At 41.9% G+C, this 576,716-nt stretch overlaps 6 protein-coding genes and 1 long non-coding RNA gene across 17 annotated transcripts; 4 read left to right on the top strand and 3 right to left on the bottom strand.

Annotated features, from left to right (window-relative positions):
• Window positions 1-4,280: 4,280 nt before the first annotated feature.
• On the top strand, window positions 4,281-40,623 carry kif17 (kinesin family member 17). Of its 4 annotated transcripts, none has more exons than XR_004416539.1 (15): window positions 4,281-4,828; window positions 8,278-8,424; window positions 9,114-9,215; window positions 14,292-14,481; window positions 15,711-16,145; window positions 17,578-17,675; window positions 19,121-19,265; window positions 21,827-21,933; window positions 24,497-24,672; window positions 26,392-26,620; window positions 28,946-29,204; window positions 30,189-30,259; window positions 33,492-33,609; window positions 34,535-37,621; window positions 39,184-40,623. XR_004416539.1 is itself a non-coding variant. In XM_033048064.1 (14 exons), the coding sequence occupies exons 1-14, from the start codon at window positions 4,598-4,600 to the stop codon at window positions 34,741-34,743; spliced, it is 2,523 nt and encodes an 840-aa protein (XP_032903955.1). In that variant the 5' UTR covers window positions 4,456-4,597; the 3' UTR covers window positions 34,744-37,953. The 4 variants fall into 4 exon arrangements, 1 of the variants encoding a protein (XP_032903955.1); XR_004416541.1 differs by having other exon boundaries at window positions 4,457-4,529; window positions 15,711-16,151; XR_004416540.1 differs by lacking the exon at window positions 8,278-8,424 and having other exon boundaries at window positions 4,456-4,828; window positions 15,711-16,151.
• Window positions 40,624-47,916: 7,293 nt separating this feature from the next.
• LOC116990418 (UDP-GlcNAc:betaGal beta-1,3-N-acetylglucosaminyltransferase 7-like) lies at window positions 47,917-52,073 on the top strand. The gene has a single exon (XM_033048065.1). It carries the CDS (start codon window positions 48,701-48,703, stop codon window positions 49,940-49,942), a length of 1,242 nt encoding a protein of 413 aa, XP_032903956.1. The 5' UTR covers window positions 47,917-48,700; the 3' UTR covers window positions 49,943-52,073.
• A 63,523-nt stretch (window positions 52,074-115,596) lies between these two features.
• cep104 (centrosomal protein 104) lies at window positions 115,597-195,304 on the bottom strand. Of its 5 annotated transcripts, XM_033048070.1 has the most exons (24): window positions 195,177-195,304; window positions 191,726-191,795; window positions 190,323-190,447; window positions 189,054-189,227; window positions 187,051-187,189; window positions 182,671-182,733; window positions 179,303-179,379; window positions 178,042-178,210; window positions 177,011-177,166; window positions 175,781-176,008; window positions 174,755-174,976; window positions 171,427-171,594; window positions 163,321-163,494; window positions 153,498-153,674; window positions 150,624-150,830; window positions 149,954-150,070; window positions 143,800-143,836; window positions 142,288-142,363; window positions 140,429-140,537; window positions 134,114-134,252; window positions 130,198-130,265; window positions 123,488-123,578; window positions 121,461-121,494; window positions 118,425-118,607 (listed from the first exon to the last, which is right to left on the bottom strand). In XM_033048070.1, the coding sequence occupies exons 3-24, from the start codon at window positions 190,433-190,435 to the stop codon at window positions 118,559-118,561; spliced, it is 2,787 nt and encodes a 928-aa protein (XP_032903961.1). In that variant the 5' UTR covers window positions 190,436-190,447; window positions 191,726-191,795; window positions 195,177-195,304; the 3' UTR covers window positions 118,425-118,558. The 5 variants fall into 5 exon arrangements, 4 of the variants coding, with proteins under 4 accessions (XP_032903958.1, XP_032903959.1, XP_032903957.1 ...); XR_004416542.1 differs by lacking the exon at window positions 121,461-121,494 and having other exon boundaries at window positions 115,597-118,607; window positions 149,931-150,070; XM_033048067.1 differs by lacking the exon at window positions 121,461-121,494 and having other exon boundaries at window positions 115,597-118,607; window positions 191,726-191,791.
• Window positions 195,305-202,165: 6,861 nt separating this feature from the next.
• dffb (DNA fragmentation factor subunit beta) lies at window positions 202,166-216,059 on the top strand. The gene is made up of 7 exons (XM_033048071.1): window positions 202,166-202,395; window positions 208,206-208,332; window positions 209,337-209,516; window positions 210,700-210,779; window positions 213,255-213,395; window positions 214,137-214,237; window positions 215,344-216,059. The coding sequence occupies exons 1-7, from the start codon at window positions 202,288-202,290 to the stop codon at window positions 215,519-215,521; spliced, it is 915 nt and encodes a 304-aa protein (XP_032903962.1). The 5' UTR covers window positions 202,166-202,287; the 3' UTR covers window positions 215,522-216,059.
• Window positions 216,060-218,862: 2,803 nt separating this feature from the next.
• c31h1orf174 (chromosome 31 C1orf174 homolog) lies at window positions 218,863-242,510 on the bottom strand. 2 transcript variants are annotated; one of them, XM_033048075.1, is made up of 5 exons: window positions 242,374-242,510; window positions 229,363-229,464; window positions 224,764-225,318; window positions 221,763-221,921; window positions 218,863-219,826 (listed from the first exon to the last, which is right to left on the bottom strand). In XM_033048075.1, exons 1-5 carry the CDS (start codon window positions 242,413-242,415, stop codon window positions 219,752-219,754), a joined length of 933 nt encoding a protein of 310 aa, XP_032903966.1. In that variant the 5' UTR covers window positions 242,416-242,510; the 3' UTR covers window positions 218,863-219,751. The 2 variants fall into 2 exon arrangements, with proteins under 2 accessions (XP_032903966.1, XP_032903967.1); XM_033048076.1 differs by lacking the exon at window positions 242,374-242,510 and adding an exon at window positions 237,710-237,963.
• Window positions 242,511-242,643: 133 nt separating this feature from the next.
• nphp4 (nephrocystin 4) lies at window positions 242,644-447,464 on the top strand. 3 transcript variants are annotated; one of them, XM_033048072.1, is made up of 28 exons: window positions 242,644-242,813; window positions 257,635-257,787; window positions 281,695-281,873; window positions 290,696-290,760; window positions 308,143-308,298; window positions 312,296-312,432; window positions 317,570-317,721; window positions 322,474-322,597; window positions 363,053-363,235; window positions 367,044-367,170; window positions 368,634-368,677; window positions 384,402-384,538; window positions 391,747-391,938; window positions 396,495-396,667; window positions 398,264-398,424; window positions 399,948-400,128; window positions 406,075-406,203; window positions 408,615-408,820; window positions 410,330-410,556; window positions 412,869-413,058; window positions 418,701-418,775; window positions 422,983-423,139; window positions 431,018-431,103; window positions 437,638-437,723; window positions 439,176-439,347; window positions 440,333-440,512; window positions 442,303-442,446; window positions 444,922-447,464. In XM_033048072.1, exons 1-28 carry the CDS (start codon window positions 242,673-242,675, stop codon window positions 445,060-445,062), a joined length of 4,098 nt encoding a protein of 1,365 aa, XP_032903963.1. In that variant the 5' UTR covers window positions 242,644-242,672; the 3' UTR covers window positions 445,063-447,464. The 3 variants fall into 3 exon arrangements, with proteins under 3 accessions (XP_032903963.1, XP_032903964.1, XP_032903965.1); XM_033048073.1 differs by lacking the exon at window positions 281,695-281,873 and adding an exon at window positions 246,420-246,464 and having other exon boundaries at window positions 242,704-242,813; window positions 396,495-396,666; window positions 398,260-398,424; XM_033048074.1 differs by lacking the exons at window positions 281,695-281,873; window positions 290,696-290,760 and adding an exon at window positions 246,420-246,464 and having other exon boundaries at window positions 242,704-242,813; window positions 396,495-396,666; window positions 398,260-398,424.
• On the bottom strand, window positions 404,071-420,290 carry LOC116990423. The gene is made up of 3 exons (XR_004416543.1): window positions 420,244-420,290; window positions 414,588-414,599; window positions 404,071-404,081 (listed from the first exon to the last, which is right to left on the bottom strand). It is a non-coding gene; the product is annotated as an uncharacterized LOC116990423 (long non-coding RNA).
• Window positions 447,465-576,716: the final 129,252 nt, after the last annotated feature.

Raw genomic sequence — 576,716 nt, forward strand, 5'->3', positions numbered from 1 at the left:
CAGCCCATTCTATTTAGCAGGAGTGGCCTATCTTGCTCCGCTATAGGATCTTTGAGTAGCAGTGTGAACGTGTGATGACCTGCTGTGTAGTTAAGGACCTGAACAATAAAGATGCTTGTGTTTCAACCCGTGTGAGTTTGAGCCCCAATATTTTCCGTATTTTCCTACATTTTCCGAAATGCCAAGTCCAATAACTATATAATTAAGCAATATTATTCTATTAAATGTGATCTTGAGAGTTCTTCATATTTTCTGTGGTATTCATAACACAACAATGATAAAAAGATGTTTGTTTTGATTGCACCTACCAACATGCATACATTATTATATTACAGTTAACATGTACCTAGGGCAAATTTTTCTTCCAATGCTCCCCATTCCCAATTACTTTTACATTGAAGTGATTGAAATCCAAGTGCAGTTTCAATGGCATCAGAAAAATAAAACCTCCGGAATGCATGATATTCATTATGTGGTTGGTTGGAGTCAGTATCAGCACAATTACTATATTAAACTTTGAATCTTCAGATGTCCTGGTTCAAGCTAAAACTAAAGACAAATAATAATCTCCTCACACATTCCCCTGCAAGTATCTCTGTCATTCCGTTAAAATATGCCCCTTCTTTGAACAAGCTCTTAAATATTGCATCTGATTCAGTTTCCATCTAATTACACTCCTTGAGGATGTTCATCTAAGTGTTCAATTAATAAAACAACAAGATTGGGGACATTTCTCTTCCTGTCAAAGGAATTGGGCCCCCCCCCCCAATTCCTTTGGCAGGAAGAGAAATGCCCTATAGATTCTCCTCAGGTTGACTATCCCCCCCCCCCCCCCCCCCCCCTATAGGGGAGGGGGGGGGGAGATAGTCAGTACGGTAATATTACACTTATCCCACCCCCCTGGATATTCCAGATTAATAAATTAAGGTTTTGTCAAATCAGGCTAATTACAAATCAATAACATTAGCCAACTCCAAAACACGAAGCGCTGAGCATTAGGATCCAGACATCATGGACAACTGGCCTCTGTTCCCTGCTCACATCTGGCAGTGCTCTCTCTCGGAACCAGGAGCCACGGAGCGTTTTTGAAAGTCTGGAGGCTGAGCAATCACTTGGGGGTAACCAGCGAGGGAGTGGAGCAACCAAAGTGGCGGGAGGGGGGTAGGGACTTTTTGAAATTTGATGTATTAAAATCATGTTTTAGTGCATTGTAATATGATTTCAATGTTTTTTGTTTGAAGTACTTTTAAGAGGTAACTTTTTAAGGGGTAACTTTTTCCACACAAAGGGTGGTGGGTATATGGAACAAGCTGCTAGAGGAGGTAGTTGAGGCAGGGACTATCCCAACATTTAAGAAACAGTTAGACTGATACATGGATAGGACAGGTTTGGAGGGATATGGAAGAAAATGCAGGTAGTGTAGCTGGGACATGTTGGCGGGTGTGGGCAAGTTGCGCCGAAGGGCCTGTTTTCACACTGTATCACTCTATTACTACATTATACCTCCACCCTGCACAAATGCTTCAAAATCAAGTGGTCAGGTTTTATTGCCATACACTCAAGCATAGAAACATAGAAAATAGGTGCAGGAATAGGCCATTCGGCCCTTCGAGCCAGCACTGCCATTCAATATGATCATGGCTGTTCATCTAAAATCAGTACCTCTTTCCTGTTTTTTCCCCATATCCCTTAAGTTCGCTAGCCCCAAGAGCTAAATGTAACTCTCTCTTGCAAACATCTAGTGAATTTGCCTCCACTGCCTTCTGTGGCAGAGAATTCCACAGATTCACAACTCTCTGCATGAAGAAAGTTTGTCCTCATCTCAGTCCTAACTAGCCTACCCTCTATTCTTAAACTGTGACCCCTGGTTCTGAAATCCCCAACATCAGGAACATTTTTCCTGCAGTTATAGTTTTGTGAAAATCTAGCAGGCAAGCAGGATACTTTCTCCAACCACCCCCATTTGAAGGCCACTATCTTCCACCGTTTCTACCCAGTGCTTGGTACTTACTTCCAGCAGCCACTGGTTGTCCTGTAGGATGCACCGAGCCGCAGCGTGACCCATGCCGGTCACCTGGGCGAATTTGGCAAAGAAACTCTCACGGCAGTGGCGCAATGCTTCCGACGCCTCCGACGTCCCGGGACTCTTGCACTGAGGCTGCTCCATGGCCAGAGCTGCAGCAAACACTCGCCAACCCTGCAAACACTCGCCAGCCCCGGCTCCCCATCCGCATCTGTCCCCGCCGCTGCTTCTGCTTCCATCCCTCCCTCAGCTCCGGCTCTCCAACATCCGTGAGCCATGCAGTTGATATGAGTTTTGAAATTTTCGTTGATCACAGAATTTCTCACGACAGCGTGAGAAATTTGTGATCAGCGTGAGAATTTGGTGAAATGCGTGATTCTCACGCTCAATACATGAGAGTTGGCAGCCCTGGGAAAGGATTGGGAATATGCAAAGATTTGGGGGGGGGGGGGGGGGGGGCGGCAGACCATCTCAGTATACCCCATGACAGAAGGGGGAGGAGTTGTACAGTTTGATAGCCACAGGGAAGAAGGATCTCCTGTGGCGTTCTGTCCTGCATCTTGGTGGAATCAGTCTGTTGCTATAGATTCTCCTCAGGTTGATCAGTGTGTCATGGAGGGGGTGAGCTGTATTGTCCAGGATGTTCCGCAGTTTGAGGAGCATCCTCCTCTCCAAGACTATCTCCCATGAGTCCAACTCAGCCCCCAGGAGCCAGCCTTCCAGATGAGATCCTATAGGCGCTCGTGACCTTCACCTTGCTGCCTCAGCACATGGCAGCAAAGAAGATGGCACTGGCTACCACCGATTGGTAGAACATCTGCAGCATCTTACTGCAAACATTGAAGGAGCAGAGCCTTCTCAAAAAGTACAGCCGGCTTTGTCCTTTCTTGCACAGGGCCTCAGCGTTCCTAAACCAGTCCAGTTTACGATACAATATATAGGTATGTAGCAAAACGTACCTGAAGCATCGCTGAAAATCTGTCCCAGCCCGTGTGCGCGATTTTGGCGCCGTTGAGAGGGGGGCGGGTTTAAAACGCGATTTTCTCTAGGCTGTTCAAATCGAGGATGTTCAGCCTAGTTAATTATTAACGAAAATTCGCTGGCAGATTCCGTCGCTTGAGCTATTATTAGTTTTAAGAGCTTTATCTAATTGTTATAGTAGTTTAAAAATTAACCTCTAAACCCCCGACGGCCGGCAACCGGCCGGATCTCATACAGGGGACAACGGAAGGTAGGCTGTTTATTTTTACATTAAAAAGGGCTTCTTAAGATCCCTTTATACAAAGTTTAATGTTGCGAGTAGCTAATATGGGGCCCATTATATCCCGCAGTATTTTTCTGGGCATTTGAGGGCACAAATCTACCGCAATGTGAACGTTCTAAACCAGCGCGTTCACAGGATACCACTAGAAAGCTGATGTAAATGGACTTTAATTTACAGCAATTGAACACTAAATTCCTTCCATTTGGCCTATAAATTAATGTAAATGAGATTTTAAAATCATGTTTTATTGTGAATTATTTGTGAATATTATTTGGACACTTAGGCTATTTAAAAATGTTAATCATTTATTAAGAAATGGATAGATGTTTAGATCTAGTAATTGAAGTTTGAAATTAGCTACAATTGGGTAACTAACTAATTATATACTTTAATTTCAGGTCATCCAAGTAAGATTGTTTTATATTTGTTTCAGAATGCTTCAATCTATGATAACTGAAAATTTCATTCAGTTCTCTTATTTTTTAAGGAGGTTATGGGCTTTTGACTGTCCACGATCACAGCTTTTTTGTTATGTCCATAGAAAATCAATAGGGAACAAGATGCTCATTTCCGAGTATGAAAATGGCCATAACTTTTTAAATACTTGAGATATGAAAGTGAATTAGGTGTCAAATTAAACTTATTTTTATGCTTTATCTGATGGGATAAATTGCAGACTTGATTTTATAAATCTCAAAATTTTGTAACATTGCTACAATATACGAAATAACTTTATCGCAGGAGGGAAATTGATTGACTCTTTTATTATAATTCTATAATTATATTATAATTCAATATCATTATTTTATTATATCCACTTTTTTCTTCCTTGGCTATGCATGTAATGGAAAGAGTGGGAGGGATACGCGGTAAACCATTTTTTAAAGACTGTAATCAACCCTGTTAATTTCCATGAGTAACTGCGCAATTACTGAGAGTTTTACATTTTAGTTGACGTGATACAAGGTAAATGACACGCAAGTTGTGTTTTTGATCTGTGGGTGGGTGCGGGTTTAAAGGTACATTTGCGATACCTGTGCAAGAACCAAGAACCAAAGGGCGGCATCATGAAGCTCTGCGGCCTGACTCTGTTTCCATGGTGACCGAGGCCGTCCGAGCCGGAAATGACGCACCTCGGCGGAACTTAGAACCTCGGGGCAGTCACTCGTTGCCCGGCAACCGACGCTCGGCTGCAGGAGCCTGGTCCCGGGAATGGTCGAGTGTTACCGGGATGGGGAACCTGTAAGGAAAGGACGTTAAATAAGTAAAACAAGCTCGACATCGCGGGGAGGGGAGGAGGAGAGGAGGGAATGGCTTTGGAGACGGTGAGGGTGGTGGTACGCTGTAGACCGAGCAACAACCGGGAGAAGGACCTGAACTGCAAGGTGGTGGTCTCCATGGACAGTACCCGCGGCCAGTGCTTCATCCAGAAGCCCGGGGCCCTCGGAGAGCCGCCAAAACAGTTCACTTTCGACGGCGTCTATTACATAGAGAGTACCACCGAGCAGCTGTACAACGAGATCGCCTATCCGCTGGTGGAGGTAAAACAGCAACTAGCGTGATATGACTGGTTGGTTGAATAGTGCCACTGGGGGAGCAATTTACACGCAGTACTGTGAAGATCATTGAATCCTTAAGGAGGCTTGCACCAACACTACCTTTCGGAGTATTAAACTTAACTGTGGCCCAGGTTGTTGTTCACTGGCATCTGAGTCAGAAGGTTCATATCCCATTCATGAGTACCAAAATCTAGGCTGACACTTCAACGTAGTGCGGAGAAGCATTTGATGGTCCATATTTTGAACAAGAAGTTAAATAAAGGCCCTCTCATATTTGCATAGAAGATCCAAAAGCACTTTCAATTACTCCTAATTGCCTGAAATGTATTTATCCCCGAATCAACGTCAAATTATTAATTATTACAATGCTATTTGTGGGGCTGTCCTGGTGCAGATCTGCTGCAGCATTTCCTATAGCAGTAATAAAATAAATTTAGGACTTTTGGAGAATGTTAAAAACACTGTTTAGCTGCAAGATTTGACAGATCAGATGTCACCTGTTTAATAAAGCTGTTACCCCTTTAGGAACATTATCAATATAGTGAACAAGTGCACCAATGAGATGCTGAAAATAATGCACATAATTTACATTTTCTTAATCTACCAATTTTATGCTGCTCTATCTTGAAGGTTTTTAATAGGCGCAAATAACTTGTCTGTTAACTAATTGAGCAGTTTTTGAAAATAAGTGTAGGCAGCAAGTGGAACTACCTCAATATGGGGAGGTTTGTAGTATCATTGTTTGGCATTACCTCAGAAAAGTAGCCACTTAAAAAAAGCCCGCCAAATTACAGGTCCAATGGGGTGGAGCTTATTGGTGCCAACCTCTCTTCAATTATGCCATGATGGGTATAGTTGTGCTTGAAGCCAAACCCAAACCTGTGGAAACTGGAGGTTATAATATGGATGATGGATATTGTTGATAATCTCACAATACAGTTGGTGTTCCTGTTCCTTCTAAGTGGATCATTCAATTAGGTTTACTTAGATGTTTTATTTTCACTATGTTGTGTACGCATGATGTTTATGATTGTGTACTAATGATGTTTATGATTTTGGTACTATTAAGCCATGATTAAAGAAAAAAATAATAATTTTAACTTTAATGTTGGGATTTCTAGGGGTTTTAAAGTAATTATCTTTTTGAGAATGGAAATGCATAGGAGGAAGGCAACTACAGTAAAATTAAATAGAAATTAGATCAGGAAGTTGATTGTTTAAGAACTGATGTCCCATCCGGAATGTCTCTGTCCATTTGAAAACTTTGATTGATAAAACTTTGATTCTCATCCATCCAATCAGCTTATGGATATTATATATAAAAGGACATGCTGATTTTTGGCTGTATTAGCAAAGTCTTTATTTATCTCATTAATTTAAATGCCAGTTTTAGAAAAAAAATATTGATGTGATTTATTTGTTTAGTTTCGTGATTTGAGATTAAAGGACAAATTCATTATTGATGAGAGTTGGTGACCACGTCCCTCGCCTCAGTTCCTGAACAAGTGCAAGGTGATGCACGTGCTAGGACGGCCGGGGCAGGTGCAACGCAGCGTCCTTCATCACCTATTGAGACAAAAGAATGAAAGGAAATTAATAAAAGAGAAAAGATAGTGCTGGAGAAATTATTGGGCAAAGCAAATAAAACACACAGTGCAAGAAGGAACAGTGGAAGTAGTATATGCAGTGGATTGTCATCTTTAAAAATTCTATGGATGAGTTCCCTGCATATTCAAGAAGAGCTAATTCAACCTCAATATTTAAAAAACAAAATAAGGGAGAAATAATATAGGAAACTATAGACAAGCTCATTCTTACATCAGTGACAGGGAAATGCTAGACTCTCTTATTTTAAAAATGAACAGTAAAATTATTTAAAGGGCATTAGACACACCTAAAATATATCTATGAAAGAAACAAAACATATTTAACAAACTTACTGGAGCTTTTTGAAGATGTGACTTGGAATAGATGAGAGAATCAGTAGATGCTGTGTATTTTGATTTTTAGAAGGTCTCCAATACAGTAGCCTTCTTGCCACAATATAGGAGGAGGCCATTGGTCATATTAGATTCATGCCTGCACGCAGCAGAACAGTCCATTGGTTCCATTTCCACCTTTCCCGTTCCTCTGAACGCCCGCAACTTACTTTCCCTCACATACCCAACAATTACACCGTGATAATTTTCTTTAGTCAGTTAACCTTGCCAGAGGAAACCAGAGAGAACGGAATAAATCTTAACAGTCACAGGGAAAACATGCAAAATCGACGCAGACAGCTTCTTAGTTGTGGATGAACGCAGGCCCCTGACCTACATTACTACAGGGACCAGTAATATAGGTCACTGCTACATTACTGTGCCACCCGGTCTGGTTCAACTTGATTGTGAAAAATGAAAGCACATGATAGGGATTGAAAATTGGCTGAGAGTGGAAATGAAAGGATCTCTTATGAGGTGGTATTGGTGACTAATGGGGTACCACAGGCGTAAGTGCTTGCATCCCTTGTACACTTTTAAATGATTTTCATGAGGGAACCAAACTTAATATTTCATAAATTCGCTGATGCACAAGACTGGATGGGCTCATGAGTTATGAGGAGAATGTCAAAAAGACTTCAAGATCATTAAGATAAATTGGGTGCAGTGGGATGAGCCACTTTACTTTTTATTGCAGTAATATTTTTGGTCAATGAGAAGAGATCAAGCAATTTGGGAATTTGTTGTCCAGAGATTAGAAGAATGATGGGTGTACTCATAGAAATATAGAGAATTCAAATGGGACTTGACAATGTAGATTACCCTGACTAGAGTGTTTGGAACCTGGAACCAACTCCACAAGTCTCAAAATAAGAGTTCAGTGGTTCAGCATTTAGAAATTTCTTCACAGAGACATTAGTGAATCTTTGGAATTCTCTGCCCATGAGCCAGTGGAGGTTTAGTTGATGAGTATATTTAATGGAGATTGTTAGGTTTTAGATGTGTGATAGTGCAAGAAAGCAGCATTAGTTGTGATCTTATGGAATGATGGAGCAGACACCGCATGTCCTATGACTCATCACAAACACAAATATGATCCATGTCATTAATATGTTAGAAAAATAGTTATTTTTGCTTATTACTGCTGAACTTCCATTCCATATCTAAATATTGACAAGTTTGAAGCAATCATATTTGTTTCCCAGCAAAATACTCGGCACACAATTTTCCATTCTTTGTCTGATCGCTCATTTAAACTTGCCTTTATTTAGAATCTAACATGCAGGGATAAAAAGGCAAGAAATGGAACTGAATTGCAATTGGATGTATTCCAAAAACAGTTATAAAATCTTCTATGTTTCCATGTTACGTGATAATCGTCAATTTGACGAAATATTATTTTGTGCTTTTCAACCTCTTAATGGTGAATGTTTTTTCTTTACTGTCAAATAGGGTGTCACTGAAGGCTACAATGGAACAATATTTGCCTATGGCCAGACAGGAAGTGGAAAATCATTCACTATGCAAGGCATTCCTTCTCCAACATCGCAACGAGGAGTTATTCCCAGAGCTTTTGAACATATATTTGAGAGTATCCAGGTATCCAGTTAAGCAGTAGATTACAATTTACAAGAATTGGATTTCTGTGGTTTAATTATTGATCATTTTGGATCTCGAATAGCAGAGTAGAACCAGGATGCAGTTTTGTAGAATTTATGTTGTGATCCATTGTGATACAATTTCTAAACTGAATTCCACACTGATTTAGTACAAACAGTGCTTATAGTGGCACATGTCCTCTTGATGCACAAGTAATAGCATCATTAGATATACTTCAGTGAGTTATAAATGGAGTAGAACAAGAGTTTACATTTGCAATTCATCACATGCTGCGTTCCTAATCTCAATTCGCTTGAAAGGAATGTCCAAGTAAAGGCGAGGCAGCTCTCAATAGGACAGAAGATGAAACTGAACAGTGAATCACTTCAGCCTAATTACAAACGTGGAGTTGAGACATGATTAGAACTATTGCATAAACTTTTATTGAGGGAATTAAAATTAGAAACCCTGCAATAAGTATGTTTAATTTACATTTTAATTGTTTTCTCTGTCCTTTGATTTTTGTCATGCTCCTAATATCTTCCCACATATCCATTCAGTTAATTAAACAATCAATTATTGTTTAAGAGCATTTCATTTAGATTTAATATCATTCAGTACTTTGATTACTTTGCAGCAAAATGTAACCAGTTTAAGAGGTTTCAATGCCACTGTGTGTTCACCCACAGTGTACCGAAAATACTAAGTTCCTCGTGAGGGCTTCATATTTGGAGATTTACAATGAAGAGATCCGTGACCTTCTGGGTAAAGATACCAAACACAAACTGGAGGTAAAATGTTTGTATGAATAATGTGTCAGGACAAATTGTCATAATAATATTTTCTCATACAATGAATGTTAATATTTTCAGAAATATGAACATTATGCATGTACGAGACTGCAGTCCAACATGTGTAGGAAGGAACTGCAGATGCTGGTTTAAACCCAAGGATAGATACAAAAAGCTGGAATAGCAGGCCAGGCAGTATCTCTGGAGAAAAGGAATAGATGATGTTTCGGGTCGAGACCCTTCTCCAGAGATGCTGCCTGACCCACTGCGTTACTCCGGCTTTTTGTCTATGTGTTGGCTTTTCAGATTTACAAACTTTACTTTTTGATGTAATCTAGTATTGCTTGAGGAAATTAAGCAAAAGTATTTGACGATACCAGCCCATGTTAACATATTTTGGCTGGTTCCATCAGTTGCACCAATGCAAAACAGAATTGCATTGACCAGAAACTAACCAGATATTCTGATAGAATTTGGTCTTAAGTCACGAGTGCTAAATACTTGTAAAACTATTGGCTGGAAATCTTTGGTACCTTTCACATCAATGGAAACACGTGCGCAGAGAAAGTACAAACCAGCACCCATTCTCACACATATTTGCACTAGTAAGAAAATATGTTTATTTTCTGCCCTTTGCCTAGATCCAAATTTCAGTGAATTGGCAGGCCTTAAGGTTGATTCAATATGACTTAACAATTTTTGTATGAGAGTTTCATTTTTAAATGATAAAATTGTATTTGAATGAGTACATTCCGCAAACATTATCCAATTTTTGAGGGGGAAACAGAACAAAGTTATTTTAATTATACCATTTAACTTTAGAATTGAAAGCCAGTGCCTCTGGGAGTTATGAAAGTTAACTTGTGTTTGAACTGTAAAATTTCAGAAATTGAATTTTCATATAGAATATTTCCTATGCTGGATTTGTAATCAGTGCCTTCGATATTTTCATTGAATTTTTATATGCAAGTTTTTTGTTGGTACAATCAAACATATTAATTTAAATAATGATAGATAATGGAATTTTGAAATACAAACAGAAAACACTCATCAAGTTAGGCAACATCAATGAAAAGGAAAACAGTTAATATTTCCGGTATGGAACTCTTCATCAGAAATGACATGGGGAGAAAAGAAGTTATTCTTCAGTAGAAGAAAAGGAAGGGAAAGAATGGGTAGAGCAAAGAGAATATCACTGAAAGGTTCAGAATAAATGAGTAAATTTAGCATTTAAATGCCAGTTTCTCAGTGACATTTTCCAGCACTATCTCAGGGTACTGTTCTTAAAATCTAGAAATATAGAGATCTCCTCTCTGTATGAACACAGTGACAGATTCGGAATGCTCCATGGTAAAGATGTCAAAAGGCGTACGACTATCTTGAGTAAAGAAAATTTCCTTCACCCCATTCTTAAACAGACATTTTAAAACTCCAGGACAGATCCTGTGAATAGATTGTTTTTAATCCCATTATATTGTTCAGTACTTTTAATTGATTTGTAAGTTCTCATTTTCATTAGACCATTGCTGCATAGTTTTCCATGTGAAAATGGTTACAAAATATTTGGATACACTAAAAACTGCAGGTACTGGAATCTTTAGCAAAAGCCAAGAGACTGGGGGAACTCAGCGGGTCAGGCAATATCTATAGAGGGAATGAACAGAGGACATTTCGGGTCAGAACTTTACCAAATTGATGGAGGAGGGGGTGAAAAGCTGGAAAAGAGAGTGGTGGGGGGGGGGGGGGGGAGACAAATCCTGGCAAGTGATGGCTGCATACAAGTGATGGGTGATTGGCAAATGGGTGAAGTGACTAAGTCTAGAGGTGAAAATGAGACAAAAGGTTATCAGAGGAGTGAAATGTGAAGATGGAGGGAAAGATATGGATGGAGGGGGAATGGGGAGGATAAAAGGGAAATATGGGATTCAGGGATGGATGATAACCGTATGAAGGATAGAGAAGAGGCAGGATGACTAACATGATGGTAGATGGTGGAAGAAATTCAATTTAAGCACATTTCCTTATTCCCAGTTATAATTCAATTTGTCTTTGTCTTGATTATAACTGGGAATAAGGAAATGTGCTTTGCATTTATTGTCATTATATTTTTGCATTCCTTCACAATCTATTTTCATATTTCTTGCTCATTTCCTCTAGTTCTGTTTTCCACCAGAGGACAACAGTATCTCCGCTATTTCAGTCTGAAGAAGGGTCCCATCCTGAGCTGTCCATTCAGTCCCTGGATCTGCCTGACCTGCTAAGTTCCTCCAGCACTTTGTGTTTTGTTCAAGATTCCAGCACCTGCAGTTTCTTGTGGCTCCACCATCCAAATTATTCTCTGCTGATTTTTTTAAGCCATTCCAGTCTTTTTGACAACGCCACAAGCCCAGTTTCCTCAGCTCTAATCTATTTTGTCGACCAAACTTTCTGTAATTGCCAGAGCTTTCAACACCATCTGCTACATTTTTCTCATTTCTGGTCTCACCTCTTCTCCCTCAGAGTGCAAAGATTTTAGGAGGTCAGATGATGATCCTTCATTGCGGACTTCCCAATCTTTGACATGTTCTTGGAACAACATCATCAGTGCCGCTGATCCAATTACATTTCTGAATAACTTTGAGCTCTTACATAGATACCAAGAAAATAGGTGCAGGAGTAGGCCATTTGGCCCTTCGAGCCAGCACCGCCATTCAATGTGATCATGGCTGATCATCAATCAGTACCCCGTTCCTGTCTTCTCCCCATATCCCTTGATTCTGCTAGCCCTAAGAGCTCTATCTAACTTTCTTCTGAATACATCTTCTGTAATTTAACTACTGCATCATATTGCGATACCTTGCTAATCCTTGAATAAACCATTGTCAGATCAGTGCATTATTCTGGATATTAAAACCTATTGTAAGTAAGATGAAAAACATTGTTTAAAAATGTGAAGTCATTGTTGTCTAAAGGCCATAAGCTGCATTCTGGAATATTACTGTAAATGATACAACTGGAAAGATTCCAACTAAGACCGGGATACAAAGAAAAAAGCAGAAGGATTATTTGAACATATTGATAATTAATTAATTACAATCTTGCTTTTTCCTTGGGTGTGACTTTCATTGAGGATTCTGTATTTGTCCTGTATTACTGAGGTGTGTTGTTCTCATTGTAAATGGAATACAGTTTCCACCAAAGGTCTATGTCTGCCAAATCAGCTCAAGTATAATTAATTTGTAGGGCAAACTGTGGGTGTGTGATTATTGCTTAGAAAACCACGAATAGAAATCAACAACTGTTGCTATGAAAACCAGGGAGAATGGCCATATTAAGCAGGAAAGGATAATATAAATACCGATTCAATTTCAGAAATAAATCAAACCAGCATTTTACATATAGAATTACATTAAAATTGCAGCATGGATAAAGGTAATGGATCCATCTGTGTTGACAATTATGTTTGACAAGCCAATATGAATATAAGAAGCGTAGAACAAAGAGAATTTCTTTGCTAGCTGAAATAATGTGGCCATTGAACAGCAGTCAAGTTATTTTGTTCGTTTGCTATTATTGGAAGGTTTGTATAATGTCACGCTCACTAAAAATAAACCATGATGTTGTCATCAAATCGACCAAAAGGGTGTGGTGATCTGACCTGCTGATCTGGCCTCTATGTCAAAGAGGCCAAATGTATGCTCTAGATCCAAATGGCACAACAATCTGAATCTCTGCTCCCTGCATCAAATCCTCAGCCATGCATTCACCTGTCCTATCTTCCTGCTCTTACCTTCACTAGCACCTGGCACCGGGAGATTCAGAGATTATTACCCACGTGGTTCTGCTTTTTAACCTATTCACTCCGCAGGACCTCATCCCTTTTCCTAGCTATGTTATTTGTGCCATCATTTTGTATTTTTGTGCTTACCATGTTGGCTCCTCTACACTGGAAAAACTAAATGCTGATTGGGCGATCTCTTTGCAGAATAAACATCTCCATTCACTCCATCTCCACTTCCACTCGGATTTCTCTGTCTTTAGCTTCATACATTGATCCAATAAAGCTCAAATTAAACTTAACTAATAGCATCTCATATTCTGGTTTGACTGGACTCAACATTAAAATTAACAGCATTAGATAACTTGCCTTTCCAGTCTGTGTCAGAATCCCTCAGCTGGCACCAACATTTCCCATGTCATTCAATATCATGCCATCATGTCAGACACTTCCTTTGTTCTATCCAGTTCTCCTCACTTCTCTGAAACTTAAAATATGCTTGATATTAAACATTTCCTATATTTAATTGTAAGTCATGATTCATGATTGTAAGTCATAGATTTCATGATTCTAACTTTGAATCCATGGAAAAAATCAAACTCACATCTCTGGTCAATAGTCCAGAACTCTGGCTATTCATCCAATTACTTAATCACTGTGCTCCAACTCCAGTCATTTGAGTTGGAATCAGTTGTCATTTAGTTGGTCCAAAAGTGTTTTTAGTTGTAGTAGTTGACTGATCTAATTTGCTTTCCACCTTTTTTAATCCAGATTTCCACAATTCCCGATCATGTACATAAATCATGTACATATTAGGTGAAGGCAGGTTTAAGCTCAGTAATGACTTCCCCATTGTCAAATAGCCAATTGTCTAGTTAAACGATCATAAAGATTATATATAGCTTCTGCTAATGATTCAGCACAGAACTGGGGGAATGCTGGATTGATTTTTGGAGGTAATGGTTTTTAGATGTGTTTTGGAATTTTGTATTGAATGCTGGGGAATGTCTTGGTTGCTATTTCACCTGTTCAGTGCCACCTCCGAGTACATTTGGGTCATGGCCAATAGTGAAAAAAAAATGGCAGTGAACAGGTTAATGCAAGTTTCTTCATTCATCATACTGCAGCAAGAGATGGGACTCAAAAGATGAAAGGAGAACATTTGAGATTAAAATTCAAGTATTTAATAGTGCTGCAGATTTAAAAGTTTAAAAAAGGTTAATATTGCAAATTATCTATGCTTTGATAAGAGTTTAATTGAATTCTTAAGGAGGTAATCTGCAGGCTCTAACTTGTTTATCTCACACTTCTGATTGTAGCTCAAGGAGCATCCAGAGAAAGGCATTTATGTGAAGGACCTCTCCATGCATACTGTGCACAGTGTCACAGAGTGTGAAAAAATCATGGACATTGGCTGGGGTAATCGAGCTGTGGGATATACCCTCATGAACAAAGATTCATCTCGTTCACATTCTATATTCACCATTCACTTGGAGATGTGCTCGATTGGTTAGTAGTTTAAACAAGAGGCAGCAGAATATTTAATGTTTTACTTTCATTGGATTATATCTGAAATATTTTTGTAAACTTCATGTTACCATTCATTGTCCTTAAATTTAAGCAAATTATATTAATCTCAAGTATATTAAATATTTTTTTCTCCCTGACGAATTGCATGGGATGCAGTGAGAGCTAGCTAACTGGATACAATGATAGGAAACAGACTTCAACAAATTGGTACTTCTCTAATTCGATGTAAAATCTGAAATAAAATTATTATCCAATAGATTAATTACATTTTAATTAGAAACTTACAGCTAAAAATATGTATATTTTTGACGTATCATCCATATTGGATATGTAATGCATCATTGAACTTAAGCATTAACCATTTGGTCCTCCATTCAGTAAGATCACAGCTGATATTTTATCACAGCATGGCAGATGGAAAATACCATAGAGTTGTGGAATGGGTTCTGTTTGCAGTCTGGGATACGGGCAATAAATTTGTTAATCTGTTTTGAACTAAGGTCAACATACAGTATTCTGGAACAATTGATGCTGGTTGAATGAAAAGTTATATATCTTTGCAAAACTTTGACGAAGAATTGTACAGATATAACAGTGTACTGATAATATTACTGTATGAGCAATCCAGATCTATGGTTGCCAGGTCTATGGGGATAATGGGATTTTCATTATTTGATCTACCAATTTTTTTTCTCCCTGTTCAATTCTTCCATAAATAAAACAAATTTTTGAGAAGTGAAAGTAGTACCTTGTTAATGCCCTTTTTTTCTCTCTTGGATAAACTGCAGTAGTATCAATTCCTAGAGACTTCAAAGCAGTCCTGGAATATCGACAATTCACCCAATTCAGGTTGGGAATCTAAAAAATAAGTTGGTATCATTGTGTGTTTATAATGTTTTATTGTGCCCATTATGTAAAAAAATCTGTTCCAACCTTCTCTGGGTTAAATGCAACTCGACTGATTAATTTAGTTGACTGTTAATAGTCCTGTGAAATTGGCTGCCCACCTCCTTGGTTATATCTCAGGCTAACTCGGGATCGATAATTGACCACAAGGTTACAAATGATCTCTGTATCATTAATAGAATTGGGAGAAACCAAGGGACAGATCACCTGCCTTTCTTTTCATTTAATATAAAGCACAAATGTCAAATAGGCATCGATGAAAAATGATAATTGCAGAAAAAATACACTACTTTGTCTTGCAGATGACAATGGGAAAGACCACATCCGTGTAGGAAAGTTGAATCTGGTCGATTTGGCAGGCAGCGAAAGACAGGCAAAAACTGGAGCAACTGGAGATCGGCTAAAAGAAGCTACTAAAATCAATCTGTCACTTTCAGCGCTTGGGAACGTTATTTCTGCATTGGTGGATGGCAGATCAAAGCATATTCCATACCGTGACTCCAAACTGACACGGATGTTGCAGGACTCCCTTGGGGGTAACACCAAAACTCTGATGGTAGCATGTCTGTCGCCAGCTGACAATAATTATGATGAAAGTCTTAGCACTTTACGGTATGCCAATAGGGCAAAGAACATCAAAAACAAGCCCAGAATTAATGAAGATCCAAAGGATGCTTTACTCAGAGAGTATCAGGAGGAGATTAAACAATTGAAGGCACTCCTAGCTGGACAGCTTGGTAATGGTAATTTGTCTGTAATTTGTATTTTCCACTTTTTCACTAAAAGTCCTTTATTCAATGAAGATAGGAAATGGTAGAATCTAAAATCCAAGTCCTAGTTGATTAACTGTTTTCAATATTAATAACTAATGAAGAAGGGTCTCGACCCGAAAGTCACCCATTCCTTCTCTCCAGAGATGCTGCCTGTCCCGCTGAGTTACTCCAGCATTTTGTGTCTACGTTTGATTTAAACCAGCATCTGCAGTTCTTTCCTACACACTTAATAACTAATGTGTTAATCATGACTAGGATTTGACTATAAATCAGCTCTTCTGTTGCTCCATCAACTCCATTGATTGTACATATTAAAACTGTCTAATATTTACATTTATTTTTGGAATTTTGTCCTGGTTTCAGTTAAATACTCTTTGCAACAAGTCGTCATATTTTCTCTCGCCAACTTGTTCTATCCTAATAGATCTCATCTAAAACATTTAAAAAATTTAAAAACCTGTTCTTGGCATTAATTAGCCATAATATTTTTATTCATGAGTATTCCTCGTCACCTCATCCAATATCGTTTTAGAAATTTTGGTCAATTGTAGAAACATAGCTCACTCATTCTGTGCAATGGAAAATAGTTGGTTTATAATCATAGGCTCTTTGTCATAGGCTCTGTGGGGGTAAAATTTGACATGATGTTTGGAAATGATATAGTCTTCAGTGAAACTTGAATCTTAACACCTTAAAGCAAAGAAAACTATGAAGGAGCAGGAGAGTTGACTGTGTTGATGGAAATAATATATCGAAAGGTATGAGGGTGGACAGAGAATTTCTGGATATAAAGGGGAAACATGAATATGGGGATAATGCCGATGAATGGGAGAGCAGGCTCAAAGGGCTGGATAACCCATTCCTGTTCTTATTTCTTGTGTTCTTAGGAACAATAGATGCCAACATTTGCTGGATATATTTTGTTGTCCAGATTTTGTTAAAAGTTTTGAGAAACATTGTATTTTGGAGAATCGAAAGAAAGAACAAAGTTCAAATAGATGGGAACCTGGAACAGCTCTCCTTCATGGCTAAATAGCTTAATAAACTCCTGCAGAGATATTTATTTCAGGAAAGTTAATGGGTGCTGAGTTAATTTACCTCAACTGGAAAAGCAGTGGGCTACAGTATATGAGTGGTCCTGAAATATGGAATACCTATTTTGGCAGCCTTCCACTTTTCCTTATGCTGATTGCTCTCGATCACCTTTATAAATTTATCACCATTACATACAAAGATGGCACTCAACTCTTAATAATTCATGACTGAATTAGTTGTAATGATTTAAAGTAGGACCTAACGGATTACGATGTAATAACTGACTGCCTATCTCTATCTTTTATATTTTATTACACTATCATAAGTTATTGGTAAAATTAACTTAATTTTGATTTTGCAGATTATCTAAGTAATGTCCAAATGACTAATACCCAAGCAACCAGTCAATCTCCTGAAGTCCATGCTGAGATAGAAATTGAAAAAGAAAATATCAGACAGGTTTGTATTAATCAAATCAAACGTTAAAATATATTCTCAAGGTTTGTATGCCCAGAGACCTGAAGTAAGAGGTTATTCTGCTGTTTGCTTATCCAGGCAAAAATACCATTTTCATTCATCTAAGGGAAATGACAAAGTTTTAATGCAGTTATTCTCAGTTATTGTATGGGAGTAACAAAATAAGCACCACACATGAAAAAAATTGGCACAAAAATTAGATTTGCATTTTCTCTGCTGCAAAAAATCATGTCATCCAAATTTCAGTATCAGTGATGTAGCAGTCTCAGTTATAGGGATGGTTTAACATTTGTTGTTTTTAGTTTGTCTGCACTAATGGTGAAATTAAATGTAAACTGTTCACTTAATGATTATTAATCCTATTCTTGTGATTCTTTTCTCTTCTGCTGCGTGCTAGTTGGTTTTTACTTTGTCACGAAGCATGATATGGTAACGGGAAAGAGGAATGGGCAAACAAGATCAGTGTTGGAGTGGGATAGAGAATTAAAATGACTGGAAGCTCATGAGTCCTTACAAACTAAACAGGCATGTTCTGCTAAGCAATAATCCAACCTGGGTTTTGTTTTTACAATGTAGAGAACACTGTGAGCAATGAATGTAATTCACATAAATACTGTGGCTACCAGAACAGAACAGAGATTACCAGTAGCAGACTGGGTCTAAAAATATTGGTTGCCAGGAGACAAAGGGACAACACTTCGTCAGGGGCCCACTTGATATAGGGGCCCCACTTCATCAGGGGCCCACTTGCCATCGGGCAAGCTGACACCCTGGCCAGTCCACCACCAGAGACTACGTCTCCTGCAGTGAGTGACTCTTGTCTTGATACCCCAAAGCCCTTTTCCATCTACATGACATGTCAGAATGGTGATGGAATACTCTCAATTTGCCTGATGCGTGTAACTCCAAGAAAATTTCATGAAAGTCAACACCAGGCTGAAGCAGCTTGCTTGAATAGCACCTCATTCATCACCTTAAACATTCATTCTCTCTACCACAGGCACACTATGATTGCAACGTGTACCATCCACAAAATGCACGGCAATTACTTGTCTATCCTACATCAATTGCAATTCCCATTCCATTGACTTTTATTTGTAATAAAAGCAGGAGCAGCAAGAACACCACTTCCTATAAATTCACCATCTTGACTTGGCAGTTCTTTCAGTGTCTGAATCTAAATCCTGGAGCGCCCTTCACAGCAAGATTGTGGAAGTACCTTCACGAAGAGTACAATAGTGGTTCAATATTGGAGGATACAAGTAAGAAGTATATGGGGTGTAGGAGTAGCAGCTCCCTGTACCAGAGAGTGCATGATTGTTTTGCAAGTATTTCCATTTTTAACTGTTAATGTCAAGATTAAATTGGTATGATGAGATTTTAGTAGATGTCCTTCGTTAAATATTTCATTTTGAATTTGTCTTTAGGAATATGAGCAGAAGTTATTAAAGATCAAAGCAGATTATGAAGCAGAGCAGAAGTCCAATGTGAAACTACAAGAAGACATTGAAAAACTAAGAAGTTCTTTTGAACTGAAGATGGCACATGTTGAAGCCATTGATAAGGCCACTGGTATGCTGCATGGGTTAGGGTTTGAAGTATTTTAATGTAAATATTATTTGTGTGCACTACCCAATGATGAATGTGTCAACAAGACTTCACAATTCTTGATGTGGAGTCACATACACTAACTCTGAGATAACTTAGGAAGTCTGTCACCTGCAGGGGATGGATTTCCCAAGATACATGCTTTGATGGGCACACAAACAGCAAATTTTAATATTTATTTAAATATCTAAATTCATTTTAAACATAGAGTCGTAGAGTGATATTAGTCCACTTGCTTGCGCTTGGTCCATATCCCTCCAAACCTGTCCTATCCGTGTACTTGTCTAACTGTTTCTCAAATGATGGGATAGTCCGAGCCTCAACTATCTCCTCTGGCAGCTTGTTCCACACACCCACCACCCTTTGTGTGAAAAAGTTACCCCTCGGATTCCTATTATATCTTTTCCCCTTCACCTTGAACCTATGTCCTCTGGTCCTCGATTACCCTACTCTAGGCAAGAGACTCTGTGCATCTACCCAAGCTATTCCTCTCATGATTTTGTACACCTCTATAAGATCACCCCCTCATCCTCCTGCGCCCCATGCCTACACAACAAAGACTAAAGAGATGGTGGTTAACTTTGGCAGGTCCAAGCTCCCCCTTCAGCCGGTCAACGCTGCAGGGGCTGACATTGAGGTGGTGCAGACATATAAATACCTTGGAGTGCACCTTGACAACAAACTGGACTGGTCTGTCAACTCTTACTCCCTCTACAAAAAAGGCCAGAGCAGACTCTTTTTCCTCAGAAGGCTCAAATCCTTCAATGTGTGTAAGGATATGCTGCACATGTTTTACAACACAGTGGTTGCAAGCGTTATTTTCTACGCTGTTGTCTGCTGGGGCAACAGCATTAGTGCAAAAAACAATAGGAAGCTGGTCAAACTGGTTAAACGAGCTAGCTCAGTGCTGGAGGGGAGAGTAGACTCTGGGATGGAGGTGCTTGAGAGGCGTATGAGGCACAAGGTGCAGGTCATCCTGAAAAACCCCGGGCATCCCCTCCATATAATTCTGGAGAGTCAAAAGAGTACTCGGAACAACAACCGGCTCCTCTCCCTGCCCTGTAGAACGGAGCGGTTCAGGAGATCCTTCACCCCTGCAGCCATTAGATTTTATAATTCGGACCGCTAGGCTGTAGGGGATTGCATTTTGCAATTATTAATTTTTAACTGTTAATTATTGGTCTTTTTAAGTATTTATTGCTCTCAGGTAGTGTCCACATTGTATTCTATGTATTTTCTGTCTGCGTTCGTTTTGAATCTGTGGGTTTGTTGGTTGGGAGCTTCTGGACATCTGAATTTCCCTGAGGGGATCAATAAAGTATTTATTATTATTATTATTATTATTACTCAACCATTCCCGATTGTTCACACCCTTTAGTCCTGGTAATATCCTCGTAAATCTTTTCTGAACCCTTTCAAGCTTGACAATATCTTTCCTAGTACATTGTGCCCAGAACTGAACACAATATTCTAGATGCGGTCTCACCAACATCTTATACAACTGCAACATGACCTCCCAACTTCTATACTCAATACTCTGACTGATGAGGGCCAAAATGCCAAAAGCCTTTTTGACCACCTTATCTATCTGTGAACCGACCTTTAAGGAACCACGCACCTGTACTCCTAGATCCCTCTGCTCTACAACACTACCCAGAGGCCTACCATTTAATGAAAATATTGGACAATATTGCCTGAATATATTAATAACAGAGAGTGTAATGAAACATTCCAATTGAAATTGTAAGTTACTTTGAATTGAAACACACACTGAGTAGATACAGCAAATACCCACAACTTCCCCCAGTGCGCACACTATTCTCCCACTACCTTGTCGCCCTATTCCTTTCCCCTCCTCCTTATGCTTCTACACATATTCCTCCCTCCTGCTTTACATTTCACTGCTTCTCGTAACTAGCATCCTTTTGTCTCCTTTTCATCTCTAGCCTTTGTCACTATCTACACCTAACTGCCAATCCATCCCCACCCACGCTCACCTGCATCTACCTGGCTTTGCCAGCCTTTTCCCCACTGCTGTTCCATTAGTCTGAGAAAGAGTTCTGACCAGTCTGTTCATTCCCCTCTACAGATGCTGCCTGAGCCACTGAGTTCCTCCAGCACTTTGTTGTTTGCTCAGACTTTAAACTTTGGAGATACAGCGCGGAAACAGGCCCTTCGGCCCACTGAGTCTCGCTGGCCAGTGATCACCCATATACTAACCCTATCCTACCACTCAGATTCCAGTCTATTACGATGCAAAGCATTGGCTGGGTATATGATTTTGTTTGGTTGTTGGAAATATACACAGAACAAATTGAGATTATTATCACACCTATGCATGTATTGGAACTGTACGCTGTTAAAAGTTGACGCCATTTTGATATGGTTCTAAAATATTGCTGGCCTGAAATATAAAAGAATATGCTGATTTGCTATTTGGGAACATAAAGGTTCTCAATTGTTAGAGTGATAGTATGCACAGCTTATGTAACTGATAACATTACAAACAAATCTTGTCTCCTTAGATGCACCTCCATTTGAAGAAAGCACTTGTGCTGTGGAGATAACTCAGCCATTTAGTGTTGAATTAGCGGATGTGAGTGAAGTAGCACAGAAGCTAGATGTTGCTATGGTAAATATTATTATTACACTGGCATTAAACATGCACCTGTCTTTCAATTAGTCATTTTGCTGTTTAATATGTTGAAATATTATTTAGGTTTAAGCAGGAATACCCCAATAGCCAATTTGAAATGTGAGATGGCCATCACCTTATTGGCCATTTCTCATCACACCACCAGATAAAGTTGAATTAAAAGCCATAATTGACTCTAATATAACCACTGGATATGATCTGTACTATATTATATGTTTATGTACTTAATGTCCGTATTAATACATTTTAAACAGTAGTGGTAAGTGGTTTGTAGTGAAGAAAGTGCAAAGCTATTTCCTTTCAGGAACATAAAATGTCAATAATACAGGAAGTTATTTATTAATGTGGCTCTGGAAAGCAACAGCTTGGATAATTAAAATGCAGATCAATGTCTTCGCATTTCCTGTGCATTATAAGTGCATATATTCTATTATCAATGTTGAATTCTGAAACTGTACAGGTGGTCACAGTTTTGAATGTCTGATAATGAATTTCTAGCTGCAATGCACTACTCTCATGCTACAGAGCAGTAACAGTGCTGTAAAATGGAGACAGGACATGCCAGGGAATTCCCCTATAGTTATCTCCCAAGCTGCAGTGCTGAGTTAAGACACAAGAGAATTAGAAGAGAGAGTTTAGAACTAGAAAGTTTAGTTTCTTCCCTTTCTCAAGACAGCCAGTTTCAGAACTGTAGCTAAAGGAAGTGATTTGGAAATTCAACAATTCGTGCTGCTGCTGCACAGCTTCAGTTACCCAGATTTGATCCTGAGCTCAGATACTGTCTATATGAAATTTGCCCAATCTCCCTGCAAACATGTTCGTTGCCTTGGGTGCTCCAGTTTCCTCCACATTTCATAGGTTAATTGGTCACTGTAAATCAGCCCCAATATAGGTGGGTGGCAGGTGAATCGGGGTGGAGAGGGTTGATAGACACGTGTAGAAAATAAGTTGCGGGAGAATGGAAGTGATGGGTATGCTGTTAGACCTAGCATAGACATGGTCAAATGGCCTCCATTCAAGAAAAAATGACAAATGAATACAAGGGATTGCCATTTCTTTTGTCCTGTCCAAAATCAAACCAGATACAGGATCTGGAAAGGAAAACAAGAACTGGGGCCCTTGTTTACAGTCCAGTGATGATAACGATACCTTGTTCATTTAGCAATTTAATGAAGGAATAAGAGGGGGAAAATAGTCTTAAAAACGATGCCTCTGTATTTTAAATAGTCCAGTCCAAGATAAATGGAAGGCAAATACAATTATATAAGAATGTTATAGCCTTAAAAAAAAAGAGCTCTTAGAGCCTGGTCCAATGACACAATGGCAGGTTAGGCCCATGGCCATATTATTTTAAACAAGGCCATTTTTCATAGATTCTCGTCTACGGTTTCCTAGAAATCACCAATGGTGCAGGTGCCTTACACTGCTAATTAAACTAAATGACACCATGTTTCTAAATGCCAAATGCGACAAATAGATGGGGCGTCTTGGTCAGCATGGACGAGTGGTGCCAAATTATCCCATATTATCTAAATGGTGGCCGATTAGGAAAAGGGGAGATGCAGCGAGACCTGGGTGTCATGGTACACCAGTCATTGAAAGTAGGCATGCAGGTGCAGCAGGCAGTGAAGAAAGCGAATGGTATGTTAGCTTTCATAGCAAAAGGATTTGAGTATAGGAGCAGGGAGGTTCTACTGCAGTTGTACAGGGTCTTGGTGAGACCACACCTGGAGTATTGCGTACAGTTTTGGTCTCCAAATCTGAGGAAGGACATTATAGCCATAGAGGGAGTGCAGAGAAGGTTCACCAGACTGATTCCTGGGATGTCAGGACTTTCATATGAAGAAAGACTGGATAGACTTGGCTTATACTCGCTAGAATTTAGGAGATTGAGAGGGGATCTTATAGAAACGTACAAAATTCTTATGGGGTTGGACAGGCTAGATGCAGGAAGATTGTTCCCGATGTTGGGGAAGTCCAGGACAAGGGGTCACAGCTTAAGGATAAGGGGGAAATCCTTTAGGACCGAGATGAGAAGAAACTTTTTCACACAGAGAGTGGTGAATCTCTGGAACTCTCTGCCACAGAGGGTAGTTGAGGCCAGTTCATTGGCTATATTTAAGAGGGAGTTAGATGTGGCCCTTGTGGCTAAAGGGATCAGGGGGTATGGAGAGAAGGCAGGTACGGGATACTGAGTCGGATGATCAGCCATCAGGCAGGCTCGAAGGGCCGAATGGCCTACTCCTGCACCTATTTTCTATGTAAAGGGCATGTTTCTGTGCTGTTTAGATCTATGAATCTAACTAGAGTACCCCCAACTTCAGATAGTCGTGGAGAGTTTAAAGTCTATGAATGTATCACCAATCCCTTCGTCTGTAACAAAAATATTTTACCAATTACCAACCAGTGAAATAAGATAGAAGAACTTACAATTTTTTACATTGGGTGTATTTTTAAAATTTGAAATTAATGAACCATGTTTCTTGACAAATACAAAACATTGCTCTAATAATTTGGTTTTATTATCAAATGTTTCAAGTTGATAGAACCAGAGCCTGAAATAGCTCAACAAGACACAAGCAACAGGAACGATACGGAGCCTAATGAAGAGCAGCATTCTCTTGAAGTGCCTCTAGTAAAGGGAGAAATTGCAGAGGAATATTCTACAGCTGCTTCGTCACCTGCCACCTTAGACCAGGAAGAGGTACTTGCAAGGTCTGTTCTGCAAAGCGTGCCATTATTACCTCGATAATATGCATTTATTTTGGAAAATTTTGCATGTATAGATTATCTGCAGCATTTTCAATTTCCTGGAAGAGATTTACTGTCTCATCTGTTTACAGCCAACGGGATTATTATGTAAATAATACTTATTACTCCTGAAGTTATGTGTATAAAATTATACAACATTTTAGCCGAAACAACTACAGCTCTCTTCCAGGTGTAATTAGAGAACATTGTTCAAACACTGAATTATCGCCTGGTGTGAAAAGATGATCTCCCCTTAAGTGGATTGTTTTTTAATGTTATGTTCCCATGTACACCACCACAAAAATAATTTCCGTGCATTGCCCTGTTAATTTGTAATCGTCACAGTTTTCTTATTTTGATCACCACTCAGCAGATGGAGATACAGGGACCACTCAAAACAAAGGATTAAAAAAAAAATCTTTGACTATTTCTCCAAAAAAGTAATGCGTAGTTCTTGTGCCAGCTACGCTGTCATTTTTGGCTTGGAATCCTAACATAACATGGTTAGAAGTATCATCTTTCAGATGAGATGTTTGTCTCTTCAGGTGGATGTAAATTATGTCATGGGTCTACATAAAGTAAGAAGTTCTTTATCATAGCCAATATTCGAAGAATATCTTTAAAAACAGAGCTACAAGGGACTGCAGATGCTGACTTTAAAAAAAAACAGTGCTGGAATAACCCAGAGGATCAGGCAGCATCAACAAGACAACAGGTTGGCCCAAAACATCACATCCATGCTCTCCAGAGATGCTGCCTGACCCACTGGTTTACTCCAGCAATTTGTGTTCCTTTTTTTTAAACCTTTAAAGGCAGGTTAATATGTGTGTCCCAAAAATTGATTCATTGATAGAATGAAGTGTGTGGTAAAGCTTGTTTTGCTCAAGCATTCAGAAGAGATCTCACAATTCTACTAAGACTTGCGTCATTGTGAAAACGCCTTTGCCATTGTGCAAATTAAGTTGATGGAAGTAATTAAAAAACTTACATTGCATACTACGTAACATTGGTGTGCATATCAAGCAGTCTTTGCTTGTATATGTTTGCAGGACACGTAACGAGTTTAACAAAGTTAAATCTTCCAAAGATGCGCCGATCATATTCAGCAAAAAGGTTAAGTTTCTTGCAGCATGCAAAATTAAACAGTTTCTGGTAGTATATTGCTCAATGACCTACATGATAAATTGTGGTTATAATTGATCAAGAACAGAGAATGTCTATTTTGCTAAGTGATCAGGCATTCAAAAATGTTAGTGATGTATTAATGTGAAATTATGTAAATTTGGAATAATTGCTCATTTGTTTACCATAGACAATGCATAATATTCACATTAGGGCTTGTTCATAAGGCTATTGAGCATCAAAAGCAATCCCAATTTTCATATTGGTAGAAGTGCTGTTTTATACCAATGGTAACATGCGTGATGCAGAAACAAAATGTAGTTATATTTATCCCTATAATTGTTATAAATACTATTCCCAATCTACTATTTAACTAGTGTCTTCTTCACACCTCATGTTACACTGGCCTGATGTAAATGAGGCTGATGTCTCAAATACCAGCCACTGCTTCATCCTATATGTTGGCCGTAAGCCGATGTGCACCAATAGTTGGCCACCAAATGTTAACATCAACTCCTTTGTGCAAGATGTGTTAACAAAATTATCTATTGTTCACTGTAGGCTGAAGATGTTGGAGAATGAGGTTGTAGGGGGAGAACAAGCCAAAAATACAGAACTGAAGGAGAAAAGGAAACGGCGCAAGACATATGCTGATGAGAGGAAGAATCAGCTTGCAGAAGCACTGAAACACACAGACAGGGATGATCCTACTATCTTGATCAATGTCTATGAATCTATTCAAGATGAAGTTCGCGCAAAAAGCAAAAATATTGAAAACTTGCAGAGAAAGGTAATATTTTTCTTTGTAATATACCCTTAATCTAAAACTATTATTGCATCGGAGATGTCCTAATTCTTTAGGGAACGAGCGTTCCCCTCTTCCATCATAGATGAGGCCCTCACTAGGGTCTCCTCAATATCCCGCAACTCTGCTCTTGTTCCCCCTCCCCCCAGTCGTAACTGGGAGAGTCCCCCTAGTCCTCACCTTCCACCCTGTCAGTCATCGCATACAGCTCATCGCTCCGACATTTTTGCCCCTTCCAACAGGACCCCACCACTAGCCACATCTTCCCATCTCCACCTCTTCCCACTTTCTGCAGAGACCGTTCCCTCCGCAACTCCCGGGTCAACTCGTCCCTTCCCACCCAAACCACCCCCTCCCCAGGTACTTTCCCCTGCAACCGCAGAAGATGCAACACCTGTCCCTATACCTCCTCCATTGACTCTGTACAATGACCCAGACAGTCTTTTCAGGTGAAGCAGGGGTTCACTTGCACCTCCTCCAATCTTATCTACTGTTTCCGCTGTTCCAGGTGTGGACCCCTATATATAGGCGAGACTAAGCACAGGCTCAGCTATCATTTCGCTGAACATCTCTGCTCAGTCTGCCTAAACCTACCTGATCTCTCGGTTGCTAAACACTTTAATTTCCCCTCCCATTCGCACACTGACCTTTGTGTCTTGGGCCACCTCCATTGTCAGAGTGAAGCCCAGCGCAAATTGGGGGAACAGCACCTCATATTTCGCTTGGGCAACTTACACCCCAGCGGTATGAAAATTGACTTCTCTAACTTCAAGTAACCCTTGCTTTCCCTCTCTCTCCATCCCTCGTCCTTCCCAGATCACTGAACAGTCTTACTGTCTCCGACTACATTTTATCTTTGTTTGCTTTGTTGTTACCTTCTCCCAGCTAACAATGATCTATTCTACATTTTCCTTGAACCTCATTCCCTTTGGCCTGTTTTCACACCTGATACTTCCTTATCCATGTATATCCCTCTCCCCTGACATCAATCTGAAGAAGGGTCTTGACCTGAAATGTCATCCATTCCTTCTTTCCAAAGAAGCTGCCTGTCCCGCTGAGTTACTCCAACATTTTGTGTCTATTTTCGGTTTAAACCAGCAGATTTAAATCTGCAGTTCCTTCATACACTATTATTGCCTTTTTCCTCTAATGAAAATCATAATTGTAGTTTCTGGTAGTGATGCAGTTGATAAATTATAGTTATAATTGATCAGGTACAATACAATATATACTTTATTTATTTATTAGGCATTTATGGCTACGTTGCTAGACCGTGAGTGTGACCTTTTTTAGGTTCTGGGTAATATTTGGTCTTCAGACTTGGTAGATGAACCTTTGTATTTCAGATTTCATGCATACACTGGTGTAATCCTGAATTAACAACTCTGTCCCTGACATCATTTGCAACAATTTGAGCAGCAAAAAGTGCACTGCTCCTATCACATTCCTTCGACCATTCTCTCTGAATCATCCAAGAAGGACATTAGCTCTTTGCTTGTTCTGTCTGCATTTCCAAGCCTCATTCTTGCACAAAATTGCACATGACTATTCTGTAGATTACAGCTTGTGTGAAGTGAAGCTTTGTTTCAGGCACTGGGAAGTACATCTTCAGAATACCATTGGTTGGTTCACTGTGGCATTCATTGAGGTGCTGTTTGGCCTCTGGTGCAGTTTTTAATGACTCATGTTTGCTGCAAGGACCCCCATATTTTCATTAACTATTTCATACCATTCAGTTAACCCGGTGTATTCTACATCAAAGTACTGCTGAGTCTCAGAAAGTCTGGAAAATCATCAACTTGCTTGAAAACAGTTAATTTGAGCCAGGTTTCTGAAATGCTGCAAATTTTGGTGGTTTTAAAGTGTACCCATCATGCACACTTAAAAATATTTAAAATATAACACTCTGTTCCTGCATCCGTCCGAAAGTGCTGTAAAAGTGTTGAGTGTTGGATTTGGTAAACATATTCTGCTCTATCTCTCTCTATCTGCTCTATTCAAAAAGCATAACATGGAAAAAGATGGGTTTAGGATCTTAAGATACATAATTTTGAAAATCCCATAATTCATACAAACCTTGTTACATTGAAATGAAATGTGACAAAAGTTACACTACAGAATCAGAGGATTGTTTTACTCATAAAATGGCTCCCCTCTATCTTACTTTATCTTAATCTATCAAACAGTATTTTTTTTCACTTCATGAACTTGTCTAATTTCATTTTATTCCATATTCCATATTTGTAATAATGTCTGATAAGCAGAACTTTGGGATATTTATTAATCTATTTATCATTCATTTTATTTAAGCTAACGGTTGCTGAGATAGAAATTTCTGATCTGCAATCTGAGTTTGAATTTGAGCGTATTGATTACCTGTCTACCATAAGGAGGCAGGAGCGAGAAAACATTCTACTGCAGCAAGTCCTAGAAAGAATCCAGCCTTTAATTCGGCGAGAATGTAACTACAGCAATATAGACAAAATAAAACGGGATTGTGTTTGGGATGAAGAAAGTGGTTGCTGGAAACTACCAGAAACAGTTCTTCAAAAGATTACACTTCCGTCTGGTAAGTGGTAGTGGACATTTGGGTTAAAAGTTCAGGTTTATTGTTGTCCCGTGCACTGATATACAGTGAAAAGCTGTGTTTCACATGCTCTCCAAACAATTCAGATACAATACATAAATACAATCAAGTCACTCAAGTACAATAGAGCAAAGGGAAAGATACAGTGTGCAGAATATAGTTCTCAGCATTGTAGCGCATCAGTTTTTTAGACAAAGTTCAATGTCCGCAATGGGGTAAAGGTGAATCGGACAGCACCTTAGCTTATGGAAAGACTATTCAGAAGCTTGATGGCGCAGGGGAAGAAGCTGTTCCTGTGTTCTGAGTATAGTGAATGCTTTTATGCTTCTGTACTTTCTGCCAGATGGAAGAAGGAATAGCCGTGGTGAGATAAGTCTCTGACTATGTTGGCTGCTTTCCTGAGGCAGTGTGAAGTGTAGATGGAGTTAATGGCGGGAAGTCAAGTCTACATGATAGTTTGGGCTGCATTTATAACTCTCCTCAATTTTTGTGGTCTTGTGTAGAGCTGTTCCCTAACTAAGCTGTGATGCCACCCAACAGTATGGTTTCTATGGTATATCTGTAACCAAACAGTATGCTTTCTATAAACCAGATAACTTTAAAGCATGGGAACCAGGATACCAGTGATTTGAAAGAGAGTGCAGGATCTGGGCTCCCAGTGAATGTAAGTGAGGCAGCAAACATCACCTGATAAGCATTGGGATTTCTGAGTCATAGGTTTGTGAATAAGCAGAGTTTTATTGTATGTACTTCATATCTGACGTCAAAATTAAAAGTTACTAGAGACTCTAGACAGCTTGAGTATGACCACCTTGCATTGGAGAGAGTTTGGAACAAATTTATTTGTAATAAGGTGTGAAAAAATGCAAGTGCTTTACCACTACGTAGATCAGAAGTTAAATTGAAATAGGTTTTAATTATTTGGGATTTACATATTATATCTTTTAACCATTTGATATTTTTCAGCTGGCTCCAGCACCGCATCAAATAAGCAAGGGGTGAGAGTCTCTGCCAATGATACTGGAGATTACTTAATGGTAAGAATTATTTTCAAATTGATCATACTCAGCCGACAGCTAGAACAACCTGACCTTCGGCTTAGTTACGACATCAAGACGACAGATGGCACAATGGGCTAAGTGTTCGGCTGGCAACCGGAAGGTAGCTGGTTCGAATCCCGCTTGGAGTGCATACTGTCGTTGTGTCCTTGGGCAAGACACTTCACCCACCTTTGCCCGTGTGTGTCCTTGGGCAAGACACTTCACCCACCTTTGCCTGTGTGTGTGAATGTAATTATGTGAAGCACTTTGGGGTCAATGCAAGTTGACTAAAAATGTGCTATATAAATAAAGAAATTTAATTTAATTTAATTTAGTTGAGACTAATTCTGTTTAAGCATTTACAATATTAAAGCAGAAGAATGAGTTTTGATCAATCAAAATTATTAACTTTGGATGTAATTAGACCAGCCTTATGATTAAATTAGCTGACAGGTATTCAATAAGGAGTGACCTCCTTATTTCCAAAGCTTTTCCAATATCGGCAAAGCACATAACCTCCTCTTGCCTGGATACGTGCAGATCCAACCAACTCAAGAAACACAGCACCATCCAGGATGAAACGTCTGATTGATTATTGTTGCCAATGAAATGCAGCACATGATAAAACACACCAGTCAATAATTTTGTCTAATAACTATAGTTCTTTATTAATTGTGATTAGTTCAAACAGCTCAACGATTCACAATGTATTTCAAAATAATTACTTAACTCTTTAACATCAATCTGAAGAAGGGTCCAGACCTGAAACGTCATCTGCATAACGGGCTGGTGAAGAAAGCAATGTGTGTGTGTGTGTGTCCACACTGACAGTCGCCGTTCCAGTTGCCGGTTTTTCAGGTGACAGCCAGCAACTTGACAGTCGTAGGCACTCGCCTGAAAAATTGCCTAAGAAGGACAGGCCCATTATAATGGTTTGTTTTTCTGTTACATCTGAAGAAGATTATTTCAAGTCATAGAGTGATACAGTGTAGAAACAGGCCCTTTGGCTCAACTTGCCCACACTGGCCAAGATGTCCCAGTTACACAAATCCTACCTGCCGGCGTTTGGTTCATATCCTTCCAAACCTGTCCTATCCATGTACCTGTTTAACTGTTTCTCAAATGTTGGGATAGTCTCTGCCTCAACTACCTCGTCGGGCAGCTTGTACCATACACCCACGACCCTTTGTGCGAAATTTTACCCCTCAGATTCCTATTAATACTTGTCCCTCTCACCTTAAACCTATGTCCTCTGGTCCTCATTTCACCTATTCTGGGCAAGAGACTCTGTGCATCTACCTGATCTATTCCTCCCATGATTTTATATACCTCAATAAGATCACCCCTCACCCTACTGTGCTCCAAGAAATAAAGTTCCAGCCTACTCAACCTCTCCCTATAGCTCAGGCAACATCCTTGTAAATCTCTGTACCCATTCCAGCTTTACATCTTTCCTATAACATCGTGCCCAGAACTGAACACAATACTCTAAATGCGGTCTCACCAACTTCTTATACAACTGCAACTTGACCTCCCAACTTCTATACTCAATTCGCTGATGAATGCCATGTCATGTATTATCATCAATAGCTCTCATCAGTTCGCTGAAGAAAATGAAATATTACTCAAGCAATCTTATTCAATACTGAAGGATGAATTATAAATTAAAGATGATGAAAATCAGGAACTGTTTTCTGCTCTTGCCGATGCTCATGAAGTTTCATTATTTGAAGTTGTGAATCTAAATTTTGGAAGTACACTACTATTCACATTCACTGTAGTACATGGAGAAAGGGAGACAAGGCATGATATTAGACACACAGACATTCAGAATTACTTAAATTTCAACATTTCAGATTATTTTAGTCACTTTAGTAATCTAGGAAATCGAACAAACAATTTTCATGCACAAGGTCTTTCGAAAAGCAGCACTAAATAAACTAGATCATATTTTTTATTTATATTGCACGAAGAATAAATATATTTTCCAGGAGTTCCCCACATTTCCTGGAAATTATGTCATGATCTCTACTATATCCACCTTAGAGAACAAATCAGGCCTTGTATCCTAGAATGAAAGCAGGTCATTCTACATCAAGAGGGACAGCCTAAGAAGAAGTAAAGAAACCGATGTGCAGAAGAGCGCAAGCACCTTTGCTTTCAGATACTACGCAATAGAAATATTTAAATGAGTATATCTTTATGTGCAAGTATTTCGGTTGCCTCCAGGAACAGTGGAGAGAAGCAGAAGCAGAATGCCACAAGGACAGGAAAGTAGCCACATGAATCCAATTGACATCCACTTTATTTGATTCATACTGCAGCCACTGGCCTGACACTCCAGAGTAATTAGAATAAGCAAAAAAATTGAATTCATGCACCAGGGAGACACTACCCTAATGAACAAGGGTGATTATGCTTAACACAATATGGCATTGTTCCATTTATTAATATGTTTTAGGGTGGAGGATGTGTTGGCTTTTATTTTTGCATTATATTCAAGAGAATGGTATGATGGTGAGAAACAAAAAAAAGAACAAGGATTGTTGATGAATGGGGGAATTGGTATTAAGATTGGTGATGCTATATTTGAAGTACAGGAAGCCTCTTATGTACCAATTCTATGTTTCTATGTTTCTAATTCCATCCTGAGAATTGTTGGTAAACTAGGTTTCCAAGTCAAACAAACTATTTGAATGATTAACAGTGACATTTATCTGTTGTGTAGTTGCAAAGGTACAGAATCGAAATGTCCCAAAATCTAATCCTGGTTTCAATAGCCTTTCATTGATTTGATAAAATATTTGACAAGTGTCAATGGAAGAGATTGGTCTTGCTAGTTTCCAGACAAAATTTCTTAAGTGATCTCTTGCTGTGAACCAGCAGATGAGTCCTTAAAAACAATGTATCTGTTTGATTACTGTAGTAAAGTTTTCTTTTGAAGACGGGTTTCTTTTTAATTAACTAGTTGTTACCCCTATTCAATAACTCCTGAAGATGTTTGCATTTCTCAAACTTTCTTGGCTTGAAAAATGCTTTAAAAATCTATGGAGAATTTGCACAAGGGCGGATTTGCTGAAGTCTTCCATAACCTCGGGAGCCCGGAGTTCAATATATTCAGCCCGGCAATAAAGAGATGGTCCAGGTTTCTATCTCTGAGGGTTCCTGAACCAAACTAGCTGCTGGATCATGCACATTCTGGATGAAAATGTTTTTGATTGATTTATAGGAAGAAGATCGTTACAGACAAATGCTCAACCGTAGTGATAGTGAGAATATTGCCAACAACTACTTCAGGTCGAAGCGTGCCAGTCAGATCTTGAATACGGATCCTGCTCGAAGTCTCAGTAAGTATCATGACAGTTCACAATTAAAGGAGTTAAACTAATTATATAGGTATGAACATTATTCCATATAAGCAGAAATATCAAATTTCAAGTCAGGAGTTAGCTGTGCAGGTCTGATAGCAAATGTGGACAAAATATGGTGTTTCTGCTTTTAATGGAAGGATTTGTCCTGGTTCAATGATCACAACTGCAAAATTTGTTTTAATATTCCTTACATTATTCTGCATTAAAGCAGTCTTCAAAACCTCTGATGTGGGTGTCTTTTGAAATCTGAGAATTTTGGCCTAATTTTTTTTGAATACGTGCCGAGTAGCTTGGAATAGGCGACATTTTGGTCGAGACCCTTCTTCAGGCTGGTTTCTACCTGAAACGCCACCTCATCAGTCTGAGGGTCTCGACCCGAAATGTCCAGTGAGTATCCAGTCCTGTGTCCATAATGTTTCTGTTTGGTCTGCCATAGTCAAAGGATTGACCGTTTTTTAATTTATTGAACAGGTTGTTGCTATTCAATGTTTATCAGTATTTAAAGCTCAATAGTTAAAATGGGCCTTAAGTGGGTTCACTTTACATCTTATCAACCATTTGATTTGAATGTGAGTGAACTCATGGTGAGATGCTGAAATTACAATTGGTCCAGAAACTTAAAAGTGAAATCTAACTGTGACAAATGCAATCAAATCTGGAATTAAATGCTTATCATGATACCTATTCTACGAATTGTTTGTGTGAGATCAGATTTATATTAATTGATTGACATTAGAATGAGTAAATCATACAGAATTTAGCTAAGAATACTGCACTTGCAACTAATCTGGCATATGATCTTATGATCAGCTGAGATTATTTAAATTGGTATGTTTACAAAACTTTTGAATTATAATGTATCATGCAATTTTTCACATTGTTCTATTGTTTCTTATAACAGTGCATACACAGACGTCAGTGCATAGCGTATCTCTTAACAATGGGTCACCTTCCCATGCTGTCTCCAATCTAAATACAGTGTCTCCAACCCAGCCGCCTGATATGCCCACGCCAAGGCCTTTCCGTTTGGAATCACTGGAACTACGTGCGCCATCTGCCAAAACCAAACGCAAGAAAAACAAAAACAATCCTTTCATGGACATTGCCTGATGCATAAAGGTTACAATAAAGTATTGTTTTTAAGGTATTTGTTATATTTTCTCTCCCTTATGCTTTTATTACTACAAACAGCATTCTGGCATGAGCTTCTACCAATGCTGATGTAACACCAACTGCTCAGAAGTGTCCAAGAAAATTAATGCTACTGTTCCAAGGCTTATTTTTGTGAGATAGTGTCTTACTCGAACCTCCTGACAAATGCTTGTCTGTAATAGAGAAGTTCTGTTATTTCACCATTGCGACCTGTATCCTACTGTTCTCTAATGCAACAAATGGCTGTTCCAAAGCAGCATACAACAATGTTATTTATTGCTATTCTTCAATAATTTGAATATATATAACGTTAAACTACTGATGACAATTTTCCATGTAGTTCATATCATCAAAAGCATATTTTATCAGTTCCGAATGTCACCAAATCATTGTTTATTATAATAATCTGTTTCAACTCCCATACTACTCTTTAATTACTTGAACCCATTTATCACAATCCACTATATCGAAGAAATCCTGATTTGTTTTTATTTATTCTTTCAAACCAGACACTTTTTCAACTTCCATTTCCCTCTCAATGATTAATAACTGAATTGATGCACCTTATTTTCTCCCTACTTTTCTGAAGACATTTGTGTAATTTTAAATTCTGGAAAGACAGTTGTCTGCATGTCTGATCAAGTTACTGTCTCTTAAATTTCAAGACTTTCTCTTTAGTTTGTCTTTATATAATATAAATGATTACCTTCGTCATTACCTCTAAGAACTCAAATTTTAATACTTAATTGAGTAATAAAGCAGCCAAATTTCAAAAAGGTTCTGAAATGTGTCTATTGTTCCAAATGTTGTCCAACACTTTAATATTATTCCCATATCTGGAAATATTTTTAACATAGTCAACATTGTTTCGCAATGTACCATAGATTCCCACTTGATAAAACAATGATTTATTTTTACATCACATAAATGCACAAAGCCTTACAAGGAGTTAAAAGAACAAGGTAATGAGGTAATTCCACCTCGCTTTTAGCCTCTAGACACAAATTTATTGCACTTTCTTTAATAGGAGTACTATGACCTATAGTTTGTCTGAACTTTCTTCAACAAACTCTTCAGCCTCTATACTCATGGTTTTGACATTAAAATGCACTGCAGTATTCTAATCCAACATCTTTTACCAGGAGCTCCATTTGTATTTTCTTTCATTATCCAATCTACTTAATTTATGTGTCTCTTACTGATGTCCTGCCCTGTTTCAGGTTAAATTGTGAACGTATCTTAAACCTGTTAAATCATTGTAAACAATTCTACTTTTCACACATTTCAAACACTGTGGAAGTCCTGCAAATTATGTTGTTTTAATGGAATCAAAAGTGCTGGTTGAAACTGGCACCTATATTAAAAATAAAGATATAGCCTGAACAGCAGGGTAATGTTCACAATATTGAGGCTGGTGAATACAAAAATTATCAATGTCAATGCCGTCTGCTGCATTTCTTCAGTGAACAGGAGCAGAGAGTCTGGTTGCTTATTTGCTGCCTTTAGTAATGTCACACAAATAGTGCTGATAGCATAACCCTTTGCAAATATCACTCTTGGCTGTAATTGGTGTCACTGTGTTCTTGTACTTGTTGAAGCAGATAAACAGAAACAAGCATTTTACATTCAAAATTAACAGTCAGTCACTCTCTGGGTTCCCCTTTGATTCCAATAATTGTTTCTTGGTTCAACTATAGATTTTGCAGATAAACATTTTGTATAATGTAACACTGAACTCTAGGTTCCTAAATTTGATCATCAGTTTAATCTAATAAATCTCAGCTGAGGTGAATTTGGAGTGACAAAATTAGTTTTAGTGGCCTTAGGTTGAGCTAAACTGCTATCAATTATTCTTGTGTGGATGTCGAATGGGAATATGCATTAGATTTGGCACTGTGTTGTTCAGTGAAACAGTATATTGTCACATAAGGTGAGGTGCTTAGGGAAGTTGGCATCCATGGATCTGTACACTCGGCCAGAGAATAATTTGGAGAGCCTGACTTCAGATTGTACCGATGCAGGAATAACATCTCAAGCTTGTCCCCCGTCCCCTGCCCTGAATACATTGTACAGAATTTGATTGAACCGATTGATTTGCAAATATTATTCAAGCTTGGTTTGACAGGAAATCTCACTGCCCAAAATTCATACTAAGCCAAATAGAGCAGATAGCTGCGTTAGCTAACCTGAAATAAGTCAGAGATGTTAGACTTTTATAATTGGTCACAGCTCTCCAGGTGAGGGAATGGCTAATTAAATGTATTAACACCCCATGAGCATGTGTGCAAATGCTTAATGGGTATTGGATCAATTCTCTCTCTCTGTACTTTGTGCTTGAGCAGATTTGGTGGTTGCTGATACATTTGGGACGGTCCTCAGAACGTCCATGAGTCCATGAAATTAGGTAGGAAGAAATTGCAGCTAGGAATTGGAATATGAGAAGTATATGTGAACATTCAAGTTGCAGGAAAATATTTTTTTTTAATTAATTACACTGAAAGTTGAACAAAGCAATCAAATTCTATTAAGGTTTGCTTTTGAAGACAAAAATATCAGAAATATAACTAACAATCCTTCAATTGGGACTGTTTTTCTTAAATAATGAGAGATGAGTATAAGTTTTGGTGAATGAAATTTAAATGCTGTTATTTTGAATGTAAAATAAGGTTAGGCGGAAATGAGCATAATTGTTCTCATAAATTTGTAAAAAAAATCTTATACTATGTATTCATGACAGAACTAATTTATGTATTATGTTAATCGAACTAAATTATTTGTTTTGTTTTTAGTATCTGTGCTGTTCTGTAAATATCCAGAATAAAGTTTAAAGAGAAACGTAAGTTTTTTTTAGTCTTTTGGATAAAGAATACAATGGATTTAGAATACTGTTACAGTGAATCCTATAAAGTTACCAAATCTATTCAGCCTTCCCTATTTCATCTGCATGTGGTGTAGGATAAAACTACACAGATAACAATTGCAAGCTGAATGAAACTGCTTCAACTCTGCCCTCGAGGCAGTGAGAGGAAGATCCGCTTCTATTATAATTACTAATATAATCCTATAACTAATATATATCCGTGCATTTCTTTGTGATTTGACTACGTATCTGTTTCTCTATCTCCTGCTGTTAGTATGTCTATAGAATATCCGCTGTCTTTCTTGGTTCTTGGTTCTTGGTTTCTTGGTCCTCCAAAATATTCCAAATGGAATTTAAACTGGAGGTTTAAATTAAACTAGATGCAATCGTATCTTTGCTATATTGTGGCAACCAGACCCACATGCAATACTCCTGCTGTGGTCTAACCAAACTGTTATGAAAATTGTACCATGAGCTCCGTGCTCATATATTCTATGCCCAGCTGATGAAAGGCCAGCATCCCATTTGCCATCATTATCACCTTTTTTTTCCATGCTGCCACCTTTAGGAAATTATGTTAATCTACCCCAAGATTCCATTGCTGCTCAATATCACGTGGAACCCTACCATTCATGGTGTATGTTCTTCGTTATTGGATCTCTAAAAATGTAACATGTTTCCCTTATTTGGTTTAAATTCCATCCACCATTGCTGTTTCCAATTTGTTATCTGTTTAATATCATTCTGTGACTCTCTTCCTCACTATCAACAACACCATCAATTCTGTGCTCTCTGTAAAATTACTAATTATACTTCCCACGTTCATAATTAAAATGTGAACATGCATAATGAACAGTAAGGGTCCCAGGACCTACCTCTGTGGTAAGCAATTGGTCAGAAGATTCCTGAGAAGCAATCGAAAAAGCAATTCTCTATTATCTCCCTTTATCTTCTATTATCTGGCCAATTTTGGGTCCAATTTGCCAACTACCTTGGATCCATGGACTCTGAATCTTTTGGACTAGTATTCCATGTGAGACTTTTACAAAGGCCTTACTAATGCCCATGAAGATGGCATCAACCATACTGGCCAATTGATATATGTTATTACTTACTCAAAAAAACACAAATGAAATTCATCAGACAAGATGTCCAACCAAGCTAAGCCATTCCTGATCAACCCATGCCTTTCCACACAGCAGAAGCACTATCTGCCATAGAGAATAAAAAAGTTAAGGAACATTTAGAATCTTCTTCTATAAAAAGCAGTTGATGCTGGGTGGATTGTTAATTTTTAATCTGCATTTGATAAATTTCTGTTCAAGGGATTAGTGCCAAATGTGAATATATGGAGTTACATCACATCTCAATCCCGATGGCACTGAACAGTTGAACAAGTTGATGGAGCTAAATGGCCACATTTGTTCTTATGTTCCTAGTGAACAACATTGTATGCATATTTGTGATTAAGTATACTGTTAAGATGTTGTGTTTATAACCAAAAACAATTGTAACTTACATTTAATAATTCCATTAAGGAGCTGATTGTTTACTTCAGGAAAGGAAAGCGGAGGGACAGAGCAGCTGTATTCATCGAAGGGATGACGGCAGAGAGAGTCAACAGCTACAAGTTCCTAGTGTAGATAACACTGGCGATCTGGGCCCAGCACACTGAAGCAATTGCAAAGAATGCTCACCAACACCTGTGCTTGCTCAGAGGTTTAAGGAGATTTGTTAAGTCCCCAAATAGTCTATTGAATTTCTAAAGATGTACCATGGAGAGCAAACTGGCCCAGCTCAGTAATTTGAATTCTCAGGAATGAAGGAGGCTGCTGAAAGCTGCAGACATTGCCAGTCCATCATGGTCTCCCCACCATCCAAGGGATCCACATCAAGCGTTGCCTCAAGAAAGCAGCTAATATCATCGAAGAACCACACCACTCTAGTCACATTCTCATCTCGCCGTTGGGAAGAAAATACAGGAGCCTGAAAATCATTACATCCAGGTTCAAGAACTTCATCTATCAACCACCCTGCACCACCCTAACCAGAACTCTTACTACCTCAGCACCAAACTAATGTAGACTTTGCATTACCAAATTTATACTATGTACTTTGGCTTGTACCATCATGGTCTGGTTTACCTAAAATAATATAATTTATTGTATATTGTGCTTAACGTGCCCTTAAAAGCTGCAAAGTAAGGATTTCATTGTTCCGGTCTCAGAGTATATGACACATATAGGCTCCTGACTCTCTTGAAGTTTGAAGGCAAATAACCCACAGGGGGCACTCTTGTGTTATTGTAGATGTTCAACACCCAGAACCTGGAGCATTCCTTATCATTTACACTTTTTTCTTAAATTAAATATATTTAATCCTTAAACATGGACACTCTTTCAATAAAATGGGAAAATAGTGAGCAAATCCTTACAAAGATCAATGAAAAGTGAAACTATGCCCTGCTATGCATAATTTTATAATCCCCTGGAACAATTTACTGGCATCAGGTTAACCCAAACCCAAGAGATCTCAGAATCTCCTTCCTGCAATAAAGCCACAGATGATGCTCCCAGTGAATCACTTTGTCAGTGCTTAGATTTCTTCGCTAAAGAACTAAGGAAAAGTATTGACTGCTGGTCCTCAGATCTCTGGGCCCTATGTCTGATAAAAACCCTCAAATGGAATCCCCTTTTGTAAGGTTCGGCTGAGCTGTGTCCTGTCTGACATTGGTCATCATCCCTCAAAAATGTATTTGCATCTTAAAAATGTTGGCACTAATCTTGCAAAAATTCAGAGTAAACTTGTGTTTTCTACATTTTCTTTACATCTTGTATATGCTTACAGAAAATCAAAATAAATGTTGGACAATGTATGCTTCTTAACAGATCTGCTTTTTAATCTTACTTTAAGTAATTTCTCAAGAAGTGTAATAAGTACATTTGTATATTTGCATGTAAATTATTTGTATAAAAATGCCAATACTGATTGTCATCTCTAATGTCTTATTGCATCCTTTTATGATCTCCATTAGTTACTTATTTTTAAGGGTAGTTCTTCAGCAGCTGTTTAGTTCATCAGAAAGGATCTTCCTTTAAACTTAATTATAAATAAAACCGAAATCAAAACATAATGTTATTTTGCTCGTCTGATACACATAGAAAATGTCTCCAGAGAAAGGATCAGTCAGTAGTGCAAGTTCTGATTACATCTCTGGTAACAATCTTTGGATAAGATCTCCCAATTTATGCAATGGAAATTCTTACAATGTAAACTGACTCCAAGATAGTTTCCACTCGACACTAATGGCTAATCTCGCTTTAATGAGGAGTGCGTTCTCAGCACGACGACAAAATCAAAGGAAAGCTACTGGGGACTGCAAGTCATCCAGTTAATTCCATTTTGGTGTTTGTTTTTATTGTTTACTAGACTAAGTGGGACCCGTTGGGTCCCTGTCACACTGGAGGCCTGCTCCCCGAAAGCAACCCATTCCCCAACGCAATATTCCACCACTCACCTGTTCCCCCAATGCAACCCGTCCTCCAATGCAATATTGCACCACTCACACATAGCCCCCAACTGCGCAGGCACGGCTCATTTCCCCATATCCCCCAGCACCCCCTCCCACTCTTCACCCTCCCTCTTCTTTCTCCTCTCCTCCTCACCTTCCCCAATCCCTCCCTCACTTCTCCGTCTCCTTTCCCCTACCCTCAGTCACTCCCTCCATCCATAAAAAGCAGTATCTGCAGTTCCTTCCTGCACAGGTCATTCATTGTTAGCTGTGGTTTAGACCCAGTTGACTTAACGATTGGACCAGTTTGTACTGTGTGTGTGAGTTACTCAAACTCGGCACAAACTGCTCGGCCACCCTGCAACCCGATTTTCCCTCCCTCTCTCTGCCCACTCCGGCGCAGCCACCGCTCAGCCCGTCCTCGTCCAGTCCGACCATCCGCTACTGCTGCTCGGCCCATCACCCGCTGCTGTCGCTCGGCCTGTCCCCGCCCTGCCCACCCGCCTCTCTGCCTGCTCTCTGTCGCTGCTGGGCCGGGCCGCAGGGGGGGGATGGAGTCATATGGGCACCACGAGTTTCGATGAGCTGGTGGAGAAAATCGCCTCCAAGAAGGCCGTGAGGGTGAGTTTCCGCAACGGCGGCGGCGGAGGAGACAGACCCGGGGGGACGGGTAGATGGGACCGCCATTGCTGCAGCGGGGGAGAGGGGTGAGTGATGAGGGAGAAAGAGATGGGACCAGGGCCTCCACTGGGTTTCCATTGAACCCCCCCCCCCTCCCCTCTCCCCGTAGCCGCCGCGGGTGTTTGGAGAGATGACAGTCAAGCTACTGTGAGGAGGGGAGAGGAGTTTGTGAGTGAGGCGGGACAGGCCGCCGCCGGTGGGCAGGAAGGGGCGTCGCCGTCCCGGCTGTGGCATTGACTGACAGAAGAGACCAATCTGCATGGTGCTGACTGAAGGAATTTGCGCATGCGCGTTTTTTAAACCTCGATAACTTTTACAATATACAACCAATCGAAACAAAACAGTTGCACTCGCAGCACAGGAGAACGGTGAGTAACGTATCGCGTACCGTTTTTGCGCAAATTGAAAAACCATGCATACCGGAAGAGCACAAGATCAGAGTTTTAGAGATAGATAGATAGATAGATAGATAGATAGATAGATAGATAGATAGATAGATAGATAGATAGATAGATAGATAGATAGATAGATGCAGTAAATTCCTCTCCCAAACAGCTATTGATCTTTTATAATTTTAATGATTTACAATAGATAACACTCCTTTTCCAATATATTAAAAGCACATGAATTTACGCCACAAACACAGATAAAATGGAAGTTGAGAGCTTATAATTAATGTGTTCTCGAATATTGAGGTACACATGAATAAACAGGGAAAAGGATGAAACGTCATGCTTTTGAGCTAATAGACCGAAAAGGAATCCTTGTATAACATCTCAGACCTGGCAAAGTAATTTTGTTGTCACTCGTGATGTTGTGATCTTAAATGTGTCTGTTCCTCCACCTGAAAATCATACAAGATATACAGAAGTGAAGAATTGCAACAGTTCCATACGCAACCAAATGGAAGATTGGTGATTAAGGGACTGGGAGATAAGGAGGCACCAGGAGTTATTTGCCCAGGTGGTCTGTTTCTTATGTAAGCAGTTTCAGGGTCATAAACTCACTGCTGCATGATCAGATGTTTTTGACCTTTTCTAGAAATTCTGTGTATAAAATGAAAGGATTGATGGGCAAAGAATTATGCGATTGTAGAGACACTAGGAACAGCAGATGCTTGAACCTTTAGCAAAACACAAAGTGGTGGACTAACTCAGTGGGTTAGGTAGCATCTGTGAAGGATTGGATAGGCAATGTTTTGAGTTGGTCTTCAGTCTGACCCACTGAATTTACCCAGAATTTTTAAGTTATGTGTTAGTAGCTGGTTGGAATGGAAGTGAGTATTTTTTTAAACAAACTTGGGGCCGAACAAACAACTAATTCCTCTGGATTTTAATCTATTATCAGTCGACCACATACCAGTAAGAATGGGCAGACACTTCATCCTGCTTTGGGTCAATGCTGAGGGAGCTCCGTTTTGAGAAGAAATGGGGAATTATTTTCTCCCCAAGAGGATGGTGTGCATCTAGAACATTCTGTCTGAAAAGGTGGTCGAGGCAGAAATCCTTGCTACAATAATAAAGTTCCTTGAAGAGTTGTGATCTGCAGGCTCATGGATCATGAGCAAGGGGGTGGGATTAGGTTAAGTAGTGATTCAGATATCATTGGTTGAATGTACTGTGTAGTATACTTTCTATGATCTGTTTAATTTTTTGATATGATACATGCCAGAATAGATGAGCTTGAACTGTTGTTGTGCTATTGGACGTTAAGGTGCCTTTTCATAAGTTGCCACACTAGCTCATGAAGCAAAATTACAAATGCAAAATATTAGGGTAATAAATGATCATGGATTGATATTAGATCGATGTTTGATTAATGGACAAAACTCAGAGTGCAAATACACAGACAATTGTTTTGTTAGAAACCTGTGATAAATGGAATGTTTTGGGGATTGATTCTGGACTGCAGCTATTCACAACACATCAATGATTTGGATGAAATTTCTTTTTTATTTATTTATTTAACCTTTATTTAACCAGAAGTCTCATTGAGATTAAAAATCTCTTTTACAAGAGAGTCCTGGCCAAGACAGGCAGCAGCACAGTTCCACAGTTACAGATGGGAGAAATTGTGGAAGATGAACTATTGAATGCCAAGACTGTTGAGGTGGGAAGTAAAAACCAGAAGACCTGTTTTCATGCTCTTCAGAATGAGACATGAGAGCAGAGGCATTGGAAATGGATGAGTTGAGGTTGAGGGCTTTATTGAATATGGTAGAGGAGAAGGAAGACATTTAATCTGGAATTAAAAAGGAATACTCTAAACTATACATTTAATCTGGAGAAAATGAGTGGAATTGAAGAAATTGCCATTATGAGGACATCCAGGTGAATTAGTGTGTTGATGGAGGGGAACTGTTTAGGGTTCTGTTTAAAGAAATGCGGAGGGCTTCCTGGCCCTCCTGATGTGAGATGGACATGCAAAGAAATTATACATCCAAGGTAAAGCTGTACTATTTTTGAATTTTTGAATTGGAAACTTTCAAAGAGGCAGTGGATTTACGAAGTGGCACGGATGTAAGTGGGGAGGGACTGGAGCAGGGGAGAAAGAATAGAGTTAAGTCAAGTGAAGAATAGAATTCTAGAATTTGCTGGAATTTTCTACGTCACATCCAGTAGATTAAACAAACATGATTTTCCTTTTATCGTCCAATTTTTTTTTTCCATGGTGTTTTTCCATTACATCCTTCATTTTAGGATCCAGCATATTCCCTCCCACTCACATTTGGTTAAACTGGTCAGTATTTCCTGCTGTCCTCTTGCCCTTCTGTCATATTTGATGGATTACTCTCATCTGCAATCCTCCAATCCACAAGATTAATTCCAGAATCCTTGGAATTTGGTCAGATGGTAAACAGAGCATTCACCATCACTATAGCCTCAATGACTATTGACCAGTGGCACTAACGTCGGTGGTGATGAAGTGCTTTGAGAGGTTCATCATGGCGCAAATCAACTCCTACCTCGACAAAAACCTGGACCCACTGCAATTCACTTACTGCCACAACAGATCAACGGTGGATGCGATCTCGCTGGCTCTCCACTCTGCTCTGGACCACTTGGACAACAAAACTCATATGTCAGGCTGTTATTCATTGACTACAGCTCGGCATTTAACACAATCATCCCCTCCAAGCTGGTTACCAAACTCTCAGAACTGGGTCTCTGCGCATCATTCTGCAATTGGATCCTCGACTTCCTCATTCACAGACCACAGTCTGTCCGTATTGGTGGAATTGTGTCAGCCTCGATAACAATCAGCACGGGAGCACCTCAAGACTGCGTGCTCAGCCCCCTGCTGTACTCACTCTATACTCATGACTGCGTAGCCGGTCATAGTGCGAACTCCATCATCAAGTTCGCTGACGACACCATTGTTGTGGGACGTATCACTGATGGAGATGAGTCAGAGTATAGAAGTGAGATCGACCGTTTGACCAAATGGGCCAGCACAATAACCTGGCTCTCAAAACCAGCAAAACCAAGCAACCGATTGTGGACTTTGGAAGGGGTATAGGATGGGGACCCATAGTCCCATTTATATCAACGGGTCGATGGTGGAGAGGGTCAAGAGCTTCAAATTCCTGGGTGTGCATATCTCTGAAGATCTTTCCTGGTCCGAGAACACGGATGCAATTATAAAGAAAGCACATCAGTGCCTCTACTTCCTGAGAAGATTACAGAGAGTCGGTATGACACGGAGGACTCTCTCGAACTTCTACAGGTGTACAGTAGAGAGCATACTGACCGGTTGCAGCGTGGCTTGGTTCGGCAACTTGAGCGCCCAGGAGCGGAAAAGACTGCAAAAAGTGGTAAACACTGCCCAGTCCATCATCGGTTCTGATCTCCCTACCTTCGAGGGGATCTATCACAGTCGCTGCCTCAAAAAGGCTGCCAGCATCATCAAAGAACCACACCATCCTGGCCATGCAGTCATCTCCCCACTGCCTTCGGGTAGAAGGTACAGGAGCCTGAAATCTGCAACATCCAGGTTCAGGAATAGCTACTTCCCCACAGCCATCAGGCTATTAAACTCAACTCAAACAAAACTCTGATTAAGAGCCCATTGCACTTTATCTGTTTATTTATGTGTGTGCATATATATATTCATTGGTATATGGTCACACTGATCTGTTCTGCTCTGTATTTATTTATGCCTACTATATTCTGTTGTGCTGAAGCAAAGCAAGAATTTCATTGTCCTATCTGGGACACATGACAATAAACTCTCTTGTATCTTGTATAGTTAGCTCTCATTCTTCTAAACTCCAGTGAAAATAAGCCTTATCTCTCTGACCTTTCTTGACAAACACCCAATCATTCCAGATATCAGTCCAGCCAACTTTATCTGAATAACTTTCTAACTTCCATCATTTATTAAATAAAAAGACTGATAATGTTTATAGTTCTCCAGATGTACATAACGGAAGTAATTCATTTGGATTCAATTTGCATTCAATTCCCTGCATTTGTACATCTGCCCAGCACATATATGCAATCACAAAGAAGGCTTGTCAGCGCCGCTATTTTCCTCGTAGTTTAAAGAGATTTGGTACATCTCCGAATATTTACAAACATTTTTACAGATGTACTGTAGAAAGTGTCATGCCTGGTTGCATCATGGTGCAGTATCAGTATGGCAATTCCAAAGCAAAGGAACGCACGAGGTGGACTCAGCCTGGTCCATCACAGGCACAGCCTGTGATGGACCAGCTCATTGAAAACGTTAACATGAGATGCTGCCTCAAGAAAGTGGCACCGATCATCAAAGATCCTCACCATCTGGGCCATGCCCTCTTCATACTGCTACTATTGGGCATGAGGTGCATGAGCCTGAAGTCACACACCATGTATGACTGTTTCAGTAACAGCTACTTTCCTACAATATCTGAAACGTAGACTTTTTTAAATATCACGAGAATACCTACCTCCACTAACCTCCTCGGACTGCAGATGTTGCTTTAAACCGAAGATAGACACAAAATGCGGGAGTAACAGGCAGCATCTTTGGAGAGAAGGAATGGGTGACGTTTCGGGTCGAGGCTCTTCTTCAAACTTCTTCAGTCTGAAGGTTTCAACCCGAAATGTCACCCATTCCTTCTCTCCAGAGATGCTGCCTGTCCCGTTGAGTTTCGTGGCTATCTCATCGGACAAATCGTTTACATAAACTGTAACATGATAATGTATTTCCCCTTCGGAACTTACACAGTTTGCGTGGCGGCAATGCGTCTGAAACGGATTCTTTGAAAAGGTGACGTAAATCCATCAATACGATCTATTGTGTTTGAGTTTGATTTCATTAGTTAATCCATCTTATTGTTCTATTTATAAATGCACTTATCTCAATATTCACCTCGTTGCCCAATGTCATATGTTCTATACCCCTGCTAAATACTGAAGCAAAGTAAGATTGTAATACTTCTGTCAACTCCCCGTTCTTTCGTGGCTTTGCTGTCAAGATGATTAATTATTTACGACTCAGTAAAACGTTCTACGATTATGTTCCTGGAAAATTTAATGCCATATTTTCTTTTTCTCCCCATGCAAAATAAAATCCGTAACTCCGTCGCATTCTCTTCTGTCACTCACTCCTCCACTGTTCGTGCACTGAAGGGGTCGTTAAATCCGACCTTCGAAACGGTAGTTACGGCGTCGCAGCCACGATGGAAGACGGAAAGTGGTCAAACTAGGGAGTCAGCCATCTGGGGAACAACCCTTCCCCCGTTCTTTAGTCCCTGGTTGTGCTGAAGGGAGCGAGGGATCTCCCTAACGTCGCGTTATACTTAGTACGTGCGGCACAGGATACCCGTACACTACACAGTGTAAGGGTATCCCGTGGTGCACAAAACAATCTTATCAAATCACTTGAAACTCGTGCTAAATTAATCCTGATGTTTTCGCTGTCGAAAGAAATTATTAAATAGATAATCAGACGTCATTTATATAAATTGTAAAATATTATATTGTCTTTTTAGGCATTAACACCGTTTTACTGAATTATTAACGACGTGGAACGTTTCTTTAGAATATCTGAAAACCTGAAGTAAATCCACCTGAAGCAGGAGTTTTATTCCGTTTGGTTGTTTTATTTTATCACGCATTTATTATTCTTTTTTGGTGATTTCGTTGAGTTTCACTTGGATGTCGGCTCTTGGTTTGACATTTTGATCAGGTTATCTGAGGAACCAGCTCTGAGATTATAATGTATCTGGTTTTACTGACATTACCAAGGAGTTGGGAAGCAACTCAGTCTCGCCTTCACGGGTCCACCAAAAAGGCTGAAACATTACATAAACGCGACGTCTGGAACTAATTAACGGGCAAATAAAAGCCGATTATTTACCCAAAAAAGGATGCAGCTGCGTTTGTTTGGAAAAGGCGCGACTTCAGTGAGACGGTGGAAATAAAACTACTCGAAATTCCCGAACCCAAAGATGGGAGGAGGAAAGGACGAGCACGTTGCCAAAGGGGGAGGGGGTTAACGGGAGCTGCTGGCATCGAATCTCCTCGCCAAGCTGCGAGGAGTTCTCTCTCCTCCTCTTCTGGCAGCCGCTTCAGTGCGATGACCGGCATCCCCGAGTGAGCAGCTCCCGCTACCCAGCAACAAAAAGAGTCTGTCTAGGAGTCAGCGGCCGCCCACCCGCCCTTGCTCCCTCCCTCCCTCCGCGCCAGTCCTGTCTTCACGGCCGGCTCCGCTGCCTCTCCCAGCCGCGGGAAGGGCCATGTGTCCCCGCTCCAGCTCCCCGGGACAGGGCTCGGTACAACAGGGGCTCTGCCTGTCGGCACCTCGGCCGCTCTGAAGCTCCTTCATTCTGCCTCAGGTAGGCCGGAGTTGGGGAGGGGGGGGGGGTCCACCAGCCCATGGAGTACATGTTCCGCAAAAGGAAGCTGCTGAAGACGCTGTTGAGCTTGTCGCTGCTCTTCGCCACCTTGGCCTTAGTCCAGAAACTCAAGTTGGGGGACGGGTTGGGTCTGGGACTCCGGGAGACGGCGGCAGCCTCGGGCCCCAGGTTAGCCCCGGCCTGGCAAGATGCCGAGGGCAACACGCCACGGACTAACGGTAGCGCCGTCGAGGCGGAGGCTGAAGGGCCTGGGGCCGGGACCCCAGCTAATGTCAGCGGCCCGCGGGCCTGGGGGGTGACGGTGACCAACTGCAGCCAGAACGGGTCGGTGCGCGACTTGAAGTGGTTCTCGACGCTCGACTCCCGCTTCCAACAGTACGTGCTGTACCGCCATTGCCGCTACTTCCCCATGCTGCTCAACCACCCCGAGAAATGCGCGGGGCCCACTCACCTCCTCATCGTCGTCAAGTCGGTGATCGAGCAGCACGACCGGAGGGCCGCCGTCCGCCACACGTGGGGTCGTGAGCGCAGCTTCGGCGGCCTCGCCGTGCGGACTCTTTTCTTGCTGGGCACGCCGCCCGCCGGCAAGGACCAGCGCAACCTGCAGAAGCTTCTGGAATACGAGGACCAGCTGTACGGCGACATCCTGCAGTGGGACTTCATGGACACTTTCTTCAACCTGACCCTGAAGGAGGTGAATTTCCTCAAGTGGTTCGATCTCTACTGCCGCGGCACTCGCTTCATCTTCAAGGGCGACGACGACGTCTTCGTCAACACCGAGAACCTGATGGAGTTCCTGGCCTCGCAGAGCGACGGCCCCCGCCTCGACAATCTCTTCGTGGGTGACATCATCTCCATGGCGCAGCCCATCAGGAACCACCTGAGCAAGTACTTCATCCCCAAGCAGCTGCACGACAAGCCCTACCCGCCATATGCCGGCGGCGGCGGTTTCCTCATGGCCGCCCCCCTGGCCAGGAAGCTGGTGGCGGCCTCCGAGGACATCCAGCTCTACCCCATCGACGACGTCTACCTGGGCATGTGCCTGCAGAAGGTGGGTGTCAAGCCGCAGCTACACTATGCCTTCAGGACGTTTGGCATCGTCAAGCGGCGGGTCAGCCCGATGAACAGCGATCCCTGCTTCTACAAGAACCTGCTGGTCATCCACAAGCTCAGCCCCGAGGGCTTGCTGCAGATGTGGGACACTGTCCACAACCGAACTCTCATCTGTGCCAAGAAGGTTTTTATAACTTTAAACGATTAAATGGCGCTCTAAACCTTCCTGTGCATTTAGAAGTGTAGGTACTTGGCGTGCGTTGGGAGTGAACTCTTTAGAATCTGCTTGGCGTAATGGTGAGAACTCATATTCGGCTGTGAAGCTTTGTCTGGATAAGCAGAGTAAAGGTACTTAAACGTAGAATAATGTATTTTTTAAATTTTATTTTTACACTCTTGTAACTTCCGCAAACAAGTTGCCAATCGGCACCCATGTTTGACAGCAGTTTGGTAATGATTTAGGAAAAAGGAAACCGACCCCCCCCATTGTGTCCCAATTGTGTAAACGGAAGCAACGGCTTTAGAGAGTGGTTAAATGCGACTTAACTGCCTATAATGCATAGCACTCGTGAGTTAGGTATATCCTTTGTAACAAAAATAAATTGCAGTTATAGAAATTGTGATTTCTCTGTCACTGTTTAGAAAAGGGATCATGCATGCTTAAAACCAAAAAGCAAATGAATCACCCCGTAAAAAAATCACCCCACGGTGCTACCATGAAAACAGGAAAGGCAGACACTTGATTAAGCCAGTTTAGTGATCAGCTCCAACAAACTTGCAGCGTTTTTTTAAAATCAAATACTCGTTCAAATGTTCACCTGCCTCCTCTTGTCCCAAACTAAGGTTTGCTTTTGAGGTGCTCTTGGCAGTTGATGAACAGCAGTTCTCACATTTCTGAGAGTTTGCCCCTCCACAGGAAATGTGGCAAGACAGGGCTAGATTTGCCAATCTGCTGTGAAATAGCCTGCACCTTTGTTCCTGAATTGAAATAAAGCACGGTTTTGACCTGACTTTAAACATGAGATGATTTGTGCTGGGGCCATTTCCAGGTTATCTAGTTCCACTAGGAGGAGCAAGGAATTTGATGGGGCTCTTTACTTCATTTCAAAACTGGCTATTTCACCAAGAAGTTTGATGCTGCAATCCATGCTGGTAAGCAACTTGCATTTGAAAATTATATAGGTCGTGCTTCCATTTGAAAACAAAAACTTTTCAATAGACACACTGGTGGTGAAACCAATGATAAACAATGGCAAAAGAAGCCAGTGGTTGTCTAATTGACACGCCTTTGGAAGAACAGGTGGAAACAGTAATGTCTGGTACAACACTGATATTCATAATCATTGCCAACTGGCAGTTCCTGACATTTCTGTCCTGCAATTCTTTGAATAAAATGATCATGTATCCAATTTATGTAGATAAATTGAATTGGTATAAAAGTAAAAAATGTTCCTTGTGCGTGTAGGATAGTGTTAATGTGCGGGGATCGCTGGTCGGCGCGGACCTGATGGGCCGAAGGGCCTGTTTCCGTGCTGTATCTCTAAAAAAAAATTTTAAAAAATTAATGGTGAAAAGGAGAGTTAAACAAAAGAGAAAAATGTTTAATGTGAAAAATGTGTGCATTTAATGACCAGTTTTTGAACTATTTGCCAGCAACTCAAATTCCAAGTTCAGTGTTTAAACTTTGTGGAAATCATGATCATTGGAAATGTTTTAAATTCAGTTCAGATTAATATATTGAATAATAGGTGTGAGGTTTTTGATGGTATAGCACTGTATAAAATGTTCTGCTTTTTTGGTCGGGACCAATAATTTCTGCCTAACTTAAGATGCTGCTCAGTAATCCTGATAAAGAGGCTATGGAATTGCTGAGGTGTACAGTATTTGATATTCTTTTCTCTTGTCATTCCCTGGTCTCCATTCCCAACAAATGAAACTGTCTTTATGAAGCATTCCACGTTGGGGCAAGTGAGCCAGTAAGTCTGTGATGAGATTTGAAATGACCTGTAGATAGAGATTGAAACACTGTCAACAACTGGTCCTTCAAAAATGGCAACTAATCTTTGAGAGGTTAAGGAAGAATATATATAATGACCAGTGTGATCTATAGAAAACAGTGTCTGTCTCTTGTGTACATGTATAATTTAAAGAATAAGACTTCAATATTTAAAACCAATTGTCTTATAAGATCCAGGTTTGTGACAAAATTTGAAAATAACTTGCAAAAAGGAATTTTTGTTTTGATAAACTTTATTCAATGGTTTGAGAATCTTGCCAACATAATCAAACAAACTTGTACTTTGAAATGTAATTAATAAAGTCTAAATTGATTTTCTTTACATTGTGTTGCCTGTTATGATTTTATTATTGCACAATATCAAAACTTTGGACACTTCACTGCATGTATTATTAATAGGTATATTGTCTTGAATAACCAAAGTACAAACATTTGAAATTTATCTCTTGATACTTTAAATACTTTTGTAGCAAATGTACACATAATGAAAATGCACTTTTTTTTAAAAGCAGGAGTGTATGACATAAACATAGAAAATATGTGCAGGAGGAGGCCATTCGCCCCTTCAAGCCTGCACCACCATTCATTATGATCATGGCTGATCGTCCCCAATCAATAACCCGTGCCTGCCGTCTCCCCATAATCCCTTGATTCCACCAGCCCTAGAGCTCTAACTCTCTCTTAAATCCATTCAGTGATTTGGCCTCCACTGCCCTCTGTGGCAGGGAATTCCACAAATTCATTACTCTGCTTGAAAAAGTTTTTTCTCGCCTCAGTCTTAAATGGCCTCCTCTTTATTCTAAGACTGTGGCCCCTGGTTCTGGACTCGCCCAACATCGGGAACTTTATTCCTGTATCTAGCTTGTCAGGTCCTTTATAATTTTATGTTTCTATAAGATCCCCTCATCCTTCTAAACTCCAGTGAATACAAGCCTAGTCTTTTCAATCTTTCCTCATATGACAGTCCCGCCATCCCAGGGATCAATCTCGTGAACCTACGCTGCACTGCCTCAATCACACCTTCCTCAAATTAGAGGACCAAAACTATTCAATACTCCAGATCTGGTCTTACCAGAGCCCTATACAACGGCAAAAGAACCTCTTTACTCCAAAATTGAAATCCTCTTGTTATGAAGGCCAACATTCCATTAGCTTTCTTCACTGCCTGCTGTACCTGCATGCCAACCTTCAGTGACTGGTGTACAAGGACACCCAGATCTCGCTGCACTTCCCTCTTACCTAACCTAACCCCATTGAGATAATAATCTGCCCCCTTGTTTTTGCTGCCAAAGTGGATAACCTCACATTTATCTATATTATACTGCATATGCCCACTTTTGCCACGCATTTGCCCACTAATTTACTGTTTGCTGAAGTGAGTAACGTACAATTTCCCAATTGGTTTTCTGGTCTTAGTTTGGAGGATTAATGTTGTGGGGATTAATGGGTGTTGTTGATGTGGTGAAAGGAGTGAGGGTGGGTTGGTTGGTTACTTGTGTCCTTGCACTGGACTTTTTTTAATAGCAATCTGCTAGATGTTGCATGAGGAATGGTGCAGGGTGTCCTCACAATTCTGCTGTTGCATATACACTGACTATTGGCAAATCTTTAGGCAGGTTGGCTGTGGGCCCAAATTTTTGCTGTGGATGGTGCCTGGCAGAGAAACATCCAGACTAGGCATACAAATAAAATCCTCATATAAACAACCCAAGTTAATCCTGGTCTGTCTGGTGTCCAGACATGTGACTTCAAAGTCTACAATGTTCTACTAGAAGATCTGGCTAGCTTTGATATGAACATGCAGATTCTGTGGCTAATTCAAGATTGTCATTTTGTGTAGGAATCAACTTTTTCAAAGCCAATGCTTTTAGCCCTCAGTCGAAAGTCATTGAGGCATACAACCTTACTCTTCTTGGGCACTCGTATTATTGATGACCTTTGAAAGCAGGTGGGAACCTTAGACCTCAGTAATGAGAGGTTGAAGATGTTTGCAAAAACTCCAGCCAGTTGATCTGCATAGATTTCAATAACTTAACCAGGTATACCATCTGGTCCAGACACTTTCCAAGGGTTCACTCTCCTGAAGAATCTTCTGATGTTGGCCTCTGATAGAGACTGTAATCCTGGTGTGGTCTCAGCAAGGCCCTACCCTGCCTACTTTAGTAAGCCATCCTTATCCTGTACTCAAACCTCTTGCTGTGAAAGCTAGTATGCCATTGTCTTAAATGTTTGTTCAACTTGTATAACACCAATGGAAAGTAAACATAAGAATACCCAGTTAAACACTGGGTGGCTAGATTGTAATCATATATTGTTTTTCCGCTGACTGGTTAGCACACAACAAAAGCTTTTTGGTAAATGTGACGAACTAAACTCAAACAATGGTTGATACTGCTCCTTACATTTTTCTTGGATTTATTTTACTGAAGATTATGTTCCTTACATCGCTCAATGGACAAATCCTTGTTTTTTAGATTAGATTAGATTAGATAGCCTTTATTGTCATTCAGACCGAAGTCTGAACGAAATTGAAGCAGTCATACATACAATACAATACAATAAAAAACAACAATAAACACATATTAACATCCACCACAGTGAGTCCACCCAACATCTCCTCACTGTGATGGAGGCAAAAGTCTTAGGTCTCCAGTCTCTTCCCTCCTCTTCTCCTTCTGCGCTGAGGCGATACCCCCCGGGCGATGTTACAACTGTCCCGCGGCTCAAACACCGCGGCCCGGGGTGGTCGAAGCTGCCGCTCACCAGTCCTGCTGACGCAGCCGCTGGCCCGCGGCCGAACCCCGGACTCAGGCCACCGCCGCCAGAACACCGTGCAAGCCACCGGAGCACCGTTCCAGCCCCGAGCCGGATCGCCCTCACGCGAGTGCCGTTACCGTCTCAGCCTCGGGCTGGGCCGCCCCGACCGGGCACCGCTCCTCCCTCGGGCTGGGCCGCCCCGACCGGGCACCGCTCCTCCCTCGGGCTGGGCCGCCCCGACCGGGCGCCGCTCCTCCCTCGGGCTGGGCCGCCCTGACCGGGCGCCGCTCCTCCCTCGGGCTGGGCCGCCCCGACCAGGCACCGCTTCTCCCTCGGGCTGGGCCGCCCCGACTGGGCACCGCTCCTCCCTCGGGCTGGGCCGCCCCGACTGGGCACCGCTCCTCCCTCGGGCTGGGCCGCCCCGACCGGGCACCGCTCCTCCCTCGGGCTGGGCCGCCCCGACCGGGCACCGCTTCTCCCTCGGGCTGGGCCGCCCCGACTGGGCACCGCTCCTCCCTCGGGCTGGGAACGCCGTACCTCCCCGAGCTCGGCCACTCCGACGGGAGCACCGTTCCTTCCTCGGGCCGGCCGTCCTCACGGTAGCGTCACAGCCCCTCACGGAAGCCTTGTTCCAGCCCCGAGCCGGGCCGTCCTCACGAGAGCGAGCCCAGTGCGAGTCCTGGCGGGCTCTGCCTCCTGAGCCTCGAGGTCGCCAGCTCAGCCATTAGGCCTCAGCGCAGACGGAGGCAGAGAAGGGGAATACGACATAAGTCGCATTCCCCCGCAGGGAGAGACAGCAAGCCCCGTTTCAACCCCCCCCCCCCCCCAAACAGAAACTAAAAACCAAAACTAGACTAACCAAAACGAAAATAAACAACCCAAAAAACACAAAACAAACAGGACTGCCGGAGAGCCGCTGCAGCCAGAGCCGCGCCGCCACTAGGAGATTTGTGGGGTCACTGGGTGGAACTCTTTGGCCATGGGGAGAAAGCAGTTGAGCAGTGACCTTCCTGTGGTAGCAAACGGGAAGCTCCCTCCTCCTTCTGACGTCTACAATTGGACAAGTCTTTCTTGAAGAAAGTGATGATTATTATATCTCTGGGGAAACTCAGCGGGTGAGGCAGCATCTATGGAGCGAAGGAATAGGTGACGTTTAGGGTCGAGACCCTTCTGAAGAAGGGTCTCGACCTGAAACGTCACCTATTCCTTCGCTCTATAGATGCTTCCTCGCCCGCTGAGTTTCTCCAGCATTTTTATATACCTTTGATTTTTCCAACATCTGCAATTCCTTCTTAAACATTATTATATCTCTGGTATGTGCTGATTTTCCCCAGGGTTTTTGTACTTTGGGCTTTCTTCTGTTTTTGCACTAGATTGGGCTTTTTTATTCAAATTTTTTTTTGTTATATATTGAGTACTGTAATGTGTTTACTGCGTTGTGCTGTTGTGCTGCGACAAGTAAGAATGTCATTGTATGTTTCGGTACAAATGTTAATAAAACATTCTTGATTACTTCAGCTGGTTCAGGAGGCTAACGGAAAGCATTTTCAGCCTCTTCCTGAACTGGGGAACCGGTGTTGTACTGAGACCAATAGAGATAGCAGACTACAGAAGGAAGCAAGGACATTCATCTCGAAGACTGTCTTGGCCTGAGATCTTTGAATCTTTCTGACAATGGGCATTGAATGTCTGTCTGACATTGGCGATTCCCCTCTATTCTGGGCAAGTTGGCTTGGTTTTCAGTAGGGAGGACAATGGTTGGGCCATGAATGGGTTTTGTCACAGCTTACCACACATATTGTGGTAATTGCCTAGTGGCTGGATGTCCTGCCATCGATCATCTGAACTTGACATCACAAGTTTCAATAGCTCCTCTCGCCAAACAACAGAGTGCATCGGTGTCGGTGGGGCCTCGCGGTCGATGAGATATGGGGCGATGGGAAGACAAGGGGGACCGGGTGTGGAGGGACCGTGGTGAGGGACAGTGGGAGAACAAAGTGGGACCCGGTGTGGGGGAGGGGGACACTCTAGTATAGAATCCTTTGCCCAGGGGATAATACTGTTTGTTGAGGTGAAGGTGCTGTGCACACGGCAGCCAGCCAACAGTCACTTGTCTTTTTCTTTTTGTTTTCACTTTTAATTTCAAGTTTTTGTGTACCTTATATGTTGCAACTGTCGGCAGACCAATTTCACTCCGGGGATGAATAAAGTGGTATCGTATCTTAATTGCACAGCTGCAATCTACTGGAAGACTAATGTAGGGCTGACAAGAGGGACAAACGCATCACATTGAGCTAATTTCTCGCCTACTCAAGTCCAGGTTGTCTGATTTGCTAAGCGAAACTCTCAGTCTTTGGTTAAAGGAAATGGTGAGATGTAAAGTTTAGGTGAGCAAGAAAGGAGAAGCTGTCAACACAGACGACAGCAGCCAGCAGAATTTGAGCTGCAGTAAGTTGGGGACTACCAAGAAAAGGATAGCTGTTGGGCATGTGTGTTGTCATATCATTGGCAGATACCCAATCAAGACAACGATGAGGAAGCAGGATTAAATTAAGAAATGAGAACGTAGAGTATTGGGGATTGTAGCACGGGCTATTAGATTGTTTTTGTAGCCTTTCAACTCAAGGGTAGACTCCAAAAAATATGATTTGCCATCATTTAGTGAGTTGCTGGTTCAGATTCATGTACAATCCTGGGTTCTGTAAACATAGCTATTAGTGGTGGCACTTATTTTACATGGCCTGCAGATACCTGCAAGTCTGGGATTTTTATTTTCCCCTTAGTGAGTGAGCAGTAATTACCACAGCATAGCAGCGAAGTCTATCTCAAACGTGAACAGAAAAGTGAATATCTTTCTCCCGCTTTCTGTTGTAAATCTCATTTAAACCTCCTCCAGTTGCTGAAAATCTGCTTCTATGGAGTGAATTCCATTATTTAACAAATGGATTGACTGGGCTTGTATTCATTGGAATTTAGAAGGATGACAGGGGATCTTATAGAAACGTGTCAAATTCTTAAGGGATTGGACCGGCTAGATGCAGGAAAAAATGTTCTCAATGTTGGGGGAGCAGAACCAGGGGTCACAGTTTAAGAATAATGGGTAGACCATTTAGGACTGCGATGAGGAAAAACTTTTTCACCCAGAGAGATGTGAATCTGTGGAATTCTCAGCCACAGAAGGCAGTGGAGGCCAATTCACTGGATGTTTTCAAGAGAGAGTTAGATATAGCTCTTGGGGCTAACGGAATCAAATGAAATGAGAAAAAAGCAGGAACGGGGTACTGATTTTGGATTATCAGCCATGATCATATTGAATGGCGGTGCTGGCTCTAAGGGCCGAATGGCCTACTCCTGCAGCTTTTTTATGCAGCTATGTTAAGAACTTTTTGCAATGCCCCAAACTTTTGGAAGGAGAATAAAACACTTGTACCTTAAGTAACTCGTGCAAGAAGACAGTGCAAGATAGAATGAAACTAATTACAATCTAAATAATTGAAGAAATTGAGTGGCTTACAACCCAATGGTATGAACATTGAATTCTCCAAATTTTAGGTAACTCTCCACCATGTTGCCCCCCCCCCCCCTTTCATGAGCCCACTCACCTCCACCAATTTTTCCCACTATCCCGCCCCCTTATCCCCATATACCTATGCCTTCACATTTCTCTCCTCTCCTAATGACACATTTGTCTCCTTTTCATCTCTAGCCTTTGTCTACCTATAAAACCCCCTCTTACTTGTCTCTTGTCAAGCTTTGTCCCACACCCACCTCTTTTCCCACTGTCTTCCCCCCCCCAAAACCACAATCAGTCATTCTGAAGAAGGGTCCTGCCCTGAAATGTCACCTGTCTATGTCCTCCAGAGATGCTGTCAAGAGTGCTTTATCGTCTTATGTCCCGAAACAGAACATGAAATTCTTACTTGCAGCAGCACAACAGATACATAAACACAGTACAGTAAACCCTTGTTTTAATGGGGGGGGGGGGGGGAGGACTAGGAGAGATTCCCTCTCCACTCACCCCACTCATCAACAACACCACATTCACATCTGTGGAGTCTTCTAAGTACCTTAAATGGAGGGCCACCATCGACTCCCCAGTCAAAAAGGCACAACAGAGGATGTACTTCCTGCGGCAGCTGAGGAAGCACAATATGCCACAGGCAATGATGGTACAATTCTATACGGTCATCGTAGAATCTGTCCTCACCTTCTCCATCGTGGTCTCCATCTTGGTGGTTCAGCCACCAAGCACGACATCCGGAGGCTGCAGCGAATCGTCTGATCAGCTGAGAAGGTTATTGGCTGCAACCTTCCCTCCATTGATGAACTGTACACTGCAAGGGCCAGGAAGCGAGCGGGTAAGATCATCTCGGACCCCTCTCACCCTGGCCACAAACTCTTTGAATCACTTCCCTCTGGAAGGCGACTCCGGACTGTCAAAGCTGTCACAGCCATACATAAAAACTGCTTTTATCCACGAGTAGTAGGTCTATTCAATAACCAAAATTCTGTAGCCTCTTTTTGCTCTGGCATTTTATTTAATTCACATGTTTAATTGATAATGTTTTATGTGTCATTCCGAACTGTCACTGTATGTCATGTTGTCACTTGCAGGCGGAGCACCAAGGCAAATGCCTTGTATGTGAATACTTGGCCAATAAACCTATTCACTCATTCATTCAAGGTGCACCAGCAAGCCCTTCTTCACCCATTATGTTCCTTCAGGATCCAGTTGAAGTGGCTGTTGTTGTGGCTCACCTTGTAGCCCCTGGGGTCAGCAAATTCTTCAGGCCACTGTCATCCAAAAGGACGGGCCGGATCACCGTGGAGCTTCCACCCCTCGCACTTGCTGCCCCTTCTTCCTATGGTTTGTCCACTCCCCGATCGATCACTGCCACTCCTCCTCCACTCACTATCCACTCTGCCTCTTTTTTTCCATCTCAACCCCGCCCCCCCCCCCCCCCCTTCCCTCCACTGCCTCCTCCTCCTCTCTCCCTCAGTTACTAACATACTCAACCTGGGAAATAACAGTATGTGAGAGGCGAGGGAGTCCATGGTGACCGAGTGTGTCTTGTTGTTGGCAGTGGCCTGAAGAAAGCGCTGTTGCCAGGGTCTAGGACGTGAGCCTCAAGAACAGTTGCGTGAACCGGTGAAGAAGGGCTCATTGGTGCAGGTCAGCGGCATCAGCTGAAACGACATAAAGTGCTGGAGTAACTTAACAGACTGAGTCAGTCTGAAGAAGGGTCCCAAAGTCATCTATCCATGTTCTCCAAACATGCCGCCTGACCCCATGAGCTATCAAGAGCTTTGTGTCTCTTTTGTGTATTAGCCATCATCTGCAGAGTCATAGAGTGTAACAGTGTGGAAACAGGCCCTTCGGCCTAACTTTCCCACACACCGGCCAACATGTCCCAGCTAGTCCCACCTGCTAGCATTTGGTCCATATCCCTCCAAACCTGTCCTATCCATGTGCCTGTCTAGCTGCTTCATAAATGTTGGGGGTAGTCCCTGCCTCAACTACCTCCTCTGGCAGCTTGTTCCATACATCCACCACCCTTTGTGTGAAAATATTATGCCTCAGATTCCTATATAATCTTTTCCCCTTCACCTTAAACCTATGTCCTCTGGTCCTTGATTCACCTACTCTGGGCAAGACACTGTGTGCATCCACCGATCTATTCCTCTCATGATCTTACTTCTTTATAAGATCACCCCTCATCCTCCTGCGCTCCAAGGAATAGCGTCTCAGCCTTCTCAACCTCTGCCTATAGTTTGGACCCTCTAGTCCTGGCAACATCCTTGTAAATCTTCTCTGTACCTTTCCAACTTGATAACATCTTTCCTATATCACAGTGCCCAGAACTGAACACAATACTCTAAATGTGGCTTCACCAACATCTTATACAACTGCAACATGACCTCCAAACTTCTATACTCAATACTCTGGCTGAAGAAGGGCAATGGGCTAAAAGCCTTTTTGACCACCCAATCTACTTGCGACTCCACCTTCAGGGAAGTATGCACCTGTTCTACAACACTAGCCAGACTCCTACCATTCACTGTGTAGGTCCTGTTCATGTTAGACTTCCCAAAATGTAACACCTCATATTTTTCTGTATTAAATTCCATCAACCATTCCTCAGCCCACTTGGCCAATTGATCAAGATCCTGCTGCAATTTTTCACAATAATCTTCACTATCTGCAAAACTACCCACTTTTGTAGCATCTGCAAACTTGTAATCTTGCTGTGTATGTTCTCATCCAAATCATTGATATAGATGAAAAACAGTAAACCAAACCCTGAGGCACACCAGGTCTCCAGTCCAAGAAGTAACCTTCCACCATCACCCTCTGCTTCCTTCCATGAAGCCAATTTTCCATCCTTTATTTCAACTACACTCAAATCCTTTGCCTCAACTACATACAAATACAATAGCTTACTTGGTTATAATGGACAATGGGCAATAATGACTATTATTCTCCCGCATAACGAGGGTTTACTGTACTCTGTAAACACCATAATAAACAAAATAAAGGTCGGTATATTTTTTTAAATCAAACAATAATACTACAAAGATAATAACAATGCCCCCCAAAGAGTAGGGATTAACGGGTCCCTTTCAGAGTGGCAGGTAGTGACTAGTGGGGTACCGCAAGGCTCGGTGCTGGGACCGCGGCTATTTACAATATACATCAATGATTTGGATGAAGGGATTCAAAGTAACATTAGCAAATTTGCAGATGACACAAAGCTGGGTGGCAGTGTGAACTGTGAGGAGGATGTATGAGAATGCAGGATGACTTGGACAGGTTGGGGGAGTGGGCAAATGCATGGCAGATGAAGTTTAATGCGGATAAATGTGAGGTTATTCAATTTGGTAGCAAAAACAGGAAGGCAGATTACTATCTAAATGGCGTCAAGTTGGGAAAAGGGGAAGTACAACGGGATCTGGGGATCCTTGTTCATCAGTCTATGAAAGTAAGCATGCAGGTACAGTAGGCAGTGAAGAAAGCGAATGGCATGTTGGCCGTTATAATTAGAGTCCTTCTGCAGTTGTACAGAGCCCTAGTGAGACCATACCTGGAGTATTGTGTGCTGTTTTAGTCCCCTAATTTGAGGAAGGACATTCTTGCTATTGAGGGAGTGCAGCGTAGGTTTACAAAGTTAATTCCCGGGATGGCGGGACTGTCATATGCTGAGAGAATGGAGCAGCTGGGCTTGTACACTCTGGAGTTTAGAAGGATGAGAGGGAATCTCAGTGAAACATATAAGATTGTTAAGGGGTTGGACACGCTAGAGGCAGGAAACATGTTCCCGATGTTGGGGGAGTCCAGAACCAGGGACCACAGTTTAAGAATAAGGAGTAAACCATTTAGAACGGAGACGAGGAAACACTTTTTCTCACAGAGTCTGGAGAATTCTCTGCCTCAGAGGGTGGTGGAGGCAGGTTCTCTGGATGCTGTCAAGAGAGAGCTAGATAGGGCTCTTAAAAATAGCGGAGTCGGGAGATATGAGGAGAAGGCAGGAACGGGGTACTGATTGGGGATGATCAGCCATGATCACATTGAATGGTGGTGCTGGCTCGAAGGGCCAAATGGCCTACTCCTGCACCTATTGTCTATTGTCTATGTAGTCAGAGTTTATTTGGAAGATGTAATAGCCTGATAATAGTAGGTAAGAAGCTGCTCCTGAACCTGTAGACAGTTTTCAGGCTCCTATACCTTCTTACCCATAGCAGGAGTAACTACCTGTTGAGTAACAGCAGTATTTTCCATTCTAACTACATGAGACTCAGCAAAATAGGACCTCCTTACATTTTGTTGAAAATATAAATTGGTGAAAAATGTTCTAGAAATATGACCAGCTGCCAAATGAATATGTTAGTGTTTATCCTCCCTGCGGTGACGCCTATGACTTTAGTGAGTGAACAATAATTACCACAGCATAGCAGAGAAGGTCAATATTGGCATAATCTTGATCTCAAATGTGAACTGAAAAGTGAATATACCTTTCTCCCGCTTTCTGTTGTAAAGCTCATTTAAACCTCTTTCAGTTGCTGATAATCTGCTTCTATTGAGTGAATTCCATTATTTAACAAATAGATCGACCGGGCTTATATTCACTGGAATTTAGAAGGATGACAGGGAATTCTTTTAGAAACATGTCAAATTCTTAAGGAATTGGACAGGCTAGATACAGGTAAAAATGTTCCTGATGTTGGGGGAGTCCAGAACCAGGGGTCACAGTTTAACAATAAGGGGTAGGCCATTTAGGATTGAGATGAAGAAAAATGTTTTCACCCAGAGAGTTGTGAATCTGTGGAATTCTCAGCCACAGAAGGCAGTGGAGGCCAATTCACTGGATGTTTTCAAGAGAGAGTTAGATATAGCTCTTAGGGCTAACGAAAAAGCAGGAACGGGATACAGATTTTGGATGATCAGCCATGATCATATTGAATGTCGGTGCTGGCTCTAAGGGCCGAATGGCCTACTCTTGCATCTATTTTCTATGCTTCTATGTTAAGAACCTTTTTGCATTGCCCCAAACCTTGAATCATTTTAGTGAATATAGGCCCAATTTTCAAAATCTTGAATTTCTTATTTCCTTTTAAGTAAAAGTATATTTCCTTATCATTTAACCTATTTACTTTGAAGTGTGTACTCTACAAAACTTCCTTGTGGAGTTAAGCCAATGACTGCTCCCACACACAACATATTTATTTTGTATCATCATATAAGCAATGATTTTATCAGCTTAAATTGATTAACTCAATGTGGTAGATTTAATGTCATACTGTATACATCTCTTAATTATTTCTAATATTCCATAGTACTGGATATATCTTTAGAATAAAATTGCTGTTGTAATTTTTTAGAAATATTTAGAAGCTGCATAACCTTGGCACAAGGTGCAGTCTGTCATTTTGTTCATTCACATTAACCTTCTTTGCAATAGGTTAAGTTTTTAAATAATAAACTCTATCATCTATATCAAGTTTAAATATTTATCTTAGCCATGTGTTGATCCAGTAAGTTTTAATAATTCAATTGGCAAAGCTACCATTATAATTAGGGCACAATCACAAAGTCACAAACCCTCAGAGGCATGCAGCATGGAAATAAGGTCCTTGTCCCGTCAACGCATGACAACCAAAAATTGCTCATTAGCACTAATCCTACATCAATCCCTCCTCTTATTATCCCCACTTTTTCATCAAACCCTCAACTACACACTTATAATTTATATACAGACAATTTATAGTGGCTAATCAATCCACTAACCTGCAGATATTTAAAATAGGGATGGAAACCCACACAGTCACATGAAGAACATGCAAACTCCTCAAAGACAGCACCCAAGGTCAGGATTAAACACGGGTCTCCAATGCTGGAAATCACTCTACCTAGTAATTATTACTTACCAGGTTCTTACAGTGCCTTAACCTATCACACCTGGTATCAGAGCCAGAGTTATACAGCATGGAAACATGGCTGATGACCCAACTTGCTCAAGTTGTCTATTTGAGTTCTTGGTTCTTGGTTTCTTGGTCCTCCAAAATATTCCAAATGGAATTTAAACTGGAGGTGGTGAAGGGAGGGCTTAAGCTAGAAAGGGCTATTGGGAAGAAAGAGCTACTTTAAATTTAGTTGCATCTGGTTGGGTAACTATAGTTGGGTGGAGATTATTCCATGCTTTAATTTTGTGGGGGAAGAACGAATTGCTGTATACATCTGTCTTTGTAGCTGGGATCACAAATTGGATCGAATGCCCTCGTCTGCTCCTAATTGGTTTGGGTTTGGTGTAGGTCTTGTAGTCTATGTCGAGCTGACCATTTAACATTTTGTAAAAACAGGTCAAACGGTGAGCTTCACGTCTGTCTTGGAGAGGGTTCCACCCCAGAGAATTCAGAAGTTTGGTGACACTCGCTTCTCTCTCATAGGTGTTAGTAACAAATCGAGCTGCCTGTCTTTGGACACGTTCGATGGAAGAAATGTTTTTATTTGTGTATGGGTCCCATGCTGCAACTGCATAGTCCAAATGAGGTCTAACGAGGGTGAAGTATAGCTTCTCCTTGACAGAAGTTGAACAATTATGAAAGTTGTGCCTCAGAAAGTTAGTCCCATGTGCCACATTCCCCAAAACCTTTCCCAACTGTGCACTTGTCCAAATATATTTTTAAAGTACCCACGTCAACTACTTCCTCTGATAGCTCATTCCATATGCCCACCACCCCCTGTAGAAAAGGTTGCCCCTCGGATCCATTTTTAAAATGTTCCCTTCTCACCTTAAACCTATACCCTCTAGTTTTAACCTACCCTGGGAGCATTCACCCTATATGGGCCGCTCATAATCTTATATACCTTTACCAGGTCATCCCTCAGCCTCCTACAGTATGCTCTAGAGAAGGTTGGATAGTCCCAGTCTATTCCAGCCTCGCCCAATAATTCAAGCCCTATAGTCCCAATAACATCTTTGTGTATCTCTTCTGCACCGTTTCCCGCTGAATGACACCTTTCCTATATCTCATTGACCAGAACTGCACATTGGGGGCCAAAGGGCCCGTTCTTGTGCTGTGTCATTTTATGTTCTATGAAAAGAAGAAGACATTACCTTACCACTGAAATTGAGGAAAAATAAACTTTTCATCAATTACAAACAAAATTGTGTGAACTGATTCCATTCTCCATAGGATTGCACACTTCAGTTTCTAATGACTGATGCCAATGGAAGTACATTTTCAATTTACAATTTTATCGAAGCCAATTAACCTACAAACCTGTACATATTTGGGGTGTCGGAGAATGGTCACAGGGAGAACATACAAACTCTGTACAGTCTGCACCCGTAATCAGGATCGAACCCGGATCTCTGGCGATGTAAGGCAGCAACTCTACCACTGCGTCACTGTGCCACCCATTTTTTTGGTTTGACCGATTTTGAAATATCCTATTCAAAATTAAAATGCCATGTTATAATGCTAATTAGATTTACAAAATCCTCACTAACAGTTGTTGGTGTTCTGTTCACCCACATGCTCTACAAACCATCCTCCCCAGGTGAAAGTTTCTTAAGAAACAGCTCATACAAGCTTCCACACAGGTCTCTCTCTGCACACACATATCCACATCCTTTGGTATAATTGCCAGGCTCAGTAGGGAGAAAGAGGCTTATTCATACATTTTGGTCCAATCCCAAATTCTTTTTTTTCACATGGTAAAAAGATAATTACATGCTTTAAATGGGCAAACCATAAGACAAGCCCAATGCTTTATCGCATGGGATTTGAACAGCAGGAATTTTTGGAATGCTGTGTGGAAATAATGCAGCATTTCAGGGTATTTTCCTGTTTAGCAAATCGAAACTTAAAATATACCCATTTTACAAATTGAAAAAGATTGCGACTGATTTACGATGAGATACAGCATGGAAACAGGCCCTTCAGTCCACCATGGACACGCTGACCATCGATCATCCATATCCACCAGTTCCATGTTATCTCACTTTTTCAACAACTCACTACACGGCGCAGCGGGTAGAGCTGCTGCCTAACAGTACCAGAGCCCCAGGTTCAATCCTGACTACGGGTGCTTTCTGTCCGTAGTTTGGACATTTTCCCTGTGACTGCGTAAGTTTTCTCCAGGTGCTCCATTTCCTCTCACATTCCAAAGACATACAGGTTTGTAGGTTTTTCCATAACCTGTCTCTGGTGCATATGACAGAACAGGTGATAGTGGCTGGCGTGTACTCAGTGGGCCAAAGGGCCTGTTTCCACGCTGTATCTCTAAACCAAGCTAAACTATACACACTCGGTGCAATTTACAGCAGCCAGTTAACCACCAAACCCATACGCCTTTGAGATGTGGGAGGAAACTGGAGTACCTGGAGAAAACCCACACGGCCACAGGGAGAATATGCTAATTTCCCGGAGTCGGGATCGAACCCGAGTCTCTGACACTGTGAGGCAGCAACTCTACCAGCTGCGCCACCGTGCCACCCCTATGTATTGAAAAGTTAAAAAATGTCAATGCCTCTATATATCATAGTGAATTTGATAATCATTGTAACACAGTTCAGGGAAATCTTGAAGAGCTGAGAGGCGTGGATCTCCCATCAAACCACCCAGGCAATTGTGGATAATATTTGATGACTTTTGAATGTTGAAACGGCTCTTGATTTGAGTCAGATTGTGGTTTTGAACCCAAAATCTGGGCTGATACAGAGAAAGTATTGCACTGTGTTCTTCAGATACATTTTGAGAAAAGCCATGAAATTGTCCCAGTTTCTTCCCCGATATTTATTCCAAAACCAGTGTAATTAGGTGTATAGGAAGGAGCTGCAGATACTGGTTTACACCAAAGATAGACACAAAATGCTGAAGTAACTCCGTGGGAGAGGCATCATCTCTGGAGAGAAGGAATGGGTGACGTTTCAGGTCACGTCTGAAGAAGTGTCCCAAAATGTCACCCATTCCTTCTCTCCAGAGATGTCGCCTGTCCTGCTGAGTTACTTCAGCATTTTGTGTCTACCAATATAACTGAAATGAATTAGGTTATTTCAAGCACAATCGGGCTGTGCTACTTTCAGGAGCCTTGAATAACATAAAGGTGAGGAGCAATGTGAAGCACACCTAGTCCCTTGCCTCAGTACTTTTGTGTTGCATATCTCAAATCAGTGGAGAGTGCAACAGTGGAGCAAGACGTCAGACACAAGGTAACCGATCTCTAGTTCATTGAACTGTGGCATTTCAATGCATAAGACTTGGAAATTAGAGGTGCCCTTACCTGCAAGTAAGATGTTTCCTGTGGAACCATCAGTTCCGTTTAGTTTATTGTCACGTGTACCGAGGTGTCGCATGCTATCCAGTCAGTAGAAAGACAATACATGATTGCAATCGAGCCAGTTACAGCTACAAGTAGGTGCTATTGGCCCAAGTTACGCTGGTATTGCTAAGGATGAATTGGTTGTAATCCCCCAAAATTCTGTATACATTATGGAATGGTGCCTCCAGGTTTGATTGTTGCAAATGTAAATAATGTAATAGCCAAGAAAGCACACAGTGTCTATACTTTCTCAGGAAGACTAAGGAAATTTTGTACGTCTCATAATGTTCATAAGTTCTAGGAGCAGAATTAGGCCATCAAGTCTACTCCGCCATTCAATCATGGTTGATCGATTTCCCCCTTTCAACCACATTCCCCTGCCTTCTCCCCACAACCTCTGACACCCATACTAATTAAGAATCTATCAATCTCGGTCTTAAAAAATATCCATTGACTTGGCCTCAGCAGCCTTCTGTGGCAATGAATTCCACAGATTCACCACCCTCTGACTAAAGAATTTCTTCCTCATCTCCTTCCTAAACGTACATCCTTTTAATCAGAGGCTATCGCTTCAACTTTAAGTATTGTAAATGTAAGCAATGTAATGGCCAAGAAAGCACACAATGCCTATACTTTCTCAGTAAGACTAAGGAAAATTTGCACATCTCAAATTTGAAAGATGCACCTTGGAAAGCATTCTATGGGGATGCAACTGCCATGGCCAAGACCATGGAAAACTGCAGAGATTTCAGGATGCAGCTCAGTCCATCAAATAAACCAGCCTTCCTCCCCCTCCCTGTTGAAGTTGATGGAACTGTCAGAGGAAATTACAGGGAAGGGCAAGGCCATCGAGAAAGTTAGAAGCAAGAAATAATTTAATGATTGATGTGCATTAAAAATGGGACAAACAAGGTCAGCAAGCAAAGCAATGATGAGTTTCCCATTCCCATAATGACCTTTCTGTCCTAGGCCCCCTCCACTGTCAGAGTGAAGCCAAACATATTAGAGGAACAGCACATCATATTTTGCTTGGGCAGCATACAACCCAGTGGCATGAATAATGATTTATCTAACTTTAACTAACCCTTGTATCCCCTTTCTCCCTCCTTCCCTCACCCTAGTCGTCGTACTAGTTTCACTGTCGTCCTGCTGAGTTTCATTGTATCACTTATTATCACCTTCTCCACAGCTGACAATGGACCATTGTGGGCTCCACCTTTCCATGATCATTGTTGTTGGCTTTGATTTCTCCTTTTGCATACCTATCATTCATTTTTTCTTTGTACCTTTTCATATCTCTCGTTCCGTCTCCCCTGACTCTCAGTCTGAAGAAGGGTCTTGAACTGAAATGTCATCTATTCCTTTTCTCCAGAGAATCTGCCCGACCCGCTGAGTTACTCCTGCTTTTCGTGTCAATCTTTGGTGTAAACTAGCATCTGCGGTTCCTTCCTACACGATCAATTAAGGTTAAATCAATCAATTAAGTGCTTTGAAAGGCTGGTCCTCTCCCACATCAAATCCAGCATCCCTGCCTCACTGGACTCTCATCAATTTGCATACTGGACAAATAGATCCACAGAGGATGCCATCTCTCTGGCTCTTCACACTGTCCTGACTCACCTGGAAAGACAGGGCACGTACGTGAGGATGCTCTTCATAGACTATAGCTCTGCCTTCAACATGGTCATCCCCACCAAGCTCACCACCAAACTCCACCAGCTAGGTCTCAGCTCGCCGATATGCGACTGGATCCTGAATTTTCTGACGGAGTGACCGCAGGCAGTGAGACTGGGCCCGCACCTGTCCTCCACTATCACCCTGAGCACCGGCACACCACAGGGCTGTGTACTGAGCCCCATGCTCTACTCCCTCTTCACACATGACTGTGTTCCTGCATTCGACACCAACACCATCGTCAAGTTTGCAGACGACACAACGGTGATCGGGCTGATCACCAACGGTGGTGAAACAAACTACAGAGCGGAGGTGCAGAACCTGGCGGACTGGTGCTCACGTAACAACTTGTCCCTAAACACCTCCAAGACCAAGGAGTTGATTATTGACTTCAGGAGGTCCCATAATGGAGAATATGCCCCAATCTCCATCTACGGGGACAGTGTGGAGAGAGTGTCCAGCTTTAGGTTTCTGGGCACACACATCTCAGAGGACCTCACAAGGTTCACCAACACCACTGCGCTGGTCAAGAAGGCACAGCAATGACTGTTCTTCTTGAGAACATTGAAAAAGACTGGTCTGCCCCAACAGCTGCTGACAACGTTCTACCGCTGCATACTAGAGCATACTAACGTATGGCATCTCTGTGTGGTATCTCAGCTGCATGGAGGCGGAGAGGAGAGCTCTTCAGCGCGTCGTACACAGAGCGCAGAAGATTATTGGGACACAGCTACCAGCCTTGGAGGGCATCTACTACACATGGTGCCTCAGGAAGGCCGTCATCATCCACAAAGACTCCTCACACCCTTGTAATGGACTGTTCGAACTCATACCTTCCGGCAGATGTTACAAGGCCTTCTACGCCCGCACCTCCAGACTCAGGAACAGTTTCATCCCCAGAGCTAGAGCTGCTCTGAACCGGCCCTGCTGAGTGCCCGCCACCCCCATGAACTGTCTCCCTCGGATGGTCACGTCGCACATCGACCCGGCACAGACACATTTGCACTTTAGACTGTTTTACTGTTCTTTTATAAATCATGTTTCTCGGGGTATCTAAATCTAAATTTTATTAGTTGATTAAGTTATGACATCGGATGGAAGCTGCATACTAAATCTCGTTGCACATATGTGCAATGACAATAAAATATATTATTATGTTTGTTTCGTTTCCCTTCCGTAATTTGGAACAATGAGACAAATCATATCTCCCAATTGAACAGGATAGGTGCTCAAAACTAGCACTTCAAAAATGCACGGAGAATTCCAATTTAGATCAGAAGATAATTTGCCCAACCTTTACTGCTTCTCATTTATTAGTTTTCTGCAGTTTACAATGTTTGTCATCTTGCACTGTGTTCCCACATCATCGCAAACCATTTGTAGTCATTTCACTACATCAATTGGTGTAGGTGATTAATAAAGAAACCTTTGAACCTTAGTCTTGTGGAACGTCTAGAAAGATGCTTCTTGGCCTCAATAGTTAATTGAGCTGGCCTTCCAACGGGTTCAGGTGAGCAATAGTGGTCTTTCTATGTGGAACTATTACATTTAGAAATGAACATTTTAAAAGAAGGGAAAAAAAAGAAAAAAAAGAAAAGAAAAAAAAAAAAAAGAAATGAACTAACCCTTGAACCAAGGTGGTTGCCAAACTCTATGTTTTCTATGGGGTATTGATTGGGGACGATCAGCCATGATCACAATGATTGGCGGTGCTGGCTCGAAGAAAGGGCAGATGCTGGTTGACAAAAAGTGAACACACAGTGCTAGAGTAACACAAAGACGCAGCTGAATTTTGGAAACGTTATCCCGTCACCCATTCCTTCTCTCCAGAGATTCTGCCTGTCCAGCTGAGTTAAAGAGTGCCCACGGTAGACTCACGAGTCACTACGGTAAACTCACGGGCTACTACGTTCTTACAACGAGTTTAGAATTTTTACTTCAAGAGTAAATTTGACTCGTGGAAATCTTTCATCATGTTGAAAGATTTTCACGAGTTAACAAGTTTCCCGAGTACCTGCCGTTGGTGTTACGAGTTCCAACGTTCCCGCTACGTTAATTCTACGTGATTACCACGAGTTTGATTTGTTTTAAACTCGGGATCACTCGTGGGTGGACTCGCACCGTGAGACAATGCCATAAGTGTTGAGTGACAAGAATACCGTGAGATTGCATCTGTAAACTTGTTTTCAAACTAATATTACATTCACAACAACTTTTAGCCTTGTTAAATCATTCACCAAGAAAATCAGATTTAAAACATATCTTCCGTAAAAGGGATTTTATTGAAACTTGAGAATTAGTCAATAAAATGTCATGTACAAATAAAATTGCAGAAACTATATCTGCCACAATCTGGAATGTTAAATGCATGAACACCTGTTTTGTTACGGAAGGTTAGGTGTCAAACCTGTTTCAATGCAGCTGAGCATGAAAAAGTGGGTGGTCGTGATCATTTCTGTTGTGATTTTTCGAAGTAAATCATAAAACTGAAGCATTTTATTGGCGTTGGCAGCAAATATGTTTGGCTTACGTCAAAATTAGTCATACATCAAAATCCTCCCCTATTTTGTCATCCAACATGTGTATTAAACCCATCCCCAACAAAACATCCATGGGCACAGTTGTTCTTCAATGCTGGCAGGGTGGTTGCCAAACTCTGATGAATCATGGAAAAGTTCTCCTTGACTAGGACGTCTGAACTCATCTCTTTTGGGAGCAGGTTTCAACACCAGCAGGAGGATTGCAATTACGTTATGTGGTTACATTATACTGTAACACAATCCCCAGTGGAGGGTGTTCAATTATATTTTGCTACTCGTTGCGTCAGACTACCTTTCTTCAGCTGCCATGTTTATGGATGTGATATTTCTTGTCTGCCACATTAGATTTCTTAGACCATGGATGGAAATCCGGTTGGGATAATTCCTCCAGAGTGTGGGTTTGGCCCCGGTTGGCAGAGATGAGAAAGAGTGAATAATTCCCATTGACACATTCATAATGGTCCTTGAGCAGAACTGATATTTTGCATGAAATCACCATGCAAGTCTAGACTCCTCCTGGAGCAGCAAAACATTGCCAGCATGTATGGACCAACAGTGACAGGGCTACATGTAGGAAAGATAAACATAATTGTGCTTAGAAAAATGAAAAAGACAGTATAAATTGAGTTGCTTATAAAGCAATCTGGACCAATCAATGAATCAATGTAATGCATATTAGATCATGATACATGAACTATACATGTGAACTTATAATAAACATTAATTTTGTAGCTAAGAACTCCCATTTGGCATGCTGGCTGAGTCAGAAATAAGTCAAGATGAAAACACCCCATTACTCAATCTTACATTCACAGCCATCAGCTCAGATACTGGCATATACATACTGTTTCGAGAGTATTGCGATCCAACCTCCAACTATTATAATTGCTATGGGCGGGAGTTGGACATGGTGACCTATTCCTACCTCCTTTAATCTTATGTTCTTGTCCTTGTCCACAAGTTGAGGTGCAGGACTCGGTTCCTTCTCATCCATGATGGAGGTCTCAGTAACTCAGCAGGACAGGCAGCATCACTGGAGAGAGGGAATGGGTGATGTTTCCAGTCGAGACCCTCCTTCATACCCGAAATGTCACCCATTCCTCCTCTCCAGAGATGCTGCCTGTTCCGCTGAGTTACTCCAGACAGTTACTCCACTATCTTTAGTGTAAACCAGCATCTGCAGTTCCTTCCTACACATGGAGGTCTCAGTCCTGGATGAGAAATTTGTAAATTGGTTTCCCCACTATCATTACTTATAGAAGTGTTTGGGAGCAGAAGCTGTCAGTGCTGGCCCCACTGGTCTTCGGCTATGTTCCCGTATTCCGGAATAAGTCCAGACTTAAATAAGCCACTGAGGTAACATTCTTTAGGAAAATCCAACGTCATGATACTAATTACCTTGCCGTGTAAGAGAACAATGAGAGGTTGTGTGGCTGGATCAAGTGGACCGTTTGTGAGCAATGCCGCTTTCCTGCTTTAGTCCAAGATTGGGTGCTGAGAATCCTTGCTCTTTTCTCAGGCTGTGGGATGTTGTGAATTCTTGATGTAAAGATGAAAGTCTAAGCCCTCAACCACAATCTGACCTCAGGCCTCATTTCCCCCACTGCGCTCCTGCCACACATCTTTCAACTGAACACTGACCGCACACTTGGCCCCATTCCCCACTACACCTGGTACTTGCTGCTCATTGTTTCAAAGACATTGCATGTCCTGTATCCAGAGCAGCCAGTTTCGTTTCTCTATATTCATCTCCATCTGCACCATTACCACTTCAAGCCCGCCATAACCGAACCACGTAATCTTCATGGCAATCTCCTCTTCATCAGTAAATTACACCTGGACAGTATCCCTCGATGAGGCTTGTTAGTAAGATGCTTCAGTCACAAGTCCACAAAATGGGAAGAGAAAGATATACAAGGAGACCTTGTAAAGTATACAAAGATATACAAGGTTGAAATACCACAGCCATGACCTACCTCAAAAATGTGGACAAACCTAACAGCAGTGAAGACAAAGGAATCATCCTGCCACCTTCCACATGGAAAGTCATTGTCAGGGTCCCCCTCAAACACCTCCTTCTTGTGGCGGAAGAACTACGCCCAATTGCAATGTGACTTCCATCCATCAAGAGGCATACCAAATTGATCTTCACTGCACGCCCAATTCCAAGAGAAAAGCAAGAAGCAACATTGAACACGGTATGTGGCCTTTTTTAACCTCACTAAACTCTTTTAGTCTGTCAACCAGGAAGGGCAGAGGAGCACACTTCCTATCTGAAGGAATTTGTCTCCATCTTACATTTACCTCATACGTCATGATCCAAACTAATGGCTCTACAGCAGATCCAATCTTAGTGCAAACCAATCCCCCCAACACTTTGTTCAGGCTTATTCGCCATGATGCAGCACATTGTCCCCAGCAAGCTTCCCACCAGAGTGGTGCAAGTCCACAGAATCTAATCCAGAACCAGGTCACCCAACTAAGAGGTGGACCTACAATGTGCAGATGGTGCTTGAATATGCGCACATGGCATTGTCAATTCAATCGGTTAAGCATGCGAGAGGTTGGCCATTGCATTCAACATCCACAAGAAAAATGATACTTTACCAACAACACTCTTCAATAACAAAGGATCAAGGCAAGAATTGCGGACGGCTTTCTATAATTTCTGAGGTGGCCTTTCAGATGTCAATGACGAAATTCTCCATTACTTTCACTGCACCTGCATATTCTTTGTTTCACTGAGGAAAATAGTGTTTGAAGAACACAACTTCAATCCTGACACAAAGCTCATGGGTTACTGGACACCTGTGGTCCCTGCTCTTCTGTATCCTTCTGATATTAGGTGTTGCTAGAGCAGGCACGTCAAGGAACAGGATAGATATCATAAATGCTGCCTTTGCTAAATTCTTCAGAAGGATAACCAAACTAACTTTGGCATCCTTTCCCAGTTCATCAATCACAACATAGTGCCCATAATTACACTTAGTCAACTCCATTGACTAGACCATGCCATTTGCATGGCTCTCACTGGACTCCTAAAATGGACACCGAGTTCTGTCCAGGAAAGAGATTACCAGGCAAATGATTCAAGGATGTTCTCAAAGCCTTCTTAACAGCATTGGTACAAATGTACAGAATGGTATAAATCCTCAACAACTATCACCAAGTCCAGTCCAAAGACCGCACTGAAGGCGGGAAGAATTGCCAATATTCAAGGAGTCACAGACAAGAGATGGCTAGACTTGCCTATTTCAGTGCCTATTTTTCTCTTGAAAATGGATTGGATTTTCTTTTTAGTTTTTAGAGATACAGCATGGAAACAGGCTCTTCGGACCACCTTGTCCGCACCCACCAACATACACTAGTTCTATTTTACACACCAGGGACAATTTATAGAGGCCAATTAACCTACAAACCTGCACGTCTTTGGAATGGGAGAGAAAACCAGAGCACCTGGACAAAATCCACGCAGTCACAGGGAGATTGTACGAGCTCCGCACAAATAGCATCCGTCGTCAGGATTGAACCTAGGTCTCTGATGCTATAAAGCAGCAACTCTACCACAGCACCACTGAACTTCTCTACTAAAGTTCTCTTAGATGATCCAGAGGTGAGGAAGTCAAGGGCTTTCACATCAACATGAATCTTCTAGTCATAGCTCTGTTGCTGGAGAATGCCTGAAAAATGGAAGAGTTCAGTGGCCAACACTGAGAAACTTGTGCTGTGGACATATTGCTTCTCTGTAATTGTGCTCCTTGAAGTTCCAATAGAAAGTCCCCATCTGATGAGAACACTTCATTCCTCCCATCTCCTTCAGTTGATTTGGTCCTAGATTTGTGTCCTTTCTTTCTCTTGATCCAAAGTCCTCAAATTCTTGGACAGAGATGGTTCTTTTTTTACTAAACACGAGCGAGACAGTTAATCTGCCATCGGTTGCTATCAAACTTTCTGAAGCAAGTTATTGAGGACCTGCGGTGGGTTTTTGCCTATGATACAAACATTGACAAAGTGCATTAGCTGGATGGGTACAGCTCAATTTGGTTGAATAGATACCATATCAATGTTGCACGAGAAATAGAAGTTACTATCTACTTCACCTTCTATCAGCTATTAGTTGTTGGTGGAACTGCCCGATTTCTTTGCGTAACTGAAGATACACCAGAGAACTGAATCAACAAATTGCATGCAAAATAATCTCCTCGGCACAACAAAGGCTTGTACATAACCCTATGGTGCAACCAAAAATAATCAGCACAAGGACCGTGAGCCTTGACATCCGAGAAGGACATAATGTGGTTATGGTTTCGATTTTATGCTTTTTTTTGCTTCCTCTCCTTTCCAAAACAAAATTCTTTATAGAAATGATCTTGCCAATTTAATATCAGCCAGCATTGTACCATTCTCTGCTTTCTGTGGTTTTAGCTGCAATTACTTTTGTCTTTGAATCCAATGGTTCCAGTTTCAAGTCCCCACTCCACAGACTGGGGCACAACATTCTAGGTTGGCATTTGAGTGTTGTCTCAAGTTTGTGTTGCACTGTCAAATGTAGCATTACCCAGATCCCACACCAGTATTTGGAATGGAATACTTTGTTACATGTGACAAGGCACAGTGAAATTCTTTGCTTACATAGCCACCACATGCACCGCTGACAAAGTTACAAAGTACCCCTGCCGACTCCTCATTTGTTCTCCCCCTCCCCCCTCACGGTGTTCCCCCCCTGGCCAGGTCCTCTATTGTTCTTCCCCCTCCCTCTCCTCATGGTGGTTCCTCAGCGCCCTTATCGACCGCTGCACAGCCGATCGCGGGTTGACCCGTGAGGCTTCACCGCCGCCGCCGCGAGGCTCCATCGGCCGCAAGGCTATTTTGACGAAGAGCAGGAGAGCTGCCTTTGGTGCCCAGGCCTTTTTCTTTCAGTGTTGTTATAACCATTGTTCGATTCCATCATTTCCAATTTTCATGCGATGGCAATAAAAAAAACGTGGCTAAGGAATATAATGGGCAGGCAATTTGAACACGTTGATCTGGGCACCCAGCCAAACCAGAACATTACATTGCGGAAACAAAGCTTTTTTTTCCAGAGATGCAAGAGACGTCAGAGGCTGGAATTTTGAGCAAAAAGCAAACTGCTGGAGGAACTCAGCAGGAGCAGGCAACATCTGTGGAGGGTAGTGGAAAGATAATGTTTCAGGACGTGACTCATCTTAGAATTAGAATGCCTTTATTGTCATTCATACAAACAAAGGTTTGAACGAAATTCCGTTCCCTGCAGTCATAACAGCAACAACAAAAAAACACACAATTAACACAGTTCCACACAAACATCCATCATAGTGAATCTCCAAACACCTCCTCACTGTGATGGAAGGCAAGATTCTTATCTCTTCCCTGTTCTTCTCCTGCGGTCAGGCAGTCAAACTGCTGTGTCGAGGCGATCAAGGGTAGAGTGGAGATAGCTGGTGGAGAGAGGTGAAGGGGAGGCTTTGTTTCCCGCACAGTTTTGTTCTGGTAATTTTCTGCATATAATTATCCAAACCTGACCCTGTCTTTTGCTCATTTTCTAGTCCCGTTAATATTCCTTTTTTTTCCAAGCCACTGGGTAACTCCCGCTTTTTGGCTCCATTTACTGACCCTAACTGGTGATTTAATAGCCTATTCATTTCAGACTTCCTGTATCTGTAAGTATGGCTGGGAATCAAATGCGTCACAGGGAAACTGGGAGCAACAACTGCTTTCTGTCTAGAAGTGGAAGAAGTTGCCTCTGGAAATTTCACTTTCCTCAAGTAACAAATTTCTCTGTGATATTTAATGAAATGCCTGGAAAAGGGGTCCGTTTTTACAGCTTATCGGCAAGCTCCGAACACATCGTGGTGTAATACAGTGTATTTGGAGCACAGGGATTTAATTTTTCATCCACATTTGCATTATAAGTATCAGTTTTTGAGCTCTCCCATAAAACATGATATGGGGGAAAAACTCTCAGGAATTAAAGATATCCAATTTCTACCATATCTTAGTTTCCGGAACTTAAAGAACAAAAAGGTGAAGCTGCTGGAAATCTGAATTGAAAATAGAAAATACTCCAAGTATTTGGTAGCTCAGGCAGCACCTGTGAAGAGAAAGAAAAACAGGTCAATGACCTTTCATTGGATCTAAAGCTGGAGAAACCACATGCAGATTGGATAACTGCTTTGCAGAACTCATTCATTCCATCCACATTGGTGTTCCATTTGCTGATCATTTTAACTCTCCATTCCATTTCCCCACCTGATCTTTCTGTCTTCCTTCTCTGTTCCAATAAAGCTCCTCGTAAGCTTGAGGAACAGCATCTCATCTTTCAATTGGGCACATTACAGAACTCAGGACTGAACAAGAATTCAACTATTTCAGGTTGCCAGCCTTTGCAGTTTGTATCAGAACCGGGCAGTTTTGATTAAACCCCCATCAACCTGCAACATTCATTCTTTTTTTTCTCTCTCCACTGACGTGAGCCGACCCCCACTTTTCTTCCAGAACTCACTTTCATTTCAGATTTCTTGCAACTGAGGTGGCAGCAGTTTTTTATTTTGCTTTTACCTCTCTCTGTCATCATTCATCCCTCGTTTACATCTCCTCCCGACAGATGAGATGGTTAACAACCAAATATAGACACAAAATGCTGGAGTAACTTATCAGCAGCTGGAGTAACTCAGTGGGTCAGGCAGCATCTCTGGTGAAAGAGATGACATTTTGGGTCGAGACCCTTCATAAGCAAGTTGACAATCATTCAGCACATTCTCTCAGCCAACACCAGCACTATTTGAATGAATCCCTCCTCTTCAACTTCATCCTATCACAGAAATTATTTTCGCTCATTCAACATCCCCATCCCCCCAACTTAGAACATGCTTATTTCTGCCTGTTTCTAGTTCTGATATACTGTAAGGTCACTCTGAAACATTAACTCAGTCTCCCCACATATGCTGCCTGTCCTGCAGATGATTTTTAAAATCTTCCTTTGTACCTTGATCCCCGAAAAACAATACAATGTATATATACACAAATAACTTTTTCACTGCAAATCCTCATCTATAGAAATGATTCATTTGATTAATTGTGTCAACATCAAAGCCAAAGGTTGAATATTCCTTGGGCATAATTTGAATAAGTATTACTTTCCGAAATAGATGTGAAGCAGGAAGTTGTGAACATTGTCGTTTGTTCCACCTGTAACTGGATCATTATTTGAAAGTTTGACTTTAATGATTTTATCTACAATTACCAAAAGCAAAACCCCAATGTCTTCAGGATATCTGCCTTGCTTGTTATTCCAGGTGGTCTGAGAGACAGAGGCCCATGTATTTAAAGGAAGCTCAGGAAACAGAAGCCCCTGTGCCTGAGCACATCCTTACATGTGACAAAATCTATGTACATATCCATTTCCATGTGTTGATGTATAATGCAATAGTACATCAGACAGTCAGAACCTTTTTCCCCCAGAGTTGAAATATCAGAGACTAGAGGGCAGTGCTTTAAGGTCAGAGGGGCAAAGTCAAAGGAGAGGTGCGGGGTATGTTTCAATTACACAAGAGTGGTAGGTGCCAGGAGGTGGATGCAGATACAATAATGGCATTTAAGAGGCTTTTGAATAGGCACATGGGCATGCAAGGAACGGAGGGATATGGATTATGTGCAGACAGCGGAGTTTAGAAAAACTTGACATCATGTTTGGCACGGCCATTGTGGGCCAAAGTACATATTCCTGTAGGGTACACTTCAATGCAATGGTTTGGTCTGCAGTAATGTTGCCACCATGTAAAACCTTCATTGGTCAAGCCCATGTAATGGCTGCTGTGCACAGAGGTTTGGTTTCCAATGGTGTTCTAGACTAACATCTTCCCAAGTTTATCTACACTCCAATTCCCAACCACATTAATCTCTAGTTCCCAACATAGAGACCGAGGCCATGTAGAGTTAACACAGCCATTGTGATAACTGAATTGTCAACATGCAAACTCCTTGCACGAGCCACCGATCCAAGGCAGGTGTTGATAAGTTGCTTTCCCCCAATGTTTAGTGGGAGCAGGTCGGGATCCAAGCTAGGCTGCAGGTTGAGTGGCCAGCTTCTAGAGAGTTGGGGAACAGGGTTGGGGGAGGGAAATCCTGCAAGTTAACCAGCAATAGGAGCTCCAGAGTGTCCACTTACCTGAATTGCACTGAAGTCCACCATAATTACATTTGTGAAGTGATGACTTATCCACCAGAAAACGCAAGGAATGGTGTGATGGTAATGACCCAGGAGCTAATCAATGCAAATGAAAGATGTTCTTGGATTGGAAGCTCCACCAGGACTGCATGGAAAAGAAAGAGTGATAAAGGCAACCGAAGATCGAGTTCCCCATGACCAACAGGGCAGATGGATGTACCTAGACAAAAGGAGATCTATTAACTCATTGGTCACCACAACATGGTTTAATTTTGTGGGTTCTTAAGGTGACTTATGGACCAAATACATTAGTGCTCACTTACTATGAGTCAAGATTGGATTGAGGTCGTCACTGCCTACTGGAAACAGAACTTTGCAGATCCACGGAAACATTTCTCTGAACTTTGCTCCAAGTGCCCTTGATTCCACCCCAAAACAGACTGTGCATTGGAATAACCAGCTAACAACTTAGCACTCAAGGTTCTGAAGTGGGTTCTGATTGTATAATCCAAAAACAAATACTACAAATGCTGGAAATTTAAAACAATGAAGAGAATATGCAAATAATTTGTAGGTCATCCACTCAATTCTGTTTCTTTCTCCACAAATACTGCCTGACCTGCTTTTTTCCCCCAACGTTTTCTTTAAAAATATATATATTTAAAACTATAACCTTAAATGTCAAAGGTGTGAGTGCTACCAACTGTGCCAACGTTCACCCCAGTAAAATTACAACTTGCAACTCAAGAGTTGTAGGTCCGTTGGATTACAGAAATAGGAACAAGTTCTTCTCCGAACGTTGACTCATTTCTGAGGTAGATGTCAATGTTTCTGATAACTGCGTGTTATTTGTTCCTTTTCAACCTTCCTACCACTGACCCAAGAAGACACTGTCATATCGCTTCCCGTTCTGCTGAACTGTCTAAAATCAATGTTAATTTTTTCCTTTCACTGATGAACCCATTATCACATTTGTAAGACTTTCTGAATTGTGTCAATGTTTCCTTCATGTGCTGCACCTGAGCCAAGAGCAAAGGATTTGTGCAATTTGAGCTGGTTCAGATGGTTGAAATGTACAAGGGATTAAATGACTTTTAGGAGCAGCTATTTGTGTACGACAACATTCCTTCCCTCCCCCTCTCCCTCCAGCTTTCCTTTTGAATTTCCCCAGAACTATTCCCTTGGGGAAAATGAAATAGTCCTTACAGTCAGTTAAGGTATGGACCTGTTTGTTATCTTCAGGCATAGGAGGAGGAAATGGCTAAAAAAAACAAAGGAGCATTTCTCCCAGGGTTCCAGACACAACCCCATTCAGGTCTGATAGCATTGACGCTAAAAATATGCTAAAGTTAGGTCATTTAATATTTTTTTGCTCATCTGTTGGCCTTTTTAACCGGGTAATAATTGATATGTTTTCAAAATATTGTCGCAAGGGTTTAATTCTCCATTTAGTTTTATTTCCTGCATAGAAACACATCCATAATTGTTGTTAGCAATTGAAACGCCTTATCTATAAATATATCTATCTGGAAGGTATGTATGGACCTTGGGTTTTAATGACTCACCAGAACCAGCAAATGCAATAATTTACTGTGTCACCACCATTGTTCCAAAGCTTCTGTAAAACCTAATACAACAATGATGCTGTGTTGTGCTTGGTCTGGGATCTGTTGGTTTTCTGTTTCTAAGTGATGGTCTCTATATCGACCCGAATTGTTGTGTCATCTGATCCTCAGTGACTGTTCACTTGCAGTGGCACATTATTCATGTAATACAAACAATGACTTTACCTCGACATTAAGTTACCCAAGTCCTTCGCAAGCACATATTATAGTTATTGAAAAATCTTCATTAGAATTTAGAGGTCCTCTTAAAAATCCATGATATTGATAGATTGAATCTGTCTGTGTCATATAGTGCCATGGAGTAATGCAGCATGGAAACAGACCCTTCAGCCCAACTCATCCATGCCAACCAAGATGCCCCATCTCTACAAAGTATAGGTAGGAACAGGTAGCTGGTTTAAACCGAAGATAGACACAAAATGCTTGAGTAACTCATCAGGGCAGGCAGCATCTCTGGAGAGAAGGAATGGGTGAAGTTTTGGGTCATAGAAATGGAAAATAGTTGCAGGAGTCGGCCATTTGGCCCTTTGAGTCAGCACCGCCATTTAATATGATCATGGCTGATCATCCAAAATCAGTATCCCACTCCTGCTTTCTCCCCATATTCCTTGATTCCATTAGCCCTAAGAGCTATATCCAGCTCTCTCTTGAAAACATCCAGTGAATTGACCTCCACTGCCTTCTGAGGCTGAGAATTCCACAGATTCACAACTCTTTGGGTGAAAAGGTTTTTCCTCATCTCAGTCCTAAATGGCCTACCCCTTATTCTTAAACAGTGGCCCCTGGTTCTGGACTAGTCCAACATCAGGAAAATTTTTCCTGCATCTAGCCTGTCCAATCCTTTAAGAATTTTATATCGTTCTTTAAGATTCAGTCTAAAGAAGGGTCTCAGCTCGAAACGTCACCTGTTCCTTCTCTCCAGAGATGCTGCCTGTCCCGATGAGTAACTCCAGCATTTTGTGCCTGTCCCATCTACAATAATCACATTTGACCCATATCCCTCTAAACCTTTCCGATCCATGTACCTATCCAACTACCTCCTCTAGCAGCTCATTTCAAATACACCCCCTTTGAGTAAAGAAGTTGCCCCTCGGGTTCCTATTAAATCCTTTCCTTCTCACCTTAAACATATGTCGTCTGGTTCTGATTCCCCTACTCTGGGTAATGAGTGATAGAAATTCTGAATACCATAGGAATACTGCAAGGTCTGTACTTTTCTTGCTTTAAGAAAAGAGTAGTAAGAGTAATATGCTGATACCACCAAAACTATGTGGGTTGGTGACTAGTGCAAGCAATTAGGTGAGGTTTGGTGGCTAATATAGTTGGTACTTTGAAGGTAAGAAACAAACTAGAAGTCCTTTGGTACACAATACAGCTTCAGGCCTACACTAATATACAATATTCCTCAGAGTGCCTACTTTGGTGAGTAAAGATAAGTTAAGATTAGAAAAATTAATGGAATCTTCTACAACTGGTGTGATAGAGGTGGAGTTTGGTTTATGGGGCACTGGCACCACCACTGAGGAAAGTGGGAGCTATAATTTGGGGGTTTGTTCACTTTCATATTTATATTACAATATTGGATGAGACCACTTGGCTTCAAGTCCTAGCTGGCACTAGATATCTATCAATCCTATTTCCCAACCTTTTCTCTCTCATGCTCATTAATTTCACTCTGATTCTCCTACCACCTGTCTACTCTAAGGTAATTGACAGAAGTAAATTCACATACCACCAAGTACACCATTGGAGATAGACACAAATTGCTGGAGTAACTCAGTGGGACAGGCAGCATCTCTGGAGAGAAGGAATGGGTGACGTTTCGGGTTAAGACCCTTCTTCAGACTTATAGTCAGGGGAGAGGGAAACGAGATATGGAAGGGTACAAATAACATGTAAGGTGCGAAACGAACAGATCAAAGCAGCCGATGATCAAGGAAAGGTACAATGGTTCATTGTTGGATGAGGGGAAGATGACAACGGCATACATACAGTAAAATTAACCAGGAGGACAGTGAAAGCAGTAGAAGAACTAGAGTGAGGGAGGGGCAGCGAGAGAGGGAAAGCAAGAATTACTTAATGTTAGAGAAATCAATATTCATACCGCAGGGTTGAACAGGGACATTGTTGGGATGTGGGAGAACAGAGCATTCGTAGAGAAACCCCACACAATCGCAGGGAGAATTGGCAAACACCACACAGACAACACTGGAGCTTAAAATCAAAGCAAGGTTGCTTGTGTTTGAAGACATATGAAGAATGGTGTGGTCAGTTTTCCAATGAAACATCAGGCGAGGTGAGAAACGAAAGCTGCACCAAAAGAAGCATTTTATGAGCTGTTAAAAAACAGCAGCTAACATGAAATTAGCAAGTTGCTCCAAAATATACGCACAGCTCATGAAACAAAACCTGTATAGAAATCAAATGGAGTTATTGTTACAGGGCAAATAACGGACTTTAGATGTGTCATCTGCAAAATAGTTAAAGTTACTTTCAGCACAGTGCCAATTTTCAGTGGGTGAACTCCAAGTGCTTAGCAGTGAACACAGGAAATGATACCATCGCTTAAGAAACAGAATTTATAACTCACCAGGGCTGGGGATAGAGAATGTGGTCATCCGCTGCTCATAAAATATGGTGTTACTGCAAAATGGCGTCATCTACACTTTGGGCAAGAAAAGGCTCTTAAACAAAGTCATACAGAAAAAAATAAACTGCTGGAATGACTCATCAGGTCAAGCAGTATCTTGGAGGCAAAATAATGGTAGATGTCTCTTGTCGAGACCCTGCATCAGGAGTGTAGGGAGAAGATAGCCAAGTGATAGGTGCAACTGTATGAATGAGGTGGGAAGATGCTGGGCAGATGGAGTCAAGCAGTGGAGGGGGGAGCAGGGAGAACTGAGGCAATAGGTGGCTAAGTGATAGGTGGAGATGCAAGAAGAAAAAAATAGGCAGATGGAGCTAAGTGTCAGAAAGTCATAGATCTATACAATACAGTCCATGCCGACCAAGTTGCCTAACCCAGCTAGTCCCAGTTGCCTCTCAATGCCCATATCCAATCCATGTACCATGTCGGTACATGTATCTTTAAAGTGTCATCGTTGCACCCATCGTTGCACCCATCTCTAGCATTTTCTCCGGCAGCTCATTCCATTTATGCGCCATGCAAAATCTCTACTTCGGTCCCTTTTCAAAATTTTCCCTTTCACTATCCAGGCTGAAAAGGCTTTTGCTAATCTCACTTTTCTAACACCAAAGTTTTGAAAGACTTTTGTACATCTCAGTTTTGTAATAAAAAAGCTTTTAGCATATTGGCAGAACCTGACCTAGGTTAACAATCATATAAGCTGAAGCTGACCCCAGGTTCAAAAGGGTTATTGTGGTTTAATGTAAGTGCTATTCTGTTACTGCACTATCAAGAGCAAGAATACTGATCCATTATGTCATTAAGAACGGCACCATCCTGTGTCAAGGACTGATGGAAGAAAAAAAAAAGATCTTTAAGGGTCTCAGTAACCTTTACATACTCAAAATGAATGTAAAGTTAACAAAAGAAAAGATAAGGCCCTCGTTGATTTAATTAAGTCAGGTCACCCACTTGATCTGGCCAATGTGTGTAATGGAAAAGTAGTGTCAAAATTAGATGAGGATGTTTTAGGCGTGGAAAAATAAGTTACAGAGAGTCCACTCAGCCTCTGTCGAATGGACGACTTCTTTGTCTGTAATTCACTGGTATGTTTTTCTAATATTGTAAGAATTGTACTTCTGTAAATTCTTTCTAATTTATTACCTTTGTAGAAATTACTCCTCATAATTAAATATGCCTCATTTAAAAGTATATCTGTTTTGTTAGCTGGAAGTATTTCTTCCTTGGTTGGGAGAAGGGATCTGCTGCTCGAAATAGTGATTATTGACAGTTAAACCCATTCAGAAGGAAAGACAGATGCAGCAAGTAAAGTTAGCTTTGACATAGGTTGGTACAATGTAATCTCCCTAAAGTGAGGTTACTTGTTGTTAGTTATAACAGATAGTCTTGACTTAGGCTTAGTACACTCAATATCACTACACCCTCTTACCGTGAAACATTTGTCCTTTAGTTTAGACTCCTCTACTCTGGGGAAAAAGCTGTGGTTTTCACATTATCTATGCTCTTCTCTAAGGTCATCCCTCAGACTCTTACGCTCCTACAAAAAGTCAGAACATCCTTGTGAATCTTTTTTGCATGCTGTCCAGTTTGATGACATCATTCCAATTGCAGGGTGACCAGAAAGCACGCAGTACTCCAAGTGTAGCCTGACCAACATCTTATTGGGGCAGGTAAGAGGAAGGGCAGAGACAGGGAGGTGCTTTTATTTATTTTCATTTCCAATAATTTTCTCGATTTTGGGGATGTTCACTTTGGGGATGTTCATAACAGCCTTTCTTTGCCAGCAGTTGAAGGTTTTCTGAGCAGTTTCTTGCATAATTCTGCTGGTGCACCCGAGTGACCCTACCAGACCTTATATCCGTGTATAAAACCAAGAGGGGAATTGATAGGGTGAATGCACAGTCTTTTATCCAGGGTAGGGGAATCAAGGATTTTTTTTAAAAAAATTTAAATTATTTATTTCGAACAGAATAAAAAGCAAGTGTGAAACAGCATGCAAAAAACAAAACAAGAATATTTATAAAGTGTCATAAACAATATCTATAAATAAATGAAATCGTATGTGTCCGAAAAGGAGCAGGAAGAAGTCAAAGCTTATTAATTCCCACCCTTATTCAACTGCTTGTAATTACCTTATACAAATTTAGCAGCTATATGTACACCATATGTACACCAGCAGTTATATGTACACCATATTATTTACATTTATACACTAATCAAATATTTACAAAGCCATACAAAAAGAAAAAAAGAAAAAGAAAAGAAAAAACCCTCATATACTATACAGTATCTTAGTCATATATACAACCCATCACCCTATAATCACCCTTCCCAATACAATCAGTATAACAAATATCCCACTCACAATCACCTATCCTCATCCCAATATCCTTTTAAACAAGTGTTTTTGTACATCTTTTTAAACTGAATTATGCTTGTGCTAAGTTTTATCTCCTGTTCCAGACCATTCCACAAATTCACACCACAGATTGCTATGCACATACTTTTAAGAGTTGTTCTGACATTGAGTTTTTTAAAATTATGTTCCCCTCTCAAATTATACCCACCCTGTCTTTCCATAAACAGTGTTTGTATATTTCTTGGAAGTAACTTATTTCTTGCTTTGTACATGATTTGTGCAGGGGGTCAGGATCAGGATTTGTGCAAGAATCAGGGGGGACATAGGTTTAAGATGAGAGGGGAAAGATTCAATAAGAACCTGCAAGGCAACTTTTTCACTCAGAGGGTGGTGAGTATATGGAATAAGCTGCCAGAGGAGGTAGTTAAAGCAGGTACAAGAACAACATTTAAAAGACAGGTGGACTGTACATGCTGGATAGGAAAGGTTTAGAGCGATGTGGACCAAATGCAGGTAAATGGGATTATCTTGGTTGGCATGAGCGGATTGGGTTGAAGGGCCTGAATTCATGCTGTATGACTATATGGCAAGGCTCTGACACTACAGCAGCTTTCTACTGATCTGGTCCCAAAAGTTCAGCGTTTCAGATCCAAATTGGGTTAGTTTGAGTAACAAGGAATCTAAACAATGAAAGTGCGTCCTGTCAGGCAAACTGCCTCACTACCGACAACCTGGACCCCTGCCAATTTGCCTACCGCCCCAACAGATCAACAAACTACACCATCACCCACACCCTTCACACTGCCCTCACCCACCTGGACACTTATGTTAGGATGCTGTTCATAGACTACAGTTCAGCATCCAACACAATTGTGCCCTCTAAGCTCGTTGGCAAGCTCCTGGATCTGGGGCTGAACCCAGGCCTGTGCACCTAGATCCTGGATTTCCTGATGGGCCGATCCCAGGTGGTGAGGATCGGAGACCACACTTCCACAGCCCTCACCCTCAACATCAGCGCACCTCAGGGGTGTTCTCAGCCCCCTCCTGTACTCCCTGTACACCCACGACTGTGTAGCCCAACATGACACCAACATCATTGTCAAGTTCGCGGACAACACTACAGTCGTGGGTCTGATCACCAATGGGGATGAGTCGGCCTACAAAGAGGGGGTAGAGGCCCGGACACGGTGGTGCCAGGTCAACAACCTCTCTCAACTCAACGTCGACAAGACCAAGGAGGTGATTGTCGACTACAGGAGGGAGGGAGGGAGGGAGGGAAGGAGGGAGGTGCCAGTTTCTAAGTGGTCTCACCTTGGAATTTAGCACCAAGGAATGACAGGACAATTTTGCTTTTTAACAATATACTTTGGCATTGTTCATGGAGTTTGCACCTCATAAAACCTTGTCCTATTTCGGTTCCAAGCTTTTTGCGATAAAGTGAGGAGGCTCTTGGTTATCGACGCCAGTAAAAGCAGAACAGTTGAATGAAAAATCATGAACACATTTACGAACTGTTAGCATGTCAATGGGGATGAGAGTTGTTGTCCAGTGCCTCCAGGTTCTGGTAAAGTGTAACGTTCAGTATTTCCTTTCACCTGTGAGGGCATTCTGGTTTATTTGGTTTCTTCCTTAAACTTGGGCTCCTCCAAAACTCTGTGGACAAATGGAGTGGACCTTATTGACATTGCCACCATTTATTGTCCATCCCTGGCTGCCCCTGAACTGAAGAGGCTGTTAAGAGCCAACAACATAGGTGGGACTGGAGTCACATACAGACCAGACAGGATAATGATGTTTTGCTTGCACACTTTACACTTCCTTGTCTCTGTATCTCCCCCTCCCCAGACTCACATTCTGAAGAAGGGTTTCGACCCAAAACGTCACCCATTCCTTCTCTCCAGAGATGCTGCCTGTCCCGCAGATTTACTCGGGCATTTTGTGCCTATGTTCAGAATAATGAGATTAGATTTCCTGTTTAAAGGGCATTGATGAACCAGGTATGGTTTAAACAGCATTCAGGTAGTTGCATGGTTACCTTTCCTGAGACAAATATTTTATTATAAATTCAAGAATTATCAGGAAAGGTAACCTGAAGAGGCCCTCCAAACTGTGTTTAATCTGTTGACAGCTCTTGTCATTTACCCACCCTCCAATCTGAATCATGCTGAATCAGACTTCCAATGAATTAGATAACAATACGGGATGGTTGAGGCTGTGGTTAAGAATGTGCAAAGAATGTTTTATCGGAGAAAAAGTCAGTGCTAAAGATTTAAAAAATCAGGAAACAGTTCAGAATAATGATCAGAGTTAGGATAACCAAATTTGTAGAGAATGGATAGAATGTGCAAACAAGGACAGGTGTAACGGTGCTATATTTAAATATGTAAAGTATTTGTAAAAGGTAGATGATTTTTAAAACAACTTGATCCATTCCTGCAAGATATATTTAACACCAAGGAATCTTAACTGCAGAGTGAGCGAGGACGGAGGTTGAATATTCAAGGCAATTCAATATTTAGAAAGTAGAGGCAAGTGAAGGGGAACGGGCCTTTGTTCAAGAAAGAATGAACGGTCCTATGACTTTCCTGATGAAGGAATAGGGATGTATAGAGACATTCACAGTAAAAAAAAAGTTCCTGGTTGGGATTAGGGAATTGGAAGTTATCAGAATGGTGGGAGACATGAGAGGTGTCCCAGATGTAAGCGGGTCTGAATGCTGTGGGCAGAAGGGGTATGTAATGGGTAAGGTTTTTCTACCACTATGACTTGTTTGAATTTAGCATTAAGCAGCACAGGCAGATTCCCAGTCAAATTAAGGCCAAACAATTAAAAAAAAAAAGAAAAACAAGCTTAACTGTATAGTTTTAAACATTTCCTCTGAGACTGAAGTAGCACAGATGTATTTCATTCGTCAGACCATCTGGAAAGTAAACAAAGGAAGGATATTGAAGATAGTTTGGCCTGTTCTCCATCGCTGGCCTTGGATTCTCCCTCCAAACTGCAGAATTAACAAAAAGTGCTGATCCTTGACTGTTGTTATACAGCCTTAACTCCACAAGCAGGGGTAAATAGGGATGAGTTTTAAATGCTGGTCTTACCTGGAACCCAAAATCAAATAGCACACCAACTTATTTTTTTAGTTCCTACTCTAAATTTAATTTACTCCACAGAAACTTCATTCTCCCTTGTGCAAAATTTAGTTTCTCCAATGCACCTTTAACTACCTCGGCCATTGACTTACTTTTGAAGTGAAGTTCATTATGTAAGAAACACAGCAGCCAATTTACAGACAACAAGAATCGCAAAGCAATATGACAACAGCCAGTCAGAATTGGAGCCGCAGGTAACTTTCCACCGAGAACTAACAATGAAATTCATGTAGTTATGAACCAAGTTAGATTTTCTGCAGTAAATTCAATTCAACAACTTTACAAAATATATCCAGAGGCTTACAGTATCCCTTCCCCACCACATACGATACGATACGATAGAACTTTATTTATTCCAGGAGGGAAGTTGATCTGCCAACAATCATAAAAATACAAAATACATGAAACGTGAAATTAAAGTGATGAATGGAAAGGTTTGTGGATGTGCAAAGATTGCGGCGGGGGGGGGGGTCAGTCTCAGTCTACCCCACGACAGAAGGGGGAGGAGTTGTACAGTTTGATAGCCACGGGGAAGAAGGATCTGCTGTGGCGTTCCATGTATGTGTATGTTAAACATTAACATCATTGTATTCAATCTAATTTGGCAGTGAAATCTGTGTCTGTCTATGTTGATATAAAGTGGATAGACAATTGCATAGGAGTGTGTTTAGTCATTTTGTGCATTAACACTCAGCCAATTTGACTTCAAGGTCCCAGAGTCGCAATCATAACCTCCACTGTTTCCTCCGGTTAGTTGTTTTTCAGTCAGCTTCCTCTCCATCTGAGCTCATTTAGCGTCAATGGTCAAATGGCATGTTGGTTTAAACGACAGAAAGGTAAACACTATTAGGTCTTAAAGAGATATTCCCATCTTGAAAAAACACTAGCAGCTTTAAAGCTCTCATCACAGTGACACAACAATGAACTCAAGCCAGCGTGATGAATTTCACACACATTCTCAGAAATTCTTGGAAGAAAAAACAAATGCAAATCTTTCTAAAATATAAACAATGTGGGGACACTCAGCAAGTGGAGAAATGTGCTGTTAATATTTCAGGCTGATTGCCTCTTATAAGAACTGGGAAAATGTGAGAATAAGCACATGTAAGGAGGGAAGCACAGGTGCTTATTCTCTAATGAGATGGGGGAGACCACCAATCATAGATAACCCAGGAAACCCTAAATGCTAACTCCTCTTCTCTCAGATTTTGCATTTTGTTTTACGTCAGATTTTCCACATTTTCAATTTCTATAATCTTTCCATCTTTATTCTAATTTCCAATCTATTTTCATAAATTTAAACTCATCAAAATGATCCATGGGCTCATGTGAATTCCAATTTGGCCATCATCACTTTGCTCACTGACCTAGAGCTCTCAGTCCACCAACACCTGGGTGTTAAAATTATTATCCTCCAGCTCAACCCTCTATTCTATCACTTCCTCCTGCCATTTGAGATCTCTGCACATTCAATCACCACTTTGTCACTCAACTACTGTATTTGGCAGCTGTAACCTTCAGCTTTGTTTGTTTAAGTTATATCTTTACATCGCTTTGCCTCAACGTCACCTCAAATATGCCTTTGTAAAATAAACTTCCTTGACTGAGATTTTTGATCATCTATCTTAATGTTCCATTCTTGACTGGGTCATTCTGGTTCATTCAACTACTTGATGGATGAATGCAAGTTTTTATAAACCAAATTGCATTCAGTTCAGTTAGATTATTCTCCGAATCAAAAGGGAGTGGGATCTCAATGCAATGTGGACTTTTAAAATTAAATCGAAACTCAATTCTGAGGCAATTGTGTATTGTAAGATTTGTTTTTCAGATGAACTAAGTCCTGATTTTACTTTGTCACAGAATATTCGATACCCTAATCATACTTCAAAAATGAGCAGTAAGTTCTGACCTGCCACGCAACATTCATTTCTTATTACCCCAAATAAAATCAAGTTACCAGATTATTTATGCACATTTTGCCTGTCTACCATGTTCTTCTTTAGGTAGTCCCTCGCTACTACTTATCCACTTGTTGCCACTCCAGTTCTGCGGATGAGTTTCCACTCCAGTCCTGGGATGCCTGTGCATGAATTATTTTAACATGGATGGAAGTACATGGATTTGACAGCACAAACTCTTGGTCCAAAGGCAAGGAGCGCCATGGCAATTGAAAACCAAGATCTGCTGCATGCAGCACACACACACACATCCTCTTCCTTGACTGCCTAACTCTTCCTTCCTTGATACACTCATTGTTTCATTCCCCACCTCTTATTCCTCTCCCCAAAGATGTCTCTTTTTGCTTCCTTCATTCTTTGGATCCCTCTCTCTCTCAAAGGTTCAAATGTTCAAAGGTTATTTAATGGTCACATACACATCTCATCTTCCTCTCCCTTCACACCCACTTCTCTCTTGAGTCTTTCTTCCCTTCCTTACCCTCTCGATTTGACTACACCTTGCAGCTATCCCTTTTCATGGGGCATAAGCCCAGATCTAGGGCAGATCCCAGGAGGAAGTTCTTCTCCTCATGACCGATCCTGTGCAGCAGATGGCAAATCACTCAACTGAGAGTTGGACAAGTTTCTGCGTGAGCCACAGAACATCAGTGAAGGAATACAGTGCAGAGGGATCTCGGACACTAATTTTTTATTGGCCTGGTGGGAGTAAGGATGGGATCAAATTGTCATGGTCTTTGCGTGTGCCAAGAGAATTCATGGTTCCAGTGAAGTGAAAAATATGCGCATACATTACACCGGCCTCATTAATCCGAAGTTAATATGAAGCTTCTTCAAGTACTCTCCCATCCAACTAGACTTAGCATAACTACATTCTGATGGGCACCACTAAGCGGTAACTCAACTGGTCCAGCCACATAAATACTGTGGATATCAGAGCAGGACAGAAGCTTGGTTACATAGAAACATAGAAACATAGAAAATAGGTGCAGGAGTAGGCCTTTCGGCCCTTCGAGCCTGCACCGCCATTCGATATGATCATGGCAGATCATCCAACTCAGTATCCAATCCCTGCCTTCTCTCCATACCCCCTGATCCCTTTAGCCACAAGGGCCACATCTAACTCCCTCTTAAATACAGCCAATGAACTGGCCTCAACTCCCTTCTGTGGCGGAGAATTCTACAGATTCACCAATCTCTGTGTAAAAAATGATTTTCTCATCTCGGTCCTAAAAGACTTCCCTCTTATCCTTAAACTGTGACCCCTAGTTCTGGACTTCCCCAACATCGGGAATAATCTTCCAGCATCTAGCCTGTCCAACCCCTTAAGTTACCAGTCCTGTACTACTATCTATCTTATTGGTGACCTTCATACTATCTTTGATCAGACTTTACTGGTTTTACTTTGCACTAAATGTTATTTCCTTATCATGTTATACACTGTAAATGTTTTTCCGCTGCCTATTTAGCACGCAACAAAAGCTTTTCACTGTACACGTGACAATAAACTAAACTGAACCCTTTATATGATTTTAGTTAGGTCACATTTGGGGTATTGTGTATAGTTCTTGTCACCAATTGCAGAAAGGATGTAAAGGTTTTGGAGACGGTGTAGATGTGGTTTACCAGAATGCTGCTTGAATTAAAGGATATCAGCTATCAGGAGAGGTTGGACAAACTTTCAAGTAGCTGTTTCCAGTCCACTTTAAATACCGTAAGTCTCTCCACATCCCAGTAAAATGGGTCTTTCCCCTCCGTCAAAATCTTTAATTTAATCTTCATCCTTTTCCATCACAATGCTAAAACTAAATAAATTATGACTGCCACCTCAATAGCACTCTCCTAATACACCAGCTGCAATTAGGGATTGGCACAACCAGGAACCAGATCCTGAAAAATGAATAAATCAAAAAGCAAACAATGGCGGTGGGTGCAAGGAGACCAGCACCTCCATAGTAGCCTTGTTATGACAAAGCCCGCACTTCATATCTCTCAGAAATCACAAACAACGAGGTTGGATCGTGTTCAGACCAAACCCTACATTGTGTTCCCTTCTGTCTTGCAATTCCTGTGACCCCATGAACGTTTCACAGCTCTGTGGGATAAATAAATCTCCAAAGCCGCAGCCAAAGCTACCCTGAAAAGCATAAACAGGCAAGTAAATGTGACCAGGAACTCAGGAGATGGATCCTGAGACCCCCTCCTCTTGAATACTCAGGCGGCCCTTCGACAGCTTTCAACTTCACATCAGACTTTTGAAAGCAAAGATTTAAATATCTCAAAAATTTTAATAAATATAAATAAATGACACATTTAAGGACCCACTAAATTAAAATAAAATTACCATTTAAAAACATTCTCTCAGCTTTTCCACTAGACTTAAATGTCCCAGTCAAATGGCCTGATACAGGTTGTGTCTTGGACCTTGGCTCAGCTTGTGCCCTTGGAATTAGCATTGAATCCAGAAGTGGGGTGGGAAGTTGGATGCTCCAGATGATGACGCTTATTTTGCAAGTCAGATATGAAAGTCTGACGCATGAAGACCACCTCACCAGTTCTCCTCTGAGCTGTTGGCAGCTGTAAGATGTCTCTCCCCTACGAACGTGAAAAGTGAAGTTGATGCAGTCAAAGGCATTCTGGGAGTGTTGAAACATCCAGATGTTTTTAAACTCTCCACACAGATGTCCATTGTAGTATTTTCTGACATCTGCAAGTCTGGCCCTGCTGTCTTGGGACCAATCTTGTGTACCACTCCCTCTGTTGCTTAGTTTAGACAGCTGTGAAGGTCACCATCCAGATGTGCCCTATGTTCCCAGTTAATTATATTAATCACCGCTCAAGCCACATGACTAAATTCATATTAGTAAAGAGTAAAATATTGTATTTATATAGAACCTGTCATAAAACAAACAGCGTGGAACATTTTAGAGCCAATTTTGATATATCATCATTGTAGTGACTATTAAAATGTTCAAATTCTGGCAGTCTTCTGCACATAAGATGCCATATTAGCAATGTGATAATCTGCTTCATTGAGTGATAAATATTGGCCGTGCCACAGGAGGCAACTCCTTTACAGTTACACAAAATAACATAATGGAATTTCTTATATACACAAGATGGCAGGTAGATTTACTTATCAGGCAGATCTACTTGTAGACTTACTATCGCTTCCAAAATATCTCTGAGAAACTGAAATCAAATTCAACGGGAAACTCTACATTCGTAGAGTAGGTCTCAAAACCACAACATCGAGCCTGGAGACAAGAATAATGCATTAGACTCAGGGCAAAACGAAAATGATTCTGTTCTTTTAAAGTGATAATTGTACAACACATACCAATGTCTATCTCCAGATCATTGCTCTTACTGGCAGGCCATGGCAGGAATTGTGCTTTTAAATTACTTCCTCCACTTTGTTCTCATTTTTGTTCTGAGTTCATTTTGACCTGTATGGTTATTAATTACCTGTTCTAACAACAAAAGCCTTATGCGAGTTATTTATTTGGTTTTGTTTTAATTCCCATGGCAATTTTTCACTAAGGAGTATTGTCATGTATCATAGGTATGTGGTGTTTAAATTATAAAATAGAACATTAAGAAACAAAATACTCTAACCACTCTAATCACAAGATGCAAGACGTGAATAGGAAAATTGGGGGTGAAGGAATTAAATTCTGTAGTTGGAATGTTAAGGGAATTAATGAACCTATTAAGAGAGGCAAAGTGTTAGCTCATTTAAAATCATTGAAAACAGATATAATATTTCTCCAGGAGACACACCTGAAAAAGGAAGCACAACATAGATTGAAAGCAAAATGGATTGCTAAAGCGTACCACTCCTCATTCTCACATAAATCTAGAGGGGTTGCAATATTAATTCGTAAAGGTATACCCTTTAAACATATATCAACGATAGAAGATATTGAAGGCAGATATATTGTAATAATAGGGGAGTTATACTGAAAAAAAGGTGACTCTCCTTAAGGTGTATGGACCAAATTTTGATAGCCCCCTGTTTTTTAAGAGAATACTTAACAATATCCCGGAATGTACACAACAAAACTTAATAATCGGTGGAGACTTAAATTGTACATTGGATGCTTATTTGGATAGATCATCAACTCAAAGAAAACTAAAATCCCAATCAAGTGAATTTCTAAACTCATATATTAATACTACCAACATTAAGGATGTTTGGAGAATTGAAAACCCATCGGGTCGAGAATATTCATTTTACTCACCAGTACATAAAACCTACTCAAGGATAGATTATTTTTTAGTAGACTCAAAACTTATCCCATTTACCTATAACTCGCAATATCATAATATCATAATCTCAGACCATGCTCCACTAACATTTATGATTAAACTAAACGGAATGGTAGAGACACGGCCACAATGGAGACTTAATCTCCAAATCTTAAAAGAAAAGGTATGTAATGAATACCTCGTAAAACAGATTAATATGTTTTTTGAGGCTAATGATAGCCCTGAAATCTCTGCTTCCCTTCTTTGGGAAACATTTAAAGCATTTGTGCGAGGAGCATTAATCTCTTCTCAATCATTTCTTAACAAAGAGAATAGGGCCAAACAACAGAAATTGGAAATGGAAATAAGGCAATTAGACATAGAAAATGCAGCAGCACCATCCATGATAAAACACAATAAAATTGCAGTACTGAAATATAAATTGAACAAGATATACTCAGACCAAGTTATAAAACTTTATCAACATACAAAACAATTAAATTTTGAATTTGGTGATAAACCACAAAAACTATTAGCGCGACAACTTCGTAAACTGGACGGGGAAAAAACAATTTACAAAATTAGAACAGACAAGGGAGAAACACTAACACTGCCTAAAGATTTTAATGATAGATTTTTACAATACTATCAAAAATTGTACTCATCTAAAATGACAGAACAATCAGCAGGAATGGAAACATTTCTACAGAAATGTAAGCTTGTGGGTTTAGATCAGAAAGAGAGAGAATCACTAGGTGCTGAAATTATGATAAAAGACATCGAAGAGTCAATTAAATCTTTAAAAAATGGAAAGGCTGCAGGTCCTGATGGTCTAAGTTCTGAATTTTATTAAAAAATTTATGACCTGGTTTCTCCACGCCTACAGACACTGTACATATATGCTTACACTCAACAGAAACTCCCAGAAACTCTAAATTAATCTACAATCATACTCATACCAAAAACGGATAAGGATCTTGAAGACCCAGGTTCATATAGAGCAATAGCCCTTTTAAATACTGATCAGAAAATACTTACTAAAATTCTATCTCATAGATTGAGCTTAGTGATTAACAAATTAATACACCCCGACCAAACAGGTTTTATTCCAAAACGTTATTTATTTTATAATCTGAGAAGACAATTCAATATTATATACTCCAATAGAATTCCTAATGCAGATCTAGCAATTATTTTGTTAGATGCTGAAAAAGCATTTGACCAGGTTGAATGGCCATATTTATTTTCGGTGATGGAAAAATTTCAATTGGGAGAGAAGTACTGTACATGGGTTAAATTGTTATACTCTAGTCCAACAGCTAGAATATTAACAAACCAAATGTTATCAACTAAATTTAACCTCTCTAGAGGTTGTAGACAAGGATGTTCACTATCCCCACTATTATTTGCTCTTGCAATCGAACCCTTAGCAGAAAGCGTTAGAACCCATACAGGAATATACGGATATAACACTAGAGAAACAAGGAATACAATTTCCTTATATGCAGATGATGTACTAATATATATTACAAAGTTAGAAACTAGTATTCCAAATCTATTAAATTTAATAACTCAATTTGGTCAGTTCTCAGGATATAGAATTAATTGGAATAAAAGTGAAATCATGCCAATAACAAAACTCAATCTACATACAATACAACAATCCCCTTTTAAAATAGTTAAAGATAAATTTAAATACTTAGGAATCTATGTAACTAAGACATATACCTCTTTATTTAACCTAAATTTTTCACCCTTACTGAATAAACTACACAAGAATATTCAATACTGGAAAACACTTCCCATTTCAATGCTTGGTAGAATTAATGCTATAAAAATGATCTTCTTACCGCAACTACTGTACCTATTTCAATTAATCCCGATATATATCCCAAAAACCTTTTTCAAAAAGGTCGACTCCATTGTTACAAGTTTTATCTGGGATTATAAGAATCATAGAATAAGTAAAAAACATTTATGTAAGTCAAAGATAAATGGAGGTTTTAAACGGCTTTGCCAAATTTCTTGCTTTATTTTTGGGCAGTCCATATTAAAAACATGAATTTCTGGCTGGAAGAACTGGATCAACAACCAGATTGGTTAAGGATGGAAAAGGAAGACTGTTTACCTTTTGAAATTGGACCGATCATATTTGCTACCACAAAACGGCACAAAAAAACCTATAAGGAGAACCCTTATAGTACATAGTGGAATACGAATTTGGAAACAATTTAAAAAAGTTTTAAAATTGAATAATATACCACTATGCCTTCCCATTGTAAATAATCCCTTATTCAAACCATCCTTTTTGGATAAGGGTTTCACACAATGGAAAAATTATGGAATTAAAAAGATTGGACATCTTTATGGGAAAGGCACTTTTCTTTCATTTCAGGAGTTACAACAGAATCATGGACTGCACTCAAATAATTTCTTCAGATATCTACAAATTAGAGATTATGTTAAATCTAACACACAAGTCTACAGGACTAGGGAACCAGAAATCCTTGATGAATGTTTGAACAAGCATCCTAACACTGAAAAATTAATAGCTTATATTTATAACACCCTCCTAAACAACGAGGTACCACCGACGGAACCATATAGACACACATGGGAAAATGAATTAGGTCATCCTATAACGAAAGATTTGTGGGACGAAAGTTTACAACATATACATCAATGTTCGTTAAATGCCAGACATGCTTTAATACAATTTAAAGTCTTACATAGATTACACTACTCTAAAATAAAACTAAATAGAATCTTCCCACAAATCTCTCCTATTTGTGATAAATGTCTACATCTAGATGCTAATTTAACACATACGTTTGCAAATTGTATAAAAATTAAACATTTCTGGACTGATATTTTTGAAATAATTTCAGAAGTTATTAATACAAAACTGGATCCAAACTCAAAATAAATAATACTTGGAATATCAGAGCAAAGTTTAACACTCACAACAAGCCAAAGAAATTTCCTCGACTACAGTATAATAACCGGGAAAAAATTAATATTAACATTTTGGAAAGGCCCTACAATTAAAATGTGGATTGTGGAAATGTCGGAGACCCTATATCTAGAAAGAATTAGACTTGTCTTAATGGACAAACAAGAACTTTTTGATAAAATATGGGCTCCATTCATTAATTATCTGACGGGATAGATTGGCCCGGCACGAAAACACAACTGAAACTTGAACTCAGGATTAGATGAAAAGTCATACTTTATAATCTACGAACCTATCTCCAATGACGTATTATAAGTAATCCATTCCACCTTTTTTGTTTTTTTTGATATTTGTAACTTTTCTCTCTCTTTCTCTCTTTTTCTATATAAAAAAACCCACTAGAAGTAGAAGTAATCGACAATTGAAAATTTTAATAATATATGACTGATGTATATGAAAAGTTTTTTTACTATAATATGCAACTATACTTTATAATATGTCTACTTCGGGATATAATATGTCTACTACAGGACGACAGATGGCACAATGGGCTAAGTGTTCGGCTGGCGACCGGAAGGTAGCCGGTTCGAATCCCGCTTGGAGTGCATACTGTCCTTGGGCAAGACACTTCACCCACCTTTGCCTGTGTGTGAATGTGTGTGAATGTGTGTGAGTGATTGGTAGTGGTCGGAGGGGCCGTAGGCGCAGAATGGCAGCCACGCTTCCGTCAGTCTGCCCCAGGGCAGCTGTGGCTACAGAAGTAGCTTACCACCACCGAGTGTGACTGAGGAGTGAATGAATAATGCGATGTAAAGCGCCTTGAGTATTAGAAAGGCGCTATATAAATCCCATCCATTATTATTATTACTTCTAATAAAAAATATTATTTAAAAAAAATAAACAAAATACTTTTGCCGTCTCTGCTTGGGCCTTTGACCGATTCTTCACCCCCTAGTGGTGCTTGGTCACTGACATTGGTGGATGAATGCATACTCACCAGCAGCTTTCTCATGACTCATCCAAATGATTTCAGAAGAAGAAACCAGACATGGCAACCTACAAGGTAACCATGGATCAGCAGAATATCAGGCTTCTCATCTAAAGAATCATATAACACCTCTAATCATACTGGGGTGTCAACCTAGGTTGTCCATCTATCTATCTAATATATAATCTGTGTGCCTGTCGCCTGCCGTCCGTCCGCCTGCCTTTCTTCCTTTTGATTCGTTTCCATCGTGTGATGTCACAATGCCCAATGCTCGCAGATGTCCAATCACAATGCCCAATGCTCGCAGATGTCCAATCGGAATGGATCCATTTACATGGACGGCTGCCGTCTGCATTTCTTCCTTTGATTCACTGCAACTCCGAAACCAGACGCAGAATCGCCGACATCTTTTCCATTTCGGTAGAGATTTCACTTTTCTTTCTAAGTATCCGCTCCTCATTACATTTCGTCGTGTTTAAGTACACGGTTTTAATCAAATCCTTATTTCAAAAATAAACTGGCTTCTCACCCATAGAAGCAGCACCAGCCCCAGCCCCTGGTGAACGTTCCATCGTGTGATGTCACAATGCCCAATGCTCACAGATGTCCAATCGGAATGGATTCATTTACATATGCCTTTGCAGGAGCCCCAGCCCCTGGTGAACGTTCCATTGTGTGATGTCACAATGCCCAATGTTCACATATGCCCAATCGGAACTTAAGAGGGAGTTAGATGTGGCCCTTGTGGCTAAAGGGATCAGGGGGTATGGAGAGAAGGCAGGTACAGGATACTGAGTTGGATGATCAGCCATAATCATATTGAATGGTGGTGCAGGCTCAAAGGGCCGAATGGCCTACTCCTGTACTTAATTTCTATGTTTCTATGTTTCCCTCTCCCTCTCCCACCCATCCCTCTCTCCCCCACCCCCCTTACCTCTCTACCCCACCCCCTTTCCTCACTCCCGCCACCCCCTTCCCCTACCCCTCTGTCCCTCTTCCACCACTCTCCCTACCGCTCCCTCCCCACTCTTCCACTTCTCTCCCCTTACCCCAACCCTCTCCCTCCCCCACCCCTCTCTCTTCCCCTCCCTTTCCCTCTCTCCCCCACCCCTTCCTCTTACCCCTCATTTCCTCTTCCACCACTCCCCCGTCCCTCTTCCACCACTCCCGCTACCCCTCTACCCCTCCCTCCCTCACTCCCCACTCCTCTCCCCCTTCTCTCCTCCCCCCTCCATCTCCTCACCCCTCTCCCCCACCCCCTTCCCTCTCTCCCATCGCCCCCTTCCCCCTATCCCTCTGTCCGTCTTCCATCACTCCCCCTACCCCTCTCCTCCTCCCTCCCCACTCTTCCACTTCTCTCCCCCACCCTCTCCACTCACCCTCCCCACTCTTTCCCCTCTCACCCCCCACCCCTCTCCCCTTCCCTCCCTCCCCATCCCCCCCTCCCCCACATCTCTCTCCCCATCCCCCTCTCTCACCCCCTACCCCGCTCTCCTTTCTCTCCCAAATCGGTCCCGTTTCCTCCTCCTCCTCTCCCCTCCCTCCCCTCTTCTCACCCCCCTCCCCCATCTGTGTGTTTGGGGGGTGGTTAATGTGAGTGTGATGCCGCAGCCCCCCCTCCCCTCCAATATTTCAAAAAATACTGGCTTCTCACCCATAGAATCAGCCCCAGCCCCAGCCCCTGGTGAACGATCCATTGTGTGATGTCACAATGCCCAATGCTCAGACATTGTTGCCATAGAGGGAGTACAGAGAAGGTTCACCAGACTGATTCCTGGGATGTCAGGACTTTCATATGAAGAAAGACTGGATAGACTCGGCTTGTACTTGCTAGATTTTAGAAGATTGAGGGGGTATCTTATAGAAACTTACAAAATTCTTAAGGGGTTGGACAGGCTAGATGCAGGAAGATTGTTCCAGATGTTGGGGAAGTCCAGAACAAGGGGTCACACTTTAAGGATAAGGGGTAAATCTTTTAGGACCGTGATGAGAAAAACATTTTTCACACAGAGAGTGGTGAATCTCTGGAATTCACTGGCACAGAAGGTAGTTGAGGCCAGTTCATTGGCTATATTTAAGAGGGAGTTAGATCTGGCCCTTGTGGCTAAAGGGATCAGGGGGTATGGAGAGAAGGCAGGTACAGGATACTGAGTTGGATGATCAGCCATGATCATATTGAATGGTGGTGCAGGCTCGTAGGGCCGAATGGCCTACTCCTGCACTTAATTTCTGTACTAAAACTCTCATCTTGTTTGTTTCTATGTGTGCGTATTTGCGATCTCTGATTTTGTGATGTTGTCAAATTATGCTAAAACGATACACAATAGCGCCACAGTTTTTTGGACCACCTTACTCACAATTGTCATGTGGTGGTTTGTATCAAGTTTCATTTAGATTGATGGCATATTTTACAAGTTATTCATATTTAAAACTTTAAACATTTAAACTTCTCACTGAAAATTCCAGATCTTTGCTGGCCCTGCTGGGTACAATGTTGCAAATCCCAGGCCACTGAGTCCTGGCAATTTACTTTTCACTTAACTTCTCACTGGCTACAATGTTGCGAATCACTGAGTCCTCACGGCAAGCATGTGCTATTTGGATTTTTAAAAAAGTTTAATGAGGGAGGGTGAATATGAGCTGCGCCTGCGCAGTTGGGAGCTATGGGTGAGTGCTGGAATATTGCGTTGGGGGAACGGGCTGCGTTGGGGGAACGGGTGAGTGGTGGAATATTGCATTGGGGAACGGGTTGTGTTGGGGGACCAGGCCTCCCGTGGGGGCTATGGGTGAGTGGTGGAATATTGCGTTGGGGGAATGGGTTGCTTTGAGGACCAGGCCTCCCATATGACAGGGGCCCAATTTTTGGACCACCTTACTCACCATTGTCCTGTGGTGTGTTGTATCAAGTATCATTCAGATTTATGTCATACTAGACCAAGTGGGACCCATTTGGACGTTGTCACACAGGGGGCCTGGTCCCCCAACGGAACCCGTTCCCCCAATGCAATATTCCACCACTCACCCATAGCCCCCATGGCATGGCAGATACGCAGACACACAGACAAGATTAAAGTTTTAGTAATATATAGATATAGATTTTATCAAGTTATTCACATTTTAAACTTTAAAATTTTAACTTTTCACTGTAAAAAAGCCAATTACACTTGCTACCCCTGCCTGTCACAATGTTACAAAGGACAGGACACTGGGAGTCGTGTTATTTGTAACATTGTAACAGGCAGGGCAGCAAGTGGAATTGGATTTTTTTACAGTTTAAAACGAGGGAGGGTGAAGAGGAGGGGGAGGGAGTGCTGGGGAATGAGGGGAAATGAGCCATGCCTGCGCAGTAGGTGCTATGGGCGAGTGGTCGAATATTGCATTGGGAACGGGACCCAACGATCCCACTTGGTCTATATATATTACTCAAAACCTCATCTTGTTTGTATGCGTGTGTGTGTGATATCCCAAAACCCCACCAAAGCGGTACACGATAGCCCTACATATTTTGGGAGTGCTGGGGGATGAGGGGAACGGAGGAGGATAGGGGTAGGAAAAGGGATTTGCGAGGTGTAGTTGGGGGAGGGTTGCTGTGACTCGTGTCACAACGGTGATCTCTGGCATCACAACGGGAACCCCTCTGCCGCAACTGTGCAGTTGGGAGCTATGGGTCAGTGGTGGAATATTGCCTTGGGGACGGGGCCCAACGGGTCCGCACCTGGTCCTGTATATTACATATTCTTTACTGAATTATACATTTTACATTCTTCATTCATTACACAAAACAGCATTTGGGTCACACATAAGGCTCAGTGGGTGCGAACATCATTGTTGTTTCACCAATGAATTAAAATCCAGGAAATCGCTACTTTTAATCAACGCGGGATAGCAGTGGTTCAAGAAAACTATGTAACATTATCTTTTTAAGTGAAATTGGCAACAAATGATGGTCTTGCCATGAATGGAATATTTTTCAAGAATTAATCAAAAACTGCCAGATTGAAAAACCTTCAAGATTTTGTAGACGCAAGAAACCACATATGCTGGAATCTTGAGTAAACACATAAAATGCAGGAGTAACTCAGCAGATCAAGCAGCATGCAATGAACAGACAATGTCTTGGATCAGGACTCTTTTGCACACTGATTGTAGTAGGGAAAGAGAGCTGGTAAAGAGGTGGGGGCATGACAGAGCTTGACAAGTGAAATGGTGGAGCTTATCCCCACTACTACATTCGGACTGAAGACAGGGACCCGATCAAAAACATCACCCAGCTATTCCCTCCGCAGCTGCCTGATCTGCTGTTGGCCCGGCTCCTTGTGTTTTACTCAAGATTTTTGAGGCCTGATTTTACAGCATCCAATAAGTAAAATTTCTCCATTCCTATTTAATGTGACAAATGCATTCAGTTTGCCAAGATTGGAACCTAGTTTACCTACGTGAGCATTAAACCAAAAACCACCTTGTCATTCACATTCATAACATTCTATTTATGAAGAAAGCAGCACACAAACTCCATACCCATTTGACATGGGGCTTTCCCCAGAAATTACTTGGTGGTAACTGCCCTTCGTGAATAATGTTTACTTGTCAAATACACCACGTATGAACTAAAACTTCTTTACATCGGCGAAACCAAGCGCAGGCTCGGCGATCGCTTCACTGAACACCTCCGCTCAGTCCGTCATAACCTACCTGATCTCCCAGTGGCTCAGCACTTCTACTCCCCCTTCCATTCCCAATCTGACCTTTCTGTCCTGGGCCTCCTCCATTGTCAGAGTGAAGCCCAATGCAAATTGGAGGAACAGCACCTCATATTTTACTTGGGTAGTTTACACCACAGCGGGATGAACATTAACTTCTCTAACTTCAGATAGTTCTGGCTTTCTCTCTCCATCCCTGTCCCCTTCCCAGTTCTCCTACTGGTCTTACTGTCTCTGCCTACATTCTATCTTTGTCCCACCCCCTCCCCTGACATCAGTCTGAAAAAGGGTCTCGGCCCGAAACGTTGCCCATTCCTTCTCTCCAGCGATGCTGCCTCACCCAGAGTTACACCAGCATTTTGTGTTTACCTTGGACTTAAACCAGCATCTGCAGTTCTTTCTCACACAAAGCAACGGATAGTCATTTAAATTTCAGCATGCACGCAATTCTCAATCTTTTAGCAGTGGCAGAAAGTTGCTGCAGTGACAGACTGAAGTCCAGATTCCTTAGATTTTGAGATACTCTCCAATTTCCTTCACAAATGCAGGCTTAAAAACATTCAACAAGCACAACACCAACCAAGGCAAAACTGTCTAATTGACTTGCACTCCATTGACCTTAAATGTATGCTCTTTAGTTTTCGATGCTCTTGCATCTGACCTGTTAATACTTCACAATCTCAAATCTATGTGTGGGAAATAGAACTAATCTTTCACACCGATGTGTTAACAAGCTGACAAATGGATTGAAGCACTGACCATCAAATGCAGAAGACTGACATGTCGAATACTCATATCGTTTGTTCAACCTGACATCGTGACTGATCGCACTGTCATGTTGCCTGACACTTAATAATCAGAACTAACAATTGAAAAGCTGTTGTTGGAATGCGATGTCATAATTGTGTAATTGCTACAAAGCAACAAATCAACCGAAGGAAGTAACTATAAGAAAATGACCCAAATAGTAAATTTGAGGCTGAACTAGGAAGCAGTGCATGTTCTGCTAATTACAAAAGGCTGATTTAGAGTATTATGTTACCTGAAACCCTGGATTGTATTACTGCATTAGAATTCTGACATACCCTTCTATTATCCTTAAATCATACAGTGCATACAATTTGTATTTTAATCACCCCAGTAACTTCCTGATAGACCTCTCAGAGGGCTCTTGAAATGTGAGAAGGGTGAGACCAGTAGAGTGTAACTTACACTTTGTTCTCATTCCCGAACAAATGCATCTTTTATTGAGATACCATCAAGCACATATTTCTGTCGAAGTTAGGAATTCACTTATGTTCTCTTACAGTAAGTATAATAAAGTTATAAACAACTTGTAAAACCAGTACCTTGAAGAGTCATAATTAGTTCACATTTTTGTGAAGACCCGATGGTGATGGTAGTGGCAATTAAAATTACAATCTTCAAAAGACATTTAGATAAGTGTTTAAGAAGGAACTGCAGATGCTGGAAAATCGAAGGTAGACAAAAATGCTGGAGAAACTCAGCGGGCGAGGCAGCATCTATGGAGTGAAGGAAATAGGCAACGTTTCGGGTCGTAGTCTGAAGAAGGATTTCGATCGGAAACATTTAGATAAGTACTTGGTTAGGAAAGGCTTAATCACTGTGCTCAAACACAGCTACAGGCCCTGCAGCCCAAATTGTTCATATCGACTAAGTTGAAAACCAAGCGACTGTGCCCTCCATAATGTTTGGGCCAAAGACCCATCATTTATTTATTTACCTCTGTAATCCACAATTTGAGATTTGTAATATAAAAAAACATGTGGTTAAAGCGCACATTGTCAGATTTTAATAAAGGCCATTTATTGTCCCCTCCCCTTCCTTCACCCTCTAGCTGTCTCCTCCCACCCTCCCATCCGCCCGCCCTCGGGCTCCTCCTCCTCCCTTTTTCCTTCTTTCTTTCCCCACCCCCCCATCAGTCTGAAGAAGGGTTTCGGCCCGAAACGTCGCCTATTTCCTTCGCTCCATAGATGCTGCTGCACCCGCTGAGTTCCTCCAGCAATTTTGTGTACCATTTATATACATTTTGGTTTCACCATGTATAAATTACAGCTGTGTTTATACATAGTCCCCCCCATTTCAGGACACCATATTGTTTGGGACACATGGCTTTACGGGTGTTTGTAACTGCCCAGGTGTGTTTAAATGCCTCCTTAATGCAGGTATAAGAGAGCTCTCAGCACCTAGTCTTTGTCCAAAGACAGGGAGCTCTTGGTTCTTGGTTTCTTGGTCCTCCAAAATATTCCAAATGGAATTTAAACTGGAGGCGGTGAAGAGAGGGCTTAAGCCAGAAAGGGTTATTGGGAAGAAAGAGCTACTTTAAATTTAGTTGCATCTGGTTGGGTAACTATTGGAGATTATTCCATGCTTTAATTGTGCGGGGGAAGAACAAATTGCTGTATATATCTGTCTTTGTAGCTGGGATCTATCAAGCTCGATTTGTTACTAACACCTATGAGAGAGAAGCGAGAGAGACAAACTTCTGAATTCTCTGGGGTGGAACCCTCTCCAAGACAGACGCGAAGCTCACCGTTTGATCTGTTTTTACAAAATGTTAAATGGTCAGTTCGACATAGATTACAAGACCTACACCAAACCCAAACCAATTAGGAGCAGACGAGGGCATTCAATCCAATTTGTGATTCCAGCTACAAAGACAGATGTATACAGCAATTCGTTCTTCCCCCGCACAATTAAAGCATGGAATAATCTCCACCCTACTATAGTTACCCAACCAGATGCAACTAAATTTAAAGTAGCTCTTTCTTCCCAATAACCCTTTCTGTCTTAAGTCCTCCCTCCACCACCTCCAGTTTAAATTCCATTTGGAATATTTTGGAGGACCAAGAAACCAAGAACCAAGAACCTCCAGTCTTTCCATCACCTTTGGAAACTTTTATTGCTGTTTATCAACACGAGGACCAAAGTTGTGCCGATGAAAGTCAAAGAAGCCTTAATGAGACTGAGAAACAAGAATAAAACTGTTAGAGACATCAGCCAAACCTTTGGCTTACCAAAATCAACTGTTTGGAACATCATTAAGAAGAAAGAGAGTACGTGAGCTTACTAATCGCTAAGGGACTGGCAGTCCAAGGAAGACCTCTACAGCTAATGACAGAAGAATTCTCTCTATAACAAAGAAAAATCCCCAAACGCCTGTCCGACAGATTAGAAACATTCTTCAGGAGTCCGGCGTGGATTTATCTCTGCCCACCGTCCGCAGAAGACTTCATGAACATAACATGAATAGAGAGGCTACACAGCAAGATGCAAACTACTGGTTAGCTGCAACAATAGGATAGCCAGGTTAGTTTGCCAAAAAGTACTTAAAAGAACAACCACTGCTCTGGAAAAAGGTTTTTGGACAGATGAGACAAAGATTAACTTATATCAGAATGATGGCAGGAGAAAAGTATGGAGGAGAGAAGGAACTGCCCAAGATCCAAAGCGTACCTCATCTGTAAAATACGGTGGTGGGGGTGTTATGGCTCTGTTGAAGGTACTGGCGCACTTATCTTCATTGATGATACAACTGCTGATGGTAGTAGCATAATGAATTCTGAAATGTATAAACACATCCTATCTGCTCAAGTTCAAACAAATGCCTCAAAACTCATTGGCCGGCGGTTCAATCTACAGCAAGACAATGATCCCAAACATACTGCTAATGCAACAAAGGAATTTTCCAAAGCTAAAATATGGTCAATTCTCGAGTGGCCAATCACCCGATCTGAACCAAATTGAGCAAGCACTTTTATATGCTGAAGAGAAAACTGAAGGGGACTAGTCCCCAAAACAAGCATAAGCTAAAGATGGCTGCAATACAGGCCTGACAGAGCATCACCTGAGAAGACACCCAACAACTGGTGATGTCCATGAATCGCAGACTTCAAGCAGTCATTGCATGCAAAGGATATGCAACAAAATACTAAACATGACTACTTTCATTTACATGACATTGCTGTGTCCCAACCATTATGGTGCCCTGATATAGGGGGGGGGGGGGGGGGGGGGCTATGTATAAACACTGCTGTAATTTCTACATGGTGAAATAAAAATGTATAAAAAACCCTTTATTAAAATCTGACAATGTGCACTTTAACCACATGATTTTTTTCTATTACAAATCGCAAATTGTGGAGAACAGAGGCAAATAAACAGGGTCTTTGTCCCAAACATTATCGAGGGCACAGTAGTTCCACTTGCCCGATCCTTGGCCCATATTCCTCCAAACCGTTTTTATACAGGTACCGTTCTAAATGTCTTTTTTTGTTAAAACAGTTAAACAGTCACAAGAAGGGTCTCAACACGAAACGTCGCCTTTCCATGTTCTCCAGAGATGTTGCTTGATCCGCTGAGTTACTCCGGCATTTTGTGTTTTGTCTTTTTAAAGTTGTAATTTTACCCGCCTATACCACTTCCTTTGGCAGCTCGTTCCATGCAAACACCAACTTCTGTGTGAAAAAGGTGGCCCTCAGAATCTTTTTAAATCTCTCCACTCACCTTAAATCTATGCCCTTTAGTTTTAGACTCCTTCACCCCTAGGAAAAGTCCAACCATTCACCTTAGCTATGTCCCTTGTGATTTTAAATACCTCTATAAAATCATCCCTCTGCCTCCTATGCTCCAGCCCAGCTTACTAGCAATTTCTACTGTAGATATCATAAGCAACAGGTCCAAGACCAGATCCCTGTGGAACTCCAATGATCACAGCCCTTCAGCCTGAACATTGTCCTTCCACCACGACCATGTAAGGAGAGGATTAACTGATGATTCATGAGCATTCATGCCATGAGAACGATAACGAGTATGGCATTGACAATGACTCAGTGATTTAGAATGCAGTGAAGAAGCTACGACAAGATTTATATTGCATGCAGAAGAACAGGCATTGAATGGGCTAAAGAAACGTCTGCTGATATTGCTTTGCCTGCTGGCTTGCACGTACACATTGGTACATCAATCAGCCGAGGGACTTTCCGACTTTGACCTTCAAGCGCCCGGAGTTGTGACCAGTGCCAAGGAAGATGGATTATCACTCAGTCATCGAACCCCGGAATCCCTAATGAGCAGAGTGGGCATAAATTACTGTATTAATGATAAGTTGCTTCGAAGTAATAAATTAGATTTAATATAAAGTGCATTTGATATTTCTGTTTGAAACATTTCAGTTCTGCTGAACCTAGGTACATAAAGCATTACAGTACAGGAATGGGCTCTTCAGCCCACAATGTTTGTGCCAAACATGATGCCAATTTAAACTGATCTCATCTGCCTGTTATCGATTCATATGCCTCTATTCCTTGCACTTCCATGTGCTTATCTAAAAATCTCCATTAAGGTATTGGAGATGACATTTAACCACGCTGCTACAACCTTTATATGCAGTATCCAGGAAAAAGTTCTTCTTCGAATAGGGAAGCAAGGAGCAACAGGCCTGAGGCCACTAAAGAAGTATGCAGGAAGGAACTGCAGATGCTGGTTTAAACTGTAGACACAAAAAGCTGGAGTAACTCAGCCGGTCAGACAGCATCTCTGGAGAAAAGGAATAGGTGACATTTTGGGTCGAAACCCTTTGTCAGGGGAAAGGGAAACGAGAGATGTGGACAGTGATGTCGAGAGATATAGAACAAATGAATGTAAGATGGGAAGGAGAATTACTGAGTTACTCCAGCTTATCATGTCTATCTTCGCCACTAAAGAAGTCAAGGCTAATGCACTTCCATTGGCGCCCCAATGAGAGGACAACCCTTTTGAATTACAGGTATCAGCCCATGATGATGTGGATACCTGGAGTCTTTGGCAGACAGGATGGTAAGATGGCACCTTTGGGGTTCTGGTCCAGAAAATTGCCAGACGCTGCAACCAGATATACACCATTTGAAAAGCAGTTACTAGTGTGCCAGTAGCCATTGGTTGAGATGGACGAGCAGACAGGAGACCAAAATGGTACCAATGAGACTGGATCTGCCAATAATGAGCTGGGTGGTAGCGGAGACAATGACCCAACACATAGACCCACCTAGCAGAACAAAGTTCAGCTGCTAAATGGAAATGGTATATAGCAGAAAGATCCAATAGAGGGGCTGATAGCTTGGGTATATTACATAAGCCCACACACCTCCTCATTCTTAATCTCAAACTGCCCATGAATATTAGTATTCTCTACACTAACCTCACTATTCTCCATATCCTTCTCCGTGGTGATAACAAATGAAAAATACTCCTATAGTACTTCACCAAGATTCACTCAAAGCATAAATTTCCTCCTTTCTCCTTAAGTCGTCCTACCTTCACCCCGGTTATCCTATTTTACAAATGTAGGTACAGAAAGCTTTGGGATTTTCCGTAACCTGCTAAAGCTAGTTCTGGGCCTATTTTAGCCTTTCCAATTGCTCATCGAGTTATTTCCTATTTTCTTTATATTCCTCAAAGGCGTGTCCTATCATCTACTAAAAACTTGCATGCACTTCCTTTTTTTTTTTTACCACATCTAGAAACTCTTTGGTCACTGAATGGAATGTGTAGATCCGGTAGTTCAATCAACTGGCCTTTAAACGACTCTGAGATGTGGACATACCCAAGAACAATTACTCCCAGTGTACCCTTCCGAGCTCCTGCCTAATAACATTGCAATTTGTCTTACTCCAATTTAGTACATTCCTGCTAAGTCCAGCCTTCTCCCTGTTCAAAATAAACGTAAAACTTAAAAGTAAAGGCACTAGTGCAGGGGTTCCCAACCTTTTTCGCCCCGTTTACCCCGGCAACTTTAATAGCACATAACAATGTTATATCACTTATTTATGAACTACTAATGATGAACAGATACCGGTATACCTGAACCAAACAGTCAGTCAATGAGAAAAATATGTACAAACCCAGAATCAACAAATTTACCCCCTGGGGGTAAATTTACCCCAAGTTGGGAACCCTTGCACTAGCGTGTCTTCTTGGCTGTCGCACCATGAGGCTGGTCCACAACATATTGTTGGTAATATTATCGCCAAGAAATTTCAATCTCTCAACCATTTGCACTTCAGCACCATTGATGCTGAATGGGGTGTGAACTCCACCATGCTTCCTGAAGTTGATAACTATCTCCTTGGTCTCCATGAAATTGAGGGAGAGACACATTATCTATACTCCATCTCATACTAGCTTGTGATCCGGCGTACCACTGTAATGTCATCTTCAAACTTGTAGTCAGTCCGAGCCGAATTTGACTACGGTTGTGAGTGCATGGGGAGAATAGTAGAGGTTTGAGAACACATCCTTGCAGGACATTGGTAATGAGAATTATCGCAGAGATATTATCACCTATCTTCATTGATTGTGGAACAGAAAGTACGATATGATAGAACTTTATTTATCCCAGGAGGGAAATTGATCTGCCAAAGGTCATAAAACACAAGATACATTAAATTAAAGTGACGAGGGGAAAGGATTAGGGATGTGCAAAGATTTAAGGAGGGGGGGAGTCAGTCTACCCCATGACAGAAGGGGGACGAGTTGTAGCTTGATAGCCACAGGGAAGAGGGATCTCCTGTGGCGTTCTGTACTGCATCTTGGTGGAACCAGTCTGTGGCTGAAGGTACTCCTCAGGTTGACTAGTGTGTCATGGAGGGGGGTGAACTGTATTGTGCAAGACGTGTTTGAGGAACATCATCCCCTCCAAGACCACCTCCCATGAATCCAACTCCGTCCCCAGGTCAGAGCCAGCCTTCCTGACAAGTCCTGTTGGTGGCCACGGCCCCGCTGCCCCAGTCCATGACGGTGAACATCTGCAGCACCTTACTGAAGATGTTGAAGGAGCGGTGCTTTCTCAAAAAGTACAGCAGGCTGTCCCTTCTTGTACAGGGCCTCAGCGTTTCTGGACCAGTCCAGTTTACTGTCCAGGTACACGTACTCCTTGGTAAACTGCACATCCACACTATTGATGGAGACAGGGGTGTTCCTCTCATCCTGAAGTCCACCACTAACTCCTTAGTCTTGTCAGTGTTGAGCTGCAGGTGATTCAGCCAAGGTTGACTCAACAAAGTCGTGGACTACACCTCTGTATTCAGCTTCCCTCCCCTCACGGATGCAGCCCACAATTGCAATCATCCCAAAACTTCTGCAAGTGAAAGGAGTCTGAGTTATATCTGAAGTGGAGGATCCAATGGCAGAGGAGGGTGCTGATTCCTAGGTCCAGGCATTTGGATGGGATTATGTTGAAGGCAGTGCCGTAGTCAATAAATGGGAGTCTAACATAGGATTTTTTTGTCGTCTAGGTATTGTCTCGCTAAAGTGACCCACGAGAAGAAATACTGCGATGAGCTGCTAGGCATTTGAAGCCCACCTAAAGTGATCACCAGGGAACAGCAGTATATGTATGGTTTAATTGAGAAAACATGGTTAAATATTTCTGTTGGTATCTTTACGTCCATGTGGCGGCGCGGCTCTGGCTGCAGCGGCTCTCCGGCAGTCCCTGTTTGTTTTGTGTTTTTGGGTTGTTTATTTTCGTTTTGGTTAGTCTAGTTTTTGGTTTTTAGTTTGTGTTTTGGGGGGGGGGGGGTTGAAACGGGGCTTGCTGTCTCTCCCTGCGGGGGAATGCGACTTTTTTGTCGTATTCCCCTTCTCTGCCTCCGTCTGCGCTGAGGCCTAATGGCGGAGCTGGCGACCTCGAGGCTCAGGAGGCAGAGCCCGCCAGGACTCGCACTGAGCTCGCTCCCGTGAGGACGGCCCGGCTCGGGGCTGGAACAGGGCTTTCGTGAGGGGCTGTGACGGCCGGCCCGAGGAAGGAACGGTGCTCCCGTCGAAGTAGCCGAGCTCGGGGAGGTACGGCGTTCCCAGCCTGAGGGAGGAGTGGTGCCCGGTCGGGGCGGCCCAGCCTGAGGAAGGAGCGGTGCCCGGTCGGGGCGGCCCAGCCTGAGGGAGGAGCGGTGCCCGGTCGGGGCGGCCCAGCCTGAGGAAGGAGCGGTGCCCGGTCGGGGCGGCCCAGCCTGAGGGAGGAGCGGTGCCCAGTCGGGGCGGCCTGGCGCGAGGGAGGAGCGGCGGCCTGGCGCGAGGCTGAGACGGTGGCAGCACTCACGTGAGGGCGATCCGGCTCGGGGCTGGAACGATGCTCCGGGGGCTGGGACGGCAGTTCTGGTGGCGGTGGCCTGAGACCGGGGGTTCGGCCGCGGGCCAGCGGCTGCGTCAGCAGGTCTGGTGAGCGGCAGCTTCGACTACCCCGGGCCGCGGTGTTTGAGCCGCAAGGACAGGTTTTAACATCGCCCGGGGGGTATCGCCTCAGCGCAGAAGGAGAAGAGGAGGGAAGAGACTGCAGCCCTAAGACTTTTGCCTCCATCACAGTGAGATGTTGGGTGGACTCACTGTGGTGGATGTTAATATGTGTTTATTGTTGTTTTTTATTGTATTGTATTATATTATATGTATGACTGCTTAAATTTCGTTCAGACTTTGGTCTGGATGACAATAAAAGGCTATTCTATTCTATTCTATTCTATTTATACAATTAAAAAACTAATTAGAAACAAAGTTTAAGATACATTAAAGTTGGTAAAATGTGCTTTACAACTAAGGAGTGCCTCACTACTCTACAATACATAATGAAATGATGTAGTGTCAAAATAGTTAAATCCATACCCGTCATGGAAACCTGTCAATGAATGTACTAATCTCCAGTTTAGTTCATAAATTCTCTCCCCTAACTTGTTGAGCTGAAGGATGTGACAAGGCAGTAAAGTCAACTTAATTCTGTCCATCCCTATAACGCATTATGTTCACATTCTATCCAGTTGAATGAAAAGACCAGATTTGAGTGTAGACCAATTTGTTAACTAGAGATTATATGCAGAGTAATCAGATTTAGTTGGTGTAATGATAATTAAATACGATTATGCTGCCCAGAAACTATGTAATTAGGTATTGTTTTATTATTGTGATGTGTACTGAGATACAATGAAAAAATATTGCTTTGCGCATAGGCCAGGCAAATCATATCAGACATAAGGATGATCATAACATTCATGAGTACAATGATGCAAAACAGAGAGGGAACAGAATGCAGAATATTGTGCTCCATTGCACAGAAAGTGCAAATAAAAAATAATGCAAGGGCCACAACAAGGTAGGTTGGAAGACCCTTCATATATGAGATCCATTAAAGAATCTGGTAACAGCAGGAAAGCAGCTTCCCTTGAATCTGATGTGTTTTCAAGCTTTTGTATTTTCTGCCTGATATGCGAGTGGTCCTTGATTTTTCACTGATTTCCCAGTAGATGGTGGGGGGGGGAAGCTGGTCATGCAATGGACTAGGCTGTGTTCACAATTCTTGAGCAGAACAATTGCCATACATAGAAAAATAGGTGCAGGAGTAGGCCATTCGGCCCTTCGAGCCAGCACCGCCATTCAATATGATCATGGCTGATCACCTAAAATCAGTACCCCATTCCTGCTTTTCCCCATATCCCTTGATACTAAGCTGTGATGCATCCCCCCTATAGGATGCTTTCAATGGTGCACCTGTGAAAATTGGTAAGTGGCGTTAATAATATGTCAAATTTCCTGTGTCTTCTGAGGATGCTGAGGCATTGGTTTGCTTTCTTGGCTATACTGCATGATTTGACCTCCACCATTGTGATTTCATCCAAGTGATTACTGTGTTGATTTACTCTGAGTTAATTTAATTTTCAATCTGTAAAAAAAAGTGCCATACGAACCAATTAAAAGCACATATCTTATCCATCAACTTAATTCCTCTTCTTATAAACTGTCTGAAATGAGTCATGATCTTGGTGGCAAGATGAGTTTCAAATATTAACTCACCATTTCCTGCTCCAATATTGCCCACATCTGCACCAATTTCAAGTCTTTATTATCTTATGAGGTGACTATTCCAATGTATTTCAAGCCGCCATCCAAAACCTTCTAAACAAGGTCATTGAAAACTTTTCCGCTTGTGTGCTAACATGCATCAGGCTCCATTCATGCATGAAATGTGTGCTGATTAACCTATTCTGGCATGAATGACCCTCTGATGGCATCCAGCCTTAATGAAATTCCTTAAAACATACTTACTTGACCAAGCCTTTGGCCATCTGCCCTAACATACAAAACAGAAACAGAAAACACTGGAAACCATCAGCAGATTAAGCAGTATCTATGGATAGAGAAGCAGAGTTAATGCTTCAGGATGAAGACACACTTTAATATTTGTTTCCAGAAGTCAGTTCAATTTTGTTTAATAATATTCCTGAATTGTTGCTACATATCTGGCAGACATTCAGTATTTGATGGGGAAGAAAATTATTCACGCAAGCTTTGCTTACACAATGAATTAATTCAACTTCTCCAACTGCCATGACTCAAAGTGTCATTCTATGCAACTTTAGTGCAAAGTTATACTTTTTTTTTTAACCTTGCTGGTTGTAAATTTTCTTTCAATTGCAGATTTTCACGACATATCATAGTATGCTAGGGATGTTGCGTATTTGAAATCTCAGTTAGACATTCTCACAGGCATATCCTTTCACAAGTAATGGGAGGATAAATCAAGAGGGTATGCTGTATTGTGCATTACTCATTTTGGGGACTGTAGAATGGTTTTAGGCCTGGAAGTTGACCTTCACTGTTTATGTAGTAATCAAACTGCTGAAGTTCTGCAAAAATAATCATCTTTGTTGAGCAGGAATTTTATAGTTGGCCTTATCTTTCCTCGTTTATAGTGATAGATTAGTCAGGCAGCCAACTCTAGGCATTGGTTAGGAATCATTATTGGAAGTATAGACATGGAAAATGATTGATGACATGATTGGGATTGGTTTGTGATATTTGTCCTCTTGGAAATAGCTTGCTGATACTTACCACTCAGGCGGACATGAGAAATTGTTACCAGACAGTGACAAGCAGCCATGAAAAAGAGAAAGAGAGAGAGAGAAGAATTGCAAAGAAAAATAAAGAAAAAGCTTTTACACATCATCTGCAGTGTGTTTAAAAAAAAGCTATGTGTATGATCACACAGAAACCATTTGAAGGATTGAATCAAATCCAATAACGAAAATGGATTAAATATGTTACAGGAAAGTGTAATAAATACAAAACTAGATATTTTTGACATATATACAGCTGCATCTCTAAAATATACATTCAATATTTTTTGATCAAGATAAATACATCAATAGAATCTGGGACAAATTAGCTCAATTCCTCCAACTACTGAACCACAGTGATTAAGCATTAATATTACATTTTTTATAAGCTCAACAATAGTTTGCGCAATGATCTTAAATACTCTGAAACTATGCATTTAAAGCAAAACAAGACTAAATCAGATTAACCAAGATTTTATGCAACTTTCACATGCTGAATATTGTTCTGACAATTTAAATTTAAAATCAGCGAAATAAGGCTTAACTGCACTGTGTGATACAGAAATTTAGGCAGCACAGCTGAAAATTCTTATTCTATTTTCACTCTTAGCATTTTTGACCAAATCTGATTTTGTGACTAATGATCTAGCTTAAAATTTAAAGGAAATATTCACGTGCCGAGTCCAATGATTCATGATAAATTTTGAGATGGTGATTTTCAAATGTTGACATTTTTCACTGCACTTCCAATACTTAATATGGATACTACTTTCCTACTTTTGACAACTTCGGACTAAATCTTGCTCTAACCCTGGGTCTGAATAAAAGTCTCAGTATCCATTTGTACTAGTCTAAAAAAAATAAAAAAATTTAAAAGGATAGTTTTTTTTGTTTGATAAATATTTCAATATAAACATTGCATTCAACACAACCCACCAATCCAGGAAGAACTGGGTGGGGTTCAACATCTTTAAACAAGTGCACATTTGATGAAGACATAGGGTATTAAGGATTTCAATTAGTTAATTTTCAGCAATTATGTTAAGATTATAGAATTTGAGTACATATTCCAATCATTACATTAACTATCTGAGCAACTTAAATGAATGGAAAAATCAGGTGAATTATACGTGTGTATCCCTTTTCAATTGATGTTTCATTATGTGCTCCACCTAGGCAATTATTTAACATCAAAACATTAAACTAGAAATGCTGCGTTTTCTTTTAGTTCATGGATCTCCCCAATGCATTTTACCATCAATATTTTCCTTGTCAAATGTTTACATAAGCAAAGTTAAGTCACTTTACTGTAAATGAATCTATTCATACAGTAAAAGCAACCAGACATTTGCACGAGAGATGCATGAAAGAGCTGCAATGAGAGTCCCGTTGCCTAGCTTTTCTCAATCCATCTCAAATTGAACTCCCATGTCAAATTTGCGGAAGCCATTGCCAGATTTATTACATGATTTGTTTGCTACACAACCTACTTCACTGAAGGCGTTTATAGTAAGTGACAGTACTTGCTTTCAGTCAGCCCCCAAAAATGAATGATTTATCTGGTCATGATAATCTTCATCCCTTAATGCTACTCGAATATGTGCATATAAATGTCCCTTCACTTTGAAAAATAGCTAATTTTCAAGATAAAGCAATTCATACAAATTATAAGATTTCTGCAAATACAATAGTTGCCCTAGTCATCTGTTCAGGCGTGCACAAAATTTAAAAGGGAATGATTGCATACATGTATTTTTTTTAATACTGCACTCTAAGGATTCCTACAAATGATTACTCCGCAGCTGTCCGATTCCATTCTTGGCTGAAATTGTTGAGTGAACAGTAGGCAACAGAAAAATATTGTAAATTCTACAAGCAAACATTTCTGTTAAAACAGAATTCAGTGCATTATTCTCTTTCTAATGTTCTGCTCATGGTTTCCAGGCACATGTCTGTAACAGAAAAAACTAATTTACTGAACTCCATTTTTTCTTTGTACGAGTGGAGTTCATTAAATAATTAAGTTAGAATCTGGCTTGAGTGGATGTTTGATAGAACTTCAAAATAAGTCCAAGGTTCTTTATCTTCATCATAACAATCTTTCACCTGTTATTGATGATATTGGGATTTTAGTCCTGTGTGTTCTCACAAATGGCAGAGCAGACCATATGTTTTGAATCGATGGTGCAGAGGTTACAATAGACTCGCTGCTTGTCCTATCGAGAGTAAATTCATCGACGATTTAGAGTTCTGCTTGTTGTTTTGTTTAACCCTGCTCTTGGTGCAGGGATTCTGCTGGTGGTTGTTGGAGAACGGCCTTTAATTCCTGTGGGACCTGGCCGAGAAGTAGCCAGAGTTCCTGGTTTTGCTGTTTAAAATAAAAATATTTAATTACCTTTATTAAGAAGTTTCAAACATCTCAAAGTAACAATTTGAATAGTGGTGAGAAAATGTCAGTGAGAGCCTAAATCCTCTGCTATCAGAGGGAATGGGTTGAGATTGTACTAACTAAAACATTTGAGAAAAATGAAGGGGATTCTGCTCAAAAGCATAAACGTAATTTCCTCCATTGTTATCAAGAACAGAGATAATTTAAGGAAATTATTTCTTCTGCTTCCAGATATAGGGGTTATGTACTTTAAGGGGATTTTAATATAAATTATACCAATCTTGCTTCAATAATAATCTATATTCTAGCCAGGTGTGACCTATTTTTGAATAATTAGCAAGGTAAACGAAGAGGCTAAACACTAATTTCATATGCATTCTATTTATATTTTTAACATAAGCTCATCAGCATTCGCACTCCTATACATAAACTTATTCATATTTCCCCAAAGCATGTCACTTCATGAAATATATTTTCAAAGTGATCTTTATACAATAAGGGAAAACAACTTGATTAATGAGTAGTAATTCCAGGCTCATGATCAGTGTTTAAATTTTGATTGATTGTCTGAAATATACAGCATGGAAGCACAACCTTCGGCCCATCTAGTCCACGCTGACCATCAATCACACATTCATACTAGTTCATGTTATCCAACTTTCACATCCACTCTCTAGTCATTGGGGACAAATTATAACAGCCAATTAACAAACCCACACGTTTTTGGGATGCAGGAGGAAACCAGAGCACCCAGAGGAAATCCACACAGATACAGGGAGAACATGCAAATGCCACATGTTTGTGGCACACAAGATCAGGATCGAACCTGGGTCTCTGGCATTGGGCAGCAAATTTATCAGCAGCAACACTATACCACCTAGTTTAAATAAAATTTCCATAAGTATAGGCATCTGTTACAAAGGACCTAATTATTCAATGCCAGCAGTACGGCACCCAGTATAATGCATCACTTCAGAACTTGCTACTTGCTCGACTCTATTCTGTAGCCATAACAGGCCACCTGGCCGTGTGCATATTTCATCCCACAACCACCAATGCAATGTTCCCCCATGCTCAATTTGTGATCCATCTTTCCTAATGCTCTCAGCTAAAGCCCCATCCGTTGTTCACCAACTCCAGGGTTAATTATTCCTTCACCAAGTCATGTAATCACATTGCAATTAATTCTCCATGTGCCGATGTCTCCCTAATCCATAATGCAACCCCAATCCACGATTCTTCCTTTAAACCCCGATATTTGATTTGAGGTCTTGCGTCTAGTTTGTCTTTGTAATGTCTGCTCTATCATGCTTAAAGCCTTTGCCTCATTCCAATCAATGGAATTTTAATGCTGGGATGTGTTGCACAGAATTTCTAACTTCAAATTTCTATAAAAACTGTACTGGAAAAGATAATTCAGGCATTCACGCTGTTTTGTAATGCCTGTACTAAAGTATTGGTGTATTTAGCAATCTTGGAGATTGCAGAGAGCATTATACTGAATTGCACGATGTTTCATTAGATTATTTCACATTGGCTCTTGTATTTGCATTGAAAGCAATAGTTATCGCAAGCCATTTCCATTGATTTCAAATACACAATTGACACTATTTGATCCATGTGGATGAGTCGCTGTTATTGTCTGTGAATGACAGTCAATCTGAAATAACTTTCAATGTATTTGAAATTAATTAAAGGGTATTCTATTCCATTCAATAATAAACATCCACTGGGATTTTTAAAACATAGTAAAATTAGCCTGCATTTTCTATAAAAATAGTTAAATGTTCAAGGAGCAGAATTAGGCTATTTGGCCCATCAAGTCAACTCCGCCATTTAATCATGGCTGATCTATCTTTCCCTCTCAAGCCCATTCTCCTGCATTCGCCCCATAATCCCCGACATCCTTACTAATCAAGAATAGTTCTCATGCGGCTGGTGACGGCATAAACAATTTACTTAGAAATCTGAAAATAAAAAACATGGATGCTGAAAATCTGAAATAAAACCGAAACTGTTAGAACAGCTGCTGTGTGCTCTGCTTACAAACCTTTGCTCTTTCCACACTGCTGCCCGATTGGGGATGATCAGCCATGATCACATTGAATGGCGGTGCTGGCTCGAAGGGCCGAATGGCCTACTACTGCACCTATTGTCTATTGTCCTGCTGTTTTTCCAGCATTGTGTGTTTTATTCTAGTTAATAATTTGATTTTGAATCTGTTTCTTGGTTGCATTGTAGAGCCTTTTGAAAACAACAGATAAAGGACAAGTCCTCAGCCCCACTGTAATAAATGATCCTAAACTTTTATGTGAAAACCGTCAAAGTGAAATTAATCTATATGGAAGTTGCAAAATCTAGAAGAAAACTTTAATGTTTTACAAGGAGGAAATGGGCTCAAGGTTATTAACTAATGCTAGGGCCCAAATAGTAACAGCATTCATGAAGAATAACTGAAAGCTGCTTTAAGTCGGTGGTTTTTAGTTTCCTGAGCTGTACTCACTGGCGATTAAAGCCAACAGCTACAGAAGGCAATAGTTGGAGCAGAGTGTGAGAACAGTATTCATATTTCCAAGGTTCTGTAGTTTTGTTTTGTTTATTAAAAGTTGTTTTGATAACCACAGTCATCAAAACACCATCTGATTTATAGATCAGTAAGCAGCCACTGCGGTTAAATGTCTACATTTCGAGATAGTGTGTTACTTGGTGGACTATGGTATATGTTTTTTTTTGTTAACAAATGGATAACAGTGAAATATTTATATTTTAACAATATGCTGCTAGAACAAATTTTCCCAATGCCATGAAGCAGAGGACTAATCCAATACTTACAAGTTGTCAAACAAGTGGCCAATGAATATCCTTTCTGGCAGATGATTTGGAGATGGGGGGAGTAGAAAGAAGGACAGGAAGAGATAAACAAGATCACTGAGTTGAGCTGGTAGTAAGGGAGACATCAACACAACAGAAACAGGAAGAAAGTGAGTCCTGAAACTCCAATCAGTAACCAATATAAATAAATTGATTCACCCACTAAGTCTGCTTACTATTGTCTTCCTGAGGGGCTGATCTGCCACTGAAGGCACACTGCTTAAAACAGCCCTTCAGTGAAAGCCCTTAAAAATGATGACCCATTTGAAGTATCATCGTTGAGTGAAGAGACAGAGAGGAATGATGTTTGTTGATCTATTATCTACTGGATCAGCAGTGATTGGGCCAGGAAAGGTATTAGCAAGATAAAGCACTTGCACTGGTAGACATGATCTTTTATTACTTGTCCCTACACTATCCATTTTCAATGGGGCATGTTCATACTTTGTGGACTGCCAGTTAAATATTGCTAAATGACAATATTAGCATGTAACAGAAACAAGTAGGATGAGAAAACAAATATGATGGATACGATTCAAAATAATGCAATCTTTACATAGGCGATCTGGAAAGAATGCCATTAATTCCTTCAAATCCCTTCAATACCAATATCCCATTGAAGCTCATCTTCAAAACTCGGAGGCAGCACACCCCACTGCAACCAGATCCTCGACTTCCTGACCAACACACCACAATCAGTGAGGATAGGTGACAAATCACCCTCTACGATAATCCTCAACACTGGTGCCCCACAAGGATGTGTTCTCAGTCCCCCTCTTTACTCCTATACCCATGACTGTGCAGCCAAATATAAATCCAACTAAATTTCACAGATCCAACACAAATTCACAGACGACAACACCACCCTAATGGGCCAGATATCAAATAATGAGGAGACGGAGTACTGGAAGGAGATTGAGAACCTCGTAACGGGATGCCTAGAAAACACCTTTCCATGAAAGTCAACAAGACAAAGGAGATTGTAATCGAATTAAGCGAAGCAGTACACATACACCAGTGTACATTGAAGATAGGCACAAAATACTGGAGTATCTCAGCGGGACATGCCCCATCTCTGGAGAGAAAGAGTGGGTGACATTTTGGGTCTCAACCGTGTCTACCTTCTCTGTAAACCAGCGTTTGCAGTTCCTTCCTACACCCCAGTTTACATTGTCAGCATCGAAGTAGAGATGGTTAAAAGCTTTAAGTTCCTACGAGTTAATATCGCCGGCAATTTACCCTGGACCAGCCATATCGAAGCAATGACCAATAAAGCACACCAGCGCCTCTACTTTCTTAGAAAGCTTAGGAAGTTCGGCATGTCCCTAACAACCCTCACCAACTTCTACAGATGCACCATGGAAAGCATTTTTTCAGGATGCATCACAGCATAGATTGGGAACAGCTCCATCCAAGACTGTAAGAAATTGCAGAGTTGTGAACGGAGCCCAGACTAACATGCCAACCAACCTCTCTTCCACTCATTCCATCTACACTTCACGCTGCCTCGCCAAGGCCACCAGCATAATCAAAGACGAGTCTGACCCTGGACACTCCCTCTTCTCTCCCCTCTCCTATCAGGCAAGAGGTACAGAATTTTGAAAAAGCATTCCTCTAGATTCAGGGAGTTTCGTCCCAGCTGTTATCAGGCAACTGAACTATCCCTTCAACAACAGAATGGTCCTGAGCTACCATCTACCTCATTGGACTACCTTTTATCGTACAGTACTGAACTTATCTTGCACTGAACTTGTCTTTCCTTTATCTGTAGACTGTGGGCGGCTTGATGAAATCAAGTATTGTCATTTCGTTGATTGGATAGCACGCAATAAAAACGCTTTTCACTATACCTTAATACACGTGACAATAAACGAAACTAACTAACCTTTGATAGCAGAGAAAGGTGCATTTTGCATTAATGCATGTGCTAACATTGAATAGGTTAATGGCTGGCTCTTAAGATGGCTTTGATTTATAAAAAATGTTACCTTGTTGGAGTTGCTGGGTCCTCTGTAACGTCTGCATTCTGCGGGGGTTCATTTTACAGCCGTCTCTTCCCATGAGATGCACTTTCCAGGGCTGAGAGAGTTAGAAGAACAAGGAGACCTCTGTTAGTTACAATATGTGCAGTGAGCAGCTCCTTGTGGAACTGTGCTGCAGACAGGGGCTTGGCTGAAATCTGTGCAAACCACACAGGGTGAGCAGGTCACCATGTCTGCCAGATAGCATAATTTTTACTTTCAATGTACAAAGCCATAGCTTTATTCAGAGACCCAACATATTTCATGGAGTGGAGATCTAAAACAGCAGCACAGTATTCTCTGCACATGTTTATTTTAAGATTGTGATGGTGATATATCCATGCACATATGCAAACTGGAGTTTGATACATTGGAACTCTAAAATAATCATATTTTCCAGAAATTTTCCAGATCTTTAAATTAAAAATATCACAAATCTGTTATATTTACTATTGAATTGAGCTCATCTTTCTTTCTTTTCTGTGTGGTAAATCCTAATTATACATATACTACTGGTGCTATTCCCACATGGCTTTAGGACTACTTTTTAATTTACCTCCTGTCTCTCCCATTATCACTGAGTTTCCTTTCCATTACAACCGATTAGTTTTAATGTTATATTCAAATATGAGTAAATATATTATTTATTTCATACAATCAAATATAAAAGACAGTAGACACAAAAAGCTGGAGTTACTCAGCGGGACAGACAAGTATAAAAGCCCAGTTCCCTACACTTCATTGTCCTTTGCTATGAAGGACAAGGTAGAGTCGACTCTGCGCCACATGGTGGCCGTGGGCATCCTCAAGGAGGTGAGTGATCCCACCCGGTGGGTCTCCACCATGGTTGTTGCTGCAAAGAAGGATAAGAGTGAGCTTCGCATTTGTATAAACCCCAAGGACCTGAACCTTGCCATCAAGCGCCCGCACTACCCCATGCGGACGGTGGAGGACGTCGCTGCACAGGTTGGCCCGGCCACTGTCTTCTCAGTCCTCGATGCCAAGAGCTCTTTCTGGCAGATACCGCTGGATGAACGTTCCTCATACCTGACCACCTTCAGCACACCCTTCGGCATGTTCCGTTTCCTTCGCATGCCATTCGGGATCAATTCTGCCAGAGAGGTCTCCCAGCGCACCATGGAGCAGCTGTTTGCCGGTCTGCCGTGTGCTATCATAGTTGACGACATCCTGGTATACGGGAAGGACGTCGCTGAGCACGACCTCCACCTCCGCCAAGTCCTGGACAGGGCTCGTGAGATCAACCTTAAGCTTAACTCTAAGAAGTGCCGTTTCCGCGTCCCAGAGGTCACGTACGTGGGCCACGTCTTCACAGCTGAGGGGCTGAAGCCTGACCCGCAGAAGACGGCTGCGGTCTCTGGGATGTCTGCACCCGCCGACGTGCCCAGCCTGCAGCGCTTTCTGGGCATGGTGAACTACCTGGGGAAGTTCATTCCCGACCTCAGCGAGCTGAGTGCGCCCCTGAGGGAGCTGATCAAAAAGGACACTGCCTGGGCTTGGTTCCCGAAGCACCAGAAGGCGTTTGACATCCTGAAGTCCAGGCTGGTTAGTACCCCCACTCTCAAGTTCTTTGACTTGCAGCGTCCAATTGTCCTCACCTGCGACGCCTCGAAGTTCGGTCTTGGTGCCGCCTGCCTGCAGCTCTACGATGGCCTGCAGCTGCCTGTCTCCTACGCTTCTCGCACCATGACCCCCGCTGAGCAGCGTTATGCTCAGATCGAGAAAGAGCTCCTCGCCGTGGTGTTTGCCTGCTCGATGTTTAAGGATTACATCCTGGGCAACACCTTCACTATCGAAACCGATCACCAGCCGCTGGTCACGATCCTGAATAAACCGATCCACGTCGCCTCATCCCGCTTGCAGCGAATGATGCTGCAGCTCCAGCGCTTCACGTTTCGGGTCGTGTACCGCAAGGGCAAGGACATGTTCGTGGCCGACACGCTGTCCCGCACACCGCTGACGTCCACTACCCGACACCCGTACGAATCGTCTGACCTGATGGTGTTAAACGTTAATATTGTGCCTTCACAGCAGATGCAGTCCCTGGTCCAGTACACTGCCGAAGATCCTGCCCTGCAACAGCTTGCCGACGTCATCCGGCGTGGTTGGCCTGACCGTCGCTCATCCTTGCCGGCCAGTGCCGTGCCCTACTTCCTGGTCCGGGATGAGCTTGTGCTGCACGACGGAGTGGTGGTGAAGGGCCACAAGGTTGTGGTGCCTGCTGCGCTGCGGGACCACTACTTTCAAACCGCCCACAGCGGCCATCCCGGGGCCGAGGCCACTCTGTCCCAGGCCCAGTTCTATTGGCCCGGCATGGCCCCAGACATCCGGGAGAGGGTCTCCGCCTGCTATAGCCTCTCTCCCCATCAGCAACGGCAGCCGCTTCTGCAACAGCCTGCCCCCGATCTGCCATGGATGGCAGTCGCCACTGACATCTTCGAGTGGCGTGGCAAGCACTTCCTGGTCCTTGTGGACTCCTACTCCAGCTGGTTCGAGGTGGACCAGCTGACCTCCCTCACATCTGCTGCTGTCATTGGGAAGCTGCGCCGCCACTTCGCAACCTTTGGCTCCCCTGCGAGTTTGCAGTCGGACAACGGTAGCCAGTTTTCAAGTGCGGAGTTCCGCGATTTCGCTGCCACCTGGAACTTTCGTCACTTCACCAGCAGCCCCGAGTACCCGCAGAGCAACGACCTTGCTGAGCGCGCCGTCCGCAGTGCCAAGGAGCTGCTGGAGCACTGCAGACTTTCCCGGTCGGATTTTTACCTGGCCCTCCTCAACCTCCGCAACATTTACCGAGACCCTGCCCTGGGCTCGCCTGCTCAGCGGCTCATGTCCCGCACCACGCTCCCTCCGATCCCTGTGTCCCAGCGGTCCCTGGTGCCTTCTGTCCTCCGCCCTGCTGCCGTCCAGGAGCGCATTGCCCAAAAGCAAGAAATACAAAAACGCTCCCACGACAAGTCCTGCCGTCCCCTTCGGCGTCTGTTCCCTGGTCAGGTCGTCCGGATGCAGTCCCCCTCCGGAAACTACCGACTGGCGGTTGTCGTCAGCTCTTACCTCGTCGACCACGAGGGTACCATCTACCGCCGATCCCGCCAGCATTTGCGCCTGGTCAATGAGCCCGCTCCGCCTCCTGCTGCCCCCCCGATTTCTTCCTCTCTGCCTACCGCTCCTCGCATGCCCAGAACGCTGCCCTCTCAGCTCTTTGTGCCCCGCTCCCCTGCTGCCAGTCCGCCCTCGCCTGTTCGTTTGCCCGCCTTTGTGCCGGTTTCCCCTCCCCGGTCTACGCTCCATCCCTCTCCTGCCTGATCTCCGGCTCGTTCGCCCGCTCCCGCTCCTGTTCCTGGTGTTCCTGCGGAGGAGGGGGAGGACGAGTTGCGTACCCGCTCCGGGCGGTTGGTCAAGCCGCCTGTACGTTACGGGGAATTTGTTTAACTGTTGCCTGACTGTGTGTGTGTTTAACTGCTTGTAGTGTATGAGTCGTGGTCGCCCTGTCACTGCTGTACTGCTTTGTTTCCAAGGGGAAGGATGTAGACTAGTGCATGTTCCTTTAACATAGTGACCTCACCACTACTAACCACTCCCCATATCACCAGTATAATTGTAACCTCCCCACCTCTAGATCGCTCTCTAGCTCCGGTGATAGACCACGGACAGCTAGGGCAGTAATGTGTATGAGTAGTGTGATTAGTAATAAAACAGTAGTGAAGACATAGTGCGCTTTGACTCGTCTTTACAGTTTCCGTATTATTTAGCTAATACCGTTAGTTATCTTTGTGATAGAGATCTCACAATAACAGAGCCATTCTTAAAACTGAATGTCAACGTGAAGATAAGACACTACAATAATTATAAAGATAAAAAAATTGGGATAAGGCAAAATAGGAAAACACGTCTTGTGGTGCCAAGTTACGAAGGAAAGATTGGTGTTTTAATAATCGTAAACATTTATGAAAGAAAAATTGATAAGGCAATGAAGCAGATTTTAAGGTAGACAAAAATGCTAGAGAAACTCAGCGGGTGAGCCAGCATCTATGGAGCGTTGGAATAGGCGACGTTTCGGGTCGAGACCCTTCTTCAGACTGAAGGTCTCGATACGAAACGTCACCTATTCCTTCGCTCCATAGATGCTGCCTCACCCGCTGAGTTTCTCCAGCATTTTTGTCTACCTTTAATTTCTCCAGCATCTGCAGTTCTTCCTTAAACATAGAAAACAGGTGCAGGAGTAGGCCAATCAGCCCTTCGAGTCAGCACCGCCATCCAATATGATCATGGCTGATCATCCAAAATCAGTGCCTAGTTCCTGCTTTCTCCCCTTATCCCTTGATTCCATTAGCCCTAAGAGCTATATCTGATTCTCTCTTGAAAACATCCTGTGATTTGGCCCCCACTGTCTTCTGTGGCAGAGAATCAGGGGAAACAAAGGATGGTCAACCAAATGATAAGGTACAATGATCTTTGTAAGAGTAATAAAATAGAAAACTAAGAAAATTTCTAACAAAATGACGTTAGAAGCTGTGAGAGTGTGAATAACTTCCGTAGAAAGTAGTATTTAGGAATATAGTAACAAGACAATTCAACCTGTCTTGCCACTCACAGATTATATTTGACCTTAATCTTAATTTTATTCACCTACCTTTATTTCCTAATTCGCAATGAGTTTGCCTTTAACCCAAGTCTATTAATTTCTAATTAATATGGCTTTAACTGCTTTTGGAGGGGGGGATTACAAATTTCAGCTTAGTGCGGAATAAGTTCTTGCTAATTTAATCTTGAATGACCTAGCTCTATTTACCCTAAAAAAACTAGAAATATATCAGTCAATGGAATGGAAAATTAAGACAATAAGAAAAAATGGTTAAAAATAGAAGAGAAACTTCAAGGAAGCATTATTTCAAAAAGTTTAACATAATTTGATTAAGATAATATATCAGAAATAATGCACTAAATATGTCAGGAATCAATTGGTGGCTACACAGAGATTTATTTAACTACATAGGTGAATAAAACTGTGGAAAGATACCTCAGACACAGTTGGAATAAGAAACCACTTTTTATTTTTGGATGCTGCTGTAAAAAAATCCCCGGTATCCCACTTCCAAATGGGAACATTAGATTGATAAGCCAAATGAAACCACATATGAAAGAGAAATTTGAAATAGGCAGACAAGAATACACTTGGCAGTCCATGAACAAAAGTCCAACAAAATTTAAAAAGGAATGAAATGAAACTATAAAATGAAATGAGAAAATTTAATAGCATCAATTGAAAAGCATCAAATCCCATTCAAGAGTATGCTATTTCATATGATTGTATCAGGTACATAATTGCCCTTTATAAGAACTTTGTTGGATTGGAATGTTAGTCCTACAATTCATTTATGCAACCACAAAATGAGAATGTTTTTATGTGCATTACTTGCCAAATAGCCACCATTGATGCTGAGCAGCAGTCTAAAGGGATTAATTCAGTATTTTGACATGAAGAGTGAAGCCACTATGAGGAAAGTGTATTTTGTGTAGGGGTCAATAGCTTAAGCAAGGGGGCACTCATCAGAAAATACAGATTTTATAGCATGCCATTGACTGGGCGTCAATCGTTACCTCCACTAGACTCTCCCAGCTGATATTTGATATATAGTTTAAAAATTGCAGTGTGAAGATTGTGATTTGCATTATGGAATTTTACTTTGCAGGATACCTATGGAAGTATTTCCTTAGGAAGTATCTGAAATGCCCGAGGCCCCAGATTTTCCTTTCTTCCTCTGGCAGTGTGTGCTTTCTTCAATTGGTAAGGTAGGCAACCATTTGCAGATAATGAAGTTGCCGCATCTTTAGCAACCACCGCAATGGTCTTCAGAAATATATATAGAATGAACTCCAGGAGACTTATTGTTTCCATTGCATTTGCACTCAGTGTAGTCAGAATGCTCATTCGCCATTCAAGCGATTCACTCTCAGCCGTGCTTCTTCAAACAGCAATGGGACACAAGTTAGTAACAGAATTAGTCGGGTACAAACAATTCTGTTAAGACAGCAAAATATGTAAAATGATAACAGGCAATTTTGCGCATGACTAGCAATTGATTCCCAAGGTCCAGTCAACTAGCCAAATATTTATCATCTCTATCTAACTAACCTTGCATGCATCATCCTAACTTGCCAATTATCCAATAGCCAAGGTTGCAATCAACCCCAATAATAATAATAAAAGTGCTTGCTCAGAAAAAACCTATTGTATTCTCATTCCATTCACTGCCGTGCTAGTCTAGTCGTGAAATAGACTACCCATATGATCCTTTTCCAGTTAGGTAATGCACACCAGATTATCAAATAAGTCCGTCATGAATCTTTTAAATTACTAACCAGCAAAAAATACAAGAAACCATATTCACATTTTAACTAAAATCTAATCCCTGGTCCACATTGAGTCAGCTCATTCAGTTGAGGGACACAAACAGAACTGATTAGCTTAATACCTCCATGTTGGGGATAGGGAACAAAAGCACCAGAAAAACAAAGGGAAAAGCCAGGGGGGAAAAAAGGAAAGGGGGGAAAAAAGGAAAGGGGGGAAAAAAGGCAACAACTCATCTATAATATAAAAACTACTGCATAGAAATGATGAGTCAATAGAATTCCCAAAACATTTTTCAAGTTCTTACCTCCTCTCCTGGCTGGAAATTTTCATGGCAGAGTGGACAGTGATTGGCAATTTTCTCAGGCTTGGCGGCTGCAGAAAGTTACAGAAAAACACTTCATTACTCTCTGCATCACGCATTCTAATTAATAACATTTTTACACCTTTGTAGATAAACTGTCCACTTGTGAACATAATTAATATTTCCATCTCTGGCAACATACTAAAAAAAATTGTTTCCACTTCAACTCTGTTAAGAGATCATTTGTTATTCAGTATGGTAGCAACGTGGTTGTGAATGGGCTGCATTGATAAACCTGGATTCATAACCTGGAGATAAGAACCTGAGCCCACCAGAGCAGATGGTGAATTGAAATCAATTAATTAGGTACATCTGGAATAAAAAGCTATCAATACTGGGAACTTTCACAAAATGAAGATGACTTGCATAACCCAGCTGGTGCACTATGACTCCCAAAGAAAGACACCTGCCATCCTTACTTGATCTGATCTATATGTGACTCTTAACTGCCTCTATAGTGACATTTAAGGATGAACAATAAATAAAGGTTATAGCCTTGCCAATGACACCCATAGCCGATAAATAATCCATAAAGGTTATAGCCTTGCCAATGACATCCATAGCCGATAAACAAATAAAATGAAAGCACTGATGCAGTCCATAGTGGAGTGCCGCAAGGCTCGGTGTTGGGGCCGCAACTGTTTACCATATATAGTAATGATTTGGAAGAGGGAATTAGGAGCAACACTAGCAAGTTTGCGGATGACACAAAGCTGGGTGGCAGTGTGAACTGTGAAGAGGATGTTATTAGTTGCAGGGTGACCTGGACAGGTTGAATGAGTGGGCAGATGCGTGGCAGATGCAGTATAATATAGATAAATGTGAGGTTATCCACTTTGGTGGCAAAAACAAGGGGGCAGATTATTATCTCAATGGGGTTAGGTTAGGTAAGGGGGGAGGGGGGGTACAACGAGACCTGGGTGTCCTTGTACATCGGTCACTGAAAGTTGGCATGCAGGTACAGCAGGCAGCGAAGAAAGCTAATGGAATGTTGGCCTTCATAACAAGAGGATTTCAGTATAGTAGAGAGGTTGTTCTGCAGTTGTATAGGGCTCTGGTAAGACCACATCTGGAGTATTGCGTACAATTTTGGTCTCCTAATTTGAGGAAGGACATCCTTGTTATTGAGGCAGTGCAGCGTAGGTTCACAAGATTGATCCCTGGGATGGCAGGACTGTCATATGAGGAAAGATTGAAAAGACTAGGCTTGTATTCACTGGAGTTTAGAAGGATGAGGGGCCCCCTTATAGAAACATATAAAATTATAAAAGGACTGGACAAGCTAGATGCAGGAAAAATGTTCCCAATGTTTCTACACCCAGATGGTGAAATTGTCTTTTAAAGGGAAGAGAAATGTAGTTTGCATTTGCCGCAGATTAATGGAGTTTTACTGCACTCATTTTTGAAACTAACTTGAGCACAGGTAACAAGCAGCAGTGAATTAAGTTACTCCTTTGATGATGGCAAGTGAATGGAAACAGCTGTGGAGTCTTAGAAATAATCTTTATTTGCAGCTTCTTGACCAAAAATGTCCCATCCAGTCCACTGCCAGTTATAGAGTCATTGAGTGTGGAAACAGGTTCTTTGGACCAACTTGCCCACACCGGCTACTGTGTTCACTGATAAACAACAGATAAAGTATTTAAGAATGACTGTTACATTGATTACATTATATAATGGAAGTTGAGTATTTATTCATTTTAACCCCATAACCCACAAAAGCATGAATTTTCATGAAAAATACATCTCCAGGAAAAGTAGTCCAATTTCATCTGCCTTTTGTTTTTATCTGGGGCAAGACAAAACCATCAACGCAAAGCTTTTATTTGCAGTACCTGAATATAATCATTAATGTGTTAACTAATCCAGATTCATATCAGTTTCTCAAAGACAATGAACTCCCTCAGGACCTTGTTCAGCATTTTTGTTCTCAAAATTTGTTTCCAAAATTGCCAAGGCAGGCCCAAGGATATGTTGGGCTCCACCCAGGCAATTATAAAATTGTTTTTATTACAGCCTGCATTAGGTCGCAGTTTTATACAGTGTCGGAAATTAAGGTAGGTGTTTTGATGTTTTGCTTCAATTCAAAATTTAATTTTACTTTCATATCGGCATTTGATAAGGTCCCACATAGGAGATTAGTGGGCAAAATTAGGGCACATGGTATTGGGGGTAGAGTGCTGACATGGATAGAGAAGTGGTTGGCAGACAGGAAACCAAGAGTAGTGATTAACAGGTCCATTTCAGAAAGGCAGGCAGTGACTAGTGGGGTACCGCAAGGCTCGGTGCTGGGACCGCAGCTATTTACAATATACATCAATGATTTGGATAAAGGGATTCAAAGTAACATTAGCAAATTTGCAGATGACACAAAGCTGGGTGGCATGGTGAACTGTGAGGAGGATGCTATTTCTGCAGGGTGACTTGGACAGGTTCGGGGAGTGGGCAGATGCATTGCAGATGAAGTTTAATGCGGATAAATGTGAGGTTATCCACTTTGGTAGCAAAAACAGGAAGGCAGATTACTATCTAAATGGCATCAAGTTAGGAAAAGTGGATGCACAACGGGATCTGGGGATCCTTGTACATCAGTCTATAATAATAATAATATATTTTATTGTCATTGCACGTCAGTGCAACGAGATTTAGTATGCAGCTCCAACCGATGAAAAAGAAAAGTAAAATAAATAAATAAGCTGTGTGTCGTGACCATCCGAGGGAGACAGTCCAGGGGGGGTGGGGGGCACTCAGCAGGGCTGGTTCAGAGCCGCTATAGCTCTTGGAATAAAGCTGTTTCTGAGTCTGGAGGTACGGGCGTAGAAGGCCTTGTAACGTCTGCTGGAGGGAAGTAGTTCAAACAGTCCGTTATAGGGGTGTGATGAGTCTTTATGGATGCTGACTGCCTTCCTGAGGCACCGTGTGAAAGTACTTACTATGAAAGTAAGCATGCAGGTACAGCAGGCAGTGAAGAAAGCAAATGGCATATTGGCCTTTATAACAAGAGGAATCTAATGTATTAATCAGAGATGCTGGTTAATACACAAAACGACACGAATTGCTGAAGTAACTCTGCTGGTCAGCCAGCATCTCTTTAAAACATAGTTAGGTGACGTTTCAGGTCGGGACCCTTTTTCAGACTGCTACAGGATGCTCTCGGTCTTGCTCTATGGGGCTCCCTCCCCTCTCACCAGGTGTCGCCCCTTCCTGTCAGCCGTTGCTATGGCCGCTCCTCCCTCTAACGCTGCCTCCTCCTCTTACCTGGAGTCAAGGTGGAAGTTGGTGACCTCTAGGGAGGAGGCAACGGTGAAGTGGCAGTGTACAAAGCAACAGCTAATGGAAAGAAGCAGCAGCTGGTGTAAAGGGAGGGAGTGTAATTTGCGAAGGAGTCGTCGACATCTTCCACAAAATGCACCTGTTGACACTGCCGTTGCTCCAACTAACGTTGTAACCCCAGACAGAGTTGCTATCCACCGCCTCCCTCGTTCGTGCTCGCCTTCCTAGTGTCGCATTAAAAGTGGCTCAAACGGAAAACGCTTTTATATCTATGAAACTGGCAGGAAGCCTTCGCTGTCCTCCCGTATGGATAATACAGGTCATTCAGGAAATGGGACCACGTATTGTGAATTGTTAACGCAAGTGCGTATTTATGCAACTCGCCTATTAAACAAGAGTGCCTGTACATAAGTGTGAATGTAGAAGCATGTGAAATTAGGTTGATGGACCGTGTGTGTATATGGTCAAATGGGATTTATGATCATGTTCTCCTAAAGTGACTTGGTCAAACCAAGATTGTTATGTGTAATTTCCTTAACCTTAATGAAAAAAATTAAATTAGATGTAATAATATTTTTTGGCTTACCATTGCAGTTCTTCGTCTTCAGATGTTCCTGGAGATCCTCTTTTGCTATTGCCTCATTACAGCGCTGACACTTCCCAAAGCTATCTTTTTTATCACACTCGGTTAGCCTGTGCTCAGTGAGACTGGCTATTTCTACCACCTGGATAGAGAAGGAAATTCAAAATTATTTCTGAATCACAGCATTTCAGTTTGTAGGTTAAAGGAAAAGCGAATCTATCCATAACATTTTAATGATCTACATACATGGACCATCTAGTCCCTTGGGTTTCCAGTTTTATCATTTTAAATATCTGTGATTTGCATGTCCAAACTATATGACCCAACACTTGCCTGTAATGTCCAATCAGTCCATTCTATGTTTTAACATGCCATTATAATGCATGCAACCACCTATTCTGCTCACATTGCAACCAAAAAATGGCTTGTATCATTGTCTATTCCATCTTTAAGTCAAGTGCAACTGCAATGTAATTCTTCTGATATCATGCTTGACATATCATGCCACTTTGAATACTTGGACACACCCCATGAGGTTTAATTTAAGAGAGACGTTTAGAAATTATTGGCCTTTTAGAATTTACATTCAAAATTAGTGAGGACAACAACCAAAAATCTACGGGGACCTATTAATTCTCGATGCCAGCCAGGTGAACACAAATTTTAAAGCCATTCTATTTTCTCAAAGATTTCACCAAATTCTTTCTATTTTCTCTTTCTATCTTGGAATTGCTTCTCTTCCACCACTGCTGTACATTTATTATTCTGCTAATTTTCCTTTCTAATGCTTTCTACTAATTTTAAACAGAAACTAAGAATTGCAACAACTTATGCGCCTGTCGATTTTTTGGGCAACTGCAGGCGACTGCCGCAAAATGTTCAACATGTTGAAAGATTTTCAGCTACAGTGGCGACAATTTTTGCTGTCATAGGTTGTAGCCAGGTGTTGTAGGTGAATTCCATTATAACTAGTCCCTAGCAGTCGCCTAAAGGGTACAGGTGCAAAATTAAAACCTTTCAGTTGCATGGTGGGAGACCTACTGTTACTAGAGGGAAATTGATAGGTTCCATTTTAGGGGTTGCACATTCCAATCAAAGAAGAGAGTCCATGTGCTTGTCCAAATGGCTCCAAACATCATAGTCCACACACAGCATGACAGCCAAAACTTTTTTTGTGCTCCTCAGTCTCTGTACAGCTCAACTTTTGGTGGCTTTGTGGTCTCAGCACAGGCTACATTCTTCTTGGAATTCCACATGGCACAAGATATTCATTGTATATGTTTGTGTTGTCCTGCCCTGCCTTGATTAAATTGGCTTGCTAATTTACCTAATACCTTAAATAAATAGTTACACTATTGCCTCTGCACAGCAAAGTCCTTTACTCACCAAATCAGAGACATTGCACTCAGTAGGCATTGCATACCATGCTTTAATACAATCCATTGACGCACACTCTGTGGTATCACAACTTTTTAGTTAGCCGACATCAATTTGCAACTCTCAATACTTAGCTAATTAACTGGGTGGATGGATGTCTGGTTACTATTGTTTCTTTTTTAAACACTTAAATAAAGACTTGAATCCAGGGAGAACTAGCTAACTGGATAGAGAATTGTCTTCATAGTAGGAAGCGGAGGGCGATGGTGGAAGGTTGCTTTCCAGAGGCAGGGAGTGAAGAAAGTGAATGGCATGTTGGCCTTCAGAACAAGAGGAGTTGAGTTTAGGAGCAAATAGGTCCTTCTGCAGTTGTATAGGGCCCTAGTGAGACCACACCTGGAGTATTGTGTGCAGTTTTGGTGCCCTAATTTGAGGAAGGACATTCGTGCTATTGAGGGAGTGCAGCGTAGGTTTACAAGGTTAATTCCCGGGATGGTGGGACTGTCATATGCTGAGAGAATGGAGCGGCTGGGCTTGTATACTCTGGAGTTTAGAAGGATGAGAGGGGATCTTATTGAAACATAAGATTATTAAGGGTTTGGACACGCTAGAGGCAGGAAACATGTTCACGATGTTGAGGGAGTCCAGAACCGGGGTGGCCACAGTTTAAGAATAAGGGGTAAGCCATTTAGAACTGAGATGAGGAAACACTTTTTCCACACACAGAGTTGTGAGTCTGTGGGATTCTCTGCCTCAGAGGGCGGTGGAGGCCGGTTCTCTGGATACTTTCAAGAGAGAGCTAGATAGGGCTCTTAAAGATAGCGGAGTCGGGGGATCTGGAGAGAAGGCAGGAACGAGGTACTGATTGGGGATGATCAGCCATGATCACATTGAATGCCTGTGCTGGCTCGAAGGGCCGAATGGCCTACTCCTGCACCTATTGTCTATTGTCAGATTGGAGCCCTATGACTAGTGATGTGCCTCAGGGATCAGTGCTGGCCCCATTGCTGTTTGTGGTTTATGGTGTTAGTAAGTTGCACATGACACTAAAGTGGGTGGTATCATAAATAGTTATCAAAAATGGTTATCAAAAATTACCAAAGATCTTGTTCAATTGGGGAAGAGGGCAAGGTGTTGCATTTTTGGAAATCAAACGAGGGAAAGACATTCACACTGAATGGTGGGGCCCTGGAGAGTGTTCGAGAACAGAGGGCTCTAAGAGTACAGGTACACAGTTCATTGAAAGTTGCATCACCGGTAGATAGTGCAGTTAAGATGGTCTTTGGCACATTGGGCTTCATCGGTCAGAGTATAGAAGTTGGGATGTTATGTTACAGTTGTACAAGACATTGTTGAGGCCGCATTTGGTGTATGGTGTTCTGGTTTGGTCACTCTGCTTAATAGTTGTTAAACTGAAAAGGATATTGTTAAGCTGGAAAGACTGCAGAGAAGATTTATGAGGATGTTGTTAGGACTTGTGGGCCCGAATTATAGGGAAAGGTTGGGCAGGCTGGGACTTTATTCTTTGGAGCGCAGGAGGATGAGGGGTGATCCTCTAGACACAAAATGCTGGAGTAATTCAGCGGGAATCTTCCGTGTAATCCAGCATCTGCAGTTCCTTCCTACACACGTGATCCTTTGGAGGAGTTAAAGATCATGAGGGAAATAGATAGGCTAAATGCATAGTATTTTACCCAGAGTAGAGGAATTAGGAACCAAGGAACACAGGTTTAAAGTGAGAGGAGAAAACCTTAATAGGAATCTGAGGGGCTACATTTTCCACACAGGGTGGGGTTATTTACGAGCTGCAAGAGGAAGTAGTTAAGACATATTATAACAAAGATAAAGGCCAAATGTGGGCAGGTGGAACTTGTAGATGGAGAATCTTGGTTGGCATTGGCAAGTTGGTATGAAAGGCTTGTTTTCATACTATCCGATTCTTAATCCTATTGCAAATGAAAAGACTAAGAAAATCTAAAACATTTAAAAAAATCATCCCCTTATTTAAGTCTACACTCAGTTGACATTATGATCTGTTTTAAAAAAAAACATAATTCTGTACAAACTAATCACCATTAAGTTAGTTATGTTGCAGACTTATACTACCGTGTAGTCTGTTCTTTTAGGACTCACGGCCCTGTTGTCCTCATTCATTCTAGCACGTTGTTGAAATGTCATACTCTTTATCAGAAAAAGAGCAGATATCAGACCTCACGACCAGGATTGAGGTAAAACGTGCAATTCAATTCATTTTATATGACCAATGCACAATATATTGTTTCCCCCTACATATTTCCTTACTTCATTTCTTACTTCTGTTGAGTCTGCTATTTTCACAGCATCTCCATTGTGCAGGAGACATTTTGAGCTTCCAGCACATAGTTCAGAAAATGTTTAACTTTTGGGTTGTAGTATTTCCAAAGTTGACATCTTTAACATTACTTTGTCAACCAAGTAAGGAATGGCAAAATGAAGGGTGCCAATTAACTTAAGTCCCGGTCTTACCCAGTGCAAATGTACACATTTACCAGTGGAATTGCTTCTCTTCCACCACTGCTGCACATTTATTCACAATATTATGAGCAAGAATGTTGCACAAAACAGGGTGATTATTAATATATAAATGCATGACCTAAATATTGGAATGGCTGAACTGCATCCACGTAATACTCCACTGCTGCATATTTATTCATCGTATCATGGACAAGAATGTTGCATAAAAGAGGGTGGTGATATATGGAACAATCTGCCGGAGGAAGTAGCTGGGGCAGGTACTACAACAGTATTTAAAAACACTTGGACAGGTACACGGATAGGAATGTTTTAGATGCATATAGTTCAAATGTGGGCAAATGGGACTGTGGAGAGGATGTTTCCACTAGTGGGAGAGCCTAGGACCAGAGGCCATAGCCTAAGAATAAAAGGACATGCCTTTAGAAAAATGAGGAGCAATTTCTTTAGTCAGAGGGTGGTGAATCTATGGAATTCTTCGCCACTGATGGCTGTGGAGGCCAAGTCAGTGGATATTTTTAAGGCAAAGATTGACAGCTTGATTAGTAAGAGTATCAGGGGTTATGGGGAGAAGGCAGGAGAATGGGGCTGAGATGGAAAGATAGACCAGCCATGATTGAACGGCAGAGTAGACTGCCTAATTCTGCTCCTGGAACTGAAGTGCTTTGATGGGGTATAGATGACGGGCTGAAGGGCCTGTTTCTGTGCTTATGGCTAATGTTGCGTAAATACTGTGTCATATTTTTAGCATATTGAATATTTAAGTGCAACTTTCTACATGGAAGTCTATTAAAATGAAGGTAGAAGTAAAACCACAATTACATCGCTGTGTTTGTAAAAGGTATATTCATGTCATTTATAGACATGAATGTAGTTCTCCATAGAAAATGTATGTTTTGCATACTCTTGACACATACATTTCACCAAAACATAGGAAAACACAAAAAACATGATTTAATTTGATACTAAATGTACTGTATTGATCTATTTGAAGATGTCAAATTAAATTGACAAACTTGAGGTTACACGAGTATACATGATACTTATACTGGCTAGAAGCAGGATAAATAAAATTGAAACATTACAGTTCATAATGACAGATGTAAAACGAATCTTAACTCCCACAGCTTATTTACATCCCTCTATATTTTATTTGAAACAACCGTACCCTGGAGCATTGAGCTACCAGTTCTGGTCTTCTCTCAACTGGGTTGTGAATGCCGGGCAGTGAATGCCATGCAGTATCACCCAGCACAGCGAGGCCATGTCCTGCTCCCGGCGGCAGTTGGAATTTAAGGATTTGCAGGAAGCGGCTGACATGAGCGAGGCCAGCGAGCGGCAGGAGAGAGGTGTTCAGACGGAGAGCACTGCCAGAGGTGAGCGGGCCGGCAGAAGGCGCTGAGGTGGCGGCCGGTTCCGCTGTCTGGTCCCAGCGGCTGCTCGCAGCTACCTGAGCTACTTCCCTCCCCGGCCACAATGCAGCACAATCTAGAAGCATTTAGATCAGTTAGAAATTTCGGTGAACAAATGGAAGATGGAATTTAATCTGGATGACAAGCGTGAGGTGTTGCATTATAGGAGGTTAAGTGCAAAAGGGAAGTATACAGTAAATGGTACGATCCTTAGGAGCATAGATTTACAAAGGAATTTTGGAGTGCAAGTCCATCGATTCCTGAAGCGGGCAATACAAGTGGAGAGTGGTAAAAGTGTTTATCAGTCAGAACGCTGTGCATAAGTGTTGACATATGCAGCTGTAACAAATGTTGGTTTGGCTGGATTAGGTGTATTGTGTGCAGTACTGATATCCCATTACAGGAAGGACATGAGGCCGATATTTAGAGACGGTGAGAAGAAGTTCACCAGGATGTTCCTTGGTTCGGAGCGGATTAGTTATAAGGAGAGGTTGAACAAAGGCGACCTGATAAAGGTGATAAGATTGAGAGGGTAGATAGCGTAGATAACCAGAAGCTGTTTCCTGGGATGAATGGTCAAAATCAAGAGTGCATAGGTTTAAGGTGAGAGGAGGAAAGTTTTAAAGATGTGTAGGGCAAGTTTTAATTTTACAGAGAATGGTAAGTGCCTAGAACGTGCTGCTAAAGGGAGTGGTAGATAGGTATGCTTAAAATGCATTTAGGCAAACACATGAACAGGTTGGGAATGGTGGGATACAGACCATGTGCAGCCAAATGGGATTAGTTTTGATTGGCATCATGATTGGTACAGATATGGTGGCCAAAAGGCCTTTTCCAATGCTGCACTGTTCTATGTTTGGGTACACAAAATATTTAAGGACACATACCCCAATACAAATGGTATTTTTGCATATAGTACGTAAACATATTGTTTAAACACTACTTGAATTTCTCCTATTCAGAAAGCAATGCCAGTTGAGTGTGGCTATAACACAAATTGCCAGTTAATTCGACATACTTGTTTGCAATGCTCACACCGTCTCAACATTGGACAGTGCTTCCAGTAATGGATGTCCAAGCCTTCATCCGTAAACATTTCATTCCTCTCCCCACAGAATATGCATAAACTGAAAGAGGAAATTGAGATGCAACAAACTCAGTTCAATAATGGAAGACAGCAACCAACTTAAAATATACATTTTAAATAAAAACAGACTGACTTCTGGATCTTCTAGCATTTGGATTAACAGAGAAGCAGAAACAGACAACTGTTATGAACCCACTACAGAAAGATGATTTAATAAGAATGCAACTTGATGGCAAAAGTACAATCTCAAGGCAGAGTATTTATTTAGAAAAACAATTCAAGTGCAACTATAAATTAGAAACTAGTTTGACTTCAAGTTCTAAACAATTACCAAATGCAGACTTGTGATTTCAAGCTGCACTGATTCCTGCACAAGTGGCTTACACAAATGAAGAACTTTTCAATTCATGCAGTAATCAGTTTCATGTTTATGTGGTTCATTGAAGAAACTGAGTGCTGAGGGGTTATTATAGCATTTATATACTTATAAAGATGTACTACTGAAAGCACCGCTGTGGCAGAAACATAGCACGAGCCCATTGTTCCCACTATTATTTCAAGAGCCTGGTGCAGACTCATGCTCTCCACCAGCATGCAGATTATACAAAGATCTTATGAATCTGTTCCCACTTCAACACAAATCAAAGAATGGTGCAGTGTGAACAATGCTCCCCAATTATTCTGTGAATTTTATGTAAGATTGGCTATACATTATCTTACCAGATTGGAAAAAGATTTCTCAAATGAGTTCTAAATTGACTTTAAAATAGATCAGTCTGCACTGTTATAAGCCCATTATCACAATTACAGTGGTGGACAATAATAGACAATAGGTGCAGGAGTAGGCCATTCGGCCCTTCGAGCCAGCACCACCATTCAATGTGATCATGGCTGATCATCCCCAATCAGTACCCCGTTCCTGCCTTCTCCCCATATCCCCTGACTCCGCTAATTTTAAGAGCCCTATCTAGCTCTCTCTAGAAAGCATCCAGAGAACCTGCCTCCATCGCCCTCTGAGGCAGAGAATTCCACAGACTCGCCACTCTGTGAGAAAAAGTGTTTCCTCATCTACATTCTAAATGGCTTACTCCTTATTCTTAAACTGTGGCCCCTGGTTCTGGACTCCCCCAACATCGGGAACATGTTTCCTGCCTCTAGCATGTCCAAATCCTTAACAATCTTATATGTTTCAATGAGATACCCTCTCATCCTTCTAAACTCCAGAGTGTACAAGCCCAGCTGCTCCATTGTCTCAGCATATGACAATCCCGCCATCCCGGGAATTAACCTTGTAAGCCTACGCTGCACTCCCTCAATAGCAAGAATGTCCTTCCTCAAATTAGGGGACCAAAACTGCACACAATACTCCAGGTGTGGTCTCCCTATGGCTCTGTACAACTGCAGAAGGACCTCTTTGCTCCTATACTCGATCCCTCTTGTTATAAAGGCCAAATACCCAAAATGTCCCCACAAGCTGTTAGAAACACCTGTATCTAAATGTTTTCAATACGAAGTAAAAAGATCAACTTTCCCTTCCTCGTCATAGCCTGAAACCTTGGAATTACAATCAGATTAACCTGACAATTACATATCAAGCAATTTATGTATGAATGTGGATATTATGTTTTTCAAAGGTACACCCCAAATTCAATTCATTCGCAATACAATTGCTGTGCTTCTGGGGAAATCTTGCACAATTTTCAACACTGTTCAATCACAAAGGAGACAAATTAACTTTAGACATATCGTAAAAGAGTCCGCTTTTAGACAGGTGTTAAATGTGGACTTACTTATCCAAATAATCAGCAACTGTGGACTGTTCAAACGGTATCTCTGGCTGAGAAGCAGGAACTTTTGTTCCCTGTTCTGGAAAGATTACAACCAAATCACCTTTTCATTTCAATTATACAGCATGGCAGTTTTTCAAACATTAATAGATTCAAGGATACCTGAAATGTCACCTGTCCATTCCCTCCCCATTTGTTGCCTGACCCACTGAGTTCCAACAGCACTTTGTGTTTTGTGCAAGAGATACAAGAGATTTATAACTGGCATCAGAAAGTGCTCTAAAGTAAAATTATTCAAGATATTGAAGAATGACAAAACTGACACACAAGACCAAAGGGGAGCTATTTCTTGCTTTATTTCTTAATTTTCAGTTATTCCCATTTCAAATGTTATTGCACATTAAATTTCAGCCTCACTTTAAATGAATGAAACACAAACACATAGGAAAATTCTCAAATATTAAGTGAAATATTTTTAATTCTTCACATCACAACAGATGCCTGCTGAATGTTTGTTTGGAATTATTCATTTCTATATTTTTTACTATTGTAACAATCAATAAGATATTATCTCAGCTTGAGTGCGAATGCCAAACCTGAATTTCTGTTAAATTTGAAAAGACAAATCTGTCCATAAAGTGCCTTAATAGACTCGATATTCTTCATGGTGAGTCATTCATCCGCAATCTGATTACAAAGCCGAGACTGTAGTATGACACTAATTGTGCAGAATTTTTTTTGCACTAACACTTGATTTAAAATGTTGCAAACAGCCCACTGTGGCAAAACACTGTGCAGGATAATATAAAAAATGTCTGCTTATCTGTAGCAAGGTCTTCAGCAGAGAAGACTGAAACAATCTTGGATGTTCCCAAAAGTATAAATAATTGGAAAGAGCTTCAACAATTTACATGTATTTGGAAGATAAGGAATCTAAATTTGGAAGATAAGGAACCTACTTCTGTGATGGACAATTGCTTCTATTAGGACTTGTACTGAGCAACCAACTTTTATAATTCACAGTGAACAAGAGCCTGCCTACACGTAACACCTCACTAAATGGCCAAGCAGATTCAATTGTCTATATAAAATCAGGCAAATGCACCCCTCGCTAGTTTGTCTGGACAAAAGTCACCTTTGAATGTTTGAAGTCACAAGTGAATTTTGGGCATTAGACTGCTTGTTTAACAGATCAACTGACTTAATTATTTATTTGTCTGTTATTTGTGATATAGAGTGTATTTAAAATAATGAAAAAGGTCCCTTCGGTTGTGTGGAAAATAGCTACACTAGCTATTCATAAAATAGTTGCCTCCCTCCTTTCGCAGCCTGTCCTCTAATTTTCCAAAAGCCGAGACATCGTCCCCACATTCCTCCAATAATGTTTGCTTCTTTGTAAACTGGGAATGAGATCTAAATTTAAATCCCAGTCTATTAGTCTCATAGCTGAATGACAAAAGCTTATCCACTTTTCTCTCATTTGTGAATAGATAATGGAAATAAATTTACACAAACCTGTTTTAGAATGTTTGCTGTTCTCGACATCCTTCCCCTGAAAAAAGTGATATTTAAACTATTAGAATCCTCTTAATATGAATAATTATTGAAATAATTATAGCTGCAATACCAATAAAAATGCTTTGCAATTTGACAAAAAAAAACTCAAAAGCACAATTTTTGCACGCAACCTCAATAGTGAGTGCTTCAAGCTTTTTATTGTAAAAACATTGTTTTCATTTTGCACTGTCCTGTTAGGCAAATCACATTTCAACTCTTCCATAGGTGATTTTTAAATCAGTAGAAGTTTTTATTTCTGACTGTTTCTCTTTCCACAGATGCTGCCTGATCTGCCAAGTGTTTCCAGCATTGTATACTTTTATATATAATTTATAAGATCTTCATAGAACCACTGTAAACATTAACTTCAATCAAAACCATTTTATAAGATTGGACTACATGTCATTATGCAGAATTATTAAATGGGACGTTCGTAATACCACTCTTGCAAAACAACATTTTCTTAATCATATTAAAAGTAAGCAGTTTTTTTGCTTCAAATACCATAAAGCTGATCTTCACATCAAATGTGGAAATTATTATTTGCAGTTATCAAATTGCTTTATGCAAAAGCAAACAGGATAGTTCCAAGATAGATAGATATTATTCCTCAAAATTTGATCAAATATCTTACTTCAGAGAATTCTACTTGAATGGGATGGTGTGTGTTACAACTGAGATTTTTCCACTTTGCAAATAGTTTATAATTAAGATGTGGCAGCATACATTTGAGTACAGATATTGCTTAACCTACATTGTCTATGGGAAATTACATATAAACATTAATGGAAACAATGGAACTAATGATGCACCACAGAATAACTTGTTCCCTATAAAGCAAGTTGGAAAATCGTTTAAAAGAAAACCTACAACTATCTGCAAGGTATATAGAAAATAAGGCAGATCAACTGCATGTACAATGAAATGCATGAAAGTAGGATGAAGATTTAGATACTACTGAAACATGACTTTAAGAGGGACTGGAATGGCAGCATTTTTCCTGGTTAAAGCATCATTGATTGATTGATTACTTTATTAATCATCAGATTAAATCCAGGAAATATAAAAAAGGGCGTGCGTCAATATTGTTTCAACAAACAATCACAACTTTGCTATTGTGTTTAAGGAGGAACTGCAGATGTTGGAAAATCGAAGGTACACAAAAAAAGCTTGAGAAACTCAGCGGGTGCAGCAGCATATTCCAGGTGCGACAGAGGTTCATCTGCATCTCCCCCAACCTCATCTATTGCATCCGCTGCTCTAGATGTCAGCTGATCTACATCGGTGAGACCAAGCGTAGGCTTGGCGATCGTTTCGCCGAACACCTCAGCTCGGTCCGCATTAACCAACCTGACCTCCCGGTGGCTCAGCACTTCAACTCCCCCTCCCATTCCGTATCCGACCTCTCTGTCCTGGGCCTCCTCCATGGCCAGAGCAAGCACCACCGGAAATTGGAGGAACAGCACCTCATATTCCGCTTGGGGAGTCTGCATCCTGGTGGCATGAACATTGAATTCTCCCAATTTAGTTAGCCCATGCTGTCTCCTCCCCTTTCTATCTCTTCCTCAGCCCTCCTCCTCCTTTTTCCTTTCTTCCCCCCCCCCCCCCCCCCCCCCCCCCCCATCAGTCTGAAGAAGGGTTTTGGCCCGAAATGTTGCCTATTTCCTTCGCTCCATAGATGCTGCTGCACCCGCTGAGTTTCTCCAGCTTTTTTGTGTACCCACAACTTTGCTATAGAATGTTATGCTACATTAGTATAGTGAAAGCTATTTTTTTCTTAGAAAAGGACCTACCCTCCTCCACTGTTCTTTAACCTTTTAAAAACTTTATCAGTAAAAAAAGATGGGTATTATATCATTTCTTGAAATTGCAAGCATTTAAAAAGCAGTACCTCAACGGTAATATTTGCTGAATTATACCCAGTGCTGGTAAATAGCAAACGGATTGAAGAAATGGGAATGCTTGCAGTTGGGCGGGGGTTGGACATGTTAGATGCAATGCACCTAAAAAGGACAACCATTAAAATTATTAGTGCTGATAGACAAGGTAATCTTGGTATAGTGTGACCATTTGAAAATTGATAAGAAAAGAGTAAGGAGCTATGCTGGTTCAAAGAGATGCAAAAATATTTAGTCAGGGAGCACTGAAATAGCCCCTCTGGCCCAACTTGCCTATGCTGACCAAAATGCCCTTATACCCTACACCCACATTTTGCCCATATCGCTCTAAACCTTTCCTACCCATTTCCTGCCAAATGCCTTTTAAATGTTGATATTGCACCTGCCTCAGCTGCCTTCTCTGGCAGCTTGTTCCATTATCCATCACCCTGTGTGAAAACGTTGACCCTCAGATTCTAATCTAAAATTTCCCCTCACCATAAACCTATATCCTATGGTTCGTGATTCCCCAATTCTGGCTAAAAGAATCTGTGCATTCGTATATTCCACTTATGGTTTTATACACCTCTGTAAGATCACCACGCAGCCTCCTGAGCTCTGCAAAATTAAGTCCTAGTCTGCACAATCTCACAATAGCTCAGGCCCTCGTCCTAGCATCATCCTCGTAAATCTTCTGTGCACTCCTTCCAGCTTAACAACATCCTTCCTGTAGCAGGGTGATCAAAACTGAGAACAATACGTTAAATGTGGCCTCACCAACATCTTGTACAACTATAACATAACACCCCAACTTCTATACTCAATACTCTTGACTGATGAAGGCCAATTAGATTAGATTAGATTAGACTTTATTAATCCCCTTATTCAGGGGAAATTCAGATGTCCTTGCAGCACACTAATAAAAAATACAACATAGCATTAAAGAAGAAGTTCAACACCAAAACACAAAAACATCCCCCCACAGTGGTTCCCACTGTGGGGGAAGGCACAAAGTCCAGTGTACGGATTAGTAAGGATGGACATTGAGCAGGAAGTTTTGAGATAAGAAATAATGATTGACAAGGTCTCTGCAGAGACTTTCAACTGTTAAGCTGTATATATTTTGCAAGCTTGCCAAAAAAAATTTTTGTGACAAGTTTAAATAATTAATCCGAAAGAGGGTGGCTCTGAAAACAAGACTTTTCTTCCTTTCAATTACAAAAATTCAAATTCTATTTGCAGACTTTGTGTAAATATTTTGAGATTGATACCAGCAGGCATATTTCATCTTCAGATATTTTCTGGCTTCCAGAGAGTTATCATGTGTGTGGTATTAGACCACCAAATAGTCAGTAATTTGTTTCCCTCACCTGCTGTTAGTGAAGTTTAATTTTCTACCTGTTACATATTTCTATAATCATGCAAATGAGCACCGTTGAATTAAATCAGTCACATCATGGAATAAAAGTTAATTTCTGACTCATATCCTATTAATGTGCAATTTGATAGAAGATTAAATATAATGAGAGTTAATGATAAATTCAATATTAGATTTAAGGGCGAGTTATCAGCCAGGCTTTACAAGTTAAGCAAGGCTGACTGAAAAAATAAGGCAAGAATCAATAACACTATACTCAGCCAAATTGCTAATTTAAAATACAGAATTACAGAGGGGAGGCATTCAAAATGCTGTTTAAACTGCCACAATTTATAAAGCAAGCTGCAAAAGCAGTACTTAACTAAACAACCACAGTTAACAAAGAATTGAAAATGTAGAAACGTGCTTATACCGAAGGTAAAAATTGTTGGGGATCCGAGAAATCGGGAGGTATGCAAAGCAAGCAATTGAATTCAAACAAACCAGCTAATATTGCAAAATAGGAATACTAGAAAACGTTTGCAAGAGATGTGAAGGAGAAAAAATATATAAACGATTGTTTAAAAAACGATGGCGAAGAATATTGTGTCGGAAGGAACTGCAGAAGCTGGTTTAAACCGAAAATAGACAAAATGCTGGAGGAACTCAGCGGGACAGGCAGCATCTCTGGAGAGAAGGAATGGGTGATACTTCGGTGCGAGACCCTTCTTCAGACTCCGTTTCGGGTCGAGACTGCGAGAAGGTCCAGAGGACGTTTCAAGAATGATCCCAGGAATGAGTAAGTTAACCTGTGATGAGCATTTGATGGCATTGGGCCTGTACTCGCTGGAGTTTAGAAGAATGAGGGGGGACCTCATTGAAACATGCAGAATTGTGAAAGGCTTGGATCGAGTGGATGTGGAGAGGATATCTCCACTAGTGGGAGAGTCTAGGACCAGAGGTCATAGCCTCAGAAATAAAGGATGTTCTTTTAGGAAGGAGAAGAGGAGAAATTTCTTTAGTCAGAGGGTGGCGAATCTGTGGAATTCTTTGTCGTGGAAGGCTGTGGAGGCCAAGTCTGTGGATTTTTTAATGCAGAGATAAATTCTTGATTAGTACAGATGTCAGAGGTTATGGGGAGAAGGCAGGAGAATGGGGTTAGGAGGAAGAGATAGATCAACCATGATTGAACGGCGGAGTAGAGTTGATGAGCCGAATGGCCTAATTTTTGACCTTATGAGGCCCTCCTTCAGACCGAAGGGTCTCGACTCGAAACGTCACCTATTCCTTCTTTCCAGAGATGCTGCCTGGCCCGCTGAATTCCTCCAGCATTTGGTGACTATCTTTGGTTAAGAATATCAAATGCTTCAAAGCATATAAAGTATTTGGAATTAAGGAAAGCCAGATTTATCATATACTTATTAATCATCACTACATAAAAAGATGTAGTCCAAGAAGTTTGAGGAAAGCATACAGATTTACAGGATTATTATAATATGGAAAATGTCAGAAGAGAAAATTGCAAAACTAGAAATAAATATCCAGGACTCGTTGGTTTCCACCTAAGGATATTGAGAAGAGAAGACATTCCAATAATCATGTGCTATTTTATTAAAAAAGAAAATCGAGATGGTCTAATGTCTGTGTAATTGTTAATAGAATGCAATTCTGACATTGACGAAGCAACCAAATGAATGCAAATTGCTCAGAGTTACCATAATCACATTTAACAAAACTAGTTGAAAATTTTAGGTACTAATGTAAATATGAAAATATTCATATGAACCTCCAGAATACATCTCAGTACTGTTCAACAGGATATTATTTAAAACAATTAAAACAAGTGGAGCATGAAATAGTCCCCTAATATTGGTATAAAATTGATTAAAATGAGGAGAGAATATATATTTATAATAGTACAATGTAATTAATTGCTTTATCCAATTCTCCATTCCACCACAATTATAATAAAGAGTATAAAGTAAAATACTAATTCAGACTAATTGATATCACCATGTGGTACAAACAATAGCACCAAAAGAGCAAAAATCTGTAATTGAGCAGTGGCAGATTAAGTAGTGAACAAGCAGTAAAAGGTTTTATCCTCCTCAACAGAATCTAATATTTTCTTCATGTAATGAAGCTAAAAAGTCTGAGAAGCAGATATTTTTCAGCATACAGAAGCAAAATAAATGAGGCAAATAGGACATTAATATTTTATCTTGAGAGTGCAAGGACATACATGCGTAGAATTAACTTCCTTATAGATCCATGTTCAATATTTGGGATTGCATTTAAGAAAGAATATTGGCTTTGGAAAGAATGCAGATTTGACAGAATGAATCCAGGTCTGAAAGGTTTACATTTTGAGCAAGGTGGCATGGATTGTATTTCGGCCAGTAGAGATTCTGGGCATTCTAAGTGAGTTATAGAACAAGGGTTCCCTCTGGTTAGTATGAAAAAAATATTTGCTCTTTATTAAAAAAAGTTATTGCAGCTCACCATTTTATATTATAGAACCATGGTGAGTAAACAAAGGTAATACAGAGCAGCAATAAGAGTAAAATGATAAATGTGATGGACAGCATGCCTATTATAAATTAGTGATTAGCGCTCAAGCTATATGAAAAAATGTGTTTTATCTATTCTATCTGTTCAGATATCTTACCTAAGGTTAACTGTTAAATTCCATTGACCAAGTAAATAATTAGAGAACTTTGCACACAAATGCGATTTAATCTATCATGCTTGTTTTTGCTCCTTGAGACATTCAATTAGTCTCTCACCCAATTTATCCCCCACTGCTCATTAATTTGTTATTTTTATTTTTTTTACTGAACCATTGTACATTGCACCTTGTTAAGTCATGTTTATACACCTTTTCAGCCTGGACTTCTGCCTGTATTTCTCTCAATGCCGCCAGCTGTTCCTGAAGAGCTCGTATTTCTTCCTTCTTCCGCTTCTCTGCCTCTTCTGCCACTGCTTTTTTATGTGCCTAGTGGAAACATGACTGAATAAATAATTTATTAAACAACATTTTTATCTGCATGCGAAATTGTTTCTTGCATTGCTTCCAATGGTATTTAGTATTTTCCCCCTTTCTTACTTCACATTTGTTTCTTTTCCAGAGATTAGAAGTGAATCTAGTACATCTGTAATATTTTCAAATTATTTTTAATGAATTGTGACATTTCCTTTAGAAATGTCATCGTTCATTTCTCTAGTATATTAAATAACATTTTTAGTTTAAAGATACAATGCGAAAACCGGCCCTTAGGCCCACCAAGTCCGTGCCGACCAGCGATACCCTTTCATTAGTACTATCCTAACTCTACCACTGCGCCACCGCTGCCCTCAATGTATTTAGGATGGCTTGTGGAATTCATGGTTCTGTTTTATGATGAATTAAGCCCCTTTAAAAAATGGCATATATAAAGAGATTAACAGAAATAACACACCAAAGTTCATCTCCTTGGCATTTTCAGTGAAATGAAAAATATGAAGATCAGAAATCAAAGGACGCACACTTTCACCGCCATAGAACTTACTCGTTGTTCAGCTTCTGTTGGCCTCCCGTCTATTTTTGCAAACCCATCAAAAAGTGATTTGTATAGCACATTCTTACGAATATTTGCAACATCAGGTGGAAGATAGTGCAAAATCACATTCCCATGACGTCGATACATGTTAAAGATAATCCGCACAGCAGTGTCTCGGACTTCGGAAGCAGAGTGTTCCAAAGCTTCTGCTGTAAACTTACAGAAAAGATTGAGAGATTATTAATGATCCAAATTTTTATTATATCGTCTAAATTTATCGATAATCATTCAACCAGCAGTCCCACAGTTGGAGGTAGATTTGGCTGTTGCTGGAGTGCATGTGTACTTATGATCTATTCCCCATTTTTGATCTATCTCCTATTGTTTCCCTAGTGATTAATTATTGAGCCATTTTAAAGAGGTTTGAGTCAACCATAATGGGTGCACCTGGAGTCAGACTGAACGGTCAAAGCAGATTTGCTTCCCTCTCAAGACAGGAGTTGCAACAATTCTGTTTACAATAATCCAGTAGTAACATTACCACCATTATTGTTTATACCATTAGTTAACTTCCAGATTTAATTACTTAAATCCAAATCCCCAAGTTGTGTGTGGTAGAATTACAATTGCATTCATAATTTAACTCTGGATACCAGTCTTGTAACTTAACTCACTGAGTCACTGCATTAAAGAATCTCAAACCTCAGTGATCAGCCTCATTAATGACTAGTTCAGTTTAATCAAATGGGATTTACCCGCAACATAACTGACATGCCAAATGTTACAATTACCCTCTGCTGCAGATATTTACTTCGATTCTATACTTGTGTAATCACTGGTGTAATTACCCAGATTCCTTAAAAATCACCTTCTTAACCACGGAGAAAATGTTGTGAGATGTTCTACAGACCAAAAGATTAATCCCTCACTAAATGGGCCGGAGTTATCTGAAAATCCTCGTTGACAACAATATGTACTGATCTGTATATGTCATCATCTGGGACAGATCATGCTTCCCGACTGAACCGTGCTTCTGTCAGAGGTTTGGGACTTGAACAGCATGTCTTTGCGCAGCTGGAGCAATGACAGTAGCCAAGAAAAAACATGTAGCCATCACTTTCAAATAGCCTCACCATTAAGAAAACATGGAGACGTTTACATGGTGGAAAGACCTGAACAAAACTGCATTGCTCATCTGTAACTCCTCAATTATTTCTCAGGGCCATTAGCCCTTCAAATGTCAAAAAGCATACCAAGAGTTAAAAAGTAATAAAATAGGATAGCATTCTTTGGTTTATTCAGGCAATTCTGGTTCTAGGTTTAATAATTTAGGCTGTCACAGAAAATCTCATTCATGAAGAGGTAACCAACATGTTTGCAGTATGCTGCAAACCCTTTCTCATAAAACACTTAGTAAAATTACAATCTGTCAGGATTCAGCATACCCATGTGGTAGAAATGCATCTCCTGCATTCTGGCAAACTCTTCTTGGATTCAGAGGCCCAACCTCAACATCATTCTTCTTGCAGATGTAGAGAGCAAGTTCACAACTACAAGTAAATCTAAACCAGAGCATTCTGAAGATCCACTGCTAGAATATCAGATCACTTTACAGAGTTTGACAAATGGAATCATTCAGTGTCACATGGAACAAGATAAAATGCTGCAAACAACACATTCACACAGAAGCTAAAAATATTACTGGCCTTCTTCCTGACATACAAACCCACCATTCACTTGAATGAGAACAGAGATACTCATGCCAGAAGGTTCTTGGCTAGGCTTCCCCATCTGAGATGCTCTAAAACTCGGAATAATGCTGTCCTAATTCCACAAGGGATTTCGCAAAGCAATGGACGTGTAGTAAGCAGCTGCAGAGCAAATCTGCTCTAATAACTTTTCAAAGACACAACTTTGATTTGTTGCTGAAATCAGGGTTTATTGAAGATCACTAACTAGATTGATGACATTAAAAAAGGTATAGTATACTTCATAGATAATACTTTTGAATTCAGGCAGTTTTCCTCCAAATTGATTAATCTGGTACAATTCATAGACTCCAAAACAACCAGCAATGGCCTGAGCTTTTCCCTTAGTCTACAAGACACCTAATAAGATGCAGCAGGATTTGACAGCAAGGCTGAAACCTCCCAGAATACAATCCAGAAAGTAACGTAACATTTAAGAAAAAGAAAAAGAGATGGGATTACAGGTCAATAATCTTTGAGATTAAATAGTTTGAAGCACAAACTGTGACTCACTTTACTGATATGACATTGTCAGATGAGTTTCTGTATTTTCAGTAATTTTTTTTAAAGAATTCTCAGCATTTAGTTTTTGTTAATAAATATATTTCCCGACCCATATTGCATCTTTTAATATTGCAGAACAACTCTCATTGTAATCTGCTGTTAAATAGAGTTGCAGTAGCTTCAAGCACAAGAAACAAGCAATCTATACAGGCACTGGTTAACCTTCTGTCATTTAAGGTGCATATTATCAGAGTTATGGGTTTCAGTAAGTACAGTAGGTGTACTGTTGAGTTATTAAACGGAAAGTTACTTCCCGAACAGTAGTTTGCAAATTACTGCCTATTTACATGCAAAATAATTTACACATGAATATGTTGACAATTGAGTCATGAGTATGTTCAGACAACAATTGTAAAAATCTTTTTTTTACCTTTTATCAAGTCCAACTCTCCACAGGTCAATATTCATAAAAACCATTTCTTGGCCCTTGCGGGGATTGGTAGGAAAGTTGGAAAGGGACAAAAAAGCCTACTTTTAATTAGAAGTTACTCCTTGAATTTAATATAATTATTTACACAAGAATGTTAACCGACTCCCCAGGATTTACCTGAAGACACATGATTTCACTTACCTTCATGACATTGTCTATGGTGAAACCACTATTATCTGTGCCCAACTCCTTCAGTAAACGCTCCACCAATTCAATTTGATTCAATACCAAGCGGACTGCAACCTGTGGTTTCAGGGGCTGCATCAGCTGCGGTGGGATTATATGAAGTGGCCGTACTTCTTTCAGCAATGCCATTTCCTGTGAGAGAGAACAGGTTTTTCAATACAGTTGCTTAACAACTTGTTTAAGAAGGAACTACAGATGCTGGAAAATCGAAGGTACACAAAAAAGCTGGAGAAACTCAGCGGGTGCAGCAGCATCTATGGAGCGAAGGAAATAGGCAAAGTTTCGGGCCAAAACCCTTCTTCAGACTGATCGGGGGTGGGGGGGGGCGGGGACAAGAAAGGAAAAAGGAGGAGGAGCCCGAAGGCTGGGGGATGGGAGGAGACAGCAGGGGGACTGAGGAAGGGGAGGAGATAGCAATGACTAACAAAATTGGGAGAATTCGATGTTCATGCCCCCAGGATGCAGACTCCCCAAGCGGAATATGAGGTGCTGTTCCTCCAATTTCCGGTGCTGCTCGCTGTGGCCATGGAGGAGACCCAGGACAGAGAGGTCGGAGACGGAGGGGGAGTTGAAGTGCTGAGCCACCGGGAGGTCAGCTTGGTTATTGCGGACCGAGCGGAGGTGTTCGGCGAAACGATCGCCCAACCTCCGCTTGGTCTCACCGATATAGATCTGCTGACATCTAGAGCAGCGGATGCAATAGATGAGGTTGGAGGAGATGCAGGTAAACCTCTGTCGCACCTGGAACGACTGCTTGGGTCCTTGAACAGAGTTGAGGGGGGAGGTAAAGGGACAAGTGTTGCATCTCTTGCGGTTGCAAGGGAAAGTGCCCGGGGAGGGGGTGGTACGAGAGGGAAGGGAAGAATTGACAAGGGAGTTATGGAGGGAGGGGTCTTTGCGGAAGGCAGATATGGGGGGAGATGGGAAGATGTGGCGAGTGGTGGGGTCACGTTGGAGGTGGCGAAACTGACGGAGGATTACTTTTTGTATGTGACGGCTGGTGGGGTGAAAGGTGAGGACTAGGAGGACTCTGCCCTTGTTGCGAGTGGGGGGATGGGGAGAGAGAGCAGGGTTGCGGGGTATGGAAGAGACCCTGGTGCGAGCCTCATCTATGGGAGGGGAACCCCCGTTCCCTGAATAATGAGGACATTTCAGATGTCCTGGTGTGGAACGCCTCATCCATGGAGCAGATGCGGCGTAGACGGAGGAATTGGGAGTAGGGGATGGAGTCCTTACAGGGAGCAGGGTGGGAAGAAGTGTAGTCCAGATAGCCATGGGAGTCAGTGGGTTTATAGTGGATGCCGGTCAGAAGTCTATCACCTGCAATGGAGATAGTGAGGTCAAGGAATGGTAGGGAAGTGTCGGAAATGGTCCAAGTGTATTTGAGTGCCGGATGGAAGTTAGTGGTGAAGTGGATGAAGTCAGTCAATTGTGTGCGGGTGCAGGAGGTGGCACCAAAGCAGTCGTCGATGTAGCGGAGGTAGAGGTCGGGGATGGGGCCCTGGTATGTATTGAACAAGGATTGCTCGACGTAACCGACAAATAGGCAGGCATAGCTGGGGCCCATGCGTGTGCCCATAGCTACGCCTTGTATTTGGAGGAAATGGGAGGAGTCGAACGTGAAGTTATTGAGGGTAAGGACCAGCTCCGCTAGGCGGAGGAGAGTGTCAGTGGCTGGGTATAGGTTGCTTCTCTGGTCGAGAAAGAACCGGAGGGCTTTGAGACCATCCTGGTGGGGGATGGAGGTGTACAGTGACTGGACGTCCATGGTGAAGATGAGGGGGTGAGGGCCTAGATAATGGAATGCGCGGAGACGACGGAGAGTGTCTGAGGTGTCTTGAACATAGGTAGGGAGGGATTTAACCAAGGGGGATAGGATGGAGTCAAGGTATTTGGAAATGAGTTCGGTGGGGCACGAACAGGCAGAGACAATGGGTCTTCCGGGACAGTCAGGTTTGTGGATTTTAGGGAGAAGGTAAAATCGGGCCGTGCGGGGCTGGGGAACTATGAGGTTGGAGGCTCGGTCGGGTACGGCATTGGAGTTGATGAAGTCGGTGATGGTGCTGGAGATGGTGGCCTGGTGCTCGTCAGTGGGGTCATGGTCCAGGGGTAAGTAGGAGAAGGTGTCCGATAGTTGGCGCGTGGCCTCAGCTTTGTAGAGATCGGCGCGCCAGACTACCACGGCACCTCCCTTGTCGGCGGGTTTGATAACCCAATCTGGGTTGTTGCGGAGTGAGTCGATGGCAGAACGTTCATGGGGGGAGAGATTGGAGTGAGACAGGGGAGTGGAGAAGTTGAGGCGGTTGATGTCGCGACGGCAGTTATTGATGAAGAGTTCTAAAGCCGGAAATTGGCCACGAGGGGGGTTCCACGAGGAGGGGGTGCGTTGGAGACGGGAAAATGGGCCAACAGTGGGGGGCGAGGACTCCTTCCCATGGAAGTACGCTGTGAGGCGGAGGCGACGGTAGAAGAGCTCCAAGTCGTGGTGGGCGCGGAATTCATTGAGGTGGGGACGGAGGGAGACAAAGGTAAGACCTCTGTTGAGGACAGACCGTTCGGTGTTGGAGAGGGGGAGGTCGGGGGGGGATAGTGAACACCCGGCAGGGATGGGGGTTGGGGCCGGAGGAAGGCAGGTGGGTGGACTGGGGACGAGGCAATGTGTGGTGGGGAGGCGATGTGTGGTGGGGAGGTGGTGGGTGGTCAGGGGGTGGGGGGGTGAGAGGGCTGTGGTGTGGGTGGGGAAGAGCAGGGGTCACATAGTTAGAGGGGGTTGGGGAAGACTCAGTGGAACTGCCACTGAGGTAGACCAGGCTGGGTCGACTGGCACTAGGACCCAGTGGAGTCAAACCCAGGAGAGTGGGAGTAAGCAGCGTGAAGGCTTCAGGCCCAGTGGAGAGTCCAGGCTCCAGGTAAGGCGACGGCTGTGGGTTGTTGGAGGGAGGTGGAGTGGCGCGGGTCACCGGACCCGATGGTCGGAGTCCAGTGGCGAGGGTCAGCGGACCCGATGGTCAGAGTCCAGTGGCGAGGGTCAGCGGACCCGATGGCAGGAGTCCCGTGGCGCAGGTCAACGGACCCAATGTTTGGAGTCGATGGGCGGTTGAGTTGGGGTCCGCGGGATATGTGTGGGAGGTCCCGGTCGGCGGGGTGGCGCGGCCAGCCCGGGAAGGCGACGAGATGGGTCGGGTGCGGTGCGGTGGCCATGCTGGGGGTGCCCCGGTCCGGCGGCGATGCCCGGTAGGTCGGGTCCAGCGGTGATGCCCGGTAGGTCGGGTCCAGCGGTGATGCCCGGTAGGTCGGGTCCAGCGGCGTTATTGGGCGGGCCCAGTGCGACGGCGAAGTTCAGTGGGCCCGGTCCAGCGGCGATGCTGGGCGGGCCCAGTGGGACGGCGACGTTGGGTGGGCCAGGTGCGGCTGTGATGTTCTGCCGACCCAGTGCGATGGTGATGTCGGGTGGGCCCGGTGCGGCGATGAGGCTGGGCGGTCCCGGGGGCCGTCGAGGGTTGGAGGAATCAGCGAGGGGGAGAAAGTCCGAGTTACCGAAGCTGCGAGGCTGGGCATTATCGGTAGGCAGGTGAGGGTCGGCAGCGGCATCGACGTGGAGGTCGGTGAAGGCGGCGTCCTGGTGAGTATTGAAGTCGCTCCTCGTGGCCAAGATGGCGTCGCGGGACTCGGGCAGGCGATGCAGGCCAGAGTTGGGGCCCGGAGTCTGCTGGTGTCGCGGGGCGTCGGGAGAGGCCTGGAGGCGGGATAATTTGAGGTCCTTGGTGGAGTTCAGGTGGGCCAGGAATTGTTGATTGAAGAGGTGGATCTTCCGGCGGATAAAATATAATTGGGGTCCGTTGCAGGTCTGGGTAAGCGAGGCCTGAAGTTCAGGGAGTGTCAATGCGAGGTCCTGCTGGTGCCGGCGCATCGCGGCCAGGGTGGATCTCAGTGCCCGGTTGGAGAATTGTTGAGTATGCCGGTGGATGGCCAGTCGGTACCGATGGTCCGGTTGGGGTCCGAACTGGGAGGTAGGGAACTGGAGCTGGAAGCCATGAGGTATGAGATGGAGGCGAAGGCAGGACCCGAGGAAGCAGATGTGGCTGTGGTATCGAGTCTGGGTAAGAATGTGGTCGTACAGTTGGAGGGCAGGGGGATCACAGATGGGGGACAGTTAGAGAGGAGGTTGTGATACTGTCTCCGGAGAGAAGAGGAGAACTTCTTCAAGGTAGGCATACCTTGAAGAGATAACGCAGTGGAGTATACAAAGTGTTTAAGAAGGAACTGCAGATGCTGGAAAATCAAAGGTACACAAAAAAGCTGGAGAAACTCAGTGGGTGCAGCAGCATCTATGGAGCGAAGGAAATAGGCAACGTTTCGGGCCGAAACCCTTCTTCAGACTGATCGGGGGTGGGGGGGGGGGCGGGGACAAGAAAGGAAAAAGGAGGAGCCCGAAGGCTGGGGGATGGGAGGAGACAGCAGGGGGACTGAGGAAGGGGAGGAGATAGCAAGGACTAACAAAATTGGGAGAATTAACAACATCTGGTTTAAATCGTGATCCTTCAATTTGTCTTATTATGGACACTACACATGATCATTCTTACAAAATAAACAGACATTAACAAACTACAATTTTCAAATAACTAAACATTATCAAAGCCACATGGTTTTCTGACAAATTTTAGGACTGCTCAGATTTGCTTTATCTGGTTTTGTTACTGTTGATTATGCACACTTTCTGTAGTTTTCACTCATAGATTCAGATCAAATTTTCACATCATGGTACAAACTTACATTTTTAATCAAATAAGGCAAAGCATTCTCAGCTACGCTAACTAAATAACTAGTAGTTCCCAGATATCATTCTTAACCAGTCTTGAATCAAAATAATTCCAACTAGAGTGACAGCTACAACAATTCTCTTTGGCATTAGTGGAGGGGAATATTACCTATTTGTAATGTGGTCAAACACAAATTAACTTCAAGTCATAGACCATAAAAACTATGGACCACAGAGTCCACTGCTACCATCAAACAACAAAGCACCCAGTTATACTGTCCCATTTTCTTCTCCCCACACACACCAGATTCTACCACTCACAATTTACAATGGCCAAATTATCTACAATATATGCACTTCTTTGAGATGTGGGAGGAAACTAGAGCACCTAGAAGAAATCCACGTAGACACAAGGCGAATAAACAATAGACAATAGGTGCAGGAATAGGCCATTCGGCCCTTCGAACCAGAACCGCCATTCAATGTGAGCATGGCTGATCATCCACAATCAGTACCCCGTCCCTGCCTTCTCCCCATATCCCCTGACTCCGCCATCTTTAAGAGTCGTATCTAGCTCTCTCTTGAAAGAATCCAGAGAACTTGCCTTCACGGCCCTCTGAGGCAGAGAATTCCAGACTCACCACTCTCTGTGAGAAAATGTATTTCCTCGTCTCCGCTCTAAATGGCTTACTCCTTATTCTTAAACTGTGGCCCCTGGCTCTGGACTCCCACAACATTGGGAACATGTTTCCTGCCTCTAGCATGTCCAAATCTTTAATAACCTTATATGTTTCAATAAGATCCCCTCTCCTCCTTCTAAATTCAAGAGTATACAAGCCCAGCCGCACCATTCTCTTAGCATTTGATAGTCCCTCCATCCTGGGAATTAACCATGTGAACCTACGCTGCACTCCCTCAATGGCAAGAATGTCCTTCCTCAAATTTGGAGACAAAAACTGCACACAATACTCCAGGTGTGGTCTCACTAGGGCCCTGTACAACTGCAGAAGGACCTCTGTGCACCACAAGAATACCACAGGTTAGTTTTGAATGCATGTCACTGGAGATGCGAAGCAGCAGTTCTACTCACTGCATCTGTTTCGTTCAACTTTTGGATAGGTCCGAGGTTTCTTATAACCTTGTTATGGAAGGGCAAATTAAGAGTAGCGCTGCAGTCTTCCAGTCAAATGTTTTCCAGTACCTAACAACTCACGTCAGTAAAATAGACACAAAGTGCAGCAATTCAGCGGGTCAGGCAGCATTTCTGAAGAACATGGATACGTGATGTTTCGGGTCAGAACCCTTTGGGTTGATTGCAGTGGGCAGGAGAAAAATGGAAGAGAGGTAGGATGGGGCAAAGCCTGGCAGTTAGAGGTGGATACAGGTGAGGGGAGTTTCACCAATACTTCCCCCCTGCTCCCTGTGCCCCACCTGGAGACACATATTTTTCCCTTTCCCCTGGCCCTTCCACCTAGATTATTTTTTCCGGCTTCACATTTCACATCTCTTCTCTCCTCTCCATCTCACACCATTTGTCTTTTCATCTCTGGCCTTTGTCCAACCATCTGCCAATCCAAAACACCCCTCACCTATATTAACATATCACTTAGAAGGCTTTGTTCCACCCCAACCTCTCTTCCAGCTTTCTCCACCCTACAACAATCAGTCTAAAAGGTCCGAACCTGAAATGTTACCTATTGATGTTTTCCAGAGATACTGCCCAACCCACTGAGTTACTCCAGCAGTTTGGGTCTTTTTTTGTAAACCAGCATCTGCAGTCTACATATCACGTACGTGGGTGAATGGCTCCTCGGGCATTAAAAAAAGCAATTGCCAATATATGAAATTGAGAACACTGATGACAATTTTCAGTCAGATTTTCTTTAAAAGTTTGACTAAATTGAGACAACTCTAAGCAGTACACAATTTCAAATATAATAAAGAATCAAGAATGAAACCAAAGTCTTATTCACTGTGCTCAAATAGAATAGGATCACTAACTCTTAAAAGAATAAATATTCAGCACTTTGAGCAAGGTACATAAAAGCCTCTTATAAAGCTCCACAGTATCTATTACTGCACGTTATACAATGGGTCTATACAACTTTGTTGTAAGGACAACAATTCAGAGTTAATACATTTAGAGGACATAGCTTGAGAAAATACCACTGCATTCAGAAGCGGCATTAGTTTTCATTAAAATGGGTTGGCAAAATATGGAACACACAAAATACAACCAAATATACCAAACTAAACAGCATACATTTTCAAATGAAAACAGAGAATGGATTTACCACAGGGAAATAAATATCTGGTTGGTTCAGATAGGTTTATTAGTCATGTGTACTATGATGGTGAAAGGCTGTGCTATCCAGGCAAATCATACCATACAAAATTACATTAAGGTATGCAAGAGAGAGAAGGAAACAGAATGCAGAATAGTGTACACAAAAATGGTGGAGAAACTCGGCGGGTGCAGCAGCATCTATGGAGCGAAGGAAATAGGCAACGTTTCGGACCGAAACCCTTCTTCAGAATAGTGTTACAGCTAAGGAGAAAATGCAGATTAAAAGGGCCACAACTGGGTAGATTGGGAGATCAAGAATTCATCCTTAACATGAGGGATCTATTCCAGAGTCTGATAACAGTGGAAAATGAGCTGCTCTTGGTCTGAAGCTGTTGTATTGTCTACCAGTCAGGAGGGGACAAGAAAGAATGATTGGGTGAGAGTAATCCACCGTTATTTTGGCTGCTTTCCCAAGGCAGCAGATAATATAGATGGAAACAATTTGAGGGGCATGGGGCGTGCTGATTAGCATGATGGACTTCGTTACGTTCACAGCTCTGAAATAATGTACATGAGTAAATATGCTGTTTATCCATTGGTGGAATGACAACTAACTATGAAATGAATGACAAAGGCCATTTAAAACAATCATGCAGATTTAGTAGAGATAAACCATTGTTTGTATTTAAAAGATCAGTAATATGTAGATTTTGTTTTAAATATGATTTAAAAAAATTACTACAATAAGGATTAATCACTTTGAATGCGATTTGAATAGTGATTAATCACTAAATGAAGGGGCACCAATTACAAAGAAACCTCTTTATGCCATACTTCAACTACCTGCTCCAACAGTAGTGTACAAGTGCATATAGCATTAGGATGTGTGTTAGTACATGAAAGATAAATGACCTGGTTACCATATGAATTAAATTTAAGTACAAACAAACAAATAACCTGACCATTATTTCACTCATTCCCTCATGCCCAAACACAGCCAATATTCAATTGCTAGCCAAAGATGATTAATAGTTACTCATGAATATGTAATAACAAAATGAGTTTACCACATTATTATATGCTGAGAGGACACGATTTGCTTTGCAGCAAAGTTCAACGTTGTCATTTCACATTTGGCCGATTAATCCCAATTTAGCTGCAATGCAGCAGCAACGATAGTAATTCAAAACTTTAGGGCCTGTCCCACTTGGGCGACCTAATCCGTGAGTTCTGGCGAGTTTGCCCTCGACAACACTCGAGGGCAACATGGTCGACACGAGGTCGTAGGAGGTCTTCGTAATTCTCCTTCAAGCTCGAGAGTGGTCTCTGCGTACTCGAGGCCTTAGCTAGGTCGCGGCGTTTTTTTCCAATATGTTAAAAACTGCCCGCGAGTAAAAAAATGTCGCCATGGAAAAAATCGATACTTTTTTTACTCGTAGGTTTAGTCGTAGTAGGTTGACATGTTAGTCGTAGGTAATCGAGGGTAGTCAAAGGTAGTCCTAGATAGTCTTCATCATAGTCGAAGGGAGGTCGAAGGAGATCGAAGGAGGTCGTCTTCACTCTCTACTATTCGGTGTCCAAGTTTCCTGAAGTTAGTCGAAGCTGGTCTTCAACATAGTCGAACGAGGTCTTCTACATAGTCGAAGGAGGTCTTCAACATGTCATTTTTTCAAACTCTTCTAAACTCGCCAATTAGGTCGCCCAAGTGGGACAGCCCCTAAAGTCATTGGCAGCACACATATTTTCTTTCATAACCATATTGGGCAAGCAAAGGAAGATAGAAATAGCAAAATAAAGAACATCTGGCATATCACTACTCACTAATGTAATGATCAGTGTGGTTGTACAAATATAGCCCTCAAACTGCACGAGCAGCCAATAAAATCAAAGCAGACTGGTGGTTTTATTGCAAAGTTTGATTTAACGACAAACATTAAATCAATTACCAATGGCTTCAATATACATCTCCCAGGTTCAAATTTTAACATTAAACAGATGACTTGTTCACTTGTAAGTTCATCTTGAAATACAACTTAAAATTACAATGCAATTATTTTATCCCCAGTTAGCAACTGGGAGATCCTGCAAGCCTAGGCAGACTGCAGCAAGTGTTCAGCAAAATGGTCGACTAGACTACAGTAGACAAACGTTGACAATAAAGAGTTGGCTGAGAACATAAAAATGGAACCTCTTCTATTCTTACCTCACACCTTTTATCTTTTTATCTCTGGCATTTGTCCAACCATCTGCACATCAAAACCATACTCACGTGTATTCACTATCTATTTTTTTGGGGTCTTTTTTATTCTCTAAACCAGCATCTGCAGTTCTTTATTTCAACATTATCATTCTTCAAACTTTGTCATGCCCCTCCTCTCTTCCAGCTTTCTCCCCCCCAGCACCAGAAAAAGTCTGAAGGGTCCCAACCTGTAACGCGTTCCTCGGAGGAGCCACCTGACCCACTGATTTGTTTTGTCTGTTTTTGTAAGGCAGCATCTGTAGTTCCTTGTGTCTACATATAATCAGTTTCCTTCATAAATAAATGCATCATACTTAGGCATTGCTTTGAAACAAGCAAAAAAATAAAATAAAAATGGAGTCCAAATTGAAATCCTGGTTATGTCAAAACATAATCCTCTGATTAATCCCTTAATGTGGCAGTGCACTATTTATCTAAAAGCACCTTTCTGGAGCATTTAATACACAAGCATAACAAGGACTCAATTGCTTACTTGTATGAAATTCATTGCTGCCACTCGAAGATGTGTTGTTGCATCTCCAGTCTTACTGAGGAGGATGGGTAACGTTTTCTCAACACAATGAGCAATTTCAACTTTGCCCAGCTTGTGTTTGGGAGCAAACTGAGTTATCAGCATTTTTAGTAACTTCAGAGATGCTTGGAAAACCTAAGAAATGGTAATAAGAGCAACAATGATTTACATGCTTTATGCAAACAAAAATATCTCACCTTTCTTTATTCAAAACAGTAATGAAATATATCATGAATAAAATTACGCACAGGTTTTTTTTAAATCTTAAAAAGTATTGATAGTTGTACTATGTGATAGTTATGTCCCAAAGAAACATATTTTAGAAATACATTAGAAAAATAATTGTGTCAATGGGGAACAGGGAGATAGAATCTAGAGTGTCGCATACTCCCAGTACAAAAGTTATTCCTCCCATACAATTTTCAAAATTAAGGTTTTTTTTAAAATAGCTTTGATTTTGCCACTGCAAGCTAAATATACTAAATGCTTTATGTTACAATGTTTCATAAAGTAGCAATGCACGTGTCAATATAAACAATTCTTGCCAATTTCCATAGCAGACTGTGTTCTTAAAAGACAATTAGATGGCTGGAAACAGTTTATTTTCCCTCGACTGTTTTTCCTGACAAGACTGCGAGTCAATTTCCAAATGTTACTTCTACTCTAGTTCCCGATAGAAAACGCATTATAAGTAAATTTGTCCCGTATTGGAAAAAATGTTCTCTAATTTATCAACTGCGTTCAACCCAATCTGTTTTATGAAAAAGCAAGCTTTGTAGCAGAACTGACTCTATTCATATTGTTGTATCATACATTTAAAATTCACATTCACAGCCCAAATTTTGCAACGTTAAGTACATTTGGGGGACTTTGGTATATGCACAAGATTCAGCTGTGGAATCAAAAGTAAAGGCCATTGAAGGAACTAGCCCAGCTAGGCAGCACGATGGCGCAGCGGTAGAGTCGCTGCCTTTTACAGTGCTTGCAGCGCCTGAGACCCGGAGTTTGTACATTCTCCCTGTGACCGCAAGGGTTTTCTCCGAGTTCTTCGGTTTCCTCCCACACTCCAAAGACGTACAGGTATGTAGGTTAATTGGAGTTAATTGTAAATTGTCCCTAGTGTATGTAGGATAGTGTTAATGTGCGGGGATCGCTAGTTGGCATGGACTCGGTGGGCCGAAGGGCCTGGTTCCGCGCTGTATCTCCAAACTAAAACTAAGAGAACCAATTATTTAGTGGTGGGGGGGGCACTAATGCAGCAGTTTATAAAGAATAGAATTAAGACAAGAGAATCTACCCGCCATTCAATGTGACCACCGCTGATTAACATTAGAAAAAAAGTGATGCTACACATTAAACCAAATGCAGGTCTGATTCCTCATTGCATAGTTTGAAACATTGGTACAAGTAAAAAGCTTAAGATTGGCACTTCTTACAAAGTTCTCAAGGCATTCCTGCACTACTGGGCCAGAGAAATATCAGGGGTGGATTGTTTACCTTCCAGGTCAGATCAGCAGGAGGTAGGTTATAGAATCTCAAAAAGATTGATGAGAAATGATAGGAATAATGGAACATAAAAATCAATTGACAGTTTACCACAGGACAGGACAGTCTGCCCTTACAACATAGCAATGTCTGCCCTTGCTACCAACATTTAGTGATGAGGCAATTTCTATTGTGTTCCATTGAAACACATGAAAGATGAAAGCAAAAAATAAATAAATTCAACTATCTTGGCAGCAGCAGCAGTGAAGTTGAATTAATGCTGCTGCCAAGGCATAGTGGATTATAAAAACATCTTTCAATTTGAGTTCAACATTTGTAGGTTAACTATTTGAAATTAGAAAGGTGCATTGGCATCTAGAATTATATATATGTTGGTAAAAAAATTGTTAACATCTCAAACTACAATGACAAGTGCAAAATAATTGGTCAATTGCAAAGCTTCTGATGTAATAGAAAATTTAAGGATTCAATTCATTCTAAGAAATAAAGCAAGGAAAAACTTCAATGCTGAATCAAGATAAAGACAATATGGCAATCACATTTAAAATGTTTACCCCTTTCATCATAATTTCACATGCAGTCCCATAAATTTAGAACAATTTAGACATCTAAAACTTTATAATCTTGGTGACATCAGTAAATTTAATTCTCTAACTGAAAGCAAATACGGCTTATTTTCAGTAGGCAGGATTGGTAAAAGTATGTCCGTGTCCACATACTGCAACAGAACGACCTAAATCCTTCTGCTTTCTTGGCATCATAAGCCTTTTTTGAAATTGGACTACTTCTGATATAAAAGTTACATTGTGCACAATAATCCAGAAAACCACAAGTCCTATGAACAGCACAACCATGGATTTCATGTTTATTAATCTTTCTGCAAGGAGAGAAGAATGCAACCAGTCTTTCAGACAGTTTTCAGAGTCAACAGTCAGTGATTCTTCCCTGTAGAAATTGACACAAAGTGCTGGAATAACTCGTGGGCTAGGCGACATATCTGGAGAACATGGATAGGTGTAGTTTCGGGTCGGGACCCTTCTTCAGACTGATTTTGGAGGTGGTGGTGGTGGGGGGGGGGGGGGGGGGGGTGGAGAAGAAACCTGGAAGAGAGGTGGGGCAGGACAAAGCCTGGAATGTGTCAGGTAGATACAGGCGAGGATGAGGTTTGGATAAGCGGGTGGTTGAACAAAGACTAGACCAGTCTAAAGGCATGAGATAAAGATGGAAGAGTTGCAAATTGTGAGGCCAGAGGGAGGAATGTAGGTGACAGGGGAGGAGAAAGAAATGGATGCAAGTCCCCGTGGGGCACAAGGAAGGCATGGGGGAGGGGGAGAAGATTGGGGAAGTGGAATAGAGATTTTATTAAGTAACCTTGCAGAATCCAACGTTCTACCATTGGGTTATAAGCTACAAATTGTACTGTTCCTCCAGTTTGCATGTGGCCTCATTCTGGCAACGGAGGAGGCCCGGGACAGAAAGGTCAGCATGGGAATGGAAAGAGGAATTAAAATGATTAACAACAATGTACCTGTCCAAATGTTTCCTTTAAACATTTTGCCAGAGATGTTCTCCAGAGATGCCACTTGACTCGCCGAGTTACTACAGCACTGTCTTTTTTTTTTGTATAAGCCAGCTTCTGCAGTTCCTGGCATCTCATGAATAAATCTTGGTTTAGCATCATGAAGCTAGTACTTTGCTGCACTCTAGTGGCAATTGTAAAATTCTAAGTACAATCAACTCCGGTAAACAATGGTAAGGAGCATTCCACCTTAAATAATTCATTAATCACTACCCAAAAATGTAAGGCAAAACAAATTCTTCTTACAACATTTCTGTGAAAAAAGTATTTGAAATAAATTTACAGAAGCTTACTATATTGATTGATCCAGAAGGTTGCTATATGGACTGTTTTCTAGGAATGCAACCCCCACAACCTCATCCCCTCCACAATATTGTAGGAGATGCCTGCAGTCACTTAGAAAAAATCCTCCCACATTATTTTCCAGGTCACTCTCATGGGATTAGCAGCTACTTAGCTTTTAGATCATAAATATCCATCCTCAGGGGTATGAAGAGACCAGTAAAACTCAAAATCTAGCATCCAAATGATTGGCATCTGGCTTGGTCATTAGTGTAGACGGCAATCCATGGTCTGGAAAGCAAGCAGGGTGTAGAGCAAGGAGTCCGAAGAGCACCGGAAAATATATTATAGTGTGGCGGCTCCCAAGGACCATCAGGCCATTCCACTATCTAACCCCTCGGCACGGGAATGGGCTAGTCCAGGGGCGGCCCTTAGCTACAGGGATAAAGGGCGCAGGGGTTTAGGCGCGATTGCTCTCTTGCAGACCCAACTGGACAAGAGAACAACATCTTTAGATTAGATTAGATTCATTTATTGTCATTCAGACCTTTCGGTCTGAACGAAATTTTGTTTCCCTGCAGTCATACATATAATTTTAAAAATGACAAAAAGACACAATCAACACAAATTTAACATCCACCACGGTGAGTTCACCAAACACCTCCTCACTGTGGTGGAAGGCAAAATCTTAAAGTCTCTGTCTCTTCCCTCTTTGTTCTCCCTCCGCCGAGGCGACGGTTCAAACTCCGCGGGTGGTCGCTGCCGCCGCCACAGCTCCGAGGCCGAGTCGGGTCTCTGCTGCCGCCGCCACGGTTCCGGAGTCGGGTCTCCGCTGCCGCCGCCACAGCTTCGGGGCCGAGTCGGGTCTCCGCTGCCGCCGCCACAGCTTCGGGGCCGAATCAGGTCTCCGCTGCCGCCGCCACAGCTTTGGGGCCGAGTCGGGTCTCCGCTGCCGCCGCCACAGCTTTGGGGCCGAGTCGGGTCTCCGCTGCCGCCGCCACAGCTTCGGGGCCGAGTCGGATCTCCGCTGCCGCTGCCGCGGTCATAAAATTCCTCCCAAAATACCTGGCTCTTAGCCTTCATTTCGGGTTTATCACCGCGCTACAATACTACAGGTGCACAACCTTTTATCCGAAAGCCTTGGGACCAGACACTTTTCGTAATTCAGAATTTGTCGGTCTTCGGAATGGAAATTTTTTAGCGTAGATTTTAATGGCTGGCTCAGTGGTAGAGTGCTCGGCTCATATCCGCTAGGTCGCGAGTTTGCGCCTTGATCCCGGCAGTTACTCGATCGCGAGTTTGAGTCTTCAATGTCGTTTTTTCTTGCAGAATAAATGTTTATATGAAATGCAGTGTAGTAGAGGTGTACTGACTGTGTGGGCAGAACTTTGGAAGTGATTGCCCACCAGTCTAAAAAGCCGCTGTGTCTCCCTGTCCCTGGGATAGCAGGGGGCGATCAAACAGCACAATACCCCCCTCCCCCTCCAACTCCAGAGGAATCCGCTCCCCGATGGGCCGCTACGGCGACAAGTGGCAGTTTGCCCACAGCCCGAGCTGCGCCCCCTCATCCGCCACCCCAAGAACAAGACGTACATTGCACTCCATCAGCTTCTGCCCCTACGTGTTCCTCTGGAGTTGGAGCGGGGCTGGAGTTGCTGCTGGCTGTGGGTCTCTGGGATCTCCGTGCTTGCAGTGGGCCTGGGGGTCGGTGGGCGGCGGTGGGAGCTGTGGACCTACGGACCTACCTCCGTGGAGCTAGCCAGCTTCGGAGCGTGGAGAGCTGCGGGGGCGCGCTGCTGCGACCCGACTCCGGTGGATGGTGACACCGGGAGCCTGCGGGTCCCCGGTGGGAGACCGTTTTGCGGGGCACCGGCAGCGGCGACTTCTCCCGCCCGAATTACGGGGTTGAGAATGACCTGGAGGGGGGCCTTACAACGTCCGGCGTGGCTGAGTGGCCGCGGACTTGCTAGCGCCCGCCGGGGGCTTTGACCTCGACTTCGGGAGAGGAATGGAGAGCAGGGGAGAGACAAGTCTTTGCCTTCCATCACAGTGAGGAGGAGACTCACTGTGATGGATGTTTATGTGAATTGCCCTCTCCCTCTGCAACTGCAAACAACCCCACTCTCCTGCAAGGGCGGTACAGTTCCCGGAGGATGGCAGGTGGCCGGAGACGTCAGGTCCAACAGGAACCCGCTCCCCGATGGGCCCCTACGACGCCCCGAGCTGCGCCCCGTCATCCGCAACCCAGGTTCCTCTGTAGTTGGAGTGGGGCTGGGCTGGAGTTGCTGTTGGCTGTGGGTCTCTGGGTTCTCCGTGCTTGCGGTGGGCCTGGTGGTCGGTGTCCAATTGGTCCTGACGTCTCCGGTGACTGGCACGGCCGACGTGAAGACAGTGCAAAGCCCCCGCGCCGGTGCAATGGGCGGGGAGCTGGAGAGGGGAGGGAAGGGGTCACACACATGACCGGGAAGCAGAGGGGCGCAGGTGGGGTGAAACTGAAGGGAGCGACTATCTGCACTGTATATCGTGAGTCTACCGTGGGAACTTTTTAACTCAGCGGGCAGGCAGCAGCATATTGTCAATTATTAACCCTCCCGTGCAATATACCCTCACCTTCTCTTTTATGAATGGGGATTTAGTTCCCCTTTCTTCGAGGACCGACCGGAGGTTCCGCTGTCACCTCTGCGGGCCGCCCTCGGTGAACGTTTTCAAGGACCTTTCTTCAAGGACCGAAAAAATGGCCGCTATTCGGAGGTTTTCGTTATTTGGATCTTCGGATAAAAGGTTGTGCACCTGTACTGTTTAACATGTCAATTTTACGGACTACCAAGCAGAGATGTCAATTCCTCTAGCTAGGAATATGGAGAACTCAACATCCCCAACAGCCCTCCAGGTGAGTCTGAGTTTCACGTGCACCTCTTCCAACTTCGTCAACTGCAATTGGTGCTCCTGATGTGGTCTCCGTTATATCGGAGGAACCAAGCAGACTAAATTACTGTTTTGCCGAACATCTACACTCTGTCTGCCAAGGCCTGTTGGGTGTCCCTGCTGCTACACATTTTAACTCCTCTTCCTATATTAACCTTTCTGCCGTTGGCCACCTCCATTGAGAGAGCGAGGCCACATGCAAACTGCAAGAACAGCATCTCATATTCAGCTTGATTAGCTTGCAACCCAATGGTATCAATAATGAATTTGTCAAGTTTGAGTAATACTCCCACCTCGCTGTGCAAACATTTCCCCCATTATCCGTCACCCTGCTTCTTTTCCTTCCTTTGTAGGCTATCTTCACGAGTAGTCATCTTTGGATAAGGAGTTGGCCATTAGAACAGAGATGATTTTTATACTGCATATTTTAAAGCTTTTCAATGCTCAGCGACAGGTCATTGATGTTAATTCAAGACTATCAAATAGTTAGGATACCAAAGCATTCAAATTTATTGGAGTTTAGATAGGATCATTCATTATCCTACTGTAAATCAGTGTCACTCATGTTATGAGTCACACCCACTTGTTTAATAGAAAGCCTTTCTTCTCTTTCTTCCCCAGTCCAGAGTTATGTGTTAAGATGAAGTTACCTATGCTTTAATACCAATAAAACTATTTGGATCTTAATCACTGTGCATGAGTTAAGTTATTCCAACAACAAAGCCCAATGACATAGTGTCAGAAGTGGGATTCGAACCCACGCATCCAATTGGAGACCAGTGGTATGACAAAAACGCAGGCCGCTGCCACCGGGGACAGGTGGTTAGTTTGCAAACTGACAAAGGTCATGTAATTTCTGGAACTCCCTCTGAGCCACGCTCTTATTTGGTCAGTGCTGATGGCGGCACCTACAGACATAACAGACAACATATCCTGCCTGTGAACGGCTCTACCTCCGTAATATCCAGACCGTACAAGTGTACTTCCGTCCACGTCCAGCGGCATCGGTCCGCCTGTACCAGCACAACAACCCACTTCTGAAACCACTGCTCTGCCAATAGCGACACCTCCTACGCCTGTGCCAAAGTCCCGTTTCATCACCGGGGATGCTGTTTCAATCTCCGCCACCAGTCAAGCCACCGACTCTGTCCCCGGTGGCGAAAAACGGAGATGGTTTATATCGCACACGTGCTGGCCGTGTTTGCAAGCCCACCGTGAAGTACCCGGGCTATGTTCGACTTTCCTCCAGCTTATTATCAATTGCTATGCATATCAATGGTTTTGTGCTGACCTTTAATTCTTTAAGAGGGAGGATGTAGATCAGTGTGTCACTCATGTTATGAGTCATACTATAGCTCCGCCCACTTGTTTAATAAAAAGCCTCTCTTCCCTTTCTTCCACGTCTAGAGTTATGTGTTAAGATGAAGTTACCCATGCTGTAATATAATACTAATAAAAGTCTAATAAAAATCACTGTGCGTGAGTTAGGTTATTCCAACAACAAAGCCCAATGACACCTACTGAATGGCAGAGCTGACTAAGAGACTATTTCAGCCATGTTGCTTCTATATTCCATTTCTGATCTTACTCCTGTTGGAAATCAATGTATAAATGCTAGAGTGTAAATGTTTGGGAGCAGCTATCATCCTGCTCAAATAATTTGCTTTTGTGATTGTAAAAATACTTGCTTGTAAATGCATTGGAAAATAATTGGTGAAGGCATTACAAAATCAATTTAAACTGGAGAAAGTACAGGTTCATTGTTCATAACTTACCGATGACACTTTGTCTTTAATAGCTTTACGAACAAGGAAGATTGCAGCTCGTAGCATATTCTTTAACTCGTCCTTGGAAATATCATCAGAAACAGTGGAAAGCTTTTTATAAACAGCCAGCAAAGCATCTTCCCTGTACGACCAAGTTTTTGAATAGGCACCAGCCACCTATAACCAATAAAAAAAATTGATCAGAAATCCACATAAGATATTTGAATGAGTTCAACGGAAATCTTGATCAGATTGAAAATTCTGCTACTGCGTCATTCTCCAACTACTCTTCCCAACTTCTACAGATGCACCCTAGAAAGCATTCTCTCGGTTTTCCTCACAGCTTACTTTGGCCCAAGATGCCAAGAAATTGTAGAGTTATGGATGTAGCCCAGTCCTTCACACAAACCAGCATCCCCATCCTGCATTGACTTCATCTACACTTCACTCTGCCTCGAGAAAGCAGTCATTTATACCCTGGTCATTCCCTCTTCCTTCGGGCAGAAGATGCAAAAGCTTGAAAGCCAGATTCAGAAAGAGATTCTTCCCTACTCTTATCAGACTACTGAATAGTCTCCCATAAGCTAGTGTTCCCATCTCCCAACCTACCTCAACGCAGACTGTCAACTGTTTTTATGCGCAATATCTCTGTAATGGTGTAATGCTGTAAAACTATATGCTGCATTCTGTTATTTTTTTGTTTGCACTACTCTGCGTAGTTGCGTATTCCTTGATTCTATTCACGTATGGCATGATTTAACTGGGTACCATGCAAACAAAGCATTTCATTTCATGGCAGTACACATGACAATAATAAAGCCATATCAATACCACTTCTGTGCCAACTGTAGAAATGGTATCGATAAACAGTCTCCATAACAATGGAACCAGTAGCATTGTGTACAATATTAGAACATTTCAGATCTTGAGGTTACAATACAGTAAAAATGTACAGTAAGACCCGAAACGTCACGCATTCCTTCTCTCCAGATATGCTGCCTGTCCCGCTGAGTTACTCCAGCATTTTGTGTTTACCATATGGTCTATGGGGTGGGTTTGAGGCTGGTTAGGATAGGATGCAGAACACCAGAGTATAGATTTGCAGTTGGAGCCAAGGTCCCAAGCTCTTGTAATTTCCTCCATCGTTTAAAATCACTGGGTTCACAAGAGAGTACGACATGTCATGTGAAATAAAAGTATGTTTGCGTGTTAATTGAAGTAACATCCAATACCCAGAAAGTATGCTAATCTGGCAAAATCACAGACCACCACCAAATTGAAGTGTTTTAGACACAATATGCTGAATGTTTCTCAGTGATCCATACTTGTACTCTTTATATAATTATCATAATTTCTAGAAGAGACAACCACCCCAAATTCTAACCTTCCTCAGGCAAAAACAAAGGAATCAGACTATGTCACGCAAATTATGCCAATATTTGGTTGGAGGATATCCTTAGGAAAATGACAAGAGTAAGGATCTATATGCGTGATGACCGGCCATGTAAATCCAGTCAGTAGAACCTCAAAGCTATTCGATTTTGAAAGCATATAAATACAGAGAGTACATGAACTGTACAGTACCGATGGAGTAGTCATTGGCAGTTTTGCATTTGTTACCAGAGCATCTCAGAGGGAAGAAAGTTTGGAAATGCTTAGTCATCAGTGAACCTAGGACATGAATATTAAAATCCACCTCAATGTCATATATTTTAACAACCACTAAGTAAATACAAAAGCAAAATGGAAAAATCTGAAAGCGGAATCAAAAATAATGCTTCTAAATTGTATATAGTTTCCTACCTGTGATCAGTGATTGCCTGAAACTATCAGTGGCCTTATTTTCCCTTTCTACCGTGTCAAAAGTTTCATATGATCTCATCACAAAGTCCACCTACTTCTAATTTCATGCTATTTCTTATCTCTTTGCCATATAATCTCAAGTAGTGTCCACTCATCTGTTCCAATTAATCTTCAAAGCAGTATCCAAAATCTGTTTCAATTTTATTTCCAATGCAACTCTGGCTCACCCGATTCCTTTGTTCTTACCCTGCCAGCTTTTGCTGCAACAAAGATTTTTATTTCTGAAGGGCCTGTCCCAATTGGCAGTCATTTACACGACAGGCTGGTAGTGACTGACGCGCGACGGTCGCACGCATCATCATGCGTCCGCACAGCCATCTGGAGCGCGTGACGTCATTTGAAGATAGACACAAAATGCAGGAGTAACTCAGCGGGACCGGCAGCATATCTGGAGAGAAGGAATGGATGATGTTTCGGGTCGAGACTCTTCTTCAGTACGAAGAAGGGCAACGAGGAGGAGGAGGAGGAGCCATCTTGGTGAACGGCTGCTAGCCAGCAGCCGTCCGTTTTAAATCCGTTTTTTTTATAGTTTTTAGTGAGTCCTGTTTTTTGTTTGTAGGGGATATGGTCTTTTTAATGTGGGGGGTAGGTGTAAACTTTATTTCTAGGTCCCTACCTGGTCGGTGTGGCAGCCTTTTCTCCGGGCTGCCCGTTGACCCGTCCTCGTGGCCTACCTGCAGGCTTGGAGCGCCGTTTCCTGGCGGGAACCGCCCAGCACCTCGGCCTCGGCGGCGGCACAGCATTGGAGCGCTGGAGCGGAGCGGGCGATGCCTTGCCTGGGTCGCCGCGCTGGAGCTCTGGCGAGCTGGACCGCCGAGAGCAACAACTCCGGGCTGCGGGTCTGCGGAGCGTAGAGGCGGCGTGCGGAGAGGCGGCAGTGTGGAGAGGCGGCGCCGACTTCAACAACGGGAGCCTGGGAGCTCCAAACCGGCGCGGCCTTGTCGGCTTCTGCAGCCGCGGGCTCCAACCAGGAAGCGACCGTTCCAAGTGGCCCAGCCGCCAAAAGGACTCTCCCGACGCCGGGGCAAGACCACCCGGTGAGAACGGCCAGGGACATCGGGCCTCCGTAGAGGCAATTGCGGTGGCCTCAATAGGCCTGACTTTGGGGTGAACATGGGGTGGGGACTGGACATTGTGCCTTCCTCCACAGTGCTACCCACTGTGGGGGGATGATTTTTTTGTCTAATTGTAGTCTTGTAGGTCTGTGTCCAAGATGGCTGCCGTGAAGAGAGAGTGGACGCTGGCACGATTTGGTTGCCGCTGCTCCCTCTTCACACTGTGTTTTTGATTTTCTGTTTTTGGATTGAATCCTGTTTTTAATTTGTGTCTCTGTGATGTCTTTATTACTAGTTATATTCCGATTATATGTTATTCCGATATACTATGTAAGGTGTCCTTGAGATGTTTGAAAGGCGCCCATTAAATAAAATTTATTATTATTATTATTATACATATATTACGTCAAACTGCTCACCAGTGCCTCTCCAAATAAATCAATGGCGAAACTAGCTTCTCTGAAAGCTTTCTCAGTTAAGGGCTCTGGTTCTCCAGCGATACCACTTCCTGATGTAGGTGAAGTGTCTGTGTTTACAGCAGGCATCTCATTACTTTCTTGTTGGGAAACACTGCCCAATTCTGAAGGCTTGCTTTGAGCTGGGAGTGGTCTCTCATCATAAGGAAGCGAGCCAGTATCCACCTGGGGAAGGACAGGAAATAAAAAACAGGAATGTGATGGTCAGTTTCCTACAGATTTCCCAATTATATAAGCATCTTTTCAACAGCTGTTCAACTGTTTTGATAGGAAAATATTTTATACATTATTGGCCATCAAGAGATCATTCAGATAGATAAGTGCAAACATAGATCTAGTTTCTAATCCCTTCGCTTTCCCTAGCTGCTTACAATCTCTTTGTTTAGTTTAGAAACTAAATGGAAAAAATAGCACAGCTTAAAGTTAAATATGCTATTTTGGCTGCAGAGAATACGTTAAAATTTCCAGGCTAATGCACAAGCTACAAATTAGTCAGTCAAGAAAAATTCGCTTTGAAATGTTTAAGTATTTCACAGTGGGCAGTCTCTCAATGTACTTGCTGTATTAAAAATTTCAACAGTGTTAACTCACAAACGTGTCACATTTCTCTTATAGAAATATGAAGACTGCAATTCCAGTAATCTTGTATCAACAACCGTAACCAATGTAAATATTTTCATTGGTACACAAAAAAGCTGGAGAAACTCAGCGGGTGCAGCAGCATCTATGGAGCGAAGGAAATAGGCAACGTTTCAGGCCGAAACCCTTCTTCAGTCTGAAGAAGGGTTTCGGCCCGAAACGTTGCCTATTTCCTTCGCTCCATAGATGCTGCTGCACCCGCTGAGTTTCTCCAGCTTTTTTGTGTACCTTCGATTTTCCAGCATCTGCAGTTCCTTCTTAAACACTAAATATTTTCATTCCTGCCTTCAAAGGCCAGTCACTAAAACATTTGTTAAAGCATAAACATACCCTTGGAGAAGGTAGCCTGACAGGTGGTGCAGGAGAAGGCTGTGGTGTAGGAGACCACTTTGGCTTTCCAGCAGTTCGGTGTTGTAGTTTGGAATTTGCTTGAGGCATTTCTTGCAGATGGACTTTCTCAGATAGCCGATTGGATTCCACTTCCAGAACTTTCTGTTCCTGTTGAAGCCTACTGGGGTGATCCATTGGTTCAAGAGGAAACTCAGGAAACTTTCGAATCTGGACAGCAAAAACATTATTGATGTACAAACTAAATGTTATCAAATCTGGAGTCATTTGTTAAAATTTGGTTACTTTCATAACCATAAAAATCTATAATATTAAATCAGATGCCTTTGACTAACTAACTAAATTGCGGGGTAAGCAAATAACCAAAGAATAGATAGAAATGTTCAACGTTAATTATCCCGAGTCTTAAAGTGTGATCTAATTCATTGTACAACATTGGTCTAGTGTTCCTTACAATTCAGGATTATACCACTCTAATTTCATAGCCAATTAAATGCTTTTGGAGCATTGTTACTGCCACGATACAGAAACCACATCAACTTAAACATGACGCTCAGGAGTTTCCTGAAATAACACATTGTAGAACTAGCCGGGAAAAAAAACTTTTAGATGTGGTGAAGAGAAAAGATTAATCAGTGATTTCACGTTCAGCGCGACAGTGAGAAACCTGGGTCTTAAACCACACAAAGGAATTGCAGAAGCACGAGTCAGACTAATATGGACAGATATGATAGAAAAACAGTGACAGAAAAAACAATTCTCAAAGATACACCAGTGATGAAAAAAAAGACTCGAAGACAAGAAAGAGACAACGGCAAACCAAAGGAGTCCGAATCATTCTGAAATTTTAAAAATCTTCTACTGTTGCAAGGTTTTGTATTAGGTTAAAGTGGGAAAATATTACACAACAGCAAATAATAGATAAAGCTAATTCTAAACAAATAAAAACAGTTAAAGCTTCTGCATAAAAAGAGAAGAGAGAGAATGAGGTTTGAACTTTTTTTTTTCCACCTGAATTCACAGTAGAAAAACAGTAGAAAGTGCTCACCATTTTTCCTTTCATTTCCTGTTCATTTCCTTTACAAACACTTACCAGTAGGAAAATTATGTCGATATCAGGTTGAATGACAAACAAGCTTAAGGAGCCAATTCACATGCCAGAAAAGATATTGGCAAAATTCGAAATACTTTGTGAGCAAAATTTATACTGACCATTCCCATGTCTAAAAGGTTATGTAGCTCCAATTGCTTGTAAACTTTCATCCTATAATCATCCATTTGCAGTTTCTTCTGCTTTGCCAGATCATAGTCCTCTTTCTCTATTGCACATCGTTTTTCCACCTCATAACGGCCTAGACGTTCACCTACCTGAACAAAGCAATTACTTGAAAATTTTAAAAAACAACATTTCGATAAATAATTTTGCCAAATCATAAAATGAAACAATCATTTTTTAAACCTTGTTATAAAATGTATAAATTTGTAACAATTTCAGGTTCTTATTTCTCCAAAGAAGTTCCAATTAAAGGCTGTTGACCCAAAATCTAAACTCTATTTTTCTTCTAAAGGCTGTGTTTTTCAGCAAAATCCAACTTCATTTTCAAACATTCATTTTTCTATAATTACTCACTACCTGGTCTAACAATTTTGAGAGTATGTAACACTAAAGGTAATGGTGCAGGGAAGCAAATGATTAGTTAGAGCTAAATTGTAATCCATAAAAGTAAGGTAACATTGTGCTGAAAGACTATCTTTATCTATATTTGTATCTTATAAAACAAAGGTAAAGATCTGTACTTTAAGCCAAGAAAAAATACTTAAGAAAGGTAACAGTCAGGTGATCTGGTTGTTTTATTTTTATTTTGATGTTTGTAGCATCTTGATTTAGATTTTTGAGGAGACAATGAAGGTGATTGATGAGGCAGTGAATGTTATCCACATAGACTTTCTTTTAGGTTTGAAAAGTATCTTGGATAATAATTATGGCCTCATTACGAACTAATTTTTGTTCTCCCAATAACACAATGCAATAAAATCTACCCTGCAAGATACATAAATGATGGTATCCACGGTGGAACTTTAGTTCAGGCAGTGTCTTTTTGCTCCCAGATGCATTTCTCCCAACTTCCTAAAACAAATACAGTGGGACTGTAAAATCTTAATGTTTATTATGTAAATCAAAATAGACATTGGTGTAATTACTCCACACAGATTGAGCACAATATCTGAATATTACATCTTACCTTCTGAAGATCAGCAATAGCTTGTTTAAGTTTCTTTGCAAAGTCATAGCGCTCAAGCTTAACTGCTTCATGTTTTTCTTCATCTAATTTACGTATTATTTGGGCCACCTCAGGATCTTGGTACATATCAAAGGCTAGGTCATCCAAGGGCGAGATAACCTCTGACTTACTGAAAACAAATAATGATAACATGAATAAATTATACTTTTAAAATGTTTATGAAGATTAACCCCATAAAAGTAAATAACATGTTGCTGTTGTTCAAAGTTGAAGTGTTGCAACTCAGTTATTGTTGACCGTCGTAGGTAATACTGCAAATCTGATTCCGAATCTTAACATGGATTGTTAATTGATTATTGAACAAAAAGCAAACAGCAGAAAAAACAGATCTTTCTCAGTTTGCCAGGCTGTGACAAATGGGGTACACAGTGGAGTGATGCACGGGTGAATTCTTCACAATTTATACCAACCGTTAAGAGCAGCTGGTAGAGCTGCTGCCTCACAGCACCAGAGATACAGGTTTGATCCTGACCTGAGGTGCTGTCTATATGGAGCTATTCCTGCTTTTTGCTCTCCCTGTGACTGCATGGGTTTCCTTCAGGTGCTCAGGTTTCCTCCCACATCCCAAAGATGCACGGGTTTGTAGGTTAACTCGTTCTGTAAATTACCCCCAGTGTGTTGGGAGTAGATGAGTATTTGGGATAACATAGAACTAGCGTGAACGGGTGATCAATGATCAACATGATGTTTAAGCAAGAACTGCAGATGCTGGAAAAATCAAAGGTAGACAAAAAAGCTAGAGAAACTCAGCGGGTGAGGCGGCATCTATGGAGCGAAGGAATAGGCGATGTTTCGGGTCGAGACCCCTCTTCAGACTGATGTCGGGGGGTGGGGTGCGGGAAAAGGAAGAGGCGGAGAAAGTAGGCTGTAACTGAAAGGCAACACATAGGTGCAACAAGCAATTAAGGTAACAAATTGTATATTGGCTTAGTAAAAGAGGATCCGAGTATGAGAATAAAGATCTCTGACTGCAATTACACAGGGTCTTACACGTGGAAAACTGTGTACTGTTCTGGCCTCCTTATCTAAATGAGGATAGACTGGTCACAGAAGGAATGCACTGGATTAGAATCCTGGAATGAACAGATGATATCTCTTCTAGAGTTTGCAGAAACCTCATCAAAACATGCAAAATCCTTACAGCACTCACAAGGCTGTATGCACATAAGATATTTTACTGTTTAAATATACGACTACTTACCCAATGTAAGTTCCATCGAGTGCTGGATCATCTGGGCTACATCCAAGGTAATGATCAATCAATTTGTCTTTAGTGGGCTACAAGGAAAAAAAAGTATTCCTTGAATTAGATTTGGTTAGGATGAACAGAAAGGTACGCTTGACAGATTGTGATTTCAGTTGTGTGTGCAGTTTGTACTTGCTCCACAAGCCTACACAGCTCTCTGCCAGGCACACTCACTTCCTTTCACATTACAAAGACGTGCTGGTAGATTAATTTGCTACTTTTAAGTTACCACTTGGATAGGTAGGAGGGAAAATTCAAAAGGGGAAGCTGGGCATGAGAGAATAATTTGCATGATACCATGGGAATAAGATGATGGGAAAATGAATAGATGGGCCAGCTGTGATGAGAATCCACAAACTGAATAGCCTTCTCTATTATCGTAAGTACAGGTAGTTCTGCTATAACGTGACAGTTATGTTCCTAAGCTATGTCACACATAAAAATAGGTTATAAAACAAGCGAGTCAATGGGGATGAAAGGGGTTGGGGCTACAGAGATTTAGACTGGCAATAAGTTATTTTGCCTCCGGCTTTACAAAAATTATGGTATTTTTTATAACTAAAATTCATTAAGCTAAAACACTATGTTACGTTGTTGAATCGAGGATCATTAAACAAGTACCAAATAGAAAAGATTGCTTGTCAATTTTAATGTCCACCCGCCGTGAAACTAGCAGCCTAGATTCATGAGACAATAAGATTACGCTAGGTTACAAATTTTTCTCTCAAGACTGTTGCTGCTCCCCCACCCCCGAGGGCAGTGTTTTCTTGCCAAATAATTTCCAACGTAACATTAAGTTGTTCTCCTGTTTCCGGGGTTCAACATGGATATGTTCTACGCTACAACCAGTCAGGGCTGCATAATGCAAATAGTGCTTCCTAATTCATCAATCACATTATATTCATTTCACATTGTGGAAACACGTTATGGCAGAAAGATTTTTTTCCTTGGATTTTCATATAACATTCAAAAATATGCAGGGGTGGGGGGGAAGAGAGGACACAAGGATGATGATAGAACCAAAAAAAAGATAAATTATCTATTTACAGAATGGAATACTAACTCAAGGTGCAAAACAAAAATTATGTCAATGAAAGATGGAAAAATGTGTAATGCATCAATCTGTATTGACAATAAGTGAACATTTAGTGAGTTAGATGCACTGAATCTGAAGGACTATGGGCTGATTAGATACATGTCAAAGTGGTGGCAGAGGAAACAAGAAGATGTGACAAAAATAACCGTTAGGCAGGAAGGATATTTTTAAAATAAGATGGTGATATTCAGAAGAATTTGTCAGACTGTATATTTAATATAGTTAACTTGCAAGTATTGTAAGCAGCCAATTGTACACTGGCCTTTAATACTAGAATAATGAAACCTAGAGAGGGCTTTTCTCAAGACCACATTTGGTATATAGATTTTCTCCTCCACTTCCAAACTAATATACATTTACCCTGAAGGCAGAGCAAAGAATCACATGAATTAAGGGCCTGTCCCACCAGCATGCGATTGCATGCGTCTAGCGCGTCCAAACGTGGTTGCTTGAGGCGTACGGCCGCGCGGGGCCGGTCCCACTTCGAACCGCGGAGGCGTATGGAGTTGTGCCTGCATGGTCCCGACATCATACTCACCAATCAGCTGGGCGGTGACGTCATCACGCAACGGCACGCTGGGTGGTGACGTCATCGCGCAACGCCACGCGCTAGGCGTACGCCGTCAAGACCCTGCGTACGCCCTCAATGCGTCTGCGGGCCGACAGGCCGTTGGCGCGCGGAATTTTCGGACAGTGCAGGATTTTCGGAGCCCCGCATGTCGGGACCAGCCCCGCACAACTCCATACGCCTTTGGGGTTCGAAGTGGGACCGGCCCCGCGCGGCCGTACACCTCAAGCGGCCACGTTTGGTCGCGTTAGACGCATGCAATCGCATGCTGGTGGGACTCCCTTTACTCAAAGATTAGGTGAGCTTATAGGATGGGATCAAAGGTGTTCCCACTGAAGTGCAAGTCTTTGAGAGTTCTGTATAGGAAAGAATGAAATTGAGTATGGAAAAATTCTGGAATTCCCTGTTCTGTTTATTTGCTATGGCTGTGAGCAAAACGTAATCCATACCAATGTTGATGGAGTGATGATTTATGGATATTTCAGAAGAAATTCTTACTTCTGTCTCATTAATTCTTATAGACTTCATGCATTGACATTAAGAGTATGTGGGCATTGGACAGCAAAGTGGAATGAAGGCCAATGAGTAGGTATGACTTAGATGGTACAGCAGACAAGTGTGAGAGTGGAGTGGTGGAGGTGGAGGCAGAAATGCACACCTAGAGAAAAAACAAATAATATCGCACATCAATCATGCAGGTAGAATATCAGCCACATTTACAGAAAAATCATGAAAACAGCACTTCCAGCATTACTCTTACAACAAATGCAGTGTATCGCCTCACATTTTAAATAGTTTCAACTTTAGCAACCTAAATGTGGGTACACTTTTATTCACAATACATTTCAGATAGCACAATAGTATAGTTGATAAAGCTAGTACAGAGTTCACTCCTAACCTCCACTGCCATCTATGTGGAATAAATATGTACCCCCCCCCCCCCCCCCCGTGACCATGCGGCTTGGCCACTGCAAGCCATCTCTTTATGTGGTTCGGTGGTAAAATCCAGTTTGGGAGAATAAAATGGAAATAGTGTGGGAATAGAGCAAATAGGTGCTCCATGGTTGGCGCAGACACATGAATGCACAGCCTATCTCCGTGCTGTCTGACTGGCAATTGGAGCCACTCATCTATGCAAGTGTTGAATATTAGAAAATGTTCCTGGGATGCCTTGTAAATGACGAAAGGCATCTGGTAACCAGGAATGAGTCAACTGTCAAGAGTCTGCTTTTATAGATAGTTATTGGATACCTCGGGTCATGTTTTTGACTATTGGTGATTAAAAAGATATCAATCATGTTAAAGAGACAAATTACATATCCTTCCTCACAATAGTCAGCCCTGGGCCTGTTCTAATAACTCTACTTTTCATAACTATTGCAACCAAATGAAAATAAATAGATAACCAAACAAATTAATTTGCCTATCAGTTCTTATTACACGCTCCTGGAAACTCTGCTTTAACTATATCTCTGCTGTATCCAACAAACGAGCCAATTTTCTCCCACTAAACAGCATTTTGTCAGATGCATTGTTTACATTGTATTGAAGTTGAAGTTCATTTTTCAGCATCATCTGTTATCACCATCCCTGCAATGTGGTTATAACTATGCCAGCTGTAAATTAAGGACAAAGTATGGAAATAACATTGCTACTCACAGTTATAAAAGTCTCCTTGTAATCCACTGGGTCTCCAAGGATATTTACAGCCACCAATGCTACCTAAAATTAAAACACATTTAGACTAGCAAATACAAATAAATATGGCATCTTGAGCTGCGATACACATTTGTCAATTTGGTTTCCAAGACAGCATGCATTTACCATGATGGTGCAGCACAGACTTACAAGATTCATTCCTGACATTTAAGAGGGACCAAAGATTCCTAATTTAATCAAAATTGACCAAATCTGGCTTACGCTCATTGGAATTTAGCAGAATGCAGGGGCCTGTCATTAAAAAAAAAATGTGTAAAAGGTTGGGGGGAAATGCCAAAAGGCTGCTTCCACAAATGGAAGAACCTCAAGAGAAGGTGTCCACCTTTTAGGACTGAGATGAGAAATAAGTTATTTACAAAGAAATGTCGGTGATCTTTGAAATGCTCTAAATGCTTATGGGTGATCGGTAGTGGAGTATAAACAAGACCGTAAACATCCTCAGACACCAAGAGAATCAAGTAATATTGGGAATCAGGCAAGAAAGTGGACTTAACTACACAATTAACCATTATCATTTAATGGCATAACAATACCAAGGGACTATATAGCCTTCACCCTGTTCCATATCCAAAATGTTGTTTATAGCTCAGGAGAAAACTACAACCATAATCCTCTGGACAGCAAAATAAAAGGCAAAGAGTAAAGTAGCTTTGCATGTTTTTGCAAAGCTACCACTCCTTTACCTCAACTTCAAATGCAGGAAATCTTCTAGAGCTTTACGATCCATTATTCTGCATCTTGAACATGATATTATGCACTAATGCATTTACGTGTTTGAAAATCCATTATTTAAATCAAGAGTTCAGTAAAAATGACAGATTTAATCAAACTCAAATCAGTGTTTCAACTGGCAGATGGAGACAGAAAGAGATAGGAATTGATCTCCTTGGCTATATACTAGCCTATTTGTAAATGAAAAGAGATGCTGTAAATCTGAAATAACAAATGGAAAATGTTAGAAATGTCAGGCCGCATTTGTGGATAGATGACGTTAACATGATAGATTGATTACCTTTCCATTAGTACCAGGGAAGTTAGAAATTAAAAATGTTTTATGTTACACAGAAGGGAAAGGCCAGAGTCACCATTATCACAAAGTCATCATTATCACCAACTTTCCAAGAAAGGCAGTGACAAGTGGGCTGCTGCCAGGTGACAGGGTGTAAAGGCTTGATTGTCACAGCTGAGCTGTTTGACATAGATGTAACTACCAGGAAACAATGAGAGAGGAAAAATAGTAGAGTCATAGACAGAAAAGCCACAGTGAGCACCAGACACCTCTATTTTCCCATTCACCATTCTGAGGGAACCACCCACCAATTTCTTGGTTCATTATTCTACACCTACTTTTCACTACATCTTTTCATACAAAATCAGGAGAGACAACTGCACTTCTCTTCCCACCACCCAGGGACTCAAACAAGTCCTCCAAGAGAAGCAGCAATTCACATGTACTCCTGATTTACTGTACCAAATTCAGTCCTAAATGTTGTTTCCTGAAAATGTTGTTTCCAATTGGTGGGTTCTGATAACAACTTTAATTTTAACTCCATATTTCTCCTTCCTTAGATTGCAGCATTTACTATTTTTATTTCACATTTACAACCTTTACCATGAGTCAATCTTAAGTGTGGAAATCAAAAATACTAAAAACTCAAACTTGATTTAGATCGCTTACTGCAGAGGTTGCTGAGAATGAATTGTCAAGTTCAGTAAGACTTGCCCAAATGCTTTGAACTGTATTTGGGTGGCAATTAAATTTAATTAATAATTTGAGGGAAAGTGTACAAAAGAATATTAGCAGAGAAAGGCATTGCAAGCAAACGTTATGTCAGTCATAGAAGGTGTTTTCTCATGCGAGACAGCATTTATATCCAAGTGGAAACTAAGGAAAAAGATGACATTTTACAATTTAGTCATCCATGGCATTATATACTGCTCAATTATTATTTGACTCCACACTTTTTCCAAGTTCTTCAAATAATGGCACAGTATTTAAGTTTGGTCACACCCAGTATTACAATGTAAACACTACTTCAGAAACTCTACATCACTCGGTTGACAGTTGTATGAATGTAGCTTAGTAACTTGTGCCTCCAAATGTTCAATACATTAGTCACTCCTAAACAAATGACTGAACATTATTAAAATGTATACAGATATTATGTGGCTGCTTGGATACACTCACAATAGCATTTTATCTAACAACATAACAAAAGTACATTAGTAGAGAATTCTTAAGTTACTAAAGTCTAAACCAATTAAAAGTACAGGTAGTTGCAAAATTTCCCCCAGAGTTAACTGCTGTCTGCTGATATCCGCCGTTATTGAATATGCACAATCTGTTTAAATATACATACAAAGAAAAGAAAATATATGTAGCAAAGATTTGGCAATAAGAAAATAGCTGCCTTGGGCGTCTCACTGCCTTCACATTAAAGAAATTAATTCACTAAAACAATTCCTTCTGACATTGCATCGCTAAATAGCTCAAATTACATTACCAACTCTCAAATAACTGGACCATTCACATTGATCATGGGTCTATACTGGCTTACAGATTGAGTAAGTGGTTGATTTGCTACACTGCAAATCTCCAAGGCAACACTTGTATCCTTATCGGAAGGTGTAACTTGAGCAAGATCTTTTCTTCCCCCTAATAACCCACTAAACCGTCTAGTATGGCCATGCTGTCCAGTCTCCTCGATAGTTAAAATTGGAATGGAACTAGGTTCAGATATTTAACAGTAGCTCCTGGTCCTGGAAAGAAACTATCCTCAGCTTATTTTCATCAATTTTCTAATCCATGCATTTCATAAACAACAAACGTTTATAGACACGGAATCGGCTTTCACATATGACTTTATGATTCCTAGATTTATATTGTATGCATTCTATTATGACAATAAAATATTATAATCAGAATGCTTCACGTTTTGAATTTGTCACATTTTCAACTAAAATTTCATACAACAAAGCCATCATCCTCAAATTTTACCACACGGTCTGCAACCTTAATGATCACAACTCAATGCTTAGCCCTTCTCAAGCCATGATAATCATTGAATCCAATTTGTTATTTAATTCTTAGGAATTAATATTTTATACTTGCACCTCCTTAAATTTGGTAAATTTCTATTGCATTTTGTCCATGCATTTATCATTTCCAGAATTATCCAAATTGATCTTTCCATACCAAATAATTAAACTCCAACATTCAAACTTCTATCACATACCAATTATTCCACCCACCACTCCCCTTTTCAGACAGAATGCCTGCATTATCACCACCTGCAATATTCATGTTCAAAATGTCTTCATTCACATCTTAATTTTTCCATAGGTCAAATTAAGACTCCATCATTATTATTACAATGTCAAGGAATCTTATTTTTGCCACATAACTATGTTCACAACAGCAGGAAATTATTGTTTTTAAGAAAAGCATTCATAACACAACAGCTTCATTTTGATTATTATTTTAGGCCAAGTTAATTTGGCAAATCACTGACTTTGGAGAATAGTCAGTCATCTCAGCAACACTAACCTGCTGTCAAGAAAAAAATCCATATATAGGAGATAGCAAGTTATAGGCTTAAACAATTATATTTTCAGATTTATACAGAAATTTATTTGCAGTTTATTTATTCATGTGTGTATATATTTATATCATGGTATATGGACACATTTATCTGTACTGTAGTAAATGCCTTACTATTTTTCTGTGTGCTTAAGCAAAGCAAGAATTTCATTGGTCTATACAGGGACACATGACAATAAACTCACTTGAACTTGAAATATATGTTTTAATGTAGAATACTTAAATTAACTTGCATTCAAACAGTTCCTGCCAATACCATGGAAATTGATTCATCCTACATTAAAAGAAAATTGTGCTGAAGAATTCAAAAATCAGTTGCAGGATTAGTTGACCACCTCAATGCATTACACATTCTCACTGTAAAAACATGAGAAATACCAGTCGCTTTAAAAGCTAGCTGCCAAGATTGCAGTCACAGGTCTAAATGCCGGCAGGTGCAAAAATTAGCAATAGATCAAAAAGTATACTGCATTGAAACAGAAAAAGCAAAGTGTTAATATCATTAAAATGTACTAAAGCAATTTCTAGGCTAATTGGTTGAACGATAAATAATGGGCAGACCACCAACTGTACGGCATGGGTCTGTTTCTGTGCTGTTTGACTCCATGACTATGAACAAAAGGAGAAAGCAAACAGGGACAATCCTTGGGCTGCAATAAAAGATTTCAAATGTTATTCCAAATACATTTATACAATGTGCATAAAATTATGATGATTACCTGGTTATACAAGTTGTATCTATTGACATGATTTTTATGGAATGTTAATTTTAGATATTTCCCAACGGCATCAACGTGAACAGACTTAAGTTCTCGGGCTTTGAACGCTGTTTTCTGATTATCCGACAGAGAAACGTACCTGAAAAGCAAATTAAAATAAATTTGATAATCACCATTTGAAATAGATAAAATTCAGCACTTTAGAACTTCCAACTTGCAGCTGGACAATAACATTTCAAGCAGCTCCACATTTAAATCCAGACTACACAAAATGAAATTAAGGAGAACACACACATAAAAATGTAAATTAAGATAAGAGCTTGCCTTTTGCCTTTTGGAATTCAGATGCCAGCAATTTTAAAACAGATAGTAAGTTATTTTCCCTCACTTATGATACTAGGCTATTTGGCCCATGCTAGCTGCCAGTAGAGCATCGGCCTCTTTCCCCTCTCTTCCCATTCTTTCTGCCATACTCATCAATTTCCCTTTAATTATTTTGCTAGTTATCCATATTTGGCGAAATTTATAAAACGCAAGTAAGCTATCAATACTCCTTTGAGCTGTGGGAAAAATTGCTGCAATCATATGAGACCTGCAAACTTTGCATAAACACTCGTCAGGATCAAACCAGGATCACAAATTAGGATAATTGGAAAGCAGCACCACTAACTGCAATGTCACTGACTTTTGAACTGTTTTCCTCAAAGGCCAATAGAAGCAGTCTTTTTAAAAATAGGCAGATACGTCAATTTCAATGAGCAAGGAAGTGACAAGTTCCTGCAGGTAAATTTGAATTAAAAAATGAAGTTATCATCAGATCAGGTACAATCTTATTAAGTGGTAGAGTAGGATCAAAAAGTCAAGTGGCTCTCTTTTACCTTAATTCATGTTTTAATCAGATTTCTACTTTACATGTATTCAACTTATTTAAATAGTTTTCAAATGCTCCTGATTAGAGACTTTAAAAAGTGTTCAGAAGCTTTTGAAATGAAAAAGTTGCCAAAGGTTGTCAGGGCATGTTTAGGGAGCAAGAGCTCAGGACACAAGAGGCTGGCATATTTCTCAGAGCCTGGTATACATCACACGATGCCTCGGGTGCAAAAGGTTGCACCATACTTTTCAACCTTATTCTTATAGCAAGCTTTATTGAAACAATATGGTGAAAAACATACTTTCATATCCAGTTAAAAAAAAGTGGACTGCAAATAAGTGATGACACTAAGGGCTGGAGTAATTCAGCAGGTCAGGTAGCATCTCTGGAGAACATGAATGGGTGATGTTTTGGATTTGGGCCCTTCTTCAGACTGATTGTAGCGGGCGCGGGAAAAAACGCCAGAAGTGAGAAGGAGCGGGACCAGGGCTAACAGATAATATGTTGATACAGGTTGAGGGTTTTGGGCACTTATGCTTTTATTGCATCAAAAGACTCTCCCCACCCATATCAACCAATTGCCTGCCATGTTTTAACCAGCCCCTCCTCTCTTCCAGCCTTCTCTCCCAAACCCCCGCCCCCCCAATCCACCCGAAGAAGGGTTCCGACACAAAACATCACCTCTCCATGTTCTCCAGAGATGCTGCCTGACTCAGTTACTCCAGCACTTTGTGTCTTCTTTTATAAACAAGCATCTGCAGTTCCTGGTTTCTGCAAATAAGTAATGGCATTCCAAGAGTTCCACATTCACTTCACATAATGAAAGATTCAGAGAAAATTGTTTGTACAAAGTCCTGCAGTTCAAAGGCAATGCTTTCATGTGAAGTGGTTGCTTTCCAAATGAAAACGTGGAGTTGGATCAAGCTTTCCCCTTTACCATTCGGGCAGAATATTCTAAATTTCTTAAATTGCTTTCCTCTGTATGGCTCCCATCAATGAATATTCAACCAGAACATTTAATTTGCAATCCATGCTTTTTCAATCTTTCTGTTTTTAAATTTTGATCACACTAGGTGGCAGCATACTTATTTGCAGCCAGTTTTAAATCTGTTTGTCTGTCATTCAGCCATACCCAAGTCTACGGAATCTGTCCACATGCTGAGACCCAAAGTGATCTGGAAGACTTTCACTGATGTAAAATTCAATTTTTGTAGAAATCAAGTACTGATGTGCAAGTAACTGAAGTTTGCGAATCCTACAACGTTCCACCATTTGTAGGACAATCTCCTGTGGGTAGAGGCAGAACCTAAACAAACATAAAATATATAAACAGAAGTCAGATCTAAATACACAACTGAGACCAGCGTGATTTAAAGAGGATCTATATACTGACATTATATTGCTCAAGTCAATTTCTAATTGACTCCGAATCTGGCAGTGTGCGTTTTCACACTTCTATACCTTTTGCCTGATGGGAGAGGGGAGAAGGCGTGGCCAGGGTGCGACTCGTCCTTGATTATGCTGCTGGCCTTGCTGAGGCAATGTGAGGTATAAATGTAGTCAATAAAAGGGAGGTTGGTTTGTGTGATGGTCTGGGCTGCGTCCACAATTCGCTGCAATTTCTTGTGGTCTTGGATGAAGCTGTTCCCAAACCTAGCTGTGATGCATCCTAATAAAATGCTTTCTATGGTAACTGTAGGAATTGGTGAAAATTCTAGGAGACATGCCAAACTGCCTAAGCCTTCTACGGAAGTAGAGGCGTTGGTGTGCTTTCTTTGTCGTTGCTTCAATATGGTTGGTCCAGGATAAGTTGTTGAGATTTATTGATTCTCTACTGTTGCTCACAATCGCTACATAGATGCCTTCATCTAAATGGGATTGGCTAAATTATTGGTTGGAAACAACTACAACTCATTCAGCAAAGCATCGTGTGGCTCTAACACCCAATGCAACTTGATCTTGTCACAAGGGCAAGCCAGCACGTTTCACATGATAAACCTGAGAAAGCCTGACAGTTGGCAAAGGCACACTCAGCTTGCCCATATATCAGTATTTCTAAATCTTAAATAAACAAAGAAAATTAAACCACCTGCAGGTAATAAATGTATTTCTACCTTTCTTGCCTACAGCCCAGACAATCTCCATTGAAATCAATATGCTCTCATTTCCATCCCCAGCACTTGGCTTTGGGAATTTATAGCAAGTTATAGTTCCACTGCTGTGGAGACCAACTGGTAAAACACTGGACTGGCAGTTCTGCCAACAACTTCAAGACTTTAGCATTCATGAAAAATGCCAAACTAATGGCAGACAGAGAATTTAGTGACTGTTAAAGTTTCTCAGCAGTTACTCAAGCATAAATCGGTATAGGAATTAAAAGCAATATTTTGATGTTTCTTACCTTGGTGACCGCCAGCCATTAACTGTTGGTGCATGCACCATCAGTTCATTTGAATTATAGCCATCTTCATGGCCAGATGAGCTTATAGCAACAAATCCAATTTTATGGGGCATTCTGGAGTTAAGCTGTAATCAGACAAATTTAAAAAAATGTATGAACTGCAAGGATGTACATATGTTTTAGTAATATTGTACAGCTCAAAAGATTGATATCATCAACATCCAAAAACACTAAATTATAAATCACGTATAGAAGTGCAAGTATGTTAGTTAAATTGCAAACATTTAAAATCAGCATTGACTTTGATTTTAAGTTTCATCTAATTTGATTCAGTAGTCACTGCAACAAAAAGGGACAGTCACCGTTTAAAAACATTAACATCTGATATATTCTAGAAAGATTTGTTTTCAAATGTGCATGCAAAGTTGATGTTTCATGCCATTTTAATATTCAATGCTTTTTTTCCCAAGAGTAAGTTAGATTTAGCAGTTGGGGTTGAGGGAATCAAGGGATATGGGGGAAAAGCCCGAACGGGATACTGATTTTTGGATGACCAGCCATGATCATATTGAATGGCGGTGCTGGTTCGAAGGGCCGAATGGCCTACTCCTGCGCTTATTTTCTATGTTTCTATGCACATAATATGCACAATATGGAACAAATTATAAAGTCTACCGAGATCAGAAGCTCTGAAAACTATTTCTGAAAGATAGTTAACCAATAGTAGATTTTCTATTTTGGATATCATGTTTTTAACATTTTTAGTTAATTTGCAATACATTGGATTACTCGGAGTCGAAACCTGCCTGTGCTTTTACTCTGACAGTTGAAATTATGCTGGGAATTGCATGCTATTTTTGGTTCAATCGATGTGTTTAGAGAGAATGATTTAGTTTTTAACATGTTAAACTTAACTAATATTTTTTGCATTGTGACGTAGCTAAAATACATCTGTGATGCAAAACCATTCACAAGTTCCTAATATGCTGTTATGGAATTATTTTAAAAGCACTATATTTTAAAATATTTAACCTAACAGGACAAATCCTGTATACGCTGTTTTTTTGTTATTCAACACACAAGATAGAGAAGATGGTTAACTCTTATCCACAGAAGTTTAAACTAACAAATCAGACATGGTCCTGGCAAAGGTTATGCAAAAGAATTCAGGACATAATGATGTATCCCTTGGCACTACAATTTTGCATTTCAACCATTTCAGAACTACCAAAAATAAAGTAAACTCAATAAGCTATGGAATAGCAACAGTAAAAACCACACAAGCAAAGCTTGACAGGGATCCAAGCAGAAAGGTCAAAGTGAGAACCCATCACCCAGATAGATCAAATGAGGAAATAGTTAAGCCCTTTCCACAAAATGAAATCAATTCACATGCATATTACCTTTCAGCAACTGGTAAAATAGCCTTTGGCCGCACACCATCTTATCGTTTTGCACTTGCAGGAGTGCTGCCTAAAAACATAAAATTCAAATTTTAATATCTTCTTCCCTGGCTGGCTGTAAAATTCAGTTGCTACATCATTTATTTACCTGTTTCAAAGTTATTAAAGTGGTACAGAAAACATTTGAACTGAACACAAAGTGTAACAATAAAATCATAGCGGACCACTTCCACAATCATCTCCTACAAAGAGAATTACAACATACAATTCAATGCAGTTCCAACAGATTTTGCCACATTCTTCCAAACAATGTGAACCAAAAATCAATCTGCAGATCCTTAGCTATGCATTTGGTCGTTCTATCTTCCTATTTGTACACTTACTATCATGTAGCACAGGAAGCAATCCTGAGATCACTATCCTGCAGATTCACCTACTACCCAACTCGCCAAATTCCCTTGTACTTCTTCCCTTCATCTTACCCGTGTCATTGGTACCAAGTTGGAGAATGACTTCTGGCTGTGCCCCAATACTGGGGCAGGGCGACCTGCATAGGATGGGTTGCATCTAAATTGGGGAGTGATCAACATCATGGCATGGTGTTTTACTGGTGCTACCTCAGGATGGTTTAAACAAGTGATACAGTGGGCATGGGACCGAAAATTACAGCACAGCAAAGGAGAGAGATGTACATGTTGTAAATACACCCAACAAGTCTAGTGGGCAGAGATAATAAAACACAGATGGTAGGCTTAACTGCATTTATGTTAATGCAAGGAGCTATGTGGATAAAATGAATGTGCCGAGAACAGGGATCGTGCTCTCGGCACATATAAGATAGTGTGGCAATCATGTAAACGCAACAGGAATAGCACCTTAATGATCCTGGGTATAGCATTTACAGGCATGATGGGACGGGGAGTTCCAAACAAAAGGGGGTGTTGCACTGCTATCATAGAGTGATACAGTGTAGAAACAGGCCCTTCGGCCCAACTTGCCCACACCGGCCAACATGTCCCAGCAACACTTGTCCCACCTGCCTGCGTTTGGTCCATATCCCTCCAAACCTGTCCTATCCATGTACCTGTCTGTTTCTTAAACATTGGGATAGTCCCAGCCTTAACTATCTCATCTGGCAGCTTGTTCCATACACCAACCACCCTTTGTGTGAAAAAGTTCCCCGCTCAGATTCCTATTAAATCTTTTCCCCCTCACCTTGAACCTATGTCCTCTGGTCCTCAATCCCTACTCTGGGCAAGAGACTGTGCAGCTACCTGATCTATTCCTCCCATGATTTTGTACACCTCCATAAGATCACCCTTTATCCTTCTGCGATCCAAGGAATAGAGACCCAGCCTACTCAACCTCTCCCTATAGCTCACACCCTCTAGTCCTGGCAACATTCTCATAAATCTTCTCTGAACCCTTTCAAGCTTGACAATATCTTTCCCATAATATGGTGCCCAGAGGAATCTGCAAATAAACCTATATGAGTAGAGAAGAGCTAAATCTAAGAGCTAAAACTAACTCTTTCTTGAAAACATCCAGTGAATTGGCCTCCACTGCCTTCTGTGGCAGAGATTCACAACTCTCTGGGTGAAGAAGTTTTTCCTCATTTCAGACCTTAATGGCATATCCCTTATTCTTAAACTGTGACCCCTGGTTCTGGACTCTCCCAACATCGGGAATTATTTTTCCTGCTCCAGCCTGTCCAATCCTTTAAGAATTTTATGTTTCTATAAGATGCCCTCTCATCCTAAATTCCTGTGAATACAAGCCCAGTTGACCCATTCTTTCATTATGTCAGTCCCGCCATCCCGGGATTAAACTGGTGAACCTGCGCTGCACTCCCTCAATAGCAATAATGTCCTTCCTCAAATTAGAAGACGAAAATTGCACAAAATATTCCAAGTGCGGTCTCACCACAGCTCTGTACAACTGCAGTAGGGCCTCCTTGTTCCTAAACTCAAATCCTCTTGCAATGAAGGCCAACATGCCATTAGCTTTATTCACTGCCTGCTGTACCTGCATGCTTACTTTCAGTGTACAAGCACACCCAGGTCTCATTGCACCTCCCCTTTTCCTAATCTGACCCCATTCAAATAATCTGCCCTCCTGTTCTTGCCACCAAAGTGGATAACCTCACATTTATCCACATTATACTGCATCTGCCCACTCACCCAACCTATCCAAGTCACCCTGCAGCATCATCGCAGCTCACGCTGCCAACCAGCTTTGTGTCATCCTCAACATTGGAGATCACAGTTAATTCCCTCATCTAAATTAATATATCTTGTAAATAACTGGAGTCCCAGCACCGAGCCTTGCGGCAACCCACTAGTCACAGCCTGCCATTCTGAAAAGGACCCGTTAATTCCAAATCTTTGTTTCCTGTCAGCCAACCAATTCTCTATCCATGTCAATACCCTACCCAATACCATGTGCTCTAATTTTGGAAAAGGCTTTTTGAAAGTCCAGTTACACCACATCCATTGGCTCTCCTTTATCCATTCTACTTGTTACATCCTCAAAAAACTTCCAAGAAGATTAGTCAAACATGATTTGCCTTTCATAAATCCATGCTGACTTTGGAGGTCTGTGACCAGTGGCGTTCCAGATATATGTTCTGGGATCGCTTGCTCTTCCTCCCTCCCCCTCACCTCGTTCTCCCACCCCCCCCCCCCCCCCCCCCACTTCGCTCTCCCTTCCCCCCCCCCCCCCCCCTCTCTCTTCCTCTCCTCCCCCCCCCCCCACCCGCTTCCTCCTCCCCCCCCCCCCCTCCGGACAGAGCTCTGTAAGTCATGATACGTTTGGAATATTGTATACAGTTCTGGTCTTTCATTGTAGGAAGGATATGAAGGCTTTGAATAAAGGGCATTAACTACAAGAGGTCAGCCAAACTTGGATTGTTTTCTCTATGCAAGACAAGAGACGAGTGGAGACATGATAAAAGATTGAAAAAAGAGGTACAAATGGATAGAACTTAAGGGCAAGGCCCGCCACGCGTCCCCCTCCCCCACCACATATCCGGGTTGTGTTGGGGATAGGGGAGCCGACGGCGGGCGGCGGGGGGGACCGGACCCAGACCAAGCGGAGGGAGCACGGTGTAGGGCAAAGATACTAGTAGAGGAGCTCCTCTAGTATCTTTGGTGTAGGGGGAGACCAGACCCAATGGTGGGGGCAGGGTGTGAAGGGGATGAAGAGCCGGCGGCCGGCGAGCTCCACGCCTGAGGGGCAGTAGTCAATCGTCTCTGTACGGGGGGGCGGGAGGGTGCATCGTCCCCGGGGAGAAGGAGAGGAACCACCGCGGGAGAGAACGTGCTGGAACCTTCTCCGGGCTCCGCACCCGTTGGCGCCAATGTCTGGGCCGCTCGTGTCCGGTCGGCCTGGGGCCCAGGAGCCCAGCCTGCGGCTGCCGCCGTCGCATTGGGACATTTCTCACGAAGCTGACCTGCCTTGTGGCGCCGCGACCCCGCAGCCGAGCGGTCGCGGTCCGTGTCCCGCTGTCGGCGCCAACGCCGCGGCCTCCGCCACGCACCGCATCTCCATAACCACCGCCAGCAACAGCGGGTACTGCGCACGCGCCAGACTCACCTCACCCCTCCCCCCCCCCCACGCCTCGCGCAAGCGCATTGCAACAACAACAACAACCACAACAACAACCACCTGCATTTACTTAGCGCCTGTAACGTTGCCACAACCAAAGATCCGCTATAAGATCTTTGGCCACAACGTCACACGGTGCCTCAGGTAATGCAGATGACTGTGTGAGCAACGTCAAGTGAGACTTTAATGCCGCCTCAGGTAGCGCTGATGGCGGTGTGCGCATTATCAGATGGTACTTTAACTCCGAGCTGCAAAAAGAACAAAGTGAAACAAACTCTTCATCAAATAAATCTGAAGAAGAGTCTCGACCCGAAACGTCACCTATTCCTTCGCTCCATAGATGCTGCCTCGCCCACATAGTTTCACCAGCATTTTTGTCTACCATCAAATAGGCTGTGCTATGTAGAGCGTCGTAGTGAATGTATGATACTTTATTATCACGTGTGAGATGTTGTGGTGATATTCTTTGTTTAAGAAGGAACTGCAGATGCTGGAAAATCGAAGGTAGACAAAAGTGCTGGAGAAACTCATCGGGTGCAGCAGCATCTATGGAGCGAAGGAAATAGGCAACGTTTCGGGCCGAAACCCTTCTTCAGACTTGTTTTGCATACAAAAGATATGCAAAGAGCCGCCACATAAAGGGCACTGGCAGAGTTACAAAGTATTCCATTTAGTGCCCAATGCCCCCCCCCCCCCCACCCCCACTTTGTTCTCGGCAGCCCCACCAAGCTAGATCCATGTTTGCTCTCTTGGCAGTCTCCTCACGCTAGGTCACCCTTTGTTCTTGGCGCCCCCCCCCCGCCACACCTTCCCCTTTGTTCCTTTGTCCTCTTGGCAGCCTCCTCATGCCGGGTCGCCCTTTGTTCTCAGCGTTCCCTCCCCACTCATTTCCCATTATTGTCTTGCCTCCACCTTGCCAAGTCCCCCTTTGTTCTCTCGGGACCCTTCCCCCCCCCACCCCCACCTCCTAAGTTTGTTCTTGGCAGCCCATTTGACGTCTGGCACCCGCCATGAGCTCGTCCGACCTCCGGCCCCCACATCATTAAACTAATACATGATGCTACAATGCCACTCATTTTTCCTCTTACATAATTCATGGACCCATGAATTATTTGAGAGGCTGTTTTATTACACAGGACAGTCATTCAACATTGAGTGAGAGCAACAGCAAGGACTATGAATCCTTCATAAAATGTGTGTAGTGGCTCCATGGAATGTACCAGTAAGCAGCATATGCCTCAGGAAATCTCTTTATTCCAGAAGACCTATGGGTTTTGGTAGAATGGAGACCAAAATACTGCAGATTCTGGTATCTTGTCAAATACACAAAGTGCTGGAGGAACTCAGCATATCAGGCAGCAACTGTGACACAAGAAACCACAGATGATAAAATCTTGAACAATACACAAAGTGCTGAAGGAACGCAGCAGATCGGGCTGATGTGTCTGTCACAGATGCTGCCTCCCACTGATTTCCTCTAGTACTTTGCATTTTGCTTGAGTTTTGGTGCAAGGCACCTGAGACACATGCACCAATAAATGCTGCTTTCCCAATTCACCAATAGAAATGGATGTCGGAAGGCCAAAATAACTATTCGAAGTCTAAAGACTTTAGAGATATGTCACGAAACAGGCCCTTCGGTCCACTGAGTCCACGCCGACCAGTGATCACTCTGTACATTAGCACTATCCTACACACTAGGGACAAATTTCAATCTTACAGAAGCCAAATAACCATCAAACCTGTACATCTTTGGAATGTGGTTGGAAACCGGAGCACTGGAGAAAACCCACGCGCTCACAGGGAGAAAGCAAAAATTCCGTACCGACAGGACCCAGGCCCAGGTCTCTGGCGCTGCAAGGAAGCAACTCTACCGCTGCACCACTGTGCCGTCCCATTCAGAATACAAACATAAAGAACTATGGTATTGATCTTACACAAGGAGACAGTAGTATTGAACAAGGACGTTTATTAAAGACTCACCAGAGAAGACATGACTACTGTTGAGTAAAGTCAACTGCCAACAACCAAGTAAATTGTAATAAGAGGACAGACAATTTAGTTTAGGGATACAGCACAGAAAAGGGCTCTTCGGCCCACCGAGTCCACGCCGACCAGCAATCCCTGCACATTAACACTATCCTACACACTCTAGGGATAATTTACATTTACACCAAGCCAATTAACCTACAAACCTGTATGTCTTTGGAGTGTGGGAGGAAACCTGAAGATCTCGGAGAAAACCCATACAGGTCACGGGGAGAACATACAAACTCCGTACAGTCAGCACCCATAGTAGGGATCAAACCCGGGTCTCTGGCGCTGTAAGGCAGCAACTCTACTGCTGCACCACCGTGCTGCCCTCATTTGATTGTTTGATAATAATTGTGGTCTAATCCAACCTTGTAACATGACCTGAATTTGTGCCAATATCCTTGCAGATCAAGAACCACACTCTTCGATCAGCTAAAGATTAAAAGAAAATTCTAGACAACAGATCTTCCTTAAGGAATTGTTAATAACAATGAGAGAGTTGGAGGGAATTCCACAGGTTAGGCTTTGACAGCAAAATTGAAGGAGTATAGGTAACCTCCAGTTAAAAGGCTGAGAAAATTACAGAAATAGCAAGGAGCAGAGGAATGAGAAAAATGAAAACATCTATGCTGATTTTGAAATTAGGGCATTTCTTAACTAAAAGGTAGGGAACATGATTGAAAAACATTTATTGAGAGTTAAGCCACAGTTAACCCCCCCTAGTCATAAATGGTGAAGTATTAAACAGCTAAGGTGAGAAGGTGGCTCCATTAACATCTGCATCCTCACTAAAGGTGCCGACCAGCATGCGAGTGTCAATGCAAAAGCTGAATCATTAGCGGTCGTGTTCAATCAGAAGTAACAAATTGATCCATCTTAGTTTCCATCTGCTATTCCCATCACAGAAACAAGAATCCAGCCTATGTGATTTGAAATCAAGAAACTGAGAGCACTGCACATAGCAAAGTCCATGGGACCAGGCAACCTCCCGGCAGTGGTACTGAGCAAAGATCCGCTATAGGATCTTTGGTACTGAGCCTTGACTCCTGAACCAGGCAAATTGCTTGCCAAGCTGTTTCAGTAGTTAAAATACTAGCATCTATTTCGTAAAATAGATAATTGCCAGCTAGGTCCTGATAACAAAAAAGCAGGACAAATCTAATCTGGCTATTTAAATGTCCAGTCGTCAGCAAAACAATGGAAACTATTAACGGTGCTATCTTGCAGTGGTTAAAGACAATCAATGCCCAGTTTTGGTTTTGCCAGCACCATTCAATCTCGGATTGCAACTCAATCTTGGTGCTAAGAATGTTTTCTTGAGGTGAGGTCAGGTTGACTGCCTTAAATGCCAGGGCTACATTGATTCAAGTGTGTTATCAAGACACCCCAGTAAAAATGAAGTCAATAGGCATTACTCCAATTGTTTGGAGTCATACTTTACACAAATGCCCCATGACATCATGCAGAAGTTGCCCAGAATAGTGCCCTAAGACTGACCATGTTTAGCCGATTGACCAAAGAACTTCCTTCCATCATAAGGTTAGAAATAAGAAAGTTTGCTGAAGATTGCACACAGAATTTCATTTGTTACTCTTCAGCAAACAAAGCTACTGATGCCTGCATGCAACAAAACCAAGACAACCAAACCAAAGTGGTATGGACTGATAAGTAGCAAGAAACATGTGTGCCGCTAAAGTGTCCGGCATCTCCAACAAGAGTGTCTAACCCCTGCATTCCCTCGCTCTCCATCCCTCCCCCACCCAAGTCGCACCAGCTACTCATTCTCACCTAGCAAACAGCTAACAATGGCCTGTTTCCTTTATCATCATTACTTTGCTTGCATATCTTTAATTCATTTGTTCAATATCTCTCTGCATCTGTCTTTATCTCTCTCATTTCCTTTTCCCTGACTCAGTCTGAAGAAGGGTCTCAACTGAAACGTCATCCATTCCTTCTCTCTAGAGATGCTGCCTGTCTCGCTGAGTTACTCCAGCATTTTGTGTCTATCTTCAGTTTAAGCCAGCATCTGCAGTTCCTTCCTACACATCTAATCATCTACCATTGACATTCACTGACATTGACATAGCCAAGATCCCCGGGGTGGGAGATTGTAACCTTCATGTGGTGGGAGTGGGAGATTGTAACCTCCCTGTTTCGACAAATGCAATCAACCCGGCGTGCATAATCAAATAAGATCAAATAGAACAAGTTGTCCGACAACTTTAGGCTGTGCATGCCATACGCAAGAAGAAGAAGAAGAAGCCAAGATCCCCCACCATCAGTATCCTGAATGTCACCATTGACCAGAGACTCAACTGGATCTACAAGAGTCCCTGCCTCAAAAAGGCAGCCAGCAGCATCAGAGACCCACACCACCCTGGCTACATTCTCGTTGCACTCCTACCATCGGGAAAAAGATAAACAAGCCTGAAAATTGTAATGTCTAGATTCAGGAGCAGCTATTAAACACTATAACCTCCAAATATGTTCCAAATTCTATACACTTGGGGGTATTATTTTTGACTATTATTATTATTTATTTGTATGTTATTTTTATATATATATTGAACTGTGTTTTGTTTATTATGGGTTTCACAGAGTACTGTTGTGCTGCTGCAACTAAGAATTTCATTTTTCGGTACATATGACAAGAAAACACTTTTGACTCTCGAATCTTGAAATAAATAGTGGCCACATAAATAGATGCATAACTCACTTCCTAACTTCAAAAGGTCTTTCTATCCTCAACAAGGCACAACTCAAGAGCATGCTGGAATATTCACGAGCGAAGGTGCCAACAAAATGACATTATCGCCGACATAACAGCCAATATATAGGGTGATTTCACTAAAGGTCACTGGAGCGTAGATCCGCACCCATGTGACCACAAAATTTAACTGGAGTACTGGAGGGAGCTGAAGGTGCAAAAACAGCGGAAGTGCTTAGCGGACATTTGCCGTGGAGATATAAAGCAAAGATCCTATAGCTCCGCTATAAGATCTTTGATATAAAGATCGAAAATATCGGGAATTATCGCGTTTGCTCGCTGCATTTCATCAAAAGTAAGGCATTATTGACTTTTTATCTTTATTCATTTGTTATATGAAAAGTATTAAAAGTGAAAAATCCGTCAGTAAAATTGCAAAATCGCCCATGGTTCTCAGGTGGGTTTTAACATGCAAAATGAAAATGCTTCTGAAGCTCCATTTACCATTTAAATAATCGTAAACTATCAATGCGTTTTGAAATAAATTTTACTGATTGTGCAGGCTTTAAACAAGAAACATTGAGAAATATATTTTGGCAAATAGTAAAATGTCCCAATTTTGTCCAACTAACAGCTGACAATTATCCCATTCCTTAGCTTGCATCTGAGTAAAATTTATTTCAAAACGCATTGATAGTTTACGATTATTTAAATGGTAAATGGAGCTTCAGAAGCATTTTCATTTTGCATGTTAAAACCCACCTAAGAACCATGGGCGATTTTGCAATTTTACTGACGGATTTTTCACTTTTAATACTTTTCATATAACAAATGAATAAAGATAAAAGATCAATAATGCCTTACTTTTGATGAAATGCAGCGAGCAAACGCGATAATTCCTGATATTTTCGATCTTTAAATCTCCACGGGGAATGTCCGCTAGCACTTCCGCTGTTTTTACACCTTCAGCTCCCTCTTGAATTTACCTTAGTTGCTATCTTTTTTTTGGACTGTAAATTTAGGTAGCTGTTCCTCACGGTCACCCCGACTGGCACAGTAAATTGCAGCTCAAAAACTGGCCGGTTTCGATGTTTTTAACGGGTGTGAAAGTGCGTGTTTTCCCATTCACTAACATGTACCAGAAGTGACGCATGTACTCCAGTTAAATTTTGTGGTCACGTGGGTGCGGATCTGCGCTCCAGTGAGCTTTAGTGAAATCACCCTATATGGACCCCATCAACCAACCTAAATATGAATAACAGGAATCTGAGGGGTACCTTTTTCACACAAAGGGTGGTGGGTGTGTGGAATAAGCTGCCAGAGGGGGTAGTTGAGGCAGGGGCTATCCCAACATTTAATAAACAGTTCGATAGGCACATAGATAGGAAAGGTTTGGAGGGATATGGACCAAACGCGGGCAGGTGGGACTAGTGTAGCTGGGACATGTTGGCCGATGTGGGCAAGTTGGGCTGAAGGGCCTGTTTCTAAACTGTATAAAACTATGACTGATTACTTCCGAATGATCACTGGTAATTAAAAAAAAACGTGTGTATATATTAAATAAAAACAGAAAATGTGAAAAGCACTCATTAAGACGACATCTCTCCACACAAGGTACACAAAAAAGCTTGAAGGGTTTCGGCCCGAAACGTTGCCTGTTTCCTTCGCTCCATAGATGCTGCTGCGCCCGCTGAGTTTCTCCAGCTTTTTTGTGTACCTTCGATTTTCCAGCATCTGCAGTTCCTTCTTAAACACATCTCTCCACACAATGCTGTTCAAGAAGGAACTGCAGATGCTGGAAGATCGAAGGTACACAAAAATCTGAAAAGTCTGAAGAAGGGTTTCGGCCCGAAACGTCGCCTATTTCCTTCGCTCCATAGATGCTGCTGCACCCGCTGAGTTTCTCCAGCATTTTTGTGTACCTTCTCCACACAATGCTGTTTGGCCTGCTGGGCGTTTTCCAATAACTTGCTTCTTTCCTTTTTTAAATTGCTGGACTTGATCATGGCGATTCCGTGCCGTTTCCTGCCTGAAGAAGGGTCTCTGCCGGAAACGTCGACTATTCCTCCCCCGCCGAGTTACTCCAGCATTTTATGTCTGTCTTCGGTGTAAACCAGCCTCTGCAGTTCGTCCCCACACAGTTTTATCTGCAGCCTGGTTCCCGCCGCGCGCGCACACACAGGCGCTCCCGCCAACTCCGCCCCGGAACGAAGTCATGGACGGCAAACCATTCAGAGTGACCAACACAAGCGGGGACGGTCCGCATGGAGTGGTAGCCAGCAACCTGAATGAGTTAGTGCAAGAGGGCTGTAATAAATTGCAGGTGAGATTATAATCGATCATGTAGTTCACAAAAGAGCATAAATATTGAAAGCAAGGCGCGATCGGGCACGGAACCCGGAAATGATGGGATATTATGGGAGCTCCTTTATTCTCAAACGTTGTAATGCACTTTCTTATTTTACAACCTTTATTGTAAGTAATGAAGACGTCTGGTATATATATTTTTGAATGGGATTTTGGATTTAGATGCATTTAGAGTAGGACTTATACCCAGTAAAGGGATGAAACTTTCTTCTTGCGAAACAAGACTTTCGGCTACAGATCTGATTCCGGGAAGGGACTCTGTCAGATTTCAGATTCAGATTCAATCATTATTGTCATTGTGCAGTGTACAGTACAGAGACAACGAAATGCAGTTAACATCTCACCCAGACGAGCGAACATAGAATAATGGAACAGTAATATATATATATGTACATACAGTAGCAGTAGTGCAATTTTTCTGGGGGAAGGAGTTTTGGGGGTGTGGGGGGGGGGGGGGGGGGGGTGTGGAGGGTGACTGGCAATCACCAAGGTGCAGAGTTAAGTAGTGTAACAGCCGCAGGGAAGAAGCTGTTCCTGAACCTGCTGGTCCGGCAACGGAGAGACCTGTAGTAATGGGAGGTCTGTGGCTGGGGTGGGGTGAGAGCAGTCCTTGACGATGCTGCGCGCCCTTCGCAGACATCGCTTGCTCTGGACAGACTCAATGGAGGGGAGTAAGAAACCGGTGATACGTTGGGCAGTTTTCACCACCCTCTGCAGTGCTTTCCGGTCAGAGACAGAGCAGTTGCCATACCATACTGTGATAGAGTTAGTAAGGATGCTCTCGATGGTGCAGCGGTAGAAGTTCACCAGAATCTGAGGAGACAGATGGACCTTCTTTAGTCTCCTCAGGAAGAAGAGACGCTGGTGAGCATTCTTGACCAGTATTGAGGTATTCTGGGTCCAAGAGAGGTCATCAGAGATGTTGACCCCCAGAAACCTGAAGCTGGAAACACGTTCCACCTCCGTCCCGTTAATATGGATGGGCGTGCCACCCCTAGACCTTCTGATGTCCACAATGAGCTCCTTGGTCACTTGGTCACTGTTTAGAACATGACTGTTTAGAGTCCGAAGAAGGGTAGGCAAGCAGAGACGTCACCGTTCTCCTACTCCTATTTTATCATATTGTTATGATCAACATATCAGCGCATCTTTTTTTAATGTGTGGAGAGATGGGAGCGCTTGACAAAAACTTCCACTGTCACAGGAGAAACATGCAATTACGACGCGGACAGCATCTGAGGACAGGGCTGATCTCAAACCTCTTAGTTTTTTTTAGTTTAGTGATACAGCGCGGAAACAGGCCCTTCGGCCCACCAAGTCCACGCCGACCAGCAATCCCCGTACATTAGCGCAATGCTTCACACGATAGGGACAATTTACAATCTTTACCGAAGCCAAATTAACCTGCAAACCTGTACGTCTTTAGAGTGTGGGAGGAAACCAGAGCACCCGGGGAAAACCCATGTGGTCAAAGGGAGAACGTATACACTCTGTGAAGGCAGCACCCGTAATTAGGATCGATCTGGCGCTGTAAGGCAGCAACTCTATCGTTGCGTCACCATGCTACATTGTGTAATCTGCAAATTCGTGAACAGACTTCAATTTCCAAGAATTTTATTTAAAAGATAAAACACTCGGCTCAAATTCTCAGTTGAGTACAATTCAGAATTCAAATTAAGGTGTGATTTATTTTTTGGGATTCAGCAACAAACTAAGATCCCATGGGTAGGAAGGAACTGAAGATGCTGGTTTACACGGAAGATTGACACAAAGTACTGGAGCAATTCAGCAGGTCAAGCAGCATCTCTGGAGAAAAAGGATGGGTGACATTTCTGGTCAGAACCTTTGTTCAGACACAAAACTAAGACCCCATGTGCTCTTTCAAGTTTAAAGTTCAACACAGAACCAACATATGTTCATAATCAACTTAGAACGGTACAGGAGATACAAGAGACTGCTGATGCTGGAATCTTGAGCAAGACACAAGGTGCTGGAGGAACTCAGCAGGTCAGGCAGCGTTTGTGGATGGAATGGACAAATAATATTCTGGATCAGGACCCAAAACCTCAGTTGTCTATTTCCTCCACAGATGTTGCCTGACCCTCTAGTACAGCAGAGGAAAAGGTCAATGGCATTGTGGGGGAACAGTTTGGTTTAGTTTAGAGATACAACGTGGAAACAGACCCTTCGGCCCACTGAGTTCACACCAACCAGCGATCCCCACACATTAACACGATTCTACACACACATTTGGGACAATTTATATTCATACATTTATACCAAGCCAATTAACCTACAAACCTGTACATCTCTGGAGTGTGGGAGGAAACTGAAGATTTCGGAGAAAACCCAAGCAGGTCACAGGGAGAACGTACAAACTCTGTACAGGCAGCACCCGTAGTCTGGATTGAACCCGCGTCTCTGGCGCTGTAACGCAGTAGCTCTACCGCCACCATGCCACCATTCTGGGTGGCAGATGACCATTGTTTTGAAGATGTCTCTTGAATGCTTCCATGAATATGTCGACAATGACTTGGAGCTTGGCCTCCAAACATGTACCATTTGCATGCTGCAGCTCCAGGACTGACCTTGGAATGGCCATGGCTCTAGAGTGGAAAGAAAATGGTTGAGCCTTTTCTCAGTTGCACTGCAGGTTAGCTACGCTCAGAATAGAGGAGTATTTAATGTTAACAAAAGCCACTATATAAATGCAAATCACCTTTCAATCATTTTCAAAGCTGCTTACAATTCATCCTCAAAACTAGTATGTGAGTAGGTTGCAACAGTTTCTCTTTTAATGATGGCATTACGCATTAATTTGAACATGCATGCTCTTCAAATAGTTAACAATGTAGCAGGCAATGTAGATAAGTGATGCCCTCCTCTAATCAATACAATGTGACATAACAGGCAGAGTAGATACATGAAATGCTGGGTGTCATTGAAACAGTTTTGAAACATTTCTTCTTCGTGTATCAAATTTCTTATCTTTTGTTCTGCATGTTTGGCTCTAGATTTTGCAGTGACATTTCTCAATAAAATTCTCACTAATTCAGATTCAAAATATTACATATGGTGCCGCAGTAACTCAGCGGGTCAGGCAACACCTCTGGAGAGCATTGATAGGTGACGTTTTAGGTCGGGACCCTTCTTCAGACCAGGTTTCCGCACCAAAACATCACCTATCCATTGTCTTCAGAGATACTGCCTGTCCCGCTGAGTTTCTCAAGCATTTTGTGTCTTTTTTTTTGTAAACCAGCATCTGCAGTTCATTGTTTCTGTTAGACAGATAACTTCCTTTAAATCTTCTCCCCGTGGTTACCTCGGTTTGACCCTATCAGAATCATTCCCTTGCCCCCCACCCTCCCTGCAGTTTACTGGACTCATTTTCTCTCCTTCCCAGTTCTGATGAAGGGTCTTTAGGTTGATGGTTTTGTTTTGTTATCAAAAGAATCAATAATGTGGAACTGCTGGGAACATAACTTTGAATCACAATACAAATAATGCAGTGGAGACAAGGGACTGCAGATGCTGCTTTACACAAAAGCACAGAAAGTGCTGGAGTAATGCAGCAGATCAGGCAGCATCGCTGGAAAATATGGAGAGATTACATTTCGGGTCAGGACCTTTCTTCGGACAAATTATATAGTCTTCATTCTAGTTTAGTCTAGTTTGGTTTAGAGATATGTCTCTTTATAGAATGCCAATGATTGTATGTGCCCGGACTTTACAATGTTTTTGTGCCAGATTAAGTTGCGGTTATGGGCTGAAGACATCGGCATCATCTACCCTATGATGTTCAGCACATCTTCCAATGGCACATTCGTGCACTGCAATAAGTCAAAGATAGACTGGAGGCCAGACAGAGGTGCATTGGACCTCGTGTTCGGACAATGGAATTACCACTGAGTGCAGAGATGATTGTAGGTCAAAATTTGTTCAGGGGTCAGTTGCAAACCTTGCCAGGGGTGGTGTGCAAGCAGTAACCTACTTCATTTGAATGGAGTTATTGCTAGGTTTCAATGTGCAGGTTAAATGTATGTTTTTTTTGGTTTAAAGGGATATGCATAGAAATGCCATTGGTTCCAATCGGAAGGAACAGCATTTAAATTGAATTTAAATTGAACTAGCCTTAAACATTATGCATATATCCTGAATTTACTGACAGATTCAATTGGAATGGACTCAGAATCCATGTATACACAAATTTCAATGGGGAGAATTTAGGAATATACATGTACTAATGAAGAAGGCACAGAAGTGTTTCTACTTTCTGAGATGTTTAAAGAGATTTGACATCTTACCATACACTTTAGTTTTGTTTAGATATACAATGTGGAAATTAGCCCTTCAGCCCACCAAGTTCGTGCTGACCAGCAATCCCCGTGCACTAACACTATCCCACACACAAGGGACAATTTACAAACTTTACCAAAGCCAATTAACCGACAAACCTATACGTCTTTGGAGTGTGTGAGGAAACTGGAGCACCTGAAGAAAACCCATGCGGTTAGAGAGAACGTATAAACTCCGTGCAGACAGCATCCATAGTCAGGATCGAACCAGGGTCTCTGGCGCTGCAAGGCAACAACTCACCCACTGACAACTGTGCTGTATCCTTATCAAAATTTGACAAATGCACTGCAGAAAGTATCCTGATTGGTGCATCGTGGCCTAGTAGGGCAAGTGCATTGCACAGAAATACACGGGTGACAGCTTCTATTTTAACAGGATGCATCACAGCTTGGTTTGGGAACAGCACCCAAGACTGCAAGAAATTGTAGTGAATTGTGGTTGCAGCCCAGACCATCACACAAACCAACTGCCCTTCCATTGTTTCCATTTATACCTCGCGCTGCCTCGGTAAGGAGAGTAGCATAATCAAAGAGTAGCACGCTGGCCACTCCCTCTTCTTTCCTCTCGCATCGGGCAAAAGGTATAGAAATGTGAAAACACACACATCCAGATTAATGGACAGATTCTTCCCATCTGTTATCAGGCAACTGAATCATCCTACTACAACTAAGGGGGGTGTGTGGGGAGGAGGGGGGAAGGAGGGTGGAGGGGGGATGGGGGGGCGTGGGGGTGGAGGGACTCCATTCAGTGGCCACTGGCCGCGGCACCACACAGCACCTCCAGACTCCACACAGTGGCTTTCCCGACTCCACACAGCGGCTTTCCCGACTCCACACAGCGGCTTTCCCGACTCCACACAGCGGCTTTCCCGACCCCACTCTTGCGCGGCTCACGGACTCAGCTCCACCTCCGGGGCTTTATTCTCCAGCGGGTGCTGGAAGGGGCGTTACCTTCATGGTGACTGACAGGCGAGAAGACCAATCTGCTGATCACACGATTTTGTAAACCTTCATAACTTTTGTATAATTCCACCGATTATAACAAAACTTGGTGCGCTTGGAGAGAGGAGAACGGTGAGTAAGGTGCCGAAAAATCCTAGCAATAACGGGTACCGTTTTTGAGCAAATTAAAAAACCCGCAACCTGGAAGTGGTCAAGATGTGAGTTTTAGTAATAGTATAGATGGTGTTTTCCAGTAATGTCTTGTTTTTAGTGCTGTCTTTTACTTTTCACTGTCCTGCAAAATTTGTGTCAAATTTATATGTATGTTTCATGTATTTTTCTGGATTTTCATTGTACCGGTATCTCATCGTACTTGTGCATGCATCAAGAAATTCGATTTGATTTGAAAATGAAATGGCAACATCATGTATTATGCTTGATGATAACTGCTGGTTTTGACTTTGAATAGATGTCAGCGGATGGTTGTCGTGTATGCCTTTTTGAAGATGGGACAGAAGTTGATGAACGTTATTTTCTCGCTTTGGATCGTAACTGTAAGCTCGTCATTCTGCAAAAAGGGCAGGAGTGGAAAGGAGGTAAATGAAGGGGTTTGGTGACGAACAGGGATGGAGAGTTGGCAGGGAAGGACAGTACAAATGGTGCCCAAACAGGATGCCCTCTGAAAACAGGTTGGTGGGGATGGCATGACAGAGTAAACTATAGTTCGTTCCGTTCCTGGGTTGTGGGTTTAGACATTGGAGGGTCATCGTGGCAACATTTGCTGGACAGGGGAGAAGTTAAATGATCTGGGGAAAATCACCTGCTCCAGCTAATTCACAAGTAGTTATCTACAGAAGATAGACACAAAAAGCTGGAGTAACTCAGCGGGACAGGTAGCATCTCTGGAGTGAAGAAATGGGCGATATTTTGGGTTTTCTACACCTTGCTTTCTGTTTCTTAAGACCCTGGAAATGCAGCCAGCCCAGATCAAAACCAGAAATCAGGTTAACTCTTACATACACTCCCTGATTATAATATTTAAATAGTCAAGCCCTTTCCTAATTTGGCCAATTTCTGTAAAGTCTCCATTAAAATAAGAATTTGGGGATATAGAAGAATAATGTTGGGGGACTTCCGGTGGCGCCATGGAGCTGTGAAGGCGCTGCATTGAGCTCCGCTCCCGTTAAAAATCGCAAAAAATACATTTTGAAAGACGGAACCGATTTAAAAATACTGCGTGAGTGACGTCATCAGAAAGCGTTGCAAAAAAATTAGAGCATTGGCTTCAGGATTGAGTGTGAAGGTGGAAATTGCATCACATTTGGGCTGAATGTTTCTAAGCTGTGTCAGGGGTAGGATGCCATTGAATGTAGAGTGTGCTCATATTTAGGTTAGTGTCTCACTTACCTGCACATCTCCCAAATTGTTTTGAGATTAAGACTGCATGCTCCTACAAGTGTCTTAAATCAATCAATCTGAGTTCTTTATTAAAAGGAGCATTGCTTCGAGTTGCTAAGCTGTTATTTATAATGTCTGCTGTTATTATTCCAATTCAGGCTTGGAACTCAGACTGACAACATGTATCTCCATTAATTTACAGAGAAGTTTAACATTTTAGATAAATTTGTGGAGACCTTTTATGAGAACAATGATGAACTAGCTACACTCGCAAATGATATGTCATCACCCAAGAAAAGGAAGTTTCTGGAGAATTTTATTCCAATATGTCAGGAAAATATTTCAGCTGAAAAACGGGAGGAGGATCCAAGCTGGTTTGAAGGTGATGTGTATTATATCTTGAATAGTACTCAACTGAACTAAGCAATCACCTCTTCTATAATGTGTCCAACATCTTATCCTTCCCTTTATTCCATCATCTTCTTTAGATCTTGACTTTTGTAGCATTTTAGCAGACCTCCAGTTCAGCACTAGTGTTTGTATGACCGCACAGAACAAAACATTTGGCAGTTTATATGATTGGGTTACCCTCTTGCCTTCAATCCAAACACAAAATAACTTCCCATGTGTGGACCACTGAGTTCAGGAAGATGAGGTGTATACGATACAACTTGAGAAAATCAAAGACAGAGACAAACATCAGAACATAAACAGGGAACTCAATCGGTTACACAAATGCTAATGACACACAGATGAAAATACTTAGACAGAATAAACACAAAATAAGACACAGACTATGTTACCCAGAAGCAGCCAGCAGAGGAATTGGCAGGTACTGTGTCAAAAGGAAAAAGATTTAGCAGTGCTAGAAACAAAATTGCATGTTAAGACAAAGTGCTGGCGTAACTTAACCCAGTGGGTCAGGCAGAATTTCTGGAGAACATAGATGGTGAAGTTTTGGGTCGGGATCTGAAGAAGGATCCTGACCCAAAATGTCACCTATCCATATTCTGTAGAGATGCTGCCTGACCCATTGAGTTACTCCAGCACTTTGTATCTTTTTTTTGTAAACCGGCATCTGCAATTCCTTGTATTACATTTAACACATCAGGTTTGATACATAATTTGTAATTTCATGCAATCTCATACCTGCCAAATATCTTTGTAGCTTTAAGATTCAACTGCAAAGAAAGTAAAATAACAAGAATCCTCCAAACAACTGTTAAAATATGCTTCTGCACTTCCTGTAGACCCATTGAAATTCTGCTCCTCTTTTCCTTGAAACTCACCGAGGCCCTCCCTCTTCCATATGCTTCCTTTAAACACAGCAGGGTACATTTCCCACACTCCCTTGATATTTGTCATGTTCACTGGAAAATGTATTAAATTGCAATGTCGCATCTTACAAAAGAATTAAAGGTGTTTTGGGGTGATAATAGGGAATAGCATCCAATGGTCCTGGAAATCTCAGTCTTGCACCAGAGTCTTGAACATGTCAGATTAGCAGAGTTTATAATTCTTGCTACAGGTTAGAAGCATGAATGATAGGATTTGTTATTTTACAGATCTGGACAAGCGATTCAAAACTAAATCACAGTACATGAAATCCATCTGTGGCCAGCGAATGCGAAATTATCTTCCGAAGGTATGAAATTAGAAGAGTTTTGACGAAGTAAAAATGTGATGTCTAATGCTTGCTATGTTTTCAAAATAAATGTTTTTTAAGTTGGATTTTTTTGCTGCAAGCAAACAAATATACAGAAGCCAACATTCACGCTCTTCTTCTGGAGTGAAGGTATTTCCAATTCTTTAGTGTGAACTTGTGCTTTGAAAACTAATGTATGTTTGAGCACACTGTAGGTTTGGCTGCTCCAGCTAGATTAGCCTCCTGGAATTACATTTTGTACAGGTGAATGGGAACATTTTCTATTCTTTTAAATACCTGAAGGGAATTCATTATAGTATATTATCCAATGTGTACTCTGTCATCAGCATCATTAAGAAGTAGTAGGATCTAGATCGGTTGGGCAGGTGGGCTGAGAAATGGTTGATCGAATTTAATACAGAGAAATGTGAAGTGTTGCATTTTGGAAAGTCTAACATGGGCAAGACCCTCACAGTGAGTATTGTGTCACCATGTTAAAGGAAAGGTGTTGTCAAGCTGGGAAAGGTGCAGAGAAGATTTACGAGGATGTAGCTAAAACTTGAGGGTCTGAGCTATAGAGAGAGGTTGAGCAGGCTAGGACTTTATTCCTTGGAGCACAGGAGAATGAGGGGTGATCTTAGAGGTGTACAAGATCATGAGAGGAATAGATCAGGTAAATGCATAGTGTTTTTGCCCAGATTAAGGGAATCGAGAATTGGATGACATTGGTTAAAGATGAGGGGGGAAAAGATTTAATAGGAACCTGAGGGTAACTTATTTACACAAAGGGTGGTGGGTATGAAATAAGCTGCTGGAGGAGGTAGTTGAATCAGGTACTATTGCAACATTTAAAAAACATTTAGACCAGTATATGGATAGGATAGGTTTAGGGGGATAAGGGACAAATGCAGGCAGATAGGACTATTGCAGATGGGGTTTGTTGTTCGGAGTTGGCAAGTTACATAGAAACATAGAAAATAGGTGCAGGAGGAGGCCATTCGGCCCTACGAGTCAGAGGGCCTGTTTCCACATTGTATGACTCTATGGAAGGGAGACCTAATAGCAGAATATGAAATTATTACAGGCATTGATAGAGTACAGTCAAAATCTTATTCCTAGGATGGAAATATTGAATACTGGAGGGGATTTCCAGGTGAGAGGGACAACGCTTAAAGGAAATTTACAGGATATTTTTAAACAGTGCGTGGTAGGCGCCTGCAACGTGCTGCTGGGGTGGTGGTGGAATAGACATAATAGTGGCATTAAAGAAGCTTTTGCATGGGCCCATGCATGTGCGGGGATATGGATTATGTGCAGGCAGATAAGAATTGGTTTTTGGAATCATGTTTGGCGCAGACACTTTGGGCTGAAGGGCCTGTTTCTGTGCTGTGTTCTATAGTGAAGGATTCCTTGCAATCTCTTAACAATATAAAAAAAGCAAAATATTGTATTTGGCATAAATCTGAAATGAAACCAAAATGATCATTGGATCCTGCAGTGCTGGCTGACTTGGATCCTGCAGTGCTGACTCACTTTAGATAAAAATCAGTTTTGTGCGATGGCTTGATGAAAGTGAATGGTGCTGGCATCCTCTGGGGATGTGCAGCCAGTGGAAGCTGCTTGTATCCATTGTTGCACCAGATCTTGTTTAAATTCTGTTTGTGGATTTTATAGCTCTCAATTCAACACCACTGTGCCAGAGCTACTACACTCTAAACTCTCCCAGCTGACTGTGCCTAAATCTCTGTCAGTGGATCACCAACTTCCTGACAGACAGGAAGCAGCATGTGAGGCTGAGAAAGTACATCTAGGACCCGCTGACCTTCAGCATAGGAGAACTGCAAAGCTGCATACTCTCCCCTCTCCTTTACTCTCTCTAGATCAACAACTGGAGATTAGGAGGCTGAGACCAGCCATGATTGAATGGCGAAGTAGACGCGATGGGACAAATGGCCTAATTCTACTCCTATAATGTGAGCTTGTGAGCTGCACCTCCACAGACTCCTGTCAAGCTGTTCAAGTTTGAGGACGACACAGCCCTGATTGGACTGATCCAGAATGGGGAGAAGGTTGCCTACAGACAGGAAGTGACACAGCTGGTATCCTGGTACAGTCGCAACAATCTGGAGCTCAATGCTCTTAAGACAGCGGAATTGAATGTAGGAATTAGGAGATATGGAGAGATTGGGCAGGCTGGGATTTTATTCATTTGGCTGTCTGTAATCTAGGTAGCACTGGGTATATGGATTTATGAAATTATTAAATGTACAGGAACCCTCAATAAACATAGGGGGCAAATGAAAGCATGGTTGTCAACTTTGGACCAATTGAAATAATTATTTGCAAATATCCATTCACAGTTACTCTCTTTGTGAAGAATCCATACCTCAGCTGTTTTACAGCCCAGTGTAATTATATTCAGGTTTCAATCAACAGCAGGAACTTAATTATTGTAAATGTATTTCTTTTTTACAGGATTTTGAAAAAGAAAAAGAAATAAAAATTAAGGATAAACTAAAGGAAATGCTTAAAGGGAATAATCACAATGAATCATACTTTGACAGGACAGATGAACAGAAATGTATTTGTGATAGCAGTGGACTTTTTACTTGCCAGGTGAGCCTTGTTATTTTTTTTCTGAAATGGCTGAAGAAGCATGTGAGAATCATGGACTACTCAACAAAGAGAAGGTGGCTGACATGGTGAGTGGGTGGTTTGTGAGGTGGTTGGTCTCATTCACTGCTTACACAAGACCTCCTTGTGCTTCTAATGTTTGGCCTTACAATTCTTGGTATCATCTGAATGCTCCTTCTCCACTTTCAGCTGTCACATGCCAAATATTCTTGGCAGTCGTTGAGGATATTTTGTCCCTGAAGCATATTTAGGGTCACAGTGATCAAATAATTTGATTTGAGGGATAAATATTGGCCTAGATATTGGTGATAACCTGTTTGGCTCTTTTTGAAGTTAGTATTGGTGATTTCTCGTATCCACTGGACAAGGCAGTTGGGGTTCAGGTCTAATCTGAAACGCACCATTTCCATTTGGAGTGAACCACAATTTGTCAGTGCCTCTTTGGAAGATCAACCAGGAAGTTGTGCTTATGTCCCTGGTGTAGAATGTGAACAGATACATATGGAGCATGTATTTTAACCCATATTCAGATATCGTCCAGCCTTTCTGCATTCAGTTTGCACATTTGGATTCAAGTGACTGAACAAGAACTCAATTGCACTTCCTGCAAACAATATTCACAAAGTCTTGCTATTTAAGCCAGCTCATTAGCCAATCTTCTTTCAAGGCTAAACCTATTGTCACACTGAACAATAATCAATTGAATTGTTACTCATTTTCCAGGGGCCGTTTGATAAACAAACTTGTGGGTCTAAGCATTCAATCAATCCGTACCGTTGCAAGGAACACAGAATTATGTTCAGAAGTTGGAATTTCGATCACAAGTAGGTGATGAAATATTTAAAACATTTCAAGACAAATGAATTGTACATCATGTCGCCATAATTTAAAGATAAAAAGAACTGCAGATGCTGGTTTACAAAAAAGATCCCAAGTGCTGGATTTACAGCAGCATCTCTGGAGAAGGTGAAGAGGCCTTTTTCAGACTGACAAAGGTTTGCGAGCTGAAACATTGCTTATCCATGTTCTGCAGAGATGCTGCTTGACCAACTGAGTTACTCCAGTTCTTCGTGTAATTTTAGGCCATAATTTGTGTACGTCAATGGAAATTTGTCATTCGCATTGTCATTTATACAAGTACAGTAGATACGATGAAAATATTGCTTGCAGCAGCATCCCAAGTACATTGACTCGTACAATACACAAAACCTTAAATTATCCTAGGACAGTTTAGGGCCAGGCATCTCCTTCAGTCTTGGTTGGACATAATGCAGACACACTCCCAGACATCAGTGTTGTGTCAGCAAGCTCACGTCTTGTCCTCGCTGAAGAATGGTGTTTGATGTTGATGGAAGGAGATAGCTGGTTCTCAATGCGACTTACAAGACAATCCAAAAGTAAAATACAAACAAAAACTGCTGATGTGGGAAAACTGGTAAAAATTGAACATATTAGATTTTATTGTGGTCAAAGATCCCTTGTTGGAACTCATCAGAACCCTCTGATTTGGGGGGGGGACGGGACGACGACGACACAACACTGATGTCTGGGAAGTCGTCAAATTGAATTGTTAACTATTTTTCTCCGTCCATAGATGCTGCCTGACCTGCTGAATATTTCCAAAAATTTCAATTTTTTATTCCATAACAGAAGAACATTAGAAGCAGGGATAACATATTTTAAGAACATTGTTTGTTGTTTTCCCCCATGAATAAATGTTGACTTAATTACAAATTACAGCTATTAATAAAAGATCTGCATTACTTTAATATCTGTTTTATCTGCAACTGAGTGACAATATTATGAAATTCATCCCCTATTTTAGGCAAAGCTCTAATTTGCACTTGTTACTTTGCAAATGTGTGCAACACTTGAAAGATTGAGATGTAGATATATTATTTTTATCCTTAATTCAGTATTTTCTCCACAGGAAAGAGAGATCCGTTATTATTTCGAATATCATTAATTATGCGGAAAATGTGGAGAATAACAATACCAAAGTTAACGATACCGAAGTTTTACAATTCTACGAAGAATTGTTTACCATGAAAAATCTGAAGTTCGTTTACTTTGTCTGTCACAAACTAACCAAGCACAATATTCTTTAATGATTTATCTCTGACCTGTAAGCTAACTTTAAGAAATCATGTAACGAATGCAAAATTATATGTTGTCTTGATCATTTTATCATTGATTGATTGCTTTTGAAGGCAGATTAATTTTAAACAGATCTGAATTTCTGAGGCAGATTATTTTTAAACACAGCTGAATTAAAGACAATTATATCTCATAGCATAATATTAATACAATATCATAAAAATGGCAGATGTGTGTAGTGTGGTGGTTAAATGACTGGAATAGCAGCAGAATACAGAGACAGCTGTGGTAGCTGAAGGTTTTAAATTTGGGTAAATAAATTTGGAGTGAAAGGTAAACTGGTAACTATGAGATTACTGTTCATTAATGCCTTTCAAGGAAGGAAATCTGTTAGGTTCATCTAAACTGGCCTATACAGTATGTGATTCCAGATCCACTAATGTGGTTGGTTTTTAACCGCCTCTACAGTTCAATGGCAATCTGTGATGGACAATAATTGTGGAAATAGGCAATCATGTTCACATCCGATGAATAAATGGATTAAAATAACCTGGATCTGTTTTTGGTTTTTCTACACAGTTTCGATAGCAATGTTTGATTATGGAGGATGAAAATGTCTCACCTCCTTGTGTGTGTTGTTTATTTCCAATCAGATGTACTGTAAAAATGTCCACTGTAGATTCAAAGTAGGGCTGGGGCAAATCGCACACAGAATCGTACACTGAAATGAGTCCTGTGTGGGTTCCCATGAAGACCTGCGTGAAGAGCTTGTATTTCCTGTTGTGTTCGAAAAATCACCGGATTCAGACAACAGAGTTTCAATAACAAGTTATTACACTACCAAATAGGGCACATAGACTCACTTATCCCCCCCCCCCCACCAGTACACAGCAGAACAACAAAACAGTAAAGCAAGCCAACAAAAATGTACACAAAGTCAGTAATGTTGAATAGTTCAGCATTATTTTTGAATCAAGAGTTCCTAATAAAAATATATATTTATCTCCAGACTTAATCAAGCAATAATATACAATATAATAAGATAAATGATGAAGGTTTGATTGTTTATTAAAAGATTTATTATTTCCAAATTGCACCTTTATAATGCACCAGTTAATTGTTAACTTTCAAGTACCAATTTTCTATTCGTAGTATGAAGTTTGAAAATAAATTGTTTTGCATTCAAGCCTGTATTTTGGTGTAAAAGCAGCATTGGACCACCTTTTTTCACTATTAGCCCGTCACTTGGATTTATCCTGATCGATTCTGGACAGAAGATCTTGCTCAGCCAGGCAATTTCATAGACAAGCAACATAAAGCTGAATTGTAGCCAATCTTCAGCATGAAACCCGGGCCACAATGTGACCGGACCATACATCAAAGCTGTTCAATATTTTTAAATGTTTCCGAAAGATATATTAAAAAAACGATTCAGCTGAAAGACTATTTTCTTTTAAAAAGTAAAATGTCTTAAAGCATAATTAATGAAAAAAAACATTATTCACTTTACTTTATCTGCATCCCAACAATCCAAATTAAACTTAATGGGCATATAGATCCTAATACTAGATCCAGAGTGGATTTTCCTGGTGGAATTGCTGGATAATTATATGAGATCCAGGTTTTGCATTTGAATTCCCACTAGACTCGGATAGTAACTTTGTCCACGCTCTTAACACAAGTGTTATGTCTTAACAACTAGAGGTGCATGTACTGTAAAATACTGGCAGTTCTACACCAAAGTACACAGCTTTTGAATTTTGTGTTTCGTGATACTTCAGAATGGTCTTGAAACACATTATCTAATATAATGTTCTATAAATCAATTATAGAAAGGATTTCAATAATACTAAACTACATAATGAATTAAGGCTAAGGGCATCATATTTACAATGGAAAGGAAGCATTAATTTCCCCAATCAAGTATTTCCAATATCATTGATTCCACTTGAAGAGCAGAGTGAAGGCTGGGCCTGATACCAAGAGGTGGCTCGAACCAAACCCTATTGTACAGTTCCTACTGAGACTTTCAATACAATACAATACAATACCATTTATTGTCATTTGAGCCTCAGTGAGGCTCAAACGAAATTCCGTTTCCACAGCCATACAAAGACAATTTCCTACAGACATACACACAATTTAATTCACACAAACATCCATCACAGTGAACCCACTGTGATGGAAGGCAAAGTCTTTTCTCTCCCCTGTTCTCCATTTCTCTCCCGATGTCCAAGCCCCAGGCGGGCGATGCTAAGTCCCACGGCCATTTTAGGCCGTGCTGGGCGATTTACGGCCCCGCTCCCGGTCTAAAAGTCACAATGTTGGAGCCCCCGGCGGGCGCTGGAATGTCCCACGGCCATGAAGCCGTGCCGGGCGATGTACGTCCCCGCTCCGGGTTGTTCCAACCCCGCGACACGGGCTGGAGAAGTCGCGTTGCGGGAGCTCCGGGAAGCGGTCTCTCCACCCGGACCCGCGAGCTCCCGATGTCCCGACAATCCACCGGACCTGCGGCTGCGTTGCTGCAGCCTCCGAGCCCCAGGAGTCGAGTCGCAGCAGCGAGTCACCACCGCTCCCCACGCTCCGAGGCCGGCCAGCCCCACGATGGTGAGTAGTCCGCAGCTCCGCAGTCTCCCGAGCCCCCGGGTCGTTCAGGTTGGAGGCCGCTCCACGGTGCTAGGCCTCAACGACAACGGAGACCCGACAGGGAAAAGGTCGGGTCTCCCTGACAGGGAAGAGATTTTAAACAGTTTCCCCCGCCCCCCCCCCCCCCCACATATACACATTTAAAACCAGTATTAAAAAACACCAACACTACATTTAACTAGACAAAAAATAAAAAAAAGACAGACAGGCTGTAGGTAGCCGCTGCAACGGGTGAGTCGTGCCGCCAATATTTATTGTGGCATTGGCAGGATATTGATGGCTGATGCAGCATTTCCTATACAAGTATCTGGAAAAGAGCATTCCGTCCCTTCAAAATAAATATATATTCAACAAATGTTCTACTTATTTTTCTCCCTTTCTCCATAAAAGATGTGGTAAGGTCACAGAATATAAAAGTAATTTAAATTTTAATAAAACAAACTTAAATATCACCAAGGTACACAAAATTGCTGGGGAAACTCAGCGGGTGCAGCAGCATCTATGGAGCGAAGGAAATAGGCGACGTTTCGGGCCGAAACCCTATCACCAAAACTGCTTACAGAAAGACAGAGAATAATTGAGTAGAATAATGTGATTTTGGTTGACCCCATCTCTGCTATTTTGTGACATATTCTGGAAAACTGTTAGTCATATTTTTTTTCTGTTACCAAACACCTACAATATTAATAAATAAATGACACCGATCAAAAGTAAACTATTTTTTTAATTCGGTTTGAGCAGCCTCAGACAAAGAGAGGACTACTGGGTGAGATTCTGTTTTTTTTTTTTGCCGTTTTGTTCTTGTATGGTGTGGTAATCGTTTGAAACTGGAAAAAAAGATGTCCTTTCACTTCCTTAACATTGACTGCAACATTTTTCCTGCATTTACAAATATCACATATTACTGACTTTAAGTATCATATACAAGTAATTACAAACCCTTTACTAGATTACCATGTATGAATTTAATCCCACAAAATTTTCCTTCATAAAAATGATTGGATATCATTCACTGATGAATCTGCAAAAAAAAATCCAAACCTTATGATATTTCAGTCCTCTTCCAACTTAAGATAATATTCAGCTTGATACTTTCAACTTATGGCAATAAGGAACAAGGAAAATACACATATATACACAAAAAAAAATGCTCCCATGAATGGGTTGATCCCTGATTTAAATTGCAGTTATGATTTTAAGTAGGAAGGCAGTTGGCTACCATTCACGCTAATATCGGGAAAGGCTTTGCACAAATGTCAAACCTAACCTGATCTTTGCTTCCACTTTTAACTTTAACACCAGCCATCATTACTTTGATATACTGGTCTATTAATACAAATATATGTAAATGCTAGGGGTGCAGACAAATTAATTACAAAAGATACAGAATTTAAAAAAAACCCCACAGAATGTAGGTAGAATAACCAAGCCAAAACATCAAAAATGATAGTTCCACACATTTATGATATTATAACAGCTACCACAATTGCTTCCAGACAAACAAGGCTCTGCTATAATTAAGTGTAAATATCGGATGGACATCTTTGGTTTGACGGTACTGGCTAATGGTTTCCATTTGTGCTTTTACAAGATCATCACAAACACTTCTCCACCACGTCCGGTGCATTTTGTAAGACAGGATTTACTTTTGTTTCAGTTCCCACAGGCACCTTTCAAATCAAAACAGAATATTAGTTACTGGACTTGTATTTGTCATTGGCCATAAGACAGGCTGAAATAAAGTCAGTACCAGGTTTGAATTCTATCAAAACCTCAGAAGCTTTTCCTATTTAAATTAGAGATTAAATTTAAGGAAAAGGTTTAGAACACTATCAGGGGAAAAAAAGCACTCAATAGAAGGACAAAGTGCTGGAGTAACTGAACAGGTCAGGCAGCATCACTGGAGAAAATGGATAGATGACGTTTCAGGCAGAGACCCTTCTTCAGACTCATTTTGGGGCAGTGGTGTGGGGGGGGGGGGGGTGAAGAAAGCTGGATAAGGGGAGAGGCAGGAGAAAGCATGGTAGGTATTAGGTCAACACAGGCAAGGGGAATTATTTGTCATGTGGTTAGAACATGAGCCTGAGATAAGAACAATAGGTGTGAATCAAGTTTTCTTTCGCTGCCTTGTGCCCATATCCATGCAAAGGGATCCTGACCCCTTCTAGTGCCTCCAGTACTCCCATGTAGGTCATTAACTCTCTCTTGACCTTTGCAGCTATCATTGTGACATCCAAACGCTGCCACCTATCCACTCACTCACCCTCTCTGACCTCGACTCATCCAAATGTACAGAAAACCTTTCACCCGGCTCTGTCCCTCCATCATCGTTCATCCTTCCGCAGTACCACCAATCATCTACTGGCTCCAAACTTACCACTCCCTCTTTCCACTTTATTCTGCCGATCGTGCCGCTACACTCAGACCTGATGCAGTGATTCGACCCAAAATATTAATAATTTCTTCACCCCACCTTCCCCTACACCCACTGAATCCCTCCCACAGATTGTTTGTAGCTCTAGATTCCAGCATTTGCACTCTCTTGTATCTCTAAAAAGCAAAAGACTTGTAAGAACAAACATGCGAAACTTAAGAGGCAGAGATTGAAGGATTAATAATGAGGAAAGGAACTAGCAGAAGATTTAAACAAATACTTTGTGTCTGTTTTCATGGAAGATCAAAAATCCTCACAGAAATACTGGAGAACGAACGATCAAATGCAAATATAGTAAGAGAAATTAGGAATAGTAAAGAAATCATTCTGGAGAAATAAAATGAGCTTGAAAACTAATACATTTTAAAGTGACGATCTAGTTCCAGAGGTTTTTATTTTAAATGGTGGAAAAATTCTATGGTCTCTGGAAATAGACCCTGCATATTATGGCAAATGTGTCCTCATTATTTAAGAGAGGAAGAGAACAAACAGGAAGTGAGCTACCCATTCGCCTGGCATTTCTGGACTATCTTCATTTCTTAATTTATCGTACTAATCCACCTTCTCCAGATGTAGTGCCTTCTCATGGCCTATGCTGTTGCAGTCCAGTTATGATGGAATACTGATTTCAGAAAATAATCAATGCCACCATACAAATCAGAAATTCAGGGTATAAAACTGAGGAGAAAATATGACGAAACAGCCATTTAGAAAAAAACCTTTAAAGACTGATAAGGATGTGAGTAATTTCCAAGCATGGTAAAAATCCAATAGTCTGTAATTCAATTGTTTGAAAATCCCACGGTTGGGCATCTGGCTCGCTGGGTGAAATCTCCCGAGCTCATTGTTTAATTTAAATCAAATGAAGCCGAGCTGCGAAAATAAACAATGTTCCCATTTGCTCCCTCCCCATGGTTTCTCAATGGTCCAACAGCTGGGTCAATGAGGTCCAGTTTCTAATGCTCACTTTAAACTCACCGGGAATCTACAGTATTTCCTGAGTTTTCGCTTTGAGTTGTAGATCAGGTTATACTTCACTAATGAAAACCATGAATAAAATTAAGAAATGCTACCAAGTCAGAAATACCACTAATTTTTAAGGCTGTTTGATCGAAAACTATTCTACGCATTGAAAATCACAACAGCAAAGTTAGACAATAGTATTAGCGTACCTCATTTTCTGATGGAGGTAACACTCGTGGCTCCTTTTCTGTCTCATCTGTCACCCAGTCTTCTAGTTCTTCATCCTCTTCATCTTTTGCAATGAAGTGACGTCTTCTATACTCTCGCCTGGTGACAGAATCCAGGAGTGGTACTGACTGTGGAAGATCCTGAAACATCCATTGTGTTGTTTTCTTACAAAAGGATCAATATGTATTCCCCTTCCTTAGTCAAAGACGATTCTTTACCGATCAACTCTGTCAGTGACATCCCAGCTGCCTCCCCACCACACAAACTATCTACATTTCAGGCAGCGTCAGGAAAGCATCCACCACAATCAAGGAACGCTTAAACCCTAGTCATTCCCTCATCTCCCCTCTGGTAGAAGATACAAAAGTTTGACAGCATGTACACCAGATTCAGGAACAGATTATTTTCTGCTGTTATTAACTAATGAACGGACCTCGCACAACCTACCTCGTTGCAGCCCTTGCACTTTTCTTTTTAAAATCAGCATTTTTTTCTGTAGTTGTAACACGATATTCTGCACTCTGATTATTTTTCTTTTGGCACTATCTGTTATAGTGTGTATGGCTTGATTGCACTCATATATGGTCTGATTTGACTGGATATCATGCAAACAAAGCTTTTCACTCTATCCTGTTACATGTGACAATAATAAACCACCACCAACACAGGCATAAACTGCAGATGCTGGAAATCCTAAAGAAGAACAGAAAATGTTGGAAGTAGTCAGCCATTAAGGCAGCATCAGTGGAAAAAGAAACAAAAGTTGATGTTTCAGGTCAACGACCTTTCATCATAACTTCAAAAGTGACAAACAAGCATGTTCACTTGCAGAGGTGAGAAGGAGTTTGGGGGTGTGGGGTTTGAAGAAAGGAAAGACAAGAGGAGAACAAGGGACTTCTGTGAAACAATGCAGACCAAAGTTGTAACAAAGGTTTTCAAGGTAACAATTACATTGATATCTGGGAGTTGGATATATAAATATCTGATAGAAAATAAGAAGGAAATTGAAAACAAAGTTCAACCAACTGCAATTGTGGAGAGGGAAAGAAAATATTAGCTAGTTCAACTGAGCCTGACGAGATTTTCCTGGTACCGTAGGCATTTTTCCTACATATTCTGGAGGTTCTCAAGCAATGGTTGGGAGAAGAAGTTGGAGAAATATGAAGTAAGTGTGCTCTTACTGAATCTGGTGCAATCTTGACCTCTTTCAACTGATGCTACTTGATTTGCCGAGTCCTTATCATTCACTGTTTTCGCCTCTGTTGGTTAGATATTGAACGCGGACTTGGATGCAACAGAGGTTCAAGTGTAATTCCGCCACCCGTCACCCACAGTAAAATGTGTCCTTCATTGTCTGTCATAATTTCTTCAATGGGTCTATGCCCATCAGGTGAACACACATCTCATTTCGGATAATTGTAGGCAGTGCTTTTTTTTAAAGGCATAAAGGTTTTTGCCGGTACACACAAATAATAAACAAATGTGTTGCATAGCCAGAAAGCGAAATAATGATTAGCTTTTTAGAGGTGCAACATCACAACATCAAAGAAATTCACAATCTACTTTTATCCACTGATGATGTTAATAAGGTGCATTGGGAGATAGCTGTGAAGATTACATAGTGCACTGCTTTAATGTCAAGTCCCTCACTAAATTTGCAGTGGTCTTGAAATTGTCCCAAAAATATATATTTTTTAAATTAGAAAATAAAATGTTGCAGTTTCAGCTGAATCAAGTTATCAGCAACATAAATCATACCAGTAGTTTCCAACAGCTGCAGTTAATGTGAAATACAAATTAACTATTTAATTATGTTCTTTTGTATATATATCTATGACAGGATTTCTTTCCAATCATGATTATGGTGAAATTCTGATTGCTTTTCATCATCAAATCAAAAAATCCAAGCTGAAAGACTCCTTACAAAGAATATGATGTTGAGTTTATTTAGAGATCTAGCACCGAAAAAGGCCTTTCAGCCCACCGAGTCCCTGCACATTAACGGTTTCTTCACACACTAGGGATGATTTACAATTTTACCAAGCCAATTAACCTACAAACCTGTACATCTTTGGAGCATGGGAGGAAACTGGAGTTCCTGGAGAAAATCCACGTTGGTCATGGGGAGAACGTACAAACTCCGTACATACAATACCCGTAGGCAGGATCTAAGCCGGTATCTGGCGCTGCATGGCAGCAACTCGACTGTTGCGCCATCGTGCTGCCCCAATGTTAATGATAGACTTTCTTAAGATTGCCACCAGCTATACGTCTTAGCAAATTTTGCAACAAAAACCAAGGCACGCACCTCTGGAAGGAATCAGCCATGGGAAATATTCCAATGCTTAAATCTTGAAAGTTAATTTCAGCTTACATTTATGTAACTACAGTGATGCAAGAAGCAGTGACTATGAAATGTGGAACAAAATGTCCCAAGTGTGAAGTCAATATTCTAACCTTAAAAAGTCATAGCTTTCACATGACCAATATTATATTTAGAAATCTTTTACAAAGAGAACTTAAGGTGAATTATCACATTAACTCTCTGATATTCTAATGGACTAAAGCTGTCAATTATGGAAATAATATAAAAGAAACAAGGATAGAATTAAACTCTAATGTTAGTGCACTGAGTGACCTCGCAGTATAGGTGCAATGTGTTCTGATATTGAAATTTGGTTAATTCAAGCAACAGAACACAATCTCAGAAAAAAGATTTCAATGGCCCCCTGTTGCTATATCGTGAACTTGCCACGTCTGGCCAAGACCAAATTCCTGTCGCTGTGAGTATACGTATACGAAGGGATTCACTTCCATAAAGTGCAGGAAGACTGTGGAGGAAGATGGCTTGATCATTAAAGATCCTTTATGATTTCAACCTTTTCCTTAAAATATTTTCCATTCTCTATTAAATCTTACGTGTAGAAGATAAATGAATAAAAGAGGAATAACAATTATTATTATTACTGTTTTAGCACTTACTTGCATAATCTCCACATTCCCAAAGAATTTTCCAACAGGCATGGGCTGATTGCTGTCCTCGTCTAGAAAAATGCTGTTATCTACTTTGAATGAGTTGCCTTGTGACTGGTCAATCTCCATTGTATCACTCCTTTCCACATCATTATCTAGATTTTCTATTTTCTCAATGTCTTCCTTGTCTTCTAACACTGACGTAATGGATGTTTCTGTTGGCAGACAATTATTATTGTCCATTTCTTCAGTTTTTGCTGCACGCTCTTCATGCTTTTCTGTCACTCTCCACTCCAAGCTGGTGGGGGTCGGTGTCCGATTTTCCTGAACTGCAGTGTTCACTTCCGTGCATATTTCATGAGTAGCCGGCTTCTCGTCATGTTCTTTCGATGTATGTGACTGTTTGTGAGGAAGATGGACAGCAGTATCTTCCAGTTCCTGCTCAGTAACTCGAGTTTTTTTTTCTGTCCGTGCTTCCACTTTTTCATATTTCTTCTTTTTTGAGGGTCGAATATCTGGATTGCAAGCCGACTTGTCCAATGGAAGCAGTGCTTCACATGAAGGCTACAGCAAAAACAAACCACACACATTCACTAATCACTAGATGCCGTAAATTTTTCAAATACTAGTTCCATTAGGAATATTAGAGGATCTGAATTAGCTATGAGATTCTATTCCCCCTGTGACAGGCCAACATAATATTTTGATACGCTATACGGAAGAAGCAAGGCAGCCAATATGTTTTCATCCGTGGCAATATATTTTAGTTTAGTTTAGAGATACAGCATGGAATCAGGTTCTTCGGCCCACCTTGTCTGTGCCGATTAGCAATCCCAGCACACATACACTATCGTACAAGTGACAATTTTACCAAGCGAATTAACCTTCAAACCTGTATGTCTTTGGATAGTGGGAGGAAACCGAAGTACCCGGAGCAAGGAAAAACAATTAAAAAATTGTTGGAAGATTGACATAATTTATATGGAAATATGACGAAAAAGACGAACTTCACCCTTATCCCTCACTAAAATTTGTACAACTCTGAAGTCATTGCTAAATAAATGTGACCAAATGTTTTGGCAATTTTAAACAGATTTTAAAAAGTGGCTGTGATTTCAAAAACATGCCTGTCACACACAAACAATAATAAAACCGGACATAACTTTAAACTTGAAATTGATCTCAGCAGTTAATTGAACTTGTTCACCTAGATCTCTCCAAGGCATCAATTCGGAACTTAATACACAATAATCACTCATAACAGTAACAAATAATCTTTTCAGGTATAAAAGTAAATGACAGCACAGTAGGGCATCAAAAAATTGCAGTTGCTGAAATCTGAAACTAAAACAAACAAATGCTGATAAAGCTCAACAGGGCAGGCAGCATCTGTAGAAGGACAGTGGCGCAGCGGTAGCGTTGCTGCTTTACAGCGCTTGCAGCACCGGAGACTCGGGTTCACTACGGGTGCTGTCTGTATGGAGTTTGTACGTTCTGCGACTTGTGTGGGTTTACTCCGCGATCTTTGGTTTCCTCCCACACTCCAAAGACGTACAGGTTTATAGGCTAATTGACTTGGGTTTGTGTACTTGGTATAAGTGTAAATTGTGTAGGCTTGTGTTAATGTGCAGGGATCGATGGTCGGGGTGGACTCGGTGGGCCGAAGGGCCTGTTTCCGTGCTGTATTTCTAAACTCTAAAAAAGAGGAACTGTTAAGGCTTTGGGTTAATCTGATTTTACCTCCCCATTAAATGTTTGTGATCCTGGTCCTACAGCCTTTGACGACCAAAGCTTTTAAATATATTTCTCCTTGAAGAACTGAAAGCAGAAGCATTATTTCCTGCATACTCTAGTGGAACCACAACTAAATAATGTGACTTGGACCCCATTCCTCTGGCTCTAGTCTGTTTAAAACGCCATGTACCATAATGCGTGTCAAGTGTGAAGTGGCCGAGCAATCTTTAAATCAGCACATTTGCTGTGAATGGGATGTTGTAAAAAGCTACTTCCGTCCGGAGTGATCCATATTTTATATCTGACAAATGAAATCAGTCTTTTTTGCTGACTGACTTCAGTGATGTGTTGTGTGGGAAGGAACTGCAGATGCTGGTTTACACCAAAGATGGACACAAAATGCTTGATTAACTCAGTGGGCAGACAGCATCTCTAGAGAGAAGGAATGGGTGATGTTTCGGGTCAAGACCATTTTTCAGACAGAAATTACAGACAGAAGTGATGTGTTCACTGCTTACTAGTCATCACATGTGCACTAACATGTAATGCTCTGAATACGCTACACCCATACTGTGCAGTTATTCCATCAGATTGTCCCAATTGTAGTTCCAATTGTAATTGACTGATGTCATAAGATTCTGTTGCTAAGTTGAAAAGCAATAATTTACTTTTCCAGACCATTACAGCGGGTGACATCATAAAAGACTGCTCCAAATGGATTATTGCAGGATGAATATCCCATTCACACGCAATAATTGCAAGGGTTTACAACTCAAGTTCTGTTGGTTAAAGTAATTTGGAAGGAAAATGAACCTTGTTGTCGAATATCTAAAATGTGTTAGGAAATGAAGAACAATTAACTACCTTGAACATTGGATACCTGAGAAGAAGGACATGAAGAAATCAGATTATGAAATAGTACAGTATATACAAAGGTTGTTTGTGTTTTTGCTCAGTATTGTCTGCCATGCTCAGAAAACAATGTTTATATGTTGCCAAGCCAAGCAAACGAGTGATCCCATTAGGTTGTTTCTGTTTGTCTCACATAGAGTGAACAAATTGTTCCAAGACGTACACATTTCATTTGCCCAAGTTCAGGCTGAGTGAGGTTTGTAGACACCTACGTTTTCTCAGTGCTGGTTTAACTCGATGAAATTATATAGTCGAGCAGAAGGAATTTCTCAACTTCCCGATTTGAGGATCCCTTTTGAAAAGCAGAAATTTCCCAATTTCTCAACATCCGGTAGGCGGCGCGACTCTCGTCTGCAGCGGCCTCTGCAGTCCGTCTGCGTTTTTATTATTTTATGTCTATGTTTTTATGTAGTTTTTGTTATTTTTGTTGGGGTATGTGTGTGGGGGGGTGGGGGTGGTGTGGGGTGGTTGGGGGTAACTTTTAAATCTCTCCCTGCACGGGAGACCCGACCTTTTCTTTGTCGGGTCTCCGTTGTCGTTGGGGCTGCAACGAGGAGCGGCCTCCAACAGGAAGACCGGGGGCTCTGGTGCCGACTACTCACCTCACCGTCGCGGAGCTGGCCGAGTCCAGAGCGGGTGGAGCTGTGGTGGACGCTGCTGCGGCCCGACCCCCGGAGATTCGGTGGCTGCAACTGCGGGTTTGGCGGACAGTGACACCGGGAGCCCGCGGGACCCTGGAGGGAGACCGCTTTTCGGGGCTTCCGCAGCGGCGACTTCTCCCGCCCGAGTTGCGGGGTTGAAGAGCTCCTGGAGCGGGGCCTTACAGCACCGCCCCGCGCGGCTTGGAATGGCGGCGGGTCTCTGCGAGCGCACGCCGGGGGCTCTAACATCAAGAACCCGGTGTGCGACCTTGCATCACCCGGCGTGGCTTTAATGGCCACGGGACAATTGCCATCGCCCGCCGGGGGCTTTGACTTTGACTCTGACATCGGGGGGGGAGAGTGCAGTGGAGAGAGAAGTTTTTTTGGCCTTCCATCACAGCAATGTGATGGATGTTTATGTAAATTATGTTGTGTCTTGGGTCTATTTGTTTGTAATGTATGGCTGCAGAAACGGCATTTCGTTTGGACCTCAAGGGGTCCAAATGACAATAAATTGAATTGTATTGTATTGTATTGTATTGTATTGTCCAGATAAGACCTTACCACATATGCAAAGATCAGTGGACCATGAAACTGGACATGTAGTTTTGTTTTTAATGTCACAGTGCCTACTTTTTTAACTGCAATCACGAACTATGAATGCACATTTTTGTTGTGACTTTTGCTATACAGCACATGCAACATGTAGACTGGAGTGATCAATCCACGTGCAGTTGCGATTTGACTGCGGTGACTGAGGCAAGTTAGTTTCATATTAATAAAGAACAGGAAACACTGCTGACAGAATTTCTAATGGCTGCCCCCACTTCTGCTTTTCAAAAGGGATCCTCAAAGTCTTGAAGATTTGTTTGGACCGTGCATAAAATTGGTAATTTCAGGGAACTGCACTGCATATTAAAAATCACTTCCTAGAGAAGAAATATAGGCTTTGGGCATCGATCACGGCAAGGGGAAGGACAGGAGTCAAATACCATGCCATGGTGGCAAAAAAGCACTGCAGTGGAAATGGGAACTTCTGCTCAGGAGGATCCATCCTCAAAGAATATTCAGGCAGTCCATGTTTACTCTTCTGAGCAACAATATCATTGGCAGTGAAGGTTGTCCAAGATGCAGGGTGAATAGCTGTCAGAACTGTACCTGGATTTTTCTAATCGGTGTTCAAGCATAATAATCCTTAATTTATTTCATTATCGTTCATTCCAGGCAATTACAGCATACATAGCATAGTCCCCCCCCCCACCCTACTACCCACCCACCCACACACCCGCCCATACACACAAAGAATAATAATTTTTCGTACCCCCGGTGCTTTGTGTGTTGAGCTGCCATCCTTGATGTTCTGTTTGGAGGCTGCAGTGTAGAGCTCCTTATTCCGAAGACGTGCAGAGCGCCGGACTCCAACCTGAAACAAGATGCTGGTTATATTATTTTATTAAAAATAAAATGCAAGTTATATTTGTTAGAAAACACATTCAAAAAGTCTCAATCTGTGATATTGAGTATGTTTTAAAGTATGTATTTAATGTTTCTTCGTGTGTTTTGTGTGGGGGGTGGTGTGGGGGGGTAAGGGGGAAACCGCTTTGGTCGCCTCCTTCATGGAGAGGCGACTTTTTCCAGGTCGCCTCCCCCGTGGCCTAACATCAAGGATCGACGCGGCCTTTCCCGGAGACGTGCCCGGGGCTTCAGCGGCGGGCGCTGCATGGACTCTCGATGTGGAGCGGGTGAGCCCTCGCTGGAGGGGAGCGCTCCGTTTCGCTGGCCCGGGGCTGCCGGCAGCCTGAAGTCGCAGCCTGAAGCCGCGGTCTGCAGAGCTCCAGCTGGTGCGGCGTCTACAGCCCGGGATCCCTCGTGGGGGACCCGGGGGAAGAAGAAGCCATCACTGCCGGCCCGCGGCCGACTTCTACCGCGGGTGCGGCATGGACTTACCATCACCCCTGGAGGGGAGCTTCGACCGCCGGCCCTGCAGTCTACGGTGCTTCTGGCCGCGGCGGGGACTTTAAATCTCGACCGCCGGCCTGCGGCCTACAACAATCTAAAGCCGCGGTCTCCGGTGAGGAAGAGCCGATCCTGGACTGACTGGACTCTGGTCCTGTACACGGGGGGGAAATGGAGGAGGACTGGCCAAATTTTTGTGCCTTCCACCACAGTGATGAATGCTGTGGTGGATGTTTGTGTTACAGTTTTATTGTGTGTTCTTTATTATTGTACTGCTGCTGACAACCCAAATTTCCACCAACCCTGGTTGTGTGGCAATAAATTATATCTATCTATCAAGATTTAAGAAATACATTTTATCCTGAAACAGTAATTATGGATACTACGTACAATGCAGCTGCAACCTATCTCTGAATAGTTTAATGCAGCCTTTAAGACACCTCTACCTGGTATCAAATGACGTGTCTATCTTCAAAATATTTCATTTTTAGGTTTCAGTAAAACTCTGATAATCCACTATTGGATCATCCTGAAATCCCTCTGGTTTGGCTCACCCAGTATTGTTTTCTGCGCTTTCTTTCAACTAACTGGCGCAGGTTCCCACACACCCCTTCTGGGCCTCAGTTCATACACTCTTTTTCGACTTGTCCGGCCCTGATTTCACATAGCCTTCTGACTCACCTGGGACCTGGCTTTGGTGCGCACTTTAAATTGAAAGGGTTAATTGGAAAATGTATAATAGTGTAACATTTAAAAAATGGTCGCCCCAGGAACCGCTGGAAAAGAGGTGTCCAGACAGAAATGTCTGAGAGTGGCTCAACTGGGGAGATCTTGAAAGAACTGCCAACAACCGACAATGGAGGACATTTGTCAATGGCTTATGCTCCCTAAGAGGAACAAAGGGCTTAAGAAGAAGAAGATTTAAAAAATAAACTAATTAAATGTTTGTTAGGAATGACATCCAAATAGTCCAGAAAATCTCTAATTTCAGCACCAAAGTCTTGAGCATGATGGATTGTGGGAGCTTTACTGGAGAGTCAATACTTTTTTAACTCTAATTCTATCCCCAACTTGTTTCAACAATTATGCATCGGTTCTCATTTTCTGTGCAGTCTTCAAAATCATTCATCTTGTGTCAAATCTTTTATTGTGTGTTTTAATATTATTTCCAAAAATTTCAATGCATAATGTGTATCTGAAAGGCAAATTGGAAACATGATCCCTGCAACATTTTGCACTGTTGAGAGTCTAACAAAGTTAAAATGAAATAAATATTTTTAATGAACATATATATATATATAAAAAAGGTTACAAAACAACTGAAAATTAAAGCATTGGATTGTTGAGAAACAGGCAAAGACTTACAAGTCCTCTGACACTAAAATACTTCAATGTAACTGAAGCTCACAACATTGGCACAAGTAAATCAATTGACACTGTATCCTATTCACTTTATATTCACCATTACACCTCCCATTTAGTCTTTGAGTGACTATGGTGAAGGTTGGCTTTCTGCCACAAATCTAATTCTTTAGGGTCCCCAGGCATATTCTCTTCTCAAACATGAATTTAAAGTTGTAGATGTGTGACTCAGGTTCATCCCTGCCAGAGTTTATAAATCCAATAGAGAAACAGTCATGTCATAATTACAGCTTTTCAGTTGGCACAAGGCCTTTGTGATTTCTTGTTCGTCGGGGTGGTGGGAAGCCCGTCATGGAAATTTGCTGAGGAATGAAATGAAGGCCACTATTGTAAAAGTACAAAGTCACAACTGAGAAGATCTTCAAAATGTTCAAGAAGGAACTGCAGATGCTGGAAAATCGAAGGTACACAAAAAAGCTGGAGAAACTCAGCGGGTGCAGCAGCATCTATGGATCGAAGGAAATAGGCAACGTTTCGGGCCGAAACCCTTCTTCAGACATCTTCAAAGTGTTCATTTCAGCTGACAATAACAGAGAAGTCCTGACATTATGGATATGTGGCTCCTATTGATAAGAAACAGTTAGATTTTCTGTGAGATGTTGTCTGCCAAGGTCTTCTTCACAGGGTCCTCGAGACCCTCTGTATTAATATTATTGTGTCAATGTTTCTCTTGCTGCCATTGTTTTAGGGTCTGGTTGATGAAAATACCAAAGCGAATTAGGCAACAGTTGGCTCAACAGTCAATGGCACAGGTTCGAACAGCCACTTTATTTTACCTTTTGCAGGCAGTCCTGAAATTCCAATACAGTTATATGAATTTGATAATAAAACTGCAGCTTGACTAAAGTAATTCTTTCCACAGCTAAAGTGACTGTGTAATTTATGAATCTTTTAGGTTTCATAATTTCCTAATGGAAATTGACTCACTTATCAAATTGAGGTGGACAGTCCCCGTGCCACATAAACAACAATCCTTTGAATATATGCTTATGTTATGTTTTAAAAAAAGACGATCAATATTTGTAAGTCTAATAATAATAATTCCTGAACTAAAAGTAAAATAAAATATATTCAAGAAGAACACTTTCCCAATTTAGTATGTTAGATTTCTAATCTTATATTTATCCCTCAAGATATTTCTATTTTTAAATTGTGTTTTCCTCTCTGCAGTGACCTGGGTTCCCACTCGCAATGAAGAATCCATACATGGAGATTTCTACAGAACAGGATTAGTGTCAAGGTGAAGCACCCAAACTGAGAAAAATCACCAGGATATACCACAGATTTTAAAACATTATTTCAGAACAATAGCAAAGTGGTAGATGGTTGGTGGTGGACGGATAAATCATTTTATAATCATAGTCCTTTAAAGTTTTGCTATGTTATTATGATGAGTATTTGTGAAAAATATTGTAAGTTTCATGTACAAATAAGATGGCATGATTCTGAATTACTGGCAGCAGGTTTATTTCCTGATTTGGCAGAGTTAACTCTCCTCCAGTACGATGCTATAATTATCCTGAATTATGGAAAATAAATAAATATCAAATAGCAATCCTCTTCACAGTCACTCTCCAATGTGGGTACTGCTCAGTACTCTGTAAGGCATGGTAGTAATTGATAGCTTGATTGCAAGCATAAACAGGCACTTTGCAACTGCTGCAGAGAATTACACAGGAAGATGACCAACCATTACCTTATGTATAATAAATTTAAAAACAATCACATACATTCCTGCTCCTTATTCCACTCCGCTGCGACACCATCAAAAAACTCCACAAGGGCATAACAAAAAAGAGTAGGAATGGGCCAGTCAAGGGGGGAGGCAATCTTGGATCTGGTCCTGTGTAATGAAGCAGGATTGATTAAAAATGTCATAGTTAGGGACTCGTTGGGAACAAGTGACCACAATATGGTCGAATTCCATATTCAAATAGAAGGGGAGCAGGTTGAAACTCAGGCTAGGGTGCTTAGTCTAAATAAGGGGGATTATGAAGGTATGAGGACTGAGCTGATCAAAGTTGACTGGGATAGCAGACTCAAGAATAAGACGGTACATGAGCAGTGGTGTACGTTTAAGGATCTACTGTATAACCTTCAAGAAAAATGTATTCCTATGAAGAAGAAAAGGGGTAAGGGTAAGAACAGTCAGCCATGGCTCAGTAAAACTATAAAGGATAGTATTCGGCTGAAGGCAAGGGCATATAAGGTAGCCAGAGATAGTGGGAGGGTAGAGGATTGGGAAGCATTTAAGGGTCAGCAAAGAATAACTAAGAGATTAATTAAGACGGGGAAAATAGACTATGAAAGGAATTTAGCGAACAACATAAAAACTAATAGTAAGAGTTTTTATAGCTATATAAAAAGAAAAAGGGTGGCTAAGGTGAACGTTGGTCCATTGGAGGGTGAGACTGGAGAGTTGTTGGTGGGGAACATGGAAATGGCAAAGGCATTAAACGAGTATTTTGTATCAGTCTTCACCATAGAAGACACAAAAAATATTCCAACGCTGGATAAACAGGGGGCGGTAGGAATGGAGGAGCTAAATACTATTAAGATCACCAAGGAGGTGGTATTAGGGAAATTAATGAGACTGAAGGAGGATAAATCCCCTGGGCCTGATGGATTACATCCAAGGGTCTTGAGGGAGATAGCGGTGGGGATTGTGGATGCATTGGTGATAATTTTCCAAAACTCCCTGGAGGCAGGAACGGTCCCAGTGGATTGGAAAATGGCCAATGTAACACCTATATTTAAAAAAGGAAGTAGACAGAAGGCGGGTAACTATAGACCGGTTAGTCTAACATCGGTGGTGGGTAAAATGTTAGAGACAATTATTAAAGAAACACTAACGGGGCACTTGGATAAACATGACTTCATCGGACAGAACCAGCATGGTTTTGTGAAGGGGAAATCCTGTTTAACGAATCTGCTCGAATTCTTTGAGGAAGTAACAACCCGGGTGGATAAAGGGGAACCGGTGGATGTGGTATACTTGGACTTCCAAAAGGCTTTTGACAAGGTGCCACATAAGAGACTATTGCTAAAAATAAAAAATTATGGGATTGGGGGTAATATATTAGCATGGGTAGAGGATTGGCTGACAAATAGGAAGCAGAGAGTGGGGATAAATGGTTCATACTCGGGATGGCAACCGGTAACTAGCGGGGTTCCGCAAGGGTCGGTGCTGGGACCCCAGTTGTTCACAATTTATATAAATGATTTGGAGGAGGGAACCAAGTGTAATATATCAAAATTTGCGGACGATACAAAAATGGGAGGAAAAGTTGGGGATGAGGAGGATAGGAAGAGTCTGCAAATGGATATAGATAAGCTAGGTGAGTGGGCAACAACTTGGCAGATGAAATTTAATACTAATAAATGTGAAGTCATTCACTTTGGGAAAAAAAATGATAGGGCAAGTTATTTTCTAAATGAGGAGGAGCTGCGTTGTAATGCAACGCAAAGGGATCTAGGGGTATTAGTACATGAATCACTAAAGGTCAGTATGCAGGTGCAGCAAGCAATCAGGAAGGCCAATGGAGTTTTGGCCTTTATTGCTAGGGGGATTGAGTATAAAAACACGGAGGTCTTGCTGCAGCTGTACACAGTATTAGTGAGACCACATTTGGAATACTGTGTACAGTTCTGGGGTCCATACTTAAGGAAGGATGTACTAGCCCTGGAGGCAGTGCAGCGAAGGTTTACAAGATTAATTCCTGCAATGAGGGGATTGACATATGAGGAAAGGTTAAGTAAGCTGGAGCTCTACTCTTTGGAGTTTAGGAGAATGAGAGGCGATCTCATTGAAACATATAAGATCGTGAGGGGCCTTGATCGGGTGGATGCACCGAGGATGTTCCCAATGATCGGGGAAACTAGAACTAGGGGACATAGTTGCAGAATAAGGGGGGGCTCTTTTAAAACTGAGATGAGGAAGAACTTCTTCACCAAGAGGGTGGTTAATTTATGGAATTCACTGCCCCAGGGAGCAGTGGAAGCAGAAACGTTAAATATATTTAAGTCTAGAATAGATGGTTTTTTAGCTGCCGAGGGGATAAGGGGCTACGGGGAGAGGGCAGGGATATGGACCTAGGTATGGTTAGTATAGTAAGACCTGAGTGATCTCCTGGACAAGTGTCGATCGCCTGGATTGGGGTCGGAGAGGAATTTCCCGGATTTTTTTTCCCGAATTGGACCTGGGTTTTTATCCGGTTTTTTGCCTCCCCCAGGAGATCACGCGGTTCTTGGGGTGGAGAGGGGTGATAGCGGTATGAAGGGGAGGGTAGTGTCTTGTGTTCTGTGTCTTGTGTCTACTGTTTGTGGGTGAGTGTGTCTGTTTAGTGTTCAGCCATGAGCGAATGGCGGTGCGGGCTCGACGGACCTGGTGGTCTACTCTCGCACCTACTTTCTATGTTTCTATGTTTCTATGTTTCTATGAGCCTGGTCCACCAATTATTCTGAACATCAACGATTCATTATTGACCTCATGCCACTGTTCCCACATTTTCCTCAACTCCCTGATCAATATCCATCTTGAATACATTCAGTAATTCCACCACTAGAGTTCTCTGTGCAGAGAATTCCAAAGATTCACACCTCTCTGGACAACAAATTCACTTTAAACACACTTTTTCCCATATTGTACTCCATCTGCCAACTGCTTGCTCACTCATTTAAAATATCTTTAAGCCTTGCTAGCATATCTATTATTACATCATTAGCAAATTCCCTACAGTACACTCGGTCCCTCCATCCATCAATATAGATTGTAGGTAGTTGATGCCCAGGTACTGATCTCTGTGTAAACCTGCTAGTTTCTCATTTCTGATCTGAAAAATAACCCATTAATCTTGACTGTTTTCTATTAGTTAGATATTTCCCTCAATTGCCTTCTGGAAATCCAAATATATTACATCTAATAGTTCTCTACTGATCATCCTATTTGTTACATCCTCAAAGAACTTCAGTGAAGTTGTCTAATGTAACTCAATTAGAATGTTGCATTCACTGTGCAAGCCCACACTTGCCTGGATGCCCATTTGGTGAAAGTACTTAAAGCTGTTGGAGTTCAAGTACTAAGCTGTAGCCAAGCATCTTTTGGACAGAACAAGCGAAATAACTGAAGACATGATTTAGTCAATATAAAAACATAAATTATGATTACATATTTACGTCTCTACCCTGAAAACCTGACGTCAACTACACACAAAGCTTCTATACATGAGATAATTTACAGACAGACATATTCCTTTGTTAATATATTCACTAGCCTATTCAACCAGGCATGTTTTTTGGAAGAAAAGAAAAATTAAAAACTTGACTGGCCCTCAATTTTCTGTGGAACACAGATAGTTTTCATCATGAAGCTAAAGTTTATTTGTAAAGAATGGGTTTATTTTCCAGATGAGAGTGCAAATAAAAACTGATAGCGATGTACGTTATTGTTATATTTGTTGAGCAAAATGACGATCAACATTTTGAACTGTGTAAAATCCATTTTGCAAATGTCTTTAAATATATTTTATTAGCTCAATGTACACATCCTTGACATTAGCTGCCACCCACTATTCAAACGATAAACATGTACGACCGAAAACTTTTAGCAACTTTTAGCACAAAATAAATCCAGCATGTCAATGGTATCTGGTGTCAGCGTGGAAGAGGCATATTCTGCCCCCCCCCCAACCCCAACAATTACATTTTAAACTACTAATCGTCCTTCAGTGGCGTCCTTGTCATTTCCAGGTTACTTCTGTTCCAAATCAATAGTCAATAGTCAAATTTATTCGTCACATACACAATGAAGTGCAGTGAAATGAACTTGCCAGCAGCAGTACAATAAAAAAGAACACACGATAAAAAATGTAACACAAAACATCCACCACAGCATTCATCACTGTGGCGGAAGGCACAAAGTTTAGACTGAAATCAACTTCAGAGCAATGTTTATGCTAGCCCGCTCCTGGTGGGGCAGGCCAACCGATAGGACAGACCGAAACCGAACACACTTCCTGACTTCTGACGATTAGTCGAGGTCGCAACAATAGTTTGTAAACATTATTCGGCCGGTAGAACGACCAGGCTCGTGAAATGAAAGAAGGGATTGTTTAATTACATGTTTACTATGTTTAATTACAACTTGAAAACTCAGTATTTGAGAGGAAGCCGCGATTAAAGACCCAACTTTCTGAAGCCAAACACTTCAGCCGCCTAGTCACAGGTTCAGAATCTCAAATTGCATTTTCACAGCTACGGGGATGTATAATGAACAATCAGCCAGCTCTTACCTGTTTGGTTTTCATCTTAGATCAAAATCGCGATATGTTTGCTATCTGCGTACATTCGCTGGGTTTTAACTGGGTTGCCAGAAGCATTGGAACTTTCTGCGTGGTTCAACCTCCAGACAGAACGGACTCAAGTCACAACCCACTCGACTGAGCAATGGCCTAATTCCTTTACTCATTGGGCAAACGACACATCCATCACTGCCTCATTCATCATTCCTGGTTGCCTCGATCACCGCCATTTTTGAGAACGGCAAACGCTGAAAATGTCAATCATCCGGCATGTGCTGCACAAATTGGAAACAAAGCCTTGGACTGTTCTGACAGATGTCAACTATCCATAATGCATCGTATGTGAACGCACAAAAAGTATTGAGAATAACAACCCTTGCCTTCATTCTTCTCACTCTATTCGCAATATTAACAGTTATGATATAAAGTTAACAATTTAAAAACAATCTACTGCATTGGACTCTTCCCACTTGTCTATTTTACAGTAATGTTAAAAGTTTCAAATGACAAAAGTCCTATTGTCAGGCACAGCGTCAGAAAGGTGCCCTTTTGAGCTTGTTTGGATTATGCTTGTCACTAATTAATGGGGGTCACATTATATATTTTAGAATAAAACTCGAATTTAACAGTAACTTGTGGAATTCAGTAATGTATTGCAAACAAATATATGTACTCCCTTTCTCAACTGATGGCCTGTGATTTTCTAACTAATTATTTCAGATTAAGCTATTTCATTTGTGAAGCGATATTTACATGTTTTTTATATAAGAGCAGAAGGTCATACGACCCTTGGTGGCAGCACTGCCATTCAATAATATAATCTCTAATTTGATTTTGGCTTTACATTCACTTTCGGGCTTGTTACCTTCTTTGACAACCTTAGAGTCTAAATATCTACCGTAGACTCTGCAACATTTTGAGAGAATGCTAAAGGACCCCAACATTCAGAAAATAAATTCTTCATGTTATTCAGTAACTATCCCCGCCTGATTTTAAATTACCTATAAAGAGAAAAAAAATCTCAGAATTCAATCTTTTTAACGTTAAATGGTTCAAAGAGATCTTTCACTTCTCAAAACTCCAATGAGCGTGAGGCAAACCTGCCAGGAAGGCGAAGACACAAGAAACTGCAGATTCTGTAAATCTTGGTTAGTGCTGCACAAAGTGCTGGAGTAACTCAGTACATCAGGCAACATCTCTGAAAGACATGCATAGGTGATATTTCGGGTTGAGACACCCGACCCATCTGCAGAAGCTTCCCAACCTGAAACGTCGCCTATCCATATCCTCCAAAGATGTTGCCAGACCTGCTGAGTTACTCCAGCATTTGTTTTCTACTTTTGTGCCAATTTTAAGCGTGTTTACTCAACGTAAACTCATTAAGCTCTCTTAATTCCAGCATTCACCCAACTGAACATTTTCTGGCATCACATTTATGATTCCATCTGCCATTTATTTATTGTGGGTGGAACCATACATTAATGGTGATCGGTGACAGAAGAGATCGCAGATGCTAGAATCTAGAGCAAAGCATAAAGTGCTGGAAAAACTCAGCAGATCAGGCAGCAGGTCTGTGAACGGAATGGACAGGTAACATTTTGGATCAAAATTCTTCTTCAGACTCTGAGGAAATCTACATGGCTGTAGTAGCAAGTCTGGGTCAGAACATGATCGAAGATCAAGAGGGCAGCAGAAATCACAGAGGGGGAGCAGTGAGAGGATCTTACAGAACTCCCTTGGAGAGAGAACCTTCAAAATAGGCATTTTTGAGGGGATTTTGTAGTGGAGCTGTAACATGGAGATACAAGAAACTGTAGATGCTGAAATCTTTGAACCATGTAGTTTGTGAAGTGATGTGATCCTTATTCCGTTTATGCTGTGCTCTTGGGTGTTCCAACTACACAGCTTCAAGGTTTGTAATGCTATCCCGAATGCTCCTTTTCCCCTTGAATGACCATGCGCAAAGATAGCCAGGTGTCATTGGCAATGCACCATCTCACACCTCCATATGAGTCATGAATATTTTGAGAAGCGCTTGTTTTGAGGTAAACTGTTCTGAACAAAACATCCAATCCAAGGATCCTCCCCCACTTAAATCTGGTCTATCTACTTAAAAAAGGGTACTTGTGATGGGGGAACAGCAATGACGCTACATCACATTGGTTTGCAGGATGAGGTGGTAGTTCGACGAGACAAATTAAATAGAGGATCTATAGTCTCCAGCGAAGACAAGAATGAGAGCTGATCACAGACAAACTGCATCAAATTGCAGAATGATCTGCGTTGGAATGGTCAGACTCATCATGCAACGGTGAAAGCAACAGGTGTCCTAAACTTTCTGAGGCGCAACTTTCATCATTGTTCAACTTCTGTCAAGGAGAAGCTATACTTCACCCTCGTTAGACCTCATTTGGACTACGCAGTTGCAGCATGGGACCCATACACAAATAAAAAAAATTCTTCCATCGAACGTGTCCAAAGACAGGCAGCTCGATTTGTTACTAACACCTATGAGAGAGAAGCGAGTGTCACCAAACTTCTGAATTCTCTGGGGTGGAACCCTCTCCAAGACAGACGTGAAGCTCACCGTTTGACCTGTTTTTACAAAACGTTAAATGGTCAGCTCGACATAGACTACAAGACCTACACCAAACCCAAACCAATTAGGAGCAGACGAGGGCATTCGATCCAATTTGTGATCCCAGCTACAAAGACAGATGTATACAGCAATTCGTTCTTCCCCCGCACAATTAAAGCATGGAATAATCTCCACCCAACTATAGTTACCCAACCAGATGCAACTAAATTTAAAGTAGCTCTTTCTTCCCAATAACCCTTTCTGGCTTAAGCCCTCCCTTCACCACCTCCAGTTTAAATTCCATTGGAATATTTTGGAGGACCAAGAACAGATAAACATGACATTTTTTATGGGGCTTGGCAGAGTAAATGCAGATATAAACAGAAATTACCAAAAATTACCAAGGATGCTCAGTGGCTGTGGAGAGAAAGCACAATTACCATTTCACACCAATGACTGTTCATCAGATGCAAATTGATGTTTCCTCTGCTTGGGAAGTCAAGAACCAGTGGCCATAGTCCCAAATGGCGACGCAGGAAACAGCAGATGCTGTAATCCTGAGCAACAAACAAACGGCTGGAGGAACTTAGTAGGTCAGGCAATGTCTGTAGAAGGAATATTTTGGGTCAGGTCTCTTTTTCAGGGTCTGAAGAAGGGTCCCAACCCAAAATGTCACCTGTCCATTTCCTCCAAATTGGCTTGATCTGGTAACTTCTTTCAGCAGTTTGTGTTTTGCTATATTCTCAAATAATTGGAGCAGAAACTGAGAAGAAATTTCTCACCCACATTGGGGTAAATCTTTGGAATTATGTTATTAATCTAAAATGAAAACATGCTGTAAATATTCAATGGGTCAGGCTGAATCTGGGAAGAGAAATAGTTAATATTGCAGGTTGAAGACCCTTTGTCAAAACTGGGAAGGAAATACAAGAAATGTGTGAAGCTGCAGAGTGGGGATTGCCCTGGGGTGATCATAGTGAAAGGCTGTTATTATGGCTATCTGTTCAATGAGGGAATAGGAGCAGTTGGAGAGTGAGAACATAGACAAATTAATATGGCGAGTGTGAAATGAAGATAAGGACCAAATCCATCAGAACAGTCTGGATGTTTCTTCTTTATTCCAGAAAAAAATACAAGCTCAGCAAATATGAAAGATAGATGACTGATGCAGCGAAATAAAGTTACGTTGTTGTGGAATTCACTATCACGTCCCAAACACTGCAATGTGCCCAAACTTAAGATGAGGCACTGTTTCTCAACAGAAACAGTATGAAGTAGCCTTAATGAGTCTGAAGAAGGACCCTGGCCTGAAACCTCATCTATCCATCTTCAAAGATGCTGCCTGCCCTGCTGAGTTACTCCAGCATTTTGTGTCTTTCGCTGTTTCTCAAACGTGCATGAGGTTGGATTATAACACTTTTGGAGGCCACGGATCCATAGATAAGAGAGGGAGTGGGTTGGAGAATTACACTGAAAGGAAACAAGGTCTTGCATGCGGACTGGCAAAACAGTCACTCAAATCCCCATGTTAACTCTACCGAGATGCTGCCACCCTTTCCCTGCCTCCTTCTGACGACGGGCCTTCGGACTGAAACTTTAAGTTTGTTTCTCTTCTCGAAGACTTGCTGCGTTTCCAACATTTTCTGTTTTTACTTCAATCATTGAGGGTATACAAGACAGTTAGATATACCCTTATTTCCCCTCTCTCTCAGCCCCCACCCACTCTAGTTCTCAGACTAATTTCACGGCCCTGATTAATTTTACTGTTTGTATGCCTCGTTGTCAACTTCCCCTCAGCCAACTATGGACCATTCTACATTTCCTTAATCACCGTCTGCTTTGATCTGTCGTTTTCACACTTTACGTTCTCTTTGTACCTTTCCATATTCTCAGTTTTCCTCTCCCCTGACTTTCAGTCTGAAGAAAGGTCTCGACCCGAAATGTCACCCATTCCTTCTCTCCAGAGATGCTGACTGACTCGCTGAGTTATTCCAGCATTTTGTGTCTATCTTAGATATCAATGCATATAAGTTCAGTGCAAGAAAGAGACGCTGAGGTAACGTATTGACGATTTTACTGAAGGGGCGAGCACGGCCTGTTGCAGACTCCAGGCCTTCATCAGGGGCCGAGACCGTCTCCATGGCAACCCAAGCGCGGCGGCAATACCACAGCAGGCATCCTTGGCGGTCTGGGCTCTACCTCATCAGACAAGGATTTTGCAGAATTTGTAAACCCCGCACCGCAGAATCCAACAAGCGTGGATTGACACCAGGTTTCTGCATAGGGTGTCTGCACCGCGAGATCGGGCTGCCGTGATGTTGCTGCCGCTTCTCCCTGAGCTCGGCCTGGGCCGGCCCGCTGGCAGCAGCCGGTAAAATGGCGGCGGCGCATCAGTCCTATTGGCGCCTGGCGAACCTGGGCATCCCTCCTCACCCCCAGCGCTACCAGGCGCTGCTCGACGAGTCGGAACCCTTTCAGCTCGTGTTGAAGATTTTGGAGGGGTTACCTTTCAGAGCGGTAAGCTGACGGCACACACAGAGAGAGAGAGAGAGAGGGTCAGTCATTTCAGAGACTCCTTGGATGTCAAGAGTATTTTGCCTTACAATGGATGTACCAGCACACACGCGGTGGGCTGAATAGCCTCCGGCATGTGCTTCACATTTTCTGGGTGGTCAAGGAAGCGGCAGGACATGTATTTTTTTCTCCAGTTGTTGCCGAGTCCAGAAACGGTTGAAAGGCAGGACGTGATGATGTGGGATACTGCTTACGCGATCCTGATTGAGAAATTGTGCTTTTCAGTTGAATTGAGGCTAATTTAAGGTTTTAAATGGTGAATTTCAGCAGAGAAGCAAACATTGTAACAGTTTATCAGATTGTTTAAAATTTAAAGTAAAACAAAACAATGGTGGGAAATACTCTTTCAGCACCCGTGGAGAGAAAACGGGCTAACCTTTCAGGTCCATTCATCAACCTGGAAAAATCAGAAATAAGAATTTTGAGATGTATGTCATAATTTCCAGAGGAAAGTACACACAGGTAGTTAGAAAATCGCGTTATAAAGATATTCGTACAAAATGGGGACATTGGGGGCTAGAAAATTTCAGTCTCACAATAACAACGTTATTTTTTTCGTGGGATTTTCTAAAAGAAGGGTTTTTTAACAGTTGCAAGCTTATTTAGACACTAAAAATGCTAAAGACTGTATGTTACATTGTTGAATAGACTATAGTCGCACAAGTATCAAAATAAATGATTGCTTGTCAATTTCCAATGCCTCCTCCCCATGAAACTGACAGCCTGTGTTCTTAAAAAACAGCCGTTTTATTATTGTGGGGAGGTTACAATGAAACAGGTTTTTGGTTCCAAGACAACTTTTCCAAGATACTTTTTCTGTTTGTCAATTTCTAGAGTGAAGGGCTTGACTCCTTTTCACGACTTAATTCAAAACCTCTGCCGAGTTTAAAGGACCTAAAAAAAAAAATCAAGATCGTGGTAATCTACAAACTCCTACGACCTTCCACGACTATGTTCACAAACTCCTACGAACTCCTATGAGTATGCCTACGATTTCCCACGTCTATTTCGATGCCTTCCTTACGAGTAAAAAGTTGCAATTTCTTTCATCCCGACCATTTCTTTACTCGTGGACATTTTTTATCGCGCTGGAAAAAATGTCCCGACTTACCTGATGTCACGAGTACCTACAGCTAGCATAACGAGCCGCTACAATATATCTACGAACTCCTACGACCTCCTATGGACTCGTTACGAACATTCTGCGAGTTTGAATCAAGGGGAAAACTCGGGAGAATTTGTGAATTTCCTCGTGAAAGTGGGACAGGCCCTTAACACTTAAATGGTTTTCTAGTTCTTGTTTGTAATCGCGTTAAACCAATTTGTCCTGCATCTTACACATAGTGCACCTAAATTTCTCAATTGCGTTCTATCCAATTCACGTTATGGTTATAATAGAAATACCTGTATATGAATCTTCCTTTTAATAATTATTCTTTAAAAATTATATGCTGCAAAATCTTTGAAAACATGAATTGTAGTTCAGTAGGGTCTACTTATCAAAGGCGCTTTGTTTAGGTGTTTTGGGAGATTCTCATGCAAGATTCTCTATGTTCATCTTTTTTTTTTTACCATGGGGATAAAGAATTGGAAGGAAGAAAATAGTTTTTCAATACAAAGATCCAAAACACATTCTGGAGGTTGTTACTTGGGAATGAAACCTTTTTATTGAAGATAAATAAGCTAAGAATGCTAATGGATAAAATTAATTTTAAATGTGGTAAATTTGGACGTTTTTCCTCGCCTCCTTCGCCAGTAGCAATAGTTGCAAGGTATTTTTATAATACAATCATCAGAATACTGAAGGCATTTTGTTCAATTTGCAGAATATATACTTAACTAGACAAAGTGGGACCCGTTTGGTCCCAGCATGCAAGGTCATTGTAATTAAAGTGAATTCCACGAAAAAGCAGAGTATAAAAATGTATAGTACATATCTATATTACTAAATGTCTGATCTTGACCACTTCCTGTTGTTCTGTATATTGATTTTAGAAAAAACGCTGCCACTTACGGTCCCCCAACACAATATTCCACCTCTCCGCCAATTACAATATTGGTGGTCAGTGGGGAGTGGGGGGAGCTTTCTGGAGCGCTAGTATGGGTATTGAGGGATGAAGGGACTGGTTTCCAGAGGGCTAGTATGGACATTGTGGGCCATTTGGATTCTTGGGCCGGCGGCTCAGTCACTCAAGCCTGTTGTGCTGGCAGCTCACTCACTCACAGCTGGTTGACTCACGGCTATTCCTTGAAATTCCATTTCAAGCAGGGTGCAAGGCCACCAAATTCAAGTGCAGTTTCTTACCACTTTAAGGTGGGTGCAAGGCCACCAGATTCAAGTGCAGTTTCATACCATTTCAAGCAGGGTGAAGGCCACTAAAGACAGCGAGTCGTGACCTCTCCCTCCTCCATCTTGCAGAGACTGAACCACACCCACACTCCTGGGGTTTAAAGTCCCTCCCCCCAGAAGCGGCGTCGCGTTCATGGCATGATTGATAGGAGAGAGAATCTCAACATTTTTTAACACTAATAACTCCTTTATTTTTAATCGATGGGAAAAATCCTTGGCACCTGATGAGCGGAGGGGGACTCTGAGTAAGATGGCCAAAAATCACCGCTGTATGTTGTAGCGTTTTTTTTTTTCTAAAATGAATTTAAAGCGCAAACAGGAATTGGCAAGAATAGACTTTTAATTATATAGAAGGCAAGGCAACTTTAATTAGGCAAGGCAACTTTAATTAGGCAACACGGCTTTAGCATTTCCAAACCAAAGGCAACGCAGCTTTAGCATTTCCAAATCAAAGGCAACACAGCTTTAGCATTTCCAAACCAAAGGCAACACAGCTTTAGCATTTCCAAACCAAAGGCAACACAGCTTTAGCATTTCCAACCCAAAGGCAACACAGCTTTAGCATTTCCAACCCAAAGGCAACACAGCTTTAGCATTTGCAAAACAAAGGCAACACAGCTTTAGCATTTCCAAACTATATTTTCAAACCACATTAAGGGCACTGACAGGTCAGTAAAACCACTCACAGTTTAGTAGACATGTGTTCAGTGTTATTCACAGCTCAGATTGAGAGGCGTGACCCTCTCGCTCCCCCATCTTGCAGAGACTGACTGAGGCACTCAACACTTCCAGGTTTTATAATCCCTCCAGAAGGCACGTGGCCTTCAGGAGAGAGAATCTCAACATTTTTAAAACACTAATAACTCTTTTATATTTAATCAATGGGGAAAATCCTCTTGTCCTGCGCAGCGGAGGGGGACTCTGAGTAAGATGGCCAAAAATCACAGCCGTAAGTGGCAGCGTTTTTTCTAAAATCAATATACAGAACAACAGGAAGTGGTCAAGATCAGACTTTTAGTAATATAGATATGTACTATACATTTTCATACTCTGCTTTTTCGTGGAATTCACTTTAATTACAATGACCTTGCATTCACTAGCAAGGTTACTGTAATTGTAGCATTAACTTTAATTACAGTAACCTTGAATCAAACCTACAAAGGTTACTTCATATTTGACTGTGGTTTCTGATTATCTAGATGATGGTACATGATGTTTGATGGAGTCTGCTGAGCAATGGTACTGTAAGTGTAAATCTTAAGCAACTTTGAAAAGACTAAGGTGGTTAACTTCTAGAATATTTTTAAATAAGTTCACACTTCTGGCAAAGTATATTTGTCTCTTTTTGAATTCTGTACCTATACCAGCAAGGATCTTAAAGAACAGTGCAATCAATCTAATGGGATTATATTATATGGCTACCAATAGCCAGAAAGAGATAGAAGAACAATTATGTGGACAGCGTACAGAAAACTGCAAAAGCTTGAAAGCGCATACCACCAGATTCGGGAACAGCTTCTTCCTTGTCATTGTCAGATTGGTGAATGGTCTTCTCATCAGCTGGGGTGTAGTCCTGATGCTCCAATCTACATCTTTGCGCATCTTGCACAAAGAAAACAATCTGAGAGCAGTGCCGAACTACTATCTACCTCATTGGTGACCCTTGGATTATCCTCGATCGGACTTTGCAGGCTTCACCTTGCATTAAACGTTATTCCCTTATCATGTATCTATACACTGTAAATGGCTCAAGTGTAATCATGTATTGTCTTTCTGCTGAGTGGATAGCACGCAACAAAAGCTTTTCTCTGTACTCGGTACATGTGACAATAAACAAAACTGAAAAATGCACATTTTCTGGGACTGTAACACCTTAACACTGCAACACTATTTCTGTATTTTTCTCTTTACGCTACCCATTGTACTTGACAGCACTTGTGTATGATATGACTTGACTGGATAGCAGGCAAACAAGGTTTTTCTCTGTATCTTGCTGCATAGATAGATAGATAGATTAAACTTTATTAATCCCCTTATTCAGGGGAAATTCTGATGTCCTTGCAGCACACTAATAAAAATACAACATAGCATTCAAAAAGAAGTTCAACACAAAAACATCCCCCCACAGTGATTCCCACTGTGGGGGAAGGCACAAAGTCCAGTCCCCATCCTCTTGTCCACCCAAAGTCGGGCCTATTGAGGCCTCCACAGTCGAGGCCACGGCGCCCGATGTTCTCGCCGGGTGATGGTGCTCCGGCGTCGGGAGAACCCCCAGCGGCTTGGGGTGCCAGGAACGGCCGCCTTCCCACCGGAGACCGCGGCTTCCAAGCCAACAGACCGCGCCGGACGGAGCTCCACACACTGGCGATCTCAGCAAGAGATCCCAGGCTCCGGGATGTAACGTTCAGCGTCGCAGCTGGCCGCTCCACAGAACCGCGGCTCCACAATGTTCTTATCGGCGGTCCCAGCATACTGGAGTTCCAGCGCGGCGACCCAGGAAAGGCATCGCCCGCTCCGCAATAGCGCTCCAGCGCTGCGCCGCCGCCAAAGCCGATGTTCTGCGCCGCCGCCAACGCCGATGTTCTGGCCCGGTCCCCTCAGGGAAACGTCGCTCCAGGACCCGCTGGTAGGCCGCAAGGACAGGTCGAAGTCGCTGCTCGGAGGAAGGCAACCCCTCCGACCAGGTAGGGACTCGAAAAGCAGTTTCCCCCTTCCCCCCCACCACCCCCCACACATAAAAAGATTAGGCCCCCTGACTACACACTCAACGTACTAAAAATAATAAAAAAGAAGGGAAAAAAAACGGACAGCTGCAGGACAGGCAGCCGTTCAGGACAGCGCCTCCTCCGGTAATGTGACAATAACAAACCAAGACTAATACCAAATTATCTAAATAATAATAATATTAAATTATTACCTCCTGTGAACAGATACAGAATCCGTGAAGCAACCTGCTGTTATCAGTTCATTCTGTGTGTAGGCAATCGGTTCATAGGACCTAGCAACAGAAACTAGTACTAGTTTGGCCCAGTGGTATACTAACTAAACACAGTACTGTTCTCCCTTGGTTGTTAATAAAATGCATTGTTTTGTCATGCAATTCTGTATATCAAACAATTTTAAACTGATAAAACAGTGGCTAGGCAGTTAATTTTTATTGTGCATGAGGTAATGTTTTTTTTACTATAGCAACTCAGCAAATGAGCCATGGAACTAATTTATTGGTTCCTTTAGATATTTACCAAACTCCTGGTGGTCAATAGATTGTTAGCAAATAGTCTGTGTTTTTTTCAAAGACTTAGCCTGCCATGGTTTCCAGAATTCTTATACCGTCGTTCCTACTGTAGGAATGAATTGTATTGCATCTTCGTTATCTAAGTTTCATCTTTGTTAAAATGTCATGTTCTGGGAGATTAAACAGGTTTAAGCATCACTGGATAGAATGAAAAAGAAGCGGTAGGTGGTTCTGCAGAGTAAATGGTGTTGTGATGACTTAAAAACTTAAAAGATCAATCAGGCACCACAAGAAACTACAGATTGTTATATGAAGCCGAGCTGCTAACGCTTCTACTATTGTAGATATTGGAATCCTTCTTTTTCTCCAGTTATTTCTTTTTAATTATTGTTGTTTTGATGAATTTGCAACTGAACCTGCGAACGTTTCAGCAATGAAGATACTGCTCAGATAAGATAAATAACAAACTAACAAAAGGAACCTTGAAGATTGTTGCACCAGTCCTGTATTCTTAATGGATAAAGCTATTTTCCTCGCTTTGTCCACTTCAGCAAACAATCAGTATGTTCCTCGTTTAATATTTGCGGAAGAAAGTTCTGATGAAGAATTGCTCCCAGATATGGAACCTAATGAATTATGGATTTTTGACCAGCGCAGAAGACGGAAGCAATGGTTAAAGCAGTTTTGTCTATTATTAGAAAAATACCGTACTATACCAGCTACTTCTAAGTATAGATCCCTGATACCTAAAGAGTGGGCAGTCCCGTATTGCCTTGTCTGCAGCCATTTATTGGGCATATGGCATAACAGTCAAATCCAGGTCAGTAATTCTATCTGTGATAATCTGCATGATCAATTAAAATGGGTGATACTGCAAATCTGTTTCTTATTGGTAAAGAGTGAGATTCCAGGATCTGTTTATGAAACAAGCATTAAGCATTTTCACATATGCATTTTGGGAGATTAATATCTGTTTAAAACCATTTCTCAAAACAGAGGGGTATGGGCCAAAAGCAGGCAGGAGGGATTAGTGTAGATGGGGCATGTAGGTCTGTGAGGGCAAGTTGGGCTGAAGGACCTGTTTCCACGCTCTATGACTCTATCTATTGTCCCTAGTGTGTAGGATAGCACCAGAGTATGGGGGATCGTTGGTTGGTATGGACTCGGTGGGCCAAAGGGCCAGTTTCCATGCTGTATCTCTAAACTAAACTAAAGTCCATAACTCGCAAGTTATTAGGTCCTAAACCTGACCCTCCACATTGTCCCTATTATTAGGGTGTTTATGACGCCTGTTTAGTGAGGACCGAATTAGAATAATTATTTAGAATCTTTGTCATTTCTCTATTTTTCAGGACTAATTCCCTCATGTCAGCTTCAAAGGAATCAATAATTTCCTCAGCTGCTATATCTAAAGCTATTTTTATGCTATTTGCGCTTTAATTTTCTTTGTAATTGTCATCATATGATGCTTTCTAGAAATTTCCCGATTTGTTGGCCCACTACTAATTATCACAGAGTTTTATTCAATTTCAATGTATTATCATCCTTCTTTAGCTTTTGCCATGGATGGCAAATCCTTCTAGAGCCTTTTGTATTTATCTGGAATTCCAAGAGGGCCCTTTGCTAGGAAATCATTAATTAATCCTGTCTCATTACATAATACCAAATCCCAAACAGCAGCTCTTTGGTGAATCCTCAGAGTATTAGTCAAATAATCATCCAAATACATTCATAAGAAGACACAATATAAGATAACCCCACAGCCTTCGAAGTCAATGTCTGCCTAACCCCTCTCAACAACCTGGACCTATGAGTCCTGACAATAAATCGTCATTGCACTCTTTCCAGCTTAATGACATCCTACTATAGCAGGGTGAGCAAAACTGAACACCATACTCCAAATGCGGACTCACCAACGTGTTGTACAACTGTAACATAACTTGTATACTCAATCCCTGACTGATTGAAGGCCATGTACCAAAAGCCTTCTTGACCACCCTTTCAACCTGTGACAATGCTTTCAGGGAACTATGTAGCTGTACTCCTAGATCCCTTTGCTTTATAATATTCCCCAGGGCACGACCATTTATTTTGGAGGTGCTGCCTTGGTTTGACTTCCCAAAGTATAATATCTCGCATTTATCTGCATTAAACTCCATGAGCCATTCCTCAGCCCACTTGCCCAGTTGCTCAAGATCGTGCTGTAACATTTTATAACCATCTTCACAATCTATTATAGCGCTGACTATAGTGTCAACTGCAAATTTACCAATCATGCCTTGTACATTCTCATCCAATATTCTCATCCAATATTGATTTATATCACAAACGGCAATGGGCCTAGCATTGATCCCTGAGGCATACCACTAGTCAGACCTCCAGTTTGAAAAACAATCTTCCCTTTGCTTCCTTCCATGAAGCCAATTCTCTATCCATTCAGCAAGCTCTCCCTGGATCCCACGTAATTTTGTGATTTTTAAAAAAAGTATTTGTCTATGAAATTTTAATCTTAAAATGTATCAAGTAACCCTTGCATCCTCTCTCCATCCATCCCTTTCCCTAGTCATTGTACTAATTTCACTGTCGTCCTATTGAGTAACTCGTTACCACCTACCCCACAGCCAACAATGGAGCATTGTGGGCTCCACGTTTCCTTGATCATCGTTGCTTTTTGCATATCTTTCATTCATTTGTTCCATTTACCTTATATCTCTCGTTTCCCGCTCCCCAGACTCTCAGTCTGAAGAAGGGTCTCGACCCGATAAGTCACCTAATCCTTTTCTACAGAGATGGTGTCTGACCCGTTTACTCCAGCTTTTTGTGCCTGTCTTCTTTATTAATCGTTTGTTTGAATTATTTTGAACTTTGTAAATGTGTAAGCATAAGGTAATTTTATAATGTTTCCCATGTTATTTCATGGGAAAACAGTTCACAATTTGCATTGGATAAAGATTCCAGATAAGAATAACCTGGTCTGGAATTTATTCATGATTACCTGATATGTTCCAATGAAAATATTCATGCAGTGCTTTTTTTATACCAGCAGGTGGTGGCGGTGCACTTTATTTACCATTTAAAAGCACAAGACCCTGGTTCAACATTTGTTTAGTCATAGAATCATGCAGATATAAGGCAATGAAACTGGCCCTTGGGCTGATCAAGTCAGTGTCGACCATCAAGCATTCATTTACACTAATGCCATTTAACAAAATCTCATTAACTGCGCCCAGTTTCTATCAGTCACCTACACATTAAGGACAGTTTTTCATTGACTAATTCACCTACCAATAAGCGTGTCTTTGTGATGTGAGAGGAAACCCACAGTCACAGGGAGAATGTGCAAACTCTACACAGACAGTACAAGAGCTACAAAGCTTGCATAATATTTTCACGCTAATAGCTTTATGGTTTTAAGGCTTGATCACAGCAACCATTGCATGGTACCCATTCGTGGTGATGGTGGTTGAGAAATGTGCATACAATCCCTTTAAAAAAAAAAGTTTCCCATTGAAAATTGGCTTAATCTGAGGTAGAGCAATTTTGTGCAGATTTCTGGGCCTTTCGAGGCTCGTCGAGAAACTCTACCGACCTTTTGGCAGGAATTTGTTTGCTTTTTTTAGAGATACAGCAGAGAAACAGACTCTTTGGCTCACCTAGTCCATACCGTCCATCGATCACCCATACAAATACTAGTTCTATGTTATCCAACTTTTTTATCAACTCCCTACGCATCAGAGGCAATTCACAGTGGGCAATTAACCTACAAATCCGCACATCTTTGGGATCTAGAATGAAACCAGAGAACCCGAAGGAAACCCAAGCGGTCATGGGGAGAAGGCGCAAGCTCTTCGCAGATAACACCCAAGGTCAGGATCAAACCCGGGTCTATTGCTCTGTGAGGCAGCTCTACCAGCTTTGCCGCTACACCGCCCTTTTGTACCATTTTAATCAACAGTGACCCTAAATGATCTCTTTGCTAGTAACACACCCATTTGTCTGGGGTGAGATTCTGAACATCTGAAAGAAAGATTTTTGTTTACCTTTTTAAATAATCCCATTTCTCCTGAAATCATTTTATTAAAAGATCACCATCCAAACTGCATTCTCTATCCTTAGTAATGTCTGTGACATCAAGTACAAGATCACATGGGTCTTGACTGCTTTGTCAGGGTTAGTCTCAGCTACAGGTCTCTCCACATATTTATCTTTGTCACTTATCGATCCCCCAAGTTCGATAGTAGAGGAATGTAGATTTCATCAACCTTTCCTTCACCTCCATGTGAATACGGCAGAGCTGGCATGGACAGTTACCTGTATTGCACTCCAAATTTCCAGGAATTATAAGAACTGCTATTGTGTCTGGCACTGTGGCAGCCCCTAAAGCCCAGGAGAGCCTTTGCACAGAGTACATGCTGTCTTTGGGCTCTTCTTCCCCAGCTTGACAGTCTTGGCAAGCCATGGGAGCTCCCATTTCCTTCACAATATTGCAACATTCATTCACTCAATAGCAACAAGTAGCTGAAAGAGTTTTTTTGTGTTGCAGTATATCTCTTTTAAGACAAAATATGTAGGAAGGAACTGCAGATGCTGGTTTACACCAAAGATAGAAACAAAATGCTGTAGTAATACAATGGGAGAGGCATCATCTGGTGAGAAGGAATGGGTGACTTTTTGGGTATGAATATTGATTTCTCTAACTTCAAGCAACCCTTGCTTTCCCTCTCTCTCCGTCTTTCCCCCACCCTAGTTCTGCAACTAGTTTCACTGATTAATTTTACTTTTTAGAATAGAATGCCTTTATTGTCATTCAAACAAACAAGGTTTGAAATAAAGTTCAAATTTGTATATTTTATACAAATTTCAATTTGTATACCTTATCACCTTTCCCTCAGCCAACAATAAACCGTTCTACATTTCCTTGATCATCATCTGCTTTGATGTCATTTTCACCTTGTATTCTCTTTGCACACATCCGTATTCTCCAGTTTCCCTCTCCCCTGACTCTCAGTGTGAGTAAAGTTCTTGATCCAAAACTTCACCCCTTTATTCTCTCCAGAGATGCTGCCTGTCCTGTTGAATTACTCCAGCATTTTGTGTCTCTTTTAAGAGTTGGTTGGAGATCACACCTGCAAGACTTTGTTATAGCAGCGGTGGGAACTTGCAACACAACAGTAAGAAATCCCATGCAGAAACTGACAATAAAAGTTTGAATGAGCTGTAGAACAAGGATACCTGACAATGGTATTGTATGAAGATTGTGTCAGACTTTCTGTAACTTGCAATGGTGCCTCAAAGTAATTCACTATGCTCAATAATGCCACTGATGGATTGTAGAACCATTTCTAGAACAGTGACTATAGTACTCCAATTTAGAAACTACAGGCTGCACTGAAACCGCGGATGTGTGGATCATTTGGATCTAAAATACATGTTATTTTTGATTATCTCTGGTTCTGAAACAAAGTATGTGGCTTATACGAAAATATTGTCCTAATTTCATACCACGTTTTCCATATCAAGGGCGGTACAGTCGCACAGAGGTAAAGCTGCCGCCTCACAGCGTCAGAGACCTGGGTTCAATCCTGACTGCATAGTTAGTAAGTTCTACCCATGACTGCGTTGGTTTTCTCCTTGTGCTCTGGTTTCCTCCCACATTTTAAAGACATGCAGGTTTGTAGGTTAATTGAGTTCTGGAAATTGCTCCTAATGTGTAGGATGCATAAGTGGGATAACATAGAACTAGTGTACGGGTGATCGATGATTGGCGTGGACTCGGTGGGCCGAAGGGCCTGTTTCTATGCTGTATTTCTAATCTAAACCAAACTAAATGTTTTTAGCCTGAATTCAGATTTGGAAAGTGATGAAATCTTTTCCTATATGGTGCTTGCTAGTATGTTGACCTGTACCTCTGGCAGGCAGCATGTACATTGGTCTGATTGGACATATTCCATGGGTGGGCACCATTTGGGTAGCCGTTTTGATCATAGATGGGAAGGAGAAGGATTGATATGGCATATACCCAGTGGTTGTTTCTTCTCTCTGCAAACTCTATAATTGGTGTCACCTCCACCTTTGTTTACCATCTCCGCCCTTTTCTCACTCATCTACCAACCAACCCCTTCTTACCTGGATCCACCCAGAACTTGCCAGCCCTTGGCCCCACCATTTCCCCTCTTGCCTTTTTCTATCAATTATCTCCCGATTTACTCCCATCAGTCTGAAGAACAGTCTCGACCTGAAACATCAGTCCATTCCTCTCCACTGATGCACGACACGCTGAGTTCCTCCAGCAAATTTTTTTTTGCTCTTAACTTGGGGTTGTTGTCTCTAGACATGTGGTCAGACAATTAGGAATGAGATGAGCAGGGATTTCTCTTTTTTGTAGAAGGTTGTAAAAAGGTTGCAACTCCATGATCAAGTGTTGAGGCGAATAGATTTGAACACTAAAGAAATTGTTGATATGGGAAAGAGGCTGAAAATAGATGAGGCATAGGTTTGGCCTGATAGAATGGCTAATGTGTTCTAGCATGAAATGGCAAACCTGGGGCTAGTGTAGGTAGTGGTTGTATGGCTGATTGTTCACTATATTTCTTATTCAAATAATATGTTGATTGAGAATATTTGTATATCCAAATGGCATTACAATGTGTAGTGCATGTGGTTCCAAATGATGTGCCGATGGCCAATGTATGGGCAACTAAATACTGCATTGATATATATATCTACATCATGTATAGGTTTGTCAGTGTGTATACAATTTGCTTACTGTATCACCATGCATGTATATCGATGTATTTTTTCTGATTTAAGGTCCAAGCAGACACCCAAGTAGATCAAATAAAAAAATCCAGTGTCAAATCTGCAGTGTAAAGTCAATTTAGCCAAAGAGACAGCAGAGGGAGAAAATGCACTGAATGCCACTGTTTACGGAATTTATGCCAGCGGTTACTACCTATATTTTGATTTTTCTGTCCCTTTGTCCCAGATACTGTACTGTTTTCAATAATTACTCCCCACGCCCAAAATGACACACCATGAGACCTCTCTAAAGGGACATTGCTAGGTGCCGTCAAACTAAATTTCAATCAACTTAAAAATATGGTTATAAAGAAAATTGGGTGAAAAATAAGAGAAAATGGAGCATGATGATCTTCCGTACTTGAGGTTCAGCATTCCTGCGGTACATCAGACGACACTGGCCTCAGCGTACAATTTAAAATACTTTGCAGAAAAAATATTGGAGGATTTATAGTCTCAGTTTTTTTCCTTCTACATTTACATAGAAGAAATCCCAGTTTGCAGTGCTTTCTAATCACCGATTTTGCAGCATGGCAAAAAAAAGAAATCTGCTTCAATACAGCAATTTAGGAGTCATTATCTTAAAAACACAGTGGAATGTTTTGTTGTCACACCCGGTTGCTGTGGTTCATGCCACAGTCTTCATCTCTAACTCCACACACCGTAACATTTGTTCAGGATGAATAATTTGCTCTGCTGCCCCATAAAGGTCAGTACAAATCTGCCAAGCCTTTTTGGTAAACTGCCAAAAGAATAGATGAAAATGCAGGCATTTTCTTGGGTCACATTGAGGTGTACATTCTCATCAAAAACTGGTTACCAATTATACATATCATGAAAGCATATGGCTGTGATTGGCTGAAAAGAATGTTAATTTCCTGTATCAAATGCAATTCTCGTTTTCATTTAGCACGTTTAAATTAATGTGTCAGTCTAAAGTCACAATTATCTTGCATATGTCACAATTTTGCAGACTGGGGTAATTGTTTTTCTTACTCAAGACATTTGACATTAAGACATAGCTCAAGACATTTGCTTCTTCCTGTCTTTCCCTTAATTTTAGATCATATAAGATTGTGAAAGATCTGCCCCAGAATGATTTACTCTCCAGCCTGATGCTTGCTTCTTTCATCTTTCCCATGTAGTGGAAGAGTACCTTTCCTTTGGTAATCTGACCCCTTACATGAAGGGACACAACCAAAGGCAGTGACAGTCTGTTGATTAAGCATCTAATGAAGATATCTTTGTTTTACAATACATTAAATTAACTGAAGCCAAACACTTGTGTTGCAAATTTGTAATCTGTTTATCAAGCATGGGGAGTAGTTTAATTCTTTCAGGTGAAATGAACAATTGATAATAAGCTTACAGATAGGAGATCACATTTGGACGTGGAATGGCTTAAGTAAATATCACTCTGCTGAACATGCCCAGATCTCTATTGACCTTGTTCAAATCTTTCTATTGCTTAAACCCTACAAAAATCATATTGCTTAAATCCCACTAATCCCAGAGTTGTAAAGACTGATCAGTTGTGTCTAGCTGGTCGGCCTTTTGCTCAGTGATCTTTTCGTATCCATCTACATGTCCAAGTGTCTTTTAAGTGTTGTTTTTGCGCCTGCCTATATTACCTCCTCTCATTCCCTATTCCCAACACACTTCAGTGAAAAAATGGCTCCTCGGGTTCTCATTAAATCTTTCCCCTCTCACCTCAGACCTATGTCCTCTGGTTTTTTGATTTCCCCTGATGTGGGCAAAATACTCTATGCATTCACCCTACAAATTTCCCTTGTAATTTTATACACCTTTATAAGATTACCCCTTAGCGTCGTGCTCTCTAAAGCTCAAGCCTTCGTGTCTTGGCAACATCCTTATAAATCTTCTCTGCACCCTTTCCAGCTTAATGACATTGTTCTAATAGCAGGGTGTAAAAAATTGAACACAATACTTCAAATGCGGCTTTGCCAACGTCTTGTACAACTGTAACACAAGAGGATGTTGTACAACTACAGGTATCAGTAAGTCAACAACAAAGGCATTAAGTCTGGTTATCTTTGAAAGGATGTTTCAACGATGCAGGATTGTTGGGCATATTCATTGAACTCCACAAGTGGTTATTGAAGCATAGGCTGTAATATAATTTAAAAAAGATATACTGTTTGTAAGTATTTGAACATGAAGAAATGGGATTAGAGCTAAAGCACTCATTTGACTAACTCACAAGCTGGTTATGGATACATGCAATGGAAGAAAGTGAAAAAATAAACTGAATGCTCCAGAACAGTTATTTCTGTTCTTTAAATTACAGATGTTGTTTTTGTAATAATTTAAACTTTCGGTGCTAAACTTTACTGATCCAGATTGTCTTTATCCTTGTGCAGAGTTTGTTGGAGGGAGTGGCGAATGTACAGTGTCAGCTGCGACTGAGCCTCTTTGATACAACATACTCCCATTTCTTTGGCAGAACTTGGAAGAGTTCTCCACAGCCCATAAAACATACCCACGGTCAGCCAGCAAAAGTATCATTTAACCAGGTAAGATGATCTTAAATGAATGTGACCTGCAGGGGTTTACTTGTAGTAAGGGTGGTATGTTGCTGAATTGCTGATATAGCAGATGTGCTGAAGATCTCTGCTAACTCAATGTGTGAATTCAATCGAGGTGAATCACATGTAGGACGCCATTTTCAAAAAGAAATGTTTTTCGTCGTATCAAACCCAGGATATTTGTGTGAACATTTTGATATTTTTCTTGGCACATGCAACTCTCTTATGTAAAGCTTCTCTATTTTGGTTCGCCCATTCAGTTTATCTTGGTATATGTTTACTTGTTCCATTCTGAAGTCAACATTGGTGAAGTGTTGACCATGAATACTGCCTTTTTTTTGTGGACAATACCTAAAATGCAACGAGCTTGTATTATAGTATGGACATATATTTGTGCAAGTTATTTTTGTGTACCAAGCTTGATTTCTTCTTGTGCACTGAAAGACAGCACATCACAAAACTGTCAAGACTTAGTAGAGGTCTTGTTGAATGAAATGGGTACTTAGAATTGACAATGAGCTAGTCCAGGAGTTTCAGATCAGCTTGTCAGCGTAATGACTGAGGACTATAGGGATTTACTTTTATTGAGATAAATTAGTATTATAATTCAGACTGCTCTCTTGTGTCTTGGCATCATGTGTTTGTTATCTGTAAGATGCCTAACATCTTTTTGTGCTGAGTTAAGTGCTTTGGTATACCACTCAATGTTATGTTGCACATTGGAGGTCTATAACTGCTGTCATTTTGTAAATAAGTAAGTAAGTTTATTGGCCAAGTATTCACATACAATGAATTTGCCTTGGTGCTCTGCCCACAAGTCATCAATAAGATTTAATTTACTGCTCAGCTGTCCTTAATACCATCTGTTGAAATCTCACAATTCCCCTCCAATGAATCTAGCATTAAGTACATCTCCTGAATGACACTGGTTACTTGCACCCAGAACCAGATTCATGAGTATACGGAAGTCGTACATTGAATCAATCGTAGCGTGATTTATTGTCTTTGGGGAGGTTGCAGTTAACATATAATTTTGACAGTTCTTTGTCCTAGTTGGCTGATTCTGAGACATGGTGCACATGGTACATATAAAATATAAGATTATTAAGGGATTGGACAGGCTAGATGCAGGAAAAATTATCCTGATGTTGGGGGAGTCCAGAACCAGGGGTCACAGTTTAAGAATAAGGGGTAGGCCATTTAGGACTGAGATGAGGAAAAATGTTTTCCCCCAGAGAGTTGTGAATCTGTGGAATTCTCTGCCACAGGCAGTGGAGGCGAATTCACTGGATGGTTTCAAGAGAGAGTTAGATATAGCTCTTAGGGCTAGCAGAATCAAAGGATATGGGGAGAGAGCAGGAATGTGGTACTGATTCTGGATGATCAGCCATGATCATATTGAATAGCGGTGCTGGCTCGAAGGGCCGAATGGTCTACTCCTGCACCTATTTTCTATGTTTCTATGGTACCATTGTCGGGTTTCCCAAATTGTCAAATCTCTTTATTCGAAAGTTCCACCCTTAAATGTCCATAACCCTGGTATACAACGTATGTTCAGGAATGAAATAAGAACCATTTGTCTTGTAGTCTGACTTTATAAAGAAAACATTTTAGTGTCTTCCTTTACAATCGTAGTCAGATGGGTTTGGAGCAAGTTGCATTCATATCTCCTCCGCCTTTGATTCTTTCCCAGTAGTTGTCCAAGGATGGCGGTTAAATTCTCGACAACCTTTGACATCTCATTCAGTTTGAGCTAGAATGGAAACATGGTCCCAGAGTTATAAAGACTATTACTTCTGGTCTGACTGGTCAATTAGGTGCCTTGGGACATTTGAACCTGCCCTGATGTAGTTATTTGTGTTGATTATGGATGGCCAAAAGTGGTAAGTTTTCTAAGCATTGACATTTGTCACCATAATGAGCACAGTGCAGCAAAATATCGCATTCAGCCCTTCTAAGCAATAATTATGAAACTTCATCAGCATTGCTATTATAATGAGTAATTTCACCATTGTAAGAGGTAAACTTTACGCTTGATGAATTGTAAGAATGCTTTTGATTGCTGCTTAAGACAGGATATGTCTATCATAAACTCACACTCAGTGAGCGTTAATCTATGATGCATGATCTATATTTTACTTACTCTAAGGTTATTAACAACTAATTGTATGACCTTTAACTAAGCATCAAGTTGAAATACATAGCAAGAATAAATTAAATAGCATTCCAAAAGGTTATTCAACACATTAATTAAATACACTGATCCTATATCCATGCAATTCCCTTATCTTCTATACCATTATATAATTGCCCCTCACCAGAAACACCATGTTTCTTAAGGTTCTCTAAAAATTGAGACGTTTGACATTAGGGATAAACCACATTTCAGTCTAATCTTTATTCTGTTGAATTCTATTTCAGTTAGACACTTTTTGGCTCTATTAGTTGTTCTTCTAAATCAATTGAATATATTGAGTGTTAAATTTATGTTGATTCATAGATGCCTTTCAAATTATTATTGCTGTTATGTCTGTTCTTTTTTGAAATCTCACTTGTTTGTATCACATTATGTCTGCAAGTATTCAAACCTCTTTTCATCATGTAACCTCGCAATTTCCAAAGTAATCCTGTAATCCAAATGCATTCCTATTTTAAGTATCATTTGCTGATTTAGAAGATCTGAATCAAAATGACTTGCCAAACCTGAAACCTTAACTGTTTCTCCCACTGCTGATGCTTCTGAAAATGTTATTTGGCTATTTCCAGCATTCTTAAAATTTTTGTTATAGTGAGCTTTCAAAACTTGTTTTGAAGCATGCACAAACTAAAATGAAAAGAGTTCATGTTCCACTTTAGTGTTGATTATCTTTCATTCCCTGAACATATTCCTTTTGATAGATTGGTACATTAGGCTTGAGAGTTCAGTGTACAGATATTTGCCATTTTGATGTTAATTAGTAGCTACAAGAATATAGAAAGGAAAAAAAAAATGCTTTTGTTGCAGGGCAATGATTCAAAGCAAATTTCTATGTTACAATTCAAAGTAATATAAAGAATTCATCGCTCTCATGATTTACAATATGTTATGTAACTCTGGAATAGCGTTATAATGCTTTAATTTAGGAGAGGTTCAGTGACATCATTAATGTTGACAGCAGATCACAGCAAGTGGAAGGAATATCTGACAATATCTCTGGCATACATTTTAGAGGAAGCTCGTCCCATAGCTTTGGAGGCGGGGGAGGAGGGTGGTGTTCTATCTATGCTGCAGTATTATGCTTCATTTAAAAAGTCATGTAGGAACAGCAGCCTATAATGTATTCATCTTTGACAATTAGCATCTATGGAAAAGTGATTTCTTGATTAGAACCAACCTGGGCACAAGGAAATATTAGTCACATTTAGAAATGGCTTCGCTGGGATACCGAGGTAAGTGACAGCTATGTGTACTTCATGGGAATTATTAGGATAGAATTCAAAATATTTAGATGAGACACTAACATAATCTCTCTCTCTGGACTGCCTTAGTTCAGTGTTATTTATTCATATTTGGTATATTTATAAAGCAATAAAATATTAAATCTTCATTTCATCAGAAAGTAAAGATGTGCATATGTATCTGACTTTTGTGATTGTTTTAATGGTTAGTTAACAATTAATGACACTCAAGTACTTTTGAAGTGTGGTCTCTATTGTGTCAGTATATAGTTGAGTTGATGGAAGCAAGTTTATCTTAATTTATGTGCCTCATGCACCAAATATAAGAACCCCTGTTCAGGATGCAACGAGGTTTGGAGTTTAAAGATGGGCTACTTCATTATTCTGAGAAATTGCTGTCATTATTTAAGAAGCTGCATGTTTATCATTATAAGAGCACACGGAATGAATTTATATATCATGAGTTGTGGGAATTTAAATGTAGGAAGTGAGCTTTGGTGTCTGTAGTTTAAGTTCTAATTTCGAGCTGCTCTGTGTGGCAAATTTGTAGCTTTTCCACTTCAACTTTGTTCATGTTTATGGAGCTGAAAATACTTTGACCTTAAAGTTACTTGTGCTTTTCGCTGGTGTACATTAGGAATAATAAAATATTGTCTTGCTCTGCTGTTCCCTTTCATATTTTGACATTGGCAGGAGGCGAGTTTGTACTTGTAAAATTTTCATGGTATTGGAATGAAATGTGGCTTGAAAGGTTATACATATCAAATAGTAATTTGTATTGAGGAAGTATAGGTGGGTCTTTGGTTCACTCAAATTCTTGTGTACTTCACAAAGATATTTATGACCACATCTTTTGTGTTGTGCAACTGTTGATATAATTTGGGTGATTTTATGTTGGAAAGAAGATGCTAGGACACATGAAAATCCTGCAGAGAAATTAGTAGCCAAATCTCCCAATGTCACCCAGAAATTGTTCTTCCCTGGCCTTAGACAGTTTTCAACTTCAAAGCAGCAATCTTTTTTGATCTTGTGCAAATTGTTTGGTTTTATTAGGTACACATTTTGGGTTACGTGAAGCTTTTGCAAATATGTTTTGAAATCATACATGCAATGCTAATATGGCTATGTTTGCATTGGTGCTTGGTTTGGTGGGTTAAATATAAAAGCAGCATCAACCATTTTTCTTGCTCCCATAGAAGTCAGTGGCTCAAGAGAGAGAAGATTGGGAGAGTGATAAAAAGATGGCAATAAACAGTGTATGTTATTGTGAAATCAAATGAAGCTCTCTTGATCATTGTGCATACTTGTACAATTGTAATTGTGAGATACAGTGAGAGGCTTTGTTAGGTAAACGATTAAATAATTGTGCAGGTAATACATATCCAGTATTAGTGCTGTTAATTGTAATAAAGATCATTTAGTTTTGTAATCAGCAGAGGAGATGCTGCAGAGATGATTTGTTCTCTTCATGAAAGTAACTTTTCTATTCAGGAATAGTTGATGCAATCAGTTGTCCGATTATTATTTAGAATGATTGTAAACAAAGATGAGCCAGGCCAAACTCGATGATCATTAATTTGGCGGAGATGGGGGATATGAGCAATTGTTCATAAGATTCTAAGTCTGCAGATGTCTCTGGTGTGTGAATGTATCATTGATAAATCGATAATAAAGGAATAGAGACAAGCATGGTGCAAAACAGAAACCACTTGAGGAATTCAGATGGTCAGGCAGCACCTGTAGAGGCAGAGGAATAGTTTTGGGTTGAGATTCCACATCAGGACTAGTGTGGTAGTTTTACAGTGTTGTAATCTTTTTACTGTAATCATCAAGTTGTTATTAAAAATATCAAGTGCCTGTGTGAGAAAGATAACTATAAATTGTGGCTGAATAAATGGAAGGGGCTGGCCCGTGACACGAAACACGAAAAGGCATGTATTTTTCAACATAGTGCCACTGACATTGAATGGGTTCTGTTTAATTCTGAAATCATGGATTGAGAGGCCTTTTGAAGATGGAAGGATAAAGCTGAGCACATGGAATTAAGATTCACACTGATGTAAGAGGAAAGAGGTGAATGCTGAAGAAAATGTCTCTGGAGCCTGTGGGTACAAATGCCTCTGATCTAAAACAAAGGTTGGGGTGGTATTCTATTTCCCTCCTCCATATGCTCATCTCCCATCACTCTCCCATATTATTCCTTCTGACTTTACATTTCACTTCTCTCCTTTCCTATCTGACACACTTTAGTCTCCTTTCTATTGCTATCCTTTCACACTCCACTCATCTACTAATTATCCCCACTCACCTGTATGCCAAACTTTGCATATTACCACATGCCAGACTTTGCCCAATATAAGAGCAACTGGCTGCTGCTCTTGTCCAAACAAACCTCCCTGCAAGGCTGTAAGTAAAAATGGCCTGATATACATGTGTTCTTGTGTTGGGTCCATCTATTTATCACCCCCCCCCTCACCTGTGTCAACCTATTACCTGCCACACTTTGCCCTGCCTCTCCCCTTTTCTCACTTTCTTCTACCCCCCCCCCTCCCCCCTCCCGCCCCCCCCCTCCTCCCCCCTCCCCCCCCAATCCCCTTTCCTCCCCCTCCCCTCCCCTCCCCCCCCCCTCCACAATTTGTCTAAATGTAGACTCTCGAACCATAAGGTCACCTATCCATGTTCTCCAGAAATCCCTCTTAACCTGCTCCAGCACCTTGCATTATGTATGTTTGTTCTTATTTGAAGAGTTCCAGCAGAGGGCAGTGTCGCACCAGTAACAGAATGTTCATCACAGTGAATTCTTTTTTCTGTGAACTTTGGTGATTATGTGAGCACCCATTACCTTGACATCCTTACTTTACACCACAGCTGTTTCCCACTGATGTCACGGCATATCTGCTGCAGACTCTAAGGGTGCATCATTTTCTTCATTAAAACTCTTTTTCACTAATCCTAATCTGAATCAATGGCAAGCAAGTACACAAAAATCAGGATTGTTTTGTGTTTTGTGTGCGTGTATGTTTGTCTATTAAGAAATCCAAAGGTTTGGATCTGAAGATTATGATGTTTTGAATTATCTTGCTGTTAGAGGGGAGAGTTGATTTTTGAGTGACCTGACGTGTTCAGTGAATTGCTGGGCCCATTGCAGATTACATTCCAATAAACATGGTGAAGATCAATTTGAGATACTTTATCTTTGTTGGGGTCTTAGACAGGAAAGCACTTAGAAATAGATTGTAACTGAAATACTTGTTGACCTATTTGCTCTTTTTTACTGAAGGTGAAACTAATCACTAATTATTTTATATTCTGATGAACTGTATGAAACATTTCCATTGTTAACTTGTCTTCTATTTATTACAAATTTTCCTTGGGATTAAATAACTTTTTAGCTTTGGTATACTGCCCATATAAGCTTCTTAACTTGTATTTCTATGTTTCTCCTGGGAATGGTTTCAGTGATCCATATCACTTTGATAGTGCTTTTTGGCAGCAGACTTTTCTCGAACCATGGGAACTGCTGTTGATTCATTAATGCCCGGCAGGAGACGTCGATGTGTGGAGTGAGAGGGATAGCTGGAAAATAATTACAGTTGGATTAAAATCAATTATTCTATTATTTTTCAAAAATAAGTTCTGATGTTTTAGATGTGCTAATTTTACAGGAAATGCTGCTATCACTTGGGGAAATTTAAAAAAGCTTTCAGAAGTACTGTGGAAATATTAATAAACATTTACAGTCTCAAAGTTCTAGTGCTCCCTAAAGGGTGTGCTGGATGGCCGGTCAGTCTGGAGATGGTGGGTCAAAAGGCTTGTTACCATGTTGTATGTCTCTGACTCCCATAAATATTTCCCCTTTTTCCCTCTCCAAACGAGAAGACTGTCTAATGCTTACCTTCTCTGATAACACACGAAGGACCAGTTTCTTCTTTCCCATTGTGTTGGAGGTCTCCCATTCACCACAGAGCCTCTTTGGGAGGAGAGGACCAGGCAGCCATCTTTGAGCAGGAAAACAACCCCAATGAGGCACCCATGAAGATTTCATTGTCCCTCTTTTATCTTCTTTATGCACTAATATATTAGAGTATAATCATTGCAAGAAAATGTACAGTTTAACATCCCATCTCCCAATGATGTTACTCCTCGATCATTTAACACAAAATTTCTACACAAATGTTAATTAGTTGAACATTATGAAGATCTTTTGCTCATTCAACAAATGCTACAATAATATTCCATCTTGAAATTGTTCTGAGTGTTTTGAGTGAACATAGGTTCCCTTAACACAAAATTAATTTACTTCACACTAAATACTAAAAACTGAATACCTCAGCCGAGAAGAGGAAGACAGGGTCAGATTGTTTGCATTACCCAGGACATTACAACCAGACTATAAGGGATGCACCTGTAGGTGGGTGTTTTTGAAAGTAATCAGCGCAATTAGGATTTAAATGAGTGAGTGGTCAATCTATTCAACGCTGGCCATTGGGGAAGCGGTTTGTTCTGATTCTTTCAAATACAATTTAATTGTAGGTTTCTTTCAGCACGTAACACTTAGTAATAGATTTGTCGAAATTTTAAGAGACTGCATATAGAAATGGAAGCATTCGGAATAGGAAAAGGTGCCTTTTGGATTCATGGTTCCAAGTCACAGATTTTTTCATGGTCTGTTACTGGCTTATTGATAAAAATTGGTTATTATGATTAGTCAACTGCTCTATAATTATATATCATAATGTACTAACTATAATGGGTGGCTCCCTGGACTTCAAACGTGAACTTGGTCTTTCAATTCCTAAGTTCTTATTATATAATCCAGATTGTAGCGTGTTCAAGATTTATTAGACTTGCCAAAATAAATTGCAGCGGTAAGGCTCCTTGTGGATATCACTAAGGAATAAAATGAGATCATGAATGAAAAAGATAAATGTGGGCAAATTCAGAACTTGTGTTGCTCTGATGCAACAGTTCATTATCCTGATCCATTTGTCAAGTATAGCTGCTCAGAATTGCATATTCTGTTTAAACGCAGCATTGGCATTAACATATGTCTGGCACTTTATCGCAAATTCAAACTTACTTAATGCAGCAATTCACATATAGCACTTGCGTAGGACAAATTTTAATTATGCTATTAACAGTAATTATGCAATTGAAAATGAATATTTTGTATAGCAGTGAGAAGAGACTGTAAAAGTTAATGTCTTTTTGTGAGTTTCTTGCAGGTAATGCAATCTGAATGCATAACGTACTGATTTGCTTTAAATTATTTCTAAAGCGTCTCATCGTGAGCTCCATATTGCTGCAAAATGTAGATAAGCTGTCTGGCACACTAGATTTTTTTTTGTGCACTAAGTATTCATGAAATGGGGTTGCGTGCTGTGCCTTGGAAATTCATTTGACATAGATGCTTTTTTGGAGGTGCAGTGCTGTTAAATCAACTTCAAAGTTTAGCATTATGTCGGATTTTGAAAATGAAAGTGCTTTTCACCTGCTGCTTATTTTACAGGGTTGTAAGGGCCACTTTTTAAATCCCCTAAGCAGTCATAATATCAGTCTGAAGAGGGGTCTCAACCCAAAATGTCACCTATCCATGTTCTCCAGATGCGCTGCCTGACCTGTTGAGTTACTCCAGCACTTTTGTCCGCTCGTACTATAAGATATGAGACAATAGACAATAGGTGCAGGATTAGGCCATTCGACCCAATGGTCAAAAATAGATGGTTTTTTAGCTGCCAAGGGGATAAGGGGCTACGGGGAGAGGGCAGGGATATGGACCTAGGTATGGTTAGTATAGTAGACCTGAGTGATCTCCTGGACAAGGGTCGATCGCCTGGATTGGGGTCGGAGAGGAATTTCCCGGATTTTTTTCCCGAATTGGACCTGGGTTTTTATCCGTTTTTTTGCCTCCCCCAGGAGATCACGCGGTTCTTGGGGTGGAGAGGGGTGATAGCGGTATAAAGGGGAGGGTAGTGTCTTGTGTTCTGTGTCTTGTGTCTACTGTTTGTGGGTAAGTGTGTCTGTTTAGTGTTCAGCCATGAGTGAATGGCGGTGCGGGCTCGACGGACCTGGTGGTCTACTCTCGCACCTACTTTCTATGATTCTATGATTCTATGATCCTTCGAGCCAGCACCGCCATTCAATGTGATCATGGCTGATCATCCCCAATCAGTACCCCGTTCCTGCCTTCTCCCCATGTCCCCTGCCTCCGCTATCTTTAAGAGCCCTATCTAGCTCTCTCTTGAAAGTATCCAGAGAACCGGCCTCCACCGCCCTCTGAGGCAGAGAATTCCACAGACTCACAACTCTCTGTGAGAAAAAATGTTTCCTCATCTCCGTTCTAAATGGCTTAGCCCTTATTCTTAAACTGTGGCCCCTGGTTCGGGACTCCCCCACCATCGGGAACATGTTTCCTGCCTCTAGCGTGTCCAAACCCTTAACAATCTTATATGTTTCAATAAGATACCCTCTCATCCTTCTAGACTCCTGAGTGTACAAGCCCAGCCGCTCCATCCTCTCAGCATATGACAGTCCCGCCATCCCGGGAATTAACCTTGTAAACCTATGCTACACTCCCTCAATAGCAAGAATATCCTTCCTCAAATTAGGGGACCGAAACTGCACACAATACTCCAGGTGTGGTCTCACTAGGGCCCTATACAACTGCAGAAGGACCTCTTTGCTCCTATACCCGACTCCTCTTGTTATAAAGGCCAACATGCCATTCGCTTTCTTCACTGCCTGCTGTACCTGAATGCTTACTTTCATAGACTGTTGAACAGGACCCCCGGATCCCGTTGTACTTCCCCTTTTCCCAACTTGACGCCATTTAGATAGTAATCTGCCTTCCTGTTTTTGATACCAAAGTGGATAACCTCACATTTATCCACATTAAACTTCACCTGTCATGCATCTGCCCACTCCCCCAACCTGTCCAAGTCACCCTGCATTCTCATAGCATCCTCCTCACAGTTCACACTGCCACCCAGCTTTGTGTCATCTGCAAATTTGCTAATGTTACTTTGAATCCCTTCATCCAAATCATTGATGTATATTGTAAATAGCTGCGGTCCCAGCACCGAGCCTTGCGGTACCCCACTGGTCACTGCCTGCCATTCTGAAAGGGACCTGTTAATCCCTACTCTTTGTTTCCTGTCTGCCAACCAATTTTCTATCCATGTCAGCACTCTACCCCCAATACCATGTGCCCTAATTTTCCTAGTTACATCCTTGTTACATATGCTACATATTCATTGTAGCAGTCCCAACCTCCTGCACTACTTTGCACTACTTTGTATCAGGCACACTCACCACACACACACACACTGTGATTAGGTATGTAAGCACTTTCAGTATCACTACGCCACACAGGCAAAGGAGCTGAATAAAGGAGTAAATTAAGGCAACTGAAACAACCTGAATTGTGTCGTTATTATCAGGAAATCAAACCCGAAGACACAACATGGTGGCAGCGGTGACTTTCGAGTAAAAAACCGCGCTATTGTGAATCGCTATTGTGAATTAGGAACAGCGGCTGCAGAGAAATTGATTTTTTTTTGTGCACCCGCCTAACAACACAAGATGGCGGCCTCCACAGCAGCAATGAGCCTCCACCCTACGATGAACTGGGACGCCGATGATGTGGTGGAGGCGTTCAAGAAATTCAAACAAAAGAGCCAGCTGGCATTCAAAAGCTTCCTGAAAGGAACTGCAGATGAAGAGAAGGTCAGTTATATTTTACTATGGCTCGGGGAGAAGGGTCTAGACATTTTTAACAGTTGGAGCTTAACAGAGCCCGACTGCAATAATCCGGGAATAGTCCTTGAAAGGTTTGCGAACCATATGGAGCCCAAATCAAACCACAGAATCCATCGGTATGAGTTCCAAGGGCTAAGACAAGACCCACAAGAAACAACCGACACTTTCCTGTCGAGACTAAGGAACGTGGCCAAGAAATGCAGATTTGGTGATGAAGATGACAGAATTGTCGACCAGCTAATATGGGGGTGCGCCCACCAAGAGGTCCAAAAGTCCCTAATAGGGAAAGACACCCTCAACCTAAAAGACGCCGTAGATGCTGCCAGAGCTTTCGAAGCCACAAGGAAACAAATGTCCTCCCTCTGCCTTCAAGTTGGCTCATCTCAAAGCAGCACCAGAGTGAATATAGACGCTCTCTCAAAACGTGACCCTGGCTCCACCTTAAAGGCTCCAAAGCAGACATTTTCTAGGCATGCAAACAAACAAGCAAGCCAAAGAAGCTGCTGGAACTGCGGTACAGAGCATGCATTTGATGATCGCAGGGAGTGCCCAGCATACGGGACTACCTGCAACTCCTGTGGGAGGCCTAACCACTGGAAGAAAAGGTGTAGGTCAACAAAATCATACAGCACCAAGCCAAAGCAGCAATGGTCAAAGAACGATAGAAATACGAGAAGGAAACAAATACACGCACACGTCCAACAGGAAGAGGAGATAACCTCAGATACCTCTGAGGAAGAATTCCTTGCCGTTGGGACCATTGACGTCCACGAAATGGGAAACAACAAACCACATAGCAACAGAGATGAAGCATATACTATAATACAACTACAGAAAAAAGTGGGAAAGAAAAGAACAACGATTAATCTAAGGCTCAAAATTGATACTGGAGCCCAGAGCAATATCTTACCAGTCAATCTTTACGGAAAGATATTCCCTGAACACATGACAAAAGATGGCAGCGTCAGGAAAGGAATCCTTAGAAGTAGCGATGTAGTCCTAGCTGCATACGGAGGTTCCATAATCCCACAGCTAGGCAAAACAATCATAGCAGGAACATACAAAGGGAAAGAAGTGAAATGCCCCTTCTACATCACTAAATCGAAAGGACCTGCTATTCTCGGCCTGGACACGTGCCAAAGACTGAAGATTGTGTCAATCAACCATGAAATCAAGACAAACTCCTGCAGAATTGACAGAAACATACCCATCAAAAACCGGCCGCCCATCAGGAACAAAGAAGAATTGATGGACATGTACCCAGAGTGTTTTGACGATACCGTTGGTTGTTTTGAGGAATACGAATACCATATCACAGTAGACCCCAGTGTGAAACCAGTGATCCACCCACCCCGCCGTGTTCCCCTTGAACTGAAAGAGAGGCTAAGGGAACAACTAAACGAAATGGAAGAAAAGGGCATCATCACAGCAATAACTAAACCAACTGATTGGGTAAATTCAATTGTTATCAAAGAAAAGCCAAACGGAAAACTAAGGATATGCCTTGATCCCAGGGATCTGAACAATGCATTGAAGCGCGACCATTATCCAACTCCAACCCTTGAAGAGATCACACCAGCACTGGCCGGTTCCAAGGTGTTCAGCAAGCTGGATGCTAGCAATGGATATTGGAACATCAAAATAGACCGGAAGTCATCAATGCTCACCACTTTCAACACGCCATTTGGCAGATTCAGATTCAACAGGCTCCCATTCGGGCTGAAGGTGAGTCAAGATGTCTTCCAGCGGAAAATAGATGAAACATACAAAGGCTGTAAAGGGGCAATCGGGATAGCAGATGATATCCAAGTATACGGCAGAGATGAAAACACGCATGATTACAACCTCCATGAGGCTATGGAAAAAACTCGAAGAGCCGGCATAAAGCTCAATGCAGACAAATGCATAATCAAAGAAAGGGAGTGCAAATTCTTTGGACTGATTTACTCTGCAGAAGGAGTGAAACCGGACCCTACAAAAGTGGATGCTATCAACCACATGGAGGAACCCAAAGACAAGAAACAGCTAAGAAGTTTCCTAGGGCTCATACAATACATGGGAGTCTTCATACCTAAGCTTGCTAATCACACAGCAAATCTCCGTGAATTGATGAAAGACGACGCTGAATTTGATTGGTGTGCTTCACATAGCCAAGATTTTGGGAAATTAAAACAACTCATCAGCAAAGAAACGATCCTGCAGTACTATGACAGACAGAAACCTGTAACACTCCAAGTTGATGCCTCCATGAGAGGAGTTGGAGCAGTACTGATACAAAATGGCCGACCTATTGCGTATGCATCCAAAGCACTCACTCCTACAGAATCAAGGTACGCAAACATAGAGAGAGAACTCTTAGCAGTAGTCTATGGCTGCGAGAAATTTCACACTTACCTATATGGAAGGTATTTCGACATCGAAACAGACCACCGCCCTCTAGAACAAATCGAAAAAAAAAAACCTCACCAAAGCACCAGCCAGACTACAGAGACTATTACTGAGGCTACAGAGCTACGACTACAACATCAGATACAAGCCAGGAAAAGACCTGCTGCTAGCTGACGCCCTATCCAGACTATCAACACATGACAAACAAGAGATGGAAGGGCTGAGCATAAAGATCCACCACATTGTGAGTGTGACAAGCGTGAAGCTGGAACAGATCAAAGAGGAAACAGCCAGAGATGAAGAACTCCAGCTCCTCACCCAAATGGTAATACAGGGGTGGCCAGAAAAGAGACAACAAGTTCAGCCTATCCTCCGCGAATACTGGACCATCCGTGATGATATTTCGGTAGAGAATGGAGTCCTGATGGCCGGATCACGAATCATCATACCCAAGTCCATGAAAAAAGAAATCCTCGAAAAGATCCACCAGGGACACTTAGGAATGGAAAAGTGCAGACTCCGTGCTAAATCCGCTGTGTACTGGATAGGCATGTACAAGGACATAGAAAAGCTGGTATCTACATGCCACATATGCCAAAAATACAGGAATTCACAACAGAAGGAGGAAATGACACCCAGTGATATCCCAAGCCGGCCATGGCAAACCATCGGAGCAGACCTGTTCACAGAGAACCAGCAATGGTATTTGATTATGGCCTGCTACTACTCCAAATTCCCATTTGTGAGAAACATAAAGGACTTGAAAGCTAAAACAATTGTGTCAATTGTTAGAGGGTTGTTTGCAGAGCAAGGAATACCTGAGCAGATCGTATGTGACAATGGAACCCAATTCACATCTCGGGAATTCAGAGAGCTGGCCACCGAATACGGGTTCAAAATCACAACATCTTCACCACATTACCCAAAGGGCCATGGGTTTATTGAAAGGCAAGTACAGACAGCCAAGAAAACACTAATAAAATGCCGAGAGGCAAAGGAGGATCCAAACCTGGCACTTTTATCCTTACGGGCAACTCCACTAAAGGCTGACATGAAGTCTCCTGCAGAAATGCTAAATGGCAGGAAATACAAAACCACCCTGCCAAGCAAAATCCAACCCCCTATCGACCAAGAAGAAACAAGGGCAAAATTGGCAGCTGCCCAGGAGGAGGGGCTGAAACAATACAACAAAAATGCACAGTACTTGCCTGAACTATTTCAAGGCCAAAACGTACATGCTCAGGATCCAACAACAAAGAAATGGACCCCAGCACAAATCACCAACAGGGCTGGAACCCCAAAATCATATATCATAGAGACAGAACCGGGCAGGCAGTTGAGACGAAACAGAATTCACATCCGCCCGACACCTGAAATGTCAACACCTGCAACTTCAAAGACAACACCAGCAACTCCTAGGACACCACCCACAGCAGCAGCAACACCTGCCATTGATGACAACACATTCTCACAAACTGCTACCTGTGAGTCATATAGTCAACCAGCACCAACCAATGGCCAGGAAACAACTCAACAAGTTACCAATACATCGAGTGCAACACTGCAGGCAACAACCAGATCTACTAGATCCAGGAGCAACATCTTACCCCCAGCGCGTTATCGCTAGCACTGGAAGGGACAAGTCACGCCAAGACATGACTCTTGACTGGCTACGCACTACCTGAAAGAAAACAAGCTGCCATTATCTATTTTGTTGTGTAGTATAGTAGAAAGCAGAATGCCATGAATGTGGGCAGAATAATCCCACGGTATCTGCTACAGGATTGCCACCCTCGCTCTGGCAATCCTCTAGTGTCACTAATTTTTGTTCCTTTCTTTTGAGAAGGGGGGATGTTACATATGCTACATATTCATTGTAGCAGTCCCAACCTCCTGCACTACTTTGCACTACTTTGTATCAGGCACACTCACCACACACACACACACTGTGATTAGGTATGTAAGCACTTTCAGTATCACTACGCCACACAGGCAAAGGAGCTGAATAAAGGAGTAAATTAAGGCAACTGAAACAACCTGAATTGTGTCGTTATTATCAGGAAATCAAACCCGAAGACACAACAATCCTCAAAAAAATCCTGAAGATTAGTCAAGCATTATTTCCCCATCTGCCGTGTTTTTTATTGAGACAACGTAAACAAACTCAATTTGCAGCAAAGGTGCCAAGAAAGTATTGCCGGGACTGGAAAATGTTAGCTGAAGGGAAAGATTGGATATTCTAGTGTTATTTTATTAAGAACTGATGTTGCCGAGTGAAGATGATGATCCTAGATAAAGTAAATAGAAAGCACCTATTTTTAAAATCAACTAGACCAAGGGGGACACTTGGGACCCCTTGGGTCTCGTCCCCTTGACGTGCGGTTGCGGTTGGGGGGGGGGGGGGGGGGGGGCTGCAGATCACTAACAGTCTGACCTGGTCAAATAACATCACATCAATAGTTAAGAGAGCGCAGCAGCGTTTGCACTTTCTGCGCCAGATGAGAAGAGCTCACCTCCCCCATCCCGTCCTCACCACTTTCTACAGGGGCACCCTAGAGAGTATTCTGACCAACTGCATCTCTGTCTGGTTTGGGGACTGTAAAGCCTCCGACTGAGAGTGGTGAGAACGGCTGAAAAAATCATCGCGACTTCTCTCCCCTCAATCGGGGACATTGCGAGCAAACGTTGCTTGTCTAAGGCCAGCAGTATTATAAAGGACCCCACACATCTCCATCATGGACTGTTCACTCTGCTGCCCTCGGGCAAAAGATATCGTAGCATAAGGAGCAGAACGTCAAGGTTTTGCAACAGCTTCTTCCCACGAGCCATCAGACTCTTGAATGCCATGTAAATGGACCATCCACCGTTATCTATTTTATCTTTTTTATCCGTTTTATCTTTTTATCCATTTTATCCTTCTGTATATTTTTGTGTTGCACGGGGAGCCAAATGCAACGGAATTTCGTTTAGAATTGCATATATCGATGTATTTCTAAATAACAATAAAGTTTTGATTGATTAATTGATTGATTGATTATACAAGCAGAGCTTTGAGCTTGTTTACTGAGCTACAATGAAGAAGGCTAACCAGGATTGCTTTGCAAAAAATGTGAGGGTGAGTGTCTAAGCAACAGAAGAGCTGGGGCAAGATTGATATTAGGCTGCATTACAAAGGTGCAAATAGATGGAATTAATGATTGCAAGGTGTATGAAACTTCAAACTCAATGCACCGTGGTTATAAATGCCATAAAAATTGCTGTAAACCTCATTGCTGCCAAGTGTTGATCTGTAAAAAGAAATCTCTTTAACAAGTTTTCACTGAAAATTGAATATTATTGGTTTCTGAAATAGTGTGATTTTGTTCTTGATGTTGGGAGTTGATACAGGTACAGAATGCTTATTTTTCACCATCGAAATTGAAAGATCTCGTGCTGCATGCTACCCAACATCAGTCTCGCAATCCTTGTTAAAATTATCCCATTAAAATTTCAATTTGTCTCACTAAATTTACATGGTCTGACTCCATTCTTGCAAATGCATTAATTCACACTTCCAGTGCATTAAATAATCTGTTTTGTAACTGAATTTGCACACACGCAACACATCTCTTTTTAATTAACCCCTGAAATAGGAGAGGGAAGAGTTAGGAAATCTGGAAGCCAAGGGAAATTACAAAAAAGGAACATGTTGTGATCCATTCCTGGACTGCGCTCTCAGCTTCCATCAGAGGTCCATCATTGTTACTACCCAATGAAAAATGTTGGGTGTTGCTGGACAATAGAATAACAAGGTCTTCGTGGATCAACCCGTCTCTTTATATTTTATTTTTGTTTAGTTTAGCCATACAGCGTGGTAACAGGAGCCTCGGCCAACCGAATCTGCACCGACCATCATTCCCTGCACACTAACATTATCCTACACACACACACGCAAGGGACAATTTACAATTATACCAAGCCAATTTGCCTACAAATCTGTACATCTTTGGAATGTGGGAGGAAATCAGAGATCCCGGAGAAAACCGACGCAAGTCACTGGGAGAACGTCCAAACTACATAGACAATACCCTTTGTCAGGATCGAACCCAGGTCTCTGGGTCTGTAAGGCAACACCTCTACCCCTGCACCACTGCTGCCCTGTGTACTATGATGATAGAAATGTTGGTATATGTTATTGCATTAAAAGCTGCACATTATTTTATAACATATTGCCATAATTGCACATCTGGTAAATATAACAAGTCTCTCTGGTTTCAGTCATCTTGTTGTGTACACAATTTAAAGTTTAAACTACAGTGAATATTGTAAAAGCAAGCATGCTGCTGGGAATATTTTGATAAAACCTCAATATATATCAGCAACTAATGAATCGACAAGTAAAATCTGGATCAAATCCTTGACATTTTGCGATGTGGCATGTCAACGCAATCTGTAACTGAGCGAAGTATCTTAGATCTTAAACTTTTAATTGTTATTTGAATATGGCCAGCGTTATAGTTTAGCTAATCTGAAAGCTTTGAATTACAAACTGTGTTTGCAGTGAGGCCTTGAGTCATAAAAATTGCTGTAGAGCATGGAAACAGATTCCTTTGGGTCAGCTCGTACATGCCAAACAAATTGCCTAATCGAGCTAACCGTACTTGCCTGCGCCATGTGCATCTACAGTTGCTTGCAAAAGTATTCATACCCCTTGAACTTTTCCGCATTTTGTCACGTTACAACCACAAACGTAAATGTATTTTATTGGGATTTTATGTGATAGACCAACACAAAGTGGCGCATAATTGTGAAGTGGAAGGAAAATGATACATGGTTCTCAAATTTTTTTACAAATAAAAAACTGAAAAGTGTGGCGTGCAAAAGTATTCAGCCCCCTTTACTCTGATACCTCTAAATAAAATCCAGTGCAACCAATTGCCTTCAGAAGTCACCTAATTAGTAAATAGAGTCCACTTGTGTGTAATCTAATCTCAGTATAAATACAACTGTTCTGTGAAGGCCTCAGAGGTTTGATAGAAAACATTAGTGAACAAACAGCATCATGAAGTCCAAGGAACACACCAGACAGGTCAGGGATAAAGTTGTGGAGAAGTTTAAAGCAGGGTTAGGTTATAAAAAAAATCCTAAGCTTTGAACATCTCACGGAGCACTGTTCAATCCATCATCCGAAAATGGAAAGAGTATGGCACAACTGCAAACCTACCAAGACATGGCCGTCCACCTAAACTGACAGGCCGGGCAAGGAGAGCATTGATCAGAGAAGCAGCCAAGAGGCCCATGGTAACTCTGGAGGAGCTGCAGAGATCCACAGCTCAGGTGGGAGAATCTGTCCACAGGACAACTATTAGTCGTGCACTCCACAAATCGGGCCTTTATGGAAGAGTGGCAAGAAGAAAGCCATTGTTGAAAAAAAGCCATAAGAAGTCCCGTTTGCAGTTTGCCATATGCCATGTGGGGGACACAGCAAACATGTGGAGGAAGGTGCTCTGGTCAGATGAGACCAAAATTGAAGTTTTTGGCCTAAATGCAAAACGCTATGTGTGGCAGAAAACTAACACTGCACATCACCCTGAACACACCATCCCCACTGTGAAACATGGTGGCGGCAGCATCATGCTGTGGGGATGCTTTTCTTCAGCAGGGACAGGGAAGCTGGTCAGAGTTGATGGGAAGATGGATGGAGCCAAATACAGGGCAATCTTGGAAGAAAACCTGTTAGAGTCTGCAAAAGACTTGAGACTGGGGCGGAGGTTCACCTTCCAGCAGGACAACGACCCTAAACATACAGCCAGAGCTACAATGGAATGGTTTAGATCAAAGCATATTCATGTGTTAGAATGGCCCAGTCAAAGTCCAGACCTAAATCCAATTGAGAATCTCTGGCAAGACTTGAAAATTGCTGTTCACAGACGCTCTCCATCCAATCTGACTGAGCTTGAGCTATTTTGCAAAGAAGAATGGGCAAAAATTTCAGTCTCTAGATGTGCAAAGCTGGTAGAGACATACCCCAAAAGACTTGCAGCTGTAATTGCAGCGAAAGGTGGTTCTACAAAGTATTGACTCAGGGGGGCTGAATACTTTTGCACGCCACACTTTTCAGTTTTTTATTTGTAAAAAAAATTGAAAACCATGTATCATTTTCCTTCCACTTCACAATTATGCACCACTTTGTGTTGGTCTATCACATAAAATCCCAATAAAATACATTTACATTTGTGGTTGTAACGTGACAAAATGTGGAAATGTTCAAGGTTTTGCAAGCCACTGTAAACGTTTCCTATCTGTGCAACTCTCCACTTGTCTTTCAAATGTTATAATTATACCTGCCTCTGGCAGTTAATTCCATATATACACATTATCTGTGTGAGAAAGTTGCTAATCGGGTCCCTTTTTAAAATGTCCTCTCTCTCACTTTAAACCTGTGCCCTCTAGTGTTTGACTCCCCTACACTGGGGTAAAGGACTGTGGCTATTCTGCACCCTAGATGATTGTACAAATCTTTATAAGATCATCCCTCAGCCTTCTATGCAAATGCATGACCTATTCAACTTCTCCTTATAACTCAAACCCTCCAGACTTGTTAACATCCCTGGTACACAAAAAAGCTGGAGAAACTCAGCGGGTGCAGCAGCATCTATGGAGTGAAGGAAAAAGGCAACGTTTCGGGCCGAAACCCTTGTTAACATCCCTGTATGGTTCTGGATATCTAGTACATGAGAAATACACAGTTGTGTTCAATAATGCAATTTCAACAATATTAGGCTTATTATTGTCATTTGTACACAGGTACAGTGAAAAGCTTTGTTTTGCAATCCAGACAAACTTAAATACCATAGATATCGATAAAGGGGAAGGCTCAGAGTGCAGAATATAGTTCTCAGCATTGTAGCGCATCAATTCCATGGACAAAGACCAATGTCCACAATGGGGCAGAGATGAAATAGACAGTACCCTAGCTGTGGGAAGGACTGTTCAGAACCCCAATAACAGTTGTGAAGGAGCTGAGTCTGCGCTTTTAAGCTTCGGTACCTTCTGCCGTACAGAAGCAGAGAGAGGGAATGATTGGGGTGGACAAGTCTTTGATTATGTCAGTCTGAAGAAGGGTCTCGACCCAAAACGTCACCCATTTCATCGCTCCATAGATGCTGCCTCACCCGCTGAGTTTCTCCAGCTTTTTGCCTACCTTTGATTGTGTTGGCAGCTTTTCCGAACAGCGTGAAGTGTGGTGGAGTCAATGGTGGGAAGTCTAGTCTGTGTGATGGACTGGACTACATTTACAACTCTCTGCAATTTCCTGCGGTCACGGGCAGAGCTGCTCCTAAATCTAGCTGTGACTTTTTGTACAACTATCGGGTAAAGACTATTCTTTAAATCACTTGTCAAGAGTGCTTCATTCATCCTTTATAAGGCCTGACTTTTCCACGAGGCCCACTTTATTTCTTTATTATAGGTGCACATTTTAATATTGTAGCAGCAGTGTTGAACCTGCAGAACAATTTGAGTCAATTCACTGCCTGCATGGCCTGCGGCTTCTGTGTAATAGAGTTTGGTCAAGATAGAAACCAGTAATTCATTATTTTCTATGCATGTTTGCAAGTGCCAGTAACAATTCACAATTGATCTTGTTCTTTTACTCAATCACAATCGTAAAACCATGCTGCACAGTTGAATTTCTGGGTCATAAATTTTCAACTTCTTTAAGTTACAGTGTTACAAATAATGAAATGCAACCAAAATAGGCCTTTTAGTACATTTATCTTCCTAAAAGGTTCATTTAGATTTGGTCCTGAGAATATCTCGTAGCATTGTTGAAGTAGAATCAACTTGTTCTTATCCTGTTTTGAACACTCCGCTGTGAATAAAAGTTTCACCTCAAATAAAAAAATTAGAGGATATCTAACCTAGTCAGCTCACATTAGCTGAATTGTGCCTTCTGCCGGCAGGATGAGGTCAATCTGTCTTTTTGGCTGAAGGAAATTGCTTGATGACCAGATGGAGAATGCATCGTGGCTGGATGCTTCGCTTCAGGGGATCTGAAAAATAAATGACATGGAATCTAATTCCCATACAGTAGCTATTCTGATGCTTTAGTTAACCTCCTGACTGCTAAATTATTCATGAAACACTCCACTTCAAGTTATCCCAGTATGCTATTACTGATCCTAGTTAATATATCGTAAATAAATTGCTGTAATATTTGATGCATGTAACCACTTTGCCATTAAAGTGACACAGCGTCTTCAAGTAGCAATTGAGAGATACGTCTCAATTTTGTTAGAATGCTGAGTAAGTGGTCCAAAACACAAACCTGGATGGCAGCTAGCCAAATTCTTTTAGTGGTGCCTGGATGAACACTTGCTTAGGTTTTCAACATGCCATGAAGGCTTCTGCTTTCTGTCAGTTCGATTTCGCTGAGTTGAATATCTTTGCCAGGTACTGGTCCTGTTTGCATTTAAAATAACTTTGGAGAGTCGTATTGTATACAGTATATACAAATCCAATGAATATATGTTTATTAGGTATTCACATCACCCATGCTAGGAAGCAGCAACATTTCAATGACATGTGGGAGAAGAATGATAAATGTATTTTTGCCCTGGAAATTACCTTCCATTTTAATTTGTGTTTGTTGAACTAATAGGAGTGAATATTGGATATCCTCAATTTATTTTCAAGATTCTGGAGCATCCCAAAGAACTAGAAATAAAACAGGAGTGGGCTACTAGGTCCCGTGTGCGATCCCCGCCATTGACTGAGGTCATGGTTCATCCTTTATCTCTATGTGACTTGGAAACATTGAAAATTGGTGCAGGAGTAGGCCATTCGGCCCTTAGAGCCAGCACCGCCATTCAATATGATCATGGCTGATTATCCAAAATCAGTACCCCGTTCCTGCATTCTCCCCCTATCCCTTGATTCCCTTAGCCCTAAGAGCTATATCTAACTTTCTCTTGAATACATCCAGTGAATTGGCCTCCACTGCCTTCTGTGGCTGAGAATTCCACACATTCACAACTCATTGGGTGAAAAAGTTTTCCTCATCTCAGTCCTAAATGGCCTACCCCTTATTCTTAAACTGACCACTGGTTCTGGGCTCCCTCAACATCGGGAACATTTTTCCTGCATCTAGCCTATCCAATCCCTTAAGAATTTGACATGTTTCTAGAAATTCCCTCTCATCCTTCTAAATTCGAGTGAATATAAGCCCAGTTGATCCATTCTTTCATCATATGCAAGTCCCGCCATCCTGGGAAATAACCTGGTGAACCAAAGACCAAACCTGCACACAATACTCCAGGTGTGGTCTCACCAGGGCCCTGTACAACTGAAGTAAGACCTCCTTGCTCCGATACTCATAACTTCTCGCTATGAAGGCCAAAATGTCATTTGCTTTTTTCACGGCCTGCTGTATTATCTGTGTGTATTGCATTTACAAGGCTATTAGATTAGGTTAGATTTGAAACTTTTATTGTTACATGTGACATGTCACAGTGAAATGCCTTATTTTGTATACCGAGGCATACAAAGAGTCGCCAAATAATGTGTGCCGACAAAGTTACACAGTACCCTTTTTTTGCCCCAATAGTCTCCCCTCTCGCCCTTGGTTCTCGATAACTCCCCCCCTACACCCGGTCCCCCTTAGTTCTCGGCAGCCCCTCCACGCTGTGTCCCCTCCCTCCCTTTGTTATGCTGCTGCAAGTAAGAATTTAATTGTTCCATTGTCGATATATTAATAACCCCTTCAAGGGTGCAATACCCACCACTCCCAATACAGTGGGGCATGGGTTTTTGATGATGCTGCCTTTTTGAGGTAACGCTCCTATAGATGGCCCCTTTGATGGTGTGGATGTCAGCAGCGATGATGGACTGAGCAGTGTGTACCATTCTCTGTAATGCCCTGCAACTTGAATTGCTGAACCAAGCTGTATTGCTAACTAGTCAATATGCTCTCTACTGTACAGCTGTAGAGGTTCAGATACTTCCAGTACTTCAATTGTACTAATGCCTTTTATGCGTTGAGAAAATTGTTCCATTCGTCAGCATTGCTCGTACTAATCCTGAACTTTTCAGATTAATTCAAATGACAAAATAGTTAAAAATGAATAATGAATTTGCAGATCTGTATAAATTACTAAACTGGAAAATAAGTTAGTAAATGGAAAAATCTGGAAAAAAAGTTAGCCATAAAAAAATCATTGCAGACAGCAAAAGAGATCTGGAATTATGTTAATGTAAAATGATTAAAAGGAAAGGTGTTTTCCCCATCTATGATAGTTTAATATTTTCTCCGTATTCTGTGTCCTTTTTCAGGCTGTTTATTTCCATATTTCCCTAAACTGTACTCACATTGCGATAATTGTGGAGGTGGTGGCTATCGCAAAGAAACATGAAGGAAATGAACAGATCCTCTCGTGTGGGTTTGGAATTCTTCAATTACCAAACAGGCAGAAGCTTGCATCAGAGGCCGATAAATCTAAAAAAGTTAAAAGGTCAGTATTTAAGGTTATATGGCTTTATAGAAAATAAATCTGGTTCAAGGGATTCTCTCCAAAGATGCACACCAGTGAAATATGGACAAGTTGGTCATTTCAAATATTCTGCATTATAAAAGAGGTACTTTGCAATGATAAATACTCACAGTACAGAAACATGGACAGACTTTTACGGTGCAATGATTCCAAAGAACAAGCTTAATTCTGGCGCAAATGTAGCTGCTGTGACCACGTATCCCTGGTTACAAAGCACATCAGAAGAAGTACAAGTCAGGTGAAGCTTTTGACAGAGTATGGATTAAATGCCTGATGCTGAATTGCATAAGAATAATCCCATGCCAAACTTCAACACCTAACATGGTTTATGCTGTTCAAAAACATTGTGACAGCCCACTGAAACAGGTTTAGTGTCAGTACCAATGCTCTTTAATGATTACACAAGAAATGTACCACCTGTGGAGTAAGTTTTAATGGTATTGCCATCACTCTTGAATCGGGTCCTAATCATCATGGAGAAATATTTCTATTGCAGATAACAATCGCTGCTTTCTATTTTTAGAATGGTGCTCAAAGCACCCTGTGGTGACTTTCTGTGACCTTATCTCAAGAGTGTTGCACACCCACTTTCCCAGTGATTAAAACTGTTAAAATGAAAAAAAGGTTGAAATAGTGGAGTGGCTGACAAACATAAGTTGAGGAGCATTTGCGTCAATTTGCCTTCTGTAATCAGTCCATGCCTTAATGTCATCCATTATAATAGTGGTTGGTTATGCCGCATCTCAACTTGTGCCTACAAAAAGTACCAGGACCCGCTACAATTCACCTACTGCCACGATATATCAACAGGAGAGGCGATCTCGCCAACGCTGCATTCTGTACTGGACCTCATGGATAATAAGAACACGTTGGTCAGGCTGTGGTTCATGGATCACAACTCAACGTTCAACACCATAATTCCCCCTAAACTTATCGTCACTCAGAGTTTCTGCTCATCCCTTCCTCGTTGCCGGACCACAAACAGTACAAATTGACAACAGTACTTCCTCCTCAATAGCCATCAATGTGAGCACCTCAAGTCGATGTACCCATTCTTCTGTTACTCTTTCTATACCCTTGACTGTGTGGCCAGACACAGCTCCAACACAATCTTTAAATTAGCCAACAACACCATTTGTTGCACGAATAACAGGTAATCTGATGAGTCAGAGTATAGGAGGAAGCTTGATCATCTGATTAAATGGTGCCAGAACAATAGGAGGGGAATGGCAAGGATCCATGAATTTGTCTTCATCGACGGGGTGACAATTTGCAACGTTTAGTTCAGTTAATATGTAGAGAAGCACGACAGAAACATTTTATCACTTTTCATAAGCCCGTGTTTAGAGTAAGTGGGAGAATAAAACTTGCATGTCTGATTCAAAGAGTCACAATAACCTTCCAAAATAAATATAGAAATTAAGCAACGGGTAATTTGTAATATGGGTGATGATATGTGTTAAGGACAGTTATCTACAATAACAATCAATGAACGAGCATGTCATTAATGCTATTCTTTACTTAACAAGTGCAAGGGTAGCAATAGCTAAAATGGATAATGGTTATTAATAAAATGTGATAGTTTTAATTTTTTTTATTGGTCCATTTGGCAGTCCACACTCCTTGAAGACCAGAACTTAAAGTATGCTGAATACAGCCAAATATATAATTACCAACCTTGTCCTTTCCCTCCCAATCTAATAAGGCATTGTGTATGTCTCAATCTTAACACTGAGCATTGTCTGCTCCTCATCTGTTTAAAATCTGTATCTGATATCCTTTCCAGCCACGATAAAAAATAGTGCCTCTGGTGAATGATTCCGATGGCCAGGTTTACATACCACACAAGGCTAAGATTCCCCAGACTCTTTAACCATAGAATATTTAATTCCAAAAAGATGGATTTTCATGAGCAATCAATTTTGTAAACACAGTGTTTGCTACTAATATGTTTACGAATATTGCACGACAAGTTGGAAGCAAATCAGCACCTGGAACATGGTCTGCAGCTGAAATTGATGGGAATAGGTGTTCCTGGGGAGCATTCCCTCTGACATCATGAACCCTTCACTGCACACAAGAAAGACTTTGGGCCACAGTTATGACATTGATTGCTTTTCGAACAGATCAGTTGTGCACTAACCTGTTTATAATTTTACCGTCATTTAAGATGATTTAGAGGAAGTTGATGAGGTGGCATTTAGATGCATGGAAAACTAGCCTTTTCACTTTATTGTGGGAAGTCTGAAGAGTGCAAATAAAATAGTAAGATTAAACGAGAACTTACCAGTTTGAAGTTTGATCTGTATTTTATGAGGAGTTACGATGAGGGATTACGTGAAGAACCCGTCCAGCACGCATGCGCGACATACTTCAAAGCAGCGGTGTGGAATCACAGAATTCACAGTAATTGAAATAAATATAGTAAAGAAAAGGAGAGCTTAGTTACCAGTTTGATCTCTATTATTGAGGGTGGGAGCGGATGGCACGTAATCCCTCATCGTAACTCCTCATAAAATACAGATCAAACTTCAAACTGGTAAGTTCTCGTTTAATCTTACTATTTTACTTCGGAGTCACGTGAGTGACTATGTGAAGATTTTAAAGCTCTGTGATTTCAAACCGTGTAACAGTTCATACTTCACTCGCTGCCGAAGTCATTCGAGGGAGGAAGTATGTTATCATAATCAACCATGAATCTGTTTGTAAAACAAAAATGGTGTTATCAACAATAAAGACAAATGCTCCCCCAGGCTTAAATTATATATTTGCAGATTCTAATGTTATTTCTGCAACCGATACAGGTTCTGCCAGCGGCGTGTTACAAAGTTTGGAACGTATGCTCCCTAGACCACCCCGCTGTAGCCAGGATGTGGTCCATAGGCACGTCCATCCTCTTAGTCACGTGGAAGCTGCCATGGTGGAATAAGATTTATACACGTTAGTATTTACTCCAGCAACTCCCAGTACCTGCTTGAGCCACTAGAGGTAGTTTAGCTCGTCACCCGACCATGAGGTTTCTCGTGACTGACCCACAAGGCTTTTTCCTCTCCCTCGGGTATTTCTTATTGTGTCAGTAGTTCATTAAGTGGGTCATGACACATAACCGTGGTTCAGGTGGGTATGCCTGGAATTCCATGACTGGACCTGATGTTCCTGGTCTGCTCTGTTTGGCCAGCCCCTGAATGGAAAATGTGACACTATCTGGTGTTATCACCATGTTGTCCAATCGCAGTAGATGGAAGAACTGGGTCTTTGTGCTGAGGTAAGGCCATCAGCATATCCATCTTCAGGGTAGGCTGTTCCACGGTGAGGGACCTGGCTGGTGATCATCCCCTAAGGTACGTCAGGACCTCACTGACTTCCCAATTTGGGTGTACCTAGTTCTGGGGAATGGGAATTGAATATACCTCTCCTGAATTTGATCACCAGTGGGTGGTACCCTTGCCCTGTTGTCGTGGTGCCTGAGTTGAGTAGGCTGACAGAGTACTTCTGGCTATATTGATGGCGCAGTAGCTGAGTCCTTCATTGTGGTGAAGGCCTGCCAGGAACTCCAGTACAGGTTTTGTTGTAGTTGAATGTGTAGTTCCTGAGTTTGAGCAGTTTCTTCCCAGGTATGTTCCCTAGTGGAAAGAAGGGGAGAACATAGAGATTAGTTCCCCCCCCCCACCTCAATACGCGGAAATGTATCCATGCCGCTGCCTTGAGTTGGTTTCATGCGACATACATTGGTACGTGGCGATTCAATTGTAATATAAGGTAATCGATATCTGGTGTCCATATTGCTTTGTAATCTCAGCAAATACTTTTGGTTTAAATGTTCGTTTACAGTATTTAGCTCACCTGATAGGTAAGTTACTGATGGTCAAACATGTTTGACGACATACGGTTACCAATTGTTAAATCAATTGTCGCATAATATCGATTTTATTCCGCCGAAGTGGTTTGGTATATGCCACCACTGTGATGTTGTTAATTTATAAACGAACATGCAAAATGGTGCACTACTGAGCAATATGCTTGCCCAACAGTAAGTAAGTTATATTTATATAGCACGTTTTATGTCAACTCGCTTATGTCAACACCAAAGTGCTTTACAAAATATAGATAATACGTTTGCATACCATAGAAAAAGGTTAACAAATAAAGAAAATGGACTCAACACATCTACACAAACGCCCCCCCCCCCCCCCCCCCCCCCCCCCCACAGCAGAATCAAATTTCCACTGTGGGGAAAGGCACCAGAATGTTACGTCTTCTTCCTCTGAAAACCCCCGAGGACGGCCCATTTGTGGCCTTGCAGCCAGTCCGATGAATATACTCAATAGAACATACTCAATATTTCTAACTAGGTTTAATGCCCAGTGTCTATAGTGATGACAACTCCAGATTAGTCCATTTGCCACCATATTCTAGGTATGGGATATAGTTTGAACACTAGTATCTCAGCTCATTGGAAAGGTACAATGTTCAGTAGCTGGTAATGCTGCTACTATCCCAATTACTTTTGCCACGTAGTTGATAGGTGGTTAAATGTTACCATAACTGATGGCATTAATGAATACCAGATAGACAATGTTGTGGATGGGGTCAACGTAGATATCTGGATAATATGACAGAGCCCAGGCTAAAATAAGTTAGTAGCTAATGCAGCCGATATAGCTATATCCAAGGATAGTCTGTCGTTAATATATAGACATGCCATGACGAAATGTTCCTTAAGTGTCAGGGCTGGTTTGAAATTCTGGAATAGCTTCGGCTCATATAAGCCAATTCAATAATAAGTCAACTCAAATCAAGTCAAGTCAAGTTTATTTGTCACATACACATGCGAGATGTGCAGTGAATGAAAAGTGGCAATGCTCGCCATGGTTGCCCCATTCAGGTAAATTGTGGTATATCCAAAATCTTATATAAAAGGGTACTGAATAGTATGCATCTTTAAGGCGATGTCTACCATAAAGTATCCTTGGAATCCATGGTAGTAGTTACAAATTCCATAAGTGGGTATACCTGGTGAAATACTCAAGTGGTTAATCAATGATGGTGCGACATTCACCATCTTGGGGTTTTTTGGTACCAAAAGCTCATATGAGATTTCTTATGACCCCTGGTATATCTTTCCCAGTAGCTAGACCCTCATGTTTCTTAGTGGGAGGGTAGACCCTTTGGGGTGCAAGCTGAACTGGCGGCAAGATATTAATTCTATTCCCCTTGAATATTTTTTTGGTATATAACTACCAAGAGTGATAGCTTCCCAACCAGGTGTGATTCCCCCCCCTCTCTGTTAGTACAAACCCTTCACCTTTATGTGATGGTAAGAACCATACTTATCTGTCTTCACTGTTGTTTGGTGGTGTGTTCATTTCTTCGGTTTCTGGTTCCTTGTCTGTGGAGATGGTGTTGTTGGGGGTGGCGCATTTTCTATGGGGCCCGCTCTGGACCCTGGCCTGAAAGGGCTTACTGGGGGTTGGCATGCGGGCCCCGAGCTTTCACCAGTACTCTTAAGTAGACGCCTACTGGTGGACGCGTAGAGGCACTGCTGTCTGGTTTTGTGTGGTGCTCATTCCAGGCCCTGGCCTCTTGATGCCGAATTTTTGGATACTTCGTCCAGTTTCTTAGGCTTGGTTTGATAACTTAGCCAGATAGCAGAATCTGTGGTTGTGAGGTCGGCGTTTTCACAGTCCTGTAAATTTTTAAAAAAGTTGAGGGCAGGTTTTATAACTTCCTGAGAAGTTGCGGAGCATCTGTGAACAGTAGGGTCAGGTGTTTTGCCATACTACTCTGCCCCTCTGGAATGCGCATGCGAAAATGATAGCCAACGTCAGGGATATCAAATGCAATTTAAGATATTTGGGTTTTTTAAAAAGCTATGCTCAATGTACCCCCCAATAATGGTGGGCACTTTGAGTAAATGCAATTTAGGGGAGGCGTGATGAAACCAGCGCCTCATGACTACTTGTCTTGGAGAGGTTTTGAAAAGAACAGGTAGTAAACTGGCCGTCAGTTGAGACTGAAAAGGCCATCTCGCTAGTGGTGGAGCCACATAGCGGCCACACCCAGCAGCTCTTCCTGATCCTGTACCTCAAGCATACTCCTGATATTCTTCAGCCAGTGACCCCTCTTCTTGACCAGCCCAGCCCTGGTCGCCATCGATTCCTCGACAAGGGAGATGGCCAGTGCTGTAGGCACTGGAGTGGGAGTGTTATGCTCCCTTGGCGGACTTGCCCCTGCTCCTGAGGCAAGTCTCGCTGGAGTTTTTGGCTCCATGACCTTACTCTGGCTTGGAGAACAGACACTTACTTGTTCTCGTTTGAAGTGCCGATTCCATCTTCTGTATCTGTCTCCAGCCCGAGGTTTGGTTGCTGGCTTTGCTGATTGAGGCTGTCTGCCGTTTCCGGGCAGCATTTCAGCGGTTCTCTGGCGGCGAGTCTCCTTGTCGGGAGATGCAGGGGTTACTGGCCGGTTTTGAATTTCCCTCCAGTCCGCTGCTGTTGGTCAGACAGCTGTTTAGCGGACTGGGCATCGCCGCAGTACCCGTGTCTGTGGACCGCAGCGTGTGCGGTCCCGCCTCTCCCCCCTCCACTGACGGGACGTTCCTTCCCTGGAGTCGATCGGGGGCCGCTTCCCTCTGTGCTGCTTTGCTGTCTCCAGTTCCCCTGGAGCAACAAAGAGAGGCAAAGTCGCGAGTTTAACCTGTAGGTAACCTGTAAGTAAGTTCCTTCAGGCTTGTAGCGGGAGTGCCTGTGCTCCCGTTCGTCGCTGTTGCACTGCGTGAACGCAATGTCGCGCATGCGTGCTGGACGGGTTCTTCACGTAGTCACTCACGTGACTCCGAAGTAAAATTCAAATTAGGCCTTCAGTAAGGTAAAATGGAAGTATCAATTTTAAAGCCATTATGGGCTCCGTCCTTGGTAATCTGTTGCCGGCCCTGCTTTGTTCTAGCCTTTTTCTTACCTCCAGTTCCCTCCCCTCTACTTTCAGTCTGAAGAAGGGTCCTGACCCGAAATGTCATCCATCCTTTTTCTCCAGAGATGCTTCCTGGCCAACTGAGTTACTCCAGCACTTTGTCTATCATCAATTTTACAGTAAAATTTAAATTTGCACTGAATATTCAAATGTTGTGCCAACATTTCAAAAGATAATTATGATTTATAGTTAAATATTGATGCAGATTCAGTTATTTGATTTAAATTGTTAGTTTCATTTGGTGTGTGAAATGTCTTCAAGGTGCCTAGGTACTAAAGAATTTATCTCAACAGTAACACAGAAAAAACATGACATTTTCATGAAATATTTCTCTTTCATTGCTTAAACTCATAATTTTATAATATTGCTGTGCAGATTGTATTTGAGAACTAAGAAATCCATCTAATTTCATTGACCATACTTGCAGCGATTAGATTATTTATTGTCTTGCCATTCATTTCTTCCATTTGATTTAGTGGAATAGTAATTGCAGAGAGCTGGAATGCAATACAATTGATATTTTAAAAACAAAAGCTCTAGATACAATAAGATTAATAATGACAACCACATAACATGTAACTTTTTGAAAGCACGAGCAACATTTGATTAGTAAACTTGTTTTATAATTTTTTGAAATAAGTCTGTTTAGTTTTTAGTTTAGTTTATAGAATTTCTTCTTCTTCTTTCGTGTGGCGTGCACAGCCTAAAGTTGGTGGACAACTTGTTCTATTTGATCTTCCGTTTGTGCACGTCGAGTTAATTGCATTAGTCGAAACGGGGCGGACCACGTGAAGGTTGCAATCTTCTACCCCAGTTTATAGATACAGCGCAGAAATAGGCCCTTCGATCCAAAGACTCCGTGGCGACTGGCGATTCCTGCACACTAATATTATCCTACACACACTAGGGACAATTTACAATTTAACCAAGCCATCAACCTACAAACCTGTACGTCTTTAGAGTGTGGGAGGAAACCGGAGCTCCCGGGGAAAACCCATGCAAGTCACGGGTAGAACGTACAAACTCCGTACAGACAAGCACTCATAGTCAGAATTGAACCCGGGTCTCTGGTGCTGTAAGGCAGCAACTCTACCACTGTGCCACTGTGCCGCCCATATTAGTAAGTTAAACCATGGTAAATTTGATTGAACATCTGTTCATCTCATGGATTATTTGAATGATCTTTTTTATCCTAAAATGTGAATCTACTGTTTCTTTGCAACTGGGATTAAATAATTATATGCACACACATGTATGTGACCTTCCTTTCTTTCAGCAGTCCTATCAGCATAAATGCATAACTACACTCGTAAGCCTGTCCAGTGTGGCGGGCACTGGTTGCATTTCCCATCTCGCAGCAAGTGAAATTGACTTGTAATTGGCAGACAGATTGTGGGAAAATAGCCCAGCAGGAAAATTGAAGAGTTCACCATTTTACCATCATGTATAAATCCATTATGCCTTCAAGGCAACTGAAAAAGTTAGGTAACCGAGATTTAGTCGATCTAATTTAATTCTCGTATTCCTGAGGGGAATATGGCATTCGTCACCTTGGTTATTTGATTATTTATTATGGTGTTCATGATGGCTTGCAGTCTCGTTGAAGTTACAAGCCTGTTTCGCCATTCTTCAATATGAGATAGTGAAATCTGCTGTGGCTGGCCATGGTCGTAGAGGATTTTTCAACGCCAATTGGAAGTGGACATTATTTCCTCGTATTTTTTTCAATACATTTAATACAGCTATACCCTATGAGTGCCACTCAACCGTACAAAATCAAGTTAATTGCTACTTTTCTTTTCTGAAAACTTCAGGTTGAATCTCTATCATGGCACTCCAAGAGCATTGCTGCATCCAGTGTCGGAGGACTCTACGGAGAGTAAGTCAAACTTTTTTTTGCTCGTGCAGGATGCTTTCTTCATACGTATATTCAAATCAATGGATATGGGGAGAAAGCAGGAAAGGGGTAGTGATTTAGGATGATCAGCCATGATCTTATTGAATGGCGGTGCTGGCTCGAAGGGCAGAATGGCCTTCTCCTGCACCTATTTTCTATGTTTCTAAATGTGCAGACTGAGGTATAAATTACTAGACTTATAATCATAATATACAGGCATTTAGTTTATTTGAAAGATCTGACACACAAAGGGATGATGGTGCAGATATTTCCCCTCGCCATTCTCTGAGCTGCCATGTTGCCTAAGAAGTGTGCCTTTAACTTGGATTCCATTGTGTCTGGTCTCCATGTATCTCTGGAAGAGCTGGATAGGCTGTGGCACGGCTTCTACCGCTCCAGCATCCCGAATGTCACAGCGACTTACCTCAAGGAGCCTGATACTGACCTATAACATCTCTTAAAGGGACAATTAATGCCGAAATAAATATATTAATTTGAAAATGAAAGCATCTTACAGTCACCAATTTAGCTTGTGATAAGTATTTTAATTAATGATATGAACCCTGTGGAAATTTGGAGCTGGAATTTTACTAGACAATCTACAATCATAATATTTTTCACAAGCGTGAGAAAGAATCATGTCTTTAGTCTGGTGTTATTCCATTTGTAATAGGATATTGATAAATAATGTGTATCATTGCCTATTCATTACTTCTGTTCAATACAGCTATTCATGTAGTTTTATAGCATGCCTTATAAAGTATTCCAACCCAAAATTATTATCTGCATTCCACTTCAATCTTTTGGGAAATATATAGAGCTTCATCTGTTTTCATATACTGATCTTCCAAGGTTTAATATAGTTGTTTCTCCATAATTTAGTCACTGGCAATGATTGTTCAATGATTGTTTTCTGTGTGTCAACATTACAATGAGAGGGCTCAAAATGCCAGAGTAACTCTGTGGGTCAGGCAGCATCCATGGAGAACGTGGATAGGTGACGTTTCAGCTCGGGACCCTTCTTCAGACGTCTTCATCCATGTTCTCCAGGGATGCTGCCAGACCTGCTGAGTTACTCCAATATTTTATGTCGTTTCTTTGTCAACCAACATCTGCAGTTCCATGTTTCATCATTGCAATGTGTGTTACAACTGGAAGAGAGCTAACACAGGGTTTGCACAGGATTCTTGTGTGTGAAAGTGTTTTTAAAAAATAAAAAAATGAAAACATTTAAATGTAAGGATGATGTCATGGATGATGCCAAAATTGTCTACTTGGTTAAAAGTAGTGAGGAAAGCGTCAGTCTGCAGGATGATATAAATGGTCTGGCCATTTGAAGAGAAAAGTGGCAAATCAAATCTAACCTGAAAGAGTCTGAGGAAATGTGCTTGGGGAGATGCAACAAGGCAAAGGGATATACGTTCAACATGAGGACTAAATATTGTGGAGAAACAGAAGGATGCGGGAGTGCACTTCCAGAGTTTCCGAAAGGTAGCAGATCCGGTCGATAACGTGGTTAAAAAGCCACGTGGGTGATATTACTAATTGGGTATAGAATATATAAGCATAGAGGTTAAGGTAGTGCACGAGTGTGGCCACAGTTTGGAGAAGATTCAGAGGAGAGTTATGTTGATATTGTTGAACATATTTACTAACAAAGAATGAATAAACTTTGGTTCTTTTCTTTGGAGAAGGTGGAGGAGAGACAATTGAGAAATAAAAATATAAAGATAGGAGGCACCTCTTTCTATTTCTCTTCACGGAGAAATTAAAAAAAAAATGGAGATCAAAGATTTAGTAATTGTGGATTAAAAGATTAAAGAGAATATTTCCAGGCAGAGATTATTGTGTGGGGAATCACTGGCTGAAATTTGTTATGCTCTAACTTATTCCTCTGATCTCCTCTAAATCTCCTGACCCATGCCTTATGTACACTGGTTGTACTTGCTTGGGTGATGATCCTAATATATTTTCTTTTCTTCTTCGTATTGATGTTTCTGTTCTGTCAAGAATAATTTTTCCAATGCTAGATTTGACATAATTTCAGCAGTTGATTTCCCATCTGATGTGGTATTTAATGGTGTAGATGCCATTCATTACGGTAATTATAATATTAGTAGGTCTAGGCTATTGACACTACTAATTGAATAAGCTACGTGGGCTGACTGCAGGCAAAATGTGTCATCCATCTCAATAACACCCAGGAGCACTTTAGTGTCTCTTAGTTCCGCAGCAATTATTACTGAATTTTAAAACACATAAACATAACATTCATTGGTGGCCAGGGGGAATCATAAAATCACAAAAAAAAATATTGATTGATGAAAGAGTTGAGTGGAGCACCAATGAATTTTGGAAAATGGATCTGAACAGACATGAGGCAACTGAATTATACGTGAAAGGAATTAAATGTTTTTAATTTCAGCAAATTGTTATAGATTAACTTTAGTCGTGGTTAGAATGATTAGGTTTCTTAATTAGTACGGGTGTCAGGGGTTATGGGGAGATGGCAGGAGAAAGGGGTTTGAGAGAGAAATATAGATCAGTCGTGATTGAATGGCAGAGTAGACTTGATGGGCCGAATGGCCTAATTCTGCTCCTATAACTTACAAACTTATGAATGCATATGGAGATTTGGTGTAGGCAAATTTGCTGTAACTGTGTAACTATATCCCACAGTTAAAGATGGTAGCTTTGTGGCCTCTTCATTCCTTTAGCATTAAATCTAATTGTCCACGACATTGCCATTCCATGTCTGGGCTAAGCCCTGGACTTGACCACACCACCTCATGTATTTCCAGTGCTGATGTGGACTTGAGCCGACAGCAGTAATCTTTTCATGGAATCCACTGAGGCACCATGAGCTTTCGGAGGTCTCCCACTGAAACTGGTGCAGGTAGAGTGCCCTATTATTCAAAACAATGGGAGATGTTGGTGAGTGAGAAATAATGATATTATCTAAGTTAGTTTGAATGTTTTGAACAATTAGCCACAGTGATAATAGAGGCCTGGGCCATCACTCGCTGTAGTCCTCTGAGTACAGGAGGCTCTCTGCACTGAGACCGCATCTGTGTGCCATTCATCCTTGCTGAAGTGTTGGGACCTTGAAAGAAGTGCAAGAGGCCAATGATTACAGAGCAATGGAAAATCTGCCTTGATGTCCTCGGTCAGACACAAAAAGCTGGAATAACTCAGCAGTTCAGGCAGCGTTTGTGGAGAAAAAGAATAGGTGACGTTTTGGGTTGACCCTTCTTCAGACTGAGAGTCAGGGGAAAGGGGAACGAGAGATATAGATGGTACTTAGGGCAAATGAATGGAAGATATGCAAAATCAAGGACAGGTGGAGCCCACAATGGTCTGTTGTCGGCTGTGGGATTCCTCCCTACACATGATGCCCTTGGAATTGTGAGTAAAATTGTGACAATTGATGTGCATTGTATGTAGGACAATTTGTCTTTATAGAGATTTGATCAAGCACGTCTTTAAAGTAAAAAGTGACACTTCCAGCTGTTTTTTCCAGCTTGAATATCTACAACTTGCAGTTAAGGACCCATGATAAGGAGTTGGGCACTTGGACTTGAGGCATGGAAAAAAATCTTGTACGATTCTGTACCCCAGCTTAGCTGTTGAGTATTTAGAAGATAATCCGGTGGGCGGCGCGACTCACGTCGCAGCGGCCTCTGCAGTCCGTCTGTCTTTTTATTATTTTTTGTCTCGTTTGAATGTAGTTTTTATTATTTGTTTTGTGTATGTGTGTGGGTATGTGTGTGGGAGCGGGGGGCGGGGGGTGGGGGAAACTTTAAAAAATCTATCCCCTGCACGGAGAACCCGACCTTTTCTCTGTCGGGTCTCCGTTGTCGTTGGGGCCTAGCACCGTGGAGAGGCCTCCAGCAGGAACGACCTGGGGCTCCAGTCACGGAGCTGCGGACCTACTCACCATCATGGAGCTGGCCGAGTTCGGAGCGGGAGGAGCGGTGGTGGCGCGCTGCTGCGACCCGACCCCAGAGATTAATGGCCATTACCATCGCCTGCCGGGGGCTTTGACTCTGACATCGGAGGGGAATGGGGAGTGCAGGGGAGAGATAAGTCTTTGCCTTCCATCACAGCGAGGAGGAGATGCGCTGTGATGGATGTTTGTGTAAATTGTGTTGTGTCTTGGTTCTTTTTTGTGTGTATGACTGTAGAAACAACATTTCGTTTGAACCTCATTGGGGTTCAAATGACAAATAAATTGTATTGTATTGTATTGTATAGATGGGGGTGTAAGGAGTGTCCTGCCCTGAAGGCATTGCATGAGCCATTGAATGTAACCAGCTTAAGAGGCTCTCTGACTTAATCCTGCTTTTCCTGATGTTCATGTTACAATCTTCATGGATGCCAACAGAAAGAACTAGAGGACTCCTATTCAAGTAAAGTTTTAGTATACTTAAAGATTTATTTGTGTCTTTTAGGAAAACAGAGTTAAAAAGCAGCTTTGGTAATAGTACGGTGCTGCAGGATAAATTTTGCAGGAGAAAAGTGCACAATAATATTTCATAAGATTTCTATTGGTATTGCTTTACCAGCCTTAATTAATTGTTTCCATTTCAGTTTAGAATATTAAGTGTATTCTATACCAGTGGTCACTGGATGAAGCATAAGGCCATTCAGTTTATTAAGGTCACTCAGTTTATTTCATACATTAAGTTGGTATAGCTGGGTAAAATCAGACACATGCAGCCGATCTGATCATTTCCTGCTCTTCCATTCACGTCCATCGTGTATTACTAGAGTCTTGGAGGCTATCTACTCAGTTTTCTATTTTTGGCAATGGGATAGTTTTAGTTTTGGAGATACAGAGCAGAAACAAGCCCAATGGCCCACTGAGTCCGTGCCGACCAGCGACCCCCACACACTAACACTATCCTACACACACTAGGGACAATTTACATTTACACCAAGCCAATTATCCTGCAAACCTGTACACTTTGGAGTGTGGGAGGAAACCGAAGATCTCGGAGAAAATCCACGCAGGTCACGGCGAGAATGCACAAACTCCGTACAGACAGCACCCGAACCCAGCTCTCTGGCGCCTAAATCGTCATGTTTACTTTACTAAACGTCACTAATGCAGGGGAGATCTTTCTCTGCCAGAATCTGCAATGTTTCCACCAGGTGGCAGCATGTTTGTTCAAATCTAATAAAACTAAGTTATGGATGAGACTTTCTCCAGCTCAAATTTCCTCTTTGGCTACTTAGGATTTTGTTTTTATTTCCCTTTCTCTGAATTGCGGAACAAAGTTAGGTTGTGAATACCTTCCAGTTTAAATATAAGAAACTGCTCTTCCAGTTTTTATTTTACGAAGGAAAATAAAATTGCTCACTAACTTGCCGTTGAAGCATAAAGAATGTCTTAGATTTATTTTACTATGGCAGATGCATTAACCAGTTTTTTTATTAACTGGGCATATCAAATTAATTTTTATGAAGCGTTAAAAAGAAACATAAAAATGTATTACTGTAAGTTACCTTGTGTGTTGCTACTTCCTTAATGAAAGTATGTATAATGTGGAGAAGGAACGCAATGGAAAATACACCTATTTGGTGTGGAATTGTTGGCATTCAGCTCTTTTGAATGCAGATACTTCCAATGTGTTACCAGGCTCTGCTAGAAGTTGTGATGCTGTACCCTGACATTTGCAAAATTCTCTACCATTTGTATTTGGGAATGTCCCTGCTGAACCTTTCTGAACCATGAGCTCATTCATTTTTTTGGTGAGGAAGTCAATGGTGAAATTATTTTCTTTTAAATAATTGCATTGCTTTAAGAACACTCATTAAATAATTATAATATTATATCTATTAACCTTTCCATTATTTTTTTAATAAATTTGGCAAGTATTTAATTTTTAGTACCTTTTGATTGTTTCTGATGTCAGGTACATTTTGGTGCATTTAGAGTTTGTTGCTACTTTGACGGCTGGTCAAATGTGCTTGTCAAAGCTATTCTCAGCCTTTTTGCTGGCAGGACAAATTCTGACCTGCCACGTGACAGCATTGAATTAGGCAAGACCCTGCCTCAGTGTCTCACCATCCTGGATGTTGATGTCAACAGAAAGGCAACAGAAGGTGGGGACGGGATGTGGGGGGAGGGGAAGAAATGGTAGTGGTGTCAGCTGGAAGTAACTTTTTCCATATGTCGACGACAAGTATAGGCAGGTTATCGCTGGCAGCGATGTCACTGACAGTAATGACAGGGCCAGTTGGACATTGTCATCATGATTTCTTAAAAACTTCAAAGCATCATTATCTTGACTAGGAAATAAGTTGGCTTAGCTGACTGAGATTTATAAGGCAGTATTATATTTTTTAGACTGCGGTTATTACTATGAACAAGCTGCATTTTTCATGCACTTTATATTGATCATTGGAATTGTCCTATTTGAATCCTCCTAATTGTTTCCTGACGAGCAGTAGAAGAGATGATGTGTCGGAAAATTTAATTTCAATTATCTGAATATTTTATAGTTAGATATGAAATAGTTATGACAATATGATTCCAAACTTTTCAAACATTTGTTTAACATGATTACTATATCCTGTGAATATCTGATTTGGGAATTGGTCACTCAGGCCATCAATCTTACTGTGCCATTTAATATTATCAATCCCAATCTGCTTTCAATTCAACATTGCATTGTCATCTTTTGCCCTTTGTTTATCAAGAATCTATCTACTTATGTCTTAACAATATTCCAAGACTCTACTTTCACTACTTAAAGAAAAATTCCAAAGAGTCATGATGCTGAGAGAAAAAAAAACTTTAACTCTGACTTAAGTAAACAAGCCCTTATTTTTAAGCAATGTTGCCTAGTTTTAGATTCGCCCATAAGAGGAAACATCTTCTCCTGAGCCACCCTGTTAAGATTCCTCAGGAATATTTTGAGAGAATGTAAAGTATCTGTGAACATGCACTTACTGCACTCTCTGTGTACCTCTCTTTCCAAAGAGTGAAGTTGAATGTTCTAATAACTGTCCTAGCTCTTTCCAGACTCGTGCTGGGATCTGGTTCCTCCATTATTAATTGAACTCTGGTCCTTCAACAACCTTCAATTGTGAAGGCATTGTTAAATACCTCATCCTCGCTGTAAGATTACAGGTGTGCTCTTGCTAGAATGGATCATTGAATAGCAAAAAGGAGAAATAAGAATTGGGTATTTTTTCTTCTCCTTTGCAAACCCTGGCTATCTTGGTCCAATGTAATTCCCACACTACTGCCTCTGGTTGATAGCAGTTACATATAAATTAAATGTTATGATCTTCAGACCCACATTGAGCAATGAATTTACCCAAACGCCCATAGGGGTACTCACTCATTGACTAGCTTGCATGGTGATAAGGTTTACTTGACCAAAAATGAAATTACAAATGCTGGAGATGTGCCATGGAACTAATCTGATATGACAATGCATTTCTGGTGGAACATGGTGTTCTCCATTTGGCAACGTGACTATTAAAAAAGAAAATGTGTACCTTCTCACTGATTTTTAAGAAAACAATTATAATTTTGCAGAAGCAGTACGCTATATTAAAACATACCTGATTTCTGACAAATGTTTCCTTTCAATTGAGGTTTTGAGGTCAAAATATCTTCAACTGCATGTTCTTCATTTACTTCCAGTGTTAATAGCAATGACTATTCAGATACTAACCTAAAAGATATTACCAACTGAAAGCAATCAAAGAGTAAATGCTATAAAGCTAACTGATAATCTTAATAAGATTGGTATCTCATTTTGGAAAGCTGGGCCCTGGAGAAATTAAGCTAGCTAGTAATTGCTACAGCTAGTTTTGACTGGCTGTAAATTCCTCAGTAGCATCTATTTTACTATTCATTTAGGAGAGCAATCTCTTGTGTTGCTTTGAAAGTTGATTTGTGCAACAGTCCATATATGTGTTGAACTTTGTCTTGTGATACTGGCATCTAGAGGGAAAATATTTGTTTTTATCGTCCAATAAAAAATGTGGACCTAAGAACATTAACCAAAAAGGAAAAAGGAAACTTCATAGCCCATGGCGGATTTGTGAAATGCAGTGATTGCTGAAATATAAACATACAAGTTGACAAAAGTTAAAGGCTAACTAATGTTCAAGTAGCAAGACCAGGTCCTTATGTCTCTTTTACCACATATCCATGTAATGTCTTGAGTAAGTAAAATCTCAGAAGGAAAAAACAAGTCCAGGAAAGGAAGAAATATTGTGGATAATTCCATAATGATTCCCTCAAGCAATCAAAGCCATTCCATCTATTCCATCACAAAGACATCCGTTATGTATTTGTATACTAAATAGTAATTTAATTTATTTTATGATGCAATCTTTGTCCAAGGCATTGTGAGGGCATTGGAAAATTTACAGTCATACTCTGGGATCATGTATCGTTGTTGCTAAAAACACATGTTGTTCATAGACTACAGTTCGGCGTTCAACACAATCATCCTCTCCAAACTGATTATCAAGTTCACAGAAGTGGGTCTCTGCACATCCCACTGCAACTGGATCCTAGACTTCGACTTCCTCATCAACAGATTACAGTCTGTACAAATTGGCAGCAACACTTCCTCCCCCATAACCATCAGCACAGGAGCACAGCAAGGCTGCATGGTCAGCCACCTGCTCTACTCACACTATACTCATGACTGTGTAGCCGGAGGCAGTTCCAACTTCATCTTCAAATTTGCCGACAACACCATCATTGTTGGTGAATTACATATGACGATGAGTCAGAGTATAGGAGGGAGATCGATTGACTGATCAAATGGTGCCTGTGCAACAACTTCGCTCTCAACATCAGTAAAACCAAGGAACTGATTGTTGGTTTGAGAAGAGGAAGGTCGAGGAACCACAGACTATCTTCATCCACGGGACGGTGGTGAAGAGAGTCCTGTCACTGTACTTATAGAAATCCAAACATAATGTGTCTATTTGAAAATGAAATAGCATTTTTGGCAGGAATGGAGAATGCATACGAAAATACAAAACAACTCGGCTGGATGAGTGGGGTCAGTGAGGCATGGCTTGACTCAACCTGAATATTTCAGGATGTACAGTATTAATATGTATTTGAACTTGGGGCAGGTAGGCAAGCTCTCTAGTAGCTAATTCCATATGCAAACCCTTCCCTGAGTAAAGAATCCTCAAGGATTTTAGTGACTGTCTAATGTAGCTCCTGGTCTTGTTCCCCTAGGATGTTTTAATTAACTTTGCAAATATCCACCACCTAGGCATTATACATTCTTCAATTTTCATGTTGTTTTGGAAAAAGTTAATCACAATGATCTTGGGAAAATTGGGTGTGGTCTAATAACGTAAACAACTACCGAGATTAACATTGGTGGAGCTTCAATAATTGGAAGTAAAATTGTGTGCAATGTTTCTTGTATTAAAAAAAAAACTGTCAGGGAAGAGAATTTACTGGGAGTTCAGCAGCCAAGGAACTGAAGAAGACACTCATATTGGTAATGGTCTATTCTCAGTGAACCTGGCAGTGTTAAAGCAGTTGTGTGTGTTTGCTACCTATTTGCTATTTGTCTTATTAATTCTTCTGCACTTCATTGCAAGTCTTTCTAGTGAACATCTGCAAATAGTGCCTTTAGGTACTATTTTTCCATCTGATTCTGTCGTTTGGAAGTCCAAACAAGTACCTGCTTAATTGGCCAGAAAGAGTGCATCAGGCAAACTGACTCGGATTAGTGGAGCATGTACATGCAAAGGAGTTGAACACTGCACTATATTTTTGTCACCAGCCCCTGGTTATTCTGAAAGCAGCTAATGTAGAACAAACCATTGGGAGCTGATCAAAATCTAATATTTCAGTTAAGAGCAATTTTTAAGTATTTGGGGAGAAATACTTCTGGGGCATAAATTGCTTAAATTGTCATAGTATTGCGCTGGGATGGAAAATAAAATTAGTTTCCAACGTTGTATTCCAAAATTTTCTGAATATACTTTCATTTGGTGGAGTCTGCAGTAAAGGTCTCTGTAGACATGTAAAGTTCATGTCGTGCTCTGTAATTTCTGATATAACTTGGGAAATGTTACCATGTTAAATCATTTAATTTTGTAATAGCAACACCTTTTTAGTAGTGGAAGACCAGTGATACTGTTTTTGTCCTGTCGTTGTACTCCCAGCTCCAGGTCTCAACCATTGCCATAATCTGGTAATATTTTGGCAGCTTTGTTTAATTAGATAACACATAGTGAGGGTAGCTTTATAATTTAACAAAAAAACTTGACAGGATTATCTTATCTGCTTGGTGCCATAAAAAAAAATAGTTGCATTTAAGACACATTGTCTCAATGTTTGAAAAGGACCAGGAATAATTAGTTATAAATAAACCTGTAATGTTGCAGAATTATGGGTTGGTTGATTAGCTGATCTGTTTTGGTGATGTCCATTAAGGGGTGAATGTCTAGGACATGATTCTGCTGAATGAGAAGTGTGTAATGTTGTGCATCCACTTCAACAGGCATGCATTTACTTGATTTCTTATCTGAAGGGCAATACTTCTGATAAATGCAGCAATTGCCAAGTATTTATTTTTTTAACTCCTATGCATAGTAGAACTATCATTACTCACACACCCCATTAATGGCCTTGAATAGCAATTTATCTAGACATTTCAGAGTGCACAAGACGGCCCCATTGTAGCTAAGAAGCCGCAGAGCCAGGTTAGCTAAGGGCCGTGAAATGGGGAATTAATCTTGGCCATTGTTATTCAGGCTTTAGAGGAGAAAATATTTGGGTAACTGCAATCAAAATTATCCAGCTACTGTTGTGGGATTTGAGTACTCTTTCTGAATTAGTTTAGTCTTCTACAATGTAGCAAATCTCTATTGTACAGTATCACCCTAGATTAAGCACCAACGCTATTAGACATCGATTACTTTATTGAATTCTGTCTTTACTTTGTGTACTAGTCATGTCTCTACTATTTATTTCATTCCCCTTACATGTTTTTCCTCTACATGCTCAATTTTTGTAAGGTGTCCTTGAGACTCTTGAAAGGCGCCCATAAATAAAATTTATTATTATTATTATTACTTTAACTTTGAGGAGGAAAAGATGACAAAAACTACAAAAATTCTTGCAGGCCATTATAAAGTTGAAAAAGCATACCTCCAGATTCAGGGAAAGTTTCTTCCCAGCTGTTATCAGGTCACTGAACCGTCCTCTCACCAACTAGAGAACAGTCCTGAACATTAAACCCTTTATTTAATCCTTCCTGAATATTAAACCCTTTATCCTGTATCTGTACATTGTGGACAGCTTGATTGTAACCATGTATAGTTTTCTTGCTGATTGGATAGCACACACCAAAAAGCTTTTCTCTGTACCTATTGCATTGTACAGTGGCTTGCAAAAGTATTCATACCCCTTGAACTTTTCCACATTTTGTCACGTTACAACCACAAACGTAAATGTATTTTATTGGGATTTTATGTGATAGACCAACACAAAGTGGCGCATAATTGTGAAGTGGAAGGAAAATGATACATGATCCTCAAATTATTTTACAAATAAAAAACTGAAAAGTGTGGCGTGCAAAAGTATTCTGCCCCCTTTACTCTGATACCCCTAAATAAAATCCAGTGCAACCAATTGCCTTCAGAAGTCACCTAATTAGTAAATAGAGTCCACTTGTGTGTAATCTAATCTCAGTATAAATACAGCTGTTCTGTGAAGGCCTCAGAGGTTTGTTAGAGAACATTAGTGAACAAACAGCATCATGAAGCCCAAGGAACACACCAGACAGGTCAGGGATAAAGTTGTGGAGAAGTTTAAAGCAGGGTTAGGTTATAAAAAAATATCCCAAGCTTTGAACATCTCACGGAGCACTGTTCAATCCATCATCCGAAAATGGAAAGAGTATGGCACAACTGCAAACCTACCAAGACATGGCCGTCCACCTAAACTGACAGGCCGGGCAAGGAGAGCATTGATCAGAGAAGCAGCCATGGTAACTCTGGAGGAGCTGCAGAGATCCACAGCTCAGGTGGGAGAATCTGTCCACAGGACAACTATTAGTCGTGCACTCCACAAATCGGGCCTTTATGGAAGAGTGGCAAGAAGAAAGCCATTGTTGAAAAAAAGCCATAAGAAGTCCTGTTTGCAGTTTGCAACAAGCCATGTGGGGGACACAGCAAACATGTGGAGGAAGGTGCTCTGGTCAGATGAGACCAAAATTGATGTTTTTGGCCTAAATGCAAAACGCTATGTGTGGCGGAAAACTAACACTGCACATCACCCTGAACACACCATCCCCACTGTGAAACATGGTGGTGGCAGCATCATGCTGTGGGGATGCTTTTCTTCAGCAGGGACAGGGAAGCTGGTCAGATTTGATGGGAAGATGGATGGAGCCAAATACAGGGCAATCTTGGAAGAAAACCTGTTAGAGTCTGCAAAAGACTTGAGACTGGGGCGGAGGTTCACCTTCCAGCAGGACAACGATCCTGAACATACCGCCAGAGCTACAATGGAATGGTTTAGATCAAAGCATATTCATGTGTTAGAATGGCCCAGTCAAAGCCCAGACCTAAATCCAATTGCGAATCTCTGGCAAGACTTGAAAATTGCTGTTCACAGACGCTCTCCATCCAATCTGACTGAGCTTGAGCTATTTTGCAAAGAAGAATGGGCAAAAATTTCAGTCTCTAGATGTGCAAAGCTGGTAGAGACATACCCCAAAAGACTTGCAGCTGTAATTGCAGCGAAAGGTGGTTCTACAAAGTATTGACTCAGGGGGGCTGAATACTTTTGCATGCCACACTTTTCAGTTTTTTATTTGTAAAAAAAATTGAAAACCGTGTATAATTTTCCTTCCACTTCACAATTATGCATCACTTTGTGTTGGTCTATCACATAAAATCCCAATAAAATACATTTACGTTTGTGGTTGTAACGTGACAAAATGTGGAAAAGTTCAAGGGGTATGAAAATGTTTGCAAGCCACTGTACCTGTATTGTACCTGCACTGTACCTGTAACTATACTTGACGATAATAAACAAAACTAATTCTTGGCAGGGCTAGTGCCTCGTTACATCTTAGTAATGTTAAAGTGAACTTTGCTGGCGATTCTCTTCTGAAATGCCTGCCACACAGATGTACAGTCCAGCTCAACAATGCTTTGTTTTCTTCAAACATTTTCTCGACTGTAGACAATGGTTAAAATCTTTGGCTCCGATTTGTCCCCCTTCGCTTTTGAAAATTGGAAGTACATTAGCCAGCTTCTGGTTAATGTTCAATTTTTTTCTGACAATTTTGAGCTAGTGTAGAAGTAGAGAAGTGGCTCAAAAAGTACAGGAAATGCGTCAGAACTTGTGCACAACGTGAGGTCGCATAAAAATGCAGCATGATAATCAAACAATTGTCTTGGTAACCATGCTGGCTTAGGAATAAATATTGGCCAGGGCACCAATAAGAACTCACATGCTGCTACTTGAAATAGTGCCATTTTATCTCTTAAACCCATTTAAGAGGGCAGATGGGGCTTCATTTTAATATATGCAAATGAGCAGTATCATAACAGAATCACTGAACCACAGTTTTCCTTCATTGCAGTTAGGTTCCTGCTGCTCTGCCCATTTATATTTAGTAGTGCAGCTGATGACCTGGGTCCAGAATCAGCCACATGCCTATAAAATTAAAAGACCTGGATATTCCAGTGCTGGATTGACTCCTGAATATAATTTTATCAAGTTTTCGCACTGAATGAATGCATTGTGGAGCAGTCAGTCGCTTCTTAATTTGCATAATTAGCTTAATAATTAATTTTCTTCATGCGGGAATTTTACCCCAGAGCTTTTCTTGTCCCTGTACATTTCTGATGTTACTAAGAACACAGCGTGTTTGCCATTGCCTAGGAACTAAACAATATCACTCTTTTCATGGAGCATGAGTACTTCAAATCCTATTACATAACCAGGAAATATTTGTACTGATTAACACGAACTGCATTACCTTTTCAATAACCATCTCATCTCTGTGTATGGGATAACCATATGCTTCTGACTGCCCTAAGAATGTAAGCTGTGGTAAACTGTAGTTTAAATATTGAAACTTTAGAACAGTGGATGAGGAGAGACCAAACATGGAGATATCAGAGGCAAAATGGGATGCATAATAACAATGATATAATCTTGAGAGAGAACAGCAGCTTTGTATCCACAGAATCACTGGCATTCCCATGAGTCACAGTATCCAATATTCTTGGGGAAGAAGATCATTGGAGAGCTCTTGCATCTTTAAAGTCTCTGCAAACATTGGTCTAAAAGCCCTGTCCCACTGTGCGAGTTCATTGAAGAGCTCTCCCGAGTTTAAACAAAATCAAACTCGTAAGCATGGAGAATGAACGTAGCGAGTACATTGGAGCTCGGGGACGTCTCTTACCGGCTCGTACCGCTAACGGCAGGTACTCGGGAAGACTCGGTAACGGCAGGTAAGCACGGGAAGACTCGTGAAGATTTTTCAACACGTTGCAAAATGTCCACGAGATCCCCGAGTACCGACGAGTGGCCATTATTGTAAATCTCCGAGTTCGAATCAGGGCAAACTCGGGAGAACTCTTGGAATGAACTCGCCATTACACACTGATGGTAGTCTGAGCTTGAACGGCAATGGCCTAAGCTTTCATCACTGCAGTCTCCATAAATTAGTGGTCCCTGTCAGTGCTGTCATGGAAGCTGATGTCTATCTTCAGACGCTACACATCGGTTGGGCCCATGAATGTTGACATGCTGCTGACTATACTTGCTGGAAAGGTTGCCCTCCAGGCTCTTGTGCAGAGATTCGTGAAGTTTGTTGTCATGCCTGAACATTGTCCAGGTCTTGCCGCATGCATGCCAATGGTTGCGTGACTTGCTGGGAAGTTTTGAATGGAGTTGAATATCGTGCAAACATACCAGCAAACATCTCCGCCTCAAGCATCATGAAAGGCAAGTGAAGCAGCTGAATAATGCTGGGCTTAGGATGCTGCCTTGAAGAACTCCAGCAGTGATGGGCAAATGACCTGGCAACCACAACCATCTTTGTATGAGATATGACTCGGACCATGTAAATCATTGCCCTTTGATGCCCGCAGACCAGTTTAACCAGAGCACATTGATACTACATATGGTCACATGCTGCCCTCGTGTCAAGAGCAGTTACACCCATCTTACCTGGAGAATTCAGCTCTTTGTTCCAATGTTTGGGCCAAGGTTGTGATGAGACCTGGATCTGAATCTTTCTGACAAACCACAAACTGAACATGAGTAAGCGCGACTTGATACCCCTGCCGACAACAGATTCCATCATTTCAGTGAGGATTGAGAGTAAAGTGGGCTGTGAAGTTGGGATGGGCTGCTTTCTCTGGACAGAACATACCTAGAGTCAAGAGAGTTTATTGTCATTTGTCCCAGATAGGACCATGAAATTCTTGCTTGCTGCAGCACAACAGAATATTGTAGGCATAAATACAGATCAGATCAGTGTGTCCATATACCATATACCATAGAATATATATACACACATAAGTAAACAGATAAAGTGCAATAGGCTGTTATAGTTCAGAGTTTGTTTGAAGTTGTGTTTAATAGTCTGATGGCTGTGGGGAAGAAGCTGTTCCTGATTCTGGATGTTGCAGATTTCAGGCTCCTGTACCTTCTTCCCGATGGCAACAGAGAGATGAGTGTGTGGCCAGGGTGGTGTGGGTCCTTGATGATGCTGGCAGCCTTTATGAGGCAGCGACTGCGATAGATCCCCTCGATGGTAGGGAGGTCAGAGCCGATGATGGACTGGGCAGTGTTTACAACATTTTGCAGCCTTTTCCGCTCCTGGACGCTCAGGTTGCCGTACCAAGCCACGATGCAACCGGTCAGCATGCTCTCTACTGTGCACCTGTAGAAGTTCGAGAGAGTCCTCCTTGACATATCGACTCTCCATAATCTTCACAGGAAGTAGAGGTGCTGATGTGCTTTCTCTATGATTGCATCAGTGTTCTGGGACCAGGAGAGATCTTCGGAAATATGCACACCGAATTGCAGAGGGATGCGCAGAGACCCAGATCTGAGATGCTGGTAACCAGCTTGGATGGGATGATGGTATTAAATGCCGAGCTGTAGTCAATGAATAACAGCCTGACATATGAGTTTTTGTTGTCCAAGTGGTCCAGAGCGGAGTGGAGAGCCAGTGAGATCGCATCCACCGTTGATCTGTTGTGGTGGTAAGCAAACTGCAGTGGGTCCAGGTTATTGTTGAGGTATGCGTTGATTTGCGCCATGATCAGCCTCTCAAAGCACTTCATCACCATAGATGTTAGTGCCACTGCTTAATTTGTAGTGCTGCTTCCTCATAGCTCCAGAGACCGGGTTTCAATGCTGACCTCCAATACTATATGTGTAGAGTTTGAACATGTTCTCTGTGAGCAAGTGAGCTGTTTCTGGTTGCTCCAGTTTCCTACCACTTCCCAAGAATGTGTGTCTTGTAAATTACTCCTTGTGTGTAAGCAAGTAGTAACATCTGCAGAAGGGAGTTAATTGAAATGTAGTTATAAAATGGGTTAGGATAGGATTAGTTCTAACAGCGAGCGAGTGATGCTCAGTGGAGATTCTGGGCCATTTCTGTACTTTATATTTCTCTGACTATGATTCTACCACAACTAGGAGGCTGTTTGGTCATGGAGCCTTTGTTTTGGAGTGAATCAAATTCAGTAAATAAAGCTCAAAATTCTGCTGAAAATAATGGACCACAGATAAGAAAATTGCGCACTTAGGGACCCAGGAAGGTGTAAAGTTTAAGATAGAAGTGCAGTTGGATGATGTCCTATGAAGCTGATTTAAGAACTTGAAAATGTTTAACTACCACACACGTTATAGGTTCTCCCCAGGATACAGCAGGGTTCCATCCCTGAGAACTGTTTGTAACCTGAGCAGTTTGCAAGTCGTAAATGTGGCTGTGAACCAAGTGCTCACATGGCGGAAGATTATATATCCCAATTCTGCCAGTCTCCCACATGCTTGTCCGTGTACAGACTGTACGCAAGTCAGCTGTTCATAAGCTGGGGAGTACATGCAGTGTGTTGCAGTCTGCATCTCAAATTCATACAGTGAAGTGACATGATCATTCGGTGTGTTTAGCAATACCAGCCAGGGATGAAATTGAAGGTAATTTGATCACTGATTTTGATATGGCAGGTGCATGGTACTTGATGTGAAGGGCATGCATGTGGACAAGTTGTTGGTGTGGGGTTATAAACATGCACTGTAAAGCTACATTTCTGTCGGCCATCATGTTTTTTTAATATAATGGGTCATCTCGGTGATGTATTTCTCCTTTTTTATAGGGAGTAAATTTATGACATTGATTGAAGGCAGCGCCGTCTTTTACACGCTATTGACTCATCCTCCCCTGATGGAAGTTCGTCACCTCATCCCAGAAAACCTATTAATCTCAGGGTCAGATACCATCCCTGGTTTGGCTGCAAGTACTGGGCAAACAAGTAAGGCGACACAGATGATTAAACTCAGTTTGTGGGGAATGGTTGGAATCTGAAACAGTGTATTTAGTTATTTTGTGTTTTACTTTAATTAATTATCTCTACATATTCCCATGAACATTTCTTAACAAACCTAAAACAAACACAAGAAATATGGAAAGTGTGGAAAATTGAATCTTTAAATGTGCATTAAATGCTATTTAATCTAGCAAGCATAATTCATTTATCAGGCATAATTTATGAGTTATGTAATCTGGTAAATCAGTTACTAAAACAACCTGTCTTTATTTTACTTTTCCCACATCCTCTTGAAACTGTTGGAGTCCAGCCTAACTCGATAAGTTCCCGGGAAGCATGCAAGAACAAAATAGCATGAGGATTAGTTGCAGGACTAGCCTCCCCTTGCAGGCATTCTATGCCTCCAAAGTACAAAACGAGGATTAGCTTTGGTCTTGATCTTCTCTCACTTTTTTCTTTGGATGGTTAAAGGCAGTACTGACGGAGGTAATGGTGAAAATCATCATTGTTGAAAGGTGGCTTCAGAGATGTCTAAAGTAAATAGGTTTTCGAGCTTTGCATTGCAGACCTTTACATTGTTGTGCCACGGTGGCATATAGGCAGAGGATCTTTTGTGCACGTCAACGAGTGCAGGAGACGCTGCGCTCACCTCATGATCGCCACATGGGCGCCACATGTTCGCTGGCGGTCCCTGGTGAGTCTCCTTCATGGTCGTGAGGAGTTCCCGCATTCTGGGAACTAGTTGTGGCCTTAGTATGGTCACCGCAAATTTGTCAACATGTTGAAACATTTTCTGCGACCAAAAATTGGTCGCAATGGAGAAAATCGCTGATTCTGTAGTCGTAAGCGCAGTTGTAGTGGGGTCGCCATGTAGTTGTAGGTAGTCGAGGTAATCGTAGGTAGTTTTAGTTAATCTCCTTTGCTGACTGGGCATTTTCATTGACTCATTGGGGGAAAAAAACGTAAGCACGAGTTTTCAGAACAAGGATAGCCGACCGGTAATGTTAAATGCCCGCCAAACTTGACAGCTGTGTATCTCTGACACATTAAAAGTTGTCTGGCTTCTTAAAAGTGTCTCCCCCCCCCTTCTTCCCCCCCCTTCTTCCCCCCCCTTCTTTCCCCCCCTTCTTTCCCCCCTTCTTTCCCCCCCTTCTTTCCCCCCCTTCTTTCCCCCCCTTCTTTCCCCCCTTCTTTCCCCCCCTTCTTCCCCCCCCTTCTTCCCCCCCCTTCTTCCCCCCCTTCTTCCCCCCCCTTCTTCCCCCCCCTTCTTCCCCCCCTTCTCTCCCCCCCCCCCTTCTCTCCCCCCCCTTCCCTCCCCCCCCTTCCCCCCCCCCCCCTTCTCCACTCCCCCCCTCCCTTCCCCCCGCTCTTTTAAAGAACTTACCGTACACTGTGCTAGCCGTCTTAACCTTCCTGTTCATCGCGGTGTGTGTCTGTATTACCTTGGGAAGAGCAGAGTTCATATTTCAGGCCAATAAACCTTCATCAGAATTTATGCTGCTTGAAATACTGAGTATCCTTAACATTTTCAATTTTTATTTCAAACATGTGCCACTTTTTTGCATTTCAGTTATCATACCCAAGAGTGTGTTTCAGCAAATTATGAGAATTCCCTTAAAAACAGAGATGGTTCCATATACATCAGATGAGAAAAAATATTTGACAATAAAGAAAGTACCAACCTTCTCCACTTAGTCTGCACAGCAAGGCACCCTCTCATCCACGCTTCCTACAGGAGGTATAGGAAGGAATTGGAGATGCTGGTTTACACTGAAGATAGAGACAAAATGCTGGAGTAAATAAGCGGATCAGGCAGCATCTCTGGAGAAAAGTAATAGGTGACTTTTTGGGTCGTTTCAGGTTTTGAGTCTGAGGAAGGGTTTCGACCCGAGACGTCACCTATTCCTTTTCTCCAGAGATGCTGCCTGACTTGCTGAGTTATTCCAGAATTTTGTGCCTATCTTTCTTTGGGAGGACTATTTATGCAGATTTATTTTTGTTTAGGTGACATCTGAAAAGATCAAAGAGAAACTTGCATAAATAGTTGTCAAAGTTAGCGAGGTTTGCACCCATTCTCGGAAAGCTGATATCAGTCTGGAAGGAGCTAGCATTTAATTTGTGCCATTTTGTTTTTGTATATTTATATTTATCTTTTAATGTTTCAAAGGCAGTCGGCAGGTACTTAAGAATTGCATAGAGGAATGTGGGCCAAATGCTGACAAATGGGATGAGCATTGATGGACATCACAATTGGCATGGATGTGGTCAGTTGAAAGAGCCAGTTTCTATTTAAAAAAATTCTCTATTGAAATATTTAACTCATTAACTCAGTCTTGATGCTGGCCTTCATTTCAGCTTTCAATTATTTAAATTCCACAAATTCCACCTTAAAATCTTGTACCTAGATCAATAGACTCGTATTTGGATTTTTTTTTACCAAGAACAGTGCAGGCACAGCAATATTCACACACTCATCGTGCTTATTTAAGTTTTTATCAAAGTTAGAACATCAAAGTCAACCAGTGGGCTTTGGCCATTCTAACTTTTTGTTATTTCTGAAAATGATCAAATATTATATAAAATTATTACCATCGCTGTTTAGTCACGAGGAACTCAAGCCTAATAAATGTTGTGTTAAATTACTTTCATTATTACAAACTGAAGAAGCTACTTAATTTACACCACAACTGAATGTTGTAAGTTCTCCCCCAGCAATTAAACCTGTGTGGGAGGTTTAAGCAGAACTCCTGACAGTTCTCTAGTCTGTCAATTTGTATATCAAGTGCATTTATTTGTGAAGGAAACATATTTCCATAAACCTTTTATGAGTTTTATTTGAGAAGATTCAATTAAGATGAAGTGGAGTGTGGGGTGAAGAAAGCTTTGATTAACAGGACTCATATACAGGACTCGGTCTAAAGTTGTAGGAAGCAACTGTAGATGCTGGTTTACACTGGTGATAGACACAAAATGCTGGAGTAACTCAGCGGGACAGGCAGGATCTATGGATAGAAGGAATGGATGATGTTTCTTCTTCCCATTGAATGAAAAGACTGTCGGGGTCCTTGAACAGGGTCGAGGGAGGAGGTATAAGGATAGATGTTACATCTCCTGTGGATGCAGGGGAAAGTGCCTGGGGAGTGGGTGGTTTGGGTGAGAAGGGATGAGTTAACTAGGGAGTTGCGGAGGGAACGGTCTCTGCGGAAAGGGGTGGAATGGGAAGATGTGGCGAAAAATGTTGGCGGATGACGTGCTGTTTGCGACTGAAGAAGGGTCTCGACCCGAATCGTCACCCATTCCTTCTATCCAGAGATACTGCCTGTCCCGCTGAGATACTTGGTTTAGCGTTTATGGTATTGCCATTTAAAATCAGACTTCAGACCTTTACTCATAGAAAAGTTTTATATTTTTTAGTTGCGTCTTTGCTTTTTCTTGCAAACTCAAGAATATTGAGCTCAATAATAATATTTGTTAATAAGAAAATAAAATAATTTTCATTACTATCCTTGCGGACCTGAGGAGCTGGCTTCGACGGGATCTGTGCCACCGCGAGCGAGGAGTTACCGCGATTGAGGGGAATAATGGGTGGACTCAGTGTGGGGCCACCGAGAACAATGGGGGAAACGGTGTGGGGGGGGGGCGCGGGTGCCAATAACAAAGGGGGACCTGGCTTGGGGGGGAGGGTGAGGGCGAGGGTGAGGGCCGAGAACGAAGGGGAAACTGGTGTGGCATGGTGGAGAGGAGGGGGTTTGCTGCCACATGCGGCAGCAGGCAGTGGACAGAGCTGTTGGAAACTTGTAACTTTGTAGGTGCCTACAAGTGGCGACATTTGTGTACTGCCAAGGATGTATGCAAAACAAAGCATGGTCATCATGCTACTTTCTTTGAGTCTTGCTGTAGCCCTGAAAGCCCATTATCAAGTTGGGATGTGAGTGAGTCCGTTGATTTAATTGTAACAAAACAATTTACATTTTAATTGAAGGTGATGCTCTGAGGAAACCTAATTTGCTGAAGACTGTAACCTGCTTCTTGGATAAGCTGTCGCTTCAGTTATACCCAACAGTGGAAAAATTTGAAGAGGAGCTGGTGGAATTGCTTAATGCAGACCGGCTGCTTAAGGTATGGCAGAGCTACGGGTAATGCTTAAATTACTTGTTTTTTCCTATTTTATTCATGATTTTTATAATTTACTTTATTTCTCATTGTGGTTGCCAATGTTCAATTAGCGATACAGCGCAGAAACAGGCCGTTCGGCCCACTGAGTCAACACCGACCATCGAAAACCCCCCCGTTTCGCACTAGTTCGATGTTTATTCATCTTTCCCATCCACTCCCCACACACTAGTGGCAATTTATAAAGACCAATTAACTTCCAAACACACACGCGTTGGGATGTGGGAGGAAACCCACGTGGTCACTGGTAATCCACACAGACAGCACCCAAGGTCAGGGTTGAGCCCTGGTGTCCAACGATGCGAGGCAGCAGCTCTACCCGTTGTGCCACTGAGCTGCCCATATTATGATATGATATACAGTACGTTGTTAACAGTTAAGTGATGTGAAGGCTATAGGTACCTTTCCAGTTTTTACCTTGGATGAATACTCAGTCAGTGGACAACAGAAGCCTCATATCGATGCATGAGTTTATACTCTACTTGAGGCAAGCTGAATTGGCCAAACATTAGTTGAAGTGCTGCTGCATTATGTATTAAATGTAATTAATCTTAATAATAACATTTAACATTGAGAATTTTTTTAAAGTTATGGTAATAATTGGTTGAGGAGATTTATTACAGTAGATGTTCATTTGCCTAAGGTTGCTGGGTAATTCCCCCGGACAACACTATTTCCTTCTTTGAGATCTAAGACCCATTCTTCAGATGGGAGCCCAACATGTTGGTTTGGCTCAGTGCAGCATAGGCCTTTCCCAAAAGCTGTGTCATTCACAAATACATAAGAGCATTTGGAATTTGTTCAAGAAAAAGCTAAAACAAAATTAAAATTGCACAAAAAAATTAATTAAAGGCAACAAATCCATACACACAGTTCCAAATATTTAAGTTACCTTTATTAAATCAAGTAAAATTATCTAAGGTGAGGAGAGGAAAGATTTAATCAGAACTTTAAGGGCATTTTTATCACACAGAGGGTAATACAATCTGCTAGAGGAAGTGTTTGAGGCAAATACAAAAACAACATTTAAGAGACATTTGGACAGGTACATGGAAAGGAAAGTTTAGAGGAATATGGATCAAACGTAGGAAAATGGGACAGTGTAAATGAACATCTTGCTTGGCATGAATGAGTTAGCCAGAAGGGCCTGTTTCTGTGATGTAGGATGCTCTGACATTTCTTCTCCTAGCAGTTAATTTCTCCCATTCATTCAGAGATAATGTGTCTTGGAAGCAGTGTTTAAACACAAAAACCTCACTCTAACAGAGTTCAACTAATTCTTAGCGTCTATCAACTAATTTTTAGTTGTTTAAGAAAGCATGGTAATAATGCTGCCTTGAGAGACATGGAAAGTGTAGATTCTGTTTATCCTCTTAGAATAGGACAAGTGTGGAGAAATGGAACGGTATTGGGAATGTAATAAGTGTGCAGAAATCAAAGTCAGAATAAATAAATGTTGGCAAGTAGTCGTAGCATAAGCAGGGCTAGTATGACGCAATTAGAATAAGTGCAACACGATCATAGTATTATGTGGAAATGGGGACAGCTATGGGAGAATTGATCCGATATGGAATAATGCAAGGGCAACATTGAAAAGTCTCAGGCTGTTATTCAGAAATCTGAAATTCAGATATTCCACGAATGAAGCTATGCAATTCTCTGCATTCTAAACTGTTCAACGCTGAGTTAGACTTATGGGAAAGCAAGGGAAGATGCTAATTTGCACAATTAGGCATGAAAAATATAACAATTTTTGCAGATGTACATTGGGAAGCCAGGGGGTACGTATTATATTATTCAATGAAAGGCTGCCTTAAAGGTTGACTTTCGGTAGGCTTTAGGCAATGGCAGGTGAGTAGAGAATGTGCTTGTTAATAAAAATTAGCAAGGTATTTTGATAAAGCTATTATAACTCCTGAACTTCAACTACTTGTTACCAGTTGAATATATGCACAGGGCAGAGATGGAGGTGCTTTTAGAACAATGGAAATGTAAAGGACGGATCATGTATTTGCTGAGGAATTCAAATATACTATGTGGTGTGCTCACTCGCCTCTTTCAGAAGACTTGAGACTTGCAGTACTTGGGTAGAGCTTTCAAAATTGTTAATTCCTCGCACATATTTCAACAAACACTATTGTGTTTTCTTTCCAAGGTATTTTTTTCAACGTAATCTGCTAGACTGGCTTGCCCCTGAAGGAGTTTGCTTTGTTCTCTTTTATCAGAGAGTGCATGCTTCTGCAATGAACCTCAAGCAACATTCACATTATGATTGTTAAATTTACTTTGAAGTTGAGATCTGTAAAAGAAATGCACTGGGGCATTCAGAGATAAACTGCTCAGCTATTTAGAAAAAAACCTAAAACGTTAAAAATTTTGAAGTCAAACATGTTGAGTGTTAAAATTTGGTATTTCAGTGTCAATATAATTTTCTACATCCCTGCCATTTTTTAAAATATGAAGTCATTGCATTTTTTGATGAGCATGCAACTTCTAATCTAATCAAGAATCAAGTTGCATGCATCCATCAATCGTGACATGCAGGGAGTTTGCTAGTTATCATGGGCAGGTGTGGTTGTCATTTCTCTTCAAAGCATTTGATTACTAGTCTGGAGATGGAGCAAGGCATTTAATGATATTAATAACATCTACAGCGATAACATGAATTATTCACAAAGGTAAGTAGGTCAGGAAAAACATGCTGTTAATGAAAGGGCAGATTCAGAAAATTAGTTGTAATGTTACAGTTTGTGGTGATCTGAGAGTAATTTCTTGAGTGGGCTTGTGTGAATGTTTTTTTGCAATGTGCTGGTATGTTAAAATGTTAAAATGGTCTTTAAAATTGGAAAGAAAATGTGAATAATTTAGAGAATATTATCATACTTGTAAGCAATAGGAGCAGAGTTAGGCCATTCGTCCCATCAAGTCTACTCTTCCAATCAATCATGGCTGATCGATATATCCCTCTCAACACATTTCTCCTGCCTTCTCCCCATAACTCCTGACACCCATACTAATCAAGAATCTATCAATCTTAAACATATACATTGACTTGGCTTCCACAGCCTCCTGTCGTATATTGACAAGTACGGTAAGGTACATGTACAATGAAAATCCTGCTTGCAGCAATATCACAAGCCTATAGATTCGGGCAAATACACAAAAACATAAATAATGTATAAAATTCTGCCCATCATTAAAAGGTAAAAAGACTGCAAAAAACCCGAGACATTAAAGTAAAACACAATTTAGAAAAGATCCATGGTGTGCAAGAGGCGGACAATTGTGTTTTGTTTATGAGATAGGATTAGGGGTGTCAGGTTGGTTTAGAACTTGATGGTTGAAGGAATTTATCTGTTTCTGAACCTGATGGAGTGCAACTTTGGGCTTCTGTATCTCCTGCCCAATGTTTGAAGTGGGATAAGGAGGGGGGTGGGTGGTGGTGGGGGGAGGGGGGTATTGAGTTGCATCATCATGATGCAGCTGTGCAAGTTGTTGGTATTACTACACTTGGAGTATTGTGTGCAGTTCTGGTCGCCCAGCCAGAGGATGTGATTAAGCTTTAAGATTAAGATCTAATTATTCCGACTATTGTTATCCAAACTCACTGTGGCCTCTTTATTCTTCCCACCAAGATCAACCACTTCTCACTTATCTGTATTGAAACACATATGCAAATTACACTTCCATTCTGCAAGTTAATTAATATCTTCCTGTATTTTGTCACTTTGTTCCTTGGTGTAAACAACACCTCCCAGTTTGGAGGCATCTGTAAATTTTGAAATTATAAATTCAATTCTCAAGTCCAAATATGTAATTAATTGAGGAAACAACAGGGATCCTGGTATCTATCTCTGTGGATCATTTCTTCCCAGTTATGCTCATCTAAATAATTCTCCTTAATATTCAATAGTCAAAACAAGGAACCGCAGATACTGGTTTACCAAGGAAAGGCACAAAAAACTGTAGTAACACGTCAGGTTAGGCAGCATCCCTGGAGAACATGACCAGTCTGTAGAAGGGTCCCAACCCGAAACATCACTTATCCATGTTTTCCAGGGATGCTGACTGGCCTGCTGAATTACTCCAGCATTTTGTCTCCCCCTTAATATTGATTATTCAAAGTTATCTCTGTTTAGTAACGAGCCTGCTATCCCTTTTGCCACCTTACCCTTGAACTCCTGCTATGAATTTAGTTGTGTGCCTTTAAAGGCCATTTAAAGGCCTTTACAAAATCCAAATACATTCCATTGTACTGTATTACCTGTTCTCCCTTTGTTAGTTCTTCACGTAGTTATTAACAGGTAGTTATAATTGATTATTTTCACATTAGCTGAAAAGTCTATTTAAAAAAGTCTTTAAAGGCTATCTAAAGAAGGATCAATACCCAAAACACTTCCCTCCACAGATGCTGCTTGACCTGCTGAGTTCCTCCAGCAGTTTGTTTTCTCGCAGACTCTTATGTCTCTATTTCTTGGCTTCAGAAGAGGAATGCAAATGACAAAATGCATGTTGGAGCGATGTTATTGAAAAATGCAAGCATTTAGAAATGAGTGGAAACAAATTCTCCACCCAGCAGTAAATGTAATTTTTAACAGCACTAAGCCATTTTTGTTTGGAACTGTGTGAACTAATTTCTAGCCTCTTACCATTTAATGGTATGACAGAAACATGCAGCTACAGAAGCCAATTAAAATTGTAATTGTCTGAAAATACTGCTTTGAAAGAAACATTCATTTGATTGCAAGCTCTAGAAACTACCATGCATTTGAATTGTGGAATTGATATCTCTGTGTATTAATTTACCAAACATTAATCAAATTTGCTTTGTTTATTTGTTGTGCTTATTACAGATCACTGAAGTATTACGTTGTACTTTTACTTCGGGGAATAGGAACAGTGATTTGATTGACGGGAAACTAATTTACCCGATACATCATCATTGTTTCAGTACCCACAGAATAGATTTATAGAATTTTCTGTTTTTAACTTCTGATTTACAGCATCTACCATGTTACACATTGTTTTACTTCTTTGCTTTGTTCTTTAAGAGTAACATGAGTCTGTTTTGTGCCTCTTTTAGAATGACCAAATTACTGATGGAAGTACTGTTGTTATTCAAGAACGAAGGCTGCATGTTGGGGTACACAATGGCTTGTGTTACGTCCAGAAGCCACAGGTGGTGGTTTTGATACCAGCGACAATGCAACGGAAATCTGGGGCCATCTCTAAAAGGTAAAGTAAATTCTAAGTGAGACTAAATATTGAATGTGCAGGCTCGTGTACTATTTCATTATTAAGTCAGAAAATGTGTGTCATAATTTAAGCCATTAATTTTTACATTCCCAATCAAATTCCTGTAACTTTTCAATTTGAAAGATTTTCAATCAGTTGAGCAGAGGTCTAAACACACAGCGGTTGGAATGGGAAGGGGAGATAAAATGGCTAACAACCGGACGCTCCAGAGGACCTTGGCAGGTAGAGAACAAGTGTCTGGTGAAACGGTTGCCTCGTCTATGCTTGGTCTCACCGATGCATGGTCACACCATTTTGCGGGCACAAAAGTAATTGACAAGAATGGAAGATTTGCAAGTGAATGTCATTCTCATCTGAAATAGCTGTTGGAGTCCCTGCATGGAAGTGAGAAAGATAGTGCAGAACCTGGTGATTTTACGAACTACACTACTAACTTTCACCTTGTCCTTTGGCTATTTCTGACACCTTTCCCTCCTTTCCCAATCTCTCCGTCTTCATCACAGGGGATAGAATACCTACTGATATCTACTACAAATTCATTTACCTTTTGCTAACACATCCTCACAACGCACCTCTTTCAAGGACGGCATCCCTTCATCTTAGTTTCTCCATCTCCACTGCATCTGTGGCCCTTGTGGCTAAAGGGATCAGGGGATATGGAGAGAAGGCAGGTACGGGATACAGGTGCACAACCTTTTATCCGAAAGCCTTGGGACCAGACACTTTTCGTAATTCAGAATTTGTCGGTCTTCGGAATGGAAATTTTTTAGCGTAGATTTTAATGGCTGGCTCAGTGGTAGAGTGCTCGGCTCATATCCGCAAGGTCGCGAGTTTGCGCCTTGATCCTGGCAGTTACTCGATCGCGAGTTTGAGTCTTCAATCTCGTTTTTTCTTGCAGAATAAATGTTTGTATGAAATACAGTGTAGGAGAAGTGTACTGACTGTGTGGGCAGAACTTTGGAAGTGATTGCCCACCAGTCTAAAAAGCCGCTGTCTCCCTGTCCCTGGGATAGCAGGGGGCGATCAAACAGCACAATACCCCCCTCCCCCTCCAACTCCAGAGGAATCCGCTCCCCGATGGGCCGCTACCAAAGATCATAGAGGAGCTCCTCTATGATCTTTGGCCGCTACAGCGACAAGTGGCAGTTCGCCCACAGCCCGAGCTGCGCCCCCTCATCCGCCACCGCAAGAACAAGACGTACCTTGCACACCATCAGCTTCAACACCCTCTGGAGTTGGAGCGGGGCTGGGCTGGAGTTGCTGCTGGCTGTGGGTCTCTGGGATCTCCGTGCTTGCAGTGGGCCTGGGGGTCGGTGGGCGGCGGTGGGAGCTGTGGACCTACGGACCTACCTCCGTGGAGCTAGCCAGCTTCGGAGCGTGGAGAGCTGCGGGGGCGAGCTGCTGCGACCCGACTCCGGTGGATGGTGACACCGGGAGCTCGCGGGTCTCCGGTGGGAGACCGCTTTGCGGGGCACCGGCAGCGGCGACTTCTCCCGCCCGAATTATGGGGTTGAGAGTGACCTGGAGGGGGGCCTTACAACGCCCGGCGCGGCTGTAAATTGCCGCGGACTTGCTAGCGCCCGCCGGGGGCTCAAACATCAAGACCGGGGCAGGGCCCTACATCTCCCGGCGTGGCTTTGAGTGGCCGCTCCCCGATGGGCCCCTACGACGCCCCGAGCTGCGCCCCGTCATCCGCAACCCAGGTTCCTCTGTAGTTGGAGTGGGGCTGGGCTGGGCTGCTGTTGGCTGTGGGTCTCTGGGATCTCCGTGCTTGCGGTGGGCCTGGTGGTCGGTGTCCAATTGGTCCTGACACGGTCCTGCTGCAATCGCCGACGTGAAGACAGTGCAAAGCCCCCGCGCCGGTGCAATGAGCGGGGAGCTGGAGAGGGGAGGGAAGGGGTCACACACATGGCCGGGAAGCAGAGGGGTGTAGGTGGGGTGATACTGAAGCGAGCGACAATCTGCTGCTGCCTGCCCCGCTGAGTTAAAAAGTTCCCACGCAAGACTCACGAAACACTGTATATCGTGAGTCTACCGTGGGAACTTTTTAATTCAGCGGGCAGGCAGCAGCATATTGTCAATTATTAACCCTCCCGCGCAATATACCCTCATCTTCTCTTTTATGAATGGGGATTTAGTTCCCCTTTCTTCGAGGACCGACCGGAGGTTCCGCTGTCACCTCTGCGCGCCGCCCTCGGTGAACGTTTTCAAGGACCTTTCTTCAAGGACCGAAAAAATGGCCGCTATTCGGAGGTTTTCGTTATTTGGATCTTCGGATAAAAGGTTGTGCACCTGTACTGAGTTGGATGATCAGCCATGATCATATTGAATGGCGGTGCAGGCTCGAAGGGCTGAATGACCTACTCCTGCACCTATTTTCTATGTATCTATGTAACTAAGATGAAGGTTTCCACTGCCAGATGTCCTCTATCTTCAGTAGGGTTGATTTCCCGCTATGAGTTGCATCTTCCCGTCTGTAGAGACTTCTCTCTCCGCAACACCTTGGTTCGACTATTCCTGCCCACCCAACAACCCCTACCCCCACCCACAACACCTCTCTAGATACAGCCGCAGCAGATATAACATCTGTTTCTCACCACCAAACAGGGACCATAAGAGCCCGTCCAGATGAGACAGTCCAGGTTCACTTGCAAATCTTCCAACCTCAACAGTGAGATCGAGTGTAGTCTAGGCTACTGTTTCGTCGAACACTTGCACTCTGTCTGAAAAGGCCTGCTGGAGGACTCAGTTGCTAACCATTTTCAATTTCTGTTCTGACCTTATAATCCTCAACCTCCTCTACTGCCAGAGAGTGGCCACATGTAAACTGGAAGCACCTCCTATTCTGTATTGGTTGCCTACAACAACAGCATGAACAATTAATTCTCCGATTTCCATCCCCTCTCTAATTATCCTCACCCCACCCCCCCCAAACACCGAGGTCCTTCCTCTGGCTTTGCATTTCACTCCTCTTTCTTCCTTATCTGACTCCCTTTTCCATTGCACTTCTTGCCATTGTTATTATATCAATGCATCTGCCATCCACCCGTCCTCACCCGTACTCACCATTACCTCCCATTATTGGCTTTGTTCCCTCTACTCCATCAGTCCGAAGGTGGATCCTGACTTGAAATGCTCTCTGTCCAATTCCCTCCTTGGATGCTGCACGACCCATTGAGTTCTGCCAGCACTTTATTTTCTGAGTGAGGAGGAAGTGTTGTTATCAATTTGCACTGACTGCGGTCTGCGAATGTGGAAGTCGGGCATCCAGTTTCAAAGGGAGGCACAAAGGCCAAGGTTTTTTTTTTAGTTTGATGTTGAGTTCGAGGACGGTAGAGTTGAATGCTGAGCTGTAGTCCAGATGGTCCAGAACAGAGTGGGGAAGCCAGTAAGAAAGCAACTGCTGTTGACCTGTTGTAGCAATAGGCAAATTGAAACTGATCCAGGTCATCTCTGATGTAGGAGTTGACTAGCACATAACAGACCACTCAAAGCACTTCTTTATGGTAGGTGTAAGTGCTACTGGACAGTAGTCATTAAGGCAACTTGCCAAAGATAGACACAAAAACCTGGAGTAACTCAGTGGATCAGGCAGCTTATCTGGAGAAAAGGAATAGGTAAAGTTTTGGGTCGAGACCCATCGTCAGAGGCAACTTGCCATGTTCTGGTACAATAGGTTTCCTTTTGAAGCAGATGAGAAACTCGGTCCACAGAACGAGAGGTTGAAGATGCCCTTAAATGCCCAGTAGGTTGGTCCTTGCATGTCCTTAGCTCTCATGGACTACTTGCTCTGCATAATCTGATACAAACGCAAGTGGATGGTGTTTTTGTGCATTCAGCCAGGCTGGCCATCTCTGTGTGCATCCCTGTTGTTAATGGCTTCCAGTTATGGCCATCAATCGAGTCGTCTACAGCAACAGGGAGCCAATGATGCATCATGACCTCTTGTGAGCCCTTGCAGCAGGCACACCCCATCCAGCGAACAGAATTCCCTTTATGTGTTCCAAAGGTTTATCTTCCCGTGACATCTGCACCTGGTATAAGCTCGTATCTCATGCAGTTGATCTTGGAGGTGTGCTGTAGGAGATCAGCTACAATGACACACTGTGGCCTTCATAATTTTCACCATCCCGCTTGTCATCCTCTTCCTTCAGCCTCCCCTGCTGTTTCTCCTGGAATTCAGCTCCACTCCTCATCCAGTACTCTGCCTTGTGTTTCTGTGAACTTTATACAAAATCCAAAAGATATGCAATACAGGTTATGTAATCAACTTGTTGTTGGAACTACGTACTACTTATAGGGAAAACATGCAGTGGCCATACCACCTAGATGGTGGTGGTTTTGGGAAAGATGTTTGCCTTTTCAAATATCAGCTTGGCATTATTCGGTATCTGACATTCGCAATTATATTTATGTGCAAAAGTTGATATGAATCCAGAAGTTTTCAGAACCAGGAATGGGTAACATTTCGGGTCGAGACCCTTCTTCAGACTGAGAGCCAAGGTAGAGTCACTCAGGTTTGTCACTCTACCCTGACTCTCAGTCTGAAGATGGGTCTCGACCCAAAGCGTCGCCCATCACTTCTCTCCATGGATTCTCTCCATTGGCTTTTTGTGTCTACCTTCGGTTTAAACCAGCATCTGCAGTTCCTTCCTACACATTGAGTTTTCTCTATGACTTGGTATAGAACACATAACAAAATGAGTCATTTCGTTTCTTGTCTGACTGCAGTTTGCTGAAGAAATCTCTGATTCTCAGAAGTCGCATCCAGCTGACAGAAATGGTTAAACATGAATTCTTTGGTATACTTTTCCACTTGGAGTATGTGTTCCACACCTCCACAGGACAAAGAAAGGTGAGTCAATGACATCTGGATTTTAATTTGAATTTAGCAACCATATTGCATGATTCCAACAGCGAGTTATCCGAACCACGATGTAACTGCTGGTTGTCTAAGATTTTCCTGTCCCACAATTATTAAGGAAGTGTTTAATTGTTTTGATTTTATGTTTAATTTGATACAATCATAAGTTTGAACTATTTATCTTTATTGAAATGTGGCAGAGATTTATGAAATCTAGAAATAACAGTTTCTTCAATTTGTAACCATTAAATGATGCATGTATGATATTTTTATAAATTGTGTTGTTGCGTTAAATGTGTTATTGTTGTGTTGTCTCAGTTTACCTTCAGTTAGTTCAAGCTCTGTTCAAGGTCTTATAATTTAGAGAATGCAGACCTTCATCCCCATGCAGCTATGTCAGTTTTTGTTAAAAAGGATATGTAGATTTATACAAATTGTGTCTGTTTTTTATTGCTAACTAACTTAAAAAGATATAGTGTGATATAAATATTATTGCCCATATATTGCATTTCACCCACTTCTAATGCACTTGATTTGATGTGATGTATAGAATGATAGAACACAGAGTAAAGTTAGATCAATTGAAGTAGCCCTTTGTCTCACTATGTCTAAGCCGACCATTGAGTATTTAGGAAATTATACGCCAGTGAGTGGTAGGGAAGCTGTTGGGAGTATTCTTCGGGATAGGATTTACTTGGATTTGGAAGAGAATGGGCTAATTAGGGACAGTCATTGTGGTTTTGTTAGCAGTGTTACTAACGATTGAGTTTTTTGAGGAGGTGATGAGGGTGGTCAATTAGGGTACGGCAATGGATGCTATCTACATGAATATTAATAGGGTATATGATAAAGTCCCTCCAGGTAGACTAATTCAAAAGATTAAAATGCATGCGATTCACAATACCTATACAAAATTTGGAGATACATGCAGAAGAGTTGGTTAGGAGGTTTGCAGACAACACCAAAATTCACAAAGTTACAGATGGTGAGGAAGGTTGTCAAAATATACCGCGGGATATGAATAATTACAGAAATGGGTGGAGAATGGCAATTGGAGTTTAGTTCAAGGGAGGCTTGGGAGGCTGAATGTAAGGGGAAAATATACTGTAAATGACAAGACGCTTAACAGCATTGATGTACAGAGAGATCTTGAGATCCAAGTCCATAGTTCCCTGAAAGCGGCAGCATAAGTAGATAGAGTGGTAAAGAAGGTGTATAGTTTACTTGCCTACATCGATTGCGGCATTGAGTATAAGAGTCGGGAAGTCATGTTGCAGCATTTGAGGACTTTGGTTGGGCTGCATTTTGAGTTTAATGTGCAGTCTGGTCTTCCAATTACAGGAAGAATGTGGAGGCTTTTGAGAGGGTTTCTAGATTGCTGCCTGGAATAGAGGGTATTAGTTACAAGGAGAGGTTGGACAAACTTGGATTGTTCTCTCTGGTGCATCAGAGGCTGAGGGGAGACCTAATATAAGTATATCAAATTATGAAAGGCATAGATAGGGCACAGCCAGAACCTTTATTCTCAGTGGAAATGTCAAAGATTAGAGGGCATGACTTTAAGGTGAGAGGGGGACAGGGGAGGTGTGCAACAAAGAAAATGGTGGGTGTCTGAAACACGCTGCCAGGGGTGGTTGTGGAGACAGATATGATAGGTACATGAATATGCAGGGAATGGAGGGATATGGATCGCATGCAGGCAGAGGAGATTAGTTTAACCTGGCATCATGTTTGGATTGGACATTATGGGCCGAAGGGCCTGTTCTTTTGTGGTACTGTTCTGTGTTCGATATTGTGCCTGTTTAATTTTACAATTAGGCACCAGATGGAACTGATTCCTAATTGTTCCCAGGACCTGTTTATTTAAGACTATCTGATTGAACCCCAGATTGAAGTGAAGCAGGTTCCATAAATATTAATAATCGCTGACTTGTACAATAAGCGAACATAACATAAGAAATAAACTCACACAATAGATTCATTCACAGTGTACAAAGTTTAGGGTTGACCACTTCCACTTACTTGCATGATCCACATTGTTTCTGATTTCCTAAGTGTGCAATACCTCAGTATTGAATATACCTAATGGCTGAGGAACAAAATTCAAAATATTTTCACCGTGTATAAAGAAATTTCATCTCATCCCTGCCCCAAAAGGTCCTTATTCTTGTTCCAGAATCTCCCCTTAATTGCAGCTGGATGATTAGTAAGTAACTGCTTTTCGGCAATGATGTTCGGGTTTAGGTGGTAAGATAAAAGAATATATTGAAAAATCATTAGCAATTCCAAATTGCATTATTTTAATGGTTGAAAATACTCCCTTTTACAATCAATGGTTTGGATAGAATTAAAGAGTGTAAAATTCCAGTTATTGCAGGTTCATTGTTCGACATTGGGTTCCACTGGTATCACGAGAGGCTGGTTGTGAGGAATAGTAACAGTTTAGGAAGGATGTTCAGAAGTTTCATTTAAATGACATTAGGTGGCACTGTTACATGGTTTTTGGAGTGACAACATGTGAAGAAGGGGAGGTCTTAATATGGTCAGTGTTACAGGTGGAAGTCTTTAAACTAATTTATGATCTGCAAATAAATTCATGCTGGGTCCTAATTTCTAAATTACAGCATGACTCTATTTATACTTGCCCTAATTCAGTTTGGTTGTGAGACCATCTTCAACACATTTTGAAAGGCTGCTTCTATTTTAGTGCACAGAAATTAATTGAGGAGATGATCTTGTTAAGAATCTTTATGAAATATTTCTTATGTAGGTAGTATGTGAGGACATTCCATCATCTCTGTGAATTATTTCTGAATGACTTCATTGAAATTTTAAGCTACGAATCAGTTTTTGTGAAAAAAGGTTGAAGTAAAGTGACTAAAAATTAATGATTATCATTTGATGTCAAATTTAGCAAATGCACCAAACACTGCATTTAATTTCAATTGTACCGAAGCAGAGATTGTTCAATACTTGTTTGAGAAAATGAGAAGCCATCTTATGCAGACTGACGTACATTTTTTGCTGATGGAGTAGGGCAAGTGTAAAGGCTATTTTCTTTCCCGTTTATTCTTTGGCATTTTATCAACTAAACAAACAATAAAAGAGAAAAGGTTACTAGGTCTATGAAACTCATTTCCTTTCAAAGACTATAAAGCAAAATGTCCTCAACGAAAATCAGTCAGCATTTGAAAGTCTTCTACCTCAACCCGGTGAGATTTAAACAGTTGTATTATGTAGATGATATCCAGAGTTACAATGGTATAAGAACTACCATATTTCACAACAATTGCCACATAACTCTTTATTTCATGCTGAAATAAAAATGTATCTATTCCAAATAATAATGAATTAAAATTTGCTACATCTGCTGGGATCAGTTTTGTATTTCAAATGTATGGAACAAAAATTAGATTCTTCCAATCGACAATACTGAAATTCATATTTGTTTTATTTATTGCTTTCTTTTGAAGTGAAAAAACATTTTTAGTATCTATACATTATTCACACGTGACATCATTTGATGGATTTATGCAATATCCCCTCTTTTCTCAGTATTCACATAAATAAGAGAATAAATATTGGATTCATATAATTCCCACATTCTGAATTCTGGGGCATTATGATACCAGGACAGTTTGAATAGTAGGTGGTGAATAATATTCCAAATAGTCTATATTCCCTCAACAATCTCGTTCATTCTCGCGGCACCTTCTCTTACACTGCAGATGATGCAACTACTGCCCTTTTAACATCCCATAAAGGAATGAAGAAAGCCCTTTACTGATACTAGACCTATATTCTAAGTTATCTAATTAAATGAAGTGTCTCAGCTCAGGTGTTTGGATTTGAACTTCTGTTTCTAAGTAATCTGACCAATAATGGATGAATTGTTGTCAGGTGGGGAGTAGTGGTGAGTGATGCAGTGGACAGGTGGGTAGTATTTTAAGGTGAGCTGTTTTTCATTGACTTGTAGAAGGACTCTTTCTGTTTGCAATGCATGATCTTGAAATTCTCAACTGGTTTCATTTTCTTGACCTGGTGCTATGATCAATGGAGTTACCTCCTTTTTTCCCTACCAAATACTCTTGGCAAACACCACCAGAAAACATGGCAGTTTCCACCAAAGATCCTATAGCGAGCAAGATAGTCCACTCCTGCTAAATGCAATGGGCTGACGAGTAGTATGTAACGGAGCGGAACGTGGGCCATTTCTTTGTCCATTTCAGTAACCCGACCCGACTTTGTATATCCCTCTCGCAGTGTAATCAATGTTGTGGGGTGGGGGGGATGGGGTGGGGGTTGAGGCAAACTTTTTTTCAGTTTCTTACCTTGCCGGAGATGCAATTATTTTCCGGATCGCATCTCTAGTAGCTCTATGGTCTAACATCGATGGAGCTGGAGGCCTCCTCGGACTGACTTGAGCGCTACCGTGGGTTGTGGACTCAACATCGGAGCCGATCCCTTGCCTGGGATCGCTCCAACCGGAGATTACCATCGTGGGCTCACAGTCTTGGGAAAGGCCGAGCCGGGAAGCTCCAACGACGCAGAGGCTTGACCAGCCCCGATGCGGGGTCCGATTACCGGCGTGGGGGAGCTGACATCTCCAGGATGCATTAGCTGATTGCCCCGATGCGGAGAGCAAATCTGTCCCATATGCCGCCGGCTACACGAGTCAAGATCGTCCTGTCAACGGAGGGCTTGAGACCCCTGACTGTGGGAGAGCAAAGAAGTGAAGAGATTTGTACATTTTTTCGCCTTCCATCACAGTGAGGAATGTGGAGGAGTCACTGTGGTGGATGCTTATGTTAAAATGTGTGTTGTGTGTTCTGTTGCTTTTTATTTGTACGACTGACTTGGCAAATGAAATTTCTTGTATGTTGCAAAACATACTTGGCTAATAAAATATTATTGTGATTATGATTATGATTGGAACTAGTTTTAGCAAGTAATCGATGGTCGGCATGGACTCAGTGGGCCGATGGGCCTGTTTTCAGGCTGAAACTCCAAAACTTTAAAAAAATCTAAAACACTAGTGTCTGGCAGCACCCATACGCATGCCCTGAGTGTAGGCTTTGACACAGATAGAGAAGACCATGCTCATTGCCTTCTCTTTGGCTTCCTGCCCTCTTACCCAGCCTCCTAACTAAGCTCCAGATACCATCTCACAAACCTGGTGGTTCACCAGGCTCACTTCCTGGCCCTTGTTTCCGGCTACACACTCAGTCATGTTCCTGATCGGGGACTCCATCCACATGCTCGGAGCCAGGGAGCAGTGTGGTTAAGCCGATGGCTGAAACTGGCGATACTGTGGCGAGATGAGTTGGCTTGAGAATGGAGGTACGTTGTCCATGACTCCCAGGAACTTCCCAAGGAAAAACATAATTTGTTTCATGCAGGAGCAAACAAACACAAGAGAACACGATTCATAAGTGGTGAACCTGTGGAATTCTCTGCCACATAAGGTAGTTAAGGCCAGTTCATTGGCTATATTTAAGAGGGAGTTAGATGTGGCCCTTGTGGCTAAAGGGATCAGGGGGTATGGAGAGAAGGCAGGGATGGGATACTGAGTTGGATGATCAGCCATGATCATATCAAATGGCGGTGCAGGCTCGAAGGGCCGAATGGCCTACTCCTGCACCTATTTTCAATGTTTCTATGTCTATGTTTCTATAAAATCCATAATAGAGGTCTGCCTCTAAAGGTGTTCAGCAAAGACAGAAGGAATAAAGATGTAATTAAAGAAAACTAGCAGACTTGATTAAAGTACTTGAAAAAGAGAATTCCTCAGGCACTATACTAAACTTATTTAGATGGTGGAAGAAACAATGTTGAGGCTTCTGCTTGGTTTATACTATCAGCCTGCGGAATAAGTTATAATGTTTAGATGAGTTATGATAAATGCTAGGATAAAAATAATTACAGGATGGTTAATTTTAGTGAATTAAGGAAAGATCTCATGCTGTGTAATTGAAGTCATTGACTGGCAGGCAGAAATATGAAGGAGCTGTGGTGCTTTAAAGGAGGAAATGGTTGGGGTAAAGTCAAGGAGCAATCTGGGAAAGGGAAATCTAGTGCGGGATGGAGCAAAAGAAAAAGAACGCATCAGATGTTTATTTGATTATTACTTCAGAGGTAGAGTGAAAGAAACGTAAAGGAAAGGAGCAGGATGAGAATCGATTGTCAGCTAGCATAAAAGGCAATGAAAGGTTTTAGTTGTAACATAATTCCTCAGTCACTCACGATCTATTTAATCTGGAATAGGAAAGTCTTCACTTTCCACGTGCTGCCAGCAATTTCCACATTTCCTTTCTGTCTTATTTTTACCTCATTCAAATAGGAACATTAAGGGAAGCCACTAGAACAAAATATATTTTCATTAGTGGAAGCAGAGGAATGGCTGAGGAAACAAATATATGAGGAAACAAGCATCTGCAGTTCCTTCTTAAACAAATATATCATTTGTTTCAGTGTTTACCAAGGAAAAAGTCTTTGCCAAAACCTTGGTAAAAATCTTGCCAGAATATTGAATGATGTAAAATAAATCAGAAAGGAAGATTGGGAATCGATTGTGAGTTACTGAGGAATCTTGTTACAGCTTTTAGAGATGAAGACAAATTGCAAGAATGGCGCCAAAGATCTACAAGGTTGCAGATACTCTAGCCTTGTTCAAAAACAAGATAAAGGTGGGAACTACAGGCCATTCTGTTTAATGTTTTTGAAGAAATTCTGAATCAATAACCATAGAGAAAATGGACAAGCCTGGACATAGAAAAGAGAGAGATGGGGGTTGGCAAGGGATACCATTTTTGACTGAGTTAAATATTGTGGTGAGAATACATGAGGGCAGTTGAACGATGCATGCATAGTCTTTCAAAAGATGTGTGATAAAGTATAGCATTTTAAATTAGTCAGAAAAACTAAAGCTAATAATATAAAACATGCAGTGGGCAAAACATTTGCTGAGGGATAGAAAACAGGAGGAGAATGGCTGTGTTTTAGACCAATGGTGGTGTTAAGTGGCAGACGCTGAACAACTGTTGAGTATTCCCCTTATTTCTAGTTCCTTCCTTGTAGAAATATGTATTTTTATGCACACAGGCATAATTTGCTCCCTTAAAAAGTTAATTGAGTTTTTTATTCAAAGAATATGTGAATAGCTTTATGTTCAGAAGAAATTATAGATAGTCTCATTGCATTTAACTTTTCCATTAGAAATGCTAATGCAGCTGGGGAAAATTGCGGTCAGGAGCAATCTCTTCATGATTCAAGCTACTGTTTCACATGAAGGATGTGAGAATTTGATTCAGTAGATTAACACACGAATAGAAACTACAACTTGAATATGTGTTCTCCAGTATATTGTGTCACTTTTACTGTTACTCTAAAATCAATTTTACATTTATGCATAAGAAACGTAAATTAACCTATTGAACCCATTTTTAATATACAAGCATTGCAGAGAATTGCCGTTAATTTCAACTTTTGCTTAAAATAAATGTTGATAATATTATGATGTGAATTGGTTTGGAGGAGTTGCTGAGCCTTGAAGTATAAGAAACTAAATTAACATTAGTAGATTCAGCCATTAACACTTCAAACATCAGTGACATTACAGCTCCATTTCTTTGCAAATTTAAACTAAATGTTGGGAGTGCTGAGAAAACTCTGCATGATATGGGACAAATGCGGGCAAGTGGGACTGGCGTAGATGGGACACCCTGGTACGCATGATTCTAATGCTTCATTCTCCATTGTGCAGCTGGGTGGTTCATTAGTCATTTATTGGCATCGGAGAATTATCTGCACTGATTTCTTTTTCTTGCTCTGGTACTATGATCACTGGAGTTACCACCTTTTATTTAACCGAATACTTACTCTTGGCAACACCAAGGGAGGTACACAAAGGGCTGTAGGTGTATGGAACAAGCTGCCAGAGGATGTAGTTGAGGCAGGTACTATCACAATGTTTAATAAACATTTAAACAAGCACATGGATAGGATAGGTTTAGAGGGATATGGGCCAAATGCAGGCAGGTGGGACTAGTGTAGATGGGACATGTTGGGCAAGGTGGGCCGAAGGGCCTGTTTCCACTGTTAGACTATGACTCTAAAATGTGGCAGTTTCCACATCCACTGACACCATTCAAACTCTGCATTGTCTATTGATTTGTTGTACTGCTTGCCTGACATAGCTGTATGGAGGGAGCAGAAATTTCCTTGAGGATGATCTTCGGAACAGAATCAGACGACGAAAACTTGAGCCAGGCCCTCTTTGTCAATAATATCCTGGCTGATCTGTCTCATTATAATGCCTTATAATTAGGCCTGTTAATAATGAAAATTGTCCCCAATGAAACGGAGGACATAGGTCGGATATTAAAGGAATATTTCTCATTTGTATTCATTAAGGAGAAAGACAATTATTTGGATATTTCAAGGAGATGGGAGGTGAAATTCTAGAACATGGTATCATTAAAAAAAGTGGACGTAATTGCTGACTTCATAGTGGCTGAATCCTCGAAGACTGATGTGTTCTAGGCTTTTTTAAATCTGTCTAAGCAAGGAGGACAGCAGATATGATGCACCTTTTCGAAAAAAGACTGCAAAGATAAGCCAGGTAATTACAAGCTGGAGAGGCCAAATATAGTGACTGGGAAAATATTGGAAAATAATTCCAAGGGACACGATTAATCTGCATTCGGAAGTGGAGATTAATCAAAGATTGTCAGTGTCAAGGGACCTGAAATAAAAACAGAAATGCTTATCAGGCAGTTATCAGGCAACAGAACCATCCTTTCACAACTAGAGAGCAGTCCTGAACTACTATCTACCTCAGAGAGCCTACCTTGGAGACCCTCGGACTATCTTGGATCAGACTTTACTGACTCTATCCTGGGTACACGTGACAATAAACTAAACTAAACCAATCTAGCAGCTCAATCATTGGAAGATTTGCCCAAACGATAATGTATAGCTTATTCAGTTGTCAGTAGATAATTGGTATCAGCATTTACAATATACTTTTAATTGTATAGTAATTAAAGTAAAAGAAAACTATACTTTTCAAGACATTACAGCTTTGTCAAAAACCTTTAACTTTATAAGTACTCTCTGAAGATCATCTGCGTTACTGATCTTGATGAAAACTGTTCTGTACTTATTCTTTGGTGTTATATGATGTACAGCATCAGCAGTTTCCAGTTCTTGATGAACTGAGTTTTAGATTGGTTTCAATTCTTGACAGTCATGATCTGAAGCCAATCTAAAGTCATCAACTTTGATGTTCAAAATCAATTCTTCTTGGTGTTATCTCTACACAGAATTCTGTCTATGTACATTTAATCAGCAGTTCAGAAACTGCTGAGTTGGCAATTTTGATTGAAAGGAATAAAAAATATTGAGTGAAGGATAAACTAGTTACTAGCTGTAGGGGCCTAATCTAAATTGGAAATATTAGTTCATTGTGTACACATTGCTGAATTATGAAAAACAGAAGTGTAGGTTAGCACAATGTCATTTTGGTTCTGCAACATATTTTCCCTTTTCATCATTACGAATTATTGCATGGTGCTCATATTTGAAATGGTTACTATGAATGCTATATAGGTTTGTTATTTTTCACAATCATATGTACTTTTTCTCTACTATGCTGCTCCATGATGTCATGTAAATTGCTTTAATGGTATTGAATGCAGTTGGCTAACTAGTTATGATTTTAGCACCATCCATTTTAAGTTAGAGGTGCCAAGTGAAAGGCAAGAAATCCTCTCTACACGGGTTAGAAAAAAGTATTATCTGGAAAGCTGTTCCGAACTCCTCTTACATACATTGGAGTATCCAAACAACTGGATAGAAAGTGGTATTGACCACAGTTTATTGATCAGATTTCTCTACTGAGAATGGTACATTCTGAACTTAAAAAAGTGCTTATATTAAAGTGCTTCTTGCTTTGCAGAAGGGAACCACCAATCAATCAACCTACAACTTTTCAAACTTTGGCAAACTTGGTAAAATAAGGCTGAGTCAGGAAATGGAAGGTGAAAATAACTTACTAAATATTCAAACTCTCTTAAAAATCAATCACAGAGAGCTTCTCATTTATAACGCTATTCTCTACACTAGATTTCATCCTTGGAAGTATCTGACAGCCAGTGATAAATATTGTCAATTTTGTACCACAGCCAACTTCGGAAGTACAGTAACTATAGTTTTATAGATAAATTCACCAGCTAATCTGCACAGATGCAAGGTTCAACTGGCAAATCAAATAGAAACATAGAAAATAGGTGCAGGAGGAGGCAATTTGGCCCTTCGAGCCTGCACAGCCATTCATTGTGATCATGGCTGATCATCCACACTCAATAACGCATGCCTGCCTCCCCATATCCCTTGATTCCGCTAGCCAAATGATTGAATGATTTCAATGTTGATTGAAGGAGAAGCTTTGGGATATAGATACCAGGTTAAAATAAATACTTGAGGATTAAGTCAGTAACAAGCAGCATGCTACACAATTCAGTAATGCATATTTATTTTCAACATGAGCTGCTGCTTTGTGGCCCCATACCCATGCTGGATGATATGAATGTTTGGGATAGTGGATTTGATGCTAATCAAATGGGCTGCTCTGTCCTGGATGGCATTAACTTCATGAGTTTACTTTAATTTGTGCCCTTTAGGAAAACAAGAGACTTTGGTAAAGTAGAAGATAAATCACAGCACAGGTTACCAGCCTCTGACCTACATTTTCTTTTTTTTAAATGTCAAAAATACTCTTTTCATAAATATACCAAGGAAATACAAAATAATCAATTAATGTCTTTACATTCATTGTGTCATCACATCAATACATTAATTGTGTCATCAAATCAATACATGGTCTTACATATCACCAATGATACTCATGTTCCTCTTTGTACAATATACCCATGAAGTGCTCGAGAGGCTGTACACAGTAGAAGCCCCACAATGCCCAATGGTGGGGGAACCTTGTACGTTCCCCATATAAGGAGCAGCCCCTCAGTGTCCATTAGTGGCAGGACATTATACCTCCCCACATCATCTTCTTAGGCCTCATTCGATCATGGCTGACCATGGGTGTTTCCAGGGTGCTGTTCCCTATATGGAGGACGCCTGTGCGTGACTTTGTTTAACGTAGGGAGACTGGTGCACAGACAGCCGCTTTGACAGCTCTGAGTCTGGGTCCGGTGTCATGGAGTCCAAGACTACCGGAGACCCTTTTCTGCTGCAGCCTTCATCTGCCTTCCCAGCCGTTGTGACGCTCCACTAAGGTCAGCCATCGTGCTCCGCCTGTTCCACCGTTGAGGTCTTGGTTGGATTGCTCTCTGTCCCCCTTGACCAGGAGCATAGCTCCAAACGGCATCGCTCTCGGGATCTCAGGTCCACGCAAGGTTCTCCACCACGACAAGGTGACAATGCACAGAGAAGATCCACCTCCCCACATAGCATGTAGATATAAGCTGAGCTCCAACATAGTACCATCACACTCTGGTTAGGATACAGGTTCCATATGTCTGGTGATATTTCCTTGTTCTATTTATCTGTGCCCTTTATCCATGCTATTGTACACCAATGATCCCAAAAGTAATTATCCAACATCTCTTTTATTTACTCTCTAATTACTGGAAACATTCTTTCCATGCCCTTTCATCATCATGTAGGTTTCAATAAGATCCCCCCTCATCCTACTAAAATCCAGCGAGTATAGGCCCAGAGCCTTCAAACGCTCCTCGTATGTTAACCCAATCATCCCCGGGATCGTTCTCGGAGATCTCCTCTGCAAAACCAGCACAACATTCCTCAGATATGGGGCTCACAATTGCTCACAATATTCCAAATGTGGCCTCACACGTGCCTGAAAAAGCCTTGGCATTATATCCTTGCTTTTACATTATAATCCATTTCCTCCTCATTTCCTGGTATCTGTTCTCTCTCATATGCAGCCCCCTGGGGAATGTTGTAGAACAGAGATTTAGGAGTGCAGGTACATAGTCCATGAAAGTGGCATCATAGGTATATATATATATTTATATATTGGTCAAGAAGGCTTTCGGCGCATTAGCCTTCAGTCAGGGTATTGAGTATAGAAGTGGGGATGTTATGTCACATTTGTACAAGACGTTAGTGAGGCTACATTTAGAGTATTGTGTTCAGTTTTGGGTGCAGAGAAGATTTATAGGGATGTTGCCAGGACTTCAGGGCCTAGCTATAGGGAGAAGACTGATACCATCGCCCGGTGGGGTATCGCCTCGGCGCAGAGGGAGAAGAGGAGGGAAGAGACAGTAACTCTAAGACTTTTGCCTCCATCACAGTGAGGAGGTGTTTGGTGAACTCACTGTGGTGGATGTTAATTTGTGTTTATTGTGTTTTGTTATTATTACATGTATGGCTGCAGGCAACAGCATTTCGTTCAGACCGAAAGGTCTGAATGACAAATAAAGGATTCAATTCAATTCAATTCAAGTTGGGCAGTCTAGGACTTTATTGCTTGGAGTGCAGGAGGATAAGAGGTGATTTTATAGAGATGTATAAGATAGATAGGGGTAGGTACACAGAGTCTTTACCCAGGATAGGGGAATCAAAAACTAGAGGTCGTAAGTTTAAGGTGAGAGGGGAAAGATTTAATAGGAACCCAAGACAACTTTTTTACACAGTGGGCGGTGGATATATGGAGCGAGCTGCCGGAGGAGGTAATTGAGCCAGGTACTGTAATAATATTTAAAATATATTTGGGCAGGTACATGGATAGGAAAGATGTAGAGGAATATTGGCTAAACGGGGGCTAGTGGGACAAGTGTAGATGAGGCATCTTGGTCAGCTTGGGCAAGTTGGGCTGAAGGGCCTGTTTCCTACTTGTAAGCTCCCTTCTAATTCCACTGCTGCACCTGGCATGGGGCCAATTTACAGTAGCTAATCAACCTATTTCTTTGGAAATTGAAAATGTTTTGTATCTAGCTACGTTTGACTATAATGTAAAGGGCTAATAATTAAAATATTGTTCAACCATTTTATGTATTGGAACTTTTTTTAAATTAACAACTAAGGCATGAAAAAAGTTGCAGAATGTAGGACAAGATTGGAGATATTTTTTGTTGTTATTCAGGTATTTAGGTTAATGTCCACCAAACATAGATATACTTGAGCAAGAGTGATGAAGTTGTTTCTTGATTAAGATGTTCCTCCGTCTCATATTTTTCCTTTGGTTCTTAAAATGTGAGGTTAATTATAATTCCTAGTGGTCCAGCAAAAATAAATTAGATTTTTGAAAACAGCAAATGGAAATATTCCCAAACTGATTTTGTCACCTTGGCTTGTCACCTGTGCGAACATGCGAGTTATTTGCATCATGTGAAAAGAGAACCGGAAAATGGATTTTTCAAAGGAAGTTAATTTGCAACATGCCCTGCTGCAATTTATCAAACCGTGATGTGCATTGTTACTTTTTTACATTTGAGTGGCATTATTAATGCATTCTTTATTACTTCTCTTCAATGGAGTGTGCCTTTCTCTGGCGCACATTCAAAATTAAGTGAATTGTTGTGTAACGTTTTTGCTACTTTCAATTATGATGGGGTTAAGGGTATACAGTAAAAGTTTGTTAATCCAGCACATTCAGCACTATACGATCGCCAGAGGCAGATATTCTAGACTGTGGGTATTACTCCTATTGATGGCCCAGCATACTTTGAGATCATTTACAAAAAAAAGAGATGATACTCAGTGGTATAATACATTTTCCTTTGTACCGGTTAGTTTAAAGGGAACGCTGGAAATGGTGCCCCAGTAGTTTTAATGGGAGTATGGGAAATATTACCTGGTGAGCCAATGCCGAAATATCAGGATCTCCAAATAATCAGATCGTGTATATTATGAGAGTTTTATTGTATAAAGGACTCTGTTACTCCATGTTAGATGAACATGTATTCACACCCAGGATTAGATATTTTGGTACAAAAATAAATACAATTCTTTCAGTTTAAATTGAAAATTCTAAAAGTTATTTATGTGAAATGTCTCTTTTAGCTATGTCCATTTCTTAATGCATTGACATTTAATTAGATAACCAGCATGGAGATATTGATGATAGCGAGGTCAAGAAATAAAAATGATGAACAAGTATAGTTCCAAAGGTATTCTATTTGTGCGAAAGGAAATGGTTATGGAATTACATTTCTCTGTAGGAATATAATGCACCATATTTGCGACTGGTTTCAAACAGTAAACCATTTATACACCATCTACTATTCTGGAATTGTGTTGCATGGTTTTCTGCGACCCAGGCTATGATTTTAATTGTTCCACCCAGAAATCACGCACGCACAAACAAGTTTCCCGTTTCTGAAGATTTTTAATGTTTACTAAAATGAAGGAGGAGAAATGAGTAGTATATACAGTGGCAAAGTGTCAGATATATTAGACCCAAATAGTCTTTGTATTCCCTTTCTAAATACAGTCCTCGGGTTAAGACAGGGTTCTATTCTTGAGAACTGTTTATAACCTGAACCCTTCCGAAGTTGTAAATGAACAAAAGCAGTGTGTGGGAGAGCATCTCAGAAACATTTGCGGTGGGAGAGCAAGCACACGTGGGAAGAGCGGCAACCAGCTGGCTTCACTGACTCAGTGAGTGAGCGAGTGAATCTGCTCAGCATTCTCAGCTGAAAGCATGTGGAAAATACCCCATTCCCAGTCGGCAGAAGATGCCAACAGTCCCACAGCAGCCAACAAATCCATCCCTAACTATCTGGTGTCCCAAATGCTCATTGATATGTATGGCCTGTCAATAGGCCAGGCATTTGTAACCCGAGCAGGGACTGTGCAAAAATAGGAGGAATATTTTAGCAGTCCATCAAGTAATCTTCTCTTTGAAGAGCATTGCATAGAATGAGCTGACTGAATAAATTTAACGATGTTTGTGAAATAAACCACAGAACAACAGGCAAGGGTGATATTCTAGCTACTTCATGCCATATTTAACATGAGAACTGACGCAAATATCCCAACAAAAATGAGTAAAGGGACTAGTACACAGGCTGCTGATTATATGTAGGTAAATCATTACATTACATCTAACCATTAAAGATTCAATGGTATAATTAGATACATATTGAGAAAGTATACAATTTTTCATCAGTTTAGCTCAGACAGAGTGCAAATGCATCTTAATATTTTTATGAGTAGAATCAGGATTGATATCTTTTTAATTAAGGATGTGTGACACTGACTTAAATTAAATTTATAGTAAGTATCATTTTCAACGAGGTATATTGGGAGATCGGGGCTGCACCCCTAGTTTATGAGAGGCCCATTCGGTAGTCTGATAAATGGCAGAGCAGAAGCTGTTCTTGAATTTGGTGGAACGTGCTTTCAAGCTTTTGTATCTTCTGCCCAATGGAATAGGGATGACTGGGATCTGAATGGTTCTTGATGACTTTGCCTACTTTCCCAAGGCAGTGTGAAGTGTAGATGGAGTTGATAAAGGGGGAGGACAGGGGTGAGGGGAGGCTGGTTTGTGTGATGAACTGGACTGCATCCACAACTCTTTTCAATTTCTTAGCAAGTACTGATGCATCCCAATAGGATGCTTTCTACTGTAGCAATTGTAAAAGTTGGTAAGAGTTGTTACAAAAACATACAAAACATCCCTAGTCTTCTGAGGAGACTTTCAGTGTGGTTGGTTCAGGACAAATTGTTGGCGATATTTATGCCGAGGCACGTTGAAGCTCTCAACCATTTCCACTTGGGAACCACCTTGGATAAAGTGCAAGTGATTTTCTGCATCACCTGGATGGTGGGAAGAGAATAGGCAAAAGGATATCTGTTGTGGCAAAGCATAGGGAATGGTTGGTGGGGACTGAAGAGTGGGCAGGAGCGTTGCAAAGGGGATCCATTCAAAGTCCTGAGAAAGGAAGGAAGAGAAAAGTGTGTTAGGTAGTGGAACATTATTAAAACTGGCAGAAATTGCAAAGGATGATGTGCTGAATATGAAGGCTGGGAATGAAAGATGTGGACCAGGGAATCCCTCTCCTGGTTCTGTCCAGGAGAAGAGGGGTTAAGAGCAAAAATGCACAAAAACAATGAGAACCGGGTAAGGGCACCCTTCACTATGTTAGAGGGAAAGCCACAGTTCAGGAAGAAGGAGTGTATTTCAGAGGCACAAGTGCGGAAAGAATCATCGTCGGAGCAGATACAATGAGGAGATTGGGACTCGAGAATGGAACAGAGTCCTACCAGAGATAAGGTGGGAGAAAGTGTAGTCAAGATGGCTGTGGGAGTGTATAGGCTTGTAATGCTTATGACTGACCATTTCCCTAGATAGAGAGAAATCCAAAAATGGAAGAAGCAGACGTGGACCATGTGAAGGTGACAGCAGAGTGAAAGCTTGCAGCAGAAGTCATGAAGTTGTCAAGTTCCGCATGAATGCAAGAAGGAATGTGTGCAAGAAGGAAGCAGGTGTCACTGATGGACTGGAAAATGATTTTGAAAATGCTGTTCCACGTATCCCATGAGAAAGGCAGGCATAGCTTTGGCCCATGTACATTCCCATAGCTGCATCTTTGATCTGGAGAAAGTATGTGGAGATGAATGGAATGTTCAGCCAGATGAATGTCTGTGTTGGTGGAGTTAATTGCAACTGGTTAAGTTTCTTTTCAAACCACAAGCAGAGACCCTGCTGATATGTTATGCAAGTACAGAGAGACTGTAAGCTCTTGATAAAGATGAGCTGACTGAATATGATTTTTTAATGCAGCATTTATCACATTTTTATTCTTGACACTTTAGGAACCACTGACCTCCACATCTTCTCTTTAAATTTCCAATTTTTGAATTGCATTTCCATGACTTCCAAGGCTATTATTAATGCATGTCCACTTGATAGATACAGTCATGAGAAAGTACTGTAAGATATCTCACTACGTTTTTGAAGATTGTTGCTAATTACACAGCTACTGGTCTGTTTAAAATCAGTTATTGCTTTTATAACGCAATGATTAAACAGCTGTGAAATAAGAAATTAATACCCCCCATTTTTGTCGCCGGTTTTCATGTTTACCCAAAACAAACAAGCCGTTGATCACTTGGTGTCCGCTGAATGGTGCAATATCCTAGGCAGGTGGATAACAATTTGATTGGCAAAGGAAGAAACAATTTGGAAGAGCATCAACTTTTTAAAAATAATCAGCCGTGCATTATCCTTTTCAGTTTTTGGAACTTTTTGAGAGTAATACAAAACGTACGCATGCAGATTCTACGCTTACCTACAAAACTAATAATAACTTGGTCAAAGCATTGTATTTTAAGGAATCCCTTAAATGGGGAATTGTAGGTGGGCTAGGTAGAAAGATGTAAGAAGAGAAAGTAAAACTGCTGAATCTGGCTTGGTGAAGACTAGTCTGCTAATAATGGATGAGGGGAGGAGTGTTGAACACAGCAAGTTGGAGGAACAAAGTGTTGAGGAACACTGGGACGGGGTAGGCTTTACTATGAAGGGAAGAAGCAAGGCTATGTAGAGATTTAAATATGATAATAACTTTTACATTTACGACAGCCGAGGAGTAAGAAGGAAAGGTACGAATAATAGCAGAGTCATGGTCATACAACATGGAAACAGGCTCTTCGGCCTAACTTACCCGCACCGTCCAACATGCCCCTTCTACTCTTTTCCTACTTGCTTGCGTTTGGCCCTGAGCATGGAGTATGGCATCCATGATAAACAATTGCTATTCTCAGAGAGTGAACATTGCATGCCTTAGCAGGAGAATATTAGAACAGTTGGAATTGATGGAAATTGAGGCATTTTAAGATTATTGCACCGATGGAATGAGGATGGACATCCGTAGATGTAGGAGTGGTAGAGAGGCAATGACATTGAATTAATATCTTTCACAATCTTACAGTTTTGTGAGGAAGACATAATCAATAGGATAGGTACCATGTTCATATCTCTCATAACATCATATAAGGTCATTCAGCCCATTGATTCTACACAGGCTCACAGAGCAATCTCATCAGTCCCCTTCTCTTAATTGTTTCATGGTACCTGATCTTTCTCTCTCACGACCCACAAATCTTACTGATTTTCCTGCCATCCACCTACTCAAGGGTCAATGTACAGCAGCCAAATAGCTTAAAAACCAGCACATTGTTGGGATGTGGGAGGAAGCCAGAGCACCCGTTGAGAAACTCACATGGCCATGGGAAACTCAGTCAGTGTTTAAGGTCAGGATCGAGCCCTGGTTGCAGTTGTGCAGTTCCTTTTTGCAAACTTCAAACACAACCAAACTGGTGGTGATTAGCACTGTGTAAACAAGCTTTTTGTGGCCTTCGCCAACCATTTGTTTAACCCATAGAAATTTTATCTTAATGCATAAAAAATGTTGGACAAATTCTCTGTCAGTAGAGAAACAAATAGAGTGTAGAGGAAGAAGAGTTGGGTAATATCAATTTACTGAAATTGACTTTCTGTATGCAGATGCCAATGGGAAACGCGTCCTTGAGGCAAAAGATAGTGTTGACACAAGGAACAGTAGATGCTAAAATCTTGAGAAAAACCACAAAAAGTGCTGGAATAACTCAGAAGGTCAGGAAGAATCTCTGGGGAACATGTTAGTTTATGTCGGAACCTTCTTCAATTTGAACCGTCACATATCATCACCTATCTTTATTCTCCAGACTGCCTGATCTGCTGAGTTATTCCTGGACTTTTTTTGTTCACGAAGATAGGGTCGATATTTTTGTCTCATAATCAGATCAAAGTATTTTTCCTTCTTTGATGCCCTGTGGTGTAGGACATGTTCATCACAATATTATACTGCTTAGTAACAAGCTCTTTGGCGCCCCATGTCCGTGCTGGCTATCAAATACTTATCTGTACTATTTCCATTTTCCAACACTTGGCCGATTTCCTTCTATGTCTTGGGGATCCACTTGCTCATTGAGATATACTTTAAATGTTGTGAGAGGCTCTACCTCACATACCCCTGCAGGAAGTGGAGGCAGGAGATAGGAGAAATGTTTACAAGAGCAAATTAATCAAGTTAGTCTTTTTTAAGAAGAGGACATGAAGGTGGATTTTATAGGCATGGGCAATTTCTAATGAGAGAGAACCACCGTCAAATTAATGTAATAGTTTGTCTGTAATTTCACAAATGTTGAGGAAGGAACAGCAGATGCTGGTTTACATCAAAGATAGATATAAAATGCTGGAGTAACTCAGGCAGCATCTCTGGATAGAAGGAATGGGTGACGTTTTGAGTCGAGACCCGTCTTCAGACAAATTGTGTTTGAGTTACTAGACATTTTTGGGTCTATTTCAAAATATCAGTATTTTGCCCTTTAATTATCTAAAGATTTTATTCCTTGTGAATTATAATTTCCATATCCATTAGTATAAATGTTGAAATCCACAATTTCAGACTATATTTTTAGTATCAATTCATTTACATTTGTATATTTCTAATCACGATTACATTCTGAAAAATGTTTGCATGAGACTGGATCATATTCATATGTAATTTCTTCAGCAACAGTGATAAACCTATTGTGGCAAGAACTATACAATACAAATTATGTTTTCTACTTTGCTGGGGTTAAATAAATGGAAGAAATTTTTTGTCTCAGAGTCCCAAACTGGATCTGGAGCAGTAAAGAGCAGATCCATATTGGGGCAGTTTACAAGTGTGGAAACCTAATCAAGCTCATATAATCCTTACACGCAAACTCAAGCAGTTCGTGAGCAAAATCAAAGCCCTGGAAATGCATTATATTTGAAAAATCGATCTTTGTTGTACTGCAAGTTATTATTCATTTTTTACATTTACATTTTATTTATGTCATGGTTCAATAGTGGAAAGCTACATGGTGTCAAGAGTTTATGGGCATGATTCATTATTGGCAAACAATAACACTTTAATTGCAGTTATTTCCTCGCAGTGCAAGTCGGAGATGGATGACATCATTTCTCATTGGACTGCAAATAGTGTGGACAAAATATACCCTTGTCTCAGTGATAAGTGGATCTGTACAATGGTGCACATATAGAGCATTATTAAAGATGTTAACAAAAATTACGAGCCTCACATCAAATTTATATTGATGCATTATTCTCTAAGAGAGCAGGATTGGTATTTACATAATGCTTCTCAGGCTACAATTTCTAAATTTATTGATGACTCAAAACTTTGCAATATTATAAATGATTAAAAGGGATAGTGATAGATTGCAGTAGGATATAAACAAGCTGGTGTAAACAGTGCTGCTGACAGAAGAATTCTCTCTATAATAAAAAGTCCCCAAACACCTGTCTGACAGATCAGAAACACTCTTCAGAATACAGGTGTGGATTTGTCAATGACCACTGTCCACAGAAGACTTCATGAACAGAAATACAGAGGCTACATTGCAAGATGCAAACCACTGGTTAGCTGCAAAAATAGGATGACCAGGTTACATTTTGCCAAGAAGTACTTAAAAGAGCAACCACAGTTCTGGAACAGGGTCTTGTGGACAGATGAGACGAAGATTAACTTATATCAGAGTGATGGCAAGAGCAAAGTATGGAGGAGAGAAAAAACTGCCCGATCCAAAGCATACCACCTCATCTGTGAAACACGGTGGTGGGGGTGTTATGGCTTGGGCATGTATGGCTGCTGAAGGTACTGGCTCACTTATTTTCATTGATGATACAACTGCTGATGGTAGTAGTATAATGAATTCTGAAGTGTATAGACACATCCTATCTGCTCCAAACCTTTCCCATTCATGTACCTGTTCAAGAGTCTTCTAAATGTAATTTTACCCACCCCTACTACTTTATCTGGCAGCTCGTTCTCTATTAGCACCATCCTCTGTGTAAAAGTAGCTCCGCTGGTTTAAAAAAAATCTTTCCCTTCTGGCCATAAACCCCGATCCACAAGATTTAGATTCCCCTACCCTGGGGAAGAGGCAATGCTTATTTGCCTTATCGATGCCCCTCATGATTTTATAATCCTCTGTAAGGTTGTCCCTCAGTCTCATGCACTCCAAAGGAAAAAACACCCACTTTATCCAGCCTCTCCTTGCAACTCCAACCTTCCAGACCTGGTAACATCCCCATAAATCTTTTTTGCAGGCTTTCCAGTTTAATGACATCCTTTCTATAACATTGCCATAACCAGAACTGTACACAGTATTGCAAATGTGGCCTGACCAAAGTCTTGTACAGCCGTAACATTAACATCCAACTCCTGTAGTCAATACACTGACTGACGTATGCCAAATGCCTTCCTCACTGCCTTGACTATCTGGGCCACCACTTTCAGCCAACTACATGTCTGTACACTTGGTCTCTCTGTTCTACAACATTGTCCAGTGCCTTATCATTTACTGTGTTTATCTTTCCCTGATTTGTCTTACTAAAATCTACCTCACGATTATCGGAATTAAACTCCACCTTCTTTTCTACAGCCCATTAGCCCAGTTAAACAAGATCCCATTAAAATTGTAGATAATCTCTTTCACTGTCCACTTTACCACCAATTTTAGTGTCATCCACAAACCTCCTAATCATCCCAATTGTTAATATAAATAATAAACACAAGTGAACCCACAGCATTGATTACTGAGATACTCTACTTGCTACCAGGCCTCCAGTCTGATAATCAACCCTCTACCATGATCAACTGATTCCTACCTTCAAGTCAAATCTGTATCCAACTGGCGAGCTTGCCCTGAATCCCATGTAATGTATCCTTCCAGATCAACGTGCCATACAGTACCTTGTCAAAGGTCGTGCTGATGCCTATATAGACAATGTTTACCCCACTATTCGCAACCATTTGCAGGATGCATGGAATCTAGAAAGGTTAATCTGCCTGTTTTGACTTTACCAGTGTTTACATTATGAGGTTTGGCCTTCACGACTGTTTCTCAATGAAGAAGTATATTTATGATGTTATGGCACTGGATTGTCAGAAAAAAATCAGAGAAATCTTAGTACATGTTGTCTATAATTAAATTAATTATTTAGTTTATTTTCAAAGGTTATTAAAATCATCTTTGAATTATGAGACTAATTATATAGTGTTGTGAAATCTGTGATTTTTAAATGTATTTATTGATTCACAGCATAGCTGAATGATCATGGCATTTCCATTTTTACCATGGTTCAACTCTCTTTGGCCTTTGAGATCATGGATCAAAAGATTAGATTAACTATGTAGTTAGAATTTGAGAGAATCGAAGTTACATGCAGACACATGTCCTGCAACAGATGTGGGTGAGAAAGAGCTGAGAACATCTGCATGAATAGACAATAATGACGTACATGTGAGCAGGTTAGTATTGAAAGTGATAGCTAAAGTGGCTGTCAATGCCATTAGCAATGGGCAATCTGTTTTACTGATGCACGAAGACATGGTTAATGGTTGGATGTCAGGATTACAGTTCAATCAGGAAAAAAAATCTATAGTTCATTTCTATCTTGTTCTAGATTAAGTGATTAATAGGATGAAATAAAGTGACAAGAAACAATACAGAAAATCAATCTAGCCCAGCAAAATTCAGTATTTAAAAAGATAGGTTTCAGATGTGTAGCATATGTAAAACTGTAGCTGAATATATCCAAAGCAACCATTTGATCATATTTAATTTGAAATTTCATGCTTTTCAATACATTACAACTCTTTAATTAAATTTATTGTGACAGATAATTAATGTTTGTATATTTGACACGTGAAATTGAGAAAAATGTTTGCCCTGCAGTTTATTGCAGGATATATAACACCAAGATCTCAGATTTGTGTATTTCTAAGCAATATTCTTCGATTACATTAATAATCGTTGCTATACATATATATATTTGTTAAATTGTTTCTGTTTGTTATTATTAATATTTGGTTTTTAGTTCTTGTACACTTCACATCAATCATTCAGGCTTATTTTTTCAAAAGGCTATTATTTGTTTCAAAGAGCACACAAAGAAAAATGCATATATTTATTATGTGGGGTGCTACAAGTAATCTAATCCAAATAAGAGAACTGTTCAATATTTGCTTCCCAGTAATATTTAATACATAAATTATGGTAAAAAGATTAAATTATCATTATCGGAATGAATGAAATATTTGTGCAAGGTAGACAAAAACAGTGGCGCAGCAGTAGAGTTGCTGCCTCACAGCGTCAGGAACTTGGGTTTGATCCTGACTATGGGCTGTCTGTACAGAGTTTGTACATTCTCCATGTGACCGCGTGGGATTTCTCTGGGTGCTCTGGTTTCCTCCCACATTCCAAAGACGTGCAGGTTACTAGGCTAATTGGCTTTGATTGATTGTAAATTCACCCCAATGTTTGTAGGATAGTGCTATTGGATGGGGAGCTCCCTGGGCCTGATTCCACGCTGTATTTCTAAAGTAAAGCCTAAAAATAGGTGCAATGTAATGATTGTTACTTGCAAAGAACCAAGATTAGGAATGTTCTAGGATACATAACTTTTAAAAGAAGTATGCAAAATGGAAAAGGAGGACAGATAGCAAAACAAAATAAAATAATGGGATAAGACAGAAGAGAAAAAGTATCTTAGCTTGGAAAATCAGGTTAATTGGTTTGGGTGGAGCTCAGAAATAAGAAGGGCTAGTTGTTTGCTGAGCAATAGTGGTATTGCTGAATAGCATGAGGCAAAAAGTTTGAGTATTGTGTAACCAGGGTAATAAAATAACCAGGTCCAGTTGTTGGATTTTGACCTGAAAGATCAACCATCCCTTTGCTTCCATGGTTGCTGCTTGACCCATTGAGTTTTTTGGTCTAGATTCCAACATCTACTGTCTCGTGTATCTTCAAGTGGTCTCACCTTAGCTAACGGAATAAGTGTACAAAATGGCTTATAAAGTTAGCAACAAGAGCAGTAACTCTGAAGATTGGGAAAATTTCAGAATTTGATAAAGGACAACCATATTATTAAGAAGGAAATGGAAAATAATATATGAGAATTTAACAAGACTAAGCATTTCCATAGATATGTAAAGAAGTTAATGTGGGACATTTACAGACTGATACAAGATAAATTATTCAAGTAATTCATGTCAGTCCTCGGGTATGATTAGGACTGCAAGCCAATAAAGCCACTGGTCTGCATCCCAAGGTTTTAGAAGTAGGAACAAAGAGGCAGCAGATGCCAATGTTTCACATCTTCCAAAATCCCACAGATTTTTCAAACAGTTCTCACAGATTGGATGTAACACATAACACAAGAACATAAATTCTTGATTAGAATGGGTGTCAAGAGTTATGGGGAGAAGGCAGGAAAATGGCATTAGGAGGCAGAGATCAGCTATGATTGAATGGCGGAGTGGACACGGTGGGCCGAATGGCCTAATTCTACTTCTATGAACTTATGAACTTTGATCAAGGGACTCAATGTAATTTATCCAAGTTTTCTGATGATGTAAATTTGAGTGGCAGTGTGAGTTGTGAGGAGGACACAGAGAGGTTTAAAGGGAGACAAATTTGGGCTAAATAAATGGGCAATGATGTGGAACCGTGAAGTTTGGTGGAAAAAGTAGTGATGCGGAGGATGTTTTAAATGGTGTTCAGGTGAATCTGAATCTGAAGGTAAAGTAAACAATGAGGAAAACCAAATAAAAAATGTCACTGAAATTGTCCAGGTGAAATTGCACATCAAATATAGTATGCAGCTTTTGGATATTTAGGCAATCGAAATAAATGGCGGTAAGCGCTGCTGAGGTAAAAGCTCAGTCTTGATCTCATTAAATCACAGAGAAGGCCATCTGCCTATAAATAAATTCTTATGTTCTTTGGCAATACGTACATAGGTTCCCAAAGTTTACTCATGCAGATAATATAAACACAAAAATAAATTGGATGTGTAAGACAAAATAATAGAAAACAAACCAGAGCACATTGATCTTATTGATCTTACTCTGGGAAAATGTCTGTCACGCTCTCCTAAAAATAACAGTGACTGCAAATCAAGAATGTTTATTCTGGAGGGTGACTTTGAGGAATTTCTCTGATAAGGTATGAAACTGTATAAATGGAAGTCTGTACTTAACTATTATATTATACTAATGAATACTTCCACAGTTTTTTTCATCGTGCTTTTGAGCACTGGTTTCCAAAGATTAGTTTTTGAGTTTAGATAACAGGGATGCCGTTGTATTTTTTTTTAACTAACATGTACATTGCAAATGTAGTACCTATTTGACTCTGCATAAGTAATAAAACTGATTTATTTGGAGTGATTGGCAGGGATCAAGGGAATTCTATTCTTGTTCTGTCTAGGGACATGTGGGTTGAGAGCATAAGTGTGGGAAATGGAGGGGATGTGGGTGAGGTCTCCATCAAACATAGTGCGGGGTAAGTCACGTGTCCTGAAAAAATACATCTTGGATGTCCTGGAATGGAAAGCCATCTCAAGAATAGATGTTTAGTTTAGTTTAGAGATACATCACGGAAACAGGCCCTTCGACTCACCGAGTCTGCACTGACCAGCAATCACCTCGTACACTAGCACTATCCCACACACTGGGGACAATTTACAACCTTTACTGAAGCCAATTAACCTACAAACTTATATGTGTTTGGAGTGTGGGAGGAAACCGGAGCACCCGGGGAAAACTCATGCGGTCACAGGGAGAACGTACAAACTCCGTACAGACAGCATCCGTAGTCAAGATGAAACCCGTGTCTCTGGCGTTGAAAGGCAGCAACTCTACTACTGCACCACCGTGCCTCCCATGCTTCAAAGGTGTATTGGTTTGTGAGCTAATTAGCTTAGTAAATATTGGAAATAGTCCCTTGTGTGTGTAGGATATAGTGTGGAGATCGCTGGTCAGCGTGGACTCGGTGGACCGAATGGCTTGTTTCTACGCTGTGTCTCTAAACTAAAAAAGTATTGGTGACATCTAACTAAGAAAATAATAATTATTTGCACTGTGCCTGAGAAAGTGATGGCGTCCTTATAAGTGACTTGGTAGGAGGAGGTGTAGTCTAGGTTGCTGGGGAAATAATTAGTCTGGAGTTAACTGGTCCTAGCGAAGCCCATACAGACAAGCAGGTTATTGGTGAGTAAGTGCCACTTGCCCTCACTGTAGATTACATCTTCCATCACTTTGCTGATGATTGAGGATATGCAAATTAAGATAATATTAGTCAGAGTGGACTTTTCCTGCTTTTGGTGAACAGGACACCTGCAGCCAATTTTCAGCATTGGTGAGTAGATTGTGTGGTAACTTGGCTCAGCCAGTGCTGGAACACATGCCCTCAATACCGTTGCTGGGACGTTGCATCCATTGTTCCCACCACTATCCTATCTGCCTTTTATTTCTCTCTATCTTTTTTTGAAAATGTATCAGTGAATCTCAGTCCTTACTGTTTTCAAGTTGTGTTTTCTCAGTTTATAGAGATTATATCCCCTACATGTTTGAAGCTCACCAACCTTGTTAATCAGGCTTTGTACATTTACACACATGCATTCTGAGCCTTTTTCTTTCTCCTCTGTATTCTCTCTATCTAACCCTAATATGTTCCCACTTACTTCAACTTGCACTTTCCATGATATGAATTATTCTTTTTTTCCGGGAAATAATTGTTTAGTTTAGCTTAGAGATACGGTGCAAAAACAGGCCCTTCGGCACACCACGCCAACCAGCAATCCCCGCACAATAACACTATCCTAACACTACAGGGACAATTTACATTTATACCATGCCAGTGTGCTGCCCATTATATTTATGAAATATCTGTTTTTTCAGAATCTAAAGGAGGGAAATCTGAGTCAAGTGTTCAAATTGTTAATAAGATTTTGTAGGATGGATAAAAATAGACCAGTTCCTTTTGTGAGGGAATCAAGAACAAAGGAACTGAAATTTAAAATTATAACTCAGTCATTTCAGTGGAATATTAAGTACTTTCTCAAACAGGTAGGAGATACTTGAAACACTGTTTTACAAAAGATAATGGATACAAAGTCACCTGGTCGTTCCAAAATTAAGATTGTTAAATATTTATGGAGGTATGAAACAGCAAAGACAGGTAAATGGAGTTCAGTTGCAGTTCAGCCATGATATAACTGAAGACAGAGCAAAGTTGACTGCTGAATAACTTGTTTCCATTTCTATTATTCCAATGCACTGTTTTGTCTGAATTCCTACCTGTATTTTGCAATTAAACCTACTTTTTCTCCTTCAAACCAGCAGCTGCATAGAGAAAACCTGGAGGAGCATTTTTATGTACAGAGTGGTTGCAGCATTAGAACAAGCTCTTTAGTCCCAAGTTTATGCTTCACTTGTGCCTCATTCATCCCTCTGCGTCTGACTTTTGACATACTGCCCTATTTCTTGTTGCTCAATGGTATTCTTTAAATTCATCTGAAGTTGTTTGTGTGTAGCAAATGGAACATTCCATCTACTCTCTGGGTTAAGAAGGTTCTCCTCAACTCTTTATTGGATTTATTAGCTGTAGTGCAACAAAGGGTCATCTAAAAAGAGAGTGTACCACGAGGCCTGACTTTGATATCTTCCTGTGCCAGTCATTGCTATCAGTTTCTGCCTTCAATAAAGGATATTCTGTTGGTAGCTCTAGATCTGTAATTTGCCTTTACAAACAGCTGTAGTGAAGAGCCAAAAGGTGCAACATTTACGATTCTGGTCTCGCCTGCATGTGGGAACGCTTCCATGATTGTTTGAGGATCCTATGCATAGTATTGCAAAACTCCATCAGGCCATCTCTTGGACTTCTCTTTTTGAGAGAACAGAACCACAACCTGCTCAACCCTTTCTGACAATTATTATCTCTCATCTGGTTCAATTAAGTTATTTTTGTATCTCCAGTGATGACGTAGCATCATAGAAATGCACAACACAAAAACAGGCCCTGTCAGGCCATCGTGTTCATGCCAATGTGGTGCCTATCTCACTAATCGCATTAGCTTGCATCAGGTATGTATTCCGGTACTCCTTTCTGATCAAAGTACCTGTTTAAATGCTTTTTTTAAATGATCTCCATCACCTCTAGCAGCATGTTCCAAATATTCATGACGCACCCCTCAGAACTCCTTCAAATTTCTACTTAAAGCTGAGCCTCTAGTTTTAGACTTCCATGCCCCAGGAAAAGATTACATCGTATCTATAACTCTCATAATTCTGTAAACCTGAATAAAGTCCCCCTCAGCCACCAATATTCTAGTGAGAATAAACTCGGCCTATCTGGTCTATCCTTATAAATGCACCACACTTTTCCAAGCGACGTTCCAGTGAATCCCTTCTCCAAGAGTGAGTCCTTGCCCATCACTGATGACCCATTCCCTGTCTCTAATGCTTCTCTTCCTCTTGGACATCCCCTTCTGGCCTTCAACCTTCTCACACGTCCCAGTGTATCACTTCTCTATTGCTACAACATCCATCCTGTAGTATGACGAAGGGTCTCGACCCAAAACGTCGCCTAATCCTTTTCTCCAGAGATGCTGCCTGACTAGCTGAGTTACTCCAGCATTTTGTGTCTATCTTCTGTGTTCATCCTAGTTGCAATCCACGATTATGCTACACTTTGCCCTCACTGACATATTTATGCATTTATCTTTTCAAATAAAAGTAACATTCATATAAATTATTTATAATAAAAACATCTCCCAGTTTTTTCCATCACATTCATGAATCCATGCTACAAACTAAATGCAGGTGTTTTCTTTACACCATCTACAGGGAATTAGTGTTTCTCTGTATGTGATTGATTCTGGTAATCATTTTCCATTATGCATGTTCACTGAACTGAGATTTGGATTAGATGGAATAAGACAAATGGGCACTCAGCTGCTAAATTATGCATTGGATTTATTTTAATGAAGCAGTTTTCGTGAGATGATGATTAAAGCCAATTGATTTTTGCAATGCACTCAGTGGAACTGCCTTGAATTTAGTAAGAAAGATGGAGCACTTCAGTGAAGCTAGTCTAACTGTTTACCATTAAATTAAGGGAGGTTTGCAAATATTTTAAATTTATTGATTCAGGATCATCTTATTTTAAACAGGTTACTTTTGGTGAGAGTTTGCGTAGCCACTTCAAATTTTTGTCACAAATAACCTAATAAATAACACAGTAAATGATTTGCCGCAAAAGGGAATTAAAAGTACTTTGTCTTTTCCTGAAATTTATACATTGACAAGTCATTGATGCTTCTGTGGACCTTACTTCAGGACTCTGGTGCCATTGCTTATCATGAATTGTGGGTTCCAGTTTTATAACAATCTTCTTCTGTTTTCAGATGTTCAATTTCAAGTTCACATTTATTGTCACATGCACCAACTAAGGTGCAGTGATATTTGAGTTACTATACAGTCATACAAGTAAAAAGAAATGCAATACACAATTAATTTAACATAAACACCCACCACAGTGGAATCAACATTCCTCACTGTGATGGAAGACAATAAAGTTCAGTCATCTTCCTCCTTTGTTCACCCGTGGTGCTTGGGGCCTTTGAACGGGGCCACTACGATGGTCCGCTGTTCAAGCCCTCTCATCGGGATGATGAAAACTCCAGCGTCGGGATGGATCGGGACACTCCACGACATGGAGCTCCCGAGTCGGCCTTTTCTTACTGGAGACCGCGGCTTCACGGTGTTAAATTCCACAGGCCCTGCATGAGCACTTCCACAGCGATCCTCGGCAAAGGATCGCCTACTCCACGATGGTAAGTCCGTGCCGCGCTTGCGGCTTGAAGTAACGGGCCGGACTCCAGGAAAGACCGCACAAATCCAGTTAGGCTGTTGTTTAGGATTGAGGATGACTTACTTCCAACCTGGTTTTGTGGGTTCTGAGGTGGCTAATGAGTCTAATGTTGGAATAATTCTCAGCAATGAAGTTATCTTGCCACCCGGAAAATTACCCATTGATGCTTATTTGTTTCCCATTAACCAACCGTGCTTCTATCCACACCACTATGCTATCTCTCACATGTTGAGCTTTTATTTTCCACAATAACCTCTGATGTGGCATGTTATCATATGACAGCAGGAAATTTTAGTACATCCTCTGGTTCCACTTTGTTCACAATGTATTACTTCTTCAAAGAACGCTAATAAATCAAGCATGATTTAACTTTCACAAAACCTTGTTGACTTTGCCTGATTAACTTGAATTTTTCTAAGTGTCTTGCTATACTGCCTTTGATAATAGCACTTTCCCTCCGATGGAAGCTGTTAACTGTGTTTTTTATGTTGCTAATTCCAAGAGCGAGTCGATTAACTTTATATAAATGTGTATTTCCTTTCGATGAAAGAAACTTGCTGATATTTTTATAGTCAAACTACTGTTAGTGAAAGGTTCTACACAATCTGAGGCCAGCAGCAGAAAGATGCAGATTGCCAATCCTCCACATTTTATTCATTTTATTTCATTAGATTTTTTTCTCCATTTATACTCTGGCCTCCAGGTCATTGTAATTAAAGGCATATTATTGAAACTATTTGGTAACAAGTGTGTATGAAGAGTGGCCGTAATGTTCTGATCTTTAGTATGAGAATGACAAAGTCTAAGCAAGCAGGGGAGGAAATGGAGATTATGAGCTTCCAATAATGAAGGAAGGTTTAATAAGTTTAAATAATGCATTATAATGTTTTTTAAAAATTGCATTATAATGTTTTAAAAATTGCCAGCCCAACTATAAACATAGCAAAGTGCAATGATTCAGGATAATGACCTAAACAACCATACACCCTTGTTCTTGACCTAGGGGACATAGTTGCAGAATAAGGGGGGGCTCTTTTAAAACTGAGATGAGGAAGAACTTCTTCACCCAGAGGGTGGTTAATTTATGGAATTCACTGCCCCAGGGAGCAGTGGAAGCAGAAACTTTAAATATATTTAAGACTAAAATAGATGGTTTTTTAGCTGCCAAGGGGATAAGGGGCTACGGGGAGAGGGCAGGGATATGGACCTAGGTATGGTTAGTATAGTAAGACCTGAGTGATCTCCTGGACAAGTGTCGATCGCCTGGATTGGGGTCGGAGAGGAATTTCCCGGATTTTTTTCCCGAATTGGACCTGGGTTTTTATCCGGTTTTTTGCCTCCCCCAGGAGATCACGAGGTTCTTGGGGTGGAGAGGGGTGATAGCGGTATAAAGGGGAGGGTAGTGTCTTGTGTTCTGTGTCTTGTGTCTACTGTTTGTGGGTAAGTGTGTCTGTTTAGTGTTCAGCCATGAGCGAATGGCGGTGCGGGCTCGACGGACCTGGTGGTCTACTCTCGCACCTACTTTCTATGTTTCTATGTTTCTATGTTTCTTTCTTTGTGCGGGCTGAAGGTCACTATAATCCTGAACTACTTAGCTTCCAGATTATTCCTGTCGACAGGAGCAGATAAATATTACCTGCTGTAGTGATATGATGAGGACTCAAGAAGAGAAATATTAATTTTTTTCTCCTTGAACACCGAAGAGAAGACAGTGTGAGCCTGAAGATTTACTCTGATTGTAAGGGACTTAAAGATTCAGAAAGCAATAGCTTGAATTAATGTGGGATTTACGACTTCTTTATGAGCAAAATAACAAATTTGGCGAATAAATCTTTCTTCCTCTTGTTGATTATGACAACTGTCAAAAATCTTCATGACTAGCTGTCTGATGTTTCTATTCTGAAGTAGCATTGTGTACATGGCAAGTTTACTTAGGCTCTTTGTGACAAGTGGTTCCCCATGCTACAGCTATTCACTGCTCTGTGTGTTCCTAGACCTGGTGAAGATTGTACAGGTAATTCTGCTACAACGTGATAGTTGCATTCCCAAGAAACCTTGAGTGATGGATAATCATGTTATACTGACAATGGGAGAAAAGGGAGTTGGTGTATTAGATCTAGTTTCAGACGCGCAATGATAAAGTTATTTTTCCCGCAGGATTATCAAAAATAAAGGTCTTTTCAATACTAATATGTGTACCTTTGTCACTGCATGATAAATGTACTATAGGCTCTATGTTACATTGTTTAATAGAGTATCATTGCACAAGTGTTAGTTGCTCATTAATGTCAATGGCCTCCCATGGTAAAAGTTGCAGCTGTGGAACTGGAACTTTTACCATGTTCCAGTTCCATGGACTTATGTTTCAATCAAGTCTCTTCTCCTTCTTCTACACTCCTAAAGGATAAAGGGTACAACATCTAGTGCAAGATTAAGTCTGATTAAAAATAGTTAAAAGGTTCTTCAATGAGGTTGATGGTCAGGACTGCACTCTAGCTGGTGAGAGGATGTTTCAGTTGGCTGATAACAGCTGGGAAGAAATTGTCCTTGACTTTGGAGGTATGCGTTTTCACACTTCTGTACCTCTTACCTGATAGTAGAGGGAAAATGAAGGAATCACCAGGGTAAGACTCATCCTTGATTATGCTGGTGGCCTTGCTGAGGCGGCGTGAAGTGTAATTGAGTCAATGGAAGGGAGGTTGGTTTGCGTGATGGTCTGGGCTACAGCCACAGTTCTCTGCAATTTCTTGCGGTATTGGATGGAACTGTTCCCATACCATGTGATGTATCCTGATAAAATTATTTCTATGGCGCATCTGTAGACGCTAGTGAGGGTTGGTGGGGACTTACCAAACTTTCTAATCCTTCCATGGAAGTAAAGGCGTTGGTGTGCTTTCAAACAAATTGCTGCTGATATTTATACCTAAGAACTTGAAACTCTCGACTATTTATTTGGCTTCCTGAAGCCAATCACAATCTCCTTTGTCTTGCCGACATTGAGGGAGAGGTTGTTGTTTTGGCACCAGGTTACAAGGTTCTCAATCTCCTTCCTGTACACCATCGCATCATTATTTGATGTCTGGACAACCATGTGTCCTCTGTGAACTTGCAAATTAGTATTTGGCTGCATAGTCATGAGTGTATACAGAGTAGAGTAGGGCGTTGAGAACATATCCTTGTGGGGCACCAGTGTTGAAGATTGTTGTTGTGATGATTCATCACCTATCCTCGCTGATTATGGTCTGTTGGTCAAGAAGTTGAGCGTCTGGTTGCAGAGGGAAGTGCTGACTCCAAGTTCCATGGGATGGAGTTGGTTAGGATAATGGTATTGAACGCAGAGTAGGAGTCTGACGTAGGTCTCCTTATTATCTAGTGTATCAAAGATGCGTGTAGAGTCAGGAAAATGCCATGGACCTGTTGTAACGATAGGCGAACTGCAGTGAATTAAGGCTGTCTGGTCAGCCAGATTTAATGCGTGTCATTACCAGCCTATCGAAGCACTTCATTATTGCCATAGAGGGAGTGCGGAGAAGGTTCACCAGACTGATTCCTGGGATGTCAGGACTGTCTTATGAAGAAAGACTGGATAGACTTGGTTTATACTCTCTAGAATTTAGGAGATTGAAAGGGGATCTTATAGAAACTTACAAAATTCTTAAGGGGTTGGACAGGCTAGATGCAGGAAGATTGCTCCCGATGTTGGGGAAGTCCAGGACAAGGGGTCACAGCTTAAGGATAAGGGGGAAATCCTTTAAAACCGAGATGAGAAGAACTTTTTTCACACAGAGAGTGGTGAATCTCTGGAACTCTCTGCCACAGAGGGTAGTCGAGGCCAGTTCATTGGCTATATTTAAGAGGGAGTTAGATGTGGCCCTTGTGGCTAAGGGGATCAGAGGGTATGGAGAGAAGGCAGGTACGGGATACTGAGTTGGATGATCAGCCATGATCATATTAAATGGCGGTGCAGGCTCGAAGGGCCGAATGGCCTACTCCTGCACCTAATTTCTATGTTTCTATGTTTCTATGATGGTGGTTGTCAAAGCCACTGGATGGTGGTCGGTATGGCATGAGGTCTTGCTTTTCTTTGGCTGATAGTCATCTTCTTGAAGCAGGTAGGCTCTTCAGAATGGAGTTGGGAAAGATTAAAGATGTCCATGAACACTTCTGCTAGTTGGTCCACACAGTTCCTAAGGATGTGGCCAGGGACTCCATCCGAGCCAGTTGCTTTCTGCGAGTTCACCTTCAAGAAGGCTGATCTAACTTCTGCAACAGTGACCCTTGGGAAAAGGCATACTCGCGTCTGATAGGCTGGATGTCATCACTCTCTTTTGCTCAAAGCAAGCATAGAAGGCATTAGGTTCATCAGGGAGTGCTGCACTATCTTCAGCAATGCTGCCTCACTTCGCTTTGCAGCCCGTTCTAGTAATCATAACTTGCCACAGTCCACGGGTGTTGACGGATAAAGTGCATAAAATAGGTATGTTACAAAACTTACCTTCAGCGGCGCTGTAATTCTGCCACTGGCCGTGTGCGCGATTTTGGCGCGTTTGAGGGGGGGGGGGGGGGGGGGCGGGGTTAAAACGGGTTTTTTTCCCGACCTGGTCCTGAATTATATTTGTTGGCGTGCAAGATTTTGCTAAATAATCGTTCCTACGGCCGTTCTATGTGTCTTTAAAAAAAATTCACCCGACAAGTTAATCGCTGGAGTCATTTTAAAATCAGCTTCTGAAGCCGTCAATGCCGACAACTGGGACGGATTTTATGCAGGACCAGGTAAAAGAAAGTAGTTTATTTTTATGTATAAAAGTGTTGCTGAAGATGTATTTAATTCACATTTTACGTTGCGAAACGGTGATTTTCCCCCCCGAAGATCCGGCTGTGTATTTGCTGCAGATATGGGGGTATAAATTCACCGCATCTGAACGTTCTAAATGGTCCTGTTCCAGTAAAACCCACTCGCAAGCTGATATAAATGGCCATTAATTTACAGGTATTAAACATTAAATTCCTTCCATTTGGCCTATAAACCCATGACAATGAGATTTTAAAATTATGCTATATTCTGAATTATTGTGTGAATGTTATTTGGACACTTAGGCTATTTAAAAATGTTAATCTATTAAGAAATGGATAGATGTTTAGATCTAGTAATTGAATTTTGTAATTAGCTACAATTAGGTAACTAACTATTTATATGCTTTAATTTCAAGTCATCTAAGTAAGATTGTTTCATATTTGTTTCAGAATGCTTCAAACTATAATAACTGAAAATTTCTTTCAGTTCTCTTAAATTTTAAGAAAGTTATCGGCCTTTAAATGTTCTCGATCACAGCTTTTGTGTTAAGTCAATGAAAAAACAATAGGGAACAAGATGCCAATTTCCGAGTATGAAAATGGCCATAACTTGTTTAATACTGAAGATATGAAAGTGAATTAGGTGTCAAATTAAACTTATTTTTATGCTTTATCTGATGGGACAAATTAAAGACTTGATTTTTAAAATCTCAAAATTTTGTAACATTGTCACATAAAACCAGATGACATAGGTTTAACAAAAGGGGTGAGTGGTTTAGATGGATTCTGTGGAAGATTCTCTCCACCCAAAGAGTGATTGGAATCTTGAACGTTCTGCCGGTGAGACATGACACTTAAGAGGCATCTGGCCAACTACTTCAATTGTTAAGGCATGAAAGGTTACAGGTCAGGTGCTGGAAAATGGTATTAGTGCTGATGGGTACTTTATGGCTTCTGAAGGCTTATGATGATGGTGGGCTTCATGTTGTATGATTCCATGGGTGCATCATTCACTTTGCTGATATATGAGAAATTGCAAAAAATCATGTTATACGAGCAGAATTAAGCCATTTGGCCCATCAAGTCGACTCCACCATTCAATCATGCCCGATCTATCTTTCCCACTCAACCCCATTCTCCTGCCTTCTCCCCATAACCCGTACTAATGAAGAATCTGTCAATCTGTGCCTTAAAAATACCCACTGACTTTTCTCCACAGCCGTCTTGTTTCCAATTTGGCAACTACCTCTGCGATAATTTTATTTAAATCTGTAACCAATGTTGTCAGCAGCAAAATAGCATGTTAAAATTACTTGCTGGGTAACATTGTAAGTAAGATTCTAACTATTCAGTGCCATTTTTGTCACTATACTTTGCCAGGCGCTAATATTAGCACTGCACATTGAAAAACATATTAAGTACAAAGAACCCAGAATCTAATTATTTAATTGGGCTTGTTACCACAAAGAACAGAGAACACAGTTTGTTTTAACAATCAGCTGATTTCATTATTTTGGAGCTACTCTTCAATGGCCATATAATTATTTGTAGATTTATGCTGCAAATTGGTTATACCTAAAGGAAAAAAAAAGTCCAGAGGAACAGGAAAGCAGATGCCAGCTACTTGATATTTTCATTTGTGTCTTTCAACACTAATCACAAGGGACAATCAGGAACAGAAACTCCAGTTGCATCTTCACTCAAGTCCTCGTTTGTATAGCCCTGTCCTCTTAGCTGATTATAACACCTTGACTGTTCCTCTGGCTGAGTTGAGCAGGAACAAAGAATGAACCAACCAGTTTTCCAGTTAGAGTGAGTTGCAATTCTGCCAAACCAACAAATTTATTTAAGGGTCTCGACCCAAAACATCACCCATTCCTTCTCTCCTGAGATGCTGCCTATCCCGTTGAGTTACTCCAGCTGAGGGCAGAAAGGAAGAGCTTAATGGCTTACTGGTACTGAAACATGGGATTCCTTATCCTTGTCCATGAGAATATGAGAAGCATTTTAACATTAAGAATTAGATTATCAACTGATTAAGTTTGGGGAATGTCACACAGCTTCTGAGGAAGCAGCTAAGAATCAACCATATTTAAATATATCCAACAACATAGGAGGCTTTTGAAAAATATCCTTTAGGGAAGGAATGTTGTGATTGTTACCAGAACATGAATGAATCAGATGTGTTTTTATCAATACAGTACACCCTTGCAATAATGGACTGCGGGGGGGGGGGGGGGGAAGGAAGGTGAAGGAGAGGGGGTGGGGGGGTTGAATGTTGCCCGTTATTGACGATTGTCCGCTATAAACAGATGTGTGGGGTAAATCTTAATGGTTAACTCAAAACCTGGTGTTGGAGGGGGTTTAGCCAGTGGGAATTCACAGTCTAGGGAGCCACAGAGCCCCCCCCGCATCCACACACAGTCCAACGGGGACGGGCCCGGTACTCACGCACCCTCTGCGCTGTGCACTTTTGTCGCTCCCGCACAACCGGAAACATGCCACGTTGCGCCAGCACACTGGGTAACCTGGCGGAAGTGGGGGGCAATGCAATGGGAGACTCGTGCCATCACCAGGTGACCGAGGCATGCACTGTCTGGGCTTGCACTGCCTGGGCCACGCAGGTGCTGTGTTGCATGCGCTGCATCTGCATCCAGCACCCTGGGACCTGGCATTGTTGCAGCCACTGCAAACCCGTGCCCCATGCAACACTCTTCAAGAGTGTTTCATTGCTCGCTCTCTCATCGCCGCCTGTAATTGCGAGGGTTTACTGTACATTTATTACATTGTCACAATCCCTCAGACTTGTTTAACGCTTTTTTTCATTCTCAAGATCTGTTTAATTATTTGAATTTGAATTCCTCAAAGGACACTGTAGGATTCAAATTCATGTCTCTGGATCAATGGTCCAGAACAGTTGCTGCTAATTTAATAGCATAAGCACTATGTTACTCTGCCATTATAAATAGAACTAATTTTTGAAAAATTGGCCGAGTCCAGAGGGGGTGGAGCTGTGGTGGACGCTGCTGCGACCCGACCCCCGGAGATTCGGTGGCTGCAACTGCGGGTTTGGCGGACGGTAACACCGGGAGCCCGCGGGTCCCTGGAGGGAGACCGCTTTTCGGGGCTTCCGCAGCGACGACTTCTCCCGCCCGAGTTGCGGGGTTGAAGAGCTCCTGGAGCGGGGCCTTACAGCACCGCCCCGCGCGGCTTGGAATGGCGGCGGGTCTCTGCGAGCGCGCGCCGGGGGCTCTAACACCAAGACCCGGTGCGCGACCTTGCATCACCCGGCGTGGCTTTAATGGCCACGGGACAATCGCCATCGCCCACCGGGGGCTTTGACTTTGACTCTGACATCGGGGGGGAGAGTGCAGTGGAGAGAGAAGTTTTTTTGGCCTTCCATCACAGCAATGTGATGGATGTTTATGTAAATTATGTTGTGTCTTGGGTCTATTTGTTTGTAATGTATGGCTGCAGAAACGGCATTTCGTTTGGACCTCAAGGGGTCCAAATGACAATAAATTGAATTGTAATTGTAATTGTAATTGTAATTGTAATTTTTGAAAAATTGATTCCTGGATATTAATAATTCAAGATCAGTTCCTGTCTCTATTTTAAGTAAGGAAACTCATTTGAGGGCATTCAGTTGTTAAAATGGAAGTTTAATTGTATTCCTGTTTAAACCTTTACAACGTCTGTTTAATATATTGCAGGGCAATTAAACTATGAACCACTTTTCTCATTATAGGTTTTGTTTTATGATAGAAAACTGGTAAAAATCAAGTTATGGCTTCTTTAACATTTCAAAGGTCTGATATTCAACCAATGAAAAGACATATAAATTGATGATCCTCTTAGCGATATTATTTAAACAATATATACCCCATACACTAAATTTCCCCAAGTCAATTTTAGTGACTTAGTTTTTCTCGTAAATTAAATATTCATATAATAAATTTACCTCTATATTATCTATAAACCTATCCATAGTAACCTATTTCACTAAACAATTGTATCATTACTAAGTTCATTGCCCATATGATTGATTTGCAGCTGATTTGTAACTGTTGGAAAACTAATTTGAATACATAAAAAATGCATCCAATTGGAAAATAATTGAATTTTTTTTATTGAAAATTTAAACACCAGGAACTGTAAAGCATTCAGTTTTCCTGATTAATTCATTTAGATTTATAACCAAATTTGCGGTTGCTGATTTTTTAAATTTATTTTATGCAGCACATCACAGAGTCTTGTCACCAGCCAATGTTGCAGTTGCCACTTTAATATGCCACCCCTTTTTCATGTGGAAATACTACAGGATTGTCATCAGGGTTTATATTGTCTGTGTGTTCTTAATTTGTCCATCTTCACTTTCCAACATTGAATAGAATTCACTTCCATCAGACAGGTGGAAGAGGCTGCTGATCTTGTTCAGGGAGAACACATGCTTTCATTTTGTGGCAAATGAAATGTGCTGGATGTTCCAAACGCTCAATGTTTAAGATGATACTTCATTTTATTCATTTAATAGCAAATACAAATATCAATGCCAGTGGATATAGACTGCAAAGTCAACATTTTTATTCAAAAAGTACTTTATCAACAGGTTCTGAAATGTTGAATCTTCAAAACTAACTCAAAATATTTGAAAGTGATTGGTAGTTCATTTAATGCCTTACCTGGATTTTCTTTTGTATAGAAGTCAAATGAGTATAAAGTGAGTATAAATTAATGTTAATGCCATAGACAAATCCTATCATTGCTGAAGTGTTTGAACTGGATATTCTCGCTAGATCCACGCTGACTAGCCACTAAAAAGGGGCCAAAGAAGAAAGTATATGGGGTGGTGAAAACCACTTGCTTAGAATGTCTACTAACCTTGTGACCTCGGATGGCTGCTGAGATCCATAACTAAGATTTACATGACAATAAAGCCCTTCTGATCTCTCAACTCTCTGACTACCCACTGTGATGCCAGTTTTTAGTTTTATGTGGTAACCCTATTAAAGTAGGAAGGCAAAAGTATGTACTAAACCTTTTGAGGAGAGCCATTCATACTGAAGTTATTTTAAAAAATCCTATTGTACAAGATTTCAAGGCATTGTCACTGAGATTGGATTAACTTTTTACCCAATAATTATGTTAAACTAACAAACTAACTGTTTCTATGTTTCTATGAAGTGATATATTTTGGGGCATGCTGGATAAACAATAAGGGAGAAAATAAAAGTCATTTATGATGATATTATGGAGAGTTAGATGCAGGTGGGAAGGAAGAAGCTGTACTAAGCGTATACATGTGCATATAGCAGTTAGATCAAATCATCCTCTCTAATTTGCACATTCCATGTAATTTTACGTAATTTAACATTGTTGCAAAAACACTTTAATTAGTAATCACTCTAATATTGCAGAACCATAAATTTTAAGTGAAATTTTATTCTACGGAACATTCATGTAACATCAAGCCGCCTTTGAAATTTAAAATTACATCTTGTAATTTTAATGATGTGTGCATAAAATACTTGAGTTCAGCCTTTCACTCCCAGATCACATGGGGGAAAACTCAGACGGTGAATCAAAGCACGGCATACAGCAGACACTTGTAAAGTGTTTTATATTGGTTGAAATAATAACGTTGTAATGAGCATAGATAGTCGTAAAAAAGGGCTGCGCGTTATTTATCAGGTAATGAAAACACAGGGGGATTTCACGAAACTCTCAGTAAATACATTGCAAAAATGATGGTGCATTTACAGTTGATATTGATAACATTCCTGTATTGTGCCTCAAAACATTTTTACCACATTTAACTGCTCTATAAGTACAACTTCTTGTTGGTGTACACTGATTAATGATGAATTCTGTATCATGTTTTCCTAAAGAAGCAAATATTTTTGTTTACAGGCCTCTAGCATGTCATTGGAAAACACTGCATATATGCAAACACTGAGGTGGGCGGTTTGGAATCCATTCTTGGGACCCAACAGCAACTCTGATATAATAGTATCACTTCATGGTGGACCCTCACCCAACCCATGCAATTTGCTGGTTTACAAAACTCCCTCCACGGAGATGAGTTCAGATGAGGTATGTGATCTCTGATCTGTACGGGCACTCCTCGACTTATGCAATAGGCGACTTGTGTAAACTCGTACTTATGTAAACAATTCACAATAGGTGGGCCTGTTTCCTGAATGACCTGTGTTATTGCAGCCATGTTTGTAGAATCATTTCAGAGCAATCTAAATGGAGAAACTTCCTGAAACCTTTTCCTTGGCAACTCCTCCTTGCTGGGAAATTAGAAATTGCCACTGGATGGAGAATCAATTGAGTTCAGCAAAGCCCATGCTCGCAACATCGAGGGGTTTGGTTGCTTTGCAGCCATTAGGTCTGGACCCAGCAGGTTTAGAGAGGTGAGGTGGGGGCTTTTTGCCATGATCATAAGTTTAATAACAGTGCAATAGATGAGGTTATAGGACGTGCATGTGAACCTCTGCATCACCTGGAAGGGCTGCTGTGGTCTCCGGATGAAGATGAATGAGGAGCTATTGGGACGGGTGTTACATCTCCTGCGTTTGCTGCATCTCCTGGTTGCTAACCATTCCCACACCTACCCTTATGTCCAGGGCTTCCTCCATTGCCAGTGTAAGGCCACATGCAAACTGGAGGACCAGCACCACATATTTCACTTGGGTAGCTTACAATCCAATCATATGAACATTGATTTTTTTCAGTTTTAGGCAACTAACCTTCTTACACCCCCTCCTGTTTCTCCCTTCTAGCCCCTGTGCACCACCTACAGTGTCCTCCAGAATGTTTGGGCCAAAGACCCATCATTTATTTATTTGCCTCTGTACTCCAAAATTTGAGATTTGTATTTAAAAAGATCACATGTGGTTAAAGTGCACATTGTCAGGCAAATAAGTAAATGATGGGTGTTTGTCTCAAACATTATGGAGGGCACTGTAGATGCACACCTATTTTTATCTTTCCCCATCCTCCTGTACCCTTCCATCAATATTCTTTCCTCTGGCCTCACGTTTCACACAACTTCTCTCATCTCACCATCTTGCCTTTTCATCTCTGGTCTTTGATCTGCCAATCAAAACCCCCCTCACTCACATATCCACCTATCACTCACCCAGCTTTATCCCTCCCCCACTTCTCATCCAACTTTTTCCCCTCCCTCTCTTCCAACTTTCCCCCTCTTTTACAGCTATTTCCACCCCACTACAACACAGTCTGAAGAAGGATCCAATCCGAAACGTCATCTATCCATCCATGTTCTCCAGAGATGCTGAATTACTCCAGCACTTGTTTTGTAAACTGGCATCTTCAGTTCCTTGTGTCTAAAGGAAAGAACAACTTGTTATCATGCACCAGATTTCATGACCTTGGGTTATTCTAAAGCACTTTATGGCACGTGAAATATTGTTAAAATGCAGTCACTGTTGTAATGTAAGAAACACAATTATTAATTTGCCCATTGCAGTTCCGGTGAAAGGAATGCGATAATAAGGTCATAAGTTACTGATAAATTCACCAAGGTATTTATGAGAAGCTTCTGTTCTCAGAGTACAAGATTGCTATTGCATGGAGTGGCAGCACAAGCACCATATAGATACATTAAAATACAGAAACTAAATAGATATATGAAAAGAATAGAGCAAGGATGATGTGATTGGGAGAGATAGAGTAAGCTGGAAGGAGGCTTGTAAGCAACATAAACACTAGCATAAATTCATTATGCCGAATCGTCTGTTTCTGTGCTGGAAATTCTGTGTAGTTCTCCAGCATATGTTACTATCTTGGCAAAAGAGGTGAGAAAACCTGGAGAAAAGAAGTGTGATAAGAGCCTCATGCTGAAAGAGATTTGGAAGTGGACCTATTGCTGTAACAAATGGCTGGGGTTTTTTTTCCCTGAGTGTGAAACAAGATTAAAATCTGTGAAGAACTCTTTCCATTTGCAGAAGTTGTTTTCAAGGTTTCAAGGTCAGTTTATTGTCACATGAACCAATTAAGGGTACAGTGAAATTCAAATTATCATACAGCCATACTAAAAATAAAAGCAACAAGACACACAACTACATAAAAGTTAACATAAACATCCACCACAGCGCACTCCAAATCCCTCTCTGTGAAGGAAGGCAATAAAGTCAAATCTTCCTCTTTATTTTTTACGAAAATGGGACATATTTTGCCTTTAGCAAAAAAAAAGTTTAAGAAATAATTGGTGCACTTCACACACTTCACAACCAAGCTAACAGCCTCTCTTAACTTGGCAAGAATGTCCATTTTCCAAAGCATTTACAACAGATTGCGTTATTGTCAAATATATGTAGCATAATGATATCCTGCTGTCCTCATTTCATTGTCTAAAATGTGTAGATTCTTAACTTTCTACCATAGGCATTAAGCAATCTCTCTGAAGTACTGACCTGGTAATTCTTTCATTCAGTGCAATGAATTTAATCTAAAACACAATTGCTTAATGTTGTCAGGCACTTAATGCAAGACTTGTGCAATTTACTAAATTTGTGCTTTGCAATTTTTGTTGATACCTGCACTGAATTAATTAACTAAGGCAAGGAAATAGCCAGGACCACTAATACAGGAACAATTCTGGCCTTTAATTGAAATCCAGTTCTTGCAGGAGGCTAGCTTCACCAAGTATGAAAGAGACTAACATTATCTTGTCCGAGAAATTAATTTTACTTGCCTTGGGGATAATGAGTACTCCCACCTGCTCTGCTTATTCAGTTCCGTAAATTGCTTGGCCTACCCATTATATCTCTGGCTCTCGCCCATCATACAATAAAAATCACACATATGACAGTATCCTCCCTCCTCTCCTCTATTCTCCATCCTCCACTACTATCACCATTAAGATTATGCCATCTTTGTCCTATTTATCGTAAACATCTTATGAATTGGTCGATTTAGAAATCTCATTCTGTTTGATGTTTGCTGTTGGCTCAACAAAGAAGTTTCAATGGGGAAAAGGCCAGGTTTATCAGCATTCTGAAAAGTTGCTCATTGGGTTTTGCTCTCATGACAGTTCTGCTAAATCATGTTAATAGCCACACCCCAGGGATTCAGAGCAGAATACAGATAATTACATTCTCAGAGCATCCTGTGGTGATTGTGTCATTAGTTTCATCAATGTTTCCTTCCAGCTCGCAGCCTGTTTTAAAAGTCCATCACAGTTCTGCCCAGTATGCCAGGATATTGTTGTATGATGGGTGAGAGCCAGAGATATAATGGGTATGCCAAGCAACTTACGGAACAGAATAGGTAAGGCAGGTGAGAGTCCTCATTAAAAAAAAAAAAAGATTTTATCAGTGTTGGTTTACCATAAGTTAAAGGTGTACTTTAACTCAGTAAAAGGTTTATTGAAGAAGGATCTTGACCCGAAACTTCACCCACTCCTTCTATCCAGAGATATTGCCTGATCCGCTGAGTGTCTGCAGCATTTTGTGTCTGTTTTTTGTGTAAACCAGCATCTGTATTCCTTCTGAAGTTAAACACGAAATGCTGGAGTAACTCGTTGGGCCAGACAGCATCTCTGGAGAGAAGGAATGGGCGACGTATCAGGTAGCAACCCTTCTTCAGACTTGCACATCTGTATCATGCAGAAGGATCGGGCACAACTGGACACCACAATCTCCAAGTTGCACATCATTCGAACTTATAACTAATTTTTTGTTATAGCTGTGCCAAATTAAACTCCCCACCTAACAGTGGGACTATCTTCACCACGGGGACAGAAGAAAATGAGGAAGATGGCTCATAATCACCACCTCCAGGTCGATTCAGAATTGGAAATAACCATTATAAATTCAGGTCTCCTTCTGTATAGGAAATGTAAATCCCAAAGTTATTTTTTTATTTTCAGGTGAAACAGGTTGAATCGGGTACCATCACCTTCCATTTCTCATGTCGTGCAGATCGGCATTTGAGCTCGAGTCCTGAGCAGCCAGCGAATACACCTGATAAAAAATCCCAGTTGTCCTCTTCATCCTGTAAGTTATTTGTTAACTGCTTCACAAGCCGTTTTCTTGGGAGCATTTTAATCGGTTAATAGGTTGTTTTCATGCTCATAACAGAAGTTACAGAATGTGTTTCTCGAACCTTAAAATTCAATATATTGCGGTTTCATAAGACGGATTTCAAATCTCTTTCAGGAATTGGAAAATAAAACTACAAAAGGAAAATGAATTGGCTGTATATTTTTTTTAATTTTATGCATCATACAATACCTATTCCAAAATAAGAATTAATATGTGTAACATAGGAATGTGGAAGTACAAAACTGCAGATCACGTAGATTCAGGAATAACTATAGCAAACCAATAATTAGGGTTATTTCTGTGGAGGGAACATTGGAAACAGATAGGTATGCTAAACTATTATGAACACACTTCAGAGCATTATGTAGAATTTTGGTTACTATATTACATAAAGAAGGTAGTACCAGTGAAAAAACAGACTTGTAAGCATGATACACAATCTGCCAGGTAGCCATCAAAAAAGGACAACTAAAATGGGTCTCTTGAAAAGGACAATGCTGAGTTATGCGCAGATGTATTCAAAATTGTCATACATTTTGCTCAGAGTTGTTTTGAGCAATGTCCTATGCACCATGCACAAAAGTCAATGAATCTTCTGTTCTAAGATGGCTAATATCAACATGGGGAGTGAGAGTGCCTTCAATCAGCTTTATCTTGAAGAACTCTTTTAATTTACTGATTTTTGGCTCGTGTCCATTCCTGGAATTGATGTACTGGTGTGTTTGGGGAACGTAGGGTCATTCTCCAGCCCGTGTCGCGGGGTTGGAACGACCCGGACCGGGACCGTACATCACCTGGCGCGGCTTCATGGCCGTGGGACTCACCATCGCACGCTGGGGCTCCGACCTTGTACTTTCAGACCGGGAGCGGGGCCGTAAATTGCCCCGCGCGGCCTAAAATGGCCGTGGGACTTATCATCACCCGCCTGGGGCTTGGACATCGGGAGAGACATGGCGAGCAGGGGAGAGAAAAGACTTTGCCTTCCATCACAGTGGGTTCACTGTGATGGATGTTTGTGTGAACTTAATTGTGTGTATGTCTGTAGGACATTGTTTTTGTTTGTATGGCTGTGGAAACAAAATTTCGTTTGAGTCTCACTGGGGCTCAAATGACAATAAATTTGTATTGTATTGTATTGTAATTTGTATTGTATTTTGGGCTCTGGTGCAAATTGTGATAACTGGACTACTTCCACTATTAAAGTCACTCAGATTTATGCAGAATGGGGGACGTACTTGAAAAAGGGTTAAACATGTACAGATAGGAGTAAAAAAAAGTTATCTTGAATGCACAAGGTATTTGATGAATTGGGTACCCAAGCGCTGATCACCTTTCAGCCAATGAATAAGTTATGCATACTTCATCGATGCGAAACAGCCCATATGATTGTACATGTATCTTTCTTTTATACTTAGTGTGGAAAACCTCAGAATCTTCCGGGCCTCAACACGGGACAGGGGTGAGTGATTTTAACGTTAATTTTGAAATTTTATTTCCTCTATTCCCGCCAAATTATGAGATCACTGAAAATTCAGAATCCCAGAGTTTTGACCTCTATCTCACAGGCAGCATTCGCAGCCATAGCAACGAGCTGACTCACACCAGTGACATCTGTAGCTGTTCCACCCAAGCAGATGCTCTTTGGTTGAAACGATTTGTCATGGGTTAACACAGAAACATAGAAGAGAAAAAGAAGGTTGAGATTGAGCAATCACTCCTTTGAATTCTCTATTCTACTGCTACTTTATATCACACAAAGTAAAATATTGCTACACTTCTTTCATCTCTAATGTCTGGATTTTAATTTTACCCTTGAATAATTTTCCTCTTTTTACGACAGTTTCTATCTTAATGTAGGATAATTCCTGATGATGGTGGAACTATTGGAGGCCAAAATAGTAAACTAGGTAGTGCTTACTTTTCTGAGCAATTCGGTAATGGATGGAAGGACCAACATATTTGTGGGAAACCTGACCATCCCGAAAGGAATGGGTGCTTGCGATTGTGTTGCTAAAAGAGTTCTATCAATATAAATTAAAAGTACGTCAAAAGTAAACATGCAACTTGGCAGAAAGAATATCGTCAATTTAGATGAAGGGATTAAAAGTAACATTAGCAAATTTGCAGATGACACAAAGCTGGGTGGCAGTGTGAACTGTGAGGAGGATGCTATGAGGATGCAGGGTGACTTGGACAGGTTGGGTGAGAGGGCAGATGCATGGCAGATGTAGTTTAATGTGGATAAATGTGAGGTTATCCACTTTGGTGGAAAAAGCAGGAAGGCAGATTATTATCTGATTGGTGTCAAGTTGGAAAAAGTGGAAGTACAAAGAGATCTGGGGGTCCTTAGTCACTGAAAGTCGGCATGCAGGTACAGCAGGCAGTGAAGAAAGCGAATGGCATGTAGGTCTTCATAACAAGAGGAGTTGAGTATAGGAGCAAAGAGGTCCTTCTGCAGTTGTACAGGGCCCTAGTGAGACCACACCTGGAGTATTGTGTGCAGTTTTGGTCTCCAAATTTGAGGGACATTCTTGCTATTGAGGGAGTACAGCATAAGTTCACGAGGTTAATTCCCGGGATGGTGAGACTGTCATATGTTGATAGAATGGAGCGGCTGGGCTTGTATACTCTGGAATTTAGAAGGATGAGAGGGATTCTTATTGAACCATATTATTATTATTATTAAGATTATTAAGTGTTTCGACACGCTAGACGCAGGAAACATGTTTCCGATATTGGGGGAGTCCAGAACCGGGGACCACAGTTTAAGAATAAGGGGTAAGCCATTTAGAACGGAGATGAGGAAAAACATTTTCACACAGAGGGTTGTGAATCTGTAGAATTCTCTGCCTCAGAAGGCAGTGGAGGCCAATTCTCTGTTTGCTTTCAAGAGAGAGTTGGATAGAGCTCTTAAAGATAGCGGAGTCAGTGGATATAGGGAAAAAGCAGGAACGGGGTACTGAGAGTGGATGATCGGTCATGATCACAGTGAATGGCGGTGCTAGCTCAAAGGGCCGAATGGCCTATTCCTGCACCTATTGTCTATTGTCTGTAAATGTAATCTCATTTTGTCCTTTCTCAGTGCCCGTATATTTCCATGCTTTCTTTCACCAGTCATTTATTAATATTGTTCCACGTGCTTTGTTAAATGAGAAAAATCATTCTCAGACTTGAACTTTTCAATCATCCAATTAACTAGTTTTTGGTGACTTCCCAAGCACATGAAACATGACATATAGGCTCATCAATTACACAGGATGTCGCACCTGATTCCTTGTTCATCGGTTGTACACGACACAACTGGTGTGCAGATCTCCAACAAAGACTTTGAATCGTACTCCAGAGATTCAGCAAAATGGTCCGCAGACATTTGTTACATGCAAGAGGTCAGTCCATGTGTCTTATGGGAACAGTTATATCACTGGATTGAGCTATAATTAAGAATGATGAAGACACAAGACCTGAATTAGTTCATCTCTGCAGAGTGATCCTAATGTTCCAAGTGAATGACCTCAGATTTTTGGCTACACTGCTGAAGGTTAATTCCATGAACAAAAATGTGCCTGCATGAAGGAACATTTATTGATTTACAGGTTTAACCTATCTATATCTTCTAATTCTGTTTTTGCAATTCAACCTAAAGTAATATTCCAGTTTGACTTTGCCATGCGATATTGTAGGTAGATGCTTCTGCTGCTGAACCAGCAACTCAGAGGTCAGGAGTTCAGATTTCATGATGACAAGCAGTAGAATTCAATTGAATGCTTTAGATTTGGCAATTTGTGAGCCAGCACTAGAAAATGATCACATGCTATTCTGAATTGGTTGGATATAAGTAACATCAAATCCATTTGGATGTCTTACATGCAGCTTTGCCCTTAGCTATTTTAAATGCCAATCATGTTGTGCATTTTCAATCCAATGTACATTATTTGCACTCCATTCAATCCTTTGTACATTATTTCTTACTCTCAACCTGTGAGCTGGCTGTAAGTTGTGCTGTCAATTCCCAACAAATAAGTAATGGTGTGTTGGATTTTATGTCAAAGGCACTAAGATTACATTTATATGGAACATTGCCGAGACTCCATACAAAAGACAACGTTTTGGGCACTGGATGTCAGGAAAGATATTATGGCCTTGGAAGGTTCAGTGTTCAATTTATCAGTGTTGGTAAACTGACATTGGAAGATTTTTGATAAGCAAATGTATTAGGGGTTCTGAAACTAGTGTACTTCAGAATTTTTAAAATATTAACCTGCTGTGAACTCATTGAATGGCTTGAGGAGCTGAATTACCATTTCATGTTCCCACTTTCTTTCCTTTGTCCTTATTAATTATTATTTTACACGTCGAACCTTATTAAAGTCATTTGAAACATCATAATTGTGAGGTTTATCCTGTCTGCTTGGATTACAAGTTTTGCAAAGAAGTCTAGTAGTTGACCAGCAGAATCTTCTTCTGAATTCATTCTATTGATGATTCAATTTATGTTCACTCCCGAATCTTGATTGCATTATTTTACATGCGAGAAAGTGATGCTACTTTATTCCCCATTTTATGATTGGGCCTGTTCCCAATGGTCCTTCATTTATGGACTACTGATTGTTTCATACTGATAACTAGTTTACAGGTTATCACAGCTTTCATCCCAGGTTCTCTGGCATTCTGAGTTAATACCATCTCTCCAGAATTTAATGGCTTCGACCCTGTCTAGAATTTTTTTCTGATTTATGATGAATCATTGGCATTGCTTCTTGTTTCTTTATCTGATGGGACAATTATTCACTTGTCAATTCTCAGGAGAAATGGTAAATCAGATTATTTACTGTGTTCTGCACTTTCTCACTTGTAAGTCTGATTGTACCTTTTATTGATTTTTCTCTTTTTCCCTGACTGCTGACACAGCTATAGAAGAGGCAGCTCTGGAGACAGACTTGATGTTTGTTGTGGTTATTGGTGAATTGCTGGATCTCCTGTGACTTCCCCACACCCCCATCCATTTGTTAGATCTTAACTTTTGTGTTGTACTTCGGTTTTCAGCTGCCTATTGTTGCCTGGTCCCATGAAATATAGTGAAACTTCCAACTGAAGGATTGCTTCAATGTGTAGGTACTTGGTGGCCAGATCTCCTGGTCATCCTTGTCAAACCACCCCTTGCATTTTCTAGCAAGGAACTCAAATGTCCATTGACAGGTTCTAACTATGATGGACTTCAGGGCTGCCTGAGAAGATCTCTGTTTGCAGATTTCAAAACTGACATTCCTGCAATGCATTTATTTCTGAAGCGCATGTATTTTAATGCAAGGAGTGCAATGGATACGGCAGATCACCTGGATTAATACATGGAACTATGATGTTGTTGCCATGGCAGAAACTTGTCTAAGAGAAGGGTAAGAATGACCGCTCAATGTTCCAGAGATTAGAAGTTTCAGATGTGTCAGAAAGATATGTAAAAAAGCTGGGGGAGATTGTATTACAGACCAAGGACAATGCAACAGCTGCACTAAGAGAGGACATTTTAGAAGGTTCATCCAACAAGGCCATACGAGTAGTACTTGGGAATGAAAGATGTAATCCAAATGATGGGGTTATACCATAGGCCTTCCCAAATAGCCAGCAGCATATCATGGAAAAAGACGAGAAGAGAAAAAGAGATATTTTGGTAGCGATTTTAACAATCCCTAGTATTGACCAATATTAACTATGCTAAAGGCTTCAATGGGGCAGTGTTTGTAAGATGTATCCAGAAGGGTTTCTTGGAACAATATGTAAATAGTCTAGGAAGGAACTGCAAATGCTGGTTTAAACCAAAGATAGACACAAAAAGATGGAGTATCTCATCGGAACAGGCAGCATCTCTGGAGAGAAAGAATGGGTGACGTTTCGGGTCGAGACCCTTCTTCAGCCTAACTACAGATGGTGCCATACTAGACCTTATACTGTAGAACTAACCTGGCCAGGTGATCAACATTTTGGTGGGAGAGCATTATGGGAGGAGTGACTGCAATTCTGTAAGTTGTAAAGTAGTTTTGGATAAGGATATTTTGAATGAAAGTACAACAGTATTTGCAAGAATTGGAAGAAGTAGATTGGGAGGCTGTTTGAGGCTGAGAGATCAATTTCCGGAGTGCGAAAAATGGAGGAGAATTTATCAGCGAAAGTGAGGCAGTCAGTGGCTGCTGCAAGGAGCATTTCTAAGAACTCCTTACTGTTACTCTGTCCATGATACAAATGCCTTTGACTCCACCCCTCAGCAAGCTATCCTTTCCAATACTAACACCACCCTGCAGTGAAGTTAAGTAAACATGATTTTGGGAAAACGATTGAAATTCTAAAATTTGGTGGAGAGAAAATTCACAGCCTCCCCTCCCACATTTGGGAACAAGGCGTTATTAGAGATGCTGTAATTGTGATGTTCTCCAAGAAACGAGGCATACCCAACTATGGTTGCTTCATCGTAGTATTTATGTTGTATGCCACAAGGAAAGTAATTGGTAGGGTTTTCCTTGGCCATTTTCACCCCCTTTTGTTGATTCCATCCATCCAGTCAAATTACTGTCATTGCATAGAATCTCAAGAAAAGCAGGAAATGGCATTAACTGCTGGCCTGTGGCCTTTTGAAACTTTATAGAAGTATTTGATCCTGTCGATCAACAAATCTGTCTGTCCATAGATATTTGCCTTGATCCTACATTTGCTACATAATGGCTTATAAGCAACAATTTTAATCATCATGCCCACATCGGACAATTTCAGTGAAGTAAGATGGCATAATTAACCCAACACTTCTCGATGTTTCTAGCGGCAATACAGCACCTTGCCTTCAACAAACTTCCCCCTGGAGTGCAGCTAATATGCAGGACAAAGCAGTGCTGGCCAGACGCAAGAACTAATTCACTTGGACTCGGTCATTGCATTGCAGTATACTTGTAGAAGCATAAATTTGAAGGCTTTGCTCCACACTATTGTTAATTTGTTCATTGGGGTATTCAGGAGAGTGAGCATTTCAATAAACATATAAAGCCATAAGGATCCTGCACTAACATTCGCTCACTGCTCAATTCCACCCAACCCTCAACAATAAAGGTCCACAATGAGACCTAGTAAAACCTCCCTTATCTTCAGAACCACCTCTCAGTGAAAGCAGATATTGATGAAATAACCATCATCTTTAGCATGCCTCAGGAAAAGAGAGACCACATTATCAGATCCAGCACCAATATTATAGTCGACTGTGCAGAACTGCTTTCCTGTATTTTTGCAGGGTGTGTATAACTCACAGCAGGCAGTTTTAAACACTGGAAGTATCATTAACACTGGCTGTGCAAACCCGTATAAATCCTATGGCAGAATAAACAAACCAACATCAACATCCTCTCTTAGGCTAACCTCACCGGCATTGGATATTTAATGATATTCAACTGATGGGCAGGGCACAGGATTTGCATGCCCAACAACAGATTGCCACAAGAACACGCTACTCCTTGGCAAGAGATGACTAGCAAGACAGACCAACCCATTCAAATGTTCTGACATTGAAAAATTGTAACATCCCACCAGAAGGTAGGAATTTTTGACCCGTTGCCACTCGAAACAGCGTTGGAGCATTTGAGATGCCTCAGAGAACGTCGACTTCCATTGCCGGGAGCTCGCACAAGCTGAGTGAAAACAGCACTTCCTTCTCCACCTTTGGCAGAATCTATAGATCCCACAATGGCCTTATCAGTCAGCTCATAATCCCACAGTATATGAGATGTTATGATAGAAGTGAACGTTTTATGAAGGAGGTTATAGGAAAGCAACTAAGTTGGCATTTGTTTTGTTATTATGCAGTTATCTCTTTCCCAGGCTTCCACTTTATCTTCTCGGTATACAAGCACTAGTGTTTCAAGCAAGGGGACAATGCAGCAGCAGCTTAGGCACCAGTATTTACCCAACACTCTCGCTTCATTCCAGGTAGGAGCCTTAATATGTAGCAAAAGAACTTTCCGATTTTCCATCTCCATTTTCTGTTAAGTTTTAGGTTATATCAGGTCACTATATGTAATTTGGAATGGCATTGATTCATTACTATTGATTTAGCAACTTTAGTTATATTATCTTTGCAATAATCCTTAGAGCTCTAAAGGTTCCAAATAAACTCACTGAAACATTAATAGCCATTTGGATAGTACTTATATAATTATGGTTGAACGGTAGATAGTCATCATAATTAGTGCTCATTGCTTTGTGAATGGAGTAGGGGAAGAGATTAATCTATTGGCCTGGGATGGTTCAGGTCCTATCTGGCAGACAGAACCATGCGTGTAAGCCTTGCTGGCTTTGAATCCTCCTCCACTCCCTTGGCATATGGGGTTCCACAGGGCTCAATTTTAGGGCCCCTGCTCTTCTCTCTATACCTACTTCCTCTGGGCTCAATTTTAAGAAGGCATGGCATCTCCTTTCACTTTTACGCAGATGATAGCCAGTTATATATGCCACTCAGGAAAGAAGACGACTATTCTCTAAAATCACTTCTGTCTTGTCTTGAGGACATTAAGTCCTGGATGGCCTTAAACTTTCTGGGACTTAATGAAAAAAAGACAGAGGTGATTTTGTTTGGCCCCAATGGCTGCCGTGAACCTCCCTTTGTTGACTTGGGTCCACTGGCATTGTCCGTAAAGCCAACAGTTTTAAACCTGGGTTTTAGGATGGACGGTGATTTTAAACTAGATAAACAAATAGGCGCGGTGGTTAAGTCCAGCTTCTTTCACCTAAGGAAGCTGGCAAAGGTGAAGCCCATCCTCGAGCGGCAGCATTTTGAAACAGTAATCCATGCCTTTATTACATCTAGGCTGGATTACTGTAACGCACTTAACTCTGGTGTCGCACGAGCTTCATTGGCTCGTCTCCAGCTGGTTCAAAATGCTGCCGCTCGCCTTTTAACCGGAACTCGAAAGAGGGGAGCACATTACGCCAATTTTGGCCTCCCTTCACTGGCTCCCAGTGCACTTTCGAGTTCATTTTAAAATTCTTTTATTTGTTTTCAAATCGTTGAATGGGCTTGCCCCGCCTTACCTCTCTGAGCTGCTCCACCTATATGCTCCTGCCCGGTGCCTCAGGTCAGCTGATCAGCTGCTCCTTGAGGTACCAAGGTCTAAGTGGAAGCTCAGAGGGGATAGAGCCTTTTCTGTTCAAAAAGGAACTGCAGATGCTGGAATATCGAAGGTACACAAAATTGCTGGGGAAACTCAGCGGGTGCAGCAGCATCTATGGAGCGAAGGAAATAGGCGACGTTTCGGGCCGAAACCCTTCTTCAGACTGATGGGGGGTGGGGGGGGGGGGAGAAGGAAGGAAAAGGGGAGGAGGAGGAGGAGCCCGAGGGCGGGCGGATGGGAGGGTGGGAGGAGACAGCTAGAGGGTTAAGGAAGGGGAGGAGACAGCAAGGGCTAGCAAAATTGGGAGAATTCAATGTAAATGCCATCCGGACGCAAGGTCCCAGATGGAATATGAGGTGCTGTTCCTCCAATTTCCGCTGTTGCTCACTCTGGCAATGGAGGAGACCCAGGACAGAGAGGTCGGATTGGGAATGGGAGGGGGAGTTGAAGTGCTGAGCCACCGGGAGTTCAGGTAGGTTATTGCGGACTGAGCGGAGGTGTTCGGCGAAACGATCGCTCAACCTACGCTTAGTCTCCCCGATGTAAATCAGCTGACATCTAGAGCAGCGGATGCAGTAGATGAGGTTGGAGGAGATACAGGTGAACCTTTGTCGCACCTGGAACGACTGCTTGGGTCCTTGAATGGAGTCGAGGGGGGAGGTGAAGGGACAGGTGTTGCATTTCTTGCGGTTGCAACGGAAAGTGCCCGGGGAGGGGGTGGTGCGGGAGGGAAGGGAAGAATTGACGAGGGAGTTGCGGAGGGAGCGGTCTTTGCGGAAGGCAGACACGGGGGGAGATGGGAAGATGTGGCGAGTGGTGCGGTCACGTTGGAGGTGGCGGAAATGCCGGAGGATTATGTGTTGTATTTGTCGGCTGGTGGGGTGAAAGGTGAGGACCAGAGGGACTCTGCCCTTGTTGCGAGTGCGGGGATGGGGAGAGAGAGCAGTGTTACGGGGTATGGATGAGACCCTGGTGTGAGCCTCATCTATGGTGGCGGAGGGGAATCCCCGTTCCCTGAAGAACGAGGACATTTCCGATGCCCTGGTATGGAATGTCTCATCCTGGGAACAGATGCGGCGTAGGCGGAGGAATTTGGAGTAGGGGATGGAGTCTTTACAGGGGGCAGGGTGGGAAGACGTGTAGTCCAGATAGCCATGTGAGTCAGTGGGTTTGTAATGTATGTCGGTCAGGTGTCTGTCCTCTGCGATGGAGATGGTGAGGTCAAGGAATGGTAGGGAAGTGTCGGAAATCGTCCAGGTGTATTGGAGTGCCGGATGGAAGTTGGTGGTGAAGTGGATGAAGTCAGTCAGTTGTGTGTAGGTGCAGGAGGTGGCCCCAAAGCAGTCGTCAATGTAACGGAGGTAGAGGTCGGGATGGGGCCCTGGTACGTCTCGAACAAGGATTGTTCAACGTACCCGACAAAGAGGCAGGCGTAGCTGGGGCCCATGCGTGTGCCCATAGCTACGCCTTGTGTTTGGAGGAAATGGGAGGAGTCAAATGTGAAGTTGTTGAGGGTGAGGACCAACTCCGCTAAGCGGAGGAGAGTGTCAGTGGCTGGGTATAGGTTGCTCCTCTGGTCGAGGAAGAACCGGAGGGCTCCGAGGCCATCCTGGTGGGGGGTGGAGGTGTAGAGTGACCGGACATCCATGGTGAAGATGAGAGGGTGAGGGCCCAGAGAGTGGAATGCGTGGAGGCGGCGGAGAGTGTCTGAGGTGTCTAGAACATAGGTGGGGAGGGATTTGACCAAGGGGGATAGGATGGAGTCAAGGTATGTGGAGATGAGTTCGGTGGGGCACGAACACGCAGAGACAATGGGTCTGCCGGGAGAGCCGGGTTTGTGGATAGGTAAAAACGGGCCGTGCGGGGCTGGGGAACGATGAGGTTGTAAGCTTGGTCGGGCAGGGCGTGGGAATTGATGAAGTCGGTGATGGTGCTAGAAATGGTGGCCTGGTGCTCGTCAGTGGGGTCATGGTCCAAGGGTAAGTAGGAGGAGGTGTCCGAGAATTGGCGCGTGGCCTCAGCTTTGTAGAGATCGACGCGCCAGACTATCACGGCACCTCCCTTGTCGGCTGGTTAGATGACCCAATCTGGGTTTTTGCGGAGTGATTCAATGCAGTGCGTTCAGAGGGGGAAAGATTAGAGTGAGACAGGGGAGTGGAGAAGTTGAGGCGGTTGACGTCGCGGCGGCAGTTCTGGATAAAGAGTTCCAGAGCCGGGACTTTATGAGAGGGGTTCCACGAGGAGGGGGTGCATTGGAACCTTTTCTGTTGCTGCTCCGGCACTCTGGAACACCTTGCCGTTGCACATCAGACAGGCCACCTCACTGTCCATCTTCAAATCCTCCCTAAAAACTCATTTTTATTCTCTGGCTTTCGACACTGGCTGAGACATTGCTCCTGTTCTTAGTGCTTTTAATGTCTTTTAATTTTTACTGTTTTTTAGTCCTTCGTTTTACGGTTTTTAATGGTTTGTAATAACTTTTTGTCCATGAGTTCTCATGTACAGCACTTTGTGGCAACTGCGGTTGTTTAAAGTGCTTTATAAATAAAGTTATTATTATTATTATGTCAATAATTATGGTTCAACTTTTAAATGGCAGGAGCTAAAAATGTGTTCACAATATCGAAACAAAAGTGTCGCAGTTGAAAACCAAATTGGTACAGAGCAGAGCAATTCGCATTATCGAACATTCGCAAAATAGAACATAAAAAGTAGTTTTTCTCTGGATCCAGTCTTAAAGTGAATATATTCTGGGAATGTGGTGTTATCCCAGAATGATAACTACTTTGCAGAAATACCATGCTGTGTAAAATCTGAAATTAGGTCTGATGTAATTTCACTTGGATGCCAAATGTTGTATTCTCACAGTAAAAGAGCTTGACACCGTATTAGGATTAAACGCCATAAATATCTGGTTTAAACGTGCAAAGAGTCTTTGGAACCCTCTGCATTTTAGAGCATAATTAGAGTTGATGTTAAAGTTTTGAGCATGCATATATTCAGAAAGAAATTATGCAAGTTTGAACTGTTATGAAGCAAATTGTTTTCATTAATAGAAACATGTGGTTGCATTACTGCCTCCTCAGCAGGAGCCAGGCAGCAGATACTATCTGGGCAGAACTGATAATGCAGGTCGAGGTGTCTGACTGATAACGATTTTATAAATTCAGCCATTAAGAAGCAGTCTTTCAAAGAGTCTGGTCTATTTCTATCAACTAGGACTACATGCATCTCCTGCATCCTTGTATTTTGTATTTCAGTGCTCCTGGAGTGGCCTCCTCTACATAGGTGAAACCAAGCATAGACTGGGTGACCAAACGCATATGCTCTGTCCACTAGAGCCAGCTGAAGCCAGTGGTTGCTAGCCATTTCAATTCCCCCTTCCCATTCTCTTTCGGATCTGTCTGTCTTCAGCCTCCTCCGCTGCTGCCGTGAAGCCTGTACAAACTGGAAGAATAGCACCTTATATTCTGCTTGGGTAGCTTACAAACCCAAAGGCATGAACATTGAATTCTCCATACCGTTGTGATGTAAGCTACCCAAGCAGAATATGAGGTGCAGTTCCTTCAGCTTGCGTGAGGTCTCGCTCTGGCAATTGAAGAGGCCCAGGGCAGAAAGGTCAGTATGGGAATGGAAGGGGAGTTAGAATGGTTAGCACTCACTAATAGAACACAGCAGTCTGACCACAGGTTATAAATGCGTTTTATGTTGTTGGGTTCTGTCCATGATTTGATTTTGCCCAGAAACTGGAAAATACTCAAAATCACTCGATATGGTAGCCACAGTATCGTGATGAATGCTGTTATGAGGGGAAATTAACATGAACATTTATTTATGGCCTTCCCTGCTTAGTTACAATGATACAAAATCAGGGCATCCTGCTCTCAGTGGCTAATTTTGGTGGGATTCAAGTATCTTTGGCCATTGCATTAATACATTAGAGTATCTAGCGAGTACTCGCTAGAATTTAGAAGATTGAGGGGGGATCTTATAGAAACTTACAAAATTCTTAAGTGGTTGGACAGGCTAGATGCAGGAAGATTGTTCCTGATGTTGGGGAAGTCCAGAACAAGGGGTCACAGTTCTGTCCATGTCTGAAGAAGGGTTTCGGCCCGAAACGTCGCCTATTTCCTTCGCTCCATAGATGCTGCTGCACCCGCTGAGTTTCCCCAGCAATTTTGTGTACCTTCGATATTCCAGCATCTGCAGTTCCTTTTTGAACACAAGGGGTCACAGTTTATGGATAAGGGGGAAGTCTTTTAGGACCGAGATGAGAAAATCATTTTTTACACAGAGTGTGGTGAATCTGTGGAATTCTCTGCCACAGAAGGTAGTAGAGGCCAGTTCATTGGCTATATTTAAGAGGGAGTTAGATGTGGCCCTTGTGGCTAAAGGGATTAGGGGGTATGGAGAGAAGGCAGGTACAGGATACTGAGTTGGATGATCTATGGCCTATTCCTGCACCTATTTTCTATGTTTCTATGTTTCTATCATTGCACAGTATCAATAGAAATAATGTTAGCATGTTAATTCTCAAAGCAACACTGCCTTTCCAAAGCTACCTGCTTGATCCTGGCAGCTTCCGTTCTTAGGATACAATAGTGTCATTACTGTGGGAAAGTTATATGGAAACAGTTTTTTTTCAAGACGTATTTTCTTCTGACATTAATTATATTTAGGGGAGCTTGTTCGTACGTATCCATAATTCAGGTGTTTTTAGGTAATGCCTGTAACAAAAAATAGGTGTGGGATCTTCAAGTGTGTATGCACAATCCATTGGGATTTATTTATTTTCTGAAATCCTGTGTAACATTTTGCTTTCTCCTCTGATCCATGGCCTTAGCGTGTTTCAGTAAATATCAATGTAAACATTGATATATATAATGCAATTATTCCAATGGTGATTTTTATTTTGGTGCCTTTCTGTTAAGTGAAAAACTTGAAGTGGAAAGATGGATTGGAAGGACACCCTCGAGCACAAACTACTCTCATGGGTATTATTTGTAAAAAACAAAGCAATAGACTATAGAAAGCCTCTGTGATTTTACACTTGAATAAGTTGAGGCAAAGATTCATTTGGTGGGCTGGGTGGGTGTGTGAGTTTGTACTACTGGTGAAAGTTAGTAAGGTGTCAGTGGGTCATCAGTGCGAACAGGGTGAGTACCTTCTCCTTAACCTCTCAGAGAAAAAAAATATTGATGAGTGCAGAGGCTGAGCAAGGAAGCGTGAGTTAGAATAATGACAAAATCAGATATTAATAATTGTATGAAGTTGAGATTAATATTGTTAAGTAAACAGAAGTATTTTTTAAAAGATCTCTGAAAATATTTAAAGTCTTTCTGAATAGTATTCCACAGTTGTTAATGTTAATACTATTTAATGCATAAGAGGTTTCTGGTATTATGACTAACAACAATGTCCAAAGAGTACTTAAACTGGAATGACAGGACTCAGCTTTGAGTGCAATTCAGTTAGTTTCTACAATATTATCAGAGGAACTTAATCTTGTTCTAAACATCAGAATGGGAAGCCATCTGGTGGCCTACCTTGTGCAATTTATAAAAGAATATTCACCATATTTCAGATTTCCCTTGTTTAAAATGATACTTAATGTTGATGAGTGCTAATAGCTCTATGGTTCTTTTTTGAAGCAAAATAACAAAGTCAAATGAAACAAATTGAATGCAAATTGCCACCACTACTGATGGTTTAAACATACTAATAATTCTTAATTTATTAGTACATTTTTCAATGCCTTTTTCAGCTGCCCATGGTATATTTAAGCGCATTTGATGTTTAATTTCATGGTGAGTTTTGTGCTCCAGTAGAAGCCAATGGAAATTAAGTGTGAAACCACCTTGTATATTTGGCATATATACAAAGAGGCCTTTGGGCATGTACAGTGACTTCAAACCAAGTGCAATGATCACAGAGTCAAGGAATTATACTGCACGGAAACAGGCCCTTCTGCCCAACTCTCCGTTGCCTCCCAGGCCCATTAGCCTGCGTTTAGCCTACATTATTTTAAACCTTTTCTATTAGTGTGCCTGCCCAAATGTCTTTTAAATGTTTTAATTGTACCTGCCTCCACCATTTCCTCTGTCACATATCGACCACTCTCTGTATGAAAAGGTTGCCCCTCAGTTTCCCTTTAAATCGTTTCCATCTCACCTTAAACCTATGCCCTCTAGTTTTAGACACCACTCATGGTTTTCTATAATGAGTGGTGTCTAAAACTAGAGGGCAAAGGTTTAAGCCTCCAAAGCCGCAACCTATTTCTCTAGTTCTAATTGCCAACTTGAAAATTGCTCATTTCCAATGCTCTGCTTTCTGCTGGTCAGTCCTCTATCCACATCTTAAGCCCATAATAATTCCCAACACCACAAGGTATTTGTTGCCTTATGTAGTAACATTTTATATGCATTTTATCGAAAGACTTTTGGAAATTAATAGTTGATCATGTCTGCCATTGTCTGCCATTGGCAGAGTCTGCCCCCCCCATCAGAACTGCCCCCTCCATCGACTCATTTAAGTCAAGACTAAAATCTTATCTATACTCCCAAGCCTTTCCTGACGTCCACTGAGTGAGGGCTATATGTATATATGTATGTAGTTTGTTTGTTTATACTATTCTTATAACAAATGTAAAGCACTTTGGCCACCGAGAGTTGTTTTTTTAAATGTGCTATATAAATAAATGTGACTTGACTTGACTAATCAAATCAGATAGTTTTGGTTTCAGCGTATGTGTGCCTTCTTCAACTATTGTAGTGACTAGACACAAAAGTGATTAGTTAGTGTACCTCAGTGTTTGGTGCTGGACTCATTGCTGTCTGTCATCTATATCAATGGTTTGGATGAGAACGTACATGGCATGATTAGCAAGTTTGCAGATGACACAAAAGCGGGTGTTATTGTAGATAGTGAAGCTGGTTGTCAAAAATTACAGCAGGATCTTGATCGGTTGGGCAGGTGGGCTGAGGAATGGTTGATTGAATTTAATACAGAGCAATGTGAGGAGGCGAATTTTGGGATGACCTACATGGGCAAGCCATACAGTGAATGGTAGGGCTCTGGGGAGTGTTGTAAAGCAGAGGGATTTAGGAGTGCAGGTACATAGTTTGTTGGAAGTGACACCTGAGATAATTAGGATGGTCAAATAAGCTTTTGGCACATTGTCCTTCATCAGTCAGGGTATTGAGTATAGAAGTTGGGAGATCATGTTGCAGTTATATAAGCCTGCATTTAGACATAAAACTGTAAGGCTGCATTTAGAGTATTGTGTTCAGTTCTGGGCATCGTGTTGTAGGAAAGATGTTGTCAAGCTGAAAAGGGTGCAGAGAAGATTTACGAGGATGTTGCCAGGACTTGAGGGCCTGAGCTATAGGAAGAGGTTGAGCAGGCTAGGGCTCTAATCCTTCGAGCGCAGGAGGATGAGGGGTGACCTTATAGGAGTGTACAAAATCATGAGAGGAATAGATAGGGTAGGGGAATTGAGAACCAGAGGACAGGTTTAAGATGAGGGATGAAAGATTTACTAGGAACCTGGGAGGTCACTTTTTCATGCCAAGGGCGGTGGGTGTATGGAATGAGCTGCCGGAGGAGGTAGTTGAGGCAGGTACAATTGCAATGTTTAAGAAACATTCAGACAGGTACATGGATAGGCCAGGTTCAGAGGGACATGGGCATAATGCAGGCAGGTGGGACTAGTGTAGATGGGACAAGTTGAGCCGAAGGGCCTATTTCTACGATGTATAACTTCTTCTGATGTGATATAGTTGTAAACAAGCACATAAATACTTGTCCTTTTCTCAATACAGATTAATACAGAACATATGCAAAAGCCAGAAATAAGGATAATGCATATGTAGGTCAAGTGAATGTAATAAAATATATTGCATAATGTTTTTTCTGTGCACTCTGAGGAACCTACTAAGGTAGTCTAGCCAATAAAGTACTGGAAAATACGGGCCACGGTTTATATTGTATTTTATGAGTGTTTAAAACAATTTTGAATTGAATCTGATTTTCATATACTTCTAGGAAGCTCTGCAAAGAGGAAGCATCATTTATATGGACTCAAATGCTGTTCTGAATGCCCAGACATTGGAGCAATTGCATGAATTGCCTTTCACATCAATGCAGGCACCAATCATGGCCATGGGAACAGAGGTTGGAGGGTAAGCATTTAATTCATTTTGAAATTGATCTGAATCGCATCTAATTCATCTTGAAACTGATCTGAATCATTTGAGAGTATACCTTCAGAAACAAGAAACTTGACATTATGTGCTGTCGCTATATGTTAGCCAGGCTGGCTCTGAAACAGTACAAATCTACTATGTGTTAGCCAGGCTGGCTCTGAAACAGTGCAAATCTACTATGTGTTAGCCAGGCTGGCTATGAAACAGTGCAAATCTACTTGTATTTTTTGAAACAAAGTCCCAGTCAATGAAGCTGTTCCAATATTAGTCCATATTGTTAACAAGAAGCGTGTGCTGATATCTTTTTGGAAGATATTTGAAAGGTGCAAAGGAACTCATAGACTGGCTTGTTTCATTTCAAAGGAATAGGGAAATAAGCATTATGTGTTGGAAAAATAATTCAGCGGAATTATCACAACAGGGGAATAGAGATTCTCATGCATATAAAAAATGCCAGATGGGCATAGCAGTAGGATGGAAATGACTGCTGTAGTCATAGGTTTGGATTCACTGCATTTAGTAAAGTCTTGGATCAGCAGATCAGGCATTGCAGGTTTTTGAGGTAATTAGTGTGCCAGAGGCTGGTCTATGTTCATGCAGGTTGGGCTGGCTAGTAGCCTTGGGCTTAGTCAGTGTGGCCAGGGAAGAGGGACTTTGAATTAACATTGTGATTTCAGAAAGTCAAGCCATGGGGATCAGGATAAGATAGACTTCAGGGTGTGAAAGTGTTGCAGTGAGATGGCAGGATGCCTGAGGAATGTAAGGTAAATGATTGACTTGTCCAAAAGGTCTTCCAACCTGGGGTAGCACTTGCATTGCAAGATTTTCCCAGCAGCAGCCAGCAATGACACTGACGTGTGTTATGCCATTGAATTTCCCATCTGTAGAAGGGGCTCAGTGGCCATGGATCTCTCTGTCTCCATGTTAAGGGATTGGCAAGCTACTAACATCAATCTCAAGCCTTCTGACACCCACAGCTAACTCTGCTACTGTTCATCTGCTCTGCCTCCTGTAAGGATTCGCTTTCCACACAAATAGCATATATATTCAACTGATCATTCTCCACAATATCCATCGCCTTCAAAGAAGTTGCCCTCACCTCCCGTTTCAGCATTTCACAGGGACCGTTCTCTTTGAACTTCCCGCCCCACTTTTCCATTCTCATCCACCTCTCCCTTTCTGATGGCACTTTCTTCTGCAACCACAGGCAATGCAACACTTGCCCTTTCACCTTTTCCTTTCACTCTCCACAGGTGTCAAGGGAGAAAGCAGGAAAATGGGATTAGAAGGCAGAGATCAGCCATGATTGAATGGCGGAGTGGACCTGATGGGCCAAATGACTTAATTCTATTACTATCACTTGTGAACTGTCCCACCATCCAAGAACCCATACAGTTTTTCCAGCTGAAGCAGTGATTCATGTACATTCTTCCAACCTAGTTAATTGCATTTGGTGTTCACATTTGGTGGTTTTGTCCACACTGGAGAAGCCAAATGCAGATTGGGTGATTGCTTTGCAAACTACCTGCATTCTCTCTGCAGGGGCGACCCTGAGCTACTCACTGCCCATCCCACTCCCAGCCTGATGTATTATTGGTCTGTGGCGTCCTGTACTATCACAGTGAGGCCCAGAGCAAACTTGAAGGAAGATACCTTGTCTTCCATCTGGGCACGTTACTGCTTTCTGAGCTCTATTGAACTCAACAAATGCAGTACCTTGATTTCTCAGTCTCTATCATCAATTGTGATATTAGCTCAGCTTGTTGCTTTCTCCTCTCTGGGAGCGGAGGACGTATCCCGCCTGACCTGTCTGGCATGTCCCCCTGCTCCACATCTCACAACTCCCTCATTCTGTTGTCTACGTTACATCTTGTCTCTGTTTTCACTCAGTAACTGCTCCCATTCACTCTTGCTTACTGCTTATCCTCAACGGTTTCACCCTGACCAACCCACCCTCCCTGCAGCTTTTCAAGCCTATTTACTCCCCATTTCAGATGCAGCCTGACGAGCTGAGTATTTCAGGCATTTTCTGTTTTTGTTTCAGCTATTCAATGACATAATCTGTATATTTTCTGGCCTGCAGTTTATGAAATTTACTGAAGCCATTCTTTTCCATACAAACGTTTTGCTGCATCTAAAACAACACTTAGGGGAAATTGTCTGTTCCTGTACCTACATCAATTATTTAAAGAATTCCAGAATTCCATAGGTTATGATTTTTTTGATGCTCACGCATAGAATACAGTAATATCACTGTCCCTTAGCAAGATATTTTCAATATAATTGTAATGTGAAGTAGCCTAGTGCTTGGAATTAAGAATCAAAATGTTATGTATATCAACGTGTGCTAAAATGAATTGAATATGGATATACTGTAAGTAGTGAGTGAAACGTGCAAAGGTTTCCACCAGTTTTTGATTGAATATTCTAAAGTACATTCTCTGCTTTTAACATTTTATTTAAATGGTGAAATGCACATCTGAGAAAGTTGAGATTAACTATTCATTGGCTATTAATGATTTAATTAAAAAAGCAAATTATATTCCTGATAGTAAAGATGTTTTTCAATTTGAAAGTCTGCGCAGTTTAATAAATTGCAGCAGAGTTGTGTGCTCATGTTTAAGAATCTCAGTTCATTCCTACATTGAAGTGTCATGTCAAGCTTTAATTAGCCTAGGGCTCAACATGGAATCTGATGGATGATCCCTCACGGATAAGTAGTGAACTCATTACTTGTGAGAGAGTGGAATGGAATATTTTCTGTTGCTTCTGTCCAGATGAAGAAACAGGATGGTCTTTGTTAATTCAATGGTGAAAGAGGACTCTCATGGTCATGGTCACTGTTTCACTCTGTGTGGCTTTCAATGCTATACGGAACTTTCCAGAATTGGTGGGCTGCCAGCAGTGTCACCCCCTGAAACATTCATTAAGTGAACATCACGGCTGCAGTGGACCTTTAGTAAAAGCGCTAATTGCAAGTTTTCACAGGGTCTGTAATGGTGCTTGAGCAGTTCATTTCAAAGCTTTGTAGTCTGGTCTCCTGACGTCAGCAGGTTCTCTTTAAATAGACATGTGCAATAAAGAGATACGATGTATTCCTGGTCGTACTAAGAATTATTTAGCTGTGTCTTGGATTATGTACAGGAGCTCCAGTTTATGTTGAAAAGGAAGGAAATTAGCACTGTACATCTGATAGAGGAAGCGCAACAAGGTGAGTTTTATATGTATATTTTGGAGGCGTGCTTTTAGGGTTAATGAGATTTTGATCCTGTCACAATGAATTATTACATATATTAAATCTTATATATATATATATATATATATATTAAATCAGCTTGCTAAGACATTTTAATATCATATGGACATTTCATCAAATGTTTTCATGAAACATTTCAGAAAGAAAGACCATGCTTATTAAAATCTGACAACTCCTTGAGTTGGCGCCATTATACTGATGAATTGCTGTGGCTTTGATGCATGTATTTTTTAGAGAACTTTTGACAAGGAACGTTATAAACGATGGTTAGAGGAGATGAAATGTTGTGGTGTTAAGGGAAGTGTAATAAAAGGTTTAAAAGCTAGTTAGCTGGGAGAGAACAGAAAGGAACAGTTAAGACCTGTTTTTTCGAGGTGAATGGAAGTAAGCAATTTGGTTTCAATGAACAAGAAAACTTGGGTGACCATGGGGATAAATAATATTGGATCAATGAACTGGAAGGAACACCATCCTTGCAGCCTAACAAGCTCATCTGTCTCCTTCCCAGTTCTGACAAAAATCTTCCAACTGAAATGTTGGCTGTTTCTCTTTCCATTGTGGCAACCTGCCCTCCTGAGAGTTTCCAACATCTTTTGCTTCCACGATAAATACTGGTTATCTGCTGCATCAATTCTTGTTGGCGATCCATATCTCTGTGTCTCCCTCTCCCTTGAAGAAGGGTCTGAAGAAGGGTCTCGACTCGAAACGTCACCCATTCCTTCTATCCAGAGATACTAGTGTTTCAGGAGTGACACTGCTGGCAGTTCTCCAATTAGTGGAGTTACTCCACCATTTTGTGTCTACCATTGGCGTAAACCAGCATCTGCAGTTCAGCTCTGGCTGAACAACTAATCTTCTGTGTGGACTTGATAAGGAGAAGTTATTTCCTACACTTAATTAATGTTTTGTATTAAGTGTTTCCAGGTAAAGAAGTAAGTTCCAGAGTAAATGGTGAATTTGTTTTGACAGATTTGACTGAGGCAAAGGTGGAGTAAGTAGAAGTTGACAAATAAAAAAACTCTGCGGCAGTCATGGGTGATTAGAGTTGGAGCAATTCTTTCTGAATCGCATGTTATTTATGGTATTCATAAAATATAAGTAGGAAACTGCAAATAGTACATTGTAACCAAGCTTATTGCTCACATTAAATGATTGATAGCAGTCAAGAACATCTGAACAAAGTGGATGGATTAATTAATGATCGGCAAATTTTAATACATGTATTTTAAATCAGATTAGAACTGGAATTGTAAAACCTTTATATGAAGATGTGTACATTAGCAAAATGATTTGAATCTGACTGTGAATTAATTTAATCTAAGTTATTCATGTACAAAGCGCTGTGGAGTGTTTATGCAAAAGATGATGAAGTGCTATATTAATGCTAGACTTTCAGATGTTCTTTCACTTTAGAGCAAATAATCCAACCAGGATGACACCAGTGCAAGACTAATCGTTCAATAACTTGTACCTTGAGGGTGTTTGACTATAAATTATACCAAGTGTTTTGTAAACTAATTTAAAACAGTTGCAAGGAAAAGCCTGATCATGTCGTTCTTTGAGATATATTTGTGTCAGACAGCCAGTGCTGACATTTGCAGGACTGCTCAATATCTCTGCTCAATACAAAAGCATTGTTCTGAGCTGAGCTCCTGGGACCATGGCTATTTACAAGTTGAAGGCATGTGCCTCCTCAACTTCAGCTGGGGAGGGGCAAAAGTAGGTTCATGCTGTACACTTCAACAAGTGTTTAATTTAGTTTAGAGATACGGCGTGGAAACAGGCCCTTCAGCCCATTGAGGCCACGCTAACCAGTGACCCCCGCATACTAACACTATCCTACACGCACAAGGGCCAATTTACAATTTTACAAAGCCAATTAGCTGTATGTTGGAGGAAACCCGAGCTCTCAGAGAAAACCCACGCAGGTCAAAAGGCGAATGTACAAACTCCATACAGACTGCACCCGTAGTCGGGATCGAACCCGTGTCGCTGGCACTGTAAAGCAGCAACTATATCGCTGTGCAGCCCTGAGCTAGCAGATGTTTAAATATGTAATATATATAAAGCAGCCTAATGCAGACAATCACACATTGAATGATGTCCATAGAAAAGCAGTCATAGAATTTATAAATCCTACTAAATCTTTGAGCAACCTTGCTGTCACATATCCCTTCAACTTAGTAATGCAGAAGCATAGCATGCAGAAGCATAGCTGTTGGCAATTACTTTGTATTATGTCAGATCTGCATAAGATAATCTATTTTCCTTATTCCTATCTGCTCCGTGTCATTTGAAATCTGCAGAGAGTGATGGTGCAGGAACATAATCGGAACTTCCATTGATGTTTTTCTTGTTACTCATTTATGTAAGATTTGCGTCACAAAACCACCAGGCAATACACACTTCTGACAAGAGTGTGCCTAACATTTGACACTCAATAGCTTAATTACGGTTGAGTCTCCCACCGTCAACATCTTGGGGCTTGCCATTGACCAGAAATTCAACTGAAGTTGACATAATAAAAGTGTCGCCACAAGAGCATATCAGAGGCTGATATTTTGTAGCAAGTGACTGTACCTGACACTCCAGTGCCTTTTCACCATCTACAAGACCGTAGCTAGAAACATTCTGCACTTACGTGTAGAATGGTGCGTGGATGGGAAGGGTTTGGAAGGATATGGGGCAAACACGGGGCAGGTGGGACTAGCTGAGATGGGCATCTTGGTCAACTTGGATGAGTAGGACCAAAGGGCCTGTTTTCGTGCTGTATAACTCTAAAACTATCCATAACGTGCCTAGTTGTGGACAGCTCCAAGAATACTTGGGGTACCATAACCCATCTAGGATAGCCTAGATCCCAGATCTGAGATGCCTTCCAAATACATGACTTCAACCGCCAAGACTTCAGGCACAAAGGGAACACCTAGAAACCATATTAAAATCAATACATGTTTGCATTATATCCTATCTGGAGCAGGATCTGAGAGGTGATTCCCTAGTGCAATGCAGGGACTTCCAGCAAGACCATGCTCCACCATCGATGCCCTAATACCATGTCATCTTTTAGACACTTAGTTTCAGACCACGTGCAGAAGTTGAAAGGCAGAGGTAGTTACAGCTGACTCGAGCCAGGTAGATTTACCCAATTGTAATTCTGCAAGAAATTATTCCCATTGGTGGGAGCAATTGGGAAAACATTTACATGTTACACATGAGCAAGTTTGTTGAGGGGAATGATTTATCTTCGACTTTTCTCATGTCATATGTAAAACTCTATAGTAACATAGATCTTAAGATGTAAAGTAGAAATAACTCTTTAATTGTTGCATAGGCCAGATTTAATAGATCTTTTAACTGCTATTGTTTTAATAGACTAGAAATAAGCATCTAATAATGAAAATACAGATGTCATGTACCACCCCAGATAAAGGGAGCATATTATTGTTTGATTTAAAGAAAGATTACTACAAGGCATTCTCTCCTAAATCATCATCACATCTAAATTGTGATGAGATTTTTAAAAAATGATCCTGGCTGTACTCATAAATGTCAATTTGTTATTTATGTTATTTAACAGTTAATTTAAACATTTGAGCTGCTGGGACTTCTTAGTACCAAATAGGTTTTTCAAAATGAGCCTACACTGCATGCATAGTTACTGAATGAAATAGTGAAATCCTGCAACAGTGAAACTTTCCCACTGCCAATGTGTGGTTATAATTCTATTTTCTGTCAGCTTAGTCTCAGTTACAATGTTAAACTCCAAGCCTTTTTTATGTAGATTTTTCATTCTGGACCCTATTTATCTGGGGATATTTAAAAGGGGATTTTTATCTTCCTGGGTGAAATGGATTCAAATCCAAGCACCATGTGGATACGAGTTGGCAATTTTGGTATTCAATGTTTGTTTTCGTTTGATTTCTAGGACAACTACTGTGATTTCAAGGGCATCTTTGGCACAAATGCAGGCATTTGGCTTTCCTGAGATCCGAGATGATAAAAATGAACTGGCAGTGGTAATTGATTCAGAAAAGCTACCAAGCATGAATCTACGGATGGAAGGAGAAGATCATCTTCAGTGCAACGAGATAATTCTGCAATTCCTGGCTTACAGCAGGTAATGTTTATGGCAATGGAAATCTAGAATCATAAGTGATCATTACCTTGCACTGACTTTCATCATGTAAATGTGATGTACAAGAATCAAACTTTATTCACAGTTTTTGTAAAACCCTATTAGACGAACGTCACCAATCCAGAGCTTGGCCTAAATGGAACGAACTGTCGGGAGTCACGGCACCCTATGATTCGGTGATATCAAATGTCATAACAGCAGCTGAAGAATTTTTATTTGAAAACTAAAAAGCTAATTTATTACTCGTAACCAGGAAGCAATGGGATTGCGACAACAACAAACAATCTCCCAAAACCTTTCAGGGAAGGAATTCTTTCAGCCTCATGTGAAACTAAAATTCTTCAGCGACTTTGTTGAATCTTAACTGGTGTCTGAAGTGGTACAACAAGAATCAATTGTAGGAGATGGATCTTCACTCTCTTCTCAAGAGGGATAATGTATGAACAATAAATGGTGATGCCCAGGTTCCATAAACGAATCAAGAAAAAATTGTGCAAGCAATGGGAAAGCAAACTTAGACATTGTTAAGGGTAGGAAGTAACTACAGATGCTGGTTTAAACCGAAGGTAGACACAAAAGGCTGTAGTAGGTCAGTGGGTCAGACAGCATCTCTGGAGAAAAGGAATAGGTGACGTTTCGGGTCGAGACCTTCTTCAGACTGAGAGTCAGGCGAAAGGGAAACGAGAGATGTAGACGGTGATATAGAGAGATATGGAACAAATGAATGAAAGATATGCAAAAAAGTAACGAGGATAACGGAAACAGGCCATTGTTAGCTAGGGACTAGATGAAAACGAGTTACAGGCAATGAGACTCAACAAGATGACTTTGAAGCTAGTATGACTTGGGTGGGGGATGGATGGAGAGAGGGGGGGATGCAAGGGTTACTTGAAGTTAGAGAAATTGATATTCATACCGCTGGGTTGTAAGCTGCCCAAGCAAAATATGAGGTGCTGTTCATCCAATTTGCATTGGGCCTCACTCTGACAATGGAGGAGGCCCATGACAGAAAAGTCAGTGTGGGAATGGGAAGGGGATTAAAGTGTTTGGCCGCCAGGAGATCAGGTAGGTCCAGGCGGACTGAGCGATCGATTGAGATATTGTTAATATTTATACTTTTAAAACTTTATCTAAAAGTCACAACATTCATTCATAACATGGGGAGGACCTGCAATGAGTTCCTTTTGTGGTAATTTTTGACGGGCAGCTCAATGAGCAGAAATCACCTAAAAAATGTTGAAAATAAACGAAGCTTCCTTTATAGTTTCTGAGTTTTTTTTCACATTGTGTGCAAATGATTCGTGAGAGATCAGGTTTGCCAGCTAGATGTTAGTCTTGCTTTTGATTAAGAGCTCAATAAATAAAATTCTACTTCAAAGACTCAAGCATATAATCTAGATTGATGCCCCAACACGGTAATCGGGGAGCTTTCTGTTACTGGAGGTGTTTTTGCATAAGGTGTTAACATGAGGGAAATGTTGCTTACTCTTAAATGATTTGATTGCCATTTTTCAAAATCGGTCATTAAAAAATAAATGCAGATATTGGAAATCTGAAATAAAAGCAGACAATATTGGACCTTTTTTGTTGCGGGCTATCCGGTCAACGAAAAGACTATACAATGACTTAAGTTAAGCTGTCCGTAGCGTACAGATACAGGATAAAGGGTATATCATTTAATCGAAGATCAAGCCTCTCATATTCCTAAACTCCTAAATGGTTCCTGTTAGTGAACCATTTCTCAACCTCATCCAATGAAATTATATGTTTCCTTAAATGTGGCACCAGAAATTTTGGCCATAGTTTAGATGTGATCTCAGGAGTGTCTGGTACAGTTGCAGTAATACTTTCATACTTTATATTTCAACTGCTTTGAAATTAAAGTTAACATTCTATTCGCCTTCCATACTACCAACTGCACTGGCATGCTAAGTATCTATCTTTAATTTGTAAGGACTTACAAATCTCACTGTGCTATAGCTTTCTATGCGTTTTCTTTGTTTAAATAATACTGCTCTTTCCTAAACGAACAACTTCACATTTTCCTACATTATGCTTCATTTGACGACTGCCCACTCACATAACCTGTCAATGTCTCTCTGTAAACAATATCCTCTTTGCTAATCGCCTTTCCCCCTTTTTTGATTGCCCCAAATTTAGCTCCCCTGCATTCATTTCCCCCAACTCACTGATACATTGTAAAAGGTTGCGGTCACTGCACTGATTCCCTTCGTTACCACATTAGTTGCAGGTTGTCAAGCAGATAATGACCTACTTGCACGCTGCTTGTTAGCCGACTGCTTCCCTCTGTATCAATTACATTCAACACTATGAGCTCCTATCATGGTGTTGGAGGTAATATATCCCATAGGAGGGAGTATTACTTCAAAATAGAAGGAAAAAGATACAGATAATTATGAGATCCAATGTCTGTCAATGGCTAATGTGCTGCTACTGTTGAATTGATGATAATGGTTTTTCCTACAAAACTTTTTTTGTTCATTATTAATTGATACTTCGTAGACAAATTGATTTACATTAACGTTTAAAACTCCAGGATATTAAATGAAAGTTAATTCATTTTAAATATCGCACTCTTCAGTTATTGATTTTTTTGCGTTGATTAATGGTTTTGAAAAAATAAAAATTAGTTACTTCAGTAAGAATGTAATATTGTGTGTTGGCATCCCTCCATGCGCAAGAGATGATGGTGAGAGGGAAATGTTCACAAGTTCAAACGTGATAGGAGCAGAATTGGGGGAATGGGTTGCGTTGGGGGAATGGGTGAGTGGTGGAATCTTACGTTGTGGAACGGGTTGCGTTGGAGGCTATGGATGAGTGGTGGAATATTGCATTGGGGGAATGGGTTACGTTGGGGAACGGATGAGTGGTGGAAACCGGTCCCGTGGGGGCTCTGGGCGAGTGGTCAAATATTGTATTAAAAATAAGCCGACCTGCACAGTTGGGGGCTATGGATGAGTGGTGGAATATTGCATTGGGGGAACGGGTTGCGTTGGGGAAACGGGTGAGTGGTGGAATCTTACGTTGGGGGAACGGGTTGCTTTGGAGGACCAGACCTCCCTTGTATCAGGGACCCAACGCGTGAGTGGTGGATCTTACAATAGACAATAGGTGCAGGAGTAGGCCATTTGGCCCTTCGAGCCAGCACCGCCATTCAATGTGATCATGGCTGATCATCCCCAATCAGTACCCCGTTTCTGCCTTCTCCCCATATCCCCTGACTCCACTATCTTTAAGAGCCCTATCTAACTATTACTTTGGGGAATGGGTTGCGTTGGGTACCAGTCCTCCCATTGGAGCTATGGGTGAGTGGTGGAATATTGCATTGGGGGAACGGGTTACGTTGGGGAACGGATGAGTGGTGGAAACAGGTTGCATTGGGGGAACGGGTAAGTGGTGGATTATTGCGTTCGGGATGGGACCCATCGGGTCCCACTTGATCTAGTATATTACTAAGACTCATCTTGTTTGTTTGTATGCATGTGTACACACACTAGGAACAATTCACAATTTTACTAAGCCAATTAGTCTACAAACCTGTACGTATTTGAAGTGTGGGAGGAAACTGAAGATCTCAGAGAAAACCAACGCAGGTCACAGGGAGAACGTACAAACTCCGTACAGATAGCGCCCGTAGTCCGGTTTCTGGCACTGTAAGTGCTGTAAAGCAGCAACTCCACAGCTGCACAACTGTGCCGCCCTAGAGACAGTTGAATATTGTAGAGTTCACCTGAAACCTTATTAGTTCAGAGGTATTCTGATTCCATGTTCAAATCTAAAGGAGATAATTGGGTATATTAGTTAATTGTATGGAAATAAATTTTGTCAAATTTGAACTAATTTCCAATGAAATATTTGTATAAATGTGAAATGAAGATCTATAGAAAGATACTTTCATTTCATTGCAAAGGCTTTGAATATGGAGGGAGAATGGTTAAAAAGAACAAACTGCATTCTTGTTTTCAGCCCTAAGCCATTGATCAAAGCATCTCTGGTGACTCTCAGTCAGCAGAGGTCAGTGAGAGATACATGGCATTAGTTTTTAGCTTGAAGCCCATTTTAAGAAATAAAATAGAAATCTGGGTATATACTTCTCCTTCATTTGACCTCCAATAATCCTCTTGGATTATCCCTTCTTGTGAATCCCCATAAATCTTAATGACAACATGAAGAGGGTTGCCATTTTGTTAGTTAAAACAGGTCTTCATTCCTTTTATTCTGACTCTTTGGACCATAGAAAATGACATGAAAATGCCAAAGAGATGACAGAGCTCGGGCAAATGATTTGCTTTATGCAGAGCCAATCAGAATTTTATATTTCTGTTGTCTTTAGGACTTTTCATGCAGAATGGTGCTGCTCAAATCAGTCAATTGAGGATTGATTGGATAAGATGCGAGCTATTGATTCACTTAAAAAGAAGATAAATAGAAGATAACTATCGTGTGTGTGCAGGAGGCAGCCATGTAAGATGTACTATGTTATTAGTAAGCTTTCGGTGGTTGATTTTTTTTCACAGGGTACCTCGGGAAAGTGATCATCCAAGATCAGTCTACTTCACCTTTCAGTTTTATCGCTTTCCACCAGTTACAACCCAACAGCTGCAACTTGTGAAGATGAAAAAAAAGGGATCTAAAAGTTCCATGCATTTCATCCTGGTACCACTAAATAAAAATGGCATTGGTAATATAGGTGAGTATTGCAAAATGTCTTGGGCATTCAAATCAGCTATTCATTTATGCATCACATGACCCTCTTCCCACATTGCTTTGGTGGCCTTAAAAAATAAGGAACTGCAGATGCTGGTATAAACCGAAGACAAATGCAAAATGCTGGAGTAACTCAGTGGGACAGGCAGCATGTTTTGAGAGAAGGAGAGTTTCGGATTGAGACCCTTCTTCAGAAATATATTATTCTGCTTCTTTCTTTCTAATACCGTTATTTGGCTTCCATTTAAATGAATCAATAGCTTGCATCTTATCCAAATGTCATGCTTTGTTGGAGAAAGTTCCACATTCTACCCATTGGGATGTCAGAATTAAAACATTTTTTGCTAACTTTGCTAAGAAACGTTTAAAATTTACTTTCGAGGATCCAGGGGAGATTATTTAGCCACTCAACTTGTTTTTCCAGTCAATGAGATCATATATTAGTCCATATATAAATACTCATCGTATTTAAAATTGATGATTCTCTTCTAGTTTAATTTGCTATCTGTGGGACTGAATTTTAAACTTCTATCCTAAGCACGTTTACAATAAATGATAACTTTACTTAATACTGTAGAGCATGATTAAATGACAATAAAAGGATCATGACGAGATTAGCCAGGATAAAGAGAAAGAAACTCTTCATATTGGCGCATGGTTCACCAGAATGTTGACCTGATCTGTGCAACAGGAAGAGGGCAAGTTCATGCCACAGCAGTCATTAGATATTTGTGGGCAGCTTCCTATGAATTCAGCAGTCACTTCATCACTGTACACAGTAACTCAAAATTATTATTAAATTGCCCACCATCTCTTTATTTACATTTGTATTGTCACTGCCAGTGATTAAGGGACCCATATATTTTTTTTGTCATTTCCTTAATCCCCCCCCCCCCCCCGTGCCAAATCTGAACTCGCAACTGTTTCTCCCCTTCCACCTGCATTCCTTCCTCTAGCTTCACAATTTGCAACTCTTCCATCCTTTTATCTCGCACTTTATGATGATTTTCATCTCTGGCCTTTGTCCAACCATCTACCTATCAAAACCTGCCCTAACCTGTATGCATCTATTACCTGGAGAAATTGAATAGGTGATGTTTCAGGTCAAAGTCTGATTCTGAAGAAGGGTCTTGATCTGAAACGTCACCGATTCTTTTTCTCCAGGGATGCTGCCTGACCCACTGAGTTACTCCTGAATTTTGTGTCTATCTTCAGTGTAAACCAGCATCCGCAGTTCCTTTCCACACTCCTATGCATCTATTATTTGCTAGTCATTGGCTTGCCCCTGCTCGCTTCCAGCTTCCTTCCCCTACCTCACTCAGCCCTCCCCCCACTTTCAGTCTGAAGAAGGGTCTCGACCCAAAACGTCACATATCCATGTTCTCCAGAGATGCTGTCGGACCCACTAAGTTACTCCAGCATGTTGCGTCTTTTTTGAATTCATTTTTAGTTCCATAATAATCCTTTTAAAAGAAAGCATTACGTTACTGAATTTCTAGTTTTTATTTCACTGACCAAAGAATTACTGGGGGTAACATCTATCTTGAAATGTTTTACTCCCATTTTCCACATGCCGCAGATTCCCCAGGGTTGGAGCTGAAATTTATGGTGGAACCCAGTCTCATGAAGGATGGAGAACAGCGGTGGTTTATGCAGTACCTGGCCTTGCAGACACTGCAGATTGATGTCTGGGATGCAGAGTCTTTGCTTTTGATTGGCACTGCTTCTGTTGACCTGAAGGTAATGATGAAAAGAAGCATAACCGCTGCAGGATGCTAATGCTGCTGTATAAGCATGTTGTTATTGTTGATTCAACATTCCAACTGAATATCTGATGAGGCAAAAATATTCATCAAGAATGACAAAATGACGTGAGCTCTGGACACACAGAGTACCTCAGAATGGCAGATGCCCCATGTTAACCGTTTCAAGCCATGTGCTGTGGATACTGTAGTTGAGATTTCTTTAAAAAAATGAAGCATTTGGCATACATGGCAATATGTTACATCTGGCTACTTTTGAACATTTCATCCACTGAATTTGTCAGAGAATTGGAGGAAGTCGTTCTGGTGAAGCAAGCACTTTATCATCCTCATCAAACTCGCACAGCTTGAGTTTGTGCAAATTATCGAGCACCCATTCACCCACATACTGTACACATTGTAATTTACAATGGCCAGTTAACCCTCCAGCACACATCTCTTATGGATGTGTAAAGAAACGAGTGCACCTGCAGTTACAAGGAGAAAATGCAAACGCCACTTTGACAGCACTGGAGGCCAGCGTTGTCAGAGCTGTGAGGCAGCAGCACTTTTAGCAAATCTCTGTGTCATCCTTACTTTCAAACTTCCACGTCATTTCACCTCAGTCTCTCTGTAATCTCCTCCAGTCCTATGTCAGTCCTCTGCTAATCCCTGCATTTAATGACTGCACCATTGGTAGCTGTGTCTTCCACAGCTAACGTTCTGAACTCTGGAATTCCATCCCTGAATCTCTGTATATCTCCATCCTCCTCATGGCATCCATAATATCTTGTTAGGTAAATTGCCATTTTACTTTGCATTAAAAGCAAAGTATTAGTTTAAAGTACATGCCTTGCTTACAAGGGTATCAAATGTTACGGGAGAAGGCAGGAGAATGGGGTTGAGAGGGAAAAATAGATCATCCATGATAGAATGGCGGTGCAGATTTGATGGGTTGAATGGCCTAATTCTGCTCCTATGTCGTATGATCATACGATAAATAAAATTGTTGTTGTATGCTCTGGATTAAAAGGAAGGTGAGATTGTAGCTGGACTTTAGGGTTACTTGTGAAAAGAGACTAATGGGAGGGATTGGGATGACTGACACAGGATTGTGACCACATTTTGATCCAGGTGGACCAAAGTTAACAATGTTTTGGTTTTGGCCGACTTATTGAAACCTCTGTGTGCATTGAATCCCTAGCCTAACTTGTATTTTGTGATTCGGACTTAGCTAAACATATTAAGAATATTTCAATCTAATTGGTTGACCAAAGGCAGCATCTGGCCTTTTCACAAAGGTCCAATCTAGAAATGGGTTTTTTAATAACTCAAATAATTCTATTATTTTTAGTGCCAAAGACCTTCGAGTTTCTGGGCATGAACAAGTAGCTGCTGCTGTTCATTAATCACTGACTGCAAAATACAAGCCAAAGCACTCGAAAGTTTAGTGGAACTCCCATTGCACATGTTTTGCAAAGTTGGGTACATGAGAGTAATAATAACATCTTATTGTTGCAGCATTTGCTACGTCACGGTCTTTCTGCAGTCCAGGTGTCCCATGAACTGGAGGTGGTAAACACAGACTATGCCCCAGATGTACCGTTGTCCGTATCTGATTTCACAAATCATGGTGCCGTTAAGCCTTATGGAGTGACAACAGTAATAAAAGGAAAGCTACATCTGCGCCTAGGAAACGTTGGTGAGTAAGCCTATGGTCTGAATCATTGAAAATAGACACAAAATACTGGAGTAACTCAGCGGGACAGGCAACATCTCTGGATAGAAGGAATGGGTGATGTTTTGGGTTGAGACCCTTCTGGAGATGAGTGAATATAGTATCTGAATCATTGTTGATTTGGTTTTGTGATAGTCTAGAAAATGAAAAATATATGAGTAACCCCATACAGAGGAAGCTATAGAGTGGATACAATTATGACTTAAAAAAAACATTTGGACAGATATATAGATAGGAAGGGTTTGGAAGGTTATGGGTCATAGGTTGGCAAATGGAACTACATATACCATATATTCAGCAATTTCCCAATGTATTAGATTCAATTTATGAAGAAAAACACCCACTCCTTTCACTGCCTCGCTGTAGTTCCTTTTGGTGACTTCTCAAGTTTCAGTAAGTCCCTCAGCATGTAGTCCTGCAGTCTGGAATGGCAGGCCGCAACATTCCCCTACTGACATCCCATTGTGTTGGTAGGCCAATAAGTTTTGGGCAGACCAAAGAGCATCTTTCAGCGAGCTGCCGATCTTCCAGCAGCGCTTGATATCCATATCTGAACGCGTCTCTGGGAACAGCCCATAAATCAAAGAGTCCTTTATTATGGAGACGCTCAGGATGAACCGTGACAAGGACATTGTCCAAATCTACACTCTGCGAAGAGGTGAATATCAATATCCTTTACTGTTCAGTCGGAGTTACTAATTACCGTTGCTAATCAACAGCGGTTTCCTGCGATGGGGGCCGTGACATCCGCCTGTGCTGGGTGCCGCCGAGATTAATGGGTATCTGCTGGATATGTTCTGTGACTGATACAGTGCTGCAAGTAACTGCAGACACAGGATGATGATGAAGGAAAGAGGAAAGAAGGCCTGAGGATTGGCCAAGATTGACTGGCAATTAATTCTAAAAGGGTTGACGGTGGATATGCAATGGAAGACATCTAAAGACTGCATGGATGAACTACAAAAATTGTTCATCCCAGTTTGGCAAAAGAATAAATCAGGGAAGGTAGTGCATCCGTGGATAACAAGGGAAATCAGGGATAGTATCAAAGCGAAGGATGATGCGTACAAATTAGCCAGAAAAAGCAGCATACCGGAGGACTGGGAGAAATTCAGAGACCAGCAGAGGAGGACAAAGGGCTTAATTAGGAATAGAAAAATAGATTATGAAAGAAAACTGGCAGGGAACATAAAAACTGACTGCAAAAGTTTTTATAGATATGTGAAAAGAAAGAGATTAGTTAAAACAAATGTAGGTCCCTTGCAGTCAGAAACAGGTGAGTTGATCATGGGGAACAAGGATATGGCGGACCAATTGAATAACTACTTTGGTTCCGTCTTCACTAAAGAAGACATAAATAATCTGCCGGAAATAGCAGGGGACCGCGGGTCAAAGGAGTTGGAGGAATTGAGTGAAATCCAGGTTAGCCGGGAAGTGGTGTTGGGTAAATTGAATGGATTAAAGGCCGATAAATCCCAAGGGCCAGATAGGCTGCATCCCAGAGTACTTAAGGAAGTAGCTCCATAAATAGTGGATGCATTAGTAATAATCTTTCAAAACTCTTTAGATTCTGGAGTAGTTCCTGAGGATTGGCGGGTAGCAAACGTAACCCCACTTTTTAAGAAGGGAGGGGGAGAGAAAACGGGGAATTACAGACCAGTTAGTCTAATATCGGTAGTGGGGAAACTGCTAGAGTCAGTTATTAAAGATGGGATAGCAGCACATTTGGAAAGTGGTGAAATCATTGGACAAAGTCAGCATGGATTTACAAAAGGTAAATCATATCTGACGATTCTTATAGAATTTTTCGAGGATGTAACTAGTAGCGTGGATAGGGGAGAACCAGTGGATGTGGTGTATCTGGACTTCCAGAAGGCTTTCGACAAGGTCCCACATAAGAGATTAGTATACAAACTTAAAGCACATGGCATTGGGGGTTCAGTATTGATGTGGATAGAGAACTGACTGGCAAACAGGAAGCAAAGAGTAGGAGTAAACGGGTCCTTTTCACAATGGCAGGCAGTGACTAGTGGGGTACCGCAAGGCTCAGTGCTGGGACCCCAGCTATTTACAATATATATTAATGATCTGGATGAGGGAATTGAAGGCAATATCTCCAAGTTTGCGGATGACACTAAGCTGGGGGGCAGTGTTAGCTGTGAGGAGGATGCTAGGAGACTGCAAGGTGACTTGGATAGGCTGGGTGAGTGGGCAAATGTTTGGCAGATGCAGTATAATGTGGATAAATGTGAGGTTATCCATTTTGGTGGCAAAAACAGGAAAGCAGACTATTATCTAAATGGTGGCCAACTAGGAAAAGGGGAGATGCAGCGAGACCTGGGTGTCATGGTACACCAGTCATTGAAAGTAGGCATGCAGGTGCAGCAGGCAGTGAAGAAAGCGAATGGTATGTTAGCTTTCATAGCAAAAGGATTTGAGTATAGGAGCAGGGAGGTTCTACTGCAGTTGTACAGGGTCTTGGTGAGACCACACCTGGAGTATTGCGTACAGTTTTGGTCTCCAAATCTGAGGAAGGACATTATTGCCATAGAGGGAGTGCAGAGAAGGTTCACCAGACTGATTCCTGGGATGTCAGGACTGTCTTATGAAGAAAGACTGGATAGACTTGGTTTATACTCTCTAGAATTTAGGAGATTGAGAGGGGATCTTATAGAAACTTATAAAATTCTTAAGGGGTTGGACAGGCTAGATGCAGGAAGATTGCTCCCGATGTTGGGGAAGTCCAGGACAAGGGGTCACAACTTAAGGATAAGGGGGAAATCCTTTAAAACCGAGATGAGAAGAACTTTTTTCACACAGAGAGTGGTGAATCTCTGGAACTTGCTGCCACAGAGGGTAGTCGAGGCCAGTTCATTGGCTATATTTAAGAGGGAGTTAGATGTGGCCCTTGTGGCTAAGGGGATCAGAGGGTATGGAGAGAAGGCAGGTACGGGATACTGAGTTGGATGATCAGCCATGATCATATTGAATGGCGGTGCAGGCTCGAAGGGCCGAATGGCCTACTCCTGCACCTAATTTCTATGTTTCTATGTTTCTAGGATGCCTGAGACAGACATATGCCTGAGACAAGCTGAGGAGCTGAGTGAGAAAACAAATGATGGTTGTAAATATTTATAGGAAAGTTGTTTAAATTTTGGAGATGTCAATGAGCTGTCCAAGGGAACTTTCTTGTTGAAATGTTTATGAATTAGCTGCCATAAGATTTAGAAAAAATAGTATCTGAACTCAAATTGATGTCTCTAACTACAGATACACTTTAAACTCAGGCACATTGCAATCATGTAAATTGAATTCAAGTTAAACCCGCTTCAATGACCGAACTGTCCGACAACCAAATTAAATTCCCATGGATGACTTATCCTTCAATCAGAAAAATGTCATGATGTGGAAAGGATTTATGCTGTTGTGTTAGTAATTGAAAGACTGGCTGAACCATGTCTCAATCAGGAGAACAGTGCTTCATGCTCATTTGAATGCTACTTCTGAGCTTCAGTTGCGGTCTGAGGATAACAGTATTTAGGTTCTCTAGGAACTTTGCCATGTGAGAGAAAGGTAGCAATCAGCCATGATTGTCTGACTTGTGGAAATTCCCTTAAATTATTACCAATGTTCAACATAGAAATTTGTAGTCAGCTACTTGCCCCTTTGAGCCTGCTCTGCCATTTACTGTAATTGTGGCAGATGGTTCATATTCATTGTCCTGCTTTTCTCCAATATATCTTGATCTCAACCCTTTAGAACTATATCTACCTCCTTGAATGCATTTAATGATCTAGCCTCATGTGGAAGAGAATTCCACAGGTTTACCACTCCCTTGATGAAGAAATGTATCTTTATCTCAATCTTAAATTATATGCCCTGCATCCTTAAGCTTTGACCACAATTGGAACAATTTCCTTCAACTAGTCTATCCAATCATGTCAGGATTTTATCACTGAAGTCCCCACTCATTCTTTCAAATTCTCATGAATATAAGCCTCAAACTCTCTCCGTATGCCAGTCCTGAATCCAGCAATCAGTTTGGGGAACCATTGCTCCACTCCCTTCATTGCAAAAGCATCCTGTCTCAGAGAAGGAAACCAAAATTGCACCCAGTATTCAAGATTTGATCTCACCAAAACCCCTTGGAAGGGCAGTAAGCCATCCCTGTTCTGTTCTGTACTTAATTCCTGATGTTATGAAGACCTTTGCCGCCTTAACCACCTGCTGTGCCTTCATGTGTAGGAAGGAACTACAAATGCTGCTTTGCACCAAAGATAGACCCAAAATGTCCAAGGAAGTGTCTTGACCCGAAACATCACCCATTTATTTTCTCCATAGATGCTGCCTGACCCGCTGAATTACTCCAGCATTTTGTGTCTTATCTTTTACTGTACTATGCTTACTTTCATTGATTGGTCAACAAGGACTACCCATGTTTTGCTGCGCCTCCTCCTTTCTTAATATTTCATTGTTCAGATAATAATCTGCCTTCCTCCTTTTACCTGTAAAGTGAATAATCTCACGTTTCCACATTAAACTGCATCTGCCGTTTATTTTCCCACACACTTAATCTGCCTAAATCATTCTGGAGAATCTCTACAGCTCACCCTCCCACCCAGCGTTGAGTCTTTTGCAAAGTTGTAGTCGTCACATTTAATTCTCTCATCCGAATCATTAATGCGTATTGTGACTACTTGGTGTCCAGGCACTGAACTGATCCGAAAAGGAACAGTTTACGTCTGTTTTTTTTGTTTCCTGTCTGTTAAGCTGTTCTCTATCCATTTCCCCCGATTCCATGTTCTTTAATGTTTACACTAATCTGTTTCATGGGGTTTGGTGAAAGCTTTCTGAATTTTCAAAAACAGCATCTCAACTCGTTTTCACCCATTCACTCTACCAGTCACATCCTCAAAAATCTCCGGTACATTTGTCAAGCATGATCTCATTCTGACTTTGACCAGTGTTGTCAATGTTTTGCTATTTCACCTATACTATTACTAAAACTCTCATCTTGACCACTTCTCGTCTACGCTGTAAATAAATTTGAGCAAAAATGCTACCCTATATCGCTATGATTTTTTCGCCATCTTACTCACGGTTCTCTGCTCCAAGACACCAAGTTTTGTTCCGATCGGTGAAATAATACAAAAGTTATGAAGGTTTTTAAAATCGTGAGATTGGTCTTCTCGCCTGTCAGTCACCATGAAGGTAACGCCCCTTCCGGGGGCCAGGAGAATAAAGCCCTGGAGGCTGGTCGTGAGTCAGTCAGCCCGCCCAGAAGACCATGAGTGGGAGTTGAGTCCAGAACTGTGAATCTATGCCGTGCTGACTGAACTGTGAGCCCACCAGCCGTGGCTGAGCCCAGAGGTCACGCTCATTCCAGAAGTCCCGCTCAGTCCAGAGTCGCGCTCATACCGGAAGTCCCGTTCAGTCCAGAGTCGCGCTCATTTCCGTAGTCCCGCTCAGTCCAAAGGTCGCGCTGTGTGTGTGATGGAGGGTGTGTGCAAAATTGCATGTAGTCAGAAAATGTGCAAAATTGCATGTAGTCAGAAAATGTGCAAAATTGCATGTAGTTCCAAGACATGGATCACGAAAGTTGATTTCTAGACACATTTTTGATGCTCGGCCCACAGCCTATAAACACAACAAAGTTAATATGTGTAGGAATGAACTGCAGATGCTGGTTTAAATCGAAGATAGACACAACATGCTGGAGTAACTCAGCCGGACAGGCAGCATCTCTGGAGAGAAGGAATGGGTGACATTTTGGGTCTTGACCCGAAATGTCACCCATTCCTTCTCTCCAGAGATGCTGCCTGTCCCGCTGTTACTCCAGCATTTTGTGTCTATCCACAATAAAGTTAATATGCTGGTTTGGTTATTAGTGTCATGACTTGGTCTCCATAGGTCACCGGAGTGAGCAGAGAGTGAAGAGACCTTTGCCTACTCATCAGTCCAAGATCATTTCTGCCCATGACAATACCAGCAGGTTTCACGGAGGAAGTTTGACTACTCTAACTGTAGGGAACATAAATGGTAAGTCACTGATCAAATATTACTCAACCTCTATATATGATTCACAATAAGAACTTTGAGTAAACTTTAACAGAACCCTGATGATACATGTACAGTGTACATGTAGTTTTACCTAAACATTTATGTACGCATTCTGTAGTAGCAAATAAATTGTATTCATATATAGAAAAATAAATCACTTTCGGTTCCTGTATTTGTTTAGTTCTCCAACTACTCCAGAAAGCACAAGACACTTGATTTAAGTGTAGAATTGTGGGGGGAGGGGGGTTAGTGTGACGAGCTGGAGGCGAGAAAAGACCAGGATCAATCAGGGCCGGCCACAAACGATGTCAGGCAGAGCTTGGCCTGTTGGGTCTATTGTTTGCCAGGGAAGGTATGATCTCAAGAGGGAAACAATATGGAGAACTGTGGAACTGGTAAAATGTCTCGAGTGGAGGGAGGGGGAGGGAGGGAGGAGGGGAAGGGAGTGTAAGTAGAAGTTACTTAAATGTAGAGTTCAATGTTCACACCAGGCTAAATAGGAGATTCTGTTCCTCCAATTTGCGTGAGGCTTCACTCTGGCAATGGAGGAGGCCCAGGACGGAAAGGTCAGTATGGGAATGGGAAGGGGAGTTGAAATGGTTGGCAACAACGAGATCCCATCGGCCTCAGCGGACTCAGTGGAAACATTCAGCGAAATGGTCGCGGAGTCTATGTTGGGACTCTCCGATGTACAGGAGCCCGCACCAGGAGTTACTCCATCCTGCTCTTTGTGTCCACACTTGATTTAAGTAGTTTGCAGAATAACTTTTGTTTGCATATAACACAATTAATGCATATATAAAAATAGGTTCCTGTATTCTGCAGTTCTGCAGCTATTTCTGGAAAGCTATCGAGATGTACACTCTTCAGTTTGCTTGCTACAGAGATATACCACAGATATCACAATTATGAACTCATGATACTGAATCCTTTAAATATAGACTTATTTACATCGCACTCCCAGTATCCCAGAGATACTTGGCACAACCAAGAGAGTCTTCACATCTATTTGTGAACTCTTTGAGTTTTTAAACATCTTACCTCCGCATGTATTCCATTTATTCTGTTTATTACAGAAGCTACTAAAGCTACACATTAAACATTTATAGTCATCATCAGTTTGGTTACTTATTTCCTTGCAAAAATAATTTGTATGGATGGCAACCAGTTATTTGTAGCAGAACATAAGCCACCCTTATATTCTGCTTATTTTAGAAAACCAACTGGTTCAAGACACAAGACAGTCAGATTATTACTTAATCTTAAACATGACTAATAATAAGTAGCCACTTGAGAAGCAGTAGGCCCTTTGTCTCCTTGCATCACAACACCATGTGTGAATGAGCTGCCAGCCCACCAGGCCTGAGTGACTGAGCTGCCAGCCCACCAGGCCTGAGTGACTGAGCTGCCAGCCCAAGAATCCTTTCGGCCCACAACACCCATACTAGCGCTGCAGAAAGCCCCCCCCCCCCACTGGCCAACCAATATTGGAATTGGTGGAGAGGTGGAATATTGCGTTGGGAGACCAGCCCTCCCGTGTGAACATGGGACCCAACGGGTCCCACTTAGTCTAGAAGTTATTGTAAATCCATCATTCACAGATTTAAAGTTAACAATTAAAATAGCATCAGTAGACATTGGTGGGAGAGAAATGTATCTTCATTGAAAACCTAGCTCAAATTTTCTATCTACATGTTTTTGTCTCAAACTCACAGATAATGGGGCTGGCGCTTTATCATAATAATAATAATAATAATAATAATATCTTTTATTGTCATTGCACGTCAGTGCAACGAGATTTAGTGTGCAGCTCCACTGATGTACAAGAAAGGTAAATAAATACAAAACATAAATAAGCAAGCTGAATTGATTGACGTGACCATCTGAGGGAGACTGTCCAAAGGGGGTGGGTGGGGGGGGGCACTCATTAGGGCCGGTTCAGAGCCGCTATAGCTCTTGGGATAAAACTGTTCTTGAGTCTGGAGGTTCGGGCGTAGAAGGCCTTGTAACGTCTGCCGGAGGGAAGTAGTTGAAACAGACCGTGGCAGGGGTGTGATGAGTCCTTATGGATGCTGAGGGCCTTCCTGAGGCACCGCGTGTGGTAGATGCCCTCCAAGCTCTGTCCCGATGATCCGCTGCGCTCTGTTGACGACGCGCTGAAGAGCTCTCCTCTCCGCCTCCGTGCAGCTGAGATACCACACTGAGATGCCAGATGTCATCTGCTTTAATATCTGAAACCATCATTCACATTACACGTAATCTTCAAATGACAAGGAATCCAGCCTTATCGTCATTCTTTTACACCAATACATCTTTTTAGTCTTTCCTCTTAGTCTTATAATTGTTTCCTTCTCAAATATTTATCAGTAATAATGTACATTTTTTTTAAGGTTACAAGGTGTACAGAGCACAGCGTTTGGTGGACCTAGATGGTGAGCTGGCCTCAGTCCTTTTTTCCAGAGCAAGGATCAACAGTGTTGGGCAGATGCAATCAGACAGCGACGGAGAGATCATTCGCAAACGGAAGCTGAGCCGGATGATATCTGTTCGACAGCAGGAGTCTGGCACTGATCTTCAATCAAAGAGTCACATTCTGGTAAGATGCATAGATTTAAGCATTCCAATAAAATAAACCTTTCGTATTGATACAAACTCTTAATGTTATAACATAAGCAAAATGTAAAATGATAAAAGGTAAAATGAGTCGGTGATTAATGATTCGGTGATTAAATGATTCGGTGTTAAATATCGGCTAAATGTAGCAAAATATTCCACAATTCCAGTACTGATGGTGGAAACCAGGATCCTGGGACCATTTGAGGCTGAATAATTAGTGATTTAATTCCCTCGACGTGTACCTGTATTTTGCAGTGGTTCTGATGGCAAAACTACTGGTGTTCACAGTGTGATCATGACAGCAACTTCAGGATTTCTGTGCTGTTCTAGTTTAAATGTGAAATCCTGAAGTTGACCCCAATTCAGTCCGGTCTCCGATGCTAAAAACAGGGTGGAGATCCAGGTGACACTCTGAACTTGGATGAATTGCTGAAAGATTAATTTCAAATTAAATCCGCATTAAGATTTTGAGGCCAACCTGAGGAGGTGCAAAGTGTAAAATGAGGCAAGACAACAAACAGATAGCAGATGTAACATCTGGAGAATAGATTTAAAATAACCTGTTAATTCTAAAATATTTTTATGATCTTTATAACAGTAATTGATTTAGAAATATTTGCTGGGATCCCTGGGATGGCTGGACTGTCATATGAGGAAAGATTGAAACGACTAAGCTTGTATTCACTGGAGTTTAGAAGGATGAGAGGGATCTTATAGAAACATATAAAATTATAAAAGGACTGGACAAGCGAGATGCAGGAAAAATGTTCCCAATGTTGGTGAGTCCAGAACCAGGGGCCACAGTCTTAGAATAAAGGGGAGGTCATTTAAGACTGAGGTGAGAAAAAACGTTTTCACCCTGAGAGCTGTGAATTTATGGAATTCCCTGCCACAGACGGCCGTGGAGGCCAAGTCTTTAAGAGAGAGTTAGATACTCTAGGGACTAGTGGAGTCAAGGGATATGGGGAGAAGGCAGGCACGGGTTATTGATAGGGGATGATCAGCCATGATCACAATGAATGGCGGTGCTGGCTCGAAGGGCCGAATAGCCTCCTCCTGCACTTATTTTCTATGTTTCTATGTTTCTATATTTCTTAATATTTAAATTGGTTTAATAATTGATTTTTTTTTAAACATTGAGGATTGTTAATTTTAAAATACATCTTAAACTAATATTATTTCTATGGCTAGTTTTATGAGATCTTACGTCTTCAATGTTCCCGACTTTTAAAAAATCCTTCCAAAGGCTTATTAATTTAGATTTGACGTATATATTAATAGTGTCACATAAAGCTTTTGTCTCAAACAAAATACAAAAATAATGGTGAACTTCTTCATTGCATTTCCATATGCAGTGAACTGAATTCATTCTGAAATCCCTGGTCCTGCTTACTTTTATACAATGCTGGAGGCGCTCATTTGGAAACTCACAGGTTTCCAAATAGTCAGCGGTCTGTCCTTCCAGTCAATGCCTTGTGTTCTTTTCCAGGGAAAGCGTGAAGAACGGATCCAGCATGAGCGAGACCTGCAGGTCATAGAAGCATATCGCGAGCAACTCAAAGCACAGAACATCAACAAGATGTTATCCCTGGCCATTACCACACAGTTCACATTGTACTCTACACTTGGGAATGCTGAATTTTTTGAATTTACTCTGAAAAATCCTTACAGTGTTCAGCACACTGTAACAGTTGAGTGTGAACATCCAGAACTCAGGTATGTTGCTCTCCAGATAACAGCATGAAGTCTGGTCTCCAACATCCATCTTCTTGTACCCACAGTTACTCGGAACCCAGCTTCTCATTCTTGACCTCCAGCAAACTTGCTTTTCTAAAGATCTTGACTTTAATTCACTGCCTTCAGGGTTATAGTTGGAAGCAAACTTGGGGATCCATAGAACATAAAACAATACAACATAGAAACAATTTAATTAGCCCACCATGTGTGTGCCAACAGTAATACGAATCAAAACTGATAATATCTACCCCTATCCATAGCGCCATATTTCCTGCCTGTTCTTGTGTTTCTCTAAATGCTCCTCTAATATTGCTATCATATCTGGGAGTGCATTCCAAGCACCTACCATCCTCTGTGTAAAATAAAAAATCTTATAAATCCCTTTTCATTTGCCCGGCTAATCTTAAACCTATTCCCTCTTGTGTTTGACATTACTACCCTTGGAAAAAGACTTTGACCATCTACTTTAGGCCTCTCATAATTTTATATGTTTCAGTCAGGTCACCCTCAGCCTCCGACGTTCCAGCGAAAATAATACAAGTTTGTTCAACCACTCCTTAAAGCTAATACTCTCCAGTCCAGGCCAAACCCTCATGAATGTGACCCAACCAAAGTTTTATACAGCTGCAACAGAGTTTAATACTTTCACAATCAATGCCTTGACTGATGAACGTAAGCATGCCACATGCCTTTTTTACCACCCAATCTACCTATGTTGCCACTTTCAGGTTGCTGTGGACTTGCATCCAAAGGTCCCTCCAAACATCTTGATTTTAATGCAATTAAAAAGAATATTAAAGAGATGCATCTAGTGATGATTGATCTGTTGAAGTTGTGCCCATGTATATTACTGATCGGGATGGTGTTCCTCACCTAAAAGAGAGTATGTTCAAATGATTGCAAGTTACTAGATAAGGATTTCATTGTTCATCCCTGCTTTGTATTCTTTCTGCATTTTCTTTGGCCCTCCAGCTTTCCCCAGCAAATGATTTACTTACAGGCTCCATCAGATGTTGATCTTTTCCTGGGTATGAGGATGTATAAAACATGGAATTGCAATTGGCCTGTTTTTCCTTTCATATAAAAATGCCTTCACTCCTGGTGAGAAATGCCATCAATTTCTGATCCGTGAGCACATAATTCTGATACTTAAGTAGTGAACAGTTTTCCCCTTTGACACATTCAACTGGTACTAATCCCATGGCTGAGGTAATATTATTATTCTGATGAAGAAATAGAGAAGCAGAGATACATAGAACATACAGCACAGGAATGGGCCCTTCTGCCCACAAAGTTTATGCTGAGCATGGTTAGTCTAGTTTAGAGATACAGCATGAAAACAGGCCCTTCGGCCCACTGAGTCTGCACCAACCAGTGATACCTGCACATTAACACTATCCTACACACATTAGGGACAATTTACACATACACCAAGCCAATTAACCTACAAACCTGTACCTCTTTGGAGTGGGCGAGGAAATCGAAGATTTTAGCGAAAAACTACGCGGTCACGGGGAGAACGTACAAACTCCGTACAGACAGCACCCGTAGTCGGGATCGAACCCGGGTCTCTGGCACTGCAAGCGTTGTAAGACAGCAAGTCTACTGCTGTGCTATCGTGGCTGCCCACTGAGCCAAGTTAAGTTGATTTTAGCTGCCTGCGTGTGATCCATCTGCCTCTATCCCTTACACTTCCATATGCTTATCTAAAAGCCTCTTAAACGCCACTATTGTATCTGCCACCACCGCCACCCCAAGCAATGCATTCCAGGCCTCCACCACCCTCTGTGTAAAAAAAAATCTTGCCCTGTACATCTCCATTAAATGTTCCCCCTCTCATCTTATACCTGTAACCTCTGGTGTTGGACATTTCCACTCTGGGAAAAAGGTTATGACTGTCCACCTTATCTATGCCTCACATAATGTTATATACTTCTATCAAGTCTCCCTTTAACCTCCGATGTCCTATCTACTTGTGCTGCCACCTCCAATGAGCAATGAACTTGGACTCCCAAGATCCCTCTGCACATCAATGCTGGTAATTGTCTTGCCAGTAATTGTATACTCTCCCCTTACAATCAACCTCCTAAAGTGCAACACCTCACACTTGCTCGGGTTCAACTCTCTCTCAATTAAACTCAATTTCTCTGCCCATTTCTTCAGCTGATCTATATCCCGCTCTATCTTGTGACAGGCTTTCTCACTGTCTGCAACTCCAATTTTGGTGTCAGCCCAAGTGCTCACTAGCCTATCTGCATTTGTTCTTTGTTATGTTCTTGTATTGTTCCCAGTGTCATTGTGAACAGCAGAGAATGGAAGTACTTCAAGAACCTGAGCAAAGTACAGACCCCTTTGGAAGAGGATATGTTCCACATTGACGGAGGTGTACAGTTCCCACAAATCTACCTACGGCCCAAAGAGACTGTCTATATCCCATTTAAATATCAAACCTTCAGCGTTGATCATTCTGTTGCCCCACAGGTACAATCTGATCTTAGAACATCTGTTTTGACATCTTGTTTTGTTTGTTTTGGTTGTATTAAATTCAGAACTAATATCAAGTAAGAACACAGCCTAATAATAATTAATTGTTTCTGGTTCTGCTGGTCTGTTGCTGAAATTGTAGATATTAGTGGTTGCTATAGAAATACTACAATAAATGAAAACAGAACTTGCATACGTACAATCCCCTTCATAGTATCAGAACGTCTTAAAACACTGCAATGAATTAAATTATTTTAAAGCTTTGTAACTATTGGACTATGGCAAATTAAATTACCAAAGTATCACAGATTTAGTTGACTGTGGTTTGTTATTATTTTCAATCATGCTAATTTTACCAAAATCTCTGCTGGGTGATATGTTTGTATCAGGATGTTGGGTGATATTTCTACTGTACTCATGACTGAATTTCAAAGAGCAAAAATGCTGGAAGCTGTAAAATGCGAGGGATGAAATAGTTTAGTTTCAGTTTAGTTTAGAGATACAGCACCCAGCTCGGACCAACGAGTTCCCGCCGACCAGCTATCCCCGCACACTTACTCTATCCTAGACACACTAGGGTAACATTTAGAATTATACCAAATCAATTAACCTACAAACCTGTATATCCTTGGAGTATGGCAGGAAAATGGAGATCCTGGAGAAAACCCACGCAGGTCACGGGGAGAACATACAAACTCTGTACAGACTGCACCGGCAGAGCGGATCATACGCGGACCTCTGGCTCTCTGGCACTGTAAGACAGTAACTCTACTGCTGCGCCACCATGCTTGTGAAAATAGTAGCAGCAGCCATTTAGCTTTGCTGACATATTGACTGGACTTTGCTGATATTATCCTGCTCCCACTGTCACCAAAAGCAAATGTTTGAGGGTTTATCCTTCTGATACAAAGTTCAGTGTCAGGACATATGCTCTCAATGTCCTCCTTCTGTGCTATGGAGTTAAATTATTCTAGAATTGTGTTCAGCCACAATGACGTGAGACAAGTTCATTTATTTTGAAACAATTAAATAACAAATATTTAATAGTTTCAAAGTGATGTTCAGTTCTTTTCAAGCATTCATATATTGAAGCTGTTTAATTAATTCAGATGTTTTGTAAAAGTAACAAACATTCAGCAATGTTCAAAATCCCTGACAGATTTGACAGTCAGTTTTAGACAGAGGTAAGGTTTAGCTGAGTATTAAAGACTTTCCCAGGTGTTTTATTGACATTGTTCAGGTCATTTCAGTGAGATTGTAAGATCACACCAAACGCTGTCAACACACAGGACATTGTCATTTGGGACTGGGCAATGACTGCAAAAGCAAGGTACAGACTTTTCACACAGGCCAGCGCTGAGTGTGTGTGTAGGTTGCCACTGGCATCACGGTTTTGCCCACTGGAGCAATAGTAAAAAGGCATATATTCTTGTGGGTGGCATTCTGGGGCAGCCAATAGAGCTGCTGCCTCAAAGCGCCAGAGATTCGGGTGTACGATCCTGGTGCTGTCTGTGTGGAGTTTGCACATTCTTTCCTTCCTACACATTTTGTCTAGCATCTGCAGTTCCTTCCTACACACTTCCTGTGACCACGTTGATTTTGTCAGGGTGCATTGGTTTCCTCCCACATCCCAAAGACGAGTGGGAGTTTAGGATAATTTGTCTGTTTAAATTGCCCCCACTGTATAGAGTTGATGAGAAAGTGGGATAACATAGAACTAGAGTGAGCAAGTGATCAATGGTCGGCGTGGAATCGGTGGTCCGAAGAGCCTGTTTCCAGGCTGTATCTGTAAACTATACATTGTGTCAGAATTTAATTTGGCTTGAAAGACATGGACTTTTGTACTATGCCCGTGTTATTCTACACGGTGGAGGTTAAAGAAGTGGGAAGTGGTGTCAAAATGGGAATTGTTTGTATGAACCTTTTGTATATTACATACTACGTACTGCATACAACAACATGCACAGATTGTATTGAATATAAAATGGTGTTGGCATTGAGTCCGACTATTAAGATTCTTTGTAATTTTATAACAAATAACTGCCTGTCCTTACTTTAGCCTGAACCATGTTAAATCTGATGTATATCCAGTGAAGTTCAGTTTAGTTTTGTTGACCAATAATGTACAGTGAAAAGCTTTTGTTGCATGCTAACCAGTCAGCGGAAAGACTGTACGTGATTGCAAATGAGTCATTCACAGTGTACAGATGCATCTTGTTGATTAAAGACACAGAGTTTTCCAATGCAGGTCTGAAATTGACTGCTTCTCTCAGGGTATCTGGTGAGAGCCACTTAATTCTTAATGACTTTCTAGGATTTGAGATCGCTGAGGAAGAACAGTGAATTATGCTTGCGGTACATGGTGCTTCCTTGATTTAAAAAAAAAGAACGAGTTTTTCCCCAGTGTCTGCTAACTTTGGATTCATTCATTGTTTTCAACCCAGTGATGTAGCAAAAGAAATGCAGAGAGCAGCTAATTACTATGCACTGAACTGAACAGGCTTGTGATGTGTGTAATTTGATGTGGATTTAGAAACACAATGAAAAGCACATAAAATGCCCCAGAATCAGCATGGAAAGATCCTACCCTGGTGGTTCAATTCGAAAGCAGGTTCTGCATCACTCAGAATGATGCATTTCACCACTAAGGCATCAGGGGGATATAGTATTTAAATGTTAATTTGTGATTTACTCGGAGGAGCTTCTGGTTGCAAGATTTTGTTCTGACAAGACTGCTGATTACTGGAATTTTGATTTTCTATTCATTTTTGCGTGGAAGGCGCTGCACTTTGAACAATTCTGGGTTCCACTGGCTTCAAGTTTGACCAGTTCACTACTGTTATTAACCTAGATTTCCAAAGTGCAATAAACTATCTAAAATGTAACCCTGTTTTCATTGAAGTAATGTCTATTGAAAAATCCAGACTGCAGAGGACTAATAGGACCATTTAGCATTTTTCAATAAGATCGACACAAAATGCAGCGGGGTCAGGCAGCATCTCTGGAGAAAACGAATAGGTGGCGTTTCGGGTCGAGAAGTTTCTTCGGACCGAGAGTCAGGGGAAAAGGAAATGAGAGATATAGATGGAACGGAGGACAAATGAATACAAGACATACAAAAAGCAGCTGTCGTGTGAGTGGGTTAGGTGATAACGAGTTATACAGACGGTGAAACAACAGGATGACAGTGAAACTAGTACGACGACTAGGGTGGAGGACGGATGGAGAGAGAGAGGTTGCAAGGGTTGATTGAAGTTAAATACATTTTTCAGTAGTTGGTTCCCTTCTTAAAATATGTGCCCAATGGGTTAGTTGTTATGTTCAAGAAGGAACTGCAGATGCTGGAAAATCGAAGGTAGACAAAATTGTTGGAGAAACTCAGCGGGTGCAGCAGCATCTATGGGGCGAAGGAAATAGGCAACGTTTCGGGCCGAAACGTTGCCTATTTCCTTCGCTCCATAGATGTTGCCGCACCCGCTGGGTTAGCTATTATGTTGATTTTAATTTCCTAAAATATTCCCATTTTCAGGGAAGTTTCATTAGAATGGAGAGAGCAAGTATAACTCCCTATTCAAAGAGGGAGGGAATCAGAAAGCAGGAGACTACAGGGCGGTTAGTTTAACATTAGTACTCGGGAATATGTTAGAAGCTTTTATTAAAGACATGGTTACAACTTGAGGCAATCAGCCAAACTCGGCGTGGTTTCATGAAAGGGAAATCATTTTTGACCATTTTATTTGAGCATGTGTTGTGAATGATGGGGTACTGAATGATAATTAGATTTCCAGAGAGCATGATATATTGTGCCATATTGGAGATTATTGCACAATATAATAGCTCATGGTGTGGGGGGTAACATTTGGCTCGGATCGAAGACTGGCCAGGAAACTGAGAATAGCCATAGATAGGAATTTTACTGGTTAGCTGAATGTAACAAGTGGTGTCACACACAGAGCAGTGTGTCCAGTTTTGGTCACCCAGGTTACTTGGAAAGAGTTCAGAGATTTAGGAGAATGTTGCCAATGGGGAGAGGTTGGCCTACGCTTGGTCTCACCAATGTAGATCAGCTGATCTACATCGGTGAGACCAAGCGTAGGCTTGCCGATCGTTTCGCCGAACACCTCCGCTCGGTCAGCATTAACCAACCTGATCTCCCTGTGGCTCAGCACTTCAACTCCCCCTCCCATTCCGAATCCGACCTTTCCATCCTGGGCCTCCTCCATGGCCAGAGTGAGCACCATTGGAAATTGGAGGAGCAGCACCTCATGTTCCGCTTGGGCAGTTTGCACCCTAGCGGCATGAACATTGACTTCTCCAATTTCCGGTAGCCCTTGCTGTCTCCTCCCCTTCTCAGCTCTCCCTCAGCCCTCGGGCTCCTCCTTTTCTTTTCTCCTTTCTTCTCCCCGCCCCCCCACCCTACATCAGTCTGAAGAAGGGTTTTGGCCCGAAACGTTGCCTATTTCCTTCGCTCCATAGATGCTGCTGCACCCGCTGAGTTTCTCCAGCATTTTTGTCTACCTTCGATTTTCCAGCATCTGTAGTTCCTTCTTAAACAATAAAACTGCAAACGCTGGAAATCTTTAAAAAAAACAGAAACGCTGGAAATGTTTAGCAGGTCAGGCAGCATCTGTGGAAAAAGAAACAGACGATGTTTCAGATCAAACACCCTTTGACAGGAAAGGATCAACAACCTGAAATGTTAGCTCTGTTTCTCTTCCCACAGACGTGGTCCAAACTACTCAGTATTCCCAGTAGTTTCTGTCTTCAGAGTTGAGATTCCAATCATACCAGCCGTGACTTTATGAAATGCCATTGCAGGCTCAAGGATCAAACGGTCTAATCCTGCTGCTAATTTGTATGTACATGCGTAAACAACCAGCAAGATTAGAGTTTGTGACAATGCGATAAGGTTCAACTGAATGACATGTATGGAAATGGCTGTCAGAATCCTGCATCATGTCGCAGTGGGATGCAGGTTACAATAATTGATACTGCTGTATAAATTATCACGCTCCTCTGTTGGATTGAACCACAGACCTGGCAGTGTCTCCAATGGCAGGAAAAATCAGGGTCCTATTGCGTTATTTATTTCAACAACGTAGCAAATCAATAAATTGTGCTTGCAGTGCTGCATTTTACTTACAGTACATCTCACTTGTTTAAAATTGGCAAAGAGGAGAATATTTGACCACTGAGCAACCAGAGAGCAATGATGAACTACTATCTAACTCTTTGATGACCCATGGACTATCCTTGATCGGACTTTGCTGGCTTTATTTACACTGAATGTCATTCCCTGATCATGTACAGTATCTATACACTGTAAATAGATCGACCGTAATCCTGTATTGTCTTTTTGCTGACTAGTTAGCACGCAACAAAAGCTTTTCAGTGTACCGCTGTGAAAATAAACCCAAGTGAACTGAACACTGATATTGAGACATTGTGGTTCTGCCATTTACTTCTATATGGCTTTGATTATAGAGCAATACCAGCAGAGACCTAGCTCTCAGCAACATGTGGGCCACCCTGAATGGAATTGGCAAGTTGTTAGAAGAAAGAGGGGAACCAAGAGACACATTTTTTTAAAACTTGTCATTTTAAGCTTCATATTGTAAACTTGTTATTTTTTATCTCAGGGTCCATCTGATGGGAGTCTTGCTAGAAAGAACCTGATCAATCGGGAACAGCCCCACACACCCAAGAAGATTGAAGTACGTATTATCCCATCAACAGTTTGCCTCTGAATGTGTGCTGTTCTATTTCATTACTTCAGCTGTAGATTAACCATGATGTTTCTGCTACGTGTTTTTCATCTGGTGGGTGAAGAGTAACAGTTCCAGAATTCTATTAATTTAATCTTGCTTTTTGGATTGAAATTATTTTATTCTTAAATACAAGAAGTGATATTGTTTCAGTGGTCCATGACGCATTTATTAAATAACATCAAAACAAAAGCCCACACTTGGTCCGTCAGTATCTGCAGACTGGGAGTTTGGTTTACAATTTCAAATATAATCCTTTCCCATAATCTAAAATCTCACTCCATATTAACCATGGGTGCTCTTGATCATTGCCCTATTTTATGAAAAAAATGAGCATAAACACATACAGGCATTTGAATTTGTTTTTCACTGGAAATTCCTGGAAGGTAAAACCAGACACTTGCTAGAACTGCTTCCTGCTTCCCACTAAAATAAGAATGGTGGTACGGAAAACCAAAAGCCCGCTTACCCATGGCAAAGCAAGGAAGAAACATTCTTCAACAACTCCACAACCCTGTGTCTTTCCTACTTTCGTCACACACATTAGTTTAATTTTTTTAGTTTAGTTTAGAGATACTGCACGGAAACAGGCCCTTCGGCCCACTGATTCTGCACCGACCAGCGATCCCCGCACATTAACACCATCCTACACACACTGGGATAATTTACATTGATACCAAGCCAATTAACCTACAGACCTGTACATCTTTGGTGTGTGGGAGGAAACCGAAGATCTCAGAGAAAACCCATGTGGTCACAGGGAGAACGTACAAACTCTGTACAGACAGCAGCCGTAGTCGGGATTGAACCCGGGTCTCCAGCGCTGTAAGCGTTGCAAGGCAGCAACTCTGCCGCTGCGCCACGGTACCGCCCTAGTCCTAGCATGATTAAATTCTGCTTTCTACATGAATTCTACACACCAATACCTCCCCAACATTGTAAGGTGTGACAAAGATAAAATTCACCAGTTATAGATATTGTAATCATTGTGATAAAAACAAAATACCTAAATGAAAAGATGAATGCTGGAAATATTCAGCAGGTCTAACAGCATCTTTGGAAAGAGAAAAGGGAGTAGTATTTTCGGTCAATGATCTGTCCTGGAAATTGGAAACTTGTTGAGGTGTAGGGAAACCTTGGGAGGAGAACTTCTTCAAAGTAGGCAAGAATGTGAGGAGACATGGTCAAAAACAAAGGGAAAGACCTGTGATAGTCTGTAAGGCATGAGAGCTTAAATGATACAGTGAATGACTTGGCTGTTGGATACCATCTTCAGGATGGTTGCAGCAGTTTGTGTGGCCTCGTGAATAACTGTTCCCTAAAATTCTCGAAGATCAACGTTCACAGGTGTCAAGAGTCAAGTAAAGCATTTAATTATCGCATGTCCCAGGACCAGAAACATGAAATTCCTATTTACTGCAGCCTTACAGGCACATTAAAAGCAACAACACAACATATAAATATACAATAATATTTGCTGTTATTATATAAAATATAATATAAAAATAAAATATAAAAAATATACAGTTATTGTCGGTAAACCCTAAGTACAACTTTAAAATCCTAACCCTAAGTACCTAAAGGCCCTGTCCCACTTTCACAACCTAATTCACCACCTCTGTCGAGATTGCCCTTGACTCATACTCGCGGCATGGTCGCCACGAGGTCGTAGGCGGTCGTAGGTAGTTCATAGCGGGCCGTGATGCTAGTCGTAGATACTCGTGGCATCAGGTAGGGCGGGGCGTTTTTCTAGCATGATGAAAAATGTCCACGAGTAAAAAAGGTCGTGAATTAGGTCGTGAAAGTGGGTCAGGCCCTTAAGGGTGGTGAATCTGTGGAATTCTTTGTCACAGAAGGCTGTGGAGGCAAAGTCAGTGGATATATTTCAGGCAGAAATAGATAGATTCTTGATTAGTACAGGTGTCAGAGGTTATGGGGAGAAGGTATGAGAATGGGGTTAGGAGGGAGAGATGGATCAGCCATGATTGAATGGTGAATTAGACTTAATGGGCCGAATGGTCTAATTCTGCTCCTATCACATGACCTTATGACCTTATTTTAAGGCTTTCCATGTTATATGTACAGCAAACAGTACTTGAAGAGCAACGGTGGTTGGAAAAGATTGATTGAACTATAGTTCAAGGAGGGAGAGATAGATCAGCTATAACTGAGTGGCAGAGTAGACCTGATGGGCCGAATGGCCTAATTCTACTCCTATGACATATGAACTAATGAACTTGCCCTAAGTGCAACCTTAATATCCCATAGAAGTTTGGTGCTGATGTAGGGTTGTGATTCGTGTTACGCTGGGTGGTTCAAGAACCTGATAATTGATGTGTAGAACCTCAAGGTAACGGTTCTCAAGCTTCTTCCCAAAGGTGGCTGCGAGATGGCAATGTGGCCAGGGTGGTGTGAGTCTGATGATATTAGCTGCCTTCTTGTGGTAGCGCTTCCTGAAGATCCATTTGATGGTGATTAGATCACTACTCATGACAGACGAGGCACTTTCTATGGCCTTCTTCAGTCTTGAACATTTGAATTACTGAAATGATCCATGATGCAACCAGTCAAGGTGCCATCGTACACCTGTAAAAGTTTAATAGAATACCAACACCTGCAAATTCCCCTCGAAATCGCACACCATGCTGACCTGAAAATGTTTTGTTTATTCCAAGTTTAAAACTTTGGAACGATCTATCTAACTTTTGCAGCATTTTCATAAAGAGTCTCACCACCACATTCTTAAGCAGTTAAAAATAGGCAACTGCTGCTTCTGTTGTGGGACTGAATATAAAACACTTGGCTGGAGGAGGTGAATTGAGAAGAGCATAAACATTTTCTGAAATTGTCATAACCAGTGGGTTCTGAAGCACCTAATCAGTTGCTGTTTCCTTGCTTGAAGCCTCAGTGGAATAGTTCAGAAAGCAAAGGTCTGAGTAAGTTGGTGATTTAAAGTGTCAAATAACCAGAAGCTCAGGACATGTCTGTGGAATCAATTGAGCAATTGGCAAAGCAATCACTTGAAGTGCATTTGATCTCCCCAGCGTAGCAGAAACCACATCTGAATAGTAAAACGGTAAACCGAATTGAAGGAGAAGCAAGCAAATCCTTTATTCTTCTGAAGATAGAGCATCGGGTTGAAAGATAGTAGTATGTGATTAGTATGGGTTTGTTTAGTGAGCTGCCTAGGAAAGAAGAAATTTTACAGAGCCTAACAACTATAGATGACCTTCTGGCGATAAAAGGATAATAAATAATATATTTGATATAATGATCACAACCACTGATTTATAGGTTCTTTGTAAATGTTCTAAATATATCTAAATATTTTCAAATTTACAATATTTACAAATTACTAATTTTTCACCATGTTGAAAAATTTGCGGCGACTATAATGAGGCCACGACTTGTTCCCAGAATGCGGGAACTCCTCTCGACCATGAAGGCGACTCCCCGGCAACTTCCCGTGAACATGTGGCGACCATGTGGCGACTGCATAGTTTCCTGCAGTCGCCTAAAAATTTGCCTGAGTGGGACAGTCCCATAAGGCATTAACTCCCATCATATTACCTTGAAATCCAGTTACAGTTTCTAGGGTACTGCTGTTTCAATACAAGCAAATGTCCCAGCCAGTTTGTGCACACCAGGATCAACCAGAGTACAATGAGATAAACATTGCATGGATTTGTTTGTTAGTGTTGATTAAGAGAGGAATATTATCCACTTATCTTTTTCATGGTAAAAGTCTGAAGAACTGGGCAGTCTGAAGAAGGGGCTTGACCTGAGACGTCACTTTTCCTTTTCTCCAAAGATGTTGCCTGACCTGCCAAGTTTCTCCAGTATTTTATGTCACCCTTTTTCATATGAGGCTTTGGAATATCAAGTATTCTGGTGCATATGGGGTTTCAAACCCGTTGGCTGTTGTTGCCTCACCTAAACAAAGCTGTGATGAATAATAAATTACTGGGATTCGTACATTTTAATCTTTAAACAGGACAATAGAGTTTTTAAAAGGAAACACTGTGTTATAAAAAATTTCCCTGATCAGCAAATCTCCAATTTGTGTTTATGTATTGTCTGAGGTTCATTATATTTACTTAAATAAAAAAAAACAAAAAAACATTACAATTTCCTTTAATTGTATCCTTTGTTTCAGGTATATTTTAAAATAGAAGATCAGAAGCCAATTGCTATCCTCCACGTGAGTGTTGAGGCTCAGCCATATGTGATTGATCAGACATTCCGCTTTTACCATCCCGAGCTTACATTTTTGAAGAAGTCTATCCGCCTCCCACCATTTCAGGTTTTGACAGGTATTATTTGTCTCTCATAATATACCGCCTCTGTACAGTTCTAAATATTGAATGTATTAACAGTACTTATTCCTTACTACTAATATAAAATCCCCTCTAGTGCAAACAAAGTGTGTAGAAAGCAACTGCAGATGCTGGTTTAAACCGAAGATAGACACCTATTCCTTTTCTCCAGAGATGCTGCCTGACCCGCTGAGTTACTCCAGCTTTTTGACAAAATGTAGATTCTACATGGTCAAAGATGGGGGGGTCTTGAACTGTGAGCTGGCCATTTATGGTTGAAATAAGAAGCTCTATACTTTCCTTAAGTGCAATATTGTTATGTCATCATGTTGAATTTATTGCCATATACACAAGTGCAGCAGGGTACAGGTACAATGATAAATCCTGCAGCAGCAGCATCGCAGGCATGTCGACAAACTAACACAAAAAATCAAATTATACATAAATTATGCATAAATTTATTTATTTAGCGAATGCAAAGTCCTTTAGCCAAGCAGTTGCCTCTTGATCTGCTGTATGAAGGGTGACAAGTCCTCCTTTGAGTCTTTGTTGAGGGCATGCTTCAATGATGTGTTGCATTGTTTGCTGCTCTCCACAAGCACACCGTGGGGTTGGGCTGCTGCCCCATTTGTGAAGGCTGGCCAAGCAGGGGCCATGTCCAGTCCTGAATCTATTCAGCGTCGTCCACTGCTTCCTTGGGAGATTGGTGCCAGGGACCGGTAGGGTGGGGTCTGACACCAGATGTTTATTTGGGACGTCCTTGGACTCCCATTCCTTTTTCCAAGCTGATTGGATGGTGAAATCAGCTGGTGGTGGGTTCTTCCAAATTGGTCGTCTAGATGGAAGTCGAGCAGTGGGTGGGTTGAAGATGTCCATGTGAATTGGCAGGTGAGGGGAGTTTTTGGTCTTTTGGAGCATCCTTTGAGTGAGGACTACTCGCCGGATGTGTGGAGGGGCTATGTTGGATAGGACAGGGAGCCAGGGGAGTGGTGTTGAGCGGATTGTTCCTGTGAGGATCCTCATTGTTGAGTTCAATTGGGTGTCCACATGGTGTGTGTGGGATGACCTGGACCAAACAGGGGCACAATATTCGGCTGAAGAAAATGCAAGGGCTAGTGCTGAAATGCGCAGTGTGGGGGCTGCTGCCCCCCACTTTGAGCCAGCAAGCTTACTGAGGAGATTGTTTCTGGACTTCACCTTAGCTGCTGTTCTTTTGAGATGTTCCTTGAAGGATAGGGTCCTGTCAAGGGTCACTCCGAGGTAGGTTGGAGTGGGGGCATACTTCAGTTTGGTCCTGCTCAGATAGATGTTTGGTTCTCTTGTGGCTTCTGCATTATGGAGGTGGCACACAGTGGAGACCGTCTTTGCTGGGCTTGGTTTTAGGCGCCAGTTTTTGCAGTACTCGTCCAGTTTAGCAAGGTCTTCATTGAGCACCTGTTCCAATGTACCAAAATCTGGTGCTTGGAAGGCCAAACAGATGTCATCTGCATAGATGAATTTGCGGGATTTGGTGGTGGGTAGGTCATTTGTGTAAAGGTTGAACAAGGTTGGGGCTAAAACTGACCCTTGCGGGAGCCCATTCTTCTGTATTCTCCATGCACTCTTGTTCTGTCCAAGGTGAACTCTGAATCTGCGGTTGGAGAGCAGAGATTTGATGGTTTCTGATGCCCAGGCAGGGAGTGCTTTGGTGAGTTTTAGGAGGAGGCCTTTGTGCCACACAGTGTCATAGGCTGCGGTGAGATCAAGGAACACTGCCCCGGTCTTCAGTTTGTTCTCGAAGCCGTTTTCAATGCAGGTGGTTAGGGCCAGAACTCGTTCTCCTGTGCTGCGGTCCTTGCGGAAACCTGCCTGATCCACACTGAGAATCTCTTCTACTCCTGGAGATATACGTTGTAGTATAAGGCGTTCTAAGATTTTGAGTGGGACGCAGAGTAGAGAGATTGGGCGGTAGCTTGCTGGTAGTTTTTCGTCTTTGCCAGGTTTTGGTATAGCAATGACTTTTGCTGTCCGCCATATCTTTGGGATGGAGTTAGTCTGTATGGCCCTAGTGTAGAGTTGGGTCAGCCAGGTTAGAGCTCGGGGGCCCAGGTGTTTCATGAACTCTGGAGAGATGTTATCATAACCTGCTGCCTTTCCACATTTCAGGCCCTGCAGGACCTTCTCCAGTTCAGCCACCTCGAAGGGCTCAGGGTTTCTTTCCTTTCCAGGTGTTCGTCGAAGTGTCCTTAGCTCTGTTGCGACAGCTCTTCTGGTGGACTTGTCTTGGGATGCTTTTGCAATATTCAGTAGGTGGGATGCAACCTGGTTGGGTGTGACAGAAGGTCGGCTTTGGGTAGGGGGTTTCTGTGCAGCTCCTAGGCGGCGGATGAGGCGCCAGCATTTTCTGCTAGAGTGGGTGAAGTTTAGCTCTGCTACTGTCTCCTCCCATTTCCTTTGCTGAGCTGAAGATAGTGATTCAATGAGATGTTCTGCTATCTCAGGGTCCCCTGATGTTTTGTAGGTTTGTAGGGGGGCAGCGCTTTCTCCATCCAGGCATGGGACGTAGAGGGGACGGTAGCCTCTTGGAATTGTTTTGTGGGCGGCTTTATAGATGGCGCTGCAGAAACGGTTGTATGCTTCATCTACAGTGATGGTGTGGAGTGGGATGGTAACAACACTCTGGTCTAGAGTTTCACTGTATTTCTTCCAGTTGGCTTTGCGGAAATTCCAGCGCATCTTTCTTGAACTGTTTATGACTGGGAGGTGTAGGCCGATGTGTATGAGTGAGGGGCGGTGTTGACTGTGTGGGAAATCTTCCAGGATGAGGGTCTGTGCAGGGTAATGGGTTCCATTCAAAGAGCTGACCCAGCACAGGTCAGGAGAGTAGTCCTTGTTCCACCTGGCAGAGTGGAATGTTCCTCTTTGTTTTGGGTCGTGTATGAGAGCAAGGTCATTTCTGGATGCCCAGTCTGAAGGTGCCTCCCCATCATGATCCGCTGCTGGGTAACCCCATAAATAACACATAATGTCTGAAATTAAGAAAGAAACAAGGCATTAAGGCAGAACATAATTGGAAAAAATACAAAATGATGTAGCATAAGTTTATTCCATATATATCCCATATATATTTTTGCCTTTTCCACAGAACCATTTATTTTTGCCTATCTGCATGGCATTGTCTATGTGGAATTGGAAATTGGGTTGTCATTGTTATGGCGGATGGCTGTGATATGAATTTCCAACCCTTCAGCAATCTTGTGCAGTTTGCTGGGATCTCACAGTGAAGAAGGGAGAGCTTTAGTTTGGATTGAAGTACATGGTCCATGTGGAAAGAAAATAAGTATAATTCCCCAATCACTCTAACGGCTGTTTAGAGTCGGGATGGCTTAGGTCACTGGATTTAGCATGTAATCACTTGAAGTAGCCTTCAACAGTGGAATTTAGGGGGAAGGGCTTTTTATTACCACCCTAAATGGCCAGCTCACAGTTCTAGACTCCGCATCTTGGTCCATGTAGAATCTGCATTTGCCCTGAAGTATTCATTTCAACATTTATATGCTCCCCCTAGCTCAGATCATAGAGCATTTTAACATATCCTACCACACTTATGCCGATGACACACAACTATATATCGCAGTGTCACCACATGACCATAGTCCCCTACACTCACTGAGCCAGTGTGTCAAACATATCAATGAGTGGATGAACCAGAATTTCCTCCAGCTCAATGCAAATAAGACAGAAATTATTGTCTTTGGTCCCAAAAAAACAAGGCTAGAGGTGAGTGCTCAACTCGACTCAATTGCACTGAAAACCACAGACAAAGCCAGAAATCTTGGTGTAGTTATGGACTCGGATTTGAATTTTAACAGCCATATAAGGATCATTACCAGATCTGCCTATTACCATCTAAAAAATATTGCAAGAATCAAGGGATTTCTGTCCAAAGAAGACACTGAAAAACTTGTTCATGCATATATTTTTAGTAGGTTAGATTATTGTAATGGCATCTTTACAGGTCTCAATAAAAAATCAATTAAACAACTGCAGCTTATCCAAAATGCCGCTGCCAGAGTCTTGACCAACACCAAGAAAATGGACCACATTACACCTGTCCTTAAATCTTTGCACTGGCTCCCTGTGTGTAAGAGGATAGATTTTAAAATTCTGTTACTGACCTACAAGGCACTGAATGGTCTTGGTCCAAAATACATCTCTAACCTACTTGTTGTATATGAGGCGCCTAGACTCCTCAGGTCTTCAGGGACAGGTTTACTCTGTGTTCCCAGGGTCAGAACTAAAAAGGCTGAAGCAGCATTGGGTTTTAATGCTCCACACCTGTGGAACAAGCTCCCTGAACACCTGAGGTGTGCACAGACTGTAAGCGCATTTAAATCAGGCCTAAAAACACTGTTGTTTACTATAGCTTTTCCATAACCCGACATGCAGGTAATCTTAACCGTCTAATTTTAACCCTTTTATGAGCTTTTTAAAATCGTTTTATTGTTTCATTGACGTTGTTTTATTATTCATACATTTGTCGTATTATTTTGCAATTTTTAATTATTGACTATTTTATTTTTTCTTTCCTGTAAAGCACCTTGAATTGCTGTTTGCACGAATGGTGCTATACAAATAAATTTGCCTTGCCTTGCCTTGCCTTGAAGTACACAAAGTTCTGGAGTAACTCAACAGGTCAGGCAGCATTTGGAGAGCATGGATAGGTGATGTTTCAAGTCGAAATCAGTCTTCAGACTTGAGTCTGAAGAAGACTCGAGTCAGACCTGAGTCTGAAGAAGGGTCTTGACCCTAAATGTCACCTATCCATGCTCTCCAGAGATGCTGCCTGACCTGTTGAGTTACTCCAGCACTTTGTGTCCTTTTGTGTATTAACCAGCATCTGCAGTTCTTTGTTAATACATTCTCTCTTGCTATTTTTAATCTTTCTATTTACCAATTAATTGATTACAGTCCGCTTGTATATTTCATGCTCGTTTATGCTCATGTTCTGTTTCCTTTCTTTATCAATTTCTTCATTCTTTGCAGAATTCTGAATCACTCCCAATCCTCTAGCTGACTTGGATATTGGGCAACTTAAAAAAAACTTTTCTCGTAGTTTTAATACTCACATTATTTTCTCCTGTAGGCAATGATAAGCCGACCTATTCCATCGAGTTCTTGTGTTTTTAAATAATATATCATGTTTCTTTGTTCCAAATTATATATTATTTCTTGAAATGCCTTTAAAATATTTTCCCAATTTATCATAGTCAGTTCACCTCTTATTGGTTTGTAATTTAATTTGTTTAGATTGAAAATCCATGTTGAATAACATCATTTTATGTAAAAATCTATCCTTTTTGGCCACTCTTTCCTCGGGGTCCATCGACGGCAAAACTATGCACGGTACAATGTTCAAAATAGCCTGTTCTATCAATGGTTTCTCAACCTGCTGATCTAGAAATCCATCTCATATACATTCCACCTCACAAAATGTAGCCAGCATTTCTTTAACTGCCAAAGATAGACACAAAATGCTGGAGTAACTCAGCGGGACAGGCAGCATCTCTAGGGAGAAGGAATTATGACGTTTCAGGTCGAGACCCTTCTTCAGAAACGTTCAAACAGTTCCTTCATACACATTTCTTTAACTGCCCCCCTTTAACTTGTTAAACAGAACAATATCAGCATTTGAAACAGTCCATTTTCTGACATTGCTCTTGTAAATTGAATAGCATTGTACAGCTTATTTCAATGACATTGGTTATATTTAAAAAATATATAAGTTATATTTCCTTCTCTGAGTCCTAAGCCTGCTCCATATTCTGAAACTGTGACTACTGGTTCTGGACTTCCTCACCATCCCCAAATATCTGCGTGGTAAGTCATTGCTGCTCTCCCGACATAACAAGGACATTCTTCCTCGGATACAGAGAGCAAAACCTCACACAATACTCAATGTGTGATCTCACTGTGGCAGTTGCACAATTGTACCATTGCATTAAATGTACTGAAACCCTCTTGCTCTGAAAGTCAATGTATCCTCATTATATAGCACCTGCCACTCACCCGACCTGTGCAAATCACTTTAGCTAAGCCCTGCGCTATTCCACCAGTCGCTACCTGTCACACAGACAAGGGCTTGTTTATTCCTATATTTTGTTTACTCGCTCTGCCTATCAGTTTTGATCCGAAACCCATATTCTTTCATTTTTTACGCTTATCACGTGTTGAATCTCGTCAAAGGCCTCCTGAAAGTCCACATACAACAAATACCCTGGCACTGCCCCATTCACTCTTCAAGTTATACATCAAACATCTTGTCAAAGCATGATTTCACTTTCATGAACAAAAGCTGACTTTGACCAGTCCTGTCAATATTTTCCAAATGATTTGCCATTTTACCCTGTTGAATCTTTAAAAATAGACTCGATCATTTTATGTGAGAAGGAACTGCAGATGCTGGTTTAAACTGAAGATATACACAACAAGCTGGAGTGACCTGCTGGGTTACTCTAGCTTTTTGTGTCCATCATTTTCTGCACTGTAAATGTCAGTTTAATAATTGTATGTTTTCTTTCAACCTCCTTTTTCAAACAGTGGTGTTACATTAGCTATCTGATTGCTAATGCATCTATTTCTTGGCCCACTTCCTTAAATTCTCCAGGATGTAGAGTATAGTGCCCTCAGGAATTATCAGCCTGCATTCTCCTGATTTTCCCTGACACCATTTTCCCTGGTAGTATTGATTTCCTTCAGTTTCCCCCTCTCACTACACCTCAGTACCCCTAAAATTTCTGTTAGTTCATTTATTGTCTTCTTCCTGCAGACAGAATCAAAGTATTGGTTCAATTGTTCTGCCTATTTCTTTGTTCCTGTTGATGAATATTCCTGAAGAGGTCTAAATTTCTCTTCTCTGGTGGAATTCTCTCCACGTATTCATTTTATAATCAATTTTTATGTCCCCTGCAATCTTATTTTTACACTCCGGTTTCTTCCTCTCAACTAATCCCTTGGTCCTCCTTCCCCGAGTTCTAAACTGTTCCCATTCCTCAGGTTTGCTACTGTTTTATTTTTAATGCTGATGGGATTGAACAATTGTGGTTCCTCCGCGCGCTTCTTAAGTGTATGCCATTGTGGATCTACTGCCAATAACATAAGCAAATTTGCCTCATCTATCTCAGTATCATATCTAACTACCATTCCCAGAAGAAACAGAGGAGATTAAAATAAATAATTTATTGAACTTAATTATGTTTACATAAAAATTGTAAGATTCTTTAGCTACACAAAATTGATTGATTGATACTTTGTTATTACATGTGATGTCACAGTGAAGTTCTTTGTTTTGCATACCTTACACCAACTATGCAAAGGGTCATCACATATTATAAAATGTTGAATGTAGTCCCCAATGGTCCCTCTTTGTTCACTGGGCACACCACCCCCCCCCCCCCCCCCCCCCCCCCCACCCTCCCCCCCACTCCCAAGTCAGGAAGTCCCTCTTTGTTTTATTTCGGCGGCCCCCCTATGCCTGGCTAAAACCATTTTGATATCTATGACTCATTTTCATACTTCGCAGTATATTTACTCACAATATGGGAGTTGTCGGAGTATGTGAAAACAGTTTGGAAGGTGACTCTGGGGAAAGGGACATTTGCGTCCTTTTCTGGCAGTGGGCCACAACTTCATCAGTCAAACTGTTGTCAAAACCAGCAGCAAACATACATTGTCATTATTCAACTTCACTGTCCAAATTGTCTTTCCCCCAAATTTCACCTGCTGTCATTTATTCTATTCACATCAACAGCATCTTTTGTTAATTGGATGTTGAGATTTGTGTTGCGGTTGCAGTTCCTATTGTGCTTTTCACGAGTGTTATTTGAAATTTTCCAGATATGAAGGTGAAGGAATCACAAGCCGAGTTTCAAATATATGTCCGTTGCACCGATTTAAACGTCATTTGTAACACAAAGAAAATGGTACGTTTTTGTTGTACGGGAAACGCTGTAATGGTTGAATGCTTTTGGCCATTAAACATTCTGGTAACTTTTTAAGGCTAATTATGCAGACAAACAGATACAACAAAATGGTTTCAGATATAAATGTAGTGCTGGGAATCAAAGAAAAGTGTACTAAGATGATACCAGAACTTGGCCTATACTTCTCTCGAATAATTGAATATGCTGATCCATAAAGTGGAAATATTGGTCATGAATCATGGAATTTGTTTATAAACCTCTCTTTACTCTTTTGGGGTTAAGAAGCAAAAATAACTGTGGCTGAAAGGTTTGCCTAGTAATTGGTTTGATTGATCTTAAGGAAATACATCCACCCTTAGTCATTAGTCCAAATCCATCTGCTTTGTGCTTTTACAAAGTTAATATTTTCATCATGCCTTTGCACAGTTCCAGTGGTATCCCCAAAGAAGTGTAATCGTTTTTAAATGGCAGTTTAGGTCAATATTAAATGTCTAGGAGAAGCATCTCAGGGAAGCTTGTAAGAATTCTGTAGGTTTCAATGAGATCATCTCTAATTTCTCTAAACTCAAAAGAATATAGCCCCAGTCTACTTAACTTCTTTTCTTGCAAACACCCCATCCCAGGAATTAGTGTTCGCAGCCTTTGTTGCATTATCTTCAGTGCTTAGGTAGGACAAATCTATACACAAGTTTCCAGCTGCAGATTTATTTGGGCATCATATAATTCCAGTATACAAAATGTTTAAGAAAGAACTGCAGATGCTGGAAAAATCGAAGGTAGACAAAAATGCTGGAGAAACTCAGCGTGTGAGGCAGCATCTATGGACCGAAGGAATAGGTGACGTTTTGGGTCAAGACCCTTCTTCAGACTTCTTCTGAAGAAGGGACTCGACCCGAAACGTCACCTATTCCTTCGCTCCATAGTACTGCCTCACCCGCTGAGTTTCTCCAGCATTTTTGTCTACCATATAATTCTAGTAAGACATTTTATACTAAATCAATTTGCAGTTTTAGGCTAATATACTATCTGCCTTCCTTATTCCTTGCTAAATCTTGTTGATGATCTTTGAATTGTGAAAACCTACACTAAGTTAATTCCAAAAAACAATCCGCTGTATTAATTATTTGAATGTTAATTATTACTTGTTTAATATCTTACTTTTTCAGTATAATTTTTCAATGCACCATAATCAGCGACCATATTATCAATGATTTCAGTGGGTGGTTAGGATAACGTCCCCATCATTACTCACAGTGTGTGAAAATTCTCTATGCAGTGAGACTGGCTGGTAAGTGCCTACAATTACCCAGCCTTCCACAGCTCTGGGATTGCTGTGTGATCACAGAGGCTTGAAATTGCAGTCAGCTTCTCCCATCCAGCAAGAAATGACAAAGTAATGCAGTTGCCGACCAGTCACAGTGGCCGGTCTGCTTGAATATCTTGCCCTGGTTTGGTTGACATGCAGGAACAGCTTTAGTTTCAGAGATACAGCGTGGAAAAAGGCCCTTCGGCCCGCCGAGTCCATCACCCTTTCACAATGGTTCATTGTTATCCCACTTTCGCATCCACTCCCTACACACTCGGAGGAGTTTACACAGGCCAACACGGTTGTGGGATGTGGGAGGAAACCGGAGCACCGAGAGGAAACCCATGCAGTCACAGGGAAAATATCCAAACTTCACACAGACAACAGGCAAGGTCAGGATCGAACCTAGGTCTCCGGCGCTGTGAGGCAGCAGCTCTACCAGCTGCGCCACAATGCCATCCTTTCATTTCAATGAACGGAAATGGCTACAAAGTACAAAGGGGAGTATGAGGTAATTTAATCTCTTTTATACTTTTAAATTTCTACAAATGTTTTGTGTGTTTGTAATTTAATTATTTATATATTTTTTTAAATCATTTAATAATTAATTTTAATAATGTTTGAGCTCAAGAAACAATTGTCAGTTTTTACAGCTTTGACAGCTAGCTAAGGGATATGGTTGGCTTTCCTTCAGCATTACCTTCTGCACGAACAGCACAACCTCTAATGGTTTTTCCAAGAACCACAATAAATGTGCCTGGCAGGCTGCTGACCCCAAATTCTGGGCCATTATCTTCACATTATCAGACGAGATAATCAGAGTTGCAAACAGTGCACTATTTTGGATTCTTTCAAATTTCCAGCCTTTCCCACAGAAGATGATAACGCAGCCTCTACATTCTGCAGAGAACGCTGGATCATCCTGTGACAGGAGGATTCGAGAGGATGTCCATCAGGATGAATTTGTGGTGAATGATGAAAGAGACAAAACAATTCAGCTAAATTCTTAAGCCATAATTCAAAGGAGATTCTGTTGTGACCTTGAACAAAACAGAGTAATATATAGGGAAGTCCTTTCATGGAGTTTGAATTCAGCTATTAAATAGAGTCACAGAGTCAATACATGGATGGAGGTTTGATAATTATCCAGCTAAATGGATTACCCATTAAAACATGAATATTTATTTCTGTTTCTGCCACACTGATCAGAATGTTAATGTTAGTCATTGAACAGTGGCAATTTAGTTTTCACTTTGTTACATGGTGTTAAAGATGTCTCCGATTAGCTTCTAAAATGGTGGCACAGCAGTAGAGTTGTTGCTTTACAGCGCCAGAGACCTGGGTTTGATCCTGACTACGGGTACTGTCTGTACAAAATTTGTATGTTCTCCCCGTGACCTGCGTGAGTTTTCTCCTGGAGCCCTGCTTTCCTCCCACACTTCAAAGATGTACAGGTCTGTAGGTTAATTGGCTTGGTAAAAATGTAAGTTGTACCAAGTGTGTGTTGAATAGTGTTAATGTGCTGGTCTGCGTGGTCTCGGTGGGCCGAAGTGCTTGTTTCTGCGCTGTACAGGTGCACAACCTTTTATCCGAAGATCCAAATAACGAAAACCTCCGAATAGCGGCCATTTTTTCAGTCCTTGAAGAAAGGTCCTTGAAAACGTTCACCGAGGGCGGCCCGCAGAGGTGACAGCGGAACCTCCGGTCGGTCCTCGAAGAAAGGGGAACTAAATCCCCATTCATAAAAGAGAAGGTGAGGGTATATTGTGCGGGAGGGTTAATAATTGACAATATGCTGCTGCCTGCCCGCTGAGTTAAAAAGTTCCCACGGTAGACTCACGAAACACAGTGTTTCGTGAGTCTTGCGTGGGAACTTTTTAACTCAGCGGGCAGGCAGCAGCAGATTGTCGCTCGCTTCAGTTTCACCCCACCTACACCCCTCTGCTTCCCGACCATGTGTGTGACCCCTTCCCTCCCCTCTCCAGCTCCCCGCCCATTGCACCGGCGCGGGGGCTTTGCACTGTCTTCACGTCGGTGATTGCAGCAGGACAGTGACAGTCACCGGAGACGTCAGGACCAACGGGACACCGACCCCCAGGCCCACTGCAAGCACGGAGATCCCAGAGACCCACAGCCAACAGCAGCCCAGCCCAGCCCCGCTCCAACTACAGAGGGACCTGGGTTGCGGATGACGGGGTGCAGCTCGGGGCGTCGTAGGGGCCCATCGGGGAGCGGGTTCCTGTTGGTCCTGACGTCTCCGGCCACCTGCCATCCTCCGGGAGCTGTACCGCCCTTGCAGGAGAGTGGGGTTGTTTGCAGTTGCAGAGGGAGGGGGCAAGGGCGGTACAGTTCCCAGTCTCAGCTCCAGTCCAGGGGGGTGGCCGGAGACGTCAGGACCAACGGGACACCGACCCCCAGGCCCACTGCGAGCACGGAGATCCCAGAGACCCACTCCAGCAGCAACTCCAGCCCAGCCCCGCTCCAACTCCAGAGGAACACGTAGGGGCAGAAGCTGATGGTGTGCAAGGTACGTCTTGTTCTTGGGGTGGCGGATGAGGGGGCGCAGCTCGGGCTGTGGGCAAACTGCCACTTGTCGCCGTAGCGGCCCATCGGGGAGCGGATTCCTCTGGAGTTGGAGGGGGGGGGGGTTATTGTGCTGTTTGATCGCCCCCTGCTATCCCAGGGACAGGGAGACACAGCGGCTTTTTAGACTGGTGGGCAATCACTTCCAAAGTTCTGCCCACACAGTCAGTACACCTCTCCTACACTGCATTTCATACAAACATTTATTCTGCAAGAAAAAACTACATTGAAGACTCAAACTCGCGACCGAGTTTACTGCCGCGATCAAGGCGCAAACTCGCGACCTTGCGGATATGAGCCGAGCACTCTACCACTGAGCCAGCCATTAAAATCTACGCTAAAAAATTTCCATTCCGAAGACCGACAAATTCTGAATTACGAAAAGTGTCTGGTCCCAAGGCTTTCGGATAAAAGGTTGTGCACCTGTATCTCTAAAACTAAAAACTAAAACTAAATACAATACAATACAATACAATACAATACCATTTATTTGAACTTCAAATGAAGTTCAAATGAAATTTGGTTTCTGCAGTCATACAACAAGAAAAAAAACCCCAAGACACACAATGAACACAATTAACACAAACATCCATCACAGTGAATCTCCTCCTCACTATGATGGAAGGCAAAGTCATCGTCTCTCCCCTGTTTTCCATTCTTCTCCCGATGTTAAAGCCCCCAGCGGGCGATGGCAAGTCCCGCGGCCGTTAAAGCCGCGCCGGGCGATGGCAAGTCCCGCGGCCGTTAAAGCCGCGCCGGGCGATGTAAGGCCCTGCTCCGGGTCGTTTTCAACCCCGCAATTCGGGCAGGAGAAGTTGCCATTCCAGGAGCTCCGAAAAGCGGTCTCCCACCAGAGACCCTCGAGCTCCCGATGTCACCGTCCACCGGGCCTGCGGCTGGAGCCTCCGAAGCTCCGGAGTCGGGTTGCAGCTGCGCGCCACCACAGCTGTCCACGCTCCAAAGCCGGCCAGCTCTACGATGGTGAGTCCGCAGGCTCCGTGACTGGAGCCCCCTGGTCGTTCCGGTTGGAGGCCGCTCTGCGGTGTTAGGCCCCAACGACAACGATAATCTGGTTCCATGTTGTGTAACTCTACGAATAGAATCACAGAATCACAGAATCGTTATAGTGTAGATGGGAGTATTTTGGTCCATCGAGACCCTGGTAGCTTTCTTTAAAACTGTTCCAACTAATCTCACTCACCCACACCTCCCCATGGACCTTGCAAATTATTTTTTATCGGAGACATATCCAACTCCCTTTAGACTGATATAATTGAATTTGCTGCCACTATGACTCCAGCAGTCATTCCGCCTCATTTTAAAATTTAGTTTAGAGATACATCGCGGAAACAGGACCTTCCGTGCCAACCAGCGATCACTGCACACTAACACTGTCACACTAACACACTAGGGACAATTTACAATGTTACCAAAGCCAACTAACCTACTAACCCGTACGTCTTTGGAGTGTGGGAGAAAACCAGAGCACCCAGAGAAAACTCACGCAGGTCACAAGGAAAACGTACAAACTCCGCACAGACAGCACCCGCGGTCAGGATCAAACCGGGTCTCTGGCGCCGTAAGGCCGCAACTCTACCGTTGCGCCATGTGCCGTTCCTTTTAAAATATTTCCCCACTATCTTTCTGCCAATCTCCTTCATTTTGTGTCCCCTAGTTTTTGTCTCCTCCATCAATGAGAAATAGTTCTCTCTTTCCACTTTTTTCATGCTCTCGTGATTGTAAACGCCTATATCACACCTCCTTGCAAACACCTCTGATCTAAGAAAAACCTTGACTTCTCCAGTCTTTCCACACAAGTGAAATCACTCATCCCTTGCATCATATTTTCGTGAATCTCGTCTGAACTGACTTTAAAAGCCTTCATATTTTTATCAACTGTGGTGACCAGAACTGGACACGGTACTTCAGTTGTGGCTGAACGTGCTATAATGTTCCACATATCTGTTTGGGAGGAAACTGAAGAATGTGGAGATACAGTGAGATTGTTGGATTAATCCCCTTGGTCCGGGAAGTTAGGACAAGAAGCTGTAGTTTTCTAGCATAGAGGCTCTCGATGGACTAGACTCTACAGGGATTTTATTTTTAAAATATCTGTGGATAATTTCACTGCTGGCGACTTAAGTTTTTTTTTTAACCTGTCCTAACCACTTTCTTTGGGATTCAGATAATTTAATGTAACCAGTAGTCCATATGCACTCATTCACTTGCTGAATGGCTGCCCTTCACTCCTCTCCCAACATTCATTACCACTGAAGACAGTGAAACCAGCAAATCAACTCGTGATAGACACAAAAAGCTGGAGTAACTCATTGGGACAGGCGGCATCTCTGGGGAGAAAGAATGGGTGACGTTTCGAGTTGTGGGTCTCTCCATTCCTTCTCTCCAAAGATACTGCCTGTCCCGCTGAGTTATTCCAGCTTTTTGTATCTATCTTTGATTTAAACCGACACCTGCAGTTCCTTTCTTCACAATTCAACTCTTGACCCCATCCTATCTACTTGGGAGCACAATTAGCACCTGAATAAACTCCCAAATATCACCTCCAATGATTCCAATACATTATAAATACTTCCTGCAGCAAGATCAATTAATTATGCTTTGTCTCAATTTTGTTTCTTTTGCAGGCTCCCAATGAACCCCAAGATATTTTCTTGAAAGTGGCATGTGGACCCACTCCAGAGATCAAGAAGTTTTTTGTCCTGATTTACATGTGAGTGACCACCACTGATTCCATTCAAAAATGTTTGTTACTGAAATTAGGCACCATCTCACCATATGTACGATGAGCATTTGATGGCTTGAGCCTGTACTCTCCAGAGTTTAGAAGGACACGTGGGAACCTCATTGAAACTTACCAAATTGTGAAAGGCCTGGATAGAGAAAGGCCATGATCAGATTTTGGATCGTAACTGATCGGTGGTTTTAGGGAGCTGATTTTATTCAGGGAAATAAGTATGTAGTTTGAATTAATAAATTCTTATCTGCACACTGTTTGATCTGCAGGATTCAAACCCAAGGCTTTCAATATCATATATTGTTTTCTATCCACAATTGCGGGTTTCCTGTTGGAAATGGGCCCCAGGTGACACTTTCCCTTCTCCTATCACAAAAAGGGTGAATTCGGAATCTGTGTTTTGCATCATTTGGGAGTAGCAAAAAAGAAACTGATAAAAGCAGGGTAATTGACAGAAAATTCTTCTGGGGCCTTCTCTATTCTGTGACTGCAAAGAACATCTGAAATATACAATAAAAAAGCAGGCCAGGCAGCCTCTATGGAGAGGGAACAGAGCAGGGTTCTAATGCAGGGTCATTGATCTGAAAGTAATTCTGTTACTCTCGAAGATAGACACAAAAAGCTGGAGTAACTCAGTGGGACAGGCAGCATCTCTGGAGAGAAGGAATGGGTGATGTTTTGGGTCGAGACCCTTCTTCAGGCCAGCATCTGCTATCTTCTGTTTAAACTAGCATCTGCAGTTCCTTCCTACACATTCTATTTCTCTCTCTTTGCTGATGTTGCCTGACCTGTAGAGCATCCCCAGCATTTTCAGCTTTCATTTCATTGTTCTGTAGCCTGATTGAAATTTAACATGCTGAAAGATATGGAGTAATACTCCCCGCTACCACATGGTAGCAGAAAGTCATATTAACTCACGTCACAAAATGGGTGGCACAGTGAGGCAGTGGTAAAGATGTTAACTTACAGCACCAGAGACCCGGGTTCAATACTGATGACGGGTGCTGTCTGTAGGGAGTTTGTACATTCTCCTAGTGGCCGCATAGTCTCCAGGTGCTCCGGTTTCCTCCCACACTCTAAAGATGTGCAGGTTTGTAGGTTAATTGGCTTCAGTAAAAATTATAAATTGTCCCTAGTGTGCAGGGTAGTGCTGGTGTTCGCTGGTCAGCGCAGCCTCGGTGGCCGACGGCCCTGTTTCCGCTCTGTATCTCTAAAATCTAAAATCTAAAAATCTAATTCCACACTTGACACCAGGTACTGAAAAAGAGCTCTCCTGAAAATCTTTGCCAAGAGACTGGATACGATCACAGTGTAAAAGGATGTAATTTTGTTGCAAAAACATTAGTTTTTCTGCATATTGTGCTGAAATTAATCAAATAAGGTGGGAAATGTATGTAAACAATTGAAGCATTCTCATGCATTTTGCAGGGACCCCTGGCTGGCCATGCCTATCCAGATATGGCAGTTCTATGTACAGTCACTCCAGCGGGTAGATGTCAACTGTGTGGTGGGCCAGCTAGCCCAATTGTCACTGGTGTTGCGAGGCACACAATCTGCCAGAAAGGTGGCTGCCTACACCTCAGACCCTGAACAGATTGAGGTAACTGGAAATTTATTGTCAAATGGCAAATGGAATTCAATGCAGAAAAGTGGAATTCAGGAAAGTAAAAACAGCAGGGGAATATACAATTAATGGTAAGGGACTGAGATGTTGAGGGATGCTAGGTTGCTTGCCCTTTTATCCCTGAAGGTAGCAAGCCATGTTTCAGAATTGTATAAGACATTAGATAAGCCATAGCTAGAATATCGTGTACAGCACAATAGAGATGTGATTAGAGATGGCACAGGGGATTGAGAGCAATGGGGCTGGGCCAGAGGAGGCATTGAGGCCAGGGTCGATCAGCCAGGTTCATATTGACTAGCAGGACAGGCTTGAGGGGTCAGAAGTCCCACTTCTGCTTCTATTTTCCTGTGTACTTATACATCGCTGTCTCACAGTTCAATAACCTGGACACAATTCTGACCTCTAATTTTGTCTATGTGAAGTTTGCAACTTCTCCTGAGTGGGTGAGTTTCCCCTGAGCACTCCACTTTCCTTCAGCCTCCCAAAGACATGCGGGACCTCAGTGGATTGGCAACAGTAAATGTTCCCAAATACAGATAGGTGGTAAGAAAGTCAGGGCAGGATGGGGTGGGGGTGGTGGTGACACTGGGTGGTGAGGAGGTATTAATCATCTGAAAGAGAGTTGGTTACAGGGAAATAAAGAGGGATAGGATTGTTCTGCGAACAGGCATTGATCAATAGGCTGTATCTATCAGATTTTGAATTAAAAAATATATTTCAATAGTTTATTGAGATAATATGAAGTACTATCATCCTATTGTATATTTGAGAGGATGCGGCTAAGATTTTTAAGAATGTTGCCAGGTCTGTAGAATTATAGTTATAATGAGAGACTACCTAGGCTTTGGTTCTTTTATTTGTGACAAAGGAGATTTAGGCAATTAAAATTAGATATGTACAATTTTAAAAGTTGGTATTTGGAGACGAAATACTGTTTGAATTTGTTTGTATGATCATCTAGATTACGCCATCAGATGTCTTTACACTTCCACCACATGTGGTCAAAGATCTGCATCTTCGCATCCGGCCTCAGATAGAAGGAGAGAGATGCATCTATCTGAATGTGGTAGATGTAGATTTCCATCAGCTGGTGGCTTCTTGGCTTGTGTGCTTAACCTGTAAACAACCCACCATCTGTAAGGTAACAAGATTTTATGTAGTTGAACCATTTTCTGAAAAAATAGATTGAGTAAGGATATTGGTCTTTTCATCATTCCACTCGACCAACAGTGACCATGCCTCTTTAACTGAGGACAACTCATTGCGTCCATCTTTCCTAGTTTTTAATTTTCTTGCCTGTCGGTAGAGCCTCTCACCCTCTGCTATGATGCTCCCTTTGGCCCCGACTCCTCCCTGAGCTCCAACACTTCCCTTGGTCCTAATACTTCCCTCAGACTACACTTCTTTGGCCCTGGTCTTTTCTCAGTCCCACTATTTCTCAAAACACCAGCTCTTCTTCGGTTCCCACTGAGTCCCCGCACTGTCCAGCGATCCCCATACACTAGTTCTTTCCCAGACACTAGGGGCAATTTACAGAAGCCAATTAACCTACAAACCTGCACATCTTCGGAATGTGGGAGGAAACCACCGGGTGGCGCCAGCAATGGCAGCCTTGCCAACAGTCTGTCTGTCCTTTCCTTCTTTGTGTTTAAATAGTATGTATTGTGTTAAATGTATGTTTTTAGTGTTCTTTAACTTGATTTATGTGGGGGGTGGAGGGGAGGGGGGTTGGGGGAAACTTTTTCTAATCTCTTACCTCGACAGAGTTGCGATTTCTTTCCGTATCGTATCTCCGTCCGCACTGCGTTCTAACATCGAGGAGTTGGCATCCTTTGCTGGAGACTGGTTTTGAGCGCTCCATCGCGGGTGCCTGCGGTCTTCCCATCGCGGTGCCCGCGATCCCTTTGCCAGGGGTCTTCCTCGGAGCTCCAACCGCGGGTGCTTGCGGATTTAACATCATGGAGCCCGCGGTCACTCGTCAGAGACCGACATCGGGAACTCAAAGCCGCGGGAGTTTCGACCACCCCAACGCGGGAGTTTGATTGCCCCGACGCGGGGGCTTCGACCGCCGGCTGCGGGAGCTTTGATCTCCCCGACGGATGGTTCAACTGCCCCAACTGCGGGAGAATAAAGAGGAAGAAGATCGGACTTTATTGTCTTCTATCACATTGAGGAATGTGGGGAATCCGCTGTGGTGGATGTTTATGTTAACTTTTATGTATTTGTGTGTCTTGTTGCTTTTTTTTCATATGGCCGTATGGTAATTTGCATATCATTGTACCTTAATTGGTACATGTGACAATAAAAGACCTTTGAAACCTTTGAAACCGTAGCACTCGGAGAAAACCCACGCGGTCACAGGGAGGACATGCAAACTCCGTACTGGTAGCACCCATAGTCAGGATCGAACCCGGGTCTCTGGTGCTGTAAGGCGGCAATTCTACTGCTGCTGCTCTGGTTTCCTCCCACATTCCAAAGACGTGCAGGTTTGTAGGTTAATTGGATCTATAAATTGTCCCTAATGTGTAGGATATAACTAATTTCAGTTTCAGTTTAGTTTATTGTCACGTGTACCAAGATACAGTGAAAAGCTTTTGTTGCGTGCTATCCAGTCAGCAGAAAGGCAGTACATGATTACAATTCAGCCATTTGCAGTGTACGGGTAGTCTACGAGCGATTGCTGGTCAAAATGGTACTCAGTGTGCTGAAGGGCTTGTTTCCATGATGTATCCCTAAACTAAATCAAACTAAGCTAAACTAAAGATGTTGAGAAATAATGAACCTTATTTTGGCTGATTGGTGAAAAATGAAGCCTTTTCTACTCTTGAAGTCAGACTATTGACTAGAATAAAGAAAAATAAATAGGGCTGGCTTACTGATATTCCCAGCGTGCCTCTGCAGTTTCTAATTTTGCTCTTTCCTTTGTTCAAGGCCTTTGAGATCTCTATTTCTGTCGAGGAAGGGAAAGGTATCAACAAGCGGATCAATTACACCAATCCCTACCCAACAAAACGATTGTACTTCCTGCGAACCAATCGCGCTGATTTACTCCTGTTCAAAGAAGATTCTTTTGAGGTAAGAGCCTTAAATAATTCAGTTTATGAACTTTTTTTTCATTCTTACAAAGTTATGCAGAAATATTAGAAAGTTAATATTAGATAATATTAGATTCCAGGAATGAGTGGGTTGAAATATGATGAGCGTTTGATGGCACTGGGCCTCTACTTGCTGGAGTTTAGATGAGGGGATATCTCATTGAAACTTACCGAATAGTGAAAGGCCTGAATAGAGTGGATGTGGAGAGGATGTTTCCACTTGTGGGAGAGTCTAGGACCAGAGGCCATGGTCTCAGAATTGAAGAATGTCAGAGGGTGGTGAATCTGTGGGAATTAATTGACAGAAGGCTGTGGAGAACAAGTCAATGGGTATACATAAGGCAGAGATTGATGATTCTTGATTAGTACGGGTGTCAGGGGATATGGGGAGAAGGCAGAATGGAAGTAGACAAGATGGGCCAAATGGCCAAATTCTGCCCCTATCTCTTATAAACGTAAATCCATCAGAAAGACATAGAAACGTATCCAAGGAATTATTTGCTTACCTACACCGTTAAAGCTGATTGGCAATGTTACTCCATTTGTGATTTTACAGTGCGTAAGTGATCTCACACCTGGAGTAAACCTACTCAGTTCTGGTCATCAGCCACACAAATGTTGTGATGTAGCAACAATGAATAGCTATAAGATGGAGGGAATGAACCTTACGTTCTACAGTCTGGAACCTCATTGTGGAAAATGAATGGTTAAATGGTATTTTGAATATAGAAATGAAATCACTACAGAATAAAACATAAGATCCCAGCATCTGATGTTGTGCACTCTGCTAGATGCAGGGTAAGAACATGCACAAAATCTGAACTGCTGGAAACATTGGTCAGATGGAATCTGTGAATAGAGAAACATTAGTTTTGACAAAGGGAATATTTCAGGGAAAAACTGGGAACCATTGTGATAATTATTTAGTTTAGTTTAGAGATACAGCTCGGAAACAGACGCTACGGCCCACTGGGTCCGCGTGACCAGTGGTCCCCGCACATTAACACTATCCTACACACACTAAGGACAATATACATTTATAACAAGCCAATTAGCCTACAAACCTGTATGTCTTTGGAGTGTGGGAGGAAACCGAAGATCTCGGAGAAAACCCATGCAGGTCACAGGAAGAACATACAAACTCCATACAGACAGCGCCCGTAGTCAGGATCGAACCCGGGTCCCTGGTGCAGTAAGGCAGCACCTCTACCACTGTGTCACCGTGCTGCCCTTAATCTGTTGATGAAGCATCCAGCCCATCATGTTCATAATGGCTTTCAACCAGCAGAGATATTCCTTTTGTTCCATTCATACTTCCCCGTCTTTTTGCAACTTACACCAACTTGTTTTCTCACTATCCCAGTCTTGACGTAAGGTCTTTGACCCAAAATGATTATTCTGTTTCACGTTTCATTGACGATGCAAATGGCAGATTGCGGCAACCAATTTTTGCTTGTTAAACAACAACAAGCCTGGACATGATATGAGGAAAAGTCCAGTTGGGGGGCACTTTGGAAACCAAGTTAATGTTACATTCACTCCACCTAACATATGCCATCAACAGTGTGTTGTGCCTCAAATTACTTACCTGCCTCTTCAAAAAAAATGTTTGTGGAAAAAATGGTCAAATTTAGAGTTGAATAAACCAATTCTGGTGAGTCCACCCTCTCCTCAGGCAGTGCTTCCCACACAATAATCACACATTTATTAAAATATAGTTTCTGTAGTGTGTATTTGATTTCATTCCCCTGCAAATGTTGGCCATCATTTCTAGTTTAAACAAGGTATAACAGGCTTCACAACATGTGTTTCCTCGGCACTGTGGATATCAAACCACTTCTAGTAAAGTATTTGAGATGCTACATTAATCTCACCTGTTCACCACAAGGAATCCCAACAGCCAATTCCAACCACTGTGTGTGGCCTTTCACATCTAGACCTTAATATAGATAACAAAAAGCAAGGATCCCAGCATTGATCCATGTGGTTACCGCTAGTTCTACAGATGCGCCGTGGAAAGCATTTGATCAAGATGCATCACAGCATGGTTTGGGAACAGCTCCATCCAAGACCGCAAGAAATTCCAGAGAATTGTGGACGCAGCCTAGACTATCACACAAACCACATCCCTTCTATTGACTCCATTTATACCTCACACTGCCTCGGCAAGGCCAGCAGCACAATCAAGGGTGAGTCACACCCTGGCCACTCCCTCTTCTCCCCTCACCTATCAAGCACGAGGTATAGAAGTGTGAAAATGCACACCTCCAGATTCAGTTTATATAGTCTAAGCTGACTTCATTATACTGCTTGACATTTCCTATAATGTTATAACTTAGTTAGCAAAGTATTTATGGGCATCAAAGTTTTTGGCTTCAAAAACCTGTTCTTTGATTAATTGTTGAATGTTTTGGTTGATGTGTTCCTGAGTTCACAAGCTCCCAATTTGTTTCAGCTTGAAGGTGGTGAAACCTACCACATAGGCCTACGGTTTGCACCAGTCCTGAATACTGGGGAGGAGGAAATCCTGGTTTTCATTAATGATCAGGCAGAAAACAATGAAGAAACTTATTGTGTGAAAGTAACATACCAATAAAATCATACTTGAATGCCAGATGCACCGGAGTGTGTGAAGTCACTTCATTTTAAGAAAGATACAACCCTCCGCCATCAACCTGTGGAAGGATCGTCACTGCTGAAGCTCATGTGCACATGCCAGTCTGTCAATTAAATCCCTTGGACAAGATTTGACTGCTGCACCAGCAGGAAAGCTTTCAGTTCCATTTTAAACTGCAACAAAGTGACTGCTACTTGTCAGGCTGGTACTCTGCTTCATACTGCATCAAATGATTGCCAAATCATGGGATTGTATCACTCGATTCACACTTTGCTCTCTCAATCCAAACTGTTTTGTTGCCAAAATGTAATTCTTGCCTCTAATGTGGTACTGGTTGTAGATAATAGAAGAGGTCCAAGCATCACTCATAAATATAATTGCTTGCTTTAGTTTCCATAACATGGTTCCTCTCTGTCGGCTGAAAGCCTTATCTTTATTTTCATTAACTCAAAGTCCTCCTGCTCCAACAGACTTCTCGCCAATCTTCCAAGCTGCATCCTGGACAATCTCCAATTCATCGAGTGTGCAGCTGCCCAACTCTTTTGCAATGTCCCATTCACTCAGCAGTGCTTTTCTTCAACAGCCATTGGCAATAGTTCAAATCAAATGAAAATTACAATTTTGGTTATCCTTTTAAAATCTCTCCATGAATTATAGTAATTGACCTTTTCAATATTATGGCCTTATGACCCACATGATGTACTGTTAACTTTCACGTGTGTCCTTATGTGACATTATTTCCAGCTAGAATGTTTTAAATATTAGAGTCTTCATCTTCTTTTGTGCAAAGCTTCCTAACTACTTGCATCTTCTCTATCTGTTTTTAAAATCCTTTTGGAATATTCTGTTGGGTAACTCTTCTGTTTCTTCTTCCTGATCTGTATAGTCGTTTGCGGGCATTAGACTGTGTTAAATATACTGGACAGATACAACTACTACTTCCTTGTCAACGTGCAGCAACTGACCAAACAAGAACCAGGAAATCCTACTGGCAGAATGTACTTGATCAACACTTTTCCTACTCTCCTTAAAGTCAAGGAGGGTTCTTGCAAATAATTCATGCCCTCCCCCAGCCTCTAATCCACACAGAGCGCTCCTCTCCTCATCCCTTCAAGCCCCCGCACAAAGTCTTCCTACTAATCCTCACTCCTCCCCACCTGATGTGCTCCTCATCACCCTCTCCCCATCCCTTGCACAGTGTGTAGCTGCTGGTTCTCTCACCAAAACAATCTTCTGCTGGTCCTTAACCCAGTCTCTCCCCCACCCCCAACACAATGCTCTCTGCTTGACCTCTTCCCCTCACCCACATAGTTCTCCTCCTGATCCCGTTGCCACTGCACGCTACACCCAATGCTCCTACCAGTCCTCTAACTTCTCACTGAGTGTGCCTGCAGGTATAGCCTTGCATGCAATACTCTGAGAGCCTCTTTGTTTATCTGTATTCTGATACCACAGACTTTGGCACTGAGTATGATAATAAAGATTTTCATTTTATCTCCTTCAAACACTTCTGGTAGAGTGGCACCAGAGAAATAAGATCTATGGAATTCAACTACATGATAGTTGAAAGTTAGCTGATGTTATCAAGGGAACATCAGAACTTGTAACAAGGTCTGTGTGGAGGTGCTGCTGAAGCAACGACAGCTCAAAGGATTTGGGACCTTGAAGTGTATAATCCTTTGTAAAAACCTACTGACATGTTCATTCTGGTTTTATAATGTAAACATACAGATGTTGTTTTCCATACTGATGGAAAGAAAATAATCTGCAGGGCTCTGGGAATGTGGCAGGGGAGTGGGACTGGGGGCGTGGCTAATGTATTGAGTTAGCACAAACCTAATGTGCCAAAGGTCCTCCTTCCATGTTGCGACGTTCCCGTGATTCTGTGTGATCAGGCATGTCTGTGCCCAAATGCAACATTTGCTCTGACAGTGTTTGTATTGACAGACGGTATCATATCTTATAAGTAGTGTCCGCAGATGTGCTTGGTGTCCTCAATGACAGACAGTCTCCGTGTTGTTAGGTAGCAAGCAGTCACAGCATTAACAGGCAGAGTCCTCGCGGGCAATCATTCCCTACATTGACAGGTTTCATACTTATTTAACCGGCAATCTCCAAATTGGCAGGCAGTGCCTACGGTGATGGGTAGTCTTTGCGTTAATAGGTAGTGCCCACAGTGACAGACTGTATCCACTGACTGATGATGTCTTGACTGGCACACTGACAAGTATTGTTCACGTTGATAAATGGTGCACATACTGCAAGGTGATGTCCACATTGACAGGGTGGCCCCACATTGACAGCACCACCAGCATTAACAGGCATCACCTGAACTGACATGCAATTGATTAGAAGTTGACTTCAAAGTATATAATGTTTATAAAAAATATATTTTTGTGTGGAGAAAAATATTCAAGATCTTAAACTATTATTTTTAACATTTAGCCTGTGTTTGTTTTCTGAAAGGTCCAATCATTTCAGTTCTGACATGCTGCCGGCATAAGTGTAAAATTGGAAATACTGTGGCAGCTTGTTGACTGTGAAACCCCATCCAGCCAGTTTGCCCCTTTTTGTCATGAATAATCCACAAAACATATTTTTTAAAGGAAGAATATACTAGTCTACTACAAACAACTGGGTTATGTGCAGATTTTTACAATGTCATTTGTACTAATGTATTCCTTTTTATAGTTCCAGATTTTGTTATTGAGTAACACTATAAAGAGAATGTTTTACAATTTAAAAAAATAAAATCAATCTGGTTTATTAGTCTGTGTCTTTTTCTAGGAAGGAAAGAGATAAAATAATTGATCTGGAACATGTAAGTAAGATTGATACTGGTTTTAATCCAGAACAATGGAATCCTGTGAACAATATGTTTAAGCAATTCTTTATTTATGTGTATCTTGCTGAGAAATACTAGAAGCTATCGAAGATAGACACAAAATGCTGGAGTAACTCAGCGGGTCGGGCAGCATCTCTGGAGAAAAGGAATAGGTGACATTTCGGGTCGAGACCCTTCTTTAGACAGAGAGTCAGGGGAGTTGAAACTAGAGGTTTCCCTATTCTTTTTCTCCAGAGATGCTGCTTAATCGTTTTCTCCAGAGATGCTGCTTGACCCGCTGAATTACTCCAGCATTTTGAGACTATCTTTGGTGTTAAAGTAGCATCTGCAATTCCTTCGTACCCTAGTTGCTGCTAATTGGTGAAACCACGCAAGGAGGCCCGGGGGAACATCATGAAGCGTTGTACTGTGCAGGAAGGTCGGGGCAGATGAGAGGGCCCACGAGTATACCGAGCAGCAGTGGTGTAGCAGTAGAGCTGCTGCCTTACAGTGCCAGAGGTCCGCGTTCGATCATGGCTACGGGTGCTGTCTGTATGGAGTTTGTACGATCTCCCCGTGACCTGCGTGGGTTTTCTCCAGGAACACGGGATCCTGATCTCCAGGATCTTAGGTTTCCTCTCACACTCTAAAGATGTGCAGATTTGTAGATTAAATGGCTTGGTGTGAATGTAAATTGTCCCCAGTGTGTGTAGGATAGTGTTAGTGTGCGGGTATCGCTGGTCGGTGTGGACTCGGCGGGTCGAAGGGCCTGTTTCCGTGCTGTATCTATGAAACTAAAAACTAAAACCTCTGTGTTCTCGACACTCACATTCTTAACTCAACATGCGTAGCTGTTCCTATCTTTTCTCGTGCAGGAATATGGTTTGAGATGCTGCATTTAACATCAATTTGAATGCCACCCTGGTGGGTTGGAATTTGGCAATTGATGGCTACTGTCCATTTTTATTTCTGTAAACCATTTCATATCTTAAGGTGTACACATCATTCTTCTTACATAATGTTCTTCAGTTTGAATTCTTTATTAAGTAGACAGAGAATTGCCGTTTAATTTTAATTTTAGAAGAATTCTTACAGATTTGTTCTTGAAATTTTTATTTTGATGAGATCAATAATTCATTCAACTTTTGGTATTCACACAAACATGTTGAGAAGGATCTGCTTGGTCCTTATCCGGAGTCTATGTGCGACCAGATCCAAACCAAAAATGTTAACTTTGGAAGATGAAGTTACCACCAACAATTAGGTATGTTGCAAAGCCTACCTGAAGCGTCTTTGAAAATCTGCCGTTGCGGGTGTGCGCGATTTTGGCGCCGTTTAGAGGGGGCGGGTTTAAAACGCGATTTTCTCTAGGCTGTTCAAATCGAAGATGTTCAGCCTAGTTAATTATTAACGAAACATCGCTGGAAGACCCCGTCGCAAAAGCTATTATTAGGTTTAAAGGCCTTGAATAATAGTTATAGTAGTTTAAAAATCAATCTCTAAACCCGCGACCGCCAGCAACCGCAGGGTCTCATAAAGCAAACCACAGAAGGTATGCTGTATATTTTTACATTAAAAAGGGCTTCTAAAGATCCCTTTATACAAAATTTAATATTGCGAGTAGCTCATTTTGGGCCCATTATATCGCGCAGTATTTTTCTGGGCATTTGGGGCACAAATCTACCGCAATGTGAACGTTCTAAACCAGCGCGTTCCACAGGATCCCACTAGAAAGCTGATTTAAATGGGCATTTATTTACAGCAATTGAACACTGAATTCCTTCCATTTGGTCTATAAATTAATGTAAATGAGATTTAAAAATCATGTTTTATTGTGAATTATTTGTGAATATTATTTGGACATTTAGGCTATTTAAAAATGTTAATAATTTATTAAGAAATGGATAGATGTTTAGATCTAGTAATTGAAGTCTGAAATTAGCTACAATTAGGTAACTAACTAATTATATGCTTTAATTTCAGGTCATCCAAGTAAGATTATTTTATATTTGTTTCAGAATGCTTCAATCTATGATAACTGAAAATTTCATTCAGTTCTCTTAATTTTTAAGAAAGTTATGGGCTTTTGACTGTTCACGATCACAACTTTTTTGTTATGTCCATAGAAAATCAATAGGGAACAAGATGCTCATTTCCGAGTATGAAAATGGCCATAACTTTTTAAATACTTGAGATATGAAAGTGAATTAGGTGTCAAATTAAACTTATTTTTATGCTTTATCTGATGGGATAAATTGCAGACTTGATTTTTAAAATCTCAAAATTTTGTAACATTGCTACAACAATTCACTCATTTTTGCTTAATTTGTTGGCTGTTACTCTTCATTGTCCTCTTTCTGGACAAAGCCACCAGATCTGAGGCCTTCTGTGTAAAACCTGTTCAAGTTGAATCATAATCATACTTTATTAGCCAAGTAGGTTTTGCAACATACGAGGAATTTGATTTGCCATACAATCATATTATTAAAAAGCAACAAAACACACAAAATACATTTTAACATGAACATCCACCACAGTGATTCCTCCACATTCATCATTGTGATGGAAGGCGAAAAAAAAGTTCAATCTCTTTCCTTTGTTCTCCCGTGGTCGGGGACCTCAAGTCTTCCGTTGACGGGACGATCTTGGTTCCCGTAGCCCGCGGTCAGGCCCTCCGCATTAGGGCGATCAAACTCCTGCATCGGGGGCATGTCAGCTCCCAACGCCGGGCGATCGACCCCAGGTCGGGGCTGGTTGAACCTTCTGCGACTTTGGAGCTTTCCGACTCGGTCTCTAACCGAGACTGCAAGCTCCTCGATGGTGAAATCCGCAGGCCGTGGTTGGAGCATCGATCCTAGGCAAGGGATTTGCCCCGATGGTAAATCCACATCCCCGCGGTGGGGCTCAAAGTCAGTCCCGAGCAAGCCCACCAGCTCCATGATGTTAGACTGCAGAGCGACCAGAGATACAATCCGGAAAACAATCACATCTCTGGCAAGGTAAGAGATTGAAAAAACGTTTCCCCCGAACCCCTCCCCCACCCACATAAAACAAGCCAGAGAACATTAACACAAACTATTAAAACACACTAAAAATAACAAAAAAAGATGAAAAGACCGACTGACAGTTGGCGAGGTTGCCATCGTGCAGCGCCCCCTGGTGGTAGAGCGACAATGAACAACACTTTAAGCTGAATAGCAAAATGTGTATTAAGTGAAGCAGCTGGATTTCTCTCAATTGCTCACCTTTATTCACTTTGGTGTTATGCTTGATGCATAGTTTCTCAGACCAGCCTGAACAGAGCAAGGACCTGGAATGCTTGGGCTGGAAAAAGGCAGGAACTGAATCCAAAAGTTATCAACTGGAGGTAGTTGACTCAAGTTTAAAAACAAACAATTGAAAACATTTTGGAAAGAGTTGGAATGAATACATCTTTTAAATAGCTTGCCCTGACACAATAGGACCAATAGTTTCCTATAGTGCCTTCATAGATGCCAATATAGATACCAATTTTTATCTGATAATGTAATTGGTGAAAAGCCATTATTATGATGCCATTCATATCACATTACTTGTTAAATGCAACAGTGCACCAATTCAAAATGGTCCACATAGAATGATTTTATCTTTATAAAAAACGACACTATGTGTAATTATTGAGATGTCTACACACAAGATTTATCGGGAACATTTTACCCATCATTCTCCATCTTAAATGAACCATGAAGTTGCACTTCCCTTTGCGTGTTTTGAAACATTTGTACGGTCCAGCTCAGTGCTAGGAAATATATATCGATACCATTTATTGTTTGTTAAAGATATTTGCACGCTGGTCAAGATGGTAGCCTATTCTTAATGGAGAATCTGCAACAAGTGTGTACAACATGCAAAACACATACCACACTAATGACATTTAAAAAATCATTTTCCGCTGCCCTTTCTCAAGGGGAGCAGAAATACTCTTTATTTTGCATAAAGCACGAAACTGAAGTGAATATAGGTGAACAATTGTACAGCCTTCCAGATGGTATATTATAAGAGAGCACTGCACTTTCCTCTCCACATGGTGAATTATGTTAATGCACGGGTCTGAAAATTCAGTCATACAAGAAAGCTGGCCTTGTCAAATTGGTCCTGTTCGTGTGACCTGCTTTGATTTGTTATCGTGCCATTAGTAAGAGATTTGCAAGGACTTGCGTGGTCAGGTGGTGCAATAGCATTGAAAGCTCATTAAGCTCAAATATTCTTTGGAGTCTTGTCACTTCTGTGTTTATTAATTTGTACAATTCCTTTTGTTTGTCTGCCTTGACTTTTGGCTTCCCTGCATTTGAACAGAATAGGAAAATTATACGCAAGTCCCGATCTTCCAATCTACCCCATTGTGGACCCCGCACTTTTTTTTATCTACACTTCCTCTGTACCCATCACACTATATTCTGCACACTGTTTATTTTATTTTTGAACTACATGTTGCAAAATTAGATGACAGATCTCTGAATCTAGTAGACAAATCATTGTTTGAATCCATCCTCATTTTGGTAATTAAAAAATATACTAAAGTGCTGGAGTAGCTCAGCGGACCAGGTAGCATTTCTGGTGAACAGTGATAGGTGACGATTTGGGAAACATCACTTATCCATGTTCTTCAGGGATGCTTCCTGAACTGCTGAGTTACTCCAGCATTTGTGTCTTCTTTTTGTAAGCCAGCTTGTTCCTTGTGAGTCCTCATTTTGGGGATATTTAGCAATGGCAGAATAATTTCTTGCACAGAGGCATCGGAGGCAATGTTAGATAAGCACAAGGAGAGAGAAAGAAAAAAAAGAGCTGATTATGAGGGAGATGAAATGAAGAGGCCTGGGACTCATGGTGAGCATGAGTAAGGCATTTTTGAGCTGAGTGACCAATACCTATGCCCCATGTACTACACAATAAGGCGTGAAGTACAGTCAATAACAGATGTCGACAAAGGAATTTTCATCCTTTTGAATGAAAATATTTCACAAGCAGAAAGACTGATATTATTACTCATAGATGATGCACTGCAGGAAAGCGATGGAATGGAAGATTGAGAGTGTTATAGAGAAGGGGAAATTAATGTCTGACAATAAATCAGTAGGAATTATGGATTGAACCTCAACCTCCCTGGAATAGATGGATGAATATTGATTTAGCTGGCGTATTCGGTGAATGAAATATCAGAGACCAAGTTTTTTAATTCATACTTATAATTTATCTCTCTGAGATACTTTTCGAGGAAAATGTACTTTTTGCTCCTGGATTGCCATTTCATTTCTGTGTGTGTTGATACCAAATCTGTTGTTAGTAATTGACTGGATTCCTGCTGAAATTTTTGTGAGTAGGTTGGCAATATTAACATTTAGATGAAATAACAACAGTCCAGCTGATTTTGTTTTTGACCACTTCAAGTGCCCGTCTATATATTTAGAATTATCAGAGTGAAATTAAGCAATAAAGAGTTTGTAGTCAGTGGGTGGGTGGTTACTAAACCTGTTGTATGTACGTTATTTCACTAGGATACTACATTGGGGGCTAATGTGAAATTTCACATCTACTCCTCGTAGAGTCAAAGTTATAGTTGTACAGCATGGAAAGAGGCCCTTCAGCCCAACTTGACCACACCAGCCATTATGTCCCATCTACACTAGTCCAACCCGCCTGCATTTGACCCATATCCCTCTAGACCTGTCCTATCTATGTATCTGTCCAGCTGTTTCTTAAACGCTGCGATAGTTCCAACTTCAACCACCTCCTCCGACAGCTCGTTCCATACACCCATCACCCTATGTGAAAAAAAGTCACCCCTCATGTTCCTATTAAATCTTTTCCCCCCTCACCTTAAACTTATGTTCTCTGCCTCTCGATTCCCTACTCTGGGCAAGAGACTCCGTGCATCAGCAAGAGACTCTGTGCATCTTTGAAGAACTGCAGAAAACGAGCAAGGCTTTAGACTTTCCACCTGGGATTGAATAATAACATTATTTTGAGAGAGAGAACAAGATAATATGAAGAAGAGTCCCGACCCAAAACATCACATATTCCATGTTCTCCAGGGATGGTGCCTCACTCACTGAATTACTTCAGTACTTTGTGGTTTTTTTTCTTCTGTAAACCAGCATCTGCAATTCCTTGTTTCTGCAGGATAACATGCTTGTTTTGTTGTATCTACAGTATCTTTGGCATAAACCAGCATATGCAGTTCCTTCTTACACACCTCTAGTGAGCAATCTGTGGAGAAGATATTCAAGAAAAAAAATGTTTTAGGAATATACTAAGAAGCCATATTTGTTTCTTATTCTCTGATTTTGTGCACATTTTGTCCAATAATATTCTTTTTAATATTGCTCTTCCTTTTCATATATGTATTTTATCTGATAAATTCCAAACATAAAAGGGATCTTTCATAGAGCAATTGTTATTTTCGGACTAAACTTGCTATATTGGCTAAATAATTTCAAACAAATGTTTGCCCTTTTCTGAATGTTGTTATTCACTTTTGATTTTAAGAACTCTCTATTTAAAATCACTTTCATCATATCATCTGACAACTCTATACTCTCAGCGAGTCTCAGATTCTTGTTTTGGTATTTAGTTTGCTTAGTACAGATTATTGGATAATTTTTATAAACCATTTTAGATAAAGGTAAATAAAATTTTAGGAGCTGTCATATCAATAAAAGGTTTATTAACATTTGGTAAAATTTATAGCTCCCCACTCTTTAGCACAGATCGAATTATCTTCAATCAAACTAATGGAAAATTGTAAAAGCTAATTTCAGGGCTATTTATTTTGCTCTATGGACATAAAATATAGATTGCAAAATATGTGAACCATTTTTATGTTTGAAGTGTTTATAAGTGTTGATTATCTGTGATATATCCAATATTTCTGACTTCAATAGTCCTTCCTGCTTATGAAGATAAGAGCAGCCATGCATTTATAATGATATAATATCATCCATCGAGATAGAAAAAATATATTTTCTTATCGTAATATTATGATCAGAATGCCATGAATAAAAACTGAAATCTTAGAAAACTGAAAGATTTCCTGGATGGGGTTTGTAATCTAAACTTCCAGCCCCACGGCTACAACTTGTGTCAAGAATGCAACTATTATCGTAGCAATTACATTGGACAACTCTTTTGCTTCAATTCTTTCTAAAATCAGTTGTTTTTAAGGTGCATTTTCTACCCCTATTCTTGCTTCTAAAATCTATTACTACGCTGAACTTCACATTCTTTTGCCTACAATCTTTCAAAGCTTGTGGACTCCTTGTTTTGCTGGAGCATGTGATTTATGATACTGTTCAATCTAATTCCTGGGTTCAGAATATTTATAAGTCTGCGATAAATCGAAGCCAAGCCAGCCCAACCTCCTGTGCCCAGTGCCATGCAGCCTGAGATATTTACAGCACCTTCATGAAATTCCTTGCAATAAGCTGGGAGTATTCTATTTCTCTGCTGCAGAATGATGAACTCCACCGACCATAAATAACAAGGGCAGTATCTCTTTGGAGTTCAAGCACAATTTTTGACTTGAGAAACTTGTTTGTTGGACCACGTGCCTTCAAAGTTGGCTCTATCAGGCGAAGGCTGGTTAAATAACCTTCTACTTTTGCCAGTGGGGCTAGTGTTGTAACCAATTTGCTTGAGGAAGAGTTTGTCAAATTCCATCTAGACTTTGTGTGGGAAGGAACTGCAGATGCTGGTTTACACTGAAGATCAGTGGCGGACTGGCCAGGGTGTCAGATTGCCCAATGGCAAGTGGGCCCCTGATGAAGTGGGCCCCCTTTGTCTCCTGGCAAACAATATTTTTAGACCCAGTCCGCTACTGCTGAAGATTGACATAAAATGCTGAAGTAACTCAGTGGGACAGGCAGAATCTCTGGAGAGAAGGAATGAGTGATGTTTTGGGTCGAGATCTGAAGAAGGGTCTCGACCCGAAATGTCACCCATTTCTTCTTGCCCGAGATGCTGCCCTGTCCTGCAGAGGAATTTCAGCAGCTCGTTATTATCTTCCATCTAGAATTTGGCAGGATCACCAAGTGTTTCTGATTGACATTGTGGCCATTACTCTCATGTAGGAAGTTCAAAAGATTTGAACATGTATAACTATAGAGAAAAAAAGGCCATTTAGTTTGAATATTTTTTTATTGGATCCATACTGTTCAATAAAATGATATTTAAAACAATCGGTAATGGCACGGTGGCGCAGCGGTAGAGTTGCTGCCTTATAGCTCCAGAGACCCGGGTACGATCCTGATTACGGTGTGATGGATGTACGGAATTGTCCGTTCACCCCGTGACCACGTGGGTTTTCCCCGGGTGCTGCAGTTTCTACCCGCACTCCAAAGTCGTACAGGTTTGTAGGTCAATTGGCTTCGGTATAAAATTGTAAATTGTCCCTAGTGTGAGTTTTATAATGCTAGTGTATGGGGATCGCGAGTCGACGTGGCCTCTGTGGGCCGAAGGGCCTGTTTCTGCGCTGTATCTCTAAACTAAACTAAAAATCCCATTTCCCAGAAGTCATTCCTCAGCCATCTAGACAAGAGTATGTTATCCTTGCCATGTTTAAACGCGATAAGGAGAGTTAACACCTACCACTGATAAACAATATGAAAGTTGCAAGAGTGTATCCAGGTCTGCCATTCTTGAGTCTAAAGCAGTGTCACAGAGCATGCCTGTCTACTCAACAGTAACAATTTCAATCAGTTCAAAACTCACATGCACAGCATTATCAAACTAATCGTTCACCTTTCCCTCTTATTGGTGTTTTCACATAGTAATTTTCTGAATTGTAATTTACATTAGCAATCACACTGCCATAATTGTTGCAATTATGTAAAGCATGATATTATCGTTAGTAAAGTCAAACTGAATATTCATCAAGCTTAAACAGCATGCACTATACCTGCATCAGGTGATTAAACAGGCCTAATGTTGAAAATGTATGATCAGTGCAGATTACTAAATTCAAATTGAATGTTGCTCCACTTTATTCTTCCTATTTATTATTCCTATATTCACAGTTGTTGATTTTCATAAAGTAAAGCCCCATCTAATAATTCTAGGTCATACAACGTGGAAACAGGTCCTTCTGCCCAACTTGCCCACACCGATTAACATGTCCTTCTACACTAGTCCCACCTGCCTGCATTTGGTCCATATCTTCTAAACCTGTCCTATCCCGTCTAAATGTTTCTTTTTTTTTTTTTTTTAATATTTTATTTTATTAGAAGTAAGTACAGTCATATGGCACCAAAGTGCCTAATATATATTTTCATAATACATTTTATGTACAACTTCTTTTTTTTTTTTTTATTACACTGAAAAAAGATTAGAATAAGAAAAAGAAGTTAGATAGTAAAGGATAGAAAGATGTGAAATATATAGTGTGTGAAAAAAGAAAACGAGTAAATGAAGAAAGTTGAGAGATAGAATAGAGAAAAGAAAAGAAAAGAAAAAAAGAAAAGGAGATCATTATTTATAGTCTTGACCAACCCTCGTCCAGTCCTGAAACAGTTATTTTTTACAATTGTGTTGCACCATATGATTCCAAAAAAACGACGAATGGAGACCAACTCGTTATGAATTGGTCTGATTTATCCATTAGGAGGAATCGCATTTCCTCAAGATGAGCGGTGTCCAACATACTTGCAATCCACATTTTAAGCGTTGGTATTGATGTACCCTTCCAAAATTTAAGAATTAATTTTTTTGCTATTAGGAATAGATTTTGAGATGTATTCAATTTATTCCCATCTTCCATTACGCCAAATATAATCATTTCAGTATTAGGTTCCATTCTTGTCTTGAATAATTTTGTAAATATTTCAAAAATATCATTCCAAAATCTATAAAGTTTTATGCAGGAAACTAAGGAGTGTGTTATAGTTGCCTTTTGGGCTAGACATTTATCACAAGTGGCGGATATATTTGGATAAAATTTGTTCAATCTTGTTTTTGAATAATATAATCTATGTACAATTTTAAATTGAATTAGATTATGTCTTACATTAATTGAACATTTGTGAATATATATCAGGTATTTTTCCCATTTAACCTTCGTAATTTTTATCATTAGTTCCCGTTCCCACTCTTCTCTAAGTACCTCTGTCGATGGTAGGTCTATATTTAGAATACTATTATATAAATATTTGTTTCTTAAACGTTGCAATATTACCTGCCTCAACTATCTTCTCCAGCAGCTTGTTCCATACACCTACCACCCTTTGTGTGAAAATGTTACCCCTCGGGTTTCTATTAAATCTTTCACCTCTCACCTTAAACCTATGACCTCTGGTTCTCGATTCCCCTACTCTGGGCAAGAGACTCTGTGCATCTACCCAATCTATTCCTTTCGTGATTTTGTACACCTCCGTTAGATCAGGTTGACAAAGTGAAATTCAACACACATTCCTCTACAAAGCATAAAGTGCTGGAGTAACTCAGCAGGCAACATTAGTGGAGGGATTTTCTGTCCAATAACCCCCACAATTAAAATGTGGATTATGGAAATGTCGGAGACCTTACATTTGGAAAGAACTAGACTTGTCTTAATGGACAAACAAGAACTTTTTGTCAGAATATGGTCTCCATTTATTGACTATTTGAAGGGTAGAATGGTTCGGCACAAAGAACTGACTGAAGCTCGAACTCAGAATGAGATGAAAAGTTATATCTCCAAAGTTGTATTATTAGTAAATTATTCCATTCTTCTTTATCATACTTTTTTTTTCTCTCCTTATTATTTTCTATCCATAAAAAAAATAGAAGCAGTCATTAAATAACTGATAATATTAGTAATGTATGACTGATATACATGAAATGTTCTTATTATGTACTTGCTTCTAATAAAAAAAAATATTTTTTAAACATCTGTGGAGGGAATGGACAGGTGACATTTCAGGTCAGGACCCTTTGCCTATCCATTCCCTCCAAAGATAATGCCTGACACCTAGTTAGACAAGAGTTACTCTAACACCTTGTGTTTCCCTCAAGATTGCAGCACCTGCAGTTCTTTGTGTCTTCACAAATTTCTGTATAAACTGGTCATTTTTGTTTGCTGAAATATCATGCTCTTTGAGTCACCTACAATGACTACTGTTGTAAAATGATGTAACAGGTGTAGTTTAGAGAGAGTTTAGAGACACAGTATGGAAACAGGTCCATGTCAACCATCAATCACCTATTCACACTAATTCCATGTTATCCCACTTTCTCTTCCATGCCCTACACATTAGAAGCAGTTTACAGAGGCCAATTAACCATGCGTCTTTGGGATTTGAGAGGGAACCGGAGTACCCGGAGGAAACCCACGTGGGCACAGAGAGAATGTGCAAATCTCCACACAGACAGCAGCCGAGGTCAGGAATGAACCCTGCTAGAGGACCCTTAAACTAATTCCATTGCTCTACTCTCTAACTTCACAGCTACCCATTCTCCAAATAAATGGACAGGAAAGCTCGGAATTGTCTTCCATTTCTCTGGATGGGCGATGGTTAAGGACGAAACCAATAGATATTAACTAAAGTTATAAAGTTGCCTTGAGGAAGGGGAAGGGGAAGGGGAGTCAGTTTACCCCAAGACAGAAGGGGGAGGAGTTGTACAGTTTGATAGCTGCAGGGAAGATGGATCTCCTGTGCCATTCAGTGCTGCATCTTGGTGGAACCAGTCTGTTGCTGAAGGTGCTCCTCAGGTTGATCAGCGAGTCATGGAGGGGGTGAGCTGTATTGTCCAAGATGCTCCGCAGTTTGAGCAGCATTCTAACATTCTAATTGATTTTAACATGATCAGGATGAAGTGAAATAAATGGTACCGGTGTGTTGTTGAGGATGATCTTCTGGCATTAGAACTTTAAGACTAACCAGCCAACGCACAAAACGTAAATCAATAAGACAAAGCACATGAAGAACTATCTAACTTGGCTGTATGGCCACCCGTCGCTGAGGGGAATGATGCACAGTGCTTTGTAAATGTACAATAACCAAGTAATGGTAATCTATAACAGTTCGAATGCAATTGAAAGTCTCAACCAAGATATAGTGGGTAATGTTGCAGAATATGTTATCTCAGTCAACAATTTGTGAACAATATGGCGGACAATAATCTGAGTGTGATCATCCGGTAATCACCATGTACCTGGCAACTAATTAACCCCCCCCCCCCTCCCCTTCCCGCTCCCTCCCTCCCCTCCCCCGTGCTTCTTCAGTGGTGAATAAGGCAAAGACTATCAAGAGAGATGCAACGGTACACAAAATTGCTGGGGAAACTCAGCGGGTGCAGCAGCATCTATGGAGCGAAGGAAATAGGCGACGTTTCGGGCCGAAACCCTTCTTCAGACTGATGGGGGGTGGGGGAGAAAGAAGGAAAAGGGGAGGAGGAGGAGGAGCCCGAGGGCGGGCGGATGGGAGGGTGGGAGATGCAAGATGTTTTCATGGAGAGGACAGGTTTGGAGGGATATGGACCAAATGCAGGTAGGTGGGACTGGTGTAGCTGGGACATGTTGGCCGGTGTGGGCAGGTTGAGCCAAGGGGGCCTGTTTCCAAACTGTATCACTCTATGACTCTAATCCCTGTCAAAGAATTTTAAGTGCAGGTAGAATACAATCACAATGTAGTATTAGAGGAATTTCACTTATTTCAAATATTGTTTATAATGGTCGCATAATGCAGTTCAACAAAGTTTAACATTGCTGCTTAACATCACTTAGATAAATTAATATTCACAGAAGCAATCTAATCAATATCCATAAAACATTTAACTACTTTAAACCTACTTTTTGACATCTAATATTTCTCAGCCAGATTTTTAATATGACGTTGATTCATAGGACTAGTGATAAAAAGAGACTTACATCTCTGGTAGGGAAGTTGCAGAAGATTCTGAGACCAGAGACAGGGTTTATGTTCTCTTGGGAAGGCAGGGACTGATCAGGAGGAGTCCGTATGGTTTTGTGCAGGGGAGATCATGTCTCACATTTCTGATTAGGATTTGGAGGATTTTTGATCTTTGCATATTTCTGATCACCCAGTCAAAGGAAGGATGTCATTAACGATAATGTTTTATTATTATAGTTTAATGTTTTATGTGTCATTCCTAACTGTCATGTATGTCATGTTGTCACCAAGGTGGAGCACCAAGGCAAATTCCTTTTAGGTGAATACTTGGCCATTAAATGTATTCATTCATTTAAGCCAAGCAACGATTCTTCCCCAGTCTGGTTCACCGCCTCAGGGCTCTTTATGGATTTTTCAAATGTTTTTTAGAAATAAAATATGGAAGATGTTCGAGAAGCTCAGCAGGAGAGGCAACATTGTGGAAATAGGAATAGAAATAACAGGCACGAACCTTGAAGTCTGTTTGTTCATTTGTGATCCTCACATTTAGTTAATTCTCAGATCTATCCTTTTAAGTCCATGTGACTTCCCCGCTATCTTCTCCTCACCTTTCTTTCCAGGTAATCTGTTCAATATCTCTCTTTTTCATGCTGCCATGTATTCTGGTTATGCAGCCATCAATCCTTACAGCTTCAGTGAAATTGATGGCTCTCTGCTGGATCACCTCACAACAATACATATATCAAGAATCATTGATGTCCAAACACAAGTTCTTTTGGGACACCACTGGTCATATGTTTCCATTTCAATCCGTTATCCCTATTCTCCATCTTACAATGCTCAACTAATTTTCAATACACATCAATAATTTGTTTTCAATTTCATGAGCTTTATTTTTAGACAACAGTCTTAGGATTTGATAATTGGAGTGGGATGTGGTTCAAACAAAATATGAATCATATCAGCCAGTAATTGTCAATATTATTATAGAGCTCAATTATTCATTTTTGTGCCATGAAAGTATGTATAACATTTTAACACAGCAGTCCATCAGGATGGGGATTAGCTGAATTTGTAAGTTCTCAAACAAATAATTGTCAGTAAAATGGAATTGTTAGTGGTGAAGAGTATACAAAATGCAACAGTGATGAAGATAATTACATCCTTGCAAAGAGAGAAAGCTAATTATGTTAATTTAGGATAAGGCAGTTAAACCTTTCAATGCACAGACCAGAAACTGGGAATATGTGGAAACAAAGAACTGCCGATGCTGGTTTATAGACACAAAGTACTGGAGTAACTCAGCAGGTCAGGCAGCATCTCAAGATGAAAAGGATGGTGACGTTTTGGGTTGGGACCCTTCAGGGAAGAGGTCTGAAGAAGGGTCCAAATCCCAAACGTCACCTATCCTTTTTCTCCATAGATGCTGCCTGACCCGCTGAGTTACTTTTGTGTCTATCGCTGGGAATAAATAATTGGACATAATTAACATTTGACTATCAATGACTGGTATTTAAAAAATAAACAAAGAGAACAGATTTTTACAAATTAATTGGCATCAGAAACAAAGGCCAGCAATAAAGTGTGTTGGAAGCAACTGCAGATTACACTGAAGATAAACACAAAATGCTGGAGTATCTCAGCGGGTCAGGCAACATCTCTGGAGAAAAGGAATAGGTGACATTTCAGGTCGAGACCCTTCTTCAGACTGACTCTGAAGAAGGGTCTCGACCCGAAAAGTCATCTATTCTTTTTCTCCAAGTAATCAAGGGTGTCAGGGTATAGAAAAATGACCCAAATTTAAATACTCTATATCTAAATGCATGTCATAGCCACAAGATGGATCAATTAACAGTACAGATAGTTGTAAATGGGCTTTCCTCAATTGCAACTCTGGAAACATGGCTGCAGGGTGACAAAAGCAGAGACATAAATATTCCCGGTTATTTGACATTCAGGAGAGTCTGGGAAAAAGAGAAAGGAGGCAGGGTAAGGATGATGTTAGTGTAGGAGTTAGGAACATTTTGGCTCAGCGGATTATAGTACAGAATGAGAATTGGTTTGGGTGAAACTATGAAACAGCAGGGGCAATGGTGCAATGCTAGTACTGCTGCATTACAGTGCCAGAGAATCAGGCTCGATCCTGACTATGGGTGCTGTATGCATGGATCTTGTACATTCTCCCTATAGCCATGTGGGTTTTCTCCAGGTGCTCCGGTTTCATCCCACATTCCAAAGACAAAGAAGGTTAATTGGCTTCTGCAAATTGTCCCTAGTGTCTAGGATAGAACTAGTGTATGGGTAATTGCTGGTTGGTGCGTACTCCATGGCTGAAGGAGTTTTCACCCTAAACTCAACTGAACTAAGCAAATAGGGAAATAGATCGGGTAGATGCAGAGAGTCTCTTGCCTAGACTAGGTGAATCGAGGACCAGAGGACATGCAGTAGATTTAAGGTGAAGGGGAAAAGATTTAATAGGATTCTGCGGGGTAACTTTTTCACACAAAGGGTGGTGGGTGTAAGGAACAAGCTGCCAGAGGAGGTAGTTGAGGCTGGGACTATCCCAATGCTTAAGAAACAGTTAGACAGGTAAATGGATAGGACATGTTTGGAGGGATAAGGACCAAACGCAGGCAGGTGGTTCTAGTATAGCTGGTACATGCTGGCTGGTGTGGGCAAATTGGGCCAAAGGGCCTGTTTCCACACTGTGTCACTCTATGACTAAGCAGAAGACAGAAACCATTGGTCACCAGTTTCTCACCAAGTCTCGTGTGTCTGCAACTATTGTTCAATACACAATTACTTGGAAATGACGTGTCTGTTATTGAAGTGCATATACTTGACTCTTCATAATAAACCACATTGGATTTACTTATGATAGCTGGAGTGACTCAGCGGGTCAGGCAGCATCTCTGGAGAAAAGGGATGTGTGACTCAGCGGGTCGAGACCCTTCTTCTGACTGAGAGGGGAAAGGAAAACAAGAGACATAGACGGTGATATAGAAAAGGAACAAATGAATGAATAATCAGTTGAATTTTCAGAGATATAGAACTAAAGAACAAATCTACATCATTCTATATCGTCCATATCCCTCATTTCCCTTTCCCCTGACGTTCAGTTTGAAGAAGGGTCTCAACCTAAAATGTCAAATATTATTTCTCTCCAGAGATGCTGCCTGTCCCGCTGAGTTACTCCGGCTTTTTGTGTCTATCTTCGGTTTAAACCAGCATCTGCAGTTCCTTCTTACACACTAGGTTCATACATTGGTCGGTGAACTTCTGGAAATAGAAACATAGAAAATAGGTGCAGGAGTAGGCCATTCGGCCTTTCAAGCCAGCACCGCCATTCAATATGATCATTATTGATCATCCAAAATCAGTATCCCGTTCCTGCTTTCTCCCCATATCTCTTGATTCTGTTAGCCCTAAGAGCTATATCTAACTCTCTCTTGAAAACATCCAGTGAATTGGCCTCCGCTGCCTTCTGTGGCAGAGAGTTCCACGGATTCACAACACTCTGGGTGAAAAAGTTTTGCCTCATCTCAGTCCTAAATGGCCTACCCCTTATTCTCAAACTGTGACCCCTGGTTCTGGACTCCCCCAACATCGGGAATATTTTTTCGGCATCTACCCTGTCCAATCCCATAAGAATTCTATTTGTATCTATAAGATCCCTTCTCACCCTTCTAACCTCCAGTGAATATAAGCCCAGTCGATCCATTCTTTCATCATTTGTCAGTCCGGCCATCCTGGGAATTAACCAGGTGAACCTACGCTGCACTCCCTCAATAGCAAGAATGTCCTTCCTCAAATTAGAAGAACAAAACTGCACACAATACACCAGGTGTGGTCTCACCAGGGCCCTGTATAACTGCAGTAGGACCTCCTTGCTCCTATACTCAAATCCTCACACTATGAAGGCCAACATGCCATTTGCTTTCTTCACCCAAATAGAGCTGTAGAACCATACTCCAGTGAGCAATGTTAGACACAGAAAGCTGCAGGAACTCAGCGGTTCCTTCCTACACGCTGGATTTGCTTATGATGTTTGAGCTGACTGACACTTCAAAAGAATAAACATGATTCCCAGCTCAAAGGCCAAACTGCTGCTGCCAGCAAGTCATAGGTGGCAGTGTTGCCTCGGTAGAAGAGATGAGACATGTTTCTGCTTCGTTATTCCTAACAACATCAGAGCACTTTATCAGCTGGCTCCAACATTCTGTCTGCATAGTTGTTTCTGAAGGCTTGTCATTCCCTGAAACATCTTTTGTTGTCTGTTTCAGTTAGGGGATTGACTAAGTAACGGAGAGAGGAAGCAGTCAAGATATGACCACACGATAAGAAGATATCCCACGCTTACAACCTGAGTGTTGAAATCATATTTTTGTGGTGTAATCAGAATCCGGAATCTATTTCATATATTTTTAATCAAAATAAACTTTATTCAAGTTAAACATATGTACAATCCAGGAGCCGTGCAAAAAATTTGCCCGACATTCTCGGAGGCTATACACAAATTACACAATTTTACCCCACACTCTTGCCACTCATATGGCCCCCTGGTGTGAACAGTACAGATTCAGATGGCTTACGGCCCTGTCCCACTTACGTGTACTTGGCACGCAAATTATGCGACCTCGTCGTTGCGTTGAGGCGCATGGGCATCGCGTGGTCGCGCGGGGCCGGTCCCACTGAGAAGCGTGGAGGGGTATGTAGTTGTGCGCGAGATCGTGCGGCGCTCTGAAATTTTGTAGCGAATGAAATCTTCGCGCGCCAACGGCCTGTCGCGTAACTGACGGCCAAAGTGGGACAGGCCCAAGACCCTGGCGCGACGCAACGTCTCACCTCCAACAGCAGCAGAAGCAGGCAAACGATCGCCGAACTCGGCCTGGGGCTCACAGCCGTTGCGGTCCGGATCCGCCCCCACTTCTACTCCCAGAGCGGGACCAAGAGAATTGAAGATAGACACAAAATGCAAGAGTAACTCAGCGGGACTGGCAGCATCACTGGAGAGAAGGAACAGATGGCGTTTCGGGTCAAGACCCTTCTTTCAGTCTGTACGGTCGAATGAAGTTGCGCGCGACCTTCGCAGGACCGCGCCTCAATGCGACCACGAGGTCGCGTAATTAGCGTGCCAAGGACACGTAAGTGGGACAGGGGCTTAAATCCTTGCCTCGAAAAAGAAAATGCGTTTCACCTCCTCAGGACATCCCAAGGCACCTTACAGCCAATAAAGCACTTTTGGTGTTTAGTCACAGCTGAACTATGACTTTTAGATCATGATCCTAATGCAGCAGCACAGATGCAGAGTTTTTGGCCGCAACAAATAGACGAGAAGTGATGTCGAAGCCACTACATCTTCCTTCCATTTCACGCCGTGTCCCACATTGCAAATGCATCACGGCTCCTGCTGTTACACCCTGACACGCATCCACACACCCAAACACCCACCCACCCACCCACACGCACAGCCATACATCCACAGTTAAGGATGGCACAGTGATGCAGCAGTAGCGTTGCTGCTGTACAGCGCCAGAGATCCGCGTTCGATCCTGACTACGGGTGCTGTCTGTACAGAGTTTATATGTTCTCCCCCTAGGACCGCGTGGTTTTCTCTGGGTGCTCCGCTTTCCTCCCACAGCTCTGTATGTTGATTGGCTTCGGCAACATTTTTAGTCATCCCTAGTGTGTAGGATAGAGCCAGTGTATGGGTTGATCGCAGGTAGGCGTGGACTCTGTGGGCCAAAGGGCCTGTTTCTGCTCTGTATCTCTAGAGTCTAGAGTCTAAACCTTTTTTGGTTGGTTATTATGTTATCTATTGAGCGCAGCGTTTACCTCCTTCTTATTCTGCTGCCAGTAAGACTTTAATTGTTCCATTGTACAAATCAAATACTCCTGAAATGCCCAAGGATGATGTGTTGGACGGGAAGGTGGCGTGAAATGTGAGGTCCAGTGGGTCTGCAGGATATGGAGGGGTTGTGGGTGAGGGCAGCATCGTTCATAATGAGGGGGAAGGTGTAGGAAGGAGCTGCAGAAGCTGCTTTACGCCGGTGATGAGGGGAAACCTCATTTCCCGAGGAACGAGGATACCTCCACCTGAAGAAGGGTCTCAACCCGAAATGCCTCCTATTTTTCTCCAGAGATGCTGCCTGACCCGTTGAATTACTCCAGCATTTTGTGTCTATCCCCTGCTTTATGTTGAGTTAGCAGGGATTCCCCTGAGTATCGGCAAGAATTTGATGGGCTGAATGGCTGAATCCTTCTGTGGTGAAAGGAGAAGGGCGGGCAGGGTGGTGCAGCGATAGAGTTGCTGCCTTACAGCAAATGCAACGCCGGAGACCCGGGTTCGATTCTGACTACGGGCGCTGCCTGTACGGAGTTTGTACGTTCTCCCCGTGATCTGCGTGGGTTTTCTGCGAGATCTTCCATTTCCTCCCACACTCCAAAGACGTACAGGTTTTTAGGTTAATTGGCTTGGTAAATGTAAAAAAAATGTCCCTAGTGGGATGGTGTTAACGTGCAGGGATCGCTGGTCGGCGCGGACACCTGTTTCCGCGCTGTATCTCTAAAACTAAATACTAAACTGGAACATAGGGAAGATGTTAGTCTTCAAGTCACCAGGAAGAGCCAATAGATCTCTTTTTCTTTCTGCAGATGCTGTTTTTATTTATTTTATGCCTGGCTCCACTCTGAAGACATCTCCTCCTCTCCTCCCCCTCCTCCAGTCACCCGACAGGTTCACAGTTTAATGCGCACACAGAATAGATTAGCTGCTCATTATGCAGAATTAATTACTTCACATGACAGGGTGAGAAACTGTCCCTTCAGCTTGAAAGCTTTTGTGCTGCTATTTTTACCATCCCTGCAAGAACAGTCTCTAATAATCAGATACTGATTTCACGGCCACTGATTAATCCATGCAGTGATTCATAGTCACTTTAATCCATTTAATTTTGCCCTTTGAACTCATCTCTTTGATTATTGCGTCTTAGAACAAATCTGTCCTACTTTCAAAAGTCCAATTTTTGTGTTGTTTCTTGTAAGGGTAGTTCTCTCAAATATGTAAAGATAAATGTATTTCCCTCCATGCCTGGGCCTGTGCTGATGCTGGGAAACAATCAGTGGCTCCAAAATCACTTTAAAGCTACCTCTCTCAACATATCTACATGGTAATTGTAGAATAAATACACTAGTGAGTATAAAGATAAATGGGGTGGAAGTTGAAAGAGTGCATGAAAATAAATTTCTTGGGGCTATAATTGACGATAAAATAAACTGGAAATCACATATTAAACATGTAAAATTAAAATTGTCAAAAAGTATCTCTGTATTATACAAAGCCAAGCAAGCTCTGGATTACAAATCACTCCGTATTCTTTATTGTTCATTAATTTTACCCTACTTAAATTATTGTGCAGAAGTCTGGGGTAATAACTATAAAAATTCGATACACTCATTAACCATGATGCAAAAAAGAGCAATTCGTATTATCCATAATGCTAAGTATCTGGGTCATACGAATCCATTATTTTTAGTCAAAATTATTAAAATTAGAAGATTTGGTTACATTCAAAACAGCTCAGATAATGTTTAGGGCCAAAAATAAAAATTTACCTGGAAACATTCAAAAATTATTTAACGAGCGTGTGGGGGGTTACAATTTAAGAGAAATATTTAACTTTAAGAAACAAAAAGTCCGTACGACTAGAAAAACCTTTTGTATTTCGGTTTATGGAGTAGGAGTGTGGAATAAATTGAACGGGGAATTAAAGCAATGCACAAACATGAATCATTTTAAAATGATATATAAAAAAATAATTCTCAAGGGGTACAGGGATGGAGGGGATGGTTGACAAGTGGGGGTTGATGTTTATCTATTGCTTTACTATTGTTTACTTATATTTGGGTACTTCAGATATGAAGTTTGTATGTACATAATAGTTGTATGTATATATATGTCTGTAGGTATTATGGGAAATTGCCTAGGGTAGTATTATTATTAGTAATTAATTGATTTTTAAATATGGTAGAAGTGTTGGGGAAAAGGGGTGAGATTTAATAAGTTATTCTTCTTCTCACTCCTTTTCGAGCTTGTACAGATACAGAGTTGGACATTGGAACTTTGATTTTGTTCTTCTCATTGCTTTGTAAATATTGATTGTAATGTCCAATTGTTTGATAATTTCGATTTTGTTACTATTAATGTCTTTAATGTCTTTACTTGTTCGGAATAAATAAATAAATAAATAAATATCGTTTGGCCAGTGTTCTTGCTAATACTAGAAGACTCCTGGTATGTTCATGAAGGGGGTAAATATCTTTCCTAATATTAAAGGGCTCAATGGTTATGTGGAGAAAGAAGGAACAGGTTCCAGGCAATTCGTGTGTTACACCATTCTTGTTCCACAAAAAATCGCCCTCACAGAATACAGAATTATATTGGAAGAAAAAAGCAAGTTGTTGGAAGAACTCAGTGGGTCAGGCAGCATCTGTGGGGGGAAATGGACAGACATCATTTTAAGGGGTCTGGACCCTTCTCTGGACTGATGGAGTAGGAGAGGAGAAAGTTGGATAAGAGTGGTGGGAGTGGGACATAATCCTAGTCGTCCCACAGAGCGGAGCGGAGAAAACTGGTATAAAGAGGAAGTGTACAGGTACTAGGGCTGATAAGCATTAGGTTTGATCCCAGTGAGGATGGGTGGAAGGGTCATAGGATCATAAGATCAAAAGATCAGAAGAGATAGGAGTAGAATTAGGCCATTCGCCCATCGTCTTCACTGCCATTCAATCGTGGCTGATTTATCTTTCCCTCCTAACAACATTCTTCTGTCTTCTCCCCATAACCTCTGACACCCGGCTCAGCTGAGGGAGAGAGAGGGGTGGGGATTACAACAGAGGCTGGGGCATGATTTGTGGAGATAGACCGAAATACCTGGAGTAACTTAGCTGCTAAGGCAGCAGACAACCCAGTGGTATGAACATTGATTTCTCTCATTCCAAGTAACATCTGCCTTGTGGGCCCCACCTTGGTCATCGGTGGCGGCTCCAATTTGTTCTCTTCCTTTTCATATCTCTAGTTTCCCTGATTCCCAGTCTGAAGAAGGGCTTCGACCCGAAACGTCACTTATTCCTTTTCTCCAGGGATGCTGCCGGACCCGCTGAGTTACTCCAGCATTTTGTGTCTATCTTCGGTTGTAAACCAGCATCTGAAGTACCTTCCTACACAGGGGAGATTTTCTCCTGTTACTTGTGAGAAAACTGGAGCACCTGCAAGAGTCCCAGTTGGTCACACGGAGAACGTGCAAACTCCACACCGACGGCAGGGGAGGTCAGGTTTGAATGAAGATCACTGGATGTTTCAACTATGTAGAGTTTGTGAGGCAGCAACTGTACATGGTGTAACCCTAGCTTGCCCCCAGGGTCTGCCAAAGAGCTTAGATATTTTCCAATCTCCCCCACATAGTTGAAACATTCCATTCCTGAGCAGCATCCTGGTGAAGGTAGACAAAAGTGCAGGAGAAACTCAGCGGGTGCAGCAGCATCTATGGAGCGAAGGAAATAGGCAACGTTTCGGGCCGAAACCCATCCTGGTGAATCTGCTCTACACCTTCTGTGGTATAATCACAGGTTTAGTTGAATTTAATTTAATTTATTGTCACATGTAGGTACAGTCTACCTGTAGGTACATTGAGGTACAGTGAAAGGTTTTTTATTGCATGCATCCAGTCAGCGGAAAGACTATACATGACTATACATGTGGACGGCAGATGGCACAATGGGCTAAGTGTTCGGCTGGCAACCGGAAGGTAGCTGGTTCGAATCCTGCTTGGAGTGCATACTGTCGTTGTGTCCTTGGGCAAGACACTTCACCCACCTTTGCCTGTGTGTGTCCTTGGGCAAGACACTTCACCCACCTTTGCCTGTCTGTATGGAAGTAATTGTGTGAAGCACTTTGGGGTCAATGCAAGTTGACTAAAAATGTGCTATATAAATAAAGACATTATTATTATTATTATTATTACAATCCAGCAGGTACAGGACACAGGGAATAAAGTTTAGCTCCAGATAAAGTCCAGTAAAGTTTGATTAAAGATTGCTCGAGGATTTCCAATGAGGTAGATAGAAGCTCAAGACCGCTCTCTATTTGTTGATGGGTTGGTTCTGTTGGCCTGATGACAGCTGGGAGGAAACTGTCCCTGAATTTGGAGGTATGCATTTTCACCCTTTTGCCCAGTGGGAGAGGGGAGAAGGGCGAATGATCGGGGTGGAACTCGTCCTTGATTACGCCGAGGCAGCGTGAAGTGTAGAAGGAGTCAATTGAAGTGAACTTGAAATTTGTGATGGTCTGGGCTGCGTCCACAATTCTCTGCAATTTCTTGCGGTCCTGGATGGAGCGGTTCCCAAACCATGCTGTGATGCATCCCGATAACCCACATGGTCACAGGGTGAATATTGCAAACCTGTCACAGTCAGCACCAGGGTACACAAAAATGCTGGAGAAACTCAGCGGGTGCAACAGCATCTATGGAGCGAAGGAGATAGGCAACGTTTCGGGCTGAAACCCTTCTTCAGACTCTGAAGCCCTTCTTCAGACTCTGAAGAAGGGTTTTGGCCCAAAACGTTGCCTATCTCCTTCGCTCCATAGATGCTGCTGCACCCGCTGAGTTTCTCCAGCATTTTTGTATACCTTCGATTTTCCAGCACCTGCAATTCCTTCTTAAACACAGTCAGCACCAGAACTGAACCGAGGTCACAGGAGCTGTTAGGCAGTAAATGTTTAGGTTCAGGTTTATTATTGATCAGTGTACCAAGGTAGGGTGAAAAGCTTTTGTTTGCGTGCCATCCAGTCACATCAGACTGCACTACGCAGGGATGCACTCAAGCCCAACAATATTACAAAAGATAGAGTGAAGAGAAAAAGAGTGGGACCATTGTATTGGATGATAGTATATCCTCCTTTGGGACCAGCTTACCCAGAGCCACCACTAGCTACCAGTTACACCACAGTACTGCACTGTTTTTCAGAGGGCACTGTTTAGGTTTGGGGTTGTGAGAGGCCAGTGAAGTTGGCCTTCCATGTGCATCCATGATAAGGGTGGTTGAGCAGGGCTGTAGGCATTGAATCTGAGCAGTGCATCTGATTCTACACCATCCGCCCCACTGAATATATGTGGGAGGAAGCCGAAGATCTCAGAGAAAACCCACGCAGGTCACGGGGAGTACGTACAAACTCGGTACAGGCAAGCACCCGTAGTCGGGATCAAACCCGGGTCTCTGGCGCTGTAAGGTAGTAGCTCTACTGCTACGCCACCGTGCCACCAGCCCTGTCAATAGTTGCTAATGATAATAATATATGTTTAAACCAGTCTCTCCATTAAATCTATAATGAATGGGCTAGCAGGTTTTCCGTGGAATAGGAGAGAGGAAATTAATGATGGTAGAAGGTGATGGAATTAGTTTCTAATTCCAGAACCATCGGACCATTAAACACAGCCACAGTGTGCAGTTCATGGGAACTTTTTCCAATATGTATTTTGCCTAAACGTTTTTGAAGATCATTTTTCTCTCCTGATAGCTTGGTTTCTTATTGTAATATTACTTTTTAAAAATTTAGTTCCTGTATCTTATCTGTTGTAAATGAGTTCTTCAGTTCAAAGACTTTCATCAAGAATTAATTTCAGCTGACAGACCGACGTGTCTCTGGGTTTTAATGAAATCGACTCATTCTAAAGCATAATAAATGTCTGCAGCAGAGCTTTTGAAAGCCTTTCACATCAAGTTGTTGCACTGATTTAATCCTATCTCTCCCTTCTCTCTCTCGGCCCCTTGTCCTCATGATCCCGGGAGAAATGGTCCCTCAAGAACGAAACGAGTCCTGAGCCAAGATCTCACCAATTTTTGTGTGTGATTGATTCAATATCATAAAAGTTGCAACTTGATTTTGACATCAATGGTGGAAGGAACTGCAGATGCTGGTTTAAACCGAAGTTTGACACAAAAAGCTGAAGTAACTCAGCGGGTCAGACAGCATCTCTGGAGCAAAGGAATGGGTGACGTATCGGGTCGAGACTGAAGAAGGGTCTCGACCCGAAACATAGAAACATAGAAATTAGGTGCAGGAGTAAGCCATTCGGCCCTTCGAGCCTGCACCGCCATTCAATATGATCATGGCTGATCATCCATCTCAGTATCCTGTACCTGCCTTCTCTCCATACCCCCTGATCCCTTTAGCCACAAGGGCCACATCTAACTCCCTCTTAAATATAGCCAATGAACTGGCCTCAACTACCTTTTGTGGCAGAGAATTCCAGAGATTCACCACTCTCTGCGTGAAAAATGTTTTTCTCATCTCGGTCCTAAAAGATTTCCCCCTTATCCTTAAACTGTGACCCCTTGTTCTGGACTTCCCCAACATCGGGAACAATCTTCCTGCATCTAGCCTGTCCAACCCCTTAAGAATTTTGTAAGTTTCTATAAGATCCCCCCCTCAATCTTCTAAATTCTAGCGAGTACAAGCCGAGTCTATCCAGTCTTTCTTCATATGAAAGTCCTGACATCCCAGGAATCAGTCTGGTGAACCTTCTCTGTACTTCTATGGCAAGAATGTCCTTTCTCAGATTAGGAGACCAAAACTGTACACAATACTCCAGGTGTGGTCTCACCAAGACCCTGTACAACTGCAGTAGAACCTCCCTGCTCCTATACTCAAATCCTTTTGCTATGAATGCTAACGTCACACATTATTTTACTCCAGCGAGGTTGTCTGTCCATCTGAGTTACTCCAGCTTTTTGTGTTTATCTGTGGTTCTGACCTTTATTCACATTGTGTAGGAAGGATCTGCAGATGCTGGTTTACACCGAAGATAGACACAAAATGCTGGAGTAACTCAGCGGGACAGGCAGCATCTCTGGATTCTGAAACAGAACGCCACACAGTTTCCTGCCTTCCCAGTCATGCTTGACTTAGGCTGGATGTAAGGTTTGTTGTGACATGTTCAGCAAACTCTGGACAGGCCATGGTGGAAATAGCCTGTATACTGGGGTCTTTCCTTATTAACGATTATTTAACGACGAATAATAGCCCAATCAGGATTAACAAATTCCTATTTCTAGCACTGGTGCACCAGTTTAAATGTTAGCATATGATATCCAAGTGCATGCTGTCCTCAGCATACAATGTGGATGATTTTGACAAGCATGTTTGGTTTCCAAAAACCTTCGAATCATCTGGAAAATTTTAATTCTTCATTAATTTTAATGTACTCCGCTAATGAAACATTAGTGTTAACGTAAAATCCCTTTTCAAACCTACAGGTATTGAAAATTCAAGCCTAGAATGTAAAATTAGTCTAAATGGGTTTTGAGAACAATACAACTGACCTGTTGGATGCTTCTTGTCTCCCAGTGTTTGGCTTTGAGCATTGCCACCCTCTGTTGTTAGACTCTGAGCCAGCTGATTGTGGATTTGTCCTCATAGAGTCAAACTGCGTTGAAACAGGCCTGCCGGCTCACCTTGTAAAAGGCATTTAGACAGGCAGATGAGCCAGGCAAGGAATGGAGGGATATAGACCATGTGCAGGCAGATAGGATTAGTTAGGATTGGCATCACTCTCAGCACAGACATCATTGCCAAAGGGCCTGTTTATGCAGGTTTATCTCGGAGATAGACACAAAATGCTGGAGTAGCTCAGTGGGTCAGGCAGCATCTCTGGAGAAGAGGAATAGGTGACATTTCGGATTTGAATCTTTGTTCAGGCTTCCAGTTTCTGACTCTAAACATCACCTATGCCTTTTCTGCAGAGATGCTGCCTGTCCCACTGAGTTACTCCATAATGTTGTGCTTACGTAATGTCGTTTTGCTAGCTGATTTATTGTGCCTGATAGGGAAGTTTGCTCACAATTTTGAGACTGGTTCTAATTCTGAATGCCTCAATATGTGTTTCTTGGCACCAGTAGTCCCTGAGCAGTGTTCTGGAACAGATGGAAGATGCACGCTTGTCCCTCAGGTAGTAATTTAATGACTTCTCAAAGATGCTGCACTCTTTCCCCAGATTATATTAATGTGCTCTTGGAAATGTTCTTAAGAGAAGAACAGATGATAACCATTAGTGTGAAATGGCATATAACAGTTTTTTTAATATCTGGGTTATTTGACTATCTGTGGGTAACAACATTCTTTTGACAGCTACAAAACTTACGATCGGCTGTGTGTGACTTGTGGAGAACAGAATTCAAAACAGAGGATTGAGAATGCACTAGGCTTGATAAGTAAATTTGCAGTTGACAATAAAATAGGTGGTATCGTAGACATTGGTTATCAGGAATTACAGTGGAATCTTGATCAGCCGGGCAAGTGGGCTGAGGAATGGCAAATGGAGTTTAATTCAGATAAGTGTGCGTTGTGCATTTGGGGAAGCCAATGGTAGCGCCCTGGGGAGCGTTATGGAGCAGGGGGATCTTGTACAAGCACAGGTGAAAGTGCCATCACATGTAGATAGGGTGGTAAAGAAGGCTTTGGAATGCTGGCCGTCATTAGTCGTGGAATTTATTATAGAGGCTGGAACATTCTGTTAGAGTTGTACAATAGCTTGGTGAGGCCACACTGAGTACAGTGTTTAGTTTTGATCACTTTGCTATAGGAAGGATGTCAATAGGCTGGAAAGAGTGCAGAGAAGATTTACGAGGATGTCGCCAGGAACTGAGCTAGAGGAAGAAGCTGGGCAGGCGAAGACTTTTACTCCCGAGAGTGTATGAAGCTGAGTGGTGATCTTGCAGGGGTGTATGAAAGCATAAAGGGAATATTGGGTGAATGCACAATCATTTTCCTTTAAAGTTCTTTTTCCTTCTTTGAAGATGTGATGACTACGACAGATGAAATGGAGGCAGTAAAAGGTGTACATTTGGAATTTCGAATTTGTTTGATGAGGTCCCTCATAGAACCATTTGAACCTTTGGAGTTCTTGACCTTGGAGAGCTGTGCAGTCTAGGTCATCATCAAAGGAATCAAGACCTATGGGGAAAGTGCAGGAAAATGATACTGAGGATGAAGTTCAATCACGACCATATAAATCGTAGATTGGACCCAAAGGCTGGATTCAAACAGGAATGCCTTGGAAAACACAGGGACTATACCAATTGACATTATACTTTCTGCAAAATTTAGCACCTGCAATCGCAAATGAACTATACATAATAAGATGACACACGAGAGCAGGATATCAGCCTTTGTGCCTAATCTGCAATTTATTTAGATCATTTCTGGAGTCCCTCAAGATTATGTTCATTCCTTTCCTCTCTCATTTTGTCCAAAACCATTGAGCAGTGTGGAGCTTAACATATAGATACTCGGCAGTTCACCGCGTGATAGCTCTTTTACAGGTTTGCAATTACAAGGGAAATACTATTTTGGTAATTGTACATGTGCATTAACTCTGTTCTAATGGGTGGGGGAGGGCTGGGATGGAGGCAGCCGAGAAATGGGGGATCAGTTTTCCTGCTAATAGATAGGCTGTGCAAGGAGGATTGTCTGCAAAAGGTTTCCAAGAGAAACAGTTGAAAACAGAGGAAGAGGCATTCCTGCATGAGGATTGCTCATATCAGCAATTTGCAATGATGCCCAATTTACATATAAATGTGCCCAACTGCAATTTGAACAGGAAGGGGTCCGTTTAGTGTGACACGAAGCATCCATCTTCAATCACGAAAGATCCTAAGAGGAGAACATTAAAGAGTGATTAAACTGAAGGTCACCTTCTGAGGATTAAGATATATATCTGAACTTTGTCATTTGAAAGAAATTCAATTTAGTTCTTTTGTACAGCAGCTGACTCCCTAACTTCTCTTATTTTTGTGGATGTGTTGCGATCTAATACATATCTTGAAGCTCCTTCACCATCCGCGATCCATTCACGGTCAGTTTATAACTCAATTAGGCAGCAGCAATCTCAGTTACTATGTCGTGGGGAGGCAATGATACCGTTGAATTCTGTGTTGAATGAATTTACAGGGAGAAGTGAAACAAACCTCCCCCCACCCACACCGTGACAATTGGCTTCTGTCTGAGATGTTGCCCTCATCAATCCCTGTAGGCGATCGCTTATAATGAGGAGGAATTGTAAAGATGGCGGATATATTCACCGGGATTATTCCCTCCTTGGGGAGATCCAGTCGTTTTTGCCCGCTTTTCTTTGTGAAGAATAGTTGTTTTCCGAATTCCAGGTTATTAATTTAATTTAAACTTCACAGCAAACGTGTTGGGATTTGGACTTGAACTTCCTACCTGCTCTCCTGGTTTCAGTATTTATGTGGCCGGCGTGAGTGTGTTTCTGATGACTGCCAATGTGACTGCCAATGTGTGTGAATGTGTGTGAGTGATTGGTGGTGGTCGGAGGGGCCGTAGGCGCAGATTGGCAGCCACGCTTCCGTCAGTCTGCCCCAGGGCAGCTGTGGCTACAGAAGTAGCTTACCACCACCGAGTGTGACTGAGGAGTGAATGAATAATGCGATGCCTTGAGTATTAGAAAGGCGCTATATAAATCCCATCCATTATTATTATTATTATGTCAAGGGGAGGATGGTTCATCTTCTCTCAGAGATAGTCATTGCTTGGCAATTGTGCGGCACATATGTTGATCTTATCGGTCTATTTCTGAATGCAGTCTAGGCTTTGTGGTGTGGTCTCTTTCATTTTCTGAGGAGTTTTGAGTGAATTGACCATTGTGCAATCCCCAGGCATCATCCCCAGTTTGGGCCTTATTTTGTTTAATTTAGTTTAGAAATACAGCGCGGTAACAGGGCCCACCGAATCCATGCCGACCAGCACACTATAACACTATTTTATTTATTTATACCAAGCCAATTAACCTACAAACCAGTACGTCCTTGGAATGTGGGAGGAAACCGGAGATCCCGGAGCAAACCCAGGGAGTTCATGGGGAGAATGTACAAACTCCATACCGACAAGCACCTGTAGTCAGATTCGAACCCGGGTCACTTGCGCTGTAAGGCAGCAACTCTATTGCTGTGTCACCATGCCACCAATGATGGAAGGAAGATTCTTCACAAAACAGTTGAAGATGGCCAGGCCTGTCCTGAGGATTCCCTGCTGAGTTGTCATGGGACTGGGATGATAAATCTCCAAAAATCACAACCATTGTTTCTTTGTACAAAGTATGACTCCATTCATTGGAGTGTTTGTTCCGTGATGCCCTGATGCCACACTTGGCCAAAGGTCGTCTTCACAACAAAGGCAGTTACTCTCACCTCACCTCCAGGATTCACTTCCTCACTCCATGTGGCACACAGTGTTCTCAGGGACTCCTTCCGTGGAGATCACGTGGAGTGAATGAGATTGGTTGGAGGCTGGTTTCTGTAACAGGGGGAATCTCGGGAGGGTGCCGGGATAGATCATTCATTAGGTATTTCTAGCTGAAGATGGTTGTTTAGTTTGGAGGTACAGTAATGAAACAGGCCCTTCAGCCCATCGTGTTCGTGCCAACCATCGGTTTGATTTGTGGAGAGGAGAAGTTTATGGCTGGAGAAAATCAGCTTATATTCCCTGAGAGGTCTCAAGAGCTTCAATCCTTGGCAGACAAATACTGGGCCCCTTCATCACTGGGAATGGAGATGTTCTCAGTAATTTAGGGTGACAAGGTGGCGCGGCTGTAGAGTGGCTGCCTTATTGAGGCAGATCCGAGTTTGATCCTGACTACGGGTGCTGTCTGTACAGAGTTTGTACGTTCTCCCCGTGACCTGCGTGGGTTTTCTCCGAGATCTTCGGTTTCCTCCCACATTCCAAAGACGCACAGGTTTGTAGGTGATTTGGCTTGGTGTAGATGTAAATTGTCCCAAGTGTGTGTAGGATAGTATTAATGTGCGGGGATCGCTGGTTGATGCGGACTCGGTGGGCCGAAGGGTCTAGTTCTGCGTTGTATCTCTAAACTAAACTAAACTTATCCTCCCTTGTGCAGTTCAATTGTACAGAGCTTTGCAGAAATGCAGAGCTTTGATCTAATCCGTTGGTTGTAGCTCACCTTTGTGCACACCTTTGTGTTGCCGAGCTTGCACATACAATGTTCAGTCTTAGGGTTGCAACCAAAGAAAGTAGAGCAACGATCTTTGGTTGCCACCTCGCTAGCATGTTATATTCACTAGAGCGAAGAAGTTGATGTCAGTTCGCCTGGTTCCAAAAGTGTTTGTAAGATGTTCAGCGGCCAAATATTGACGATACCATTCGGATGCCTTGAGATATTAACATCTCTGCTCCTAGGAGTGGAAGCAGGATTCTGCCCAACTGATAACTATAAGTGTGTAGAAAGGAACTGCAGTTGCAGGTTTACACCGAAGATAGACACAAAGCACTGGAGTAACTCAGCCGGTCAGACATCATCTCTGGAGAAAAAGGATGGGTGATCTTTCACGTCGGCACCCATCTTCAGACATACTATAAGCAATAAGCTCGGTTGTGGATCTGATGTTTTAGCCAACTGAAATTAAAAGATTTGTCAACGGACCAGCTGATACACAGGGCCAGGCAGGTATAAGTAGGGGAACTTGGATGATGAGAGAAAATGAGGCTCTTGCCAGGGAAAAAAAGGAGGAATAGGTCAGGTGGAAACAGCAGTGGCCAAGTGTATCTCTGGAGGATTTATAGGGGATTGAGAATGTACAAGGCGTGATAATTAAATTTGTCCAAGTGAAGGGTTGTTGAACTGTTGATACACATGTACAAGCAAAGCAATGCTGAATTTTTTTGTTGAGACTAATTGAGGTTGCATCTGCTTGGCCCATGACTACTCATCCATTGGGTTACCCTGGATTCCCTGCATTGGTGTTTGTTTTGCAGGGAGCTTTCTCTGAAGTAGGTGGGTGTGCTGGCTAATGGCCTACATCCTTCTAGGTGTATGTGTTGTCAGTGAGCAATGGGATGTCAAGTACGGTCTTTTCCATGAAGCCTGAGTACGATGTCAGAGGGGACATTGATACATCATTTATATTTTTGAGTGTTGTCTATGCCGCAGTCACTTGAACCTGTATCATTTGCCAGTCCTTATCGTGGGGAAAAAAGCTTAAAAATTATAGTCTTTAACATGAATTAATAATGGCTGTGAATTGGTGAGAATAAATAATTATGAAACAAAATTATTCTGCAGTTACCAAACACCATGTGAGTGTAACAAGCAATATTGTGGGAGTTAGTGAGACCTCCATCTGTGTTCTAAACTAGTCGATGAGTCACTGGCAAATTGTTAATTTATTCATTTACACAAAGTGACATTTTTCAGGATTGAATTAAGATGAGAATATTTGTTTGATTAGAGATACAACGCAGACATAAGCCCTTCGGCCCACCGAGTCCACGCTGACCAGCGATCCCCACACACTAACACTATCTACACACACGAGGGTCGTACATTAGTAATTAGTGTACAAACCTGTACGTCTTTGGAGTGTGGGAGGAAACTGGAGCTCCCAGAGAGAACACACACAGGTCACGGGGAGAATGTACAAACTCCGTACAGCCGGAACCCAAATCTGAGGAAGGACACCAAATCTGAGGAAGGACATTATTGCCCTAGAGGGAGTACAGAGAAGGTTCACCAGACTGATTCCTGGGATGTCAGGACTGTCTTATGAAGAAAGACTGGATAGACTTGGTTTATACTCTCTAGAATTTAGGAGATTGAGAGGGGATCTTATAGAAACTTATAAAATTCTTAAGGGGTTGGACAGGCTATATGCAGGAAGATTGCTCCCGATGTTGGGGAAGTTCAGGACAAGGGGTCAAAGCTTAAGGATAAGGGGGAAATCCTTTAAAACCGAGATGAGAAGAACTTTTTTCACACAGAGAGTGGTGAATCTCTGGAACTCTCTGCCACAGAGGGTAGTCGAGGCCAGTTCATTGGCTATATTTAAGAGGGAGTTAGATGTGGCCCTTGTGGCTAAGGGGATCAGAGGGTATGGAGAGAAGGCAGGTACGGGATACTGAGTTGGATGATCAGCCATGATCATATTGAATAGCGGTGCAGGCTCGAAGGGCCAAATGGCCTACTCCTGCACCTAATTTCTATGTTTCTATGTTTCTATGTTTCTAACCCATAGTCAGGATCGAACCCGGGTCTCTTACGCTGTAAGGCAGCAACACTACCACTGCGCCACTGTGCCACCCTTATCTGAAGTATGTTGCAGCATTTGTTTGTGTGGGGTTGCTGGCAGTCATATTAGAAACATAGAAAATAGGTGCAGAATTCGACCCTTTGAGCCAGCACCGCCATTCAATATGATCATGGCTGATCATCCAGAACCAGTCCCCTGTTCCTGCTTTTTCCCCATATCCCTTGATTCCGTTAGCCTTATGCTTCTCTCTGCCTTGGTTGAGAGCATAGAGATCACGGATCTATCGGAGAAAGAGTTAATTGCGAACCAACATAAGTTAGACCTATAAGAAAGAAAAACAGGACTATTTTCCAAATTACCTTTTGGTCCCAACAGGCCAAGTCGGCTGATCCTGGAGGGAAGATTTAAGGAGAGCCCAGCCCAAGTGGAGTGGCCATTTTGGGAGTGGCTGTGGCAAGGTGTAACTTTTGTGCCTGAGGTGTAAATACAGAGGCTTTGTCTCAAGAAGCTTTAGCGAGAGAGAATGCACAGTACCATGGAGAGCTGCCTATCGTGATATTTGACAGCATGGTTTGGCAACTGCTCTGCCAAAGAGAGCAAGAAATTACTGAGAGTTGTGGATGCATCCCAGTCATGCAAAGCAGCCTCCCTCCCCTCCCCTCCCCCTTTCCCCCCCAACTCCATTGCCTCCATCTACACTTTGGGCTTCCTCATGAGAGCAGCCTACACCCTCAGTCATTCCCTCTTCTCCCTTCTCCTGTTGAGCAGAACTTACAGAAACTTGAAAGCCCATACTACCAGATTCAAGACCAGTTTCTTCCCCACTATTATCAGACTCAGAACGGACCTTTCATATGCTAAGGGATTATTTTATAATATCCCAATCTACCTTGTTGTGGCCCTGGCACTTTTTATAACCTGCACTTTTTCCTGTAGATGTAACAATATATTCTGTGTAGAGAGGACTACCGTCTGAAGAAGGGTTCCGACTCGAAACGTCACTCCATCTTTTTTCTCCAGAGATGCTGCCTGACCCACTGAGTTACTCCAGCACTTTGTGTCCATCTACAATATATTCTGCATTCTGCACCCGTTCTTCTTTTGCTGTACCAGCTGCACTCATGCATGGCTAAGTTGTAATCATGAAGAGATGATTTGCCTGGATAGCACTCAATGCAAAGTTTTCCGCTGTATCTCATGACAATATTAAACCAGTACCAATGGGGGTTGCTGTCCCAGATTGTGAGTTTAGTTCACCTCAGCTGAAACACACTTTGGGATCTCCCGGCTTCTTTCTTCACTGATAAAGGCACACTTTTCACCAGGTGTAATTTAAAAAGCATTTCTGCTAAACAACTGCCAATTACTCCCTTGAAAGAATTGAAAATGATAATAAACGATACCTAATATGTTCTATTTTTCTCCTGCAGTTGAGGTTCAACCATTGAATCGCACAGGAGATTCCCTTAATAAAGGTCTGCCCAGACATTGTCCTTGCATAGAAATTGTCATGTTCATTTAGAGTCAATGACATTATGTAGAAGAGAATTTCTCTTTAATTCCTTTGATAGTTTTATCCCCTTAAATAATGTTAAATTTCATAATAACTATGCCATTAGCTGCAGGGGACTGGCAGAGCAGCCAGTAATAGTTATTGACACTTCTGGGAAGCAGATCTCAGGCTGATATTCTCTTGTCACTGTTACTTAGCTGCGTCCCATCACTTTCCTGCACACTCCACTTCTTATTCCCTTCATACAGCTAGAGTTGTTGTCACGTATATTGGTTTTGTAGACCAAAGAGACGTAATAATTTGATCAACACTAAGCTTTAGGTAATGTAATTATGTAATGTCGAGGCTCTATATGGTGCTGGTAAGGCCGCAATTGGAATATTGTGAGCAGTTTTGAGTACAGTATCTGAGGAGGGATGTGCTGGCAGGAGGAGGTTTGCAAGAATGATCCTCGGAATGAGTAGGTTAACCTATGTTGAGCGTTTGTCGATACTGGGCCTGTACTCGCTGGAGTTTAGAAGAATGAGGGGTGACTTCATTGAAACATGCAAAATAGTGAATGGCTTGGTTAGAGTGGATGTGGAGAGGATGTTTCCACTAGTGGGAGAGTCTAGGACTAGAGGTCATAGCTTCAGAATTAAAGGACGTTCTTTTAGGAAGGAGATGAGGATAAATGTCTTTAGTCAGAGGGTGGTGAATCTGTGGAATTCTTTGCCACAGAAGGCTGTGGAGGCCGTCAGTGGATATTTTTAAGGTCGAGATAGATAGATTCTTGATTAGTACATGTGTCAGAGGTCCAACCTGCTACCTAACGATGGGTCTTCCACTTGAAGCATTAACTTGGCTTCTCCTTCCACAGATGCTGCCTGACCTGCTGAGTGTTTTCAGTATTTCCTGTTGGTGAGGGCTGATAACTTTGATGTGGTTGTAACTGAGATGCATTAATGTACCCCGCTGAGGGACCTTTCTCCTACATTCACATCATAGCACACTGGCCTGAGGCTGATTTGGAAAATCCGAGTGAAAATAAATGTTTGAAAAAATAGTCTATAAATTTGCCAGAGGGGTGATCTTACAGAGATGTATAAAATCATGAGAGGAATAGATCGGGTAGATGCACAGAGTCTGTTGCCCAGAGTAGGGGAATCGAGGATCAGACGACATAGGTTTAAGGCGAAGGGGAATAGATTTAATAGGAATCGGAGGGGCAACTTTTTCACACAAAGGGTGGTGGGTGTATGGAACAAGCTGCCAGAGGAGGTAGTTGAGGCTGGGACTATCATAACATTTAAGAAACAGTTCAACAGGTACATGGATAGGACAGGTTTGGAGGGATATGGACCAAATACAGGCAGGTGGGACTAGTGTAGCTGGGACATGTTGGCCAGTGTGGGAAAGTTGGGCCAAAGGCCCGTTTCCACACTGTATCACTCTATAACTCTGCGCCTCTATGACTTTATGACAAGAACCATCAAATAAATCACCTGTCTCCATTTCTGACCCACTGGATTTCCAGTTAGCCGTCACCTAGACGTAGAAAAAATGCAAGCATAAATACTGGCATGTGAAATATAATTTAAGTGTACTTCTCGTACACTTTTGCCCGTCGGAAACCAGCACCACTGTGTCGCTAATGTTTTCAATGATTTAATAAGTAATAATTAAATAAAATACCTCTCACCTCTGCGGGGCATTCTGAACACAATTTCAGAGTTGCCTAGCAATTGTGTATAATCAGTTTCCCCTCCTAAGTGCTCACACCCACCCACGCTCATACGCCTTAACATACATAATTGAAAAGCATCATTATACTGCGTATGAAAGCAACCTTCAAGGATGCTGTTGACTACTGATCTCTGTTTTTTGTTGCTTTGATGTACATTTCTCCTCTGTCGTTGAGGTGTTACATGTGGCAGTTCTTCAGATACAATGTGCTGAATGTCTTTCCAGCAATCCCAACCCCTTCCATTCAACTCTAGAGGAACATTGGTCAGTTCTAACAAGGATCAATCAGCTACAACAGACTAGGAGTCAAACCACTACCTAGAAATTCCAGTGCACTCTGGCGATTTGATTTTATCGTTATTAAACCAAAAGTGACTTTATTTTCAGGAGTGAATACAACAAGGACCATTTTCCTGACATTTTGCATATTTCCCGAAATTTGACAGGACGATTCTTGTGTCAGAGGAAAGGTTGGTATTTTTTGGCTAACTTTCATTGTCCCCTGTTTAATATACCTGTCTGTCTCTCTGCATCATCTCAAAGAGTCTGTAAGAGACAGGTCACAATTAACACACACAGTGTGGATAGACATTTTCCTTTACTAAGAATCAATTGTGAAATGATCAGGATTTCCTGTAGCCTTTAGTCATATTATCGATGTTTTTTAAATTTCTTTATTTTGTTTTGTTTTTTTAAATATAGTACAATCTCAATATCATGCCTCTAATATCCTGCAGGTTTAGATATATCGTGGGCATTTTGCAAAGGTCCAAGATGGATGGTTGTTCATTTCTTTTAGTCATTACATTGAGCATCATATTAAATAAAAGATGTGCCAAAATTAGTTAACTTCACAGACATGGTAGCTTATAACACAAGTTAGTCCCCCGGCACAAAAAGTTGCATTGCAACTTAAAATATTCAATTATCACAGTGAGATCCAAACATGTGTGTCTTTAGTTTATTCCAGTTTCAGTCTAATAACTCAACCACCCCACCATACAGTTTGTCCACACCGTGTCCTAGTAACATGGAGTTGAATACTATATGGTGTCAGGGGTTATGGGGAGAAGGCAGGAGAATGGGGTTAGGAGGGAGAGATAGATAAGCCATGATTGAATGGCGGAGTAGACTTGATGGGCCGAATGGTTTCTGATTCTGCTCCTATCACTTATGAACTGATGAACATATGAATGAATAAACTTATTCATTCATTCATTCATTCATTCATTCATTCATTCATTCATTCATTCATATTGTGAACGGTTCGAGCACAGCAGCAAGATAAGAAGAGTTGTAAACCAGGAGTTAAAGGATTTGCTTCCAAGCAACTCAATTGGAATTCTCAGCCTCGGATATTTGACAACTGAAGTGACACCACTGACGATATCAATGGAAGATTTACTGCCAAGTCTAATCTTCACAGCTGGTTGAATATTACTGAGCTCATCATAGAACTGTCTGCAGTTTGAACCGTATCTTAATCCTGTGACATTAGCCATCTGCCGTCATTCAAGCACCATTCTGCAGATTTATTTCCACAATCAACAGTGATAAGCCTATGGCTAACCTTGGTTCAATCAGTCATTCTTCTCACCAGAGATAGACACTAAATGCTGGAGTAATGCAGCGGGACAGGCAGCATCTCTGGAGAGAAGGAATGGGTGACGTTTCGGGTCGAAACACTTCTTCAGACTGAGAAACAGGGGAGAGGGAGACATAGAGATAAGGAAGGGTAAGGTGTGAAAATGAGACATGAAACAAAATATGAGGGCTAAGGGAAGACCTGTCAAACAATGATGTGTGCTCAGATGACAAGTTTTAAGGCTTTTCTCGAAAGTCATATTATCTTCATTATAGGCAAGTGCAGGTCTGAGGCACAACCAGCTCATAATTCAGCACAAGTCGGTACGGTATCTGATGTAGACTATAAGGTTATGTGATAATAGTAAAGAATCCATGGGGCAGAGGTTCTTTGTCGCTATAGATGGGCAATGAATGGATGAATAGTTCACAGGTTTGCACCAAATAGAGTCATAGTCATGCAGTGTGAAAATAGGCTTACCCACACCGACCAACATGTCCCATCCACACTAGTCCCACATGCTTGTGTTTGGCTATTTCCCTCTAAACCCATGTACCTGTCTAAGTGCTTCTTAAACTTTGTGTTAGTCCCTGCCTCAACTACCTCCTCCGGCAGCTCGTTCCATACTCCCGCCACCCTTTGTGTGAATTTAACATATCACTCCGTGTTATTTTAAGTGGCATTACTGCCTGTAATAAAAGTACAGGAATCAGTGGATCAGTTCTCCAAAGAGAAAAGTTGAGTTGGTGGATAATAATTTTAAATCCCACAAAAGGTTGAGGACAGGGCTGATGTGTAAATTCAAATGTTAAACACCTAAATCAGGATCCTAATGTGCTTTAAACTCATCTACCTCTGGCAGGAGAAAGGCTGAAAACTAATGAAACCAATGAAGTGGGTTAGTCATCAGAACTTCAAAAAGAGACTTTTATTTTTACAGTGGTTCTCTTTTTAACCCTTCTGGCCAGGGTACATGACAGGTAAAAGGTGAGAGTGGAGTTGGAATCATGAGGTAGAGCCTCAGTGGGAGGAGGAGGAGTGGAGGTGACACTGGGCTCAACAGGCCACTCGTGTGTAGCGGACACTGAATACAAAGTCTATTAATAATGTGTCTTCATGATCTCCGGCCCCAACACGTCTCTTCACAACCCAACCCCAGATCCACATCAATATCTCCTCTCCATCCTTACAATTCCCTTGCTCCATGATCTTCCCACCTCCCACCACAGTCTTAGGATCCAGGAAACACTAACCCTTTCAGTCCGGTCTTTCCCATTTCAGACCCACCACTGTGGTTCACCTATCAAAACCACTGCACCTATCAAAAACCCCTCTAACCTGTATCTCCCTATCACTCGAAGGTACACAGAAAATCTGGAGAAACTCAGTGGGTGCAGCAGCATCTATGGAGCGAAGGAAATAGGCAACATTTCGGGCCGAATCCCTTCTTCAGACCCCTATCACCCTATCTCACTATCACTCACCAGGCTTTGTCCTGCCTCTAATAGATAGACACAAAGTGCTGGAGTAACTCAGCGGGTCAGGCAGCATCTCTGGAGAAACGGAATAGGTGATGTTTTTGGCGGAGACCCTTCTTCAGACTGAGTCAGGGAGAGGGAAACTTGAGGTTTCTCCTTCTCCTCTTTTCCACCTTTCTCCCTCAACTCTCCCCCCAACAATCGGTCTGAGCGGGAAGGGTTCGGACTTATCCATGTTCATGTACCTAGAGATATTGCCTGACCTGCTGAATTGCTCCAGCACTTTGTCTCTTAACTGCGTCCTCAGGCAATTGGGGATGTACACAAAATGCCAACATTGTCACAGCTCTCAGCAAATAAATAATAAAATAAACAATGAAATAAATCAGAATCCAACTAATTAAATTATCAAGTGCGTGACAATTATAGGACAATTAATTAATTGCTGCTTTTTGACTGAAGCCACAAGGCTGACTGTGGCTTTTATTGTACTTGGGAAATTGAAGTCCGACAACCTGCCGTTGGATCAGAAAAATCCCGCAGCAGAATTAATCACATCAACTCTACTTCAAAAGCACCGATTATCTGGTTTGGGGCTTGATAATGTGTAAAATTCACAATGACATCAAAGTGAGCGCTGGGGGAATGTAACTGAGAGAGTGGCTGGTGGCGTGGTGATGGAAAGGAACTGTGCAAAACCATGAACCAGCCGTGACTTTTAGCTCCCAGTTAGATTCAAGCAGGAAAAGCAATCACAGAGTCCAACCTCCAAATGTGCTGTTTGAAAATACTTCAATGCCTGTGGCAGAGTTCATGCTTTTGTTTTCAGTCAACTTGTGCTTGAAGTTAAATAAAGCCCGAGCAGCCCTTTCTCTGAAAGATATCGCACAAGAGTAAAATTCACATAGGATCAAGGTGCCTTGCCCAACCTACTTACTGGTTGGTGATTAACAAGCGCCCATCTGCATTAGCTAAATAGCGCTAAACATTCAGCACGATTAATTGAGTCAATTAAAAAGGCAGCGCTTTTAACCAATTTATGTGCCGGTTATTTTCAGCACTTTAATAAGAAAGATTTGCAAGAGCATAAGAAAATATGAACCAGGAATAGGCTATCCAGCCTGCCTTGCTGTTCAATACAATTCAACAGGTTAATTGGCTTCTGTAAAAGTGTAAATTGTCCCCAGTGTGCAGGAAAGTTCCAGAACAAGGGGTCGCAGTTTAAGGATAAGGGGGAAATCTTTTAGGACCGAGATGAGGAAAACATTTTTCACACAGAGAGTGGTGAATCTCTGGAATTCCCTGCCACAGAAGGTAGTTGAGGCCAGTTCATTGGCTATATTTAAGAGGGAGTTAGATGTGGCCCTTGTGGCTAAAGGGATCAGGGGGTATGAAGAGAAGGCAGGTACAGGATACTGAGTTGGATGATCAGCCATGATCATATTGAATGGCGGTGCAGGCTCGAAGGGCCGAATGGCCTACTCCTGCACCGATTTTCTATGTTTCTATGTTTCTAGTGTATGGGGTGAAAGCTGGTCGGCACGGACTCGGTGGGCCAGGCAGCATCTCCAGAGAGAACGAACGGGAGACCCTTCTTCAGACTGATCAATCTTAAGAACTGATGTCAGTCTGAAGAAGGGTCCTGACCCGAAACGTCACCTATTTCTTCTCTCCAGAGATGCTGCCTGTCCCGTTGAGTTACTCCAGCATTTTGTGTCTAAACTCCTTAATAAATGAAATAACCCATGCCTGCATACAACAAGATCAAGGCAACATTCAGGTTTGGGCTACAAATAGGTAAGCGACATGCTGGGCAATGACTATCTACAAGAATGGGACTAACCACCAACTTTTGACCTGCAATGGCATTTCCACTGCTGTGTTTTGTATCATTATTGTCACTTGGTATTGCCATTGACTCAACTGGACCAGTCACATTAAAAAATGTGGCTGCAAGTGCGGGTCAGAGTTCCTCCAGCACTTTGGTTTTTTTCCCTCAAGATTCCAGAATCTGCATTTTCTTGAGTTTCAGGCTTTTATTATCTCAAGAAGAGATAACAGGAAGAGTGTTGTTTGTTGTGTCATGCTTGGCTCTGCCAGGATTGCAACTGCTAGCATACATGATGCTCTCTGTGAAAAGTCACAATGCAGACCGGAGAACATTAGGCTGACGACAACATCATCAATGTTGACACGGATTTACGCAGGGAAACTCAACAAACTCTGTGATCATTGCACCTGAAGCTCTTGCCCTTTATGTGCCCTCCATGAACAGTGTTGGATGCCCCCAAAGTACTGGAGCAATATCCAGGACCAATTCACTCAAAGGGCAGCAAAGATCTGGAATGTTCTCTCCAGAAACCTTTTGAGGCTCAAGTTCAATTGAAACTTGCAGAACAGAGCTCTGTGAATTTCCGCTGGGTCAGAACGTTAAGGAATAAGCGCTCTAGATGTGAAAATGGGTCACAACAGATTACTGGAGAGATTGCTCCAGAACTATGTTGCCCCCGGTGATTAGAAATGGAATTGCTCCAGCCCACAGAGTCACACAATGCTAAAGAAACCCATCAACCAGGATTTGAATGAATAGAGGAACGAGCTTAAAACAACAAATGACAATGCACTTTTATTTGAGCCCTGAGCAAACTTTAATATCAAACAGAAGGGCTAAAATAGGATACATTCTCTATTGAAATATAAGATTTAGTCAGAAAATGGTGTTAGGTAAACTGTTGGAACTGAAGGCAGATAAATCCCCAGGGCCTGATGCTCTGCATTCCAGAGTACTCAAGGAGGTGGCCCCAGAAATCATGGATGCACTGGTGATCATTTTCCAATGTTCTCTCGACTCTGGATCAGTCCCTATGGACTGGGTAGTCAATAAAACCCCACTTTTTAAGAAAGGAGGGAGAGAGAAAATGGGGAATTATAGACTAGTTAGCCTTACATCGCTAGTGGGGAAGATGCTGGAGTCGAATATTAAAGATGTTATAGCAGCGCATTTGGAAAGCAGGGATCGGTCAAAGTCAGCATGAATTTATGAAGGGGAAATCATGCTTGACTAATCCTTTGGAATTTTTTGAGGATGTAACAAGTAGAATGGATAAGGGAGAGCCAGTGGATGTGGTGTATCTGGACGTTCAAAAAGCCTTTGACAAAGTCCCACATAAGAGATTAGTGTGCAAAATTAGAGCACATGGTTATGGGCAAGAACGGAACTCACTGTCAAAACATGGAGGGGACGGGGGACACAATTTTTTGGCGGCCACGCCCGCATGAGCACACTCACACACACACGCGCGAGGCTTCGGAGGCTCAATCCAGCGCTAAAAACGGCGATTTTAAAATCGGGATCACAAAAACTTGGGGGAGATGTCCCCCACCTCTAAAAACATGGGGGGGACGTGTCCCCTCTGGCCCCCCTGGGTTTCCCGCCCCTGGTTATGGGAGTAGGGTATGGACATGGATAGAGGACTGGTTGGCAGACAGGAAGCAAAGAGTAGAAATTAATGGGTCCTTTTCAGAATGGCAGGCAGTTACTAGTGGGATGCGGCAAGGCTTAGTGCTGGGACCCCAGTTGTTTACAATATATATTAACGATTTAGACGAGGGAATCAAATGTAACATCTCTAAGTTTGCAGATAACACAAAGCTGGGTGGCAGTGTGAGCTGAAAGGAGGATGCTATGTGGCTGCAGGGTGACTTGGGTAGATTGTGGAGTGGGCAGAATCATGGCAGATGCAGTATAATGTGGATAAATGTGAGGTTATCCACTTTGGTCGAAAGAACAGGAAGGCAGATTATTATCTGAATGGTGTCAGATTGGGAGAAGGGGAGATTCAACGAGACCTGAGTGTGCTTGTACATCAGTCACTGAAAGTAAGCATACAGGTACAGCAAGCAGTGAAGAAAGTTAATGGCATGTTGGCCTTCATTGTAGAGGATTTGAGTTTAGGAGCAAGGAGGTCCTATTGCAGTTGTACAAGGCCCTGATGAGACCGCACCTGGAGTATTGCATGCAATTTTGGTCTCCTAATTTGAGGATGGACATTATTGCTATTTAGGGAGTGCAGCATGGGTTCACCAGGTTAATTCCAGAGATGGCGGGACTGACAAATGATGTAAGAATGGGTCGACTGGGCTTGTATTCGCTGGAATTTAGAAGAATGAGAGGGGATCTTATAGAAACATTTAAAATTCTTAAAAGATTGGACAGGCTAGATGCAGGAAAAATGTTCCTGATGTTGGGGGAGTCCAGAACCAGGGGTCACAGTTAAAGAATAAGGGGTAGGCCATTTAAGACTGAGATGCGGAAAAACATTTTCACCCAGAGAGGTGTGAATCTGGAATTCTCTGCCACAGGGGGCAGTGGAGGCCAATCCTCTGGATGTTTTAAAGAGAGAGTTAGATTTAGCTCTTAGGGCTAAGGGAATCAAGGGATATCGGGAAAAAGCCGGAACGGGGTACTGATTTTGGATGATCAGCCATGATCATATTGAATGGCGGTGCTGGCTCGAAGGCCCGAATGGCCTACACCTGCACCTATTTTCTATGTTTCTATAATATTGGCTTAAATCTGAAGCATTCATGAACTGTTAATCTAATTTCCAGCAGTTAATGAAAACAAGTCATGAACGGTGGCGCAGTGGTAGACCCACTGCCTCAAAGCGCCAGAGACCCGGGTTTGATCCTGACTATGGGTGCTGTCTGTACGGAGTTTGTACGTTCTCCCCGTGACCATGTGGGTTTTCTCTAAGAGCTCCGGTTTCCTCCCACACTCGAAAGACGTACAGGTTTGTTGTCTAATTGGCTTGGTACTGTGGCAAATCGTTCCTTGTGTGTGTAGGATAGTGTTAGTGTACGGGGATTGCTGGTTGGCGTGGACTCGGTCGGCCGAAGGACCCGTTTCCGCGCTGTATCTCTAAACTAAACTAAACCACTCCTATCTGCACGCTCCTACTGATAGCATGACTGTAAAATCAGGCACTCTGTAATTATAAGCAACACAGCGTTTTACAAGTCTGTTTCTATTTGTATGATGATTTAAAACTTTACCATAAGAATTTAAAAAAAATTGGTTCTGCATTGTACTACTATCTGACAGGAGGTAAAATGGGAAGATTAATGTGTTTAATCATCTATTCCTCTGTGTGTGACGTCAGGCAGGACCTAGAGGCCTTAGAAGGTGTTAGGTGTTCTCATTTATTTTCATTTATAAATAATACATATGGTTGCTCTTATGATTGTATCTTATTGTGGAATTTGCCCTTCATTAAGGTCCCATTCGTCCTTCAGTAAAGAGCGTTGATATTTTATCCACACCAGCACAGGCCTGTGATGATATTTACTGCCTCTTTGTGGCAGCACATTTTATAGATCCCTTTGATGCTGGGGAGGTGGTCCCTCTGATGGACCGGGCAGTATCTACCACTCTCTGTGGTCTCCTTCATTCCTGGGAATTAGGCCATGATACAACCTGTCAGAATGCTCTCTACCATACACGAATTTTGATCCATAGCGACACAAGGAATGGCAGATGCTGAAATCTTGAGTAAAACACAAAGTCCTAGAGTAACTCAATGGGTCAGGCAGCATCTGGGGAGGGAACGGAGAGGCAACGTTCAAACCTATCCATTTTTTCCGCTGATGCTACCTGACCCACTGAGTTACTCCAGCATTTTGTAGATTGATCAATAAACAGATAGACGATCAGTTGGATTGATGATACAATCAACAGCTAGATGAAGGGTCCCTTGTGGCTTTGCTGATTGAAATAAATTTAGAAATAAATGTATTCATAAATGCCTCTGAAGGCGGATGCAGAAATAAATGTTTTCACTTTAATAATTACAAATATCATTTCCTTTGTACCTAATCAATCGCCTTAGGAAGCTTCTCAAGTCATTTGTAGAGGGCTAGCTACACAATCAAGTTGAAGACTTGAAGATGAAGTGTGGTGAACTACTTTGCAGAAAGCTGGATGATACTCAAACAGACAAGAAGATTATGCGCTCATTAATGAATCAACATATATATACACTGTCTCGATAAAATTAATGACCGGTTTTTCAATTAAATAATGAGATTAAAGGGTTGAATTCATCCATTATTCATTTATGACCTGTGATTAATAAAATTGTTCCAAGTACGCCCTTTATAACTGTTCGATTAAAATTCTCAAAATTTAATACTTGAAGTTCAGACTTCGGACTTTAGGGGTACAGCTTTCACGACCAGCGATCACCTGCACTATCCTGCACTAGGGACAATTTACAGTTTACAGAAGCCAATTAACCTACAAACCTGCATGTCTTTGGAGTGTGGGAGGCAACCAGAGCACTCGGAGAAAACCCATGCGGTCACAGGGAAAATGTACAAACTCCGTACAGACAGCACTCGTAGTCAGGATCGAACCCGGGTCTGTGGCGCTGTAAGGCAGCAAGTCTACTGCTGCACCACTGTGCCACACAATTCTGGTTGCCCCCATTGCAGGAAGGATGTGGAAGCGTTGGATTGAGGGCAGACGTGGTTTACCAGAATTATGCCTGGATTAGGTGGTTTTAAATCCATTATATCAGGGGGGGTATTAAAGATGCTGTAAAAAGCATAAAGGTCAGAGGACAGAGATACTAACTCATCAACTATTTCCTTCCTTGCATCCACAATAAATATCTGTGTTATAAATTGTTCTTATTCTTACTGTTAATTGTACGATGGAGAATGGTAGCAAATCTTTCATGGTCAAAATGATGTCAAAATTTAGTCCCCGGCAATGCTAAAAATCAGATTTTGGTTTCTGAAAATGTTATTTTAAATTGGAGAAATTAACTTAGGTCCTGGATGGTGTGAATATTGGGTAATTGTTTAGTTAATATTACATTATTCAAATTGTACCACTCTCTGGTGTTCAAAGAATTCAGACTTGAATAAAGAGATGACAGTTTAGATTATTTCAAACTATGCTCGACATTAAACAAGAAGGTTTGTAATTATCTTATTGACTCTCCAGTCAAGAGAACACTGAGTTATATTTCATGCCTAAGTACCAGGCAACAAACCCAATTCACTTACTCTTTCTATAAAAGCGGGTCAACTGTGATAATTTTTTTCACCCTCAAGTTATTTATAATCATCTTATTATAATACAGTGCACTTCACAAACTAAATAGAATGACTATTTTGTGTAGGAAGGGTCTGCGTACTAGTTCTACTGTTAGCATCCCTGTATCATGTTCATAAGTTTTAGGAGCAGAATTAGACCATTCGGTCCTTCAAGTCTACTCCACCATTCAATCATGGCTGATCTATCTTTCCCTATTAACCCCATTCTCCTGCCTTTCTCCCTTAACCCCTGACACCCTTGCGAACCAAGAATCTGTCAATCTCCGCCTTAAAAATATCCCTTTGTTATCACCTCCTCCCCAGCCAACAATGGAGCATAATGGGCTCCACCCTTCCTTGGTCATTGCTGGCTCTGATTTGTTCTGGCCTTTTCCTACATCCAGATCCCTCTCCCCCCCCCCCCCCCCCCCCCCCCTCTATGATATCCCTGACTCTATGATATCCATTCCGCTCTTTCCAAGGAGACAGAGTTAATGAGGCAGCATTAGCTGCTTTTGCACATATCCATTACATATGGGGAGAGGAGAAATCTGTGCATCATTGGTCTTGCCTGTGGCATGGCAGATTTCTACGAGTGTCCTCTTGCTGCAGTCCCTGTTTCTATTGCTTTGCTATGTTGATGTGGTCCCGTTGCACTAAGGTACAGCTGGCTCCTGTTTAACCTGCCTATGGCTTATTTACCAAAAGCTCTTTCTATTCTGTATTCTCCAACATTTCACACAATTCTGTAATCATTCACTTTTTTACATCTCTGAAATCGAAGGTTGGTTTATACATGAACTTCTGAGGAAGTGTTTCAAATGCAAGCTAGCTGTTTACCCCAATTTGTGTAAACTGTTCAGTCCAATTCAGACCCTGCTTTAGATTTGCCCTCTGTCCCGATGCCTATTCTTAAATACTTAGTAAACTTATATGTCACAAACTTTCCAATTACTTTATCGTGCGACTTTATTTGCTCTGTGCGACCTATATTTCAAGCTGTTTATCTTCAGATTAAAGCTTTGTTGTCCTCGAATGCATTAAACACCAGAGAGAAAGGAAAAAATCTTTGGAAATCTTGCTGCTTGCATAACATTAGTATCATGCCTCTCTGTCATTGTATGCAGAACCCTTGAGCAGAGGAAATCCTGCCACACTCATTTCTCTTACAAATTTGAGAATGTTACAAAGGAGGTTAATGAAGGCAGGGCAGTAGATATGGATTTTAATGAAGAATTTTATAAAGTCCGGCATGGTTCAGTTTAGTTTATTCTCACGTGTATCGAGGTACAGTGAGAAGCTTTTGTTGCATGCCAACCAGTCAGCAGACAATACATGATTACAATCGATCCATAAGGGAATAACATTTAGTGTAAGGTAAAGCCAGCAAAGTCCGATGAAGGATAGTCCGAGGGTCATCAAAGAGGTAGATGGTTCAGCACTGTTCTCTGATTGTGGGAGGATGATTCCGTTCCCTGATAACAGCTGGGAAGAAACTGTCCCTGAATCTGGTGATGTGCATTTTCACACTTCTATACCTTTTTGCCTGATGGGGGAGGGGAGACGAGGGAGTGGGCAGGGTGCGACTTGTCCTTGATTATGCTGCTGGCCTTGCTGAGGCAGCATGAGGTATAAATATAGTGGGAGGTGGGAGGAGCCATCTTGTTGAACGGCTGCTAGCCAGCAGCCGTCTGTTTTAAATTCGTTTTATTTATAGTTTTTAGTGAGTCCTGTTTTTTTGTTTGTAGGGGATATGGTCTTTTTAATGTGGGGGGGTAGGTGTAACTATATTTTTCGGTCCCTACCTGGTCGGTGTGGCAGCCTTTTCTCCGGGCTGCCCGTCGACCTGTCCTCGTGGCCTACCAGCGGGCTTGGAGCACCGTTTCCTGGCGGGGACCGCCCAGCACCTCGGCCTCGGCGGCGGCGGCACAGTGTTGGAGCGCTGGAGCGGAGCGGAGTGGAGCAGGCGTTGCCTTGCCTGGGGTACCGCGCTGGAGCTCTGGCGAGCTGGACCGCCGTGAGCAACATCTCCGGGCTGCGGGTCTGCGGAGCGGAGAGGCGGCAGTGCGGAGAGGCGGCGCCGACTTTTTCATCGGGAGCCTGGGAGCTCCAAACCGGCGCGGCCTTGTCGGCTTCGGCAGCCGCGGGCTCCAACCAGGAAGCGGCCGTTCTAGGTGGCCCAGCCGCCGAATGGACTCTCCCGACGCCGGGGCAAGACCACCCGGTGAGAACGGCCAGGGACATCGGGCCTCCGTAGAGGCAATTGCGGTGGCCTCAATAGGCCTGACTTTGGGGTGAACATGGGGTGGGGACTGGACATTGTGCCTTCCTCCACAGTGCTATCCACTGTGGGGGGATGATTTTTTTGTCTAATTTGTAGTCCTGTAGGTCTGTGTCCAAGATGGCTGCCGTGAAGAGAGAGTGGACGCTGGCGCGCTTTGGCTGCCGCTGCTCTCTCTTCACACTGTGTTTTTGATTTTCTGTTTTTGGATTGAATTCTGTTTTTAATTTGTGTCTCTGTGATGTCTTTATTACTTGTTATATTCCGATTATATGTTATTACGATTACTATGTAAGGTGTCCTTGAGATGTCTGAAAGGCGCCCATTAAATAAAATTTATTATTATTATTATTATTAAATGGAGTCAATAGAAGGGAGGTTGGCTCGTGTGATGGTCTGAGCTGCATCCACAAATCTGGAGGTATGCGTTTTCAAATTTCTGTACCTCTTGCCTGATGGGAGAGGGGAGAAGAGGGAGTGACTGGGGTGAGACTGGTCTTGATGTGGACTTTCTTCCCTGCCCTGTGATTCTTTGACGATGACACATATTGAAGGTGGGGAAAGGAAGGTCGGGTTTCATTCAATGCTGCAGTAAGATGTGGGAGAGCATTTAATGAGGCTTCTCAGAGTACACCAACACTCACTTTAAAATGTAAATCGGAAATAGAACTGATAAGATTCCCAATGTTATTTCCGAATTCTAATCTATTCTTTGTCACTTTCAAGACAATTCGCACAGGGTTCTTTGTAAATTAAGTGCAAATAGGAATTGGAATTAAGTACAGTATTTCTAATTAGATTTCTTCAAAGATGAAGTTGTCATTGTAGCAATGGGAAGCTGTAACGAGAGAGTAAGCAGGCACGGCATTGCTGATATGTTATTCTCAAGTTAATAGTTTATGGGTTGGCATGGATAGAGTAGTAACAGAAAACTAACAGAAAACAGTGTTGGAATAAATGGAAGGTAAACAAAAATGCTGGAGAAACTCAGCGGGTGCAGCAGCATCTATGGAGCGAAGGAGATAGGCAACGTTTCGGGACGAAACGTTGCCTATCTCCTTCGCTCCATAGATGCTGCTGCACCCGCTGAGTTTCTCCAGCATTTTTGTGGTACCTTCGATTTTCCAGCATCTGCAGTTCCTTCTTAAACACTTGCAATAAATGGATCATTTTTGGAAGGGCAATCAGTGACTATAACAGATTCTAGCAACTATTCTGATTTACATTCTAAAGTAAATATAGGATTGCTTTGAAGATATGGATGAAAATGAAAAAAAAGCCGCAGGTGCTAGCAATGTGAAATAAAACATTTAAATAGCGGCAAGGTGGTGCAGTAGTAGAGTTGCTGCCTTACAACGCCAGAGATCTGGTTTCGACCCTAACTATGGGTGTTGCCCGTTTGGAGTTTGTGCTTCTCCCAGTGACCTTCGTGAGTTTTCTCCAGGATCTCGGGCTTCCTCCCACTCTCGAAAGACGTACAGATTTGTAGGTTAACTGGATTGGTATAATTGTAAGTTGTCCCTATTGTGCGCATGGTAGCGTTAGTGTGTAGGGATCGCTGGTCGGTGCGGACTCGATGGGCCGAAGGGCCTACTTCCGCGCCGTATCTCTAAACTAAACCAAACCAAAAACCACACGGTGCCGGAAAAACTCAGCAAGTCAGGGACTAAACAGTGAAAAACAAAACTGTCAATGTTTCAGGACCGAGACCCTTTGTCAGAACTTAGTAAAATATAAATGCTTGGTTTTAAATATAAATTGTTAGCAGAAACAAGTAAACATTTGAGCTTCAGTGCAGAAGAGGGAGTAGAAAGGTAAGTGTGAGAATTGGAGAACTTGAAGACAAGGTGACTGGAGGCAGTGGGGACAAACAATAGGATGTTGGAAAAATACGGGAAGGGGGACTTTGGATAAGATAATGATGAAGATGCCCACTATGTTTACACCCCTCCATCTTCACAAGAGCAATTCCACAGTCTATGTGGTGAATGAGTGAGGCTGTGATTAAAACTGAGCCCCCGCAGATGAACATTATACCTCACAATAACATAAACAGTAATGCATCTGCTCAAACTGTTAGCAATACTAATACATCAATTATTCATTCAAGTAGTCACACATAAAATAGCTATTCCATCTCCATTTAGTGGTTTTATATAAATATGATATTTGTATTAGAGGAAGAGAGCTTAACACCTTAACAAACTTCACACTACCAAACATATGTCAACTCTGCATGTATGGTTTATACCGAAGATAGACACAAAGTGCTGGGGTAACTCAGAGTCTGTGTCTGAAGAAGGGTCCCAAACCCAAAATGTCACCTATCCTTTTTCTCCAGAGATGCTAGCTGACCTGCTGTGTTACTCCAGCACTGTGTGTCTATCTTCGGTATGTACCAGCACCTGCAGTTCCTTTCTACACATATCTCAATACTGTCTGTTTAAGAAGGAAATGCAGATGCTGGAAAATCGAAGGTACACAAAAATGCTGGAGAAACTCAGCGGGTGCAGCAGCATCTATGGAGCGAAGGAAATAGGCAACGTTTCGGCACGAAACGTTGCCTATTTCCTTCACTCCATAGATGCTGCTGCACCCGCTGAGTTTCTCCAGCATTTTTGTGCACTCTCAATACTGTCTGTACATAATGAGAACATTCTCAGTGACCAGGGTTACAGAACTATTTTCTTCCAGATGTCTTCTGCTAATAACCAAAGATCTTATAGCGGATAGGATCTTTGCTAATAACCACCAATCAGTGTTTACTCCAGAGGCATTAGATTGCTAGCTTCAAGCTTGGTTCAAATGTTAACGTGGTGGGAAGATGAAATAAAAACAGAAATTGCAGAGAACTCGGTCGGTCAGGCGGCATCTATGAAGAGAAAAACAGAATAACCAATTAAGGTCGATGACCTCCCATCATTTATCTTTGTGTTTCCAGCATTTCTCATTTCTGATATTGTTAGTCTGGTGTTGAGCAATCACCTTTAGGTAGGTTTTCTGAATCAATAGTTTGCTTTCTGTACAAGGTTAGTCTACATGAGAATTGGTGAGATGACTGGGCTGTGTAGCAATGGCTTCCCATCTTTGTTCATGATTCACACATTGAATCATAGAATCCGGAAATGTATATACATCATAGTTTTGGTATGTCAGCTCTTTAAAAGATGTCAAACTATTTCCCCCTTTCCGCTTTTTCCCCACTCCTGTGACAAAATTCATCCCTTTTAGGTATGAATTCAATTTCCTTTTAAAAGTTAAATTTAATCGACTGGCATCGCCCTTTCATTTATCACACTAATTTATTTCCCTCTTTTCCTTCATTACCGACCTTAAATCTGTCTCCTCTGATTACTTTTCTGATTACTGATACCAAAGCCAGTGGAAACATATTAGTCTAGAAATTCATCCCCAGTCAGTGTCACTCTGGTAATAACAGCTTTTATCTTAGCTTCTGAAATGTGGGCCTAATGGTTTCAATGGAACAGAATTCTGTAAGTGAAATTGAATACACAACGACTGCTAAATAGCATGTTTAATGAAAGTTGGTCATTTAAATAAGATTGTCTGCTTTATGTGTTATCAGTTATGAACTTAGAATATCAGCTACAAATAATCATAGCTATTTTCAGCTCATCCTACTTCAAGGAACATATCTCACCTTGAACTGCTTTCTATTGTTGCAGATAGATGCAAAGTGCTGGAGTAACAGTGTGTTTGGCAGCATCTCTGGAGAAAAAGGATAAGGGACATATCGGGTCGGGACCCTTCTTCAGACTGAAAGTAGAGGAGCGAGAACTGGGGGTGAGAAAAGACACTTACCTTACCTTGAACTGCTTTTGTTGCTACAACATATTGAGTGTACAGACTAACTGCATGGACTGACTGCCTAAGTGGCGAAAGCCGTAGTAAGGAATGCTATCCTTACCCTGCGACATTTTCTTATTCAGAGCCTGCGTGGCTTACAAATAATCTGACTGATGGCATATGAATATTGATTTCTCTAACTTCAGGCATTCTAACCTGGCATTCCCTCTCTCTCTCTCTATCCCTCCCCCACCAAAGTCACACTAGCTTCTTATTTTCACCCAACAAACAGCTAACAATGGCCTGTTTCCTTTATCATTGTTACATTTTTGCATATCTTTCATTCATTGTTCTTTATCTCTCTACATTATTGCCTATATTTCCTTTATCCCTAACCAATCTGAAGAAGTGTCTCGACCCGAAACGTCACCCATTCCTTCTCTCTAGAGATGCTGCTTGCCCCGCTGAGTTACTCCAGCTTTTTGTATCTATCTTCTGACATGACAATCTGACTTTGGCCAAATTCTTCAATTTAGGCAAATATGATTTTCAGGCTCAAAACAATAGTAAAATGTTTCATAATATTCATTAATATCTGGGTACAATATACATTCCACTAATTTAATTATGGGTAGTGTTCGTGTGGGTTATGCAATGAAATGAGAGAGTTATAGCTCATGTATGAAGAAGGATATGATATGGGCGACCATAGAACAGGGACGTTTCTGACCTACGGAGAAATCAGCTTACGGACAGTTCTCAGGAACAGAATCTTTACGTAATCCGGGAACTGCCTGTATTTATTAAAGTACATTTATGGATTTAGATTACTGAATATTTGTCCATAGTTTAGTTTTGGTTTAGTTTAGAGATACAGTGTGTAAACAGGTCCTATGGCCCACCAAGTCCTTGCCGACCAGCGCTCCCCGCACACTAACGGTATCGTACACACGTTAGGGACCATTTACAGTCATACCAAGCCAATTAACCTACAAATGAGTAGGTATTTGGAGTGTGGGAGGAAACCGGAGCGCCCGGAGAAAACCCAGGCAGGTTACATGGAGAACCAATAAAATCTGTGCAGACAGCACCCGTATTCAGGATCAAACCTGGGTCTCAGTCATTGTAAGGCAGCAACTCTACCATTGCATCACCGTGCCGCCCTTAAGCACTGTGGTATAAAATAAATATACTGAAACCCTCTGATTTTAGCAAACATGCTTTTTAACATATTTACCTGATTTCTCATCCACTGGTTGGAAAGTGATTTGGGATGTTCTGATGATGTGAATGATATTGGAGAAATATATCTCCTTTTGTTTAATGATGCGATGATTTCCTCAGTTCAGAAGTCCGTGTGTTCCATTCTTCTCGTCACCTTACTCCAAATTGCAGTGTGATTTCCAGGCATTATTCCAAATCAAATCTTAATGGATTTTAAATTCTGCTTTAAAGAGAAGTTCTACCTATCTGAAATAGACACAAAAAGCTGGAGTAACTCAGCGGGTCAGGCAGCATCTCTAGAGAGAAGAAATAGGTGACGTTTTGTGTCGAGACCCTTCTTCCGACTGAGAGTCAGGGGAGAGGTAAGGTATGTAGAACAAATGAACGAAAGACACGCGAAAGAACAAATCAAAGTCAGCACCGATGATGAAGGAAAGATGAAGCCCACAATGGTTCATTGTTGGCTATGGAGAAGGTGATAACGAGTGATACAAACAGTGAAGCTCAGCAGGACGACAGTGAAACTAGTACGACGACTAGTATTTGGGAGGGTCGGGGAGAGAGGGGATGCAAAGGTTACCTGAAGTTAGAGAAATCGACATTCATACCACTGCCATGAGCTGCCCAAGCTACATATGTATCTAATCTGCCTACATAACTGAAGCCCCACATCACGGCTACCATTCAAGGATATCTCTGCTTCAGGTACAAGGTCTTGAAGATGTTCCTTACCAGTGAAACTCAGAAAACTCTCGCTAAAATCGTGCCAGTAATTTATCAAGGCTTAGCAGAGCTGTTCTGCGTCTCTGCTCCATGTGCTGGTACTTCACGCCCATAGCAGATGGTGGGTGCTTATATTAGAAGCTAAAATAGAAAGATTTTGCCACCAGAAATGAAATCTCCTCAAACCTGTGGGCTTCTAATTTTAACTATAGGATATAGAGCACGTGACCAAGCAGCTCACAGGAAATAAATTGATTATTTAAATCAGGCTGTCAGTTGTAGTTTTAGCCTATTTTTAACAAATTGGCTGAATTTCCAAGGGAAACCCAACAGTTAATGGAGGGCTGAACATTACAGATTGCCTCCCTCATCTGGTTGCTCACCTATAATTTGTGGGACGTTTCTCACCTTTTTTTTCAGTCTCCTTTGTTGTTATTTCTGCCTTCAACTATTCACACTTGTCTTTTGTACTATTGGGAAAATGCTGAAAATACGCAACAGATTGGATCACGACTGTGGGCATGGAAGGGGGTTAACTTTACAGGTTGAAAACCTTTCATCGGAGCTGGGAAGGAGGCAAAAGAAACGGGGTTAACTGTACGATAAGTGAAACTAGTACGACGACTAGGGTGGGGGAGGGGCAGAGAGAGAGAGGGGATGCAAGGGTTAGCTGAAGTTAGAGAAATCAATATTCACACTGCTGAGTTGTAAACTGCCCAAGGTACATATCTAATCTGCCTACATAACCGAAGCTCTACATCACAGCCACCATTCAAGGATGTTTAAGAAAGAACTGCAGATGCTGGAAAAATCGAAGGTGGACAAAAATGCTGGAGAAACTCAGCGGGTGAGGCAGCATCTCTGGAGCGAAGGAATAGGTGACGTTTCGGGTCGAGACCCTTCTTCAGGCTGATTCAAGGATGTCTCTGTTTCAAGTACAAGGCAAGATGCAGGGAAGACGGGAGAGTTAGTTAACGTTCCAGGCAATGCTTTAAATAGTACTGAGGGCAGAACTTCAGACTGATGTACAGACAATACACAAGATGTCAGATGCTAGAATCTAGAGCTAAAAACTATCTGGTGAATGAACAGGGCAGGTCAAGCAGCACTGGTTTGGGTCACGACCCAAATCGCCAACTATCCCCTGTCCTCCACAGTTGCTGCTCGGCTCTTTGATGTCATCCAGTAGTTTTTCTTTTCGCCCCCGAAACCATGACTTACCTTTAACAATAGATATTTTATTGAAACTGACAGATGATCACAGACGATGCTCTGCTTGTCAAAATGATGAGCAGCTGTGAGGTTGAAGTTACATATGCAGAAACATTGTGACTGCAAATGTGGATTATGGCAATTAGTATGGCAATTTAACTGACCATTAATTCACGACAGTCATAGTCAATTAAAAATGTTACGGTCAATTAGCAGGAACTAGTAATTGTCTCCATCTTAAGGGGCTCTACAAGCAATGTGCAGGAAGTCATATGGAAATTATTAGGTTGGTATTCGTCTGTGGATGTTTGAATGTCTACTAATTGCCAATTTTCAAGATGTTTTTGATGTTAGGACCATTAAAGAATTAACATTGATCTTGTCCTGTGGAATTTGTGATGCTTTGGTCCATTTTTCACCAATATCTATCCCCTTTCTCACGGTGCTTCTGTGCAGGAAAGGCTCCACATGTCCATTCCTCCCTTCCTGTCCTCCAGGGGCACAATTCTCCTCCCAGGTGGAGCAACGATTCATTGGCACTACTTAGCGTCATGGAGTGATACAGTGTGGAAACAGACACCGGCCAACATGTCCCAGCTACACTAGTCCCATCTACCTGCGCATGGTCCATTTTCCTCCAAACTTGTCCTATCCATGTACCTGTCTAATTGTTTCTTAAACATTGGGATAGTCCCAGCCTCAACTACCTCCTCTGGCAGCTTGTTCCATACACCCCCCGCCCATTGTGTGAAAAAGATACCCATTAGATTCCTAATAAATATTTTCCCCTTCACCATGAACCCATGTCCTCTAGTCCTCATACTTCTTCCAGTTCAGTGTTCTGCATTTGGTGCTCAGATGCTGCTGTCACATATATTGAAGTATACTGCTTTGTAGAACACCTCTGTTCGGTCCACAAGGCTGGCCCTTAACATTCAGTTGCCTCCCGCATTAATTTCCCAACCCATCCATTCAAACCTCTTTGTCCTTCTAACTAGTTCCATCTTATCCTGCTTAGCAACACCCAGCTCACTAAGGAGCAATCCCGACATTATCATCAAACCTGTTATCACGAACAGAGCTGATATTGTTTGGCAAACGGATCTTTGCCACAATGAAGCTGAGCACCAGCAGGCAAGCGGGACTTGCTTTCTCCGTGTAAGCTCTTCTCTTGCCCCGCACATCTGCTGTAACCATTGCCTCTCGTACCGTATAGCTATGCCCTCTGGTCTTTGACATTATTGTTTATAAACATATAGTGCATGATACAAGATCTTATTCACTGACACGTGAAATTCTCCACATTGATCAATGGGAATTCTTCTTGTTCACCGGATTATACAGGTTTGGAGGTGTCAGGTACAGTGGACAAGGCAGGCAGCCACGGCCTGGAATGCTCTTAGCCAAGCCGACAGGTGAGGTGGCAGGATGGGATAAAGATGGTTGAGGAACCAACTTCACTTTAGACTTTAGATTTTAGAGATACAGTGTAGAAACAGGCCCTTTGGCCCACCGAGTCCATGCTGACGTGATCACCCCGCACGCTAACACTATCCTACACACAAGGGACAATTTACAATTTTTACCAAAGTGAATTAACTTACAAACCTGTACGTCTGTGGAGTGAGGGAGGACACCGGAGCACCCGTGAAAACCCACAGGGAGAACGTACAAACTCCGTACAGACCAGTACAGGAGGTCAGGATCGAACCCGCATCTCTGGCGTTGTGAGGCAGCAACTCTCTCGCTTTACCACCGTGCCGCCCCAAGTTTGCCAGCCTCAAGGTTGCGATCAGAGCCACCGGACACCCCTCCTGAGTGGCGGCTGCTGATTGTAGATGGGGGCACAAGGAAGAGGTACAGAGGGAATCAGGAGAGCTCTGCTAACATTACTTGAGCATGGTATTGTGGAGTAACTCAGCGGGACAGGCAGTATCTCTGGAGAGAAGGAATGGGTGACGTTTCAGGCCGAGACCCTTCTTCAGATTCACAGAGTCTGAAGAAGGGTCTTGACCCGAAACGTCACCCATTCCTTCTCCCCAGAGATACTACTCCAGCTTTCTGTGTCTATCTTCGGTTTAAACCAGCATCTGCCGTTCCTTCCTACACATGGTATTGTGAAGCCTGGTATGGTTGGTGGAAAGAAAATGATGATAACCTGATGGAAAATGAAGATAGTCAATCTCAGTTAGGAAGCTGTCCTCCCCTGAGACTTGTGACATCTTCACTTCTAAGACAGGCTTGGCCCGCACTCACTTGTAATGATCGACACGTTCCCTTGCCCTGAAACATATGCTGTTGCCCCGGTGCCAGAAATAAACAGCTGGACACCGCACCGACAGCTGCCATTAATAAACCCAGTGCAACAACAGGATTTTTTGGGGCAGAGAGTTCATGTAATTCCAGCTATTAATTTCAACAGCCTTATTCTTTTGTCTCTGGCATCCATAATTAAACACTCCATCACCGGGAGCCTTGCAGATTTATCTGATGCCGTGGACAGCTGGAATTTTCAGTAATGTGCTTCTGTCACGGAAACGGCCCGAGAATGATAGGAAACCAATTTAACCTGCTGTACTGTATATATGCACCCGGATAAAAGAACGGTGGCAAACTCATTCAGCTCTTAAAGGACAGGAGGGGTGGAGGGAGCAGGGAGGGGAGGTAGGAAGCGATGGAGGGAGGGAGGAAGAAGGAAAGATATAGAAATGGTGTAACCTGTATAATGAGAATGTGGGGGGAGAGTTTGTACATCTGACATTGGCGCTGGTCATTGTAATACATTGGAGCTGTCTGGTTTGTTGACCTGGTTTTTCTTCATGCATTTAGTCCTATTGACATCAACTGGGAAACACAGCACATAAAAGTAGCCTGCACCTGTTAAAGCGAGTGTCATAAAGTCATCGTCGTACAGCACGGACCTTCAGCCCAACTCGTCCATGCCGACCATGCCGTCCATTTAAACTAGTCCCATTTACCAGTATTTGTCCCATATCCCAGTTGCGTATTGTGGTTGATAGAAATAACGGGAGATTTTCAGAAGACAGCTTGGAATGTGCTAATCATTGTCGGAAGAAGAGTTCCGACCCGAAACGTCACCCATTCCATTTCTCCAGAGATGCTGCCTGACCCGCTGAGTTACTCCAGCACTTAGTGCCATCGAACTCACGGCTGGTTAAGCAGGTGAGGTTTCTGGCAAAGGCCATGGATCTCATTGATAATCAATGTGTGGCGTGGTGGGGTTTTGGGGAGAACTTCTGTGCCTGGTCCCCGCGTGCTGCCAACAAGTGATACCTGACTTTCCTAAATCAATGAGAAGAAAGTTTTTGGTGGTTATTTTTTTTTAGGCATTGCCCTCTCCAGATATTGCCTCGGGCTTTGCACCCAATCCCACCCACCAAAATACGGAAACTGCTGAGAAATATCACCAAGGGTGTCCATGCCAATCTCCTGAGAGGCGGAGTGTATTTAAGCAGTATTGGAAAAAAAATCTTCCCATTTTAATAAGCATCAATATCTCTTCCCAAACTATAATGATAATAATAATAGATGGGATTTATATAGCGCCTTTCTAGATACTCAAGGCGCTTTACATCGCATTATTCATTCACTCCTCAGACACACTCGGTGGTGGTAAGCTACTTCTGTAGCCACAGCTGCCCTGGGGCAGACTGACGGAAGCGTGGCTGCTAATCTGCGCCTACGGCACCGCCGACCACCACCAATCACTCACACACATTCACACACAGGCAAAGGTGGGTGAAGTGTCTTGCCCAAGGACACAACGACAGTATGCACTCCAAGCGGGATTCGAACCGGCTACCTTCCGGTCGCCAGCCGAACACTTAGCCCACTGCGCCATCTGTCATCCCAAACTATGAGTCCCAAGCTCAGCATCTCCTTCCCTAACGTTACCCCAAGCCCAGAAACCCCCATTATCAGATCTGCCCTGCACCCAACCAGCCCCTGCATTGGAAACCCAATTCCTACCCCACTGACCACCCGACCCCATCAAGCCCCAAGCCCCAGAGTGAGCCAGCACTCGCGATTACCCCCAGGATTTCACTCGGGCTGAGACCTTCTGCCTCTAAGGGATATTGGGTGAAATGGAGGAGCCTTCTTGCCAAAGGAAAGTCCAGGGACTTTGCCTCCTGTGGTTTTCTGCAAATCTGGCCACAATGGTTTATTAGGGGAATTGTGGGGTGGCGGGGGACATCTTTCATTTATAAGAAAGGCTGAAAATAAATTATTTTTAATATTCAAGTCAAGAATATCTAATTTTACTTCGGAGTCACGTGAGTGACTACGTGAAGAACCCGCTCAGTGCGCAGGCGCGGCATTACGCCAGCAGTGCAACAGCGGCTGCCACGGGACTTAGGCTGTCCCGTTACAGGATGAACCGGACCGTCAGGTGAGTACCCTGAGGTCGGGTTTTCTTTTACAGGTGAGCCTTTTTCTGCTTGTGTTTTTTACAGGCAGAGAAAAAGGCTCTGGAACAAAACTGTCCCCCGTTTTCCCGTTGGGGAGGGGGGCAGCAACAGGCGGTAGGAGCGTTACCCGGTGTTCCGTAATTCCCCGACACCGTGCCGAGGCCAGCCCGCTAGTACCTGAAGCAGCGGGCTGGACGCATAGCCACTCGAGAGGCATCCGGCAGGTGTTTCCCGATGTCGGACGGGACGTCTCTCCACCCGCACGGGGGGAGAGAGAGCCGCCTGAGCCGCTGGAGCGGCTAACGGAGCAGTGCCTGCGAGACGCGCTGCTTGAGGGGCGCTCTCGCTACTACAAGGCACAAAAGCTCCAGAAGAACCTGTCCCCCGCTCGACTCCAGCAGAGGAGCGTTCCATTGCAGGGGGGGCAGCAACAGGCGGTAGGAACAATTACCCGTCGCCCCGCTATCCCCATCACCGCGCCGAGCCCAGTCCCGCTAGTGCCTGAACTGCGGGCTGGATGTCTAGCCATCCGAACAGGCATCCGGCCGGTGGCGTCCGATTCGTCGGACGGGGACATGTCTCCACCTAAATGGAGGAGAGACAGCCGCCTGAGCTGCATCCAACAGCAATTGGAGCAGCTCCAGCGAGATGCGCAGAAAGAGCGCTCTCGCGGAGGGAGGTCAGGCACCCCCTCCACAGTGCTTCATGCACTGCCCTTTGCTCCCTCATTACTGGAGGCTAGTATTGGTGACCAGGGCTGGGCTGGTCTGGAACAGGGGCAGGCGGACGAATTCGGGAGTATGCCAGGGGTGCAGGAACATGAAGAGCTGTTGGGTGTGATGGACCGCTTGTAGCAACCCCACGGGCTGGAGCACCGCTGGAACCAAGAATGGCGGCCAGCATCAACCATTACTGGAAAAGGTGCTCGCTGAGGCGCTGAAACAACACAGCACCAGAAAACGGTGAGGCCCTCAAAGTAAAAAGTGTCAACAGCCAAATCTGGGGGCATGTGGGTCACACATCCAGACCCAAGAACTCAAGCTACAGCGGATCCTAAGGCTCCTGACGTCAGCCATCACAGCCTTTGCTCGTTCCGTGGAGAGCACGGAGATGGATACCTGCCAGCAGGATGTGCTGGCATTAATGTGTACCACACAATTTGAGATCAACAATCTCCGGAGGGAAACATAAGACCTGCCCTCAATCCCAAATTTGCTGGCTTGTGTAAAGCCCCAGCTGCGGAGACGGACGCGCTGCTATTTGGGAAAGATTTCAATAAAAAACTGAAGGAGATGCAGGAAGCATCAAAAACCTTCGGCCTAATGAGGGCAGGCCCAGGGACGAGCAAACCAAGACCTCCGATACCCAAGCGGCAGCACCCCACGGCATCCACCAGTCGACGTCCGCAATATGGGACTGGTGAACGCTTGGGGTCCGCACATTATCCCCAAAGATCTTTCAGATCAGGGCCCGCAGCGGACCCCCTGGAAAATGTGCCTCCCCCCAACATCGCCAGCACGTCAGAACAAAATCTTCAGGAAAATGAAGAAACAGAATCGCCAATAACCATGGAGGTAGGTGGGTCTGGTCCCTACCAGCATATAGAGAATAAGGGTGCTTTATTAACAGGGGGGAGATTACACTTGTTTAAAGAAGCATGGGGTATGGTCACGAGTGACAAGTATATACTCAACAACATTACAGGATATAAAATACAATTCATGTCAGAAAAAACGCCGCCAGTTCAACAATGGCCCCAAAGGGTATTTCTCCCTCCGTCAAAAAGAAACGTGAGGGACAAGCTGAACTGGTGAGACTTATCACAAAGGGGGTCATCGAAAAGACCAAACATGAACCTTTGGAATTTGTATCGAATATATTCACTAAAACCAAAAAAGATGGTGTCTGTCGCATCATCATTGACTTAACATCACTAAACAAATTTGTTAAGTATATACATTTCAAAATGGAGACATATGTTACTGCCAAACAACTGAATTCCAAAGGACACTTCATGGCAAGCATTTATCTTAAAGATGCTTACTATCTAGTACCCATATACAAGGATCATCGCAGATACCTAAAATTTATCTGGATGGTACAAAGCATTGCCCTATGGGCGAACTTCAGCCCAAGATTATTCACCAAAATATTGAACCCAGCCATAGCAATACTAAGAAAACAAAAACATATTGTCATGGCATATCTGGAGGATATTCTCATAGTAGGGAAAACGATGGAATTGGCTGTGGCAGCAGTATCAGCTACAAAACAGCTCCTCGAAACTCTGGGGTTCGTCCTACATCCAGATAAATCTAAGTTGAAGCCATCCACTATCATGGACTACCTGGGCTTCACAATTAACTCAGTCCATATGACTGTTACCTTGCCAAAGGCAAAAATGGTTGAATTAGCACAATCATGCAACAAATTAATGGTCAACGAGCGACCAACTATTCGACAAGTAGCAAGAGTAATGGTAGCAGCATTTCCGGCTACACAATTCGGACCTTTGCACTATCAAAAAATTTACAGAGAGCAAAGGTACGGGCAATAAAACGACATACAGGTCACTATGATCGTGTCATGAACTTACCCACTGAAGCAATATCAGAGCTACAGTGGTGGGCAGAAAACGTTTGGCATAGTTTCAGCCCTATCTTTATCACTAACCCTACTTTAGTTATTCAAACAGATGCCAGTGCTCAAGGCTGGGGAGCGACTAACTCCATATCCAGCACAAGTGGTAGATGGACTAAACTAGAGTCATCATTACTACTTACACTGGGCATTAACTATCTAGAGATGTTGGGCGCCTTTTATGGTTTAAAAGCATATTTATCTAATATGCAGCACTTGCATTTTCGGTTACAAATTGATAAATACTACGGTGATGGCTTATATTAACCATATGGGTGGCATAAAATCATTATCATGCGACAAATTGGTCAACATGATTTGGCAATGGTATGTCGAAAGACATATTTGGCTATCAGCTACTTACCTACCAGGTAAGCTAAACACCCATGCCATGAGAAAATTAAACGCCTGGGTTGCAAGTTTGAACAGACCTTACCTGGAACTGGGATTGTCCAAACAAACCATCACCACCATGTCGGCATCCCTTCGAACATCCACCAAGAGGCAGTACTTAACCAGCATCAAAAAAGGGAGAAGTACTGCCAGGAAACATGGACAACATACGAAACAGCTACAGCCACCAACATACTGGAGTTCCTGGCCATCTACACCACGATGTAGGGATCAGCTACAGTGCCATCAACACAGCGCAGAGTGCTCTTTCTGCTTATCTCAAACCAGCGGCAGGACAACAGGCGATGGGATCCCATCCACTGGTGGTAAAACTGATGAAGGGCATTTACAATATCAAGCCCCAAGCCCAGGTATACCCATATTTGGGATATCAGTGTGGTCCTGACATATCTCAGGGAATGGCCACCAGCCAGATCCCCCGGCCTCGAGCAAGCTACACTAAAGACGCTCATGTTGATGGCACTTGTATCCGCTCAGAGGGTCCAGTCACTACACCTATTGCGACTGGACAACATGATCACAGCTCCAGACCAGATCTGTCGTTATCCAGCGACTGGTCAAACAGAGCAGACCAGGAACACCTAATCCAGTCATGGCTTACCCACCAGAACCACGGTTATGTGCCATGACCCACCTACTATCCTATATAGACACAACCAGAATATTCGAGGGAGATGAAAAGCCTTGTGGGTCAGTCACAAAAACCTTATGGTGGGGTACGAGCCAAACCATTGCGAGATGGCTCAAGCAGGTGCTAGAAACTGCTGGGATAAACACTAACATGTACAAATTTTATTCCACCAGGGCAGCATCCATGTCGACGGCTAAAGAATGGACATGCCTATAGACCACATCCTGGCTACAGCAGGATGGTGGGAAGGGAAAAGACCGTTCAGAAATTTTATAATAAGCCGTTGGCAAAACCTGGTTTATTTGCAGTAAAGATTTACGAACTGCAAATATTTAATTTAAGCCCAGGGGAGCAACTTAATTCTTTGTTGTTATTGTTTAAAAAATACCATTGTGTTTTTCTACAAATAGACTCATTGGTTCATTACGATAACACTTCCTCCCTCAAGAACTTCGGCAGTGAGTGAAATGAAACTGTTACACCGTTTGAAATCACAGAGCTTTGAAATCTTCACGTAGTCACTCACGTGACTCCGAAGTAAAATAGTAAGATTAAACGAGAACTTACCAGTTTGAAGTTTGATCTGTATTTTATGAGGAGTTACGATGAGGGATTACGTGCCCTCCGCTCCCACCCTCATTATATGGATCAAACTAATAAATTGATGTCTCCTTATCTTTACTATGTTTACTTCAAAATAACTGTGTCTATCTGTGATTCCACACCGCTGCTTGGAAGTATGCCGCGCCTGCGCACTGAGCGGGTTCTTCACGTAATCCCTCATCGTAACTCCTCATAAAATACAGATCAAACTTCAAACTGGTAAGTTCTCGTTTAATCTTACTATTAGCACATGCACTGGGAACCGAACAATGAAATTCTTACTTGCGTCAGTTTTTTGCAGGCACATTAATGCAGCAACACCACAAATAAATAGACAATAAACAATAATACAATAGATGATGTTATTGAAGGGAACCAGACCACATCAGTGCAACCAAAATAAGTAGTGCAGACCTAATGCAAAATCCACAGATATATTTCAGTGTTCAAGTAGAGTTATGCAGGGTGATTCAAGAGATTGATGGTTGACAGGAAGAGGCTGTTGTTACTTTAGTTTAGTTTAGAGATACAGCGCGGAAACAGGCCCTTTGGCCCACCGAGTCCGCGACGACCAGTGATCCCGTACATTAACACTACCCTACACACACTAGGGACAATTTAACATTTATACAATTTTACCAAGCCAATTAACCTACAAAATTGTACGTCTTTGGAGTGTGGAGGGAAACCGAAGATCTCGGAGAGAACCCATGCAGGTCATGGGGAGAACGTACAAACTCCGTACAGACAGCACCCGTAGACAGGATCGATCCGGGGTCTCTGGCGCTGTAAATGCAGTAGGTCTACCGCTGAGCCACCGTCTTGCCCTTCTTGTTGAACTTCTCAGTAATGGTGGATGAAGAGGTTTCAGTTCATATTCATAGTCATGAAGAGATTTCTGTTTTGATTAAAGGCACGTGATCTGATTCTTGCTCCGCTGCTTGTGAATTCACCATGTGCAGAGTGAAGATGTGGTCCCACATTATAATAGAGATTGCACTTCAATATTACTTCAATTCTGGTAAACTTTTCCCTCAACAAATTGTGCTTTTTTTCTGCATGGTTCGGATGTGAAAGGAACAATTTGTCTCTTGGATGTGTGAAAGAATGGGTTATCAAGTTTGAAATCTGGTTGCTTATCGCAGAGAGATTGTGGCTGCAACGTGCCCTTCCAGTTGAACTCGTGGCTGGTTATTCAGGCGAGGCTCAGAGAACAGGAAAGGATGAAGGAACAATTTATCTCTTGGCCCAGTGTCTGATCTATGAGGTCGTAGACGTCTATCCAGCATTCCACAGGACAGGAGTGATCAATCAGCTCAGAACTGATACCCCCTTTAACGTTTTGTCATCATTATGGACACAAATCCATTTTGGATGCTTGATATTTTAATAATTGCTTCAGAAATGAAAAAAATAAATTGGGTTAAAAATAAATACAAATAAAAGGTAGGATTATCTCAGTGCTTGCCAACGCCTTCATCTCCTGCCTCAGAGATATTTCAACCATTATGGGCTTGATCATTGGTACTTTTTTGCATTTCTTTCATTCATTTGGTCTATGTCTCCTCTATATCACCGTCTATATCTCTCGTTTCCCTCTCCCCTCACTCTTAGTCTGAAGAAGGGTCTCGACCCGAAAAGTCAGCTATTCCTTTTCTCCAGAGATGCCGCCTGAGTTACTCCAGCACTTTGTGTCTATCTTTGGTTTAAACCAGCATCTGCAGTTCCTTCCTACAGGATCAGGGTTGTGCAGGTTGGCAGCTGTTCCTGAATCTGGTGATATGCGGCTTTGGGACTTGGATCTTCTGCCCGATGGTAGCAGCAAAAAGAGGGTTTGACCCAGATGGCGTGGATCCTTGATAATAGATGCCACCTTCTTGAGGCAGCAACTCATGTGGATGCTTTCAGTAACGGGGAGCCCATAAGAGTGCAAAGAATTTGAGAAAGAAGTGATAAGACACTTTTGAATGCCCGGACTCTGAAAAACCTAGGGTACGAACTGCCAGGCGTTTAACTCCAGAAATAGAGGAGCTGCTGTCAGAAATACACGGCTCGGCTGCATGAAGGCAGAATCTGGTTGGGCGATTTCCTTTGAAATGCTTTGAACCTTTCAAGCTGATGTACCTTTCTTCTTGATGTGGAATGAACGCCTCACAGAAAGTTAAGATATTTCAAATCCACTTAAACACTGGGATGTGTTTTGATTACTTCCGAGCATCCTCTCCACTACTGAAAATTAACTATAGCAAGTAAGGAATCTCATCCCTTCAGATAGTAATTGATTATAGAAATTTTAAACAAAGCATATTAATTAGTTAATTAATGTTCATATGTTCTTAATTTCTAGGAGCAGAATTAGGCCATTTGGCCTATTAAGTCTACTCTGCCATTCAATCATGGCTGATCTATCTTTCCCTCTCAACTCCATTCTCCTGCCTTCTCCCCATAACCCTTGACACCCGTACTAATCAAATTAGACATTTGCATGTCTCACTTTCCTTTTTTCAATGTAATCATTTTAAAATCTTTTTATTCCATTTCTCAGTAGTTGATCTGACAGTGAATATTTCCTTGTCTGCTTTTTTTTTCCTGAGTTTTCGATCTTAGAAACACAAAGCAAGAACCAGGGAATTGTGTCAAATCTGTTGCACAGGTCCGAGTAGACTGCATCAACCAATACATTTTAATTGCAGGTGCAAAAAATTCAATCGACCTGAATATCTTAAATGTTATGGGAGTACCTCAGTTCATTATGCTCTTAGGGAGTAGGTTCCACATTTCATTTGGGTAAAAATATTCCTCCTCAAATCTCCTCTAATTCTACTATCCCTTATCTTAGACCTGAGCCCTCTGTTTAGAGGTGAATATTCTATCGAACGTCTACAGGTGTATGGTAGAGAGCATCCTGATTTATTGCATCACGGCCTGGTTCAGCAACTCGGACGTAGGAGATCACAGAGAGTGGTGGACAGTGTCCGATACATCACAGGTACTGACCTCCCCACCATTGTAGGGAGGTAGAAGATGCTCTGACTCAAAAAGGCAGCCAATATCATCAAAAACGACACCACCTTGGGCCACACTCTCATTTTGCTATAGCATTGAGACAAAGCATGAAGGCGTGCACCACCAGACTCAGGAACAGCTTCGTCCCCTTTGTCAACAGGCTTCAGAATGGCCCTTACATAAACTAGAGTACAATCCCGATTCTCCTCTACCTCATTGCAAACATTGGACTTTTTTCTCTGGAACTGTTACGCTACAATGTGGAGAATTATTTTTTTGCACTCTATGTTTCTCTCTCAGCTCTACCGATTATACTTGAGTTTAGCTTGATTACATTCATGTATATTTTCATCTGATTTGATTAGATGGGGCGCAAATCAAAGCTTCTCACCTGATAATAATAAACCTAAACATGGAACCTTGGCAAATGCAAAATAATTATTAGGGTTTGATTTTGGTGGGGAAATTGTGTGGTGTTTCATCGTCAGTTATGTAACGTTTAACAAATGTGTTATTAATGATCTGGGATGAGATTATAACCTGATCGGATAGCAGTGCCATTATCCTACATCAGTTGCAAGCAGGTCAGAAAGGAATTGAATTTTAGCAGAAGCTGAATTAGTCCTTGATAGATCTTTCAATCAGGTAATGTAAGAGCAACTTAATTTGTTCCTGTTATAATTTTCATACCGCTATGAGTTTTTTATGACTGAATTAAAATTGTGAAATGAGGTACAGAAAAAGAACTATCAGGCAATAATTCAAGCTCAGCACATGATTGGTGATTAAAATACTGTTAAATTGGTTATATAACAGCTAGCAATGATGTATATTTCTTCTTTCAAATCAATCGGCAATATTGACTGCCCTTGAAGACAAGGATGTCATGCCTTGCTTCAAATGTAACGATGATTACATGGCTATGACATGATAAACAAATTTTCACCATTCAATATTGTGACACATCTCCAGTGCATAATAGTTTGGTCAGGCAATATTCAAACTCTGATTTGTGTTTTGTCGCCTCATGTTGAACGAGGTGTGGATTATACATTACTGCTGCTATTGTGAACACAGTCACTGCATCAATCCCTGACCAAATTAAATGTGTGAGAAGGAACTACAGATGCTGGTTTACACCAAAGATAGACACAAAATGCTGGAGTAACTCAGCGGGACAGGCAGCATCTCTGGAGAAAAGGAATGGGTGACGTTTCGGGTCGAGACCCTTCTTCAGACTGACCCTAACCCTAACCCAAACCCTGGGACCTTTGTTCTCCAAAAGGCAGTGGGGGTCAGAATGAGCGTTACTTACATCACACGAGTTTGTGCTGCGATGTGATTTACAAGACCATATGAACAACATATGAGCAACAACTTGCATTTTTGTTACTTTGCTCACAGTTCATTGGTACCTCCATTCCAAGATGAAAAGAACACAAGAAAATAGGTGCAAGAGCAGACCACCTTGGCACACGTCTGCCCCACCATTCAATAGATCAACACTGACCTGCCCCAACTCAATTCTTCTGTGCCAGTCGCCCATCTCCCTGAAATCCCCCAATCTTTCAAAAATGTACATACCTCCTCTTCAAGTACTGCCAAAGATTTAGCCTCCACAACGAGATGGCATTTGGACAGCGCAGTGGTACTGTGGTAGAGTTGCTGCCTTATGCCGTCAGAGACCCGGGTTTGATCCTGACTACAGGTGCTGTATGTACAGAGTTTGCACGTTTTCCCTGTGATTGCGTGGATTTTCTCCAGGTGCTCTGGTTTCCTCCACATCCCAAAGATGTACAGGTTTGTAGGTTAATTGGCTTCTGTAAATAATTATGAATGATCTTCGGTGGGTATAATAGTGCTCGTGTACGGGTGATCGTTGGTCGGCCTGGACTCTGTGGGCCGAACGGCCTGTTTCCACGCTGCATCTCTAAATTAAACCAAATGAAACTAAACTAAGCTGAGGGGGTCACAAGTGCTCTTCACATCTAGGTTCATTAATAAATGCCATTGAGAACTCTGGGTGGTCACGATCTGTGCTAATTAATTTAGTTTGGAGATACAGTGCGGAAACAGGTTCTTCGGCCCACCGAGTCATCGCTGACCATTAACACTACCCTACATACACTAGGGACAATTTTACATTTATGCCAAGCCAATCAGCCTACAAACTTGTATGTCTTGGGAGTGTGGGAGGAAACAGTAGATCTCGGAGAAAACCCACGCAGGTCACGGGAAGAACGTACAAACTCTGTACAGACAAGCACCAGTGGCCAGGATCGAAACCAAGTTTCTGGCGCTGTAAGGCAGTAGATCTACCTGTACGCCACCATGCCAGCACAAATGTTCTTCGCTGTAGATACTCATCTAGGAACATTAACTAATGTAAACAGGAAGGAACATTGCGCATTTATTTCTCATGATTAATGTAACTGGTACAGCTCACCTCCTATCAATATATCTACATATTTTACATGTGCCTTCTATGGTGTAGAACAATAAATCATATCGTGGTTATGTTACAGTTTTGAACTACAGAGAGACCATCGACATATTGCTTGATAAAACTTCTACGTATAAGAAAAATAATTGTTACCTTTTTTCGTCAACCAGGAAATATGTTAAATGACTGATTTCAATAAATTCAGAGTATCTTCAACAACTATATCAGGTTCAATATGATCCTTTAGGTGGATGCTTTGTGAAAAACAAAGCTTTTTATTCGCTTACAGGTCTATGGGTTCATAGATCCACAGTTTCTTTAGCCCAACTCATCCATGCCAACCTATCTACGCTGGTCTCGTACCTTGTACCGTGTGGTCATCACTCCCGAAGAGTCCACCAAGGACTATACTGGAAGTTGACGAGAGTGTGTCTGGTCCAGTGGGGGCTGTGCAGTCTGTGGGCCTGGATGGAGGTCTTGAATGTTGCGTAGGTGGGCATGTCAACAGAGGATTGTGGGAGGGCATTCCAGAGGGAAATTACTTTTGGGGAAAATGACTGGATGTAGGGAGCAGTTGTTGAACTACAAGTTGCTTGTTGTGGCTTCATCTGGATCTTGTTGTTGACGTCTTTGACGTCTCATTTGCCTGCTTTTGGCCCGCACTCCTCTAAACATTTCCTATCCATGTACCTGGTCAAATGACTTTCAAATGCTATAATTGTACCTGCCCGTACCATCACCTCTGGCAGCTTGTTCCATACATCCTCCACCCTCTGTGTGAAAATATTGTCTCTCAGGTCCTCTTAGTGTTGAGATTAGTGAAGTGAAGGTCCACATAAACGCAAGCAGTAGCGTCTCCGGCAATGTTGTGCTGTTGTTGCACCATTAATCCCTTCGGCCAGGTTGCTACTATTTCCGAAGACGATGCCTGCATCATTTTATGATTATGTTATGTGTTAGAAATATCATGAGCTCTTGTCTGGAGTACTTCAGTAGAGTGGAATTCCTCAGTTGATGTTCCCTCTTTTGGGTGTGACACCGGTTGCCTTGAGGAATCTAGCAAAATCCTTGAATTCTCCTCAACCTCAGGAGAATGATGGAAAGCCTGAATAGAGTGGATGTGGAGAGAATGTTTCCATTAGTGGGAGAGTCTAGGACCAGAGGCCATAGCCTCAGAATAGAAGGATGTACTGTATTCTAGAAAGGAGATGGGGAGGAATTTCTTTAGTCGGAAGATGGTAAATCTGAGGAATTAATTGCCACAGATGGCCGTGGAGGCAAAGTCAGTAGGTATTTTTAAGGTGCAGAATGTGTCAAAGGTATAGCTCAATGGTAGAGCATTTGACTGCAGATCAAGAGGCCCCTGGTTCAAATCTGGGTTCCCCTTCAAAATTTACTACTTGATTAGTATTATTATTATGGGGAGAAGGCAAGAGAATGTGGTTAGGCGGGAGAGATCGATCATGCATGATTGAATGGTGGAGTAGACTTGATGGGATGAATGGCCTAATTCTACTCCTATAACTTATGAACATGAACCCTCAACCATGGGTCAGGGGTTATCTTTGAGGTGAAAGAGGCCAGCGATCGGCTGCAGGACGCCTGATTTGTGCCTGGAAATTAAAATATATTTGATTGTAATCATTTGACATTAGATTCAGTTGGCTCATACTGTTTGAAATGAAGTTGGCAGCGTTGGGTAATTTTTGAAGTATCTGTGAATAGTTTTAGGCGTTCACAGCTCTTGAAATTCAATTTCATGCTAATCACCATTTCTCGGGCCCACAGAGCCTGATAAATCTATCCTTACCACTAATCAGAGTAAGCGCATCTCTCAGTGATGCTGAATACATCATATTTAGCAAAACAGCCTTGGCTCACTGTGCTGTTTGAAAGGATGAGTCTACTGAATAATAATTCCTTGACCACAGAAAGGAAATGGAAAATGTTCTGAATAATAATAGGGGAATCTGTTTTACCGCGGTTTTGTGAAACTGCCTTTCTCACAAGAGAAGCTTACGAATGATTTGAGCGAAACTTTGAATGTGGAATCAGCAACCATTTATCTGTAGACTGAACAAACCATAATTGCTCGTGTGGAGATAAAACGGGAAATATAATATCTAACATAATGGAAATCCAGTCATTTTATTTATTTATATTTTTACATGTGAGGAATTTAAAGTAAGGCTTCATGTTCCTTCTCCAAAGACCATGAGTCCGAAAGGCAATGTTGAAAAAATAATAAAGGTTTTCCAATTGTCTAACAGCTTCGATAATCCAGAAGATCCCAAAGTGCTTCACAAGCAACAAAATACCTCTTTAAAAAAAAGACTCTGGAGTGCTGGAGTAACTCAGCGGATCAGGCAGTACTGTGGGCGAAGCGGTAGAGTTGTTGCCTTACAGCACCAGAGACCCGAGTTTGGTCCTGACTACGAGTGCTGTCTGAATGGAGTTTGCATGTTCTTCCTTTGACCACGTGGGTTTTCTTCGGGTGCTGCAGTTTTGTCTCACATTCCAAAGCGTGCAGGGTTGTAGGTTAATTGGCTTTAGGATAGAACTAGTGTATTGGTGATCGTTTATCGGTGGACTGAAAGGCCCGTTTCCACATTGTATCTCTAAACTGAAACTATCTCTGGAGAACATGGATAGGTGAATAAGGGCCCTGACCTGAAATGGCACCTGTCCATGTTCTCCAGAAATGCTGCCAGACCTGCTTAGTTATTCCAGCATTTAGTGATGCTTTTTGTAAACCAACATCTGCAGTTACATGTTTCTCAACAAAATACATCGAGTTCATTAACTGATATACTGTAGGTTATTTATGCTCAACTTCCACATCACACAATCATTTTAAATTGCCACCGTTGATCTTCCAAGTTGCTGCTCACCACTGCCATGGGAAAGCTGATCTACATGCTGCAGTCACAAAGTATTCGTATCATCCATTTTGATTTCAATGAGGATAAGATGGCTTCTGAAGCCTGGAGTTTGCCAGGATTGCAGGTTCCCACTAGTGCAGGCAGCTGTTGACTGCACTTATCTGCACAGTAGGTTCCCTTTAACAGCCCGGACCTTTTCACGGGAGAGAGGGGAGGGAGGATAGAGATCTGGTTGCCTTTGAAAGTGTGCCTTTAAAGCCTGCCCCCATTCCCACCTCTCTCCATCTTTACATGTGTCCTGGGAGCAGCACAGTGGCACAGCTGGTAGACCCGCTGCTTCACAAAGCCAGAGTCCAGGGTTCGATCCTGAACTCAGAAGTTGCCTGTGTGGAGTTTGCACGCTCTCCCTGAGACTGTGTGGGTTTCCTCTGCGTGCTCTGGTTTTCAACTCACATCCCAAATTTTACGTCCCCTAATAATAATGCATGTTTCCGATGCAAACTGCTTGCAAACAGTTTCAATGTCTCGTTAGTCAACAGCACAGCTTTTGCAGGTGATCTAAATAAATACTGGAAATATACATGACTATAGTTTAGTGCATCAAAAATAGGTGAAAAACAATTTTGAAGCATAACTCTTGTTTGTTTTACCTGCTAAATCAAACTTCATTTCCAAGCCCTGCTCTTGATCATTAACTCCAATTATTTTTCTCTTTATCAAATACGGCCCAACCTTTACACATTAATTTCCCAGTCTAACTCCCATCAGTGGCTTCTTGCTTTAGATACCTTTAATCAATTTGGAGTGAATTATACTTTCATTACTCACTTGGGCCACGCAGTTATGCCAAAGATACAATCCTTGTGGACACGTAATCACACAATAAGCAATGAGGCCATTTGGCTCACTGGACTTGGACTGACCCCTTGAAAGAAATATCATTATATATCACCTGCTCTTTCCCCACAACTGAATAAATATTACCTTATAAATATATATCAATAAAATTCCTTTTAAAGGAAAACTGCTACATTTGTTTATTTTTTATTTGATATAATCTTCATGCGTATTGATTATATTTATCAATCTACCAAATTATAGTCATGGAGCTCTGAGGACCAAAAGGTCCAAGCCAACCATCAAACTAATATCATTTAGAAACATAGAAACATAGAAAATAGGTGCAGGAGGAGGCCATTCGGCCCTTCGAGCCTGCACTGCCATTCAATATGATCATGGCTGATCATCCAACTCAGTATCCTGTACCTGCCTTCTCTCCATACCCCCTGATCCCTTTAGCCACAAGGGCCACATCTAACTCCCTCTTAAATATAGCCAATGAACTGGCCTCAACTACCTTCTGTGGCAGAGAGTCCCAGAGATTCACCACTCTCTGTGTGAAAAATGTTTTTCTCATCTCGGTCCTAAAGGATTTCCCCTTTATCCTTAAACTGTGACCCCTTGTCCTGGATTTCCCCGATATCGGGAACAATCTTCCTGCATCTTCCTTACATTAATCCCACATGAATCCAATTTATTTTATTCTCACCACACACTCTCATCAACTGCCTTCAGATTCTACTACATGGGCCAATTCTCAGAACTAAGCAACCTACCAGCCTCCATGTCTTTGGGATCCAGAGCACTTGGAGAAACCCATGCAAGCACAGGGAGAATGTGCAAACTCCACTCAGACACTACCTGAGGCCATCATTGAGCAGTTCCACTGGAGCTGTGAGGTGACTGAACCATCCAATCAACAAGTAGACAGCAGTCCTGAACTACTGGAGACCCACGGACTATCTTTAATCGGAATTTTACTGGACTTTACCTCACACCAAACTTTATTCCCTTTATCATGTACAGTCTTTTCGCTGACTGGTTAGCACACAACAAAACCTTCTCACTGTACTCTTGACAATAAACTAAATTAAACTAAACTAAACTCACCTTCTGACTGAGCCGCATTTATCTAAACTCATTGGAAAGGTAAAGAATCGAAAATCACATTGAACGTGAGAGTTTCACAGTTTGAAATTATTTCATTCAAGATGTTGACGAAAAGGTTGTGGGATTGTTATAAAATGTAACTTCACCAGTGTTGGAAATGGAGTGAAACCTGCCATCATCTCCTGCCTTGCATATACGAGACTCCAGCTCCACATCAATCTGTCTGATGGTTACCTGCTCTGCCTTAGAAACCAATCCATTGTATTAAATTATCACATGCAGTTAATCAAGGAGAAAGCTCATTAACAGCTTTCTAGGTCATTAAGAACAGGTACAAAGTCTATATTTTTAATTTTTAAGAGGCAACTTCTTATCGATCGTAAATGCTTAAGTGGTTCCAAGTTTGATAGGTGATAATGTGTTCAAATTAATTGCATATAATAGTTGGAAATCTATGTTACATTGGTAAAATAAAGTATTCAAGATCGGGAAACAAACTGCAGGAATAAACAAACACAAATTATATATGCTAAAATGCAAATAGGAAGAAAGGGAATGATTATAAATAAACCTTTGGTTCCATTCTGGAATCACTCAGCCTCTCCTCGCTTAAGTGGTTTCCATGGTGATGGGCCCTAGAAACAGGTTTAAAAAGGGGTTTGGCATCAATATTCAAACATTGAGGAATATAAAAGCTAATTCTTCCAAGTGAACAGTCAAGTAGATGCACAGAGTCTCTTGCCCACAGTAGGTGAATCGAGGACCAGAGGATATAGGTTTAAGGTGAAGGGGAAAAGATTTAATAGGAATCTGAGGGGTAATCATTTCACACAAAGGGGTGGCGGGTGCACGGAACAAGCTGCCGGAGGAGGTGGTTGAGGAAGGGACTATCCCAAAATTTAAGAAGCAGTTAGACAGGTACATTGATAGGGCTGGTTTGGAGGGACATGGACCAAATGCTGGCAGGTGAGACCAGTGTAGCTGGGACATGTGGGCAAGTTGGGCCAAAGGGCTTGTTTCCACACTGTATCACTCTATGACTCTATGTCCATCAACATACATCTCAATTGTCAACCCAGAGAGACATATCCTTCTCAACACCAGATCCACCCTCCTCAATTCAGTCTAAAGTCTACACCTGCCATAGGCATTATTATTATTAATTTTAATTCTAAACTTTATTAACCTGTTCAGTGCCACGCCTGAGTATACTCGGGTCATGGCCAATAGTGAGGGAAGAAGATTGGACTTTATTGTCTTCCATCACAGTGAGGAATGTGGGGAATCTGCTGTGGTGGATGTTTATGTTAACTTTTATATAGCTGTGTGTCTTGTTGCTTTTTTTGGTATCGCTGGATGGTAATTTGCATATCACTGCACTTCAATTGGTACACGTGACAATAATAGTCCTTTGAAACCTTTGATAGTGAATGAAAAACTTGGCAGTGAACAGGTTAAGGGCGTTATTTTACCTCTGAATCTGTAAGTCTGCATCTTCCCAATGCCTTATCTATTGTGCCTGAGTTTGCACTGGTTGTATCTGTTATATCTGTTTGGATATCATGCGCTCTCATCTTAAAGTCATATGTTTTTGCGTTCAAATCATACCAGGGACTTCATTGGAAGATTCCAAGCTTACCACGTTGAGGGAGTGCTGCACTGCTAGTGGTGCTGTCTTGTTTTCTGAAGTGTTTTTTGAAGTGAGACCTCAAACGCAAGAGCCTGTTTCCAAGCTGTGTGATTCCGTGAGTCTATGACCATCATTAACACGTGGACTGAGCTAGGACAGCACAATGGTTCAGGAAGCTGCAGGGAGGGGGTAAATGCAAGCATCCCTCTATCATAGAGACTGCCTTAACAATGTCGAAGGACAGAGAAAGGTCATTCAACCTATCGGGTTTAAACTGGATCTTTGAAATAGCTCCCCGTTCAGTTTCCTCCTATTTGGTCTTTCTGCAATTTTTTTCCTTTTACAAATATTAGAAATATAATTCCAATTCTTTACACCATTAAATTTGCCTGCAGCAGTACATTCCAGAAGGGCAACCATCATAACCACCAAGATGCCAAAAAGTTAAGAATTGAAAATTCCTGTCCCACTATGGCAGTGTGAGCATCTGAATGCAGCCAGGACATTTTTATCACTAGAAAACTGATCATTTAAAGCTGCCCAATTGTTGTAAAATTATTTGGTTTGGTTATGACCCCCCCCATGGAAGGGAAGCTGCAGTCTTTCTGCAGTCAGGCCTGTAGAGTCATATTATTCAGCACAAAAACAGACACTTCAGCCCAACTCAGCCGTGCCAACCAAGATGTCCCATCTAACTAATTACTTCACTCTCCCTGTACAATGCTCTTGCATTCATGATTCATATTAATTTATGTTGAAGCAAGTCACTGAGTTGAAACAACATGAGGCAAATCATGTTATAGGTTTGGGCATCAAATAATGACCGAGAATACACTATCCTCTTTACAGACATCTGCCAAATGGCAACACATGCTTCACTGCTTTCTTTGATGAGAAACTGCAAAACTCAGTTGGAGCATTGTCCCCTCTGCGATATCACAGGTGGTGGGGCCATTATCTTCTTTCAGCGACTGCAGAGCGATGTGCTTTCCTAAGAAGTATCATCTTGGGAGATTTTGATCAAAATCTTGCGAAAAGGTAAACCGGTTTTTACTTAAGATTACCTTTTTTCAGTTGACGGTTCCCTCTTAAGAAAAAAAACCTTATATATAGATATTGATATATTCAGCACTGCCAAAGCATTTTACAGTTTCTGCAGGACTTTGTCGAGTGTGTTCAGTGTTGTATTGAACATCGAACATCGAAAAGTACAGCACAGGAACAGGCCCTTCAGCCCACAATATGCACAATAATGCCAAGCTAAACTAATCTCACCTGCCTACACGTGATGGATGTCAAAGGTTTCAAAGCTCTTTTATTGTCACGTACAAATGTAAATTGTCTCTAGAGTGTGTAGGATAGTGTAAATATGCAGGGATCGCTGGTCGGAGCAGACCTGCTGGGCTGAAGGGCCTGTTTCCGCGCTGTACCTCTAAACTAAAAAGCATAACTCCAAAGACGTACAGATTTGTTGGTTAATTGGCTTGGGTTTATGTACTTGGTATAAGTGTATATACTTGGTATAGTGTGTGTAAGTTTGGTTTAATGTGTGGGGATCGCTGGTCGATGTGGACTCGGTAAGCCAAAAGCCCTATTTACACGCTGTCTCTCTAAACGAAACTAAACTAAATATCCATATTGGAGGAATTGTGGATTTTGCAGAGAGAGTTCCCATATTGGGAAATGTGTTAATATGATGTATCTTATTGACTAAAATGGTCAGGATGCGAGTCAAGGTTGGAAGTGAGACCTCTTACTATGGGAAACTTACAGTGACCAATTGAACTGCCAACCAGCCAGTCTTTGAGACGTGGGAGGAAATTGGGGCACTCGGGGGAAACCCACATGATCACAGATAGAACTTGTAACCTCCATAGAGACCCCACCAGCGGCCAGGATTCAACGTGGGTTAATAGAGCTGTGAGGCAGCAGTTGTACAAGTGGAGCTATTGCATCAACTTCAATGCTGTCAGGCAGAGAGTTCCAGGGTTCGGACCTGGATGACTGTGTGTATCATTATTTCAAGTCCTTTTCTATGGAGGTGATAAGATTAACGTGTCCAACTAATCCAAAACGTGTGCCCAGAAGTCATGGTAGGTCTGTAGGTTAATTGGCTTGGCTATAATTGTAAATTGTCCCCAGTGTGTGTAGGATAGTGTTAGTGTGCGGGGCTCGTTGGTCGGCGTGGACTCGGTGGGACAAAGGGCCTGTTTCCACTCTGTGTCTCTCAACTAAAGACAGAAGCTTTTCTCCTTTGGAAATGAAGAAATCATAAAGGTTGATTTATGGTTAGTAGTTGGGAATGAGATGGGGAGGCATTATTGCACTGGCTGTGGTTCCACCATCAATTAAGCCTCTTTAACATGCAGGAAGGAACTGCAGATGCTGGCATAAACTGAAGATAGACACAAAAAGCTGGAGTAACTCAGCGGGTCAGGCAGCATCTATGGAGAAAAGGAATAAGTGACGTTTTGGACGTCAGACTGAGAGTCAGGGAAAAGGGAAATGGGAAATATAGGTTCCTTTTCCCATGGCTTTCAGTCTAAAGAAAGGTCCCCACCCGAAATGTCACCTGTCCCTTTTCTCCAGAGATGCTGCCTCACCCGCTGAGTTACTCCAGCTTTTTGCGTCAAGCCTCTTTAACGTGATAGTTTTCAGCGCACCTTTACCTTTGCTTTGCAAGTGTGAGGGTTTTACGTTTACAGGGAAGCAGAGTCATGTAGCAACTCCTCGATACAGAAAGTCCCTTGACTGAAAGATTCCAAAAGCAACTCTTGAATTGCATTCCATGCATTGGAAGAAAACATTACTCTGCAGGGAAAGAAAGTGTCTTTGATCATGTGTTAGACTTTGTAAGCGCAGGGGGCACATCGCATCGTTCCACCACAGTATATCTCACTGGAACACCTACTTTTACACCATCGCTAATGCAGCTTGGTGCTCATTAATTTTGGGGCAGCTGTTTCTGGGAAGTGGGGCCGGATGGATGCACTTGAGCAAAACGACTGCAGGTGGAGCTCTTGTACCGTTAGAGCCCCTTAACGGAGCCCGAGGCTGTGAGTCAGTCTTCTTTATACTTAATCATTGATGTTACAGGATCTCCCCTTTAGGTGGATGTGTAGAAATTCAGATGACAGTAAGACTATTTCTAATTGCTAACATTAGTCATGAACTCGTCTCAGATGGTAGCTATTGTATTTGGTGGCTTGTGGTCACCAGCATGACACTGAATGGCTCCATTTTCTGGTGCTGTTAGAGGACCCATTCAAACCCATTGGGGATCACTTTGATTTATCGGGCTGTTTGGGATAACTGCAAGGTCGGACTGGATGCTGGTTTTATGTTGCACCCAATATCCATCGCGTTCAAGGGCGACATAATAAGTCAGTACCAGCAGCATTTTCATTTTCATCCCCAGTAGATTGCAGGTTTAGCTGAGCGGGGTGGGGGGATGTTTTGTGTTAAATGCAATGCTGCGCTTCCTTGCAGGGTTGTGGTGGCGGTGGGTGGGGTGGGGTGCGGGGGGGGGGGGGGGGGGGGGGGATAACCAACAAAAATGATAGGAAAGGAATAGAACATGTTTTAATGATCTCTTGATTGTGGGAACCAAGAAGGAGATCAGCGGTAACATCCAAATGGCCTTCTGCAGTGTTGTGCTAATCTATGATTCTCCACCGATATTGCCCGCACATCTGCATAACAGGTGTCCCTAAGGCCAGCTCACAAGAAGATCGCTGCAAAGTACTATTGGACCATTGAAGAATTCTGAAGGAATGTCATTGATTCTTCAGCAGGCAGGGAGCTGTGGAGGGCTTCTGCATCCCTGCATTACTCCCCAGATTCAGGAGTGATCTGGAGATGAGATACCAGGGCATCACCCCTTCAACACCCGCTGCTGGACAGTGCTGAGTCCAGGGGCTCGCCATAAATGTACGGAGTTAAGGCGTTGTCCTCTCCGCTATAGGAAGGATGTTGTTAAGCTGGAAAGGGGTGCAAGAAAGTTTCACCAGGATGTAATCAAGAAGGGTTTCGGCCCGAAACGTTGCCTATCTCCTTCGCTCCATAGATGCTGCTGCACCGGCTGAGTTTCTCCAGCATTTTTGTGTACCTGTAATCAAGACTCAAGGACATAAGTTATAAGGAGTGGCTGGATTGGCTAGGACTTTTTTCACTGGGGCATAGGAGGCTGAGGGATGACCTTCAGGTGGACGAAAGTTCACAGTCTTTTTCCCAGGGCAGAAGAGTTCTAAACTGGAGGGCGTAGGTTTAAGGCGAGAGGGTCAAGATTTGAAAGAGGCATGTGAGGCACATTCTTCATGCAGGAAATGGAAAGAGCTGCTGAAGGAAGTTGTGGGTGGTTTCACTGATGCGTTTTATAAGATATTTATACAGGTGCGTGGATAGAAAATGTTCAAATGAAACATTTGGTGTAAACCAGCATCTGCAGTTCCTTCCTACACGATGCTAAAATGGACATTGGGCAATCACAGGTAGATGGGACCAACTTATCGATGAAGTAGGAATAAGGACCTGCGGATGCTGGTTTACCAAGGAAAGACACAAGATGTTGGAGTAACTCAATGGGTCAGGCAGCCTTTTGGAGAACATATATAGATGACGTTTCAGCTTGGGAACCATCTACTGTCAAAAACTCAGGCTCAGCTGAAAAACCTGGCCAGCATGGACAAGTTGGGCCGAAGGGCCTATTTCCATGTTGTAAAACTCGATGAAGAAGGGTCTTGACTTGAAACGTAACCCATTCCTTTTCTCCAGAAATGCTGCCTGACTCGCTAAGTTACTCCAGCATTTTGTCTCTGTCTTGGCTGACTATATTTTCCCAGCTTTGCAGCTGTCCATGAAGTACAACACTATAATTTTGCTGTCACCGATTATAAAGATTGGTGGCGGCAAGTTTATTTTACTTAATTATAATACTTTGAGATAATTTCTGGCACTTAATAATATTGTTAAATAAATATGTTATTTTCTTTATTTGTTAACATAAATTTTAATCCTTTCAAATCAGAAAAAAATGACTAATGTAATGTTGGCCTTCATAACATGAGGAGTTGAGTATAGGAAAAAAGAGGTCCTTCTGCAGTTGTACAGGGCCCTAGTGATACCACACCTGGAGTATTGTGTGCAGTTTTGGTCTCCAAATTTGAGGAAGGACATTCTTGCTATTGAGGGAATGCAACGTAGGTTCACGAGGTTAATTCCCGGGATGGCGGGACTGTCATATGTTGAAAGAATGGAGCAACTGGACTTGCATGGAATACACTAACATGGATTTGTTTTTTTTAATTGTGTTCTATCGCACTAATGTTTTGTTTTTGCACAGTCATTTTCTATTTACTGTCATGGCAAATGTATGTATAATTTATGCTTTGAGCGTTGTCTGGGTCTAAATGCCTGTGATGCCGCTGCAAGCAAGATTTTTTATTGTAACTCTAACTCACTGTACTTGTGCATCTGACAATATGTAGACAGGACCTGCAGATGCAAAAAAGAGGCCCCTTTTCTTACCTTCAGTTCCCTTCTCTATACTTTAATTCTGAAGAAGAGTCCCAACCCAATACATCATCCATCCCTTTTCTCCAGAGATACTACCTGACCCGCTGAGTTACTCCCAACACTTTATGTCTACCTTCCATATGACAATAACATTGATTTAACTTGATTTGAATGCTCCTCGGCAGTTTCTGGGGAAATGGTTAGTAAGTCCTGGGTTGTTTATTATAGGGGTACGAAAAATTCCACCAGGAAATGAGCGGGCTAATTTGACAGTCAATTTTAAGATACCCAGAAATGTTCGTTCTGTCTCTCCCCTGCTCTCTCCTCCTTCTCTCTTTCATCTTGCTCTTCTACTCTTGTATCTCCATCTTTCCTTCTCTCCATCTGTTCGCTCTCCATCCCTCTCCCTCTTTCTTCCCCATTCTGTCACTCTTCCTTTATTTCCCTCTCTCTCCTTTTACTTTTCCCTCTTGCCTTAATTTCCCCTCCATTTTCCTTTTCTTTCTCTTCCTTTACATCTTTCTCCCTCCTTCTTTCCCACACTCTCTCCGTCCATCTCTCTCCCGCCCTTGCTCTTTTAATCTCTCTCCATCTCCTCTCCCTCCCTCTCTCTCCTCTCCTCACACCTTCTTCCCCTCTAGTTCCCTTTATCTCCCCTTCTCCACAGTGTTTACTTCTTTCCTCCTTCCATGCTTCATCCTCCCCTCCCTCTCTCCGCCACTCACACTCCCTTCCCCCTACCTCCCCCTGTCTTCTTCTTTCCCGCCACCTCTCCCACTCATCCGCCATCTGTGCGTGCACTGACTTTGACTGATGTTTGTGCTGCCCAGAAGATCAAAAACAATTATTTTACTCTGCCAGCCAACGTTTCCCTCCCACTGTTGTCTTGAGCTTGTGATGGATTGATTTCACACCAGCGCCTTGTATGTGAAAACAGCAGCACAGCAATAAGTTAGCAGTCCGGTTGATATGGTGACAGATTGTGGTTTATGTGACATTGCTGTAATTCGGGGCTCCTTGAAGACTTCCCCTTGAGGTGGGTCAGTGAGAACAAAGCTGCATATCAAAGTTCAGGAGGTTTGTGGATGGATTATAGGCTTGTAACATAGCAACCAATCTGGGAAAAGATCAGTCAAGTAACTGGGTCAGATCCCCATTCCGAAGTTCAGTTCAGTTCTGTAGTGGATGTAAGAAACACAGAGGGAAAGGTTTGAGTGCTATAATTTTTAAAATTACAAAATTTTTAAAGATTTGGCTGAGGATTCTTTCAAAAGCACTTTTAGTTTAGTGTAGCTGAGAGATACAGCATGGAAACAAGGCCCTTCGGCCCTACGAGTACCTGCTGACCAACGATCACCAGTACAATGGTTGTATCCCACATGCTAGGGACAATTTACAGAAGACAATTAGCCTACAAACCTGTACACCTTTGGAATGTGGGAGGAAACCGGAGCACCCGGAGAAAACCCACGGGATTACAGGGAGAATGTACAGACTCCCCACAGACGGCACCTGAGGTCAGGATCAAACCCGGGTCTTTGGCTCTGTAAGGCAGCAACTTTAACACTGCGCCACTGTGCCACATGTAATACTTAATGGGACAGAGAAAGTAAACTTAATATATCTGGGGTCGCGGGAACAGGAAGAGGTTATACAGTCACAAAGTCTTAGAATCTTTGAGGCACACGTCATGGAAGCAGGCCCTTTGGCCCAACTTCTATGCTGACCAGATTTTATAGCTGAGCCACTCCAATTGTCCATATGCTTTGCCTATGCTTAATGCATATTCTTCTAAATCGTTCCTTTCTGTGCACTTGTCTTTAAAATGTTGCCATTATATCTGCCACTACCTCTTCTTCCGGCAGCTCGTTCCAAATATGCACTTGCCTCTACTTCCATGCATTAATAATCATGTTGGGTTGTCAATGACCTCTCCCTAGGATGTCCAGGGTTAGACGTAGTTATACTTGATGATGCTGACATCCTGAGCCATCAGGACGAGATGCTGGCGGGGAGAGCATTGAACTAGCGGTGGAAATGTTGTTGGGGTTGGGATTGAAGCATTTGCTGTTTCCTGCATAGTTTTATTTACAGGCTGATTATGTGGGGGAGGGGAGGAGAAGAGGCACTTTACATTCTGTCGGCTCTGTGTCGACTGTGGTTGCCTGAGCTCACAATGTCCTTGATAACTATCGCTCAATGACTTGCTGCCTGGTGAAGGAATTTGCTGCAGCCCTGATTGAGATGTAAGTTGCCACTGATTGTGGGCATTACTGCGTGAAGAACACATTAAGGTTTTCAACGCTTGGTGTCTCTGGTGAGGAAGCTGTCGACGGCACTGGTCCTCCCTCGGAGCAAATAGGCATGGGACCGATGGATCCCAGATACAAAGTGGTGTTGCTGCACATTGGTGCACTCCGAGCCCAGCGATACACATCCGCACTGACCCGCTGGATGGAAATCAGAGTCAAAGTATGAAGGAAAGTACAGAATTTCAGGCTTGACTTTGCTAAGTGGAAGATAATGACGCTGCTCAGGAGGACTCTGGTTCCTGATTGTTCTCAGTCATTGATTGCAGTCAGGATTATACAATTGGTCTCAGTAGCCCTCAATTATAGAGAGATGTAATCTCCTGGGGTTGCTCTCTTTATTGCTTTCTAATGGGCCTGCCTGTCTATGAAGCAATAACAGGCTGCCATATGAATGAAGAGTGAATAACAGGGAGACTCATGATCTGGCCATCGAAACCCAGATGCTCACCGTTCCCTCCCAGTCATCTTCATGTGAGCACAAGGGGAGCCTCTAAAACTTTGACTCGAAGTTGGGTGGCTGGATTTATGGATTTAACTCCTGCAGCTGTGTAGGAAGGAACTGCAGGTGCTGGTTTCTACCAAATATAGACACAAAGTGCTGGAGTGACTCAGCGGGTCAGGCAGCATCTACTCTTCAGATTGAAAGATGGGTTCTGACCACAAACGTCACCCATCCTTTTTCTCCAGAGATGCTGCCCGACTCGCTGAATTACTCCAGCACTTTGTGTCCATCTCCGGCAACTGCCACCCTTGCAGCACCTTTGGCAAACCTACTGTGACAGAGTTGAGGGAGGAGGTATAGCATCTTCTGCGGTTGCAGGGGAAGGTACCTGGGGAGGGGGTAACACCTGTCGCTATACCTCCTCTCTCGACTGTCCAGGGACCCCGACAGTCCTTTCAGGTTATCCAGAGGTTCACTTGCACCTCCAACCTCATCTACTGTATCCGTTGTTCAAGATGTGGACTCTTATACATTGGCGAGACCAAATGCAGTTTGGGCAATCGTTTCGCGGAACACCTTCGCTCAGCCCGTGGGAACCAACCTGATCTCCCGGTTGCTGGACACTTTAATTCTCCTTCCCATTCCTACACATACCTTTCTGTCCTCGGTCTCCTCCATTGTCAGAGTGAGGCTAAATGCAAATTGGAGGAACAGCATCTCATATTTAGCTGGGGCTGCTTACAGCCCAGTGTTATGAATATTGATTTCTCTAATTTCATGTAGTTCCAGCATTTCCTCTCTCTCCTCCCTCCCCCACCCAAGTCGCACCAGCTTTTCATTTTCACCCGACAAACAGCTAACAATGTTTCCTTTATCATAGTTACTTTTTTGCATATCTTTCATTAATGACTTCAGAATTAAGGGACAGAAGTTTAGGGGTAACATGAGGGGGAACTTCTTTACTCAGAGAGTGGTAGCGGTGTGGAATGAGCTTCCAGTGGAAGTGGTGGCGGCAGGTGGCGGCAGGTTCGTTGGTATCATTTAGTTCTTTATCTTTCCCCATCACGATCTATATCTCTCGTTTCCCTGATCCCTAACCAGTCTGAAGAAGGGTCTCAACCCGAAACGTCACCCATTCCTTCTCTCCAGAGATGCTGCCTGACCCGCTGAGTTACTCCAGCTTTTTGTGTCCACCCATTATGTGATGTTGGGTAGCATTGTTGAAGACTTTAGGACATTCCAAAGGCCTTCTCTGACAATTAAATACTTATTGTTGCGTAGTTGAATGGTAACGTCAGCGTACTGAAATTCAGCCTCAAAAATTGTTGACAATCTATGCTCAGTTGGTAGTGAAATAAGATCAATTTACCAATTTATTGCATCCATATTTTCAACATGGAGAGGACATGTGGAACTCCAATATTAGTTGATTGGAGTGCCACATGCTCCAACATAGCTCCAACATAACATACACTGCAGATTATTGATCGGAGTTTAAAATTCAATGCAATGCCGAGAGGAGGTTGAATACTGATTAGTGATCCATACTGGAGTGTGTCAGCACTGACAAACTCCAGTTCGAGACAACAGAAAATCATTGCTCAATTCAATATTCCTTCTTTGTACAGAATATCCACTGACATACCTTGCTTACATAAGTCCCAAAACAGGACTGATGGTTTTAGTTTGATATCCAATGGGTAATAATTGAGGAAGTTCAGCTGGCTACAAGCAATCTACAGGAGAATAACATTACAGTCTGAAGAAGGGTGCTGACTCAAAACGTGACCTATCTAAGTTCTCCAGAGATGCTTCCTGACCCACCGTCATTCCAGCACTTTGTGTATTTAGCTAAAGTTACTGTTCCTTGTCCCATGAGTGATTGCTTGTGTGTGTGTGTGTGTGTTTCTGTGTGTGTGTTTCTGTGTGTGTGTTTCTGTGTGTGTGTGTGTGTCTGTGTGTGTGTGTGTTTCTGTGTGTGTGTGTGTGTTTCTGTGTGTGTGTTTCTGTGTGTGTGTGTGTGTTTCTGTGTGTGTGTGTGTGTTTCTGTGTGTGTGTGTGTGTGTGCGTGTGTGTGTGTGTGTGTGTGTTTCTGTGTGTGTGTGTGTGTGTGTGTGTGTTTCTGTGTGTTTCTGTGTGTGTGTGTGTGTGTTTCTGTGTGTGTGTGTGTTTCTGTATGTGTGTGTGTGTGTGTTTCTCTGTGTGTGTGTGTGTATTTCTCTGTGTGTGTGTGTGTGTTTCTCTGTGTGTGTTTCTGTGTGTGTGTGTTTCTGTGTGTGTGTGTGTGTGTGTGTGTGTGTGTGTGTGTGTGTGTGTGTGTGTGTGTGTTTCTGTGTGTGTGTGTGTGTGTGTCTGTTTGTGTGTGTGTTTCTGTGTGTGTGTGTGTGTGTGTTTCTGTGTGTGTGTGTGTTTCTGTGTGTGTGTGTGTGTGTGTGTGTGTGTGTGTGTGTTTCTCTGTGTGCGTGTGTATCTCTGTATATCTACGTCTGTATGTTTGTTTGTGTATGTGTATATGAATGTGCATGAACGAGTAATGAAGCATTTTTGAAGCACAGCGTCAGTGTATTCATAGAACTTCTTTTACTTAAACCTTTGACAGTCTTTAAGTTCTGTCCAGAGTTACAGCGTGGAAACAGGCCCTTTGGACCACCGAGTCCGTGCTGACCAATGATCACCCCTACATTTGTTTAACCCAATTAACCTATGTACCTGCACGTCTTTGGAAAGTGTGAGGAAACCAGAGCACCCGGAGAAAACCCACGTGGTTGCAGGGAGAATGTACAAACTCCGTATAGACAGCACCTGCAGTCAGGATCGAGCCTAGGTCCTGTGGCGCTGTGAGGCAGCAACTCTACCGCTGCACCACTGTGCTGCCCTGGTTGGAGAAGGTTTGAAATCTAACACATGACACAGGATTTCTTACCCTGATTTACTGTATGTTCCATTCTAAGCCAAAGGGATTGCTGCCTTTTGCTCTCTGTCCTTATTGCTAGTGTGACTTGGGGTGCAACAAAACACCCTCTCTCTCCCTCACCTGTCAGACTGTTTGATACCATTGCCCTCAATATAGCACCTGACAGCAGAGACACAACAATGAGCTATAATCTGCACTACTCCTTGGGATGAACTTGCCAATTAAATTCAATCTTTAATAATAGTAAACCCCAGAATGTAGGAAGAACAGTTCAGACTTAATTCTAACGGTGTTACTCAGATTTACCTTGAAGCAAACACTATGTATGGGTTCCATGAACTACCCAGCCATCTGCAAACAGCTTAAATATCTGCTTGTGTTACTGTGTGAATCAACACCTCTGGACTTTAGTCTGTAAAGATGATTACTTGATGTGCGATGGAGCAATTGTAAAGAAGGTCCAGGCAGCCCAATTTACAATTGATTCAGAGACTGGATAAAGGCCACAGGCCACTTAGTGGAGGAACCATTTGCAATCCTCAGATAACTTTCAATCAATTTAAATTGTCTCGAAATGACTTATGTTAAGAACATTTGAAAGCTCTTTGTGTATAATGAAATATCTCACAGAGTAGCAAATTACTACTATTGAGAAGGTAAATTTGGCAAACATTTTGTGCATGGGATGATCCCAGCATCAATAAGAAGATCAGTACAGAAGAATATAATAGAAAGGGATGGCAGATGCTGGTTTATACCAAAGATATACACCGAATACTGGAGTAAGTCAGCGGTCAGTAAAGAATACATTTCCTTTGATGTCAATGATTGATTGGTTTTCTGAGAAGCATTGCACATTAGGTCTTGTTTGAGTAAGTAGGATGATGTCTTGAAGGATCGATGACCCAGAGCTGGCAGATACATACCTGATGCTTTCTTCATATGAAGGGTAAGTCATTCAGAAACCATTGAGAAACCAAAGGGGATGCACAGTGGTACAACTGGTAGAGCTGCAGCTTCACAGGGCCAGAGACCCGAGTCTTATCCTGACCTCCGGTGCAGTCTGTGTGGAGTTTGTCCCCATACTAAACTAATGTCAGGACTTTCCGCCCCCCTCCCCTTCCTGTTAATGCCAGTATTTCACTTCCTACCTCTAGTTAATAAAAGGACTCCTCTCTTGTAACCTCCACCGTGCTGGCAACTCTTCATCACGGCTTCTGATATTCCAAATCTCTGTCCTAAACTCTTCCACCATATGATCAGTAGCAATTTTCACCTGACATGGAATCATTGATCAGTAAGTCCATGAGTTGCAGGCTACAGAGGAATAAGGTGAGGGAGAATTAGACTGACAGGATTGGTCCGCTCCCGGTTGCTAAACACTTTAATTCTCCATCCCATTCCCACCCAGACCTTTCTGTCCTAGGTCTCCTCCATTGTCAGAGTGAGGCTTAACACAAATTGGAGGAACAGCATCTCATATTTCGCTTGGGCAGCTTACAGCCCAGTGGTATGAGTTTTGATTTCTCTAACTTAAAGTAACCACGGCATTCCCCCTCTCTCTCTCTATCCCTCCCCCACCCAAGTCGCACCAGCTTCTCGTTTTCACCCAACAAACAGCTAACAATGGCCTTACCTTTATCATTGTTACTTTTTTTGCATATCTTTCATTCATTGTTCTTTATCTCTCTACATCACCATCTATATCTCCCATTTCCCTTATCCCTAACCAGTCTGAAGAAGGGTCTCGACCCATAACGTCACCCATTCCTTCTCTCCAGAGATGCTGCCTATCCTGCTGAGTTACTCCAGCTTTCTGTGTCCATCATCGGTTTGAACCAGCATCTGCAGTTCCTTCCTACATAAATCTTTGAATAACATACATATGGATTTTTAATTAGTCATCACTAGATTCATGTTGGAAAGCAGATGCTGACTGATGTGGTCAGGGTATTGCTAATGACAAGGACTCTAATCATACACTGGGGAGGTGGCGATGAATACAGTGAGCAAGCTTAAAGGATCACTGGGGACTAAGCACCATCTGGCGTCACAGATTATTCCTCCCAAACATATGAAACGTTTCCCATTTCGTACCTTGACATGCAGATCAAAACCACTCAAGCATGCAACACTGTCAGACGGGGGATGTGCCAAACCAGTGACTGTAAATTGCAGGGAAGCAACGTTATGGTGACAGTGACAATTCAGGACAAAGTCATGCGAGCCGTGCCCAACCTATCGTAACCTTACAGTGTGTAGGAAGGAACTGCAGATTCTGGTTTATACCAAAGATGTAACCAGCACACTTGACTTTGTGTTTTCCTTAACCACAATAGCAGGTTGCAGTAAGCCTTTAGTGGAGTGCAGTGGATTTGGAAGATAGACACAAAACGGTGGAGTAACTCAGCGGATCTGGATTTCTGGATAGAAGGGATGGGTGACGTTTCGGGTCGAGACCCATCTTCAGACTTCAGAATCTGAAGAAGTGTCTTGACTCGAACCGTCGCCCATAACCTTGAGGTGTATGACTTTGTATGTTTGCCGATCATACAATCCACTCCACGATGAGACATTCCAATTTCCATGCAAGTAGAACAGTGTGATGCCAGTCACATTTCACTTACCAAAATGACTTACTTGTGTCAAGTGAATTATGCCCTACGGTTCAACATTTACAATACTCCAGATAGCCATCAGCGTTCAGGTAAAAGGAAAACACAAACAAAATGGCTTTTGTCTGTAAGATAGTGATCTTGGGTGAGAAGATAATATCCTGTTAGATTTTAAATTAACTGTATTGATCCTGCCTTTAACAGGATTAATAAAATAAATGATCCAGCCACACGGTTTGCTGTCTATAGATTGTCTCTTGTGTTTCCCTTACTACAGCAGTGACTACATTTCATACGTATAAGAAAAGTCTCTGTGGAAATGGAAGTGTGTTTCTTCCATGTTGTATCTGTTTTACCAGGAATCCATGTAAAAAACAATGAATGGATTGAACAAGCACAGTAAAGAAAGTGCCAATATCTAATCTTATAGCATGGAATTAATGGGACCATCCTTGGGTATTAAGGCCCCAGATTGCATCTCTATGAAATAGTTCTATATAGTGTTTAGTCAATCAGAACTTGGATCCAATAATCCAAGAGGAGTTTTCTATTGATATCACTGATAATTGTAATTGTATTGTAATTCATTTATTAGCCAATAATGTAACCATACAAGGAATTAGATTTGCCAACAGTCTTACAAAAAAGCAACAAGATACGTAACCACATAAAAATTAAACATAAACTTAATCAGCCACCAGAATGGCGTGTGCGAATCCCCAGGGCACACGGCATAAGCGGAGACCCACAGCCATCAGTTCAAAGTCCGGGCCACACACATGCTTCTTCACCGTGATGTGACCAGAGTTATACCGACCGCTGTCATTCTCTCTGCAGTCCCTGTCCGCCCGAACAGTCAGAAAGCCGTCCACACTCCCACTCGACTCCGGGATGTCCTCATGGAGCCATGTCTCCGCAAACACCGAGATCACTGCACTCCCTGCGAGTCCTCACCAGTGCAGGCAGCACGCCCATCTTGTTTTTTCAGTGACCTCACATTCCCCACTGTGATGGAAGGCAAATAAGTTTATACATTCATTCCTCCATTTCTCCTGCGGTCAGGTCAATAGAAACTTCCACAGTCAGCGATCAAAGCTCCCACATCGCGGCGATTGAAGCTCCCGTGATCGGGATGGTTGAAGCTCCCGCTGTTGATTCCTAACAAAGGGACCGCCAGCTCCACGATGTTAAAGCCGCAGTGCAGACGGAGATACGATGAAAATGTCACATCTCTGTCAAGGAAATAGATAAAAAAGGTTTCCCCCCCCCCCATATAATACAAAAAGATACAAGTAAACACACACCAAAAACAGCAAAAGTAGAAAAAGACACGACAGTATGTTGGCGTGGCTGCCATGTGCAGTGCATAAAGGAGCAACACACAACCACTTGTGATGAAGTGGGTTTACAATGAACAGCAATGAAGAAGCTCTGAATGGAACAGTTGGTGCTGAAGGTAACTGAATGAGGCCAACAGTGATAATACATCGACAGTCCATTTTCATGCCAAGCAACCAGTCAATAACATAGATTCATAAAAGAAAAGATCGACTGAATAAAATCAATACCTCATACACATGTCTTAACAAACTCAAATTTCTAAAACACAGCACGAACCATGACCTTTTGAATCGCATGAATGGTGTTGAATTTCTTTTAGCTCAGTTTAGCGATACAGGGCGTTTGGCCCACCGAGTCCGCACCGACCAGCGATCCTCATACAATAACATTAACACGGCAGGGACAATTTACATTTTATACCAAGGCGACCTACAAACCTGTACGTCTTTGGAGTGTGGGTGGAAACTGAAGATCTTGGAGAAAACCCACACAGGTCACGGTGGAAAACGTACAAACTACGTCAGACAGCACCAGTAGTCAGAATCGAACCTGGGTCTCTGGAGCTGTATCGCTGTAACTCTACTGCTGAGTAACCGCGCCAATGTGTTTACTGTTTCTGACAAGGAATGAAATTCTGGGTAAAAGTACTTTCAGTTTTGACCCTTGTGTATTTCCATTGTCTTTTCCTAAGAACTGTTCATTAATTGGACCCTGTGCTCTAGAATTCCATGAATCACCAGCTCCTCAGAGAGGGATATGGATCAAGTACAGGCAGAACAGATCAGTTTAACTTGGCATCATGTTCAGCATAAATACTGTTCAGTTTAATTTATTGTCACGTGTACCGAGGTACAGTGAAAAGCTTTTGTTGCGTGCTATCCAGTCAGCGGAATGACAATACATGATTACAATCGAGCTATTTACAGTGTATAGATAAATGGTAAGGGAATAACGTTCAGTGCATGGTAAAGCCAGCAAAGTCCGATCAAAGAGAGTCCGAGGGTCACCGATGAGGGAGATAGTAGTTCAGGATTGTGGGCCGAAGGGCCCATTCCTGCACTCTACTGTGTTCGGAGTGCATGTAAGAAATCACACATATTAACTCAATTGAATGCAGTTCCTCTGTTTAAAGGATGCTAAGCCATTGCCTTCTTGGTGTGTGTAGGATAGTGTTAGTGTACGGGGTGATCGCTAGTCGTCGTGGACTTGGCGGGCTGTTTCTGCGCAGTGTCTCTAAACTAAACTAAACTAAACTAAGCAGAAGCAGCAATTTTCTGCCACCTCAGAAATGGAGTGGAAGCAAATCATCCTGGATCCTAAGGGACTGCCAAAGAAGCAGATAGAAAGTGATATGGTCTTCGAAATTCAGCATTCGGTTTCAATTGTCTTTAGAGTTATTGAGTTGCCATCTAAACTGCTGGTTATTGGTTATTGTGAAAAATTAACTTGTAATTGGGAGCTGCAGAACTGAATTAATTCTCTCGAAGAAAAATTGTGAATCTGGCAGAAACCTCAGTATCTCTATATTATCAGTTGTCCCCTTAAGTGAAATATGTCACTGTTGTTTTAATCCATATTTGTCTGATATTCTCATACTGTGGATTGCGATGTAAAATGTATTAACTAAATGTAACACTGGAACCTAGGATTCCTGCAATGATGGCTGTCAAATTTTTCACCTGTGGAAAATTAATGATGGTTTCTTTTGATAATTATGTTTTGCACTGCTCACATATTTGAATATATCTAGGGATGTAGTTCTGCTTTTCCCATTCCAACATTGTAATCTTGAAGAAGGCATTACGTCACAGAACCACCAAGCACGGAAACAGGCCCTCCGGCCCATCAAGTCCATAGCAACCATCAAGCACTCACTTACACTAATCTGACTCTAATTCTTTTTTTTATTGTCCCCACATTCTCATCAATAACCCCCAGAATCTACAAATCCCTTTCATAAGAAAGATAAGAAGGGTTTCATAGGGCAGCAAGTTGATGCCGCAGTAGAGTTGCAGCCTTACAGCACCAGAGACTCGAGTTCGATCCTGACTACGAATGCTTGTCTATACGGAGTTTCTATGTTCTCCTCGTGACCTATGTAGGTTTTCTCCGGGTGCTCCGGTTTCCTCCCACACTCCAAAGACATACAGGTTTGTGGGTTAATTGGCTTGGTAAAATTGTAAATTGTCCCTAGTGTGTGTAGGATAACGTTAGTGTGCGGGGATCGCTGGATGGCGACAACTCGTTGGGCCGAAGGGCCTGTTTCTGCGCTGTATCTCAAAACCAAAAAATGCTGGAAGTACTTGGCAGGTTTTGGAAGTGAATGGGTCATGAAGTTGACATAGGGCAAGTTAATGAGTTGTCCTAGTTCAGTGAGACAATTAGTTAACATGCACGGTGTCACAATATGGTGCTGGTTGGGCATCAAACACAGAGCCTCCGCGACATGTGAAGAGACTCCAGCAATGTGCAAACTGCGTACAGACAGCACTGGAGGTCAGGGTTAAACCTGGGTGTCTGGTAATGCGAGGCAGCAAATCTCCTGACTGCACAACTGCGATGCCCAATTGCCGTGGAAACCCGTTTGGGTGAAAAAGGAATGTGTTTCTGTCACAATATCCCAGTAGGCCGTGATACTCCAAGAAACCATAGCCATTCAATTTGAGTCTGAAGAAGAGTCTCGATCTGAAACATCACCCATTTCTTCTCTCCAGAGATGCTGTTTGTCTCGCTGACCTACTCCAGCATTTTGTGTCTATCTTCGGTTTAAACAAGCATCTGCAGTTTCTTCCGATGCCATTCATTTTGTAACAAGCTTCCAATTGAAAAATCTCCATGTCCTACATCCAATACTTTAAAATATTCTGGCCAGGCACTCCAAATGTTTTTGATATCTTGGTGCAGTCACTTGTAAATATGGAAAAGCAAGTGGGTTTTTATGCATCTTATTCCAAGAAACATAGCTAATTAAAGTGGTGGATAGAACTTTGGAACTGAAGAAGTTTTCAAAGCACAGAGGGGGTCCTTACAGCTTGTTATATCAGCCAGCTCTGCTAGAAAGTTGGGACTGTTGCCCATTTTGATCCTCCTCACTCCAGTCCTTTATCTTGCTCTATTACATATTTATTTAGCTTTTTCACAAAGCCTCTGGTAAGCCCAGAAATACATCCCTGCTTCAAAACTCGTGTTAACTCGGCAATGTGTCAGGAGGGTGGTGGTGACACGGGCGTTTCATGTGCGAGTTGCCAGGGCCAATATTGTCAGTAACCTCTGAAAACATTCTGCGGGTCAGGCACCCTCTGTGGAAAGAGAAACAGAAGTACCATTTCATGCCAAAGGGTCCTCCATCTGAAATATTAACTACTTATCTTTCCACTGATGCTGACTGGCCTGCTGAGCTTTTCTGATATTTTCTGATTCCGGTTCAGTTTTGCAGCGTCTGCAGTTACTTGATTTTTATTAAAAGTTGAATTCGCTGCCACTTCTTCTCCAGTTAAGCCAAATTTGAAAAGTATTTGCTTATCTTTCCCACCGTATTTTCAGCTGCCGCTTCTGCCTCGCTCGCTCTCAAGTGGCTTCAAAGACGTGTCCAGGACCTGAACCATTAACTCTCTATCTATCTCTCATTCAAACCATTCCCTGACATAGTTATTCATCACAGAAATAAGCCCTTTGACCGAACAAGAATGGTTCGACGGGGCTTGTATTCACTGGAATTTAGAAGGACGAGAGGAAATCTTATAGAAACATATAAAATTCTTAAGTGATTGGACAGGCTAGATGCAGGAAAAAAGTATGTTGGGGGAGTCCAGAACCGGGGGTCACAGTTTAAGAATAAGGGGTAGGCCATTTAGGACTGAGATGAGGAAAAACCTTTTCACCCAGAGAGTTGTGAATCTGTGGAATTCTCTGCCACAGAAGGCAGTGGTGGTCAATTCACTGGATGTATTCAAGAGAGAGTTGGATATAGGGCTAATAGAATCAAGATATATGGCAGTAAAGTAGGAATGGGGTACTGATTTTGGATGATCAGCTATGATCATATTGAAGGGCGGTGCTGGCTCGAAGGGCCGAATGGCCTACTTTTGCATCTATTTGCTATGATTCTATAAGTCTGTACTGTTGATCACCCACCCATTTACTCAACGTTGCACTAATCTCATTTTACTCTTACTGCATTCCCGTGTACGTCCCCTGATTCAACCACTCACCTGTAGGTGTAGGAAGGAACTGCAGATGCTGCTTTCAACCGAAGATAGACACAAAATGCCGGAGCAACTCTGCAGGATGGGCCAGATTTCTCTCTGGAGAAATGGAATGGCTGACGTTTCAGAAGGAACTGCAGATGCTGAAAAATCGAAGGTAGACAAAAGTGCTGGAGAAACTCAGCGGGTGCAGCAGCATCTATGGTGCGAAGGAAATAGGCAACGTTTCGGGCCGAAACCCTTCTTCAGACTGAAGAAGGGTTTCGGCCCGAAACGTTGCCTATTTCCTTCGCTCTATAGATGCTGCTGCACCCGCTGAGTTTCTCCAGCACTTTTGTCTACCATGGGAGACGTTTCAGGTTGAGACCCTTCTTTGGTCTGAAGAAGGGTCTCGACCCGAAATGCCACCCATTCCTTCTCTCCAGAGATGCAGACTGTCCCGATGAACCTCCCAGCTTCCTGCAGTACTTCCTGCAGGTTTTTGATTGTCGTGTGCAAGAGACATTTGTCAATGTAGTGTGGAAACAGGCTGCTTGCAATACTCGGGGTTCCTCATTTCTCTACCGCCCGCCTCCCCCTCATTCACTTCTTCCCACCATCCCTCCCTCTGGTTCTACATTTCAGTCCCCACCTTCTTTCCTTATCACACTCATCACCAGTACCCTGTTGGCTTCTCCACTTGCTAACCACTTGAGAGTGCGTTGGCAACGATCTCCACCCTTCTCTCCCCCAGCTGATTCATCGACCTCTTCTCACTTGGACCACCAATTACTTGGCCCATCCCTTCCCCTCACCACTTTCTACCATCCATCTCCCCTCAACCCCATCAATCTGAAGAAGGGTCTCACCCTGAAACATCATCTGGCCATTTCCCTCCACAGATACTGCTTGACCTACTGAGATTCTTCCAGCAGTTTGTTTGTAACTCAAGCGTAGCAGCATCTGCAGAATCCTGTGCCTCCAGTTACACAAGGGGAACAGCACTGTGGCAGTGCAGACTGCTCAGACTTGACGAGTAGATGAAGTCTCAATGATAGGCCGGAGTGAAAGCTTTGAACACTATTCATCAGTTGAAAGCCACTGATAAGCTTCAGGCAATTAGATAATCATAAAGTAATCAGCTTCATTTATTCTGCAGTAATAATTTCGCTCCTGACATTTAAATCACACATTATGAATCCGTCATAATACCTAGTATATCAAAGTATGAAATGGTTTCTGTCAAAGTAAATATAAGGACTGCATTTCTTTTTTAGATTTGCATTTCTAGGTCTGATTACGGGAGATCGGATTTTATAAGGAGGAGATACAGCAGAGATATCTGAAACTGCTGAAGTTAAGGGCCTGTCCCACCAGCATGCGCCTGCAGCGGCAAGCGCGACCTAACGTGGTCGCTTGAGCCGTACGGCCTCGCGGGGCCGGTCCCACTTCGATCGCCGGAGCCGTATGGAGTTGTGCGGAGCTGGTCCCGACATCGTGCGGGGCTCCGAAAAACTGACCGTGTTTAAAAATTCCGCGCGGCAACGGCCTGCCGGCCCGCAGCCGCCTCAACGCCGTGTCACTCACTCGACCTCCGCGCTGCTCCCGCTTCTGGTTTGGTCGCGCTTGCCGCAGGCCGTACGGCTCAAGCGACCACGTGAGGTCGCGCTTGCCGCATGCAGGCGCATGCTGGTGGGACCGGCCCCTTTAGGTCGCGCTTGCCGCATGCAGGTCGCATGCCCGTGGGACAGGCCCGATACCTGATAATAAATATAAGAGTAAGAATGTAATTGTTCTGTTTGGCAGTACATGTGACAATTAAACACTCTTTTAGTTTAGTTTATTACTGTCACGTGTACCGAGGTACAGTGAAAAGCTCTTTGTGTTGCCCGCTTTCCAGTCAGCGGAATGACTGTGCGCGATTACAATCGAGCCGTCCATTCTCGACTGCAGATAAAGTGCGCGAGGATAATACGGCAGACGCTGGCATTCCAAAATTAAAATCAGGAAATGATGGATAGATTTACCTTAGAAGACAGACGCAAAATGCTGGAACAACTCAGCGGGTCAGGCAGCATCTCTGGAGAGAAGGAATACGTGATGTTTTGAGCCGAGACTCTTCCTCAGGCTGAGAATCTGCGGAGAGGGAATCGAGATTTATTCTGTCAGATAGTATCTGAAGAGGGGGTAAAATGATTGGGTATTTCAGGTCAATAACCTTTGACCTGTACGACTGGATGAATTTGATCATTATTACCTGACATAAACATATGTGCATTCTCTGAAAATAAACATCTGGCATGCCGGACAGGTAGCTGTTATGGTCTGTGGCAGACATAATGCTGTGGTTGTGTGGAGCCCACAAATATACATTCAAGTAGGGGAATAATTTTCATTTCTTCCAATCCAGTGGTGTAGTGCACTTGTAGTTTACCAGCGGTAGTGTTGCTGCCTTACAGCGCCAGAGCCCCGGGTTCGATCCTGACTACGGAGTCTCTCCGTGCGGAGTTTGTACAATCTACCCGTGACTGCGTGGGTTTTCTCCGGGAGCTCTGGATTCCACCTTTCCTTGATCATCGTTGTTGGCTCTGATTTGTTCTTTTCGTACCTTTCATTCTTTGTACTTTGTGTTCTTTGTACTTTTTCATATCACTAGTTTCCCTCTCCCCTGACTTTCAGTCTGACGAACGGTCTTGAGCCGAAACGTCACCTATTCCTTTTCCCCGGAGATGCTGCCTGATCTGCTGAGATGCTCCAGCATTTTGTGTCTATCTTCGGTGTAAACCAGCATCTGCAGTTCCTTCCTACACAACACAGTGTTACTGCCTTGGTTACGCCAAAAAGGAGATGAACAAGAATTGGCTTGAGTTTTACATAAAACAACATTAACACCAAGTGCCCTACTTAGTATCATTAACCAGGGATGATCTGTGTCTTCCCAGGCTGATTGAATGGATCCTCTGGCAGTTCGCCTTCCTTCAATGAGCCTAATTTCTCAGCTTTAGAAATCAGAATCGGTGCTTTGCTCAATTGGTAGTTTAAATAAACATTGCTAGGAAACATTAATTGATGCAAATTTGGTTCATCTCCCAGAGAGAGTCCAATGGCAGGCCCAGATCATTTTTCAGCTTGACTTGTCCATAATAGCACGATGGCACTGCCTGTTAGTGGCTGCTTGTTTTATGCATTCGTGTCCCATACCATCACCCCTGGAGGGGAGCTTCGACCGCCGGCCCTGCAGTCTACGGTGCTTCTGGCTGCGGCGGGGACTTTAAATCTTGACCGCCGGTCTGCGGCCTACAACAACTTAAAGCCGCGGTCTCCGGTGAGGAAGAGCCGATCCTGGACTGACTCTGGACTCTGGTCCTGACCACGGGGGGGAAATGGAGGAGGACTGGCCAAATTTTGTGCCTTCCACCACAGTGATGAATGCTGTGGTGGATGTTTGTGTTACAGTTTTATTGTGGTTGTGTGTTCTTTATTATTGTATGCTGCAGACAACCCAAATTTCCACCAGCCTGGCTGTGTGGCAATAAATTATATCTAATCTAATCTAATCTAATTTCTATGCCTTGTGGTGACCAATAAAGTATAGGCAATCTTGTTTCTCACGGAGGCAATATATACCCAAATAGTAAAACGGAAAATCTATTCTAATTTTTGTCCGTTTTTGTAACTCATTAATTAATTAATGCCCTGTCTCATTAACAAAATTTAAAAAAATGGGATTTTAGGATTCAGACAACTGACTTCCTTATAGATAAAGTTGGACCTTGTGTACTAGTTCAGTTTAGTTTATTGTCACGTGTACCGAGGTACAGTGAAAAGCTTTTGTTGCGTGCTAACCAGTCAACGATTCAACTGGTTGCAGTGTGATTCATGTGAACGTTTTTCATATAATTTAATAAACATTCCCTTTAACTGTTTTTACAAGTTTGGAATTACTTCATTTTACTGAAGTGTTCGCTTCTTGGAAGATTTATCTTCTCTGGTCGGTGTGGAAATGGATGATTAAATCTGACTGGTGCCTGCTTAAGAAGTGTGGATAGCACAGCTAAACAAAGGAGGTGGCGCATAATAAGATGTTCATGCAGAAAGAACAACATTAGCTGAACATTCCTGCACACTGTCACTTCATTAATCTGCTTGTGCTACACCTACAAGGTACTGTCCTTCTGCAAAAATACCAGCTCACTGACTATGTTGACTCCTACAGCAATGGTTCATAGATCATAGGACAGTACAGCACAGGCCTACAATGTTTGTGCCAAGCCTGATCCATATCCCTCTATTCCTTGCACTTCCATGTGCTTATCTGAAAGCCTCTTCAACGCCACTATTGTGCTCCAGGTCTCCACCACTCTGTGTAAAAACATTTGCCCCGCACATCTCCATTAAACTTCCCCCCTCTCACCTTATAGCTATGCCCTCTGGTGTTGGACATTTCAACTCTGGGAAAAATGTTCAGACTGTCTACCCTATCAATGCCCCTCATAATTTGACATACTTCTAACAAGTCTCCCCTCAACCTTTGACGTTACAGAGAAAAACAATCCATGTTAATCCAACCTCTCCTTGCAGCTGAAGTCCTCTAATCCTGGCAGCATTCTGGAAAATATTTTATCTTACAGCCACATTTGTGTTTCCCAACTCGAAATGTGTCTTCTGAATCAGATCTTAAGGTTAGGCAGCATCTACTGTTCCTTCCTACACACTTAGGGTAAAGGGCCTGTCCCACTTGTGCGTCATTTGCACGTCATTTACGTGACAGGCCGGTGGTGACTGATGCGCGACTGTTGCGCGCAAATCACGCGTCATCATGCATCAGCACAGCCGTCTGGTGCGCGTGATGTCATTAGAATACCCTGCTTCCCTATTCTGCATCATGACCATCATGGAAGAACTACAGATTTTATTGCTACAGCAACAACAGAGACTTCTGTTAGCAGCAGCCCTCATACTTACAGATCAGCCAGGCAGGAGTACAACAAGAAAGGCTAGCAAGAAACCCAGGAAGAGGTCTGTGTGGACGAGGTTAGAGGTTACCCGACGAGTTAAAGGCGGGCCGATTGCGTATCGGTGGTGCGCGGCGTTGCAGGTTTACGGACGTTGATGCACGGTGACGTCACCACGTGGTACATGTGCGATGTCGGGACATCAGCATGCGTAGGCAATACGTCAGCGTCCGTAAGTGATACGTCACGCAGGTGGCGTGCGAGGATACCTTGCGCCACTACATGCGATTCCACGCCTTACCATGCGCTATGCGTGCGTTACCCACGCGTCCCGCACGCATCACCAGTTTTCTTCATCATGCATAAATGAGGCGCAAATGACGCCCAAGCGGTACAGGCCCTTTAAGCAACTAGGCACACTTAGCGTTAAGCAACTGGGCACAATTTATTCAGACCAGGTGGCCCAATGTTTGGAAAGTGATAATTATGAATTGGAAACAAGAATGAAAACAGAAATAATGAGCAGGCCATGTACCTTCTGTGGAAAGAGAAACAGAGTTAACATTTTAGATTGAGATCTAAAATCGCCTGCTGATTAATTCTGATTACTTCAGGCCCAAAACATTAATTTGGTTTCTCTTTCTGCAAATGTCACCTGAACCAGTAAGTGCTTCTAGCATTTTCTGCTTTCATTTCAGTTTCCCAGCATCTTTTTGCTAATTTTGATCATCGTTTAGTGATAATTACAGTAGGTTTAATATTCATTGAACTAAATATTATACCATTATAAACACTGGTTACCGCAGATTTGTTGGGCCAAATCCATCTAGTTTTATTGCTAATTTTAGATAATTCAGTGGTTTTACAAGACGTCCTTTCCAACACCTAATTATCCCAGACAGAGCGAGCAAAGCAATAAACAAAATACATATTAGATTCCGTTACATTGCACAGAATCGTGACCAAAACATCGGTCCATGATTCCAGCTTGAAATTAAATTGAAGGTTTGAGTGAAGAGCAACAACATACCTTTAAATGACACCTTTCACATAATGAAATGTTTCAATACATTTAACAGGAGCAGTCTAAACCACAAATCTGATAAAATCTGAGATTAACGTGTGTGGATTAATGGAAAGCAGTTCAGATGGTCAAAGGATTTTGGTTTACGAAACACTAAAAGGAGTTGGGAAGAATATCAGGGAGAGAATTTGGGAACATGGACGTGAAGTAGCTGAAAGCAGGCTCTTTGGCAGCAAGCTGATTAAAAGCAAGAGATGCGAGATTCAAGTTGGAAGAAGAAAGAGATTTAGAAAATTCCTAGTAGCCCTGGGAACTTCCTAAATCTCTTTCTTTATCCAACTAGATTGGTGAGATGGGACGGCAAGGTGGGCTGGGTGAGGAGTGTGGTGTAGAGAGTGATGGTAGTGTGTCCAAAGAGACTGGTGTAGGAAGAAACTGCAAATGCTGGATTAAACCAAAGGTAGACACAAAAAGCTGGAGTAACTCAGGAGGTCATGCAGCATCTCTGGAGAGAAGGTGATGTTTCAGGGTCGAAAACCTTCTTCAGACTGAGAGTCAGGGGAAAGGGAAATAAGGGATATAGATGCTACATAGAACAGGTGAACGAAAGGTGATCAGGAAAGGTGGAGCCCACAATGTTCCATTGTTGGCTGCGGGCCAGGTGATAACGAGTTATACAGATGGTGAAACTCAACAGGACAACAGTGAAACTAGCACGATAACTGGGGTGGGGGAGGGATGGAGAAAGACGGATGCAAGGATTACTTGAAGTTAGAGAAATCAATATCCATACCGCTGGGCCGTAAGTTGTCCAAACAATGCTCCCTGAACAATGGTGTTCATTAATGTAATTGTAAATTGGGGAGTTAAGCTCGACATCTCCAGAAAAGCTATTAACTAAAGGGCCGAGAGAGAAAAACAGAGAGCGGTGAAGAGGAGCAATTTTACTCATTGGATTATTATTCCCTGGAACACTCTGCCTGAAAAGTTGGAAGAAGATCATAATGAATTTCAAAAGGGATTTTTCTCTACTGAAAATGAAGAACAAATCTTCAGGACACTTGGACAAAATTCAGCAGAGGGAGAGGTTAATTAGATCATTGTTACAGCGAGACACTAAAGGGATGGAATGGTGTCTTGTGGTCCAGTTTCTTCCTATCCTTCATTCTTTCTCTGCTCACATTTTATTTTGTCGGTACTGAATGCTCTTGGCTAAAGTTGAAAGAAATCCACTGAAGAAGGGTCTCGACCCGATACTTCACCCATTCCTTCTCTCCAGAGATGCTGCCTGACCCGCTGGGTTACTCCAGCATATCTTCGAAATCCACTGCCTGTAGACTCAAAAAAGGTTTACCTCGACCGGCTATTGTGGTTAAAGAAAACACAAAGCCAAGTGTGAGGATGTTATTTTGAAGCAGTCTTTTTGCTGCATAAACTAAGATGAGTATTTCTATTGATATCTATTGATTATAATGGAGCAACACACAAACACATGTGCTGAAGTGAGTTTACAATGAACAGCAATGATGATGCTCTGAATGAAACAGCAGGCACTGAGGGTAACTGAGTGAAGCCAAAAGTGATAATACATTGACAGTCCATTTTCATGCCAAGCAACCAGTCAATAACATAGATTTATAAAAGAAAAGATCAACTGAATAAAATCAATACCGCATAGACATGTCTTAACAAACCCAAATTTCTAAAACACAGCACGAACCATTTTGAATCGCATGAATGGCGAGGATTTTTTTTTGTTTAGTTTAGAGATACAGCGCGGAAAGAGGCCCTTCAGCCCACTGAGTCCACGCCGACCAGCGATCCCCGCACATTAACTCTATCCTACACACACTAGGGACAATTTACATTTATACTAAGCCAGTTAACCAACAAACCTGTACGTCTTTGGAATGTGGGAGGAAACCGAAGATCTTGGAGAAAACCCATGAGGTCACCGGGAGAAGGTACAAATTCTGTACAGACAGCTCCCGTAGTTGGGATTGAACATGGGTCTCTGACACTGTAAGGAAGCAACTCTACCACTGCATCACCATGCCGCCACCTTGAATGTCCAGTTTATAATTGGCCAGATTTCTATTTCTCCATTCAACCCTCATTCAGGAGTAGAAAGATGAGTTCTACCTCTTGTGAGTTGCATTCTTCAGAATTGTAAACATTGAGTTTTCACAGGCTTCACCTGCTTTCCTTGTAGCCATGTATAAACACAATGTTTATTGCGACCTCCTCCATCTTCTTCCCACCCACTCGGGCCCACCTCTTCCCCTCAACATGCCTTCCTGTTACCTCCCCTCTACCCCATCAGTCTGAAGAAGGATCTCGACCTGAAATGTTGTCTCTCAGTTTCCTTCCACAGATGTGTTACTGATCAGAGAGACAATCACGGCAGCACTCAGAGAGGACCTACTGGATGGTTCATCCACTGAGACAGTATGGGCAGAGCTTAGAAGTAAGAAAGGTGCAAGCACTCTTATTGGATTGTACTATAGACCCCTCAATAACATGCGGGATATAGAGGAACAGATATGTGGACAGATTACCGAAAGATGCCAAAACAACCGAGATTATTTTAGTGGGTGATTTTACCTTTCCCAATATTGACAAGGACTTACTCAGTGCCAAAGGCTCAGTAAGGAGGCAAAGTAAGGAAACCTTGGATGTCCAAAGAGGTCATAATTTAGTCAATAAGAAAAAGGATTTGCAGGTCGTGCCTTATTAACTTGATCGAGTTTGTTGAGGAGGTGATGAAGGTAATCATGAACCTGGAACTATTTACTCCCAACTGACCTTCATTCTTCCTCATGTATATTCCTCCTGGCCATTTTATCCTGTGGTAAGATTAGCATAATGCAGTGGCCAGTAGGAAATTTGAGTTAATTGAGTTATATAATGTCCCCAATGACATCATTATTTTTTGAAGGACATTTATTTATTACTTTTCACAATTTCAGGATATCCAAGCACAGCTTCAACACAAATTAAATACTTTAGAGCTGCCGTCACTTGGTGATGCTGGGGAATGCAGCAGGTGATTTATGCTCATCTAAGTCCCCAACAAACAACAAATGAAATAAGTGACCAATTACCATCTTAACTATCTGAAAGCAAAAAAACAAAAATGCTGATGCTGGAAAGTGAACTAAAAATAGAAAAGGCTATTGGTATAAAATTATCGGAGTTAAAGGCCGGAGCCTAAGAATAAAAACATTGTGGGAGGCATAGATACTGCACCACAGTATGGTATGGCAACTGCTCTGTCTCCGACCGGAAAGCACTGCAGAGGGTGGTGAAAATTGCCCAACGCATCACCGGTTCCTCGCTCCCCTCCATTGAGTCTGTCCAAAGCAAGCGTTGTCTGCGGAGGGCGCTCAGCATCGCCAAGGACTGCTCTCACCCCAACCATGGACTGTTTACCCTCCTACCATCCGGGAGGCGCTACAGGTCTCTCCGTTGCCGGACCAGCAGGTCCAGGAACAGCTTCTTCCCGGCGGCTGTCACTCTACTCAACAACGTACCTCGGTGACTGCCAATCACCCCCCCACCCCCCGGACACTTATTATCACTTATTATTATTTATTCAAATCATTTGCTATGTCGCTCTTCCAGGGAGATGCTAAATGCATTTCGTTGTCTCTGTACTGTACACTGACAATGACAATTAAAATTGAATCTGAATCTGAATCTGAATCTGAATCTGAGATAGGGCAGGCAGTCAGATCCTTTTTCCCCCAGAGTGGAAATCTCACAAGGACGAGAGGGCGCAGGTTTAAGGTTTAAGGTCAGAGGGGAAAAGTTTAAAGGAGATGTGTGGGGCAGTGTTTTACAAACAGAATGGTGGGTGACTGGACATGTTGCCAGGGGTGGTGGTGGTGGTGGTGGTGCTGGTCGTGGTGCTGGTTGTGGTGGACGCAGATATACGACAGTGGTGTTTAGGAGGCTTTTAGATAGACACATGGATATGGAGGGAAATGGACAAGGAGATTAACTTGACATCATGTTTGGCACAGGTATTAAGGGCTGAAAAGACCTGATCCTGTGCTGTACAGTACTATGTATGAAGGAAATGCAGATGTTGGTTTAAACCAAAGATAGACACAAAATGCTGGAGTAACTCAGCTTAACCATGCAGCATCTCTGGAGAGAAGGAATGGGGGGATGTTTTGGGACGTCACCCATTCCTTCTCTCCAGAGATGCTACTTGTCTCATTGAGTTACTACAGCATTTTGTGTCTATTTCTGCACTGTGCTATGTTCCATGTTGATACTGGGCAGATCAGGCTGAAGGTACCGACAGAGAAAGAGAGTTAATGTTTCAGATCAATGGTCCTTCATCAAATCATTTGGCTTTCTGTTGAAAGATATTCAACCAGACACTTTATTCTGTTCACTCCTTCACAGCTGCTGCCTGACCTGCTGAATGTTTCCTGCATTTTCTCTGTGTTTATTTCAGTTAATTTATTAGTTAGTTTGTGCTTGATGGCTAAGGAAATCATGTAATCAAGCTTAGAGTTTTCAATCAAAATTTACATTTGTATGACTATTAGATGAATAGACTTGGCTGTGAAACTTCCATTATCAACTAACTTCCATCTGGGCTTACAATTAGGCATTACTTGTGCCAATTAACTGAATACTGATTAAAAACATGAAGCCATCCATTAGGAACCAGAAGTAATGGGAGAAAAGTGAAGGAATTTGGCAGGGGGGGGGCGGGGGGGGGGGGGGGGAGGGAGGAGAGGAGGAGAGGAGAGAGAGAGAGAGAGAGAGAGAGAGAGAGAGTGAGGGAGAGAGATAGAGAGAGGAGGAGAGATCTCTCTCAGCTTACTCTCTCTCTCTCTATCTCTTCTCTCTCTCTCTCTCTCTCTCGCTCTCTCTCTCTCTCTCTCTCTCTCTCTCTCTGCTCTCTCTCTCTCTCTCTCTCTCTCTCTCTCTCTCTTCTCCCTCTCTCTCTCTCTCTCTCTCTCCTCTCTCTATCTCTCTCTCTCTCTCTCTCTCCCCTCTCTCTCACTCTCCCCCCGCTCTCTCTCTCTCTCTCTCTCTCTCGCTCTCTCTCTCTCTCTCTCTCTCTCTCTCTCTCTCTCTCTCTCTCTCTCTCTCTGTCTCTCTCTCTCTCTCTCTCTCTCTCTCTCTCTCTCTCTCATCGTCTCTCTCTCCCTCTCCTCTCTCTCTCTCTCTCTCTCTCTCTCTCTCTCTCTTCTCTCTCTCTCTCTCTCTCTCTCTCTCTCTCTCTCGCTGCTCTCTCTCTCTCTCTCTCTCTCTCTCTCTCATCTCTCTCTCTCTCTCTCTCTCTCTCCTCTCTCTCCTCTCCTCTTCGTCTCTCTCTCTCTCTCTCTCTCTCTCTCTCTTCTCTCTCTCTCTCTCTCCTCTCTTCTCTATCCCTCTCTCTCTCTCTCTTCTCTCTCTCTCTTCTCTCTCTGCTCTCTCCCTCTCTCTCCTCTCTCGCTCTCTCTTCTCCTCTCTTCTCTCTCTCTCTCTCTCCTTCTCTCCTCTCTTCTCTCTCCTCTTCTACTTGCTCTCTCTCTCTCTCTCTCTCTCTCCTCTCAGGCTAATTGATTATTTTCTATGTATCTATCAACCTCAGATATTTTGTAATTAATTTGGAGATGTGTGGCGATTTTCTGTGTTCAAGTGAGCAATTGCCCTGACGAGCTGTCACAAAGAACTTCCTGAGTCAACTGGTCCCAAGACATTGTGTTCAAAAGGGAACTGCAGATGCTGGAATATCGAAGGTACACAAAATTGCTGGAGGAACTCAGCGGGTGCAGCAGCATCTATGGAGCGAAGGAAATAGGCGACGTTTCGGGCCGAAACCCTTCTTCAGACTGATGGGGGGTGGGGAAAGAAAGAAGGAAAAAGGGAGGAGGAGGAGCCCGAGGGCGGGCGGATGGGAGGGTGGGAGGAGACAGCTAGACCACACACAACTGACTGACTTCATCCACTTCACCACCAACTTCCATCCGGCACTCCAATACACCTGGACGATTTCCGACACTTCCCTACCATTCCTTGACCTCACCATCTCCATCGCAGGGGACAGACTCCTGACCGACATACATTATAAACCCACTGACTCACATGGCTATCTGGACTACACGTCTTCCCACCCTGCCCCCTGTAAAGACTCCATCCCCTACTCCCAATTCCTCCGCCTACGCCGCATCTGTTCCCAGGATGAGACATTTCATACCAGGGCATCGGAAATGTCCTCGTTCTTCAGGGAACGGGGATTCCCCTCCGCCACCATAGATGAGGCTCACACCAGGGTCTCATCCATACCCCGCAACACTGCTCTCTCTCCCCATCCCCGCACACGCAACAAGGGCAGAGTCCCTCTGGTCCTCACCTTTCACCCCACCAGCCGGCAAATACAACACATAATCCTCCGCCATTTCCGCCACCTCCAACGTGACCCCACCACTCGCCACATCTTCCCATCTCCCCCCATGTCTGCCTTCCGCAAAGACCGCTCCCTCCGCAACTCCCTCGTCAATTCTTCCCTTCCCTCCCGCACCACCCCCTCCCCGGGCACTTTCCGTTGCAACCGCAAGAAATGCAACACCTGTCCCTTCACCTCCCCCCTCGACTCCATTCAAGGTCCCAAGCAGTCGTTCCAGGTGCGACAAAGGTTCACCTGTATCTCCTCCAACCTCATCTACTGCATCCGCTGCTCTAGATGTCAGCTAATTTACATCGGTGAGACCAAGCGTAGGTTGGGCGACCGTTTCGCCGAACACCTCCGCTCAGTCCGCCTTAACCTACCTGACCTCCCGGTGGCTCAGCACTTCAACTCCCCCTCCCATTCCCAATCCGACCTCTCTGTCCTGGGTCTCCTCCATTGCCAGAGTGAGCAACAACGGAAATTGGAGGAACAGCACCTCATATTCCGTCTGGGGTCCTTGCGCCCTTATGGCATCAACATTGAATTCCACCAATTTGGCTAGCCTGTGCTGTCCCCTCACCTTCCTTCACCCTCTAGCTGTCTCCTCCCACCCTCCCATCCGCCCGCCCTCGGGCTCCTCCTCCTCCCTTTTTCCTTCTTTCTTTCCCCACCCCCCATCAGTCTGAAGAAGGGTTTCAGCCCGAAACGCCGCCTATTTCCTTCGCTCCATAGATGCTGCTGCACCCGCTGAGTTCCTCCAGCAATTTTGTGTACCTTTGGTCCCAAGACATTGATGTGTTTGGGTGCTATCTGTACATTCCCCCTGTGACCTTGTGGGTTTCCTCTGGGTACTCTGGTTTCCTCTCATATCCCAAAGGTATGGGGTTCGGTAGGTAAAATGACCGCAGTAAATTGCCCCTGATATATAGATGAGTGGTAGAATCTGAGGGGGAAGATGATGGGAATTAAGTGATTGGGAATGTGGGGAAAAGTAGACAGTAAAGCAATAGGGGATGAGTTGCTGGTCAGTGTAGATTTAGATTTAGTGGCCCATACGGACTGTTTCTGTGCAGTGTGATTATGAGTCACACTAACTCATGCACCCAAACTATGGGATCAGTTCAGTTCAGTTTGGTTCAGTTTAGTTTATTGTCACATGTGCCGAGGTACAATGAAAAGTTTTTTCAGTAGGCTATTTCTGTACAATTTGCTAATGTGCTTAGACATGGCAATACTCTGGACTACTGGACCGTTTGTAAGAAAATAATTCCACTGTGCATTTGCACTTTTGTCAATAAAAACGTCATCGAACAATTGGGTCTAAGGCTCCACATATCAATCTCAAAAATCAAAGAGTGTTTTATTGTCATATATCCCGGAATGGAACGATGAAATTCTTACTTGCAATATGCTATCTTATGCCCCTGTCCCACTTAGGAAACCTGAACGGAAACCTCTGGAGACTTTGCGCCCCACCCAAGGTTTCCGTGCGGTTCCCGGAGGTTGCAGGTGGTTGCCGGAGGTTACAGGTAGTGGAAGCAGGTAGGGAGACTGACAAAAACCTCCGGGAACCGCACGGAAACCTTGGGTTGGGCGCAAAGTCTCCAGAGGTTTCCGTTCAGGTTTCCTAAGTGGGACAGGGGCATAAGGCTTGAAATGTGAATCTATGGCTCCATATATTTCCATGTAAATTGTTTAAGTACTACACGCCAGGAATCCAATCTTTGAACAGGGATTCAAATGGAACTGGCCTGTTATTTGAGATGCAAAGAGAAATCCTTCGGGTTTTAAATTATCAATCAAGTCCCTCCGATGCTGATTTTGATGTTCAACTATCAGGTTGTGTTGACTGATCTCCTCCAGTGCCGGCTGTTATGCTGCTAAGTTCTTAAGTAGGAAATTAGTTCAACGATCACTTTATTAATGTTTGCATCTGATGAATTAGGAAGATTGATTGGAGAATTATGTTGTTCTCGCCTCTTGCAATTTATAGGACAGTTTCACAATAACTCCTAACATGCAGCACTCCCTCTAGGGAGAGACCTCACTAAGTACATCTTGCAAAATCAATCTTCAGCAAAGAAATTTACTCTGTGCATTGCTCATTATTTTAGTATCCATTGAGCTATTAAAATGAAGGTGTCATTCGGTCAGTGAAATGATTGATGTTGTGGTTTGCGAATATTGACTTGGTTTGAATCAATTTAATTTGGGCCTCGATTCAGCGTCTATTTTAGCAGCATCAGGTGTGCCGGTGGTCCCCGAACTGACACACTCTTGGGCGGCACGGTGGCGCAGCAGTAGAGTTGCTGCCTAACATTTCCAATGTGAGAATACGTTTAACCAGGGGAAGGAGGGTGGTGAATGATGGTGAGCGTTTTGGGCCCCTGTTCAATGAAAGTCCTGGAGCTAAATTGGTGAAGGGTTGAAGTCTCGAGGGGCTCCATGAAGTTGGGTTCCACAAGTGTCCACTGGTGTTTACCCTCAGGCTGACAGTGATGGTCAGTTTCTGTGGTTCATAAATTGATAAGTCATAGGAGTAGAATTAGGCCATTCGGCCCACCGAGTCTACTCCGCCATTTAATCATGGCTGATCTATCTTTCCTTCTCAACCCCATTCTCCTGCCTTCTCCCCGTAACACTTGACGCCCATACAAATCAAGAACTTATCAATCTCTGCTTTAAAATTACCCGAAGACTTGGTCTCCACTGCCGTCTACGGCAATGAATTCCACAGATTCACCACCTTGTGGTGTTGGGTGGTAATAGGTAATTTAATGAGGCAACAGCCCCCAGAGATCATTGCCCATCCTGCAATTCTGCCCAAGCCCATCTGCCAGCAGTTGCTTTTGATGCTACAACCTAAAACCCCATTTCCCCAAGTTCTTCTCGATCTATCTTCTCCTTTAAAAAAATTCTTAAATCCTATCCTTTAGACCATTGACTTTATAGGAACAGCGTAGAAACAGGCCCTTCAGTTCATCGAAACCACAGTGACCAGCGATCACCGTACACTAGCACTATCCTACACATTGGGGAACATTTTTAAACTATTTTTTACCAAGGCCAATTAACCTACAAACCTGTTTGTCTTTAGTGTGTGGGAGGAAACCAGAAAACCCAGAGAAAACTTGTTGATTTTTCTGCCTTTCTTGTGACCATTGTGACCCCTTCTTGGGAATAGTCTCATGATCTTAAGGGGTTGGACAGGCTAGATGCAGGAAGATTATTCCCGATGTTGGGGAAGTCCAGAACTAGGGGTCACAGTTTAAGGATAAGAGGGAAGTCTTTTAGGACCGAGATGAGAAAATCATTTTTTACACAGAGAGTGGTGAATCTGTGGAATTCTCTGCCACAGAAGGTAGTTGAGGCCAGTTCATTGGCTATATTTAAGAGGGAGTTAGATGTGGCCCTTGTGGCTGAAGGGATCAGGGGGTATGGAGAGAAGGCAGGGATGGGATACTGAGTTGGATGATCAGCCATGATCATATCGAATGGCGGTGCAGGCTCGAGGGGCCGAATGGCCTACTCCTGCACCTATTTTCTATGTTTCTATGTTTCTATCAGATGCACCCTGGCTCTTCACCAGGCCCCATTTTCACAAGCAAGATGGATCACACTTGAGAGCTGCGATTTGTCTGTTAGTGGACACAGAGTCCAGCTGTGCCATTTACTAACATTATTGCCAAATGAGGACAGCATAGTCTCAACGGACAGCCTAGTCATTTCTTGAAGGTTCCTTTATCCTTGTGTTTGCCATCTGGATCTCAATGCACACAACTGGACTCAGATAAACAAGAGAGCTTGTGCTTGAACTTGCCTGATAGCAAACATTACAGAGGCATTTCACTCTGTAATTAATTACGTTTGATGTGCTCAAATATATGAGTGGTGGGAATATGGAATGAGCTGCCAGAGGAGGCGGGTACTGTGACAGCAGTCAAAAGATACTTGGCAAGGTATATGGATAGGATAAGAAGTTTCTGGGCCAAATGTGGAGAAATTGAAGTAGCTTAGATGGGACATCTTGGTCAGCAGGATGCGTTGGGCTGAAGGGCCCCTTTCCGTGCTGTATGACTCTATAATACTATGACTCCCCGGTGTGGAGAATGAACAATTAGTTACTTACTGAAGAACGGACTCAACCCGAAATGTCACCTATTCCTTTTCTCCAGAGATGCTGCCTGAGCCGGTGAGTTACTCCAGTATTTTGTGGGTATCTTCGGTGTAAACCGGCATCTGCAGTTCCTTCCTACAAATCTATGATTCGACTGCGTGGAGAATAAGCAATTAATTACTTTTATTGGGCACAGCATTTCCACAATCAAATGTTTGAGAATTGGATCTCCTTAATTTCTCACAACTGTTGTCAGAAATCACGTTCTGTTCTCATGTTTGTGTAAACGATCCGTTAAATTGGTTTAAGCGATGTCTGCGAAGGGCGCGCAGCATCGTCAAGGACTAGCTCTCACCCCAACCACAGACTGTTTACCCTCCTCCCATCCGGGAGGCGCTACAGGTCTCTCCATTGCCGGACCAGCAGGTTCAGGAACAGCTTCTTCCCTGCGGCTGTTACACAAGTTAACTCTGCACCCTGGTGATCGCCAGTCACCCCCCACCGGACACTCCTTCCCCCAGAAACATTGCACTACTGCTACTGTATGTACATATATATATTTTACTGTTCCATTATTCTATGTTCGCTCTTCTGGGTGAGATTCTAACTGCATTTCGTTGTCTCTGTACTGTACACTGCACAATGACAATAAAGATTGAATCTGAATCTGAATCTTAACAACAGGTGAGCAGGATGTTGGGCTGGGAGTGAACAATACCTTGAATGGGAAATTGCTGATAAAAGTCGTATCCCAGGTCTATCATTTGTTGAAATCTCTCGCTTTATTATAACACACTGGTTAAGTTAATGTTCGGCAATTGTATTCAGTTCTGAGCTTTATAGTTTCGGAAAGATGTCACGGTTTTACAGGGGTGGAGAGGAGATTAACTACAATAACACAAAGGACGAGGGTGTTTTATTATTCGTTACATGTTCCTCTTAGGGAAAATAACATTTCAGGGGGAGATTTAACAGAGATGTTCAAATTCACGATGGATATTGAAACAGTAAATATGAAATTGTTTCCAGTGGCAGGAGGCTGGTTAATTTATTTTCATTACAAATTACATTAGTTCAATATAATGTTACTGTACCTCGGTACGTGTGGCAAATAATCCATACCACACCATACCATAAATGGGGGATGCAGATTTTACATTAAACATAGAACGTAAAACAGTGTGGCACAACACAGGTACACAGTGTCTGTGCCCAGCATGATGCCAAGTTTTTAGTGTGTTTTTGTGTGTTCTTTTTCATTGTACTGCTGCTGGCAAATTCATTTCACTTGCACTTAATGTGTAATGTGACGAATAAAACTGATTGTTGTTGAAGTTAAACTAATCTCCTCTGCCTGCGTATGATCCATATCCCAATTCCCTGCATATTCATGTACCGATTAAATGCCATTATTGTATCTGCATTCAGGGCATTCCACGCACCCGCCACTCTCTGTGTAACTAAACTTGTGCCGCACACCTCTTTTAAACTTTCTCCCTCTGACCTTAAAGCTCTGTGCTCCATTCTAACACTTTCATTGTGGGGGAAAAGGTTGTGACTGGCTACGTTATCAAGGCCTCTCATGATTTTATCTACTTCTACCGGGTCTACCCTTCAACCTCCGATGTCCCAGAGAAAACGATCTAAGTTTATCCAACCTCTCCTTATACTGTAACTAATGCCCTCTAGTCCAGGTAGCATTTTGGTCAACTCCTTCTGCACCCTCTCCAAAGGCTCCACATCGATTCTGTAATGGGGTGATCAGAACTGTACACAATACTCCAAATTACATACAATATTCCAAATGTGGTGCATGGAAAATGAAACAGAGATGAAATATAAGTCTTTTTTAATAACTCAGCTGCCTGAAAAGGAATTGCAAACTAATTTAATGGAAGCCTCAAAACTGAACTGGACAAATGATTGTCTTATTGTCTGTTGAGTCTCAACAAGAATGAGTGGTTTGTCTGTAACTCGTTTCCACTTAAGGCCACAGCTTACAATGGCCTGTTTCCTTTGTCATTGTTACTTTTTTGCATATCTTTCATTCATTTGTTCTATATCTATGTTCATCACCGTCTATATCTATCGTTTCCCTTTCCCCGCCAACTCTCAGTCTGAAGGAGGGTCTCGACCCAAAACGTCATCCATTCCTTTTCTCCAGAGATGCTGCCTGACCCGCTGAGTTACTCCAGCTTTTTGTGTCTATCTTCTGGACAAATCATTTTCTAGGTTCATGTGAAGAGCAGGGAGCTAAGGAGTATAACATGGAGTATACTGAGTATATGGAGTACCACACTGATGGGGTTCACCGATATGCCAGGGCAGTTAGGGATCAAGGAGGAAGGGGTGCTGGGTCTCTTGATGAGTATTAAGGTGGATAAGTCTCATGGGCCGAATGGAATCTATCCCAAGTTTTTACGATTGAAGAGAGGATATTGCAGGGACATTGTTGAAGATCGTTATATCAACAGGTGACCTCCCAGAGGACTGGAGAGTAGCCAATGTTTCTCTAACTACTCTCTCTATTAATTTGTGATTTTAAATACTTAATTACTTTATTGAAAGTAGGGAAGATTCAAACAAGAGGACATGACTTGGGAATTAAGGGACAGAAGTTTAGGGGTAACATGAGGGGGAACTTCTTTACTCAGAGAGTGGTAGCTGTGTGAAATGAGCTTCCAGTGGAAGTAGTGGAGGCAGGTTCGATTTTATAATTTAAAAATAAATTGGATAGGTATATGGACGGGAAAGGAATGGAAGGTTATGGTCTGAGTGCAGGTAGATGGGACTAGGGGAGAATAAGTGTTTGGCACGGACTAGAAGGGCCAAGATGGCCTGTTTCCGTGCTGTAATTGTTATATGGTTATATTACATCCTCTCTAAAACTCCTCTAATTCAAGTAGAAGAACCCCAGTTTCTCCAGCCTGTCCACATAATTAAAATCAGAAATCCCTGGAATCCTTTTGATAAATCTCTTCTAGCACTCCCCTCAAAGCCTGGGTATCCTTTTCTCAAGATTCAGATTGTCCTATATCCCATTAACCTCCACCAACACCTAAAGGGGATTAAAATTAAAGAACCATTATCAGACTGTTGCCCATCCTCCTGAAATTCTCCCAAGATTAAACTCTTTTTGTGACTTTAATAAGAGCAAATCACATTAAAAGTCTGATCAATATCAATTAAAAATCAAAGTAAAAATGTGCATGTTTGCTTTCTATGCCACAACAAGGATATATTCAGATGCCAGAAGATGATGCGGCCTAGTTTTTCTAATCCATATTTAAATAGGTTAATGCCAAATGGTAGAATAGCACAGCCTGGAAAATGTAGGACACGGTAAAACTAAGAATGACATTTTTGATTCCATTCCACTCCTTGATAATCTAACCTCTTGGTTTCCTTTCTATTTCAGGATACCTCTCGAGTGGGGGTGAGGAGAAATATCCTCCTGCACAGTAGTAAGTCTTTGGAATTCTCTGCCTCGCAGCTGTGGCTCCTCAGTCCCTGTGTACATTTGATGGATCGTAGAACGCAAGGGAATCAGGGCTGTGGAGTCCTGAGGGAAAGTGGATGAGGACTGATTCCTGCTTCTCTGATGCAACGTCCTTGAGTTCATTATTTCCATGGAGCCCTATGCTGAAATATTGGCATTCCTCTTCCTTTTCTCCAGTGATGCGCTTTGTGTCTGCCTTCGGTACAAGGCAGCATGTGCAGTTCCTCTCTACACATGCATTGAGCAGCTTATTTAATCATTAAATCCTTACTATTAGTGGGTGCTTGCTGGGTAAATTGTTTTAATATAGAGAGCATGGCAGTCAATAACGAAGAATTATTGGCCATGCAGCGTTTTGCTGAGTTGTGAGGTGATGAAAACAGCTGTTTAAAATTCAGGTCTTGTTCCTTTCAGAACTCCACTGAAACTGTGAAGGAAGGAAGGAAGGAAGCTGGTTTACACTGAAAATGGACACACTTCACTTCACCACTCTGCCTCAGGAAAGCAGCCAACGGTATGTCCCTGGGAGCCGCGCGGGCCCGATCCGCCCGTCGACAACCGCGGCGGCGACGAGCAGAGCAAAGACTGGAAGTGTCCTGATAGGCCCGACTCACCCCACAGGCCCCCCAGGGGACTGCAGTGAGGCCTGTCTGGGCCGATTGAGCCTCAGCAGTGGTGGCGATGGGAATCTCGGTGGCGGCAGCGTGGGCCTCGGTGGCATCGGGAGGCCCGGTGGCGGTGGGGCCTTGCAGTCAATGAGCGTGAGGGGAAGACAATGGGGACCCAGCATGGGGGGATCGCCATGATGAACAATGGAGGACACGGTGTGGGGGGGGCACTCTAGTTTAGAATCCTCTGCCCAGCGGATAAGTCTGTGTTTGTTTGTTCGTTCGTTCGTTCGTTCTGGTGAAGGCGCTGTGCACACGGCAGCCAGCCAACAGTCGCTTGTCTTTTTCTTTTTGTTTTCACTTTTAATTTCAAGTTTTTGTGTATCTTGTGTGTTGTGACTGTCAGCAGATCAATGAATAAAGTTTTATCGCATCATATCGTATCGTAAAAAGCTGGAGTAACTCAGCGGGTCAGCCAGCATCTCTGGAGAAAAAGGATGGGTGACGTTTCATGCTGAGGCCCGAAGAAGTAGGAGGGTCCCAACCCGAAAAGTCACCTGTTCCTTTCGTCTAGATATGCTGCCTGACCCGTTGAGTTACTCCAGCTTTTTGTGTCTATCTTCTGGAAAAATGGGTTCATGTGAAGAGCAGGGAGCTATGAAGTATATTGAGATGGGGGGGTACACCGATACGCTGGTGCAGTTGAGATCAAGAAGGGGGTGATGTTGGGTCTCTTGATGAGTACTAAGGTGGATAAGTGGATAAGACGAAGGGTCCTGACCCGAAACTTCACCTATACCTTTCCTCCAGAGATGCTGACTGACCCCGAGTTACTCCAGCATTTAGTTCTATCCACGGAAAATGTAACAGACACTTACTCAGACTTCCGTGTTGCCACTAAACCCAGAAATAGCCACATGTACGCCCATTTCAGATTGCAGAACAGCCAGTTTTAGATCAGTGAGGATGGTACCATTGACTGACATCGGATCTTCAATAGTCACTGTGTTTGTTGCATGACTTGCCAAAATAATGCAACATTTTGCGGAGGAGCAAGCCCATCTTGTTTTATCCAAACCCACATAGGCTGAGGTCAAACAAACAGACTGGATTCACTTTTCTTGCAAGGTTATGTTTGTTTGAAATGCCTGACAGCAAATCAATGAATTCAAACTGAAAGGCTCGTGCACTGCTCCACGTCCATGTTACGGTGCTCTGTCTAAAGTAAATGCCACAGAGCTTTTAATCTTAATTGCTGAAAATCGTTCACAGGGTTTGACAGCCTGGTTGTAGCAGTCACCATTAACCTTTAATTTGTAACTCTGTGCCTTCCCAACACTTGGCACTCGGAGAAAGGATCAGGTGAGCTTTGACTTCAACCTCCAACAGGGTAACAACATGCCTTGTTGATGATTCCAAACTTGATCTCAGTTGCTGTGAAATCATAACCCTGTAATTCCCAGGATGACTCAGTGGGCTTACAGCAAGTCTGCAATCTGTGACTTTGAACGCGCAAATTATCATAGAAACTTGGGCAAACCGCAAGGATAAACATGTCATGATAGTGGAGGAGGTGAAAGAGGTTGCTGACTTGTTGACAGGGAAAAAGCCTCCTCGTGAATTACTGGGGATTTGTTTAAATGAGAGGAGAGCTGCCGATCAAACCACACCAGCAAATGGTTATATTGAAGGATCCCTGTACATCTCCGGTGCATCCCACCTTCTTCCTGGTGAGGATTTCCTCCACCACCACTTTCGCCTCTGCATAGCGTCGCCTCTATTGCCGTTGTTGTGTTACCATAGCGTCTCCCTTGCAGGCCTGGAGCCCTCACATGCTTTCAGCGAGACTAAGATGTGGCAGCAGTGTGAAGCTCAGCATGGATGGGACGAGGACGAGGTCAGAGTCTCGAGGTCGGGCTGAGGCGGACAGGCCGTGTCGCCGAGAACAAAGGGGGAACCTGGCATGGGGGGGGGGGGGGGGGGGAAAGGGTGGGGATGAGTACTTTTTGTAACTTTGTCAGCACCTTTGTGGCGACTCTGTTGTGTAGTTTGTATGCAAATAACAAGAATAATTTCACTGCACCTGCGTAGGTGCAAGTGACAATAAAGTATCATCATCATCTTCACCATCATCATCATCATCACCATCATCATCATCACCATCATCATCATCGCCATCATCATCATCATCATCTTCACCATCATCATCATCATCACCGTCATCATCATCACCGTCATCATCCCCCCACCCCACCTCACCCCACCCCACCAGTGCTTCTCCTCTCTGGAAGTGTTGCTAATAAACAATGCAGAAGTTCCATTGCTCCTGGATCTTGGCACTGAGGCAACTTGGTGTAAGTGCAACACACACCATGCTTACACACCTCAAGAATTATGTTAATGAATTGCTCTCCTGAATTGCTAATCCTTCTGCGTTATGTCTCAAGTCTCATGACTGCTCAATATCGTTGATGCATCGTTGACCTTGTACTGGTTTTATTTTCTGCTCGTTTACATTGTAATAATAGTGTAATTACCCATCTTTCTGTTCAACATGGAGTGTTCCTTAATTCCCTTTGGTAAAGGCTAGTGATAAATTGGAGAAAGTTCTGGGCCGTGCTCTAGGCTCTGGTGTCGTGTAAAGGCTATTTCCAAACCTTTCCACCCGAGATCAATGGTAAGGAGTGGATGGATTCACAGATTGATGAATATACTTCTCTAACTTCTCGTAACTTTTGCTTTCCCTCTCTCTCCATCCCTCCCCCAACTGAGTTCTCCGACTAGTTCCACTGTCCTCCTGATTAAATTTTACTGATTATATCTCTCGTTGTCACCTTCCCCACAGCTAACAATGATCCTGTCTACATTTTCCTTGACCTATGTCCCCTTTGATCTCTCGTTTTCACACCTTACCCTTCCATATCTCTCTTTCTCCCTTTCCCCTGATTCTCAGTCTGTGGAAGGGTCTCAACAGTGGAGAAGGCCCGGGACGGAAAGTCTGAAGAAGGGTTCTGACCCAAAACACCACCTGTTCCATTTACTCTGGAGATGCTGCCTGCTCCGCTGAGCTACTCCAGCATTTCATGCCTGTCCTGATTAATATTCTGACAGGATGGCCATGCACTACACAAATCCCTCAGAGAACAACGTGGGTCTGTTAGACGATAACAGGATGGTGAAGCAAGCACGTCATTGCATCGATTACTTTGTGGAGATGGGGCTGGATATGGTGGACCTGTGTAAGAAGGGTTGAAGGTTTTGCACATTGCTACACAGCAGAGATAGATAACTCTCTGCAGCAGCACAACAGAATATGTAAACATAGTACACTGTAAACAATATAATAAACAAGAGAGAAATAAAAATTCAGTGCGTATAAATACACATACGCACAAATACACATATATACAGTATATATTCTTTACACATGCACACATACGTACACAGAACAAAACAAACAATAATACTGTGTTCTCCAAATAAGAAGCAGCATCATTCTGCACAAATAAAGACGTACTTATTGGAAAGCAGAATAGTATCACTTTGAAACATCACTGAAGAGTTGGGGATATCCCCCCTAACTATGGGACCTGAAGCCGTATTACTTAATGTCAACCATGCTCCAAGCCTGGATTACTCACAGTGTCTGACTCAGTTAACATTATACTCACAAGAAGGAATAAATATTCATTGAATACCAACCACATCATCTATCACCCTGAAAATGATTTGACCTTTGGTTAGCCTCTGAGACCTTCTTCCTAACAGTGATGGATGGGATACGGGAGATAACTGATTGATTTTTCTTCTGTCATTCCTTCTAATTTATCGCAAATCAAATCCTTCAGTTTAGAGTTAATTAAATATGTTTTCTGTCTGGTTGATAAGGTTGTCATTAGGCATCCTATCTGCCGTTTCTACATCAACCAGAGGAGCATAGCGGTAGGTAATTCAATGGGCAATGATTGTTAGCGTGGCAGATTATGTAGCTGATCGCAGGGCGAGTTTCAGTTTGTATACACTCATTTACAGGCGGCAACAAGTGCCATCAATTTGACAAGAAATGACACTAAAGCATTTTCCCTTGACTTGGAAAGAATGTGCCTACCTTCCAATTCTGGAAACCAAGGATATTATTTACGAGTCACATGTATGTGGACAATTTCCTCTGCTTTGTTTCCTGTTGCCCTTTACCTCCAGATATCTCTATTCCTTAAATCTCAGTACAGCTCAATATGCATCTGTCTCATCTTAGTTTAGTTTAGTTTAGATATACAGCATGGAAACTTGCCCTTCGGCCCACCGAGTCTGCGCTGACCAGCGATCCCTGTAAATTAGCACTATCCTTAGCAGTATTAATTAGCGGTAGTGCTTCTGCTTTACAGCGCCAGAGACCCAGGTTCGATCCTCCTCTGGCAGCTCTTTCATTATATCTACCACCCTTTTCGTGAAAAAGTTGCCCCTTATGTTCCTATTCCATTTTGCTCCTCTCACCTTAAACTTATATCCTCTAGTTCTTGATTCCCTTACTCTAGATACAAGACTGTGCGCTCACCCTATGTATACCCCTCACGATAGTGTACACCTCTACAAGATCACTCCACAGCCTCCTGCACTCCAAGCCTGCTCAATCTCTCCCTATGGCTCATTCCCTCGAGGCCTGGCAACATCCTCGTAAATCTTCTCTGCACCCTTAATAAGATGTACCTTAATAACTGATAGGATCACTTGGAACATTATTTCCAAGGAGTTTAGTTTAGTTTAGTTGAGAGAAACCGGCCCCTTTGGCCCGCGCCGACCTACGATCCCCCCACACTATCCTTCACACACTAGAGACAATTTTCATTTATACCAAGCCAATTCACCTACAAACCTGTATGTCTTTGTGGAGTGTGGGAAGATACCAGAGCTCCTGAAGGAAACCCACATAGGTCGGGGGGAGAACGTACAAACTCTGTACCGACAGCACCTGTAGTCAGGATCGAACCCGGGTCACTGGCGCTGTGATGATGCCCCTGTCCCACTTAGGAAACCTGAACGGAAACCTCTGTCGACTTTGAGCCCCACCCAAGGTTTCCGTGCGGTTCCCGGAGGTTTTTGTCAGTCTCCCTAATGGTCGAAAGTGGTTTCCGCTCCTTCTATGTTCCGGCGATTATTTCAAAACATTCAAAACCGGCCGCGACTATAAATAGGTTGCCGGCAACCACCTGCAACCTCTGTGCCACCGTGCCTCCTATCTTTGTACCTTAGTAAAAATTGCATATACAGCTTGAAATACAGTTATGTAAATAGTTTATAACGATGTTGAATAGTTGCAGCTCCAGTGCAGATCCTTGCAAGACCCACTAATTACATCCTATAAATCAGGGTATCTCCCAGTCTCTCTTCTCTCTATCCCCTGCCAGTCAGTTGATTTCCAAGCCAGGCCGGTAAATTGCCTGCGGTTTCATTAGTTAAGAGCCTGTTAAGAGATACTTCATTAGATCCAATAGAATTACCAATCACCCTTTAAAAAAATCCAACCATTGTCAATTGTAAAGATCTAACGTTTATCTTTCCCTTTTGGCTTCCACTGATGAATTAAACATTTTCACAATGTTCCCCCACTCTGTCCTTATCTGCAGGCTTGATAATTACATCATTGTAATTTCCAACACCAGGTGTTAGATCAGCTAGTTCATGATTTTCTTGTTTCCCTCTCTTATCCTTCTTAAATAATGAAGGGGCTGTCTCTATTTTCGGTTTAAACTGGTATCTGCAGTTCCTTCCTGCACATGCCCAGATTCTCCATTCTCTCAGCAAATGACAGTCCCACCATCCCAGGAATCAACTTTGTAAACCTATGCTGCACTCCCTCAATAGCAAGAATGTCCTTCCTCAAATTAGGGGACCAAAACTGCACACAATACTCCAGGTGCGGTCTCACTAGGGTTCTGTACAACTGCAGAAGGACATCTTTGCTCCTATATTTGATTCCTCTTGTTATAAAGGCCAACATGCCATTTGCTTTCTTCACTGCCTGCTGTACCTGCATGCTTACTTTCATAGACTGAAGAACAAGGACCCCCAGATCCCGTTGTATTTCCACTTGTCCCAACTTGACGCCATTTAGCACGTCCATGAATATGGGCGGGAGTCGAAGACAAGGGAGAGAGTCTGCATGCCGTACGTGCGGATGGCGCTGCTGTTGATGGCGGTCAGGGCCTCGCTTACCGGCATGGGTGTCCAGTCCAGTCGGGGGGAAGGATGCTCACGACGGCCCCGGAGTCCACGAGGAAGCGAAGTCCGGGACAGCGATCCCGAACGTAGAGGCGGTGATTCTGGCCGATCGCTATTGCCTCTACTGACGATCAGCCGAGGCATTTCCCGCAAACGAGCAGGGGGCGCAGCATCGTCGGGCCTCTGCACCCCAGCGTTGGCGGTAGTAGCACCACTGGCGTTTACCCCGGTCACCGGCGGGCGGCTGCAGCGCGGCGATGGCAGCGGAGGGTTGGACGGAAATGGGGCCTTAAATCACCCATGAACCTGCCCATGACCGTACTACGTCTTTTTCGTCGAGTGGTCTATCTTGCTCGCTATAGGATCTTTGCTTCTCAGTACATAAAACAATGACACACTCTTGACTCTTGACTCCTGATCAATTCTTCTCGCTGTGTGCAATACCCGTCACACCTAAACAACTTTTATTGTACTAGTTCTCCAAGTTGTCTCATGTTTCACTTCATGTACCTCTTGCAGTCATCCATCTAAATGGTTCTGGATTGGCGTTGGATAGCTCCACACCATCGTGCATGCCCGTGTGCACATTTCAGGGGTTAACTATTTCAGGTAAAAGCTGTTCCCAGGTTCCCAGATTCTAAAAGTAATTAGCACCCTGCAAAGCAAATTCGTCAAAACTGCAGAGCTGTTGACAATCTGAACTCCATTAAGAACATATCAAAGAGTTCTGCCTGCTTCAGTAATTGTCAACTATTTCATTTCTAGTCAGGTTGCAATGAGCTCGTAATGCATCTACTGCAGTCCCCAGGATCTCATTTGAAGTTTTTATGGTTTGGTAAAATACGCTTCCCCTGCGAGCAATGAGATAGAAAGACATCTTTGCTTTTGTCTGTTCTGTTTATCCGTAATAGCCTGCTCAATGCACAGCGTAAGATCTCCCTTCCAGTCCCTCCAACCATTAGACTGATCGCTTGACCGGTAAAAGAACAGCTTAATCTGTTCCACAGTAAACTCGCTCCAGTTATTGTCTCAGGGCACATCTTCATGTTATCTCAGTTGTGAGGGATAATGTCCAACAGTTGCTCATCTCATTCAGTCATGGCGTCTATATTTCCTGCTCTAACTGAAGATAGACACGAAAAGCTGGAGTAACACAGGCAGCATCTCTGGAGAGAAGGAATGGGTGACGTTTCGGGTTGAGACCCTTCTTCAGACCACCGCGTCTTGTTGCCTCTGTAAAAAACGTTTGACATACATCAATAGACATCAAGGATAATTAATGAAAAGAGTAGATACAAAATGCTGGAGTAACTCAGCGGCACAGGCAGCATCTCATGGTTAGATGGAACAGGCGATGTTTCGGGTCAAGACCCTTCTTCGGACAAACGAGTCGTTTAATGCCACTGCAGCATCCTTTTTGCATGGCTTTCACCAGAGAGAAATACAGGATCACCAATGTGTCAGATAACAGGGCAGCATGGTGGCACAGCGGTAGAGTTACTGACTTACAGCGCCAGAGTCCCAGGTTCGATCCTGACTACAGGTGCTTGTCTGTACGGAGTTTGTACGTTCTTCCCGTGACCTGCGTGGATTTTCTCTGGGTGTTCCGGTTTCCTCCCACACTCCAAAGACGTAGAGATGTGTTGCTTAATTGGCTTAGTATAATAGCAAATTGTCCCTAGTGTGTGTAGGATAGTATTGAAGTACGGGGATCGCTGGTCGGCGCGGACTCGGTGGGCGAAGGGCCTGTTTCCGCGCTATATCTCTAAATTAAACTAAACAGCAGTTGGTCACATGGTACAATTACTATAAATCAACAAATATAACACACGAGTCATAAACATCACCCATATTATTCACACACTCAGAAAACCATATTCTGTGAGAATAGAATAACACTGTCTTCTTTGGCAGAGAATTCCACAGATTCACAACTTGATTTGAAGAGGTGTTCTTCAGCCACTGGGAGGTTGAGGAGGATATTGTCCAAGACTCTGAGGACAGTGGCAGACTATAAGGGCTCTCTTCTGTAATTGTTGCAGTTGGACTCATCCCCTTGTCTGAAGCCGCAGTGTGTTTAACACATCTGAGCGGAGGGAAATTTGCAGCATCTATTCCCCTCTCTGGTGGCTTTAATTACCTTCTGCAGCTACAATCCACCTCGCCTTCAATTCCTCGAGTCATTCACAAAAATAGGCTCCCTGCTGAGGTGATAAGCCAGGCAACAGCATGATTAGCTGAATACTAGAATCATTATAATGAGCTGGCAACTGGTTTTATGTGAAATCTGTACCAGCTCAAATGGGTTTGGGTTAATCGAGCAATGAAATCTTTGCATCTGTTTACAGGGCCATTTCAAATCAACCCCCTTGATACCGTGACACTTCAGGCAATCCTGCTCCACAATGGTGAGACTAGAAGCACAGATGTATGTTCTGATGCATTAGATGCATGTTCTAATGCCCCGTAGTTCACAAGTTCATGAGTTCATGAGTTCTAGGAGCAGAATTAGGCTATTATGCCCATCAAGTCTACTCTGCCATTCAATCATGGCTGATCTATCTTTCCCTCTCAACTCCATTCTTCTGCCTTCTCCCCCATAACCCGGACACCCAGTACTAATCAAGAATCTATCTATCTCTGCCTTAAAAACAACCATTGACTCGGTCTCCAAAGCCTTCAGTGGCAATTACTTTTCACCACCCTCTGACTAAAGAAATTCATCCTCATCTCCTTCCAAATGGAACGTCCTTTAATTCTGAGGCTGTGACCTCTGCTCCTAGACTCTCCCACTAGTGGGTTCTCAGGTGCTTTGGTCTGAGGATAAACAGACAAGATGAAAGGGGGGAGACACCACCATGTGGGCAGCCCCAGCACGGCACATAATTTGTTGGTTCACTGCCCTGTCAACATCGACAGATGCATAAAAGCCTGAGTAACTCAGCGGGTCAGGCAGTATCTCTGGAGAAAAGCAATGGGTAACGTTTCGGGTCGAGACCCTTCTTCAAACTGCAAATCAGGCAAAAGGGAAACGAGAGATACAGATGTTGATATAGAGTGATATAACAAATGAATGAAAGATATGCAAAAAGTAACGATGATCAAGCAAAGGTGGAGCCCACAATGGTCCATTGTTGGCTGTGGGCTAGTTGATAATGAGTTATACATTCAGTGAAACTCAACAGGATGACATCAAAACTAGTACGATGACTAGGATGGGGGAGGGATGTAGAGAGAAGGGATGCAAGGGTTACTTGAAGTTAGAGAAAAAACATTTGTGGTGTGTAACCAATCCAGACAAGGCAAAGTGTATAGCATTAGGGTGGCACAGTGGCACGGGTGCTGTCTGTACGGAGTTTGTATGTTCTTCCTGTGGGTTTTTTCCGAGATCTTCCAATTCCTCCCACACTCCAAAGAAGCACAGGTTTGTAGGTTAATTGGCTTGGTATGAATGTAAAATTGCCCCTAGTGTTTGTAGGATAATGTCAATGTGCGGGGATCGCTGGTCAGTGTGGACTCGATGGGCCGAAGGGGCCTTCACAGTGTGACGTTGAAATAAAATAGAAATACAAAATACAGGAGCAGGAGGACCAATGTTCAACCTGGAATCTAATTATCAGGATTTACCCAAGAGGATGAAAGCAATGATGAAACATATTTTAATTATCAGATGAACGCCAGTATGATGTTTGTGGGCTGCAACACATTGTGCTTGCTGTCATCGTTTATGTTCTGCTATGAACATCTTTATTGAAGGGAGTAGGTTAATGATTCTGCAAGATGCATGGGAAGTAGCAGCGCTGACCAGTTGTTTTGTGTCAGATGCACTTTTCGCGGCTGAAAGTAAAACATTCTGTCGGCAATGTGTAGGAAAGAACTGCAGATACTGGTTTAAATTGAAGGTAGGCACAAAATGCTGGAGTAACCCAGCGGGACAGGCAGCATCTCTGGAGAGAAGGGACAAAATGTGTAGTTAAGAGCCTGTCCCACTTAGGCGACCTAATCCGCGAGTTCTGGCGAGTTTGCCCTCGACTCATACTCACAGCATGGCCGCCACGAGATCGTAGGAGGTCTTCGTAACTCTCCTTCATGCTCGAGAGTGGTCTCCGCATACTCGAGGCCTCAGCTAGGTCGTGGCGTTTTTGTCAATATGTTAAAAAATGCCTGCGAATAAAAAAAAGGTCGCCATGAAAAAAATCGATACTTTATTTACTCGTAGGTTTAGTCGTAGTAGGTCGTAGTAGGTCAGCCTGTTAGTCGTAGGTAATCGAGGGTAGTCGAAGGTAGTCATAGATAGTCTTCATCATAGTCGAAGGGAGGTCGAAGGGATGTCAAAGGAGATCGGAGGAAGTCGTCTTCACTCTCCACTATTCGGTGGCCAATTTTCCCGAAGTTAGTCATAGCTAGTCGTAGCTAGTCGAAGCTGGTCTTCAACATAGTCGAAGGAGGTCGAAGTAGTCCTTCTTCATAGTCAAAGTGTCAGGGGTTATGGGGAGAAGTTATGGGGAGAATGTAGTTAGGAGGGAGAAATTGATCAATCATGATTGTATGGTGGAATGGCCTCATTCTGTTCCTATCGCTTATCAACTTTTGAAATTATGAAATCAGGGCCGGCAACAGATGACCACAGGAAGGTTGGAGCCCATAAAGGCCCATTGTTGGTTGGTGAAGGTGTGATAATGAGAGGGATACAAGTGTGCGAACAGTGGAATTTTGTGTCTATCATTTTGTGTCTCCATTTTGTGTCTATCTTCGATTCTGTATGTACCTACTCTAATGTCAATACTATAAGGTATTGGAAGAGTTTTGTGGCGCTCTCACTCAGCGCAGCGGTAGAGTCACTGCCTTACAGCGCTAGAGACCCGGGTTCGATCCTGACTACGGGTGCTTGTCTGTACGGAGTTTGTACGTTCTTTCTGCGATCATGTGTGTTCCCCCCCTCCCCCCGTGCTCTGATTTCCTCCCACATTCCAAAGACATGCAGTTTTGTATGTTAATTGGTTTCTGTAAATTGTTTCTTGTATGTAGGATAGAACTAATGTATGGATGATCACTATCCGGCCAAGACTCTGTGAGCCACAGCGCCAGTTTCCACGCTGTATCTCTAAACTAAGCTAAACTAAACAAACATTTTACCACAGCTGCGTTAATTTTCTTCAGAGTGCTGTTTCGGTCTGAGCCGTAATTAAGAGGGAAAATTAGCCCCACCTTAAAGTCACGTGTTGAGTGCGGGTAAACATAAAGTATCTCGCCAACAATGAGAATGCTGGCAGAATTCATGAAAAACCATCAGGGAAGTCAGGGTGACATTCAGAAGGTCAGTATTTTTAGTTACAATTTCTTACTCCGGGTTTTCTGGCCAAGTTTCCATCTATAGGGTGATTTCACGAAAGGTCACTGGAGCGTAGATCCGCACCCACGTGACCGCAAAATTTAACTGGAGTACATGCGTCACTTCCGGTACATGTTAGTGAATGGGAAAACACACACTTTCACACCCGTTAAAAACATCGAAACCGGCCAGTTTTTGAGCTGCAATTTACTGTACCAGTCGGTGAGCAGGATAGACAATGTGCACAAGAACGCCATGCACGTGCAACAAGAAGAGAGTATTAAAGCAGATTTGGTTGCAGCTCAAGCATCTATAGCTCTGCAAGTTGATGGCGTTCTTGTGCACATTGTCTATCCTGCTCACAGTGGGTGCCCAATCAGGATTGTTGACATCATTCCATGCTGCAGGCTTGTCTGTTATTAGATGATAAATAAATAAATAAGTAGTTTGGGTGATTGTGCAGGCTTTAAACAAGAAACATTGAGAAATATATTTTGGCAAATAATAAAATGTCCTGCTGTTGTCCAACAAACAGCTGACAATTATCCCATTCCTTAGCTTGCATCTCAGTAAAATTTATTTCAAAACGCATTGATAGTTTACGATTATTTAAATGGTAAATGGAGCTTCAGAAGCGTTTTCATTTTGCATGTTAAAACCCACCCGAGAACCATGGGCGATTTTGCAATTTTACTGACGGATTTTTAACTTTTAATACTTTTCATATAACAAATGAATAAAGATAAAAAGTCAATAATGCCACTTTTGGTGAAATGCAGCGAGCAAACGCGATAATTCCCGATATTTTCGATCTTTAAATCTCCACGGTGAATGTCCGCTAACAACTTCCGCTGTTTTTACACCTTCAGCTCCCTCTTGAATTTACCTTAGTTTCTATCTTTCCTTTGGACTGTAAATTTAGGTAGCTGTGCCTCACGGTCACCCCGACTGGCTCAGTAAATTGCAGCTCAAAAAATGGCCGTTTTCGATGTTTTTAACGGGTGTGAAAGTGCGTGTTTTCCCATTCACTAACATGTACCGGAAGTGACGCTTGTACTCCAGTTAAATTTTGCGGTCACGTGG

The sequence above is a fragment of the Amblyraja radiata genome, chromosome 31, assembly GCF_010909765.2.
Source record: "Amblyraja radiata isolate CabotCenter1 chromosome 31, sAmbRad1.1.pri, whole genome shotgun sequence".
NCBI lineage: Eukaryota > Metazoa > Chordata > Chondrichthyes > Rajiformes > Rajidae > Amblyraja > Amblyraja radiata.

What these genes read in the sequence shown, in the direction of transcription:
- kif17 (XM_033048064.1), top strand. Translation starts at nt 4,598, where the DNA reads ATGGCTTTGGAGACGGTGAGGGTGGTGGTACGCTGTAGACCGAGCAAC. An exon ending in CAGGAAGAGGTACTTGCAAG is followed by an intron (nt 24,673 to 26,391) that starts GTCTGTTCTGCA and finishes TGTTCACTGTAG; the next exon opens with GCTGAAGATGTTGGAGAATG. An exon ending in GGATCCTGCTCGAAGTCTCA is followed by an intron (nt 33,610 to 34,534) that starts GTAAGTATCATG and finishes TTCTTATAACAG; the next exon opens with TGCATACACAGACGTCAGTG.
- LOC116990418 (XM_033048065.1), top strand. Translation starts at nt 48,701, where the DNA reads ATGGAGTACATGTTCCGCAAAAGGAAGCTGCTGAAGACGCTGTTGAGC.
- cep104 (XM_033048067.1), bottom strand. Translation starts at nt 190,435, where the DNA reads ATGCCCCATAAAATTGGATTTGTTGCTATAAGCTCATCTGGCCATGAA. An exon ending in CTCGATGGAACTTACATTGG is followed by an intron (nt 178,211 to 179,302) that starts GTAAGTAGTCGT and finishes ATTTGTTTTCAG; the next exon opens with TAAGTCAGAGGTTATCTCGC. An exon ending in GAAGACGAAGAACTGCAATG is followed by an intron (nt 130,266 to 134,113) that starts GTAAGCCAAAAA and finishes AACTTTCTGCAG; the next exon opens with CCGCCAAGCCTGAGAAAATT.
- dffb (XM_033048071.1), top strand. Translation starts at nt 202,288, where the DNA reads ATGGACGGCAAACCATTCAGAGTGACCAACACAAGCGGGGACGGTCCG. An exon ending in AGGGCAGGAGTGGAAAGGAG is followed by an intron (nt 208,333 to 209,336) that starts GTAAATGAAGGG and finishes ATTAATTTACAG; the next exon opens with AGAAGTTTAACATTTTAGAT. An exon ending in AGTTGGAATTTCGATCACAA is followed by an intron (nt 214,238 to 215,343) that starts GTAGGTGATGAA and finishes TTTTCTCCACAG; the next exon opens with GAAAGAGAGATCCGTTATTA.
- c31h1orf174 (XM_033048075.1), bottom strand. Translation starts at nt 242,415, where the DNA reads ATGAAGGCCTGGAGTCTGCAACAGGCCGTGCTCGCCCCTTCA. An exon ending in CAACACACAAAGCACCGGGG is followed by an intron (nt 225,319 to 229,362) that starts GTACGAAAAATT and finishes TTTTTGCTGTAG; the next exon opens with CCTTCATGTGAAGCACTGCT. An exon ending in TACCTCCATCAGAAAATGAG is followed by an intron (nt 219,827 to 221,762) that starts GTACGCTAATAC and finishes TTGATTTGAAAG; the next exon opens with GTGCCTGTGGGAACTGAAAC.
- nphp4 (XM_033048072.1), top strand. Translation starts at nt 242,673, where the DNA reads ATGGCGGCGGCGCATCAGTCCTATTGGCGCCTGGCGAACCTGGGCATC. An exon ending in AACTGTAGGGAACATAAATG is followed by an intron (nt 406,204 to 408,614) that starts GTAAGTCACTGA and finishes ATTTTTTTTAAG; the next exon opens with GTTACAAGGTGTACAGAGCA. An exon ending in TCAAAGAAGATTCTTTTGAG is followed by an intron (nt 442,447 to 444,921) that starts GTAAGAGCCTTA and finishes AATTTGTTTCAG; the next exon opens with CTTGAAGGTGGTGAAACCTA.